At 49.0% G+C, this 546,127-nt stretch overlaps 13 protein-coding genes, 7 long non-coding RNA genes, 3 other non-coding genes and 3 pseudogenes across 160 annotated transcripts in view, besides 83 other annotated features; 14 read left to right on the top strand and 12 right to left on the bottom strand.

Moving 5' to 3' along the window:
• The first annotated feature begins 880 nt into the window (after positions 1-880).
• LOC105375065 (uncharacterized) lies at positions 881-35,722 on the top strand. 7 transcript variants are annotated; one of them, XR_007059585.1, is made up of 6 exons: positions 881-1,442; positions 7,245-7,434; positions 12,649-12,758; positions 15,851-15,961; positions 27,017-27,149; positions 34,401-35,722. It is a non-coding gene; the product is annotated as an uncharacterized LOC105375065 (long non-coding RNA). The 7 variants fall into 7 exon arrangements; XR_001744123.2 differs by having other exon boundaries at positions 12,649-15,961; positions 34,401-34,438; XR_007059584.1 differs by lacking the exon at positions 34,401-35,722 and having other exon boundaries at positions 27,017-27,962.
• Positions 1,199-1,493: a silencer, noted in NCBI's record as "tiled region #12040; K562 Repressive DNase matched - State 4:PromP". NCBI's record gives its function as "represses a minimal TATA promoter and a strong SV40 promoter by Sharpr-MPRA in K562 cells {active_cell/tissue: K562}" and the evidence as "EXISTENCE:reporter gene assay evidence [ECO:0000049][PMID:27701403]".
• Positions 22,573-23,072: an enhancer, noted in NCBI's record as "H3K4me1 hESC enhancer chr6:43380603-43381102 (GRCh37/hg19 assembly coordinates)". NCBI's record gives its function as "activates a minimal SCP1, AML or CMV promoter by ChIP-STARR-seq in naive H9 embryonic stem cells {active_cell/tissue: H9 hESC(naive)}" and the evidence as "EXISTENCE:reporter gene assay evidence [ECO:0000049][PMID:30033119]".
• Positions 35,203-35,724: an enhancer, noted in NCBI's record as "NANOG-H3K27ac hESC enhancer chr6:43393233-43393754 (GRCh37/hg19 assembly coordinates)". NCBI's record gives its function as "activates a minimal SCP1, AML or CMV promoter by ChIP-STARR-seq in primed H9 embryonic stem cells {active_cell/tissue: H9 hESC(primed)}" and the evidence as "EXISTENCE:reporter gene assay evidence [ECO:0000049][PMID:30033119]".
• On the top strand, positions 37,249-61,702 carry ABCC10 (ATP binding cassette subfamily C member 10). Of its 18 annotated transcripts, none has more exons than NM_001198934.2 (22): positions 37,249-37,465; positions 37,676-37,847; positions 41,850-43,068; positions 44,329-44,556; positions 45,459-45,615; positions 45,846-45,955; positions 47,642-47,721; positions 48,332-48,503; positions 51,570-51,668; positions 52,678-52,867; positions 53,641-53,718; positions 53,867-54,061; positions 54,496-54,646; positions 54,833-55,022; positions 55,307-55,650; positions 55,985-56,154; positions 56,956-57,116; positions 57,392-57,645; positions 58,589-58,734; positions 58,815-58,912; positions 59,130-59,242; positions 59,637-60,135. In NM_001198934.2, the coding sequence occupies exons 2-22, from the start codon at positions 37,687-37,689 to the stop codon at positions 59,797-59,799; spliced, it is 4,479 nt and encodes a 1,492-aa protein (NP_001185863.1). In that variant the 5' UTR covers positions 37,249-37,465; positions 37,676-37,686; the 3' UTR covers positions 59,800-60,135. The 18 variants fall into 18 exon arrangements, 15 of the variants coding, with proteins under 15 accessions (NP_001185863.1, XP_047275451.1, NP_001337447.1 ...); XM_047419495.1 differs by having other exon boundaries at positions 37,249-37,407; NM_001350518.2 differs by having other exon boundaries at positions 37,249-37,407; positions 42,943-43,068.
• Positions 37,826-37,895: an enhancer, noted in NCBI's record as "active region_24600". NCBI's record gives its function as "activates an Ori minimal core promoter by ATAC-STARR-seq in GM12878 lymphoblastoid cells {active_cell/tissue: GM12878}" and the evidence as "EXISTENCE:reporter gene assay evidence [ECO:0000049][PMID:35858748]".
• Positions 44,250-44,328, top strand: MIR6780B (microRNA 6780b). The gene has a single exon (NR_106894.1). It is a non-coding gene; the product is annotated as a microRNA 6780b (primary transcript).
• Positions 60,060-66,340, bottom strand: DLK2 (delta like non-canonical Notch ligand 2). Of its 9 annotated transcripts, none has more exons than NM_001286655.1 (6): positions 65,695-66,340; positions 64,458-64,588; positions 64,119-64,182; positions 62,731-62,843; positions 61,648-61,699; positions 60,060-60,982 (listed from the first exon to the last, which is right to left on the bottom strand). In NM_001286655.1, exons 2-6 carry the CDS (start codon positions 64,531-64,533, stop codon positions 60,247-60,249), a joined length of 1,041 nt encoding a protein of 346 aa, NP_001273584.1. In that variant the 5' UTR covers positions 64,534-64,588; positions 65,695-66,340; the 3' UTR covers positions 60,060-60,246. The 9 variants fall into 9 exon arrangements, with proteins under 9 accessions (NP_001273584.1, XP_047275220.1, NP_996262.1 ...); XM_047419264.1 differs by having other exon boundaries at positions 62,713-62,843; NM_206539.2 differs by having other exon boundaries at positions 61,648-61,792; positions 62,713-62,843.
• Positions 64,235-64,284: an enhancer, noted in NCBI's record as "active region_24601". NCBI's record gives its function as "activates an Ori minimal core promoter by ATAC-STARR-seq in GM12878 lymphoblastoid cells {active_cell/tissue: GM12878}" and the evidence as "EXISTENCE:reporter gene assay evidence [ECO:0000049][PMID:35858748]".
• Positions 64,815-64,894: a silencer, noted in NCBI's record as "silent region_17229". NCBI's record gives its function as "represses an Ori minimal core promoter by ATAC-STARR-seq in GM12878 lymphoblastoid cells {active_cell/tissue: GM12878}" and the evidence as "EXISTENCE:reporter gene assay evidence [ECO:0000049][PMID:35858748]".
• Positions 64,925-64,974: a silencer, noted in NCBI's record as "silent region_17230". NCBI's record gives its function as "represses an Ori minimal core promoter by ATAC-STARR-seq in GM12878 lymphoblastoid cells {active_cell/tissue: GM12878}" and the evidence as "EXISTENCE:reporter gene assay evidence [ECO:0000049][PMID:35858748]".
• Positions 65,075-65,314: a silencer, noted in NCBI's record as "silent region_17231". NCBI's record gives its function as "represses an Ori minimal core promoter by ATAC-STARR-seq in GM12878 lymphoblastoid cells {active_cell/tissue: GM12878}" and the evidence as "EXISTENCE:reporter gene assay evidence [ECO:0000049][PMID:35858748]".
• Positions 65,913-66,754: an enhancer, noted in NCBI's record as "H3K4me1 hESC enhancer chr6:43423943-43424784 (GRCh37/hg19 assembly coordinates)". NCBI's record gives its function as "activates a minimal SCP1, AML or CMV promoter by ChIP-STARR-seq in naive H9 embryonic stem cells {active_cell/tissue: H9 hESC(naive)}" and the evidence as "EXISTENCE:reporter gene assay evidence [ECO:0000049][PMID:30033119]".
• Positions 72,005-72,205: a silencer, noted in NCBI's record as "peak5814 fragment used in MPRA reporter construct". NCBI's record gives its function as "represses an SCP1 promoter by STARR-seq MPRAs in K562 erythroleukemia cells {active_cell/tissue: K562}" and the evidence as "EXISTENCE:reporter gene assay evidence [ECO:0000049][PMID:32103011]".
• Positions 83,894-84,000, top strand: RNU6-1113P (RNA, U6 small nuclear 1113, pseudogene; annotated as a pseudogene).
• Positions 87,278-116,262, top strand: TJAP1 (tight junction associated protein 1). Of its 61 annotated transcripts, none has more exons than XM_024446586.2 (13): positions 87,278-87,336; positions 87,795-87,940; positions 88,367-88,426; positions 99,607-99,736; positions 107,589-107,685; positions 108,631-108,808; positions 110,452-110,480; positions 111,234-111,395; positions 111,991-112,057; positions 112,296-112,325; positions 113,109-113,216; positions 113,331-113,414; positions 114,469-116,262. In XM_024446586.2, exons 6-13 carry the CDS (start codon positions 108,710-108,712, stop codon positions 115,561-115,563), a joined length of 1,674 nt encoding a protein of 557 aa, XP_024302354.1. In that variant the 5' UTR covers positions 87,278-87,336; positions 87,795-87,940; positions 88,367-88,426; positions 99,607-99,736; positions 107,589-107,685; positions 108,631-108,709; the 3' UTR covers positions 115,564-116,262. The 61 variants fall into 61 exon arrangements, 60 of the variants coding, with proteins under 60 accessions (XP_024302354.1, XP_024302352.1, XP_024302353.1 ...); XM_024446584.2 differs by having other exon boundaries at positions 108,683-108,808; XM_024446585.2 differs by having other exon boundaries at positions 108,686-108,808.
• Positions 87,628-88,421: an enhancer, noted in NCBI's record as "H3K27ac hESC enhancer chr6:43445658-43446451 (GRCh37/hg19 assembly coordinates)". NCBI's record gives its function as "activates a minimal SCP1, AML or CMV promoter by ChIP-STARR-seq in primed H9 embryonic stem cells {active_cell/tissue: H9 hESC(primed)}" and the evidence as "EXISTENCE:reporter gene assay evidence [ECO:0000049][PMID:30033119]".
• Positions 99,351-99,944: an enhancer, noted in NCBI's record as "H3K4me1 hESC enhancer chr6:43457381-43457974 (GRCh37/hg19 assembly coordinates)". NCBI's record gives its function as "activates a minimal SCP1, AML or CMV promoter by ChIP-STARR-seq in naive H9 embryonic stem cells {active_cell/tissue: H9 hESC(naive)}" and the evidence as "EXISTENCE:reporter gene assay evidence [ECO:0000049][PMID:30033119]".
• Positions 99,945-100,539: an enhancer, noted in NCBI's record as "H3K27ac-H3K4me1 hESC enhancer chr6:43457975-43458569 (GRCh37/hg19 assembly coordinates)". NCBI's record gives its function as "activates a minimal SCP1, AML or CMV promoter by ChIP-STARR-seq in naive H9 embryonic stem cells {active_cell/tissue: H9 hESC(naive)}" and the evidence as "EXISTENCE:reporter gene assay evidence [ECO:0000049][PMID:30033119]".
• Positions 106,537-106,586: a silencer, noted in NCBI's record as "silent region_17232". NCBI's record gives its function as "represses an Ori minimal core promoter by ATAC-STARR-seq in GM12878 lymphoblastoid cells {active_cell/tissue: GM12878}" and the evidence as "EXISTENCE:reporter gene assay evidence [ECO:0000049][PMID:35858748]".
• Positions 116,263-116,675: 413 nt separating the features above from the next.
• Positions 116,676-120,054, bottom strand: LRRC73 (leucine rich repeat containing 73). 2 transcript variants are annotated; one of them, NM_001271882.2, is made up of 6 exons: positions 119,914-120,054; positions 118,468-118,628; positions 118,006-118,128; positions 117,534-117,634; positions 117,164-117,386; positions 116,676-117,016 (listed from the first exon to the last, which is right to left on the bottom strand). In NM_001271882.2, exons 2-6 carry the CDS (start codon positions 118,529-118,531, stop codon positions 116,946-116,948), a joined length of 582 nt encoding a protein of 193 aa, NP_001258811.1. In that variant the 5' UTR covers positions 118,532-118,628; positions 119,914-120,054; the 3' UTR covers positions 116,676-116,945. The 2 variants fall into 2 exon arrangements, with proteins under 2 accessions (NP_001258811.1, NP_001012992.1); NM_001012974.4 differs by having other exon boundaries at positions 119,222-120,054.
• Positions 119,632-119,901: a silencer, noted in NCBI's record as "silent region_17233". NCBI's record gives its function as "represses an Ori minimal core promoter by ATAC-STARR-seq in GM12878 lymphoblastoid cells {active_cell/tissue: GM12878}" and the evidence as "EXISTENCE:reporter gene assay evidence [ECO:0000049][PMID:35858748]".
• Positions 119,922-120,211: a silencer, noted in NCBI's record as "silent region_17234". NCBI's record gives its function as "represses an Ori minimal core promoter by ATAC-STARR-seq in GM12878 lymphoblastoid cells {active_cell/tissue: GM12878}" and the evidence as "EXISTENCE:reporter gene assay evidence [ECO:0000049][PMID:35858748]".
• Positions 121,540-126,634, bottom strand: YIPF3 (Yip1 domain family member 3). 2 transcript variants are annotated; one of them, NM_015388.4, is made up of 9 exons: positions 126,435-126,634; positions 125,597-125,803; positions 125,303-125,409; positions 123,296-123,341; positions 123,067-123,159; positions 122,777-122,908; positions 122,469-122,582; positions 122,148-122,271; positions 121,540-122,023 (listed from the first exon to the last, which is right to left on the bottom strand). In NM_015388.4, the coding sequence occupies exons 1-9, from the start codon at positions 126,513-126,515 to the stop codon at positions 121,875-121,877; spliced, it is 1,053 nt and encodes a 350-aa protein (NP_056203.2). In that variant the 5' UTR covers positions 126,516-126,634; the 3' UTR covers positions 121,540-121,874. The 2 variants fall into 2 exon arrangements, with proteins under 2 accessions (NP_056203.2, XP_047274564.1); XM_047418608.1 differs by having other exon boundaries at positions 125,597-125,898; positions 126,204-126,634.
• Positions 126,374-126,923: an enhancer, noted in NCBI's record as "active region_24602". NCBI's record gives its function as "activates an Ori minimal core promoter by ATAC-STARR-seq in GM12878 lymphoblastoid cells {active_cell/tissue: GM12878}" and the evidence as "EXISTENCE:reporter gene assay evidence [ECO:0000049][PMID:35858748]".
• Positions 126,797-172,115, top strand: POLR1C (RNA polymerase I and III subunit C). Of its 3 annotated transcripts, NM_001363658.2 has the most exons (10): positions 126,797-126,886; positions 127,014-127,085; positions 129,041-129,148; positions 129,414-129,546; positions 129,774-129,893; positions 129,983-130,135; positions 130,333-130,482; positions 130,640-130,756; positions 160,676-160,719; positions 171,108-172,115. In NM_001363658.2, coding segments are annotated over exons 1-9 (924 nt in total). In that variant the 5' UTR covers positions 126,797-126,817; the 3' UTR covers positions 160,678-160,719; positions 171,108-172,115. The 3 variants fall into 3 exon arrangements, with proteins under 3 accessions (NP_001350587.1, NP_001305805.1, NP_976035.1); NM_001318876.2 differs by lacking the exons at positions 160,676-160,719; positions 171,108-172,115 and adding an exon at positions 138,957-139,084; NM_203290.4 differs by lacking the exons at positions 160,676-160,719; positions 171,108-172,115 and adding an exon at positions 130,890-131,221.
• Positions 132,042-185,746, bottom strand: XPO5 (exportin 5). Of its 2 annotated transcripts, NR_144392.2 has the most exons (33): positions 185,468-185,746; positions 183,188-183,309; positions 182,214-182,286; positions 180,565-180,702; positions 180,210-180,392; positions 178,419-178,445; positions 176,877-177,062; positions 175,368-175,444; positions 171,955-172,054; positions 170,632-170,715; positions 169,886-170,011; positions 168,209-168,299; positions 165,544-165,672; positions 163,081-163,211; positions 161,006-161,161; positions 159,601-159,642; positions 159,197-159,286; positions 157,969-158,168; positions 157,316-157,415; positions 157,024-157,161; positions 156,279-156,460; positions 143,615-143,715; positions 141,187-141,283; positions 140,396-140,532; positions 138,536-138,633; positions 137,867-137,913; positions 137,342-137,439; positions 136,393-136,455; positions 135,547-135,629; positions 134,815-134,922; positions 134,539-134,676; positions 134,179-134,343; positions 132,042-133,713 (listed from the first exon to the last, which is right to left on the bottom strand). NR_144392.2 is itself a non-coding variant. In NM_020750.3 (32 exons), the coding sequence occupies exons 1-32, from the start codon at positions 185,570-185,572 to the stop codon at positions 133,576-133,578; spliced, it is 3,615 nt and encodes a 1,204-aa protein (NP_065801.1). In that variant the 5' UTR covers positions 185,573-185,746; the 3' UTR covers positions 132,042-133,575. The 2 variants fall into 2 exon arrangements, 1 of the variants encoding a protein (NP_065801.1); NM_020750.3 differs by lacking the exon at positions 157,024-157,161.
• Positions 143,010-143,210: a silencer, noted in NCBI's record as "peak5815 fragment used in MPRA reporter construct". NCBI's record gives its function as "represses an SCP1 promoter by STARR-seq MPRAs in K562 erythroleukemia cells {active_cell/tissue: K562}" and the evidence as "EXISTENCE:reporter gene assay evidence [ECO:0000049][PMID:32103011]".
• On the bottom strand, positions 148,493-149,434 carry RPS2P29 (ribosomal protein S2 pseudogene 29; annotated as a pseudogene).
• LOC124901522 (U7 small nuclear RNA) lies at positions 151,883-151,944 on the bottom strand. Its single transcript, XR_007059943.1, has one exon. It is a non-coding gene; the product is annotated as a U7 small nuclear RNA (small nuclear RNA).
• Positions 152,013-152,062: a silencer, noted in NCBI's record as "silent region_17235". NCBI's record gives its function as "represses an Ori minimal core promoter by ATAC-STARR-seq in GM12878 lymphoblastoid cells {active_cell/tissue: GM12878}" and the evidence as "EXISTENCE:reporter gene assay evidence [ECO:0000049][PMID:35858748]".
• Positions 153,852-153,978, top strand: LOC124900224 (small Cajal body-specific RNA 15). The gene has a single exon (XR_007059951.1).
• Positions 156,677-157,876: an enhancer, noted in NCBI's record as "BRD4-independent group 4 enhancer chr6:43514706-43515905 (GRCh37/hg19 assembly coordinates)". NCBI's record gives its function as "activates an origin of replication core promoter dependent on BRD2, P300/CBP, MED14 and CDK7 cofactors, and independent of BRD4, by STARR-seq in HCT116 cells {active_cell/tissue: HCT116}" and the evidence as "EXISTENCE:reporter gene assay evidence [ECO:0000049][PMID:35650434]".
• Positions 181,024-181,073: an enhancer, noted in NCBI's record as "active region_24603". NCBI's record gives its function as "activates an Ori minimal core promoter by ATAC-STARR-seq in GM12878 lymphoblastoid cells {active_cell/tissue: GM12878}" and the evidence as "EXISTENCE:reporter gene assay evidence [ECO:0000049][PMID:35858748]".
• Positions 185,693-185,892: a silencer, noted in NCBI's record as "silent region_17236". NCBI's record gives its function as "represses an Ori minimal core promoter by ATAC-STARR-seq in GM12878 lymphoblastoid cells {active_cell/tissue: GM12878}" and the evidence as "EXISTENCE:reporter gene assay evidence [ECO:0000049][PMID:35858748]".
• On the top strand, positions 185,893-230,231 carry POLH (DNA polymerase eta). 4 transcript variants are annotated; one of them, NM_006502.3, is made up of 11 exons: positions 185,893-186,148; positions 192,024-192,164; positions 192,715-192,849; positions 196,980-197,197; positions 207,404-207,573; positions 210,696-210,799; positions 213,600-213,719; positions 214,323-214,446; positions 214,962-215,027; positions 220,262-220,431; positions 223,368-230,231. In NM_006502.3, exons 2-11 carry the CDS (start codon positions 192,028-192,030, stop codon positions 224,263-224,265), a joined length of 2,142 nt encoding a protein of 713 aa, NP_006493.1. In that variant the 5' UTR covers positions 185,893-186,148; positions 192,024-192,027; the 3' UTR covers positions 224,266-230,231. The 4 variants fall into 4 exon arrangements, with proteins under 4 accessions (NP_006493.1, NP_001278899.1, NP_001278898.1 ...); NM_001291970.2 differs by having other exon boundaries at positions 223,439-230,231; NM_001291969.2 differs by lacking the exons at positions 192,024-192,164; positions 196,980-197,197.
• Positions 185,913-186,162: an enhancer, noted in NCBI's record as "active region_24604". NCBI's record gives its function as "activates an Ori minimal core promoter by ATAC-STARR-seq in GM12878 lymphoblastoid cells {active_cell/tissue: GM12878}" and the evidence as "EXISTENCE:reporter gene assay evidence [ECO:0000049][PMID:35858748]".
• Positions 187,491-187,991: an enhancer, noted in NCBI's record as "H3K4me1 hESC enhancer chr6:43545520-43546020 (GRCh37/hg19 assembly coordinates)". NCBI's record gives its function as "activates a minimal SCP1, AML or CMV promoter by ChIP-STARR-seq in primed H9 embryonic stem cells {active_cell/tissue: H9 hESC(primed)}" and the evidence as "EXISTENCE:reporter gene assay evidence [ECO:0000049][PMID:30033119]".
• Positions 221,669-221,894: a silencer, noted in NCBI's record as "fragment chr6:43579698-43579923 (GRCh37/hg19 assembly coordinates)". NCBI's record gives its function as "represses an EF-1alpha promoter that drives an FKBP-Casp9 reporter gene in an ReSE screen in K562 erythroleukemia cells {active_cell/tissue: K562}" and the evidence as "EXISTENCE:reporter gene assay evidence [ECO:0000049][PMID:32094911]".
• On the bottom strand, positions 230,202-241,041 carry GTPBP2 (GTP binding protein 2). 6 transcript variants are annotated; one of them, XM_047418938.1, is made up of 13 exons: positions 238,685-238,972; positions 238,225-238,297; positions 236,630-236,656; positions 235,934-236,118; positions 235,464-235,572; positions 235,071-235,268; positions 234,596-234,770; positions 234,218-234,437; positions 233,641-233,776; positions 233,445-233,503; positions 232,341-232,512; positions 231,711-231,875; positions 230,202-231,498 (listed from the first exon to the last, which is right to left on the bottom strand). In XM_047418938.1, exons 2-13 carry the CDS (start codon positions 238,264-238,266, stop codon positions 231,322-231,324), a joined length of 1,665 nt encoding a protein of 554 aa, XP_047274894.1. In that variant the 5' UTR covers positions 238,267-238,297; positions 238,685-238,972; the 3' UTR covers positions 230,202-231,321. The 6 variants fall into 6 exon arrangements, with proteins under 6 accessions (XP_047274894.1, XP_024302244.1, XP_024302246.1 ...); XM_024446476.2 differs by lacking the exons at positions 238,225-238,297; positions 238,685-238,972 and adding an exon at positions 240,720-241,041; XM_024446478.2 differs by lacking the exon at positions 238,225-238,297 and having other exon boundaries at positions 238,939-238,972.
• Positions 238,682-238,761: a silencer, noted in NCBI's record as "silent region_17237". NCBI's record gives its function as "represses an Ori minimal core promoter by ATAC-STARR-seq in GM12878 lymphoblastoid cells {active_cell/tissue: GM12878}" and the evidence as "EXISTENCE:reporter gene assay evidence [ECO:0000049][PMID:35858748]".
• Positions 238,782-238,921: a silencer, noted in NCBI's record as "silent region_17238". NCBI's record gives its function as "represses an Ori minimal core promoter by ATAC-STARR-seq in GM12878 lymphoblastoid cells {active_cell/tissue: GM12878}" and the evidence as "EXISTENCE:reporter gene assay evidence [ECO:0000049][PMID:35858748]".
• Positions 238,982-239,161: an enhancer, noted in NCBI's record as "active region_24605". NCBI's record gives its function as "activates an Ori minimal core promoter by ATAC-STARR-seq in GM12878 lymphoblastoid cells {active_cell/tissue: GM12878}" and the evidence as "EXISTENCE:reporter gene assay evidence [ECO:0000049][PMID:35858748]".
• MAD2L1BP (MAD2L1 binding protein) lies at positions 239,248-250,649 on the top strand. Of its 2 annotated transcripts, NM_001003690.2 has the most exons (4): positions 239,248-239,477; positions 242,902-243,023; positions 246,089-246,354; positions 249,729-250,649. In NM_001003690.2, exons 1-4 carry the CDS (start codon positions 239,458-239,460, stop codon positions 250,239-250,241), a joined length of 921 nt encoding a protein of 306 aa, NP_001003690.1. In that variant the 5' UTR covers positions 239,248-239,457; the 3' UTR covers positions 250,242-250,649. The 2 variants fall into 2 exon arrangements, with proteins under 2 accessions (NP_001003690.1, NP_055443.1); NM_014628.3 differs by lacking the exons at positions 239,248-239,477; positions 242,902-243,023 and adding an exon at positions 245,548-245,629.
• Positions 239,782-240,001: an enhancer, noted in NCBI's record as "active region_24606". NCBI's record gives its function as "activates an Ori minimal core promoter by ATAC-STARR-seq in GM12878 lymphoblastoid cells {active_cell/tissue: GM12878}" and the evidence as "EXISTENCE:reporter gene assay evidence [ECO:0000049][PMID:35858748]".
• Positions 246,526-247,313: an enhancer, noted in NCBI's record as "H3K4me1 hESC enhancer chr6:43604555-43605342 (GRCh37/hg19 assembly coordinates)". NCBI's record gives its function as "activates a minimal SCP1, AML or CMV promoter by ChIP-STARR-seq in primed H9 embryonic stem cells {active_cell/tissue: H9 hESC(primed)}" and the evidence as "EXISTENCE:reporter gene assay evidence [ECO:0000049][PMID:30033119]".
• Positions 247,314-248,100: an enhancer, noted in NCBI's record as "H3K4me1 hESC enhancer chr6:43605343-43606129 (GRCh37/hg19 assembly coordinates)". NCBI's record gives its function as "activates a minimal SCP1, AML or CMV promoter by ChIP-STARR-seq in primed H9 embryonic stem cells {active_cell/tissue: H9 hESC(primed)}" and the evidence as "EXISTENCE:reporter gene assay evidence [ECO:0000049][PMID:30033119]".
• Positions 254,163-254,351: a silencer, noted in NCBI's record as "fragment chr6:43612192-43612380 (GRCh37/hg19 assembly coordinates)". NCBI's record gives its function as "represses an EF-1alpha promoter that drives an FKBP-Casp9 reporter gene in an ReSE screen in HepG2 liver carcinoma cells {active_cell/tissue: HepG2}" and the evidence as "EXISTENCE:reporter gene assay evidence [ECO:0000049][PMID:32094911]".
• RSPH9 (radial spoke head component 9) lies at positions 254,744-282,308 on the top strand. 7 transcript variants are annotated; one of them, NM_001424119.1, is made up of 6 exons: positions 254,744-255,033; positions 260,083-260,248; positions 265,270-265,399; positions 266,285-266,431; positions 276,132-276,228; positions 280,497-282,308. In NM_001424119.1, exons 1-6 carry the CDS (start codon positions 254,807-254,809, stop codon positions 280,693-280,695), a joined length of 966 nt encoding a protein of 321 aa, NP_001411048.1. In that variant the 5' UTR covers positions 254,744-254,806; the 3' UTR covers positions 280,696-282,308. The 7 variants fall into 7 exon arrangements, 5 of the variants coding, with proteins under 5 accessions (NP_001411048.1, NP_001180270.1, NP_689945.2 ...); NM_001193341.2 differs by having other exon boundaries at positions 265,315-265,399; NR_187614.1 differs by lacking the exon at positions 276,132-276,228 and having other exon boundaries at positions 266,334-266,431.
• Positions 271,734-271,923: an enhancer, noted in NCBI's record as "active region_24607". NCBI's record gives its function as "activates an Ori minimal core promoter by ATAC-STARR-seq in GM12878 lymphoblastoid cells {active_cell/tissue: GM12878}" and the evidence as "EXISTENCE:reporter gene assay evidence [ECO:0000049][PMID:35858748]".
• Positions 276,795-276,864: an enhancer, noted in NCBI's record as "active region_24608". NCBI's record gives its function as "activates an Ori minimal core promoter by ATAC-STARR-seq in GM12878 lymphoblastoid cells {active_cell/tissue: GM12878}" and the evidence as "EXISTENCE:reporter gene assay evidence [ECO:0000049][PMID:35858748]".
• Positions 277,485-277,634: an enhancer, noted in NCBI's record as "active region_24609". NCBI's record gives its function as "activates an Ori minimal core promoter by ATAC-STARR-seq in GM12878 lymphoblastoid cells {active_cell/tissue: GM12878}" and the evidence as "EXISTENCE:reporter gene assay evidence [ECO:0000049][PMID:35858748]".
• Positions 278,255-278,344: an enhancer, noted in NCBI's record as "active region_24610". NCBI's record gives its function as "activates an Ori minimal core promoter by ATAC-STARR-seq in GM12878 lymphoblastoid cells {active_cell/tissue: GM12878}" and the evidence as "EXISTENCE:reporter gene assay evidence [ECO:0000049][PMID:35858748]".
• Positions 278,435-278,594: an enhancer, noted in NCBI's record as "active region_24611". NCBI's record gives its function as "activates an Ori minimal core promoter by ATAC-STARR-seq in GM12878 lymphoblastoid cells {active_cell/tissue: GM12878}" and the evidence as "EXISTENCE:reporter gene assay evidence [ECO:0000049][PMID:35858748]".
• Positions 279,769-280,008: a silencer, noted in NCBI's record as "silent region_17239". NCBI's record gives its function as "represses an Ori minimal core promoter by ATAC-STARR-seq in GM12878 lymphoblastoid cells {active_cell/tissue: GM12878}" and the evidence as "EXISTENCE:reporter gene assay evidence [ECO:0000049][PMID:35858748]".
• On the bottom strand, positions 280,910-297,499 carry MRPS18A (mitochondrial ribosomal protein S18A). Of its 3 annotated transcripts, NM_018135.4 has the most exons (6): positions 297,376-297,499; positions 290,797-290,828; positions 288,226-288,333; positions 285,202-285,325; positions 284,910-284,979; positions 280,910-281,614 (listed from the first exon to the last, which is right to left on the bottom strand). In NM_018135.4, the coding sequence occupies exons 1-6, from the start codon at positions 297,485-297,487 to the stop codon at positions 281,470-281,472; spliced, it is 591 nt and encodes a 196-aa protein (NP_060605.1). In that variant the 5' UTR covers positions 297,488-297,499; the 3' UTR covers positions 280,910-281,469. The 3 variants fall into 3 exon arrangements, with proteins under 3 accessions (NP_060605.1, NP_001180272.1, XP_006715197.1); NM_001193343.2 differs by lacking the exon at positions 284,910-284,979; XM_006715134.4 differs by having other exon boundaries at positions 284,910-285,325.
• Positions 281,201-281,833: an enhancer, noted in NCBI's record as "H3K4me1 hESC enhancer chr6:43639230-43639862 (GRCh37/hg19 assembly coordinates)". NCBI's record gives its function as "activates a minimal SCP1, AML or CMV promoter by ChIP-STARR-seq in naive H9 embryonic stem cells {active_cell/tissue: H9 hESC(naive)}" and the evidence as "EXISTENCE:reporter gene assay evidence [ECO:0000049][PMID:30033119]".
• Positions 293,816-293,865: an enhancer, noted in NCBI's record as "active region_24612". NCBI's record gives its function as "activates an Ori minimal core promoter by ATAC-STARR-seq in GM12878 lymphoblastoid cells {active_cell/tissue: GM12878}" and the evidence as "EXISTENCE:reporter gene assay evidence [ECO:0000049][PMID:35858748]".
• Positions 297,253-297,312: an enhancer, noted in NCBI's record as "active region_24613". NCBI's record gives its function as "activates an Ori minimal core promoter by ATAC-STARR-seq in GM12878 lymphoblastoid cells {active_cell/tissue: GM12878}" and the evidence as "EXISTENCE:reporter gene assay evidence [ECO:0000049][PMID:35858748]".
• Positions 297,253-297,869: a biological region, named in NCBI's record as "H3K27ac hESC enhancer GRCh37_chr6:43655287-43655898".
• Positions 297,258-297,869: an enhancer, noted in NCBI's record as "H3K27ac hESC enhancer chr6:43655287-43655898 (GRCh37/hg19 assembly coordinates)". NCBI's record gives its function as "activates a minimal SCP1, AML or CMV promoter by ChIP-STARR-seq in naive and primed H9 embryonic stem cells {active_cell/tissue: H9 hESC(naive and primed)}" and the evidence as "EXISTENCE:reporter gene assay evidence [ECO:0000049][PMID:30033119]".
• LOC124901320 (uncharacterized) lies at positions 298,670-299,601 on the top strand. The gene is made up of 2 exons (XR_007059586.1): positions 298,670-299,047; positions 299,379-299,601. It is a non-coding gene; the product is annotated as an uncharacterized LOC124901320 (long non-coding RNA).
• Positions 312,612-313,597: an enhancer, noted in NCBI's record as "H3K27ac-H3K4me1 hESC enhancer chr6:43670641-43671626 (GRCh37/hg19 assembly coordinates)". NCBI's record gives its function as "activates a minimal SCP1, AML or CMV promoter by ChIP-STARR-seq in naive H9 embryonic stem cells {active_cell/tissue: H9 hESC(naive)}" and the evidence as "EXISTENCE:reporter gene assay evidence [ECO:0000049][PMID:30033119]".
• Positions 312,700-312,799: a silencer, noted in NCBI's record as "silent region_17240". NCBI's record gives its function as "represses an Ori minimal core promoter by ATAC-STARR-seq in GM12878 lymphoblastoid cells {active_cell/tissue: GM12878}" and the evidence as "EXISTENCE:reporter gene assay evidence [ECO:0000049][PMID:35858748]".
• Positions 315,564-316,465, bottom strand: EXOSC8P1 (EXOSC8 pseudogene 1; annotated as a pseudogene).
• Positions 316,862-317,704: an enhancer, noted in NCBI's record as "NANOG-H3K4me1 hESC enhancer chr6:43674891-43675733 (GRCh37/hg19 assembly coordinates)". NCBI's record gives its function as "activates a minimal SCP1, AML or CMV promoter by ChIP-STARR-seq in naive and primed H9 embryonic stem cells {active_cell/tissue: H9 hESC(naive and primed)}" and the evidence as "EXISTENCE:reporter gene assay evidence [ECO:0000049][PMID:30033119]".
• Positions 334,649-334,738: an enhancer, noted in NCBI's record as "active region_24614". NCBI's record gives its function as "activates an Ori minimal core promoter by ATAC-STARR-seq in GM12878 lymphoblastoid cells {active_cell/tissue: GM12878}" and the evidence as "EXISTENCE:reporter gene assay evidence [ECO:0000049][PMID:35858748]".
• Positions 343,320-343,614: a silencer, noted in NCBI's record as "tiled region #12588; K562 Repressive DNase matched - State 5:Enh". NCBI's record gives its function as "represses a minimal TATA promoter and a strong SV40 promoter by Sharpr-MPRA in K562 cells {active_cell/tissue: K562}" and the evidence as "EXISTENCE:reporter gene assay evidence [ECO:0000049][PMID:27701403]".
• Positions 343,718-343,907: an enhancer, noted in NCBI's record as "active region_24615". NCBI's record gives its function as "activates an Ori minimal core promoter by ATAC-STARR-seq in GM12878 lymphoblastoid cells {active_cell/tissue: GM12878}" and the evidence as "EXISTENCE:reporter gene assay evidence [ECO:0000049][PMID:35858748]".
• Positions 368,101-368,637: an enhancer, noted in NCBI's record as "H3K4me1 hESC enhancer chr6:43726130-43726666 (GRCh37/hg19 assembly coordinates)". NCBI's record gives its function as "activates a minimal SCP1, AML or CMV promoter by ChIP-STARR-seq in primed H9 embryonic stem cells {active_cell/tissue: H9 hESC(primed)}" and the evidence as "EXISTENCE:reporter gene assay evidence [ECO:0000049][PMID:30033119]".
• Positions 368,253-368,312: an enhancer, noted in NCBI's record as "active region_24616". NCBI's record gives its function as "activates an Ori minimal core promoter by ATAC-STARR-seq in GM12878 lymphoblastoid cells {active_cell/tissue: GM12878}" and the evidence as "EXISTENCE:reporter gene assay evidence [ECO:0000049][PMID:35858748]".
• Positions 369,993-370,493: an enhancer, noted in NCBI's record as "H3K4me1 hESC enhancer chr6:43728022-43728522 (GRCh37/hg19 assembly coordinates)". NCBI's record gives its function as "activates a minimal SCP1, AML or CMV promoter by ChIP-STARR-seq in primed H9 embryonic stem cells {active_cell/tissue: H9 hESC(primed)}" and the evidence as "EXISTENCE:reporter gene assay evidence [ECO:0000049][PMID:30033119]".
• Positions 370,494-370,994: an enhancer, noted in NCBI's record as "H3K4me1 hESC enhancer chr6:43728523-43729023 (GRCh37/hg19 assembly coordinates)". NCBI's record gives its function as "activates a minimal SCP1, AML or CMV promoter by ChIP-STARR-seq in primed H9 embryonic stem cells {active_cell/tissue: H9 hESC(primed)}" and the evidence as "EXISTENCE:reporter gene assay evidence [ECO:0000049][PMID:30033119]".
• Positions 374,480-374,981: an enhancer, noted in NCBI's record as "H3K4me1 hESC enhancer chr6:43732509-43733010 (GRCh37/hg19 assembly coordinates)". NCBI's record gives its function as "activates a minimal SCP1, AML or CMV promoter by ChIP-STARR-seq in naive H9 embryonic stem cells {active_cell/tissue: H9 hESC(naive)}" and the evidence as "EXISTENCE:reporter gene assay evidence [ECO:0000049][PMID:30033119]".
• Positions 379,732-379,981: a silencer, noted in NCBI's record as "silent region_17241". NCBI's record gives its function as "represses an Ori minimal core promoter by ATAC-STARR-seq in GM12878 lymphoblastoid cells {active_cell/tissue: GM12878}" and the evidence as "EXISTENCE:reporter gene assay evidence [ECO:0000049][PMID:35858748]".
• On the top strand, positions 379,919-396,195 carry VEGFA (vascular endothelial growth factor A). Of its 20 annotated transcripts, none has more exons than NM_001025366.3 (8): positions 379,919-381,020; positions 384,049-384,100; positions 387,177-387,373; positions 388,168-388,244; positions 388,597-388,626; positions 390,440-390,562; positions 391,664-391,795; positions 394,249-396,195. In NM_001025366.3, the coding sequence occupies exons 1-8, from the start codon at positions 380,415-380,417 to the stop codon at positions 394,268-394,270; spliced, it is 1,239 nt and encodes a 412-aa protein (NP_001020537.2). In that variant the 5' UTR covers positions 379,919-380,414; the 3' UTR covers positions 394,271-396,195. The 20 variants fall into 10 exon arrangements, with proteins under 20 accessions (NP_001020537.2, NP_001165094.1, NP_003367.4 ...); NM_003376.6 differs by having other exon boundaries at positions 390,440-390,511; NM_001025367.3 differs by having other exon boundaries at positions 390,440-390,493.
• Positions 380,344-381,109: an enhancer, noted in NCBI's record as "H3K27ac hESC enhancer chr6:43738373-43739138 (GRCh37/hg19 assembly coordinates)". NCBI's record gives its function as "activates a minimal SCP1, AML or CMV promoter by ChIP-STARR-seq in naive H9 embryonic stem cells {active_cell/tissue: H9 hESC(naive)}" and the evidence as "EXISTENCE:reporter gene assay evidence [ECO:0000049][PMID:30033119]".
• Positions 380,344-381,888: a biological region, named in NCBI's record as "H3K27ac hESC enhancers GRCh37_chr6:43738373-43739138 and GRCh37_chr6:43739139-43739904".
• Positions 380,359-381,298: a silencer, noted in NCBI's record as "silent region_17242". NCBI's record gives its function as "represses an Ori minimal core promoter by ATAC-STARR-seq in GM12878 lymphoblastoid cells {active_cell/tissue: GM12878}" and the evidence as "EXISTENCE:reporter gene assay evidence [ECO:0000049][PMID:35858748]".
• Positions 381,110-381,875: an enhancer, noted in NCBI's record as "H3K27ac hESC enhancer chr6:43739139-43739904 (GRCh37/hg19 assembly coordinates)". NCBI's record gives its function as "activates a minimal SCP1, AML or CMV promoter by ChIP-STARR-seq in naive H9 embryonic stem cells {active_cell/tissue: H9 hESC(naive)}" and the evidence as "EXISTENCE:reporter gene assay evidence [ECO:0000049][PMID:30033119]".
• Positions 381,369-381,888: a silencer, noted in NCBI's record as "silent region_17243". NCBI's record gives its function as "represses an Ori minimal core promoter by ATAC-STARR-seq in GM12878 lymphoblastoid cells {active_cell/tissue: GM12878}" and the evidence as "EXISTENCE:reporter gene assay evidence [ECO:0000049][PMID:35858748]".
• Positions 381,876-382,641: an enhancer, noted in NCBI's record as "H3K27ac-H3K4me1 hESC enhancer chr6:43739905-43740670 (GRCh37/hg19 assembly coordinates)". NCBI's record gives its function as "activates a minimal SCP1, AML or CMV promoter by ChIP-STARR-seq in naive H9 embryonic stem cells {active_cell/tissue: H9 hESC(naive)}" and the evidence as "EXISTENCE:reporter gene assay evidence [ECO:0000049][PMID:30033119]".
• Positions 382,642-383,407: an enhancer, noted in NCBI's record as "H3K27ac-H3K4me1 hESC enhancer chr6:43740671-43741436 (GRCh37/hg19 assembly coordinates)". NCBI's record gives its function as "activates a minimal SCP1, AML or CMV promoter by ChIP-STARR-seq in naive H9 embryonic stem cells {active_cell/tissue: H9 hESC(naive)}" and the evidence as "EXISTENCE:reporter gene assay evidence [ECO:0000049][PMID:30033119]".
• Positions 384,460-384,754: an enhancer, noted in NCBI's record as "tiled region #8365; K562 Activating DNase unmatched - State 1:Tss". NCBI's record gives its function as "activates a minimal TATA promoter and a strong SV40 promoter by Sharpr-MPRA in K562 cells {active_cell/tissue: K562}" and the evidence as "EXISTENCE:reporter gene assay evidence [ECO:0000049][PMID:27701403]".
• LOC105375070 (uncharacterized) lies at positions 406,867-514,223 on the top strand. Of its 3 annotated transcripts, none has more exons than XR_007059588.1 (3): positions 406,867-407,058; positions 452,219-452,341; positions 514,006-514,223. It is a non-coding gene; the product is annotated as an uncharacterized LOC105375070 (long non-coding RNA). The 3 variants fall into 3 exon arrangements; XR_007059589.1 differs by lacking the exon at positions 514,006-514,223 and adding an exon at positions 454,984-455,067; XR_926833.3 differs by lacking the exons at positions 452,219-452,341; positions 514,006-514,223 and adding exons at positions 413,859-414,066; positions 431,143-431,418.
• Positions 408,772-408,911: an enhancer, noted in NCBI's record as "active region_24617". NCBI's record gives its function as "activates an Ori minimal core promoter by ATAC-STARR-seq in GM12878 lymphoblastoid cells {active_cell/tissue: GM12878}" and the evidence as "EXISTENCE:reporter gene assay evidence [ECO:0000049][PMID:35858748]".
• Positions 408,970-409,554: an enhancer, noted in NCBI's record as "H3K4me1 hESC enhancer chr6:43766999-43767583 (GRCh37/hg19 assembly coordinates)". NCBI's record gives its function as "activates a minimal SCP1, AML or CMV promoter by ChIP-STARR-seq in naive H9 embryonic stem cells {active_cell/tissue: H9 hESC(naive)}" and the evidence as "EXISTENCE:reporter gene assay evidence [ECO:0000049][PMID:30033119]".
• Positions 409,672-409,721: an enhancer, noted in NCBI's record as "active region_24618". NCBI's record gives its function as "activates an Ori minimal core promoter by ATAC-STARR-seq in GM12878 lymphoblastoid cells {active_cell/tissue: GM12878}" and the evidence as "EXISTENCE:reporter gene assay evidence [ECO:0000049][PMID:35858748]".
• Positions 417,300-417,594: a silencer, noted in NCBI's record as "tiled region #5169; K562 Repressive DNase matched - State 8:EnhW". NCBI's record gives its function as "represses a minimal TATA promoter and a strong SV40 promoter by Sharpr-MPRA in K562 cells {active_cell/tissue: K562}" and the evidence as "EXISTENCE:reporter gene assay evidence [ECO:0000049][PMID:27701403]".
• Positions 426,812-426,861: an enhancer, noted in NCBI's record as "active region_24619". NCBI's record gives its function as "activates an Ori minimal core promoter by ATAC-STARR-seq in GM12878 lymphoblastoid cells {active_cell/tissue: GM12878}" and the evidence as "EXISTENCE:reporter gene assay evidence [ECO:0000049][PMID:35858748]".
• Positions 426,982-427,041: an enhancer, noted in NCBI's record as "active region_24620". NCBI's record gives its function as "activates an Ori minimal core promoter by ATAC-STARR-seq in GM12878 lymphoblastoid cells {active_cell/tissue: GM12878}" and the evidence as "EXISTENCE:reporter gene assay evidence [ECO:0000049][PMID:35858748]".
• Positions 446,640-448,507, bottom strand: LOC105375069 (uncharacterized). Of its 2 annotated transcripts, none has more exons than XR_001744130.1 (3): positions 448,362-448,507; positions 447,592-448,120; positions 446,640-446,719 (listed from the first exon to the last, which is right to left on the bottom strand). It is a non-coding gene; the product is annotated as an uncharacterized LOC105375069 (long non-coding RNA). The 2 variants fall into 2 exon arrangements; XR_007059590.1 differs by lacking the exon at positions 448,362-448,507 and having other exon boundaries at positions 447,592-447,737; positions 447,910-448,155.
• On the bottom strand, positions 454,584-462,041 carry LINC02537 (long intergenic non-protein coding RNA 2537). The gene is made up of 4 exons (NR_149142.1): positions 461,885-462,041; positions 459,804-459,912; positions 458,469-458,640; positions 454,584-455,530 (listed from the first exon to the last, which is right to left on the bottom strand). It is a non-coding gene; the product is annotated as a long intergenic non-protein coding RNA 2537 (long non-coding RNA).
• Positions 460,404-461,050: an enhancer, noted in NCBI's record as "H3K27ac-H3K4me1 hESC enhancer chr6:43818433-43819079 (GRCh37/hg19 assembly coordinates)". NCBI's record gives its function as "activates a minimal SCP1, AML or CMV promoter by ChIP-STARR-seq in naive H9 embryonic stem cells {active_cell/tissue: H9 hESC(naive)}" and the evidence as "EXISTENCE:reporter gene assay evidence [ECO:0000049][PMID:30033119]".
• Positions 461,051-461,697: an enhancer, noted in NCBI's record as "H3K27ac-H3K4me1 hESC enhancer chr6:43819080-43819726 (GRCh37/hg19 assembly coordinates)". NCBI's record gives its function as "activates a minimal SCP1, AML or CMV promoter by ChIP-STARR-seq in primed H9 embryonic stem cells {active_cell/tissue: H9 hESC(primed)}" and the evidence as "EXISTENCE:reporter gene assay evidence [ECO:0000049][PMID:30033119]".
• Positions 461,698-462,344: an enhancer, noted in NCBI's record as "H3K4me1 hESC enhancer chr6:43819727-43820373 (GRCh37/hg19 assembly coordinates)". NCBI's record gives its function as "activates a minimal SCP1, AML or CMV promoter by ChIP-STARR-seq in primed H9 embryonic stem cells {active_cell/tissue: H9 hESC(primed)}" and the evidence as "EXISTENCE:reporter gene assay evidence [ECO:0000049][PMID:30033119]".
• Positions 467,937-468,608: an enhancer, noted in NCBI's record as "H3K4me1 hESC enhancer chr6:43825966-43826637 (GRCh37/hg19 assembly coordinates)". NCBI's record gives its function as "activates a minimal SCP1, AML or CMV promoter by ChIP-STARR-seq in primed H9 embryonic stem cells {active_cell/tissue: H9 hESC(primed)}" and the evidence as "EXISTENCE:reporter gene assay evidence [ECO:0000049][PMID:30033119]".
• LOC105375068 (uncharacterized) lies at positions 472,373-479,203 on the bottom strand. Of its 3 annotated transcripts, none has more exons than XR_926820.4 (3): positions 479,043-479,203; positions 472,730-472,933; positions 472,373-472,407 (listed from the first exon to the last, which is right to left on the bottom strand). It is a non-coding gene; the product is annotated as an uncharacterized LOC105375068 (long non-coding RNA). The 3 variants fall into 3 exon arrangements; XR_926818.3 differs by lacking the exon at positions 472,373-472,407 and adding an exon at positions 477,826-477,967 and having other exon boundaries at positions 472,417-472,933; XR_926819.3 differs by lacking the exon at positions 472,373-472,407 and adding an exon at positions 477,822-477,967 and having other exon boundaries at positions 472,417-472,933.
• Positions 487,174-487,681: an enhancer, noted in NCBI's record as "H3K4me1 hESC enhancer chr6:43845203-43845710 (GRCh37/hg19 assembly coordinates)". NCBI's record gives its function as "activates a minimal SCP1, AML or CMV promoter by ChIP-STARR-seq in primed H9 embryonic stem cells {active_cell/tissue: H9 hESC(primed)}" and the evidence as "EXISTENCE:reporter gene assay evidence [ECO:0000049][PMID:30033119]".
• Positions 487,682-488,189: an enhancer, noted in NCBI's record as "H3K27ac-H3K4me1 hESC enhancer chr6:43845711-43846218 (GRCh37/hg19 assembly coordinates)". NCBI's record gives its function as "activates a minimal SCP1, AML or CMV promoter by ChIP-STARR-seq in primed H9 embryonic stem cells {active_cell/tissue: H9 hESC(primed)}" and the evidence as "EXISTENCE:reporter gene assay evidence [ECO:0000049][PMID:30033119]".
• Positions 494,017-494,096: an enhancer, noted in NCBI's record as "active region_24621". NCBI's record gives its function as "activates an Ori minimal core promoter by ATAC-STARR-seq in GM12878 lymphoblastoid cells {active_cell/tissue: GM12878}" and the evidence as "EXISTENCE:reporter gene assay evidence [ECO:0000049][PMID:35858748]".
• Positions 496,839-497,739: an enhancer, noted in NCBI's record as "H3K4me1 hESC enhancer chr6:43854868-43855768 (GRCh37/hg19 assembly coordinates)". NCBI's record gives its function as "activates a minimal SCP1, AML or CMV promoter by ChIP-STARR-seq in naive H9 embryonic stem cells {active_cell/tissue: H9 hESC(naive)}" and the evidence as "EXISTENCE:reporter gene assay evidence [ECO:0000049][PMID:30033119]".
• Positions 499,195-500,156: an enhancer, noted in NCBI's record as "H3K4me1 hESC enhancer chr6:43857224-43858185 (GRCh37/hg19 assembly coordinates)". NCBI's record gives its function as "activates a minimal SCP1, AML or CMV promoter by ChIP-STARR-seq in naive and primed H9 embryonic stem cells {active_cell/tissue: H9 hESC(naive and primed)}" and the evidence as "EXISTENCE:reporter gene assay evidence [ECO:0000049][PMID:30033119]".
• The window catches only part of LINC01512 (long intergenic non-protein coding RNA 1512), a 47,180-nt gene continuing 1,788 nt past the window's right edge, over positions 500,736-546,127 (top strand). Inside the window, exons 1-2 of the long non-coding RNA NR_024478.1 lie at positions 500,736-501,173; positions 546,072-546,127. The exon at positions 546,072-546,127 is cut by the window's right edge and continues 1,788 nt beyond it. This is a non-coding gene — a long non-coding RNA (long intergenic non-protein coding RNA 1512). The remainder of the gene's footprint in view (positions 501,174-546,071) is intronic.
• Positions 520,665-521,229: an enhancer, noted in NCBI's record as "H3K27ac-H3K4me1 hESC enhancer chr6:43878694-43879258 (GRCh37/hg19 assembly coordinates)". NCBI's record gives its function as "activates a minimal SCP1, AML or CMV promoter by ChIP-STARR-seq in primed H9 embryonic stem cells {active_cell/tissue: H9 hESC(primed)}" and the evidence as "EXISTENCE:reporter gene assay evidence [ECO:0000049][PMID:30033119]".
• Positions 521,230-521,792: an enhancer, noted in NCBI's record as "H3K27ac-H3K4me1 hESC enhancer chr6:43879259-43879821 (GRCh37/hg19 assembly coordinates)". NCBI's record gives its function as "activates a minimal SCP1, AML or CMV promoter by ChIP-STARR-seq in naive H9 embryonic stem cells {active_cell/tissue: H9 hESC(naive)}" and the evidence as "EXISTENCE:reporter gene assay evidence [ECO:0000049][PMID:30033119]".
• Positions 522,866-523,655: an enhancer, noted in NCBI's record as "H3K27ac-H3K4me1 hESC enhancer chr6:43880895-43881684 (GRCh37/hg19 assembly coordinates)". NCBI's record gives its function as "activates a minimal SCP1, AML or CMV promoter by ChIP-STARR-seq in primed H9 embryonic stem cells {active_cell/tissue: H9 hESC(primed)}" and the evidence as "EXISTENCE:reporter gene assay evidence [ECO:0000049][PMID:30033119]".
• Positions 534,178-534,237: an enhancer, noted in NCBI's record as "active region_24622". NCBI's record gives its function as "activates an Ori minimal core promoter by ATAC-STARR-seq in GM12878 lymphoblastoid cells {active_cell/tissue: GM12878}" and the evidence as "EXISTENCE:reporter gene assay evidence [ECO:0000049][PMID:35858748]".
• Positions 535,262-535,995: an enhancer, noted in NCBI's record as "H3K27ac-H3K4me1 hESC enhancer chr6:43893291-43894024 (GRCh37/hg19 assembly coordinates)". NCBI's record gives its function as "activates a minimal SCP1, AML or CMV promoter by ChIP-STARR-seq in naive H9 embryonic stem cells {active_cell/tissue: H9 hESC(naive)}" and the evidence as "EXISTENCE:reporter gene assay evidence [ECO:0000049][PMID:30033119]".

The raw sequence follows: 546,127 nt of genomic DNA on the forward strand, positions 1-546,127 counted from the left end.
ACTTTTGTAGCCAAGTCGATCCGAACTGTGGGTATCCTGTGGATCCAGTATTTGTGACTGGCATCTGAAGTGGGGGCAGTATTGCGGGACTGAGCTCTTAACCTGTGGATTCTGCACTAACTCCAGGAGTTAGTGTCAGAATTGAATTGAATCGTTGGGTGCCCAACCGTGTGAGAGAACCAGAGGGTTGGAAAATTGGTGTTGAAAATGACCATGTATTTGGTGTTAGGGAGGAAACAACCCTTCACATATCAGTATAAAAATAAATTGTTGGACATTGTTCTAGGAATCTTATACAGCTGTTAAAACTTAAAATGGCAGCTACATCCTCATTGTGATAAGTGCATTTTTCTTTTGTAATTTTGAAGAATTAGACTTAAACGTGTTTAAGAGAATAGCAAACTTTACCGCCTCTTAAATTTGTCCCAGCAACTAACCACTCCTTCCTTCCTTCCTCCCTCCCTCCCTCCTTTCCTTCCTTCCTGCTTTCCTCTTGAAGGAAATAATGTATACGGTGGTCCATTTCCAAGACAAAGTGCCTTGAATCAGCTTAGGTCAGCAAACTACAGAAGAACTAGGATATACTAGGCCCCTGCTTGGATAGCAACGCCTGCTTGTCGGCCTCCGTCCCCCACCCCTTCACCTAAACCAAAGAAGTTTTATTCTAAGATAAAAGTTTACTAGCTCACTTTATCTGTTCTTATCAGCCTGTCCAGCTACTTAGGTCATTAAGTCAAACACTTAAAGAGCCCTTGAGCTAACTAGGATTGCAATGCATTGTGGGCTGCAATAAAATGCAGCAAGACAACCCTAAAAAAAAAAAAATCACCTAAAGCCCCTACTCAACAAGCATAAGCAAAGTCCGGGAAGATAGTGACCCCATAGTACTCAGCCTCTGAGGAACCGGGGGAGGGAGCTGCGCACTAGGGGATAAATTGCTTGTTAAAACTGTACTGGTGGGAGGCTGAGGCAGGAGAATCACTTGAACCCAGGAGGCGGAAGTTGCAGTGAGCTGAGATCGTGCCACTGCACTCAAGCCTGGGTGACAGAGCAAGACTCTGTCTCCAAAAGCAAACAAACAAACAAACAAAACTATACTGGGCGTGCCTGCCTATCAGACACCCAATCTTGCAAGACCACCATTAAAAGTCTCACTTTTGCTGTTCTCCGAGTCTCTGAATCCATTCTTTGGGTTTGGAAGGGTGAGTTTGTTTTTCACAATCTGGTGGCCATACGGGGATCTCTGTGCCTGCATGGAGAGGGGAGACGTGCCCCACTTGATTTATGTGGCCCGCTCTGTCTGGATGTCCCGGCTCCCCACAGAAGCCACAGACAAACCGGAGACCATGATTCAGGAGATAACAAAAGTGACACAGGAAGAAAAGCAGGCACCGCGGCAACCAGACAACCTCGTGCACGAACCACGGTGGGAAAATGGGACTGTAAGTACTGTCTTGGTGGTGGGGCATTTTCAGAGGTCTCGGGGTGTGCAAGAAACCTCCAGTAAGGGGGGCTGAGTACACAGGGAAAAGCTCAGACACAGAGACTAACTGAAAATGGGAAACAGGAATTCTAGGCCTCGGGAACAAAGGAAAGAGGGAACTAGAAACACCCCCTCTGACATTCTCCTAGATAGTCCTTTGGGGAGAATGTTGCAGGTTTGAAAGGCTAATCCTCAAACCAGGGACAAGGAAAAGCAAAGATGATAAAGTATTGCTGTTTTATCTGGCCCAAAGAGCCCATTCATCAGCCTTGGGTCTTTTGGCCTAAGTTTGGCTCAGATGCGGATTGGGTGTGCCAAGCTTTAATTCTATATGTAAATGATGAAACCCCATCCTCACAAGAGGAGATGGGTTATGCTCTTTGTTGGATTAGTGAATAACCCCATGTTCCACCTTAAAGAGAAAAAAAAGAGCATAGTAAAGAGCCCTCACCCAATGAAAAGCCCTGGGGTCCCCTAACACGCTTGCCCTCACCCCCATACATCTCACAAAGTAGAGGACAGGGAGATCAGGGGCAACAGGAAGGCTGGAGGAAGAGGAATCTGGGGGCCATGAAGGAGCTAAACCCAGTGCTCCCTTCAATCCTTATCCAAACTTAAGGAAAGAATTAGAACAATGTAAGAAGGACATTGAGAATTTCCCCATTTCTTCTAAACAGTAGATGTCTAATACGTACCGTCTTAAAGAATTCCTTGTGGGACAGGGAGAAGTTGGATTTGTGAGTGTGCTTCTAACAAGTACTGAGGTTACGAATTTTAAAAAGGAAATGAGGCCACTCTTGGAAGATCCCCTCAGTTTAGCAGAGCAGCTAGATCAATTTTTAGGACCCAATTTTTATACTTCGGCTGAGATGATGTCAATCATGAATATATTTTGTTTACTGGGGAAGAGAGGGGAATGATTAGAAGGGCAGCCGTGACCATTTGGGAGAGACAGCATCCTCCCGGGCAAGGAGTCCTGCTAGCTGAGCAGAAATTCCCAAAAGCAAATCCTAGAGAGGATAGCAATAACCCCAGAGATTGGGCCCAAATGCAGGACCTAAGGGAATGAATAATTAGAGGGATTAAAAAGCCCACTCATAGAACACAAAATGTCTTGAAAGCATTCAAGATCCAACAAGAAAAAGAGGAGACTCCCTCTGCGTTTCTGCAGAGGCTCAGGGATCATATGAGAAAATATTCAAGATTAGATCCAGAGGATCCAGTAGGGCAAGGCCTTTTAAAGGTTAATTTTGTGACTAAAAGCTGGCCTGATATTCCTAAGAAACTGCAAAAGATTGATGGATGGAATGAAAAACCGATTAAGGAATGACTGAGGGAAGCTCAGAAGGTTTTTGTAAGAAGAAAGGGAGATAAGGGAGACCACCCCTCATATTGTCTTATGCCCAATTTCTGCCTCCGAAGAAAGAAGAAGTAAAAACTAAAAGGCAAAAATGAAATCCACAGACAGATAGCCCAGCGCTGCGCCCTGGGCCTGGTAGTTAAAAATCGACCCCTGACCTAACTGGTTATGTTATCTATAGATTCCAGACATTGTATGGAAGAGCATTGTAAAAATCCCTGTCCTGTTCTGTTTCGTTCTGATTACCAGCGCATGCAGCCCCCAGTCACGTACCCCCTGCTTACTCAATTGATCACAACCCTCTCACACGGACCCCCTTAGAGTTGTGAGTCCTTAAAAGGGACAGGAATTGCTCACTCGGGGAGCTCGGCTCTGGAGACAGGAGTCTTGACGATGCTCCCGGCCGAATAAACTCCTTCCTTTTTAACTCGGTGTCTGAGGAGTTTTGTCTGCGGCTCGTCCTGCTACAGAGAAAGAGAACAAGTAAGAAAGAAAATCAGAAAGAGAAAGGGGAGGAAACGGCAAATATGGAGGGCCAGAGAGAGAGAGAGAGAGAGAGAAAGTTAAGCTGCTGACCCTGAAGGCAAGGGAGAGCTGGCCATGCATCTGTGTGTGTGGGAGCCATTGGACTAAGCAGCTGAGACAGGGTAGACAGTGTAAGACACTGTGCAGGTGCACTGGTGCCCAGAGAAAAAGAAGAGAGCCAGAGCTGTTCATCTTTGCAGACAGAAAGTGGGGAGCCAGGGTACAGCACGGCTCAGCTCGTGCCCAGAGAGAGAAAGAGGAAGAAACTGAGTATGAGGGAGAAAGGAAACGGGATGACAGAGAGAGAGACAGAAGAAGAAAAATGAGTAAGGGGCTGGGCGCGGTGGCTCACGCCTGTAATCCCAGCATTTTGGGAGGCCGAGACGGGCGGATCACGAGGTCAGGAGATCGAGACCATCCTGGCTAACACGGTGAAACCCCGTCTCTACTAAAAATACAAAAAAATTAGCCAGGTACGGTGGCGGGCACCTGTTGTCCCAGCTACTTGGGAAGCTGAGGCAGGAGAACGGCATGAACCTGGGAGGCGGAGTTTGCAGTGAGCTGAGATCACGCCACTGCACTCCAGCTTGGGCGACAGAGCGAGACTCCATCTCAAAAAAAAAAAAAAAAAGAAAAAGAAAAATGAGTAAGAGAGAGAGAGAAAGACTGGAAAAGCCAGAGATCAAAGAGAGACACAGAAGGTGAGACTTGGGAGAAAAATAATGTAAAAGGAAGAAAGAGTACAAGAAGAAGTGAGAGGATGCCGAGAAGTTGGCTGGGCTGGGGGAAGGTTCTAGAGGCTCAAGCAGCAAGGAGGTGCAGGGAAAGGTTACAGTGCGGCCACTAAGGAAGGACAGAGCTCAGGAACTGGGCGATGCAAGTGAGAAACGGATGTGAAGGAGAGCTTAGGATCAGGTTGCTTGAGGAGTAATGGGTTGCCTACAACAAAGACCAGATGGCAGGCCAGGCACGGTGGCTCATGCCTGCAATCCCAGCACTTTGGGAGGCCGAGGCTGGCAGATCACGAGATCAAGAGACTGAGACCATCTTGGCCAACGTGGTGAAACCTCGTCTTTACTAAAAATACAAAAATTAGCTGGGCGTGGTGGCACATGCCTGTAGTCTCAGCTACTTGGGAGGCTGAGGCAGGAGAATTGCTTGAACCCGGGAGGCGGAGGTTGCAGTGAGCCAAGAAGTCGCCACTGCACTCCACTCCAGCCTGGTGACAGAACAAGACTCCATCTAAAAAAAAAAAAAAAAAACCAGATGGCTGTTTGTCAGGAGGTGGTAGAGAGGATTCAGGTTATGGAAGGGTAAATGGATGAGATGACCATTAAGGTTTTGTTGTTGTTTTACTGAGAGGCTGTAAGTCCACCAGGGGCAGCTGCCAGTAAGTCTGCAGAAGGGCTGGCAGGCTACATAAGGAAGATCAGAACTAGGGTTGTAAACTCAAAGGACTACAGGGCCAGCAAAAGATGAGAAGGAGGGCTGCAGGGCTGGGTGGGGACTGTGGCTAACTGAAGAGGGCACACCGTGTTAAAGGGGCCGCAGTGCTCGGCTGTTCTTACAGTGCTGGCCCTGTGTTGCCAAATTGTCTGCTTTCTCAGAGGCCAGAATTCTGACTTTTTACATGAAATATGATTTTTAAATGCTGGGGATCAGTTCAAAAAACTTAAAAACCCAATACAGGCGAGAGAGGATGCCAGTTTGCAGTCCCTGAAGTAGAGAGAGCTCGTGCTGGGGAGAAGTCGGACAAGATGCTTTGAGGTGGGATGTATGAAAGTTCTGTTTCCGGCTGGGTGTGGTGGCTCATGCCTGTAATCCCAGCACTTTGGGAGGCCGAGGTGGGCGGATCACTTGAGGTCAGGAGACCAGCCTGGCCAACATGGTGAAACCACGTCTTTACTAAAAATACAAAAATTAGCTGGATGGGGCGGCACGTGCCTGTAATCCCAGCTACTCGGGAGGCTGAGGCAGGAGAATCACTTGAACCCGGGAGGCGGAGGTTGCAGTGAGTCAAGATCGCGCCACTGCACTCCAGCCTGGCAACAAAGCTAGACTCCGTCTCAAAAAAAAAAAAAAAGAAAAGAAAGAAAGAAAGTTCTGTTTCCCAGAGCCAGGCTGGGCCAGGGGAGGATTCTTGCAGCTGAGGAGGAGAAAAAGCCCCCTCCCAGAGCGGGACAAACCAGAGACCCTTTGCAGTTGCTGGGTCATCAGCAGGGGTGGCATCAAATAAAAACAGTGCAGCTCTCGGCCTGCCAGGAAGATGGATGGTGCCTTCGAAGCAAAGAAAGAGGAAGGGAGGCCAGAGCCAGGGATGCCTTTGCTAATGAGTGTGCCCATCAGGGAAGGCACCACAGGCTGGCAGCTCTTGGCCCAGAGCCAGACCCAGCAGGGCCTGGCCAAAGGCACCCTGGGAGGCCAGCTGGTCAGGCCTTTGCCTCCCCAAGTTCCTCTGGGGTCAACGGGCCTTGGGGAGGTGCCTAACCTAACTCCAGCCAGTTTTTCATGGAAAGGAGAGGATAATAAGAAGCCATCAGACTGTAACTGTTTAGCTATCATAGAATATCAAACTAAAGTTAGATCAGACCTTAAAGAAACTCCACTACATGATGGAATAAGGCTGTTTGTGGATGGGTCATCCCGAGTGATAGATGGTAAAAGACACGACGGCTATGCTGTCATTAATGGAAACAAACAATCCTATGTGAAAAAGGTAGATTACCCAATAACTGGTCAACCCAAACCTGTGAATTATATGCTCTTAACCAGGCCCTAAAGCTCCTAGAAGGCCAAGAAGGCACTATATACTAATTCCAAATATGCCTGTGGAGTAATACACACTTCTGAAAAAAATCTGGACAAAGCACGGCCTAATAAATAGCACGGGGGGAACGAACTGGTACATGGGGAACTGGTCAAACAAGTTTTAAAAAGCCTCCTGCTTCCCGCAGAGGTAGCCGTAGTTGATGTAAGTGGCCATCAGAAAGGAAACACTATAGAAGCTGTAGGGAACAGGCTTGCCGGTGAAGCTGCTAATCAAGTCTCCTGGAGGAAGAAGTTAGACTGTTTAGCCCAATCCCAGATATCCCTAAGGTGGTATTAAGACCCCAATTTTCTAAAGAGGAGGAGGAAGAACTGGGCAAGATAGGAGCCACTCATACTGAGGATGGAAGGTGGGTGCTCTGTAATGGGAGAGAAATGATAAACAAACCCCTTATGAGACAACTAATGTCCATACTGCATAAGGGAAGTCACTGGGGTCCCCAGGCCATGTGTGATGCAATACTCAAAAATTATGGGTGTATAGGGATTTATACCCTTGCTAAACAAGTGTGTGGGGGTTGTGTAACCTGCCAAAAAATAAACAAAAAGGTAGTTAGAAAACAGAGTACTGGAGGAAGACCTCCTGGGTTAAGGCCATTACAAAGCATTCCTGTATTTAGGCAGAACTACTGACCTTCCTACTATGGAAACCAAAGACCAATTTTTAAGAAATTATAGCCTGTAATCCCAGCACTTTGGGAGGTTGAGGCGGGCAGATCATGAGGTCAGGAGATCAAGACCATCCTGGCTAACACGGTGAAACCCCATCTCTACTAAAAATACAAAAAAAAAAAAAAAATTAGCCAGGCATGGTGGCAGGTGCCTGTAGGCCCAGCTACTCGGGAGGCTGAGGCAGGAGAATGGCATGAACCCAGGAGGCAGAGCTTGCAGTGAGCCGAGATCGCTCCACTGCACTCCAGCCTGGGCAACAGAGCGAGACTCTGTCTTAAAAAAAAAAAAAAAGAAATTACATACCGGCCATATCCTCCACCCTGTCATCCCTTAGGTTAAAAAGACTTCTAACTCAAACCCTGCCTCTTGAATTCACAGGTCACCACTTCCAGCCTGGCGACTTGGTGCTAATTAAGACTTGGAAGGAAGACAATCTCCACCCAAGCTGGGAAGGTTCCTATCAAGTGCTCGTGATCACTGAGACAGCCGTAGGAACAGCTGAACGGGGTGGACACTCACACTCGGGTCAAGAGACTGGTAAAAGAAACCCCAGAAGGAAGGGAAAAAGGTGAATGGGAAGTGTATAGATCACCTAAGGAACCCTTAAAGCTAACTCTAAGGAAAACCTAAAAGGAAGCTATAAGCAGGCTCCGTCCTTGGGGGTGGATATGGTTAGGATTAATCCTAATACAAGGGGTGAAAGAAGACCTAAGTATTGAATAGGGCCCAGTACTAGGGGTGGAAAGTAGGGAATATCCAAACTAATAGTCAACATAACCAAGACCTCCACCCTGCCCCAAACTATAAAATTTAATACCTGCCAAGTCTTACCTTGTGGGAATTTAGGGAACCACAGACAGTTGTCACAAGCAGACAAAGATCTATGTCCTAAAACAGACTGTTATTGGGCCCTCTCAGAAAAGCCCTGTGCTAGCTGGAATCAGGTCTGGTGGACCACTCAATATCAAAGTTGGGTGAGTCATTCTTCCAAAAACAAACCCTTATAGAATAAAATACATTTGTTTAAGGGCCCTACGCCACCTAACTGTAGAAATTTAGAATGCAATCCTATATTAATTACGATAAACAACCCAGCTACTCTTGACCGGGAACCTTGGAGGTAGGTATTAGGAACAGATATCTCAGGAAGCAATCTGGTGGAACGGTTTGCTCTTAGGCTAGTCACCAACTCCACCCCGAGCCCACCCAGGATTACTATAACTCCTGGTCCCGCTACCTCCTTTTTTTTTTTTTTTTTTGAGACGGAATCTCACTGTGTCCCCCAGGCTGTAGTGCAGTGGCGCGATCTCGGCTCACTGCAAGCTCTGCCTCCCGGGTTCAAGCCATTCTCCTGCCTCAGCCTCCCAAGTAGCTGGGACTACAGGTGCCCGCCACCACAGCTGGCTAATTTTTTTTTTTGTATTTTTAGTAGAGACGGGGTTTCACAGTGTTAGCCAGGATGGTTTATCTCCTGACCTCGTGATCCGCCCGCCTCGGCCTCCAAAGGGCTGCGATTACAGGCGCAAGCCACCACACCCGGCCTCCCACTACCTCCTTTAATCCACCAGACAATAACTCTAAGAGAATAAAAATAATTAAGGTAACTGACTTGAGGCAGACTTTAGAAATTGAGACTGAATATGGGGATGTAAATGCCTGTTGAATGGGTCAAATTTTTGGTACTAGCTCCTTTTTTTTTTTTTTTTTTTGAGATGGAGTCTCGCTCTGTTGCCAGGCTGGAGTGCAGTGGCACGATCTCAGCTCACTGCAACCTCCACCTCCTGGGTTCAAGCAATTCTCCTGCCTCAGCCTCCTGAGTAGCTGGGACTACTCAGCTACTCGCACAATGCCACGCCCGGTTAATTTTTTTTTTTTCTGTATTTTAGTAGAGATGGGGTTTCACCATGTTGCCCATGCTGGTCTCAAACTGCTGAATCAGGCAATCCACCTGCCTCAGCCTCCCAAAGTGCTAAGATTACAGGCGTGAACCACCGCACCTGGCCAGTACTAGCTCTTAATAAGACCAACTGTTACGCATGCTGTGCTGGGCAGCCTCAGGCACAGGTGGTTCCATTTCCCTAGGATGGGATACCAATCCCGACGGAATGTGTTGCATGTTGGCTCTATACCAGGACACGAATGCATGGGGAAATAAGACTTACAAAAGTCTATCATTGCTCTTTCCCGCCTTACAGAGATCAGACCCTAGAGCAATCCCCTTGTTCTCCAAAGGGAATATGAACCACTCCTCTTGCCTCTCTAGGCAGGGGGCAGAGTTCAGTAAGCCTGTGGGAAAACTCTCAGCTTGTACCCACATCCTAAACATTACTGGTGAGTCAAATAAAGGCAACTACTCAGCATTTCGTATACCCCAGGCTGATGTCTGGTGGTACTATGGGAAGAGAAACCTCTCTAACTTGTTATTGTCCAATTGGACTGGAACTTGTGCTTTAGTTCAAGTGGCCATTCCCTTCACCCTGGCATTCCATAAGATTCCCGAGAATCCACGTGGCCACTGAAGTTGGAGAGATCTAACAAATTATTTTAACCCCAGCACTTGTATTAACTCAATAGGAGTCCCTAGAGGAGTACCTAATAAATTTAAGAACCAAAGGACACAAACATAAATGTGAAAATGGGACCAATAGGAGTAAAAAGAAAAAGAGGAGGGAATTGAAGGAAATAATGCATACACTGGTCCATTTCCAAGACAAAATGCCTTGAATTGGCTTAGGTGAGCAAACTACAGAAGAAACAGGATATACTAGGCCCCTGCTTGGATAGCCAATGCCTGCTTGTCAGCCTCCCCACCTGCCTTAGTTGTCTTCACCTGAACCAAAGAAGTTTAAGATAAAAATTTACTAGTCTGCAAAATAGCTTACTTTGTCTGTTTTTATCAGTCTGTCCAGCTACTTAGGTCATAAGTCAAATACTTAAAGAGCCCTTGAGCTAACTAGGATTGCAACACATTGTGGGCTGCAATAAAATGCACAAGACAACCCCCGCCCCCCGCCAAAAAAACACCTAAAGCCCCTACCCAACAATCAATAGGCAACATCTGGGAAGACTGTGACCACATAGTACTCAGCCTATGAGGAACTGGGAGAGGGACCTGTGCATGAGGGGATAAATTGCTTGTTGAAACTGTGCTGGGTGTACCTGCCTATCAGACACCCAATCTTGCAAGACTGTCATCAAAAGTCTCACTTTCACTGTTCTCTGGGTCTCTGAGTCCATTCTTTGGGTTTGGATGGGTGAGTTCGTTTCTCACACTTCTTCCTTTCTTCTTTCTTTCTATTGCCCAGGCCAGAGTGCAGTGGTCTGATCATGGCTCACTGCAGCCTCAACCTCCTGGACTCAAGCAGTCCTCTCACCTCAGCCTCCTAAAGTGCTGAGATTATAGGCATGCACCACTGCACCTGGCATATTCTGGCAACTTTCTACTTCCCTTCCCTACACAGGTGGAAACACAGCCAAATCATGTCATGGAATGAGTGATGAATTGATGACATTGGATTGTGTCTTCGTGATGATTAATAGGGGCAAATGTCCCCAATATTTTTGAGAGATTCCTCTATGTTTTTACTTTAGTTTTCTCTATAATTTCCTATGATTGGCTTCTACCTCCACACTTGAGTAAAATTGCTCTTGGTGAGGTCACAGAACACCACTTTCTATCCAAATACTTCCACTCTCCCTAGAACCCTCCAAAGCACTTAGCACCTTACCTTTCCCTCCTCAAAAACTCCTCCCAGGCTTCCTCAAGGCTCTTTCCACTGCCCTGGGCCACTCCTTGATCTCTTGTCTAACCATCCCTCTTCCTTTTCCTGCCCTCTAGATTTGGCCAACTGCAGTAGACATTTCTTTTTTGGGAGATAGGGGTGGAGGCTGCTCAGCCCATGAGAATTTCCCACTTTAAGAATCTTATAGGCCAGGCGTGGTGGCTCACGCCTGTAACCCCAGCACTTTGGGAGACCGAGGCATGTGGATCACCTGAGGTCAGGAGTTTGAGACAAGCCTGGCCAACATGGCGAAACCCTGTCTCTACTAAATATACAAAACATTAGCTGCTCATGGTGGCGGGTGCCTGTAATCCCAGCTACTTCCGGGAGGCTGAGGCAGGAGAATCGCTTGAACCCAGGAGGCAGAGGTTGCAGTGAGCCGAGATCATGCCATTGCACTCCAGCCTGGGCAACAAGAGTGAAACTCCGTCTCAAAAAAAAAAAAAAAAAAAGAAAAGAAAAAGACAAAAAGAATTGTATATAGGCCAGGCACGGTGGCTCACGCCTGTAATCCCAGCACTTTGGGATACCTAGGTGGGGGGATCACTTAAGGCCAGGAGTTCAAGACCAGATGGGCCAACATGGTGAAACCCCATCTCTACTAAAAATACAAAAAATTAGCCGGGCGGGGTAACACGCGCCTGTAATCCCAAGTGTTTAGGAGGCTGAGGCTGAGACACGAAAGTCACTTGAACCCAGGAGGCAGAGATTGCAATGAGCCAAGATCACACCACTGCACTCCAGCCTGGGTGACAGATCGAGACTCTGTCTCAAAAACACAAACAAACAAAAAAGACCCCAAGAATCTTATATGAAGCAGATCCTACTTATCACTAGAGATGCTGAAAACACCAGATCCGTGCTTTCCCAGCCTCCTTTGCGGCCAGAGCTGGCACTGTCCTAGGCTGGGCCAGTCAGATGCAGCTATCCTAGCCTTGACTCTGGAGTTACTAACGAAAATAAGCAGAGTTAAGGGAAGGGTGTTCCTGGTGACAGCAACTTCCAATTTTCATGCAGCTCTAGCAGCAGTGCCAAGCTCAGGTCCCTGGCCTGATGGTGTCAGTGATGTGAGATGTGGCATATAGTGGACAGCAGACTCTTCACCAAACACTATCTTTTGGAGTAGTTTTGGCTGTGGTTATATCTGTTTAGGCTCTGAGCCTGGTTCTCCAGGTTTCCCAGTGTTTCTGTGAACTGCTCTGTAGCTTAAATTATTCAGAATCTATTTCCGTTGCTTGCAACTGAGAACTAGCAAATACAGCATTTCAGAAAGCTGTCCTCAGTTCTCTTTCCCTATACCACCTAAAATCACACCAATCTCTATATTTTCTAAACTTGTATTGCATTATTAAAGAATCCATGCAAGTTAGTGCATTATCATTTACTATCTCATACTTTTTCATTTTCATATGTTTATTTATAGTCCCTCTTATATCTATAAATGATGTCTCTCCAACAATACCACGAATCATGAAAGAAATTAAAATGTCATATCGGGCGGGGTGCGGTGGCTCACACCTGTAATACCAGCATTTTGGGAGGCCAAAGCGGGCAGATCATTTGAGGTCAGGAGTTCGAGACCAGCCTGGACAACATGGTGAAACCCTGTCTCTACTAAAAATACAAAAAATGAGCTGGGCCTAGTGGCAGGCACCTGTAATTCCAGCTGCTTGGGGAGGCTGAGGCAGAAGAATCACTTGAACCTGGGAGGCGGAGGTTGCAGTGAGCCGAGATAGCGCCACTGCACTCCAGCCTGGGCAACAGAGGGCAACTCTGTCTCAAAAAAGAAAAAAAAAGTCATATCAAATATATGTTTAAAATCATGAGAAACTCAAGGCATACTTTTAAAAAACCCCAAAAAGATGCTTTTTGGTATCACAGTATTTAATATTTATTTTTTCCTTCATCAATTTTTTTCAATATTTTGATGCCTACTGAGTGCCAAGTACTGCAAAATTGATGAGGATAGAGACGAATAAGACATGTCTCTGATTTTTCAGAAACTTTGCTCTGGTGGAGGAAACAAACATGGACACATTGTGAGAGTTCCAGGAAGTGGCCACTTGGAGGTGGTATCAAAGTGCTGTGGGAATCCACTTGGGATTGCTGGGTATGTCACTGTCAAGGGGAGGGAGCTGAGTTTCAGCTTGATCCTTCAAGACAGGCACTCAAGTGTGGAAAGGGATGGGCCATGGGCATGTTTCCATAGGACCAGAGATAGACCTAGGTTCAAATCCTGACTCAAACTACTTATTAGCTTTATGATAATGAGAAAGTTACTTACACTCTCTGAGCTTCAGTTTCCTTATCTGTGAAATGGAGATGATAACATTTACATATATTGCTAGTTTATTGTGAATACTTTAAAAGAAGTAATTGTATTAGTCCATTTTTTGCTGCTGTGAATACATACACGAGACTGGGTAATTTATAAAGGAAAGAGGTTTAATTGACTCAATTCAGCATGGCTGGGGAGGTCTCAGGAAACTTACTATCATGGCAGAAAGGGAAGCAAACGTGTCCTTCTTCACATGGCAGCAGGGAGAAGAAGAATGAGTGAAAAGGGAAAAGCCCCTTTTAAAACCATCATATCTCGTGAGAACTCACTATCATGAGAACAGCATGGAGGTAACTACCCCCACGATTCAATTACCTCCCACTGGGTCCCTCCCACGACAGGTGGGGATTATGGAAACTACAAGATGAGATTTGGGTGGGGATACAGCCAAACCATATCAATAATATATAAAGAATCAAGCCCTCCATAAATAGTTATTAGTAGTACTATTATTGTTCCAGGTCCCATCCTCCAGGAAACCTTTCTTGATTGCTCTCAATGATCTCTCTCCTCTGAATTCCAGGAAAAGCCATTGCGCTGATTGCTTGGCTTTATTACACAGTGCTTTGTACTATTGATATTGTGAGTTTGAATCTCAGTTCATAAACTTATACATGCCCAAAACATCTAATTTCTTCATATTCTGGAAATCAAATTAACTTCAACCTTTAGTCTCTATCCCATCAAAATGGCTGTCAATTCAACTTAGGGGGACTTCCCTGAATTGTGCCAACGTTCTGCGACTCCTGCAGTGATATGGCATTAGAGGAGCCTCCTAGTCTACTGTCCATCCAGGTTACCATTTAATGCCCCAGCCCTCATCACCTTGATTCGTGTCTCTGCTTCATAGCCTGCCATGCCTAGGGAATCTTTGAGGCTGGGAGAATAAGGTTAAGGATGCAGCATCTCTGGGGTCTGACATGGCCATTCACCCTGGAGTCCAGCCACATCACTGGTGTTTTTTCATCTGAAAAATGGTATAATAATAATAGTAAGAGTTATTAAGCAACTAATATATTCCAGGCAATTTGCTAGATCTTTTGAATACGTTGTCTCATTTAATCTTCCCACCCACTCTGTGAAAGAGACTCTGTTATTACTTTCAGGAACTTTGCTCTGGTGGAGGAGACAAACATGGACACATTGTGATAGTACCAGGAGCTGGCCACTTGGAGGTGGGATCTATTATTAACCACATTTAGGACTCTTCAAGCTCAAAAACTTGCCCAAGATCACATAGTTACAGAGTAGCAGAGGCAAGATTTTAATCGTTGTCTCCAAAGTTTGGTTGGTTAACCACCATGCTCTATACCCAGTTTGCAGGGTAGTTCTAAAGATTAGAGCTAATGTGTGAAAGTGCCAAGAACAGTATTGGACACATAATAGGCACTCAATTAGGTACAGATATTGTTGTTATTTTTCAAAAGTGGTATTTCTAGCTGCTGCTATGAGCTTGCCCAGTTTCCCACTGCAGGGCTGTTGGGAGAATAGGTGGGAACAAGGAAGCTTTTTATAGGTTGGCCCAGTTTCCCCTATTAATGAGTCCATTTATTCATTCATTCAACAAATAATTTATTGAGTAATTACTATGTGTCAGGCACTGTTCTATGCACTGGGAAAATGACAATGAGCAAAAATAATAAAATCCCTGCTCTCATGGAACTTATAGCCTAGCGGAGGAGGGGACAGACACTAAACAAATAAAAAGTAGATAGATGATGTCTCAAATGGTAATATGCATTTTGAAAAAATTAATCTGATAGGGGGTTAGAGAGTGATAGATGGAGATATACATCTATTTATATAAGGCGGACAGGGAAGACCTCTCTGATAAAGTGAACTTTGGGCAGAGACCTGAAGGAAGTGAGGAATTGAACCATGCAGATATCTGGGGATGTGGGTGACAGGCAGAGAGAAAGATTCTGAGGTGGCACAGACCCTTGGTATGTTTGAAGAGCAGTGGAAGCCTAGGGAATGAGTATAAACAGAAAAAAAGTGGGTTGGTGTCTTAGATCAGAATCCCTAGAAGCAGAACTGAGATAGGGATTCGAGTGTATGTGATCTTTGAGGGAGTGCTGTCAGGAGAAAACGAGTGAGGGAAACAGAATAGGACAGGAGAAAGAGCTAGGCAAAGATATGGTCTTTAGTTTGATCCTGTGAGAACTCTGGAGCATGAATTATTCCACAAAGCTGGTTCTACCAAGGCAAGGAATTGGCCTTTTTTACTTGACCTCGTTTAGTCATTAGTCATTAGTCATTAGTCATTAGTCAATGACAGGTCTGCGGGGCAGTGGAGAGCAGTAGTTAATCTCTCAGGCAAAGCAGATCCACTTTGTGGAGAGCAATTCTCCAGAGGAGAAGGAAATGATGACCCATTAGTAGCCAACACTCACAGGAGCTGAGGAATGGGTACAACTAGCCCTGTAAAGGAGATCTAAGTAGGACAACAGCATCCATTACAGATGGGAAATGAACCCTAAGAGGCTCTAACACTTTGAGGTTGAGAGGATAAAGAGAAAGAAAACTGAGAAGCAACCAATGAGGTAGGAAGAGAACCAAGAATATGTGGTATCCAGAAAGTCAAGAAATAAAATTATATCAAGAATGATGGAGTATTGAGGAAAGAGAGGGGGAAGGGAGCAATTAACTGAGTCATATAATCACTCTGTTAGCCTCCAAGATGGCCCCCCAATGACTCTTGCTTCATGGTACACATGTCCCCATGTAATCTCTTTCTACTTTGAATCAGACTAACTTGTGTAACCAGTAAGATATTCCGAAAATAATGGAGTGCAACTTATGAGACCAGATCATAAAAGATATTTCAACTTCTGCTTTGTTCTCTTTGAAATCCCTTCTCCCAGAGGAGAAGCCAGTTGCCATATTGTGAGGATGCTCAAGCAACCTTATGAAGAGGTCTACATGGTGAAGAACTAAGGCCTACTATCAAAAACAAACACTAATTTGCCAGACATGTGAGTGAGTATATTGGAAGTGGATCCTCCAACCTTCTAAGACTTGACATGACTACAACCCCTGCCAACACCTTGAATGAAACTTCATAAGAGAACCTAATCCAGAATCACATAGCTAAGCTATTCCTGGATTTCTGACCCATAGAAACTATGAGATAATTGCTTCTTGTTTCGAGTCACTAAATTTGAGGGTAATTGTTACATAGCAACAGATAACCAATACAATGATAAGTGAAGAGTAAGGCCTGAGAAATGACCGTTTAATTTAATATGAAAGTCACTGACTACTTTGAAAAGAGCAGTTTCAGCAGAGCGATGTGGGCAAAAGCCTAATTAAAATGTGCTCACAGATAATGAGAGAAGAGAAAGTGGAGACAGATAACTGACCATTCTTTCCATAAGTTTTGCTGTAGGCCGGGCGCTGTGGCTCATGCCTGTAATCCCAGCACTTTGGGAGGCCGAGGCGGGCATATCACCTGAGGTCAGGAGTTTGAGACCAGCCTAGTCAACATGGTGAAACCCCGTCTCTACTAAAAATACAAAAATTAGCCAGGCATGGTGGTGCATGCCTGTAATCCCAGCTACCAGGAGACTGAGGCAGGAGAATCGCTTGAACCCAAGAGGCAGAGGTTGCAGTGAGCCAAGATTGTACCACTGCACTCCAGCCTGGGCAACAGAGCGACTCCATCTCAAAAAAAAATTTTTTTTTTTTGCTCTAAAGAGAAGCAGAGACTTGGGACAGTAGCTGAAGGGGGAAGGGCATTGAGAAAGTTTTTTGCTTTTGTTTTACTTTTAAAATGGAAGACAAGGTCGGGTGCGGTGGCTCACACCTATAATCTTAGCACTTTGGGAGGCCAAGGCAGGCGGATCCCTTGAGCCCAGGAGTTCAAGACCAGCCTGGGCATGGAGAAACCCCATCTCTACAAAAAAATACAAAAGTTAGCCAGGCTTGGTGGTGTGCACCTGTAGTCCCGGCTACTCAGGAGGCTAAATTGGGAGGATCGCTTGAACTTGGGAGGTTGAGGCTTCCGTGAGCCGAGATCATGCCACTGCACTCCAGCCTGGGTGACAAAGTAAGACCCTGTCTCAAAAAAAAAAAAAGATGGAAGATAGTATAGCCTGACATATATGCTGATGGGAATGAGCCGAGAGAGAGACAAATTTCAGATAAAGGGATGAATGGCTGCCAAGCCTAATGTCCTTGAGTAGTTGAGAGAAGAGATCTAGTAGCCAAGTCAAAGAGTTGACCTTGGGAGCACAGACTGTTCAAGGAGGGCAGGGAGAATGTGTAAGCATAGATACTATCAGTGGGTAGATGTGCCTGAATCTTCTCTGAAGGTTAGGAAGCCATGTCATCAGTAGAGAAGGAGAAGGGCAGAAGGTGTAGGAGGTTGGAGAAGATGTGGAACAGTCATTCAGGACAGCAGGCTGAGGTATAAGGCAACTTTCCAAGAAGTTTACAGCCTGGATTTTTTTTTTTTTTTTAGACGGAATCTTTCTTTGTTGCCCAGGCTGGAGTGCAGTGGCATGATCTTGGCTCACTGCAACCTCCACCTCCCAGGTTCAAGCAATTCTCCTGCCTCAGCCTCCCAAGTAGCTGGGACTACAGGTGCGCACCACCATGCCTGACTAATTTTTGTATTTTTTTAGTAAAGACGGGGCTTTACCATGTTGGCCAGGCTGGTCTTGAACTCCTGACCTTGTGATCCACCTACCTTGGCCTCCCAAAGTGCTGGGATTACAGGCGTGAGCCACCGTGCCCGGCCCAGCCTGGATATTTTTAAGAAAATAAGTAACCAAATACTCAGTTTCCATGTGCTCCTTTCTCAAAATTGTTCTATTTTCCTAAAATAGAAATGCCACCTACCCTTCCTCAGTTGCCCTTCTTCTACTTTACAGAAGTCACATTTCCCAGGCAGCCCAAATCTTACCATACTAAGCCAGTATAAGAGGGTGTTCATGCTTCCTAACTCTGGAGCCAGACTGTGTCGAATTGCATCTATTCAGTTCTGCTATTGACCAGCTGTGGTAGCCAGTCTCCACGATGGTTTCCAATGTCCTTGCCTCTGGATATTCACACCTTTGAGTTGTCCCCTACCTCACTGAATCACAGCTAGTCTGTGTCATTAATGTGTGACTTCTCAGGCTAGAACATAAAGGGCATTTCAGCCCTCACCTTGCTGTCTTGGATTGCTTACTATTGAGTAACCTAACCACCATGTCATAAAGACACTCAAGCAGCCCTTATGGAGAGGCTCATATAGAAGAGAACTAAGACTTTCCACTAACAACCAACACTCACTTACCCAGCATGTGACTGAGCCACCTTAGAAATAGATCCTTCAGTGCGGGGCATGGTGGCTCACACCTGTAAACTCAGCACCTTGGGAAGCCGGGGCGGGCAGATCACTTGAGTCCAGGAATTCAAGACAAACCTGGGCAACATGGTGAAACCCCATCTCTACAAAATACAAAAATTAACCGGGTGTGGTGGCTCATCCCTGCAATCCCAGCACTTGGGGAGGCTGGGAGGATCACCTGAGCACAGAGGTTCAAGACCAGCCTGGGAAACATAGGGAGATGCCATCTCTACCAAAAAAAAAAAAAAAAAAAAAATTTAGCCAGGCATGATGGCATACACCTGTGGTCCTAGCTACTTGGGAGACTGAGGTAGGAGGATCACTTTGAGCCCAGGAGGTCAAGGCTGCAAGTGAGCCGTGATTGCACCACTGCACTCCAGTTTGGGTGACAGAGCAAGACCTTGTCTCAAATAATAATAATAATAATAACAAAGAAAAAAATACAAGCTACAAACTAAAAGAAAATATTTGCAAGAAAATACCTGATATCCACATATCAGATCAAAGACTGTTATGTAGAATATATAAAGAACTCTTGGCCAGGCATGGTGCTCATTCCTATAATCCCAGCACATTAGAAGGCCGAGGTGGATGGATTACCTGAGGCCAGGAGTTCGAGACCAGCCTGGCCAACACGGTAAAACCCTATCTCTAATAAATATATAAAAATTAGCCGGGCTTGGTGGCACATGCCTGTGGTCCCAGCCACTCGGGAGGCTGAGGCAGGAGGATCACTTGAACTTGGGAGGCAGAAGTTGCAGTGAGGTGAGATCACGCCACTGAACTCCAACCTGGGTGACAGAGCAAGACTCCATCTCAAAACAAAAACAAAACTCAACAGTAATAAAAAAACAAACATCTCCATTAGAAAATGGGCAAAAACTATGAAGAGACATTTCATCAAAAAGAGTATGTAGATGGCACATAAGCACACTGGGTGTGGTGGGTCATGCCTGTAATCCCAGCACTTTGGGAGCCCGAGGCCGGCAGATCATGAGGTCAGGAGATCAAGACCATCCTGACCAACGTAGTGAAACCCCGTCATGCCTGCCTGTAGTCCCAGCTACTAAAGAGGCTGACGCAGGGGAATCGCTTGAACCCAGGAGGCAGAGGCTGCAGTGAGCAGAGGTGGCACCACTGTACTCCAGCCTCAGTGACAGAGCAAGGCTATCTCAAAAAAAGAAAAAAGAAAAGACGTTCAATATCACTAGTCACAGGAAAATGCAAATGAAGATTACCATGAGATAGCACTCCACACCTAGTAGAACAGCTATAATAAAAAAGCTATGATAATACCAAATGCCAGTGATGATGTGGAGAAACAGTATCTCTCATACATTGCTGGTGGGAAAGTAAAATAGAACAGCCACTTTGCAAGACAGTTAGGCAGTTTCTTTTTTAAAAAAAGTAGACATTTACCATACAACACAGCAGTTGCACTCCTGGATATTTACCCCAGAAAAATGAAAATTTGCATCCACCCAAAAACAAACACATGAATGTTCACAGCAGCTTAATTTGTGCTAGCCAAAAACTGAAAACAATCAAGAAGTCTCTCAATAGGTGGACGGTAAAACAAACTGGTACATCCATATCATGTATTACTCAGCAATAAAAAGGAAAAAACTATTGGCATACACAACAACTTAGATGGATCTCAGAGTCATTATTCTGAGTTAAAAAAAAGCCAACTTCAGGCTGGGTGCAGTGGCTCACACCTGTAATCCCAGCACTTTGGGAGGCTAAGGCAGGCGGATCACTTGAGGTCAGGAGTTTGAGACCAGCCTGGGCAACATGGTGAAACCCTGTCACTACTAAAAATACAAAAGTTAGCCAGGCATGGTGGCATGCGCCTGTAATCCCAGCTACTCAGGAGGCTGAGGCAGGAGAATCGCTTGAACCTGGGGGTCAGAGGTTGCAGTGAGCTGAGATTGAGCCACTGTACTCCAGCCTGGGTAACAGAGCCACTGTACTCCAGCTTGGATAAAAGAGCAAGACTCTGTCTCAAAAAGAAAGAAAAAAAAAAGCCAACTTCAAAATGTCACATGATTCTATTTAAAAACATTTTCAAAATAACCAAATTACAGAGATGGAAACAAATTAGGAGTTGCCAGGGGTTAGATACTTTTTGAAAGTAAGTAAACAATTCAATTCATAATAACATTGAATAGAATAAAATACTTGGGAATAAATTTAACAAAAGAAAAACTCTGAAAACTATAAAAACATTGTCAAAAGAAAGTAAAGATCTAAATAAAGGGAGAATATACCATGTCCATGGATTAGAAGACCTAACACTGTTGTGATGGCAATACTCCCCATACTGATCAGGTTTAAAGCAGTCCCTGTCAGGACACATACACACCATGGAATACTATGCAGCCATAAAAAAGAATGAGTTCATGTCTTTTGCAGGGACATGGATGAAGCTGGAAACCATCATTCTCATCAAACTAACACAGGAACAGAAAACCAAACACCACATGTTCTCACTCGTAAGTGGGAGTTGAACAATGAGAACATATAGGCACAGAGAGAGGAACATCACACACCAGGGCCTGTTGGGGGGTGAGGGGCAAGGGGAGGGATAGCATTAGGAGAAATACCTAATGTAGATTATGGGTTGATGGGTGCAGCAAACCACCATGGCACATGTATACCTATGTAACAAACCTGCATGTTCTGCACATGTATCCCAGAACTTAAAGTATAATAAAAATTTTTTTAAAAATTAGATAAATTGGACTTCATCAAAATTAACAGCTTTTGTGTCTCAAAGGACACTATGAAGAATGTGAAAGAAGAATGTGAAGGGCCAGGTGCAGTGGCTCACACCTGTAATCCCAGCATTTTGGGGGCCCAAGGCAGGCAGATTGCTTGAGGTCAGGAATTCAAGACCAGCCTGGGCAACATGGCAAAACCCCATCTCTACTAAAAATACAAAAATTCACCAGGTGTGGTGGTGGGCACCTGTAATCCCAACTACTTGGGAGGCTGAGGCAGGAGAATCGCTTGAACCAGGGAGTTGGAGGTTGCAGCAAGCCAAGATCGTGCCACTACACTACAGCCTGAGTGACAGAGTGAGACTCTGGTCTCAAAAAAAAAAAAAAAAAGGAATGTGAAAAGACTGGATGTGGTGCTCATGCCTATAATCTCAACATTTAGGAAGGCCAAGGTGAGAGGATTGCTTGAGCCCAGGAGTTCAAGACCCACCTGGGTAATATGGCAAAGGCCTGTCTCTACAAAAATAAAAAAATTAGCCAGGCATGGCATGGTGGCACATACCTGTGGTCCCAGCAACTTGGGAGGCTGAAGCAGGAGGATTGCTTGAGCCCAGAAGGTCAAGGCTGCAGTGAGCCATGTTCATACCACCACAGTCCAGCTTGAGTGACAGAGAGACACTCATGTGAAAAGACAAACCACAGAATGGGAGAAAATATCTGCAAATCATATATGTGATAAGACACTTGGATTTAGAATATAAAAATAACTCTTACAACTCAATAATAAAGAGACAGCCTAATTAAAAAAAAAAAGGCAAGGGATCCGAATGAGCATTTCTCCAAGATATACAAATGGCCAATAAGTGGATGAAAAGATGGTAGACATCATTACCCATCAGGGAAATGCAAATCCAAATCACAGTGAGATACCATTACACATCCTAGGATGGCCAGAATTAAAAAGTCGGAAAATAAAAGTGCTGGTGAAGATGTGGAGAAATTGGAACTCTCACACACTACTGGTAGAAATGTAAAATGGTGTGGCTGCTTTGGGAAACAGTCTGGCAGTTCTTCAAATGATTAAACATGGAATTAACATATGGTCTAAAACTTCAACTCATAGGTATATACCCAAGGAAACTGAAAACATATGCCCACACAAGACTTATACATGAATATTTGTAATAATGATGGCAGCGGTGGCTCCAGATGGCTGGCCACTGCCAAGATGCCAGCTGCAGCAGGGAGGCCTGGGCCCCCCACTCCATGGAGCAGGCAGGAGCCCCACCCTCCCAGGGTGCCAATGCAGCAGCCCAACCCCAGCTGTGGACCCAGGCATCTCTGTGCTCTTGGGGGCCTGGAAGGCCCCCCTCCTCCCTGCAGGCTCAGAAGTGCCTGCTGCTGCTGCCTGCCCTCTCCCCGCTTCCAGCACCAGCTCCGATCATGGAGCAAGGGTGGGGCTGAGCCTGGATGCTGTGGCAGCCCTGCCGGGTGGGTGCACACTCAGGACGCACTGACATGCCAGCCCCCTGCTGCCTCGTCCCCCTCCAGACTTTGGGCACCAATGAGCACAGGAGGGAAGCTGAGGGGGTGCTGAGGGCAGCTCAGTGCTGGCCTGCAGATGCCCGTTGGCACAAGTAACCTGAGTGCCATGGATGTTGGTGGCAGGAGGCAATGGCTCCTGGGCAGAAGAGGGCAGTCCCGGTGAAGCCCCACCTTCAAGCTAAGGAAGTCCTGTGACCTGGGGGCCAGGCTACCAGTCCTGCCTACAGGAGGGGGAACTCATAGTGCTTTTTCCTGGGCCCCTACATGGCTGCCCATGGACCAGTCAGTATGCACTTCCCCACTCAAGCCCATAAACACCCTGGACTCAGCAGAGCAGAGCAGACACCCAGGTGACCAGCAGCAGAGAGGAGCTTCCCACTCCAGGGATGACCTGCCTGCAGAGAGGAGCAACTCACTCCAGGGCCTCTCTGCTAAGAACTGCAGAGATGAGGGGACAACCAGGAGCAGAGAGGAGCCACCAACACCAGTGCCTCGTCCTCTCTGCTGAGGGCTGAACACTCATCGGAACACCTTGGCTGCAGAAAGGGGCTACCCATAGCAGACCTCTGAGCTGTTCTACTGCTCGATAAAGCTCCTCTTCATCTTGCTTACCCTCCACTTGTCTGCATGCCTCCACCCTCCACTCGTCTGCATGCCTCATTCTTCCTGGTGGCAAGACAAGAACTCGGGACCCATCAAATGGCAAGCCCTGTAACACGAACAGGGCTGAAACATGCCCCTTACTCGCCACTTTGCAGGCGGAGAAGAGAAGAGCTGCAGCCCTTCAGGGAGCCCAGACCTGGGACCTCCCCAAGCCAGGGCTGTGACTCCCTCTTTGAGGCCCTGTGGTTCCTGGTGTCTCCAAGCTTCCAGGTGCCACTGCATTCCCGGTGCTAGCCAGGGAAGCTGCTTGCAGTCCACTTGGTCCAGCTGCAGCCTCACAGAGAGCTGCCACCTGTGCCAGCACTTGGAGCTGCCTGCCCCCCTGCAGCAGCCAGCATGCCTGACTGTGTACAGTGGCTGGACCCTGTGCTTTCTTGCCCACACACCCCTTGCCATTCCATGCCTGGCTCACCCTTGTCAGGCAAGGGATCCAGACAGGTAGCATAAGTCAAGCACAGCCTGCCAGCCTGAGTGGGTAGAAGGAGCTGAGTGGGCCCGAGTCACACAAAGGCACCACTGGCCCTAGAGGTTTCTGGCCAGAAAAGTGACACCTCAAAGATCCCATAACAATAGCATTATTCAGCTGGGCAGGGTGGCTCACGCCTGTAATCCCAGCACTTTGGGAGGCCGAGATGGGAGGATCACAAGGTCAGGAGATCGAGACCATCCTGGCTAACACGGTGAAACACCGTCTCTACTAAAAATACAAAAAAATAGCTGGGCGTGGTGGTGGGTGCCTATAGTCCTAGCTACTCGGGAGGCTAAGACAGGAGAATGGTGTGAACCCAGGAGGCGGAGCTTGCAGTGAGCTGAGATTGCACCACCGCACTCCAGCCTGGGTGAAAGTGTGAGACTCCGTCTCAAAAAAAAAAAAAAGATAAATAAATAACATACCATTATTCATTTGGGCTAAAAGATGGAAACAACCCAAATGTCAGTTAATAGAGGAATGGGTAAACAAAATGTATATTCATCCATCACCATCTATAAACAAATGTTTATCCAGAAAATGGAATATTATTTAGCTATAAAAACAAAGTCTGACATGTGCCACAACATGGATGAACCCTGAAATAGGCCAGTTATAAGAGGACAAATGTTGTGTGATTCCACTTATGAGGTACCTGGAGCAGTCAAAGTTATAGAGACAGAAAATAGAGTGGTGGTTGCCAGGAGCTAGAGAGAGGGAACGGGTAGTTGTTGTTCAATGTGTACAGAGTTTCAGTTTGGGAAGATGAAAAAAGTACTGGATCTAGTTTGTCCCTGGATCTAAGAAAAAAGAAGAAACAGTACTGAAGATGAACGGTGATAATGGTTGTGCAGTATTCCAAATATACTTAGTGCAACAGAACTGTATGCTGAAATGATTAAAGTGGTGATGTTACGTATATTTTACCTCACACCCAAAAAAAATGAATGAGGTACTGATGCATGCTACAACATGGGTGAACTCCAAAAACATTATTCTAAGTGAAAGAAGCCAGAGCAAAAGACTACATATTGTATGATTCTATACATATGAAATGTCATCTTTAGAAAAGAGATGCAGATGACAAGCTGGCCAGGCCTAATTCCAGCCTTAAGACTAGCATTGGCCAGGTGCAGTGGCTCATGCCTGTAATCCCAGCACTCTGGGAGGCTGAGACGGGCGGACCACCTGAGGTCAGGAGCTCGAGACCAGTCTGGTCAACATGACGAAACCTTGTCTCTACTAAAAATACATAAATTAGCTGGGTGTGGTGGTGGGTGTCTGTAATCCCTGCTACTCGGGAGGCTGAGGCAGGAGAATCACCTAAACCCAGGAGGTGAAAGTTGCAGTGAGCCGAGATCGCGCCACTGCACTCCAAGCCTGGGCGACAGAGTCAGACTCTGTCTCAAAAAAAAAAAAAAAAAAAAGACTAATATCATTGCAGGTGACGTCACAAATGGTGACCGAGATGCCACTACCCACCCACTATAATGGGTATAATAAAAACTCAAACAATAGGTGTCAGTGAGGATATAAAGAAATTGGAACCTGTATACATTGCTGGTGGGATTTTATTTTATTTTATTTGTGAGACAAGGTCTCACTCTGTCGCCCAGGTTGGAGTGCAATGGTGCCATCATAGCTCACTGCAGCCTTGAACTCCTGGGCTGAAGCAATTCTCTTGCCTCAGCATCTTGAGTAGCTGGGACTACAAGTGTGCACCACCACGCCTGGCCATATATGTGTGTGTGTGTGTGTGTGTGTGTGTGTATGTATTGATTACTGTATATATAAATATATATGTATTTTATTTATCTATCTATCTATATATTGTTTTGTTTTGTTTTGTAGAGACCAGGTCTTGCTTTGTTGCCCAGGCTGGTCTTGAACTTCTGAGCTCAAGCAATCCTCCTGCCTCAGCCTCCCAAAGTTCTGGGATTAAAGGCATAAGCCACCATGCCCAGCTGCTGCTGGGATTTCAAAATGCTGCTGTCACTTTGCAAAACAGTTTGGTAGCTCTTCAAAATGTTAAAATTGGAGTTACCATGTGGCCCAGCAATTGCACTCCTAGCTGCAAAAAAAAAAAAAAAAAAAAAAGAAAGAAATCCTATATCCACAAAAACCTTGTACCTGAATAACTTATAGCAACATTATTCATAATAACTAAAAAGTAGAAACATGAATGTTCATCAACTGATAAATGGAAAATCAAGTGCAGTATATCTGTACAAAGAAATACTATTCAGTGTTAAAATGAAGTACTGACACATGCCACAACATGGATGAACCTTGAAAACATGCTAAGTGAACAAAGCCAGATGCAAAAGGACACACGTGTATGATTCCATTTACATGAAATGTTCAGTATAGGCAAGAAAATCTATAGATACAGAAAAGTGTATTCATGGTTGCCAAGCACTGCGGCAGGTGGGTTGAAACGGGGACTAATTGCTAATAGGTATGGAGATTTTTTAGGGAGTGATGAAAATCTTCTCAAATTAATTATGGGCTGGGCTTGGTAGCTCAGGCCTGTAATCCCAGCACTTTGAGAGGCCAAGGCAGGCAGATCATCTGAGGTCAAGAGTTCGAGGGCCAGGTGCGGTGGCTCACGCCTGTAACCCCAGCACTTTGGGAGGCTGAGACAGGCGGATCACGAGGTCAGGAGATCGAGACTATCCTGGTTAACACGGTGAAACCCCGTCTCTACTAAAAATACAAAAAATTATCTGGACGTGGTGGCAGGCACCTGTAGTCCCAGCTACTTGGGAGGCTGAGGCAGGAGAAAGGCGTGAACCCGGGAGGCGGAGCTTGCAGTGAGCAGAGATCGCGCCACTGCACTCCAGCCTGGGCGACAGAGCGAGATTCCGTCTCAAAAAAAAAAAAAGAGTTCGAGACCAGTCTGGCCAACATGGCGAAACACCATCTCTACCAAAAAAAAAAAAAAAAAAAAATTAGCTGGGCATGGTGGTGTGCGCCTGTAGTCCTAGCTACTCAGGAGGCTGAGTCAGGAGAATCACTTGAACCCGGGAGGTGGCAGCTGCAGTGAGTCAAGATCACACCACTGCACTCCAGACTGGGCAACAATAAGACTCTATCTTAAAAAAATATGTATATGATGACGGTTGCATAAATCTGAATGTACTAAAAAGTCACTGAATTTTACACTTTAAAGGGGTAAATTCTATGGTTTGTGAATTATATCTCAATGAAGATGTTCAAAAAATGGTGACCTGGCCGAGTGGCAGTGGACTTGCCCAGCCCCAGCTCTAGCTACACTTGTCCCCTTGCCTTCCAGATAATCAGCTTCTGATAACTGTAGAGAAAAGTATGGGCAGAAAGGAGAAAGTAAGCCAAGAGGGGAGCTGGAAGTCAGGACCTACTGCCTTGGAAAGCCATCGTGCTGTGAGGACTCTTCATCATTCCTCAAGGTACTTCTGCTTCCTTCCCTTACCTCCCACTACCTCCTAGGCACTCCACTGAACCTGCCCACCTCCACTCCTGCCATCTCTGCCCACCTCTACTCCAAGCATCTGGGCATCCACACTCAGTTCACGTCAGATCTGGGTGTAATGAGTTTGAAGTCAGTTTTCAAAGTTGTATTAATAGAATCTTTCTTTGGCCACCCAGGTTTTGGAGAATTTGGTCATCCTTCCACTTTATGGACTGTGAATTATCTTGTGACCAATGATTTCCTCTTCTTCCCACCTAGGTGTTACTTCACTTACCAACAATTCCCCAATTCCCCAAAGTGGAAGGAAGGAGACAAACTTGTACCTTTGACTCATTTTTCAGAAACTATGGTGTAAAGGTCTCTGGGAAACTGGGTGAAACTAAAGGGCCATATGATATTGTTTTCATTTATTTTTATTTTTTAACCTGGAAAATGTGAAATGTGTAGATGCAATGCCATATGATGTTGAGGAATTATTTGTTTTAAATTATCTTTCCTCCTTTATGTCCTGGGCAAATATTAATTAGTTGGTTATTTGTAACCATCAGAAAGGATCCTACTGATGGCATGACTCCTTTGCCAAACTTCTTATCAAAAATAAGGACTCTGGAACGTTATGAAAATAAGAGGTCTATGGCCATACCACCCTGAAAACACGCAATCTTGTCTGATCTTGGAAGCTAAGCAGGGTTGTGCCTGGTTAGTATTTGGGTGGGCTATAGGCTTCTGGCATCCCATTCCCTCTTTCCCTAAAGAAAGAAAGAAAGAAAGAAAGAAAGAAAGAAAGAAAGAAAGAAAGAAAGAAAGAAAGAAAGGAAGGAAGGAAGGAAGGAAGGAAGGAAGGAAGGAAGGAAGGAAGGAAGGAAGGAAGGAAAGAAAGAAAGAAAGAATAAAATGAGGGGACCACATCCTCTCCCACCTACTTCAGAGGGCTGGTAAGACTAGGGTCCTCCCCACCTGAGCACCAGCTTGGGGTGAAAGGGAGGAAGAGGAATCCTTGACAGAAGCATTATCTGTCCCTTTAACCCTCCTTTCAGAAGTGGACTCTCTAAAGAGTCCTCTTGTCCTCTGACTTAACTTTACCTCATCCAGCTGTATACATGCAGTGAAACACACTTTAACTGTCCCAGATACTTGGGAGGCTGAGGCAGGAGGATCGCTTGAGCACAGGAGGTGGAGGCTACGGTGAGCCATGATCATGGCACTACATTCCAGCCTTGATGCATAGAGAAAGACCCTGTCTCAAACCAAAACCAAAACCAAACCAAACAACAACAACAACAACAACAAAAACCCACACATACACTTTAGGGCAGACCTCTGTAGTAGGATGATGTATTTGTGTACAGTAGCTAAAACTTGCAAGTAGCTGCTTACCCAGTCAGCCAGGCGGCCATGGGTTTTGTTTGTTTTTGTTTTTGTTTGTTGTTGTTGTTGTTGTTGAGACGGAGTTTTGCTCTTGTTGCCCAGGCTGGAGTGCAATGGCGCCATCTCAGCTCACCAAAACCTCCAACTCCTGGGTTCAAGCCATTCTTCTGCCTCAGCCTCCCGAGTAGCTGGGATTACAGGCATGCGCAACCATGCCCAGCTAATTTTGTATTTTTAGTAGACGCGGGTTTCTCTATGTTGGTCAGACTGGTCTTGAACTCCTGACCTCAGGTGATCCACCCACCTTGGCCTCCCAAAGTTCTGGGAATACAGGTGTGAGGCACTGTGCCCAGCCATAGCCATGGTTTTTAATGACTAAGAAGAGAAAGGGAGGCTGAGGAGGGTGGATCACCTGAGGTCAGGAGTTCGAGACCAGCCTGGCCAACATGATGAAACTCCGTCTCTACCAAAAACACAAAAATTAGCCAGGTGTGGTGGCGTGTGCCTATAATCCCAGCTACTCGGGAGGCTGAGGCAGGAGAATCACTTGAACCCAGGAGGCGGAGGTTGCGGTGAGTTGAGATTGTGCCATTGTACTCCAGCCTGGGCAACAGAGTGAGACTCCGTCTCAAAAAAGAAAAAAAAAGTTTATTTTTTCTAACTTTCTTATTTTCTTGGGTTAAACTAGAGCTCTTAAATTAACCTGCCTGCCCATCAGCTTTCCAGACTAGGAGTGATTATATAACTTACAATTCTTACTGGGGACCTGAAAGCCCCAACATGCTCTGAAGCCTGGAAAATTAGGTGGAAGAAGGAAAAGATAGAACCTTGGCACAGAGAGAAAAAAAAAGTGGTTAGCATCTGTGCTGGACTAAAAAATATATAAGTATGAATGTTAGATTTTGTGAGTTACATCAGGGACACATGTGCATATCTGCATTTGATGTGTGTGCAATTCTGTGGTCAAGAGGGTGTCTGTGAGTGAGAAGACACATCCAAAGATTTAATGAGAAGAATAATGATTTTGGATCCATCTGCCTTGCTCTCAGTGCCAAGAGGAATGGTAGGCACAGGATTCACTGCAGGGGTAGATGGTGAAAGCAGTCAGAAAGTGATGGGTTGTTAGGGGTACCCCTGAATAATGTCTCCCCACCTAGTTAGCTCTTGCTTGAAATTTAGCAGTTAGCTAACTGTGTCTCTAAGGATTTTAAATTTTTCTTCATACTTTTCTTCATTTCTACATTTTCAAGACATACCCACGACTGGGTAATTTATAAAGGAAAAGAGGTTTAATGGACTCACAATTCCACATAGCTGGGGAGGCCTCACAATCATGGTGGAAGGTGAAGGAGGAGCAAAGGCACATCTTACAAGGCGATAGGCAAGGAGTGCTGAGGGTATTGCAATTATAATCAAAAGGTTATTAATGTAAAATAATATATTTTAGTACTTGACAGTAGTTCAAGTAAAAAGTCTTGAGGGAGGTTCCTGATTCAATTTAGACCATGAGGCCTTGTGTTAAGGGTGTGGATTGGGTATTGCGGATCCTGATCTAGAACATGTGCTGTGATGTGTACTAGTTCTATAATCCTCGGCAAGGCTCTTGACATCTGTGGTGCTTAAACCTGAGTGCAAGAATCACCCAACTGCAGATTGTAGGATCCTCTCCTAGAGAGTCTTATTCAGCAGGTCTAGAGTGGACTTTGGAATCTGCATTTTAATAAGCAGCTCAGGTGACTCCAAAGCAAATGCTATATAGACCACTCTTTGAAACACACTATTCCATATTCTGCAAATCTCCATTTTTAAAAACTTTATTGTGAAAAAATTTCAAATATATGCAGGCATAACTCATTCACCTGCATCTCGCTTTATTGCACTTTGCAGATTACATTTTTACAAATAGAAGGTTTGTGGCAACCTGGTGTTGGGCAAGTCTATCAGCATCATTTTTCCAACAGCGTGTGCTCACTTCGTGTTTCTGTATCACATTTTGGTAATTTTCACAGTATTTCAAACTTTTAATTATCACTCTGTCTGTTATAGTGATCTGTGATCACTGTGATCAGTGATCTTTGATGTTACTATTGTAATTGTTTTGGGATGCCACAAATCACACCTATGTAAGACACAGAAGTTAATAAATATGTGTTCTTTGACTGCACCACCTACCAGCCATTCCCCTATCTCCCTCTTTTTGAGCCTCCTTATTCCCTGACACACACAGTATTAAAATTAGGTCCATTACTACCCTAAAATGAGGCCGGGTGGGTGGCTCACACCTGTAATCTCAGCAATTTGGGAGGCCGAGGCAGGTGGATCACTTGAGGCCAGGAGTTCAAGATCAGCCTGGACAAGGTGGTGAGACCCTGTCTCTACTAAAAATACAAAAAATAGCCGAGTGTGGTGGCATGCTCCTGTAGTCCCAGCTCCTTGGAAGGCTGAGGCAGGAGAATCACTTGAACCCAGGAGGCGGAGGTTGCAGTGAGCTGAGATTGTGCCACTGCACTCCAGCCTGGGCGACAGAGCAAGACTCTATCTTGAAAATAAATAAATAAATAAATAAATAAATAAATAAATAACTCTACAATGGCCTCTAAGTTTTCTTTTTTCTTTTTTTTTTTTTTGAGACGGAGTTTCACTCTTGTAGCCCAGGCTGGAGTACAATGGCATGATCTCGGCTCATTGCAACCTCCACCTCCTGGGTTCAAGCGATTCTCCTGCCTCAGCCTCCCGAGTAGCTGGGATTACAGGCTTGCGCCTCCATGCCTGGCTAATTTTTGTATTTTTAGTAGAGACGGGGTTTCACCATGTTGGCCAGGCTAGCCTCGAACTCCTGACCTCAGGCAATCCACCCACCTCAGCCTCCCAAAGTGCTGGGATTACAGGCGTGAGCCATCGCACCAGGCCCAGTGGCCTCTAAGTTTTCAAGTGAAAGAAAGAGTTGCACATTTCTCACTTAAAAAAAAAAAAAAAAAAAAAAAGCTTCTAGGATGGAGAATGTGCGAAAAAAAAAAAAGCTAGAAATGATCAAACTTAGTGAGGAAGGCATGTTGAAAGCCAACATAGGTCAGAAACTAAGCCTCTTGGCCAAACAGCAAGTTGTGAATGCAAAGGAAAATTTATTGAAGGAAATTAGAAGTGCTATTCCACTGAACACACAAATGATAAGAATGCAAAACAGCCTTATTGCTGATATGGAGAACATTTTAGTGTCTGGATAAGGACCCAACCAACTACAACATCCCCTTAAGCCAAAGTCTAATCCAGAGTAATGCCCTAACTCTTCAATTCTATGAAGACTGAGAGAGGTGAGGAAGCCGCATAGGAAAAGTTTGATGCTATCAGAGGTTGATTCATGACGTTTAAGGAAAGAAGCCATCTCTATAATATAAAAGTGCTAGTGAAGCAGCAAGTGCTGAAGCAGAAGCTGTCGCCAGTTAACCAGAAGATCTAGCTAAGATCAATGATGAAGGTGGCTACATGAAACAACAGATTTCTCACTCTGTCGCCAGGCTGGAGTGCAGTGGTGTGATCTTGGATCACTGCAACCTCAGCCTCCCGGGTTCAAGCAATTCTCCTGCCTCAGCCTCCGGAGTAGCTGGGATTACAGACACACACCACCACGCCCAGCTGATTTTTGTATTTTTAGTAGAGACACAGTTTCACAATGTTGGACAGACTGGTCTCGAACTCCTGATCTTGTGATCCACCCTCCTTGACCTCCCAAAGTGCTGGGATTACAGGCGTGAGACACCACACCTGGATGAAACAACAGATTTTGAAAGTAGATGAAACAGCTTTCTATCAGAAGAAGATGCCATCTAAGACTTTCATAGCTAGAGAGGAAAAGTCAATGCCTAGCTTCAAAGCTTCAAAGGACAGGCTGACTCTCTTGTTAGGTGTTAATGCAATTGGTGACTTTAAGTTGAAATTAATGCTCATTTACTATTCTGAAAATCCTAGGGCTCTTAAGAATTATGTTAAAGCTATTTTTTTTTTTTTTGGAGATGGTGTCTTGCTCTGTCACTCAGGCTGCAGTGCAGTAGCATAATCTTGGCTCACTGCAACCTCCACCTCCCGGGTTCAAGCAATTCTCCTGCCTCAGCCTCCCGAGTAGCTGGGATTACAGGCACGCACCACCACACCCAGCTAATTTTTGTATTTTTAGTAGAGACAGGGTTTCGCCATGTTGGCCAGGCTGATCTCAAATTCCTGATCTCAAGTGATCTGCCTGCCTCGGCCTCCCGAAATGGTGGGATTTCAGGCGTGAGCCACCACACACAGCCAAATCTACTTTATCTGTGCCTTATAAATGGAACAACAAAGCCTGGATGACAGCACATCTGTTTATAACATGGTCTATTGAATATTTTAAGCCCACTTTGGAGGACTACTTCTCAGAAAAAAAGATTCCTTTCAAAATGTTACCGTTTATTGACAATGCATCCAGTCATTCAGGAGCTCTGATGGAGATGTATAAGGAGATGACTGTTGTTTTTATGCCTGTTAACACAACATTCAGACTGGGCATGGTGGCTCATGCCTGTAATCCCAGCACTTTGAGAAGCCAAGACGGCAGATCACTTGAGGTCAAGAGTTCTAGACCAGCCTGGCCAAATGGTGAAACCCGTCTCTACTAAAAATACAAAAATTAGCCAGGTGTGGTGGCCCACACCTGTAATCCCAGCTACTTGGGAGGCTGAGGCAGGAGAATCACTTGAACCTGGGAGGCAGAGGTTGCCGTGAGCCAAGATCACGCCACTGCACTCTAGCCAGGGCAGCAGAGTGAGACTCCATCTCAAAAACAAACAAAAAAAGAAACGAAAAAAACTACAACATCCATTCTGCAGTCCACGGATCAAGGAGTAATTTCAACTTTAGAGTATTTTATTATTATTATTATTTATTTATTTTGAGATGGGAGTCTTGCTCTGTCACCCAGGCTGGAGTGCAGTGGCATGGTCTCAGCTCCCTGAAACCTCTGCTTCCCAGGTTCAAGCAATTCTCCTGCCTCAGCCTCCCAAGTAGCTGGGATTAAAGGTACACACCATCATGCCTGGCTAAGTTTTGTAGTTTCAGTAGAGCTGGGTTTTCCCCATATCGGCAAGGCTGGTCTTGAACTCCTGACCTCAGGTGATCTGCCTGCCTTGGCCTCCCAAAGTGCTAGGATTACAGGCGTGAGCCACTGCGCCTGGCCTCAAGTATCATTTTAGAGACAGGGTCTCACTCTGTTGCCCAGGCTAGAGTACAGTGGCCCAATCATAGTTCACTGCAACCTTAAACTCTTGGGCTCAACCCATCCTCCCACCTCAGCCTCCTGAGTAGCAGTGACTACAGGTGGGCACTGCCATGCCCGGCTAATTTTTTATTTTTATTTTTGTAGAGATGAGGTCTTGCTATGTTGCCCAGGCTGGTCTCAAACTTCTGGCCACAAGCAATCCTCTCACCTTGGCCTCCCAAAGTGCTAGCATTAGAAGTGTGAGCCACTGTGCTTGGCCCAAGTATTATTTAGGAAATACATTCCATAAGGCTATAGCTGTCATAGACAGTGATTCCTCTGATGGATCTGGACAAAGTAAATTTAAAACCCTCTGGAAAACATTCACCACACTAGATGCCATTAGGAATATCTGTGAGCCAGGCATGTTGGCTCATGTCTGCAATTCCAGCACTTTGGGAGGCTGAGGCAGGAGGATGGCTTGAGGCCAGGAGTTTGAGACCAGCTTAAGCAACATAGTGAGACCCTGCCTCCATTAAAAAAAAAAGCGCTCTCTCTCCCCCCTCCCCCTCCCTCTCCCTCTCCCCACGGTCTCCCTCTCCCTCTCCCCACGGTCTCCCTCTCCCTCTCTTTCCACAGTCTCCCTCTGATGCCGAGCAGAAGCTGGACTGTACTGCCGCTATCTCGGCTCACTGCAACCTCCCTGCCTGATTCTCCTGCCTCAGCCTGCCGAGTGCCTGGGATTGCAGGCGCGCGCCGCCACGCCTGACTGGTTTTCATATTTTTTTTGGTGGAGACGGGGTTTCGCTGTGTTGGCCGGGCTGGTCTCCAGCTCCTAACCGTGAGTTATCTGCCAGCCTCGGCCTCCCGAGGTACCGGGAATGCAGACGGAGTCTCATTCACTCAGTGCTCAATGTTGCCCAGGCTGGAGTGCAGTGGCGTGATCTCGGCTGGCTACAACCTCCACCTCCCAGCCGCCTGCCTTGGCCTCCCAAAGTGCCGAGATTGCAGCCTCTGCCTGGCCGCCATCCCGTCTAGGAAGTGAGGAGCGTCTCTGCCCGGCCGCCCATCGTCTGAGATGTGGGGAGCGCCTCTGCCCCGCCGCCCCGTCTGGGAGATGAGGAGCGTCTCTGCCCGGCCGCCCCGTCTGAGAAGTGAGGAGCCCCTCCGCCCAGCAGCCGCCCCGTCTGAGAAGTGAGGAGCCCCTCCGCCCGGCAGCTGCCCTGTCTGGGAAGTGAGGAGCGTCTCCGCCTGGCAGCTGCCCCGTCCGGGAGGTGGGGGGCAGCCCCCGCCCGGCTAGCTGCCCCGTCCAGGAGGTGGGGGGGGGCGCCTCCGCCCGGCCAGCTGCCCTGTCCTGGAGGTGGGGGGCGCCTCTGTCCGGCCGCCCCTTCTGGGAAGTGATGAGCCCCTCTGCCCGGCCGCCACCCCATCTGGGAGGTGTACCCAACAGCTCATTGAGAACGGGCCATGATGACGATGGTGGTTTTGTCGAATAGAAAAGGGGGAAATGTGGGGAAAAGATAGAGAAATCAGATTGTTGCTGTGTCTGTGTAGAAAGAAGTAGACATAGGAGACTCCATTTTGTTCTGTACTAAGAAAAATTCTTCTGCCTTGGAATGCTGTTAATATATGACCTTACCCCCAACCCCCTGCTCTCTGAAACATGTGCTGTGTCCGCTGAGGGTTAAATGGATTAAGGGCGGTGCAAGTGCTTTGTTAAACAGATGCTTGATGGCAGCATGCTCGTTAAGAGTCATCACCACTCCCTAATCTCAAGTACCCAGGGACACAAACACTGCGGAAGGCCGCAGGGTCCTCTGCCTAGGAAAACCAGAGACCTTTGTTCACTTGTTTATCTGCTGACCTTCCCTCCACTATTGTCTTATGACCCTGCCAAATCCCCTTCTGCGAGAAACACCCAAGAATGATCAATAAAAATAAATAAATAAATAAATAAAAAACTGTGATTCATGGGATTCATGGGAGGAGGACAACGTATATCAACATTAACAGAAGTTTGGAAGAAGCTGATTCCAACCTTCACGGATGGACCTTCAAGACATCAGTGGAGGAAGTAACTGCAGATGTGATGGAAACAGCAAGTGAATTAGAATTAGAAGTGGAGCCTGGCCAGGTGCAGTGGCTCACACCTATAATCCCAGCACTTTGGGAGGCCAAGGCAAGCGCATCACCTGAGGCCAGGAGTTCAAGACCAGCCTGGGCCAGGTAGCAAGACTCTGTTAATTAATTACTAAAGATTGTGAAATGCAAACCTACATCTCTTAGTTTTTAAAAATAGGAAAATTAATTCTTGACGTTGAGGGATATGGGGCTTCTTACTGAGATTAAGTGGGATAACCATAATTGTCATTTGTTTAGCTTTTCTTCTTCAAGCACTGTACACACCTATGTAAAGGCGGATACCAACACCATGCCTGACAAACATAATAAAATAAAGATGCAGAAGTAACCTGCCCAACATCCCTCTGCTAAAAGCATTCAAACCCAGGTCCGTATAATTATAAAGGTTATGTTCTTCCCACTGCTTCCTTAAAAGATTTATTGGAGGACTACCCTAGGCAAAGCACTTGCCCTAAGCACTCTAAATTAATTATTCAACTCTCTCAACAGTACTTTAGTATTGGTATTGTCCCTGTTGTACAAATAAAGAAGTTGAGGCTCGGCCGGGGTGGTGGCTCACGCCTGTAATCCCGGCTCTTCGGAAGGCCAAGGCGGACGGATCACGAGGTCAGGAGATCGAGACCATCCTTGCCAACATGGTGAAACCCCGTCTCTACTAAAAATACGAACAAAAAAATTGGCTGGGCGTGGTTGCGCGCGCCTGTAGTCCCAGCTACTCGGGAGGCTGAGGCAGGAGAATCGCTTTAACCCGGGAGGCGGAGGTTGCAGTGAACCGAGATTGTGCCACTGCACTCCAGCCTGGTGACAGAGCGAGACTCCGTCCCCCCCCCAAAAAAAAGTTGAGGCTCAAAAAAGTTAGGTAACTTGTCCAAGGTCATGCAGCCCTAGAATAATAAGGGAAAACAGTGTGTCCCAAAATGGCATTATTTGTCCGTGGGGCAGGTATGTTTGAATTTCCATCCATCCATCTATCTATCTGAGACTGGGGTCTCGCTATGCTGCTTGGACTGTTCTCGAACTCCTGGGCTCAGGCCATCCTCCTGGGATCTACCGGCGCGCAGAGACTACGGGCGCGCAGGGACTACCGAGGCGCGCAACCGTGCCCGGCTCCCCACCTCTTCAAGAAATGGAGATTGCAATGCTTGTGCCAACTAGTAAGCTTACACAGTTGTGAGCGAATACTCCACGTGAGAGGTTATAAATGACGTTGCACTAAGGGAGGGATGGATCCTTAACGCAAGTCAGGCCACAAAAGCGTACCAAAACGCAACTGTGCGTCTGCACCAGCGCGCCTGCGTGCAAAGGCCAGCCGAAGCAGAGAGCAGTGCACATGCGTGCAGCTACCAGCATATGGGCGTGGCGAATAGCGCCGGCTAGGTCTTCCAACCTCTAGGTGGGGTGCCAGCCGGGGCGGGCCCAGCACCCCGGCCGGGCAGTACTTTTTTTTTTTTTGCATACACCAGTTCTCAGGATATCGGAATCCGGTGCACAGCAGCTTCTTCAGGTTTGAGGTTCCGGATGCCTGGGGGCGGAGAAACGGGAGGGGAAAAACAGATGGCAAGGTGGGTGACCAGCGTCCAGAAATCCACTGGGGAAACCTCCTCCCGTTTTTACCCTTGGTACCGCGAGAATGGGCGGGGTCTGGCTTCGGGGCGGAAGCGACGGGCGGTCCCGGTTCCAGGGCGGGGCTGGAGACAGGGAGACCCGGCTGGGAAGTGCAGGCAAAGCCGGCTGTTACCCTGCACAGCCGTCACCCTCAACTTTCCCTTCAGGTGAGGCGTCCATGGAACGACTTCTGGCCCAGCTGTGCGGCAGCAGCGCAGCGTGGCCGCTCCCGCTGTGGGAGGGGGACACCACAGGCCACTGCTTCACCCAGCTGGTGCTCAGCGCCCTGCCCCACGCGCTCCTCGCCGTGCTCAGTGCCTGTTACTTGGGCACCCCGAGGTGGGTAGAGACGGGCGCAAGGCATCTGTCCATGTGTGCCTGCAGATCTCACCCGCGGCCTACATCTTCCGGCAGTGTCACCAGAATAGCGAGGTCTCTGGAGTAGGGCAGAAGTAGAATAAAATCTAAGCATTGCTACTTAGCAGCAATGTGGCTGTTCTTGGGCAAGTACCTGCCTTCTCTGAGTCTCATTGTTGGGAGGTTTAAATGAGATAATGAATTTAAGCATATAGTGCAGCGCCTGGCATGTTTTTAAAGGTCCGATGAGTATCAGAAATCATCAGAATTGTCCATTTTCAGCTACCCGGACTCAGCTGTCATGAATTGGAGGCAGAATTGGGGGAACAACGTTTTTAGCCAAAAGCGATGATGTGTTTAAGTTGTAGGCTCAGTTTCTCACCACTGCAACCCATGAAACCTTAGTGTTTCCAGATTAAGAAAAGCATACCTAGGCTCAGCTGAAGAGGAAGCAGTAGATAGACAAGAAGAGCAAAATCAAACATTAAGCCTTCCCCAATTAAGGGCTATAAGGTGTGGATGCTAAACTCAACTTGATTTTGTATTTAGTTCTTGTATGGCTAGAGATGACTAAAGTTAGTCTCATTCTGGCTGCCGAGAAGATAGGAGGACGGTGTGGTCTCTGCCTTTGGGAGTTCCTAGTCTGATGGGGGGAAGTGTCTCTATCCAAGAGGTCTTTCTTGCTTTCTCATTAGACTGAGTTCCCAAAAGACTGTGCCAATTTTTAATAGCTGCTCTTCTGAGAAGGCTGTCTATGCTAGGTGATTAAACCCTTCTAGACTTTTGTCTCTGTGTAAGAAACAAATCAGGATTCCTCCCAGACCAAGCGGATACACAGCTTCTCCTATCCAAGGAAGGGATTCATCCGCCCCCTGGGAAAGCAAGAAAGACCATCATGTGATCAATAGAAATTGTGCTTCACTTCACTTATCAGCCTTGTGTGTGTTGCTGAGAAGGGTTAGAGAGATCGAGAATCTAAGACAGGAAAGGGCCTCAGAAGGCTTTAACTTGAGACTCACTGCTCACCATACTGGTGAGGAAAGTGAGATTCAGAGAGGAAAAGAGACTTGAAGGGGTGATGAGGCTGGTTGATGGCCAACTTGGGGCCAGTTTATGCCTCCAAGGGCCCAGTGTTCTTTCTTGGGTCCCCACATCTTAGGAAATATATATATTTTTTTCTTTTCCTTCTTTCTTTTCTTTCTTTCTTTTCTTTCTTGTGTGTGTGTGTGTGTGTGTGTGTGTGTGTGTGTGTGGCGGGGGGGAGGGGGGATTGTTATTGTTGTTTTGTTTTTTGAGGCAGCGTCTCCCTCTGTTGCCCAGGCTGAAGTACAGTGGTGCAATCACAGTTCACTGCAGCCTCAACCTCCTGGGCTCCAGCAACCTCTCACCTCAGCCTTTTGATTTGCTGGGGCCACAAGTGCATGCCACCACACCTGGCTAATTTTTTTAAAAATTATTTTTAATAGGCCGGGTGCAGTGGCTCAAGCCTGTAATGCCAGCACTGTAGGAGGCCAGGAGTTCGAGACCAGCCTGCCAACGTGGCAGAATGCCATCTCTACTAAAAATACAAAAAATTGGCCGGGCCCAGTGGCTCATGCCTGTAATCCCAGCACTTTGGGAGGCTGAGACAGGCAGATCACTGGAGGTCAGGAGTTTGAAACCAGCCTGGTCAACATGGTGAAACCCCATCTTGAATCGCTTGAACCCAGGAGGCAGAGGTTGTGGTGCGCCAAGATTGCACCACTGCACTCCAGCCTGGACGACAAAGCGAGACTCTGTCTCAAAAAGAAAAAATTATTTTTAGTAGAGACAAGGCCTTGCTTTGTTGTCCAGGCTGGTCTTGAACTCTTGGGCTCAAGCAATCCTTCTGCCTCAGCCTCCTAAAGTTCTGGGTTTACAAATGTGAGCCACCATGCCCAGCCAGAAATAGAAAAAAATTTTTTTTTTCTTTGAGACAGGGTCTTACTCTGTCACCCAGGCTGGAGAGCAGTGGCACGATCTCGGCCCACTGCAACCTCCACCTCTTGGGTTCAAGCGATTCTCCTGCCTTAGCCTCCAGAGTAGCTGAGACTACAGGCATGTGCCACCATGCCTGGCCAGTTTTCGTATTTTTACTAGAGATGGAGTTTCACTGTGTTACACAGGCTGGTCTTGAACTCCTGGCCTCAAGTGATCCACCTGCCTCTGCCTCCCAAAGTGCTGGGATTACAGGCTTGAGCCACCATGCCCAGCCCAGAAATAGAATTCTTAAAGGCTGATTTTTTATTCCCATCTAAATCCCTACAAATAACTGTCATCAGGTGGACTTTTAAGAAAACCCCCAGCTACTCGGGAGGCTGAGGCAGGGGAATCGCTTGAACCTGGGAGGCGGAGGTTGCAGCGAGCTGAGATCACGCCATTGCGCTCCAGCCTGGCGACAGAGCAAGACTCTGCATTTTAGCTTACAAGTAAACTTTTTTAGTAACCTAGCCGTGCCACAAAGGGTGTAACAGACTCAGTCCTCTTTTTGTATGAACTTTCAAGACATCCTGATACTCACTGCTGCAGATACGTTTTCCTGTATTTGATTCTTTTTTTTTTTTTTGGACAGAGTCTCTCTTTGTCACCCAGGCTGGAGTACAGTGGCACGATCTCAGCTCACTGCAACCTCCGCCTCCCAGGTTCAAGCGATTCTCGTGCCTCAGTGTCCCAAAGTAGCTGGGATTACAGGTGTGTGCCACCATTCCCTGCTAATTTTTGTATTTTTATTAGAGACCGGGTTTTACCATGTTGGCCAGGCTGGTCTCAAACTGCTGATCTCAAGTGATCTGCCTGCTTCAGCCTCCCAAAGTGCTGGGATTACGGGCATAAGCCACTGTGACCAGCCCCTGTATTTGATTCTTAATGCAGACAGATCACCTTTTGTTTATTAAAAACATTTTTTTATGCCAAGAAGATATAAACACAAGCAAAAAGAGATATTTTTCTTTAGCTAAAGGAGTCGCAAAAGCAATCCACACCACCTTCTATAATCAGTGGAAAGAGAGTAGAATATTCCAAGCCTTTATAAAGTTTAGGCTACCATATTAGAATATAAAAGCTGTATGTAAGTCCGATTTTTATTCATTTAATAGTGCTTCAGGTGAATTTAAGGGTACTGTTAGGTGGATCCTTTTGTAAAAATGAATATGTACCCTTTATCAGTTATCTGCATGAAAACTTTGGATTTTCTTTTTTTTCCTGAGACGGAGTCTTCCCCTGTCACCCAGGCTGGAGTGCATTGGCGTGATCTCAGCTCACTGCAACCTCCATCTCCCAGATTCAAGCGATTCTCCTGCCTCAGCCTCCTGAGTAGCTGGGATTGCAGGTGCCTGCCACCATGCCTGGCTAATTTTTGCATTTTTGGTAAAGATGGGGGTTTCACCATGTTGGCCAGGCTGGTCTCGAACTCCTAACCTCAGGCGATCCTCCCGTCTCAGCCTCCCAAAGTGCTAGGATTACAGGCGTGAGCCACGGCGCCCAGCCTGGATTTTTTTTAAAATTTTAGATTCATGAGGCATATGTGCTTGTTTGTTATTATACATGGATATATTATGTGATGCTGAAGTTTGGGCTTCTAATGATCCCATCACCAAAGTAGCAAACGTAGTACCCAGGATTTTTTTTTTCCTAGTTAGTCTTCATGTTAAGTACAATCTTACCTCAAAATTGTTAATGTCTGTGGTTTAAAAAAAAACATGAATCAGAAATGGTGTGGGTAGTTTAGAAAATGAGTTAGGTTCAGGTGGCCGGTTAGCTCAGTTGGTCAGAAAATGAGTTAGGTTCATCTGGGAAGACTTCCTGGGAGAAAAGACCCTGGGTTCTGAGGTAAAGTGGAGTAGGGATAAGATGTGCAAGGCAGGAAGGGAGTTGATTCCTTAGGTAAGTGAATTATTGGAGGTGAGGGGTATGTCTGGCTCCTGAGTCAGCCACGATGTGCCTCCTTGTCTTCCCCCTTGTCCCCAGGAGTCCAGATTACATCCTACCCTGCAGTCCTGGATGGCGCCTCCGACTTGCAGCTTCCTTCCTGCTTTCCGTCTTCCCGCTGCTAGACCTTCTTCCAGTTGCTTTGCCACCAGGGGCAGGCCCAGGACCCATAGGGCTAGAGGTGTTGGCAGGGTGCGTGGCAGCTGTGGCCTGGATCAGCCACAGCCTGGCCCTGTGGGTGTTGGCACATTCCCCTCATGGCCACTCCCGGGGTCCCTTGGCCTTGGCCCTGGTAGCCTTGCTGCCAGCTCCAGCCCTAGTGCTGACCGTGTTGTGGCATTGCCAGCGAGGCACACTTCTGCCCCCACTTCTCCCAGGGCCCATGGCCCGCCTATGCTTGCTCATCCTGCAGCTGGCTGCACTCTTGGCCTATGCACTGGGATGGGCAGCTCCTGGGGGACCACGAGAACCCTGGGCTCAGGAGCCCCTCCTGCCCGAGGATCAAGAACCTGAGGTGGCTGAAGATGGGGAGAGTTGGCTGTCACGCTTTTCCTATGCCTGGCTGGCACCCTTGCTGGCCCGTGGGGCCTGTGGAGAGCTCCGGCAGCCTCAGGACATTTGCCGCCTCCCCCACAGACTGCAGCCAACCTACCTGGCTCGTGTCTTCCAGGCACACTGGCAGGAGGGGGCACGGCTGTGGAGGGCCTTGTATGGGGCCTTTGGACGGTGCTATCTGGCACTTGGACTGCTGAAGCTGGTGGGGACCATGTTGGGATTCTCAGGGCCCCTGTTGCTCTCCCTACTGGTGGGCTTCCTGGAAGAGGGGCAGGAGCCACTAAGCCACGGCCTGCTCTATGCTCTGGGGCTAGCCGGTGGGGCTGTGCTGGGTGCTGTGCTGCAGAATCAGTATGGGTATGAGGTATATAAGGTAACACTTCAGGCACGGGGGGCTGTGCTGAACATCCTGTACTGCAAGGCTTTACAGCTGGGGCCCAGCCGCCCTCCTACTGGGGAGGCCCTGAACCTACTAGGCACTGACTCTGAACGGCTGCTTAACTTTGCTGGGAGCTTCCATGAAGCCTGGGGCCTGCCCCTGCAACTGGCCATCACCCTCTACCTGCTGTACCAGCAGGTAGGCGTGGCCTTCGTGGGTGGTCTCATCTTGGCACTGCTGCTGGTACCCGTCAACAAAGTGATTGCCACCCGCATCATGGCCAGCAACCAGGAAATGCTACAGCACAAGGATGCGCGGGTTAAGGTGAGCGGGTACTTGGGGTCCCTCAGCTATCTGGAGACCCCACCCAGCCCAGGTCCCCAGGTCTTCCCATGCACACTACCTGAGGGAGTGAGAGTGACCTCAAAGTTAAGAGCTGAGACTGGAGAAAGGTAGACCTGGGTTCAAATCCTGGCTCTACACTTACTGGTTCAATCACTTCAGACAAGTCACTTAACCTATTTGGGCTTCCCCTTCCTCATCTGTAAAGTGAGAATAGTAGTAGCTTACCTTGTAGAGTTGTAAGGATCTCATGAGATAATGCTTAGTGTAGTGCCAGTCACAAAGTAAGCTCTGAATACATGTGGCCACCCTGGGAGGTAGGAAGTCATCTGTCTGGCTCCAAACAGGTCTTTAGGGCCAGAGCTGGGACCCAAGTCTCCAACCTCCTTATCTAGGGCACAGACCACCCCATGGCTGCATGTAGAGACCTAGGAGAACCTCAGCTGCCTCTTTGGGTAGGCTGAGGGGAAGGGAATAGGTCACTTTCCTGCCTGGGTCAACTCCAGGTGTTTAGGGTTTGGCTGAATCTGCAGAGCTCTGGGTTCTGCAGTGATTGTGGGTACCTTCACAAAGGGGATGGCAGTCCTGGGGGTTCATACAGCATAGTTGTCGACCCTTAGTGGAACAGCTCAGAGTGCTCCTGGAGGGAAGGGAGGTTGATAGATGGTTATGGCATGAGGCATTTTCCCCTACCTGTGACAGCTACAGACGAGGAGTTTTGGCCCTTGCCCATCTTCCCTGGGCCCATTAGCCTGTTTGACCCTGGGCTGTAGTGTGGCCTCTTATGCCTGTGTACTTCTACAGGAATAGTTTCTGTGCCACTCAAGCCGGGGGCCGGAACTGGGGGGCCAGCCCCCGAAGCCCACATCTTTTGGTTTTGGGAGATAGCCCTTTGTCCCTCATCTAATGGGAGGAGAGCTTTTACTCCACTGTGGTGACCTGGCTCCACCTTCCACCACTCCTCCTAGGAAGGTGGGGAATTCCCACTCCAAGCTGTCCCCAGCTGGAGCAAATGGAGAAGTAAGAGACTGGGAGGGGAAGCAACCCAGGGCTGAAAAGGATTTGAAGGGCAGGATTTCCAGAAAGTACTGAGGTGAGGAAGAAAACCAAGACTAGGGCAGTGCAGAGTATCTGGGAGCTTAGAGTACTGAACATTCTGCCAGCAGCCTGGGGAAGGCTTGGCAGGGAAGACACATGAGCAGTGCCTCCACTTCACGCCTCTCCCTTGTCTCCTTTCCCTAGCTTGTGACAGAGCTGCTGAGTGGCATTCGGGTCATCAAGTTCTGCGGGTGGGAGCAGGCACTGGGAGCCCGAGTAGAGGCCTGCCGGGCTCGAGAGCTGGGGCGACTCCGGGTCATCAAATACCTGGATGCGGCCTGTGTATACCTGTGGGCTGCCCTACCGGTTGTCATCTCCATCGTTATCTTCATCACCTATGTCCTCATGGGGCACCAGCTCACTGCCACCAAGGTGAGGACCAGGAAGGAAGGGGACCAGCATCAAGGAGACTTCAGCGAAGTGAAGACAGAGGCTTGGGCCCTCAGTGCTGGCTGAGAAGGAGGGAGGGATCCCTGACTGCCTCATCTCTCAACCAAGGGAAAACTGAAGAAACCTTTTTGTGGGGGCCTTGGATATATAACCCTCCCCTCTGTGAAGGAGTTCCTTTCTTTCCTCTCCTCTACCTTTCACTCCAGCTTCTATTCAGTTCCAGGCTTGGGGTTAGGTCTCTTCATCCTCGTTCTAATGGCCTTAGGAAAAAAATGTATGATGCAATCCTGGGTCTAGCCAAGGCCAGGTGATGTTGCTACTTGGAAATTCTAAAAAAAAGACTCAAAATGAGCTAGGCCTGCCTAGTTAAAAAGATGCAACCTTGGCCAGGCGTGGTGGCTCACACCTGTAATTCCAGCACTTTGGGAGGCCAAGGCAGGCGGATCACCTGATGTCAGGAGTTCGAGACCAGCCTGACCAACATGGTGAAACCTTGTCTCTACTAAAAATATAAAAATTAACCAGGTGTGGTGATGCATGCCTGTGATCCCAGCTACTCAGGAGGCTAGGGTAGGAGAATCACTTGAACCCTGGAGGTGGAAGTTGCAGTGAGCCGAGATTATGCCACTGCACTCCAGCTTAGGTGACAGAGCAAGACTCGTCAAGAAAAAAAAAAATGCAACCTGAATCCCTTGAGGAACATTGGAATTTCTAGGATTCTTTAAGTGACCATCTCTGCCACATCTGATCCCAGGATTGGCCAGCCAGCCCTTCAGTTCTGTCATTGCCCAGTTCTTCCCTCCGTAGACCTGTCCACAGGGCTTCCCATAGAAACAGGCCCTTAGATAACTCCTGGGGCTTCACCCTGCACCCACCTCACTCAGGTGTTCACGGCCCTGGCACTGGTGCGAATGCTCATTCTTCCTCTCAACAACTTCCCTTGGGTGATCAATGGTCTCCTGGAGGCCAAAGTGTCCTTGGACCGGATCCAGCTTTTCCTCGACCTTCCAAACCACAACCCCCAGGCCTACTACAGCCCAGGTAATGGGAAGCTAGTGGGCAGAACCTGGCACAGGGTGAGGAGGGAAGTGGAGCCACTTGGGTGCTGCGCATAGATGTCACCAAGAGGGCTTAGAGAGAGCGGAATCCAAAACAGACTCATTTAGCTTTGGGCAGGTAGATATGGGGCTGGCAAGTGAATTACATGATTTACCCTCCCCAAACAGATTGTGGTAGATTAGGAGCCCAAATCAAGTGGCTTCTCTGTTCAGATCCCCCTGCAGAGCCATCTACAGTATTGGAGCTGCATGGAGCCTTGTTCTCCTGGGACCCAGTTGGAACCAGCCTGGAGACCTTCATCAGTCATCTCGAAGTGAAAAAGGTTTGTTGGACAGACACCCTGGGAGAGTCCTCAGACTAACGAGAGAGATGGGAACTCATGTCAGAGAAGCAGTGACCGAGCCAATCATAGCTGATGGCTCTGCAGCTCTAATTGCTGCAGGAGGGATAGGCATTTGGTGAGCAGGTTCTAATCATGAGGAGATGACACCTCACATCTGAATCTCAGAATAGTTGCACCTCTCTCTGGTCTTTAGGCAGCTTGTATCCATCCAGTCCAGACCAATGGGTGTGCTTGTCTCTCCATGTCCCTCAGAAGCTGCAGCATTCAGAACAGGCCCTGGGGTTTATGTAGCATCTCCCCCAGATTGGGGATCTGGGGGAGAGGCCCAGCAAGTGCTTCCAAGAAATATTTTGCAAATGGGGATCCTCTGTTTAGGCTGGTGAAAAGCAATCACACCCTGTGACTCATGCTACAGCATACAAAGAACTTAAAATGGGGCATTCCTGGCAATAAGCCAACTCCTGTTCACCTCCTGTTCTGAGTTTTCACTCTCTCCTGACCTTTGTCCAACCCTGTGCCCCACAGCTCAACCCGGCATTCTCTGGTGGTGGCTGAATTGCCTCCACCACATTTGGCTCACGTTTCTGGCTTGGGCTGTATGTTTTGTTTTTCCTCTTAGTTCAGGCAAGACAAGGCTAGATTTGTACAAAGGAATTTTGCTAATGTGTTAGTTGGGGCTTTTTTGGGTATAAGTTACAGAAACACACTAGAGCTAGCTTAAGCAAACAAGAATTTATAATAAGGATGTAGAGATACATTGCAGAATCCAAAGGCAGGAACGCAGCTGGATCTTAGAAACAGCCCAGAACCAGGCCTCAACTCGCAGAGCTCTCTGCTTCTGTGTGCCTCTCTCCCTGTATTTGCCTGGTTCTCTTCTCTCTGTGGACACACCCTCCACTGAGCAGAAGATGTGACTACAGAGAATGCTCGAGTTTACAAGTTACAGCCAACAAGGAGAAGCTGCCTCTGGGACCTGATCCCAAATTCCCATGGAAAGGTCTCAGAAGTGGTGCCCACTTGTAGCTGGGTCAACCCTGGCTGGCAGGGTTGGGGCATCACAGGCAGATAGAGCTTCTGAGAGCCCAGTCCCTTCTAGAGAAGGAACTAGGACTTTTTTTTTTTTATATTTTTTTGAGCAGGGAGATAGCTCCATGAACATATGACCAAAAAAAAAAAAAAAAAAAAAAAAGGTAAACAGAAAAATTTAAGCCACAGAAATAGGGATCTATGCAAAGCTCTGCTTTTTCCCCTGAGATATGGTAACTCTAGCCACAGGTCGACTTAGCCAACCCATCATCCAGGCCCTAAAGCCTGGAATTCTACCCTTCCCTCTCCCGTTCTGGAGTGCCTGTCTCAGAGTTTACCTTGGAAGTTCTTGGGTGGTTTCCTCCCATTCTCTCTGGCATGCTGCTCCCCTTCAGAGGCCCTTCACATAGACAGTGAAACTGATAGCCACTCTGAGTGGAGAAAAAAACACCCTACTTTTCTAGAGCCTGATTTGTTGATCAGCCTGTGAAGCGGAGAATTCTTTCCCTACACACTAAAGAAAGAAGAAAAGAGAAGCCTCAGTGGGAGGACTGGCAGCCCAGAGTGTCAAGAGGGAGACCACTGCCACCTCTGTCCTGTCTCCTACCAATAGCAGATGCTTGTGTGGCTTCCTTGCAGGGTATGCTGGTGGGCATCGTGGGGAAGGTCGGCTGTGGGAAGAGCTCCCTGCTGGCTGCCATCGCTGGAGAGCTCCACAGGTAACCAACCTCCTATGCACCCCTGTCCTTACTTTGTCCTTTAGCAAACACTGAGCCCCTCTTATGTGTTGGACACCTTTTGGGGGTCAGGGGTACTAAGAAGAGCAACGCATGGTCCCTTTATTGGGAGAGTTTTCAATCTGGAAAGAAGGAGGTGGCCAAGAAAGCGAATCATTGTAATCATTACACCAGAGTGTTTTAAATGCTATAATAGTCAGCAAAGGAATGGAAACATCCAGTGTCAGCTATTCTTTCAGAAATGTGGCTGTGCAGAGAAGGGATCCAGAGAGGAGCATAGGTTTGAGGGAGGACCTTGTTTTCAGATGGGAACAAGTACAATGTGGTGGCCATACTCTCCACTGAGCTCCTGAACAGATGTAAGTACAACAGCTGCTTGGCTGTAGCCAAAGAGCTATTTCTTCCCTTCTTCGCCCAGAATGGGCTTCATTAGGACCCCTTGACCTCAGGAGCTGCCATCTCAGTCATGTGACATGAAGGGGGACCCTGTGTAGAAGACAGCAGCCTGGGGAGGCTTCTAGGAGTCAAGGGCTGGGCATGGAGGGACCCAGAGGAGAGCTGGTCCTCATATTGCTCGCCTGGCTCTCTGCAGGCTGCGTGGGCATGTGGCAGTGCGGGGGCTGTCCAAGGGCTTTGGCCTGGCCACCCAGGAACCCTGGATCCAGTTTGCCACCATCCGAGACAACATCCTCTTTGGGAAGACATTTGATGCACAGCTGTACAAGGAGGTGCTAGAAGCCTGCGCCCTCAATGATGACCTCAGTGTGAGTGCCTGGCCTTGAAACCTCTTAGCTGCCTGTTTCTCCAGTGTCCCTGACACCTCAAACCAGGAGCTTTGCTTTTCTGGAAAGGGGTTGCTTCTACTCGGGCATCACTTATCTAGGAATGGCCATCGGACTGTGGTCCTCCCAGAGTGTCCAGCTGCCCCTTCTGATAGGGCCCAGTAGGGTGGTGACTGTGTGTTCTGCACAGTTGTGGGAAGAGCCCTAAGGCCTCTGGAGCTAGGGAGGGTTCCACCTGTGGGGCTTAGCTCTGCACAGCCTGGCTCCTTGTCCCCTTCTCCATACCCACTTCCCACTGGGAAGGCTTGGAAGAGTCAAAGTTTCATTTGGTTGCAGGTTACCCTAGGGAAACCTGCCAAGCTATTAGATTTCCCCTTGCCCCCAGTCCAGAGTACTATATTTATAGGAGAAGAGATTCCAGATTTCTCCCTTGACTTCCCACCCAACCCTGCTGTCCCCTTCAGAAATGTCACCACCACTACCCTACCCAGGTAAATGTGGAATGTCCCTGAAAAGGAGCACTTTTAACCTTGACCATGGGGCATTCTGTATCCAGCTGTCATTCTTTTTATTACTTTTTTAAAATTGATTAATTTTTTTTTTTTTGAGACAGGGTCTTTTTTCTGTCCCCCAGGCTGGAATGCAGTGGCGCCATCTTGGCTCACTGCAGCCTCTGCCTCCCGGGCTCAAATGATCCTCCCACCTCAGCCCCTCAAGTGGCTGGGACTACAGGAGTGAGCCACCACACCCAGCTAATTTTCGTTTTGTTTTGTTTTGTTTTGTGTTTTTGAGACGGAGTCTCACTGTGTTGCCAGGCTGGAGTGCAGTGGCACAATCTCGGCTCACTGCAACCTCCGCCTCCTGGATTCAAGCGATTCTCCTGCCTCAGCCTCTCGAGTAGCTGGGACTACAGCTGCGTGCCACCATGCCCAGCTAATTTTTGTATTTCTAGTAGAAACAGGGTTTCACCATGTTGGCCAGAATGGTCTCCATCTCCTGACCTTGTGATCTGCCCACCTTGGCCTCCCAAGGTGCTGGGATTACAGGCGTGAGCCACCGCGCCTGGCCTACTACCCTGTCTTTTTAACAGTCAAGGTAGTAAGATATCTTGGGCAGATTTTATGTAAAAGCTTTTATAGGTTTTTACTTTTTCGTGTGTGTGAGACAGAGTCTTGCTCTGTCGCTCAGGCTGGAGTGCAGTGGAATGATCTCGGCTTACTGCAACCTTTGCCGCTCGGGTTCAAGTAATTCTCTTGCCTCAGCCTCCTGAGTAGCTGGGACTACAGGTGTAAGCTGCCACGCCTGCCTAATTTTTGTATTTTTAGTAGAGATGGGGTTTCACCATGTTGCCCAGGCTGGTCTCGAACTGTTGGGCTCAAGTGATCCGCCCGCCTTGGCCTCCCAAAGTGCTGGGATTACAGGCGTGAGCCACTGTGCCCGGCCCAGCTTTCGTAGGTTTTTAGAGAAGGAATGTACTACCTCTAAGGCTTCTTGTGGCCTCAGGAATGGGCTACTAAGCAAAGGGATTCCCTTCCTCACGCAGAGGAAGCACCCGTGATCCACTAGATGGTGAGTCCCCTGAGCTAAAAGCTTTGTTGTTCATCTCTTTCCTTAGTGCCTACAACAGTACCTAGGACCTAGCAGACTTGGGAAAGCAATGAATGATTGGCCAGGCGTGGTGGCTCATGCCTGTAATCCTAGCATTTTGGGAGGCCAAGGAGGGTGGATCGCTTGAGGTCAGGAGTTCAAGACCACCCAGGGCAGCCAGGCTTAACAGTGGTGGCTCACGCCTGTAATCCCAGCACTTTGGAAGTCCAAGGTGGGCAGATCATGAGGTCAGGAGTTCGAGACCAGCCTGGCCAACATGGTGAAACCCCATCTCTACTAAAAATACAAAAAATAGCTGGGCGTGGTCGTGGGCACCTGTAATCCCAGCTACTCGGGAGGCTGAGGCAGGAGAATCTAGCTTGAACCCAGGAGGCGGAGGTTTCAGTGAGCCAAGATCGCGCCATTGTACTCCAGCCTGTGCAACAGAGTGAGACTCCGTCTCAAAAAAAAAAAAATACCAGACCACCCAGGGCAATATGGTAAAATCTCTTCTCTACAAAAAAAAAAAACAAACAAACAAAAAAAACAAAAATTAGCTGGGTGTCATGGCTCACACCTGTAGTCCTAGCTACTCTGGAGGCTGAGGCAGGAGAATTGCATGAACCCGAGAGGCGGAGGTTGCAGTGAGCTGAGATCATGCCACTGCACTCCAGCCTGGGCGACAGAGCAAGACTCTGTCTCACACACACAAAAAAGTAAAAACCTATAAAAGCTTTTACATCAAATCTGCCCAAGATACCTTACTACCTTGCCTGTTAAAAAGACAGGGTAATAGGCCAGGCACGGTGGCTCACGCCTATAATCCCAGCACTTTGGGAGGCCAAGGTGGGTGGATCACAAGGTCAGGAGATCGAGACCATCCTGGCTAACATGGTGAAACCCCGTCTCTACTAAAAATGCAAAAATTAGCTGGGCATGGTGGCACACGCCTGTAGTCCCAGCTACTCGAGAGGCTGAGGCAGGAAAATCGCTTGAACCCAGGAGGTGGAGGTTTCAGTGAGCTGAGATTGTGCCACTGCACTCCAGCCTGGCGACAGAGCGAGACTCCGTCTCAAAAAAAAAAAAGGGTAGTAAATGTAACAAAGTAGTTAAGAATCTGAATCTGAACTTGTGTCCTGCCCCTTACTAGCTGTGGGCCAGCTAGTTAATCTGTCTGAGCTTTGGTTGCACCTGAGAAAAGGAAATGATACCATCTTCATAAGATTACATTGGGGCTTGAATGAGAGAATGCCTGTAAAGTGCTAGGCACATAGTGTTCAATAAGTGCTTGATGTTATTGGAATTATGTCTTGTCTCCTCTGACTAGCTCACCCCAAATTTAAGTCTACTCTCCTCAAGCTCCCTACTTCTCTTGACTCCCACTATCTCCTGCAAAGGGATAGGAAGTGGGCCAGAAGGTAATGGGAGCTCCCTGACCCACTGGGGCACCTGTTCCATCAGATCCTGCCTGCTGGAGACCAGACAGAGGTGGGGGAGAAGGGTGTCACCCTTAGCGGAGGACAGCGTGCCCGGATTGCCCTTGCTCGTGCTGTCTACCAGGTCAGTTAAAGATGGAGGTTGCAGTGGCAGGGAGGTGGGGGGAGTCCAGAGCCTTGGGAACTTGGCTGAGTTAGGAGGATAGGAATATTTTCCTTAGCATCTGGTTCCTTCCCTCCTCCCTTGCATGTTCCTGAGGTATTGGCCATCTCATCCCCTTTTGCAGATTTAAGGCAGAGTTCAAGGCCTTTAAAAAGTATTTGTAGGCTGGGCATGGTGGCTTAGGTCTGTAATCCCAGCACTTTGGGAGGCCAAGGCAGGAGGATTGCTTGGGCCCAGGAGTTTAAGATCAGCCTGGGCAATGTGGCAAAACCCTGTCTCTACAAAAAATAATTTTAAAAAGTTAGTTGGTGTAATCCTAGCACTTTGAGAGGCCGAGGAGGGTGGATCACTTGAGGTCAGGAGTTCGAGACCAGCTGGGCCAACATGGTGAAACCCCATCGCTACTGAAAAACATACAAAAATTAGCTGGGCATAGTGGCACATGCCTGTAATTCCAGCTACTCGGGAGGCTGAGGCAGGAGAATCGCTTGAACCCGAGAGGCAGAGGTTGCAGTGAGCCAAGATCACACCATTGCACTCCAGCCTGGGTGATGAGAATGAAACCCTGTCTCCAAAAAAATTTAGCTGGGCTTGATAGCATGCACCTGTAGTCCCAGCTACTCAGGAGGCTGAGGTGGGAAGGATCACTTGAGCCTGGGAAATTGAGGCTGCAGTGAGTGGTGTTCATGCCACTGCACTCCAGCCTGGGCAACAGAGCAAGACCATGTCTCAAAAAAAAAAAAAAGTGTTATATGGGCTGAGGGCCTGGGACCTAGGAAAGCTGAGTGCTGGCCCTGGGGTGCTGTTCTTTCTTGCCTGAAGGGATGTCCACCCTCAGGTCTCACCTCCTTCTCTGCTAGTGTAGGGGTAGCCCCCAGAGTTTCTCTCAACTGTCTTCTCTGATCACTTTGAGATCTTCTCCGGAGAGCCTTTGGGTCCTGGTGCCCACGGTACCCTCACGTCTCCATAGGAAAAGGAGCTCTATCTCCTCGATGACCCTCTGGCCGCTGTGGATGCAGATGTGGCCAACCACCTGCTGCACAGGTGCATCCTGGGCATGCTGAGCTACACCACACGGCTGCTCTGCACCCACCGCACTGAGTACCTGGAGAGGGCTGACGCGGTGCTGCTGATGGAGGCCGGGCGCCTCATCCGGGCTGGTAATGGGGGCAGGAGCCCCGTGTGAGGGAGGTGTCTGCCCAGGTCTGGCAGGGGATTGTGAAGTACAGACTCTGCCCCCTGCTGCATGTGTGCCCTGAGCCAGTCATTGCTGCCTCCCGCCTTCACAGAACTGGTGTGAGGAACTGGGAGAACAGGAGGGAAAAGGAGTACGTTGGTAAAATGCCAGTGTATTTGGGACTCATGGGCTTTGTGACTGGGTGCTCTTGGGAACTTAAAGGCCCAGGGTCTCTGAGAACATTCTCATATCTTCAGAGAAGAGAAAGGAGTCAGGTTTAGAATGGTCTTTTTGTAAAAACAAAAATTTTTAAACTCTGAAAGATTTTTATGCAGAGGGATGTGACCACCTGCAAGTTTACTGGGAGAGAAATAGGAGGAAATGAAGCTCCAGCCAGATATTAGGAATTGAGCGAAGCATGAGAAAAAGCTCTGCAGTAATGAGAAGTAACCCTGGACAGAGTGGCAGGCATAGCTCTGGCGGTCCTCTTGGGGATGGACATTCGTCCCTCTCTGCTGGTCGGAATCAAGGTTTACAAGGATGGACTTGAGTCCTGCTCGAGGTCTAGGGGTATCCAGAGCAGGGTGGGTTAGAGAGGGAGGCCTAAGAGTCCTGCTCGAGGTCTAGGGGTATCCTGCTAGGGTGGGTTAGACGGGGAGGCCTGAGAGGATGAGAGGTGGGATCTGCACACGCACTGAGAAAGGCATAGTATAGACTCAGAACAGTCCTCTCCCAATCTCCCCTTCTACCCTCCAGGACCTCCCTCTGAGATTCTGCCACTGGTACAAGCTGTCCCCAAAGCCTGGGCTGAGAATGGACAAGAGTCTGACTCAGGTATGGCTCCCCAGTGGGAGAAAAGGGCTTGCTTTTCCCTGCCACACTGTAGAGCTTTTTCTACAACGGCTGCCCGCTCCTCTGAAATACTGAGTTTTCAGCTGGCACCCTGCAAGCTTAATTCTTCCATGACCCCTGATTCTCACAGCCACAGCCCAGTCAGTACAGAACCCAGAGAAAACAAAGGAGGGGCTGGAGGAGGAGCAGAGCACATCTGGTCGCCTGCTGCAGGAAGAAAGCAAGAAGGAGGGCGCCGTGGCCTTGCACGTGTACCAAGCTTACTGGAAGGCCGTGGGCCAGGGCTTGGCCTTAGCCATCCTCTTCTCTCTGCTTCTCATGCAAGGTGAGAGCGTGCCTGGGAGTCTCTTACATCGTAACGGCTGTGCTGTCTAGGTGCCCATTACCTTGCACTAATCATTACAAAGCCCAGAGACTCACCAAGCATGGGTCACAGCTGGGACAAAAGCCATACTCCTAATTCTGAGAGATGCCCAGGGGCCAGAGGCATGTGCTCTATAGCTGGCTTCTGTTCTGCCCCCTAGGTTAGCTCCCATTCTGCAAGTCTGAGATCCTGTTCTCCCCAGAGCTGAAGGGTGACGGGCCTATGAGAGAAGCCCACACTAGGGAGGATATGGGGTAGTGGCAGGGTGGGGAGGCCAGGCCAGGCGGATGGAGATGGGCAGGAACCAGAGGCAAGGGCGGAGAAAGGGGGCATTGGAATAGAATGAACAAGGGAGAGGAGCCTCTTACAGCTTTTTCCTTCCTGTCCCCACCCAGCCACGCGGAACGCTGCTGACTGGTGGCTCTCCCACTGGATCTCTCAGCTGAAGGCTGAGAATAGCTCCCAGGAGGCGCAACCCTCCACCAGCCCAGCTTCTATGGGGCTCTTCTCTCCGCAGCTGCTCCTCTTTTCCCCTGGAAACCTCTAGTGAGTGGCTGGGGCTGGGGGTAGGCCTGGTGCTCTCAGAGTGGTCGCCAGGCAGGGAGTGAGGGTTGTGGCCGGTATTCCAGATGCTGTGACTTCTGGAGGGTGGGAGAGATGGCATGGGGGAGGAGAAAGGACCCCCGAGTGGCCCTAGTTTTGGTTACCGACAGCCCCCTCCTCACCACCCAGCATCCCAGTGTTCCCACTGCCCAAAGCTGCCCCCAATGGCTCCTCAGACATCCGTTTCTACCTCACCGTGTATGCGACCATTGCTGGTGTAAATTCCCTCTGCACCCTTCTCCGGGCAGTGCTCTTTGCAGCAGGCACCCTTCAAGCAGCTGCCACTCTGCATCGCCGCCTGCTGCATCGAGTCCTTATGGTGAGGGGCTGGGACCTCGGGGGTAGGGGAGTGCAGTCCTAGCCCCTGTGGAGTGTCCTCCCAATACTCGGGCTCCACTGGGGATGGGAGAGTCTTTCCTGCCCTGGGATATTCTTCCTCAACCTCTGCCAATCTCTCTTCTCTGCCCCCAAATTCTGGGGATATTTTAGTCCTTCCCTATTCTCTATCTTGGGCCTTCCCCTCCACCCCACCTCCCCCAGTGCTGCCTGCCAACCCCTCTTCTGCCAGACTCTGCCCTGGCCCAATCAGCGTCCTTCTCCCAGGCACCAGTGACTTTCTTCAATGCCACACCCACGGGCCGGATCCTAAACCGCTTCTCCTCTGATGTGGCCTGTGCGGATGACAGCCTGCCCTTCATCCTCAACATCCTCCTGGCCAACGCGGCAGGCCTGCTGGGGCTCCTGGCCGTGCTGGGCTCTGGCCTGCCCTGGCTGCTGCTCCTGCTGCCGCCTTTGAGCATCATGTACTATCACGTGCAGCGCCACTACAGGGCCTCCTCACGGGAGCTGCGGCGCCTGGGCAGCCTCACCCTGTCTCCACTGTATAGCCATCTGGCCGATACCTTGGCTGGCCTCTCTGTGCTCCGGGCCACAGGGGCCACCTACAGGTGTGTGAACCAGAGCCCAGGGGGATGAGGTGTTGGGGGGAGAGGAAAAGAGAGACCCCCAAGAAGAGGAATATGCAGGGTATGGTTGGTTCAGCCCTCCTGGGGACAAGGGATGGGGAAGGAGGAAAGCAACAGAAGAAGGAGATAGGGAGGCAGAGTGGACCCCCACTTTGAAAGAGCACACTGGCATCTGCAGCCCTGAGGGAGGCCTGTGGGTATACAGACCAGCTCCCAAGAAGGAGCTGCTCAATAAGGGCCTTCCCTGTTGAGGCCCTGAGGCTGGGTGGCTCAGGGCAACAGTGGAGTGGCTTCACATCCCTCTGGCCTTCCCTAGGTTTGAGGAGGAGAACCTGCGACTCCTTGAGCTAAACCAGAGGTGCCAGTTTGCCACCAGTGCCACAATGCAGTGGCTGGACATTCGGCTACAGCTCATGGGGGCGGCAGTGGTCAGCGCTATCGCAGGCATCGCTCTGGTGCAGCACCAGCAGGGCCTCGCTAACCCAGGTGCCACCCAGGACCCCTCACCCCTACCTCATCCACAAGTTAGTCCACCGCTCTCCCAGATCTCTCCCTGCACCATCCCCCCAACATTTTCACCTCCCACCCAGGGTTCCCTGTGAGGATGTATCATGATTATCATCATCACCCCCGTTTGGAGTTGAGGAGACAATCCCCAGGAGGGACTTGCCCAGGTGGTGGTGGCTTGGGGACTAGAATGAGTCTTCTGAGCTGCTGGTCTCAGTCCCTTCCCTGCTTCCACCCCGTCCCCACCACACTGCCCCAGCCCGCTTCAGTCTCCCACATGCCGTCCCTCCCAGCTTCTCCAGGCCCACCCCCTGCCCTGCATCTGGCCTCCTGTGCTCCTGGCTAGGTCCTATCACCCTCCTGCTTCTCTGTTGCTTTTTTGTTTTGTTTTTTTTTTTGAGATGGAGTCTCGCTCTGTTGCCCAGGCTGGAGTGCAGTGGCACGATCTCGGCTCACTGCAACCTCTGCCTCCTGGGTTCAAGCAATTCTCCTGTCTCAGCCTCCCAAGTAGCTGGGATTACAGGCGCCTGCCACCACGCCCAGCTAATTTTTGTATTTTTAGTAGAGACAGGGTTTCACCATGTTGGCCAGGCTGGTCTCAAACTCCTGACCTCGTGATCCACCTGCCTTGGCCTCCCAAAGTGCTGGAATTACAGGCGTGAGCCACCGCGCCCAGCCTCTGTTGCTTCCTTTAAATGCCAGCAGTCCACAGCCTGGGGAGTCTCCCACAAACGTCCCGGTGTCCAAGCTCTCCCAGCAGCTGGTACTTCTCTCCCCCAGGGCTGGTGGGCTTGTCGCTGTCTTATGCCCTGTCCCTGACGGGCCTGCTCTCGGGCCTGGTGAGCAGCTTCACACAGACAGAGGCCATGCTGGTGAGCGTCGAGCGGCTGGAAGAGTACACCTGTGACCTGCCCCAGGAACCCCAGGGCCAGCCACTGCAGGTGGGCCTGTACCCCCACCCCAGGCCAAAGCTCTGGAACCCTGAAGGCCCCAGTCTCCCTCACAATTCCTTTCTTTTTGCCCACCCATCTTTCTCAGCTCCCATAACCTCTCTTCATGATGACCACAATTCTTCACCATGTCCCTTCTTCCCCATCTCTCATTCTCTCATTCCTCTCACACTGTCCATTTCTCATTATTCTCCCCTCCTCACCATCGCTCCTCATCTCCCCTATCTCCCTTTCCCCGTCTGTCTCCCACCCATGGACCCCACCAGCTGGGCACCGGCTGGCTGACCCAGGGGGGCGTGGAGTTCCAGGACGTGGTGTTGGCGTACCGGCCAGGGCTGCCGAATGCCCTGGATGGAGTGACCTTCTGCGTGCAGCCTGGAGAGAAGTTGGGCATCGTGGGCCGCACAGGCTCCGGCAAGTCTTCCCTGTTGTTGGTGCTCTTCCGGCTGCTAGAGCCCAGTTCAGGGCGAGTGCTGCTGGACGGCGTGGACACCAGCCAGCTGGAGCTGGCCCAGCTCAGGTCTGGGGGAGATGGACTTGGGAGGGGAAGGGGGAACCAGAACTACTGGCACTTAGAGGAGGGCATAGCCAGGAAGGCTTTATATAAACTCACAGCAGCCAGGGCTGATCAGGGGGCTGAAATGGAGGACAGGATGAGCAGGCAAGGACAGCGAACTCCTAGTGCCCAGGTCCAGATTCATGGCTGGTGATCTCAAGGTCTTCCTCGCCCTGACCCAGGCCACCTTTCCAGCTTCATCTTTCTTGTACTTCCTACCATACACCCTCCACTCTTGTGCCCCAAGATACTGATCCCCTGAGTCCTAGGCTCAGCAGGCAGTGCTTCAGACAGCTTGAGACCTGAACCGGTTGCCCTTGGCTTCAGGTGGCCTCACTGGAGGGTATACAACCCTTCCTTACCTCCAGGTCAACCTAGTATCATTTTCTCTGAGTACGGTGACATGGAAAAGGTAGGGAAGCTGTATCCTAAAGCCCTAGGCCTGCCTCTTCTGCCTTCTCTTCTAAGCTGTGGTGGCCCTACCTTATAGCTCCATCATGTCTTCAGGACCCAATTCTAGGCCCACTCCAACCTTGAAGTGTCACCTGCCCTTTCAGTCGCTCTGGTCATTCCCTGCGTAGCCACTGCCACCCCTGGAGTCAGTGCCACACAGTTTAGCCCATTTGTTTTGTCTGGTTTGTGTGTGTGCACCTCCGTGAAATGTAGGCACCTTGAGGACAGAGTCCAGCCTTTGGTTTCTTTGGTATTGCTCATAGCACTGGCACAGTTCTAGGTACCCAGCTACTAACAGATCATTTGGTGGGGATGGGGTGGGGAGCAGAGTGGGGTTATGTTCAGGTCTCATACCCAGGCTTTCATGGAGGTGCTAGCCCTGTAGTCAGAAACTGAGCTGGGAGCAGAAGTGGCTACATCTCCAACCACTAGACTCCATGTCATTGTCCCCCAGATCCCAGTTGGCTATCATCCCCCAGGAGCCCTTTTTGTTCAGTGGGACTGTTCGGGAAAACCTGGACCCCCAGGGCCTACATAAGGACAGGGCCTTGTGGCAGGCCCTGAAGCAGTGCCACCTGAGTGAGGTGATTACATCCATGGGTGAGTGCTGGACCCTGACCTTAGAGCAAGAAGGGAGCAGGGATGGCCTGGGCCCTGCAACGAAGATGCTTTCCTTGCAGGTGGTCTGGATGGTGAGCTGGGTGAGGGGGGCCGGAGCTTATCTCTTGGGCAGAGGCAGCTGTTGTGTTTGGCCAGGGCTCTCCTCACAGATGCCAAGGTAAGGTGAGAGAAAGAGACATTAGAGAGGGCCAGGAAGAAGGCTGGGGGCCGGGAGGTGGGGAGGTAGAGTGGGGAGAGGTTTTAGGGGACCAAGTTCATTTTCCTTTTAGAGCTGGAAGTGGGGAGCTGTGGTAGGGGCTGTTGCTTGGGCCAGGCCCAACCCACCCTGCAGCCTCTCCTTCCTTCTTATCCCCTACCCCATTCCCATATTCCAGATCCTGTGTATCGATGAGGCCACAGCAAGTGTGGACCAGAAGACAGACCAGCTGCTCCAGCAGACCATCTGCAAACGCTTTGCCAACAAGACAGTGCTGACCATTGCCCATAGGTATGTAAACGCCTGGTAACAGCCTAATCAGGGACTGTGGTAGCATGCACCGAGAGCCTCCGTTGCTTTCAGGGACCCCAGTGGTCAGGGCCTTAGAGATCCTGCCCCCCCAGATCTCAGCTCCTCCTTCTCCAGGGACGAGAAGGGTCCTTTATAGCACTGCCTAGGGCCCTTTATAGCACATTATCTGAGGGCCCTTTATAGCACTGCCTAGGGCCCTTTATAGCACATTATCTGAGGGACTCTGCAGTCCCTTCCCCAGCACCAAGCCAGGGGCTAAAGCCTGTGGGGACAGACCTGTGGTGTCCCGAGGGGAGAGGAGGGAAAGCAGGTCAGTGTTCTTACTTAGGGCATTGTCCCTCATCCCCTACACTGACCATCTTCCCCCTCACAGGCTCAACACGATCCTGAACTCAGACCGGGTGCTGGTGCTACAAGCGGGGAGAGTGGTAGAGCTGGACTCCCCGGCCACCCTGCGCAACCAGCCCCACTCCCTGTTCCAGCAGCTGCTGCAGAGCAGCCAGCAGGGAGTCCCTGCCTCACTCGGAGGTCCCTGAGCCCAATCCCACACCCTGCAGAGTTCTCCCCTCTCTCTGATCCAGGCCGGGCCTATACAGAGGTGCTGGCTGCTTGTTTACATTCTCCTCTGGGGCTCTACCTCTCCACACTTCCCCAGAAGGGAAAAGGGCACCCTGGATTACTCTTTGGAAATCACTCCTTGGTGGGCAGCATCCTGAGGCTTCCCCAGAACCAGGCCTCTGCTCTGGCCCTCTTGCATCTGGAACGCCAGGTGGGTTTTTCTGGCATAGGAGCCCACTTGCATTTTCATAGTTTTATTTGATAAAATTCCATCTTACATTCTGTGTATTAAAAAAATAATATTTCTGGTGTGAGGCTGAGGTCTCCTCTGTGTGTGTACCCAAGCTGAAGGGTGGTGAGAACGGACCACTCCAGTCTGAGGGGTGGAAGAGGTGAGGAAGGGGGCCAGAAAGCCCCCACCTCCATCACAGTGCTGTGGTCTTTCCAGGCTCAGGGGGCAAGTCACGTGGCAGGGGGAGCCCTGCTGGCAGCATGCTAACCTGACACTCCTGGTCCTGGCACGCTGGAGCATAGTGTGGGGCAGGGTAGCAACAGGGTCCAGGGGGGCAGACACCCCGGCGCCAGGCCCTCAGGGTCAGCAACACAGTAGCCAGAACCAGGGCAGCAGTGAGGGCCCCAAACACCACCAGGGCCACCAAGCTAGGCTCACCTAGCCCAGCCTCTTGCCTCCGCACCACCTCCTTCACTGAGATCCGCAGCAGACCAGCCCCTGCGCTGTGGGGGGCTGGCCCCGTGGCAGGTACCACTACAGCTGAGGTGGGCCCTAGAGGGGTGTCCACTGTGGTTGGGGGGTCTGGGACAGGTAAGACAAGCTCACAGGTCTTGCCACCATAGCCACTGGGGCAGAGGCAGTCGAAGTCGTGGACACGGTCCCGACAGCGGGCCCCTCTCTGGCATGGGCGGCTGGCACAGTCATCCAGGTTGATGGTGCAGAAGCGTCCAGCAAAGCCCTCAGGACAGAGGCAGGAGAAGCGGTTTATGCCGTCAAGGCAGGTGGCACCGTTAGCACAAGGCCGCATCAGGCAGTCATCCACATTTACCTCACAGCGGGCACCCACAAAGCCCACCAAGCAGCGGCACGTGAAGTTGAGAGCAAAGCCCTGGTCGTCCTGGCACTGCCCGCCATTGCGGCATGGGGAGCTGTGGTAGGGGTGAGAGAGGACATGATAACCAACTTACCAACACCTGTAGGGCAGCCCAGGTCAGTATCCTGACCACTGCCCGCCATGTCATCTTGGGCTACACACTCCGAGCCTCAAATACCTCATTTTAAAAATGAGAATAAAAATAGTACCCAGCTTCCCTAATTGTGAGGGTTGAGTGAAATAATCAATGTCAAGCCATTAGCACAGGGCCCAGCCAGAAGGCAGGGCTCAGGGTAAGTGTGCTATTATTATCCTCACAGGCTCCTGGGCCTGATGCAGAAATGAGGACAAGTCCAGCCCTGCAGGCTGTTTCCTCATCCCTACTGTGACACAGAAGGGTGCAAGCCAGCGTTCAGGAGAGGATGAGGAGAGACCCAGGCCCTTCAGTCTCCCCACACCCACCCTCCCCAACCAGAACAGTCACACGTTTGTTACCCCTCTAGCTCCTATAGATTGTTGAAGAAATGGCTCAGAAGGTACAAAAAAAAAAGTTGAGAAACCCTGAACTAGGAACACTTTGGCATGCAGGGGTTTTATCTGAGTGTCCCCGTGTGGGTCTGACTCTCAGTCCCCCACCCTCCCAACAGTCCTGCCTCTTTTCTCATCCCATCACCAGGTTCTGGTCTAACCTTCCACTCACCCTGAGGGCCCAGCACTCACCCTGCCTGTTCACAGGGTCCAGCCTTGCGCTCGCAGTCACGCCCATGGAAGCCTGGTAAGCACACACAATGGTACTCACCGCCCCCGTCATACATGCACTGGCCTCCATTCTGGCAGGGGGACTGCGTGGTACAGATATGTTCATCTGGAGAGGGGACAGGAAAGGCTCTGGGATAACCCCTCCCATCTGGTCCCCAGACCAGACTTGTCCACGCCTTCCAGGCCCCAGGTTCTGTAGGTGTGGCTATACTACAAACCCAGCCCAGGCTGGCGTGGTATGCTAGGGAGAGACAACAACACTGAATTTGGAGTCAGGAGGCTCCTGGCCCTGGCTCTCAGTCTGTCTCAAACTGACCTTGGGCTGGGTACTGTGGCTCATGCCTGTAATCCCAGCACTTTGGAAGACCAAGGTGGGCAGATGACTTGAGGTCAGGAGTTCAAGACCAGCCTGGCCAACATGGCAAAACCCCATCTCTACTAAAAATACAAACATTAGGCCGGTACAGTGGCTCATGCCTATAATTCCAGCACTTTGGGAGGCCAAGGCGGGTGGATCACTTGAGGTCAGGAGTTCGAGACCAGCCTGGCCAACATGGTGAAACCCTATCTCTACTAAAAATACAAAAATTAGCTGAAGTGGCGGGTGCCTGTAATTCCAGCTACTGGGGAGGCTGAGGCACGAGAATCACTTGAACCCAGGAGGCGGAGGTTACAGTGAGCCGAGATCGCACCACTGCACTCCAGCCTGGGTGACAGAGTGAGACTCCATCTCAAAACAAAACAAACAAAAAAACCTGACTTTGAGCAGGTTATAGCTCTTCTGTGGGCCTTAGTTTCCTCATCTGTAAAATGAGTACAATTTTTAGCAGCTGTGTTTCCTGCCCCATGGGGTTATGTTGAGGATCAATTCAGACAACATATAAAAAGTCTAAGATTTAAAAAAATGATAAAATACCATGTATTTGAGGGTTTGACAAGGACAAAATAGGCACTCAATAAATACTGATGGCTGTTCCCCTAAGAACATGGGGTTCCCAACCAAAAGCTACCCTTCCTCCCCCCTACCTTTGTCACAGAACTTGCCTGCCCAGCCACTGTGGCAGATGCACTGCCATGGCTGGTGGCAGGTACCGTGCTGGCAGCCAGGCATCCTCACACAGCGCTCACAGTGCAGCCCCTCCCAGCCCGGGTCACACCTGACGGGGAGAAGCACAGGGTCAGGGCTCTGGGTCATGGATGTGAAGAAATGGAGGAGACAGAACCAGAGCTTCTAGAAACCAAGAGGACATATGACAGCCCCTAAGGGAAAGCAGACCTGTCCCAGGTAGGTGTAGGACTGTGCAGGGTCATAGGACACATATACGGAATCAGACCATCAGACACCAGCACTCAAACCCTGGTTCTGTACTTTAACCTGAGCCTCAGTTTTCTCACCTGTAAATTGGGGATACACCTTGCAGGGTTGAGTAGAGGAAGAAATAAGATGTCTGTAAATGCCTCCAGTACCCCTCCTGGCATGTCTGAGGTGCTCACAAACATTTAAAGAAGAATGACCTTGAAAGGCCATCAGGGCCGGGGCGTGGTTGCTCACGCCTGTAATCCCAGCACTTTGGGAGGTCGAGGCAGGTGGATCACTTGAGGTCAGGAGTTCAAGACCAGCCTGGCCAACTGGGTGAAACCCCGTCTCTACAAAAAATACAAAAAATTACCCGGGCATGGTGGTGTGCATCTGTAATCCATTATTGAGGAGGCTGAGGCAGGGGAACTTGAACACAAGAGGCAGAGGCTGCAGTGAGCTGAGATCGCGCCACTGCACTCCAGCCTTGGCAACAAAGCGAGACTCTGTCTCAAAAACAAAAAATAAAAATAAAAACAAAAAAGGTCATCAGGACTATCCTCCCACCATGATTCCAGGGCAAACACTTGACCCATATTTTAAAAGCCCTCCAGGGGTGAAGAGTCTCAAAGACCCCCAGCCAATTGAACTACCTGCCTCATCAACTCATTTCCTTATGTCCACTTTCCTCCTGCTACAGAATTTGCCCAATCTCCCAGTGAGTCAACTACTCAAACTCATCAAGAAAGATCCTCTTTCATTGTAAGTGTTTCTCCCCAGCAACTCTCCCTGCAGCATTTCTTTTCCAGGCTAAACCATTTCTCTTTCCCTTTTTCCTTTATCTTTCCATTTCCTCATGGCACCCAATCCCCAAGCTCTCTCAAGCTTTAGGTCTCTCTCCCTGTCAGGAGTTCAGACAATCCCTGGATCAGACTTGGGAGATTAAAGAAGTGGGGAGATAAAAACTAGAAGAAGCAAGAGAGGTGAGGTAAAGGGGAAAGGGGGACTGGCCAGTCAGCCATAGGAGTGATGAGGCATGAAGAGTAGAGTCTGAAGCCCCTAGACACTGTTGTGCACGTGAAGGGCTTAGAAATGGGTACCAAAGGGTTTGGGGGCACGTGCTCAGGACAGGTACCTGCAGGAGCCGTCAGGTGCACAGCAGCCGTGGGCCAGGTCACAGTGGGAGCTGCAGTCATCGGCTGCAAGAGATTGATGTGGGAGGGGTGAGTCTGAGTCAGGGCACAGCTCGCTGGGATGCGGGACTCAGGAGAGGATTGGGGTTCCAGTAACTGAGCGGACTCAACCCTAGGGCAGGACATAACACAGAAACTCATCCCATTCCAAAAAGGCAACCTCGGTCTTGCTTGCCCCGCGGGTCGGAGCGACTGCAGTGCCGCCTCCGGCCGGCAGAGGTCAACGTGCAAGCGAGGACGGCTGGACAGGGCCGCGACTGGAGCCCAGCGGGCGCGCTCACCTCGGACAGGCTGACCGGGAGCCCCCAGAATGCACAACAGGCACACGAGATGCAGGCAGCGGCAGCCGCTGGGCATGGTCAGCGCCGGCCCCAGGAGGGACGGACGGATGGACGGCCGGACGCGTGGACACCTGTGGGACGGCACCGGTTGGGAGGCGGCCGGACGCGGAGATAGCGGCACGGATACGGGTTCCAAGTGACAGGAGCCGACGAGGGAGAGGGGCGCCGGGACAGAAGAAGGGGATGGGGGTAGCGGGAGGATGGGGGCAGGGAAGGGTTGAGCAGGCGAAGAGAGCGAGGAGAGCGAAGACAGGAACCCGGGAGCGGGGTCTGCAAGGAGGGGAAAGATGGGCATCGCGGAGCGAGGCCAGGCGCGGGAATGGCTGGGGTTGGGATCGTAGTCAGGACGGAGGGGTCCGCGGGATGGGGACAGCGCCGAGAGGCGGCCTCGAGCACGGAGGGGACGCGGGGGCCGGAGGGAAGGACGGTTCCCGGCAGCGAGCAGTCTCCGCCCCACAGCTCCGACAGCCCCCCCCCCCGCCACCACCACTCTCTCCCACGTCCCCTTTCTATCTCCGCCGCGCTGGGTTCGGCGGCGGCGCGGGGCCTGGAATCCCCACCGCGCCCTGTCCCCGCAGTCCTCACCTCCGGCGGGGAGGTGGCGCGCCCCGGGGCGCAGAGAGAGGCCGGATCCGACGGGCGCCGCCGAGGGGCCGTGAGGGAGCGCGGGGCCGCCCCTAGCTGGCCGCGGGGCCGGGCGCCGAAGCGGCTGCCATGCGAGCCGAGCGCTCGGGAATCTGGGGCTCCAGGCGACCCCGAGCGGCGGCAGCGGCTGCTCCTCGCGCGCGCTCAGGCCCCCTGCCAGGGGCGGAGCCCGCCCCCACCCCCATCCCCCCCCCCGCGACGCACGGCGCACACCTAGCACCCGGCGCGCCCCGGGGCCCCGGCCCTCCGCGGCTACCCAACGCCCCGAACCCAGCTTCCTTCCAAGAGAGGAGGAAATCTTAGGAGTCTCAATGGGAGCAAACTATTAAGCCAAAGGAGCGCAACCCCGTTATTCTCTCATCTCCCATGCCCACTTTCCCGACCAGCGCTCCGCGGCCCACGCCCCAGCCCTGCCTTCGCTTGTCCGCCGCTCATCACGCTTCTCATATAGATCTATGCACACGCAGGCAATCGCTCCCCGCCCTCCGCCTGTCACCAGCCCACGCCTCCCCGCTTGTAAAGCCTTCATCACCTGCTTCATCTGTGTGCTCCTCTGCTCCTCCTCGCCCTCCGCTTCTTCCTGTCCACGTTGCCGTCTCCAGCCTTCCAAGATCAACCTATCCCTATATAAATATCAACCCGATCCACCCAACCACACCCCGGCCCTACCCCCACCACCCTTCCCTCCCTCAAGTCTCAGCCCTTCCACCCCATTCCTTTTTGTGACTGCCTCTGAGAATCCTTTCTGGACTGGGAATGCCCCTGACTCTGTAAATGTGCACACAAAACCCCCTCCACCGCCAAGTCTTCTCCTGTACCCCATCACGTTCGTCCTTGGCCTCAGGCTAAACCTCAACTGCCCAAACCTGGAGCTCAGATTCAGAGAGTAACGGAGGGGGAGTGGGGGAAAGCTGCCCTCCAGGCCTCTTTGCCCCCTTCTGGCTAATGGCTCAGAGACACATTTCAAGACAAGGACCCAGCCAAGCTCGGTGGGCTCACGCCTATAATTCCAGCACTTTGGGAGGCTGAGGCGGGCGGATCACCTGAGGTCAGGAGTTCGAGACCAGCCTGGCCAACATGGTGAAACCCGTCTCTATTAAAAATACAGAAATTAGCCAGGCGTGGTGGTGCGCGCCTGTAATCCCAGCTACTCGGAAGGCTGAGGCAGGAAAATCGCTTGAAAACCCGGGAGGCAGACGTTGCAGTTAGCCAAGATCGCGCCACTGCACTCCAGCTTGGGGGACAGAGCAAAACTCCGACCCCCGCCCCCCCCCAAAAAAAGACAAGGACCCAGAACATAATTTCTAGTTTGTGCAGGACAACAGGGCAGAGGTCAGGAACGCTAGCGCCCATCTCTAGTCCTTCAGATTGAGATTTCACCATCTTTAAATTCAAAACATCGGAAGGAGCAGTCGCTAGTCGGGGCAGAGCAGCTTCCCACCTTCACACAGCCACCTCCACAGGCACAGAGCCCCAGGGCTCATTTTTCCTGCAGTCTCCATTGGATATAACACTTACACCCACTCAGCTCCCTAGCTGGCCTCCTCTCAGCTGTGATCGCCTCTTCCCTGAAGAGCTCTCTGAATTTGAGTAATGACATGGCTGTACCATTCATTTTGTTTAAACACATTTTTTTTTTTGGTGAAAAATTGCAAACAACCTATAATTCAAAAATTACTGTAGGCAAATAAATTATGGCACATCAACACTATGTGACTGTTAAAAATACTTTTTTTTTTTTTTGACGTCTAAAGATGTCCAAAAAAGCTAAGAATATGTAAAGTGCGGTGGGGGGAAGCCGGAAACAAAGAAGAACGTACTTTGACATTGGCAGTGCTTTTCTCTGGATGATCGAATTATAGAGGTTTTTTTTTTTTTCTTATTAATACTTTTCAGCATTAACACTTTTTTTTTTTTTTTTTTTTTTTTTTTTGAGACGGAGTCTCGCTTTGTGGCCCAAGCTGGAGTGCAGTGGCGCTATCTCGGCTCTCTGCAAGCTCCGCCTCCCAGGTTCACGCCATTCTCCTGCCTCAACGTCCCAAGTAGCTGGGACTACAGGCGCCCACCACCCCGCCCGGCTAATTTTTTTTTGTATTTTTAGTAAAGACGGGGTTTCACCATGGTAGCCAGGATGGTCTTGATTTCCTGACCTCGTGATCCGCCCGCCTCGACCTCCCAAAGTGCTGGGATTACAGGCGTGAGCCACCGCGCCCGCCCCTTTTTTTTTTTTTTTAAACAATGAACATCTATAACTTGTTTTTTGTTGTTGTTTGTTTGTTTTTCCTTGAGATTATCACTCTGTCGCCCAGGCTGGAGTGCAGTAGTGCAACCTCAGCTCAGTACAACCTCGTCTCAGCCTCCAGTATAGCTGGAATTGCAGGCACAGCGCCACCACGCCCAGCTAATTTTTTTTTCTCGAGACTTTCAGTGCTTTTCTCTGTCAGATATCATTATCTGACATTATATTAAATATTTATTGTTTATTGACCATCTCCCCACTACAAAGCAAACTCCAGAGGTCTGGGATGTTTTCTTGCTCATCACAGCATCCCCAGTGTCTAAAACAATGCCTGGCATAGTAGGTATTCAATAAATTTTTTTAAAATTCTGTTTGTTTAATTAACTCTTTTTTTTTTTTTTTTTTTTTGAGACAGGGTCTCGCTCTGTCACCCAGGCTGAAGTGCAATGGCTCCATCTTGGCTCACTGCAACCTCCGCCTCCCGGGTTCAAGCAATTCTTCTGCCTCAGCCTCCCGAGTAGCTGGGATTACAGGCGCGCCCCCACCAAGCCAGGCTAATTTTTGTATTTGTAGTGGAGACAGGGTTTCGCCATGTTGGCCAGGCTGGTTTACAACTCCTGACCTCAGGTCATCTGCCCGCTTGGCCTCCCAAAGTGCTGGGATCACAGGCGTGAGCCACTGCCCTCGGCCTGCCCAGTTAATTTTTGCATTTTCAGTAGAGACGGGGTTTCGCCATGTTGGCCCGGCTAGTCTCGAAGTGACCCCAAGTGGTCCACCGGCCTTGGCCTCCCAAAGTGCTAGGGTTACAGGCATGAGTCACCGTGCCCAGCCTAACATTTTTTTAGAATAAAGTAAAAAGAAAAAGGCCAGGTGCGGTGGCTCACGCCTGTAATCCCAACACTTTGGGAGGCTGAGGTGAGAGGATCATGAGGTCAGGAGATCGAGACCATCCTGGCTAACACGGTGAAGCCCCGTCTCTACTAAAAATACAAAAAATTAGCTGGGTGTGGTGGCAGGCGCCTGTAGTCCCAGCTACTCGGGAGGCTGAGGCAGGAGAATGGCATGAACCCAGGGGGCGGAGCTTGCAGTGAGCCGAGATAGCACCACTGCACTCCAGCCTGGGTGACAGAGCGAGACTCCGTCTCAAAAAAAAAAAAAAAAAGAAAGCAAACTGGCTGGGCGCGGTGGCTCACGCCTGTAAATCCAGCACTTTGGGAGGCCAAGGCAGGCAGATCACCTGAGGTCAGGAGTTCGAGACCAGCCTCACCACCATGGAGAAAACCTGTCTCTACTAAAAATACAAAATTAGCCGGGCGTGGTGGCACCTGCCTTTAATCCCAGCTACTTGAGAGGCTGAGGCAGGAGAATCGCTTGCACCTGGGAGGCAGAGGTTGCGGTGAGCCTAGATCATGCCACTGCACTCTAGCCTGGGCAACAAGAGCAAGACTCCATCTCAAAGAAAAGGAAAGGAAAAAAACCACCCACAATCCTACTAGCTTGAGAAAACCACAATTATTGTTGTTTTGATTCCTTTTTTCCATTCAGATATTTTTACAGAGGTATAATCATAATGTACCTACAGTATTGTATCCTGCTTTTTTTTACTCCATGTCATATATTGATAGTTCTCAAAAGCATTTTTTATGGCTATGTGATATTCCATTAAATAGATATACTATATTTACTTTACTTAGCCCTAGTTATTGGCTGCTTAGGTTGTTTACTTTTTTTGTCATTATAAATTCATTCAACAAATATTGAGTAGTCATATATTACCATTAGATACCAGAGCCACTGAGGATACAGCTCCCAGATAATATTTATTAGTGCCACACATTTTTATGAAGGTAGGTTTTTTCCCCATGTTTTAGGCTCCTTCCTTATGATCAAGTCTGAATTGATGAGTGACTGAGTCAAAGAAGTCATGAAAAATAAATTCTTTTTAACTGATAAAATGTACTGAGATTCACTCATGAAATAATAAAGGTAGTTGATGCCATTAGAGGTATCACTTAGTGCCCCCTTGTGCTTTGAAGATTTTAGCACCTGGCTTGTCAGTCTCTTCACTCTCACTTCTGTCAAATTATTGGTGATTCTTGATGATTCAATATGACATAGACAGTTCTTCCAACAAGTGTGATAGATTGCAAAGATGGCCACTTTTCTTCCTCCTGTTCTACAAGACGCTTTGCAATTATTTTGCTGCTTTTCCCAGCAAGAGGTGGAGTATATTTCTCAACCTCTTGCTTGAATCTGGGCTGGCCTTATGACTTGCTTTAGCTGATAGAATGGGGTAGAAATGATGTTGTGTGAGTTCCTAGGGTCTAGGTCTCAAGAGACTTGCAGCTTGCCGCTTTGCCTCTTAGAATGCTTCCAACATCATGTCAAGAAGTCCATCTAGCCTACTGGAAGATGAAACGCCCCGTGGAGGAGAGCTGAGGTACCCTGGCCAACAACCACTAGACGTGCAGTCATATTGGATTACCTGGCCCCAGTTAAGCTTCCAGATGACTGCAGCCACATGAGTGAACCTAGGCAAGACAAACAGAAGAACTGCTCAGCAGAGCCCAGCCCATATTGCCAAGCTATAAGCAGATAAATGGTGGTTGTTTTAAGCCACTAAATTTTGGAATGGTTTGTTAATATAGCAATAGATATCTGATAAAACCAGCTTCTCATTTCCTTGATTTCTTCCTCTCCAGTGAGAAAGATGATCCCACCCTAAACCTTGTTGCTACCAATAGCTTCACACACTCCATCATCTCTATTTTAAGTATCACACTTTCCTATTACCAACTCCTATCTTTCCAGACCATGACCTCTAGCACCTTGGCTCAAACAATTCTGCTAACCCACTGCGATCTCTCATAAAAGCCACATCATGGCTTTCATGGGCCTTAGCCATTTCACCTTAGTGGGTCCCTTCCTCCATAAAAGAATATTAAAAATTATATTACATAACTACATCAGTATAAGGACTACTATAATCCAGGCTGAATTCATTTTTTTTTTTTTTTGAGATGGAGTTTTGCTGTTGTTGCCCAGGCTGGAGTGCAACGGCACGATCTTGGCTCACCGCAACCTCCACCTCCCAGGTTCAAGCGATTCTCCTGCCTCAGCCTCCCAAGTAGCTGGGATTGCAGGCAAGTGCCACCATACCCAGCTAATTTTGTATTTTTAGTAGAGACAGGTTTTCTCCATTTTGGTGAGGCTGGTCTCGAACTCCCGACCTCAGGTGATCTGCCTGCCTTGGCTTCCCAAAGTGCTGGGATTACAGGCGTGAGCCACTGTGCCTGGCCTGAATTCATTATTATATACTTATTTTTATTGTATTCATTTTTTCTTCTGATTTTAAAATAAATTCAAAACGAAAACATTTTGTGGGCCCTTAAAAGTATTATAGAACTTAGGCACTGTGCCTACTGTGAATAAGTCAGCCTGTCAGCCTTGTCTTTCTTTTTCTTTTTCTTTTTTTTTTTTTTTTTGAGACAGAGCCTCACTCTGTCCCCCAGGCCAGAGTGCAATGGCACGATCTCAGCTCACTGCAACCTCCATCTCCCGGGTTCAAGTGATTCTACTGCCTCAGCCTCAGCCTCCTGAGTAGTTGGGATTATAGACACGTGACACCACGTCCAGCTAATTTTTTGTATTTTTAGTAGGGATGGGGTTTTACCATGTTGGCCAGGCTGGTCTCGAACTCCTGACCTCAGGTGATCCACCCGCCTCAGCCTCCCAAAGTGCTGGGATTTCAGGCGTGAGCCACCGCGCCTGGGCCCGGCCTTGTCTTTTATTTGTTGATTCTATCTCCTTTTCACCATCCCCTATCCCCATCACATCCACCCTTCCGCTTCCTCAGCTTTGATTCCATGCCTCATCATTATAATTAGTCACTTGCATACATGCTTAACTCCCTGGCCCCCTCTCCCTCCATCATATTCATGTGGCAAAACTCCACTGCTGTGACTTCTTTTTTTTTTTTCTGATACGCAGTCTTGCTCTGTCGCCCAGGCTGGAGTGCAGTGGTGCGATCTCGGCTCACTGAAACCTCCACATCCCGGATTCAAGCAATCCTCTTGCCTCAGCCTCCTGAGTAGCTGGGATTACAGGCACCTACCACCACACCCGGCTAATTTTTTTTTGTATTTTTAGTAGAGACGGGGTTTCACTGTGTTGGCCAGGATGGTCTCAGTCTCCTGACCTTGTGATCCACCTGCCTCAGCCTCCTATAGTGCTAGGATTACAGGCATGAGCCACTGCGCCCAGCCGCTGTGACTTCTTCAGCCTTCACCCAAACAGCTGAAGAAACATACCTCCCAACTAGCTGGTCTCACTTAAATTCATGACCTTCAAATGCTGTTTGTGTTGATCACCAATACTCTCGGATTTCCTTAGCTCTGTACACTCCTCCACCCACCCCAACAATTATTTTATTCTCCTCTCTCCTCCAACCTCCACCCCCTCCTCCTCTCTGCTCACTCTGTTGATGGTCTTGCTCTCAACTTCATGGAGAAAATAGAAGCAATCTGAAAGAATTTCCACACGCCCCCTCCATCTACCTGCATCTGTCTCCATATATTCTGACATCCCTCTTGTTACTGTACGTGAACTGCCTGTGCTCTTACCTAAGTGAACTCCTTCACCTGGGCACTAGTTCACATCCTCTCTCATCAGGTCTCTCTGATTTCTCTCCTTCTCTTCTGCATCATCAGTTTGCTTGCCTCTACGAGAGCATTGTCATCAACCTCTCTCAGATCTTAAATAAATAAGTAAATCACCTCCCTCAACCCCCTACATTTGTCTGCTCTTCTTTACTGAAAACTCTTCAAAAATATTAGTCTATCCTTGCTCTCTTCACCTCCTCTCCTCTTATTCTCTCTTGAACCCACTCTCACCCCACCATTCCAGAATCACTCTTGTAAAGTTCACCAATGCCCTCACCACTGCCAAATCCAATGATTAATTCTCAGTCCTCACCTCACTGGCTCTGTTAACTGCATTTGCCACAGTTTACTGGGTTTCTGGGATCACTCACTAGCTTCTTCACCTACTGCAATGGCCACCCCTTCTCGGTCTCTTTTGCATCCTCCTCATCTTCCCAACATGTTCCTCAGCCCCAGGGCTCCATCCTCAGACCTCTTGTCTTTTCTATCTTCACTCCCTCCTTTCATGATCTCATCCAGCCTAACTGCTTGGAATGGCTATAACTTAACGACTCCCAAATTTATGTTTCCAGTCAAGCTTTATCCCTGAAATCCAGACTCGTGTGTCTGGCTGGGCATGGTGGCTCATGCCTGGTAAGCCCAGCACTTTGGGAGGCTGAGGTGGGAGGATCGCTTGAGCCCAGAAGTTTGAGACTTCAGTTTTGTTGCTCAGGCCTGAGCAACATAACAAGACCCTGTCCTTATGAAAATAAATAAATTAATTAATTAATTTAAAAATAAATTTGGTAGTACCAGACTTGTGTGTCTGACTGCTGCAAACTCCTGATCTCCAGCCCAAATAGTTTTCCTTTGTCAGCTGTACCCATTCCAGTCCATGGCTAGTCCATCTGTCTAGTTGTTTAGCCCCCAATCTTGGGGTCATGCTTGATTCTCCTCTTTCTCCTATAATCCACATCCTGCAAATTCCATTGCCTCTGCCTTCAAATTCATCCAGAATCTGACCACTTTTCACAATGTGACCTCTAACACCCTAGTTCAAGCCCCCATTATCTTTTGCCTGGACTACTGCAATGGCCTCTTTGGTTTTGTTTTTGTTGCTGTTGTTTTTGAGACGGAGTTTTGCTCTTGTTGCCCAGGCTGGAGTGCAATGGTGCCATCTGGTCTCACTGCAACCTCTGCCTCCCGGGTTCAAGGAATTCTCCTGCCTTAGCCTCCCGAGTAGCTGGGATTACAGGCATGCGCCACCATGCCTGGTTAATTTTGGATTTTTAGTAGAGATGGAGTTTCTCCATGTTGGTCAGGGTGGTCTCGAACTCCTGACCTCAGGTGATCCACCCACCTCAGCCTCCCAAAGTGTTGGGCCGCAATTGCTTCTTAATTGGTCTTCTATTATGCAGCAGCCAGGGTGATCCTGATGGAAAGAAAATGGAAGCCAGCTAAGTGTGATGTATTATCCCAAACTGGATTCTGAAACAGAAAAACATCAATAGTGGTAAAACTGGCAAAGTCTGAATAAAGTCTAGAATTTAGCTTATACCAGGGTACTAACGTTGGCTTCTTAGTTTTGACAAATGTACCATGATAAGGTATAATGTTAACACTAAGGGAAATTGGGTGAGTCATATTTGGGAAATCTCTATACAATCTTTGGAACTTTTCTATAAATCTAAAATTATTCAAAAATTAAAATTTTATTTAAAAAATGGAAGTTAGATTTTTTCATATCTTTGTTCCAAACCCTCCAGTGGCTCCCATCTGATCTTTTTTTTTTTCCCATCTGATCTTATTCCCTGCACACTCCTACCTCACTCTGTCCCATCCAAACTGGCCTCTGAGTTGATCCTTTTTTTTTTTTTTTTTGAAATGGAGTCTTGTTCTGTCACCCAGGCTGGAGAGCAGTGGTGCGATCTCGGCTCACTGCAAGCTCCGCCTCCCGACTTCATGCCATTCTCCTGCCTTAGCCTTCTGAGTAGCTGGGACTACAGGCACCCGCCACCACGCCTGGCTAATTTTTTTTTTTTTTTTGTATTTTTAGTAGAGACGGGCTTTCACTATGTTAGCCAGGATGGTCTCGATTTCCTGACCTCGTGATCCGCCTGTTATCAGCCTCCCAAAGTGCTGGGATTACAGGAGTGAGCCACCGTGCCCGGCCCTGAGTTGATCCTTGAACATATAAGCATGTTCCCTGCCTCAGGATCTTTGCACTAGCTGTTCTCTGCCTGGAATGCTATAACCCAGATATTTTCATAGCTCACTCCCTGAGTTCATTCAGCTCTCTGCTCAAATCTCATGTTAGTAAACAAGCCCTCACTGATCATCCTATATATTAAATAATAACCCCACCTCTGCCCCAGGATATTCCCTTACACTACTTTCTTTTTTTCTTTTTTTTTTTTTTTTTTTTGAGATAGAGTCTTGCCCTGTCGCCCAGGCTGGATTGCAATGGCGTGATCTTGGCTCACTGCAACCTCCGCCTCCCGGGTTCAAGCGATTCTCCTGCCTCAGCCTCCCGAGTAACAGGGATTACAGGCACGCGCCTCCACGCCCAGCTAATTTTTGTATTTTTAGTAGAGACGGGGGTTTCACCATGTTGGCCAGGCTGGTCTCGAACTCCTGACGTCGTGATCCACCCTCCTTGGCCTCCCAAAGTGCTGGGATTACAGGCGTGAGCCACTGCGCCCGGCCCAATTTTTTCTTTTTTAAATAAAAAGCAGTGGGCTGGGCACGGTGGCTCATGCCTGTAATCCCAGCACTTTGGGAGACCGAGGTGGGTGGATTACCTGAGGTCAGGAGTTCGAGACCAGCCTGGCTAACATGGCGAAATTCCGTCACTACTAAAAATACAAAAAAATAGCTAGGCGTGGTGTCGCGCACCTGTTATCCCAGCTACTCGGGAGGCTGAGGCAGAAGAATTGCTTGAACCCGGAGGCAGAGGTTGCAGTTAGCCCGGATCATGCTGCCATTGCACTCCAGCCTGGGCAACAGAGGAAGACTCTGTCAAAAATAAAGAAATAAATAGCAGTGAACACACCATCCCTTATACTACTTTAATTAATAAAGAGCCATGCCCTTGTATTTAATTTTCACCATAACTCTGCCAGACAGGCATTATTATTATTCTAGTGTTTTTCTTTGTTTGTTTGTTTGAGACTGAGTCTCACTCTGTTGTCCAGGCTGGAGTGCAGTGGCATGATCTCAGCTCACTGCAACCTCTACCTCCCGGATTTAAACGATTCCCCTGCCTCAGCCTCTGGAGTAGCTGGGATTACAGGTATGCGCCAGCAGGCCTGACTAATTTTTGTATTTTTAGTAGAGACAGGTTTTCGCCATGTTGGCCAGGCTGGGCTGGAACTCCTGACCTCAGGTGATCTGCCCGCCTTGGCCTCCCAAAGTGCTGGGATTACAGGTGTGAGCCACTGGGCCCAGCCTTATTATTCTAGTTTTATATATGAGGTAGGAGAAGATACCAGGAGTTAGGTGACTTCCCCAGTCATAGAGCTAGTGAATGATGAAGCTGGGGTTCAGACCCAGGCCCATCTTTCCCCTGGGCCATGCTATTGATCTAGGTGATTATGCAAGGGTGTGGCAAATTGTATTTTCCAAAGATGGCTACCATAAGACCTCCCATCTCACACGTTTCCCTTATAATGTGTGACTTTGACACTCCTCCCTTTAGGCTCCCTTTAGGCAGCCTTGTGACTATGGTAGAAGTGATATTATGTGACTTTTGAGGTTAGATGACAAAAGATGATACAGCTTTCTCCTTATTCTCTTGGGACACTTGTCTTGGAGACATGAGTAATCAGTCTGATTGCCCTGAGGTCATCAAGTTGTGGGGAAGCCCAAACTAGCCCCATTGGGGAGGCTACCACAAGGAGAGGGCTGGAGAGTATGTGAATGAACAGAGATGCCCAGACAGACCTGGGCTGCTCCAGCCCCTGCTGGTTTACCTCCAGCCACCGACTGACTGCAGCTATATGAGACACAAAGTCAGAACCACCCAGCTGAGTCCTGACTGAGTCCCTGACCCACAGAAATTGGACAGATAATAAAATGTCTCAAGCCACTAGGCTTTGAGGTGATTTGTTCTATGCAGTGATAGATAACTAGAATAAAGGGAGTGGGATAAACTTTGCAGTATCCTGTGGGGGCAAGTCCCTTCTTTCTGGGCCTAAGTTTCCCTTGAAAACAGAGGGAGTTCACTCAATGGTCTCTAAGGATGTTTTCAGCCCTGATGTTTGGTGCTTATCCATAATGTTGCCACATCCCTCTCTGCCCATTTTCACTGCCTCCATTCCATTCCATTATGCTATCATTCCATTATTCCCAGAGAGAAAATGAATGCCCTCAGACATCAAGGGATGTCTATGGATCTGCTGAGGAAAGGCAGGTGCGTGCCTCTGGCTCCAATCTGCTTGAGATCTCTGGAAGTGCAGATGTGGTGTAATGAAGTGAAGTGCACAGGATTTGGAATCTGGTCACTGATTGGCATTGGTTGTGTGATCCTGAGAAAGTCTCATAAACTTCTCAGGCCTCAGTTTCCCCACTTGTGAAATGGGGAGAATAGCACCAGCCCTGCTCTCTAACAGGGTCCCTGTGAGGGTAGAATGAGAGAGTGTGTATAAAAGTCAGGTATGTGTACAGGAGGTTAGAGAGTGGGGGCTGAGGTGAGTGGTTGTGGAGGCATTGGGGGATCCCTGGTAAAGTCAGTTTCCTACCCTGGAGCAGGAGAGGGGGTTGGCAACAGAAGCAATGACGGGAGGCTGAGCTGGGCTATGCTGGGGCTTGCCTTTGAGCAATTGTTTCTGTCCTAGTGTCTTCAGGAATCTAGCCACTATTAGCCCCTTTACATAAAAGGCATCCTTTAGTCCAGGTTTCTGTTTCTGTGAAATTTTTCTAGCACGCCCCCTTCGCCCATTTAAAAATCACCCAGTAAAGAGGGCTTGTCTCACTGCTTGGATTTCCAAGAACATCCCTGATATGGTTTGGCTGCATCCCCACCCAAATTCCATCTTGAATTGTAGCTCCCATAATTCCCACGTGTTGTGGGAGGGACCTGGTGGGAGATAATTGAATCATGGGGGTGGTTTCTCCCATACCATTCTCATGGTAGTGAATAAGTCTCACGAGGTCTGATGGTTTTATAAGGGGAAACCCCTTTCACTTGGTCCTTATTCTCCCTCTTCCCTGCCGCCATGTAGGATGTGATTTGCTCCTCCTTGCCTTCTGCCATGATTGTGAGGCCTCCCCAGCCACGTGGAACTGTGAGTCCATTAAACCTCTTTCCTTTATAATTGCCCAGTCTCAGGTATGTCTTTGTCAGCAGCGTGAAAATGGACTAATACAATCCCCCACCCAATACTTGTTTTTGGCAGAAATCCCACTATTCTTTGGGTAACTAGAGCTTAAAACCTTAAAGCCTCCTCTAACTCCTCTATTTTTTTCCAGCTGGCCACCAAATGTTGTCCAGTCCTCCTTCTCCCATGGCCCTGTGTCCATTCTGTCTGATCACCTCAGCCCTTGTCAGCACCCTCCTCACCATGCCAGGCTCATGACAAGCGTTTCCTACTTGGTCTCACGGCCGTCAGGCCTACCGGTTTCCCTCATGCATCCAATCTGCAGTGTGCCTAGAGGCTAAACATCCTACCATGCCATTGTTATCACCTCACTCCTCAAGTCAGCAGCCTGGGATCACTCCTATGATTCTTCAGGCTGTGTGATGTCAAGGCAAGAGTACTAGAAGTCACTTCAAATTCTGGCTCTATTGTCTGCAGCTGGGTGGCCTTCAGGAGACAGCTAACCTCTCTGAGACTCCAAACCCTCACTGGTAAAATAGACGGACATTCTATGTACCAGGCACTGGTCTAAGCACTCATGTACATGAACTCTTTTGACCCTCAAGACAACTCTGTGAGGTAGGTGCTCTGCTTAACCCTCATTTACAGATGGGAAGACAGAGGCACAGACAGCTCCAGTCATCTGCTTGTGTTCATGCAGTTAGTTAGGTGACAGCTGGGCGATGAAGCCAGGCAGTCTGCTCCAGGGACCCTACTCTTATCGCTGTCCTACCCTCGAGAAAAGTGACTGATACAGCTGGTGAGGGCCCCTGGCTGATGCTCTTCACTTCTTGGCTCTAATTTCTGCTTCCCTGCGTACAACCTAGTGGCTGTTCCTTGGAGGATTTTGGAACAGGTTGGGCTGGCAGCCTCATGACTTTAGGATCCTCCTAAGCCTGTCTTAATAGTGGCTTTCTTTTTTGGGTGGTCACTAGACACATGAGGCTGATTTCTGGCTTTCACTCCAGACTTGAACGGTAACTATACTGCTCCAGAACACCTCAGTACCCAACCCTCAGGATTCCCTACTTTCCTGAGCATTTTTCTGAGGACTTATCAATAAACCCCTCCTCCAGGGCCTCCACTTATAAGAATTTATCGCTCTTGGCCTCCCTACCCTTCACCTGGAGAGTGGATTCTCAAGTTTTCCTCTTCTCTCCTTAGCCTCCTTTTCACACAGAGTTTTGCGTATTACCAAATGAGAATGCAGAGACCAGAGAACAGGGAACAAGGGCTGTCACTCTTCATTCACACCTCCATTGACCCACCCACAGATTGTGGGCAGGAGCAGGGAGGGGACCCCAACTCAGTGCCAAACATTCAATAAATGTGAGTTGAATGAGTGACTGAATTAATACAAATGAAAAAACGTGCTAGGCCCTGACCTCGAGCAACTTACCGCCTAGCAGGGCAGACATATTCACTCACCCCACATGCCCCCAATAAACAGGGGGTGCAGAGGCACCTGTGGGCCCTAGACTTCACGGAGACCCAGGGGCACGCAGAGCTGGCCCTTGTCCTCACCAGGTAAGGGATAATCCTGCCCCTGCTTGTTCTGGCCTGTCACTGCCTCTCCAAGACAGTGCTGGTCAGCCTAAGAAGTGGGGGCCCCAGGATGGAGACAGAGTCTGTGCTGGGAAGGAGTCAGGCACATCCAAGTAGCCCACCCTTTGTGAGGCCTTCTGCCAGCGCAGGGGCCTTTGGGTCCTGAAACAATGTTCTTTCCCTCTGATTGTTTCCTTCCCCCATCCTACCCCTACCTCACCACGGGAGGTGGAGCCAGCAGCCCCAGGGCTGAAATCCAAACCCAGCCATTGTTCCCTATCTTTTGGCTGTTTGACTGTGTGCATGTCTGTGTTGGCACACTTATCGTGTGCCTCCAGGGCTGTTGTGCCAAAGCGCAGGCCCTGCATACCTTGCTTAGGATAGCTGAAAATACCTGCTCAGGGAAAGAGGGAGCTGGGCCAGGGAGGATACCGACGGTGGGCTTTAGGGTGAGTTGAAAAGTGATAGGAGGCTTTGCCCTCTGATAGGATGAGTGTGCAGTCATGCAGCTCCTATCCAAAATGTCAAGCAGGCGGGGTGCGGTGGCTCACACCTGTAATCCCAGCACTTTGGGACGCCAAGACAGGTGGATCACCTGAGGTCAGGAGTTTGAGACCAGCCTGGCCAACATGGTGAAACCTTGTCTCTACTAAAAAATTAGCCAGATGTGGTAGTGGATGCCTGTAATCCCAGCTACTAGGGAGGCTCAGGCAGGAGAATTGCGTGAACCCGGGAGACGGAGGTTGCAGTGAGCCGAGATCATGCCATTGCACTCCAGCCTGGGCAACAAGAGTGAAACTCTGTCTCAAAAAAAAAAAAAAAAAAAAGTCAAGCAAAGGAACACACCCATTGAAACCACAAGGGTGTGCAGATGCATGTACACAGACCTGGAAAGACGAGAGGGTCACTCATAGCTAGAACCATGCATGTGAAGCACCGCGGTACCACTCATTCATGTACTTGTGGAGCCCCTTCCACTCTGGAACTACCCAGGGCTGATGGGGTGGTGGGGGAAGCACCAATATCACAGATGGGTCATGGTCCAGCCCTTCCAGTAGCTGCTAAAGGAGTCATCTCTGGAGATTTACTTGAAATTTTTGGGCCAGGTGTCATGGCTAACGCCTGTAACTCCAGCACTTTGGGAGACCGAAGCAGGCAGATCATTTGAGGTCAGGAGTTTGAGACCAGCCTGGCCAACATGGTGAAACCCCACCTCTACTAAAAATACAAAAATCAGCCGTGTGTGGTGGTGCACACCTGTAGTCCCAGCTACTCAGGAGGCTGAATCGCTTGAACCCGGGAGGCAGAGGTTGCAGTGAGCCAAGATCGCGCCACTGCATTCCAGACCGGGCGACAGAGTGAGTCACCACTTACAGAGTCCAGTTAAAAAGAACAAGGTTGCCGGGCGTGGTGGCTCACGCCTATAATCCCAGCACTTTGGGAGGCCAAGGCGGGTGGATCACCTGAGGTCAGGAGTTTGAGACCAGCCTGGCCAACATGGTGAAACCCCATCTCTACTAAAAATACAAAAATTAGCTGGGCTTGGTGGCATGTGCCTGTAATCCCAGCTACTTGGGAGGCTGAGGCAGGACAGTCACTTGAACCCGGGAGGTGGAGGTTGTGATGAGCCGAGTTCGTGCCGCTGTACTCCAGCCTGGGAGACATGGCAAGACTCTGTTTCAGAACAAAAAAAAGAAAAAAGAAAGAAAGTTTCTTTCTTTCTTTTCTTTCTTTCTTTCTTTCTTTCTTTCTTTCTTTCTTTCTTTCTTTCTTTCTTTCTTTCTTTCTTTCTCTTCCTTCCTTCCTTCCTTCCTTCCTTCCTTCCTTCCTTTCTTTTTTGTTTTTGAGACAGAGTCTCGCTCTGTCACCCAGGCTGGGGTGCAATGGCGCCATCTCGGCTCACTGCAACCTCCGCCTCCCAGGTTCAAGAGATTCTCCTGTCTCAGCCTCCCAGATAGCTGGGATTACAGGTGCACACTGCTACGCCCAGCTAATTTTTGTATTTTAGTAGAGACGGGGTTTCACCGTGTTGCCCAGGCTGGTCTTGAACTCCTGAACTCAGGCAATCCACCCACCTTGGCCTCCCAAAGCGCTAGGATTACAGGCATGAGCCACTGCGCCCGGCCTGAAAGAAAGTACATTTCAAGGCTATATTTTAAGAATAAGGAGAAGGGAGAAAAAAGAGTTTACACAGTAAGCTTCAAGGTTACATCTTGAGACCTGAGAGAAAGGAAAAGAAAGGTTTGAAAATGCATTTTGAAGTTAAGCTGCCCAGTTACACTTTCAAGGCCAACTTTCAGGTGTTGACCTGGGATGGAGGGAGGACTTCCTGATTCAGCAAAGAGATGAGGGACTGGAGAACTGCCCAGCTCCTACTGGGTCAGAGTGAAGCAGAGCTGGACAAACAGGTCCCAGTGCAGTCCAGAAAAGAGAGGTAAACCACTTCTGCACTTTCTGAGCTTTCCCAGGATTCGATTCACAGTCTGAGAGGGAAGGCACAGACTCTAGCCTCAGGGTGCCCAAAGTCTGAGGTGAGGGAAACAAGCTCTGCTCTCAGGGAGTTCCTGCTTTAGAGTTGGGAAAGTGAGATCTCACCAGAAGCCAGAAAACAAGACTTGGTATCATATAAAGATGTATGGATGGCCAGGTGTGGTGGCTTATGCCTGTAATCCCAGCTCTTTGGGAGGCTGAGGCAGGAGGATCTATTGAGTCCAGGAGTTCAAGACCAGCCTGGACAACAAAGTGTGACTCCGTTTCTATAAAAAATTTAAAAAGCATTGGTGGTACAGTGGTGAACATAGATGCCCTCCAAAAAAATTAAAAAATTAGGCAGGTGTGCCTAGAGTCCTAGCTACTTGGGAAGCTAAGTCTAGAGGATCGCTTGAGCCCAGGAGTTTGAGGCTGCAGTGAGCTATGATCATGCCACTGCACTACAGCCTGGGCAACAGAGCGAGACTCTGCCTCTAAAATAAATAAATAAAAAAAAACAAAAACAAAATAAGAACACAACATTAACTCCTAATTTTTTACAGCCCCTGGCAATGACCATTCTATTTTCTTTCTTCTTTTTTTTTGAGACGGAGTCTCACTCTGTCACCCAGGCTGGAGGGCAGTGGCGTGATCTTGGCTCACTGCAACCTCTGCCTCCCAGGTTCAAACAATTCTCTGCCTCAGCCTCCCAAGTAGCTGGGATTACAGGCATCTGCCACCACACTAGGCTAATTTTTGAATTTTTAGTAGAGACAGGGTTTCACCATGTTGGCCAGGCTGGTCTCGAACTTCTGACCTTGTGATCTGCCTGCCTTGGCCTCCCAAAGTGTTAGGATTACAGGCGTGAGCCACAGCGCCCGGCCGACCATTCTATTTTCTATCTTTATGAATTTGACTGCTCTAAGTACCTAAAATAAGTGGAATCATTCAGTATTTGTCTTTTTGTGACTGACTTATTTCACTTTGTGTGGTATCCTCAAGGTTTATCCATGTTGTAGCCTGTGTCAGAATTCCTTCCTTTTCAAGGCTGAATAATATTCCATTGTATGTATTTGCTACATTTTGTTTATCCATTAATCCATCAATGAACATTTGTGTTGTTTCTACCTTTTGGCTATTGTAAAATAATGTTGCTATGACCACAGGTGTACAAATATTTATTTGAGTTCCTACTTTAATTATTTTTTGAGAGATAAAATTTTTTTTTTTTTGGGACAGAGTTTTGCTCTTGTTGCCCAGGCTGGCTCACTGCAACCTCTGCCTCCTGCATTCAAGCGATTGTCCTGCCTCAGTCTCCTGAGTAGCTGGGATTACAGGCATGCACCACCACACCTGGCTAATTTTTTGTATTTTTAGTAGAGACAGGGTTTCTCCATTTTGGTCAGGCTGGTCTCAAACTCTCGACCTCAGGTGATCCGCCTGCCTCGGCCTCCTAAAGTGTTGGGATTACAGGCGTGAACCATCGTGCCCAGCCAAATGGTTTTAATAATATGAAGAATGCAAGTTCCCACCAAGTTTCAAGGTCTTTAAAATTACATTTCTTACACTTCCATAAAATTCAACATCCCAAGTTAGGAAAAAGTCATTACATCTAATAAAAGCTCATCCACCAAGTTGGCAGCTGTGGACTTCTATTAATAGACTGAAGAATTAGGAAATGTGTATAACTTAAATCTAGGGAAGTAGATTAAGTTATCACCTCTTGAAGTTTTGAAATCATTGTTATAACAACCATGTATACATGGTTCAGCATCACAAAATCAGAGTCACAAATAGGAACATAGCCTCATGGCTTCACATTGTTAGTAGATAATGTTGCTGGCAATCAAAAAGGCTGCATATGGCCTAAGGCCCTTCTAGCTGTCATAATGAACAGGTCACACGACTGTGGGGCTGAGTCCAGTATGGTTTTGACTCCTCTTTCCCAGCAATTTCCTTTAATACCTGAAGCTCAAATTGCTATCTTTGTCCACTGCTTCTATTCCAAGACCCTTTTGCCTATGTAGAGTGTGTCATGCCAACCCCGGACTCCACACCAAGCACATCTGTCCCAGCAGGGTGACTAGTCCACATAAATTAAATCATCAGAAAGGACTGCCTTGGACCTAGGTGGATTATGCCTTGAGAAATGCTTGACCATGTTTGTGCAGATGGGCCCTGCATACCTGCAGCCCTATAGACACCAACCATATGAAAATTGTCATCAAAATGAAGTGAGCCTGACTCTTCCGCAACTTGCAGCTATTTCTTAAGACCCTGAAAGCTAGAAGGACCCCTAATTTTTACCACTTTCCTCATGGTTCTCTCACAAAGATAGAGAACAACTATTTTATTGTGGCCTAATAAATATTTAGGTACATAAGTGGGTTTGTCCATCCACAGAGGGAGGAATGATGAAGCAAACCAGCCTCGCTACAATGAAAATAACTTTATCTCTCATATGTTAAAAGTTAAAAACTTGTGCTTGCTTCAGCAGCACATATACTAAAACTGGAATGATTCAGGGAAGATTAGCATGGCCCCTGTGCAAGGATGATACATGAATTCGTAAAGCCTTCCATATTAAAAATAATAATAGGCCGGGCGCAGTGGCTCATGCCTGTAATCCCACCACTTTGGGAGGCCGAGGCAGGTGGATCACAAGGTCAGGAGTTCAAGACCAGCCTGGCCAAGATGGTGAAACCCCGTTTCTACTAAAAATACAAAAATTAGCTGGGCGTGGTGGTGGGCACCTGTAATTTCAGCTACTTGGGAGGCTGAGGCAGAGAATTGCTTGAATCTGGGAGGCGGAGGTTGCAATGAGCCGAGATCGCACCACTGCACTCCAGCCTGGACGACAGAGCGAAACTCTGTCTCAAATAATAATAATAATAATAATAATAATAATAGGCTGGACATGGTGGCTCATGCCTGTAATCCCAGCACTTTGGGAGGCCGAGGCAGGTGGATCACCTGAGGTCAGGAGTTTCAGACCAGCCTGACCAACATGGTGAAAACCCATCTCTACTAAAATACAAAAATTATCTGGGTGTGGTGGTGGGCACCTGTAATCTCAGCTATTTGGGAGGCTGAGGCAGAAGAATCGCTTGAACCCAGGAGGTGGAGGTTGCAATGAGTAGAGATCATGCCATTGCACTCCAGCCTGGGCAAGAAGGGTGAAACTCCATCTTAAAAAATAATAATAAATCATAATAATAATAAAAAACTCTAGAGGACTGTGATTCCTATTCTTTTCAAAAGTATGTTTATGTTTACTGATACTTCCCTTGTTTCCAAATATAAACTTGAATTGCTTTTCAAATCTATAGTTGAAAGTACAACAGCCTTTCTCCCTTTGTGAACCCCAAAACAATTTCTGGGAAGGTTGAAACGATATCTAGGAATTATACCTATTTAGAAAAGCAAACCAGCTTCCTAAATTTCTTCCTTCAGCCAGATACCTTTTGGTAAACAGCAAAAGTCATTTTGTTTTTTTTTTTTGAGATGGAGTCTTGCTCTGTCGCCCAGGCTGGAGCGCAGTGGCACGATCTTGGCTCACCACAACCTCCGCCTTCCGGGTTCGAGCAATTCTCTTGCCTCAGCCTCCTGAGTAGCTGGGACTACAAGTGCATGCCACCATGCCCAACTAATTTTTGTATTTTTAGTAGAGAGGGGGTTTCACTATGTTGGCCAGGCTAGTTTAGTTAGTGTAATTTTATTAAATTAATTTTTAAAAAGATATATAGGATAGAAAGGCATGGATGGGATGGGAAATAAAAATGGCTGACCTCTCCCTCTGGGAATCTGGAAGCCTCTGCTGAGGTTTTTGTGTGTGTGCGTTGATGGGGGGTGGGTACATGAGATCAGCTTCACCAAGGGGCAGACCAGCTCCATCTCTAGGCCCAGGGAAATGGGATACCTTGCTGCTCTGAAATGTTGATGAGCTGCGGAGGGGAGAGGGACAGGGGAGCAGATGGAATTCCTGGACAATTGTTCCGGCTGTCACCAGAGAGGATAGGCTGGAGGGGGCCCTGGATAATTTATGGAGGGACAGATGCTTCTCCGGAACCATCTGGCCAAGAGAGGCCTGGGCTCGGGGTGGATGATGTCTTTAGGTCTGAGGAGACTCCTGGCCTCCAGCCTTCCTCATTTCCTCTACCTGGCCTGCTCGGTGCCCTGGGGCTTTCCTAGGATGGCTGTGCTCCCTGAGGACCCAGCTGCAGAATTCCACCTGATCCTCATCTCACTCTCTCCTTTGCTGAGTCTGGGGCTTGTCTTTGCTACCATTCCTGTTAGTGCTAAGTGGGGCCTTGAGGTCATGTAACTTCCATCTATGCATTTTCTTATTTTATAGTATTTTCAACCCCTCTTCTCCACCAGTATATTCCAAAATCTGTCAATCACCAACCTCCATACCATTTATTCATTCAATAAATATTTACTGGCCGGTGCAGTGGCTCACACCTGTAATCTCAGCACTTTGGGAGGCTGAGGCAGGTGGATCACTTGAGGTCAGGAGTTCGAGACCAGCCTGGCCAACATGGTGGAATGGTGGAACTCCCATCTCTACTAAAAATACAAAAAATTAGCTGGCATGCGCCTGTAATCCCAGCTACACAGGAAACTGAGGTGGGAGAATCACTTGAACCCGGGAGGCGGAGGTTGCAGTGAGCCGAGATCGCACCACTACACTCCAGCCTGGGCAACAGAGTGAGACCCTGTCTCAAAAATTAATTAATTAATTAAACAAACAGAATAAAAAAAATCTATTGAATACCTACTATGCCAGGCATTGTTTTAGACACTGGGGATACTGTGATGAGCAAGAAAACATCCCAGACCTCTGGAGTTTGCTTTGTAGTGGGGAGATGATCAATAAACAATAAATATTTAATATAATGTCAGATAATGATAAGTACTATGAATGAAAACATTAAAGCAGGGTAAAGGAGAATAGGGATGCTGATTTAGATTGAGTGGCCAAGGAAGGCTTCTCTAAAGTGATGACACTTGAGCAAAGACACAAATGAGAGTCAATATTTGGAGGAAGAACATTCCAGGTATGGGGAATAGCAAATTTAGAGACCCTGAGGCAGAAATATGCTTAATGCATTGGAGGAAAACATGCCATTTATTCATTAGGCAATTATTGTGTGCCAAGCACCTGCTAGGGAGTATGAAGATGCAATCAAACATAGTTTTTGCCCTGAAGAAGCAGCAGGGCAAAAGTGGTATAACATGTAAATAAATAATTACACTGCACGGGACAGCTACAGTAAAGCTATGTACAAGTTGCTAGTGATGCCCAGCAAAAGGAGCACTAAAGGGAAATCTTTCTGGGGGAGGTGACATTTTAGCTGATGGTTTGAAGGAATAGGAGGAATTGATGATGCAAAGGAGGAGGAGAGAGATTAGACATCTTAAGGCCCGATGTCCTGAAAACAAAGGACAATTTGGGAACCTGAAGTTCCCAGGAGAGGCAAAAAATGAGGCTGATGAAGGTGGAAGAGCCTGGATCATGCGGATCTTTGAATGCCAAACTGAAAAGCTGGTTTTATTCTCTGGATGACGGGGAACCAGTAGCACGATTCTCTCTCCCACTGTATCTTTGAGATGTGTTCCCCTATTCTTTTTTTTTTTTTTTTTCTTTCAGTACTGGATTCTTTCCCCGCTTCCCGCTATTGCCCTGCTCCTGACACCTCCTTCCTTCTGTGGCCAGTCCTCCAATCCCTGCTTTCAGGAGAGCCCCATTTTTCACCATCACCTACCTAGTGTCCCACCTCCCCAACCCGAGGCCCCGCCCCCATGGCCCCGCCTCAGATGACGCGACACGCCAAGTGCGTGGGGATTCCCGCGGCCCTGGCCACTACCCGGCCTGCCCCGCGGCAAGATGGCGGCCTGAACGCAGCTGGCAGCGGCGGAAAGTTTGTTGTGGGGTTGGAGTAGTCGGGCGGGGAAGCCAGAGTTGGGGAGGATTGCGGGGGCCCTAGCCTGTAGTAGGGGCGAAGGGGGTACTGGCTCCAGGGTTGAAAAGAGGAGATGGAATGGAGTAAGGTCCGAGGCGGAGAGGAAAAAAAGGAGCTGGGGCGGACCGGGGCCCTAGGGTCCAGTGGCAGCCCTAGGGGAGGGGGATTTGGGGGCGGGGCAGCCAGAAGTAGGTGTTGTGCAGGCCCTGGAGAAGCAGAGTCACAAGTTGGAGGAAAATTTCTTAGCCGCGAATAAAGAAGCCTGGAGCGTGGGATAGAGGCCCGACTGTATCTGGCCGGCCAGAGGGGAAAGGGATCTTTCTAGTAGAGTGGGATAGTGAGGAAGAGAGATCTGGAGGATGCCGGGCAGATCTGCTAAGGAGGGAACTAAAGCCAGTCAAATGACCCTCTTCTAGGCTTAGATCAGCCTTTCCACAGCTGTTAGCAGCATCTGCCCCAATTTCAGCTGAAGATTCAGGTGCCCCAGGGACTGGAAGAAATTACAGTGCCTACTTGGAAAGAAGAAGAGATAGCGACTTGCCCCAGTCCAACCCCAGAGCGGGTAAGGTGGCTTCCAGTGACAGGTTTCTGGCTGGCATGCTCCCTGGGAGGAGGATGCATGGGCTTAGAGTGATGCCAAGAAACATTTGGTCTGAAAAGGGCTCACTTTTATAGAGTTTGTCCTTTGTCTGAGGTCCTTAAGTTAGTGTTTGGCGTAGATTGCAGGCTGACTTTTGAGAGTTGGTGTAGAATTAAGCCTTGTGTGCCTTCACCTATGCAAGTAAACCTGGACAGAGGCCTAGAGACCAGGCCGAAGGATGTTAACACATCCCTGTCACAAGCAGTTTCCTACATGCTCATTGTTTCTGCTTCAATATCCCCATCACTTCTTCACTTTGGCGTCCTGCCTGGAAGTGGAGATTTGTGGGTGACAGATGGTGGGGAGTCACGAGAAAACAAATTCTGATCGTGTTCACTGACCATTTAGGTACCTGCTGTCACTGACTCCTGAATTCATTCTCGCTGTGTGTCTACTTTTGCTTTTTTGGTAAGAAGGGCTCATTAGTGTTCCTCTGGGGATGTGGATTTTGGTGGGGGTATCAGAGGTGAGGGAAAGGCAGGTTGGGATTAGAGAGAAAAAATGTAGATCAGTTTCTGGTAAGAGATCAAGTGGACTGATGTAAAGCTCTGGGAATGTTTAGCACCGCACTGCCTATCCTTGAGACCCCTAATATTTGAGAGCTACTTTACAGTTGGACAAGTGTGGTGATGCAAAGAAAGGATCATGGAACTTGCTCTTTTCTTTTCTGGTAGTTTTTTTCTCTCCTTTGTAATCTTCCCATCAAACCACTTTTGAAAAATATCAGTCTCAGTAGCCAAACTAAGCATGGCCTGAGAGGTAGTGGATTTGGTGTTGGAGAGAAAGGAAAGGGACTGGAGCCAGAGAACACAGTGAATGTGGCCTTCACTTCCTTTGGTGAGTGTTTTGCCCTAGCCAGAGTTGGGAGTAGCCTTCTTATTGAAGCCTGCTTCAGGATCAGCATCGCTTCATGGTGGACTAGGATGGTTTGATCTAGAACTCTTCATTTACTGTCTGCTCTGTACCTGTCCCCCCAATCAAAGGCTTACTCCAAACAGAACAACCCAAGTCACTGTTACTAGGTCAGCTTCAGTACCTTTAGGTATTTGAAGAACTGATGATATGTAGCTGTGACTCTGTTTCTGAAGGTTGAGAACCTCCTTTTTCTGAGGACAATTCGTGCCCCCTTTCAAATTGTAATTGTAATCACCCAAGGGTAGTGTGGTGAACACACATAACAGTTAATAGCACTGACTCTGAGCCCGGCCTAGTGGCACATACCTGTAGTCCCAGCTACTTGGGATACTGAGATGGGAGGAGCACTTGAGGCCAGGAGTTTGAGGCTGCAATGCACTATGATGGCACCTGTGAATACCCATTGTACTCCAGCCTGGGCAGCGTAGGAGATGCAGTCTCCAAGAAACAACAAAAAAAGCACTGGCAGGGTGCAGTGGCTCACTCCTGTAATTCTAGCATTTTGGGAGGCCGAGGCAGGCGGATCACGAGGTCAAGAGATCGAGACCATCCTGGCCAACAAGGTGAAACCCCATCTCTACTAAAAATACAAAAATCGGCTGGGCGTGGTGGCATGCGCCTGTAGTCCCAGCTACTCAGGAGGCTGAGGCAGGAGAATCGCTTGAACCTGGGTGGTGGAGGTTGCAGTGAGCTGAGATTGCACCACTGCACTCCAGTCAGGTGACAGAGCAAGACTCCATCCATCTCAAGAAAAAAAGCGTCTCCAAAAAAAAAAAGTCTGTTTGACTTTGCCATTTGTAGCTCTGTGACCTTTATTAATGGCATAGCTTTGTATGCCTCAGTTTTCTTATCAATCAAATGTGGGTAGTAAGAGTATCTATCGCATAGGGTTGTTGTGAAGGTAAATTAGTTAATACATTAATATGCTTACTCAGTGCCTGACAGTAAGTTTTAGTTATACTAGTCAGATCTCAGCACTAATTTCTGTTTCATGGTTGAACCTGCTGTCTCTTTATATAGATAGCATCTGCATTGGTTTGGGCTGCTAGCCTGATGTTAAAGAGATGAAGCAGAGCTTTTGGATAATACAGATTTTTTTGTCGTGAGAATATCCTCATTAGGCTATTTAAGGCAATGTTAAAATGCCAGTGATTTCCTGTTTGAAGCTGTGAGGCTACACAATTATCTTTGCAGTTGAGTAATGATGATAATAATAACAATAATGGTGCTTATTGAGCACATTCTGTGCGTAGGACTGTTGTAAGGGCTTTTCATGTATTAACTAATTTAATTTTTGACTTTTTTTTTTTGAGACGAAGTCTCGTTCTTGTCGCCCAGGCCGGAGTGCAATGGTGCTCTCCTCACTGCAACCGCCGCCTCCCAGGTTGAAGTGATTCTCCTGCCTCAGCCTCCCAGGTAGCTGGGATTACAGGTGCCCACAACCATGCCTGGCTAATTTTTGTATTTTTAGTAGAAACGGGGGTTTCACCGCATTGGTCATGCTGGTGTCAAACTCCTGACCTCAGGCGATCTGCCTACTTCTGCCTCCCAAAGTGCTAGGATTACAGGTGTGAGCCACCGTGCCTGGCCAATTAATTTAATTTTCATAATCATATGAAGTAGATAACTTATTATCCCTGTCTTACAGATGAGAAAATGGAGGCAGAGTGGTTAAGTAATTTGCTTAAGATCACCCAGCTAGTAAGTGACAGAGCTGGTATTTGAACCTAGGCATTCTAGCTTCAGCAGTTGAGCTTTTTTTTTCTTTAGGTTGGTATCAAGTTAACTTAAATATGCGTAGTGGCAATTTGTATTTCTTGTTTGTTTGACTATATCCTGGTTCATGTTTGTTTGTCAGGATGGTTAAATGTATATCCATATTGTAGTAGAATTTTTTTTGATTATTTAAAAAAATGTTTAGGGGCTGAGTTTTTCATCACAACCCTCTCCTTCCTCTCAGAAATAGTAACTGGTGCATGGGCTGTGGTGAGGGAGCCTGCTGTGCCATGTCAGTCAAATCTGGGCTGTCTTCATGATTCAACTTGGTGATGTGATGCAACCTTGGGCCTGGGTTGAATGGACAGACTGACATTAGAATCTACACTGAGCACACCTTAAAGGGGTGTGTGTGTGTTTAATGTAGATGTACGTATAAGGCTCATTTCTGACTTTGATTACTGACATGAGCAGTTGATTAGCCGTAGTAAATATTAAATTCATAGTCTGGATATAATTTTTAAAAAATAGCAAGACATCACCCCCCCCCCAAAAAAAAACTTAACAGTCAATGTCTTTCCTGAATAAAATTAATAAAATTTGAAACAATAAATAATAAAAATAGGAAGTAGCAAACTACACAGAAAAAAAAAAAAAGAAGTGGCATTTTAAATAGCTTCGTCCCCTCAGCTGAATGGGAAAATAGAAAACAAATGTGCTGCTGAAGCCTATGTTGTTTGAAGAAGGCCCTGGCAGCGGTGCTCAGTCTCTCCCTTTAGCCAGGCAGGAGGCCCAGTGTAGCCTTGAGGTAGAGGTGTGCCCAAGGTTTCATTGACTGGCTTTCCTTTGCCCTGTATTTAAGACTCACTCTCCTCCTCCTTCTGAGTCATGTCCTGTCTATTTAACACACCTTCAGGGCCCTTCTTTTTCTTCAACAAATGACTCTCTACCCTGCCATTGAAGTAGGCATGTGTCTGCCATCTAATTAGATTTCAGGGGAATTGCGGGCTCAGGACTTTGGGCTTTCCCTGGGAACTCTGCACTGGCCCTCTGATGACCTTTCCTATTTGTTTGGCACATGTGATTTTGAGAAGCAGACGGTATCTGTCAGACGTATCGCTCCCCACTTCATGAACTTGGGAGCCATATATCTTAGGATAGTGTATTTTATCTTGCATTGCGTGGCAGTCAGCGTGCTGAAACGTGTTATCTCTAAAGAGTATACCTTTGTACTTTGGTAGACGTCCTCAAATTTTCTGGATTCGGGTCACATTTTAGTAAACTATGGAGTTGCAAGGTGAAGGATGATGGATTTTGAGCTGATTCTTCCCCTTTATTGTTTTCTTTGTTGTGTAAATCAATTCTCAGGGTGCCCCTTATTCAGATATTTATGAAGCCAATCCCTTCACTTCCTTCTCACCACCATATTTTGAATGCCAACGACCTCTGGGTGAAGGAACCTTCATTTCTCACCTGGATTCAGGCTCTTAAATAGCTCTCCAAACTGACCTCATTCTAGCCTCTAGATCTTTGCATACACTGGTGCTACTCCTTTGCCTACCTTTTTGTCCTTCAGGTCTCAGTTTAAACGTCACTTCCTTTAGTATCTCACCCCTGCCCCCTTGAGTGCCCTTCTTCTGTGCTTCTGTCCGATACTTATGCTGTGTCATAATTGCCTGTTTACTTGTCTGATTCTCATAAGACTAAGTGCCCTGAGAACAGAGACTATGTCTTATTCACTACTGTGTTTGTAGCATTTAGGACAGTGCTGGGCCTTAATAGGTGCTTTATGATGCCGTGGTGCATGTAGAATGAATAAAATGTGGTCAGCAGTCTCTTCTCACACCAGTCTATCTTCCATGGTGCTGTCAAAATTATTTGCCTATAAAATAGTCTTCCTGGCTGGGCGTGGTGGCTCACGCCTGTAATCCCAGCACTTTGGGAGGCTGAGGTAGGTGAATCACGAGATCAGGAGTTCGAGACCAGCCTGATGAACATGATGAAACCCTGTCTCTACTAAAAATACAAAAATTAGTTGGGCGTGGTGGTGCGTACCTGCAATCCCAGCTACTCAGGAGGTTGAGGCAGGAGAATCACTTGAACCCAGGAGGTGGAGGTTTCAGTGAACCAAGATCGTGCCATTGCACTCCAAACTGGGCAACAGAGCAAGACTCCATCTCAATAAAAAAAAAAAAAAAGTCTTCCCTTAGAAATGCCATGGGTTCTTCCTTACTTAAGTTAAAGCCCACACTGTCTGGCTTGGCATGCCAAAAGGCTCCTTATACTGGGGTCCAGACCCAGACCATTAGCCTGAGTTGCTGCTATTCCACCTCATCTGTCCTGTGCTTCATTGCTCCCAAATTTCTCACTGCTCCCAAACCTATCATGGGCATCCATTTAGTTTCATCTTCTTTGCCCATGTACTTCACTCAGTCCATAATGCTCACCTCTGCCTCTGAAACTGCCCATCCCCTAAGACCCAGCTCCTTTGTCACCTCCAGTGAGAAGCCTCCGCTGCTTTTCTTTCCTCCTCTTGGTCCCCTGCAGCACTTTCTTTGAACCTCTGTTTTGGCACTTACCATGTTGTTTGGTGAGGGCTCTGTTTACTTGTCTGTTTCTTTCACTGGGCTGATCTCCTGTAGACAGGGGACTTTGCAGAACATGTGGTGGAGAGGAGTCGGTGGGAATGGTAATGAATAGTGTGAAAGAATCTGATTGTGGAGCTAGGCAGACCTGGTTTAAATCCTAATTCTGCCACTCACCACCTGTGCAACTTTGGGCAAGTTCCTTAACCAGTAGGATTCTTGGTCTCATCTTGGTCTCTAAAATGAGGTTGGCTGGGTGTAGTAGCTCACTCCTGAAATCCCAGCACTTTGGAAGGCTGAGGCAGGAGGATCACTTGAGGCCAAGAGTTTGAAGCCAGACTGACTGAGCAACATAATGAGACTTTGTCTCTACAAAAGACATTCAAAACTTAGCTGGGTATGGTGGCTTGTGCCTGTGGTCCTAACCCTCAGGAGGAGGCTGAGGTGGGAGGATAACTTGAACCCAGGAGTTTGAGGCTGCAGTGAGCTATGATTGCACCATTGCACTCCAGAATGGGTGACAGAGCCAGACCCAATCTCTAAAAAAATTAAAAACAAAAAAAAAAATAAAATATGGGTGACATCTTTTTTGCAGGAGTAATGAGTTCATAGCATATAGCATGGTGCCTGGCATATAAAAGACACTTGGGGCTGGGCACGGTGGCTCATGCCTGTCAATCCCAGCACTTTGGGAGGCTGAGGTGGGTGGATCACCTGAGGTCAGGAGTTCGAGACCAGCCTGGCCAACATGGTGAAGCCCTGTCTCTACCAAAAATACAAAAATTAGCCGGGCATGGTGGCAGGCACCTGTAATCCCAGCTACTCAGGAGGCTGAGGCAGGAGAATCGCTTGAACCCGGGAGGTGGAGGTTACAGTGAGCTGAGATCATGCCACTGTACTCCATCCTGGGGCACAAGAGCGAGACTTCATCTCAAAAAAATATATAAATAAATAAAGGACACTTGGTAAATATTTGTTGAATGAATAAATTTCCCATTTTGGAGCTCTGCAAATAGGAAAAGGCTTTGTTCTATTAAATCTAAAATAAGCCTTTTGATTTCTGCCTGGTAGCCAGGAGCATTTTGAGGTGGGAGTAAAACGGAGTCTCCTTTCTTGTGAGGAAGCAGTAAAAAAGGTGAGATTAGGAGCATCATCAATGAGCAGCCTGTGCAGAGATTGTTGGTGTTTCTCCCCATCTCTGTTTGTTTGTTTTTCCCAAGACGGAGTCTTGCTCTGTCATCCAGGCTGGAGTGCAGTGGCACGATCTCAGCTCACTGCAACCTCCACCTCCCGGGTTCAGGCAATTCTCCTGCCTCGGCCTCCTGAGTAGCTGGGATTACAGGTGCCTGCCACTGTGCCTGGCTAATTTTTTTGTATTTTTAGTGGAGGCGGGGTTTTACCAAGTTGGCCAGGCTGGTCTTGAACTCCTGGCCTCAGGTGATCCACCCACCTGGGCCTCCCAAAGTGCCAGGATTACAGGCGTGAGCCACCACGCCCAGCCTCCCCATCTCTTGTTTTGTGATGACTCCTTTGATGATCGTGATATGCTGGCCTTCTCCAGTTCTGGTGAGGTTGGTGGTGGTGGATTCGTAATGTAATTAAGGCTGGGGATAGACAGAAAGCTGCTCACAGTGGATGACTGGATGGAGAGTTTCAATATCCATGTTTCCCCATATTTTATGGATTGAAAAATGGGTGAATCTGATGGAACACATCCAGGCATTGAGGAAGCCAGACTTCTTGGCCCCACTTTTCTTAGGGCTTTAATGGTCTTCCTGTGCCACAGAACAGGCTTAACTTGGATGCTTCCCACAAGTGGGGCTGATAGCTGCATCATGATCCATTCTTTGCTTTTTTGTTTCTAGTGTAGTTGATGGGGGTAGTCCTTAGAGCCCCAATTGCTAACAAACACCAAATGAATTTCTTTCCAGAATTAAGTGTATAATGCCAGGGATACTCCAGTGCGAGTTTACAATCAGATGAGGAAGATATGTCTGAGTTCTCTGGATGGCAGCCTTGTCTGGTCCTTAAACCCTTGTCCCAGCTAGGTACCTCTCCTCTGTGCTCTCAAAGCACTCAACCACACTGTACTGGAAGTGACTGTTAACCTGTCTCTCTCCCACTAGGAGTAAGATCTTCTGTCTCTGAAGCTTCTTAGGGGCAAGCTTTTTTACTGAAGGCCAAGCATTTAGGCACTATAGAGTAAGTGCTGAGCAATGTTGGTTACTGTGTGACCCAACTCAGTCCTTCCTCAGTGGGATTAAAGAAGATGGAATCTATCTGGCAAAACCTTTTGCACCCTCAGGAAGGAAGGTCCTGCATAAACAAAAGGTGATAGTGTTAACAATAGCATTACTAATTATTTTCCAGGATTGCATTCATGTGGTTAAATCATCTTCCAGGTGCTTGGCTTCAGCTGTCTCCCTTTTAGCCTTTTTATGTTTTTTTTTTTTTTCTTTTTTTGAGACAGAGTCTTGCTCTGTTGCTCAGGGTGGAGTGCAGTGGCGCGATCTTGGCTCACTGCAACCTCCGCCTCCTGGGTTCAAGCAATGCTCAGCCTCCCGAGTAGCTGGGACTACAGGCATGTGCCACCACGCGCAGCTAACTTTTGTATTTTTAGTAGAGACGGGGTTTCGCCATTTTGGCCAGGCTAGTCTGGAACTCCTGACCTCAGGTGATCCGCCCACCTCGGTCTCCCAAAGTGCAGGGATTACAGACGTGAACCACCATGCTCGGCCAGACGGTTTATGTTCTAATAACACATCCCTAAGCAATCAGAAAGGGGGTTAAAGGAGGAGGTGAGTACGTACCAGTAGCTTTCCAGTAGCTTTTTTTTTTTTTTTTTTTGAGATGGAGTCTTGCTCTGTCGCCCAGTTGGGAGTGCAGCGGCGCGATCCCTGCTCACTGCAACCTCTGCCTCCTGGGTTTAAGCAATTCTCCTGTCCCAGCCTCCCGAGTAGCTGGGACTACAGGTGCCTGCCACCATGCCCGGCTAATTTTTGTGTTTTTAGTAGAGATGGGGTTTCACCTTGTTGGTCAGGCTGGTCTCAAACTCCTGACCTCAGGTGATCCACCGGCCTCAGCCTCCCAAAGTGCTGGGATTACAGGTGTTAGCCACCATGCCCGGCTCCAGTAGCTATTTTTTTTTGCCTAATTAGCATCCCTAGAAAGGTCTTTGGCTGCTGGCTGCTCCTTTGTAATTCTCTATGCTGCCCTTTCTATTGCCCACTGTAACCTGCTTGCTTTTCTGGTCCTATCTCTAGTCCCATCTAGGCGTACTCAGTGCTCACAGCCAGAGCTTAATACAACCTTGTTAATGCCCAGATAAATCAAAAGGATGAAACCAATAGCTAAAAATGGACTGAAGGAGTTTTCCCTGGGTTCTCTCCCTTGTCCCTGGGTGTGAGAATGTGCATTGCGTTGTGGCATATCTTTGCAGATGGCAACTTGCGGGAAGTAATAAACTGCGTTTTATGTTAAGCAGAGAGGGGGTTGAGTGAGCCAGCCAGACTGGATTGTGTTGGATATCTTAGGCTTCAAGGGGACTAAGTCTCCTTGACTGGTCCTGAGTAGAAGGGTGGGACCTCTTCTTTGTTAGTTACTATCTTGTGCCAATTGTGTGCTAGGTGACATTTAGAATTTATAAAGGACATGGCCCCTCTTTGTGAGAAGCTTCTGTGCTGTGGTGGGGAACTCAATACCATCCCTTGAGAGGAGGATCCGCCTACGGAGAAGCCATCCTAGACCCCAAAACCCTGGACTTCTACTCAGCTAACCAATAGGATAAAACTCTGCTTATCATTTTGGGTACCAAGCGGTGGTTGGCCTCTTTATACCTTCACAGGTAGCCCAAGTAGGGAACTGAATCTCAGAAGTCTTTGAGGGTCTTGATATTAGGGCAGAATTGTCCTGGTATTCCTGTGGCTTCCTGGAAAAGAGCTTTCCAGGCTTTGCACTGGTATTGGAGACAGGGGAACTGGGTTATGTCCCACTTCTGCTTGTGGTCTTGGGCAAATCACTTGTGCTTTCTGACCCTCACAATGGGAGAGCTCCCTATTCTTTGTGCCTCACTGGACCATAAGCATCAAAGGAAATATCATGGAAGGGAAAGAGCTTCTGGGATGATAAAGCACAGTGTAGATGCAGGGTTTTTGTCTGTTTGCCTAGGAACTGTTGGTTTCACCATAAACATACATCCCTTGTGTAAAATGCTAACCATACAGAAAAGTATACAAAATAAAAAGTAAGAAGATCCTCCCTTTCTTCTCCCATTGTTCCTGCCTAACTTGTTTCCCCAAAGATAGGGAACCACTGTTCGCCATTTATCTTGTACCCTTCTAGTAGTTTTTTTTTTTTTTTTGAGATGGAGTTTCGCTCTTGTCACCCAGGCTGGAGTGCAATGGTGCCATCTCGGCTCACTGCAACCTCCACCTCCCAGGTTCAAGCGATTCTCCTGCCTCAGCCTCCCGAGTAGCTGGGATTATAGGCGCCAGCCAACACGCCCAGCTAATTTTTTGTATTTTTAGTAGAGACGGGGGTTTCACCATGTTGGCCAGGCTGGTCTTGAATTCCTGACCTCAGGTGATCCGCCTGCCTCAGCTTCCCAAAGTGCTGGGATTACAGGCATGAGCCACTGCACCTGGCCTCTAATAGCTTTTTTTATACGTCTAGACATTCCTCACCAAAACTCAATATTAATACAGACTCTTCTTCAGCTTTCTTTGTTGACTTAAGTGACCAAGGAGTGGAATGGTCCCTGTTGGAGCCGCTGAGGAGCCTGGTTACAGCCTCCTTCCCAGTCGAGTGAGTTCCTCTGGGGCTGGCTCCCTGGGAGGGATGGAGAAGTTTTACTAGAGGGTCTTGCCACAGCAGGCACCCTGGCTGTCTCTGAGGGACATTTTTTTATTCTGAGATGAAATTGGCAGGAGTGTCCTTGAGTGGGAATCAGGATGGATATAACAGCGATGTGGGCATTGGCACTCCCATCTCACCTGTGTCTCTCCCCTTCACTCATTTCATTTTTGCCTTGGAAAAGAGAAAAATTATCTGATTTCTCAAATCCTATATTAGTGCAGTGAGAGTCCCTGATTTCTGAAACCTTGAATTAGCCATGTCACTTGCTGCTCTTTTAAAAGCACACCAGACCCAGTTGGTGTTTTTGTTTTCTTGTGGGTGAGGATTCTGAAGGTCACCTGTCAGTGGCTGTGCTCAGTCTAGAGCAGGGGTCAGGGCCTGTCGGAAGAGTTGTTGTCTTTTTTTTCTAGACAGTTGTCTCATCTTCATAGTCAGGCCTTGGCCTATTTGAGCTCTTGGGCTGTAGTCAGAGCAACATGGGGAGCCCAGTGTGTAGGCAATTATTGGAAGTGTTTCCTGTCTGCGTGAATCTTGATCCTAGGCTTGGGAAAAGGCCAGGCCCACCTCTGTGGCCAGGGTGGTGACTCTTCCCTTTTTGCCCTGAGTCATCAGAGAGCCTGCAGGGCTTCCTAGAACAGGAGAGAGGACCCCTCTCTTGTCTTTTCCCTGCCAACATCTTACCCTCTGCTAAGCATCAGTGGGTGTGGATATATGTGTTGCAGTCCTGTCCTCCCGCCCCAGGGGACACATCTTGTGGGGTCTCTGGAATGCCACTGCTTTTGCCTCATTTGCCTTGCAGTCTGTGAGCTAGAGGTGTCACTTCCCCCAGGGTGGTCTGGAGGCTTCATGGAAGAGTTGTTTCTGCCGTTGATGGGAGAGCTTCTTGCTCTGTTGCTCGTGTTGCTTGTTCTGAGAGGGGAGAATAGTCCCTGTTGCTCCTCTGGGGCTGGTTCCCTGGGAAGTGCCACCCCTGGCCAGGCGGCAGTGTGCAGCCCGTGCTGTTGACTGGCCCAGCTGTAGGCCAGGCACACACTGCCCCATTGTACTGTGCTTTCCGACGCAGCCCTTGTCATAGCCTCTAATCCTTGGGCTGCTTCTCTCCCAGCCCCTCAGAGCCTGTGGGAGGTGGTGGGATGGACTCTGCTGGCACTGGTGCGGGATGGGTTGCAGCTGCAGCTGTGGGTGGCTTTGTTCTTACAGCCTAGCTTTCAGAGTCCTGGTGCAGCCTGGCAGCAGTGTTTGGGGAACAGGCGAGATAGAGGAGCTGAGCCCCTTCTCCAACAGCCGTCCTCTCTTTCTGTTGACCAACCAGAGAGGCTTTTTGCCTGAGGTCAGCAAGCTGGCCTCCCTGGTTGGCAGGGGGAGTGCTTGGCTTCCATCTGGCATGGTTTCCGGATGGGAGAAAGCCCCTGAGGGTCTGGTGGTAAGTCTGCGATGCTTCCCATCAGGAGAGTGCAGTGTGCAGTGTGTCCCCTTGGGCATCCTGCAGCTTGCCATTCCTCTGCTTTCTCTCTGCAGCTCCGGAGTTGGGCTGCTCACAAACCAAGCTGTCTGTTTATATGGAGTGCCTGGAGGGCATCTGCCATGAGTCTGTCGCTAACTGCACTAACCAGGAGAGCTGGCTGGTTGGGGAGAAGACACTAACCCTGTGAGTCTGACCTCAGCCAGCTAACCTGCCCTGGGGTGCCACCAGCAGGGCCTCTGTCCTCCATCCTTCCCCGCAGCCTGGCTGCCTCCCTCCTTAGCTTATATCACGCCATCTCCTCTGCTCTCTTGTTCTTACTACTGCGTCCCTCTATTTTCCCAGTCTCCCTTTGCTGTGGGTGGGGATGTGCCCCCTTCACGGCCACCTGCCCATCACCAGCCTGCTGCTGGGCTCCACTGACCACCCCCCACCGTCACCCTTCCCCGAGTCAGCAGCGTGCTCTTCACTTCTCCCTTCATACAGAATTGGTTCGAGTTTCTGTTGAATCTGTGCTTTTAGCACAGAGTTTGAGAAGATCCCTCAATTACCATGCTGCTGCTGCTTCTCATGCCTCAGAGACAGATGAACTAGAGTGGGAAGGGACTTTTCTCCTAGATCAGATCATTTCCTCCCTTTATCAAGAAGGGAAGGTTGGATAGTGTCCCTGTTACTCTCACCCTAGGATAAGAAGTTAGGATCAGCTGCAAGGTTCTCTTTAGGATTGGGGAGGTAGAGGAAAACCTTGACCTGGTTCTGGGGAATTCCCTGGGCAGAAAAGTGAAGCTACTTAAACTGAATGCTGGGGCCCCAAACCAGGGACCCATGTGAGATGTCACTCCCATTGGTGACCGTTGCTCTGGGAGGTGAAGTTTGTCCCCCCCACCTCTTTTCACATCCGGAGTTTCTGGTGGACTTTAGCCATGAAAAGCTGGGAAGGGTGCCTCAGTAGAGTGGGGGCAGGACCTGGCTTCGGATTCCACACTGGGCTCAGAAAAAGTCCTGGCCTCAGACTGGGAGATGGGTGCGTGCAGCCTGGCTTGGAGAAGCTCCCACGCAGTCCCTTCTCCCTCCAGGCTTGGGAAGGAGAGGCGGGTCTGGAGATCATGAGAAAGTTGATTGCCTGTTGTTTCCTGGTGTTCCACACAGGTCACTCTAGATAGACTGTGGCTTCGGCTTCCGGAGGCAGTGTGGTGCTAGGGAGGCTGGACAGGGGGAGCTTGAGAACAGAAGGCTGCCTAAGTGGATTCTGTTCCCCTTGGGCTGGGTGAGAGAAGGCAGCAGCCTACCAGCACTGGGTGGGAGCTTGTAAATGGGAGAGGGTGTGTTATGGGCCCGGAGCGAGGAGGATAGCACTCCTGAGCGGGATGATGATTTCTCGGAGGTTGATAGATTAAGAGACCAAAGTTGGTGGGGGATATCCATGTTGACCAGAAATATCTGTTTGTTTTTTTGGGTTTTTTTTGAGACAGAGTTTCGCTCTTGTTGCCCAGGCTGGAGTGCAATGGCACGATCTCGGCTTTCTGCAACCTCCGCCTCCCAGGTTTAAGCGATTCTCTTACCTCAGCCTCCCGAGTAGCTGGGATTACAGGCATGCGCCACCACGCCCGGCTCATTTTGTATTTTTAGTAGAGACGGGGTTTCTCCATGTTAGTCAGGCTGGTCTCGAACTCCCGACCTCAGGTGATCTGCCCGCCTTGGCCTCCCAAAGTGTTGGGATTACAGGTATGAGCCACTGTGCCTGGCCCGATGAGAAATATCTTGATGAAAATGCACTACGTCCAATAAATGAATATATGTACTATGCAATATTAAGGATTTATAGTACTGATCAATATCCATGTGGAAATGAATTTTATTATATGATTAATAATAGTGAATGTATGATAGTTGATTAAGGAATAAACAATACCTATTTATATGCATGTGGATTGAGCTTATAATGTATTATATATGAGTGTACTATGTACAAATAAACATTTATAGTACTATATATTATTCATGGGGACTAGCAGTAATGCAGAGATGTTTAGGGACCCCAAATGGGGAGTTAACAAGCTGGAGGCTTTCTTGACTTGGCTCTGACCAGGAAAGCAAAAGGGCCTGGAGTTGAGGCCTGGTTGAGGGCCGGTCCTTCACTTTGGCCTTTCTTAGGAGAGGGCATGGGGTCTAATGTCAAATGCAGGCTATGACCTTGGGGATTTCTTGCCCTCTTTTTTTGCAGGGAGGGGTTGGTTTGCCTGGCTCTTTAGCCCCTTGTTCCTGTGAAGTGTTTGTCTGGATGTGAGGCCAGGTGGATAGACTTGGAAGTGTTTGCTCATGTGGGAGCCAGATGAGCTCTCACAGGTCACCAGCACTGTTCTGAGTCCTCAGGATTGCTTTGGGGCAGAATAATTCCCACTCTTTTTGGCTTTCAAAACCCTGTCAATCTGTTTGGTTTAGAGTAGGCAGGGGGCCAGGTCAGGGCTGCAGGCAACTTGTCCCAAGAGGGTGAGGTTGTACTTGCCCAGAGGGGTGGCGGGCATAGCTGTTGGAGGGGCAGCAGGGCTGGTCTGGGCACAGACTGACATCTTCTAGCCTTGTCTTCAGCCCAGAGCAGAACCTCTGCCCAGTCCCCACCCTATGAGCTGTTGGCTGCCTGCCTGCCACGCGCCCGGGATTGCTGAAGGCTTTACTCATGTATCTCAGGAACAGCTGCATGCCGGAAACTGGGGGCTGGTGGCAAGCAGGAGGGGTACCCCGGAGACGATGTGGGCGAGGCCGAACCCAGTTTTGGTGGGATCAGCCCACTGCTCTGGGGGACTGCTATTCATGGGGAGTCAGTGGGAGAGGGGCTGTATTAATGGTGCAAGGAGTGGGGATCTTCATGAGCAATCCCCAGGACCAAGGCCAGGTCACCTGGTTCCAGGGCTTACGCTTGCAGGGTGACCATTTGTGTTCCTTAGACATCAGTTGGGGGCAGAGACTGGATTTCAGAGGCTTGAGAAGCGGCCAGACTTGTGTGGCGGGAGTGTAGCTGACCCCCACTGGGGCACAGCTTCCCACAGGCTTGCAGACTTCAGAGACTCCACATCCAGCACTTACAGCTCAGGACAGTTCCTGAGGGGGAGGCCCCAGTCCCTGTGTGATCAGACATTTGTGTTTTAGTGGTTGATGAGGGGCTTTAGGAAGGGCTTGTATTTATTATTATTTATTTATACCCTGCTGGGTTCCAAGGGAATTAAGGTGGCATACAACACAGCTGGTGTATTCTGAAACGGCTGGGTGTTCCTTTCATTTTAAAAGCAGTAGCGATTACTAACTTCCGTTTGACTTTGCTTGGTTGAATTATGAAGAAGAGCTTGGATGATTTTCATGGTAATGTGTGGGCCCTTCCTGATTCAGAAGGTTGTGTTCATTGACTCCTTAAGGTCTCTCACTTGCTTGATTCATTGACAGCTGAGAGCAGAAAGGCTTCGTAGTAGGTTCAGAAATTATCTGAACCCAGATAAACTGATGGGGCCACAATTACCTGAAGTAGGTATTGGTGATGTGGAGAGTAGGGAGGTAGTTGCTCTCTAGGGCAAGCTAGCTGCTCCAGGATCAGGAGAGTTGTGGAGTGAGGTAGTAGTGCAGAACGTGGGGAGCTGGAGATGTTTGGTGGGGAAGGCTGAAGTTGGAAAAGCCAAAGAACCATATCCAGTCTGGATTCCTGTCTCCCTCTCCTGGGCTGGTGTTGAAGGGATGGCCTCAGCCTCAGCTGGGAGAAGGATGGATGCTTGAACCTCCTTTCCTCTTCTGCATCTCTGACTTTGCCTGAGCTTTAGGCAGAACCCCGGAAAGGATGGCAGAAGGGAAGTGGGACGGCATCTTTGGCTCTTGGGCTGGAAACTTTTTGCTGTTGCTCCTATGGGTGCTTGCTGGGAACGGTAAGATAGTATATTGGGGAGCAGCAGGATTCTGAAGAGATTTCTCTCTCATACCACTCTGTCTCTAGCAACAGCAATCTTCCACCACGGTGGAAGCCCCTGATCAAATATGCGTACCCACAAAAGGGAGCAGGTATAAGTCCCACCTCCTGGTTAAAGAGTGATGCTTGGCAAATTTTTTTCCTTTTATTAAAGGACACTGCTCAGCCAGCTTCTGGTACAGATCATGCCTTACACCTATTCTGTCTACACTCTGCTCAGCTGTTCAGAGGGTTCACAGTGCAGCTCTGCTGTGCGTGCCGAGTCCCATTTCTAATGAAAGTAGACTTTGTTCTCTGAAGGCAGCTAATCATGCCCCATGGGCTGTAATCAGGGAGAAGGTATTTAATACAGGGCAGGCGGCAACAGGCGGCCTGCACCGACTGGCAAATTGCAACATGGCAATTAGGAAGCTATCACCCCTCTCTCCACCCCAGCAGATATGAAGTAGAGTCTTTCCTTTGAACTGATTTTTGAGTAAGCAAAGAATGAATGCTATGCAGAGCATGGCAGAAGCTGGGGTTGGATGGGGTAGGATGCAGCAGGGGCAGGGAGGGTTGAGGAGAGTCCCTTTTCCTTCTCACTTCACCTTCATGGGATGGGGAAGGGTTGCTGCTACTCTGGGTGTCTCCCTCAACACTGCCTGCAGGTCCAGCCCAAGAAGCCCCAGGCCACGCTAGGTCAGCGAGAGGTTTTAACCTAGGCCTCAACCTTTCTCCCAGGGCATAGCTGTTCTTACAGAACAGACCCAGCACGTTATCTGGTAGTCCAACATCCTGAGTCATCTGCCCTCAGTTCCTCAAGGCTTAGGTTTAGTTTGGGGTGGGGGTGGGAGTGGGATTCTTCCTTGTTGATTTCCTTTTTTTTTTTTTTTTTTTTTGAGACGGAGTCTCTGTCTCCCAGGCTGGAGTGTAGTGGCGCGATCTGGACTCACTGCAATCTCCACCTCCTGGGTTCAATTTTTGTAGAGACAGGGTTTCACCATGTTGGCCAGGCAGCTCTCGAACTCCTGACCTCAAGTGATCCGCCTGCCTTGGCCTCCCACAGTGCTGGGATTACAGGCGTGAGCCACCATGTTGGGCCAGCTCTGTTGATTTCCTGATCTTCCTCCAGAAGACCATTTTCTGGGAGGTGCCCTGGAGCCAGCTCAGCATCCAGAGGCCAGGAGGCCCCAGAGGCTGTCCTTGGCTGCCGCTTGCTCATCATGGGCCATGGCCCATTCTGAGCTGTCCAGCTGCTCTCCTTAGGGACCTTTTCTTCCCCACATGGGATTGGGAGTCCTCCTTGGGCTGAAACACTCCAAGGCAACTTGGGAAACCTTTGGGTGAAGGAGATGTGGCCAGGGGAGGCTGCACCTGGTAGCTGGGTCTTCCTGGAGGGACCACTCTGATGCCATCTGCCTCACCCCTTTACCTTCTCCCAGCTTGCAGGCCAAGTGTCCCGATGCTTCTCTCTTTGTTATCCACTGCACCATGCATCACTGTCCTCCTTGGGTCTGTCCGGACTTTCCCTGCACACCTTCCTTGCCTCCAGTCAAGGACTGTGGGCTGCCAGGCCCGTTGTATTCCTGTTCATTGCTGGAACTGTGGGCCCCTAATGGGCTGGATCTGGGGCACTCAGCAGATTTCAGAAGTTGGAGCTAGGGCCTGGGTGTTGGGCACACCCTGTGTTTATGGACACAGGGCAGGAAGTGGTTGGTACACATCTCCCTCGCAGCCTGGTGTTGAGGAACACCATGGGCCCCCTGGTGGATTGTCTTCCCAGTGGGCATTGCCTTCTGCTTCCTTAGTTGGGAGTGGTTTCCCATACCTGTAACTCTGACATGCGTGGAAAGAATAGGCTCTGGCAGAGAGAATAACCTCCCATCACAACCACCCCCATCCCCAGAGAGTCTGTCTGCATTTACTGCCTGTCCCACTGCCAGCTACCTTCTCAGGATACTCCTTGCCTAGCAAGCCAGATCGCCTCTGGCCATGGAAGCCCTGGGGATAAATACATGCTGTAGGGCCAGGGAGTGGGGCTTGAGGTCAGGGTGAGGCAGGAGGAGCTAGAGGATGTGTGGCAACTAGAGCCAGGGCTGCAGGGTGTGGAGTGAAGCAGCCTTCCCTACAGGATTGCTGGACACCCAAGTGCGTTTGTGTCCTCCCTGCCTGCCTGCCGTTCATGCAGGTGTTTCGGTACCAAGAGGACAGCACAGGCCTTGCCAGGAATAGGGACAAGGGAGTACAGAGGAATAGAGGAGGGGCACACAAAGGGGCCTGCAGAGAGAAAGGGCTTCCTGAGATGACTGGGGAGCACATGGGGGAAGGGAGCTGGGACCTGGACCCTCTGTAGAGAAGGGGAAAGGCAGAGACCAACTCTCTGAGCTGCCCCTTTACTTTGTAGAAGCTCTTGACTGCTCGCATCTCTCACTCTTCCATCTCTGGCCATACCCTGTTTTCCAACTCACGCACCCCACACATTTACCCTCTGAGTATCAGAATCCACATACCCAGGTGGGTTTAGGACTTTCTAGGCCTCTCCCTCAGGCCATAGGAGCACCCACCCCGGGCTCCTCTGGAGGGGCAGCCCCAAGGAACCTGTTGGGGTAACTTGTTTGCTCCCCACACCCCGGGAATGTGCCGTCCTTTCAGGCCCGCCCACCCGGATTCCTGTGCAGGGAGTCAGCCGACACAGCATGTTGCATGTGCCCTGTGGGGACACGTTCTGCCTCCTGTCAGGGGGAGGAGGCTGGCGGCCGTGCCTGTGCTGCCGCACCTCAGCTCCCCACCGAACCCCAAACCAGGGCCCAGGCTGTCCAGACAGAGGAGGGAGACCACTCCTGCTTCCCCACCCTCCCTACCCTCTCACCATTCTCCCTGCCCCGGGCCCTGTTGGAATGTGACAGGAGTCATGGCCAGGGCATGTCCCGACAGTGGGAACACATGCTTTAGCCCGCAAGGCTTCCCTCAACCTCCAGCTCTGTTTAGGTTGATGGGGGCGGGAAGAGATTGTTTTTTCTGCCCAGAAGGCCACCTGAGGTTACTGCCTGATCACTGGTGGCTGCTGCCCCCGTGCTGCAACCCAGCTAATTACAGGTGGGGGCCAGGGAGGGGTGTGCACCCATCTCTGAACCTCAGGAGGCCGGAGGGGCTCTCACAGGTCACTCAGTCCAGCCACCTCTGTGTAGATAAGGAACTGAGCTATCCAGTGAGGAAGGGCATTACACAGGGCCCCACAGTGTCAGTGCTGAGCCTGGAGCCCAGGTGTCTCCAACTCCCCCGACTGGGGTTTTCTTCACGAGTGTTCCTCAGCCTTGGCACTCTGGATATTTTCTATTGGGAATCATTTGTGGTGGGAGTTGCCCTATGGTTGTGGGATGACCAAAGCATCCCCGGCTTCTACCCACTAGGTGCCAGTGGCACTCCTTCCCTCCAGGTTTCGACAACCAAAAATGTCTCCAGACACTTGCCAGACGTCCCTGGGGAAGGAGAGTGGGCGCCAGACGTCCCTGGGGAAGGAGGGTGGACAGAGTTGCCTGGTTGAGAGCTACTGCTCTGTGTTGCTCCCTTTTCAGATTTCTTCTCCTAGCCCTATGCCTCCTCATTGCAAAGGCCGGTGACCATCATTATACACCAAATAGCCTTGGGCCTCCTTCTGGAAATGCTAGGTGCTCTCTTTCCATCATTTTCTCTATCTTCTTGGATCTCTGTGAGGCTTTTTCCTGGTGTTCTCATTTGTAACCCATGTTCCCCAAATCTCTTAGTTGTTTCCAAACTCTGAGAGGCTTGGGAGATGAGGACCGATGTGGAGTAGGGACAGGACGGAACCGGACCTATTCCAGAATTGGGCAATGTGCTGAGACCATGAACACACAGACACATGTATCTCATCTGGGCCTGTGACAGTACTGTCATGGAGAAAGGCAGGAACCCAGTGCTTCCAGTCATCTGCCTCCAGCCGCTTTCCCCTCAGGCCCTCTGTTTCATGGCCTTCCTGCCGTGGTTCTCCCTGGGGGGCCTTCCAGGTCCCAGACTGGGCAGCAGGCCTGTAGCACTGACAGACAGGCGGCTGACACCTGGTTTCCACTTTCTTCCCTTCTCTGGTTTCAGGAGCTGTGGCTAAAGGAAGTGGAGGGGCCGTGGGATGCGGAGAGCCGAGGGCTAACTCCCGGACAGCGGAACAGAGAGAGCTGCCGACAAACAGACGGTATGTCCCTGATGAGGCCTGTGCCCTCAGCCTGGCTCTCTTCTGGGGAGGGGCAGGTGAGGGGGCAGCCAAGTGTTCTCTCTCGGCGGGGGCTGGTGAAAAGAGTGGTGGAGGCCACAGGGGTTTGGTCATCAGTGGCTGAGGCCAGAGAGCTCTCTTGGGCCTTGAGACTCCCACTGGGGATCCTGGATTGTATCCCCAAACTCACATTTTTGGTTATGATTTTTTTTAAACTAACATTTATTCAACATTTCCTAAGTGTTTTACATCATCTTCCCAACAACCCTATGAATTGGTGCTATTCTTAACTGGAATCAGTAGCTCACACCTATAATCCCAGCACTTTGGAAGGCCAAGACAGAGGGATTGCTTGAGCTTGAGAGTTTGAGCCTGGGCAACAAAGTGAGACGCTGTGTACAAAAAATAGCCAGGTGCAGTGGCACATGCTTGTGGTCCGAGCTACACAGAAGGCTGAGGCAGGAGGATTACTTGAGCCCAGGAGGTCGAGGCTGCAGTGAGCCAAGATTGCGCCACTACACTCCAGCCTGGGCAACAGAGCAAGACCCTGTCTCAAAAAAGAAAAGAAAAAAAGAAATTGATGCTGTTTTATCGCTAATTTAGAGTTGAGAAAACTAATGCATAGAGAGCAGTTTTACCTTCTGAGGCCTTCAGAGCCCACAAAGGAGAGTGGTAAGGAGGGTGGTGGGCTGCTTTGAAGCTCCCTGTCCCACTCTTAGAACCTAGGTGTTCAGGCCCTAGGCCCTGCCTTTCCCACCCATCTGTTCCCCGTTGGACCCATGCCCCACCCTCCAGCACTCCTTTGACCTATGGGGACTGACACACCTAAGTCCTGCCCCTCTAGTGACTCCAGTAATGGCCCAGGCCTGTCAGCCTATGTGGTGGCCTCAACATATGTCCCCTTTCACCATCTTTGTTTTTTCTCAGTCCAGAGTCCTTCTGGCCACATCTCTGAGCCTGCCTCCTTCTTGCTTCTCAGCAGGCGGAGGAGCCGTCACCTCCCAGAATGACTAGTGCCGCCCCTGCTAAGAAACCCTACCGTAAGGCACCACCAGAGCATCGGGAGCTGCGTTTGGAAATTCCTGGATCCCGGCTTGAGCAGGAGGTCAGCAAGACTGGTATCACAGCCTGACCGGCAGAGGCAAGGCCCCTGAGGCTGGGTGTCTGGCTGACTTCTCCTGCCTGAGCTTCTGGTCCTGAGTTGGGGTGAGAGTGGGCCTTGCTGTTGCAGGCCTGAGGTCTCCTAGCCGCAGTAGTGCAGGTGGGGGTAATGTAGGCTCAAGGGGGACTGTCTGTGAGTATATGTCCACATGTCAGGGAACCCCTGAGTCTTTGTAGCTTAGCAGAAATGATCCCATATGATATTCTCCCTGCAAGAGGCAGCCCAGTAGACTGAGGGGTCCTAATCTGCTAGTGGTTGGGACTCTGGTCCTCCGTAGTGGAGTAGAGCCATTCAACCTGTGGCCCCTTTGGGGCATATCAGGAGGCAGTGCTACAGCCACTTCCCACCAGCACAGCTGCTCTTCATTGTCCCCAGGAAGTCCAGCCCTTCCTCCAGCTTTGCTTTGTTTGGCTAACATTTGTTGAATATGTACTCCCTGCCAGGAACTGTTAGGTCCGGACTCTGCTCTTCGGGGCCTATAGTCAGCTGCAAAACATTGGCTCTCCTGCCCCATTAACTTCACTCACAGGCAGAAACGAGGGCCACAGTGGTTTACTGCCCTTGCAGCCATATCTCCATCTGGTCACAGTGCGTGGAGCACATTTAAAGAACCTGAGACGCAGCATGTGCTGAGCATCAGGCATACTGTAGCCTGCTTTGGTCAGATTCAAGGTAGAAAAGCCATGACTTGCTCATTTCAGTTCAGGGAACATTAAATTAAGATGCCAGCTATTATGCTAGGTGCTACCCAGCGAGCATTACCTCAGTTTTATAAATGAGGGAACTAAGGCTCGGTGAGGTGAAGGCTGTATAATCAGTATGCAGTAGAATAGGGTGAAATCCAGTTGTCAGAGTCAATGGACAAAGGAAGCCACCTACCTCCATTTTCTGCCAGAGGCTGCTCTTCTGAAGCAGTCAGTTCCACATAGAATAGGCCCCTTGATGTTTCCCTCTCGCGATAGCAGGGGCCTACTCTGCTTTGTGGTTGGCTGAACTTGACTCTTGAGCCATGACTGCCATAGGGGTTTGGGGAAGATGGGGCAGGAGGTTAAAAGACAGACAAGGCACTTCCTCCCCTTAGTCAGGATTAGTCCTCTTCTCCCATGCACTTGTTCTTCCTGAGCCTCTGCAAGAGCCTGATTCTGCCTTTGTCTTCATCTCAAGGCTGAGGGCTTTGTCAGAGCTCAGAACTCGTGTGTATAGTTCAGCCTGACTTTTCTGGAAGGTCTCTGCCATACCTCTGTGGATACAGGACCCACCAGGAGCCGAGTGAACAGCTGAGAGGCTGTCTGCCCCTGGGGAGAGGTAGCTTGGGTGCCAGGACTTATTTGAAAATGGCTTTAGGATTGGATTAAGGGTGAAGGTTGGAAGAGGTTCTTGAATCTTCTGGTTGGCATGGGAGAGGGTAGTCGAGGCTTGTCCCAGCATTACTGAATTGCTTCCATCCGTAGAGAGCCCTGCAGCCCTCTTCTGCTATAAGAGTCTTTGGGCTTCACACCTGAGCCTTCTTGTGGCTATTTGGAGGGTGAGCCAGCCGGGGGTCCAGTGGTCCAGAGCTGAGCCTCAAGCCTCTCTTTTTTGCCTAGGAACCCCTGACTGATGCAGAAAGGATGAAGTGAGTATCTGCTACCTGAGATACTGCCCTGCCTCAACTCTGTCCCTCTTAGCTCCAGGCTAGACTGTTGGTACAGTTGGACTTTCCCTTGGATTAGGTAGAAATAAAGGTTGGGATGGGTTGTTTTAGGGACTCTGGGAGGAGTGTTGATGTTGTGGATATTTTTTCTGGAAAATGGGATTTTATTGTTCCATGGGCTTCAAGAGAGCGTAGAATCAGGAGGCGAATGGCTCTGAGGGCCCTGCTCTTCTTGCTAAGGAGCCCTTCCCCAGCTCCTGGCTCCTGTACCAGCTGCCACCCTTACAGCCCTTTAGCCACATGAGGCCTCTGGAGAGGAGGGCAGTGCTGGGCTGGATTTCCAAGAGATGAATAATGGAGAAGCCTGATTGTGCAGTGGGGAAACTGGAGCTGGGGGCTTGGTGGCCAGCTGACATGGGCTGTAACCAGAGACAGGCTGGGAGCCATATCCCTACCCCCAATTCTTTATTTCTATTCTCCGATAGTGAAGGGAGGCTGGACTGTCCCCTACCATCCCCTCTTCCTCCCCTGACCCTCCAACCCAGGCTGTGTTCCCAGGGCCAGCAGGCCTATGAAATATGCTGCCTTAGACTCAGACTAAGACTCCAGGAGTTTCCCTGTCCTGTTTGCCTGTCCTCATGTCATCCCTTCCTTCCTGAGCCCACTCTGGAGCTCCAGGGCATGCCCTTCTATCTCTCATACCCCTCTGCCCTTGATCCCACAACACCCTGCCAGGCTCTTACAGGAGGAGAATGAAGAGCTTCGCCGGCGCCTGGCCTCCGCCACCAGACGCACTGAGGCCCTGGAACGTGAGCTGGAAATTGGGCAGGACTGCCTGGAGCTGGAGCTGGGCCAGAGCCGCGAGGAGCTGGACAAATTTAAGGATAAGTTCCGCAGGTGTGGGAATGAGGGGCCAGACACACACACACACACACACACACACACACACACACACACACACACACACACTCTCTCTGTCTCTCTCTCTCTCTGTGTCTCTGTCTCTCTCCTTTCATAGGAGGTTAGCTGGAAGATGCCTTAGAGATCATCTAATTCCTATTAAAAAACTGGATAAGTTCTGCAGGTGTGGGAATGCGGGGCCACACACACACACACACACACACACACACACACACACTCTCTCTCTCTCTCTCTCTCTCTCTCTCCTTTCATAGGAGGTTAGCTGGAAGATGCCTTAGAGATCATCTAATTCTTATTAGAAAACTGGATAAGTTCTGCAGGTGTGGGAATGCGGGGACACACACACACACACACACACACACACACTCTCTCTCTCTCTCTCTCTCTCTCTCTCTCTCTCCTTTCATAGGAGGTTAGCTGGAAGATGCCTTAGAGATCATCTAATTCCTATTAGAAAACTGAAGTTCTTGAGGGAGAATGACATGTTCAAGATCCCCTATCGGGGAGGCTGAACAGAGCCTGAAGAACAGGATCTTGACCCAGGGATGTGCCTTGTATTATCCCTTTTCAGGCTGCAGAACAGCTACACGGCTTCCCAGCGGACCAACCAGGAGTTGGAGGACAAGCTGCACACACTGGTAATCTGTCTGGGAGGGCAGCTTGGTGGGCACTGTGCTCATAGCATAGCAGGGGGCCAGGATTTGCCAGGGGAATGCCACTCTGCCCTGGGGCTTGAGGGAGATGGTGGGATGGGGCAGTGGTGGGGGTACTGCAGTGTGCTCTGCAAGTCAAGACTGTCTTAATGCTCACACTGTTTCTCTTCTTTCCTCGTCTCCCCCTCATGCTGCCACCGTTGCTGCTGCACTCTCCTCTCAGGCCTCTCTTAGCCACAGCTGGATTTTTGCAGTTGCGTCTGAGTTTGTGTGTCTTCTCCCTTGCCCTGGCCTTCTCCTCAGCTGAGATCTGGGATTGTGGGCCCTGGCTGTTACCCTGTGCCCCTTGAGTACACCCGCTCCTTTCTCTTCCCTGTATGAGGCCCGTTTAACTGTCAATGCCTCCCTCCCAGGAGAGAGGTGGGGAGCCTAGCCTGCTCTGCCCTTGGCTCTGGTAGAGGTACTGATTGATGTCTCCACTGAACACCCAAAGCTTCTTGGCTCCAGTGGCAGCAAGCCCAGGCTGTGGGAGTGGGGAGGGGAGGCTGCAGATCCAGTCCCTGAACTGGAGATCAGAAGGCTACTTTTGAGCCTGCAGCTTGCTCCCTGCTCAACAAGGTGCCCTGGCTGCCACCGCGCCCTGCTTCCTCTTCCCTCTCCTAGCCTGATGCTGGAAACAGCTGCACACATAGGAGGCTTCAGCCCCCTGGTTTGCAGTTACTGCCGTTGAGGTACCAGCTGCCTTGCCTGGTGCCCAGAGCCCCTGGAACCTCAGGGGATGGACAGCTCTTATACTGCCTGTGTCCTGGGCCCAGGTGGCAGGAAGTCATGCTAAGAAAGCCCCCACCCCACAGCCAGTCCAGAGAGCGGGAGAGATGCCCAGTCTCCTTCTGTCTGTCCGTCATTTGTCTCTGCTCTGTCCGCCTTGGCTGCCCTAGCACCTGTGGCCTCTTGTGTCTCCAGGATGGGAGGAGGTGGAGGGAGAGGAAGGGCTGGCTAGAGTGTGGGCTGGGTTAACCTCAAGTCTGTGCTTCAGATCAAGAAGGCTGAGATGGATAGGAAGACGCTGGACTGGGAGATTGTGGAGCTGACCAACAAGCTGCTGGATGCCAAGAACACCATCAACAAGCTGGAAGAGCTCAATGTATGTGCGCTTCACTACTCGGGCCTTCCTCACCTGGGGCTAGCTTTGTCCTGGCTCGGCCCTGCTTCCTTGGAGAGGGCTGGGCTGGGCTCTGAAACAGGTCTGTGTCTGTAGGAGCGGTACCGGCTGGACTGCAACCTGGCTGTACAGCTCCTCAAGTGCAACAAGTCCCACTTCCGAAACCACAAGTTTGCCGATGTGAGTAGAACTCACCCCCTCCCTGCCCACATAGACCATTCCGGCCACTGTAGGACTCCTCTAACTCCAGTTTCTGCACCTCTCTCTGTCCTCCTCTTCCCACTTTGCCCTCCTCTTGCCTCCATGTCACCTCTCAAGCCAGTCAACTCTGCCACTGGTTGGTGTCCCGTGTACTGTCCAGGGCCCATCACTAGTTCTGGGGGGCCAGCCCTGTTGGTTTCTGTAACAGAGACAGAGAGAGAAGATCCTGGGCAGGAAGGAGAGGGTAGTCAGAGCTATCTGCCCAAAGAGTACTAAGAGAGGATTAGGCCCATCTGATCATGTTACCCCAAGGGGTAAACTCTAGACCCCACAGCTTCAGGCCCAAGGTTTATGTGGCCTGCAGAAGTAGAAGAAGTAGAGGTATTTCTTTTTTTTTTTTTTTTTGAGACGGAGTCTTGCTCTGTCACCTAGGCTGGAGTGCAGTGGCACAATCTCGGCTCACTGCAACCTCCGCCTCCCGGCTTCAAGCAATTCTCCTGCTTCAGCCTCCCAAGTAGCTGGAATTATAGGCGCCCACCACCACGCCTGGCTAATTTTTTTGTCTTTTTAGTAGAGATGGGGTTTCATCGTGTTAGCCAGGATGGTCTCGATCTCCTGACCTCGTGATCCACCCGCCTCGGCCTCCCAAAGTGCTGGGATTACAGGCATGAGCCACTGTGCCCGGCCCAGAAGTAGAGGTATTTCTAAGGCTACTGGTCTATGCAGATTCTCCAAACTTAAGTATGGTTTGGGCAGAAGCTGGGAGATAGAAGTTTGAGAACATGCTGGCTGCAGCAGCAGATCCGGGTTTAAATCTTGGCCAAGTTAACCAAAGCTTTGAGTTGTCTTCCCCTCTCCAGGCCTATGTGTCTGTGAAGTGAGGGTATACACACTGGCATGCTGTAAGAACAGGAGATAGCAGAGTGCTGAGTACACAGAGGTACTTAAAGGTGGGAGCCATTACTTTCGCCATGAGTCAAGTTATCTTTGGCTGCGATCATTGATGTCTCTCTTTCCTGCTCTTTTACCTCAGCTGCCCTGTGAGCTACAGGACATGGTTCGGAAACATTTGCACAGTGGTCAAGAGGCCGCCAGCCCAGGTCCTGCTCCCAGCCTAGCCCCAGGGGCTGTGGTGCCTACCTCAGTCATTGCCCGAGTGTTAGAGAAGCCGGAGTCTCTACTGCTCAATTCAGCCCAGTCAGGCAGCGCCGGGCGCCCCTTGGCTGAGGATGTCTTTGTGCATGTGGACATGAGTGAGGGTGTCCCAGGTGATCCAGCCAGTCCCCCGGCCCCTGGCAGCCCCACCCCACAACCCAATGGGGAGTGCCACTCTCTGGGTACTGCCAGGGGCTCCCCGGAGGAAGAGCTGCCCCTGCCAGCCTTTGAGAAGCTGAACCCCTACCCAACCCCGTCTCCACCACACCCACTGTATCCTGGCCGCAGGGTAATAGAGTTCTCTGAGGATAAGGTTCGGATCCCCCGCAACAGCCCCCTGCCCAACTGCACTTACGCTACCCGCCAGGCCATTTCCCTGAGCCTGGTAGAGGAGGGGAGTGAGCGGGCCCGCCCCAGCCCAGTGCCCAGCACCCCTGCCTCAGCCCAGGCCTCACCCCACCACCAGCCCAGCCCAGCACCCCTAACACTCAGTGCCCCAGCTAGCTCTGCCAGCTCTGAAGAGGACCTGCTGGTCAGCTGGCAGCGGGCATTTGTGGACCGTACTCCACCACCTGCTGCTGTGGCCCAGCGCACAGCCTTTGGACGCGATGCCCTCCCTGAGCTGCAGCGCCATTTTGCCCATAGCCCCGCTGACAGAGATGAGGTGGTCCAGGCACCTTCTGCCCGACCCGAAGAGAGTGAGCTTTTGCTACCCACAGAACCTGACTCTGGCTTTCCCAGGGAGGAAGAAGAGCTGAACCTGCCTATCAGTCCTGAGGAAGAGCGCCAGAGCCTGCTGCCCATTAACAGGGGCACAGAGGAGGGGCCAGGCACTTCCCACACCGAGGGCAGGGCCTGGCCACTCCCCAGCTCCAGTCGCCCCCAGCGCAGCCCCAAGAGGATGGGGGTTCACCACCTGCACCGCAAGGACAGCCTGACCCAGGCCCAGGAGCAGGGCAACCTGCTCAACTAGGGCCCCTGCTGGCCTTCCTGCCATTGCTGCACCAGGACTGCAAGGAGTCCCCACACCTTGGCAGCTCAGGGTCCCCAGTCCAAGCCCTTGACCTCTCCTCTATCCAGACCCGCACAGCTGTTTCCTGTGTGGATGGGGTCAGGTTGTGGGCCATGCCAGGCCTGTCAGCTGCGTTGACTGACTGCAGCAGCTTGCCTCATGGTTTTCCCTTTTTCTTAGAATATTTATTCTTCAGAGGTAACATGCAGTTGGGTCTCAAGACCTTTCCTCCAATCAGCCCAACCCAGCCCAGACTGGGCTTTTCTGGGGAGCTGAGGAGTTTATCAGTATTCATCTTCCATCCTTTCATAGTCACAAGTTTTGTTATTTTGTTTTTTTTTGGGGGTGATGGTGTAATTGTTAACCTCATTTCCGTTTCCTACCTGTTTGCTTCCCCCCCCAGTCCTCCGCATGAGCTGTTGCCCTCCAGGGGCCTGGCACAGCTGGCCTTGGGGACGAGGGAGAGGACTGATTCAGGGCCCCCTCAGCTGTCTCCTCCCTCCCTCTGGAAAGGAGGGTGGGGCTCAGGGGCCTCAAGCTGGGCTCTGTGTGAGGCCTGGCCCCCACTCCCAACCTTGGCTCTAGACTGTTACTCTTAAGCTTTGAGAAATTTTCACATTGATGACTATTTTAAAATCAAATAAAACTATTTTACTGGTATGGCCTAACTTGTCTTAATGACCTCCCCTCTCCCACTTTTCTCCCCATTCATAAGTATTCCCAGTCCTAGTCTCATCCTAGTCGGCTAGTGACTCCCCCTCGCCCCACTCTGCCTAGGGTTTCCCTAGGCACAGAGCATCAGGGAGCGGGAAAGGGGGCACCTTAAGTAACCTTAGCAGGGTTCCTGAGTCTTCCCTCGGAGGCAGGGACCATATCTTTATGGGGCTAGTGTAAGGTGTTGCCTCAGAGGCCTGGGTTCTAGGCCTGGCCAGGCCTATTTTGAGATCCTGGACCAGGTCACGCAGCTTAGAGCTTGGGCTGTGCGATGCTACTGCCCCCTAGTGGTGCTTACTGGTAGTTCCAATTCCTCCCCTACTGCCGGCCCCAAGTGACTACAGCCACACGACAGGTTGTGGAGTTCATAAAATCTTTTCCGAGCCAGCGGGTTGCAGCCAGAGCTGCCAAGTTCAAAGGCATTGCCGTGGGTTCAAGTGCCCCCCAAGGCTGTTGCTCAGTCACAGCTTCCAGAGCTTCCTTCCCACCACACTGCCAGGAGCTGCCAGAGCCCCCATGCAGCCCCTGACCCCAGTTCCCTCCCAAGTCCCAGGGCCTGACCCTGATATCTGGGGCAAGGTGCTCGGGACATAGATAAGTGAAATGGTGTGCAGAGGCCCAGTGGAGAGTCACATCTCGGTCTCAGCCAACAGACTGTCCCCTAGTCCTGACGTCATTAGCACCATCTGAGAGCTGGGATCTGTGGAAGGGCAGAGAAGTGTTCAGACCACCATTCCTTCCTCCAATGGGGACCACAGATAGGTGAGAGCCTAGGTTCTGCACACCCACTCTCCCTTGTCCCGAGCCTCTTCCAGACCTGGCTCTGATCAACCCTCTGGGTTCTTACCGCTGGGGCACATCCAGGAGCTGCTGCCTCTCTGGTGGGCAGCAGGCTCCCGCCCTCTCTCCCATTCCTGGGTGTCGCCAGCCCCTCCTGCCACTTCCTCCTCCTCCTCTCCCTCAGAGAGGAGGTCACAGATCTGTTGCTGCAGCTCTGGGCTAATGCTGTTCTCAGCCAACACCAGGCTCCGCAAAGCTGTGGGGTAATTTTCTACCATGTCCAGCAGGGTCTGAAGTGGGGAAGAATATGGAAAAGGATGAACACAGTTAAGGCAGGTCCTCAGACCTCAACCTGCCATGCCTTAGGTATGTCATCAGACACATAAACTAACCTCCACCCCATCCCCTGGCCGTGCCCAAACATGACGACTTCCCACCTGAGCTGACTGGTTGGTGAGCCCTGTGCCCTCCAAGTCTAGGACCTCTAGGGTACGACTAGAGGCCACAGCTACAGCCAGCATTCCTGCCACATGGTCACCTGGGGAGACAACACACGTGCACACATTCATACACATGCCTGCTAATCCTTACAGATAGCTTCCCCATTGCCTTAACAACTTTAGATACTAATCCCTGGCCAAGGAAACATGGACAATTGGTGGTGGTCAGGAAGGGATCATTGTGATTGGTGAGTGAAGGCACGAAGCAAGTTAGGCCCACGGGTGGTGACTGATGTTTTGATCTATTTGTTGGTCACCTGGTCCGCCACAAAGCTATCTCCTTGACCCCTGGGGGCTCCCGTTTCTCTTCCCTCTCCCAGTGTACGGGTTACCATGTCAACTGATGGTCCCAGGCTCTTGGATAGGGCATGAGGCAGTGACAGCCCAAGGGGGTATTCTTGAGCCTCACCCAGGGGGTTGTAATCCAGATTGAGGACGCGGACCTGGGAGCTGTGGGCCACGGCAATGGCAAGGCGGCTCCAGCCCTTAGGGGTGATGCCAGGGTTGGCACTCAGCGTTAGCTCCTTCAAGCCTGGGCAGCATCATAGCAAGAAACCAGAATAGGGAGGGTTAAGCCCTCCTCCAGCCCTTCCCCACAATCCCTGTGTCTCTGGGGTGTCCCTAGTGGCTGGGCACCACCTTACCCCCACCATAGAGGTCAAGAGCCATTAAGGAGGCCCATGCTTCCTCTGCCTGCCCCAGCCTGGATTCCTGAGTCTCCATGCTGCCCCCCGTCCTGCCCCTTCCTGAGAGGAGTAGAAAGATGTTCTCGCCCACATCATCAGAGCTCTGGGGCCACACCCCCTTCCCTCTGCATTTCGATTTTCATCACTGCCACACTAGCCCAAGCCCTCAACAGGGTCCTGCTCACCAGATTTGGCCCCATCTGGGGGCAGGAGGCCACAGATGAGGTTGATGGCTTCATCACCCAGCATGCAGTCCCCCAGGTCCAGAGCCACGAGGGCAGGGTGGAGGGCCAGGGCTGGGTTCAGCAAGGCCAGCCCCGCATCTGTCAGGGGGCTCCCATGCAGGCTGGAGGAGAGTGAGAGAGCAGGGTTACTGCAGTCCTCCGCACTATCTACATGGGAAAGGGGCACTTTCACTTCTGTCAGCCCTAGGTATGGGGAGGGCAGTCACAGCGCTTGAGAGGCCTGGAAAAGGAGAAGGAAAGTTCTAGATTCTCAGGGAATACAGATAGAGGGAGAATTCGGTTTGTTTTCTGGGGCAGGGATCCAGGACATTGCACAGGGAGGGGCAGAGAAGGGGTGGGTGGGTGGTGGACCGGAACTCTGCAGTGGGCAGGGCTCTCGTCCCCACGGGGATATTCCCCCTTGGGAACCAAGGAGCTGCCCCAGTGAAGTAAATGCAGATGATTAGGTGGGGAGGTACGGCCCCCACCTCATGTCAGGAACTGGTGGGTATCCCAACACGGCTAGGGTCGCGCGTGCAAAGTCCAAGCATGTGCTTGGAGGGTGCTGTGAAGGCATGGGCCGAGGCACGGTGTATGTGCATAAGGCATGTGAAGGTAGGATGGTACTGGAAGGAGTGTGGAGGAACAGGAGGTGCCAGGGGAGTGTATGGAAGGGTGCAGTGCCCGGGACCCCCTTGCGAGGGGGCGCACTCACAAGAGGGACTGGATGGAGCGGTTGGTCCGCAGAGCCTCAGCCAGCTGCTTGATGCGGCTGGGGCTGGACACGACGCCCAGGTTAAGGTTGAGCTGCGCCAGGGACGTGGCCCCGGCCAGGGCCCGGCAGATGCGGCCAAAGTCGCGGTCGCAGAGGCGGCAGCCGCGCAGTGAGAGCAGGCGCACGGCGTTGTCGCGAAGGCCGCGGCAGATGTCCCGCACCTCGGCGCCGGACAGCGGCTCCCCCGAAATCTGGATGGAGCTGGGCAGCATCGTGCCCACGGCTGGGCCTCCGGGTACGGGGCCGGAACGGAGGTTGGTGGGGCCGCGGGCGGGGCCGGGGATAGGGCCGGGGTCGGGGCCCCGGCAGGGGTCGCGGGCGGAGTGGGGCCGGGGGTGGAGGCGGCGGCTGTGGCGGAGGCTGCGGCTGCGGCGGAGGCTGCGGCGGGGGCGGAGAAGAGCTACCGGGACTGAGCCGGAGCCGGCCAGAGGTGCGGAGGCGTCCAGGGCGCGGGCCGGGCTGAAGTGGGGCGGCGCTGGGGCGGGGGCGGCCCGCACGGTCCGTGTCTGGGCGTTGGGGCGGGTGCGCGTTCCGGGGGTTGGGCAGGCGCTGCTCGGCGCTTGTCCTTGTCCCTCGCGGTCGCGGCGGCGGCGGCGGCAGCGGCAGCGAGCGGCTCAAGGGCTTCGGCTTACCGGTCTCGGCTAGGAGGCCGTACCCGCTCCCTCCTTCTCTGCCGCCCGGCTCCCCCCGACCACCCCGCGGGCCTGGCCGCACGGCTGGCAGAGAGAGCCTGAGGCGGGCGGCTGGCGGCAGCTCCGGCTCCAGCTCCAGAGAGCGAGCGGGCGGCGAGTTCCCATGGCAACGGCCGCGTCACCGGCGCTCGCCCCGCCCCCTGCCCGGCCAAGGCCACGCCGGCCCGCGAGGTTCGCGTACACTGGGTGGTTCGGGGCAAGGAGCTGGGAGCGATAGGCCGCTCTTCCCTTGGGAGTGGGGTCAGCCAACTGGCAGGCGGCAGGCGGCAGGGCTGAGTGGGTAGGGCTGACGGGGAGCGGAATGGAGGCACGCCCCGTGGAGATGGCGTTGGGCACGGTTACTGCTGCTTCTGCCCATTCTTCCATCCTTCCCCGTTCCTAAGGTCCATACCCCCGCCGGAATCCAGGGCACTGTTCCCTCCTATTTGGAAGGCCCCAGGGCCCTTTCATCCGCGCCGCGCCTCGCTCCCGCCCCCGTGACTCGAGGCGCAGCGTGCGTGGTGATCCCGGCCCATGGGGACTTCCCCGCTTGCTCCTCGCCAAGATGGCGGCCTCATCAGGGAGGCCCCAGGGGCCACGGCTGGGCAGAGCCAGCTTGAGCTGCTGGGGAGAAGGGTACCCCATAGGGTCCCTAGGGCAGGGGAGCCTCAGATAGATGCAAGGTCCTGGTGCCACACCTTCTCAGGTACGCAGGGCACTGTTGACATCTGAGGGTGTGTCCGTGCCGCGAGACTGGGGCAGCCAATACAAAGAAGGTGCCAGGGCCAGGGCCCTGGAGCACTGGTGAGGACGTGAAGGCGGCTGAGCCACACTGCACGGTGCAGGCGGTGCTGTCTCAACTTTGTCCTCTGGCCAGGGTGGTGGGGGACTCACTTGTGTAACGCAGGACAAATGAAGGGCACCTCTGTTTGTCCCTTTGTTAGGAGGGATAGATGCTGCTGACCCAGATTTACTAGTGTTAAGATGATTATTTTACATAAAATATAATATTCAATATAGTGAAGGGAGGTCAAAGGCCCTATTCCCACTCTTAGCCACCTGAATTAACTTATTAAGTGGAGCATATTAAAGAGGTGGTGGGGGTGGATGGTGCTATGTTAGGAGTGGTGGTTGGTTTTAAGAGGAAAGACAGAAAAACTAAAAGGAGCTGGCCCCAGTACCACCAAGGCAAAGCCAAATTTGGCTTCAATTAAGAGCTCCACAGGAAAATTATCAACACAATGCCCAGGTGCAGAAGATCCTTGTTTTGACACGGGGTTTAAGTCGGGATGTTTTGTTCAATTGTCACTGCTTCCTTGGCTTCCCAAGAGAGCAGCTGAGCCCAGACTCAAGCTGGCTGCAGTGTTCCATCAGGCTTATGGCTTTTGTGCTTGAGGCCTCCCTGCCGCTTCATGGGTCAGGTGTGATATTCAATCACTGCCTTCTATGTAGTCTGGCCTGTCCCACCTTTATCTTGCCTGGGTGAGGATATGAAGAAGGGAACATATGACATTACCACTGTTGACTGAGTAGGAAAGTATATAGGAAGCGGGATGACAGGGAGGACCACTGGATCAGCCGCTGCAGTTCCAGACTTCAATCAACATTTTAATTACCAAGTCTATATTTAGCAAGACAATGTGGGAGAGATAAAGAGGAAGGAAGGGGTAGGTGGGGAGGGGTTCTCAAAGGAGCTGACCCATTTTCTGCATTGGCTGCAGAGCCTTGCAGTCCTGGCCAGGAGTTCTTGGCCTTGTGCCTTTCAGAAGTGCCGACAGGCATCAAGGAGGTACTTACGCAGCTACAGCTCAGTGGCAGCTGCAAACCCCATCTACGAAACATGTCATCAGGACTGTCCTTTAATAGTCTTCCTCCTCTCTGCAGCTGCGGGAAAGAGGACTGGCCAAGAATTTCAGGTGGGGTCAGTGTGACTGCAGGGTCACCGCAACAGCTTTGGCTGTGGCGTTGAGGACGGTGGTGGGAAGCCGAGCAGCAGGGAGCATGGCAGGGATGTCTCTGGGGACCCTCTGGATGGGCGGGATGTTGGGGCCCTCCAGTGTGTCCAGGATCCCTGGAAGGAAGATGGAAGGTGAGCGAGGATCAGATGGGCCCAGCCCACCAGCCATCATATCTAGCTTCTTGCTCTAGGCAGCTGCTTTCCCATTCTCCCCCACCCAGACCTTCCTGCCACTTACCCTCTACCACTTTGTGGTAGGCAAAATGCAGATAGAGCAGGAAGAGCATGTGTAGGGCAGCCAGGGTGCCACAGAGGAGCAGCCGCTGTGTGGGGCCCACGGTCCGAGACACCAACACTGCTACCTAGGACCATGAGAATACAGCTCAAAGGGCCTGGCTCCAAAGTGAGGAGTGGGGACAAGACACCCCCACCCAGGGCAGAACCATCTTTGGGCTCTTCCCTCCCATTTAGGGCTCTTTGTGAGATGGACAGCTCCAGGCTGTCTTCCCCAACTCCCTGGGAGGACAGCCCACCCCTGGAAGCCTCTTGCCCAGCTTACCATGCGCAGTGTGGACAGTCCACCCACCAACAGCCAGAAGAGGTAGAAGAGGGCGTGGAGGTGGATATTATAGGTGATGAACAGGACAATGCAATGCCCAAAGAGGCCATAGCCCTGGGAAGGAGGATGGTGGAGAGGAAAATCATTCAGGTTGGGCTGCTTTCTGGCCCCTCATGGGGACCCTGGGAAACACATGGTCCATTGGCCTACTCCTCCCATTCCAGGCTTTGGGGCCCCAGGACAGATGCCGACCAAGGCCTGGCTACTCTTTTTAACATCACTCTTGCCCACCACACCTGGCTCCTTACCAGCAGTGCCAACATCTGCAGCATGGTGATCTGGGCGTTGCACAGGTAGGCAAGGAAGTAAATGAAGGATGAGACTCCCAGCCAGTAGCCGAAGCAGGTGCCAATGGCTGTGCCCATCAGGGTGCCCTCCCGCTGTGGGGTGAAGGCTCTATTTAGTCCTAGGAGGCCTCTGATCTCAGCCTCACCTAGGGCCTTCCGCAGGGGCTGTTCCTGTCTCACTCCACCATTGTATCCTCAGGCAGCTTTCAACCTAGTGCAGCCACCCCCCCAAAGTTGTCTGTCCTGCTTACGATAATAGTGTCAGACGTCTTCATCCCATGGAGTAGGATAGCAACCAGAGTGAAGACCAGCATGAGAGGTCCATAGAGTTCACCTGCAATTTTCTGTCAATATACCAATTCATTCAGGCTGGAGGGTACAACAGCTCATCTGTTTATGGCTTCCCAGGATTTGCCTGGTGGTCCCACCCTCTGCCCTGGTGCTTCCCCCGGCTCTCCAGACATGCCACCCTCTATTCACCTGGGGGAAGTTGACCATCTTGATAGGGATCATGGACTCCAGGAGCCTGGGAGAGGAGAGGAGAGATTAAAGCAAAGGCAGCACAAGGCCATGAGGTTCTGGAGGGCAAGGCCTGAATTTTATTCATCTCTAACTCCAGGGAATGGGGCCTGGCCTAGAAGACATGTTGGATGACACGGTAGAACAGGGTAGTAAAGACAGATAGGGAATGAGGAAATCATTTCCTTGCCCCTAAAGTTACTTCCAGGAAGGACAACCCTCTGAAACTTAGCTGACTGAAACAGCAGCTATATGGAGAACTCAGCCCTACTGGGCCTTGAAGGAGGGCCCGACCATGTATCCGTCTGCCCCCTCCCCTTGAAAAGACAGGCAGGCTGGGCGCGGTGGCTCACGCCTGTAATCCCAGCACTTTGGGAGGCCGAGGCAGGCAGATCACAAGGTCAGGAGTTTGAGGCCAGCCTGGCCAATATGGTGAAACCCTGTCTCTACGAAAAATACAAAAAATTAGCTGGGCATGGTGGCGGGCGCCTGTAGTCCCAGCTACTCAGGAGGCTGAGGCAGGAGAATTGCCTGAACCCGGGAAGCGGAGGTTGCAGTGAACCGAGATCGCGCCACTGCACTCCAGCCTGGGTGACAGAGTGCGACTCCATCTCAAAACAAAACAAAACAAAGACATGACAAGACAGGCAGACCTCAGCAGAGAGTACCCAGAATTCAGGGTTATAATGAGGAAGCCCTGGGAAAAGTCTAGCCGGCTAGATGGAAAGTTTAGAATGAAAGGTGTTACTGAGGGAATAGTAAAAACGCCTCCTCTTCCTGCTTATCTGTGCCTCCAGGCACTTTCGAGTATTTTCTTGAAAAATATATGTGAAGTGGTATGAAAATTTAGTCACTTCCCTCTTCTCTCAAGTGGCTAGCTCCTAATCATACCTGGGATTTTAGCTAGGTTTTACTTCCTCTGGGAAACTTGTCCTGTCCCACCCACCAACCTGCTTTGGCTCACATATCCCTCCTGTGTGCCCCATCATAGAATGAGTACTGTACTGTAACTGCACTCAAGAGCAAGGCTCCCATCTATCTTCACCACTGAACCAGATACGATTAGTTTAGCGTCTGGCACAGAGCAAATGCTTAATAAATACCTGCTGAGTGGTCCTGGGTATTTGATTAGCATTGATTAAAGGATGAACAAAAAAACCAAGCCAGGATTAAATCTAGTTCTTGAAAAGTCACTCAAAAACTATGCCCTGATATTTTGATTCTGAGACTGTTCTGGTGCTGGGAATAAAAAGATAAACAAGACAGAGCCTGCTTTTGAGATGCTGTTGGTCTCTGGAAGGAAGATTCCAGGAATAAGAAAGGATAGCAGTGGTGAAGTGCTGTCTATTAGAGGCAAGCGCAGAGTTCTTTTTTTTTTTTTTTTGAGATGGAGTCTCACTTTGTTGCTCAGGCTGAAGTGCAGTGGCACGATCTCGGCTCACTGCAAGCTCCGCCTCCGCCTCCCAGGTTCATGCCATTCTCCTGCCTCAGCCTCCCGAGTAGCTGGGACTACGGGCACCCGCCTGTCTAATTTTTTTTGCATTTTTAGTAGAGACAGGGTTTCACCGTGTTAGCCAGGATGGTCTCGATCTCCTGACCTTGTGATCCGCCCGCCTCGGCCTCCCAAAGTGCTGGGATTCCAGGCGTGAGCCACCATGCCCGGCTGGCAAGCACAGAGTTCTATAGGAACACCAGGAGAGAACAAACTGGGGATGGGATTGAGGAATGTGGAACAGAGGAAGTGACATCTGAGGTAGGTTTTGAGGGAAGATGAGTAGTCAGTTAGATGGAAAAGAAGAGGAAGATGGTGTGCTATTATTACTTGTTTCAGTGACAGGTGCAGTGATGAGAGGTGATGGGGTCATGAAGACGGGGAGCCCATCAGAGCCCAGGGCTTGAAATCTGACTGTAGTGTGCATGAAGGTCTAGGTGTTAGGAGGGAAGCTTCTTCAAGAGAAGGCTCCTCACCTGCTTCGCACCTGAGCAGGCTCCACATCAAAGTAGGGTCTGAGGATGTCGATGTTGGCGTACAAGCTGAAGGCCCTGGAGGCTTGTCTTTTCCCAGCCTGCCACATCTGAAGTAAGGAAGATGGGCATAGGTATTGTGGTACTGTTGGTTCTAGATCCTGTTGCCTATTTTCCGTTTGATTTCTACATGGTTCTAACTGGACAACCTGGGGCGAACATCACCAACACCAATTCCAGAACACGGGACATACCTAGGTCTACTTTTCTACCTGCAGAGGATTCAATCTTGCTTACCTGATCTGCCACCTGCCGGCTCAGCTGTCCCTTAAAGCCCTTCATGCCCAGGAACTCTCCATCCTCCTCTTCAGCAGCAGCTGCATCAGCTGCATCAGCGTCTACTTCTTCCTCGCGCAGGCGCTGATGCAGCTCACCCATATCCTCGAAGCTAGAGCCTGAGGTATCATCCATGTTCTCCATGTCAATCACAGCTGAGCCTCCGCCCTGTGAAGACAATGGCTCCTAGAGTGCAGGACTTTTCTGTTCCATCCATTAAGTCCTCTGCTCATCCCAGGGTTTAGGGCTTTGTTCTTCCACTGCTGAGGATACGGCTTGGAATCACTACAGATCATGCCACTCCATTCCCCCTCATATGCTCTCAGAACGCCTGGTTTCTAGCTTTGGCTATCTTTTCTAGCCTGGGAAACCTACTAGTCTTCCATTCATGTCTTTCTCCTATGTTACCTATCAAAGACTAAAAGGCTGAAAAAGTGCCCATTTCCTTCTTTCCTAAGCCCCAAACAAAACTATACACATAGTATGTTTTCAGCGAATGCCAGTGAATCCCACCCAACCCCACTCCATGCCTTACCCCGACCAACCTCCTAACTTGTTCCAAGAATACCTTCTTCCTAATGCCTCGGGCGGGCCCTGAAACCCGAGATCCTCAGGCTGGAGTAGTAGTCTGGCCCTTTCAGGTCAATGTTAATCCCACTGACTTTAGTGTGCACGAAGACCCAAAGAAGAGAGTTTTGTAAATGGAGCGGACTTCCAGGCCCAGAGGGGGAATCCCCAAGACACTTCTGGACATCGCCGGCCCTCCGGCTGCTGGCAGCTGGTGCCTTGGGGCCATTACCTGGATGTTTTCTTCGAACCCTCCCCATTCCGGGCCAGCTCCATTTCGGGCGCCGCCCGCCGGCGCCGCTGTAGTTGCCATGTCCCTTGAGGGCTCCCGTCGCTGAAACCCGCGCTAGCCCCGCGCGCGGAGTGGGCAAGATGTGGGCCTCCGGAAGGTAGACGTCCAGGGTCGAGGAGAGGTGGGATCGGCCGGAACACAAAAAGGAGAAGCCCGGATGTTTGGACAAAAGCAACTTCCGGAAGCTGGGGACGTGGACGGGGGCGGGGAAAAATCTCGCGATATTTAAGATTCCAGGAGGCGGTGCGTTGCCACGGAGACGGAGCAGGGCTACTAGGACGCACGCGCGAGATAGAACCTCTAGTCTCGTGGAGAGATTGAAGATGGCGGCTTCTCAGGCGGTGGAGGAAATGCGGAGCCGCGTGGTTCTGGGGGAGTTTGGGGTTCGCAATGTAAGCCTTGTGGCCTTGAGCTCGGGCGGGAGGAATGAGAGCGGAACAGGGATGGGTCTTGGGATTGGCGTGGGGATAGCTGTGGGCTCACTGTCCCTTCGTGGACAAATTCGTCCCTTTGCTCTAGGTCCATACTACTGACTTTCCCGGTAACTATTCCGGTTATGATGATGCCTGGGACCAGGACCGCTTCGAGAAGGTAAGTGGGGCCGGAGTTGTCTGGGGAGGGTTATGAAGGCCAGACCTTGTGGTCTGAGCAGCCTGTGTCTGTCTCAGAAGCTGCTCTTGGGGGTCGCTCCGTTTGTAAGTTTGTTGAGCAATGTGCTAGACGCTCCGTTTACAGGCCAAATTAGACACGGTTTCTACCCAGTTCTGCAAAGATGTTCAGTCTTGTTGAGGAATGGTGTGTATAAACAGTGAATCTAGTGTAATATGGTGAAGGTGGTTGATAGCGATGAAGACGGCAGGGTTGGGGTGGGGAGCATTACGCTGAGACCAGGAAGAGGGGCGGAGAGGTACTTAACATTTCAAGAGGAGGGTACATCTCAATTGAGCCTTGAATGGTAAGTAAAAAAGAACAGGAGTTAAATTATGAAGGGTTTGTTTCAAGTCAGTGAAGTTCAGGATATACAGGTTTTGTGTGTATTTAGTCTTTTGTATTGTTTCACTTAGCTTAAAATAAGGGTTAAAATTGCATTTAAATAGATTACTGAATGTTACCGTTTAGGCAACTGACCTTTGCGTGCAGCTTATAAACATGATCTGTAAATCAGTGCTTGGGAAAATTTTACTTTTTTAACCTGTTGATACAAGGAATAAAGTATGAACAATGAAAAAGGTTAATGCTTGAAAAAAAATTATGGCTTGTGTGAAGTGTGCTCCGGGCATGTCCAAGTAGTTCTGGCATGAGTGGTAGGCAAGGTTGAAGTGTGTCTTGGGCACTGTTGATGATAGGGAGATTGAATAGTTCTTAAGCAGACATGATGAGATTTGCAACCTTGGTGGCTGGGAGGGAATGAGTTTGAGGAGGATCATATGGAGCAGGCAGATCTGTTGTAAGGGAAGCTGAGGTTGAAGACATGAACTAAGACTGATGGTAGAAATAGAGCAAAGGTAGAATAGAAGGTAAATTTATGATTGCTTTGGTAAAGGCTGTGGGGGTAGCATAAAATGACTTTTTGGCTTGGGAACTGCTTTGATGCATTGTGGTATCATTTACTGAGAGGAGAAATGGGTCTGGGGAACGGGAATGATGATGCATTGTTTTCTGCATGTGGAGAAATCTAGCAGGCTAGAAGACTGCATGCTTGAAATGAGATCAGAAGTGAGATAACATTTTGGGAGTTGTCAGAACAGATAGTTGCTAAAACTGTTAGTACAGTTAAGGTGACCTGGGAGAGAGACAAGAACCTGGCAAATTTAGAGATGGGTGGAAGTCGATCATCAGAGAAGGAAGAAGAGTGGAGCTCAGAGCTCAGAAACCAGGGGAATAGTTCAAAAAAGGAGGAGATTTTTTTCTTTGCTTTTCATGAGGCACTCTTATGTCCCAGGCTGGAGTGCAGTGGCGCGATCTTGGCTCACTGCAACCTCCGCCTCCCGGGTTCAAGCAGTTCTGCCTCAGCCTCCCGAGTAGCTGGGACTACAGTCATGCGCCACTATGCCCAGCTAATTTTTTGTATTTTTGGTAGAGACGGGGTTTCACCATGCTGGCCAGGCTGGTCTCAAACTCCTGACCTTGTGATCTGCCCGTCTCAGCCTCCCAGAGTGCTGGGATTACAGGTGTGAGTGACTGTGCCGGGCCAGGAGGGGGTTTTTTAATCAATGCCAAGCATAACAGAAGTCTAGTAAGAGGACTGAGTAGTGTCAACAAAACTAAGCACTATGGTAGTTTCTGTTCTTCAGTAGAATAGCTTCTGTGGATGGTTTGGTTGGAAGCCATATTGCATAGGGTTTTAATGAATGGACGACAAAAATGGAGACTTTTCATGAAACTTAAAACACTGGGCGAGATAGAATATTTAATAAGAGACATTTGGGCAAAGGGAGGTTTTTGGATGAGAGGATAATACTTGAGGGAATTATCTAAGGGGGAGGTATGAAGAGATATTACACAGAGAGCAGATTTCACTTAAATGTTTTTTCCTGTCCCTCTAGAATTTCCGTGTGGATGTAGTACACATGGATGAAAACTCACTGGAGTTTGACATGGTGGGAATTGACGCAGCCATTGCCAATGCTTTTCGACGAATTCTGCTAGCTGAGGTATTGGCAGGCATGGTGACAAGGCTGGAGTTGCTTTGGGAACTGCACTGACACCTCACTTGGAGAATTAAGTGTCTCAAGCTGTCCTTCCCTCCTTAATTTTCCTGGAATTTTGCTGAGCATTTTACCTTCTCATTCTTTGTAAATTTCTCATTAAACATTCTAGGAAGAGAGATAGCTCCCTACCTCTGGAGGTTGGGGTTACGGGGATAGGTAGGGGGTCTGTTGGGTTTTTGCAGATAAGTGGTTATTTTTCCTTGGGCAGGTGCCAACTATGGCTGTGGAGAAGGTCCTGGTGTACAATAATACATCCATTGTTCAGGATGAGATTCTTGCTCACCGTCTGGGGCTCATTCCCATTCATGCTGATCCCCGTCTTTTTGAGTATCGGAACCAAGGTGAGAAAATGAAATTTTGGGAGAAGTGGACTATCTGGGTTCAAATCCTGGTTGACTGTGATGTTGGGTAAGTTACTTATCTTTGTACATCAGTGTCTTTCATCTGTGAGAACACTTGCCTTGTCTCCCAAGTTTGCCATAATTAAATGGGAAACACGTAAAGCATTCAGCATAGTGCTGGCACTCAGACGTTTACTAGTTCTTAGGAGCTCCCTCCATTTGTGCAGGAGATGAAGAAGGCACAGAGATAGATACTCTACAGTTTCGTCTCCAGGTCAGATGCACTCGGAACCCCCATGCTGCTAAAGATTCCTCTGACCCCAACGAACTGTACGTGAACCACAAAGGTGAGTAGTGGTAGGGTGAGGAAGAGGCCCCACCTGTGGGTAGCTGCTAGTTTTAGGGACTGAGATCTTCTGACATGTTTTTCCTCCAGTGTATACCAGGCATATGACATGGATCCCCCTGGGGAACCAGGCTGATCTCTTTCCAGAGGGCACTATCCGACCAGTGCATGATGATATCCTCATCGCTCAGCTGCGGCCTGGCCAAGAAATTGACCTGCTCATGCACTGTGTCAAGGGCATTGGTGAGAACCCTGTGTGCCTTCCTGGGAAGGGGGATAGTTCGGTTGCAGTGGGGCAAGCTGACTAGGGAACTCAGCTGAGACATTCCCGGCAGGTAGAAAGCCAAGAGGGTTGTGCTTTTGCTGTTAGTAGCTTAGGAGGAGTATTCTTCCTAACCCTAGAAGGGTTTCCTATAGGCACGTTCCCTCTTCCTCTCCAGGCAAAGATCATGCCAAGTTTTCACCAGTGGCAACAGCCAGTTACAGGCTCCTGCCAGACATCACCCTGCTTGAGCCCGTGGAAGGGGAGGCAGCTGAGGAGTTGAGCAGGTGCTTCTCACCTGGTGTTATTGAGGTGCAGGAAGTCCAAGGTATGGTATTTGGGATGCTGTTCAAGTTAGGACCTAAATTATATTTTCTTTCAAGGTGACAGAAATAAAAACCCTGGGCTCCTAAAAGTATAACCTGGTTTGCTACCAAGTGGCAAATTAGAAAAAGGAATAAAAAAACATGGTTTGTTCTCATTAGGTAAAAAGGTGGCCAGAGTTGCCAACCCCCGGCTGGATACCTTCAGCAGAGAAATCTTCCGGAATGAGAAGCTAAAGAAGGTTGTGAGGCTTGCCCGGGTTCGAGATCATTATATCTGTGAGTATGAAGTGGTGAGATGAGTGGGCAGTGCTCTTTGGTGCTGCAGCTTCCTTCCAGTCTAGATGTGAAGTTTATGAGTAAGTTTTACAGGCAAGCCCTGCCTAGACTAAAGTGTCTCTTTGGTCCCCAGTCTCTGTTGAGTCAACGGGGGTGTTGCCACCAGATGTGCTGGTGAGTGAAGCCATCAAAGTACTGATGGGGAAGTGCCGGCGCTTCTTGGATGAACTAGATGCGGTTCAGATGGACTGAGCTTGGATGCTTCTGAGGCAAGCTGAAGCTTTGGGTTCTGACTGACCCACCCTACAGGACTGCTGAACAGAGAGCCCAGTGTGACTAGGGATCCTGAGTTTTCTGGGACAATTCCAGCTTTAATCAATACATTTTGTTAAATGTGCCATAAAATGAGACTTTTTACGCCTTTATAAGGCCTTAGATGTAAATAAACTCACCCAAACAAAAAAACTTTTTGAGACTACTTTTGAGTTTGTTTTTTGAGACAGTCTCACTGTGTTGCCCAGGCTGGAGTGCAGTGGTGCAATCTCAGCTCACTGCAGCTTCCTCCTGGGTTCAAGCAATTCTCAGGAGGCTGAGGCAAGAGTAGCTGATGCTACAGGCATGCACCACCACACCTAGCTATATGTCTAATTTTTTGTATTTTTAGTAGAGACAGGGTTTCACCATGTTGGTCAGGCTGGTGTCAAACTCCTGACCTCAAGTGATACGCCTGCCTTGGGGCCTCCCAAAGTGTTGGGATTACAGGTGTGAGCCACCGCGAAAAACAGGGGGCCTCACTTCAGAACTGGTTTAGCATTTACCAATTAAGAACATCAGATGTGCACTCCAGCCCGGGTAACAGTGAGACCCTGTTTCAAAAACAACAGAAAGAACACCTCCTGAGAATTGGCAAATTAAGGTGGTTTCTGGGAGCACAGCCAAACCCTAGAAAAACATTCAAGCTAGAGTGAATGTGCCACTTCACCTATCTCCTGGTTTACCAGGGAAGTTCATGTTGCTATTGACAGCTCCAACAAAGAACAGTAGCAATTCCTGTGGGCCAGGCCCAGCAGCCACACACGAAAGACACTGTGAGAATGGTATGGGCTGCCTAGTCTGGGTATGTCAGGAATAGAAATCCTTTTCTAACTGGCACACCATTTCAGAAAGCTTGAAAGACCAGAATCATCAGTCACATTTCTTCCTGTTTTAGTCCCGGGTGCTCATGAAGTAACCCTGGAGTATGTCACTGGTTTTAAGACTAGGTTGAAAAAGGCAGATGGGTCCCTTTCTGTACGAAACTGAGATTTTTACTGACATGCAGATGTGCTTTAGAGTTAATGTTTCTACAAAAAGTTTCTATAAACAATAGAAAATTTCTAGCATGAAGTCACAGGATGTTAAAAATATTACAATGCAATAAATACAACTACATCCTCCACAGCCCCAACCAGACAGGAATAGGCAGCTATCAGGTTTGGAGGGAAACACTCTTGAGATCGCCTTCACGATCCACAGAAACCCAGAGCACCACACAGGAAGAGGGAGCAACACAAGACTCCCAACTTCTGCTTCCCCAGCTTTGCTTCTTCTCAATCTGACCCTGCCTGTGGCCCGCACCAGCTAAAAACTGTAGCTTCAGTCCACTTCGGCTCTCGGGGAAACCCTCTTGTCAGTGGACTGGATGGACAACAGGTCTGTTTTTGTGCAGAGCACATGGACACACTGGTTTCTGTATGGATTAACTCTGCCTTACGGCCAGTAATAACCTCAGGGCCAGGTCCCGTATCCATGTCCTCTCTTTACAGGGCCTTTCAGTGACCTCTAGAATGGACTCACAGTACAGGTTGTGATGTGAAGGCATGTATTCTTTTGGAAATGGCCTTTGAGAAAAGTAACCAGGGACCTGAAAGACCATGAGATTGTGGAAGGCACCTGGACTTAGTCCTAGGAGAAGACCAGCGGCTTTGCTAGCTGCTCATCACAGATGTAGCCTAGTTGGTCTGTATTATCCTTGGATGACAACGGTGTCATGTGACACTATCTAGGGTACTGTGGCTCTTGTGCCTGAGTGGACCTTGAGGCTGGGGAGGCCAGACTGAGGGGTCATTCATGGAAGGGCAAGATGTGTGAACTCTAAAGGGGATGTTAGCACTAAAGACTTCCCAGCCCTGGTCCTTGGAGGTACTATACTTGATACTGTGCCAAGTTTAGCAGTAGCCTGTACCATGGATCCCATCAGGTGACCAGATTCTTGCCCAAAGCAAAGTTGAGAGAACTGACCAAGTTCTCTTCAGCACTTAGCACCTAACCCAGACATGCCCCTTAGGGAGTGGGGAAAGTTTCCTGCCAGCCCAGCAGCAAAAGGGCTCAGTGGGAGTTGGAGTGGTCCAAGAGAAACTCTGGCACAAGTAGTTGAGGGCTGTGCTCTTGCTGCGAGCCTTGCTAGTCGCAGGGTTGGGCACAGCACCCTTAGTTACCATTCTGTACAGGTATGTGGCTGCACGGGGGTGGGAGGGCTTGTGGGAGAAGGGCTGCTCTGCTCTAGCTTTTCTTGGAAAAGCCAAATCTCCAAGTAGAATGGGAACTATCTGGGACATCTAGACAGAATAGTTTAAGCCCTAACTCCCTTTCTTGATACTTTAGTATAATTACTTCTGGTCCTGCACAGGGCCTGTTCTCTCCAGCTCCAGACCTGGATCTCTTTCCAGGCTGACAGTGGTGGAAAGTGAGGTGGCAGTGCAAGAAGGGCCTAGAGATCGGCTACAAAGGGAAAGAAGAGATGACAAGAAAGGCCGAGGAAGGATGCCCAAAAGCTTGATTCAGGGTTCAAAGATGGTGGCCAGGCCACCCCCATCATTGTCCAGCACCTCCGTCTCCAGCATTGGCTTTGTTTTTTTGAAAAGTGAGGGAAGATTCTTAATGTGAACTTCTTTTCGGAACTGCTCTCCCAAGGGTTTCTGTGGAAAACAAATGAGAAAGAATTAATGCTGGGCCCTCAGTAGTAGTTAAAAGATTCTCTTGGCCCGGCGCAGTGGCTCGCGCCTGTAATCCCAACACTTTTGGGAGGCCAAGGCGGGTGGATCACCTGAGGTCAGGAGTTCAAGACCAGCCTGACCGACATGGAGAAACCCCGTCTCTACTAAAAATACAAAAAGTAGCCAGACGTGGTGGTGCATGCCTGTAATCCCAGCTACTTGGGAGGCTGAGGCAGGAGAATCGTTTGAACCTGGGAGGCGGAGGTTGTGGTGAGCTGAGATCGTACCACTGCACTCCAGCCTGGGCAACAAGAGTGAAACCCCATCTCAAAAAAAAAAAAAAAAAAATCTCACCATAATGGTCAATAACTACAGCTGGTTTATGGTTTGCCCATACACATGATTTAAGAAGGGGGTTGGGAGCACTATTGAAGGTGCATGACCTACCCCAATGCAACCAGCAATGAGGCGTTTGAATTGGTCCTTTCGGCGCTTGTCAGCCACTTTCTGCAGGGAGGGGTTTAAAAGCTTGCAGTCAAACTGGTCCAGTGAGTCCTTCTGTATTTCAGGGATTTGCTCCATTACAGCTCTTATCTCCAGGTACCTGGGGCGCTGATATCAGCAGGGATAAACTTACTGGATGTAGGTTTGGATATTGCCACCCTCCCCATTTCCTGCCACACCCATTTCTCAGAGATTGCACCAGCAATTTGGCAGGTGCCTGAATTTAGGATAAGGCCCAAGAGACTAGGAGCAGACTGAGTGATGAAGCTGCAGCCATCCTTCCCCCATGCCTTCCCCACTCACCAGTGCCTCGTATATCTGGAAGGCCAGATGGACCAGGGAAGCCATGCACCCGTCGTGCTGCCCGTGCATCTGTAAGCCTTTCAGCACACTGGTGAAAAGCCACGTAACTGCATCTGCGAGCAGTGTCCCTGACAGCACCTGGGGAGACAACTGTGCTTTAGGGCCACAGGGGGCCTCTCTCAAGGCCTCAGCACCCCAGTTCTTCTGAATGATTTAGTCAGTCTGCATGACCCAAACCTTCCATGAGGGGCAGGGAAAAGGGGTGAATAACCATACTTGTTTGAGGAGAGGCCAGCAGAGCTGTGAGGTTGTCCTCTGGCAGGACAGAGTATCTTTCCAGGCCAGGGAATTGAAGGCTGTAATTAATAGCGCTGTACAAACATCCTGAACAGGAAAAGATGAAGAGTTACAATGGAAAAAGAAGCACAGTTTTCTCTGATGATTATTACACATCAGGAGCCGGAGGGTTTTTTTTTTTTCCTCCCCCCCTCTAAAGATGGGTTTGTTTTGTTGCCCAGGCTGGTCCTGAACTCCTGGGCTCAAGCTATTCTCCCATCTAAGCCTCCCGAATAGCTGGGACTACAGGTGTGTGCCACCATGCCTGGCTTAGGAGCTGGAGTTTTAAATAGCTAAGCAGGAAAAATAAAAGGAGTTTACTTCCTCTATTTTTGTGTATTGCCAGTCAAAAAGAAAAAATCAAAATGTGAGAAAACCTGTATGTGTAGGATGGAGACAAAGCTCAGGCCTGGCTTGGGGAGGCTAAACACCAGGGATCTGCATCAGTGTGCCTACTATGTGTTTTCCTGAGAGCTCCTGCCTATGCTGGTATGGGAGACACCATGGCATTGCACCTTTTCCCTCGGTTTTTTCTGGGGCCTTTGGAACCAGGAACTTATGTAACAAAGGAGTATTACAAAAAACTCTTGATAGCACCATAGAGCAAGAAAAGTAAAAGGTGACTCCCCACCTGGGCAAGGAGTAAAGGTATCACCTGCTCCTTCTACCCACCTCATGCTTCATCAGACATTTGCCCAGGTCTGTAAGCTCTGCCATAGCTGAGGGGGTGACCTCTGTGGCCATCATTTCTTCATCTGTTATCAGAGAGTAGAATGTTAAGCTCCATCCTTTCAGAACAGAGAAGAATATCTTGTTCTGACAGAAGCGCAAAAAACAAAGCAAAGCTGAGTGTTCTAGGCTAAGTGGTGGCTAAGTAGTACTAGGAGCCCTCCCACCTCCACATAATGCCCATGCCCATGGCTGATCTTCTAGAGATGCACTCAAGCTGTACATGAGGGAAATGGGAGCTTCTAGGCAGAAACACAAAATGCTGCAAATACTGAAGTTACTTTGTTGTTGGACAAATATTTGAGCACCAGACACTGATTTAGTTACTGGGGATAAAAGGTATAGGACAATAGGTCCCTTCCCTGATGGGAGTTTACATTCTAACATGGGAGATAGGTAAGAAAGGAATACATAAATAAAAACATAATGTTGGGTAGTGACAACTGCTATGAAGAAGAATAAAGCAGAGGAATACAGAGTAGCTGGGGTTGCCATTTTTGATAGGTTGGTCATGGACGATCTCTGGGAAGAGGTGACATTGGAATAAAGCAAGAGAAAAGATCACATATATGGTTGGGAGGAAATCATCTGAGACAGAGGAAACAGCAAGTGCAAAGGCTTGGAGGTGGGAGTATGATGGAGGCACACAGCAAGAGGGCTGGTCCAGAGATGATAACTACATGTAGGGTGTCTTCTCCTCACCAGACTGCAAGGAAACTGACCTGGTTCAGAAGGAACAGTATTTAGGAGGCTAAGAGCAGAACTCCAAGGTCTCACAGGCTCACTTACCGTCTCCATCTGCTGGGGGAGCACTACTGTGGTCAGCACCCTTCTTTGAAACACAGCAAACCGCTAAAGCAAGAAAGCAGGGTTACTAGGTGAAGGGTGGGTATATACTACCACAACAGCCACCTCAGGCCCACTGATCCCAACCTGTCTCTGGCCAGGTGAGGAAGGAGGAAGATGGGGGTACCGTCCAAGGCACAAGAATTAGCTTCACCAATAGAAATAGAGGCATTCTGATGACCGAACTGTTTTGGTCCTTCAAGTTCAACTAGCTGAGAGAAAATTACAGAATTCTCTGAGAGTGAGTGACTAGGAAAGGATGCTTGATACATCCCTGGTCTACTTTGAATCTCAAACAAACAAAATGACACAGTAAAAATAAAAAGAAAATTAACAGCCTCCATGTCCAAGAATTTAAAACATTTCCCTATTTTGACAAAACTAGGAAGTTATTCCTAATGAATCCAAATTCCTTCTGCTATTTTTGTTTCCCCATATTCAGCTTGCAATTCATAAAGTATCCTTAGGTTGACTTAAGGACTGCCTTGCTTCTATCTAGTTATTTCTTTTGGATCTGTCAGTGTTGCTACAAACATGAACTTTTTTTTTGAGACGGAGTTTCACTCTTTTGCCAGGCTGGAGTGCAGTGGCGTGATTTCGGCTCACTGCAGCCTCCGCCTCCCGGGTTCAAGCGATTCTCCTACCTCAGCCTCCTGAGTAGCTGGGACTACAGGCCTGCGCGCCACTACGCCCAGCTAATTTTTGTATTATTAGTAGAGACAGGGTTTCACCATGTTGGCCAGGATGGTCTTGATCTTTTGACCTCGCAATCCACCATGCCCGCCGCAAACATGAATCCTTTGCATTAGTCAGGCCTTCATGGAGTTGGCTGAGCGACCAGCTCTTCTTCCAGGAAAATCCTCTATAGCCCCAGTTTCGACATGCCACTTACTGATTAGGTCCATGACTTCTCGGGTTAACATCCTCACCAGTTGCTCCTCCAGCATCTCTTGAGACTCTGGGTTTTCATCTGCAGCCTCATCTTCTCCACTGCAGAAAACCAGGGGGCCAAGTTCCACAGGAGTGCAGAAAAGGAAGGACAAGGAAAGCAGCGACCCTAATCAGACTCTCTCTGACCACTTTCTTCTCCTTTGGGTCTTCGTTTTATGCAAAAGTTGGGAATGGACAGCAGTGATCCACTGAAGGACATTATTACTAGTGACTCTGTCCAGTTGGATAGACATTACAGAATTAAAATAAGTGAGTAAGGTAACAGTAGCCCCTATGAAGGCTGGATCTCAGAGTCTGCCTGCTGGTAACAGCCTGTCCAGACAAGCCATGTATCACCTAGGCTGAGAATGACTACAACCTACTGCTCTTCTACCCTGGGACAGCAGAATCCCTGCCCGCTTCCTTTTCCCACCCCAAACCTGGCTGCCAGTTCATCCACCAAGAAGAGTGGGTAGGTATCCCTTACCACAGCAGGCTCCTTTGGTTGATAACTTGCCATTTCTGAGAAAGCCTCTGGGAAAACACAAAGGAAATAAATGCTAGAATTGGGGAAAGGATTGGAACACATAATATCTAAAGTCAAGTCCACTTCATGATTAAAATTAGCCAAGGATGATTCTAGGCATCAATGACAACTTCTGTAGACTCCACACCACAAGGTTAAAAAAAACATCTATGGTTTCTGTAACCTATCCCACATCCCTGATGAAGGTGGTATCTCAAACACCTCTTTGCTTGGAAAGAATTAACAACATTTTTAGAATTCCTGGGTCTCTAGACATACCTGTTCTCCACCCAGCTGGTCCCCCTGCTTAATTCTAGAGTAAGGATAACAGACCCAGCATTCCTGGCAAGGGTCTGTGAGCAAGCATTCCTCTTTTTACCTCTCCTCAGTTAACAGGAGGTTAGGAGCAGAATCTGCAACTGAAGCTGTCTTGTGGCAATTAAATCAGTTTAGTTCTTTGGGGGCTGCTCGATCCTACAGCAAGGATAGTCAGCTGGGGTAGAAGCTCTGCCCAGCCAGTCTGGCAGGGCTAGTAGACAACACTTCTAGGAGCTCCTGACTTGCAAAGCTCAGAAATGGCCAGAGGCCTTAATAGTACTCTTTGCTTCCTGTTCCTGACTTATCTCTTACCATATGGAGGTAGGTGAAAAGAGGTCCGAGGATGGGGGATACCAGGGCTTCATAGTGCTCTGGGGGACAGAAGAGCACCAGAGGCTTTACAAAGACACGTGCTGCAACAAGTTAAGAAATTTTAGTGCATAGGCACACATCTCTCACCTGCCAGGTGGTGGGTTGCACCCCTGGGCAGAATCAATCCCTAAAGGATTTGCCAGATGTCAAAAATATCCTGTGTTAACAGTGAAAAAATCTTAAAGTTCTTTTCCTAAAATCCTAAATGGCACTGATATTGAATTCCATTATACTCTTAGTTTAGCTGCATTTCCGTCAGGCTGCACATTATGGTCACTGGCCCAAAAAGTAGGAATAAAAAAATAGGAAGGAGGACATCCTTGTAACAAACTCTCCTTCACCATTCTCCTTATAATTTCAGGTAAGAAAGATTTGCTGGCTGCGGTGGCTCACACCTGTAATCCCAGCACTTTGGGAGGCCAAGGCGAGTGGATCACGGGGTCAAGAGAGCGAGACCATCCTGGCTAACATGGTGAAACCCCGTCTCTACTAAAAAAAAAAAAAAAAAAAAAAAAAATTAGTCGGGCATGGGGGCGAGCGCCTGTAGTCCCAGCTACTCGAGAAGCTAAGGCAAGAGAATGGTGTGAACCTGGGAGGCGAAGCTTGCAGTGAGCCGAGATCACGCCACTGCACTCCAGCCTGGGCAACAGAGCAAGACTCCGTCTCAAAAAAAAAAAAAAAGAAAAGAAAGAAAGAGATTCAACTATTAATAAGGGTCTGAATGAGAATGAAGTGTTAAAACTGCTGCTTCTGGCTGGGTGTGGTGGCTCAGGCCTGTAATTCTAGCACTTTGGAGGCTGAGGCAGGAGAATTACTTGAGCCAGGAGTTTGAGACCACCCTGGGGAACATAATACAGACCCATCTCTACAAATAATAATAAAAACTAGCTGGGTGTGGTGGTGCGCATCTGTGGTCCAGTCCAGGCTCTTCAGGAAGCTGAGGTGGGAGGATCACTTGAGCCTGCACTGAGCTTTGATGGCACCACTGCATTCCTGCCTGGGTAACACTGAGACCCTGTCTCAAAAAAAAAAAAAAAAAAGTGCTTCTAAAAATACAGAAAAGGGATAAAAGTTTTATCTTTCACAGCTGGGCATGGTGGCTCACACCTGTAACCCCAGCACTTTGGGAGGCTGAGGCAGGCGGATTACTTGAGGTCAGGAGTTTGAGACCAGCCTGGCCAACATGGCGAAAACCTGTCTCTACTAAAAATACAAAAAAATTAGCTGGGCGTAGTAGCATGCGCCTGTAATCCCAGCTACTTGGGAGGCTGAGGCACATGAATCACTTGAACCCAGGAGGTGGAAGTTGCAGTAAGACAAGATCATGCCACTGCACTCCAGCCTGGGCAATAGAGCAAAACTCTGTCTCAAAAAATAGGAATAAAAATCAGCTGGGCGTGATGGTGCACACCTGTAATCACAGCTAGTTAGGAGGCTGAGGCACAAGAATAGCTTGAACCTGAGAGGCAGAAGCTGTGAGCCGAGATCATACCACTGCACTCCAGCCTGTGCAACAGAGTGAGCAAGACTGTCTCAAAAAAAAAAAAAAGTTTTATCTGTAATAATTCCGAGAAGGGGGAAGGTAAAAATTTACCCCTAAGGAAAAGTTTATGGCCATCTGGACTGCCTTCATGTTTTCCCTGCAATCTGCCAGTGTTTTTAATGACATGATACACTTAGATACATAATCTCATCTCTTCCTTCCAGTTCTGCCTCTTCCCTCTGGTTGCTGTGACCTGTTTTGTTTCTCTCTCTAATTTTCTGACCTTTTGGGTTATGTAGAGACTTTTGAAAGGATATGAAGCATGGGTCTGAGTCGGTAGTCAGGAATATTGTTCAAGTTGACAAAGGCTGAGCTGAGAAGCTGGGTAGCAAGGTCCTCCACAGTATAGAAGTCTTGCTGCATGGAAGGGCCTGCCTTCCCTAGGATATGAAAACTGTAAAGGGGAAAAAAAGAGCATTGAAAATGACAAATCCAACATCTGTTACTGCCAGCCCTGTCCCATGAATTTCATTTCTAGCCTACAATAAGGTTTTTCAGCCAGAAGAGCAGTTGTATTTACTTAAGAGAACTTATAGATACAGCATCTTTTTAAAGACAGATGTTGGTGGCCGAGATCAGCAGTAGCTTTCATTACTATTTAATGTGGACTTACAATGGACGATCTCATTAGCTTGGCTGATTAGTGTAGTGGTTAGTGAGGCCAAAGCCCATGAGGGCCAGTTACCTCCCCAACCCACAACCAGTATCCAGCCACCCGACTCCTATGAGAAGTATGCCGCAAGCAGTGTAGGGTCTAAGCAATCCCCACCACTTTTAGCTTCGACTTGGGTTTCATCATTTTATACACTAGAAACACAGACAAGTTGGGCATGAAGCAGGCTGGGATTGTGAGGCTCATATGACAATTACAAAAAAAGCAAATGCAGGAAAGCAGGCTTTCATTTCTATTTAACACTAGAATGATAAGTTTCCTATCAAACTCTTGCCTCGCCTTACCTGTACACTAGATGAAAAGTCCAACCCATGGACATTCCTATACAATACATATCGAGGAAGAAAATATGGAGAGGCAGCATTGGTTCCTTACCAGTTTTCATAGAGGGTAGAGAAGAAACGCTGCATTCTTTCCAAGACGGTTTTGAAGACAGGAGAGTCATTGAGTTCCAAGAGAGGTTGAGGTAATCCTACAGGGAAATACGGGTCAAGAACATGATGCTCCACTGTCAGGAGTCTCAATTGGCCAACACTCTACAGCAGGAAGCTGTTGTTCAGGGGTGAAGATGTGTGCATGTCTGGTGCTGTACTGCAAAGCAGTTGGCTACGTGATTTGCTGCACTCTTTTGGTAGGAGAAGGTGAAAGCTACTTAAGGACCCAGGACTTTAGACCCGGGTACTCTTTTATCTGCTTTTTTTTTTCCCCCAGATGGAACCTGTACCAAAAAAAGTGACAACTCAAAAGTATTTTTCCATAAAGCTCTGGGGATGCTCCCACAATTAAGTTATGAAACCCCTTTTTTAAGCAAAATCTTACACAAAACACTAAGATGTGTAGCAGCTAAAAATGAAACCCACTTACCTTAGTATTAAAAACTGCCTTAAAATATCTATATTTTTAAGTGTAATCAGAGGTTTTACATTTCGAGTCCTATAGTCAGAAGCTATCTGTGGGAACTGTTTGTCCATTCTAGTATTTCTGGTTGGCCACTTATTTCTATAGCAGGAGTTCCTGACTTAACTTGAATAATGGCATGGGGGTGTGTGGTAAGCAACACCTACTTTTTATATTAATAGCTATACATTTCTTGGAATTTCTACTTTTACTGGTGTCTGCAACATAACCCTTAAATGGAATGGTGTCAAAGGAAAAGATTCAGGACTATCTAGGCTGAAACAGACAGACATGAGTTCTGGAAAGGCAAATTAACATCCTTCCTTTGGCTAACTTCACAGCTGAGGAATGCCATTGGATTGCTTGACCACAGCCGGGCTCAGACACAGGTTATAGCTGATGACAAAGACAAACTATGGGGGCTGTGATGGTGAGCCAGCCTGAAGCTTCTGAGATGGGAACAAGGTTTAGACAACTGATGCCTCTAGCTCTAACTTCATCCCACATTCCCAGACTAGCTCCCTGTGCTCCAGCCACATGATTCAACCATCTCTATGTTCTGGACATACCAAGGCCTTTTTCTCTTGCCTCAGATCTTATACCTGCCATTCTGTTTGTCCAGAATGCCCAGCATTTCCTCATGCCCCTAACCTAGCTAGTTCGTACTCATCCTTCAAGTCCCCATTGGGAGTCAGCCTTCTGACTTCCCTCTGAGACTGGGTTAGGTCTCCCGATAAACACTCAGAGCCCTGCCACTTTCCTTCACAGCAAATACCACAATTATGACTGCACAGTTATTTTCATGCTTATTTTCAATGGGAAAATGAATTAAAGCAGTATCCTAACAAGGTCACAACTGGAAGGCCAGGCGTGGTGGCTCATGCCTATAATCCTGGCACTTTGGGAGGCCAAGGCAGGCAGAGCACTTGAGGTCATGAGTTCGAGACCAGCCTAGCCAACATGGTGAAACCCTGTCTCTACTAAAAATACAAAAAATTAGCCGGGTGTGATGGTGCATGCCTGTAGTCCCAGCAGGCTGTGGGAGAATCACTTGAACCTGGAAGGCAGAGGTTGCAGTGAGCTGAGATTGCACCACTGTACACCAGCCTGGGTGACAGAGTGAGACTCTCTCAAGAAAACAAAACAAAACAAAAAAGGTAACAATTGGGAAATGGCTTAAAATCTATTCCTTTAAAAACTTTGATACCTATCTACACACACACACACACACACACACACACACACACACACACACACACACACGAGGAGGCAGGAAAGTATACAAATATCCTTCAGGTTAAAGGCCATGATTTATTTATAATTGAATGGCTGTAACACCCACCACAACCTACTGGCTAAATTGAAGAAGGGGTTAACGGGGAAAAAAAATAAATTGCCTTCGATTTTCTCTGTATGCTAAGATAATGAAGTAAATACACTTGTTCATATAGAGCTTATAGGAACTCCACATTCTGCATTTCTGAACAAATAGATGGTCAAGGCAGTGCAAGACAAGATGGAAGAAGCACAAGATAGGCTGAAGCTGCTCAAGGAACCCATAAGAACGCCTGTAATCACTAGGATTCTAGTGCTTTAAAGGCCATGGTGGGAGGACTGCTTGATGATAAGAGTTCAAGACCAGCCTGGGCAACATAGCAAGACTCTGTCTCAACAAAAAAATTTTAAAGTTCGTCTGGCGTTGTGATCTGCCTGTGGTCCAACTACTCGGGAGGCTGAGGCAGGAAGACTGCTTGAGTCCAAGAGTTTGAGCCTACAGTGAGCTATGGTTGCACCAGTGCACTCTAGCCTGGGTGACAGAGACTATGACTCTTAAAAAACAACAAAAAAAGGGGACATCCATTAGGGATAAGATAAACCTTAGGAGAAAAAAGGTTACATTTCTTACCTAATATAGCAGATTTTTCCGCGTCAAGCATATCCAGAGCCTTGGTGAAAGGCTCTGCCATTTTGGCTAGCATTTCTGGTGCATATAATGTATTGTGGGTTCTGAAAGAAACAAGAATGCTATTGAGCTTTTCCATCTGATGCAGAAGGAAAGAGTGGGTTTTGCTTGTAATCCAGTGATACTACAGTTTCACACAGATCTGCCCATCAACTCCTGGCAGGGGAAAGAAAAGAAGGTATAAATATCTGAATGCTCGCTGGAGGAGGGAACAGACTTGTATAGATATAATTATCTTAGTATACAATACCTAAGATAAATTAACATGAGAACTAAACCCCAAGACACAGGACAGTATCAGAGTCCAAAGCTAGAAAGCAAAATTCTTTTAAATCTGAGGTGGTCCCAGGAGTTTTTTGACCACCAGTGATACGGAATGAAATGTGTGCAACACTGTGGATTTACAGGTAGGAACACAGAGGAGGTGGTAATTTGCCCCATTTTTCAATGTTTTGTCTTAATTCCAAGAGCATGGACCTTGCAACAGCTGTTTGGACCTGATAGAGGAACACAATTCCCAACACATGCTGTCCCCCACCAAAATGACCTACCTGAGCAATTATAGGCTTTGAGTAAGGAGCAAGGACTGTGAACTTGATATACCCGCTGTCCACAGCACTCTTACCTACTCACAGAAATGACCCCACTGAACAAACTGATGGCTACACGTTTAAGATGCAAACTGAAAACATCTTTTAGACCATGTTTAAACCTCCATAGTTTGTTCTTTTTGTTCTTAAGAAGTCATTCTAGGCTGGGCTCGGTGGCTCACGCCTATAATCCCAGTACTTTGGGAGGCCGAGGCTGGCGAATTACCTGAGGTCAGGAGTTCAAGACCAGCCTGGCCAACATAGGGAAACCCTGTCTCTACTAAAAATATAAAAATTAGATGGGTGTGGTGGTGCATGCGTGTAATCCCAGTTACTTGGGAGGCTAAGGCAGAATTGCTTGAACTTGCGAGGCAGAGGTTGTGGTGAGCCGAGATCATACCACTGCACTCCAGCCTGGGCAACAGAGTGAGACTCCATCTCAAAAAAACCCCCCAAAGGCCAGGCGCAGTGGCTCATGCCTGTAATCCCAGCACTTTGGGAGGCTGAGGTGGGTGGATCACGAGGTCATGAGATCGAGACTATCCTGGCTAACACAGTGAAACCCTGTCTCTACTAAAAATACAAAAAATTAGCCGGACGTGGTGGTGGGTGCCTGTGGTCCCAGCTACTCGGGAGGCTGAGCTTGCAGTGAGCCAAGACTGCGCCACTGCACTCCAGCCTGGGCAACAGAGCGAGACTCTGTCTCAAAAAACAACAACAACAACAAAACCCCAAAAAACAGAAGTGTTTCTATGGCTGGGCCCAGTGGCTCACGCTTGTAATCCCAGCACTTTGGGAGGCCGAGGTGGGTGGATCATCTGAGGTCAGGAGTTCAAGACCAGCCTGGCCAACATGGTAAAACCCAGTCTCTACTAAAAATATAAAAATTAGCCAGGTGTGGTGGTGGGTGCCGGGCATGGTAGCTACAGGTTTAAGATGCAAACTGAAAACATCTTTCAGACCATGTTTAAGCCTCCATAGTTTGTTCTGTTTGTTCTTGCTTAAGAAGTCATTCTAGAGGCCGGGCGCGGTGGATCACGAGGTCAGGAGATCGAGACCATCCTGGGTAACATGGTGAAACCCCATCTCTACTAAAAATACAAAAGCTAAATTAGCCAGACATGGTGGCGGGCGCCTGTAGTCCCAGCTACTCGGAAGGCTGAGGTGGGAGAATGGCGTGAACCCGGGAGGCGGAGCTTGCAATGAGCTGAAATCGCGCCACTGCACTCCAGCCTGTGTGACAGAGCGAGACTCCATCTCAAAAAAAAAAAAAAAAAAGTCATTCTAGGCCGGGCGCAGTGGCTCACGCCTGTAATCCCAGCACTTAGGGAGGCCAAGGCCGGAGAATCACCTGAGGCCAGGAGATCAAGACCAGCCTGGCCAACATGGTGAAACCCTGTCTCTACTAAAAATATAAAAATTAGACGAGTATGGCGGTGCATGCCTGTAATCCCAGCTTCTCCGGAGGCTGAGGCAGGAGAATCACTTGAATCCAGGTGAGCCAAGATCGTGCCACTGCACTCCAGCCTGGGTGACAGAGCGAGACTCCCTCTCAAAAAAAAAAGTCATTCGCTACCCTGGCCAGGCACAGTGACTCATGCCTGTAATCCCAGCACTTTGGGAGGCTAAGGCAGACGGATCACCTGAGGTCAGGAGTTTGAGACCAGCCTGGCCAACATGGTGAAACCCTGTCTCTACTAAAAATATAAAAATTAGCCGGGTGTGGTGGTGCATGCCTATAATCCCAGCTACTTGAGAGGTCAAGGCATAAGAATCGCTTGAACCCAGGAGGCGGAAATTGCAGTGAGCCGAGATTGTGCCACTGCACTCCAGCCTGCGCAACACAGTGAGACTCCAACTCGACAAAAAAAAAAAGTCATTCACTAACCTCATGCTGTAAATATGGTCTAGAAGTTTTACTTTGGCCAGATGCGGTGGCTTATGCCTGTAATCCCAGCACTTTAGGAAGCCGAGGTGGGTGGATCACGAGGTCAGGAGTTCAAGACCAGTCTCTGGCCAACATGGTGAAACCCTGTCTCTACTAAGAATACAGAAATTAGCCAGGCATGGTGGCACACGCCTGTAAATCCCAGCTACTCAGGAGGCTGAGGTAGGAGAATCGCTTGAACCCGGGAGGCAGAGGTTGCAGTGAGCCAAGGTCGCGCCACTGCACTCCAGCCTGGACGACAGAGTGAGACTCTATCTAAAAAAAAAAAAAAAAAAAAAAAAAAAAAAAAGCAGCTTTACTTTTTGGGTTTTAAAACACCTGAAAATTTTTTCTGTGTGTGGTGGCTGGTAGGAATCTAATTGTTTTTTCTAACACGGTGAAACAGACAATATGGTGTCTGTCCTCGACAACTCAACTCTGCATAGAAAGCCAACTGTCCCAGCATTGAATAATTGATTTTTGTTTTGTTTTTTGTTTTTTAAAGAGACAGGGTCTCACTCTACTGCCCAGGCTGGATTGCAGTGGTGTGTTCATAGCTCACTGCAGCCTCAAACTCCTGGGCTCAAGTGGCCCTTCCACCTCAGGCTCCCGAGTAGCTGGGACTATAAGTGTGCACCACCACACGTGAATAATTAAAACTTTTTTTTTTTTTTTTGTAGAGAAAGTGTCTGTGTTGCCCAGGCTGGTCTCAAACTCCTGGCCCCAAGAGATCCTCCTGCCCTGGCCTCCCAAAGTGCTGAAATTATAGGCATGAGCCACTATTCCCAGCCATCTTTTTCTAACTTTCATTACTTCTGTCATAGATCAACCTGTAATACATACCTGGGAGTCTTTTAAAGGCTAAACCTTTACTATTGTGTTGAACCCATCATCATCTACAAAGGATTATCTGCTAAAAAACTGAACTGGTATGAGGTCAGTTTTCTAGACCAGAGGTCACATTCATACATGTTTTAAGCTTGGCCGGCAATATGGTGTCTGTCCTCGACAACTCAACTCTGCATTGAAGCGCAATAGCAGCCATAAACAGTAGGTAAATGAATGGCCAAGGTATGTTCCAACGGAAGTTTACTTACAAACATGTGGAGACTTACATTTGGTCCTCAGGCTGCAGAGTGCCATATGTCCTCTAGACATATTCACGTGTAACAAAATAACAAAAATAAAGGAAAGTAGACAAGATCAAACAATACTCCAGAGATGCAATCATCAAAATTTCACCAGGGGAAACTCTGGAAATACAAGTCCACATTTTTCAACAAATAAATTGAAAAGAAAAAGAGGGCCAGGCATGGTAGCTCACGGCTGTAATCCCAGCACTTTGGGAGGCTGAGGCAGGTGGATCAGTTGAGCTCAGGAGTTTGAGACCAGCCTGGGTAACATGGCAAAACCCTGTATCTACTAAAAATACAAAAAATTAGCCAGGCGTGGTGGCGCACACCTGTAATCCCAGCTACTCGAGAGGCTGAGGCAGTCGAGAGGCTGAGGCAGGAGAATTGCTTGATCCCGGGAGGCGGAGGGTGCAGTGAGCTGAGATAGCACCAGTGCACTCCAGCATGGGTGACAGAACAAGATGGTCTCAAAAAAAAAAAAAAAAAAAAGGCAAGGAACTTATAAATTTAGAGCCTAAGAGACATCTTTTTTTTTTTTTTTTTTTTTTTTTTTTGAAACAGAGATTTGCTCTGTCGCTCAGGCTGGAGTACAATGGCGTGATCTCAGCTCAATGCAACCTCCGCCTGCTGGGTTCAAGTGATTCTCGTGCCTCAGCCTCCCAAGTAGCTGAGACTACAGGTGCGCACCACCACACCTGGTTACTTTTTTAAATTTTTAGTAGAGATGGGGTTTTGTCATGTTGGCCAGGTTGGTCTCAAACTCTTAGCCTCAAGGATCCGCCTGCCTCGGCCTCCCAAACTGCTGAGATCACAAGCGTGAGGCACCACGCTAAGCCTAATTTAGTGACTAAGAGATATCTTAAATATATATAAACCTTGTGTGGATAAACAGAAAAAAGGAAAACATTCGGTGATATTTGAATACTGATTGTATACTGGATATTGAATTACTGGTAGTATTTTGAGATATAACAATGGAAATGTGGTTATATTAAAAGACTTATTACTAGCTCCATATTGCTTTTGATTTGGGATTTTCGTCTCTATGTTTACAAGTGATTTAGGCCTATAATTTTCCTCTTTGGTACTGTTAATGTCTGGTTTTGGTATCAAAATAAATAAGCCTCATAAAATGAGTTATGGAGCACTACATTTTTCTTTTTTTTTTTCCCACGCTTAATTCACTTTATTTTTCTTGTATAAAAACCCTATGTTGTAGCCACAGCTGGAGCCTGGGTCTGCTGCACAGAGACTCTGGTGTGGGTCTTGACGAGGTGGTCAGTGAATTCCTGATAGGGAGACTTGGTAAATACAGTCTCCTTCCAGAGGTCGGGGGTCAGGTAGCTGTAGGTCTTAGAAATGGCATCAAAGGTGGCCTTGGCGAAGTTGCCCAGGGTGGCAGTGCAGCCCTGGGCTGAGGTGTAGCAGTCATCGATACCAGCCATCATGAGCAGCTTCTTGGGCACAGGTGCGGAGACAATGCCAGTGCCCCTGGGTGCAGGGATGAGGCGCACCAGCACAGAGCCACGGCGGCCTGTCACCTTGCAGGGGACGGTGTGGGGCTTGCCGATCTTGTTCCCCTAGTAGCCTCTGTGCACGGGGACAATGGAGAGCTTGGCCAGGATGATGGCCCCACGGGTGGCGGTGGCCACCTCCTTGGAGCACTTAACACCCAGACCGACGTGGCCACTGTAGTCCCCGATAGCAACAAACGCCTTGAACCTGGTGCGCTGGCCAGCACGGGTCTGCTTCTGCACTGGCATAATCTTCAAAACCTCATCCTTGAGAGAGGCCCCCAGGAAAAAGTCAATGATCTCTGATTCCTTAATGGGCAGGGAGAAGAGATAGATCTCCTCCAGGGACTTGATCTTCATGTCCTTGACCAAGCGGCCCAGCTTGGTGACGGGCATCCACTCCTTATCTTTGGCCTTGCCTCCGCGAGCTCCGCGGCCTCAGCCCCGGCCCGGTCCACGGCTGCGACCCCGGCCCCGGATGCCACTGGCGAAACCTCTGCGGAAGCCACCGCGGTTCCCCATCCCAGGGCCACCAGGGCCTCCAGGCCCCCCCACTGCACCGGCGTCATCCGCCATTTGGTGTTTTCTCGGAGAAGAAGCTACATTTTTCTATTCTTGGGAATAGTTTGTCTAAGAGATAAATTATCTGTTCCTTGAAGGTCTGGGAGAACTCCCATGTAAAATCATTTAGGCCTGGAGTTTTTTGGTCTAATTTAACTACTACCAATATAATTAATATGAAGTTATATCTCTTTAGGTTTTCTATCTTGTTGAGTTAGAATAAGTTACATTTTCCCTGGAAATTATCCATTTTTAAATATTTTATTTTTAAAAATAGAAGACGGGGCTGGGCACAGTGGCTCACGCCTATAATCCCAATACTTTGGGAGGCCAAGATGGGCGGATCACCTGAGATCAGGAGTTTGAGAACCAGCCTGGCCAACATGATGAAACCCTGTCTCTACTGAAGATACAAAATTAGCTGGGCATGGTGGCGCACGCCTGTAACCCCAGTACTTTGAGAGGCCAAGGAGGGGGGATCACCTGAGGTCAGGAGTTCAAGACCAGGCTGGCAAACATGGTGAAACCCTGTCTCTACTGAAGATACAAAATTAGCCAGGCCGGGCGGATCACGAGGTCAGGAGATCAAGATCATCCTGGCTAATACGGTGAAACCCTGTCTCTACTAAAATTACAAAAAATTAGCCAGGCGAGGTGGCGGGCACCTGTAGTCCCAGCTACTTGGGAGGCTGAAGCAGGAGAATGCCGTGAACCTGGGAGGCAGAGCTTGCAGTGAGCCGAGATGGCGCCACTGCACTCCAGCCTGGACGACAGAGCAAGACTCCGTCTCAAAATAAATAAATAAATAAACAAAATTAGCCAGGCATGGTGGCACACACCTGTAATCCCAGCTACTCAGGAGGCTGAGACAGGAGAAGCGCTTGAACCTGGGAGGTAGAGGTTGAAGTGAGCCGAGATCATGCCTTTGCATGCCAGCCTGGGCAACAAGAGTGACACTCCGTTTCAAAAAAAATAAATTAAAAAATCGATATGGGGTCTTGCTACGTTGCCCAGGCTGGTCTCCAGCAATGTTCCTGCTGTGGCCTCCCAAAGTGCTGAGATTACAGGCATGAGCCAACATGCCCAGCCCCATTTTTCTTAAGCTTTTGAATTTACTGATGTTATCACTAGTATTTTCAAAGAACCAGCTTTATTTTTATTAAGATTTTAAAAAATTGAGGCATAATTCACATAACATAAAACTAACCACTTTAGGAGTACTATTCAGCCATAAAAAAAAAAAGAGATCTTGTCATTTGCAACAATATGGATAGCACTGGAGGTCATTATGCTAAATGAAATAAGCCAGGCACAGAAAGACACATCACATGTTCTCACTCTTTGTGGAATCTAAAAATTTAAACAATTCGACTCATGGACATACAGAGTGTAAGGATGGTTAGCAGAGGGGCTGGGGAGGGTAGTGGTGGGTTAGGGGTAAGGTAGGGATTGTTAATGGGTACAAAAAACCCACAAAGAATGAATAAGATCTAGTATTTCCTAGCACAATAGGGTGACTATAGTCAATAATAATTTTGATTGTACATTTAAAAAGCATAACTGCAGTTGACTATAACTGGATTGTTTGTAACACAAAGGATAAATGCTTGAGGGGATGGATACCCCATTTTAATTGATGTGATTATTATTATGCATTGCATGCCTGTGTCAAAACATCTTATGTACCCCATAAATATATGTATGTACTGTGTACCCACAAAACTTTAAAAAACTAACAAAAAACATCCCCACCAAAACCTAACCATTTTAAAGTTCACAATTCAGTGGTATTTAATACTTTCAAAGGGTTGCATAAGTAACCTCTACCTGGTTCCAAAACGTTTCCATGGCCCCCAAAATAACTGCCAGGCCCATTAAGCAGTAGCAGTTGATCTACACTTTCTTCTCCTCTCCAACCTGAGGCAATCGCCAATGTACTTTCTGTCTCTAGATATTTCATAAAAATGAAATCATACAACATATGGCCTTTTGTGTCTGGCTTCTTTCACTTAGCATAATGTTTTGAAGGTTGATCCACAGTGTAGTAATTATCAGTACTTCATTTTGTAAGTACTGTAGTAATCCAATACTTCTTTTTTTCTTTTTTGAGATAGAGTCTCATTCTTTCTCCCAGGCTGGAGTGCAGTGGCACGATCTTAGCTCACTGTAACCTCCATCTCCTGGGTTCGAGTGATTCTCTTGCATCAACCTTTTGAGTAGCTGGGGTTACAAGCATGCACACCACCACGCCTGGCTAATTTCTGTATTTTTAGTAGAGATGGGGTTTCACCATGTTGGCCACACTGGTCTTGAACTCTTGACCTCAAGTGATCTGCCTAAGGCCTTAGCCTCCCAAAGTGCTAGGATTACATGCATGAGCCACCGCACCCGGCCGATTTTAGAAATCTAGTGTGTATTTTATACTTACAGTTCATCTCAATTCAGGCTAGTCATTTTTATTTTTTAATTTTTATTTTTTTTCTCTAAGGAGCTTTCCAGAGAAAACTGGAAAGCCTACCAGACCAATTCTGAAAGTACTGTAACACTTGACTAGTAATACTTCAAGTGCTCAATAGTTTCATGTGGCAAGTGGCTTCCATGCTGGACAGCACAGCTTCAACACCTTCTATTATCAGATTATTTGACGCAGGAGGTGCTATGAATACCTTGCTACATTCTTAAAGCAAACTTTTCTCTACTAAAAAAATAGTAATTTATTTATTTTTCAATTTTTTTTTTGAGATGGAGTCTTACCCTGTTGCCCAGGCTGGAGTACGGTAACATGATCTCAGCTCACTGCAACCTCCGCCTCCCAAGTTCAAGCGATTCTCCTACCTCAGCCTCCTGAGTAGCTGGGATTACAGGCACCTGCCACCATGCCCAGCTAATTTTTTTTGTTGGTGGTGGTGGTATTTTGAGTAGAGACGGGGTTTCACCATGTTGGCCAGGCTGGTCTCAAACTCATGACCTCAAGTGATTCACCTGCTTCGGCCTCCCAAAGTGCTTGGATTACAGGCGTGAGCCACTGTGCCCAGCCAAAAAATAGTAATTTAAAACTCCCAACTCCAGCATATAACTGGTGGGAATATAAATTAGTATAACCACTTTAAAAAGCAGGTTGCATCTATAAAAACAGAAAATACACATTTCTTATAAGCTAGGAATTCTACTCCTATGTGTGTATCCAACAGAAATTATATATATATGTTCACAAAACGTATTTGACATAAGAATGTCAACAGCAGCATGATATGTAATATTAAAATATCACCCAAAGGTCCATCAAGGCTGAATAGTTACAGCATATTCACACAATGAAGTATCATACAAGCAAGGAGAACAAAAAAAACACAAGTACATTCATGCAGTAACATGGATGAACCTCAGAAACAAAATATTGAGCGAAAGGAAGGCAGACACCAAAAGGTGCATACTTCTGATTTCATTTTCACAAAGTTCAAAAACCTGGACAAAATGTTAAAAGTCAGAATAGTGGGCTGGGTGAGGTGGCTCACATCTGTTATCCCAGCACTTTGGGAGGATCTCTTGAGCCCATGAGTTCAAGACTAGCCTCAGCAACATAGAGAGAACCTATCTCTACCAAAAAGTTAAAAATTAGCTGGGCATGGCTGCTCATGGCTGTAGTCCTAGCTACTCAGGAGGCTGAGGTGGGAGGACTGCTTGAGCCCATGAGGTCGAGGCTGCAGTGAGCCGTGATCGCAACACTGCACCCCAACCTGGGCGACAGGATAAGATCGTGCCTCAAAAGTAAGTAAGTAAGTAAATAAATAAATAAATACAAATCAGAATAGTAGTTATCTTTGAGGGGCAGGTAATTACTGAAAAGAGGTATTAGGTAAAGTTGCTTCTTGATCTGAGTGCTGATTACATGAATGTGTCCACTTTGTGAAAATTCATCTACACACACTCACAAGTTAAGCCCTTTTCTACATAAATGTTACACTTCAAGATAAAATTTATTTAATTTTTTTTTTCTTTTTTGAGACGGAGTCTTCCCTGTTGCCCAGGGACAGGGAAGACTCTTCCCTGTGATCTTGGCTCACTGCAACCTCCACCTCCCAGGTTCAAGCAATTCTCCTGCCTCAGCCTCCCGAGTAGCTGGGATTACAGGCGCCCGCCACCATGCCTGGCTAATTTTTGTATTTTTAGTAGAGGTGGGGTTTCACCATGTTTATTGGGCTAGTCTCGAACTGTTGACCTTAAGTGATCCATGCGCCTTGGCCTCTCACAGTGCTGGGATTATAGGCATGAGCTACCGCGCCCAGCCAATAAAATTTACTAAAAAAGCAAAACTCTTAATAGCTCCAGCTACACACTATTCAAGCAATCTACTCTATCATTACATGCTAGGCATTTTTCAAAATGCCTTTTGATTGATTTTTGGAATTCTCTAAAAGCACTGAACTCTTAGAAAAGTATCAAAATGATAACCATCTGAAGACTAAGAAAATAGAGTCCTTAAAGTCAAGCTGAGTCTGCTGTTAGCCTCCTAAATGAAAGGATAGACAGAACAGGTCTTGTTTGCAAAATAAATTCAAGACCTACTTATCTACCGACAGCAATTATACACTTTCCATTGTCTTTCTATAGAAAATAGGAGTAGTAAATTTATAGAGGAAAAAACTGGAGAAAGACATAGTGAACACATGAGAATCTTCCTCTACTGATTGATAGGAAGGTGACTAGAAATTGAAAAGAGATTATACTTTTTTAAAAAAAGAAAATTATATAAAAAAAGATAATCATACTGTTGTCTTGTGGCCTCTAGAGTCAACCAGAAATGAACCCTGTTTCCACGTCTGGGTTGGCCACATAGATTCTGGCCACAGGCCTAAAAAGGTCTAGGTGATTAGCTTCTTGCCCTATGATTTCCATCACTTTCACGTTTCTCTAGCTGCAGAAGAACCTTGTGGTTTTAAAAAACATCACTATGGGGCTGGGTGTGGTGGTTCACACTTGTAATGCTAGCACTTTGGGAGACTGAAGCAGGCTCAGCTGTCCGAGACCAGCCTGGGCAACATGGCAAAACCCCATCTCTATTAATAAAAACATCACGATAGAAATAAGCCTCTTCTTGACTAAATGTTTAACCCTCTCAGTACAAGTCCTACTTCTTTTCAGAGATCTCTTTCCTCCTTTAGAAATCAAAAGAAAATATTATTTATTTATTTATTTATTTTGAGATGGAAGTCTCACTCTGTCGCCCAGGCTGGAGTGCAGTGGCGTGATCTTAGCTCACTGCAATCTCCGCCTCCCGGGTTCAAGCGATTCTCCTGCCTCAGCCTCTCGAGTAGCTGGGATTACAGGCATGTGCCACCATGCCCAGCTAATTTTTGTATTTTTAGTAGAGACAGGGTTTCATCATGTTGGCCAGGCTGGTCTGAAACTCCTGACCTCAAGTGATTGACCCACCTTGGCCTCCCAAAGTGCTGGGATTACAGGTGTGAGCCACCACACCCCGCCAAAATATTGTCTATTTCCACAGACATGTCCACAATGACAACTTTATCAGACACTCCAGCCCTCCAATTTGTCAACATTAACTTAAAATCTTTGGTTCTCAGGCTTCAGGTCTTGGGTGTCTATTCCCAGGAGAGTTTCACTGCGACATGAATAATTTGGTTTGCCCCGTTGAGACTGCTTTTACTCCTTGGAGAAGGGGCCAAAAAGTACTGAAACAGAGCTCTAACAATGTAATTTAAACATCCTGTGAGAGGCCAGGTGTGGTGGCTCACTCCTGGAGTCCCAGCACTTTGGGAGGCCGAGGTGGACTGATCACTTGCGGCCAGGAGTTCGAGACCAGCCTGGCTAACATGGCGAAGCCCTGTCTCTACTAAAAATACAAAAATTAGCCAGGAGTGGTGGTGCACACCTGTAGTCCCAGCTACTTGGGTGGCTGAGGCAGAAGAATCGCTTAAGCCTGGGAGGCGGAGGTTGCAGTGAGCCAAGATTGCACCACTGCACTCCCAGCCTGGGTGACAAAGTGAGACTCTGTCTCAAAAAAACAAACAAACAAAAAAAAAACCAATCCTGTGAGATACAAAAAGCACTCTTTGGCCAATAACTGAATTATATAAAAAAACCTATCTTTTCATTTAGAGACCATCCCTGAGTCATCAAATATCTATATCTAGTAACTGATAAGCCTATACTGGCCTACTTCCACTTGAATATATTAACTCATGTGATCTAAAACAGTGATTCTGAATGTTTAATGTGTATATAAACCACTGGGCATCTAGTTAAAATGCAGATTCTGATTTAGTATGTCTGGGGTGGGGCCTTGATTCTGCCTTTGAAATAAGCTCTCAGGTGATGCTAATGCTACTGGTCTTAGGACTCAGCTTTGAGAACCAAGGATCTAGCAAACTCAGATGAAAAATTTATAATTCCTTTGTTTAGCATGTTCAGCCAGCGGTTGTTTGGTTCATCTGAGCTCAGACTCAGTATTGATAAATTCAGATTAGCTCATATGAATACCACCTAGACAAGCATCATTATAGAAGGCAACTGCCCTGCTCCCAATGAGCAATTCCTTTACTAAAAAATTTAGACCAAATAAAACTTACAAGTAAAAATAGGGATGAAGTATAAAGAAATGGAAGAACAACAAAGAGGAGGCTCAAAATGGGAAAAGCCCTTTTGGGATTATCCCCTTGGGTTCACATGGAAATTAAGATTTATGCAAGTGAGAGCTGATGTTATTTTTTTTAAAACTGAGACACCCTCTAGAAAGAAATAAGACTTAAATCAATCCCTCATTAATACCACTAAGATATGAAGACATGTAAACAGACTAAACTTTTGAAATTTTTAAGGTAAAGTAGAAAACAACAGAGAAAAGCCATTATTCTGACTCACCTTATAAGCGCAAGCAAATTGTCAAGAAGTTTCAGAATCTGCTCTGTGCAGGGGTTACGGAAGATTGGATTTCCACTGGATGTATAACCCACCACAAATCCCCCAGCTTTGGCCTCTTCTAGGTCAGTGGGCCAGCAAGTTCGTTTCACCACACCCAGAATGCTGTATACACAAAAGCTCATCTATAGAAAAATAAGAATGACAGATAAATATTAAAAGGAAAAAAAAAAAAAGACCAAATACTGTTAGATATATTCAAGGTTCTGGCAAAAGTGACACAGAGGCCAGAGAGAATGAAATAATCCTCTGCTCCCCGGCAATCCCCCATCCCTTCCTTTAAGGTGAAGTCCAAGAGGGATCCTCTCACTGCCATTTTCAGGGCCAGTGGTAGGCTCTGGAAACTTCCCTTGCAGTAAGCTGTCTTTCTAGGAGCTGCAGTGACCCACCCACAGGACCCTGATGAGAAGGTGGCTTAGATACGATCCAAAACAAAGTGTTTAAAATGCCATCACTTCATCTTCTTTGAGTTGACCCTTATTGGGCCTTGACAGCTAGTGTCCTAATCCCCCCTCACGGTACTCTGAATCAACCTACTACTTGCCAGGTTAATTAATGGGACTTGTGCCATAATGGAGCCAGGAACAATGCTTATTTAAATAGCAAAGCACTGAAAAATCTCAGGTTTGCAAGTTAAGCCATCACTTAAGACTTTACATGCCAGAGAGCAATGGCAGGGAGGACTCACCCTGCTGACCAAGTTCTGACCTACTTCCTCATTACACCTTCAGTCTTCAGAGCTATTTAGAGATCCTTAAAGCCAAAATAATGACTTCATAGAAAAGACCATCTGCTCTGCTGTGGGAACTAACTCAAGAATTCAAGACTAAAGAAGAAAAGAAAGGAGAAGCTTAGGGAAGTGGAGACTCCCACGTTTCTCACCAGTATAGAAAAAACAAATCTATGAGAAACTTGACAAAAGACAACACCCTACTCCTACCCATGGCCAATGCCACTTCCCATTCCCAGGAAAGTCTTACTCGTGCACGGTTTAAGCCACACGGATCCTCCAGGCCTGGGTCACAGCTCTTCTGATCTGTACCCACATACGCAATGAAAGCATCAACATCTGACAGCACTCTGAAGGTTGGAGGGGGAAAAACAAGTTACATCATGACTTTAAACAAGGACAGTTTCTTCCACAGGAGTTAACAGGCTATCATTATTTGGCCCTTAAGAGCAGTTTTTATAGTGAGAGGAGTATAATCATACTAATTGTCAGTTGTCATTTGAAGGTTTAAATTTCCCTTCCCACTCCCAAATATTATTAGTAACAATTTAAGAATTAAACAAGAATATAATCTTCAAAATATAAAGAAAATAATTTCTCTACTGTGTGAGCACAGATAAGTGTCTGTGTGGTTGTATGGCCCTTCCTAGCTGTTCTCATTTTTCTAAATGTGCTGGTGCTGCAATGCAGACACCACAGGAGTCTCACTCTGTGCCCTCCCCACCCACAATCTAATTGAACCAGAGATTAAATTACAAAAGACTGCTTTTAGAGAACTTCAGATATCATGGATAATGCCATCACACTTCAATATCCTTAACCCCTACCCCACCCTGGGCCTAGCTCTTAAACCAAAATGGGTGCTTGAGTATAGTAAGAGTCAGGGCAAGGGATCTCCTTTACCTGTGCATGTCTTGAGAAAGCCAGATGCTGGCCACTGGTGCCATCAGCTCCTCTAGGAACACCTTCTGACGCTCGTAGTTCTTAAATTGGTTGCTAATGAGAACCAGGGCTTCCATGAGGGCACACTTCTCCATTTGTGTCAGGAGTAGCTCATTGGAGAGGAGTTGCTTCACATGGTTATAAAGCATGTCAAAATTGGGCTACAGATCAAAAAGAAAAAAAGCCAGAGGTGGTAAAGGTCTGATTTTCAAGGAGAGGTGGCTTACTCAAGGAAGAAAGAAGAAAACCAAAGCAGTCCCAGGAAAGTCAGGCCTATAAGGTTATTATTTGGTAATTCTGTTATATGTCTTTATTTTGCCTAAATAAGCAAGGCAATTTAGGCGGAAGATAGCTCTTGTCTTGAGTATTTGGATAACTGCACTTTCCCATACTACAACTGTGAAAAGATCAGCTTGTTTTATATATATATATAGATATATATGTATATCTATATATATATGGAGATAACTGCTGTGCATTCAGAGAAGAAATTTCTGGATAATTTGTAATCTGGAGTAATGTTAAATTTCTTATAACCCCATGCCCCAAAAAGGGTTGTGATTTGCATCTGCTTTTCTCAAGATCAGGCACATCATTTGGCAGTAGTAATTAAGATCATCACATAGTAAAGAGTTGTAGAATTATAGGGGTAAACTTAGTAATCTATATGGCAGAGAACTATTTGTATTTTGAAGAGAGATTACATTTGCCATCACATTTCTAACTATACTACTAAGTATACTAAGAAAACACCAATTCAAGAATGTTTATTTATTTATTTTTGAGATGGAGTTTCGCTCGTTGCCCAGGCTGGAGCAATGGCGTGATCTTGGCTCACTGCAACCTCCGCCTCCTGAGTTCAAGTGATTCTCCTGCCTCAGCCTCCTGACTAGCTGGGATTACAGGCATGCACCACCATGCCCAGCTAATTTTTTTGTACTTTTAGTAGAGACCGGACTTCACCATGTTGTCCAGGCTGGTCCCGAACCCCTGGCCTCAGGTGATCTACCCACCTCAGTCTCCCAAAGTGTTGGGATTACAGGTGTGAGCCACCATGCCCGGCCAAGGATGCTTATATGATGCAAAGCTATAGTTTCTAGTTTTTTCTTTATGTGAGGTACACTGAAAGCTGGATTTACACACAAATGTAACCAAACTTGGCTACTTCAGCCAGGGTCCAGCAGCTTACCAGCACAAGCTGGGGGTAGTCACGACACATCTTGATGATGGAGGAACAAGCATGCCTCCTCACATTCCTCACTGCCCGGGTTCTGGGGGCCTGAAAAGAGACATTCAACAAACTCGGAGCTGCTTTTAATATAATATACAGGTGCTGCATAGACTCATGTGAATATCTCAGTCAGGGGCAAATTCACAATGATTTTTCACAACCCTAAGAGTATAATGGAGTAACATTTATAGCCACCAAGAATCCATGTTTCTTGTATGCCCTATAGTGGCAAAACAACATATATGATAATCTACCACCCTTACTACCCCCTCCCATTTATATAAAAATATAAACTGAGTATCAGGTATTCATACATTTGTACTCAAGAAGTTAGAATCTATTGGTTTAATTAATGGTCTTACCTTACTTTCTTCAACAGTTTCAAAAGTGACAGATGAAAATAGCTAAGGGAGAGGAGGAAAAAAGGTCACTCATGTTTATTTGTTTTAGAGATGAGATCTTGCTATGTTGCCCAGACTAGACTTGAATTCCTGGGCTCAACTGATTCTCCTGCTTTAGCCTTCTGAGTAGCTGGGACTACGGGCATGAGCTTATTCATACTGTCCATTTTCTCAGATAACCTCTACAAGAGTCATCGGAGTCACAATTTTACCATCAAAACATTTTACAATAGGATCCCAGAACAATTCATGCCATCACCCAAGCACTTGGCTATGGAAACGCCTCTCTCTTCTTTTATCAAAAGTTGTATGGTCTATCCCTTCTATTCCATTTCATTATTTCCCATTTACTCCTCATTCCAATGAAATATGGCTGCTTACTTGGCCACTATTATGGAATTAAACTCAGACAAGAGTGTAGTCAAGAAACTCACTGGGCATTCTCCAACTCAAATAATTTGCAACAAATGAGCCCACTTTTCTGAAGTCCTACTGGTCTTGTGACACAACATTTTCTTCATTTCTCTGGCTCTTTTTCCTTCTGTGGGGGCTTCTCATTTTTTTCTCCACTCCTCCAATGATGGTGATTCACTAGGTTCCTCGCTTGACTCACATGTCTCCTAACTCTACATACATAATCACTTCAGTAAGACTTCACTTTTAGTCGTGGGACTACTATGATGATGATGCTTTAATTTTATCTCATTACTTTCTAGAGTCTAGATCTTCAACCTCAAATAGCCAATTTATTGTGAGATGTCTCCATAAAGATGTTCTACATATTCTTCAAACACAGTATTCCAAAATACTCATGCTTTCTCTTCTTTAGTCCCGTTCTCCTTTGTGATCTGGTATTCTGACTCAGGGAGTGGCTCTATCACCCACCTAGTCAACTGAACTGGAAACCTGGAAAGTGTTCCTTCCTCTCATAAATCCCCTCCCTGCCCGACAGCACACTCTAATACTCTCCTTTATACAAGTCTTCATTGCAATGCCATATAGGTAACATTAACTGTTTTTGTGCCTTTCTTCCCAGAGTGTTCCTAAAGAGTGAGGCACTAGCATGGTACCTGATCCACAGTAAGTACTGAGTAGATATTTAATAAATGAATAAATAGCTGTGTTTATTAGTTTGCCTCACATAATTTTAAAAATAGTTACAAAAATAATTAGCCTAGGCCAGGCATGGTTGTGCATGCTTGTAGTCTCAGCTACTCAGAAGGGTGAGGTGTGAGGATCCCTTGAGACTAGTAATTTGAGTCCAGCCTGGGCAATGTAGCAAGATCCTGTCTCCAAAAAAATAAAATAAATAAAAATTAACTTAGAAATGTCAAAATAAAATTTACAAAGGAGATGGGCTTTATACCTTAGAGAAGACCTGGGGCAGGAACTCTGGTCTGTAGGTGACAAATGGAAAGAGTGCAGAGACATTAGTAAGGACGCAGGACAGGATGAGGGGATCCTTGGTATCAAAGTTCAGAACCATCTGCAATAGCTCTATTCCATCATTAACAGGAATTTCCTGTAACAAAGACATAAAACAGGTTGACAATGGCTGCCTCCACTTAGAAATAACCATTTTGGCTACATTTTATTTTCATCTTTTAAAGAGACAGGGTCTCATTCTGTCACCTAGGCTGGAGTGCACAGTGGCACAATCATCACTCACTGTAACCTCAAACTCTTGAGCTCAAGGGATCCTCCTGCCTTAGCCTCCTGAGTAGCTAGGACTACAGGCGGGCACCACCATGCCTGGATACTTTCTAAAATTTTTGTAGAGATGTTGTAGAAGTGTTGTTATGTCGACCAGGCTGGTCTCAAACTCCTGGTTTCAAGTGATCCTACGGCCTCAGCCTCCCAAGTAGGTGGGACTACTGGCACGCACCACCATGCCTGGCTAATTTTTTAAATTTTTAGTAGAGATGAGGTCTCACTATATTGTCCAGGCTGGTCTCAAACTCCTGGGTTCAAGCATTCCTCCCATCTTGGCCTCCCAAAGTGTTGGGATTACAAGTGTGAACCACCGTACTCAGCTGTGCGTGCCCTTCTTACCATCTTCTCAGCAGTGTATTATTCCCTAAAACCTCTTAAATTTTGTATTTCTTCAACTGATCAAGAGGCTGAATGTTTTTCATATTTATCAGCTACTTTATTTATATATCACTCTTGGTTGCCCAGTGCAATGGCACGATCTCAGCTCACTGCAACCTCCACCTCCTGGGTTCAAGTGATTCTCCTGCCTCAGCCTCCTGAGTAGCTGGGATTACAGGCACCCATGACCATGCCCGGCTAATTTTTGTATTTTTAGTAGAGACAGGGTTTCGCCATGTTGACCAGGCTGGTCCTGAGCTCCTGACCTCAGGTGATCCACCCACCTTAGCCTCCACGTGCTAGGATTACAGGCCTGAGCCACTGCGCCCCACCCTTTTCTTTTTTTTTAAGACAGAATCCCACTCTGTCACACAGGCTGGAGTGCACTGGCGTGATTTTGGCTCACTGCAGCCTCTGCCTCCTGGGTTCAAGCGATTCCTGTACCTCAGCCTCCCAAGTAGCTGGGATTACAGACATGCACCAGCATGCCCAGTTAATTTTTGTGTTTTTAGTAGAGACAAGGTTTCACCATGTTGGCCAGGGTGGTCTGGAACTCCTGAACTCAAGTGATCAGCCAGCCTTGGCCTCCCAAAGTGCTGCGATTACAGGCATGAGCTACTGCGCCCGGCTTATCAGCTACTTTAGGTTCTCCTCTATACATTATTGGATTATATCTTTTGTCTATTTCTCTATAATTTAGTAAATCCTCATCTGCCTACTTTAAGAAATATGATTTTACTGATACAGTTGAGGCTCTCTGTGCATACCCTCCTTTTCAGACCTACAGGTGGCCACTATACTGGTGGCGTACAGTATTCTAAAGCAGTGTGGTACTTAAAATGTATACTAAATGTGGTAGTGCTTAGAGTTAGAAAGACCTGAGTTTTGGTCCCCATTTTGCCATTTATTAGCTGTTTGAACTTGAGTATGCTATTTAGCCTCTCTAAATCTGTTTCCTCTTCTGTAAGATGTACATCCATAGATTTTCCTATTCTACTACCAGTTTACTGGCCAGGCATAGTGGGTCATGCCCGCAATCTCAGCACTTTGGGAGGCCAAGGCAGGAGGGTCGCTTGAGGCCAGGAGTTTGAGATCAGCCTGGGCAACACAGACTCCATTTTTATTATAAATTAGCCAGGTGTGGTGGCAAGTAACTGTAGTTCTAGATCCTCAGGAGCCTGAGGTAGGAGGATTGCTTGAGCCCAGGAGTTGGAGGTTACAGAGAGCTATGATTGTGCCACTGCATTTCAGCCTGAGCAACAGAGAGATATAGCGTCCCAAAATAGAAAGAGAAAAGAAAAGAAAAAGGTCAAAATAATCATGCAGTCAGCATGGGAAATAATTACTTACTTCTCTATTTAGTGTTCGAAACATCTGGGTGATAACACTTTCCAAAAAAAGAGTCATGGCTTCCCACTGCACGAATGAAGGTGAGAAGACGGAACAGAGGCTTCCTTCTCCAGTTCCAACTGCAGAACAAGCTTTAAAACACACACACACACATACACACACACACACACACACACAATTATCAGCATTGAAAGATCGCAGAAGACACAGAGAGACAATGGAGCCTTAGAGAACACCTGAGAATTTCATGATTGAAGGAGCAGGGTAATCTAACCCCTCTCAGCTGGGGCAAAGAAAAGATGATGTGTGCTGAAAGCAATGAGGTAGGTGAAGGTTCCTACCATGCCTCCTCCTCCTCTAACAATGAGCGGTCTGAATTCACCTCTATGAGCCTTGTAGTAAAACCATTTTGAGTAATGAATGAGAATACGCAGGTGAACATCAAAAACATTGCCTGGCCCATTAGTAGGCACTTGATAAACATGAATTAGTTTCTCCCCTCCTCCCCCTTTATAATCTTTTCCATGAGAATCTAAATAATTAAAATTGAGACCATAAAGAATCTTCCCAATAAGGAAACAATGTAATATACAAAATACTGCTTCACATCCAATAGCCTCATGACAGCCTTAAGGGCTATGTCTAGAGAAGGGTGCCATCCTTCAAGTTTACAACTATTACCACAGCACAGCACTCAAATAGCAAGGCACAAGCAAAAAGATTTACCAACTGCTTTTCTTTTTTTGTTTGTTTGAGATGGAGTCTCCTCTGTCACCCAGGCTGGAGGGCAGTGGCGAGATCTCGGCTCACTGCAACATTAGCCTCCCAGGTTGAAGCAATTCTCCGCCTCAGCCTCCCAAGTAGCTGGGATTACAGCCACCTGCCACCATGCCCGGCTAATTTTTGTATTTTTTTTTTTTAGTAGAGACGAGGTTTCACCATCTTGGCCAGGCTGGTCTTAAACTCCTGACCTTGTGATCCACCCACCTCAGCCTCCCAAACTGCTGGGATTACAGGCGTGAGCCACTGTGCCCAGCCGCTTTTCTTTTCTTTTTTTTTTTTTTCTTTTTTGAGATGGAGTCCCGCTCTTTGCCCAGGCTGGAGTGCAGTGGCACGATCTTGGCTCACTGAAACCTCCACCTCCTGGGTTCAAGTGATTCTCCTGCCTCAGCCTCCTGAGTAGCTAGGATTAAAGGGGCCCACCACCACGCCTGGCTAATTTTTTGTTTTTAGTAGAGACAGGGTTTTGCCATGTTGGCCAGGCTGGTCTTGAACTCCTGACCTCAGGTGATCCCCAGCCTCGGCCTCCTGAAGTGCTAGGATTACAGGCGTGAGCCACCCTGCCTGGCCTAAGATTTACCAATTGCTTTTCTTGCTTACATACAGCGTAGTCCTATTTACTAGTTTCATCTTAGTGCAACACATTTGGGCTTCCTCAACCTTTCAAGTTACCAAATATCAGAGAATTTAGAGTCAATTGTAAATAAAGCTGAATGTTAAGTCCCTCAAATGTCAGCCAGTAGTATGGTGCTTTTCTAAAGCAGTGACGTGCACTAGTTAATTCACTTTTTTTTTTTTTTTTTTTTGAGATGGAGTTTTGCTCTCGTTGCCCAGGCTGGAGTACAATGGCGCCATCTCGGCTAACCGCAACCTACACCTCCTGGGTTCAAGCGATTCTCCTACCTCAGCCTCCCAAGTAGCTGGGATCACAGGCATGCGCCACCACGGCAGCTAATTTTTTGTGTTTTTAGTAGAGACAGGGTTTCTCCAAGGTGGTCAGGCTGGTGTCAAACTCTCGACCTCAGGTGATCTGCCCGCCTTGGGCTCCCAAAGTGCTGGGATTACAAGCGTGAGTCACTGCATCCAGCCTTTTTGCTTTATTAATACTGTCACACACATATAGCATGCATTAAGATGAGAGACAAAACATTTGGAGTACAGAGAAGTTAACTGGCTGAGGCATTCGGTAGAGGGGGATTATTCTGAATTTATGTAAAGTATAATTTCACAAAAGCTTTGGAGTGGCTGAGTGATATGAGAAGTCCCTGTATTATTCCTGTTATGTCTAACAGGAGATCCTTTCTGATTTCAGGAATAGTGCTATGCAAGACTTTGGCTGAAAAGTTTTAAAGTTAGGTCTACGCATGAAATTTGTTAAGCTGGTGCCTGAAGTGAAGCAAATAAAATCAACAATAAATAATTGGTTGATTCTGTTAGAAATGGAAAATGATGGCAAAACTGATAAGGACATGGTTTTACCCTAATTTAAAACAAATTTAAAATGTGTCATCTGCTTTCTTTGTGTCAGCCAATGAAAACGCTCCCTCTCCAGGATGAGCAAAGCTATTTTTGAATAGTATAAGTATATCGTTCTGATGTGTGTATAGCTCAGGCTCATTTCCTATATATAGTTTTGATACTGTCCTAACATTTCACTAACATTCAGTAATGAAAAAAACTTACAATTCACAGAACCAGCATCAAGAAAAGTTGATAGTTGATACTTTAGCCACTCCCCAGCCATCTGGAAGCTAGTTTTGGGATCCAAACGACATGCCAACCTCATCACCTCTCCTTGTTGTGCTCGGGAGGCTGCCAAGAGAAAATGCCAAGGGAAGGACAGGAATCAATAACTGGTATAAAATAAGTACTTAATGTTTATTAATTTACCACCCTAGGGGAAAAGCATTCAAAGGAACTGTTTTGCAGACTTGTGCTTTGCATGTAATAATCACTCAATAAAACTTTATTAACGAATCCAGAAGTTTTTGAAAATAAATGATCTCTGGAAACTGTATTACCAGCTAGATCCTGTAAGTGGCAAACTAAACTTAGTCTCCCATTTCTGTTTGAATTAAAAGGAAATCAGGATTGGGCACAGTAGCTCACGCCTGAAATCCTAGCACTTTAGGAGGCCAAGGTGGGCAGACTGCTTGTGCCCAAGAGTTCAAAACCAGTTTGGGCAATACAGTGAGACCCAGTCTCTACCAAAAAATACAAAAAGTAGCCAGGTGTGGTGGCATGCTCCTATAGTCCCAGTAACTTGGGAGAGTGAGGTAGGAGGATCAGCTGAGCCCAGGGAGGTGAAGATTGTAGTGAGCCATGATCGCAGCACCACTCTTGCCTGGACAACAGAGTGAGACCATGTCTCAAAAAAAAAAAAAAAAAAATTTTTAAAAAGTAAATCAGGTTGGTGGTAATAAAAAATGGTGCAGCTGCTGTGGAAAATAGTCTGGCAGTTCCTGAAAATATTAAACTTGCAATTGCCATATTATCCAGCAATTCTACTCCTAGTTATATATCTAAGATAAACAAAAACTTATATCTAAACAAAACCTTGTATATAAATGTTCATAGCAGCATTATTTGTAATAGCCAAAAAATGGAAATAACTCAAATGTCCATCAACAGATGAATAAATGAGTAAATGTGGTATATCCATACAATGAAATATTAGCAATAAAAAGAAATGAAGGCCGGGTGTGGTGGCTCACGCCTATAATCCAGCACTTTGGGACGCCAAGGCAGGTGAATCAGCTGAGGTCGGGAGTTCGAGACCAGCCTGGCCAACATGATGAAACCCAGTCTCTACTAAAAATAAAACAATTAGCTGGGCATGGTGGTGCATGCCTATAATCCCAGTTACTTGGGAGGGTGAGGCAGAAAAATCGCTTGAACCTCAGAGGCAGAGGTTGCAGTGAGCCGAGAGTGTGTCATTGCACTCCAGCCTGGGCGACAGAGCAAGACTCCATCTCAAAAAAAAAAAAAAAAAGGCTGGGTGTGGTGGCTTACGCCTGTAATCCTAGTACTTTGGGAAGCCGAGGCGGGTGGATCACGAGGTCAGGAGATTGAGACCATCCTGGCTAACACAGTGAAACCCTGTCTCTACTAAAAACACAAAAAATTGGCTGGGTATGATGGCACGTGTGTGTAGTCCCAGCTATTCAGGAGGCTGAGGCAGGAGAATCGCTTGAATCCGGGAGGCAGAGGTTGCAGTGAGCCGAGATTGTGCCACTGCACTCCAGCCTGGGCGACAGAGCGAGACTCCATCTCAAAAAAAAAAGAAATCAAGTACTGATAAATGTTGTAACTTGGATGAATTTAAAAACATTATGCAAGTGAAAGAAGGCAGTCACAATAGACCATGTATGATTCAATTTATATGAAACGTTCAGAATAGGCAAAACAGAGACAGAAAGTAGATTACTGGTTGCCTAGGACTGGGAGAGATGAGGGAATTGGGGGATGACTCCTAGTGGATATAGGATTTATTTTTGGGGTGATGAAAATATAATCTAAAATTGATTGTGGTGATGGCTGCACAACTCTGTAAAAATACTAAAAACCATTAAATTATATACTGTATGTGGGTGAACTGTATGGTAAATGAATTTTGTCTCAATAAAGCTGTAAAAAAAAAAAAAAAAAAAAAAAAAAGGAGGCTGGGCGCGGTGGTTCGCACCTGTAAATCCCAGCACTTTGGGAGACTGAGGCGGGCAGATGACCTGAGGTCGGGAGTTCGAGACCAGCCTGACCAACATGGAGAAACCCCATCTCTACCAAAAATGCAAAATTAGCTGGGCATGGTGGTGCATGCCTGTAATCCCAGCTACTTGGGAAGCTGAGGCAGGAGAATCGCTTGAACCCAGAAGGCAGAGGTTGTGGTGAGCCGAGATCGCGCCATTGCACTCCAGCCTGGGCAACAAGAGTGAAACTCCATCTCAAAAAAAAAAACAAACAAAAAGGAAATAAGGCACAGAAAACACAGAACAGAACTAGAATATTAGAATAAAATGGATTTTTCCACTTTTTGGGGGAAAGAAATAACCATAAGGTAAGATGGTATTTAATCCTAAGTATGAAAAAAAGTCAAGAGCGTCTTAAGTATGGTTACCATCCCTAAACATCAATGTCTAAGTGCTGTGGGGGTTTGTGGTGTAAAACAAAATATTATGCCTGGAATACAGCCCCAGCACTCTTCTGCAATGGGAAACTAGGGCCTAATAAGTAGGCTGCTATCCAGATTTGGGGATCTTTCGTAAAAACCCCAAACACCATGCACCATGATTCATAATACTAGATGCCATTCTGAGACTGTTGAGAGAAATCCAAGGCCAACATCACTTACAGTTGAAGAAAGCATTGAAGTCCTCATCGCTATCAAAATCAAACCGAGAATATTCACAGCTAGGGCTGTCTGTTTTAGAAGGAAAGCCCATCTGGAAAAAGAAAGGTAATTGGGGTAGGGGATGAAAGTGGACCCACTGAAAGAGTTTTTAAGCTTCAGGAGTTCAAGCACTTTTAATTTATTTAAGAGTTAAGCGTTTGCATGAGATATTGTATGGTAAATATCCACTTCAGTTCTATCACAGGTCCACAGTTTGCTCCCAGTTCCAGTATTCCTCAGTGGTAGAAAAGAGAATACTTTTAGTTGATACCATCCTCCAAGTTCCTCAGGGAGAATTAAATTCTTGAATTCTTTTAAGGTCCCCAGAAAAAATGACAATTCAGTATGTAGTAAGGAAGAAAGAACTGAGAGCTACTTGCCTCAAATACTGAACACTGAGAATAAACTTGTAGAACTTTGTATGTTTCATTCAGAAAAGAATTGAAGACCATGGCAGAAAATAAGAACACAGTGTGGCCGGGTGCGGTGGCTCACGCCTGTAATCCCAGCACTTTGGGAGGCCGAGGCGGGTGGATTGCCTGAGCTCAGGAGTTTGAGACCAGCCTGGGAAAAACAGTAAAACCCTGTCTCTACTAAAATACAAAAAATTAGCCAAGTGTGGTGGTGGGCACCTGTAGTCCCAGCTACTTGGGAGGCTGAGGCAGGAGAATTGCTTGAACCCAGGAGGCAGAGGTTGCAGTGAGCCAAGATCGTGCCACTGCACTCCAGCCTCGGTGACAGGGTGAGACTCCGTCTCAAAAAAAAACACAGAACACCAGTGTGTGCTATGTGCTAGGCAAATTCCTTAAGAAAATAAGGGGACCCTTGAATGTGCACCATTCTCTGATGTTACAAATTGAGATTAACAATCTGTCAACTGCAAGAGCTCTTAGCAGGGAATTCATGAGCAACTCTCTACTGAGGTAGTGAGCAATCTTTGCTTCCACTCTCACTCCCCTCATTTCCCTTTGTAACTCTCACTTGGCCTCCAGAAGCAATGCTTAGATATTGCCTCCTCTTGGAATCTTCCTGACTCAACCCTCCTATGTACTTCCAAAGCATTCTGCTTTTAACCCCTGAATAGCAATTATTACATTGTATGGTCACTGCTCTTGCCCTAGCACCTAGCCCAATACTTATGATATATTAAGTACTCTCATATGGAAGAGCAGTTATAATAACCAGTAAGGACTGATTTCTTCCTAAGGAATAAGAAAATATGTCCAGTAAAGGAATCTTAGTGATGAAGAAGGGCTGTTAATAATGCCAATCAGTCTTTTTTATGTTTCCCCCGAGACAGGGTCTCACTCTCATTGCCTAGGCTGGAGTGCAGTGCTGCGATCTCAGCTCAATGCAGCTTCAACTTCCCAAGCTCAGGTGATCCTCCCACCTTAAGCCTCCCCAGTAGCTGGGTCTACAGGTGCATACCAACATGCCCTGCTAATTTTTTTGTATTTTTAGTAGAGACGAGGTTTTGCCATGTCGCACAGGCTGGTCTCCAACTCCTGGGCTCAAGCGATCCTCCCGCCTCAGCCTTCCATAGAGCTGGGATTATAGGCGTGAGCCACCGCACCCAGCCTCAAAGTCTTATTATGTGTATTCACCTACATTCCACATGTTTAGATTCCCATTATATACCTTGACCAAGTTAGTCATGGAAGCACGAAGATATTTTGGTATTATTGCTAATAGCAAAGGATCACGGGACAGGATTTCATGCCTGAAGAGGGCTCCCCAAGTCATCTGAGTTGAAGAGCGTAGAAACTAAAGAGAAAAAAAAAAGAAAACGTCAAAGGATTTGGATTCTATATAACCCAGATTATTACTTAGCAGTTATCAACTACATTTTTTCATAGAAATAAATCTGTACAATACTTTGAAGCTGTCTCTACTGCAATTTATCAGTAATGACCACCCACTATGGACCACATGTTAGTAAGACAGGCTGTGGATCAAGGAAATTACCTGGAATGTGAGCTGAATTTTACTACTTTCTCTTCTTTGCAAAAAAGGATACTGGAATCTCAGAGTGATATTAGAAGGACAATTTTGAACAGAGTGAAATTAATTTTATAATACAATTAATCAGACTTTTGTTTCAAAAATCTTTATAACTTTAGTACTAAACCACCTGGGACACACCTCACATGTGACTGAGTACAATCAGAATATTACCTAAAGGGAAAAGCTGCTGACCTAGACAAGTGCACTGTTTGGCTCAGGAAGAAGAGCCAATAATTCTCTTAATGAAATGACACTACGGTCATTCCCCAAGGCCTGAAGAGTCACATTTTATACATGATCTACAATAATATTTCAGGACACAGTGCTTGACATTGGTTCACCTAACTAAACTTTTGAGAAGTTACCTGTATAAAGTTTACCTGACTTGGATGGGTTGTGAAAGCAAGAAAAGATTCCAGGTATTTTCCAAAGTTTGATGGTGTTTCTACATCAGAATCTGCACCCTGTAGGAGAAGACCACTATATTAACGGTGTTGATCGAGAAAAGCAGGAGAGGAAAAAGCAGGGAAGTAATAAAAACAGATAAATTAAACCCTCAAAAAATGTTGTTTCAAAAGGACTTTGTATTTCCTTTTGGCTAAAGAAAGGCATCACTTCAAGGGCTAAAATATAGGTTACTTTGCCTACTCAATCATCATCATTACTTTGCCTACTCAATCATCATCATTAAAACCCATTCTGTGGTCAAACAGTAAAATAAAAAACACTCATTTCAGAAATTACAGAAAGAAAAAAAATCTGTATTACTTCCTCAGACCTTACCTATTCACATCTCTGTGTCCCAACCTATTACCTAATCCCTTCAATAGTTTCTTTTCTTTTTTTTTTCTTTTAGATGGAGTCTCACTCTGTTGCTCAGGCTGGAGAGCAGTGGCACGATCTCGGCTCACTGCAACCTCTACCTCCAGGGTTCAAGCAATTCTCCTGCCTCAGCCTCTCGAGTAGCTGGGATAACAGGCATGCACCACCACGCCTGGCTAATTTTTGTATTTTTAGTAGAGACAGGGTTTCACCATGTTGGCCAGGCTAGTCTCAAACTCTTGACCTCAGGTGATCTGCCCACCTCACCCTCCCAAAATGCTGGGATTACAGGCATGAGCCATTGCACCTGGCCCCCTCAATGGTTGCTTATCTCTGAAACTATCCTCTCTAACCATTTAAACCACCACAAAAAGATATAACATCAATTGCAAATGTCTGTTCCAATGTCCTATCTTCCAACTTATAAGACTGAGTATTAAATATTTCTCTAATGGCAGGTTTTCCAGGTCAATCAGACTCAAGTTTTCTTTTGTGCTCCAATAATACATCCCTTAGATTGGGAAAAGAGTTCTTTATTCAAGTCCATGTTTCGTGGGCTAACAGAATGTAAAAGCATAAAGCACTCAGCAGATTGAGGTTCTGTAAGTACCAAAATTCACAAGAAACCAACGTTGACTTTATGGAATAATAGACGTGGATATCTGACGTTGGTATAACTATTTTATTGTTAAAAGAAATTTAGATCACTCAAACACTATTCTATTAAGATAATTTAATCTATAGAATCATGCAATAACTTGTATGGCACTGCCCCATCAGGCTAAAATCAATGACATTTGCAACCCCTCATTGAAACATAAGTTTCTAAATGCTCTTCCCAAATGGGCTTGAAGCTCTCCAGAAAGCAAACACTAGCTCACCAGCAATGCACACAGCTGATTGCCCAGCGCACACAACACCTGACAGAGCCTCTTCAGAAAGACGTAGTGTTTTTCTACCAAACCTCCTCCATCAGCAGTCCTGTAAGATGAGAATTCCTTATATCACCAACAAAATTAAAAAGGCTGTAATAAAAACATCACTTTGTGTCTCATTTCTCCAAGTCATTTAGTTAGGTCTGTAATTCAGCAGAATTCCAATAGCTTTGCTAAATTAAAAATTTTTTAAAATCTTTTTAACTTATTTGGTGGCAAAACCTGACCTAAAATGATATAGGACTATTCACACAAACAGCAATTAATAACTATGAGTGTGAAAAGCAACTATATTAGCTGTCTTCTGGAGGAGGACAGTATCACATAAAAGGCAAGGACCTTGGGGTAAACGAGGCCTAGGCTTTAGGAACATTGAAGGACAGGATGGTATTATGGTGTCCAATGCAATCTCTGGAGTTTGACTACCTGGGTTGGAATCACCGCTTTATGAACCATGGTTGTGGTATGGCACCCACAGCACAAACAGAAACGGGACACCACTTAGTATGAGTGTCATGATGTCTATGGAACTAAGAATTGGACCTAAAAATAGTAACTACCCAAAAAACGTTATTCATTTAATTAACAGGATCCCTTAAAACAGTGCTGCAGTCTCTACAGGGAAGGAAGCCATGAAAAATGTGTATTAGAATGGGTAGTAAGAGATTTTAAGTAAAACACATGTGCCTCATACCTTTTCATTTCTCCTTGGGACCAAAAGTAAAGAGTATCAAAAAGATGGTGTTGCAACAGATTCAACTACTTATAATATATAGTTCTGCCTGACTTCCTGGTAAGAAACATGTTATCAAGAAATGCTTTAATATTTTTTCTTTTTTTTTGAGACACGATCTCGCTGTCACACCTAGGCTGGAGTACAGTGGCTCAAATATGGCTCACTGAAGCCTCAAACTAATGGGCTTCAAGGGATCCTCTCACTGCAGCCTCCCAAGTAGCTGGGACTATAAAGCGCATGCCACCATACGCAGCTAATTTATTTTCATTTTGATTTTTTGTAGGGATGAGGTCTTGCCATGTTGCCCAGACTGGTCTTGAACTTCTGGGTCCAAGCAATCTTCACGGCTTGGCCTCCCAAAATATGGGGATTACAGGCATGAGCCATTGGGCCCGGCCTTGCTTTAGTATTTTCTAGAGCAACTGGAAGAAAGTACATGGAAGCCCTTACAGTCATGCATCACTTAACGACTGGGGATGTGTACTGAGAAATGCATCGTTAAGTGATTTTATCACCATTTGAACATGATAGAGTGTACTTACACAAACTTACACAACAGGAATAGCCTATTACACATCTAGGCTATATAGCATAGCCTATTGCTCCTAGGCTACAAACCTCTATAGCATGTTACCGTAGCCAATACTGCAGGCAACTGTAACACAATGGTAAGTATTTGTGTATCTAAATACAGAAAAGGTACAGTAAAAATATGGTATAAATGATAAAAGATGGTATACCTGTAGAAGGCACTTACCATGAATGACTGCAGGACAGAAAACTGTACTGGGTGGGTCCAGAGTGAGTGGTGAGTGAATGTGGAAGCCTAGGACATTACTGGACCCTACTGTAGACTTTATAAATTCTGTACCCTTAGGCTAAACTAAACTTATTTATTTATTTAGAGATGGAGTCTCACTCTGTTGCCTAAGCTGGAGTGCAGGGGCACAATCCTGGCTCACTGCAACTTTCGCCTCCCAGGTTCAAGCGATCTCCTGCCTCAGCCTCCCAAGTAGCTAAGAATACACACATGCACCACCACGCCCGGCTAATTTTTGTACTTTTAGTAGAGATGGGGTTTCACCATGTTGGCCAGGCTGGTCTTGAACTCCTGACCTCAGGTGGTCCATCTGCCTTGGCCTCCTAAAGTGCTGTGATCACAAGCATGACCCAGCGTACCTGGCCCGCTAAATTTATTTAAAAAATTTTCCAGCCGGGCACGGTGGCTCATGCCTATAATCCCAGTACTTTGGGAGGCTGAGGTGGGTGGATCACCTGAGATCAGGAATTCAAGACCAGCCTGACCAACAGGGAGAAACCCTGTTTCTACTAAAAATACAAAATTAGCTGGCCATGGTGGTGCATGCCTGTAATCCCAGCTTCCTGGGAGGGTGAGGCAGGAGAATCGCTTGAACCCGGGAGGCAGAGGTTGCAGTGAGCTGAGATCGCATCATTGCACCCCAGCCTGGGCAATAAGAGCGAAACTCCATCTCAAAAAAAAAAAAACTTCCTTTCTTCAATAATGAATTAACTTTAGCTTACTGTAACTTTTTAACTTTATAAACTTTTAAAAACTATTTTTTTGAGACAAGGTCTCAGTCTGTTGCCCAGGCTGGAGTGTAGTGGCATGATCATGGTTCACGATTGCCTGGACTTCCCAGCTCTAGTGACCCTCCCACCTCAGCCTTCTGAGTAGCTGGGACTACAAGTACACATACCACCACACCCGACTAATTTCTGTATTTTTTTGTAGAGATGGACTCTTGCCATGTTGCTCAGGTTGGTCTCAAACTCCTGACTCAATCAATCCTCCCGCCTTGGCCTCCCCAGGTGCTGAGGTTACAAATGTTAGCTAGCACATTCAGCCATGACTGCCTCATTTTCTCTCTTTTTTTTTTTTTTTTGAGACAGAGTCTCACTTTGTTGCCCAGTCTGGAGTAGAGTGGTGTGATCTCAGCTCACAGCAACCTCTGCCTCCCAGGTTCAAGATACTCTCCTGCCTCAGCCTCCTGAGTAGCTGGGATTACAGGCGTGCGCCACCAGGTCTGGCTAATTTTTGTATTTTAGTAGAGATGGGGTTTCACCGTGTTGGCCAGGCTGGTCTCAAACTCCTGGCCTCAAGTGATCCACTTGCCTTGGACTCCCAAAGTGCTGGAATTACAGGTGTGAGCCACCACATCTGGCCAATGCCTCATTTTCTTATCCAAAAACACTGTCGATTGACAGCTAGCATTTAAGTAAGAACTTCAGGTGGGCACAGGGGCTCACTCCTGTAATCCCAGCACTTTGGGAGGCTGAGGCAGGTAGACCACCTGAGGTCAAGAGTTTGAGACCAGAGCGGTCAGCACGGCAAAACCCTGTCTCTACTAAAAATAGAAAAATTAGCCAGGCATGGTGGTGCGCCTGTAATCCCAGCTACTCGGGAGGCTGAGGCAGGAGAATCGCTTGATCCCAGGAGACGGAGGTTGTGGTGAGCCAAGATCGCGCCACTGCACTCCAGCCTGGGTGACAGAGCGAGATCCATCTCAAAATAAAAAAAAAAAAAAGAACTTCAGATAAATCCAAATAAGATAGAAAAATGACAAAGAAATTAGAAAACACACTGAAAAGTAAAGATACTCACTGTGCGGCGGAGAGTATATAATGCATGGCAACATCTCCAAATAAGACCATCAAGGGCTTCCGGTCTTCCAACTTGCCCTAGACCCAATTTTAGGGAAACATAGTCATATAAACTATACTTCAAAGTACCGACATCTTCTGTAAGTATATAATCAAATATATTGACTTCATAATTTCTTATATACCCCAGGGTTTAGTGAAACACTAGAAAGAAGCCCAACTCTTTAAAACCAAATCTGGATAAACTACATATTTTTTCTCAAAACTATCAGTTTAGTGAAAAAGCATAAACTTACATTTTTAAATGTGTTCGGCAGGCCGAGTGCGGTGGCTCATGCCTGTAATCCCAGCACTTTGGGAGGACGAGGCAGGCGGAACAACTGAGATCAGGAGTTCGAGACCAGCCTGGTCAACATGGTGAAACCCTGTCTCTACTAAAAATACAAAAATTAGGCCAGGTGCCGTGGCTCACACCTGTAATCCTAGCACTTTGGGAGGTCAAAGCAGGTGGATCACTTGAGGTCAAAAGTTCGAGACCAGCCTGGCCAACATAGTGAAACCCCATCTCTACTAAAAAATACAAAAATTAGCTGGGTGTGGTGGCACACGCCTGTAATCCCAGATACTCAGGAGGCTGAGGCAGGAGAATTGCTTGAACCCGGGAGGCAGAGGTTGCACTGAGCTGAGATTGCGCCACTGCACTCCAGCCTAGACAACAGAACGAGACTCCATCTCAAAAAATAAATAAATAAATAAATAAATGTGTTGGGCAATAATGCTGATATGACAGCAAAGTAAATTACATTTGTAGATAATATTCCTATGGAGAAAAGAGTCACAGTTCCATTGGTTAGCCAAGACAGACATAGGCTTGGCGCAGTGGCTCACGCCTGTAATCCCAGCACTTTAGGAGGCTGAGGAGGGCAGATCACTTGAGCTCAGGAGTTCGAGAAGAGCCTGGCTAACATGGCAAAACCTCATCTCTACTAAAAAATACAAAAATCAGTCGGGCATGGTGGCGTGTGCCTATAGTCCTAGCTACTCGGGAAGCTGAGGCAGGAGAATCGCTTGAACCCGGAAGGCGGACGTTGCAGTGAGCCAACATCACGCCACTGCACTCCAGCCTGGGTGACAGAGCAAGACTGTTTCAATTAAAAAAAAAAAAAAAAAAAAAAGACAGATATAAACCTACTGTAGCCACCATCCAAGATTCCTTGACATTCATTAAGTGAGCTTTAAACTTAAACATTTACTTTTATCTGTTAACTGTAAATTGCCAAGTATCATGGCTATTTCAAGAACCATGCAGCCTGATAAATCTCCACATTCTGCCAAAGGATCCCTTGAATATTGGCAAACTCCTGTCCAAGGGGGTTGGAAGCAGGCAGTAAGTTGGCCCCAAGGAAAAAAACCCAAACCTTTAAATGACTTTCTGCCACAACATGCAATTAAACACATACACAGCCTACTTCAGAGACTGAGGATAAGTCAGTTTGAAGTGGTAACTTACTTTTCTGCTGACTGCAATGAGAAGACACTCAGCGGCTCCCAACTGAAGTTCCTGTTCATTCAACAGCAAACACAGTATCTCCAGGAGTTTACAGTTTTCAGCAGTGATGTGACTCATAGACACCCAGTCAATATAGCCTGCTAGAGTATTCAGTGCTGCAACTCCTACTCGACAGTTTGCTTGCGCCTACCAGAAAAGAAGTAACTTTGGACCATGAAGTCCTCGGTAACAGGTAAGGAATCAGTGGTTATAACTGAACTCCCATTTTCTAATTCTAAGAAAATTATTTTTTAAGAATATACTCATGTAACAGTCACAGGTAGGGAACACAATCACTTCTCAAACAATGACATTCTCAACATCCAACAACAAGACCATACTGGCATGTGTGGCCATTTTATCTTTTTCACAAAACCCCAAATCTTATCATTTTACTTCCCAAGGCTGGGTGCAGTGGCACACACCTGCAATACCAGCACTTTGGGAGGCCAAGGTGGGTGAATCAACTGAGCCCAGGAGTTAAAACAACAGCCTGGGCAACATGGCAAAACTAGTGTCTACCAAAAAAACAAAAAATAAAATAAAATAAAAAAAATACCCTAACCAAAAAAATACAAAAATTAGCCAGGCATGATGGTGTGCATCTATAGTCCCAGCTACTCATGAGGTTGAGGTAAGGCTCACTTGAAGCCTGGAGGCTGAAGCTGCAGTGAGCCACGTTTGCGTCACTGTACTCTAGCCTGGGTGACAAAGTAAGACCCTGTGTCAAAAAAAAAAAAAAAAAGTAAGTCTGTTTTTGTTTTTTTTTTTTACTTCCCTTCAACCATAGCTCAGTGATCAAAAACAGAACAAAGGACAGGCTGGGCATGGTGGCTCACACCTGTAATCCCAGCACTTTGGGAAGCTGAGGAGGGCGGATGATGAGGTCAGGAGATTGAGACTATCCTGGCTAACATGGTGAAACCCCGTCTCTACTAAAAATACAAAAAATTAGCTGGGTGTGGTGGCGGGCACCTGTAGTCCCAGCTACTCGGGAGGCCAGGCAGGAGAATGGCGTGAACCCAGGAGGCAGAGCTTGCAGTGAGCCGAGATCGCGCCACTGCACTCCAGCCTGGGCAAGTGAGCGAGACTCCGTCTCAAAAACAAAAACAAAAACAAACAAAAAAAACAAACGACAGATGCAGTGGCCCACAGTCACTTCAGGAGGTCGAGGCTGGAGGATCACTTGAAGCCAGGGGTTTGACACCGGCCTAGGCAACACACTGAGACCCTGTTTCTATAGAAAGTATTAGCTGGGCATGGTGGTGCGCACCTATATTCCCAGCTACTCATGAAGTTGAGGTGAGAGGATCACTTGAGCTGGGGAGGTCATGGCTGCAGTGAGCTGAGACCACACAACTGCACTCCAGCCTGGGCAACAGTAAGACCTGTCTCCAAAACAATACAACACAAGCAAGGCTGAGGTCACCATCCACTAGGGGCACGTATCCCCTCACCTGAAAGGTTCAAAGGTCTCCTTCAAACTTTATAAAGAGCTCTTACCTTTGACTCCTGAGAAGTATCTGTCTTCTGAAAGGAAGTATAAAGATCCAGTGTTTTTAATGAGCAAAAGGCCACATAATAACTTTCTACCCCCCACAAATCAATGCCCTTGAATAATGATTCTTAAATATATGCAATTTTTCATCTTGGAAAATAACACAACTTTACTAAGCACGCATAACTGATATTCCCCTAGGGAGAACAAGTAAAGTCAGAAGCATAATTAAATGAATACAATTCATGAACATGTATGTATAGCCTAAGTATATGAAAACCATGTACTCAAAAATACTGGATGTTGGCCAGGCGTGGTGGCTCACGCCTGTAATCCCAGCAGTCTGGGAGGCCAAGGCAGGTGGATCACCTGAGGTCAGGAGTTTGAGACCAGTCTGGCCAACATGGTGAAACCCCATCTCTACTAAAATTACAAAAATTAGCCGGTGTGCTGGCGCATGCCTGTAATCCCAGCTACTTGGGAAGCTGAGGCAGAAGAATCACTCGAACCCGGGAGGCAGAGGTTGCAGTGAACCAAGATTGCACTACTGCACTCCAGCCTGGGCAACAAAAGTGAAACTCCGTCTCAAAAAAAAAAAAACAACAAAAAAAAATACATATATATATGATGTTAAATACATCAGAATAGTGGCTATTCAGTGAATATACAAATATGGTTGATTTTTATCCTTATATTTCAAATCCATACAAAGGCACATAATGTTAACTTACAAGCATACAAAATTAGGCCAGGCGCGGTGGCTCACGCCTACCATCCCAGCACTTTGGAAGACCAAGGCAGGCGGATTATTTGAGGTCAGGAGTTCAAGACCAGCCTGACCAACATGGTGAAACACCATCTCTACTAAAATACAAAAATTAGACGGGCATGGTGGCAGGCACCGGTAATCTCAGCTACCCGGGAGGCTGAGGCAGGAGAATCGCTTGAACCCAGGAGGCGGAGGTTGCAGTGAGCCGAGATTGTGCCACTGCACTCCAGCATGGGTGACAGAGTGAGACTCCCTCTCCAAAAAAAAAAAAAAAATTAGTATTTTCCTAAAGAACTTCTGAAAATAAAATTAAGAATAACACCTAGGGCTGGGCTCGGTGGCTCACACCTATAATCTCAGCACTTTGGGAGAGCAAGGTGGGTAGACCACCTGAGGTCAGGAGTTTGAGACTAGCCTTGCTAACACAGCGAAACTCCATCTCTACTAAAAATACAAAAATTAGCCAGGTGTGGTGGCACATGCCTGTAATCCCAGGAGGTGGAGGCTGCAGTAAGCCGAGATCCCTATCTTTTTTTTTTTTTTTTTTTTTTTTTTTAAAAAAGGCCAGGTGCCGTGGCTCACACCTATAATCCCAGCACTTTGGGAGGCGGGCGGATCATGAGGTCAGGAGATCAAGACCTTCCTGGCTAACATAGTGAAACCCCGTCTCTACTAGAAATACAAAAAATCAGCCGGGCCTGGTGGCGGGCGCCTGTAGTCCCAGCTACTTGGGAGGTTGAGGCAGGAGAATCGCTTGAACCTGGGAGGCAGAGGTTGCAGTGAGCCGGGATCACACCACTGCACTCCAGCCTAGGTGACAGAGCGAGCCTCCGTCTCAAAAAAAAAAAAAAAAAAAAAAGAAAGAAAATGAGCTCCAGTTTTTCTGTCATTTCCTAGTTTTTTATTTTTTTGCTTATAAAATAGGATTTCATTTTGCTGACCTAGACACCCTAGTTCCTTACTGTAAGATTAATCAAAAACACTCATATTGGAAAATAGAAATGTTATAGGTAGGGGTATCCCTTACCACTTGCTGATACTTGTTTACATTTTCTTGAAGTGTGTTAAGCAGAAAACTGAAGATCCTTTCCATGTTCTGGGTTAATGTTTGCTGGATGTCCCTTCTTCTTTGAGGGGGAAGTGTCTGAAAAGTCACTACATCCTCTGCCAGTCGCAAAAGGATAAACATCACCAATTCTGTCTGTGTTTCCTACACCAATAGAAATAAGCTAGTTAAAAACTAAAATATCTTTTCATTTTATGTATATCCAAAGGCTATTTTCTGTTGCCAAAAAAAAAAACCCACAAACAAAATCAAACAACAAACCCTGAAGTTTGTTCCAAGGAAAAGTATACCAAACTGATATAGCTGTGTTTCATACCCCTTGTTTGGAAAGAGTGTCCAATTCTATTAGCATGTCAGGCCAATGCTGTGGCCACTCTCGCTTGATCATTTCCACTACAATTCGAGACAGAGCATCTTTAATATGGTTCTCCTCTTCCAAAATGTTCAATGTTCCCTGAAAAAGAACAAGAGATATTAAGAGATATGCAAGACTGGATTCCAGACTTCCAGAAAAAAGCTGGGCTGTAGAGTTGTAAAAAATTTATCAGCAGGCCTACTTTTAAACCAAACAGAACAAATGAACCTGTTCTTCAGCCTGAGTCACTTGTCCTGCATTCTTGCTAATCACTCTTCCGCTTAAAGCTTAAGTGAGGGTTGCATCACCTAAAAGGCTGTCATATCGAGAGCTAGGATGACATCATTATTCTTTACAAAATGAAAAGATTCTCATATTGATTGTTTCAGTTTGCAGAAGGCCAGGGAGGAAGAGTATAGAAATAAGGAGTATAGTGAGTAGCTGGTAAAATGGAAGGGTATGAAGGGGCAAATGAATATTTTACCAATAGTTCTAACACTAGAAGACGCAGAAGTATTAGAAGATCCCATCTCTCATGTCTGTTATTTAAAAAAAACCAAGAAAGAAAAAAGGCTACAATTTTGAACATGTTTAAAGTCATATTCTGTTTTGTGTTTAAAGAGACAGTCATCCAGTCATCACACCTGTAATCTCAGCATTTTGGAAAGCCAAGGTGGGAGGATTGCTTGAGGCCAGGGGTTTGAGACCAGACTAGCCTGGGAAACACAGTGAGACCCTGTCTCTCTAAAAACCAAAAACAAAATTAGCTGGGCATGGTACCACATGCCTATAATCCCAGCTACTTGGGAGGCTAAGGCGAGAAGATCACTTGAGCCCAGGAGTTCGAGGCTGCAGTGAGCTATGATCATGCTAATGCAATCCAGCCGGAGCAACAGAGACTCTGTCTCAAAAAAAAAAAAAAGTCATATTCTAATACTTGAAACAAATTCATTCTGCATACTTAAAATTCTGCATGTTTTTCATCATTAGTATCACATAGTAGTTGTTTGGAATAAAAGAAAATAGTGTTTCAATCTAATTTAGATCTAAGAATCTTATTGATTTGTTGAAAATATTTAATCCCCTCTGCCCTGTCTTTATAATTTAAAAAATAGAAGTCAATACATAAGCATGATTAATTAAACCTAGTAAGAGACATATGCTGAATTATGCTTTCTGCTTTTGTTTTGTTTTGTTTTTGAGATAGGGTCTTGCTCTGTTGCACAGGCTGGAGTGCCATGGCACCATCACAGCTCACTGCAGCCTGGACCTCCTGGGCTCAGAAAATCCTCCCACCTCAGCCTCCTGAGTAGCTGGGCCACAGGCATGCGCCACCACGCTCAGCTAATTTTTGCATTTTTGGTAGAGATGGGGTCTCACTGCATTGCCCAAGCTGCTCTCGAATTCTTAGATGCAGGTGATCCTCTTACCTTGGCTTCCCAAAGCGCTAGAATTACAGGTGTGAGTCACTGTGCCTGGCCTAAATTATGATTTCTTGTGCTGTCTGACCTATTTAGAAGCAGTGAATTTTTACACAAACTCCCTATTGAAGAAGTCACGCTTTGCCTAAACTACCTTGGAAACATGTCTCCCAACCACCCATTCCTTACATTTGCAATCAGCTCCATGACACTGTTCTTCAGATACACCTTCTCCAATCGAGACATGCCGTTCCACCGAAACCTGACCACCAAAATGCATAAAGTCAATAGAACCACTTTAGAAGTCTTGTCTTTACAAGAGAATAGCATGGATTTCTACATTTGATTACACTGGAGATTTCATTAAGAAATTATACTTTTGATTTTGTACCTGTCAATGAATGGGCAAAAATGATCTACATTTAACCAAAATACTAACACAAAAATTCTTGGGAAAAGGTTTTATATATGCAGTGGTCCATTAACTGGAATCCGCACAAGATTTGTACCACACGTCAGCTTTGCCTCATGATTTTATTGATGGGCCAAAAGTGAATATACATCTAGGTCAACTGCAACAATGTACTTGCTTTTCAGAAAATGCAGTTTTGACATCAGTCATTTTCTGTGCTGGCTTACAAAACAATTCTGGAAAAACTATGGCTAAGTCTTAAAGGCTACCTCTTCTGATAGGTGTTGAGGGTAGGACAATCAAGTTAGGATGGGTTTTCAGTTATTCTCATACAATCCTGCTTTGGATGTACCACCCAGAGAAGGCACACAAACTCAGAAAGACAGAGAGAAAAAAGAAAGCCACAGTGCCTAATCAGAGATTCATTGACCTATACATTGCATTACTCTAAAAAGGCTTCGAGGGCTAATGACATATAGTCAGAGCTCAGTAAGTATTGGCTAAATGGCAGGTAATATTTGTTGAATGGGTAATATGTACCACACACTTTACATGGATGAAGAAACTGAAGAAAAGAAAGGTTAAATCTTGAATGAGAGCTCCTGTGAGGTTCTGATAACATCTAGGGGATCATTCCTCTCTTCTTGGAGATTGCTCTTCTCTACTCACCTAAACAGCATCTCTATAGGTTATATAAGATATAAAGATCTGTTCTCTCAGACTTCAGTGGTAATGTCCAAGAGCTCCTTACTTGACAACGTGTTCCAGGATCTGAAGGCCAAAATGTCTGACGATGGCAACTTGTGTTTTCTCAGCCAACCTCAAGCCACAGGGGACACAGATAGGACACTTTTCTTTAAACTCCTCACAAAACTGAAAGAAGAAAAGTTAGTGTTTCCTTTCGAGGGCTGAGAGAATAGGGACTAAAAGAATTTCATCTTAAGAAACTCCAACCAGGGCCGGGTGCGGTGGCTCACACCTGTCCCAGCACTCTGGGAGGCTGAGATGGGTGGACTACTTGAGTCTAGGAGTCTGAGACTAGCCTAGGCAACATGGCGAAACCCCATCTCTATTAAATATATATATATATATATATTTTTTTTTTTTTTTTTTGAGACGGAGTCTCACTCTGTCGCCCAGGCTGGAATGCAATGGCATGATCTCGGCTCACTGCAACCTCTGCTTCCCAGGTTCAAGCAGTTCTCCTGCCTCAGCCTCCTGAGCCCATGTAGCTGGGACTACAAGTGCACGCCACCACACCCAGCTAATTTTTGTATTTTTAGTAGAAACAAGGTTTCATCATGTTGACCAGGCTGGTCTTGAACTCCTGACCTCAGGTGACCCACCTGCCTTGGCCTCCCAAAGTGCTGGGATTACAGGCGTGAGCCACTGTGCCCGGCCCACTAAAAATATTTTTTTAAATTAGCCGGGCATGGTGGCAGGTGCCTGTAATCCCAGCTACTCAGGAGGCTGAAGTGGTAGGAGAATCACTTGAGCTCGAGAAATCAAGGCTGAAGTGAGCCGAGATCTCACCACTGCACGCCAGCCTGGACAACCAGAGTGAGACCCTACTCAAAAAGAAACTCCAACCTAAGCTATATGTTTAAAGTTGCAAAACCTAGATCAATATTATGTGGATCTCCAAGCACAGTTGCTTTAAAAATATATATTTAATATAAAAATAAAAATATAAAATATATAAAAGTTACACATATATAACATTTCCTCCAAGTGGTGTTCACTCTATTTTATGTGTATATATTATATATATATTATGAATAAAGAACTGATAAACATTCCTTCCAGCGTGATGGTTCCAGATTTTTTCCATGCTACGGCCAACAGTAGCCCTACTAGTGTTGGAAAAAAATGGACACAAAGGAATAAGAAATTATTTGTTAGAGACATCCCCCTGACGTACATAGGGGTGAAATAACAATTTCTAGGGTTTCTTTTAAAAACCTTCGAGGCAGGGAGAGAGGATAGGCGGTGGAAAAAGTAAATGCGGTAAAATCTTTGATTGCTGAATTTAGGTGACAGGAACATGCAGAATCACTGTCGTATTCTCTCCACTTTTGTGTCTATTTTAAATATTAATAATAAAAACCAAACTAATGGAACCCAATTGTTTCTGATTCCAAACCCTGTGGCAGACATCTACATATTGTAACATTTCCTCCAAGTGGTGGTCACTCTCTTTTTTGAAGTTAACATCACTTTAAAAATGTACAGCACAAGTATTTTCTCCTAAATGGCCATTTCTCACAGCCCACACACGTTGTTTTATGGGCAAGTAAGCTTGAATTGTATTAACACCCCCAAACTGCAACATAAGTCAGTCCCAAGAGCAGAGCATTCGGGTCTCACGCAAACTACTTTCAGGAAACCAAAGTGCCCTTGTTAAAATGCAAAGTAAGTGGTAGAAGTTATCTTTGCGCAAAATAGCCTAAAAATATTACACTCAAAAACATGGGAGAAGTAGGGGTGCGAGAATTTCCCCGGAAAATGTCCAAGACACAAACGAAAGTTAGCGAGATGTTAAAGCATATAAGCATAAGGGTACCAGAGGGGCTGGAGCTCGGTCAGGGCCAGGGGAGTGGGCCAGCAGGAAAACGTTTAGTGCAGGAGAGACCATAAAGAACGAAGCTGGTGTTGGGGGCGGGATCTACACGTGCGCCTCGGGAAGGCGAGGGGATGTCGGGCTTGGGGAATGAAAATGGGCGAGGGTCATGTTGCGGACAAGAGTGCACAGAAGCGAGGAAAGGGGGAGGAGAGGGCTGTGGGAAGCTGCGGCGAGATGAGAAGCAGCATAGGGACCGGAGTGTCCCAGGCAAAGGACAGGAGCGGCGAGTAGAGAAGGCGGCGATTTGGGAGAGGCGCGGAGGGCCGCGAGGGGAAGGTCCCGGGGAGTTGGGAAAGGAGGTCCAGGGGCCGCGTGGGCGGGAGACTACCCCAGTTACAGGCGGCGCCGGAGCTGCTGGGGCTGGGAGAGGGTGTCGGGACCGGCCCAGGACGCCAGGACCCCAGCTACCTTGAGGGCTTCCAGCCGGTAGCGCTGGGTGGAGTTGGGGTCCATCATGACCGTCACCGCTTTCACCAGCTGCTCGCACAGCGCGTTTACTTGATCCATCGCCATGCCTAGCGCCACGCGCCGAGAGCGCACACCACTGCAGTCCCGGGACCACGAGGCACGACAGCTCCCTCGGCGAGACCACCCGTTGGTACCGGGCCGCGGCGGGCGGCGGGGGTGGGAAGCTGGAGGAGGAGCGTTAGCAGCAACTCGCGCTGGGAAGAAGCCGGCGCTGCGCACGCGCCCGGCCCGCCACTGCGCACGCGCCCGCGGAAGTGGCGGCTCCCGTGTGCAGGTTGAGCCTAGGTGGGCGGGGCGGGAGGCGGAAGGGCCGCGGTGCGCAGCCGCGTCAACGGCCCTTCGCAGCGGGCGCGCTGTCAGACCTCAGTCTGGCGGCTGCATTGCTGGGCGCGCCGCTCTCGTCTGATCCCTGCTGGGGACGGTTGCCCGGGCAGGATCCTTTACGATCCCTTCTCGGTTTCTCCGTCGTCACAGGGAATAAATCTCGCTCGAAACTCACTGGACCGCTCCTAGAAAGGCGAAAAGATATTCAGGAGCCCTTCCATTTTCCTTCCAGTAGGCACCGAACCCAGCATTTTCGGCAACCGCTGCTGGCAGTTTTGCCAGGTGTTTGTTACCTTGGTAAGAAAATTTAGAACCGTTCGCTGTCACTGTGTTCAGACTTTCTATGTTGCCTTGGCTATTGGTTTTATAATGTAGCAGTGACTGGGCCAAGGTTGCGTGAAATATAAATCATGCTAACAGGGATAAGGCCCTGGTACTGTCTTCTAAGATTTTTCTTGTAGAAAAAAGTATGTTTTTCCCTGTAGTTGTTAAACCTCTCTCTTGGAATTACTTTCCTGGATGTATTATTACCTGGTGGGCACTAAACTTGTTTTGTGCGGATTGGGGTAACTCGAGATGTTTAAAGGGAATAATTGCAATCAGTGAAGGTTTGTGCAGTTTTGATAATTGGCCAAGTGCTATGTATAAGGTTTCAAAGTAGTGTAATCCTTATCCAAAAGCATGGCTTGGGCAGAAAGTCTTCTTCATTTTCCATCTTTATAAAGCTCTTGGCCGGGCGCGGTGGCTCACGCCTGTAATCCCAGCACTTTGGGAGGCGGAGGCGGGCGGATCACCTGAGGTCAGGAGTTCGAGACCAGCCTCACCAACATGGTGAAACCCCGTTTCTACTAAACATACAAAAATTATGTTTGCATTTTTAGTATTTTTATACAGGCGTGGCGGTGCGCGCCTGTAATCCCAGCTACTCGGGAGGCTGAGGTGGGAGAATCGCTTGAACCCGGGAGGCGGAGGTTCAGTGAGCCGAGATCGCGCCTTTGCACTCCAGCCTGGGCGACAGAGCGAAACTCCGTCTCAAAAATAAATAAATAAAGCTCTTGCTTTCTCCAGTAAATACATAAACGGAAAACCTCAACAGCTTTATTATCTGTTAAAGTCTGCATGTCTGTTTTTGTGATTGTGTGCTTAGTAAATTGTGTGCTGAACATAAATCACTGCTTCCTATTCTTGCTCCACTTCTGGTATTTGGATCTAATATGGTGCTTAGCCTGTGTTTTTTTGTGTTACAATACTATTTGTTGGCTCAGTCTGTTCCAGTACTACTGAAAAGCCACTTCAAAGTAGAGGGACTTCTGGCATGTTATAGTTTTAACTTGTAAATGTTTAAAGTATCACATTCTGCCTGTTTTAGGCGTGGTCGATTGGAATTTATAAGGAATTAATGCTTTGACTGCTCTGATTTTAATTATTTTTCTTTCCACTCACCTTCCTGCTTTGCAGTTGTAAGACGTTTTTTTTTTCAAGGTGAATGTTAGTTTTTGAAAAACTTTTTTTAGAATACAGTTGGGTGCTCACTCAACTGTATAACCTGTGTTTCTCGTATTTAAATCATGGATTGCTGGTGTTTCGATTGTCTTATTTAGGTCTTGGCTCCCAAACTGCTGCATATTGGAATTACCTGGAGAGCTTTTAAAAATCCCCGGCCTGGCGCGGTGGCACACGCCTGTAATCCCAGCACTTTGGGAGGCCGAGGCGGGCGGATCACGAGGTCAGGAGATCGAGACCATCCTGGCTAACACGGTGAAACCCCGTCTCTACTAAAAATACAAAAAATTAGCCGGGCGGGGTGGCACGCGCCTGTAGTCCCAGCTAATGGGGATGAGGCAGAGGAATCACTTGAAACCGGGAGATGGAGGTTGCAGTGAGCTGAGATCTCACCACTGCACTTCAGCCTGGGTGACAGACGGAGACTCTGTCTAGGAAAAAAAAAAATCCCCATGCTAGGCCGAGCGCGATGGCTCACGCCTGTAATCCCAGCACTTTGGGAGGCCGAGGTGGGTGGATCGCCTAAGGTCAGGAGTTAGAGACTAGCCTGGCCAACATGGTGAAACCCAGTCTCTACTCGAAATACAAAAATTAGCCGGGCGTGGTGGCGTGCGCCTGTAATCCCAGCTACTCAGGAGGCTGAGGCAGGAGAATCGCTTGAACCCGGGAGGCGTAGGTTGCAGTGAGCCGAGACTGTGCCATTGCACTCCAGCCTGCGCAACGAGAACGAAACTCTAACTCAAAAACAACAACAACAACAAAAAACTCATGCCCAGGTCATACCCATACCAATTAAGTTAGTATATATAGTTGTGGAAGTCAAATATCAGTAGTATTTAAAGCAGCCTGGCGGGGGGACAAGAGCGAGACTTTGTCTCAAAAAAAAAAAAGTGTCATGGTCATGAAAAACAAGGAACAACCGAGGAAATGCCACAGATTGGGGGGCAGTAAAGTATGTAGTTAATAATATGCCAATGTTCATTTTTAAATTTTGGTAATTGTGTTAAGTAAGATGTTAACATCAGGAAACTGGGAGTAGGAGAACTCTACCATTTTTGCGATTTTCTGTAAGTCTAAAAGTATTTCAGAGTAAAAGGTTGACATTTTTCATGAATGCTATGATGTTATATATTATTTTCTCCTTCTCTTTTCTCTGAATTTATACTTGAGATTTGTCTGTCAACTGATTCCGTATTGGTTCTCTTCCCCTGGTGATGTGCATTTTAATTTCCATTTCCCCATGACTAATGATGGTGAGCCTATTTTTATGTGCCAATTGGCTATGTTTGTATTTTGTGGTTAGTTCTTTTAAGGATAAGTATTTTTAAAGCTTTTAATACCTATTGCCTTCATAAAATTGTACTAATTTATCCTTATGCCAGCAGTACAGGTTGAGTATCTGTGATATTGTGATATATGTATGTTAGTTTTTGTCCACGGTTCCTAGCTCATAACTCCCCTAGCTTTCGTTATAATGTTGGAGCTCTTGAAGCAAGCCTCAGAAAACAGAATCTCTCTCTGGCCTTCTGCCCTCCTTTCACCTGCCCAAAGCAGGACTCTAATCTTCCCCTGCCTTTCTGATTATGGGTCATAAGACTTTCATTTCAGAAGAGTTCCTACCCCATACCCTGGAGAAAGGAATGCTACCCAGAGAGGCCAGGAAGAATCTGGACAGGCCTTGCTGGGTTTCCCCAGTCTATTAGTATTAGATCATATCTTTTTTGTCCAGTCACATTTCTACACGGATGTCAGTCATGCCTATCCAATGAAGTTTCCATAAAAGGCCCAAGAGGAGAGGGTTCGAAGAGCTGCTGGATAGGAGCAAAAGGAAGTTCCTGGAGAGTGGTGTTCCCAGGGAGGGCATGCCTTGCCATGTGTATCTCTTCATCTGTATATCCTTTATAATAAACTAGTAAATTTGATTACCTGAGTTCTGTGAGCCACTCTGGCAAATTAACTGAACCCAAAGAGGGGCTCATGAGATTCCCAATTTATATCCAGTCAGTTAGAAGCACAGGTAAAACAACCTGTGGCTTGTGATTGGCATCAGAAGTAGGGGGCAGTCTTGTGGGACTGAGCCATCAACCTGTGAGATCTGACGCTTTCTCCAGGTAGATAATGTCAGACTCGAATTGGAGGATACCCACTTGGTGTCTGCTGCAGAATTGATTGCTTGTTTGTTGGTGGGGAGAAATCCTCACACATTTGGTCACAGAAGTCTACCTTATTGATTGTTGTTGAGTGAAAGAATCTTTTTTTTTTTTTTTTAAATTTATTTTTTTATTGATAATTCTTGGGTGTTTCTCACAGAGGGGGATTTGGCAGGGTCATGGGACAATAGTGGAGGGAAGGTCAGCAGATAAACAAGTGAACAAAGGTCTCTGGTTTTCCTAGGCAGAGGACCCTGCGGCCTTCCGCAGTGTTTGTGTCCCTGATTACTTGAGATCAGGGATTGGTGATGACTCTTAACGAGCATGCTGCCTTCAAGCATCTGTTTAACAAAGCACATCTTACACCGCCCTTAATCCATTTAACCCTGAGTGGACACAGCACATGTTTCAGAGAGCACAGGGTTGGGGGTAAGGTCACAGATCAACAGGATCCCAAGGCAGAGGAATTTTTCTTAGTGCAGAACAAAATGAAAAGTCTCCCATGTCTACTTCTTTCTACACAGACACGGCAACCATCCGATTTCTCAATCTTTTCCCCACCTTTCCCGCCTTTCTATTCCACAAAGCCGCCATTGTCATCATGGCCCGTTCTCAATGAGCTGTTGGGCACACCTCCCAGACGGGGTGGTGGCCGGGCAGAGGGGCTCCTCACTTCCCAGTAGGGGCGGCCGGGCAGAGGCGCCCCTCACCTCCCGGACGGGGCGGCTGGCCGGGCGGGGGGCTGACCCCCCAACCTCCCTCCCGGACGGGGCGGCTGGCCGGGCAGAGGGGCTCCTCACTTCCCAGTAGGGGCGGCCGGGCAGAGGCGCCCCTCACCTCCCGGACGGGGCGGCTGGCCGGGCAGGGGGGCTGACCCCCCCACCTCCCTCCCGGACTGGGCGGCTGGCCGGGCGGGGGGCCGACACCCCCACCTCCCTCCCGGACGGGGCGGCTGGCCGGGCGGGGGGCCGACCCCCCCACCTCCCTCCCGGACTGGGCGGCTGGCCGGGCAGAGGGGCTCCTCACTTCCCAGTAGGGGCGGCCGGGCAGAGGCGCCCCTCACCTCCCAGACGGGGCGGCTGGCCGGGCGGAGGGCTGACCCCCCCACCTCCCTCCCGGACGGCACGGCTGGCCAGGCGGGGGGCTGACCCCCCCACCTCCCTCCCGGATGGGGCGGCTGGCCGGGCGGGGGGCTGACCCCCCCCCACCTCCCTCCCGGACGGGGTGGCTGCCGGGCGGAGACGCTCCTCACTTCCCAGATGGGGTGGCTGCCGGGCGGAGAGGCTCCTCACTTCTCAGACGGGGCAGCTGCCGGGCGGAGGGGCTCCTCACTTCTCAGACGGGGTGGTTGCCAGGCAGAGGGTCTCCTCACTTCTCAGACGGGGCAGCCGGGCAGAGACGCTCCTCACCTCCCAGACGGGGTCTCGGCAGGGCAGAGGCGCTCCTCACATCCCAGATGGGGCGGCGGGGCAGAGGCGCTCCCCACATCTCAGACGATGGGCGGGCGGGCAGAGACGCTCCTCACTTCCTAGATGTGATGGCGGCTGGGAAGAGGCGCTCCTCACTTCCTAGATGGGATGGCGGCCGGGCGGAGACGCTCCTCACTTTCCAGACTGGGCAGCCAGGCAGAGGGGCTCCTCACATCCCAGACGATGGGCGGCCAGGCAGAGACACTCCTCACTTCCCAGACGGGGTGGCGGCCGGGCAGAGGCTGCAATCTCGGCACTTTGGGAGGCCAAGGCAGGCGGCTGCTCCTTGCCCTCGGGCCCGCGGGGCCCGTCCGCTCCTCCAGCCGCTGCCTCCCGGGCGGCGCTCGCCGGCGCGGCGGCAAAGACTGAGACAGCTCTGCTGCCCGCTGAACTCCATCCTCCCGGCGGTCGGGCGGCGGCGGCTGCGGTCGGTCGCGGCAGCGGCTCCGCTTCATATCTGCAGCTGGGGCCCGCGGGCGTCAGCGCCGCGACTGTCCCGGCTCCGCACTGCCCCGGGCCGCAGCGCAGCCGCGCCAACCACCACCCGCGGCCACCATGGCCGGACGGGCTCCCTAAGCCACCGACCCCAGCCCGCGGCGCCTTCGAGCCTTCTAGGGCCTCCGGCGCCGCGACCTCCTCTCAAGATCGAGTGAAAGAATCTTAAAAACTGTTTTTTCCACTCAGGGTATCCCTAATCTGAAATTTGAAATCTTCCAAAATCCAAAAAATTTTTTGCACCAACACAGCATTCAAAGGAAATGTTTATTAGAGCATTGTAGGTTTAGGATTTTTGGATTACGGATGCTTAACTGGTGATTATAATGCAAATATTGCAAAATTTGAAAAAAATGCAAAATCTCAAGCACTTTGGATCCCAGCCATTTCAGATAAGGGATACTCAACCTGTATATTTAAATGCCTATTTCATTCTTGTTAGTTTCCATGCTCCCATGCTCATGGTAACTCATCAGTGAAAGAATGGAATTACAGTTTTCCCTGGCATTTTGGATTAGGTGTTTTTCTAACTGTCCATAAAATGTTGTGTTACAGAAAAATGGCTACTGGACAGGATCGAGTGGTTGCTCTCGTGGACATGGACTGTTTTTTTGTTCAAGTGGAGCAGCGGCAAAATCCTCATTTGAGGAATAAACCTTGTGCAGTTGTACAGTACAAATCATGGAAGGGTGGTGGGTATGTATCATTGTTATTGTCACAACTATTCAATGGTAACACAGTGGCACTGTGGCAGGTCCTTTGTTGTTGTGGTGGTGGTGGTGGTGGTGACAGGGCCTTTCTCTGTTGTCCCATCCAGAGCGCAGTGGCACCATCAGCTCACAGCAGCTTTGACCTGGGCTCAAGTGATCATCCCTCTTCAGTCTCCCAAATAGTTAGAACTACAGGAGCGCCCCACCATGCCAAGCTGATTTTATTTTTTGGGGGGTGGGTAGAGATGGGGATTGGTTGGGGGGGCAGGGCTCACTATATTGCCCAAGCAGGTCTTGAACTCCCGGCCTCAAGCAGTCCTTCTGCCTTGGCCTCCCAAAGTACAGGAATTGCCAGCATGAGCTGCTGTGCCTGGCCCTATTTTTGAGATTTCTGAACTGCTTTGTTTTGGATTGAATGATGGCATCTGTGGTCAAAAAGTTTCTAATATGTTTATAGATTACTTGTGTTAAATGTTACTTGTTTTTGCTTGTGATCATATAATATGTTTTCTGTTTCCTTTTTTTTCTAACCTTAGAATAATTGCAGTGAGTTATGAAGCTCGTGCATTTGGAGTCACTAGAAGTATGTGGGCAGATGATGCTAAGAAGTTATGTCCAGATCTTCTACTGGCACAAGTTCGTGAGTCCCGTGGGAAAGCTAACCTCACCAAGTAAGAAAAAAACATTATTTAAGGAGACATAAAGGAGTCGAAAATAATACTCCATGAGGCTAGGAACTGGTGTTTTGAATTTGTTCCATGTAAATAACACCGGAAAAAATTCTTTTTGGTTAGCCATCTTGTCTCTGTGAAATGAAAAACAGATTTTAATATTGTGTTTTGGGGACAGTTCAAAACCATTATACCATATAAGAGTTGCTGCCTTTGATATCTATTCAGTTCCTTAATTGTTCAAAATTGGTTGTTAAATTCAGACTTAATACCAATTCCCATGTTCTCCATCCAAAAATCTAAAGTATTTGAAAAATTGACTGTGAAACTGAGAATTTTTCCAGGAAAGGCTGAGTCAAACTGACATTGTAGTACAATATCAGGAATTAGTTGCTATAATTGAACAATATCAAGGGAGATTTCTCTGTTTTTAGATTAAGCTATCTCTCCGCAAATATTAGAAGTTTCACCTTGGAATGGGGGATATGAATCAGCATAGCTAAGTCAGAGGTAGGCACAAACCCCAGCCTTTAATCCTAACAGCTAATATGTATTAAACATATTATCACATGCCAGGCACAGTGTTAAGCTCTCTATAGGCAATATCTCTATTAAATCTGACATTGTTATAAGGTAGGTACTAATATTACTCCCCCTTCACAGATAAGGAATCAAGTTCAGAGAAGTTAAATAATTTAAGTTAGGCTGGGGATGGTGGCTCATGCCTGTAATCCTAGCATTTAGGGAGGCTGAGGCGGGCAGATCACTTGAGTCCAGGACACCAGCCTGGGCAACATAGGGACCAGCCTGGGCAACATGGGGAAACCCCATCTCTAACAGAAAATACAAAAATTAGCCAGGCATGGTGGCACACACTTGCAGTCCCGGCTACTCAGGAAGCTGAGTTGAGAGGATTGCTTGAGCCTGGGAGGCAGAGGTTGCAGTGGGCCCAGATCACACCACTGCACTCCGGTCTGGGTGACAGAGTGAGACCCTGTCTCAAGAAAGAGAAAAGTTCAGACAGCTAAGTGAAAGACTGAGGATTCACATCTGTTTTTTAAGATTCTAGTATCTATGTTCTCAAGGTACACTATACTATGTGTTGTGGTATAGGAATCATGCTTTGACTTAGGACCTGACATACTTCTGAATTCTAATTCTAATTCTATGAATTAGAAGTCTAAAGGTAGAGTGGCATACAGACCCACATTGGAATTATTGCTAGAAAAGAAGATAGACTTGACTGAAGATTAAGTTTTCCAAATACTCTTAAAAATACCTTGCAGTGATTTGCTCAAGAGGCTGTGAGGAAGCACTGAAATAGAGTATTGTTTTAGAAAAACTCAAACTATGGTTTTCCTCTCCTCTCACACCACAAGAACAATCAACACAGAAGACATCTGTGACCAAAGGTGTGGAAGTATTTCCCCACACACCAATCAGCAGACACCAGCTGCATGTCCTCGCACTCAATTCCAACACTGTCTACCTGGAGATGGCATCAGATTCCACATGTTGAGGGCTCAATACCACAAGAACACCCCCTCCTTCCTTTCCATCACAAGTCCAGGCCTTTAGAACGTCTGAACAGCTGGCTTTAAGTTGGGGTTCCTGCAACCCCCTCTTTGGATTTGATTAATTTGCTGAAGCGACTCACAGAACTCAGGAGAACACTTACTTATGTTTATTATAAGGGATATTACGAAGGATACAGATAGGTTGGGCATGGTGGCTCACGCCTGTAATCCTAGCACTTTGGGAGGCTGAGACAGGAGGATTGCTTGAGCTCAGAAGTTTGAGACCAGCCTGGGCAACATAGTAAGACCTCGTCTCTACCAAAATTAAAACAAAAACAAAAACAAAAAAATTTAGCTAGACATGGTGTTGTGCAGCTCTAGTTCCAGCTACTCAGGAAGCTGAGGTGGGAGGGTCGCTTGAGCCCAGGAGATTGTGGTTCCAGAGAGTCATGATCAAACCACTGCATGCAGCCTGGGCAACAGTGAGATCCTGTCAAAAAGAAGATGAAGATGAAGAGATATATAGAGCAAGGCATGTGAGAAGGGGTGCGGAGCTTTCATGCCCTCCCTGGGTGAGCCACCCTCCAGGAATCTCTACTATTACAGCTATTTGGAACCTCTCCGGACCCTGTCCTCTTGGGTTTTTAGGGAGGCTCCGTTATGTACTCATGACTGATTAAACCATTGGCTATGGGTAATCAACTTGACCTGCAGTATCTCTCTTCCTCTCCCCTCCCCAGAAGTTGAGGGGGTGGGGCCAAAAGTCCCAACCCTCTAATTATGCCGTGGTCTTTTTGGTGACCTGCCCTATCCTGAAGCTATTAGTTAACATTAGCATACAAAAAGACAAAACTTGGGTGATTCCAAGGATTTTTGGAGTTGTATGCCAGGAAACTGGGATGAAGACCGAATATATATTTCACAATATTATAAGTATCCTTTTCTGGCTGTGTGTATGAGTATATTGCTCTTTCTTTTCTTTTTTTTTTTTTTTTTGTGGGTGGGGGACGGAGTTTCACTCTTGTTGCCCAGGCTAGGGTGCAATGGTGCAATCTCGGCTCACCACAACCTCCATCTCTTGGATTCAAGTGATTCTCCTGCCTCAGCCTCCCGAGTAGCTGGGATTACAGTCATGTGCCACCGTGCTGGCTAATTTTATATTTTTAGTAGAAATGGGGTTTCTCCATGTTGGTCAGGCTGGTCTCGAACTCCTGACCTCAGGTGATCCACCCACCTCTGCCTCCCAAAGTGCTGGGATTACAGGTGTGAACTGCTGCGCCCGATCTTGCTCTTTATTTTCTTTGAGGCCTATCCTCTTCCTAGTTCAAATAATGATTTAAAAAAAAAAAAAGTCAAGTATTTCTCTAATTCTCTAATTTGAGAGTGTTTTAGAACAATAATTATATTAGTTTTTATGGGTGTCATGGTGAAGAGGTACCGATGTTTTCATTTTTATGGTAAATATAAAGTCAATAGGAACAAAGAACTGGACACTACAAAGCAGGTCCAAGCCAAAGGAAAGCAAATATCTGTATATTGGCCGGATGTGGTGGCTCACGCCGGTAATCCCAGCACTTGGGGAGGCCGAGGTGGGTGGATCACCTGAGGTCAGGAATTCGAGATCAGCCTGGCCAACATGGTGAAACCCTGTCTCTACTAAAAATACAAAAAAATTCACCAGGCGTGGTGGCAGGCGCCTGTAATCCCAGCTACTTGGGAGGCTGAGGCAGGAGAATTGCTTGAACCCGGGAGGTGGAGGTTGCAGTGAGGCGAGATGCCACTATTGCACTCCAGCCTGGGAGACAAGAGCGAGACTTCATCTCGAAAAACAAGAAAAAAAAGAAAATATCTGTATATTGTCGTAGAAAACTAGGTATAGAGCCAGAAGAGCTGCTTATTAAAGTTTGAATAGAAGACATACGATGAGATTGGTATGTATACCCTGAGGAAGGTTGTCTGCCTGCCCAGACACATCACCACATTCTAGGTGCTTATCTTCAACTTGATCATTTGAATATTAGTATATCCGTAAATGGTTGGTTAAGGCATGTGTGTGTATGTGGTGATGACCAGTTCACATGTTAACCAAACTCACCGTTGACTGAAGTATAAAATCCATATGCCAGTTTGTTAATTTATGGTGAGAAATACTATCCTGGGGAAGACCATATACTCTGGTTCACTGATCAGTGCAGTGTTGCATGTAAATTACCCTTTTTTTGAAGACAAAATTAGAAGCAGAAGATTTCTTGGTGGATATATGAAAATAAAAGGAATAGGTGATCATAGTAATACACAAATTTGAGGCATTTCTTTATTTTTTAGAGAGTTCCTTGTCATATAGACGTGTTCATAGTCTGAATGCTTTCTGCCTTGGTAGTTCTGGCATTGTGCTAAAAATGTTTGCCTCCGTGATTCTTCCTTTTCCATGCTTCTATTATTGACCATCTGCCTGCCGATTGACCCTTTCAGTTACTATTGTCTAGTCTCTGTTAAGCCACATGTCTCTTGATTACGTGTATTATTGTTCATTATGGCAGGGTGGGAGTGGAGCAGACAATCTCAAGGTTGCCTCTGTTTATTGCCTGCATGAATGATCCTTATACTTCTTAGGTACCGGGAAGCCAGTGTTGAAGTGATGGAGATAATGTCTCGTTTTGCTGTGATTGAACGTGCCAGCATTGATGAGGCTTACGTAGATCTGACCAGTGCTGTACAAGAGAGACTACAAAAGCTACAAGGTCAGCCTATCTCGGCAGACTTGTTGCCAAGCACTTACATTGAAGGGTTGCCCCAAGGCCCTACAACGGCAGAAGAGACTGTTCAGAAAGGTACTTCCATAGCATCATACTGCTTCTGCTTCCTGCCTTTGGAACCTGCTTTGCTTGGTCATGCTGATTCTCCTTGGAATAATTGAAAGGAAACTTAAACTACAGCCTGAATGAATCACAAGGACTCACATGGAAGGATATACAAATTTTCTTATCTTTCCAGGTATATGGCTGTTGAGAAGCTGTGAAATCTGTATGAAAGTAAATTTCTCTTTAGATATAACTAGGGCAGGTTAGTGTTATCAATAGAAGGCAGAGACCTGGCGCGGTGATTCACGCTTCTAATCCCAGCACTTTGGGAGGCCGAGGTGGGTGGATCATGAGGTCAGGAGTTCAAGACCAACCTGGCCAGCATGGTGAAACCCCATCTCTACTAAAAATACAAAAATTAGCTGGGCATGGTGGCGCGTGCCTGTAATCCCAGCTACTTGGGAGGCTGAGGCAGGAGATTTGCTTGAACCAGGACCCAGGAGGTGGAGATTGAGGTGAGCCGAGATCTCGCCACTGCACTCCAGCCTAGGCTACAGAGGGAGACTCCGTCTCAAAAAACAAAAAAATCAATAGAAGGCTGACTGAGCACTTTGTCATTGGTAGCTTAATTTATATTATTATAACTTAGTGTCTTGGTTTCTTCATATATAAGAAGGGTGAGCTTTTTAAAGGGGGGCCTCAGGTATAGGGAGTTGAGTGATTCAAAATTTCTAATCACTTCTTAGCACATTATTACATATGGGCTGCACAAGGCCCCTCTCATTGTATTTTGCTACTTTTACCCTTTATAGTGATTTTCCCACTCCCTCTGTGCCGCACCTACCCTCTTGTACCCACAGATACATTTGATATATCTTAGATGTCTGTCTTTCCTTCCTTCCTTCTTTCCTTCCTTCCTCCCTTCCTTTCTTTTCTTTCTTTCCCTTTCTTTCTTTCTTTCTTTTTTCTTTCTTTCCTTTTCATTTCATTTCATTTCATTTCTTTATTTTGAGATGGAGCGTCACTCTGTCGCCCTGGCTGGAGTGCAGTGGCATGATCTCAGCTCGCTGCAACCTCCGCCTCCAGGGTTCAAGCAGTTCTCCTGCCCCAGCCTCCCAAGTAGCTGGGATTACAGGCATGTATCCACTACACGCTGCTAATTTTTGTATTTTTAGTAGAGATGGGGTTTCACCATGTTGGCCAGGCAGGTCTGGAACTCCTGACCTCAAATGATCCACCTGCCTTGGCCTCCCAAAGTGCTGGCATTACAGGTGTAAGCCACTGTACCTGGCCTATATCTTTATAAGTTACTCAGTATTGCTTTGTCTATGTGCTTTTTAATTACAAGATGATTTTGTGCTATTATAGATCTCATTCTTTTTCTTTTTTTTTTTTTGAGACGGAGTCTCACTCTTTCGCCCAGGCCGGACTGCAGTGGCGCTATCTCGGCTCACTGCAAGCTCCGCCTCCCGGGTTCACGCCATTCTCCTGCCTCAGCCTCCTGAGTAGCTGGGATTACGGGCGCCCGCCACCGCGCCCGGCTAATTTTTTTGTATTTTTAGTAGAGACAGGGTTTCACCGTGTTAGCCAAGATGGTCTCGATCTCCTGACCTTGTGATCCGCCCGCCTCGGCCTCCCAAAGTGCTGGGATTACAGGTGTGAGCCACCGTGCCCGGCCTTCATTCTTTTTCTTAATTTTCCTTCAGTAATGACCTTAGAGATGTGTCCATGTGGCTGTATTTATTTGTAATTGATGGCTTCGATGGCTGTTACTTGCAGCGTAATCCATGATATGGATCCACCATGGTTACAGACCATTTTCCCTAGTGACAAATTCATTGGTTGCTTCTAATGTCCTGCTCTAACAGTTTACATTCCCCCTAGCAGTACATAAAAGTTCCTGTTTCCCCCATATTCTCAACAACAACTGGTATCATCTAATGTTTAAAAATATTTGCCAATATAATGTTTGTTTGTTTTGCTTTAATTTACATTTCTCTGATCACTAATTGAGATTGAAGATCTCTTCATACACTTGTAAGCCAGCTGAGTTTCTGCTTCTGTGATTTACTTATTTATAATCTTTGCCCATTTTTCCATGGAAAAATGGTAAAATTATTTATTTTTTGATTTGCAAGAGTTCCTTGTATATCCTATCCTAATTATTAGTTCCTTGTCTTTTTTTTTTTTTTGAGATGGAAGTCTCACTATGTTGCCCAGGCTGGAGTGCAGTGGCTATCAGTCGCTATTCACAGGTGTGTAATTATGGCTCACTGCAGCCTTGAACTCCTGGGCTCAAACAATCCTCCCACCTCAGCCTCCAGAGTAGCTAGAACTACAAGTATGTGCCATCATGCCTGGCTAATTTTTAAATTTTTTGTAGAGACAGGGTCTCACTATGTTGCCCAGGCTTTTATATATTTTTTTCATTTTCTACTTGATTATTGATGTGTTGGGAAATGATAAATGGGTTTTTTTAATGAATTCATTTTTATTTACTTTATCTAAAAAAAATTGTGATATAATCTGTATGAAGTGTTTTAATAACATGTACTTGAAGGTTAATTTTTTTTTCTTAGATTTGAATAGAATTAGGACAATAAAAACTTGCTTTTGTGGCTGGGTGCGGTGGCTCACACCTGTAATCCAAGCACTTTGGGAGGCCGAGGTGGGTGGATCATGAGGTCAGGAGTTCAAGACCAGCCTGGCCAAGATGGTGAAACTTCGTCTTTACCGAAAATACAAAAAAACTAGCTGGGCATGGTAGCATGTGCCTGTAATCCCAGCTATTCGGGAGGCTGAAGCAGAAAATTCCTTAAACCCGGAAGGAGGAGGATGCAGTGAGCTGAGATCGTACCACTGCACTCCAGCCTCGGCAACAGAGCAAGACTCCATCTTAAAAAAAAAAAAACAAAAAACTTGCTTTTGTGATAATGTTAGATTATGATAGTCCTAGATTCCAGGTCTAAGAATTTGCATAAGAATGAGGGTTTTTTTTTTGTTTTGGTTTTTGTTTTTCTTTGAGACAGAGCCACTCTGTCACCCAGGCTGGAGTGCAGTGGCGCAATCTCGGCTCATTGTAACCTCTGCCAGAATGAGGTCTTTTTTTTAATTGAATATTATGAAAGTGGAATTCAGTTGTATCCCCCCAGAGCAAATAATTCTGCATGTTTCATGTTTTGGCTGGGTGTGGTGGCTCACACCTGTAATCCCAGCACTTTGGGAGGCCAAGGCAGGTGAATCACCTGAGGTCAGGAGTTCAAGACCAGTCTGGCCAACATGGCGAAACCCCATCTCTACTAAAAATACAAAAATTAGCCGGGCGCAGTGGCAGGTGCCTGTAATCCCAGCTACTTGGGAGGCTGAGACAGGAGAATCACTTGAGTCCAGGAGGCGGAGGGTGCAGTGAGCCGAGATTGCGCCACTGTACTCCAGCCTGGGTGGCGACAGAGCAAGACTCTGTCTCAAAAAAAAAAAAGAAAAAAAAAAAAAAGATGTAACATGTAAACTTTGCTTTTGCTGCTGAACAATTGCATAAAATGCCTTTAATGTGTTGTGCAGAAGAGTAGTAGTAAAACTGCCCAGGGAAGCTTGTGACTTAAGGAATTATTTTATTTTCTGATCCTGATAATGCAAAGTATGTCAAGCTAGAGGCTGCAGATCCTTTAGTTCTTTGGACAAAATATAATGGACAATAAAGATGTGCCACTTATAGAGGAAGCAAAATCATGGTACATAAGCTTTTGATATTTGATATTTTATTATTCTGGGACCAGAGTCAGAAATTTAATTATCATAATAAGAAAGGTGTTCTTTGGTCTTACCTTTCTGTACCACATCTTATTACATAACTTTCTTTTTTTTTAGTTTCCATATGCAACACTGATTTTTTTGGTGTCACCCAGGCTGGAATGCAGTTGTGAGATCTTGGCACACTGCAGCCTCCACCTCCAGGGTTCAAGTGATCCTCATGCCTCAACCTCCTGAGTAGCTGGGATTATAGGCATATGCCACCATGCTGGCTAAGTTTTGTATTTTTAGTAGAGACGGGGTTTCGCCATGTTGGTCAGGCTGGTCTCAAACTCCTGGCATCAAGTTATCCATCTGCCTTGGCCTCCCAAAGTGCTGGGATTACAGGCATGAGCCACCGCACCCAGCCTGATTTTTTTTTTTTTTTTAAATATTTGGAATTGGTTTTATAATGCCTTGAATTTGTGGCTCTTTAAAGTTTATTTGAGAATTACATACTCTTAAAAATTTGTTGAAAGCTATAGACCCTTGCTGGCCTCCGAAAAATTTGTATCTATACATAAGACAATTTTGCATGCAGTTTTCAGGAGATTCACAAACCCTCTGAAATCCACATACCTCAGAATTAGAACTAGTCTTACACATTATATTGGTTTTTGCTGCAGAGCATTGTTGAAGCATTCTATTATCTCTGGCTGAAGATGGTATATACCTTCCTTGGTAGTTGAATGTTAACTCAGATGGACGTGTTCCTCTTTCTTCTACACTTACTTTTCTTACCTATGTACATTTTTTTATTAAAAATGCCCATGTTTATAGAGAGGTCTATTTCTGTATGTCTTGTGTCTGTTGCATTAGTGTGTCCAACTTAAATATTAAGCTCCCAGATGCAGTGCCAGCATCTTATTATATGTAATGTTCAGAACAGTGCAATGTCTAGGAAATATTTCATATCATATTCCTGAATCTTTGATGTGTGCAACCACAAAAACCTGATAACAGAAATTAGCTGATCTAAGTGGATATAACCTTCCAGAAATCATTTTTCATGGATACAATATATTTCAAATCTAAGAAAAGAGGCGAGGTATTTGTAATACCTTGATACTGAGCTTTCCATCAACTTTTCCATCTTGCCTCCTATAAGAGCTAGCAATCATGCTCAGCCCTCCTGCATTTGCAGCTTTGTATCTTCTTTTTTTTTTTTTTTTTTGGAGAGGGAGTCTCTTTCTCGCTCTGTCGCCCAGGCTGGAGTGCAGTGGTGCAATCTCGGCTCACTGCAATCTCCACCTCCCGGGTTCACGCCATTCTCCTGCCTCAGCCTCCCGAGTAGCTGGGACTACTGTTGGCCGCCACCACGCCCGGCTAATTTTTTTGTATTTTTTTTAGTAGAGACGGGGTTTCACCGTGTTAGCCAGCATGGTCTCGATCTCCTGACCTCGTGATCTGCCCGCCTTGGTCTCCCAAAGTGCTGGGATTACAGGCGTCAGCCACTACGCCTGGCCTTGTATTTTCTAAAATAGTTATTTGTGTGTAAAGTTTAAGTAGTAAGATTTACTTAAAGTACTTCTCAGAAATTGTCAAGGTGAAACTTTCCCATCATTGCCATTTTGTAACTGGTTTGTTAGCTAAGGGCCTTTTCTTTTCCCTTTGTTTTTTCTTAATTCATTTCTTTATTATTTTAAAACACAGAGACATGGTCTCACTATGTTGCCCGGGCTGGTCTTGATGAGTTCCTGGCCTCAAGCAATTTTCCCACTTCAGCGTCCCAAAGTGCCAGGATTATAGGCGTGAGCCACTGCACCTGGCCTTACAAAACAGTTTTATAATGATTATTTTTGAGATGGGGTCTCACTGTGTTGCCCATGTTACCTGTGAACTCATGCTCAAGTGATCCTCCCACTTGAGGCTTCCAAGTAGCTGGAACTATCGGCATGTGCCACTGTGTCTGGCTTTATCTTATAATGATCATATAATTATTATTAAAGATTATAAAATTCAATGGAAAGATTATACTATCCTCATGTATCAAAAGACTAAATCTTACTAGTGCTCAATTCTCCCCAAATTGACGTATAGATTCATTGCAGTCCCTTCCAAAATCCCACAGAAATTGACAAACTGATTCTAAAATTTGTATGGAAATGCAAAGAATGTGGAGTAGCCAAACAACTTTGAAAAAGAACTAAGTTGGAAGACATACTACCTGATTTCAAGATTTAACTATAAATTTGTAACTAGGGAAGTTTGGTATTGGTGTGAGAAAATACGTAGATTAATGGTATAGAATAGAAAGTATACAAGTAGATCCCCACTTTTCAGGCTGGGGTGTGTGTGGTGGCAATTCATTTCCACAAAGGTGCCAAGATAATTCAACAAGAAAAACTCTTGGCTGGGCACAGTGGCTCACGCCTGTAATCCCAGCACTTTGAGAGGCCAGGGTGAGCGAATCATGACGTCATGAGATTGAGACCATCCTGGCCAACATGGTGAGACCCTGTCTCTACTAAAAATACAAAAATTAGCTGGGTGTGGTGGCGCATGCCTATAATCCTAGCTTTTCGGGAGGGTAAGGCAGGAGAATTACTTGAACCCAGGAGGCAGAGGTTGCAGTGAGCTGAGATTGCGCCACTGTACTCCAGCCTAGCAACAGAGTGAGACTCCGTCTCAAAAAAAAAAAAAAAAAAAAAGAAAGAAAGAAAAGTTTTTTCTCAGCTTTCATGGGCATTTAACACCAGAACTACCTGAAGTATTTCCTGTAGTCCATTTCATGGTATTGAAGAAAAACCAAAATTTTATAGATTTTTCTTATCAACTAGAGAAAAGGTAAAAAGCATTGTAGGGAAATAAGGGAATTCTGCTTATCTTCTGTGGTCCCGTTCAGTTAATACAGATAAAGGATTAAATTTAAAAATCTACATTGCCACAGGATTGCAACATTACCCAATCTGGGAAAGCAATGATGAAAAAAATCTAAAGCAGAGAAAATTTAGCTCTAACTGTTTAAAAAGGTCCAGAAAGTCATACAATTACAGTAAATTATTCATATTTTTGTTTCCCAAAGCTAATATATACTAGTATAAATTGTTTTAAATGATGGATGTTTTAATAGTATTTATTGTTCTTAATATGTGCAAGCCTTGGTATTTCAGGAAAACAGATAATTAAAAAAAAAGCAAAAAATGCGCAAGCCACTGTGCTGAGGAACTTTATTTTTAAAAACTACCTTTTGGCCGGGCACAGTGGCTCACGCCTGTAATCCCAGCACTTTGGGAGCCCTTGAGGTCAGGAGTTCAAGACCAGCCTGGCCAACATGGTGAAACCCCATCTCTACTAAAAATACAAAAATTATCTGGGCCTGAAGGTTCACAGCTGTAGTCCCAGCTACTCCGGAGGCTGAAGCAGGATAATTGCTTGAACCTGGGAGGTGGAGGTTGCAGTGAGCTGCACTCTAGCCTGGGCAACAGAGCAACTCCGTCTCAAAAAAAATAAAAAATAATAAACTATCTTTTAATCCTCATAACAGCTATATGAAGTGCAGTTTGTAGACAAGGAAATTGAAGCTTAGAGAATTATGTAACTTGTCCAAAGTCACATGGTCAGTAGGTTATGAAGCCAATATTTGAACCCTGCTTGACTGCAGAATGTTCTTTTAACAATTATGCTCTACTTCTTATGGCCATACATGGTGGTTTACACCTGTAATCCCATCACTTTGTGAGGCCAAGGCTGGGGGCTGGGGAGGTGGGGGGCATATGGGGGGGGATTGCTTGAGTCCAGGAGTTTGAGACCATCCTTGGTGACATGGTGAAACCCCGTCTCTACAAAAAATACAAATTAGCTGGGCGTGGTGGCATCTGCCTGTAGTCCTAGCTACTTGGGAGGCCAAGGTAGGAGGATCGCTTGAGCTCAGGAGGCAGAGAATGCCCTGCCAAAAGACAGGTTTTTTTTTTTTAGTTTTTTTTTCTTTTTTGAGGTGGAGTGTCACTCAGCTCACTGCAACCTCCGCCTCCCGGGTTCAAGTGATTCTCCTGTCTCAGCCTCCTGAGTAGCTGGGATTACAGGTGTGCACCACCACGCCTGGCTAATTTTTGTATTTGTATTTTTAGTAGAGACGGGGTTTCACCATGGTGGTCAGGCTGGTCTCAAACTCCTGACCTTGTGATCTGCCTGCCTTGGCCTCCCAAAGTGCTGAGATTACAGACGTGAACCACCGCACATGGCCCAAAAGATAGTTTTTAAAAATAAAGTTCCTTGGCCGGGCGCAGTGGCTCATGCCTATAATCCCAGCACTTTGGGAGGCCAAGGCAGGCGGATCACGAGGTCAGAAGATCAAGACTATCCTGGCTAACATGGTGAAACCCCATCCCTACTAAAAAAAATACAAAAAAATTAGCCGGGCGTGGTTGCAGGCGACTGTAGTCCCAGCTACTTGGGAGGCTGAGGCAGGAGAATGACGTGGACTCGGGAGGCTGAGGCAGGAGAATGGCGTGGACCCAGGAGGTGAAGCTTGTGGTGAGCCGAGATCGCTCCACTGCACTCCAGCATGGGCAACAGAGCGAGATTCTATCTCAAAAATAAATAATTAAATAAATAAAATAAAGTTCCTCAGCACAATGGCTTGCATGTATTTTTCTTTTTTTTTTTAAATTACCTATTTTCCTGAAACACCAAGGCTTGCACATATTAAGAACAATGAATACTATTAAAACATCCATCATTTAAAATAATGTATACTAGTATATATTAGTGAGCCAAGATCATGCCACTGCACTCCAACCTGGATGACGGAGTGTGACTCTGTCTCAAAAAATAAAACAATTATGTCTACTTCATATTACAGATAAAAGGTAAAGAACTTTAATGTGGTACTAGAAAGCTAGCTAGAATAGTTGAAGGAGAGGACTTCATAATAGATAAACTTGCCATAAGCCCTAAAGTATAGATGTGTTTAAGCAAAGGAAAGAAGAACAGAGTTAAGGGGTAAGAGCTTGCCAGGCGCGGTGGCTCAGGCCTGTAATCCCAGCACTTTGGGAGGCCAAAGCGGGCAGATCACAAGGTCAGGAGATCGAGACCATTCTGGCTGACACGGTGAAACCCCATCTCTACTAAAAATACAAAAAATTAGCTGGGCGTGGTGGCAGGCGCCTGTAGTCCCAGCTACTCGGGAGGCTGAGGCAGGAGAATGGTGTGAACCCGGCAGGCAGAGCTTGCAGTGAGGCGAGATCATGCCACTGCACTCCAGCCTGGGTGACAGAGTGAGACTTCGTCTCAAAAAAAAAAGAAAAAAGAAAAAACCTGAATAAAATAGGGTGGTGGGTTGCAGTGGATATGTGAAATATTTTAAAGTAGGTTTTGTTGACTAAATGGCTGCATAATGAGGAATGAAAGAGAAAATAAGCCAATATTAATGTGGATTTTAAGCCCTTAATAGAAATAGGGAGTTGGTTGGAAAGAACATTTGAGAAGGAAGACAAAGTTTGATTTTAGTTATGTTTAGTTGGAAACCATAATTAAAAATTCAAGAAAAGTTCTTCTGTAGGGAGTCAGGAAAAGTTCTTCTGTAGGGAGGTAGAGCTAAGGGATTAGAGTGTACATTTGGGGATAAAGATTTGTATGTACTCAGAGTAAGATATTTTCAAGGTCCTAAGTCCCAAGCAACATCTGACTTAAAACAGCTTATCAAGGGAATAAATCTAGTGCCTCGGAGTGGATTTTAAGTTACTCAGCTGGAATCCACCTCTAAAAACATGTAAATGTTAAAGCTTATATTGAAGCTTGAGTTAATTCTGAATATTTTCTAATTGAAAAAAATATTCTTGGAGAAGATGTTTAAGTGATTAAATATAGTAGGAGAAAGAAAATTCAAGAGAACTGGGGAGATAAATGTGTTTACATTATTTTTTTTTATTTTTATTATTTTTGAGATGAAGTCTTGCTCTGTCGCCCAGGCTGGAGTGCAGTGGCGCAATCTCGGCTCACTGCAACCTCCGCCTCCTGGGTTCAAGCGAATCTCCTGCCTCAGCCTCCTGAGTAGCTGTGGTTACAGGCCTGCACCACCATGCCCAGCTAGTTTTGTATTTTTAGTAGAGACGGAGTTTTGCCATGTTGGACAGGCTGGTCTTGAACTCCTGACCTCAGGTGATCCACCCGCCTTGCTCTCCCAAAATGCTGGGATTACAGGCGTGAGCCACCGTGCCTGGCCAAAAATGTGTTTTAAAATCATTGCTCATGAAAGATGATATTAATACAAAATATTTGTCGTACATTAGCACTATAAAATTCAGCCTATGCTGAAGCTAAGCTGCGGGAACACTCTGAAGGAGAAATTGAGCTCTCTTATAATTGGTCTTCTAAGCTGGCTGCCATTTTTTTGTGAAAACTTATATGTCTAAATACCTGTAATCTAAGCATTTCTACATTAGATAGCACAATTAAATAAATAATTTTTTAAATGTCTAAATGTGAGTTCTTAATTCATTTCAGAGGGGATGCGAAAACAAGGCTTATTTCAATGGCTCGATTCTCTTCAGATTGATAACCTCACCTCTCCAGACCTGCAGCTCACCGTGGGAGCAGTGATTGTGGAGGAAATGAGAGCAGCCATAGAGAGGGAGACTGGTTTTCAGTGTTCAGCTGGAATTTCACACAATAAGGTGAAGGCTAATAGTAGATTTCAAAGAGAAACATTGATATCCTTAGTCAAATACAGTAGGGACAGTGGGACATTGAAATTATTACACATAGGCCGGGTGCAGTTTCGCACGCCTATGTGAGTGGATCGCGTGAGCCCAGGAGTTGAAGAGCAGCCTGGGAAACATGTTGAAACCCAGTCTCTACAAAAAATTAGCCAGGCGTGGTGGTGTACACCTACAGTCCCAGCTACTCAGGAGGCTGAGATGGGAGGATCAGCTGAGTCCAGGAGGTTGAAGCTGCCGTGAGCCGAAATCATACTACTGTACTTCAGCTTGGGCGACAGTGAGACTGTCACCAAAAAAAAAAAAAAAAAGTTGTTACACATGTACTTTGAATGGATTTCTTTTAAAATTCATGTTGAGGCCCAAATCAAAGCATAAGTAATTCTTTAACATGGAAATGGACATTAAATATGTACTTTCCTAAGAAGCAAGCTGAAGGCCGGGCATGGGGGCTCACGCCTGTAGTCCCAGCACTTTCGGAGGCTGAGGCAGGTGGATCACCTGAGGTCAGGAGTTCGAGACCAGCCTGACCAATATGGTAAAACACCATCTCTACTAAAAATACAAAAAAAAAAAAATTAGCCAGACATGGTGGCGTGCACCTGCAATCCCAGCTACCCGGGAGGCTGAGGCAGGAGAATTGCTTTAACCTGGAAGGTGGAGGTTCCAGTGAGCCAAGTTGTGCCACTGCACGCCAGCCTGGGCGACAGAGCAAAGACTCCGTCTCAAAAAAAAAAAAAGAAAAAGAAAAGAAAAACCATACACTATAAGAACAATTTATATAGCATTTACATTGTACGTTATAGGTGTTATAAGAAATTAGAGATGATTTAAAGTATACAGAAGGATATACAAAGGTTATATGCAAATACTGCACCATTTTATATTATGGGACTTGATCATTTTATATACGGGACTTGGGGTTTTGGTATCCACTGGAGGTCTTAGAACCAATCCCCTGCAGATATTGAGAGATGACAGTATTTCCTTAATGACTGAACTGTTTGTTGGAAAAAGGAGGCTAGTCTTTGCACTTACATACATTAATGTATTTCTTCTATTTTCACTTGCTGAATTTTTTTTTTTTTTTTTTTTTTTTGAGATGGAGTCTCGCCCTGTTGCCCAGGCTGGAGTTCAGTGGCCCAATCTCAGCTCACTGCAGCCTCCGCCTCCCGGGTTCAGGTGATTCTCCTGCCTCAGCCTCCCGAGTAGCTGGGATTACAGGTGCACACCACCATGCCTGGCTAATTTTTGTATTTTTACTGGAGACAGGGTTTCACCATATTGGCCAGGCTGGTCTGGAACTCCTGACCTCAAGTGATTCACCCACCTCGGCCTCCCAAAGTGCTGGGATTACAGGCATGAGCCACCGCGCCCGGCCACGTGCTGAATATTTTTGTATTATCTTGTTATGTGGAATTGCCTGGGTATTTTATGCTTTTGCCTATTCCCTGTTTTCTTATGAGAGCAATAAAAGGAATAATACAATTTTATTAATTTAGACCACTATTTTAATTTAGGGTACACAGACAATTCTCAACAATCCAGGAGCAGAATAACTGGTTTTCTGATTAATTATGAATAAAGTGTAGCAAGAGCCCAGGACTTTCATCCCCTTCTGACCAAAGCTCAGTAATTGGGCAGTGGCTGATTTTCCCTGGTTGATACCTTCTCCGCCTCCCTTCAATACAAGGAAAGTTGCCAAACTACCCATCTGAATTTTTTTGGTGTTTTTTTTTTTCCTGGTTGGATGAAGGGAAAGGAAACAATAACTTCAATGTAATTTAAACCAGACTAAATGTTGCCTAGTAGAAGTTCTTAACGAATCTCTCTAATGAATTTAATAATTTTATATTTTAAAACATACAAATATAATTTTTAAATTATATTAAAAAATTAAAAATTATATTTTTATAATTTGCAAAATGATACCATTGAAGTGCTTTTACTCTTAGAAAAGATTTCTCTTGGCCGAGTGCGGTGGCTCACACCTGTAATCCCAGCACTTTGGGATCCCGAGGCTGGTGGATCACCTGAGGTTGGGAGTTCAAGACCAGCCTGACCAATATGGAGAAACTCCGTCTCTACTAAAAATACAAAATTAGCTGGGCATGGTGGCTCATGCCTGTAATCCCAGCTACTCAGGAGGCTGAGGCAGGAGAATTACTTGAACCCAGGAGGTGGAGGTTGCAGTGAGCTGAGATCATGCCATTGTACTCCAGGCTGGGCAACAAGAGTGAAACTCTGTCTCAAAAAAAAAAAAAGAAAAAGAGTTCTCTTGGGAGGCTGAGGCGGGTCGACAGATCTCAAGGCCATCCTGGCCAACATGGTGAAACCCCGTATCTACCAAAAATACAAAAATTAGCTGGACATGGTGGCGCACACCTGTAGTCCCAGCTACTTGGAAGGCTGAGGCAGGAGAATTGTGTGAACCCGGTGCGGGGGCGGTTGCAGTGAGCCAAGATCACGCCACTGCCCTCCAGCCTGGTGACAGAGCAAGACTCTGTCTCAAAAAAAAAAAAAGTTCTCAAGGATTTAAGCTTTTTCATTTTTTAAGTGCTATTTATAAGAAGGTGTTTGTTATTGGAGGGTGGTTTTGAGCCCAATCTCTATAACAGATACTATATTATGATAATTTGTGTTAAATTGGGGACTCAAAATGGACCAACTATTAATCAAGAAATGTAAATGGGATAGGGTAAAACAAGTATGTTTCGGCATTTTTGTATAGACATACTGAGAAATGCATCTTGCTTGAGTTTCTCCTGCAGTTTCTGCTTTTCAAACCTCTTGAAGTAGGAATAGATGGGAAGGAAAAAATGACTAGAGGAAAACAGAATGGGAGAGATGTGGGAAGAACAGTGAGGATAATGATATTGCGTCATGTTTCCCACTGGGGATGTTGTGGGATACCAAGTTTTAGAGATGTCTTGAGTTTCTGGTTTTATTTTTGTTTTTAATGTAGAAACCATTAGTTACAGCTATTAAGCTCTGTGTGTGTGTATGTTATGTGTATGTTTATATTCACCAACTTTGATGGGTTGACAGTAATGAGGTTTTTATACTTTGCATGCTTCCAGGTCCTGGCAAAACTGGCCTGTGGACTAAACAAGCCCAACCGCCAAACCCTGGTTTCACATGGGTCAGTCCCACAGCTCTTCAGCCAAATGCCCATTCGCAAAATGTAAGTATTCAGGCAGCATGTTAAATTTCACTTCTATCCATGTGTAGAAACTCTCTGGTTGTAGTTTCTTGTGTTACTAATTAAGGACTGGAGCCAGGGGAAATACATACCAGGCAGTTAGAAGGAAAACAACACAGAACATTTTGAAACACACGCTGAGACTTTTATTTTTATTTATTTATTTATTTTTTGAGACAGAGTTTCACTCTTGTTGCCCACGCTAGAGTGCAATGGCACGGTGTCAGCTCCCTGCAACCTCCACCTCCCAGGTTCAAGCAATTCTCCTGTCTCAGGCTCCTGAGTAGCTGGAATTACAGGCGCCCACCACCACGCCTGGCTAATTTTTGTAATTTTAGTAGAGACAGGGTTTCACCATGTTGGCCAGGCAAATCTCAAACTCTTGACCTCAGGTGATTTGCCCTCCTCAGCCTCCCAAAGTGTTGGGATTACAGGCGTGAGCCACTGCGTCCAGCCACGCTGAGACTTTTATTGAACCTTCAATTCTGGGTTATCTGTGGCAGATACTTAATCCTGAATTAAAAAAAAATGAGCCAGGTGTGGTGGCTCACACCTATAGTCCCAGCACTTTTGGTAGGCCAGGGTGGGTGGATCGCTTGAGCCCAGGAGGTCAAAACCAGTCTAAGCAACATAGTGAGACCCCATCTCTATAAAAAATAAATAAATAGGCCGGGTGCGGTGGCTCACGCCTGTAATCCCAGCACTTTGGGAGGCGAGGCAGGTGGATCACCTGAAGTCAGGAGTTCGAGACCAGCCTGGCCAACATGGTGAAACCCTGTCTCTACTAAAAATACAAAAATTAGCTGAGCGTGGTGGCGGGTGCCTGTAATCCTAGCTACTCGGGAGGCTGAGGCAGGAGAATCACTTGAACCCAAGAGGCGGAGGTTGCAGTGAGCCAAAATGGCGCCCTTGCACTCTAGCCTGGGTGACAAGAGCAAGACTCCGTCTTAAAAATATATAAAAAATAAATAAATAAACCAAGTTTTAGCTAAATGTTTAACTTCCCGCTAGACTTTTTTATTTAAGTCTGTTATTAAGTAACAAATAGGAATTTTACTTCTTTTCTTTCCTCTAATAGCATATCAAGGTGTTCAGGGCTGCTGAATTTCAGCTCTCAAAGTAGGCATTAGAGAAGAAGCCAAGTCAAATGAACAGGTTGTGCCTACCAGTTGTGTGGCCTTGACAAGGACTTATAATATTGTAGAAAGGACAAGGTAAAAAGCAATAGTAAAAGTGCTGTCATAAGACTGCATAATTGATAAATGAATTGTGCAGTAGAACAAACTTCACAAAAGAAGGGAGTATTTGGAGATGGATTTATAAAAAGGCATGGGATTTTGTTTTGAGATTTGGCAAAATTTGGAGAGTCAGACAAAAACAGCAAAGCAGTACTGATTTGGAGAACTTTTTAGCACAAAGAAGGGAAAGTATGAGATATTTTCAGTGAACTGGGACCTAAAGTAGTTTAGCTGCACCATATTGAGGAGGATAATGGAAATAGACTGAAAAGATGGTTTAAAGACAGATTACAGGGAGCCTCAAAGGCTGGGCTAAAGAATTTTGACTTTTTTTTTTTTGAGACAAGTCTTGCTCTGTTGCCCAGGCTGGAGTGCAGTGGCGCGATATTGGCTCACTGTAGCCTCCACCTCCTGGGTTCAAGCGATTCTCCTGCCTCAGCCTGCCCAGTAGCTGGGACCACAGCTGCATGCCACTACGCCCGACTAATTTTTGTATTTTTAGGAGAGATGAGGTTTTACTATTTTGGCCAGGCTGGTCTCAAACTCCTGGCCTCCAATGATCTGCCTGCCTTGGCCTCCCAAAGTGCTGGGATTACAGGCATGAACCACTGTGCCCAGCTGACTGTTTATATTTAGGTTATGTATTCCTTTTTTTTTTTTTTTTTTTTTTTGAAACAGAGTCTTGCTCTGTCTCCCAGGCTGGAGTGCAGTGGCACAATTAAGAGCTCACTGCAGCCTTAACCTCCTGGGCTCCAGCAATCCTCCTGCCTCAGCCTCCCAAGTAGCTGGGAGCACAGGCACATGCCACCATGCCCAGTTAATTTGCTGGAGTACAGTGGCACAATCTCGGCTCACTGTAACCTCTGCCTCCTGGGCTCAAGTGATCCTCCCACCTCAGCCTCCCAAGTAGCTGGGACTACAGCTACATACTACCACACCTGACTAATTTTTTTGTATTTTTTTTGTTGAGACAGGGTTTCGCCATGTTGTTCAGACTGTTCTCAAACTCCTGGGCTCAGGTGATCCACTCGCTTCTGCCTCCCAAGTGCTAGGACTACAGGAGTGAGCCACTGCACCTGGCCTTAATTTTTTTTTGTAGAGTTAGGGTCTTACTTTGTTGTCCAGGCTGGTCTCAAACTCCTGGACTCAAGCAATCTTCCCGCCTTGGCCTCCCAAAGTGGGATCATAGGTGTGAGCCATTGTGCCTGGCCAGATTATATATTCTTAAGTAAAGTTTTAGCCATGGAAGGGATTTATTTTGTGTTTGGGATTTTAATCCCCAAACAGGACAGCAGGCGTTGTACAATTGAACGTTTTATATACAGTTTACTTGATAGTTAATCAAGGACTTTAACCTTTTGGTTATGTTATTTTTAATCTTCTTCTCAAATTCTAACTCCCAGAGTAACTGAATTCCCAGAATATATGCTCTCATTTGTCCTGAACCTTTTGGAGAGCTGTTTACAAAGTAGAATGTCTTACGTTTGCTGCTAATTAGATAGTTATGATGTGACCTATCAATTCTTTGTCTCCTTTGTTATCAGCCGTAGTCTTGGAGGAAAGCTAGGGGCCTCTGTCATTGAGATCCTAGGGATAGAATACATGGGTGAACTGACCCAGTTCACTGAATCCCAGCTCCAGAGTCATTTTGGGGAGAAGAATGGGTAAGTGATTCATTTTTTTTAAAATCATAACCTTTATGGAGATGCTATATTCAAATATAGACAAAACCATCTAGTAAAATCCAGACCTATCTTTAGGTTAACATTTGTTTCTTGAGATTATTTCACTGGTTCTTCTTGCTTCAATATCTTGGGTCACTATGGCCCATCAGTCTAGAGTAGTTTTTTCCATGTACCTAGGTGGTTGATAGATAAGATTTGTTACTTTGATGCCTGAGTATATACTAATTACATCATTCATGCATGCTGAGATGCTATATTCTCTTAAAATCCTTGTGTTTAATGCCCTAGCAAGCACACACACATTTTGGGATATGAATCAGTGGCTTGCTTGGCATTTTTCCAAAAATACAAATGATGACTTGGCTTTAGAAGACAAAACCAGTGTTCTCATTGTCCATATATTGCACTGGAATTCACTGAGAAGGGCAGGGGTTTCGTCAGAGGTCCGGTACACTAAATTTTGGACAAGGTTTTCCTTTTTCATGAAAAAGATAAAAGGGCAATATAATATAGTTATTTGGTTTTGTTTTAACAAGAATAATCATTTAATTTCACCTTAACGTTTTTTGCTGGTCTTATTAGGTCTTGGCTATATGCCATGTGCCGAGGGATTGAACATGATCCAGTTAAACCCAGGCAACTACCCAAAACCATTGGCTGTAGTAAGAACTTCCCAGGAAAAACAGCTCTTGCTACTCGGGAACAGGTAAGCTGGCATTCTTGACAGAACACTACCTCTTTTAAAGGGGTCAGTGGGTAGGTTTTGGTAGCTGTGGAAGGTTTAATAGGTTAGAGGAGACCTTTATAAAGTATGAAGAAAACAGATGTTCTGTCCTTGGGTTGAAAATTGACTAGTTTATGATTATTACTTTTTTCTCTTTCGTCTATCGAAATAAAATGGAATTTCTCATTTGTTTAGTAGATGGAGACTTGGAAAGCCTAGGATATTATGCTTCAAGTTTGGGTCTTGTCTTTTTCTCAGAGCTGGAACATGCTTGAAAGTCACCTGATGGCAAACAAGCAGGAAAAGAAAATGAAAGGCTTGAGCTAGGGCAGGACAGAAGGACTGGGAACATTTCTATGATCTGGTGATCCTTTGATTATGGGGAGTCTTTGGTGCACAATTCTGTTTGGGAGAAAAAAAAGAACAAATAACACCATCTAGTTCTTAATAGACTTCGAGTGTTTAAATGAAAGATTAAAGTCTCAATACTTTTTTAGGTACAATGGTGGCTGTTGCAATTAGCCCAGGAACTAGAGGAGAGACTGACTAAAGACCGAAATGATGTAAGATTTTCTTTCTTTATTCCTGGGGTGGGCTTTGCAATTTACATATCAGCTGCTCTTTACCTTATGGAGCAGGAACAAAGACAGAAAAAAGTATTAGCATAGGAAATATCCGTTTTCTTTCTTTTTTTTTTTTTTTTTTTTTTTTGAGACATGGTCTCACTCTGTCTCCCAGGCTGAGTACACTGGCACAATCATGGCTCACTGCAACCTCTACCTCTTAGGCTCAAGCTCTCCTCCCAACTCAGCCTCCTGAGTAGCTGGGACTACAGGTGCATGCCACTACAACTGGCTAAATTTTTTTATTTTTTGTAGAGACAGGGTCTTGCTAGGTTGCTCAGGCTGGTCTTGAACTCCAGCCAAGGAAATTTTAAGAAATCTTTTTAAATTTTTTAATTTTTTAATTTTTTTTTGAGACATAGAGTTTTCCCTCTTGCTGCCCAGGCTGGAGTGCAGTGGCATGATCTTGGCTCACTGCAACCTCCGCCTCTGGGTTCAAGTGATTCTCCTGCCTCACCTTCCCAAGTAGCTAGGATTACAGGCACATACCACCACACCCGGCTAATTTTTTGTTTTGTATTTTCAGTAGAGACGGGGTTCTACCATATTGGCCAGGCTGGTCTTGAATGCCTCACCTCAGGTGATCCGCCCACCTCAGCCTCCCAAAGTGTTGGGATTACAGACATAAGCCACCACGCCCAGCCAGTAGTGGCAGTTTTAAGCACATTTTATTGTGTATATTTGATGTTTACAACATGATGCTATGGGATACATATAGTAAAATGGTTACTATAGTGTAGCAAATTAACGTATCTATCATTTCACATACTTTTTTGTAAAAAAAAAAAAAAGTAGTTAAAATCTACTTAAAATCTCTAATAGAATTTTATTAACTATAGTCCTCACTTGTACATTAGCTCAATAGACTTGTTCACCCTACGTGTCTGCTACTTTATATCCTTTTACTTACATCTCCCCATTTCCTCCTCCCCTCCCCCATCCCAGGTAACCACTGTTTTATTCTCTATCTCTGTATATTTGACTTAAAAAAAAAATTCTGAGCATTGTACATTTTTCTTTCTAATGTTAAAGACATCTGATGATTAGTTTCTCTCCTTTTTTTTTTTGAGACTGAGTTTCGCTCTATCGCCCAGGCTGGAGTGCAGTGGAGCAATCTTGGCTCACTGCAACCTCCACCTCCCAAATTCAAGCGATTCTCCTGTCTCAGCCTCCCGAGTAACCGGGATTACAGGTACCTGCCACCATACCCAGCTAATTTTTTTATTTTTAGTAGAGACGGGGTTTTACCTTGTTGGCTGGGCTGATCTCGAACTCCTGACCTCAGGCGATCTGCCCATCTTGGCCTCCCAAAGTGCTGGGATTACAGGCATGAGCCACCGCACCCGGCAGTTTCTCTCTCCTTTTTAAATAGCTTTATTGACATATACTTTACATACCACAAAATTCACCCATTTAAAATAATTCAGTGGTTTTAGTATATTGCAGAGTTCTACAACTATTCTACAATTTTAGAGCATTTTTATCACCCCCCAAAAGAAATCCTGTGCCCATTACCAGTCACTCCCCATTTCTCTCCCAGCTACTCCCCAGCCCTAGGCAACCACTACACTGCTTAACTGTTCTGGACATTTCATATAAATGTGGTCTTTTGTGAAAATATGTGGTCTTTTGTGACTGGCTTGAAGTCTTTCACTTAATATGTTTTCAGGTTCAGCCGTATTGTAGCATGTATTAGTACTTAGTCATTTTTTGTTTGTTTTGTTTTTGTTTTTTGAGACGGAGTCTCGCTCTGTCACCAGGCCAGAGTGCAGTAGTGCAGTCTCGGCTCACTGCAACATCCGCCTCTCCAGTTCAAGTGATTCTGCTGCCTTAGCCTCCCGAGTAGCTGGGATTATAGGCACGCGCCACCACGCCCAGCTAATTTTTGTATTTTTAGTAGAGATAGGGTTTCACCATGTTGGCCAGGGTGGTCTCAATCTCATGACCTTGTGATCTTCCTGCCTCAGCATCCAAAAGTGCTGGGATTACAGGCGTGAGCCACTGCGCCCGGCCAGGACTGACACCTTTTTATGGCTGAATAATATTCTATTGTATTAATATATACCATATTTTGCTTATCTACTTATTAGTGAATGGACATTTGAGTATATTTCCACTTTTGGCTATTATGAATAATGTTGATATGAACATTCATCTACAAGTTTTTGTGTAGACACCTGTTTTCTTTCCAGCATATACCTTGGAGTATAATTTCTGGGTCATATGTTAACTCTATGTTTAGCATTTTGAGGAATCGCCAGACTGTTTTCCACAGTGGCTACACCATTTCACATCCTTACCATCAATGTAAGAGGGTTCCAATTTTTCCACATCCTTGTTACTGACTTTTTAAATTTTAGCCATTCTAGTGGGTGTGAAATGGTATCTCATTATGGTTTGGCTTACATTCTCTGATAATCTTTTCATGTGCTTGTTGGACATTTGTATATCTTTGGGGAAATGTTTGTTGAAATCCTGTTCCTGGGCCGGGCGTGGTGGCTCAAATTTTTGGAGGCCGAGGTGGGCAGATCACCTGAGGTCAGGAGTTCGAGGGTAGCCTGGCCAACATGGCGAAACCCTGTCTCTACTAAAAATACAAAAATTAGCTGGGCGTGGTGGCGGGCACCTGTAATCCCAGCTACGCAGGAGGCTGAGGCAAGAGAATCGCTTGAACCTGGAGGTGGAGGTTGCAGTGAGCCGAGATTGCGCCATTGCACTCCAGCATGAGCAACAAGAGCAAAGCTCCACCTCAAAAATAAAAAAGAAAAAACAAAAATCCTCTCCCCTTTTTTAAATTGGGTTGTCTCTTTATTATTGAGTTTTAACATGTCCCTTGTCAGATACGTGATTTGCAAATATTTTCTCCCATTCTGTGGGTTTTCTTCTCACTTTCCTAATGGTATTGTTTGATGCATCCTCTTCTTTTGAAATGTCTTGGAGTTCTACAAGTCAACTGTACATGTCAAGAATAGTCCAAAACTGCTCGTTGCTCCTTTTTAGCTGGAATGGGTGGTAAATGTTTGTTCCTTTGGTAGGCATCATAAAGAGGGATTTGATCCAGTTGCGTTATCGCCCTTTTCCGCTTTTGCCCACTAGGTGGCACTTGTTTCTCATCTCTCTCTAAGTCCCTGGGGCCTTTCTTTCCACTTTTTTTTCCTAAGAGACAGGGTCTTGGCTGTCATCCGTGCTGGAGCACAGTAATACAACCTTAGCTCACTGCAGCCTTGTAGCCTCAACCTCCTGGGCTCAAGTAATCCTCCTGCCTTAGCCTCCCACAGTGCTGGGAGTACAGGCATGAGCCACTGTGCCTAGCCTTTTCTTCCCTCTTTGTATCCAGTGGGGATCCCTGAAAATCTATCTTTTAAGCTTCAAAGGACTTTATGCCAAAAATAATTCAGGACATAGCAGATCCTATCACTTCACTGTTTAAAACATTCCAGTGGTTTCCCTTCACACTTAAGGCATATTAAGGAATTTTTTAAAAGTAATTCTATAAAGCCAAATATAATCTAATTTCTTGCTACTTCTCTGACCCCATCTCTTATCTTCCCCTCACTTATTCTAGTCTCCACTTCACTGGCCTCCTTCCCTTTATCTAACACACTAAGTAAGCTCTTACTTTAGCACTTCCCGTTTCTTTGCCCTGGAGACTCTTTGTTCATATATTCTTAATATTTGCTTCCTTGATTTATTCAAATCTCTGTGCATGTATTACATTCTCCAGGAGGTCCTCCCTAGTTACCCTATCACAGCAGCAGCCTCCATCACTCTCTGCCTTATTCTGCTTTTCTTCATAGCACTCATCTCTGTGGTCATTTCTGTTACATGTCTATTTTTTATTATCTATAGTTCCTACTACAACATAGGATCCATGAGGACCTGGACTTTATTTTGTTCTCTCCTGCATCTCTAGGCACTGTCTAGGCATGCAGTTATAGTTGAATAATTTTGGTCAACAAGGACTCCTTTATAATTGCTAATTTGTATTCCCTCAAGATATATAAATCCATACAAATGTATTTTTTATCCAAAAAGTAGTTCCTGCTCTTAGCTTGTTTGCCTTAGGGATACTTCTTCTCACTAGCATCTTTTGATAGGGGTCCCTTATGTAGAATTTTCACCTTCTTATATTTCTGCCTCTTGACCATTATGTCTCAGTTTGCTGAGATTACAGCATTCAGATGCTTCAGACTTCACTGAAAAGTGAGTCATGATCTTGCTCTCTCAAGGCAGGCTCACTATATGGTATCTTCTCTAGATAAGCTGTAAAAAGGTGTTGGTAGAAACTTCTGGAATTGGTGGCGAATGTTTGTTTACCATAAGAGCCCCAGGGCAGAAAAAAAGATATGACTTGAAGCCTAGTTCCACTTTGCTTTCAGACAATTACTTACCTGAAACCTTCCTTCAGTCACAAAATAGTATCTAGTATTGTAGATATTTGTTATAATTGTCCTGCTTAGACACCATGAAAAACATTTAGGGGAGTCCCATTTTCATTTGTGCTGTCCTGTTCCCATCATCTGTCAAAACATCCTAGGATACTCCGATGTTCCATAATCCAAATTATGTCTTCTTCAGTTACTTTTTACACCCAGAAATAGCATTAACACTTTTTTGTGGAACCATGTAATCAGATTTCTATTCAGAAAATGCATTCTGTTGCATATATATAGATTCTTTTTTTTTTTTTTTTTTTTTTTGAGACAGAGTCTTGCTCTGTCATCCAGGCTGGAGTGCAGTGGCACCATCTTGGCTCACTGCAACCTCTGCCTCCCAGGTTCAAGCAATTCTCCTGTCTCAGCCTCCCGAGTAGCTGGGATTACAGGTGCCTGCCACCACGACTGGCTAGTTTTTTTGTATTTTTCAGTAGAGATGGGATTTCGCCATGTTTGCCAGGCTAGTCTCGAACTCCTGACTTCAGGTGATCCACCTGTCTCAGCCTCCCAAGGTGCTGGGATTACAGGCGTGAGCCACCATGCCTGGCCTCTTTCTCTTTTTTATATTTTATCTTTACTCTTTGCAGAACTCAGTTTACCTTTATTCTTGACTTTTAAACTACTGTTTCCAAACCATTGTCACCCTGGTTCTTTTAATTTCCTCTCCTGCAGTTCAGTACCTAGAATTCAGATGCTCCTCATAACTTTATTTCTGGTCTCCATCCTTTCCACCCACAGAATGACAGGGTAGCCACCCAGCTGGTTGTGAGCATTCGTGTACAAGGAGACAAACGCCTCAGCAGCCTGCGCCGCTGCTGTGCCCTTACCCGCTATGATGCTCACAAGATGAGCCATGATGCATTTACTGTCATCAAGAACTGTAATACTTCTGGAATCCAGACAGAATGGTGAGTTCTTTTCTAGCTCATCTTCTCAGAATAGATGATGATTCTTAGCTCTGTCTTAGCTCTACAAGACATAATTTTTATCATAAAGTTCCTCATTGTGTCTAATCACTCAAATTTTCACATGAGCTGAATTTCAGAAGATGAAATATGCTTTTATGTACAGATTAGTCCTTCAATGAGGTAAAGGGTAAATGTCATTTTAAAGTTATTATTAAAGTATCGGCCGGGCGCAGTGGCTCACGCCTGTAATCCCAGCACTTTGGGAGGCCAAGGTGGGTGAATCACCTGAGGTCTGTCTCAGTTCTACAAGTAGTAGGAATCTCTGTCTTAGCTCTACAAGTAGTAGGAATCTGAGCTCTTCCATCTGGGATAGACTCTGACTCAGACTACCAGTACCTGTTACTCTGGGAGAAAATACAGTACCAACCTCAGAAACAAGACAGCTCAGCACAGATCCTTTGCCGACAGCTGATACATTCCAGTTCCCAGGAGGTTAGACCCTTACTCTGTATTGGCTTGGTCAGGGAAATGACCAGTTGCACTTGGAGAACAGAGCTCAAATTTCAAGGATACATTTGGGAACTTCAAACTACTTGATTGTTCTATCTTAAAAGCATATTTCTTGATTATAAAGGTGACCTGTGTTCACTGATATTCTCTATCTGACATCCCAACTCAGTTACAAGCTCCACTGGTATTATACCAAATGTCATATTCATTAGTAAACTTCACTTCTGTTGGTCATGAAATATAAGCCTCTTTTTGGAGCATCTTCATTTTCTGTCCAGATATTAATGATTTTCAGGATTGGAATCCTTTAATTGCATATTTAATAAAGCCCTTACTTTTTTTAAAGTATTCCAAATTCACAATAGAAATATAATTATGAGAGAGAGGTAAGTCAGTTGCTCACTTACAGATGTATATTGAATATTATACAAAATAAAATCAAAGTTTAGTTAATCGCTTATTACTTATCTAAATATATTGGCAGTATAATTATGTGTACAGACCTATAATATGGTGGAGTCTCCTAGTCTTTGTTCATAGGGCCGGGCGCGGTGGCTCACGGCTGTAATCCCAGCACTTTCGGAGGCCGAGGCAGGCAGATCACCTGAGGTCAGGAGTTCAAGAGCACCCCAGCCAACATGGTGAAACCCTGTCTCTACTAAAAATACAAAAATTAGCCAGGCATGGTGGTGGATGCCTATAATCCCAGCTACTTGGGAGGCTGAGGCAGGAGAATTGCTTGAACCTGGGAGGTGGAGGTTGCGGTGAGCCGAGATTGCGCCATTGCACTCCAGCCTGGGCAACAAGAGCGAAATTCCGTCTCCAACAACAACAACAACAAATAAATAAATAAATAAATAAAGTCTTTGTTCTGAGAATAATTTACTTAATACTTCCTGATATATTTATTTTCAAATATTGAAGTTTTACAAAACCAAATAACAACCGTGGTACTAATGTACACATGAAACCTTATTTGAAAAGTTATAAATTGACAAACTATAACAAATACTACTCACCAACGGTGTGAAACTCCGTGATGCACAGGGAAGCATCAAAATTATCTGATTATAAGACTGTCCCAAAGCATGAAACCTGAGGATATTGGGATACTTTTTTTTTTTTTTTTTGAGACGGAATCTCGCTCTTGTTGTCTAGGCTGGAGTGCAGTGACGCAATCTCGGCTCACTGCAACCTCTGCCTCCCGGGTTCAAGCGATTCTCCTGCCTCAGCCTCCTGAGTAGCTGGGATTACAGGTGCCCGCCACCACGCCCGGCTAAATTTTGTACTTTTAGTAGAGACAGGGTTTCTCCATGTTGGCCAGGCTGGTCTCAAATTCCTGACCTCAGGTGTTTCACCCACCTCGGCCTCCCAAAGTGCTGGGATTACAGGCGTGAGCCACTGCACCCGGCCAATAGTGTAATAATAACTTTAAAATGACATTTACCCTTTACCTCATTGAAGGACTAATCTGTACATAAAAGCATATTTCATCTTCTGAAATTCAGCTTATGTGAAAATTTGAGTGATTAGACACAATGAGGAACTTTATGACAAAAATTTCTGATTTTTTTTTTTTTTTTTTTGAGAGGGAGTCTGGCTCTGTCACCCAGGCTGGAGTGCAGTGGCGCAATCTCCGCTCACTGCAACCTCTGCCTCCCGGGTTCAAGCAATTCTTCTGCCTCAGCCTCCCAAGTAGCTGGGTTACAGGCGTGTGTCACCACACCCAGCTAATTTTTGTATTTTAGTAGAGATGGGGTTTCACCATGTTGGTCAGGCTGGTCTCATACTCCTGACCTCATGACCCACCCGCCTTAGCCTCCCAAAGTGCTGGGATTACAGGTGTGAGCCACCGCTCCCGGCTATCACAAGAATTTCTTAAAATGTTTCTGAAATTGGGACTAGTAACGAAAAGCAGTTGTGGAATTTCATTCTCTAGAAATTCCAGAGTGGTAAGTCAGTCAGGGTTAGGTAGTGCCCTGTTTAAAAACAGGATAATGGCTAAGAGGATTTTTTCAAGTCTTTCTAGTCTAAATATTCTAAAGCTTTTTGTTGTCCTGAATAAAATTTCTTGCCCCAACCCTGAATTACAGCAGCTTTCCAGTGGTACCTTATAAAAAACAATAATCTCTAGCTGTCGGGAGGTGAGTGGTTGCTAAATTAGTGGTTCTCAAGACATAACATCAGCATCACCTAGGAAATTAAATTCTCTGTCATCCCAGGTCTGTTAATCTCTGATACACATTAACGTTTGAGAACCACTGCAGTAAAGAATAATTTCTGTGGCAGAACCAGAATGCTAGTCATCTATGGATTAAATCTGTCCTATGGTGAAATAAAACAGATACAATTCATGGAATTAGCAATAGGTCACTATTTTAATCTTCTAAATTGCTAATCATCTTATTTCTTTACTTTCTGTATAGGTCTCCTCCTCTCACAATGCTTTTCCTCTGTGCTACAAAATTTTCTGCCTCTGCCCCTTCATCTTCTACAGACATCACCAGCTTCTTGAGCAGTGACCCAAGTTCTCTGCCAAAGGTGCCAGTTACCAGCTCAGAAGCTAAGACCCAGGGAAGTGGCCCAGCGGTGACAGCCACTAAGAAAGCAACCACGTCTCTGGAATCATTCTTCCAAAAAGCTGCAGAAAGGCAGAAAGTTAAAGAAGCTTCGCTTTCATCTCTTACTGCTCCCACTCAGGCTCCCATGAGCAATTCACCATCCAAGCCCTCATTACCTTTTCAAACCAGTCAAAGTACAGGAACTGAGCCCTTCTTTAAGCAGAAAAGTCTGCTTCTAAAGCAGAAACAGCTTAATAATTCTTCAGTTTCTTCCCCCCAACAAAACCCATGGTCCAACTGTAAAGCATTACCAAACTCTTTACCAACAGAGTATCCAGGGTGTGTCCCTGTTTGTGAAGGGGTGTCGAAGCTAGAAGAATCCTCTAAAGCAACTCCTGCAGAGATGGATTTGGCCCACAACAGCCAAAGCATGCACGCCTCTTCAGCTTCCAAATCTGTGCTGGAGGTGACTCAGAAAGCAACCCCAAATCCAAGTCTTCTAGCTGCTGAGGACCAAGTGCCCTGTGAGAAGTGTGGCTCCCTGGTACCGGTATGGGATATGCCAGAACACATGGACTATCATTTTGCATTGGAGTTGCAGAAATCCTTTTTGCAGCCCCACTCTTCAAACCCCCAGGTTGTTTCTGCCGTATCTCATCAAGGCAAAAGAAATCCCAAGAGCCCTTTGGCCTGCACTAATAAACGCCCCAGGCCTGAGGGCATGCAAACATTGGAATCATTTTTTAAGCCATTAACACATTAGTGCTGCCCTCAGGCTTGCCTGTAGGATTTAATATTTTTTATCTTTACAGATCTTTATCTTTAATATTTTATCTTTACAGATTTCCCTGAGAAAGGGAATTATGAAATTTTTAATACAAAAAATAATCCATTTAGGTGCTGAGTTACGGTCCCATCTCTTCACAGGCATGGATTCTAATCCCACTGCTGACAGAGATGTAAAAATTCATCCTACCAGAGTTTTTAATCTTTAGCATTTAGGGAGGCAGTGTCATAAAGTAAAAAGTGTGTGGGCCTTGGAGTCTAAGAGACGTGGTTGCAAACTTAGCTCTGGTTATTGCAATGAGGGCCTTGAACAAGTCATTTTCTTCACATTCTCATCTGTAAAATGGAGATAATACCTTACAGATTATTGCAGATTAATAACAATGTATTCAAATTATGTAACTCGGCCGGGTACAATGGCTCACGCCTGTAATCCTAACACTTTGGGAGGCCGAGGCAGACAGATCACCTGAGGTCAGGAGTTTGAGACCAGCCTGGCCAACATGGCAAAACCATCTCTACTAAAAATAGAAAAATTAGCCAGGCACGTTCCAGGCACCTGTGATCCCAGCTACTTAGAGGCTGAGGCAGAAGAATTGCTTTAACCTTGGAGGCGGAGGTTGCATTGAGCTGAGATCATGCTAGTGCGCTCCAGCCTGGGCAACAGAGCGAGACTTCATCTCAGAAAATAAAAAATAGGGGCCAGGCACAGTGGCTCATACCTGTAATGCCAGCACTTTGGGAGGCCAAGGCGGGCAGATCACGAGGTCAGGAGTTTCAGACCAATATGGTGAAACCCCATCTCTACTAAAATTACAAAAAAAATTATCCAGGCGTGGTGGTGCACGCCTGTAATCCCAGCTACTCAGGAGGCTAAGGCAGGAGAATCACTTGAACCCAGGAGGCAGAGGTTGGAGTGAGCTGAGATCGCGCCACCGCACTCCAGCCTGGGCAACAGAGCGAGACTCCATCTCAAACAAAAACAAGAACAAAAACAAACATAAAGTTGGCACAGAAAAGGGACCAAGTTTAAAAAAGGGTTTTAAATGTAATGAGACTTGCATAGTTAAAAAAAAAAAAGGGATTATTTTTATTTTTATTTTTTATTTTTGAGACGGAGTCTCCCTCTGTCGTCAGGCTAGAATGCAGTGGTGCGTTCTCAGCTCACCGCAACCTCCGTCTCCTGGGTTCAAGCAATTCTCCTGCCTCAGCCTCCCAAGTAGCTGGGACTACAGGCACGTGCTACCACACTCAGCTAATTTTTGTATTTTTAATAGAGATGAGGTTTCACCATGTTGGCCAGGATGGTCTCGATTGCTTGACCTCATGATCCGCCTGCCTCGACCTCCCAAAGTTGCTGGGATTACAGATGTTAGCCACCGATCCTGGCCCCCCCAAAAAAAGGATTTTAAGAAAAACTTCTCTTGGCCGGGCGCAGTGGCTCACGCCTGCAATCCCAGCACTTTGGGAGGCCGAGGCGGGCGGATCACAAGGTCAGGAGATCGAGACCACGGTGAAACCCCGTCTCTACTAAAAAATACAAAAAAAAATTAGCCGGGTGCGGTGGCAGGCGCCTGTAGTCCCAGCTACTCGGGAGGCTGAGGCAGGAGAATGGTGTGAACCCGGGAGGCGGAGCTTGCAGTGAGCCGAGAGCGCGCCACTGCACTCCAGCCTGGGTGACAGAGCGAGACTCCGTCTCAAAAAAAAAAAAAAAAGAAAAACTTCTCTTTAGGCTGGGTGCGGTTCCTCATGCCTATAATCCCAGCATTTAGGGAGGCTGAGGTGAGTGGATTGCAGGAGCTCAGGAGTTCGAGACCAGCCTGGGCAAGGTGGCAAAACCCCGTCTCTACTAAAAAAAATTAGCTGGGCTTGGTGGCAGGCGCCTGTAATCCCAGGTACTCGGGAGACTGAGGCAGGAGAATTGCTTGAACCTGGAAGGTGGAGGTTGCAGTGAGTTGAGATCACACCAATGCACTCCAGCCAGGGTGAGAGTGAGAGACTGTCTCAAAAAAAAAAAAAACAAAAGAAAAACTTCTCTCTAGCTCTGTGACGGGCAGTTCAGATAATACCTTCACCAGATTTACCTGTTTTCAGCTGAAGAATGTGAGATGAAGCCTTGAAACCCTAAAAGTGATATGGTAACTAGGGCAGGTCTTTCTGTACATAAAAGTGACTTAATAAACAGTGAATTTCATACAGGTAAACCCTATTATACCCTCAGTTCTAACCATTGGCCTATCTCTTGCGTTTTGTTCTAATGTAGAATTAGATTGCTACTTGACTAGTTCAGGAACTCTGTTTAGATCTGATAAGTCATAATCAAATCTTGCCAGGCGTGGTGGTTTATGCCTGTTATCCCAGCACTTTGGGAGGCCAAGGCAGGTGGACCACGTGAAGTCAGGAGTTCAAGACAAGCATGGCCAACATGGCGAAACCCTGTATCTACTAAAAATACAAAAATTAGCCGGGCATGGTGGTGGGTGCGTGTAATCCCAGCTAGTTGGGAGGCTGAGGCAGGAGAATCACTTGAACCTGGGAGGCAGAGGTTGCAGTGAGCCGAGATTTCCACTGCATTCCAGCCTGGGCGATAGAGTAACTCTGTCTCAAAAAAACCCACTAGATCATCTCTAGAACATTGCTACTCCCAAGTATGATTTGAGGAACAGCAGCCTCAGTATCACCAGGGAACTTATTAGAAATAGTCTCAGCCTCACCACTATTCCCACTTAATTGTAATCTGATATTAACAAGATTTCCCAATGTGGGTCAGGTGTGGTGGCTCATGCCTGTAATCCCACACTTTGGGAGGCCAAGGTGGGCGGATCACTTGAGGCTGGGAGTTTGAGACCAGGCTGGCCAACATGGGGAAAACCCATCTCTACAAAAAATAACAAAAATTAGGTGTGTGTGGTGACGCATGCGTGTAATCCCAGCTACTTAGGAGGCTGAGGCAGGAGAATCACTTGAATCTGGGAGGCAGAGGTTGTAGTGAGCTGAGATTGTGCCACTGCACTCCAGTCTGGGCAACAGAGTGACACTGTTTAAAAAAAAAAAAATTCCCAATGTGGGCCGGGTGCAGTGGCTCATGCCTGTAATCCCAGCACTTTGGGAGGCTGAGGTGGGTGTATCACGAGGTCAAGAGATCAAGGCCATCCTGGCCAACATGGTGAAACCCCGTCTCTACTGAAAATACAACTGGGCGTGGTGGTGCACGCCTGTAGTCCCAGCTACTTGGGAGGCTGAGGCAGAAGAATTGCTTGACCTGGGAGGCGGAGCTTGCAGTGAGCCCAGATCGTGCCACTGCACTGCACCCTGGCGACACAGCAAGACTGTCTCAAAAAAAAAAAAATTCCCAATGTGTATCTTAAAGTTTGAGAAATGCTGATCTAAAAGATACTAATGACCAGGTGTGTAGAGGACATTTTCTTAAGCCCTTAAGTACAAATTTAAGAGGTAAGTGCTTCAGCCATTAGGGTTACTGGCTTGTTCATCTTTCCCACTGAGTGTAAATATTTAGCTTAGGGTTTAAAATTTGTTATGTAGCTTTTTGCACTTGTCCATGTTTATACTACTGTATTATTATTATTTTTTTTTGAGATGGAGTCTCGCTGTGTAGCCAGGCTGGAGTGCAGTGGTGCAATCTTGGCTCACTGCAACCTCCGTCTCTCGGGTTCAAGCAATTCTCCTGCCTCAGCTTCCCGAATAGCTGAGACTACAAGCGTGCACCACCATGCCCAGCTAATTTTTGTATTTTTAGTAGAGACAGGTTTTCACCATGTTGGCCAGGCTGGTCTCTATCTAGACCTCGTGATCCATCCGCCTCGGCCTCCCAAAGTGCTGGGATTATAGGCATGAGCCACCACGCCCAGCCTATAGTACTGTATTCTTATTCTCCACTCTTGTGTGTGAAAAGTCAGCTCTTTTGGCTTTTCTGTTATGGGGAAACTTGAATTACACAGGGAACCCAACTGAAGAAAATGAACTGAAGTAGGTGGCGCTGGGTGAAGTGGGCCCAGAGAATGGTGTACACATCCCTCCCATACATATACCCAAACTTCTATTTTTTTATGTGACGGAGTTTCTCTCATCGCCCCGGCTGGAATGCAATGGCACGATCTCGGCTCACTGCAACCTCCGCCTCCCGGGTTCAAGCGATTCTCCTGCATCAGCCTCCTGAGTAGCTGGGATTATAGGCATGCACCATCACGCCTGGCTAATTTTTGTATTTTTAGTAGAGATGGGGTTTCGCCACGTTGGCCAGGCTGGTCTTGAACTCTTGATCTCAAGTGATCCACCCGCCCTGGCCTCCCAAAGTGCTGGGATTACAGGCCTGAGCCACCAGGCCAGCCCCAACTTCTACTTTTTATTTTATTTATAAATTGGGGGGGGGGTTCTATATTTAGTTTGAAGAGGTGGGGAAGATTTGAAAACCACTAGATTTACCAGGAAATTTTTTTCTTCAAAAATATTTTCTGCTTTTATGATACTTGAATATCTAATAAAAGACAATATTTAGCCAGTCACGGTGGCTGATGCTTGTAATCCTAACACTTTGGGAGGCTGAGGTGGGTGGACTACTGGAGCCCTGGAGTTCAAAACCGGCCTAAGCCACATGGCAAAACAGTCTTTACAAAAAATACAAAGATGGTGGCTTATGCCTGTAGTCGTACCTACTCAGGAGGCTGAGGTTGGGAGGATCACCTGAATCTGGGAGTTTGGGGCTGCAATAAGCCATGATTGTGCCGCTGCACTCCAGCCTGGGTGACAGTCTGAGACCCTGTCTCAAAAAAAAAAAAAAAAAAAAAAAAAAAAAAGACTACATTCACTGTATACGTGGCCTTTTCCCCCTAACTAGCTATGTAGCTTCTTAAAGGCAAAGATTCTTCATAGTGCTTTGCACATGATAGGTGCTGATACTCATTGGATGAATGTATATAGTGAAGAATTTTAGATCTGATTACCACAATTGGGATCATAAACATGTATAAACTCCTTGGGAGTCTGCCTTATATACTTTTTATCCCCCTAAATGTTCCATTAATGTTGCAGAGAGGCTCACTAGTTCCTGGAGATGTCTTATTAAGTACTGAAATGTGATTTTCCAAAATTTTCTTTACAATACAGGCAAAAGATAAGTAAATTGTGGACAAAGCTTTCATCTCTATCAGCAGCTATAGAGAGGAAGTAAACAGCTTAGCCCCTAATACAGGAGGAAGTTGTTCAACTACAGGCTTGTTAGTAGCAAGTTAAACCAGTTACATTTTATAAAACAGCCTGAGTGGTAGGGAAGCTATCACTTTAATACTCTAGAGGCAGAATGCCACATAGGACTTTGGGTCACATATTTCTTTTCCAGGGTCTCCTCAAAATGCAGTTTCTATTTACAGTTGACTTTGGCCCCTATTTACCCATAAAATGTCAAAATCAAGTAGTATGAACATGGAAACAGGAGCAGGGACTAAGGTTTGGTCAAGTGGCCCTCATTGTTCCAAGAGTAATTTAGGCTATGTAAACTTGAAAAATATGGGACCAGATTACCTTTTGTCTCTAAATTCTACTCTTCTTTAAGTAGCTGGCACTGTATCTCTGCCAGGGCACAGAAGTGGGCTCCTTACTATTCTGACCACTAGCAAGTGGCCAACTCTTCAAATACAGGGTAGCTACCTATTTCACGTGAAAGGCCTCAGTATTCTGCTCACTTGAACTACGGAAAATAGGCCACAATACTTGGTTACAATACTGGAACTCTGAACCTATGTGGAGGAGAGAAAAACAATGGTGAACGAGATACCAGCTGGGCTCTTTCCACATTCAGGGCTCAGCAGTGTTGGGGTTTCACTTGTCTCTAATCCTGAAGAGGTATCTAGCCCTGGAAGGAAGCTGAGCCTGTAGCTAACGCATAAGCACAGTGTATTCAATAAAACATTTTTATTCTGTACAATATATATGTGTATTTAAATATATATACATATGTATATATATATATATGCACAGAGAAACCTTAGCCAACAAATCCCTGAGTCCATGGGAACCCAGGACACTAACAAAGGGAAAGGAGAGTCCATGCCTAAAGAGTAGGAAATATGGCAACATCTTTCCCTTTCCTCCTGGTTCCCTGCAACAGAGGGAAGGGAACAGTCACTACAAATTACTAAAACGAGGGTTTAGGTGGGGCAGGAAAGTGGGGTGAGAGTGGTAGGATGGGGAACTCAGATGCCACCAGTCTGGGAAAGTAAAACATTTGATCCAGCATGAAAGCCAACATGACCGCAGAGGAAAAAGACCAGACTGATGGGCATGCAGCTGGCCTTTGGTATATGCCAAGCCTTTGCTTGGTAGCCCCACGCCTGGGCCAGCACAACAAATAGCACCTGTGGGGCCTATAAGCCGGGAGGGGATGGGGGAGATAGGGACTGGGGAAATGGCCCTTGAGTGAAGGAAAGGGAGATAAAGCTGAGGAAGAGGCCTCAGGCCTCAGCACAGGGTGGCAACACTACCATTCACTGTCCCTGTGCCATTTCTTCAGACTCTGGGCCGCCACCACCACCAGATGGCCAAGAGCAGATAACCTTTTGTCCACAGCCAGGTAGAGATGGGCAACTTACATGGCCTTGAGAAGAGGTATAGAAAAAGGAGTGCTTTTGAGGGCTACCCCCTGTTGTGACCATTCCTGAAGTGCAGAGACCACACCAGCAAAACATGCCCAGTCTTAGTAGTGGGGACGAAGAATTGATGAGTGGATCCAGTCAGCTCCGGCAGACAGGCCACAGGGTTGCCAGGTTTGATGAGCCAACCAGGTGAGCACACAGCTTCGGAGCACTGCCCTGAATCCTGTCTTCTCCCTCAGGACTGCCCTTTCCTGGCCACACCAAGTTTGGCACCTCTCCAGAAAGTTGGCAGGGAGCAAGTGGCAGACAGCACCCCTCTCTCCCTAGCCTATTAACACACAGAGCCGCCAATGGCAGGGCAGCATGGCCAGAAGTCACCTTATATATTGTAGGGACAGCAATAGAACTGTCCCTGCCTGAAGGGTTCAGAAGCCCATGTTGGCCTGGGCTTCTCCTGCTGTAATGGCTTGTACATCAGTGACATGGCCGATGCCCTTGGTGACACCCTCCCGGAACAGCAGTTTGGCGCCCACCTTCAGGTACTCTGGGTGTTTCAGGAAGCGGAAACGTACCACTGCCTTCTCGCCTGTCCGCAGTTTGTCCTGCAGCAAATAAGTGGTCACTCCCCTGGCCAGTGCCTTCTGTCCCATTCTCTGCCAGCCGTGGCTCTCCACCCTCCAGAGGCCTATCAGGCCGCTACCCACCCTAAGTGGGGTTTTATTCCCATTGTGGGATCAAGGAGTTCTCTGCCAGTCTGGGGCAGGCCTCCCTCTTTTCTGACCTCTGGAGAAATGGAAGGCCAGGTCCCTCTCACCTTGGCATGGATCTTTTCCACCACTGCCGTCTGACGTACGTTGCCCACGTGTACTGTCACCTGGAATCCTCGTCGGAAGGTGGTGGCATGGAACAGTAAGACTATCTCTGCCTCAAACACCGAGCAGATGGTAGGATTCATCTCCGGGCTCACCATCACCATGCCCTGGGGAGGAACAGACCCCAGGCCCAGGAAGGGCAGCTCTAACATCAGACTCTCCCTCCCCAGCCACCCCACACCCTTTATAGCTCCTGAATTTCCTCTTCCTCTACACAACTCTAAACACAAAGACCTCAAAAGACAATAATCAAAACTCTCAGAGGGAATGAGTCTTTACCCACCTCCTACGTCCTCTAGCCCATCTAACGCTTCACATTTTTAGGGTCCTGAACACTAAAAATAGTGTTCATTAAAAACAGTGTAACATAGTGATTCATATTTAGTTATCTGTACCTCATGAGTACGTTAAGCTGTTTTTATAGTCTACGTAGCTAGACCAGAAGCTTCTTGGGTCAGAGAGTGTGTTTCCTCTGAGTTTCTCTGAAGCACCTTAGATAGGTGCTCATTCAGTAGCCAGTCTCCTAGGCACTTCTCTTAGCGTTCCCTCCCCAACCCATGCACCCACCTCACCTTGCGAAGCAGTGCACGGTCAAAGTCCCCAAGCGCCAGTGTAGCAGCCTGACCAGCTCGCAGCACACGACAGGCAGAGCGGTTGCGCTGGATGCTGCATACTCTCAGCTCCAGGAAGCAGCCATCATCCGTGGGGCCCACCACCAGCTGGTCCCCCTCACGGCAAATCCCACTGCAGCCCAGAGGGCAGGTGGCACAGTGTCAGCCAAGGTCCCCATACCTACTTCTCTATTAGGATCACCCAGAGCATTCCTTCCCTTCTAGGGTTGAGTCCCTCAAGTGGGGAAGAACCCTAAATTCTGACTTGGATGTAACAGGGCTCACTGCCAGAGTTCAGAATCAGAAGACTAATTTCATAAAAGGCCAGCAGTGATGGTGGACAGAGAGACACTTGCTGGTTTAACAACACCGAACACCTAATCACTGAAGGAGCAAGTTATCCCCTTGGGTTTCATTCTCTGCTTTGCAGAGTCTTAGGCCAGCCGCGTTGGCTCACACCTGTAATCCTAGCACTTGGGGAGGCTGAGGCAGGTGGATCACTTGAGGTCAGGAATTCAAGACCAGCCTGGCCAATATGGTGACGACCCCATCTCTACTAAAAATACAAAAATTAGCCGGGCATGGTGGTAGGCGCCTGTAATTCCAGCTACTCAAGGCTGAGGCAGGAGAATTGCTGGAACCCAGGAGGCAGAGGTTGCAGTGAGCCAAGATCGCTCCACTGCAATCCAGCCTGGGCAACAGAGCGAGACTCTGTCTCAAAAAAAAGAAAGAAAGAAAGAAAGAAGAGTCTTAAGTGACGTCTCTCATTTCCCTGTGTGAGATGAAGTCAGTTGAATACACTCTAGTTTTCTTCCTGGAGCTCAAGACCCACACTTCTCTCTCAGGGGCCTGGAGATTCCCCAATAGGCAGCAATACTGTTTCTTCCCTCCAAAGCCAACAGACTACCGTTCTCCAGCTCTTCTGATAGTGAAAGCCTAATCTGCAAATAAGCATGTCCTTTAAATGGGTTCCGTTCAATTCCAGGGTCTCCTCCTTTGGGCCAGGATGTCTTTGAGTATATAGGTGAGGGCTGAGTGGGGAGGGTAGCAAGCAAGACAATTTACCTGGAAAGTGTTCCTCCAACAACAGTCCCCACCTCTGGTACTGTGTAGATTTCATCCACCTGAAGCCAAAGAAAACGCTATCAATGGCCTGCCAAGTAGGGCTGGTGGGTCCAAAATCTCTAAACAGACTCTGGGTTTGGTCTGAAGCAGCCCCTCCCTGTTTCCCAGCCTATTAGATGTTTGGGCAGTCAACTACCTGGAACTCCGTCAGCTGCTGCATGAGTTCCTCCTGCTCTTTGCTGTTGGTGAGTGGCGGCAGAATATTCAGAAAGACTTTGAGGAGGTCCAGACTCTCTCCAGACACACTGGACAATGTGAAGATGGGGGTGACACTGTAGAGGGAGGCATGGAATGGACAGATGAAGACAGTCCAAACAGGAGGCAGAGGCCAGAGCCCCATACATGGAAAGGTGAGCTTTGTTCTGGCTGGGGGCCCCTCTCTCCTGTCTGCAAATGGCTCAGGAACTCTGGGCCTTCTTGTGAGCCAGTCGAGCAATGTCACACAAAAAGCCCATCCGAGCCCAAGGGAAACAGCAAATGCCTGGTATAGCACTTCATCGCCATGGTCCCAGGCATCAGCAGTGCTCCAGGTTGGCTCGGGAGGAGGGTCAAGCCCTTTAGCAAGATGCCCCTCCACAATCCCAAGCTGAAACACCCGCAGAACTAAGCCAGAACTGGTCTGGCCCTGGAGAAGTAGGATATCATGCTTCTGGGCCCTGGGCTCTGTGGCAGCCTTCCTAGTGGATCAGGGCTTTAGAGTAAGGTGGGCTTACTTGGGTGACTGAGCAAACTGCTGGGCAGCAGTGACGGCATCATCCTCAGAGGTGACCAGCATGGGGACCTTGTGGCAGCCAGGCTGCTTGAGGACCCGCTCCAGCTGGCGTACTGTCCTCTCCACTGTGGTCTTGGCACATAGGTCGATCTTGCTGACCACGATGAAGAAGGGCACTTTCAGGGCCAGGGCCAGCCCCAGATGTTCCCTTGTGGTGCCAGCTGCCTCATAAGGACAGCAAGCAGCAGGAGAGAAGAGTGAGAATGCAGGAGGGAGGAGAGGGAAGAAGAGGAGCATTGGTCTGTCTCCAAGATTTGAGGCCCAGGGTAGGAGAGTCAGCACCCCCCTTCAGCCCTGTCCCTGCCCTAATGCCTCGTACCAATCCCAGTGTTGGCACTGACGAGGAGCAGGGCGCAGTCGGGGCAGTATGATGTGAGGCCAAAGATGGTGGTGTGTAGGTACTTATGGTGGCCTGCCAGGTCGATGAAGGTGATCATCTTGGAGCTGCTCTCACAGATCTCTTCTGCTGTCCGTGAGTCGCTGTAATTCACCACCTGGCCCAGGGCCCAGGGCCCTCAGTGCCTCCTGCCAGCCCTTCCAACCCCTTCAGAGTTGCCAGGACCTAAACCATTCCCTGGGTGACCCTGCCTCTTAATCTTGACCCCATTTTTTATTTAATTTAGTTGATTCCCCATTGATTTCCTAAGAGGGGCAGAGCTTGTTCACAGTCCCCTCAGGGCATTCATCTATACTATTTCAAAAAGTCTCCACACTCTACCCCCATCCTATGTCCTTCACTACTACCATCCCATCCTCAGAGTCTGGCCCCATTGGGTCCCATTGATCCCATGCACCTCTCCCTTGCTGTTAAAGCCCAGGATCTCGAAGCTGATGCTGGAGGTTCGGCCAGACTGAATCTCATGCAGGTGGCGGAAAAGGTTGAGCCGAGCCCGGCCCCGCCCATTGTCCAGCTCTCCCTGGGTCAGGACTCCAAGCAGAGTTGACTTCCCAGAGTCCACATTCCCCAGGACGGCCACACGGAGGTCTAGGAACTGTGGATGAATTGCCAGAGATAAGAACTCCAATCTCTCACCCCTCTAACTGAAGACTGGGTCAAGGGCAGTGACGCTCCCTAGGGAGCAAGTGATGAACTGGAAGCCCCCAGGATCCCAGGCCAGGAGACAGCCTGCCACCACAGGGCCCTTCCACAGTGTGGACATGAGAGACAGGGATGGGTGTGTGCTCACCTGTTGGTTGTCAGGGACCTTTCGTACTAGCACCTCGGTGATCTTCCGGGGCATGTCGCTATCATAATCCACTTCTCGCTCTCGAAGAACGGTTATGTCTGCCCCAACCCTGTCACAGCAAGGCCACAGCTGCCATATCTCACCTGTCCTTCTCCTATTCCAGGCTCGCTCTGGACCTACAGACTTCCTGCACCTCCCACAGAGCTCCCAATACCTTAGTGCACTTCCTACCACCCTCCAATCTATTCCTCATTCACAGTTCCCTTTAAAACAAATATACATATCTTAATTCAAGGAGCAAAACAGCCTAGGTCCAGTGAGGAGGGGACCAAAACACTAACCCTCCCCACTTCAGCCCTTTGTCAAGAGAAGGAAAGTCCCACCTTGGCCCCTCAGGCCCTAGGTAACTGGGTATGCATGGGTCCCCCCAAGTCAGGTAAAGGAGAACTGGTGGGGAAGGGGAAGCATACTTCTCTGCCATCCGGTGCAGGGTCTTGAGCGAAGCTCGCATTTCCTCCTCAGCCAGCCCCACCAGCAGCCCATTGTCCTCTACCCCAATCTGGTAGACGGCCTCACCACGTCCCTCCTGGAGCCGCCACTTCATTTGTGTCACCAGGTGCTCAAAGCGGTACTGGGATGGATTCACCAGCTTCAACTTAGGGCAAGTGGGGTATCATAAGGTGAAATCAGAGGTGTTCCTCCCAAACCTACATGGTCCCCACCTGTTCTGCTGCAAGGACCAGGACTTTCTCTTTCCACTTAAACTCATACCTGATCCCCCTCCAACAGAACGAGGTACAGAGCCCTTAACCTGAACCATATCCTTAAACTGCTATAATTATGAAGTTGGAAGGCTCTCAGAGAACTTATCCCATGCTGGTGGATCACCAGAGGTCAGCAGTTCGAGACCAGCCTGACCAACATGGAGAAACCTCATCTCTACTAAAAATACAAAATTAGCCAGGCATGGTGGCGCATGCCTGTAATCCCAGCTACTTGGGAGGCTGAGGCAGGAGAATCTGAGATTGCGCCACTGCACTCCAGCCTAGGCAACAAGAGCAAAACTTCATCTCAAAAAAAAAAAAGAAAGAAAGAAAAAAGAAATTATCCCACACTGGCAAGGACAACCTACCCCAGCCCCTGCTTTTCCCCAGCCTAGGACTCACTTTATATTCAATGTTTCCATCTTCAGCCTGAAAAGAAACAGTGAGCAGTTACCATACACTGTACAGACCCAATCCCTACTTCCCCTCAATTCCCACTGGGTCCAGGTAGCTAACTTGAGAAAGCAGGAAGCCCCACTGGCACTTGGTTAGGCAAGTGCCTGTCAAAGGTCAGTGGCAGACAAGATCCTCTATTCACCCCCAGCATAGCCTCTATGAAGGGAAGGCCTATAAGGACACAAGGAGTCACCCATTTAAGCCAGGAACAGAACACTGAATCAATCCATTCTTTGATCACTGGCAGCACGTTCTTCCTAGATGCAAGATCATCCCTTCCTCCCCACCTCCAGGGCCTCAAACCTGCTTTTCCCAGAAGTCTATGTCTCCTCTGTGCCCAGGCTGTTAAAACCTTTCTTTGTCACTGGTCTAGGAAACACCATTTCCTCCCTGCCTGCCCCTTTCAGCTGATGTCATCTAGAGTAAGAGGCTGCAAGAGGTTCTGGATCAGAGCCAAAGGGTGAGCTCAGCAATGGTCACTACAAGCCTGATGACCGAGAAGATCTAGGTGAGAGAGGAGAAGAGCTCCAAAGCTGGGGCTGAGAGGAACAGAAAAACTCAGAAAATGTAATGAAGCGGACAGACTCGCTATGGCCTTTACCTCTTGCCCCCTAACCTCAGTGGAGGTGAAATCCTGAATCCACCCCACAGTCTCTTCTAGCTCCAGTGGGTAGCACAGCACAGAAGCACCCTGTTACCTGAGGCTTCCCCTCCCAGGTACAAAGGGATATGGGATTTGCCTGTTTGGCCAGTCTGCATTTTTCTACCCGCCTCTCTGGATATTTTAGTTTTCCTCTTCCCTTCCTATCATTCCATCCCTTCAAGGCTGTCTGGCTCCCAGGCCCTAACAGGTCTTCACTCATAATCTCCACTTCATGGTGTGTTAAGGAGATTATTTTTTTTCCCCATCAATAAAAACCTTTTAATCATTTTTCTGGGGATGGGTGGCTTCAAAAAATGTGGTACAAGAATGACAGTCTAGGGCCCAGACCAATGGTTCCCAAAGTGAGGTCCTGGGACCAGCAGCATTAGTATCACACGGGAACTTATAAGAAATGCAAATTCTCAGGCCCATCCTCACTAGTAAGAAAGAATCAGAAATTCTAGGCTGGGCACGGAGGCTCACGCCTGCAATCCCAGCACTTTGGGAGGCCGAGGCGGGTGGATCACCTGAGGTCAGGAGTTTGAGACCAGCCTGGCCAACATGGTGAAACCCCATCTCTACTAAAAATACAAAAATTATCTGGGCGTGGTGGCGGGCACCTGTAATGCCAGCTACTCGGGAGGCTGCAGCAGAAGAATCGCTTGAGAACCCGGGAGGCCGAGGTTGCAGTGAGCTGAGATAGCCCTACAGCACTCCAGCCTGGGTAACAGAGACTCCGTCTCAAAAAAAATAAATAAATAAATAATAAAAAAATAAAATTGGCCAGGCGTTGGGGGCCAGCAATCCGGGTGATTCGATACATGCCAAAGTTTGATAACCACTGGCTTAGGCTGTGTGTGTGTGTGTGTGTGTGTGTGTGTGTGTGTAGTGAACATACTGCTCTTTTCCCGAGTACTGTGTGTGTGTCCGTGTGGAACATATTGCTCTTTTCCCGGGTACTCCCCTTCTCCCTGTGGAACAAGTTTAGAAGAAGTGGTGGTTACTGTCTGCCTCTCGTCCCAGGATGCAGTCTCTCTTGCCCTATGGCGGCACACGCAGTTGGTCGGGGTGCTCTTCCTGGGATCCCCTTTCTCTACTTCTCTCCTGGGGTAATCTAGATCAGAAGGGGGAGTCCTCCCTCTCCACTCTTCCTCCCTGAGGTCCTGTCACCTGAGAGTCCAGTCTCTGCCCTTCCTCCCTGGGGTCCCGGGACCTGAAAGAGGTGTTCTCCTCCCGTGCCCCTCCTCCCTGGGGTCTCGACACCGGAAGGGGAGATTAATTATCTGGGTCCCGCCTCCCTAGAGTCCTGGGCCGGAAAGAGTGGCTTCTTCCCGCCCTACCACTTCTCAGGTGCTCACCTCGGGGGGCAAATACGGGGGGTTGTTGGCTTTGCCCCCTCTGTTCCTTCCGTTCTTCTTCTTTCCCTTTGGCCCCCCGCAGCCGCTGCTGCTGCCGGCCCCCCTAGCCTTGAGGGTTCCGCCCACGGCCGGGCCCCCTCCGGGCCGGCAGCAGCCGCCGAACAGCTCCGATACCCGCGAGTCCATCCGCCGCTGCCGCCAGCCCCCCGCCCGGCCCCTCCCCCGACCGCCGCCGCCGTCGCCGCCGCCCTTACTGCCACTGCCGTGTCCGGCCGGCCTGAGCAGAGTGGGGTGGGGCTCTGCACAAGCTACGCCCCCCACCTCCCTGGCCTCCGGGTCGCGTCAGAAACAGCCGCGGGGCACCACGGGATATAGAGTCCCCAGGCCTGGGAATTCACTTAAATGACACGTCGCCGCCCTACAACTCCCAGGAGGCATCGCGGCGCAAGTGGCCGCGGGAGTCGTCGGAGGCGTGGGGAAGGAGCGCGCCTTGGCGCGCAAAGGCTTAAGGGAGCTGTAGTCTGACTTCCAGTCCTCGCGCTATGTTCTTTTTCTAGGACTTGGGGGGAATTTAGAGCCTCGAGGCCTGGGGTGGGGACGCGAGGACACCAGCGTAGAAGAGCTTACATCAGAATCGAGCTTTGTGGGCGCTCCGGGATTTGGCCCTTTAGCGCGGATCCTAGACAACAGGTTTTGGACCTCGAGAGCTGCAGAACTGAGGCTACTGGTGCCGCCAGCCTGCTGGCTCCGCCTCTGCCTCAGTTTCTTCCCCTATGGCCCGCGTGCCGCTGGGGTGAGTCAGGGCGAACGCCAGGGCGGAGGCGGATGGTGATTAGCCAAATTACGGCTGTTATTGTTGGGATGATTATGCTACCTTTACATAGTAGTCACTGCTTTATTACCAGGCTGGCACCGTCCAGGGGCTGGTTTTAATAACCGGAGGCACCGCGGTGGCCCCGACACGAGACCCGAACCCGTAAACCAGCTTCCTCCCCGAAGGCTGCAAGCATACCCAAAGCGAGTATTCCTCCTCCCCTTTGTTTTGAAGCAGAACCAATCGGGAAGAACTGAGTTTGGTTTTAAACGGCCAAGACTGTAGGAGGGGCCTGGCCCCTACTTCGGGCGGGGCTAGGGCTCGGGTTACACCAACCACCACGAGGGCGGGGCAGTGGCCGGGAATAGAAACTTGGCCTAGGGCCACAGGGGATTTTTGGCTTTTGACTCTCTTGTGAAGCAATCTCCAGCTCTTTAGTGCTGTTGCACTCTACAGAGTACATACATTCAGCGACATAAGCCAGTGCACAGAACACAGAAAGGCAGGGTGGAAAAGCAGTTATGTTGCTGAGCTGCGAGTCAGGACGCTAGGGCTCAATTCACAGCCGCATGGCTGTCTCATGACTCAGACCACTCACAGTGTGTCCACTTCTCCCCTCTTCTCGAACTGCGAGGTGCTCATACACGGTCAAGAAATTAAACAACTCAGCCGGGTGCGGTGCCTCACGCCTGTAAATCACAGCACTTTGGGAGGCCAAGGAGTGTGCGGATCACCTGAAGTCAGGTGTTCGAGACCAGCCTGGCCAACACAGCGAAACCCCGTCTCTACTAAAAATACAAAAATTAGCTGGGCGTGGTGGCGCATGCCTGTAATCCCGGCTGCTCGCGAGGCTGAGGCAGGAGAATCGCTTGAACCCGGGAGGCGGAGGTTGCAGTGACCCGAGATCACGCCATTGCACTCCAGCCTGGGCAACAGAGCGAGACTCCAACTAAAAAAAAAAAAAAAAAATTAGCCCAGCATGATGGTGCACATCTGTGGTCCCAGCTGCTCGGGAGACTGAGGCAGGAGAATCGCTTGAACTCGGGAGGTAGAGGTTATAGTGAACTGAGATCATGCCACTGCACTCCAGCCTGGGTGACAGAACGAGACTTCGTCTCAAAAAAAAAAAAAAAAAAAAAAAGAAAGAAAAAGAAATTAAGCAACTCTTCTCTCCAGACCTCAGTTGTCCTTGGAAAACTAGAAGCAGCAATAATGACTTACCTCTGGTGATCCCTTCAGGGGTTCAGACTTGGTAGAGTCCATGGCTTCCTCCCAGGGCCACAAGGAGGGAGGCAGGTTTACTGATCATGCTGTCCACATAGCATAATTTCCCAAAGCAGTGAGAGCAGAGAGACCAAAATCTGCAAAAGGGCCTAGCTGACCATAGGCCAATTATGTGGGTCTTCAGTGGTTGAAAGCACATGTGACTTTTCTTAGTCCTGTGCCACTGAAGGAAAGGTTATGCCGTAGAGGTCAATGCTAGCCAGGGGCACAGGCCTACTAGGGAAACTGCTGCTTAGAGACAGAGACTAGGGAACTCAGTGAGAGATCTCAAGAAGGATGAGAATTGGAAGGAAGAGATAAGACCATTCTCCCAACATTCTCACCATGACCAGCCCTGGGCCCTCTTGATAACCAGAGCCTGCTGCACTTGTCTGATAACATGTGTCCCTTCATATACATGGATTATTTTTATTTTTATTTATTTTTTGAGACAAGGTCTCCCTCTGTCACTCAGGCTGAAGTGCAGTGGTGTGATCACAGCTCATTGCAGCCTCAACCTCCCCTGCTCAAGCAGATCCTCCCACCTCAGCCTCTGGAGTAGCTGGAACTACAGGTGCGAGCCACCATGCCCAGCTAATTTTTGTTTTTATTGTTTGTAGAGATGGTGTCCCCCTGTGTTTCCTAGGCTGGTGTTGAACTGGGCTCAAGCAATCCTCTTGCCTTGGGTTCCCAAAGTGCTGGGATTACAGGCATGAGCTGCCACACCTGACCTACTATTTTATTTATTTATCTATTTATTATTTATTTAATCCCAGCATTTTGGGAGGCCGAGATGGGAGAATTGCTTAAAGGCAGAGGGATTGCTTGAGTCCAGAAGTTGTTGTTGTTTGTTTGTTTGTTTTTTGATGGAGTTTCGCTCTTGTTGCCCAGGCTGGAGTGCAATGGCGCGATCTTGGCTCACGGCAACCTCCTCCTCCCGGGTTCAAGCGATTCTCCTGCCTCAGCCTTCTGAGTAGCTGGGATTACAGGCATATGCCACCACACCCGGCTAATTTTGTGTTTTTAGTAGAGACGGTGGTTTCTCCGTGTTGGTCAGGCTGGACTCGAACTCCCAACCTCAGTTGATCCGCCTGCCTTGGCCTCCCAAAGTGCTGGGATTACAGGTGTGAGCCACCGTGCCCGGCCCTGTTTATTTTTTAAGGGTGGCGAGGAGGAGGAAGAGAGAAAATGATTGATTGATTGACTTTTTTTTTTTTTTTTTTTTTTAGGTAGGGTCTCCTTCTGTCACCCAGGCTGGAATGCAATGGCACAATCTTGACTCACTGCAACCTCCAACCCTAGAGAGTGATTCTTCCACTTCAGCCCCCCAGGTAGCTGGGACTACAGGGGCATGCCACCATGCCTGGCTAAGTTTTGTATTTTTTGTAAAGAAGGGGTTTGCCGTGTTGCTCAGGCCGGTCTTGAACTCCTGGACTCAAGCAGTTCTCCCACCTTGGCCTCCCCAAAAATGCTGGGATTACAGGCGTGAGCCACTATGCCCAGCCAGATCCAGTATTTTAATCATTGTACTTTTATAGTATGTTTTGACCTCTGGTCCCTACTTCCTGAAACACATCCTTTTCTTGGCCTCCATGACCTGACACTTGTCTTTTTTTTTTTTTTTTTTTTTTAATAGAGACAAGATCTCACTATGTTGCCCAGACTGGTCTTAAACTTCTGGACTCAGCCGGGTGCGGTGGCTCACTCCTGTAATCCCAGCACTTTGGGAGGCTGAGGCAGGTGGATCACCTAAGGACAGGAGTTCAAGACCAGCTTGGCCAACATGGTGAAACCCCATCTCTACTAAAAATACAAAAAATTAGCTGGGTGTGGTGGTGGGCACCTGTAATCCCAGCTACTTGGGAGGCTGAGGCAGGAGAATTGCTTGAACCCTGGGGGCAGAGGTTGCAGTGAGCCAAGATCACGCCATTGCACTCCAGCCTGGGCAACACGAGCAAAACTCCATCTAAAAACAAACAAACAAACAACAACAAAAAACTTCTGGACTCAAGCAATCCCTCTGCCCTTAAGCAATTCTCCCACCTCGGCCTCCCAAAATGCTGGGATTATAGGCTGGAGCTGCCATGCCCAGTCAGACCCAGTATTTTAATCATTGTACTTTTTTTTTTTTTTTTTCCAGGCGGAGTCTCACTCTGTCACCCAGGCTGGAGCACAATGGCATGACCTCAGCTCACCACAACTTCCGCCTCCCAGGTTCAAGGGATTCTCCTGCCTCAGCCTCCCAAGTAGCTGAGATTATAGGTATGCACCAGCACGCCTGGCTAATTTTGTATTTTTAGTAGAGACGGGGTTTCTCCATGTTGGTCAGGCTGGTCTCAAACTCCCGACCTCAGGTGATCTGCACACCTCGACCTCCCAAAGTGCTGGGATTACAGGCGTGAGCCACTGTGCCTGGCCTCTAATTGCTGTACTTTTATAGTGTGTTTTGACCTCTGGTCCCTACTTCCTGAAACACGCCCTTTTCTTGGCCTCCATGACCTGACACTTATTTAATTTATTTATTTATTTATTGGTAGGGACAAGGTCTCATTATGTTGCCCAGACTGGTCTCAAACTTCTGGATTGATGCACTCCCCTTGCCTTGAATTCCCAAAGTGCTGGGATTACAGGCATGAGCCACCATGCCTGGCCCCACTTGTCTATTTTGGTTTTGGAGGCAGGGTCTCCCTCTGTCACCCAGGCTGGAGGGCAGTGGTGCGATCACAGCTCACTGTAGCCTCAACCTCCCAGGCTCAAGCAATCCTCCCACCTAAGCCTCCCAAAGTGCTGGGAGTACAGGCATGAGCCACCTTGCCCGGCCATTTGTCTATTTTTCTTTATCCTCCTGTGGGTACTCTTTAGTCTTCTCCATAGCTTCTGTCTCTCTGGTCATCCCCTAAACATTAGTGTCTTCAATATCCTAGCCCATTCTCATTCTACACCCTCCCTGGGTGATCTTATTCACTAACATGCTGATGGCTCTTAAATACATACCTTTATTGCAAATGGCATTCCTAAATATCTCTATTCATTATCCTATGGAGATGTCAAATTCAATCTGTGAAAAGCTGAACTCATCTTTTCTCCTACTCACCTCCCACCCCAACAAACCTGGTCTTATTTCCTATTTTAGTGTTTCCTCCATCCTTTTTTTTTTTCTTTTTTTCTTTTTTTTTTTTTTTTTGAGTCATGGTCTTGCTCTGCTGCCCAGGCTGAAGTGCAGTGGCATGATCATAGCTCACTGTAAGTGTCGAACTCCTGGACTCAAGCAATCCTCTGCTTCAGCCTCCAGAATAGCCAGGACGACAGTTGTGCACCACCACACCTGGCTAACTTTAAAAAAAAATTTTTAATTTTGCAGAAACAGGGTCCCCAATCTTGTCCTGGCTGGTATTGAACTCCTGGCCTCGGCACCCTGCTTCCCTCTGTCATTGAATGGTACAATTTCCCATACAATTGCTGAAGTCAGAAACCTGCTTGTTTTCTTGTCAGTCTCTTTCTTTTTTTTCTTTTTTTCTTTTTTTTGAGATGGAGTCTCACTCTGTCACCTAGGCTGGAGTATAGTGGTGCGATCTCAGCTCACTGCAACCTCCGCCTCCCGGCTTCAAGCGATTCTCCTGCCTCAGCCTCCTGAGTAGCTGGGATTACAGGTGCATGCCACCATGTCTGGCTAAATTTTGTATTTTTAGTAGAGACAGCGTTTCACCATGTTGGCCAGGCTGGTCTCAAACTCCTGACCTCGTGATCCACCTGCCTTGGACTCCCAAAGTGCTAGGATTACAGGCGTGAGCCACCGTGCCTGGCCTCTTCTCAGTCTATTTCTATTCCTCCTCCTCCTTGTAAATCAATCCCCAAGTTATGTTCACTGGACCTCCTAAATATCTCGAGTTTACCCAATTATCTCCACCCCACTGTGACTACGCTAGGTTAGGCTGCTTTCATCAAGTACTCGGGTAATTGCACTACCTCTAACTGGTATCCCTGCCTCCTCTCTTATCCTCTCTGTAATCCAATCTCTATCCTGCAGCCAGGGTAGAGATTAAATTTATAAGATGTAAATTTAATCATGCCACTCTCCTACTTAAACCTTTCAAGGCTTCCCCATCTGCCTACAGGATCAAGTCCAAACTCTCACGTGGCTTATACGGTCCTGCCATGATCTGGCTCCTGTTATTCACTACAGCCTTAACTCTTTATAATATGAACTCTTTTCATTCCTTGTACAGAGTATGCTCTTGTCTCAAGGTCTCCAGGAGCACTAGGCCCTCCTCTTTACCTTGTTGACTTATCCTACAGGTCACAGCTTCACACATTTCTTCTGGGACCACTCCTTCCCAGCCCCTACCCTCTGTGGGTCAGCCACCCTTGTTTTTCACTTCCACACCCCGTGTACACTTTTCTGTATAATTCATCACATTGTATTGTATCTACAGGCAGTGAACCCCTTGAGCACGGGGCCCGCGCCTGGCTTGTTCTCCGCTGTCTCCAGCACCTAGGACAGGGCCTGGCACGAAGTAGGTGCACAGTGAGTAGTGAATGCTGGAGTGAATAGATGCAAGAGGGCTGGTGTCTTTTAGAAAGCAGCGCTCAGTGGCTGAGAACTCCTGGGTTCCCTGCTGGGCAAGGGTTAGGCGTACATTTGCCAGGGTGTTAAAGGAGGAACGCAGGGTTCAAATCCCAGCTCCACTTAACCTCCCCCACACTGCGGCGACGCCGCGCCTTTTTTCCGACCCAACTGAGCCGGAAGTGGAGGCGCGGGCTTCCCATGATGCCCCGCGAGACCTTTATTCTAACCGCAAGGAGTAGCGGAGGGGAGGTCGTGATGGCGGCGCCGGAGGCGGAGGTTCTGTCCTCAGCCGCAGTCCCTGGTAAGGCGTGGGGCCAAGAGTTTGGGGAGCCTTGGGGACTTGTTTCTTCCCTACCGCCGCGCCATCCATTCGTTTATCCGCTGGTCCTCTCCCTAGCCCGTCTTCCCTGTCTTCCGGGTGTCCTACACGGCTCTGGCTGTGACTCCATCGCCCTGGGTCGCACTGGACCCTGCTTGACTACACTTTTGACTCATTTCCCCAGATCAAGTCCCGCAGCTTTCTGAGCGGGGAGCCCTCCGAAATCCCCCCACTATCTTGCAGTCGATTAAATCTCCTCAGGCAACAGGGATCAGGAATCTCTCCCTGCCACGGCCCATACTGTAGGCTGCGGAGGATATGGGCGTATGTCGGAGTGCCTGCTTTTTCAGGGTGGCTGGTTTGTCGGCCACAGGGAATGAGAAGACTGACTGGCTTTTAGGTTTTTAATTTTTCTCTCTTGTCCCTCTTTTCATCTACCAGATTTGGAGTGGTATGAGAAGTCCGAAGAAACTCACGCCTCCCAGATAGAACTACTTGAGACAAGCTCTACGCAGGAACCTCTCAACGCTTCGGAGGCCTTTTGCCCAAGAGACTGCATGGTACCAGTGGTGTTTCCTGGGCCTGTGAGCCAGGAAGGCTGCTGTCAGTTTACTTGTGAACTTCTAAAGCATATCATGTATCAACGCCAGCAGCTCCCTCTGCCCTATGAACAGCTTAAGCACTTTTACCGAAAACCTTCTCCCCAGGTAGGCACAGGCTTTGGGAGCAAGTTGGTGGGAAGACTTTGTGGCTCTTAGATGGGAGGCAGGTAGAAAGGGGGTCTAAGAAATCTTCAAAGCCTGAGAGAATAAGCAGCTTCCAGGGCTTCGGTCACTTTCTCCCCACTCTAGTCTTTGGTAGCCTAACCCTTCTGGCTTTTTCAACTGTTCTTTCTTTCTGAAACTCACGTGTTGCATTTGGACTTAATGAACTGGCTCTTTGCATTTTTTTCTTTTGAGACAGAGTCTTGCTCTGTTGCCCAGGCTAGAGTGCAGTGGCGAGATCTCAGCTCACTGCAACCTCCGCCTCCCAGGTTCAAGCGATTCTGCTGCCTCAGCCTCCCGAGTAGCTAGGATTACAGGCTCCTGCCACCACACCCAGCTAATTTTTGTATTTTAATTAATTTATTTATTTTATGTTTTGAGACAGAGTCTCTCTCTTGTTGCCCAGGCTGGAATGCAATGGCGTGATCTCGGCTCACTGCAGCCTCCATGTCCCAGGTTCAAGCGATTCTCATGCCTCAGCCTCCCCAGTAGCTAGGATTACAGGCACGTGCCACCATGCCCAGCTTATTTTTGTATTTTTGGTAGAGACGGGGTTTCACCATGTTGACCAGGCTGGTCTCGAACTCCTGACCTCAAGTGATCTGCCCGCCTTGGCCTCTCCCAAAGTGCTGGGATTACAGGCGTGAACTACCGCGCCTGGCCTGCATGTTTCTTTAATAGCATCCTGTTGTTTAATTTCTGTATGGACTTCTTTTTTCTTCTTTTTTTTTTTTTTTTTTGAGACAGAGTCTCGCCTTGTCACCCAGGCTGGAGGACAGTGGCATGATCGCAGCTCACTGCAACCCCAATCTCCCAGGTTCAAGTGATTCTCCTGCCTCAGCCTCCCCAGTAGCTGGGATTACAGGCATGCACCACCACACCCAGCTAATTTTTTGTTTGTTTGTTTGTTTTTGATAGGGAGTTTCACTCTGTCACCCAGGCTGGAGTGCAGTCGTGCCATGTTGGCTCACTGCAACCTCCGCCTCCCAGGTTCAAGTGCTTCTCCTGTCTCAGCCTCCTGAGTACCTGGGATTATAGGCATGCGCCACCATGTCCAGCTAATTTTTGTATTTTTAGTATAGACGGGGTTTCACCATGTTGGCCAGGCTGGTCTTGAACTCCTGACCTCAGGTGATCCGCCTGCCTCAGCCTCCCAAAGTGCTGGGATTACAGGCATGAGCCACCGTGCTCCGCCTGTTTGTTTCTTTTTTTGAGAAGGAGTCTCGCTCTTGTGTGGCCCAGGCTGGAGTGCAGTGGAGCGATCTCGGCTCACTGCAACCTCCACTTTGGGTTCAAGCGATTCTCCTGCCTCAGCCTCGAAGTAGCTGGGATTACAGGCATGTGCCACCACACCTGGTTAAATTTTGTATTTTTAGTAGAGACAGGGTATCGCAATGTTGGCTAGGCTGCTCTCAAACTCCTGACCTCAAGTGATCCGCCCGCCTTGGCCTCCCAAAGTGCTGGGATTACAGGCGTGAGCCACTGCTCCTGGCCCACCTGGCTAATTTTTGTATTTTTAGTAGAGATGGAGTTTCACCATGTTGGCCAGGCTGGTCTCGAAGTCCTGACCTCAGGTTATCCACCTGCCTCAGCCTCCCAAAGTGTTGTTGGGATTACAGGTGTGAGCCACTGCGCCAGGCCATGAACTTCTTTTGCCTGAGGATATTAATTATTGAATTTTTAAGTTTTTCTTTGTTCCTTGCGGCATCTCAGTTTCTTCTAGAATCCATTCCCCATTTGTTTTGTTCTGGACTTTGACTTTCATGTTGGAGAGTTTTATTCTGTGTCTGGTGAATATTTAAGAATAAATTGGCCGGGCGCGGTGGCTCACGCCTGTAATCCCAACACTTTGGGAGGCTGAGGCAGGCGAATCACGAGGTCAGGAGATTGAGACCATCCTGGCTAACATGGTGAAACCCTGTCTCTACTAAAAATACAAAAAATTAGCCGGGCGTGGTGGTGGGCGCCTGTAGTCCCAGCTACTCGGGAGGCTGAGGCAGGAGAATGGTGTGAACCCGGGAGGCGGAGGTTGCAGTGAGCCGAGATTGCGCCACTGTACTCCAGCCTGGGCGAAAGAGCGAAACTCTGTCTCAAAAAAAAAAAAAAGAATAAATCATTGCAAGCTGTGTGTGCATGCCTGGGCCTTATGAGCTGATAGACTTCACTATAAGGAGATTAGGTGGGAACCTGGTGATCTCTTTGTGGGGATTGGAAAGTCTTCCCTCTGGATGGGGGAGAAATTTGGCAGATGATCTAAGCATCTTCACACAGATTTTCATTCATTTCCCCTATATTCACTCTTGCCTCTGTGGTGCCTGTATCACCACTTCCTAAACCTTTCTGGGGTTCTGCTGTGTGGATCAGTTTGCATCCCTTGGGGGTCCCTTCTGTCAGCACTTGGTATTCAGCTCTCTTGAACTCTTAACTCTTCATCTTCTTTCTTTTTTTTTTTTTGAGACAGAGTCTCGCTCTGTCACCCAGGCTAGAGTGCAGTGGCGTGATCTCAGCTCACTGCAAGCTCTGCCTCCTGGGTTCAGGCTATTCTCCTGCCTCAGCCTCCCTAGTAGCTGGGACTACAGGCATCCACCACCACACTCGGCTAATTTTTTGTATTTTTAGTAGAGACAGGGTTTCGCCATGTTAGCCAGGATGGTCTTGATCTCCTGACCTTGTGATCCGCCCGCCTCGGCCTCTCAAAGTGCTGGGATTACAGGCGTAAGCCACTGCGCCCAGCCAACTCTTCATCTTCTATCTTCCAAAACTTCTGTGTTTGCATTTGGCTAGTGTTGTGTAGTTTCCAGTTCTTTCCTCTTGGGAGTTTTCTTTGTCAGTCTTTCCTCTTCTTTCCTTCATTTGTTTCTTAATTTCTTTTCTCTCATTTTGTAATATTTCAGGTGGAAGTGCAAATAAGCATGTGTTCAGTTTACTATGTTTAAGTGGAAGAACAAGTTCAAAGTCATGTTTATTAGACCAAATAATCCTCATTCCTGTTATCACTCCCCATACAGCAAAAATTTGTTGTCACTTTGTCATGTCACCAAATTTCTATTTTAGTTGCTTATATCTGGATATCCTCCACCTTCAGAACACTGTGTTTGCTGTTCTAAATGTGGGAGAATTATGGTTTTGTACAAATAATATATTTTCCTTTTCAGTATAATACCCTCTGATAAAACACAGTGTTTTGGCTGTGGCGGTTCATTGAGCTAGAAATTAAGTCCTGTAAGTCTATGTACACATCCCAGCAGGGTTCTTTTCAAAGAGCATTAGCTTCCCCCTGCCTTGTTCTTCTCTCCCACCATTCTTTGTCCTCACAGGCAGAGGAGATGCTGAAGAAGAAACCTCGGGCCACCACTGAGGTGAGCAGCAGGAAATGCCAACAAGCCCTGGCAGAACTGGAGAGTGTCCTCAGCCACCTGGAGGACTTCTTTGCACGGACACTAGTACCGCGAGTGCTGATTCTCCTTGGGGGCAATGCCCTAAGCCCCAAGGAGTTCTATGAACTCGACTTGTCTCTGCTGGCCCCCTACAGCGTGGACCAGAGCCTGAGCACAGCAGCTTGTTTGCGCCGTCTCTTCCGAGCCATATTCATGGCTGATGCCTTTAGCGAGCTTCAGGCTCCTCCACTCATGGGCACCGTCGTCATGGCACAGGGACACCGCAACTGTGGAGAAGATTGGTTTCGACCCAAGCTCAACTATCGAGTGCCCAGCCGGGGCCATAAACTGACTGTGACCCTGTCATGTGGCAGACCTTCCATCCGAACCACGGCTTGGGAAGACTACATTTGGTTCCAGGCACCAGTGACATTTAAAGGCTTCCGCGAGTGAATGAGTGCTTCTTAATCCTAAAAACACAATGGCTGAATTATCTTTCTCCATGTGGCGCTGAATCACCCATCTGGTTTGGAGCTAGAGTTGCTTCCTGGTGAGAGAGGAAGCAACTCTCCTTCTGGTTGTCTGCCTCCCCTCAGATTTCCTGATAGGCTGATGGCATGTGGCTGTGACTGTGACTGTAATCATTGCTGAACAACATCTCTTTGAATCAAAGGTTGATTTTCCCAGAGGGTGCTGGGTCAGGCATTTCTATTAGGAGTTGGAAAGCAAAAATGGGTCCATAGACACTCTATGGAGGTGTCCCTTTCTGCTCTTTGCTGTGTCCTTTCAGAATTTTTACCAGGAACATAATGTGGATGTGACTTATGAACTTAAATATAAAATAAATAGATTCTTATTATATTTTCCTGAAATTGTTTTGACTTAACTTGTCAGGTTTTAGGCTATTTTGTCTTTCTCCTTGGCCTCTTCTGCTTCAGGGCTTCTCGAATTTTTTTTTTTTTTCTTTTTTCTTTTTTGAGATGGAGTCTCGCTGTATCGCCCAGGCTGGAGTACAGTGGCACAATCTTGGTCGCTGCAACCTCCACCTCCCAGGTTCAAGGAATTCTCCTGTCTTAGCCTCTCGAGTAGCTGAGATTGCAGGTGTGCACCACCACGCCCAGCTAATTTTTGTATTTTTAGTAGAGATGGAGTTTCACCATGTTGGCCAGGCTGGTCTCGAACTCCTGCCCTCAAGTGATCCACCTGTCTTGGCCTCCCAAAGTGCTGGGATTACAGGTGTGGGCCACCGTGCCTGGCCTTAGGATTTTTTTACTAATGATTTTTTCTCTTGTTCAGCCCCAGGCTAGTCTAGGAAATTAAGTGACTTGGCCAAGTGCATATGTAGTTTGATAGCAGAGTTAGGACTAGAGTCCTCATTAGCTATCTTTTAGCCAACGTGCTTTTCTTATCCCATACAGATTTTTGTGATGCTTAAATTCTGTATCCCCCAAAGCAGAGGTCACCTTTATGTGGGAAGATTGTGGTAAGGAACTTAGCTTAGCAGGCCATTGAATGAGAGCAGTGATTTTGGGAAATAGTCTGGCTAGGTGCTTGGTTTGTAGTAAACTGTGAGCAGGTGTGTGCTGAATAGTGAGAGGGGAGGAGCCTCTGTGCCTGGCCAAACACCTCAGTTTTTGGAAGCAAGTTGAAGACAGAATCCACACCTTGCTGATGTTCGGGATAGGTATATGTGTGTGTATGTATAATATATAAATGGTATGTATAGTCCAGGTGGGTGACTCATGCCTATAATCCCAGCACTTTGGGAGGCCAAGGTGGGCAGATCGCCTGAGGTCAGGAGGGAGACCAGCTGGCCAACATGGTGAAACCCCATCTCTACTAAAAATACACAAAAAAAGGCTGGGCATGGTAGCTCATGCCTGGCATCCCAGCACTTTGGGAGGCTGAGATGGGTGGATCACAAGTTCAGGAGTTCAAGACCAGCCTGACCAACATGGTGAAACCCTGTCTCTACTAAATATACAAAAATTAGCTGGGCTTAGTGGCGAGTGCCTGTAATCCAGCTACTTGGGGAGGCTGGGGCAGGAGAATTGCTTGAACCCGGGAGGCAGAGGTTGCAGTGAACCGAGATCACGCCACTGCACTCCAGCCTGGGCAACAGAGTGAGACCCGGTCTCAAAAAAAAAAAAAGAAAAAAGAAAAACAATTAGCCAGGCGTGGTTGTGGGCGCTTGTAATCCCAGCTACTTGGGAGGCTGAGGCAGGAGAATCACTTGAACCCGGGAGGCGGAGGTTACGGTGAGCTGAGATGGTGCCACTGCACTCCAGCCTGGGTTACAGAGAGACTCCATCTCAAAAAAAAAAAAAAAAGGTACATACGTACACATATGTACATAGAATAAGATACATATACGTACACCTAAAATATACTATTTTTAAAGTATATGTACTGTTTTAAGCACTTACATTATCTAACCCTAACAACTTTGCAGTGCATGAATTATTGTCCCCATTTTATAGATGAGGCCAGGGGAAATTGAGCAGCTTGCCTAAGTGGTGAAACTTGGATTCGCCTACATTACTGCACATCCTATGTGGTTTTACTCTGAAATATTTAGCCAGGATTTGCCTTGCCAAAGGTATTAGCATCAGGAAGCTGTAAGATTCTCCTCTCTGGCTTCAGATTCTGGTGTCTGCCATGGAGCCTGCAATAGGTGCTAAGTATGAAATCAGTGAAAGCAAAATGCCTGGGCTCTTTTCTGTGCTATGACCACTTGAAGCATATTCTGCTGTAGCAGGACAAGCTGCAGACAAAACCCCTCAGACACCGAGTTACAGAAGGAAGCAGTTTATTCGGCCGGGAGTGTCGGTAAGACTCCTGTCTCAAGAGCTGAGCTCCCCGAGTGAGCAATTCCTGTCCCTTTTAAGGGCTCACAACTCTAAGGGGGTGCGCGTGACAGAGTCGTGATTGATTGAGCAAGCAGCGGGTACGTGACGGGGGGCTGCATGCACCAGTAATTAGATCGGAACAAAACAGGATAGGGATTTTCACAGTGCTTTTCTATACAATGTCTGTAATCTATAGATAACCGATTAGGTCAGGGGTCGATCTTTAACTACCAGGCCCGGGGCGCGGTGCTGGGCTGTCTGCCCGTGGATTTCATTTCTGCCTTTTAGTTTTTACTTCTTTGTAGGCAGAAATTGGCATAAGACAATATGAGGGGTGGTCTCCTCCCTTACTGCCAGCCAGAATTTTGACTGTTTTTCTGTTTAATGCTATTATAGAAGAGAGATTGAGCCGTATCTCCCGCTCAGGGAAAGGAAAGGCTGAGAGGTCTGCCTAAAGGGAGTGGGGGTGGTTGTGAACAAGAGAGCCATAAATTGTTTTGAGATAACACATTAAGCCAAATCAACTCCCTCAAATACTAATTTTATTTATTTATTTAGTTAGTTAGTTGTATTTTTTGAGACAGGCTCGCTCTGTTGCCCAGGCTGCAGTGCGGTAGCATGATCTTGGCTCACTGCAATCTCTGCCTCCCAGGTTCAAGCCATTCTCCTGCCCCAGCCTCCCGAGTAGCTGGGATTACAGCTGTGGGCCACCAAGCCCGGCTGTTTTGTATTTTTAGTAGAGACAGGGTTTCACCATGTTGGTCAGGCTGATCTCATAACAATGCCTTCCTAAACAATGCCTAAGCCTGGGCGTGGTGGTTCACACCTGTAATCCCAGCACTTTGGGAGGCTCAGGTGAGTGGATCACTTGAGCTCGGAGTTCAACACCAGCCTGGCCAACATGGCAAAACCCCGTCTCTACTAAAAATACAAAAAATATTGGGTGTGGTGGCACACACCTGTAGTCCCAGCTACCTGGGGGGCTGAGGTGGGAAGATCACTTGAGCCCAGGAGGTTGAGGCTGCAGTGAGCTGAGATCACACACCACTACACTCCAGCCTGGGTGACAAAGTGAGACCCTGTCTCAACCCCCGAAAACCAACAATGCCCAGACAATCAAAAAAGTAATTATCTGGGTTATTTACACACTTATTTATCAGCTGGGGCCCAGGTCATTCTGATTTCCTGAGTGCTCTTCAAAGGAATCCAGAAATGAAAATATCAACTAGCAACATTAACGATAAAGCCCATCTCCTGTGGCAACAAGCTTGCTGAGGAACCTGTTTGTTTGTCCTTGGCTGGGGACTCAAGAAGTGAATGTGGAGAAGTGATCTAGCCCAGGGAGTGAAGCTCCAGTTGCAGTGAGGTTCTGGCCTTTCATCTCTTGCTACCATTTGGATCTAAAAACAACAGTTGGTGGTAGTTGGTAGTTGATGAGAAAGGTGGTAGTTGATGAGAAAGTGTAGTCTATAAAAGTCCCCCTTTTTGTATCTCTCTCCTCACCCTCCTTTCCCAAGGTGTTACCCTATACCTTGCCCCCATTGCCTAGATTTTCATTTGTCACTTAGAATATTTCTATGGAAAGGGTAGATAAAGAAGACAGCTGGTGAAGATGGAAGAGAATGGATGGACCTCATTCTGTAAGACCTGGCTTGGGGTGGGGTGCGGGTGGAGGTAGTCGGGTTGACAGAATCTTAATTAGAGCCAGGAGGAATCTCAAATTCTTCACAGATCATTCTGAGGTCAAGAAGTGACATGACTGGGGTGAAATAGTACAGTTAGTGTCAGTGTTGGGGTTTTGTATTGTTTTCTTTCCAGACCCCAGGTCCATATACAGTAAAGACTCTAAATGTCGACTATGTGAAAGGGCTCAGGGAAGGCCAAATATCTATGGAAAAAGGCTGGGTTTGGACTTACAACCCCAACTGTAGCCTAACTGTAGGGGAAGCCATACTGTGGCCGTGGCAACTGAAGACATCCCGTCCCAAACTCTGGAAAGGATGAGGGAGGGGGCTGATGCCTAGGCCTCCGTGGGGAGGAGGTCTGGGCGGTAGGCGGTGGGGTGGGTGGAACCTAGCGTCCAGCTAGGCGGAAGGGCGGAGCTTCAGGTCTCCATGGAGGCGGCTTCTCCTAGCAACTCGACGGGCGTTGAGCGGAGCCGCTGACCTGATGGACGCCGACAGCCTCCTGCTGTCTCTGGAGCTGGCGTCCGGCAGTGGGCAGGGCCTCAGCCCGGACCGTCGGGCCTCGCTGCTCACGTCTCTTATGCTGGTTAAGCGCGACTACCGCTATGATCGGGTTCTCTTCTGGGGCCGCATCCTTGGCCTCGTCGCCGATTACTACATCGCGCAGGGCCTGAGTGAGGACCAGCTCGCACCGCGCAAGACGCTCTATAGGTGAGGAGGCCCCCGGGACGGGCTCCCCAGAGGGTGGCTACCTGGAGGCAGGGCGGGGTGGGCGGGTCGCAGCAATTGAAAGGGGCGGGGCCCATGGGGCCAAGGGAGGTGTGGGCGGGATCTGAGATGAGTGGAATGGGGGAGACCCTGGGGGGCGGGCCTGGGGACGGTCAAGAGGTGGTTGAGGGAAAGGGCGGGGATGGGGATGTCTCGGAATCTGAGGCTAGGGCGGAGCCTGAGAGGGCGGGGCAATGGACGGGCGATGTCCCCCGGAGGGCGGGGCCTTGCGAGAGCTTGTTCTCCGCCTGAGGAGGCCAAGAGAAACTTACATGCGGATGGGTTTATAAGAGAGACAGGGCCAAGAACGCAGGTGAAGCAGTGGGAAGGTTTCTGGAAAATGCGGACCTGGAGAAGAAGCCAGGTTCCAGCCAAGTGCTGGGCCTGGCTCAGTTTGGAGAAGGCTCAGTTTGGAGAAGAGTCAGACGCCAGAGGGAGAGGGTGGTGCTCTTTGATAGAGGTATCTGCTCTGGAGCTGGAGGCGCTTTTGGAAATAGAGAACGAATGCGGAATGGGGAGAGAGCTGGGGAAAATTCCCTGGTCACTACCATACAGGACCATCCAGCTATTTATTTATTTATTTTTGTTTTGAGGCAGAGTCTTGCTCTGTCACCCAGGCTGGAGTGCAGTGTCGCTATCTTGGTTCACTGCAACCTCCGCCTCCCGGATTCAAGCGATTTTCCTGCCTCAGCCTCCCAAATAGCTGGGATTACAGGCACGTGCCACCACACCTGGCTATTTATTTATTATTATTATTATTATTATTTTAGACGGAGTCTCGCTCTGTCGCCCAGGCTGGAGTGCAGTGGCTCGATCTCGGCTCACTGCAAGCTCCGCCTCCTGGGTTCACGCCATTCTCCTCCCTCAGCCTCCCGAGTGGCTGGGACTACAGGCGCCCGCCACCATGCCCGGTTAATTTTTTTTTGTATTTTTAGTAGAGACGGGGTTTCACCGTGTTAGCTAGGATGGTCTCGATCTCCTGACCTCGTGATCCGTCCGCCTCAGCCTCCCAAAGTGCTGGGATCACCCACCGCGCTTGGCAATTATTTATTTATTTATTATTTTTGTAATTTTAATAGAGACAGGGTTTCACTATGCTGGTTAGGCTGGTCTCGAACTCCTGGCCTCAAGTAATCCACCCGCCTCGGCCTCCCAAAGTGCTGGGATTACAGGCGTGAGCCACCATGCCCGGCCAGCCTCTTTTTGACTAAAGGGGAGCTTACTACCTTACAAAGCAGTCCATTCGGCCAGCCTGGGCAATATAGCAAGACCTCATCACTACAAAAAAAAAAAAAAAAGGCAGGGTGTGGTGGCTCACGCCTTTAATCCCAGCACTTTGGGAGGCAGAGTTGGGCGGATCACGAGGTCAGGAGATTGAGACCATCCTGGCTAACGCGGTGAAACACTACTGAAAATACGAAAAATTAGACGGGCGTGGTGGCGGGCGCCTGTAGTCCTAGCTACTCGGGAGGCTGAGGCAGAAGAATCACTTGAATCTGGGAGGCGGAGGTTGCAGTGAGCTGGCATCATGCCACGCACTCCAGCCTGGGTGACAGAGTGAGACTCCGTCTCAAAAAAAAAAAAAGAAAAAAAAAAAGGAAAATTTGCAGGGCATGGTGGTGCATACCTGTAGTCCCAGCTACTCGGTAGGCTGAGGTGGGAGGATTGCGCCCGAGAGTTCAAAGCTGCAGTTAACTATGGATCACTACTGCGCTCCAGCCTGGTGACAGAGCGAGACCCTGTCTCAAAACAAATAAATAAATAAATAAACAAACTTTAAAAATAAATAGGCCAGCAACGGCCTATTTATTTAGGGAACAGTTAGACAAACTTGTTGGCTGGGGAAGTCTCAGAGTGTTTGGGAGAACAGTAGTATGATGTTGTGTAGAACTGGTTCTAGAGGCAAAAGGATATGGGTCTTTGTTCATAGGCCATGAGGAGCTACTGAGGGGCTTGCAAGAAGAGCCTGCTCCGATCAGAGTGGGCAAAATGGCCTGAAAGTGTGGTGAGCACTGTGGTTAGGAGTCCATTGTAGTGTCCATATGAATGAGGCCTGAAAGGAAGAGGTATCCGAGGGAATGCAGAGGAGGTGATGGGTTGGAAAGATTTAAGTGCTAGAATTGTCAGGACATGTAACTCATTGAATAAGGATGGTTATAAAGGAGAGGTTAAGGCTGACCCCTCCTAGCTTAGGCAGCTGAGTAAGTTAAGTACCAGCACCACTCAGTAGGAGAGAATTCAGGGGCAGGACTAGGGAAGACATAGTGAATTTGATGTGAGGTGCCTGAGTTACAAGGTGTTAAGAAGGTATATTAAAGTACAGATGTAGAATACAGAAGAAAAAGTTGAACTGAAGATAGAGATTTGGGATTCATTTCATTTTATTCTATAAGCATCTGCTGAGCACCTACTATGTGCTACCATGTGCTAGGCATTGATTTAGGCACCAGGAGTTCAGTGGTAAATGAAATCCTTGTCTTTATGGAGCTTACATTGTAGTGTGTGTTCAGGGGGCAGGGAACGGAAGATAGACAACAGCTGAACACACACATCTATTAGATGTCAGATGATGTTAAAAGCTAAAGGGGATAGAGAATACAGGATGGGCCGGGCGCAGTGGCTCATGCCTGTAATCCCAGCACTTTGGGAGGCAGAGGCAGGTAGATCACCTGAGGTCAGGAGTTCGAGACCAGCCTGACCAACATGGCCTGACCCCATCTCCACTAAAAATACAAAATTAGCCAGGTGTGGTGTTGCAAGCCTGTGATCCCAGCTACTTGGGAGGCTGAGGCAGGAGAATCGCCTGAACCCAGGAGGTGGAGTTTGCGGTGAGCTGAGATCGCACCATTGCACTCCAGCCTGGGCAACAAGAGCGAAACTCTGTCTCAAAAAAAAAAAAAAGAATACAAGATGGGGTACTATTTTAAATAGTTTGGTCAGGGATAGCCTCTTTGATAAGGTCACATTTGAGAAGACACCTGAAGTGACTGAGAGAGTGAGCTATGTAAATATCTGAGGGAAGAGAATTCTAGGCAAGTGCAAATGCCCTGAGGCAAGTGTGTGCTTAGTGTGTTTGTGGAACCGCATGGAGACTAGTGTGGCTAGAGAAGAATAAGTGAGGGGAGTGTTGTAGGATACAAGGTCAGAGAGGTGAGGAGTAGGAAACAATCATGCAGGGCCTTGTGGGGCATTGTAAGACTTGGCTTAATTGGAAGCCATTGGAAGGTTCTGCAGAGGAGTGACATGACAGCTTAGGTGTGAACAGTTGGGTGGGGACTAGTCCAAAGGGGGAATAGATGTGGAGTCAGGGAGACTAGTTAGGAGTCGATGGCAATATCTAGACAGTAGGGGATGGTGGCTTGGGCCAAGGTGGGAGCTGTGGAAGTGGTTGGATTCTGGATACAGACTAGGCAGTAGCTGGGGCTCTGGAAGGCAGGTGGGAAAGATTGCAAAAAGAAAAGAGGGGTGAGAATGGGTCCCTGGAAATACTTAAGGCCCTGGAGGAGCGGGAAGGGAGATGTCAGAGGAAATAGAACTGGAGATGCATTTCTTGGCCGTTAGGTGTCAAGGATGGCCTTCTCCCAAGCAGTTTCTTGAAGTGGTGGGGCAGAAATCATGGCACAGTGGGCTGAAGAGTGAAAAGGAAGGGGAGGAAAGTCCCCCACAGGGCAATTGTTGTTCTGAGATTATTGTTGAAAGTTGGGAAAGAGGGAGGGAAGGACAGGAACAGCATTTTCTAGAAGGACATGGATTTGGAGGGTTGCTGTTTTAGTAGGCTGAGCAGTTTTTTTTTGTTTTGTTTTTGTTTTTGTTTTGTTTTTTTTGAGATGGAGTTTCGCTCTTGTTGCCCAGGCTGGATTCCAATGGTGTGATCTCGGCTCACTGCAACCTCTGCCTCCTGGGTTTGAGTGATTCTCCTGCCTTAGCCTCCTGATTAGCTGGGATTACAGGCGCCCGCCACCAAGCCCAGCTAATTTTTTTGTATTTTTAGTAGAGACAGGGTTTCACCATGTTGGCCAGGCTGGTCTCGTGTGATCTGCCCACCTCGGCCTCCAAAGTACTGGGAGTACAAGTGTGAGCCACCGCGCCTGGTCAGCTGAGCCATTTTTATGTTAAGGGGGAACTGGTGGAGAGTGAAGGGCAGGAGGATAAGCAGAGACCAGGCTGGGGACCTAGGCCCAGGGTATATTTGAGAGGAGTGGGAAGGACCTCCTCTCCCAGCAGAAGGAAGTGAGAAAGAAGGAACCAGGTGGGCCTGGTGAGTGCTCCCGAAGGCCTCAGAGGAGAAGTTCTTGAACATAGGCTGGGCATTCCTGAGAAATGGGAGGAAATGGTTGTGCTGTTGACTCAGTGGGCAGGCTGAGCATGAATTTAGGGCCCACCAAAACATGGATCCACACAATTGAGGAAAGTTCAGCTACCAGAAACTCATCCAGAATTTCACAGTCCGGATATCTAGGAAGAGGCTCATTTAATTTCAGCATACATGGAATGAATGAAATTGAATCTGTTTATTACATATGAGGAGTGGGTTCACCATTGGCACTTGGGACTTCTTTTAGACAGAGTCTTGCTCTGTCACCCAGGCTGGTGCAGTCGTGGCTCACTGCAACCTCTGCCTCCCTGGTTCAAGCGATTCTCCTGCCTTAGCCTCCTGAGTAGCTGGGACTACAGGCATGTGCCACCATGCCCCGCTAATTTTTGTATTTTTAGTAGAGACGGGGTTTCACCATGTTGGCCAGGCTGGTCTGAAAGTCCTAACCTCAAGTGATCCGCTCACCTCAGCCTCCCAAAGTGCTGGGATTACAGGTGTGAGTCACCGTGCCCAGTCAGCACTTGGGGCTTCTAACAGTCTCACGACAGCATTGGGAGGAAAGGTGGCCATTTCAACAGCTTTTCCTGGGCCCAACCCACTAGACAGAAGGGAAGATAATAGGAATAGTGGGTGAGAAGGGAGTTGGAATCCAGGGGTGATGTGAATATTGTTGGCAGCCTGAACTGCACAGAGTGGAGCCTCTTGCCCCCTGCCACAGAGGAGATGGTGGCGCAGTCGTCTGTGGTGAAGGGCCGCTTCATGGGGGACCCATCATACGAATATGAACACACTGAGCTGCAGAAGGTGAATGAAGGTGAAAAAGTCTTTGAAGAAGAAATAGTGGTGAGTGAAGAGGAGAGCAGGAGGAGGGCCTAAAAGAGAGCCTGGGCTCATCCAAAACCCAGCCTAATAGAAATTATGGCAACAGGCTGGGCACGGTGGCTCACGCCTGTAATCTCAGCACTTTGAGAGGCTGAGGCGGGTGGATCATGAGGTCAGGAGATTGAGACCATCCTGGCTAACACAGTGAAACCCCGTCTCTACTACAAATACAAAAAATTAGCTGGGTGTGGTGGCAGGCACCTGTAGTCCCAGCTACTCGGGAGGCTGAGGCAGGAGAATGGCATGAACCCAGGAGGTGAGCTTGCAGTGAGCTGAGATCGCGCCACTGCACTCCAGCCTGGGCAACAGAGTGAGACCCTGTCTATAAAAAAAAAAAAAAGAAAAGAAAAAAAAGAAATTATGGCAACAAGTACGATCATTATTTCCTTTTTTTTTTTGGGACAGGAATATCACTATGTTACCCAGGCTGGTCTCAAACTCCTGGGCTCAAATAATCCTTCCGCCTCAGCCTCCCAAGTAGCTAGGAGTGCAGGCATGAGCCAGCATCCCTGATGACTAATGTTATTATTATCTTTGTGACACGTTGGTTATTGGGTACCTGGGTGTGCTAGGCAATGTGCTACTGTGCCTGTATCATCTCATTTCATCCTTAAAACCCTATGGAGTTGGTTTCCAGGTGGTAGAGAAGAGGACATTCTCCTACCAGTTCAGAGAGGTTAAGTGATGTGCCCAAGGCCACACACAGCTACCTCCTAAGCAACTGGATAAAGGCAGTGGGTAGGCTCTGGGGTGGGGACTGGGAAGAGGGGGTGCTCTGTGCTGTACTCTGGGGTCAGGGAATGTGCACAGGCTCTTATATTTTAGTATCAGTTTTCATTTCACAAAATAATAAATCCGCATGTACAAAATTCAAAGGTACAAAAAGGAATATAGTAAAGTTTCCTCCCATCTCTGTCCACCAGTCACACAGGTCCTCTATTTAGGGGACATTAACTCTCTCTCTCTTTCTTTCTTTTTCTTTTTTTTGAGACGGAGTCTTGCTTTGTTGCTCAGGCTGAAGTGCAGTGGCGCCATCTCAGCTCACTGCAACCTCCGCCTCCTGGGTTCAAGCAATTCTCCTGCCTCAGCCTCCCGAGTAGCTGGGATTACAGGTGCCTGATGCCACACCCAGCTAATTTTTGTATTTTTAATAGTGACGGGGTTTTACCATGTTGGCCAGGCTGGTCTCGAACTCCTGACCTCAGGTGATCCGACCGCCTCAGTCTCCCAAAGTATTGGGATTACAGGCGTGAGCCACCGCACACAGTCTGACGTTAACTATTTTGCATGTGCATGTGTGTGTACATATGTGTACTTGTGTGTCTAAATTTTTCTGCTCCAAGTAGAGTCTGGATCAGAAGCTTCACCATGTCCTAAGAGTTAGAAATGTAGGATCTTGGGCCCCAGCATCAGGTATCTGCCTTCTAAAAAATCCCCTGGGCATTGGCCAGGCACGGTGGCTCATGCCTGTAATCCCAGCACTTTGGGAGGCTGAGGCGGGTGGATCACGACGTCAGGAGATTGAGACCATCCTGGCTAACACGGTGAAACCCTGTATCTACTAAAAATACAAAAAATTAGCCGGGTGTGGTGGTGGGCACCTGTAGTCCCAGCTACTCGGGAGGCTGAGGCAGGAGAATGGCATGAACCCGGGAGGCAGAGCTTGCAGTGAGCTGAGATCGGGCCACTGCACTCCAGCCTGGGCGACAGAGTGAGACTCTGTCTCAAAAAAAAAAAAGAAAAAAAAATGGCAGCATGTTATACACATGATTCTGAACCTTGCTTTTTTTCACCTAATGATATATTTTGGAGATCTTTCTATATCAGTGTCTTAAAGAGCCTTCCCATTCTTTTTTTTTTTTTTGAGATGGAGTCTCGCTGTCACACCCAGGCTGGAGTACAGTAGTATGATCTTGGTTCACTGCAACCTCTGCCTCCCGGGTTCAAGTGATTCTCCTGCCTCAGTCTCCCAAGTAGCTGGGATTACAGGCACCTGGCACCACGCCTGGCTAATTTTTATATTTTTAGTAGAGACGGGGTTTCACCATATTGGCCAGGCTGGTCTCCAACTCCTGACCTCGGGTGATCCGCCCGCCTCGGCCTCCCAAAGTGCTGGGATTACAGGCGTGAGCCACCATGCCCAACTTCCGGTTTTTTTTTTTTTTTTTCACCATTGTGGGAATGTACCATAATTTTCCCAGTGTCTTATTTATGAAAATGTAGGTTTCGAAGTTTTATTTTATTTTTATTTGTTTTTGAGACAGAGTCTTGCTCTGTCACCCAGGTTGGGGTGCAGTGGCACGATCTTGGCTCACTGCAGCCTCCATTCCCTGGGCTCAAGTGATCCTCCAGCCTCAGCCTCTCAAGTAGCTGGGACTACAGGTGCATACCACCATACCTGGCTAATTTTTGTATTTTTTTGTAGAGATGGGGTCTTGCTATGTTGCCCAGGCTGGTCTTAACTCCTAGTTTCAAGCAATCCTCCCACCTCAGCCTCCCAAAGTGCTGGGATTTATAGGCATGAGCCATTTCATCCAGCTGATTTCCAAGTTTTAGTTCTAACAAACAGTACCATAATAAATGACCATATAGCTGGGCATGGTGGCTCACGCCTGTAATCCCAGAACTTTGGGAGCCCAAGGCGGGCAGATCACGAGGTCAGGAGTTTGAGACCAGCATGGCCAACATAGTGAAACTCCGTCTCTACTAAAAATACAAAAAATTAGCCAGGCACAGTGGCGCCTGTAATCCCAGCTACTCGGGAGGCTGAGGCAGGAGAATGGCTTGAATCCGGGAGGCGGAGGTTGCAGTGAGCCAAGATCGCGTCATTGCACTCCAGCCTGGGTGACAGAGCAAGACTCCGTCTCAAAAAAAAAAAAAAAAAAAGACCATATAGACATCACTTCCATTGTGTGTAATTCCTGGGAAAGTCAATTCCTGGAAATAGACTTGCTAAGTTAACAAGTAAGGAGCCTATGTTTTGAAACAATACAATCCCAGAATTCAAAGCACAGCTGTTGCACTTGAACCTGGGTGATGCCGAAAGTCTGAGTCTAGGTCTGTGAGCCCTCAGCTGCATCCTCACCCACTCCTACCTGATTGACTTAATCTTCCTGAGCCTGTTTTTTTTGAGACGGAGTTTTGCTTTTGTTGCCCAGGCCAGAGTGCAATGGCGTGGTCTCGGCTCACTGCAACCTCCGCCTCCCGGATTCAAGTGATTCTCCTGCCTCAACCTCCTGAGTAACTGGGATTACAGGCATGCGCCACCACACCCTGCTAATTTTGTATTTTTGGTAGAGACAGGGTTTCTCCATGTTGGTCAGGTTGGTCTCAAACTCCCGACCTCAGGTGATCTGCCCACCTCAGCCTCCCAAAGTGCTAGGATTACAGGCGTGAGCCACCGGGCCCAGCCGTGAGCCTCAGTTTTATTATTATTTTTCTGTAAAATTGAGATAATTGTATTTACTTTGCAGGCTTGTGTGGATTAAATGAGGTGACATATTTAAAGACACTGGCCTCAGCACTTATTAAAGCTTAGTTTCTACCTTTCTTTTGTAAACCATTCAGGTAGGCTGCCCATGGCAAATAGGTGGCTCCGTGACTCTCTAGGGGCCTCTGTTGACACGCATTCTCTGTCGAGCTCTTCCACAAAATCTCTATGAAATCCTTTTGTTCAGAGTTGCCCTAGATAGTAATTGTAACTAAATTTCATCTGTGTAAAAAGGGTATGATATGGGGAAATGCTTGCAAAATAATGTTAAACTGAAGAGAAGGATATGAAACAATATAAACTGTGACTCTAATTTTGCTTTAAATATATGCATAGAGGGCTGGGTGCTGTGGCTCACCCTGTAATCCTAGCACTTTGAAGGCTGAGGCAGGGAGACTGCTTGAGCCCGGGAGTTGGAGATCAGCCTGGGCAACATGGAGAAACCCCATCTCTACCAAAAATACAAAAATTGACTGGGCGCAGTGGCTCACGCCTATAATCCCAGCAGTCTGGGAGGCCAAGGTGGGTGGATCACCTGAGGTCAGGAGTTCAAGACCAGCCTGGCCAACATGGTGAAACTCTGTCTCTACTAAAAATACAAAAATTAGCTGGGTGCAGTGATGCACGCCTGTAGTCCCAGCTACTCAGGAGGCTGAGGCAGGAGAATCTCTTGAACCTAGGAGGTAGGGATTGCAGTGAGCTGAGATCCCTGCACTGTACTCCAGCCTGGGCGACAGAGCAGGACTCTGTCTCAGAAATAAATAAATAAAAATAATAATAAAAAAAGACAAAAATTAGCTAGATGTGGTGACATGTGCTTGTACTTCCAGCTACTCAGGAGGCTGAGGTGGGAGGATCATCTGAGCCTGGGAAGTTGAGGCTGCAGTGAGCCATGATTGTGCCACTGCCCTCCAGCCTGGATGATAGAGTGAGACCCTGTCTCAAAACAAAAACAAAATGACAGCAACAATAACAACAAAACATGAAGAAAGTATACCAATATGTTATCAGTGATTATCTTTAGGAGGTAGGATTATGAGTGGTTTTAGTTATCTTTGGTATGTCTTTCTATATTATCCAAATATTCTACAGTGAGCATGATTACTTTTATATTTTAAAAAGGCAAAATAAGCAACAGTTAAATATGCTGATAGGATGGTATGCCTCTGGAAGAGTACATGAGAAACCTTCAATGGTGGCTGCCCCCAGTGAGGGCAACTAGGGTCTCGGACTGGGGTGAGAGAAAGACTGATTTTTTCCTGTAGTTTTGAATATCATACCACCCTTATGTATTACGAATTAAAAAACAAATAAAAAGAAAGGAAGAAAATCTTGATAGGAAGGAAGGCGAGGGCCTGCCCAGCGTGATCTGTGTGGCTCTGGGGTCCACTACACTGCAGTGGTGCGGGTGAGATGGCCGTGCAGAGGGACCTTGCGCCGGGGTGCCTGGGCACAGTGCCCTGGCAGGGGGGCTCCTCTCCTGTCTCCTCAGGTCCAGATCAAGGAAGAGACCCGCTTGGTGTCTGTCATTGACCAGATTGACAAGGCTGTGGCCATCATCCCCCGAGGCGCCCTCTTCAAGACCCCTTTTGGACCCACCCATGTCAATCGGACCTTTGAAGGTGAGTTCTCTGGGGCCCCTCTCAAGGGCTGGGGGTATCTTTTCCCAAGCACAGTAGAACATATGTCTGGGAGTCCAGCAGGGGGGCTTACACACTTTATCAGAGAAGGAGTAGCTGTGACCTTATCACCTGGGAGGGTGTGCCCAGTGACCTGGCACCAGTGGTCGGTATGGGCTCCCCATCTCCTGGCCCCTGACTCTCTTCAGTTTGAGGAGTGGGAGAGCATATAGTCCCTTGGTCCCAGGGCTTTACATGGGTCTGGGCTACCTGCCTTTTCCTATCTCCTTCCTCCTTGGACTTCCTTCCTTCCTTCCTTCCTTCCTTCCTTCCTTCCTTCCTTCCTTCCCCTTCTTTCCCTTCTTTCCCTTCTTTCCCTCCTTCCCTCCCTCCCTCCCTCCCTTTGTTTCTTTCTTGATGGTGTTTTGCTCTTGTCATCCAGGCTGGAGTGCAGTGGCACAATCTTGGCTCACTGCAACCCCTGCCTCCTGGGTTCAAGCGATTCTCCTGCCTCAGCCTCCCGAGTAGCTGGGATTACAGACACCCTCTACCACGCTCGGCTAATTTTTGTATTTTTAGTAGAGACGGGGTTTTGCCATGTTGGCCAGGCTTGTCTCAAACTCCCGACCTCAGGTGATCTGCCTGCCTCGGCTTCCCAAAGTGCTGGGATTACAGGCATGAACCATCGTGCCTGGCTGGACTCTCTTTGTGGCAGGATCTGGTCCGAGTTTGGACTGAGGGAATGCTAATCCCTTTCCTTCCTTTAGCTCTCTGACAGTGGTTGACAGGGTCTTTTGTAAGCCCTACCATGTGGTCCCAGTGCAGACAGAAAGGGGGCTGGGGGGTTTTGGGCTAACCATCATTTTCCTGCCTGCCACCTCTTTCTAGGACTGTCCTTGTCTGAGGCCAAGAAGCTCAGCTCCTACTTCCATTTCAGGGAGCCTGTTGAGCTAAAGAATAAGACCTTGCTTGAGAAGGCTGACCTGGACCCCTCCCTGGATTTCATGGACTCCTTGGAGCATGACATTCCCAAAGGTAATAGTCCATTACCTGGAGGCCATGGGATCTGTCCTCAGGCCATAGCAGTGGGCCATGCCACCTGCCATTTTCCTCTGAGACTGGAACCAAGGGCCTAGTGGGAATTGGTGGTTCACCATGGGTTTTTGAGGGTGGAGCTTCCCCAGGGCCCAGCTTATAGTACACACTGATGAGTGTCCTTGAATTACAAAAGGTAGGATTGTTTTCCATATGCTTTCACAGAGAGGAGGTATCTCAATGTCTCTTGATTTTTGTAGCAATCTTGAATGGGGGCAGGTTGGGAATCTTCTCCCAAATATCCTTGAAAATACTAGCCATACTTACATCTCAACTGTTACTTTTGGGATTCTGGTATTTAGGGACTGGATATAATGCTTGGCCCATAGCTGGTGGTGCTGATCCCATTTCCTTCCCTTGAGCATCTCTGGTAGAGAAGAGCATGTCCTTGGATTCTATGACCCAATTCAGGTTCTAGGCTCTAGGCCATCGGGGGCCAGGCCCAAGGCACAGACTCAGCGCCCCACTTCTTTCTCTTCCCTTGTTGGGTGTTCCTGAGAATGAGAGGGATCTAATGATGATGATGGCAATGATAATGACAACAATAACAACTAACTCATGAAATGTGACACTGCTTATCATGTGTCAGGCACCGTACTCAGCTCTTGCCATGCCTTATCTCATTTTAATCTTCACAGCCAGCCTATTATTTTTATCCCCATTTTACAGATGAAGAAACAGGGGCTCAGAGAGTTAAACCCAAGGACACAGTAAGTGTTAAAGTGTTAGACTCCACAGTTCTGGCATGAACTGGATTGTTAAGTAAACAATAGTTTAAATGACAATAGGAACCACAGGACAATAGTCACCCACACCTCTAGGGGGAAACACTTCTGAAGAGCAGCAAGCGACCCAACTGGGGGGTATCTCAGGATGGGGATGGGGATGACAAGGGCTGTGGAATCAGACAGGCTGGGTTGGAATCCTGAATTGGCCACTTACTAGCTGTGTGACTTCATGCAAATCCCTCCATTTCCCTGTGCCTCAGTTTCCTCATTTCTAAAAAGGGGAGAATTGATATTTTCTACCTCAACGAGTTATGAGAATTAAATGGACTACTCCTATACCACCCTGAATGTGCCTAGTCTCTTCTGATCTTGGAAACTAAGCAGGGTCAGGCCTGGTGAGTATTTGGATGCAAGAATTAAATGAGTTAACTCATGCACAAAATGCTTATAACAGTGCCTAACACATAGTAAGGACTCAAATGAAAATGAACACACCAGCCGGGTGCGGTGGCTCACGCCTGTGATCCCAGCACTTTGGGAGGCCAAGGTGGGCAGATCACTGGAGGTCAGGAGTTCGAGACCAGTCTGGCCAACATGGCAAAACCCCGTCTCTACTAAAAATAGAAAAATTAGCTGGGTATGGTAGCACACGCTTGTAAACCCAGCTACTCAGGAGGCTGAGGTAGGGAGAATTGCTTGAATCTGGGAGGCAGAGGTTGCAGTGAGCTGAGATTGCGCCACTGCACTCCAGCCTGGGGCAACAGCGCAAAACTCCGTCTCAAAAAAAAAAAAAAAAAAAGAAAAAAAAAAAAAGAAACGAACATATCTCAGAGATATTGCAAATTTGGCTCCTGACCACCATAATAAAGTGAACATCGCAATAAAGTGAGTCACACATTTTTTGAAAAGTTGTGTTTGTACTATACTATAGTTTGTTAAGTATGCAATAGCATTGTGTCTAAAAATGTTAAAAAAATTAAAAATTCTTTATTTCGTAACAATACTAACGATCACCTGACCCTTCAGCGAATCATAATCTTTTTGCTGGTGGAGGGTCTTTGCTCTGTCGCCTGGGCTGGAGTGCAGTGGCGCAATCTCGGCTCACTGCAAGCTCCACCTCCCGGATTCATGCCATTTTTCCTGCCTCAGCCTCCCAAGTAGCTGGGACTACAGGCGCCCGCCACCATGCCTGGCTAATCTTTGTTTTTGTATTTTTAGTAGACGGGGTTTCACCTTGTTAGCCAGGATGGTCTCAATCTCCTGACCTTATGATCCGCCTACCTCGACCTTCCAAAGTGCTGGGATTACAGGTGTGAGCCACCATGCCCAGACATGCCCAGCTAATTTTTGTATTTTTAGTAGAGATGGGGTTTCACCACATTGGCCAGGATGGTCTCGATTTCTTGACCTCGTGATCTGCCCGCTTCAGCCTCCCAAAGTGCTGGGATTACAGGTCTGAGCCACCAAACCTGGCTTACGTAATATTCTTAATCCTTTGTTGTTCTCATTTCAACAATGTTCACAGCATCTTCACTAGGAGTGGCTTCCGTCTTAAGAAACCACTTTCTTTGCTCATCTGTAAGAAGCAACCCCTCATCCATTCAAGTTTTATCATGAGGTTGCAGCAATTCAGTCACATCTTCAGGCTACACTTCTGAATTCTAGTTCTTTTTCTTCTTCCACCACATCCGCAGTTACTTCCTCCACTGAAGTCTTTTTTTTTTTTTGGAGATGGAGTCTCGCTCTTGTAACCCAGCCTGGAGTGCAATGGTGTGATCTCGGCTCACTGCAACCTCCACCTTCTGGGTTCAAGCAATTATCCTGCCTCAGCTTACTGAATAGCTGGGATTACAAGCACCGGCCACCATGCCCGGCTTTTTTTTTTTTTTGAGACGGAGTCTCGCTCTGTCGCCCAGGCTGGAGTGCAGTGGTGCGATCTCGGCTCACTGCAAGCTCCGCCTCCCGGGTTCACGCCATTCTCCTGCCTCAGCCTCCTGAGTATCTGGGACTACAGGCGCCCGCCGCCACGGCTGGCTAATTTTTTGTATTTTTAATAGAGTTGGGGTTTCACTGTGTTAGCCAGGGTGGTCTCAATCGCCTGACCTCGTGATCCGCCTGCCTCAGCCTCCCAAAGTGCTGGGATTACAGGCGTGAGCCACCCCGCCCGGCCCATGTTCGGCTAATTTTTGTATTTCTACTTTTTACTTTTATTTTTATTTATTATTATTATTATTTTTTGAAATGGAGTCTCACTCTATCGCCCAGGCTGGAGTGCAAGTGATGTCATCTCGGCTCACTGCAAGCTCCGCCTCCCGGGTTCACGCCATTCTCCTGCCTCAGCCTCCTGAGTAGCTGGGATTACAGGTGCCTGCCACCATGCCTGGCTAATTTTAAAAATATTTTTAGTAGAGACAGGGTTTCACCAAGTTGTCCAGGCTGCTCTTGAACTCATGACCTCAGGTGATCTGCCCGCCTTGGCCTCCCAAAGTGTTGGATTACAGGCGTGAGCCACCATGCCCAGCCTGGCCTTTTTTTTTTTTTTTTTTTTTTGAGACAGAGTCTTGCTCTTTTGCTCAGGCTGGAGTGCAGTGGTGTGATCTCAGCTCACTGCAACCCCTGCCTCCTGGGTTCAAGTGATTTTCCTGCCTCAGCCTCCTAAGTAGCTGGATTACAGGCATGCGCCACGATGCCTGGCTATTTTTTGTATTTTCAGTAGAGATGAGTTCACCATGTTGGCCAGGCTGATCTTGAACTCCTGACCTCAAGTGATCTGCCCACCTCAGCCTCCCAAAATGTTGCGATTACAGGTGTGAGGCACTGTGATTGGCCCTCCACTGACGTCTTGAACCTGTCAATATCATCCATGAGGGTTGGAATCAACTTCTCCCAAACTCCTGTTGATGTTGACATTTTGACCTCCTCCCATGAGTCATGCATATTCTTTTTTATTTATTTATTTATTTATTTTTTGAGACAGAGTCTTGCTCTGTCACACAGGCTGGAGTACAGTGGCATGATCTCAGCTCACTGCAACCTCCACCTCCCGTGTTCAAGTGATTCTTCTGCCTCAGCCTCCCGAGTAGCTGGGACTACAGGCGCCCATCACCACACCCAGCTAATTTTTTGTATTTTTAGTAGAGATGGGGTTTTACCGTGTTAGCCAGGGTAGTCTCAATCTCCTGACCTAGTGATCTGCCAGTCTCGGCCTCCGAAAGTGCTGGGATTATAGGTGTGAACCACCGCACCTGGCCAAGTCATGAATATTCTTAATGTCATCTAAAATGATGAATGTTTTCCAAAATGTTTTAAATTTACTTTGCCCAGATCCATCAGAGGAATCATTATCTATGGCAGTTATAGCTTTATGAAATGTCTTTTAAAAATAAGACTTGAAAAGTGAAGTCACTCCTTGATCCATGGCTGCAGGATGGATGTTGTGTTAGCAGGCAGGAAAACAACATTAATCTCGTTGTACATCTCCATCAGGGCTCTTGTACATCTCCATCAGAGCACAACATTAATCTCGTTGTACATCTCAATCAGGTGCATTGTCAATGAGCAGTAGTAATTTGAAAGCCATCCTTTTCTCTGAGCAGTAGGTCTCAAAAGTGGGCTTAAAGTATTCAGTAAACCATGCTATAAACAGACATGCTGTCATCCAGGGTTTGTTGTTCCATCTATAGAGCACAGGCAGAGTAGATTTAGCATAATTCTTAAGGGCCCTAGGATTTCCAAAATGGTAAATAAGCATTGGCTTCAACTTAAAGTCACCAGCTGTATGAGCCCCTAACAAGAGAGTCAGCCTGTTCTTTGAAGCTTTAATGCCAGGCATTGACTTCTCTTTAGCTATGAAAGTCCTAGATGTTTGGCTGGGTGCGGTGGCTCACGCCTGTCATCTCAACACTTTGGGAGGCCGAGGTGGGCGGATCACCTGAGGTCAGGAGTTTGAGAGCAGCCTGGCCAATGTGGTGAAACCCCATCTCTACTAAAAATACAAAAATTAGCCGGGCATGGTGGCCTGCACCTGTAATCCCAGCTATTCGGGAGGCTGAGGCAGGAGAATTGCTTGAACCCGGGAGGCAGAGGTTGCAGTGAGCCAAGACTGTGCCAATGTACTCCAGCCTGGGTGACAGAGCGAGACTCTGTCTCAAAAAAAAAAAAAAAAAAAAAGAGGAAATCCTAGATGGCATATTCTTCCAAGAGAAGGCTGTTTCATCTCCATTAAAAATCTATTGTTTAGTGTAGCCGCCTTAATCAGTGATCTTAGCCAGGTCTTCTGGTTAACTTGCTGCAGCTTGTACATTAGCATTTGCTGCTCCACTTTGTACTTTTATGTGACAGGGACAGCTTCTTGCCTTAAATCTCATGAACTAACATTGATTGATTGACTGACTGAGACAGAGTCTCACTCTGTTGCACAGGCCAGAGTGCAACAGCGTGATCATGCTTCACTGTAGCCTCGACTTCCCAGGCTCAAGTGATCTTCCCACCTCTGCCTCCTGAGTAGTTGGGACTACAGGTGTGTGCCACCATGCCTGGCTTATTTCTTGTAGACACAGGGTCTCCCTATGTTGCCCAGGCTGGCCCCAACCCCTGGGCTCAAGCCATCCTCCTGCCTGAGTCTCCCAAAGTGCTAGGATTACAGGCATGAGCAACCATGCCCAGTCAATGAACTAACCTTTGTTAGCTTCCAACATTTCTTCTGTAGCTTCCTCACCTCTCAGCCTTCATAGAATTGAAGAGAGTTAAGGCCTTGCTCTGTATTAGGCTGTGGCTTAAGAGAAGGTTGTGGCCGGTTTGATTTCCTATCTAGACCACTCAAACTTTCTACATATCAGCAAGAAGGCTGTTTCACTTTCTTTTTTTTTTTTTTGAGACGGAGTCTTGCTCTGTCGCCCAGGCTGGAGTGCAGTGGTGCAATCTCGGCTCACTGCAAGCTCTGCCTCCCAGGTTCACGCCATTCTCCTGCCTCAGTCTCCTGAGTAGCTGGGACTATAGGCGCCCGCCACCACGCCCAGCTAATTTTTTGTATTTTTTAGTAGAGACGGGGTTTCACCATGTTAGCCAGGATGGTCTCGATCTCCTGACCTTGTGATCCACCTGCCTCGGCCTCCCAAAGCGCTGGGATTACAGGCGTGAGCCACCACGCCTGGCCGGCTGTTTCACTTTCTTATCATTTGTATGTTCACTGGAGTTGCACTTTTAATTTCCTTCAAGGACTTTTATTTGCATTCACAGCTTAGCTGTTTGGTATAAGAGGCCTATCTTTCAGCCTATCTCAATTTTTTTTATTTTTGGTTTTAGAGACAGGGTCTTGCTTCATCACCCAGACTGGAGTGCAGTGGCATGATCATAACTCATTGTAACTTTGAACTCCTGGGCTCAAGCAATCCTCCTGCCTCAACCTCTTGAGGAGTGCAACAGCACACGCAATAGGTGTGTGCACCATACCTGGCATTTTTTTTTTGTAGGGATGGGGTCTCGCTGTGTTGCTCGGGCTGGTTTCAAACTCCTGCACTCAAACAGTCCTCCTGCCTCAGCCTCCTAAAGTGCTGGGATTACAGGGATGAACCACCATGCCTGGCTCTATCTCAGCTTCTGACATGCCTTCCTTACTAAACTTAGTCATTTCTAGCTTTTGATTTAAAGTGAGAGGCGTGAGATTCTTCCTTTCACTTAACACTTAGAGGCTATTGTAGAGTTATTTTATTTTTTATTTTTTTTTGAGACAGAGTCTCACTGTGTTGCCCAGGCTGGAGTGCAATGGCATGATCTCAGCTCATTACAACCTCCGCCTCCTGGGTTCAAGCGATTCTTCTGCCTCACCCTCCTGAGTAGCCGGGATTATAGGCACATGCCACCATGCCCAGCTAATTTTTGTATTTTTAGTAGAGACAGGGTTTCACCATGTTGGCCAGGCTGGTCTCAAACTCCTGACCTCAGATGATCCACCTCCCTCAGCCTCCCAGAGTACTGGGATTGCAGGAAAGAACCAATGCGCCCAGCCTCTGTAGAGTTATTAATTGGCCTAATTTCATGATTGTTGTGTCTCAGGGAATAGGGTGGCCTGAGGAGAGGGAGAGGGCTGGGAGAAGTCAGAAGACACACATTTATCAATTAAGTTTGCCATCTTAAATGGATGTAGTTCGTGGTGCCCCAAAACAATATCATAGTAACATCAAAGATCACTGATCACAGAACACCATAACACATATAATAATAATAACAAAAAAAAGGGCTGAGTGCGGTGACTCATGCCTGTAATTCCAGCACTTTGGGAGGCCGAGGTGGGCGGATCACTAAAGGCCAGGAGTTTGAGACCAGTCTGGCCAACATAGTGAAACCCCATCTATACTAAAAATACAAAAATTAGCCAGGTGTAGTGTGCACACCTGTAGTCCCAGCTACTCAGGAGGCTGAGACACGAGAATCACTTGAACCTTGGAGGCAGAGGTGGCAGTGAGCCGAGATCACGCCACTGCACTCCAGCCTGGGTGACAGAATGAGAATGTCTCGAAAAAAAAAAAAAAAGAGTTTGAAAAATTGTGAAAACTACCAAAATGTGACACAGAGATACAAAGTGAGCATATGCTGTTGGAAAAATGGCACTGATATACTGGCTTTACACATGCAAACCTTCAATTTATAAAAACTGCAGTGTTTGTGAAGAGCAATATATCAAAGTAAACCTGTGATGATGATGATGATGATGATGATTATTTTGAGACAGAGTTTATTTATTTGAGACGGAGTTTCTCGCCCAGGCTGGAGTGCAGTGGCATGATCTCAGCTCACTGCAGCCTCTGCCTCCCGGGTTTGAGTGATTCTACTGTCTCAGCCTCCTGAGTAGCTGGGACTACAGGCGTGAGCCACTGCACCTGGCCTTATTATTAATTTTTTTAGTGGCAGAAAGTCCTTAGAGATGAGTTGGGGCAGGCCTAGGAGGGCCTAGAAGGCCAAGGCAGTAGAAGCTGCTGGTGGCTTGTGAGCAGGTCTGTGACAATAAGGCAGTGGTACACAGGTGGAGCGAGACAGGGCAAGGCAAACCAGGAATCATGAGGCCATTTCAGGGCTACTGCAGTGCCCCAGGGGCCAGGCAATGGTTCTGAGTGGGTAGGAGCTGCCACCAAGGAGTGGCCATTTGGGCTTCCATCATACAGGAACATCTGAGTCAAGCTACTCTGAGCAGGGCCAGTGCTGTAGTGACAGAGAGGAGGGTCTCCGGACAAGTAGGGGGATATGAAGAGGGTCTATAGGGGTTGGGGCATTTCTCGCCCATCAGACATACTTCTCAGACTCCCCTCATCTCCTCCATCTCTGCTCCCAGACTTGTCAGGAGGCTGAGGGTGCTGTACGTCCCTCGTTGACAAAGGGAGCCTGGAACGGCGGTGGTGATGGAACCTCAGAGCCAGGGGCTGAGGGGTGGGCCTACAGAAGTCCTCTTCATTCCCCTAATCTGAGGGCAGCAGCCCTGTCCCCTGATTCAGGGTGTGTCTGGCAAGCCCTTTGCAGCCTTCTTACCTGCAGCTGGATGCTCCAGAATCAGAAGATGAAACTCTCCTTTGTGCTGGGTGAGAGGGGCTGGTGCAGTAGTGCTGCTTTGCCCGTGGAGCCTCATCCACTGTGCAGCAAGAGGGGTGAAGAGGGTGATAGAGCTTCTGCAGCCAAGACCAAAGCCAGCTAGATGGGGTGGGGCCCAGCAAAGTCTTCCTAAGGGAACACCATCAGCCCTATCTGCCCTCTGCTGTCTCGGGTAAGGTGGACCCTGGAGGCAGCTGTCTTTCCTTGCAACAGGAGAAGTAAAATGTGGAGCTTTGGAGTCTTCCTAAAGGCTGCTGGGGTTGGGGCTGGGCAAGGTGGCCCATGCCTATAATTCCAGTGCTTTGGGAGGCCAAGGTGGCAGAATCGCTTGAGCTTAGGAGTTTGAGGTTACTTGTGATTGGCCACCATTGCATTCCAGCCTGGTGAGCCACTCTGATGTGTCCAGTTGGCAAGTGAATTCATCAGGCCTATGGGAGGTGTGGCATCTGGGCCTGGCAGGTGGGTGAGCTGCAGTGACCCAAGGCCCTAGGCATCCTGCCCTGATGGTGACCTCAGGGCTGCAGGATCAGCTGCTGGCTTCACTTCCCAGTCCACCCCACCATGTTGCTTTATGAGCTGGAACCTTGGAAGCTGAGGACTCCTGGCATTTCCTGGGCATGTGGGCCTCAGGGGAGGGATGCTCCTGGCCTTACCTTGGGAAACCTCCCCATACTCTTCAGGTCCTTCCTCCCAGAGCCACTACTACCAGTTTTTCTTTCTTTCTTTCTTTCTTTTTTTTTTAATTTGACAGGGTCTCACTCTGTTGCCCTGGCTGGAGTGCAGTGGCCAGTGGGATGATCTTGGCTCACTGCAACCTCCGCCTCCCAGGATTAAGTGATCCTCCTGCCTCAGCCTCCCGAGTAGCTGGGACTACAGGTGTGGACCACCATGCCTGGCTAGTTTTTGTATTTTTTGTAGAGATGAGGTTTCACCGTGTTGCCCAGGCTGGTCTTGAACAACTCAGCTCAAGGGATCCACCCACCTCAGCCTCCCAAAGTGCTGGGATTACAGGCATAAGCCACCGTGCCCAGCCTAGGCCCACCTTTTTCTCACGATGGTTCGATGAGGGTCATGGCGATGGAGTGGAAGTGTGGATGGTCACAGGAGAGCGGACAGCTCTGATTTTCCTCCCCGGTCCCCTTTCCTTATCAGCTAGGAAAAGAGCAGTCTGAGCTGCTTGGAGGCTCCCCTGCCAGGCAGGCAGCAGCTGGGCTGGGCTGCTAATTGGGGCCAAAATCCCAAGGAAGAGTTCCCTGGGACACCAGGACTGGCTGGAGGGATGGGATTTGGCAGCTGTTTTCTGGCCAGTTAGGATAACTGTTTCCTTTCAGGGTCTGAGGCAGTTGTTCAGGGTGACTTCACGTGGCTTCTGAGCAGGTGTGGTTTTGGTTGGCCCTGTTCCTGGGACTCCTGCTCTGTGTCCATGAGGTAGGCCAACGACTCCGCATCTTGTCCCTTGGCCAAAGTGACAAGAGACACCTTGGCTGAAGAGAGGAGTGGGAGAGCTGTTGTCCTCATGAGTTGTCATGCCGTGTCCAGGGATCCGCAAAGTTCCATGGGAGTGGGTAGCTGGTTCTGGGGTGGCAGGACCATCCTCCTGCCGGATCCAGGGTAATGACTAAGAGTTCTCTGACCTTGGGCTGCAGCCAGGTGGCATAGATGCAGCCGTGGGTCAGGAGGCCATATATATACATATATTTGAGACAGAGTCTCGCTGGAACCTCAGCTCATTACAACCTCTGCCTCCTGGGTTCAAGCAATTCTCCTGCCTCCGTCTCCCAAGTAGCTGGGATTACAGGCGCATGTCACCACGCCTAATTTTTGTATTTTTAGCAGAGATGAGGTTTCACCATGTTGCCCAGGCTGCTCTCGAACTCCTGACCTCAGGTGATCTGCCCACCTCAGCCTCCCAAAGTGCTGGGATTACAGGCGTGAGCCAGCACGCCCGGTCAGGAGCCTAGATTCCTAGGTAGTATCTTGCCATTCGATGCTCCCTGAACATCCACTATATCAGCAAATAGCCACTGAGCAGCTACAACAGGCACCTGTGATGCCCTTGGAATAAGAAAAACACCTCCCTTGCCTCAGAGGTTTGGGAAGATCAAATGAAACAGAGGATGGGAAAGGGAAATGTAAACTAGAGGGTGCCTTGCAAGCATCGGTGTCCTGGGAGGTAAAGGAGGAGGGCTGGAGGGCCACTGCTCCTCTCCTTGCTCCACTCTGGGCTGGTGCAAAGGTCTCAGAATTGCCAGGTGCACACAGGCTGGGGCTCCTTCCCAAGCAATTCCTCAGCAGCAATGCTCAGTTCAGGCAGCAGAGGGCAGCAACGCGCCTGCCTGCCTACCTGGAAAGCAGCCTTTGAAAGCTGCTGCTGGTGGTGGTTGAGGACCGGGAAGGGGGCGAGTGAGGCGGGCATGGGCGCGGGGGGGAACATGGTGCCCAGGGTCAGCCTTCCCTTCGGGATGTGCGCAGGTGGCTCTTCCTGCCCCAGTTCCTTGGAAGCCTGGCTGACAAGTGTTCAGCCTTCTGGGCCACGGGGCCTGCCTTTGCTACTCGATTTGATACGGGTCTGGCAGCCAGAGGTTTCTCCCTCCTCCTCCTCCTCTGTCCTCAGGCCTCTAGGGGGTATATGATTCTTGTGGCCCTTGTAGGGGATGGGGGTGCCTCTCCCACTGGGAACCCATGGCCATTTTTTTTTTGTATGTGACAAAAATTTTGTTGGTGCTCATCTGAGAGGGTTTGAGCCATCTGTTGCCCCTGGACAGCCCTGGTCCCCAGCCTGGCCTACTGTCCCTCGATCTTAATCCCAGAGCTGCCTTTCTTCCAGGATGGCAGGAGAATGTAATTAGAGTAAGTACGCCCTAGCCTGAGGTTTCCATACTAGCAAGGTGGGTGAGACCCTGTGGGCCCAGGAAACCCAGGAGGAACCCCTCCTGATTTACCAACCTGTACCCATCACATCCTCAAAACACAGCTTCTGGAGAAGAGTGGCTGCTAGGGGGCAGGAGGGATTTGGGGAGAGAAGAGAGAGCGGGGGCTGTGAACCTGCAGCACCAAGTCTGCAGGGGGCTTTTCCCCGAGTCCTGGAGGCGGTGACAGCAGCTGGCTGGGCTCAGCCTGTTCAGCAGTTGCAGTAAGAAAGTGGGTGAAGGTGACAGCAAGTGCTTGGCTCTTCAGGTAGATGCTACGTGACTCCTGGCACGTTGAGTCTGTGTTTCCCGGGCGACCAGCTGAGCCAGGGACGATGAGAGGACAGGAGTGTGACAGGAATGCGAGGGAGGGAGGCAGTGCTGTTTTCTGGCTGGCCCTACATGCCGCTACCGTACTCCACCAGCACCCTCCCGCCTGCGCAGCACTGCCCCCTGCCAGGCGGGGGCACTGTATTTCCCTAGCTCCCCTGCCAGTTTCTCCTTGCTCTCTGGGTAGGAGCCCCTGCTGATAGGCCTAGGCCACTTCGTCCAAGAACACTGCCCCCCGCCCCCTGCATTATCTACTGGAGGCAAGAGGTGGCCAAAGCCTAGGCAGGCAGGCTGGTGTGAGGGCAGGGCAGGACCAAGCCCTTGCCCAGGCATGCCAAGGTGCTGGCAACAATGAACTGACAAGGGTCTAGGTTGGAGGACTCCAGGATTCCATTTTCTCCAGGGCAGCACCTAGCCCAGGCAGGCTGCAAGCTGCCCTCCCTCAGTAGGCAGATAGAGATGAGGCAGTCTGGTCTTAGTTCAAGGGGCTGAGGGACTGTCTTTATGGAGCCTGGTCCCTGACGATACTCTAGGCTGGTGGGGTGACCAAGTGAGGGAATCGGATCTCCCTGGGTCTGTGCTTCTTGTCCAAGGCTGAAGCAGTGGAGTTGGAACACTCTGTCCTGTTGGACCCCCACCCTCATCAATCCTAAACAATCTGTTTTCTGGAGATGCATGACCAGGAAAGTACCAGGCTAGGGACTCTCAAACTCTGAGGGCAGGTCTGAGAGGCAGAGGACCTCAAGCACCCAGAGAAAAGTTTTAAGAGTCAGGGGAAATACTCCTTCTCAGGGGCAGTGTTCCAGCCGGAGCCCCGCTAACACAGGGGCACTACTTTCTTCTTGATGTTGTCCAGCAGGCACTGTGTGGGCTGGAGGGGGCTGACGTCATCCTTTGCATGGGCGATGGCACTTGGTGCTGGCCACTGCACGGTGCTAAAGTGAGCTTTGCGATTGGCTTCTCCCTGAGCAGGACCAGGGACAGCCAAACTATATACGCCCAGAAAACTTTGGTTTTGACCTGGGCAGGCGGCTGCACCCTGAGTAAGGGTGCATGAGCTGCCATGAGGGTCAGGGGTTCCTGGCAATCAGGTTTCTTGGATGCAGGGTGGCCCCCAGTGGGTGGGCACTGAGTTGTGAGGCTGCAGGGTGTGGAGTGACTAGGGTGAACCATGGTTGGAGGTGGCCCGTGGGAAGCTGGGGCAGCAGGAGCCAAGCAGCCAGGCTGAGCTGGCAGCTGATGAAGGCCTCAGAGAAGCTCTCAGCGCATGGCTGGCTGGTCCAACACCAAAACTTTCAAAGCATTTGCCTTTCTGGCAGGGCCTGGAGCAGGGCTGTGGCTGGGCCGGGAGAGGCCTCAGTGCGCAGGGGAATAGAAGCCCCAGATCTGCATCCAGAGGCGATTTTCCCAGGCTCCTTCCTCCCACACTGTGGCTCCCTCCCTCGGTTCTGGAGCTTAATCAGGCCCTTCCAGCCAAGTCCTCATGGCTGCACGACTCAGCCCTGAGCTGGGCTGCTCCTGTGTGGGGAGACAAAAACCAGGGCAGAACCTAGGACAAAGGCTCATTAGGGGCAGCCCAAGTCCCCTCCCACCAAGGATGGCTCCCAGTCTACCAGCTGCCAGAAAGGGCCATTGAGCTAGGAGGCCTGAACTGCCCAAATTTCTATTTGAGCCTTCCTTTCCTGGTCTGGTCTAATCCAACTCAGGAGAGGCTTCAGGAAATGGGGAAGACACAGCAAAATGGCAAGTAGTGGCAAACCACACTAGAACTGGTGACTGCACTAGGTATAGTGTGGGAGGAGCTGGTGTCTCCCTTGGCCCAGCCCAACTCCCCTCTGCCTGTGGATTGGATTCAGCCTCCTCCCCCACTCAACCTTTAGCTAGACTTGCTGACAGGAACAAAACAGACTGGTTTGAGTTTCGCCTCTTTTCATTTCCTTTGCCCTCCCTCTGAAAGTGGTTTTAATGAGCAGTGAGATGGCTAAAAGGGCTGGGCGTGGTGGCTCACATCTGTAATCCCAGCACTTTGGGAGGCCAAGGTGGGAGGATCGCCTGAGCCCGGGAGTTTGAGACCAGCCTGGGCAACACAGTGAGGCCCCATCTCTACAAAAAATCAGAAAAGTTAGCTGGGTATGGTGGTGCATGCCCATGGTCCCAGCTACTCTGGAGGCTAAGGTGGGAGGATTGCTTGAGCCCAGGAGTCAAGACTGCATTGAGTTGTGATTGCGCCACTGCATTCCAGCCTGGGTGACAGAGTGAGACCATGTCTCTTAAAACGAAAAGAATAATGGCTAAAAGACAATCAGGGAGTAAAGCATCTGGAGAATTAAATGGTCTCTCCCCAGTGGAACCATAGCACCTGGGCCTGGCTGCCCAAGGAGCCAGGGGCCACAGCATGAAGGGCAGAGCTGTGGCTCCAGCAGCACCAGGCCTCACCTCCTGCCTGTCTTATCTCAGGGTCCTGGAGCATCCAGATGGAGAGGGGCAATGCCCTGGTGGTGCTGCGCAGCCTGCTCTGGCCGGGCCTCACCTTCTACCATGCTCCCCGCACCAAGAACTATGGCTACGTCTACGTGGGCACTGGCGAGAAGAACATGGACTTGCCCTTCATGCTATAGAATGGGAGCCAGCCTGGATGTTTTTAAACAGAGTCTAAACATGATTTTCTTAAGCTTCAGTGAACTTGGCCTGCCTGTTCTGTCCTATCTTCTTAACTCCACCTCCGTCTGGTTCCAGATTCTGAAAGGCCCACTGAGCCAGGGAGCTCATTTCTAAACCAAGTGGCAGAGGGGTTGGAATGTGCTAATGAAAGAGATTCTAGACAACGATGGGTGGAAATGGCTGTGGGAGAAGGTGACAACCAGGGCCCCTTTGAGGAACGCAGTTTCTTGGATTCACACGAGAGCGGCAAGTGTGTCAGGCAGCCCACCTTGGCTCCCTGCAGCTCTCCCACAGTAAGGAGCTCACAGCTGTCATGAAGAGGATGGGACCTGTTTGGCCCATGAATTCAATTGACTCATTGGCCCCATCACAAGAGATCAGTGACTCAATGCTCAGCACCCAGCTGGCAATGTGCCCAGGACCCCCTGCACTTCCCAAGCAGTGAGCGCACACCCAATGGGTAAGCCCATGAACCCAGTTTATGACACTGCGTTGGGCAAAACTCCTGTCCCCAGCACTGAGCATGGCCTAAGCCCCATAGCAGCTGGCAAGGGACCCAACTGCCCTGCCTGCCTCTAGCTCCCAGCATTGCTACTGTGCAGGCCAAGGGTACTGAAGTTAGTCCCACTGTCCCCTGTCCATGCATGTTGGAGGGACCAGGCCATCGTGGTGGGGTGGGACAGGAGTATAGTTGTGGCCAAGGGCTTGTGAGTGGGCCTCCTACTCCCCAGCACAGGTGCAGGAGGAACTCTGGAAGCACTGCTCTCTGTCAGTGATACAGCTTCCAAGGTGTTCTTGAGTAGCAGACATTGTCCCTCAGAAGGGGTGACCCCACGGGCATGCGCACCCTGTTCCAGCGGGGGCCTTTTTTGTAGATGGGCTTGACGGAGCCAGGAGCCCAGCGCGTCAGGTACCTGTGGAGGGAGAACAAAGAGGTGCCTGTGAGGGCTGGGGGCCCAAGCTGGACGTGGGAGAGTGGAGCACTACCTCCTCAGGCCAGGCCACGGTTGGGCAAGCAAATCCTTTCACCAGTTTCCCTTTCCTGAAGTGCAGGGATTTTCCTGGGAGTAACTGCTGAGCGTCCTGTAAACAGATGGGCTGGGCTCTTGCTGCCGCAAGCCTGTGTGGCCAGGTTCAGGCAGCCCAGGGCCACAAGCTCCCTTGATCTTTGTAAATGTCAATGTTGGTGTGTGTTTGCTGAGGAAAAGGTGGCGAAGAGGCTGCCTGAAGAGCAGATCATTCCTCTCTGGCCTCAGCCATGGGGCGAGAAGAGCTGATGTAAGGCTCTGGAGGAACCCATTGCTCTTCCCCATTTGGCTCACTCAGCTACCCCAACCTTCAGGGAACTCCCCAGGGTACTATAACTGGTATAAGACCCCTGCCCCTCACCCAACCTGTGATGGGAATCAAGGGGTAAGGGCCCGTGGGCGCAGCCCTAGCCTAGGAAGGTTCCTGTAAATAGGAGGGGGGTGGGGAAAGATGGCTGCCGCCCATGGACCTTTGGCCTCCTTTGGGGATGGCCAGGGCCCTGATAGTTCCCAGAAAAGTGGCTCATGCCGGCTAGGATTGGGTTTTACTCTGTCCAGAATAAAACTTGGATCCTGTCCAGAAAGGCCCATCCTTCATTCTGAAAGCTCAGCCATGACAAAGGCCAGGAATCCTCCCCTGCCTCCATTCTAGGTTGGGGCTCAACCCAGCTGTCTCTAGAGACCATCAAAGAAAAAGCTTTTTTATTTAAAAACTCAATAACCTTAGCTAAAAACTCTTAGATAAAAGAAGTGAAAAAATGATTGCTGATTTATGCAGTTCAACTGAGCTCCGCTGGACCTTGGTCTTCTGCTGCCAGCCCTGTGTTGACAGAAGCTGCGGGAGTTGCTGGCCTGCACTCCAAGTGTGTGCTGGGCAGGGATGGGAGGGCCTTCCATGTGTCTCCTGGAATTGTCACTGCCCTGGCCAGGATGATGACTGTGAAGGAGGCTAGTTATAGGGACTGCTTTTTTTTTTTTTTTTTTTGAGGCGAAGTCTTGCTCTGTTGCCCAAGCTGGAGTGCAGTGGCGCGATCTCGGCTCACTGCAACTTCCGCCTCCTGGGTTTAAGCAATTCTCCTGCCTCAGCCTCTGGAGTAGCTTGGATTACAGGCACCCGCCACAATGCATGGCTAATTTTTGTATTTTTAGTAGAGACGTGGTTTCCTCATGTTGGCCAGGCTGGTCTTGAACTCCTGACCTCAAGTGATCCGCCCGCCTCGGCCTCCCAAATTGCTGGGATTACAGGTGTGAGGGGACTGCTTTTTCTATGGTCGGTGGTTCTAGGTGACAGAAGAGTAAGGTAAAGGGAGGGGACCAGGGATGGCCCCTTTGCTGGCCTCTCCCAGGCTTCAGAGGGGTACATGAAGAGATGGGGTATGGGAGCAGGCTCCCCAGAAGGGTGCTCATTGAGATTTGGGGATGCAGAGGAAAAGCTGGAAAGGTTCTCCAGAGCTACTGCCCTAAAGCTGTTCTTTCTCCCATGCCTTGGAGAGGGAAGCTGGGCTTTAGCTGGCCTTGGGCCTGATGCCTGCGCCACACGGAGCGGCCAGCTGGCAGGGGGTGGGCCGGGTGGCCTCCAGCCAGCTCTTTGGGAACACCCCAGCTCTAGCAAGAACCAAGTCTCTTTCCTAAACCAGCCCCTTCCTACCTCTCCTGAAGGGGCAGCAGGAGGAGCGACACAGCAGCAGACAAAGCATGGCTCCGCCAGGCCCCAGCGGAGCCTGGGCCCATGCATGGCAGCATTAAACGAGACTCCCCTGCAAGGGAATCCATTTCCTTCGTAGCCTGAACTCCCCCTCCCGCTCAGCGTGGCCTTTTGCAACCGACTAGCCCCCACACATCATCAATCCTGTGTCACGTTAAAGGATGCCGGATGTATGGGAGGGCGCCTGGCCTAGCTTCAAAGGCCTGAGGCAGGATGGATTGTGTCCTCAGGCCTGCTGCTGTCTCTTAAAAAGCCAGAGGGGGTGGGCTCAACCCCCAAATGGTCCATAGCATAGTTAGGGGACATAGGAAGAGGTTAGCATGTCCTGCTCCCCAAGAGCTGCTGGCAGATGGCTGAGCTAGCAATGTGGGGGGCACAGGTAGAGATGGGCACACAGCCAGGGTGCTGGCATGGTGTTGGTAAAGGTCCAGCTCTGACTTAGCCCCCAGGGACAGAGAGGCAGGGTACCAGGAAGAAGCCCTGCATTCCCACATCCCACACCCCCTACCCTCCATGCCTGAGTTCTGGTGGGGATCAGCCTAGGAGGTCTGCTGGGGGCTGAGGTGTTTGCTTTGCGTCAGTCATCTTTGATACCTTACAGAGAGCAATTCTATTAAAAAAGGACAAAAACTGCAATTACTTCCGCACCAACCTAATATGTTCCTCATTCCAGTCTGGGAACCACCAGCTGGACAGGAGGAAAGGGCCATTGGTAGGGAGAAGAACCCCCTCAAATCAATTCTACAGACCTGGCTCTACTCTCAACAAGGGGATACTAGAGATCTAAGACTATGTGAGTGTGCTGATGCCAGAGAGGAGGGAAGAAGGGAACTTGCAATGGGACAGCTGCTTGAATGTTAGACAAGAATCTGCTTCCACTCTACAGGGTCCTGCTTAGACTAGAAGGCAGACAAAGTGATTCCAAGGTCTGCAGGCCATCCTCTCCTTCTCTGTATGAACTCTGGGCCTCCTAGGCTGCCACATGGCGCTGTGTAGGTTGTTAACTACAACTCTGGGGAGCACTATTTGTGACCTAGTCTACATGGATGTTGCCCTGAAGTTGTCCAGTGTGCGACCTGCACAGCTGTATTCAGTGGCACTAACCCAGGAGGCCCTCCCATTTCTAAGGCCTTCTGTCCTCTAATAACCCCAGCGCTGGAGAGAGCTAGGATACTGAAAATTTGTAGTACTGACATCCCCATAGCCACCCAGTGTGATGTCATAGATGGGGGATTAGCACATTCTAATGCCCAATCAGCAGGCCTCTACCCTCCTTGCGCCTTTGCTAAGGGCCCTACAGGGGAGGAAAGAGGCTGAGGTTGGCAAAGAAGGCAACAGAAGAAGCGAAGACTGCAGCAGGGGTGGACTGATGGGGGTGGATGCTTAAGCTGGCAGGGAATGGAACAGACAGCCAAGGTGCACCCTAGTTTTCCTGAGCGCAGAACGCTCAGGTTGTTCACACCCAGGCTTGCTTACCGGTTGAGTTGGGGTTTGCTCTTCGGAACAACTCCTTCAGGAAGCCGAGGCCTGTGATTTGGTAATAGACCTGAGTGGCGGGGAAGAGGGGATAGTCTTTGCAGCTCCCTCTGCAGCTCTGAGGGGGCCAGAGGGAAAGCCCAAGGGAGCGGGAAGGTTGGCATTGGGTGGTGAGTATAATTAACACTCCGGATATCCACTTTTCTTCCAGGAGGGGCTGAAACATGGGGCAGCTGGGTGGGGAGAGAGTGCCTGCAGCCCTCTGCCCCTCTTGGTCCCCAGGGCCTTCTACCTGCTCGGTGGGCCATCTTCACACACTCCTCGATCTTGCGGTGTTCTTCCTGGCATAGGCCTGTGATCTTTCGGGGCAGCATGCCTCCATGAGGCCGGATGAACTGGCTAAGCAGCAGAACATCCTAGTGGAAACCGAAAATAGGGGATGAGGGTCAGCTGGGCTTGCTTTTGATGCCGGGAAGCTAGGGCTTCATGGTCTACAGGGGAGGCTGATATCTCCTGGGAACCTAGCTGAGATCACTTCCTCCACACAGAGCTTTGCACATGGGTCTGCTACCTTCACCCAACAAAGGTTAATCCCAACTTAGTAAGATTTTCTGTACCCCATTATCAACCCCAAGAGCTCCCAGCTTCTCTATGAGATTTTTTTTTTTTTGAGGCAAGGGCTCACTCTGTTGCCCAGGCTGGAGTGCAGTGGCGCAATCTCGGGTCACTGCAATCTCTGCCTCCCAATCTCTTGCTCAAGTGATCCTCCCACCTCAGCCTCCTGAGTAGCTGGGACTATAGGTGCGTGCCACCATGCCTGGCTAATTTTTGTAGAGATGGGGTCTCGCTATGTTGCCCAGGTTGGTCTTGAACTCCTGGGCTCAAGCAATCTGCCTGCCTCGGCCTCCCAGAGTTCTGGGATTGCAGGTGTGCGCCCCTACACCCAGCCTCCTGAGATCATCTTCTGATAGACTAGGTTAGAGAACAGAAACTCTTCAAGAAGGGTCACCAATCTTTTATGTACCTGAAGCATCTTTCTTGGACAAAATGTCTGCTCAGATAGGGTTAGGAGACATGCCATATGTTTCCACACAAGAGGAAAAACCTGTAACATTTTAGACCTCAAAGTCTATATACCACAAGCCAGAGTATATGCAAACAGCCCCTCCACCTCCTGCCATTCCCTCTGAAGTGCGAGGAAGGCATAAAAGCCAAGGAGGAAGGAACCAGGGTTGTGAAGTTTAATCTCACATGATCTAGGCCCCCTGTGACCAGATCTGAGTGGATTCTTGGGCCTCCTTCGGACCATCACATGCCCACCAGGCTGCCTGGGACAGGTCAAAGGAATAGATAAGCAGAGCCAGAATCAAGACAAGGGACCACCTCCCTGCCAGGTCTAAAATGTTACCATTCCCAGACTGCTTGAGCCCAGGAGTTCGAGACCAGCCTGAGCAACACAGCAAGACCCCGCTGTCATAGAATGGCTTAAGGGGTTAAAGAAAACTCACCATTCCCCTCCCTGCAAGGGCCTGGCATGCCAATCTTAGCAGTCAAGTTCCACAAACCAACTTGCTGCCCTGGCAGGCGCCTTGCTGCATAACTGCAGATTTGTTTTAATCACTGGACAGTTCCTGAGGGACCCAGGCCTTCAATTCCCACCCCTGTACTTTTCAGAATCTGATGAAAAGAACTTGGATTGGATTAATCCAGGGCTAATCAACTGGGCTGGAGGCCCCAGCCCTCCACCCTAGGCTGCCAAGCAAGCTAACAGCTTTGTGCAGCTCAGGATAATGGTGCTCTGAGTGGAAAGGGGTAAGAGGAAAAACAACTTTAGCCTTTACCTCAGCCGGGATTAGATTTCTTCTGCTGGAGAGAGCCAAGTATGTTTCCTGGAAAAGGCTGGTAGGAAGAGTGCCCTACAGTGGTTGGGCGGGTGTGGGGTTTGCTTTTCTATCAGCAGCTGAGGTTCCAAGGATGCCCACAACCCCACTAACTTCCGCATGGTGAGCGGCTGGGAACACTGCCCCTTGCCTGTGTGCTTGCTTCCTGTTACTCCAGGCGGCCATCAGGAGAAGGGCCCCAGGACAGAAAGAACCCCCCCAACCCTCAGGGTGGCCTCAAGCCAAGGCTTCCAGCCCACGAGATTAGTTGGGTCACTCTGTTCAGATCCCATGGGCATGTGGCTTCTCCTGCTCTTATCACCTGACCAGGATCTCTGCCTTTAGTCATCCTATTCCACAAAGGGGCACAGGGACAACCTGCAGGTCAAACTGGCCCAGAGCCTGAATCACCTGAAACCCAAAAATAGGGTGTTTCATGTCACCTGTGAGAGCTCTGAAGAACAAGTAAGGATTTCTCCAGGGCTGTGTCCTTAGTCCCACGCCCTCCCCATCTCTGGGGAGGAGGTAGTGTAGTCATTAGGAGCATGGGATCTGCCTGGGCTTTCGTCCCTGGAGTTTGTATCCCAGCTCTGATACTGGCTGGGGGATCTGAGGCAAGTTCACAAACGTCTCCATGTCTCAAATTTCCTCATCTATAAAATGAGGATGAAACTAGTACCTACTTCATAGGGTTACTGTGAAAACTAAGTGAATTAAAACAGGTAAGTACTCAGTGCCCGACAGAGTATGCACTCAATGTTAGCTGTTGTTATTATTCACTACTGTCTTTTTTCCCTGGAAACGACTGCACTAGAAGAGCTTGAGCAATCAGGTATCTTTATAGCTCCAATACAGAACGACAAGGTAATGTGTTCCCAGATCACAGTGAGAACCAAGAGCCTGTTCAAATACACCCTCATCATAAAAGAGGAAAGCCAAACCCAGATCATGATTCCATCCCACAAGAGTACAACCCCGGCGAGCTGAGTTAAGGGCCCTAGTGGTCTGAGGCACGACCAGACCACAAACTCAATCAGTGGCTCTCAACCCTGGTTGCACATTAGAACCACGGGAGAGCATTGAAAAAATGCTCAGGCCCCACCCCCCGAGGCTGATTCCACACTGTGACCTCAGTCTCCTAGGCTACCGAAGATGGTGATGGGTCTTCTTCAGAGGGAGAGCTGCGGTGAATGAGACCACATCTATGAAGTGGCTTGGGAGGACCTGGTGGAGCCCATGCATCATTATTTTTTAAAAGCTCCCCAGGTGATTCTAATGTGCAGCCAGGGTTGAGAACAACTGGACAAAATGCTCCCATCTCTGGTGGTTCCATGAAATGCAGCAGTAGCTACAGCGGGGACATGCTGCTCCAGTTAACCAGGGAATCTGAGAACTTCATGACACACAGAACCGAGTGTCTCTGTACCCAGACTCACGTCATAGTTATACTTGTGCTTCAGGTTCCAACGGCAGATGGGGCACTGGCCAGAGGGGTTAGGAGGATTTGGACTCTCCTTGGGAGTCGCTGTGATACGGCCTTCAATCTAGGAGACAGAGAAAGTGAGCCAGTGTGAGAGACAGGACCTGCGTGGAGCCACATTATCTTTGCACAAACCCCAAAATGATGGTAATGCTGGTGAAAGTTTACCTTGGGGGTTCTTGTGGGAGTAGCTAAGAGGTTTCTCTGCCTGAACTGTGGTGTTTATTCTGTAGTTGCCGTATGCTAGGCCTTGAGATAGCTACAGGGATGTGGTTTGGTGGCCTACAGGGGTAATGGAAACCATCTGAACTTAATACCAGTGTCAAGAGGGAGAGAGGGGTTTGCTCTATCAATTGAATGCTACCTTTCCGTCCTCGAAAAAAACAAAGGCACCAGAACACTATACTTTTTCCCCTCCTTGGCTTTTGGGGGAAAGTAATACATGCACATGGTAAAAAGTTTTAAGTGGCACAGGGATATAGAGTCCAAAGAAAGCCTCCCTCCCATCCCACATGTCCTCCTAGCGGGAAACTGCAGTTCCCAGCTTTATCTTACAGAGCTAAGGCTATGCCAATGGGTCTCAACCAGAGGTGATTTTGCTCCCCAGGGGACATCTGGCAATGTCTGGAGACATTTTTAATTGTCACGACTGGGGGAGGGAGTGCTACTGCATCTAGCAGGGATGTTCTAACCATCCTCCACTGCACAGGACAGCCCTCACAACAAAGAATTACTCAGCCCCAAATGCCAGGAATAGCAAGGCTGAAAAAACCCGGGCTGTGCCATATAAGCAGATATGCGTGCACTCGTTCTCTCTTTACAAAAGAAAGAAAAAACTAACACGATACAGATGGGAGGATACATTTCTCTGTCATGCTCCTTGCTTTTATCATTTTGGATGCCACCTTTTAAACCCTGCTGAGGCCAAGTGCGAAATGACCTCCCTATCGCTGCCGTATCCTGTGATACAGCCTTGGAATTACTAAGCGCAATAAACCAACGACCTGGGAATTAGCTCCAATTGCAAGAGGGGAGTTTAGAAAGCCTGGCTGACTGAGGCTGTGGGTTATGAGAGTGAGGCTGGGACGGGTCTGAGAGGCTTTGGGAGGGAAGCAACACTGTCTCCTGGGGGAGAAGTGGCACAGGGGAAAGGGGCTGGAAGTACTACTTGGCTGTGCAGGGCACTGCTACCCTCCTTCTGCCATGGCAATCACAACTATACCAGAAACTGAGATGTTAGAGAAAATTCGCAAGTACACGGTAGGCCTTGGGAGGCAGGTTGCAGTGGGTTGGGGGTTGGGGGTGGGGAGAGCTAACATTTATTGACTCCCCATTATATGTGTGGCTCAGTGCTAAGAATGGTTCACATATATTAGTTCACTTAACCTCCAGAATCTAGTGAGGTAGGTGTCTGATCTTATTTCATAGGGGAGAGAATAATATCCAGTCAGCCATGGCCATGCCGCTAAAGGCATGGATGGGCTCTTCCCTCCCCTGAGGGCTCTCATAGGCCACAATGCCTCCACATCTATTCTACAAACAGCAGACTCATGCCCCACATGAAAAACACTCTTTATACTCAAAAGTCAGATGTATTTCTCTCCTCCAGCATGGAGTTGATAGAGTGAATGCTTGTTTTGGCTTTGAATCAAGGAGCCTAAAAGGTACCCTAAGGGGATTGGGGGGGGTCCCCTAAAAAGAACTGTTTTGAGGCTAAGTAGTGGAAAGGCAGAGGGAGCATTCTAGGGGGAGACCCAATGGACTTGTCCTGGGAATAAGACTGCCTTGGGGAGGATTGAGCTTGGCTGGCTACCTAAAGGGTTAAATATCTGGTTGACATGGAAGTTACAGAGGCCTCTGGGAGCTCTGTGCAGTGACTGAGGATTTCTTGGAGGCATAGAAGGCCATGTGAAAACAGCGTTGTTGTCTTTTAAGGATTATAGGATAATCTAGGCCCCATGACTCCCCAAGGAAGGGAGGTGGGATGGGCCCAGGGAGGGAAACGGGGGAGTGGGTAGATGAAGTATTGTTCCAACTTTCTTACCAACAGACAAACCAGGGCGCCAGCTAGTGAGGCCAGGGCCGGGAGAATGTCACTTTTTAAATGCATCATTTAAGGAGCAGTTTAGCCATTCTAGGCAGAAAAGAAAGGAACTGAGGTCCAGGCTCTTGGCTCTGGGTCAACTTACTCTGGCTCTCTAGGCGTGCAACAATGCCTTAGTTTCCCCTTTGGGAAAATGATTCAACACCCGCCAAAGAGCTTATCAGCAAAGGCCTCTGAGACCTTGCTACACAAAAGGCCACTTTCATCAAATAGCAGATACCTCAGCCCAGGCACAGCAACTGTTCCTGATTAACCACACTATAGCACACAGCTTGAAAAATAGTAGGCTGTGGGATTTATGGTCATTGAGGGAGCTGATCCTGGAGCTGGGCGTCCAGTTTGGGCCCCTCCCTCCCTCAGAGGAGCGGCCAGGCAGCTCCAAGCGTTAAAGAGGTTATACATGGCCAACTCAACGATACTTACTATAGTTGTCTTCCCTTCTTGGGTCTCCACCACTACGGAGATAAAGGGGGAAACATTAGGTCAGCCATTTAATAAGGAACAGAGAGTTTCAAATAACAGCTCAAATTCTACACATCTGGAAAAAAGCAGCCTTCCATCTGTACTCTCTCATGGTCTCCACCTAGAACAGAAAGCATGCAGGGTTCACCCCACTAGTGCCAAGGCTCTATGCCCTTGAGGCGGGGTGGGGGCAAGCCCAGGATACCCAGGTAGCATCACCTCTCTGGTATGGGATTAAGGAGTTCCGCACTGTTTTTGCCTTTCTATGCAAAGATTTATCTTGGTTCTATCCAAAGGAATTGGTCAGATCCTGTCCTACGGTGGCTAGCAATAAAAGAGGGTGGGGTAGTGGTATCTAAAAGACCTTCAAAAGTACGCAGGCGGTGTGTGTTCCTGCACAAAGAGAATCAGATAAGAATGGTTTCTGCTCTGAAGAGTTTACAATGTAAGATATAGCACTGAACTAACACTATTCCAGTGGCACCCCAGTGAATGAGCAAAAAGACAAGTTCACTCCTAGAACACATCCTGGGAGTCTTGAGTGAAATCCTCTTCTCCCTGCAGGGTTGCATTTTATTATCTATACTGGAGAGTGTTGATGGATGCGGTAGGAATAAGGAGCATGAAGATACTGGGTCCAAGAAGAATTTCAAGTACTGCCATTCCAAACAGAGAGGGACACCCTCAGTGCTTTGCCTATTTAGGTGAGGCAGTCAGAAGAGAATCTGAAGGCAAGACAATCAGTTGCACACGTCTGTCAGGCTGAATACATTTCCTATCTTACCTAACCAAGATGCAGAATGAGCCAATAGCCCACATTCAGCTAATATAATCAAATAGTTCTTGGAGATACTCCCGTGTTGACACAGTTTCTTTAGAAAGATAGAAGCCAGACTGGGTACAGTGGCTCACGCCTGTAATCCCAGCACTTTGGGAGGCTGAGGCGGGAAGAAATACTTGAGCTCAGGAGTTAAGGAGACCAGCCTGCGCAATGTGGCAAAATCCTACAAAAATCACTAAAATTAGCCAGGCATGGTGGCATGCACTTGTAATCCCAGCTACTTGGGAAGGTGATGTGGGAGGACTGCTTGAGCCCAGGAGGTTGAGGCTGCAGCGAGCCATGATCATGCCACTGCATTCCAGCCTGAGGGACAGAGCGAGACCCCATCTCAAATAAACAAACAAACACCAATAAAAAGAGAAGGGACCATCTAACTAAAAAGGCAATTGTAACCCAACCAGAGGCCCATGGCAGCATCTGTGATCACTGAGCTCTGTGACCAACACCTAATTGGACACAGACTGCTTGGAATTGTCCCTCATTTGTCTTCTGGGCAACCCATTCATAAAGACTCACTGCTCCAAAACAACCAACCTGAGAGCCTCTCAGTGTCCAACTCCAGACATACAAAGGAATAACAATGGCTAGAAAAGCCCTGAGGCTTTCTCCAGAGAACACTGTAGTTACTAATCAATTCAAAGACAACCTAGGTTTTTCCATGTAAAAGAAAATGGGTCACCCCACACACGGATCTACTTGTACAGAACACAGACCAACCCAAGAATGGGATTTGGGTGAGACTCAATGTGGTCCTCAGTCTGGAAGCCAGCACAGCTGCAGAGGGAAGGTCACTGCAATACGTCAATCTGCAGAATCAACCTACAAACGGAGGATGGGGAGAAATGAAGGGAGGTAGGAGGAGGGCACATCCCCAGTCCAGTAGGGGTTCCAGGCACCCTGCAACTTTGCTAATTTGCAAAAACCAAGTTGAGAGACAACCTAATCTGAGCAACAAGTAGTGGGGAAAGTTTCTAAGAATCCCCAAAGGAACCAAAGGAGAGACACGTTCTGGTACCACTGGAGTCGGCAGAAGAACAATGCCTTGAAACACAAGTGGATAAACATGTGGTTCCCTGCTTGGTGGAGGCACTTGGGTCCTAACCATGAGGTAAACAAGTCTAACAAAACACACATCACTCCCGGCAAAGTACCAAATCCTGAAGTCATCCCACTGGCCCCTGGAAAACAGATCAAAGCCCATGGCAAGCTCCACTGTTCACAAACTCCCCCTCCACGCAGCAACTGTGAGCCAGCGAATCATCTTACTAGAAGCCAGTGGGTAAAACAATAGGCAGATGCTTATCTAACAGAGACAATTTGTCAAACCAGAAGGAATGACCTGAGAACTCACATTGAACTGACACTGATCAGGGTGGTGTCTTAGTGCAGGGGGAGAAGGCCCTGTTGGAACCTGGTCCTTGAGGCCCTTAGTAGATTTTAAGCCCCTCGAAAGAGGAGATAGGAATCAAAATAGTATTGATTTACAGGGTGCATACAAAAACGTGTCAAAACCAAACAAAACCTGATCCATTTTGTTCCTGGCTGCCTCCCTATTCAAGAGAAGTGGGGGTGGCTAAGAAAAGCTGGACTGAGAGATTTAGGCAGTAACAGAAAACTTGTTTAGAAAAAGATGGAATCACCCTTGTGTTCTGAGATATGGCAGTATCAAGTAAGCTAAGGGAAGAGATGAAGCAGTTTTCTAAACTGGAACTAAGGGCCAAAATCTTTCCAGATAAGCACTTCTCATACACATGAAATAATCTGTCCCCAGTGAGGCAACACATTTGCTGGGCACTTATGGACTATACAGCTTCATTCTACCTACTGTGAATTACAGTAGAATAGGAGCCACAGTCTTTGCCCTAGAGGAGGAAAAGAACTAAACTCTGCATGGGAACTTGACTATAATAAAGTCCATGCCTCGTAAAGAGGTCCTTTGAGTACTTCAGTAAATACTTGCCCAGGATGGAGTCCAAGATAACTGAATTATAACAGTGTGGAACAAATGACATTGTGGTGAGATTGCAGTGAATGCAAAAGGAGGAGATGGGGTGACACCTATAGTCTCAGCTACTCAGGAGGATCACCTGAGCTAAGGAGTTAGAGGCCAGCCTGGGCAACACAGCAAGACCTTGTCTCTTAAACAACAACAACAACAACAAACACAGAAAATGCAAAAAACCTTGATGGCCACATGAACAGACACAGTGAACTGCAGCCATGTAAAGACTCAACTGCTTAATAAAAGAGGAAGTGAAAAAAGATGAGGAGTGCAGGGCACTGCTGAAGTGCCCAGAGACCAAGGTCCCTCTTGGAGAGGATCTGTAAAAACCAGGGCCCAAGCAGAGTAGGAAAGACTGGAGTAACTGATGGCTGGGCAGTGGCCCTAATAGTCTTATGTAGGGTCAGGGAGAGGTGTGCCATGTTTGGGATGTGTGCTTGCATTTCTGGCCACTGACAACTTTTTGCAAACACCTTCCTGCCTCAAGCCCTGCTTCCTCCAGTTCATCTTTAACTCTACCATTAAAGTTTCTGGTTCCCTCATCACCTCCCCCTTTCTTTCCCTTGGACCCCTGAGGGAATGTCCCTCTGCCCTATGCTTCAGAATGAGTCGTCTTACTGCTGCACAAAAATTTCTTCCCACTAGCAGGTTACTCTGGACTATGTCCCCTGAATTCTTTAAAGACTCCAACTCACTCCTCTCTCAAAGCTTTTATATGGGACTGCCCAACCTGCCAGGCATACCCTTGTCTGAAACGTTAGGTCTTCCAGAAGGCCTTCTTAACTGACTGTGAAAGAGATGAAGCAAATTCCCTTTGGCCTTTACTCACTTCAATATACCTTTCTCTAAGTGTCTGACAAATCATGTCTTAATTTATATAATAATATGTTTGTTTTTTTATTTTAAATACATTTCCTTCACAAGGGCTCTAAGAGGGATAAGGGAGGAATGAGATCCAACACAGTCTTTGCTAAATCTGGCAGTGCCAACCATAATGGCACTAAATGGTCTTTGGCAAGTTAACTGCTAAGAGCTTTCAGGGAAGGAGGGAACAATAAGGGAGGCCCTGCCATGGAATACCAAGGTGATGTTACTGGTGGAGAGGGAAGAGGGCTGGCTCTACTTCCAACTCCATCACTTATTAGACAGGTGATGCTGGGCAAGCTATTAAACCCCTTGGAACGGCATTTCCTCATTTATAAAAATGAGGACAGTTAATATCTACCTTTAAGGTGTTTTTGAGAAGACTGAATAAATGTATGTGGAAAACCTAGCACAGTATTTGAAGCAGGCACAGTAAGTCACAATTTCTATTTTCGTCCTCCTTCAGTCTTGCTTTTCCCATAATAACCTTTTTTTGGCTTTGTGTATCTCTCTGGTCAAACTTTAAACCAGGCTTTCTCAACAGCAGCAGGACTGCCATTTTGGGCCAGATGGTTCTTTGTTGTGGGGAACTGACTTGTGCATTATGTTTAGCAGCGTCCCTCGCCTCTACCCCCCAGATGCCAGTAGTACCAGTTGTGACAACCAAAAATGTCTGCAGACATGGCCAATTGTTACTGGGGGACAAAATTGCCCCCCAGTTGAAAATCACTGTTTTAGACTGAAAGTCTTCATAGACAGGAAAATTGGTGCTCAGTCCTCAAGAGCTGACTAAAATTATGTATTATTATCTGATACTTTGAAAAGTAGGATGCCTGAATATTTTCAGCAAGAGAACCAGCTTCTTTCCCACAACTTTAAATTCTATGTGTACAATATTGTTTGGGTGTCACATATACCAGCTGAGACTAGTCAAAATTAGCTATATGTATAATACTTTATGCCTTACACATAATGCATAGACTAGCAAAAGAAAATGTTTTCATTTACAAGCTTTGAAGATAGGTGATTCTTAAGAATATAGAATATGGTAGTGCCTTCATGTAGAATCATATTAATTCAACCTAACATTTAGATGAAGGACTTCAGAGACCCATTTGATTTACAGTCCATCCTTTTTTACTTTTTTTAAAGAGGTGGGCGTTCTCACTACGTTGCCCAGGTTAGACTCCAATTTCTGGGCTCAAGTGATCCTCCCACCTTGGCCTTCCAAAGTGCTGGGATTAAAGATATGTACCACTGTACCTGGCTTACAGTCCATCATTTCACAAACTCTCCAAAGGAAAAAATTAAGTCTAACTTCAAATATTTGTTGTTAAAACAAAACGATTCCTCTTGCCTTTTTTTCTGGAAGCATAGCAAAATCTGCCTCAACTTTGAATTTCATAAGAATATGCAAATTGTAGCCAATAGTGTTTGACACTTGGTAGACTCCCCAAAATGGTATGGAGATATGCCTATTTTGCAGCATGGGAACAAATGAAACATCCAAGTCCTCTCTATCATCTGCATGATTTCTTTAGTGTCTTTATTAATGGGTCTACTAATGGATAAGTTAATCAGGCAATATCCAGACTTTTTTTTCTAGCAAATGCTCCACTTCCCTTACGGGCTAAATTCTTCAAACATACTTACTATTTCCATCTCTTCATCAACTATCTCTTTCATTTCTCCAAACTGGATTCCTTGTTTGCCACTCTATTGAAATTGCTGTTTGAAAGCTACAAAGAGACCTCTTCTGAGACAAATCCAATGGCCCCTTCATTAGGCCCTTTTTAGACTTTTCTGCTCCCTCTGACAACAATGATCACTCTTTTCCACTGGATACTTCTCAGCTTTCGTTAAAGGATATGCTGCCCAATACTATGCCAGATCCTCAAAAAACCCCACATCTCTTCTTTTGCACATCACTCATCCTTTCCTGCTTCCAGGAGTACACAAAGGAAGGCTATGTCCTAAAAGACCGTTTCACTCTCCGCCAGATTCCATCCTTTTGTGAGCCTGCTCAAGACACATCCTCTTTATGAAAACTTCCAACTGGGTTTGCCGTTTCCAGTAACTGAGTCTCCCTGTACTTCGTCACGTAAAAGGCTAACTTGCATTTATTGGAGTGTGTATATACATAATCTCATTAGAACCTAAGCTTTTCAGAAAAAGGGCTGTATTTTCTGTCTCCAGAATTCCTTCACAGCTTGAAGCATAGCACTTGGCATTCAGTAAACTCTCAGTTGATGCTCGAATCAGGCCGCTTTCCCAGATTAAGATTAATGAAAAGCTGAACTACCATCCTGCATTTGCCTATGTCTCAGCTATTCAATGGCCTTTCCACTTTGGCCTCCCCCTCACAGGGAGACTAGCGGCCCGGGGCAGAGAACGCCGCCATCAGATCACAGCATTTTGAGAAGGGAAAGTGGAAAGGGAGGCTCTGGGAGGGTACCCAGATGGCCTTCCTTCGTGATCCAGAGACTCTTTAATAAAAGAGACTGCGATTCGGAGAACATGGAAGGAAGAATTAACATGCAAACCCTTTCCGAAAACTTTTCTGAGCCCTAGGACAGGTTTAGTGTCTGCTCCTGCTAAGTAAGCAGGCTTTTCTCTCCGTCCTCCTCCGCCTTGTGAAGATACTCACAAGGGGCAGGAGATCAAGATAAGGCACCAGGGTGTGGAAGGGGCTTTTAAGCACGCCTGGGGAGCCGGTACCTCCAAAGTTTCAGAATCGGACGAAGGAAAGGTAGGAAGGAGCGCACCGGGGCTGGCGGAAGCAGTCTCTGCCGCTCTTCTTAATTTCAGGAGGTTGCTGGGACGCATGACTCACCTTCCCTGAACCCGCGAGCTGGAAGCCGAGACCAGCTGGTCGCTGCCGGGCCCGCTAGTAGCCCACGGAGAAGCCGCCCACAGCCGGACACCAGAGCCTTGAGGGCCGCCATCTTCAAAAACCTACCCTGACCTCTCGTCCATTTCCGCTTCCGGAACGTAGCGCCCGCCGCCGCAGTGGTGGGGCAGGAACGGCGGGGCGGGGTTGTAGTTCGCTTGCTCCTGTCACATCATTTCTCTCACCTGTCCGCTTTGGGATACGAAGAGAGGCTTCTGCGTCAAGCCTATATTTCGTGTTAAGGATCTAGGGGAGGTCTTCTAGCTCCTGTCTGCCAATGCCTACAAGTCTTCAAGGTTGCATTCGTTTCCTGGAAGGCTTCCTTAGGAAAATCGCACGCAACACCCCACCTATGTCTTTAAAGCTTTCTCTTCACTGCACGTGAGCTGTGGACTTTTAGCTTCTGTGACTGGGGCTAGACCTCTACGGGAGAGGCTGAAATGGTTAGGAACTCTGGCTCTGGAGTATCGGATATCAGGCAGACCTGGGATAGAATTGATACCCCCTTCTTCCCTGACCACTGCCACACTGATCTTTGATTTGCATATACTTAGACCTCTCTCTAGCCCCAGGGCCTTGATACAAGCTATTTCCTTTGTCTGCTCTTTAGCTGTCTAGTTAGCTTCTGCTTATTTCTTAGAGCTCACCTCAAACCTTATTTCCACAGTTTTGCTTGACTGCCCATTCTCAGCACCAGATGCCTCTCCATCTTAGTGCTTGGGACAATTTCAGTTTTATGTTTGTTTTGTATGTGTCTTCTCACCAGACTGTAAGCTCCATGAAGTCAGGAACATTGTTTTCTGTTGACTCGCACATCTCCAGCACTTAGAATAGTTCCTGACACATAATAAGAGTACAATATATACTTGTTGAATGAATGAGTAGAATCTATTTTATAGGGCCTAGGGGAGGACTAGACCCTGAAGATTAGATGTGATAAAACATAAGTGATCGGCCGGGTGTGGTGGCTCATGCCTGTAATCCCAGCACTTTGGGAGGCTGAGGCGGGTGGATTACCTGAGGTCAGGAGTTCAAGACCAGCCTGACCAACATGGTGAAACCCTATCTACTAAAAATACAAAAATTAGGTGGGTGTGGTGGCGGGCACCTGTAATCCCAGACACTTGGGAGGCTGAGGCAGGAGAATCGCTTGAACCCAGGAGGCGGAGGTTGCAGTGAGCCAAGATCACACCATTGCACTCCAGCCTGGGCGACAAGAGTGAAACTCCGTCTCAAAAACAAAACAAAACAAAACAAAACAAAACAAAAGGGCTCAATAAACATAAGCTAGTTAATAGAGCAGTTATGGAGATGACTCTTTTCACAAGTTGGACTCACTTGTGTTGTAAGGAAGCTTATGGTACCAAAGAGAAAATACAACTGCCAGTTTTTCCTCTTTCAGATTTGTGAGACGTATAGGATGTTCCTCTGGAGCTCCACAGGAAAGGAAAATCATTCACAACTCAGTTCTTCCTATCCTTCTCTGATTCAAGATGGGAAAATCAGGCTTATTAAATGACATAGCATGTTTTCTGATGAGTAGGAGAGGAGCCCATCATCCAGTTGGGACCGTCACCCTAATAGGAGGATGCAGAGCAGCTGCTGTATGGAAAATGTGAGTGGCATCACCATAGACAGGGAGAACAGGAGAAATGCAGCATTGGGTTACGTTAAAACATCTCATTTAGCAAAGGTAAACCCGGTGAAGGGGAAACTTAAAAGAAAAGTCAATCAAGGTGGTAGAGACTGACACATGGATTAGGAGTGAAGCAGAGGGTCTTAGTGAGGTGTAGGTCTAGGTGTCCCAGCCAGGATCAAGAAAGCTTTGACTCTCCCTATAGCTTCCAAGTTTGTTCTGCATAGATGACCTTGAGCTTATAGATGTATAGATGACCTTTTGTGTTTGTACTACATCCTCTGTTTCTTCACCCATTTCCAACTTCCAGGAATCCAGTAGAGACAAGGGCAGCAACAGAGCCCCACCCAGGGCTTGCTTTGGACACAGTGAGCTAAAGCATTCGAGTGCCAACCCTCTTCTCATTATCTTATCTTAACTTATCATAAACAAATTTTATTTTAAAAAACAACTATGACAGGTAACATGTGATCATTGTAGAAAAATGAAACAATAAATAAAGTAAAAAGAAAATAAATGTCATCTAAAATCCAGAGATAAGCATTGTTTACATTTAGCAAGATGAAATAATACTGTGGATATTCTTTGCCTTATAATATCTTATTTTTCTGAATCCATTTATGATTAGTCCCTACAATTCTGTGAGACCAGGTTTGGATCAGGAGACTAGCTTTAAAAAACAACACATCTTTTAATTAAAGTATTACCTGTGTAAGAAAAATACACAGGCTGGGTACAATGGCTCACGCCTGTAATCCCAGCACTTTGGGAGGCCGAGGCAGGTGGATCACTTAAGGTCAGGAGTTCGAGACCAGCCTGGCCAACATGGTGAAACCTCATCTCTGCTAAAAATACAAAAATTAGCTGGGCGTGGTAGGCTCCTGTAATCTCAGTTCCTCAGGAGGCTGAGGCAGGAGAATCACCTGAACCCTGCAGGTGGAGGTTGCGGTGAGCCGAGATCACGCCATTGCACTCCAGCCTGGGCAACAGAGTGAGACTGTCTCAAAAAAAAAAACAAAAAACCCAAACAAACAAACAAACAAAAAACAACAAAACACACAAATCATCAGTGTACTGCTTGATGAATTTTCGCAAAGGGACACACTACCCATACTGGAGTGGAGTGGCATGTTCAAGCAGAACTTGACTGGCACTCTAGAACACCCCATTGTGTCCCCTTCCAGACACTACCCCGCAAGGATAATCATTATCCTGACTTTTAGCACAATACATTACTTTTCCCTGCATTTGACCTTTATATAATATTCCACTGTGAATATACTATATTTTAAAAAATCACTTTTTTTTCTGTTGATAGAATTTAGATACTTGCCACTTGGGACTACTACAAAGAGTGCTGTAACGTTCTTCTACGTGACTCTTGGTGAACACAAGAACAAACTTCTTTGGGGCCTATCTCGCGGTAGAACTGTTAGGTTGCAGGGTATGCCTATGCTCAGCTTTAGTAGAAGATATTGCCTTGACAGTTTTTACAAAAGCCTTTTTAAATTAAATTTTTTTTTTTTGAGACAGAGTCTTGCTCTGTCACCCAGGCTGGAGTGCAGTGGCGTGATCATGGCTCACGGTAGACTGGACTTCTTGGGCACGGGTGATTCTCCCACCTCAGCCTCCTGAGTAGCTGGGACTACAGGTACATGACACTATGCCCGGCTAATTTTCTGTATTTTTTGCAGAGGTGGGGTTTTCCCATGTTGCCCAGGCTGGTCTTAAACTCCTGGGCTCAAGCAATCTGCCTGTCTCAGCCTCCCAAACTGCTGAGATTACAGGCACGAGTCACCATGTCTGGCCCAAAGGCCAGGCTAGATACTGTCAAACAATTTTCCATAATGATTGTACCAGTTTACTCTGGTATCAACTGTGTGTGACAGTTCTAATTGCTCCACACCTTGTCAATATTTGATTTTTTTTTTTGGTATTTTTAATCTTGCCATTCTGGTTGGCGTGTAGTAGGATCTCACTGTGTATTTATCTTACATTTCTCTGATGCTTAATGAAGATGAGTAACTTTTCATATGTTCATAGACCATTTATTTATATTTATTTATTTATTTATTTATTTTTGAGACAGAGTCTCACTCTGTCCCACAGGCTGGAGTGCAATGGTGCGATCTTGGCTCACTGCAACCTCCGCCCCCCAGGTTCAAGTGATTCTTCTGCCTCAGCCTCCCGAGTAGCTGGGATTACAGGTGCACCCCACCATGTCCAGCTAATTTTTGTATTTTTAGTACAGACAGAGTCTCACCATGTTGGACAGGCTGGTATGGATCTCCTGACCTCCAATTATTCACCTGCCTCGGCCTTCCAAAGTGTTGAGATTACAGGCGTGAGCCACCACACCTGGCCAATAAATTTCAAGCGTGCAGTTTATATAGCAATATAGGTCATTTAGACATCTCTTTTGTAAAATGTGTGTTTAATATTTTGGCTGATGTTATATTGGGTTGCCTGTGTTTTGCTTTTCTTTTTTCTATTTATTTATTTATTTAAAGACAGGACTTCCCTGTCACGCAGGCTGTAGTGCAGTGGCACATTCGTGGCTTTCTGCAGGCTTGACCTCTCAGGCTCAAGTGATCCTCCAACCTCTCAGCCTCCTGAGGAGCTGGGACTATAGGCATACACTATGATACCCAACTAATTTTTTTTTTTTTTTTGAGATGGAGTCTAGCTCTGTCGCCCAGGCTGGAGTGGAGTGGCATGATCTCGGCTCACCGCAACCTCCGCTTCTTGGGTTCAAGCAATTCTCCTGCCTCAGTCTCCTGAGTAGCTGGGATTACAGGCTCCCACCACCATGCCCAGCTAATTTTTATATTTTTAGTAGAGACGGGGGTTTCACCATATTGGCCTGGCTGGTCTCGAACTCTTGACCTCTGGTGATCTGTCTACCTCGGCCTCCCAAAGTGCTAGGATTATAGGCATGAGCCACCACGCCCAGCCTGATACCCAGCTTGTTTTTAATTTTTTTGTGGAGACAGGGTCTCACTATGTTGCCCAGACTGGTCTCGAAGTCCTCCTCTCAAGCGATCCTCCTGCATCAGCCTCCCAAAGTGCTGGGATTACAGGCATGAGCTACAGCTCCTGGCCTGTCTTTTTCTTATTGATTTGTAGTTCTTTATATATGCTGGATACTTATCCTTTCTTGAATATATGTACTTCAAATGTCATCTCCCTCTCTGTGGGTTGCCTTTTCATTCTCCTGTAGTTTTTTTTTTTATGAGGAGTATTTAAAAAATTTTAATATAGTGCAATTTATCAGTTTTTTTCTTTTATGGTTGATGCTTCTTGTTTCCTTTTCAATTCTTTTTCTGGCTGGGCGTGGTGGCTCATGCCTGTAATCTCAACACTTTGAGAAGTTGAGGCAGGACGATTGCTTGAGCCCAGAAGTTTGAGACCAGCCTGGGCAACAGGTGAAACCCCATCTCTACTGAAAATACACAGAAAAATTAGCCAGGCACGGTGGTGCATGCCTGTAGTCTCAGCTACTCAAAAGGCTGAGGTGGGAGAATCACCTGAGCCCGGGAAGTCAAGGCTGCAGTGAGCCATGATTGTGCCGCTGCACTCCAGCAGCCTGGGCAATGGGAGTGAGACCTAATTAAAAAAAAAAAAAATTAGCTGGGTACGTGCATGCAGTCCAGGTTACTTGGAAGGCTAAAATGGGGAGGGTCACTTGAGCCCAGGTGTTTGAGGTTACGGTGAGCTATGATGACGCCACTGCACTTCAGCCTGGGTGATGGAGTAAGAAGGTGTCTCTACAAAAAGTAAAAAATAAATAATAATTTTTGTCCTCTTCAAGGTCATGAAGATGTTCTTCTGTCTTTTTTTCTAAAAACTTTATTGTTTACTTTTCACATTTAGATCTTTGAGTCATCTGGAATTGTTTTGTTATGGTCTGAAACTGGGATTAAGATTAATTTTTCCCGTATAATTTCAATATCTAACTGACCTAGCACCATTTAAAATTTTCACACTTTTCCTTTTTTTTTTTTTTGAGACGAAGTTTTGCTGTTGTTGCCCAGGTTGGAGTGCAATGGTGTGATTTCCACTCACTGCAACCTCCACCTCCTGGGTTCAAACGATTCTCCTGCCTCAGCCTCCCGAGCAGCTGGGATTACAGGTGCCTGCCACCATGCCCGACTAATTAAAAATTTCACACTTTCCCCACTGCATTTCATCTGGTCTGTTTTCTGGAATCTCTATTTAGTTCCAGTGGTCTCTTTTTCTGTCATTCGGCACCATACACACACACACACACACACACACACACACACACACACACACACACACATATATATATATATATATATATCTTCATTTGTTTATTTTTTCAGAGATGGAGTTTTGCTCTGTCACCCAGGCTAGAGTGCAGTGGCTTGAACATGGCTCACTGCAGCTTCAACCCCCTGGGCTCAAACAATCCTCCTGCCTCAGCCTCCTGAGTAGCTGGGACGACAGGCAAACTTTGGCACTATATTTAATGGCTATGTACTATTTCACTGTCTGGAAGTGCAATCTCCAATCTCCAATTGCTAAGCTTTGGCTTTTTTTTTTTTTTTTGAGAGGAAGTCTCACTCTTGTCCCCCAGGCTGGAGTGCAATGGTGCAATCTCGGCTCACTGCAACCTCTGCCTCCTGGGTTCAAGCGATTCTCCTGCCTCAGCCTCCCAAGTAGCTGGTATTACAGGTGCCTGCCACCATGCCCGGCTAATTTTTGTATTTGTAGTAGAGATGGGGTTTCGCCATGTTGGCCAGGCTGGTCTCGAACTCCTGACCTCAGGTGATCTGCCTGCCTTGGCCTCCCAAAATGCTGGGATTACAGGCATGAGCCACTGTGCCTGGCCGCTTTTAGCTTGCTTTCAATTCAAAATATTTTCTTTCATTTTTTTTTTTTTTTTGAGACAATAGTCTCACTCTGTTGCCCAGGCTGGAGTGCAGTGGTGCGATCTTGGCTTACTGCAACCTCTGCTTCCCAGGTTCAAGCAATTCTCCTGCCTCAGCCTCAGCCTCCTGAGTAGCTGGGATTACAGGTGCCCGCCACCAAGCTTGCCTAATTTTTTGTATTTTTAGTAGAGACAGGGTTTCACCATGTTGGCCAGGCTGCTCTTGAACTCCTGACCTCAGGTGATCCACCCGCCTCGGCCTCCCAAAGTGCTAGGATTACAGGCGTGAGCCACTGCGCCTGGCCCAAAATTTTTTCTAATATCTAGCTTCCTACTCCAAAAACAGTATGTTCTATTCAATCAGTGAGTCTTTTATTCCCTTCTCCCTAGTTGAGTATGCTGTGGATTCTTTTTGTAAGTACAACAGTGCTGTGGAATGAAAGGGGGTCAGGGCCCTTGTCTGGGAGCTGCAGATGGTTAGCTGCCACCCAAAGTAAGGGTCTTTTTCTGAGCCTAAGTCTCTAGGGTTGTTGACGGAGTCATTCTCATGCATGAGAACTATTTCCAGCTGCAGTGGCAATCCTGGAAATTAAAGAGAAGCAATGACAGTGTATACACATATATGAGAGAAGGGAGTCTGAGGAACCTCTCTTTATTTCTGAACCTCTCTTTATTTCTTCTATCGCCTCCTCTTTGGAGAAGCCCAGCCCCCTTGGTTCTACCCCATTTCCCAAGGAGACCGCCCTTCTTCCTCCACACCTTGTCCTGGACTCTGTCTTAATTCTGGAGATAAACTTACATCCCAAGTAAACCTTCTCAATGAAGATGTTCAGGGAAACCCACAGGAGATGAACCCAGAAATGTTCATTTTGCCAAGGAAAACTTAAATTCGCAGCAGGGATGATCTGGTCGAGTGATGTGCTGCTGGCTAACAGGAAAGCGAGGCTCAGGCCAGATCCCAGGAAGGAGTTAGGTCAGCCCATCTGAGGCTTCAGGCCTGGGGAGGTTCTGGTCCCAGCTGTGGATGGCTGTGCTCTTCCAGCCTTCCTTCCACCTCACCCAGGAAGAGGGGTCAGGGCCAAGAGCAGTGCAGATGTGAGCCATGAAGGAGCAGAGGCAACGGAAAGGGGCGGGAAGGTGAAGGGAGAGATGATCTGATGGAGACCACGTGGGGCTGGGGGAATTGCAAGGGAAATCAGAGGAAGGGGCTGGCAGACTGGAGTGACAGTCATGTTTGCTTTTTCCTAATTAATGCAGTTTCCTTACAAACCCCCTGCTGATTCCCAGCTGGTCGACTCAACCATAACAACATGTGGCCTGCCCTGCCTAGGCCAAGAACTGAGGCTTGAGTCTCCCAAGAAGGGTCTGGTTTCATCTGCAGCTGCTGCCTTCCTCCGCCTCAAGGGCTCTGTCTGGATGAAGGAAGGGACAGCACCTTAAGCTGGGGAGAGAACTGCAATGGGAACGGCCTGGGCCTGGCCGCTTTGGGCTGGCCTGGTGACACACCTCTGTTTCCTATGACCTTTAAAAAGGGCAGTTCCCTCCTGTTAGAGCTCCTGCCTCCCAAACAGGTATGAGCGGGGGTGGGGTGGGGAGTCCTTGGACAAAGAACCCCTTGCCTGGTGGTGGCTGCTCTACAGGTGTGTCCTGCTTGACGCAATAGGCCTGGAAACAATAGGGGTGTGTCTAGAGTCTCTGCTAATTCAACATTTTCCATTGCTTTTTCAGTGCTGTTTGTCTTTTCACAAGGACTTTTACTCTGCCCAAGTTATTCATTCTATCCACACATTTGTTCATCATTTATTTTGCCAGTGAGTATCAATTGAGGAGCTACTACGTGCCTTTTATAAACAAACGATGACGTGCACTAGTCAACACTCCAGGGGTGAAAGCTCTTGTCTGACAAAGAAACATTTTGTAAACTCGATGGTTGCCCTGGAATTTACTTGCTCTCTCTCTTTTGTTTTAATTTAAAATTTTAACTTTTTCATTGTGAAATAAGACACACATCCAGGAAAAGTATATAAAACTTAAATGTACTGTATAACCGATTAATTATAAAGCAAACCTGATTCATTTCTATGCTGGAGCATTAGGCTATGCAGCGCCCTAATATGGATAATGAGGGAAAACACAAAAAAGAAGTGGAATTGGTGAGAGGTAGAGTTAGGGAACTTCAGATCCCAAAGCCTTCTGGGAAACTGAGGCCAGAGGAAGAAGGCCCCAACCAAAACTGCCTGCCACAGGGGAGGAGGCCTGCTGTGGCATTTGGGTGCACTCCCAGGCACGAGCCAGGATCCAATCCAAGTGAGAGGTTCAGGCTGTGATTGGGGCCAGTGAGGCCTGCTCAGCTCAGGTCTCTCCCAGTGTAAGCAAACCCTGGCCAGACATTTTTACAGAATGCCAGATGCCCTTTCTGAAAAGGCCACGATGTCCTTGTTATGCGAAGAGATGCACCCAATTCCTTTCTCCTGGTGTCCACATGCAGTTTTTTGTGTGTAAGGAAAAGGTTTTAGCTTCTTAGGACACTTTGGAACTATTGGCTATTTTTGCTAACACGCACAAAATGGCGCCCTAGGGAGACACTGTCTCCTGTGTACATCCCTGTGTGTCATCTGTTTCTTCCCCTATGAAGAAATAGATAAAGTCAAGCCCGGGTGAGGTGGCTCATGCCTGTAATCCCAGGACTTTGGCAGGCCAAGGTGGGACGATCGCTTGAGGCTAGCAGTTCAAGCCTACAGCGAGCTATGAATGTGCCACTGTACTCTAGCCGGGGTGAGACCCTGTCTTTAAAAAAATTTAAATTTAAATTTAAAAAAAGATACAGGGCTGGGTGCAGTGGCTCACACCTGTAATCCCAGCAGTTTGGGAGGCTGAGGTAGGTGGATCACTTGAGGCCAGGAGTTCTAGACCAGCCTGGCCAACATGGCGAAACCCCATCTCTACTAAAAATACAAAAATTAGCCAGGTGTGGTGGTGCACACCTGTAGTCCCAGCTGCTTGGGAGGCTGAGGTGGGAGAATTGCTTGAACCTGGGAGGTGGAGGTTGCAGTGAGCCGAGATCATGCCATTGCACCCCAGCCTGGGTGACAGAGTGAAATCTTGTCTCAAAAAAAAGTAAAAAATGATACAGAAGCAGGAGGAAAGCACTGCAGTTGGGAAATCAGGCTGTCCCCTAACCAACTGGAAATATGCAATGAGATACTCATGTTCTCTGGGCTTCAGTTTCTCCATCTGTAAAGAGTCCCATTTGGTTCTAGAATTCTGCCATAAACAGGCCCATCATTGGTCCCTAGAGTGGCACGAGTTCAGTGTGTAGCCTCCTCCCTGCTCTGCTGTTCTTCAGTCTCACCCGCTTTTATCCTCAGCAATCCCCTCAAAGCCAATAAGCCCCAAAGCCACAGCAATATTCTTTTGAGCTCTAGCCTTTAGTATCCAACTGCCTACAGAAGTTTCTGTCTGGTTCTTCTGAAGGATCTTAAATGCACAGTGTCTAGGTAAGTGCATCACAACCTTCTTTTTTTTTTTTTTTGAGATGGAGTCTCACTCTGTCGCCCAGGCTGGAGTGCAGCGGCGGGATCTCAGATCACTGCAACCCCCGCCTCCCAGGTTCAAGTGATTCTTCTGCCTCAGCCTTCCGAGCAGCTGGGACCACAGGCATGCGCTACCATGCCTGGCTAATTTTTTTGTATTTTTAGTAGAGGTGGGGTTTCACCATATTGGCCAAGCTGGTCTCGAACTCCTGACCTTGTGATCCACCCACCTTGGCCTCCCAAAGTGCTGGGATTACAGGCGTAAGCCACTGTGCCAGGCCAGCCATCATCACCTTCCTAATAAATGCCATCCCTGATGTTGGTCTCCTGGTCACTCACAGAGTCACCATCAACTGCCCTCCCCTCAATTTTCAAAGTTTTCCCACATTTCATAAATTTCAAAGTTACCTCATAATTTCCCCCTCTTCCTTGCTGTTTCAATTCCCACCACCTTCTATAGTACCTTGATTTTCCTATTGCCTTCAAGCTTCCCACCTCCAATCTGCTCTACTGCTACGGTTTAATGTTTCTTTTCTTTTCTTTTTTCTTTTCTTTTCTGCAGCCCTCCAGGAAGACCGTGCTTAGGTGGGGGTGGCAGGGGGTGCAGGGCATGAGAAGGCTGCAGGGCAGGCAGGACAGGGGCAGTCACAACACTCCTTCATTAATACTGTTCATGACTTGAAGAAACCTCTGAGTGAACTTTGGATCTGATGGTTTCAGGGTGAATTTATTAAAGTTGAGGGTATTCATATTAAAATAATATAAACTAGATTTTGCCTGGGACATGGGTACTCATGCCATGTGGTATGTGCTCCACAGACAGCTTGTGTGTGCGCGTGTGTGTGTTTGTGTGTGTGTGTGTGTGAGAGAGAGAGCTGTTATAACTCGATATTTGGAAAAATGCCATGTTTTTCCATTTGCTTACAGTTTCCTTTTGACCCCAGAGAAGACTTTTTTTTTTTTTAGCTCTATGAGCAGCTATCCAGAGAAGATTTTCTGATGCATTTGTCACTAGGAGCTGCCAGGTCATGGAACGTGAGAACCCAGGGGAGGAAGTGGAGCCGGCCTCTCTGCTTACTCCTACTGGGTCATTGGGAGGCAGCTGGCCAGAACGGAGGGAGAGAGAGAATGTTTCTTTGCCCTTTTTTTTTTCCCATCTGACCTTTTAAAGGGACTTGTGCCCTGCTGCCTTCCTCTCAGAAACTGCATGCACGTTTGAATGAAGGCAGGGAGGGGGATGGGGGAACATGGACCATTAGGTAGGTATCCAGCACACTGCTTCCAGGCTAGGTTGGTCCCCAGATCTCTGTCGGGGTCCAGGGCTCAGGGCCATTCCATCACCTTAGATACCAGGGGTGTGTCTGAGGTGATGGAATGTTGCTGAAAACCTGTGTATTTCATCTGCCTCAGGCCCCTGAGTCTCTGAGATCTGAGGGTCTCTGATGGGTGGGATGGCCTCTCATTCTTACACCAGTTCTGGGAGGCAGGAAAGGGCAGGCAGAGGGGGTTCCTCTTTCTGGAATGAACCCCCCTACTCACACTAGCTCCAGAGAGGACAAGTGACTTGCCCAAAGTGACCCAGCAAGTCAGAGACAGAGTCCTATTCAATCAAATGACCTGACTTCAATCCCAGATAGAGATACTGCATTTGCTCTCTGGTTGGGAGGAAGGGATTTCTTGGGGGGCAGGATATTCCTGTTGTCCTATTCATTGTCACCTGCCGAGACTGAGAAGAACCTGCTCTGCTCCCTCAACCCTGGGTATGCCCAAGGAGCAGATGGAGGGGAAAGAGCAGAGTGGGGAAAGAGGGAGGGAGAGGCCAGGACAGGGGGAGGCCGAAAGAGAGGAAAGGGCTTGGGGACAGAGGGAGCTGGAAAATGAGCAAACAAAGTCCTGGAAAACAACTTGTATCCCCTTCCCGGCCTCCCTGCCTGCCTTCTCCACTGGAGACAAGTCATTTAGAATAATGAGTCATAATTTGATTACATTGTCTTCCAGCCTCGCAAGGTAAACAAGGATCTCCCCTGGAAGGAAGGAACGGGGTGGCCCAGGCTTCTGGCAGACTCCCTGAGCCTGGGCAGGGGTTTTCCCCTCCTGCAGTTGTCCCTCTCTTCCTGAGTGCGCTTGAAAGACACGTCTGGGTGGCTTCAGCCCCATGTTCCACTAACATTTACATTCTCTTTGTGTCTTCTGTCTGACCCCCCACTCCCCTCCCTGGTAATGTCCTTGCCCTGAAGCCTGCACACCACCATGTAAATATTTAAACCGATCTATTATTTCCTGTTTATTATCAGCATAAATCCTGAGTTCATTCATTGAGCATCTGTCCCCTGGTGTCTATCTCAGAAGGGGAGGCCTGAAGCCAGGGCCATATGTCCACTCTTTTCTAGGAGTACAGAGTCACTCAGGGCAACTGGATTGCTAATTTTGTCTTTTATTTATTTTATTTCTTTCTCCAACTTAAAAATTGTGGCAAAATATGCATAAATTTTACCACCTTAACTTTTTTTTTTTGAGATGGAGTTTCACTCTTGTTGCCTAGGCTGGAGTGCAATGGCACAATCTTGGCTCACTGCAACCTCCGTCTCCCGGGTTCAAGCGATTCTCCTAACTCAGCCTCCCAAGTAGCTGGGATTACAGGCATGCACCACCACGCCTGGCTGATTTTTTGTATTTTTAGTAGAGATGGGGTTTCTCTATGGTGGTCAGGCTGGCCTTGCACTCCCAACATCAGGTGATCTGCCTGCCTTGGCCTCCCAAAGTGCTAGGATTACAGGCATGAGCCACCGCGCCCAGCCCATCTTAACCATTTTTAAATGTATAGCTCTAGTAGTATTAAATACATTCATATGGCTGGGCGCCGTGGCTCACGCCTGTAATCCCAGCACTTTGGGAGGCCAAGGTGGGTGGATCACCTGAGGTCAGGAGTTCCAGACCAGCCTGACCAACATGGTGAAATCCTGTCTCCACTAAAAATACAAAAAATTGGCTGGGTGCAGTAGCTCATGCCTTTAATTCCAGCACTTAGAGAGGCCGAGGCGGGAGGATCGCAAGGTCAAGAGATCGAGACCATCCTGGCCAACACGGTGAAACTGCGTCTCTACTAAAAATACAAAAATTAGCTGGGCGTGGTGGCACGTGCCTGTAATCCCAACTACTCAGGAGGCTGAGGCGGGAGAATTGCTTGAACCCAGGAGGCAGAGGTTGCAGTTAGCCAAGATCGTGCCACTGCACTCCAGCCTGGCAACAGAGCAAGAATCCATCTAAAAAAAAAAAAAATTAGCCGGGCGTGGTGGCGGGTGCCTGTAATCCCAGCTACTCAGGAGGCTGAGGCAGGAGAATTGCTTGAACTGGGAGGCAGAGGTTGCAGCGAGCCGAGATTGCGCCACTGCACTTCAGCCTCGGTGACACAGTGAGACTTCATCTCAAAAAAACAAACAAAACAAAACAAAACAAAAAAAATTCATATTGTTAGGCAACCATCCCCACCTTCTATCTCCAGAATTCTGTTCATCTTATAAAACTGAAACTCTGCATTAATTTACACAAATTCCCCATTCCCTCTTCTTCCCCTTTCCCTGGCACCACGCTTTCACTTTGTCTCTGGATTTGATGACTCTAGGTGCCTCATATAAGGGGAATCACTCAGTATTTGTCTCTTTGTGACTGGTTTATTTCACTTAGCATGATGTCCTCAGGTTCATCCATATTGCAGCAAGTGTCAGAATTCCCTTCCTTTTTTTTTTTTTGTTCTGAGGCAGGGTCTCACTTTGTCCCCCAGGCTGGGTGGAGTGCAGTGACATGATCTTGCTCACTGTAGCCTCCACCTCCCGGTTTCAAGTGATCCCCCTGCCTCAGCCCCCCAAGTAGCTGGGACTACAGACATGTGCCACCATGTCCGTTACTTTTTGTATTTTTTTGTAGAGATGGGGTTTCACCATGTTGCCCAGCCTGGTCTCAAATTCCTGAGCTCAAGTGATCCACCCACCTTGGCCTCCCAAAATGCTGGGATTACAGGTGTGAGCCACTGCGCCTGGCCATTCCCTTCCTTTTTAAGGTTATATTCCATTGCATGTACGAACCACATTTTGCTTATGTGCACTTGGGTTGCTTCTGCCTTTTAGCTGTTGTGAATAAGCTGCTATGAACATAGGTGTACAAACCGGCTTTCATTTTTTTATTATTAAAGCCTATTTTTTATTGATTGCTTATTATGTGCTCAGGACTGTGTAGACTTAATCATTTAATTGTCACAAGTACCTCCTAGGTGGCAACTATTCTCTCCATTTTATGAATGAAGAAATTGAGGCTCTGACAAGCCAAGTAATTTGTCCGAGGTGACGAAAGGGGAGAGCCAGAATGAGCACCTGCTCCTGTTCTTTAACCACCATTTTACTGAATTGTGTTGATGATGGACATGAAGATGAGGTCTTGGGGTATATTGCCTGCAACACCTCCCTCCCCTCTCCAACAGAAAGGGCAGACTCTTCCCCTGACCATCTGCCCAGTGAGATTGGGAGTGAATCCATCCTGCCTGGATGATTCCATCAGCAAGGGCTCTCATTCCTGGCTGCTCATCAGCATCAACCAGGGAATTAAAAGATGATGGCCTGGCCTCTCCCCGGAGTTAAACAGAACAGTTGAATTGAACTCTCTCAGGGCTGGAGCCCAGGCAGCAGCGTTTTTTAAAGGCTCCTTAAATGGTTCTATGTGCAGCCAGGGTTGAGAACCACTGGGCTAGAGGAGAGCGGAGGAAGACTACAGGAGAACTGGTTCCCTGTCCAGCCTCTTTGACTTTCCTTGTGAACTGCTCCACCGCTTTCCCAAGAGTGGCATTTGGCTATGAATGCCCTGAATCCCGTGACTCAGAACCCCTGGAGTGCCTCCCTTCTTTTCCTCCAGAGGTTCTGTTTGGGGTGTGTGAATGTGTGTGTTTGTGTGTGTGTGTGTGTGTGTGTGTGTTTGTGTGTGTGTCCCCTGTGTGACATAGGGCCCGGATGGACCTATCTGGACCAGCCAGACCCTAGAATGAAAACAAGTTGCTGACAGCCCTCAGGCCGCCAGAAATGAATTTCCGTCACCTCCCAATGAGGGGTGAGGGAACTGAGGGGGAGGGCCGGGGTCAGTGCGTCATCAGAGGGTGGGGAGAGGAGGAGGGGAGTACACAGGCCCCACAGGGCGGGGTCAGGGAAATTAGCCTCTGGGCCTGCCCCGGCTCTTTTGCCTGTGACTGTGGCACAACTCCCGTGGTGTTTTGCCCCAAGCCCCACCCATCCTGAGTCTCCCTGAGCTCTGTCTAAATCCAGGGTGGTGTCCAAGCCTGGAGAATTTCCAGGTTGGGCTCTGCCCTAAGGCATCCAGCCTGTGGAGCTGCTTGAATGGGGGCACGTTGGGATGAGGGGGATCAGTTAGCCTGTCCTGGGGATCTTCCTCCAAGCCAGCCTTGAGCCAAGACCTGTAAGATCCATGTGGGCCTAGCAGCCTGCCAGCTCAGTGCCTACAGCAACATGGAGGAAGGGGCTGGGGGTGCAGAAGAAGACCTACCTTGGGCACTGGAGGACAGAGGTTCAGCCACTGCCCTCCTGTGTGCCCCTGTGCAATCACTTCTCTCTGCGCCGTGACATCTCCATGTGCGTTAATTATAAAGGATTAAAGGATTTGGCCCAGATCCCTAGTTCCCAAATTCAGTTGCGCTTTGGAATCTTTCGGGGAGCTTTAAAAACTACCATTGACAATTTCATCCTCCAGAGATGCTGATTTAATTGGTGTAGTTTGTGGCCTGAGCATCAGGAGTTTTAGAAGATCCCCGAGTGAGTCTAATTTAAAGCCACGTTCTAGAAAACTACTTCCTAGCCACAGATACATCATGGCACCCATAGAACATGACAGTATTTGAACAACACACTGTTTCTTAGTCGCTCTGTGCCTCAGTTTCCTCATCTGTACAATGGGGATAATAATGGAACTTGCTTGGTAGGGTTGTTGTGAAGATTATATGAGCTAATGCAGAAAGGCATTGAGAAGAGCACCTGGCAAGTAGTAAAATGCTCAATAAATGTGAGCTGTTTTTATTAATTACCCTCTGGCTCTGCTCCAGATCTGGCCCAACTTCCACCCTCTGTCTTATCTCTCCATGTTCACACACCTCACCAAAGCGACTCAACCTGGTAAACATTTACTAGGGGTCCTCTGTGTGAACCATGCTGTGCCAGGCATTGAAGAAGGGATGTGGTGCATTTGGAATCACCTATGAAGCCGGGGACCCAGAGATGCATAAAACAGGTTTTTGCTCTCAAGACCCACAATCCAGGCCGGAAGAGGCAAGCATGGAAACAGACCTGGCAGAAACACTTCAGGGCTGTTTAATACAGAGGATACTGTCACTCTTTCTGCTTTCTAGGGACATGGCATGGTTCCTCTTGGGGAAATGATTCTTTTGTGGGGAAATCACAGCAATGGGCCCTTTGTGCGAAAAAGGCATGGCTTGACTATGTGAAGATGAAGTCAAGACAGTGATAATTTTGCATAAGATTTGAGGAAGCTGGCATCTATCTCTGAGACAACTGGCCAGAGAGGAGTGGAGATGGGGCCCTCGGAAGAGGGCCAGTGGGTGAGGACTACCATCAAATAAATCTCCAGGCAGAATTAAGCCTCATCTTGATTTTTAAAAAGCATTTTTGTTTGTAGTGGTATATTTTCATATTTTAATTTTTTTTTTTTTTGAGATGGAGTCTCACTCTGTTGCCCAGGCTGGAGTGCAGTGGCATGATCTCGGCTCACTCCAACCTCTGCCTCCCGGGTTCAAGCGATTCTCCTGCTTCAGCCTCCTGAGTAGCTGGGATTACAGGCACGCACCACCACGCCCGGCTAATTTTTGTGTTTTTAGTAGAGGCAGGGTTTCACTATGTTGGTCAGGCTGGTCTCGAACTCCTGACCTCGTGATCCGCCCACCTCGGCCTCCCAAAGTGCTGGGATTACAGGCGTGAGCCACCGCACCCGGCCTTTTAAAATTTTAAGAGTGTGAAAGTATATATAATGAAAAGTCTCCCTCCCCTTCTCCCCTCACCAGATTCTTATGTGGTTTCCCAGAGATATTCTAGGTATACGCAGCAAATGTATATCAACATGTTTTCACTTCCCCCACTCCCACACCCTCCCCCTTTCTTTGGTAAATATGCCATTCACAGTATTCTGCACCTAGCTTTGTATTTACTCAGCATTTGCTTAGCACTGTATTTACTTAGTGAGCATACCATGAGCAGCAAGAGCTTCCTCGTTATTTTTTCTGTTTTTTTTTTGTTTAGTTTTGTTTTGTTTTCTTTTTCTTTTTTTGAGATGGATTCTCGCTCTGTCATCCAGGCTGGAGTACAATGGCATGATCTCAGCTCACTGCAAGCTTTTCCGCCTCCCGGGTTCAAGTAATTCTCCTGCCTCAGCCTCTTGAGTAGCTGGGATTACAGGCACACTACCACCACGCCTGGCTAATTTTTGTACTTTTAGTAGAGACGAGGTTTCGCCATGTTGGCCAGATTGGTCTCAAACTCCTGACCGCAGGTGATCTGCCTGCCTCGGCATCCCAAAGTGCTGGGATTACAGGCATGAGCCACTGCACCCGGCCTCTGTTTTTGTTTTTTAATGTGTCAGTATTTTACACTGCTAAATGTACACACTTTATAGAGAAGCACAATCCTATGGTTTTTAAATAATAACAGGGAAATGGTTTAACATACTAGGGTTGGTTTGCCTAAGCCATTGCTCTCCAGCCTGGGTGACAGAGCGAGACCCTGCCTCAGAAAGAAAAGGAAAAAAAAAATGGTTTCACTGTACATAATATATGTGTGAAGTGACCATAAACACTAGAAACATCTAGAAATACTAGAACTATATTTCAGAAGAATGTAGTTTGATATTTATTGAGTATAAAATTTTCTTTTTTTTTTTTTTTGAGACAGTGTCTGAGTGCAGATCTTGGCTTACTGCAACCTCTGCCTCCTGGGCTCAGGCAACCCTTCCGCCCCAGCCTCCTGAGTAGCTGGGACTACAGGCGTGCACTATCACGCCCAGCTAATAGTATAAAAGTTTTGTGCACAGTGTAACAAATACAATTTTTACAAATCTGCTTTGAAAATGTGGTGGTCATTTCTTCGGGTTTCATACTATTTACTTCATCCATTGCATTTTAAATAGCTTTGTGTCTTGTAACAGCTCGGTTCATCTAGTCCTGGAGTCTAGCTCCAGTCAGCCCACTTTTACCTGCTTGGTGAGGACACCAGAGCCTGCTTCCTCTTCCATTACTGTTATTAAGATTCCAGTTGCCAGATGTTCCTCCTCTCCAGTCAGGTCAGCTATGAGCAAAGTGTCATCAAACACGGCAAAGGAAGTTGCAGCTGGGTAAGTTCTAGTATTCAAATAACTTCTCTTCTTAACTTCTGCTAAAATAGTCTCTTTCTAGCAACTTCAGGCAACTGTACATTTTAAAAAGCTGCTTACAAAGCAAATGTGCAGGCATCCAAAATGCTTCCATAATAGGCAAATGAGAGAGGCGAATGAGATCATAGCATAGAATTCAAGCACGCTTTCCTGGAGAAATGCATAAATTCCTTTTCTGAATTATCTGTGAATTTTCAGTGATATCTTCAGTGATCTGGCTAGTGGCTTGGATCTCTTCTCCAGGAGGTCCAGACTGAAATCTCAGTGGAACACAAGGGTGGCAGAGCCCCAGTGGGAGCCACAGATCCTTTATGGAAGCATCTGTGGATGGTGCTGCAAACTCTGCTTTAACCTTACACATTACTGTAGTATTTCCCAGCTTCACTAAAGGAGAACCGACTGCAGTACTAATTGAACCTGTGTTGACAGTTGTGGTTCTGAATTCACCAAGTTCTCTTTCATCAGCAAGGCAGATCTCTTTCAGAAATCTCCTGTAATTACCAGAGGTTCCGTGGTTTTGAACCCAGCTACCATCTTCCCAGTGCCAACTGTCCCCTCATTATTGTGATTTTTTACAGCTGCACGGTGTTCCACTATGTAGACGTACCAGGGTTTATTTACCCGGACTCCTGTTGTTTCACCTTGGTGTTGAACTTGCTTCCTGCTCTGTGCTGCGGTTTCCCACCATACAGTGAACCTTCAGGAAAGTCTGACGCATAGATGTGGGCTTAGGGGCAGATTGCCATAAAGCAGAGGGCTTCCGTGAGGAAAGGCTTGGGAGAACCCCCAGGTTTAGCCCTCAGAAGCGCTGAGAAGGGCTTGGCACCTTCCACAGTCTATGGGTGGGGGCACCAGCCTTCCTACTGGGTGTTACAGGAAAGGGTAAGTCAAGGAGGCCCAAGGTCAAGAAGTCATCCAGATTGGAGATGCCCGGGTTGCTCAAATAATGGCAACATGTGGTGCCTAATTAGAAATTCAGACAAAGATAATAGTACAGGCAGAATTCAAGGTCATAGAATGCCACAGCCGGAAGGGGCCTCAGAGACCACTGAGTACTCCTCCTTAGAGTCATAATAATACAGAGTTAAAATTTATTGAGCCTTGCATGCTCTGTAGCATTCCAAGTGCTTTTTATCTATTAACTCATTTAATCCTCACACTATTTGAAGAAACCGAGATGCAAAGAAGATACAGCCAGGTTCACAAAGCCGGTACGCAAAGCGCTGGGACTGAAACCCCAGGAGCTTGTCTGGGGCCTATGCTCTTACCCTTCACGCATTCCACCTCTCTACACTGCTGAGGAGACTGAGCCCAGGGGGATGTCACTCAGCTCATTGGTGGCAGAGCCAGGGCTAGAACCCAGAAACCCTTTAGGTCCTCCCTCCAACACACTGCCTCAGTTTGCCTGATGGGCTCGGAGGGGCCACAGCGAGGCAGGGGCAGGAGTCAGCAGGGGTGTGGCTCTGGGGATGAAGAGAATGGCTGTGATTCCGCCAGAAGAGTGGTGGGGCAGCCTGGTGCCTGCAGACAGGCAGACCCTCTGATATTACAGGTGGGTCTGGGATGTGTCTTGCAGCCCCCTGATGTTGACTCTCTTAATACTCTCTCCAACTGTGGTTTGTCCCCTCGGTGGTGTTTCTGTGGCCTGAACTGGCTCCTTGCCCTGTCTCCAGGCCCATTAGTTCCTCTCTCCCCACCTGTCATCAGCAGCATCACTTTACCAGATAAGCAGGGCCCACCCACAGTGTTTTTGGGGCAGCAGGGAGAGCATTTACTCAAGAAACACAAAGAAACCACATGCAGGGTAGAACTGTGTACACAATGAGGACTCCATAAATGCTCTCAGCATCTCCTGCTGAGGTGTAATGATAGAGACTTGGTAGTGATGGCTTCAGGACTTTCTGACCTCATCCAAGGATGGGGCACTTTCAACTACTCTTGCTGCAGGTCTGATCACCCCGTGGGTCTGTCTCAGACCCAGAGGCCACACCCACTGCACAGGTAAAGACCCAGGGATGGAGCAGGGTGGCAGCTCCTCCCTTCCTGCCTGGGCGCTCACCAGACTTTATTTATTTATTTATTTTGAGACGGAGTCTTGCTCTTGTCCCACAGGCTGGAGTGCAATGGCGCGATCTTGGCTCACTGCAACCTCTGCCTCCCGGGTTCAAATGGTTCTCCTGCCTCAGCCTCCCGAGTAGCTGGGATTACAGGTGCCCGCCACCATGCCCAGCTAAATTTTGTATTTTTAGTAGAGACAGGGTTTCATCATGTTGGCCAGGCTGGTCTCAAACTCCTGACCTCAGGAGATCCACCCGCCTCGGCCTCCCAAAGTGCTGGGATTACAGGCGTGAGCCACCATGCCTGCTTTATTTATTTATTTATTTATTTATTTATTTTTTGACACAGAGTCTTGCTCTGTGGCCGAGGCTGGAGTGCAGTGGTGTGATCTCGGCTTACTGCAATTTCTGCCTCCCAGGTTCAAGCGATTCTCCTGCCTCAGCCTCCTGAGCAGCTGGGACTATAGGCATGCACTACCACACCCTGCTAATATTTGTATTTTTGTAGAGATGAGGTTTTTTCATTTTGGCCAAGCTGGTCTTGAACTCCTGACCTCAGGTGATCTGCCCACCTCGGCCTCCCAAAGTGCTGGGATTACCACTGTGCGTGGCCACTTCCCACACTCTTTACTGCCCATAGCTCTGCATGGCTCTGCTCATATTGGGCTGGCCTGGGGGCTGTGGGCAATTCTAGGTCATCTCAGTCCTTTTGGCACAGGGCCTGGCATGCAGTAGGCACCCATCAAGTTTGTGGGACCAATGAGTGAGGCCACCAGCCTACCATTCTGTGTCTTGGATGAAAGCTACATCATCCTCTATTCTCTGTCTGGCCCTCACCCAAGTCTCCCTCCTCCCCCTCCTCCCCCTCCTTCCCCTCTTCCCCCTCTCCTTCCTGACTCCCAAAGGAACTTGTAGTTTATCCAGCCTGTCTTTTTTAGTTTTAAACAGCTTTATTGAGATATAATTCACATATCTCCCAACTCACCCACTGAAAGTGTACAATTCAGTGGTTTCAGTGTATTCACAGACTTGTGCAACTGCCACACAATCCGTTTTAGAGCGTTTTCCTTACCAGCCCATCTTTTGGCAGCACCCATTCTGCTCAGCTTTCAAACACCCACAGGTCTCCTCAACTTAGAAAGAGCCTCCCTTGACCCTGGTCTGCACTTTCTGGACATTGTGCAATATGTTTCCCTCCTTCCGTGACTAAACCACTTGAATGAGTGGTTCACACCCACTGCCTTCATTTTCTCAGAATCAGTAAACATTAGGAAAAGAATGTCTATGAGGTACGATGCAAGAGCTTTTCATATATATCATCTCATTTAATCCTCTAAACACTCTGTGAGCTGGGGATTATTTTCACTCTTTTAGAGGTGAGAAATCCAAGGCCAAGAGAAAGTGACTGGCCCAAAAGACTTGGCCAGGATTTGAACCCAGGTCTATGTGAGTCCAGAGCCAGTGCTTGCTACACTGCCTGTTGTCCCTGTGGCCAGTACAGCTGCGAGGTCCAGCTGTTGACCTTCACACTTGTCACTTGCAGGTGCTCCTTGCATCCCATCACCCTTCAAATGACCTTCCTGTTCCAACAAGATTGGTGCCCTTCATGCTGGGTTCATTCTCTCCAAGCCTTTGTTCAAGCCGGTCCTTCCACCTGGCGCCCTTTTCCTTCCTCTTTTCTACCTTGGAATATCTGAAAATTCCCTTAAAAAAAAAAAAAAGGTCTGGCTCAGATCTCCGTACTTTCTCCACAAGAGCTCCCTGTATCTTTGACTCAGCCTGCCTGCTCTCTGGGCCTAAAGCTCGCTCTGTTCCTTATCTAACAGCTTGGTTTTGTTATTGAAATCAAGGCTGCAGTTTTTAATCCCCTTGGACTCTGGAACCACATTGGTACCTTTTTTTTTTTTTTTTGAGATGGAGTTTCACTTTTGTTGCCCAGGCTGGAGTGCAGTGGTGTGATCTTGGCTCACTGCAACCCCCGCCTCCCAGGTTCTAAATGACTCTCCCGCCCCAGCCTCCCAAGTAGCTGGGATTACAAGTACCCACCACCATGCCCGGCTAATTTTTGTATATTTAGTAGAGACAGGGTTTCACCATGTTGGCCAGGCTGGTCTCAAACTCCTGACCTCAGGTGATCTGCCTGCCTTGGCCTCCCAAAGTGCTGGGATCACAGGCATGAGCCATCTCACCCGGCCATATTGGTACCTTATAACCTCCACCTTGCTGGGCTGTGAATGGAGCGGGTGTCCAGTAAGTTTTCTGAAAGAAAAGAAGAAAGGAGAGAAGAAATGGAGGGAGGGAGGAAGGGAGGGTGGAAGGAAAGGAGGAGGAAGGCAGGGAGACTAATGTCTGCGAGGTGATGGTGAGGGTCCCAGGAGATATGGCTGTGAAGGCGTTTTCAAATATGAAACCATTTTAAGGGCAAGGCAAAAATGATCTCTCAGCAAGGGGCCTCCCATATGCTGTGTGCTCAATGATGACTGCATTAAGTTGGCTGGCCCCTCATCCCTTGCTGGAGGTGGTGCTTGTGTCTTCTTTTGGCTGACGAGTCTCGGGAGAAGGGACCACATCTACTCCTAATCATTCTTCTGGGCTCAGTACAGGGCCTGACACAGAAGAGAGCCCTCCAAAAATGTTTAGTGAAAGAACAAATTCACTTGTGCTTTCCCAAATGCATCCTCAGGATACATACCAGCTCAGTTGCCTCATTCTTTCAAAAAATGTTTATTAAACACCTACTATGTGTCAAGCATAATTCCAGGTATTTGGGATACCACAATGAACAACACAGATTTGCCTGCCCACATAGATTTGACATTCTAGTGGGTGAGAGAGGAGATAAAGAGGAACGCATAAAAATAAGTAAATTATAGGGCATATTAGAGGCTGATAAAGGCTTTGGAAAATAAGAGTTGACTAAGATAAGGAGAGAAGACAGAGTGTCAAGGGAAGTGTGGTTACAGAAATAAATAGTTTGGTAAGGGTAGAGAGATTTAGGATCAAAAGCTAAAGGGATATGAGGGAGTGAGCCATGATGATATTTGGGGGAAGAGCGTTCAAGGCAAAGAAAACAGCTGGAGCAAAGGCCGTGAGGCAGGAGCGTGCCTTGAGGGTTTGAGGCCAGTGTGGCTGGAGCAGAGGGACCGAGGAGAGTAGGGGGTGGAGAGGAAGGGGGCTGAGGTCAGATGGTGTGGTTCTGAAGGCCATTGTGAGGTCCTGGCTTTTCCTGTGAGTGGGAAGGGAGTCACTGGGGTGGGTTGGGCAGAGGAGGGATGTGGTTGGCTTAAAAAGAGTCAAATAGAACTCTGGTTACTAAGTGGAGAGTAGACTGTAGGGTCCCAGGGCAGGAGGGAAACCTGCAGGAAGACTGAAGTAGTCCAGGAGAGAGGGGCTGGGAGCTTGGTGCAAGCGGTGGAGGTGGCTGGGAGTGGTGGGTCCTGAATATATTTCAAGGGTCGAGCCAACAAGATTTCTTGATGGTTGAAGGTGAGAGGGAGAGGTGTCAAAGGTGGATCCAAGATTGCTGGCCCGAGCTGTTGGAAGGATAGAGTTGCTATTAGTGGAGATAGGGAAGCTGTGGATGAAGCACGTTTGAAGGAAAAGATCAGAGGTTTGGTTTTGGCCATGTTGAGTCTGAGATGGGCTGGTGGGCTGATGCCTAGATGGCTGACTATTCAAGTCTGGAATCCTTTGATCTGGGTGAACTTACCACTTGAGCAGGGCTGCTGCTGTGCCCTTCCCAAGGCAGGTGGGTGCTGTTCCCATGGACTAGGACTGGGCAGGATTTGGGGTGGGACTGCTTCTGAGGCTTGGTGTCCTCATTTGTAAGATTGACATAATAATACTCATTTTGGGGTTACTCTGTGTGTGTGTGTGTGTGTGTGTGTGTGTGTGTGTGTTTGTGTGTGTGTATAGTGTTCAATGAGATAGTAGAGGCTGGACAGGTGGCTCATGCCTGTAGTCCCAGCACTTTGGGAGGCTGAGGCAGGCAGATCACCTGAGGTCAGAAGTTTGAGACCAGCCTGACCAACATGGCGAAATCCCATCTCTACTACAAATACAAAAATTAGCTGGGCATTGTGGCACACGCCTGTAATCCCAGCTACTCAGGGGGCTGAGGCAGGAGGATCACTTGAAACTGGGAGGTGGAGGCTGTAGTGAGCTGAGATTGCACCGTTGCGCCCCAGCCTGGGTGACAGAGCAAGACTCTGTCTCAAAAAAACAAAAAACAACAACAAAAACAAACAAACAAACAAAAGAGATAGTAGACAGTGCCTAGCACGGAAGAAGCACTCAGTGAACAGTGGTTAAATAACGGCAAAGAACTAACCTGGATTGGCTCCTGCAGATCAGTCATCAAATGGGTTAAGCGGGTGTGGATTCGAGGAAAAGCTAAGAATGGAGGCTAGGAGCATGTGGGATGTGATTTCATTGCTCCAGAGGGACTAGAGCTTGTCGGGCAACAGGAAGGGGAATGACTTGTGAAAGGGGGTGTAGGGGCCACCCAATTGCAGGTGACGGAACAGCCCCTTGGGTTAGGGCTCAGCAGCTGTTCTCTGTGTCCCAGCCAGGATAATGAGGGGGAGGCTGTCTGGTTGCCTGGGGACACAGGCCCTTTGCGCAGTAGCACCAGTAGGAGATACTAACCAGTTCTTCATTTATTAAAATTCTTCAAGTATTAAAGTCTTCTAAGGGGAAAATCCAGGATTTCCTCAGCTTTTCTCTCAGGCCCAGTCCATGGCTTGGTGTGCAGCAAGTCTTTAATAAATGTTAGCATCGGCCAGGTGCCATGGCTCACGCCTATAATCCCAGCACTTTGGGAGGTTGGGGTGGGTGGATCACCTGAGGTCAGGAGTTCAAGACCAGCCTGGCCAACGTGGTGGAACCCCATCTCTACTAAAAATACAAAAATTGGCCGGGCGCGGTGGCTCACGCCTGTAATCCCAGCACTTTGGGAGGCCGAGGCGGGTGGATCATGAGGTCAGGAGATCGAGACCATCCTGGCTAACAAGGTGAAACCCCGTCTCTACTAAAAATACAAAAAATTAGCTGGGCGCGGTGGCGGGCGCCTGTAGTCCCAGCTACTCGGAGGCTGAGGCAGGAGAATGGCGTGAACCTGGGAAGCGGAGCTTGCAGTGAGCCGAGATTGCGCCACTGCAGTCCGCAGTCTGGCCTGGGCGACAGAGCGAGACTCCGTCTCAAAAAAAAAAAAAAAAAAATTAGCTGGATGTGGTGGTGGGTGCCTGCAATCCCAGCTATTCGGGAGGCTGAGGCAGGAGAATCACTTGAACCCGGGAGGCGGAGGTTGCAGTGAGCCAAGATTATACCCCAGCACTCCAGCCTAGGCAACAAGAATGAAACTTCACCTCAAAAAAAAAAAAAAAAAAAAGTCAGGTGTGGTGGCATGCACCTGTAATCCCAGCTACTTGGGAGGCTGAGATGGGAGGATTGTTTGAGCCCAGGAGGTGAAGTTTGCATGCAGTGAGCAGATTGCACCACTGCACTCCAGCCTTGGTGACAGAGTGACATCCTGTCTCAAATCTGAAAAACAAAAAAAAAGTTAGCATCTGTTCTTCCCTCTCGATATACAAAATTGTGGTTAGATCTTATTTTCAAGAATTGCTATGAAGATTACGCGCAGTAGTATATAAGGAGGCATTTTTGCAGCAGCGACATTTAACCCCCAGGATAACTGAGTTCAGAGATGTCAGATAACCTCCTGAATGACACAGGTACTACGGGGTGGAGGGAGGTTTGGGACAATTGGAGCCAGTGGGAGCTGTCAGTGCCGGCGGTGGGGGTCTTCAGCAAGTTTAGAAAGTGAGGAGGGCAGCGCTGGGCAGAGAGGAGGGCAAGTCAAGTCTCTAGGCAGGGCATGGCTTTGACGGCAGGCCTCACAGTAAGATGGGTGTGCTGGATTCAGGATCTAGACGGTGAGATCCCAGAAAGTGAGGCAGGTAGTGGAACCAAGGGAAGACCTCTCTCGAAGCTTCTTGCCGCTCTTAGAGATGAGGGAGCGAATGTTTTTGGGCATGGACCAGACTGTATCTCCCAGAACTCTCTTGGCAGCCTTGCCAGAGGGGTGCTGTTCTCCCATTGCACAAATGAGGCTGCTTAGGCCTGGAGAGGGTAAGGACCTTGCTCAAGGTTGTACAGACTGACAGCGACGGAGTCAGGATTGTGACCCAGCTTTGCTCAACTACAAAGACTGCCCTCTTTCCACTACACCATGAGGTCACCGTGACCCCCAGGAAACAGGGGGATGGACAATATCAGATGACCTTTTAAAGATCTTTGCCAGCAGAAACATTTTCTCAGTCTCTGCTCCTTGGTCTCCCTCCACACTCACCCCTGCCTCCTCCCGCTCTCTTCCCTCCTCATTACTCAACCAGGAGTAACCCCACTGGCTATCTATCTGTGGGTTGGGGGAGGAGACCAGCAGCTGTAGTTACTCAGATTAACCCTCTGCTGCCTGCCCACCTCCCCTCCACCCCATGGATGTGTTGGTGAGGAACCCCCCTCCCCGCTCCCCTGCAGGCAGCCACTGGCTGAGGGGCACTTCCCAGAATTAGCCACTGTGAACAGCTGGCTGGGGGGCGGGGTTGAGGGGGTAGGTGGTAGAAAGGAGGCTAATAGCTTCCAGATGTGCCAAGGCACGAGAGCCTTGGGAGCTTCAGTTTCAGTGGTCTCCTGTGACTGGGATGGGTTGGCCCTCGTGTCCAGGACTCCAGAATTACTAAGGCAGCCAGGCAGATCCCGACTTTCAAGCTGCATGCAAATCTGTGTGCAGGGTAAGGTTGACCTCCAAGCTGCACCTGCAGGGGCCCCGGGAAAACCCCTGCAGCCCAGCTGCTCTCTGTGGTATTAATACTAACACCATCTACCATGTCTACACTGCCAGTAGCATAGGCAACAGAGCATGGTAGTTTCGAGTGCAGGGTTTGGATTCACAGCGCTTAGAATCAAATCTCAGCTCAATCTCTCAACCAGTTCTGGGACCCAAAGCAAACTGCTCAGCTTCCTTAGCCATGAAATAGTTTCTATTTCATAAAGTTATTATTAGTATTAAATGAGATAATCTATGCAAAGTGCTTAATGCAGTGCCTGGCACATAGGAAGTTGTTGTCATTTAGAGAATACCTACCTTATTTCAGAGGCTATGCAATTTTATCCTTGCAACCCTGGAAGTTAGCTATGAGTAGTCTTACTTTTATGAGGCTATATCAAGGCTCAGAGAGGCTAAGTTACCTGTCCAGGATCACACAGGTGTCAAGTGCAGGGTTGCAACTTGAACCCAGGCCAAATGAACCCTAAAGCCCAGGCTCATTATCCTGTGCCCCTCCCTGTGTGTGTGTGTGTGTGTGTGTGCGTGTGTGCGCATGTGTTTTACATTTTCCCATCAGTAGAAAGAGGTTGTAGGACCTGCTAGGGGCTGAGGGCATCATTTTCTGTCCTGCTTACTGAAGAGAGGCCTGACCCAGAAAAGTAGGCAACAGCTTGGGGGTTCAGAGGGGCCCTGGAAGAAGGCAAGTGCCCTGGAGGGGACACCAGGGACAGGAAATTTCAGGAACATGGAAGGAGCAGAGGACAGAATATCAGAGGTTGGGAGAAGTCCAGGTTGTCCTAGGGTGCCCTCAAAGAGTATCCAGAGCCCCCATGAGCGGATCCTCAGGAGCCACTGACTGCCCTTTCCCTGGGTGTGTTTCTTGCTTTGCCAGTTGCTGCTCCTCTTCTGCACGTCTTCTCCTTGGCTAGTGCAGGGTGGTGGAGGGTCTCCAGAATTCCCCTTTACAGGATGGGGAGGACGGGAGACCAGGGAGGAGGAGAACCAAGAGCGAAGGGGCTGGAGCCAGCCAGCAGGGAGGCCCGCCATTGGCCCAGCTCCCAGGGCCTGGGCCTGAGGACTACGGAGCTGCCTGCCCCTCACCATTCCCTCCCACTGCCCCCTAGGGCTCCTTGGCTGCTGAGCCTGCCAGATGGGCCCCCGCCAAGCCAAACAGCTGCCAGGGGGAGAGGAAGAAGCATTTCCGAGCAGAGAGGCCCCTGTAGGCTCCTGCTGAAGCCTAGAATCCCCCTTTCTCACCGCCAAGTGAAGGGGGAATCTGTGCACATGCACATAGGCATGCACGCATGGCACTGGGGAGCCCAGGCGCAGGGCCACGGGACCTGGGACATGCAGGGGCAGAGGGGTGGGGGTCTGGAAGCAGGCTTGGGCAGGGACCATGGCTGTGCCAGGTAATAGGGAGTCTGGGGAATTAAGCTTGGCTCACTCTGAGGTTGGGGAATGTAGTGGATTGAATAGAGACCCCCAAAGTTTATGCCCACCTGGAACCTGAGCATGGGACCTTATTTGGAGATAGGATCTTTGCAGAGGTAATGAAGGTGAGGATTGAGATGCGATCACGCTGGATTAGTGTGGGCCCCAAATCCAGTGAAAGCGTCCTCCTAAGAAACAAGTAAAAACACTGAGAGACGTGGTGGGGACAGCCGTGTGAAGACGCATGTGAAGGTGGTGTCAGAGACTGGAGCCCACAGCCAAGGAATGCTTTGAGCCACCAGAAGCTGGACAGGAACTTGGCCCTGCTGGCATCTCAATTTCAGACTTCTGGCCTCCAGAACTGTGAGAAAATAAATTTCTGTTGTTCTAAGCCACCAAGTTTGTGGTCATTTGTTTCGGCAGCTCTAGAAAATGAAGACAGGGAGGCATATGGAGGAGGGTTGGGGTGGGGGGAGTGGGTAGGTGGAGGCTTCATAAGAAAGCCTTGGAAAACAGGATACAAAATATTGACCATTTATCTTGCCACTATTCTGTGCCAGGCACTTTTAAAGATATTTATCTCTATCCTCACAATGACCCTGCCACAGAGAATTATGGTTTCCATTTTACAGTGAGGTTCAGACCCAAGTGAACTCCATTTAGTTAGGATTCCAACCCAGGATCCTCTGTCTCCCAAGCCTGGCCTCTGTCCACCTTCTTTCAAGGGTGGCCCCAGTAGATTCCAGGGCAGATGACACTTGCTTTCAAGTTGGAGGGGTCTCCAGGAGTCTGAGAGGGGAACATAATGATGCTCTACTGGGAAACAGGGGAAGAGGCCATTACTGCTCTGGGGGCCTGCTGTGCTGGATGCCCTAGAAAATCTCGACTCACCACGATGTTCCTGTAGGCCTCAGTGACATGGCCAACGGTTTCTTCATGGTCCTGTACCCTACAGAGGGAGGCATCCCTACTCACCTCATTCCCACTATGACAATCACATCACTCCCTCCACCACCATCGCTGTCTCCATCATTGCCACCTCCATCACCACCGCCATCACCTTCACCATCATCCCCTTCACTGTTACCATCACCACCCTGAAACTGCTATAATGGCTGTCACGACCAGTACTTCTGTGTCCATGTCACCATCTCCATCACAACCCCTCTACCCCCACTACCATCACTGCAAAATGGTGGAGAGGTGAGAGGCCGGTAAGTCACTCAGGGAAGGACAGGACAGCCGAGCAGGATTTAGCAGGGGAGGAGGAGGAGGTGGGATGTGTCTGGCTGACAGACAGGGTCCATAGTGAAGGACTGCCCTAGGTTCAGCCTTGTTGAGAGGGAGGTGAGTCTGCCTGGCTGGAGTAAACACTTGGTAGGACAGGCTGTCTTCGCGGGCGTTGGTTTGGGTGGGTGGAGGCTATTCTAGCAACACATCCTGCCCCTGCCTGGCTCACGATGGTCTCTGGGGGATGTGGATTTTGGCGGGTCCCTGGCTCGTGGCCACCTGCCTGGCCTGGCCTGGCCGTAGCAGTGAGGTCATGAGAGTGGCTGTACTGGGAGTACTGGGGAGTGGGGTGGAAAGGAGGGGCGCGCCCTGGCTGGGAGAGGAAGGCCTCTCTCCCCTGGCTGACTCTACCCATAACGATCATAACGATGAAGTAAGCACGAGCCTGGACACTCCATCTCCCCAGACTGCCCTCCCTCCGGCCTGCCCAGCTTGCCCCGGGCCTGGGTTCTGGGCGCTGCAGGCTCTCTCTGCCAAGGGCTCTGGGTTTCCCATTCCCTGGTGACATCTTGATAGTTGGATCAGCCACCTGAGGGAATACAGGGGCCAGAGGCTCTGATCTGGGTGTAGGGAGAGAATTGACTGTGGAGAAGGGCGTACTATTTCTCCACACTTCCTCCTTGTTAGACTCAATATGCCTGTGTGTGGTGTAGGGAGATGGTGGCAGAATGTTCCAGAGACTCGGGCCCCAGCCGCTCCCCTCACCTCTTCCCTGCACACCTGGCCACCTCCACTGCCTTTAGAGACTGGGGACCGGCCAGCTCTGGGAACAGCCTCTCTCAACCCTTCCAAGCCCTGAAACTGCCCAAATGCCCAGCTAATCCCACCCTCTAAGATCTCACTTGAGAGCTGTGGGAAATGGGAAACAATACTATCGTGGGATGTGTTTATCTCTGCATCAGGCGTGAGAGCCCGGCAGACAGGCTGGCGACTGGAGGGGCCAAGCGGCCACTGAGTCCCTGAGACAGGAGATCGGAGGGTGGAGTCAGTGAGAGCACTGGGGAAGGGCCCCGGCTTCCACCCACATCCTGGGAAATGGCTGTGGCTGAGCCACCTCTCACTACAATCATTCCTGGGGGAAGGCCTTTTGCTGGCTTAGGAAAGACTTTGGACTTCGACAGGACACGGAGACCTTTTGAGGACCATAAGATAGTGACAGCTAGTGTTCACTGAGCATTTACTGCATATGGAGCCCTGTCCAGGCACTTTATATGTGTCCACTCATTTAGTCCTCCCAATATCACTATGAGGTTATTACAATTACTGTTATATGTATTTCACAGTTAAGGAAACGGAGGCGCAGACAGCTAAAGACATTTGCTGAAGGTTAGAATGATGGAAGGTGGAGCTAGAATTTGTGTCCAGCTCTTCTGGCTTCAGAGCTCATGCTCTTTACTCTGGGGTGGAGTGGGGTGGATTTTTTGAGTTCCCACTCCAAACCTACCCACCCCTTCTTCTCCAGGGTCCCTACCTGGTATGGCAAACAGCACAGAAATGGGAGCCAGGAGCCTTGGGTCCTTGTGCCTCTAACCTTGCTCTGTGGCTGAGGGCAAATTCTTGCTCTCTCCAGCCTCAGTTTCCCCATCTGCCCACTGTGCCAGCATTGGACTCATCCAGGGATCCCTGAAAGCCCTCCCGGCCTGATATCTGGAGCTGAACTACCCCAGCTTGGAGCTGTTCCTGTTTGTGGGGCCAGCCTGGGCCCTGGGAATGGTGGGGAGATGGGAGTTGGAGGGTGGAACCCAATGGCCTGGAGGACCCCTGGGTGTCCGGACAGCTCTCACATGGCCCCATGGCAGCCACCTCTTTGACTGTGCTCCATCAAGAGGAGCGGCAGGAGCACAGATCAGAGACAATAGCCAAACATGCTCACCCACCCACAGATCCCTGCCTGGCAGTGGGGCGGGGAGAGGGTCTGCCGGGATCCAGTTCCCACCAACCCCGGACTCCTCCGGCATCTCCTGACTGGGCCCCTCCCCGCACAAGTGGTGATAGGAGTAGGCAGATCCTTACCCTCCTTTCAGAGCACCCAGTGGGCAGCAAGCATCTCTGATTATCCTCCTCACCCCATGCAGCCCTTTCTTCCTCTCCTAGCCATACCTTAGATGGCCTTGCTTTTTATCCAGCCACATTTTCTGAGCCTACTATGTGCCAGGCACTGTGCCAGGTGTAGGAAGACAGGGATGGAAAAAGCTTGATTCCTGCCCTCAGGTGCTCACAGCCTAGTGGGAATTAACCCTAACCCATCCCACATTCCCTGCCCTCCACGCTTCACCACTTGGAGGATCATCAAAGGCAGAGCGCAGAGGGCAGGGGAGGGATTCTTCAGGGCCCAAAGGCCAGGGAAGTTCTGGGGGCACCAGAGCAGGCAGCAAGAGTGGGAGCTGGAGCCAGCAGGCCCTGGGAGGAGTGCGCCTGGTCCTGAGATCCTTTTTGATGATGACTACCTAGGCTGCTTGAGTGGAAAGAGGATGGGGTACTATCTTTCCCCTTGCTGGAGGTGACTTCAAGCAGGACAATAGCCTGTTTGCTGAGCTGGAACCCTAGAGTCTGTTAAGGCCAACTTGAGTTTGGTAATAGATGATCCCAGAATTTTAAGAAAAAGAGGAGCACAGAGCCACAGAGCTGAGATGAAGGTAGCGGAGGACAAATTTCCATGTGGGGAGTGAGGCTCACTTACAGAAGCTGGTGAGTCTGAGGTGGTAGGTCTGGTTGGGTTCATGTCTTACGAAAAGTGACTGTAGTAACTTGACCTGTGAAATGGGGGATAATCTCATCTAAAATATTAAGTTCATCCATTCATTCACCAACAAGGTTTATTGAATGACTGCCATATTCCAGACACTGGGACTTCAGCAGTAAAAAGGCAGCCTCAGTTCCTGCCCTCTTGGAAATTGTGTTCCATTGGAGAGAAAGATAATAAACCTATTTTTATATGAAAAATGATTTCAGGCTGGGCGCGGTGGCTCACGCCTGTAATCTCAGCACTTTGGGAGGCTGAGGCAGGCGGATCACGAAGTCAGGAGTTCGAGACCAGGCTGGCCAACATGGTGAAACCCCATCTCTACTAAAAATGCAAAAAATTAGCCAGGTGTGGTGGCGTGTGCCTGTAGTCCCAGCTACTAGGGAGGCTGAGGCAGGAGAATCATTTGAACCCAGGAGGCAGAGGTTGCAGTGAGCCAAGATCGCGCCATTGCACTCCAGCCTGTGTGACAGAGCAAAACTCTGTCTCAGAAAAAAAAAAAAAAAAAGATTTCAATACAAATCTGAGAAGCGGTGAAGGGAAGCACAGGATAAGTTTCTATGCTATGACATTTTATCACAACTGGACCTGCCTGAATCTGTGTGATCCAGGAAGACTTCTCGGAGGAAGTGACATTTAAGCTGAAGTTTACAGGGATGAGAGCAATGTGTCAGGATTAGCTTCAGCTGTAAGTGACAGAAAACCCCCAAAATAAGAGTGGTTTAAACAAGACAGAAGTTTAATTTTCTTCCATAAGTGAAGCCCAGAGCTGGGTGGTCCAGGGGTGATGGAGAATCTCCATAGTCATCACAGGTGCCAGGCTCCCTCTAGCTAAATCCGTGGCTCCACCATTCTCACATTCTCACATCTCAGTCCAGAATGGCTTTTCCAGCTCCAGCCATTATGTTCATAGTCCAGTCAGCAGGAAGGAAAAAGGTGAGAGAGAAGGAAATGATATGCTCCTGCCTTTAAGAACACATCTTTGTAGGTGACACACCATTTCTACTCACAGACTTTTGGCCAGAGCTCAGTCACATGATTCTCCTAGCTGCAAAGGATGCCAGGGAATTTGTCTTTATTTTGGGCAGCCATGGGCCTATCACTAAAGAAGAAAGGGAGATGGCTAGACATTTATGCCACAAGGAACTATTCAGGTGAAGATGGGAGTACTAGAGTTGAGACTGCTAGGGTGAGGGACATTAAGAATGACTCAAGGATCCCAGGTTCTGCTGTGATCAGTGGAGTGTCTGGTGGTTGCATTTGCTAAGCTAAGGGACCTCAAAGAAGGAGCAGGTTTGCTGACCAGGAAGAGTTAAGTTTGAACGCATTGAGTTGAAGGGGCTGTGAGCCATCTGTGTAGAGAGGCTCATGGATATATGGGTCTGGACTCAAGAGACAGGTCTGGGGTAGAGGTCTATCCTGGGCATTGTAGGCATATTGGTGGCAGCTGCAGCCATCAAAGAGAGGAATGAGAAGGCCCAGGGAGCAGTGGAGAGAAGAGAAAAAGCCTAGGGCACAACCTTGAGAATGCTGGGAACATGTTCACCCTCATTTTGAGTTTTCCTTTTGGGGCATTGTCTCTTCTCCATCTTGTGGGGTGAAAAAACAAATGATCTGCTTTCCTACTCTAGAGTTGGAAGGATCCCTGGAGACTCATTGCACCAGGCCCTCCCTTTCACCTCCATGGAGCAGCCGAGGGGCGGCCATCTGACCTAAACTCAGCTGGTCAGACTCTTGGGTCTGGGCATCTTGAGCATCCTGACACTAGGATGGAAGGGGCCTTTGGAGTTCAGCCAAGTCACTTCTGTCTGGTTTCCAAGTTAGGTACTCCAGACTCCCAGTCGATTCTCTGACCTAGCTCCTTAATATTTTTCCAGTTAATTCTTTTGTTTTTTATTTTTTCTTATAAGTGCCAGAGGTGGTTTCTGTTACTCGCAAACAGAGAGGAGCCAGTGAAGGAAAATAAGATGGACAGGACTTCAGAGGGGCAGGAAGAGAGCCGAAAACCGGGAGCTAGGCTTTACAAAAATAAGCGAAAGAGTATATCTTGAAGAAAGGAGTAGCCAGTGGCGTCAATTTTTATTTAGAAAGTGTCCAGTATGTCTGTGTAAGCATGGGAGAAAAAGGCAAGAAGGAAACACAGCTGTTAACAATGAGGAATAATGGGGGGAGGCTTCGATAGATCTTTGTTTCAAAGGACAGGAACCCAACTCATACTTGCTTAAGACAAAAACAACAACAAAAAAGTAATTTATTGGCTTATATCACTGAAGAGTCCAGGGGTGAGTCTGTCTTTGGCACAGCCCGGACAATGTCTGCAGGGCTTGGTCTCTGCTCTCCTCTGTGTGGGCTTCCTTCTCGCGCATGTTCTCCTTAGGCAGTACTCCTGGAAACTCTTGGAATATACGTACCCATTTAGTAACTTCGGAGAGAGCAGAAAGCCATTCTTCTTCCCAGTGGCTCCAGTAAAATTCCAGGATTGACTCTGATGGGCCTGGTTTGGTCATATGTCCTTCCTGAACCAATCACTATGGATAGGACTTTTTTTTTTTTTTTTTTTTTTTTCTGTGCTTGAGTGGTCTGAATCTTCCCACGGAGACAGGGAGATGGAGTCATTTCCATCCAAGCCACTTTTACTGAGAGTGTAGGGACTGCCCAGAGGAAATCAAGAGGCTATTTATCAGAAGAAAGAATGGGTTCCGGGGGATGAAAACCCAATCTGTGTTCCCGTTGACTAGGGGGAAGGGTATAATGACTGGCTAGGTCTGCTCACAAGGCCATGCTTGGAGGACATGAGGCAAGTCCACTTGAGTCATCTTCCCCAAAACCACGGGCACTGGGCAGAAAAAACTACACTTGAACACTGTAGGTGGATTGAGGGGTGGGCAGAAGCAAGAAGAGCAAAATAGCACGGGGAAGGAACGGGTGGGCTCAAATCCAGAAATCCAGATTTGAATCTGAGTTTTGCCATTTGGTAATTTTTAAACTTCTGAGCCTCAGTTTCTCATTGGAAAACTGGATCAATGCAGGAACAGTGCCTGTAGAATTCTTATGAGAATTAAATGGAATACTCGACATAAAGGATTCAGCTCTGTTCCTGAAAAAGCCAATGAATGTTTGCTGTTATGATAGTGGTCTTGAACTTCCATGCGGGTGACTGTGCCCTTGATAAGGGGTCAGGCTGTCCTCGGAGCCCTCTTCCTCATGCCATCAGGGCCTCCCCAGCACAGGCCTCAGAACTCACTAACATGTTGCTCAGTCAAAGCCTGGCCAGATTCCAACCCCAGGCATGAAGGAAAGCATAAAGGATCTGGTGTTTGGGTGTGGTCACGGTGGGTCCTGATGGGGCTGCGTCAAGGCTAATGAGGAAGAGGCTGGAGGGCCAGGGATTGGCAAGGAGGAAGGTGAGGAGTAAGGGGAGGGGTGATTTTGGCTAGAGCCAGCAGGGGTCACTGCAGATCTAAGTAACTTCAGGGAAGCGGCAGGGCCACCCATGGGCCCTCCCACATTACTACCTGCCTTCGTAACTGGGATACAGGTCTTGGACCAGTTCTGGGGAGAAGGATTGGGATTGGACTCACGCAGTGGGAGGTAGCTGCCTAGGGCATCTGCCCTTGGTGTCCTCCGGGGCCTAGGCTGTCTCTCCTCCATGGAGGCTCTTCACCAATGGGGTGTGGGCCTGGCGTGCCACCGGACTCTGAGTTCCAGCAGTGCCTAGTAAGTGCATCTTGAGATGCTCCCCTATAAAGAGCTCTGAGATTAAATGCGTTTCCTTGTCTCGTCCCTCGTCTCTGAGGGTTGTAGCCCAGATTAGCATGTTAGAGGCTCAGAGAAGTCCTGCAGTCAAGAAAACCTGTTAGACTGTGTTTAACTCAGGTTTCCTGTGCTTATTTGAGCCCGTTTGCCACAACATAGTTAGGGAAATGCTGGCTTAAGGGTGGGAAAGGGGGTGTGCTTGATACATTAACCTTCCCCAAGAGCATTTGCCCTCCCAACACACTCCCTCCTCCACCCATTGCAAGTAGTGTGTGACACATGTCTGTTGTAGAAAAGTGGGGGAAAAAACTACAAAGAAGAAAGTTACCCATCCCCTGCCTCCAGAAGAAAGTTACCCATCCCCTGCCTCCTGCTCCTTAGTCTCTTCTCAAAAGAGCTCTGGCCACTGTCCTCGGTCTTCCTGGAGAAAGGGTGATGATGGAGCTCCCCTCAAGGCACACCCACTTCTACTGGGGAGAAGCCCCAAGAGGAAAGGGCCCTTTTAGAGGTCATCTTATCCACCCCTCCGTCTCCTCTCTGTGCAGATTCTTGCTTCCCTCTCTTGCTGACATTCCTACAGGAAGGGAGATGGTGGTGGTGGTTTGGAGGGTGTTGAGGGGCGCAGAGGGCAATTGGGTATGTAGATCATCAGGGTGGAAGGTGAGCTTCCTTTCTAGGTGGGGAAACAGGCTCAGAGAGGGGCCATGACTTACTGGTGTTTCACAATGAGCCAGTGGTGGAGCTCACAGATCCTGGCCCCAGACCAGGCACCCTCCTCCCCCTAACCCCCATCTCCAGCTCTCAATGCCAAGAGTCTGGAGCGGGCCCTGTGCACTCCAGGCAAGGCTGCGGTTTCTTCTGTGGGACTGTGGAGCCACCCAGGGTGTGTGGGTGCTGCGCACGCGCACCACAGTTGTGTAACAGGCTCTGGGGCGTGTGCACGCGCTCAGTAACCTGATGCAACAGGGAAGCTGTGGTCCCGTGAGCTGGGGTGTGGGCGCTTGGCCGGTGCCCAAACCACAAAGAGTATTTGGCTGGTGGCTAAGGAGGCCAGGCATGGGGGTCGCAGAGTTGTCTACGTCAGGGCTTGTCTATCCCTAGTTGCCCACATCCTGGTCCCTGTGGGCGCAGGGCTGGGAATGGGGCTGCCTGGCCAGGTGATACTGTGGAGGAGGGGTTGGGGCCTTGCCCCTTCCTCCTTCTGTTTGCCACGATGCCTATTGTGATGAGGATGGGGGGCAGGCGGGGCTTCCTCCCTGTGGTTCCATCTCTTCCTGGCTGTAACCCCCCAACCCAGTTCTGTACCCTGCTCTCTCCACCAATCCTGGAGCCCTCACCACAGATCCAGGTCATTTTACACAGCAATATCTGCCTCTCACTCCCCCACCTCCCCTGAGTCTCACAGCCCTGCCCTCCCTACATAATAGGCTTTCCTGGGCACCCCAAATTGGGAGAAGCAGAACGGGGAAGGAGAAGAAGAGTGGCCACTTTGCAGCCAGCCCAGATGCTGACTTTCCGCTGCCACTTCTGAACTGAGTGACTGAGAAAGATCAGTGTCCCTTCTCAGCCTCCATGTACTCATCTAAGAGGTGGGGGCAGTGATACTCCCTGCTGAGAGTGGTGGAAAGATAGTGTGCTCCTGTGAACAGGAGTCCTGAACTCTTGAACTCTAGGGTCTAGGAAAGAACTCCATGAAAGGGGAGTTGCCCCTTCATTCTGCTCCATGTGGATTGAGTGTTAGGGCACCCGCCCTCCTCCCAACTCCCCAGCATTTCTATCACCAGACAGGGTGGCAGGCACTTTGGAGAGCCAGGGTCCTGGGAGGAGGTGGCCCATGAAAGCAGGCCCTATTCTGCCTGCCTGTGGCCACCTGTGTACCCTCTCTCCCCTCTTGTCCGCAGGGAGGTGGGGCACATGCATTTCTTCTGCCCCTCTCCACTTGCTCCAGCACTTCAGAAAGGCAACATCCTTGGGGGTGGCCAGTGGGTTCCAGGGATGCAGGGTTAGGTGACGCAGGGAGGGCATCTATGCCCAGTGTCCTGACTCTCTTCCCTGGCTGGGCTGTACCTGGCACGTTGGGGCTCCTCTCCAGTGCTCCCAGGATGCCCTGGATCTACATTGCCTTATTCTGCACTAACCACCTAATGTTTTGATGATCTGCTTATGCATCTACCTAAAAATAACAAATGATGCACTTTGGGAGGCCAAGGCGGGAGGATTGCTTGAGTCCAGGAGTTTGAGACCAGCCTGGGCAACATAATGAAACCCCTATCTCTACAAAAAGTAAACAAATTAGCCAGGTGTGGTGGTGCACACCTGTAGTCCCAGCTACTCAGAAGGCTGAGGTGGGAGGATTGCTTGAGCCCAGGCAGTCAAGCCTGCAGTGAGCCACGATCATGCCACTGCACTCCAGCCTGGGTGACAGAGTGAGACTCCTCCATTCCACCCTCCCCTTCCCTGGGAAAAATAAATAATTGATGACACTTACATAGTGCTCACTATGTTCCAGGCTTTACATATACTAACTCGTTTGCTTCCCATGGTGGAGATGGATATGATTGTTCTCCTTGAGGAAACTGAAGCCCAGAGAAGGCAAGTAAGTGCCCTGCTCAAATTTAATTCACTTGTGTTGTCTAACCTCAGTCACTGTCCTATCACCCTGTTTTATTTTCTTCGGAGCCTTGCTTGGAAAAACAGTGGTCTACTGGTTTGCTTACTTGCCCATTGTCTGTCTCACAGACAGCACGAGACATCGCCTCATAGATAGCAAGCTCCTTGAGTGCAGGGCCTTCATCTTTCTTGTTCACATTCCCAAAGCTTAACTGATGCTTTAGAGAAGCTCAGTGAATATTTGTGGAAAGAATGAGCCACTGGCCCACTGAATGGAGACTCCTCGAGGGTGCACTCTGTGATTATTCATTTCTGTTACCCCCACACTTCCTAGCACAGGGCCTGGCACAGATACAGTGCTCAGTAAACTGTTTGTTGAGTGAATAAATGAATGAATGAATGAATGGAAAAAAATTCCAGAGGACTCAGTTGCTGTTGCTCTTCCTTCCAGACTCTGGGAACTAGTGGAAAGTCTTCAGCCACAGGAGATGTGGGAGAATATTCTTTCTGGATCTCTGTTTTGGTTTCTCTGTGTGATTTGGTGTGTGCGCAGAGTGGGTACACAGGGCGGAAAGCATGAGAAGAAGATTGGAAATGAAATAATCTCTGGGAAATGACTCCCTGAATAATTATTTCATGTCCAAAGGCAAGAGAGGATAGAAACAGAATATGTAGGTGTGGGCCCAGAGGAGGCCCCTAGTAAATGTTTGATGAATGAATGAGTGAGTGAGGCCTTTGAAGAAAGGCCCAGGCCATGATTTTCTTTGTAGTCCCAGACCCTAGGATGGGCTCAGACTAGAATATGATACGTTTGCTGAATGAATGAATGAATGAATAAATGAATGCACACATGAGCACAAAGGAGCATGGAAATGATTGGAAAGGGTGAGTGCTGCAAAGGACCTCAGAGTGCTGGTGAACCAGACCAGGGACAAAGATTCCAGCCTTGGTCCTTTCTCCATGAGTCAGGGTCTGAAAGTAAGGAAGGGGTCTGGTGAACGCTTAAAGCCTGGTTTCCCAGTCATTCTTTCCAGATGATCTGTGTGGGGTATTGTGCAAAGACGAATAATAATTGGAAAAATAATAAGAGCCCTGCCAGGTACAGTGGCTTACACCTGTAATCCCAGCACTTTGGGAGGCTGAGGCAGGTGGATTGCTTGAGCCCAGGAGTTTAAGATAAGACCAGCCTGGGCAATATGGTGAAATCCTGTCTCTACAAAAGATAGAAAAATTAGCCAGATGTGGTGGCGCGTGCCTGTAGTCCCAGCTACTCAGGAAGCTGAGCCTGGGGAGGTTGAGGCTACAGTAAGCCATGATCATGCCACTGCACTCCAGCCTGGGTGATGGAGTGAGACCTTGTTTCAAAACAAACAAACAAATGAACAAACAAACAATAAGAGCTCATATATATTGAGCACATACTATGTGCCAGGTTCTGCTCCAAGCTCTTTACTTGTTTTCAGTCATATCATCCTTTCAGCAACCACATGAAGTATTTTTCTCATTTTATAAAAGAGGAAACTGAGGCACAGAGACGGGCAATGTCCGTCCACGATCACATAGCTAGCCAGTGAACACACAGTCATCACTCGGGCTTGCTGGGGACAGCAGCGGCTGCCCACCTGTGTACCTAGGGGAAGGTCCTTTGTGCTTGGGTCTTGCTCTGGTTCTATCACCTCTCCAGGCCTCAGACCTTCATTTGCAGAATAGGAACATAACATTTTGATGTTCTGGGACATGGAAGTCAGAGGACTTTGTAAGCTATAAAGGGCTACCGGGATCTTTTAATGGAAATTTCCTCCTCCTCATCATGAATCACCATCATCTTCATCATGATCATCTCTAGACCTGGCCTCCTGCCATTAATATGCCAGGCTGGGCTGCAACCCTGGAAATCCTGGTAAGACAGACAAACTTACTTCCCACTCAGGGATAATTATTATCTAATTTGGCTTCCACTTATCTCTTATTTCCATTCTTCTTTTCTACCTTCTAAGCCTTGACTCACCTCCAGCCCCAGCTTCTCCTTCCTCAATCATCGGCCTCCCAGACTCTGGGCTTCTCTCCACCCCTATTAACTAATTTGCTGAATATGTAAATCAAAACTTGTTACTCTCCTGCCCTTGTGCCAAGAACCAACTCTAAACTCTTTTTATGAGATGAAAGGCATTGGTAATGTGGCCCGTGGAAACAACTCTTTTTCAGTCACCCCCAATGCCCTCCAGCCATGCCACATGGTTGGCAATTCCTGTAATAGGGTATTATTTTCATTCCTCTTTGCTCTTACCTGTGCTGTTCCCTCTGCCTAGCAGGTTCTTTCCAACTTTGTCTCCGTAGTAAATGTCCACGTATTCATTTTACCCTTCAGAACAAAAATGGCATTATTGTTTTTCCCAGTTATAAGAGTGAAGAGCGCTCATTGTATATAATTCAAACACTGTAGAAAAAACTAGAAAAAAAAGGAAATGTTTCTTCTTCCCATAGTTTCAACAACTGGAGATAACCACCGCTAAAATACGGTGGTTAAAATCATGAATGTTTTTCTATGCATTTATACACATATATCTTTAAATATGTATAAATACATACATATTTGCAAACATGAGATAATTCACCCTATATGGTAACCTACTTTTTGTCCTGAGTAAAATATTTTGGGTATCTTTTCCTGTGAATAATTAGTTTTACATAATAATTTTTTGTTCTTCAAAACTGAATTCCAATTCAAATGTTTATTCTCCTGGAAGGCTCTCCTGGTTTCCTACTTCCCTCCCAGTCCCCACCCACAGTGCCCCACCTCCGAGGACTCATCGTACCTTGTACCTCTTTCTTTGAAATCTTTGCCAATTATAAGGTCGTTAACTGATTTAAAAGGCAAATGTGTAAAACAATAATTATAAATCTACGTTAATGCGCACACAAGGTATAAAGATGTAATCTGTAACAATAATAATATAAAGGGGGAAGAATGGATAGGCAAAGGAGCAGAGGCCGGGCATGGTAGCTCATGCCTGTAATCTCAGCACTTTGGAGGCTGAGGCATGAGGATCAGTTGAGGCCAGGAGTTTGAGACCAGCCTGGATAACATAGTGAGACCCCATTCAACAACAACAACAACAACAACAACAAATTTAAAATTAGCCAGGCATGGTGGTGCATGCCTGTAGTCTTAAGTACTTGGGAGGCTGAGGCGGGAGAATCTCTTGAGCCTAGGAGGTTGAGGCCTCAGTGAGCTGTGATTGTGCCACCACTCCAGCCTGGGTGACAGAGTGAGACCCTATCTTTAAAAAAAATAAATAAGGAGGCTAGGTATGGTGGCTTACGCCTGTAATCCCAGCACTTTGGGAGGCCAAGGTGGGTGGATCACTTGAGGTCAGGAGTTTGAGACCAGCCTGGCCAACATGGTGAAACCCCATCTCTACTAAAAATACAAAAATTTGAGCATAGTGGTGAGTGCCTGTAATCCCAGCTACTAGGGAGGCTGAGGCAGGAGAATTGCTTGAACTTGGAAGGCAGAGGTTGCATTGAGCTGAGATTGTGCCACTGCACTCCAGCCTGGGTGACAGAGCGAGACTTCATGTCAAATAAATAAATAAATAAGTAATAAAAAATTGTAAAAAAGGAGCAGAACATTTGTATACTATTGAAACTAAGTTGGTATTATTAAAACTAAGTTGTTATAAGGTTAAGATGTTAATTGTAATCACAAGGTAACTAAGACAATGACTAAAAAATATGCAAAAAAGGAAACAGAAGTGAATCAAAATGGTACACTAGAAAAAAATCAACTAAATACATAAAAGGTAGTAATGGAGGAATTGGGGAACAAAAACACACAAGCATACAGAAAAACAAATAACTAAATGGGAGAAGTAAATCATTCTTTATCAGTAATTACATTAAATATAAATGAGTAAAATTCTCTTATTAAAAGGCAGAGATTGGCAGACTGAATAAAAAATGATATACTGTCTACAAGAGACTCATTTTAGATATAAGAGCATAAAGTGATTGAAAGTAAAAGGATGGAAAAAGATATCCAATGCAAATAAATAGTAATCAAAAAAGAGCTGGGATAGCTATATTATTGCTACACAAAATAGATATTAAGTCAAAAAAGTTCACCTAGCAGATATAACAATTATAAACATATACATACCTAAAAACATATACATACCTAAACCCAAACTATATGAAGCAAAAATGGACATAATTAAAGGGAGAAATAGACAGTTCTAAAATAATACTTGGAGACTTCAACACCTCACTTTCAATAATGGATAGAACAATCAGACAGAAAATCAATAAAGAAATAGACAACTGAACAATGTCATGAGTCAGTTATATCTAACAGAAATATATAGAACACTTCAATCAACAACAGCAGAATAAGCATTCTTCTCAAGTATGCGTGGAACCTTCTCCAGGATGGACCACATGTTAGGTCACAAGACAAATCTTATTAAGTTTAAAAAGATTGAAATAATATATGTTCAATTACAGAGGGATACAACTAGAAATCAACAACAGAAGGAAGACAATAATTTTAGAACTATGTAGAATTTAAACAACACACTCTTAAACAACTAGTGGGTCCAAGAAGAAATCACAAGGAAAATGAGAAAACACTTTGAGAAAAATGAAACGAAAACACAACACACCCAAACTAATGGAGTATATCAAAAGTAGTACTCAGAGAGAAGTTTATGGCTGTTAATGCCTACATTAAAAAGAAGAAAAATCTCAAATCAAGAACTTAACTGTACACCTTAGGGAACTAGAAAAAGAAAAGCAAACTAACCCTAAAACTAGCAGAAGGAAGGAAATAATAAAAATTAGAATAGAGATAAACAAAATAGATAATAGAAAAACAATAGAAAAAAATAAACAAAGCTAAACATTGGTTCTTTGAAAAGGTCAACAAAATTGACAAACCTTTAGCTAGATTGACTAAGAAAAAGAGAGAAGACTCAAGCTACTAAAATCAGACATGAAAGTGGAGACATTACTACTGATCTTATAGACATAGAAAGGATTATAAGATAATACTATGAACAATTACACACCAACCAATTAGATGACTTAGATGAAATGGACAAATTCCTGGAAACACAAACTATCAAAACCAACTTAAAAGGAAATAGAAAACTTGAATAGAGATATAACAAGTGAAGAGATTGAATCAGCAATCAAAAACCTCCCAACAAATAAGAGTCCAGGACTAGATATCTTCACTGGTGAATTCTACCTAACATGTAAAGAAAAATTGACACCAATCCTTCTCAAACTCTTCCAAAACATTGAAGAGGAGAGAACCTTTCCAACTCATTCTGTGATGCCAACGTTACCCTGATACCAAGCCAAAGACACTACAAGAAAACTATAGGCCAACATACCTTAAGCATAGAGATGCAAACATCCTCAACAAAAAACTGGCAAACCAAATTTAGCAGCATATTAAAAGGATTACACACCATGACCAAGTGGGATTTATCCCCATAATGTAAGGATGGTTTAACATACAAAAATCAGTCAATATAATGTACTACATTAATAGAATGAAGGAAAAAAGAGCCATACACAATTGTTTCAGTTGATGCAGAAAAAGCATTTGAGAAAATACAAAAATTTCTTGATTAAAAACACTTAATAAACTAGGAATAGAACTTCCTTAACATGAAAAAGTTGTATATGAAAAACCCACAGCTAACATCATATTCAATGGCAAAAGATTGAAAGCTTTCCCCCTACAATCAGGACAAGATAAGAATGGCTGCTTTTGTCACTTCTATTCAACACAGTAATGGAAGTTCTAGCCAGAGCAATTAGGCAAGAAATAAAAGGCACCCAGATTGGAAAGAAAGAAATAAAATGATCTCTGTTTGCAGATGATATGGATAAAATACCAAAATTTAAGAGCTAAAACTGTAAAACTCTTAAAAAAAAAGTGAGCCAGGTGTGGTGGTTCATGCCTGTCACCCCAGCATTTTGGGAGGCTGAGGTGGGAGGACTGCTTGAGCCCAGAGTTTGAGACTAGCCTGGGCAGTATAGTGGGACCTCATCTCTACAAATGAAACCAAACAGGGGAAAATCTTCAAGGCCTTGGATTTGGCAATGGTTTCTTTAGTATGACACCAAAAACACAGGCAACAAAGGAAAAATATAGATAAATTGGACTTCATCAAAATTAAAAACTGCCACTAAATTGTACACTTAAAATAGTTAAAATGGTGACTATTTATGTTATACATATTTTACCATAATAAAAAAAGTGAAAAAGAAAATAAAACAACCTAAACTAGGAAACACCCCATAACCTCCCAAATCCAATTTAAATGTTTATTGTCCTAGAAGACTCTCCTGGTTCTCCTTTTCCCCTTCAACACCTGTCCACTGTGCCCCTCCTCCAGGGACTCATTGTACCTCATACATCTCTTTTTGAAACTCTTCCTGCTTGTAAGGTCATTATTTGTTTACAGGTTGGTTACAAGTTGGCTCTGTCCCCCTATCCCATGATAACCCCCTCCAGGCAGTGTAGTCTGGGTTCACATTTCCACTCTCCCTAAGGTTAAGTTCCTTAACCACTCTGGGCTGCTATATCCTCATCCATAAAATAGGGGAGATGATGGCACCTACCTCGTAGGGCTGTGGTGAGGAGTCAGCAAGGTCATGCACTAAACTTCTTACTTAGAAGGATGCCTGCTACATTCAACCAATGTTTGCTATTATTATATGGGCCTGGCAAAAGGCAAATGGCTAGACAGGTTGTAAAATGAATGCTCAGTGACACTCCCTGCTCTCCTCCCTGCCATCCTTGGGGCTGTACATGTATATTTGAATGTCCAACACGGGGAGAGGAGGGAGCAAGGCCTTTGCACCTCTTCCCTGGCCCTGCCCTCTGATCCTGGCTCAATCCCCCTCCCTCCACACTTCGAATTGGCCCGGGTCCCTGCTGGGCTGGAGTGGGAAAGATTAGACAAGCTTCCCTCCACCCTGTCCTTGGGGTGTTGTCCCCAGTGGCAGGAGAAGCCCCACTCTTCTCCCTTCTCTCTGGCTTTTGCCTGTCTCCAAAGTGGGCCTTTGGGAGTGCCCAAGTTGGGGAGGATGGGAAGAACTCGGATTTGGGGGTTAGAGTCAGTCACTATCACATCAATCAGGGCCCTTTCATCAGCCGGAAACTGCTACATCCGGCTGCCCCAACAAGTTCAGACGGGGGTTCCCTGCCCTTCCCCAGCTTACCCTTCTTGCCCCCCTTCCCCAGCTGACAGTCACTCTCACCCTTCCCCGGATGTAAGGGACAGGCTGGGGCAAGCCAGGGACACACTCAGTTTCCCTTCCCTGCTGCCCCTCCCTGGCGTGACATTTACCTCTTCCCCCTCCTCCTCTCCCCACCCCTCCCCCTGCCCCAGCCCATCTGCCATAAGTCCCCAGGACCTGGCTAAGGCAGGGGCCTGGAGGTGAAATCAGGAGTCCACCTGCGGCTGACTGATTGGGCCTGAGCTCCTCGGGCAAGGTGCTTCAGTTAGAACCCTGGGACAGCAAGCCTGGGGGGAGGCCCGGAGCACACAGAGGGAAAGGGACCAGCCCAGGGCCATAGAGTGCTGAGCCAGGACCAGAACCCAGAGCTCTGGGTGCCTCCTTTTCTTTCCTTTATCCCCACAGCCTCAGTTTCCCTCTCTGTCTACTGTCTGGTAGGTCTCTACACTTCCTTAGAGCTCTGATATTATGGGCCTGCTTGGAGCCTCTCTCTCCTCTCCCACTCCCAGTTTCTCCCTGCTGAAGCGTCCAAGTTTACTGGTGGGGTGTTTGGGGTGGAGTGAGGGAAGCCTCACTTCTAGCAGGTTCAGGGAGCCTCTGTTTCAACAACATAATCCTCGCTGTTGACCAAGAGACCAGAGGCTATTCTGTGGGGGAGTGCCTGGTTTGGCAGTGGCCAGATTGTCTCTGCTTGGTTCACAGCTCAGTGCTCTGCCCACTGGACCATCCAGTCTGACATTTGACTTTTGCCAGCACCTGATTGTTCAAGGCAAACTTAACGTGTGGGAAGGATGTGTAAAGATATGGAGGCAACAACCTGGGCAGGACGCATGGAGTCAGAAGTCAGGATTCCCAGTGAAGCAGGTCGGGGAAGGCCTGCTGAGCCATACTCAGAACCCGGGCATCAGGGGGTCCAGACTGTGGTGTGCCCTGCCCTGGCCCTTTTCAAGGGTCCCGAAGGTCAGAGAAACCCTTCTCTTCCCTCTCTCAATTCTTTTTTTTGAGATGGAGTCTCACTCTGTTGCCCAGGCTGGAGTGCAGTGGCATGATCTCAGCTCACTGCAACCTCCACCTCCCAGGTTCAAGGGATGACTCTCGTGCCTCAGCCTCCTGAGTAGCTGGGATTACAGGTGTGTGCCACCACACCCAGCTAATTTTTGTATTTTTAGTAGAGGCGGGGTTTCACCATGTTGGCCAGGCTGGTCTTGAACTCCTGACCTTGGGTGATCTGCTGGCCTCAGCCTCCCAAAGTGCTGGGATTACAGACCTGAGCCACCGCACCCAGCCTTACTTATGACTGATCTACTTGAAAGAGTAAAAGAGCCTTACTAAGGTCACAGTCTCAAAGTCTTCCCTCTTGCCCAGTGACATGGACTGAATTGTATTCCCTCAAATTCATATGTTGGAGCCCTAAACTCCAGTGTGATGGTATTTGGAGATGGGCCTTTGGGAGGTAATTGGGTTTAGATGAAGTCATGAGGGTGGGGTCCCCATGGTGGGATAAGTGCCCCTGTAAGAAGATACCAGAGAGTTTTCTGGCTGTCTCTCTCTCTCTGTCTCTGTGAGAAAGCAGCTGTCTGCAAGCCAGGAAGAGGAGAGAATCCTCATCAGAAACCAAATTCACGAGCACCTTGATCTTGGACTTCCCAGCCTCCAGAACTAGAAGAAATAAACATCTGTTATGTAAGCCACCCAGTCTGTAGTATTTGGTTATAACAGCCTGAGCTGCCTGAAACAGACAGCATCACCAGACAAGGCTGCAGGTGGGTGGAGGTAGGGAGGCTGTGGGAGCCCTGAGGGGTGCTCTGAACCTGCCAGGTTCTTCTCCTGGTTCTACCCTTCCCCCATGAGCTGCATGACTCTAGGTGAGTCACTGGGATTTGGTCTTTCCATCCGGACAATGGGTCCTGACCCTGCCCTCTCCACTGCAGGTGGGTGTGGGAATCTCCAGGAAAGAGAGGGTGGGTCTCTGGGACAAGAGGGTCCTTTAGCTTCTACCCATCCCTCACCCCAAGGCCGGAGGCAGCTGCTGCCACAAAGACAATTGTCAATCAATCCTGAGTCAAAACACCTCAATCTCCAGAGAACATCTGACACAGGGGCAGGCAGGCTGTGGCCCTGCCCTCAGGGAGCTTACTGTTAGAGCCAGCCAGCCCACAGTTAGGGCCAACAGAGTCCCAATTTAAATCCCAGGAGGAGGGGGAGAAGCCCCCAACAGCCGCAGCCTAGACTCAGTGGCTGGCTAGGTGCATCTGCAAGTCCAAAGGCAGCTATGGCCCTTTGTCCTTCTCTCATCTGCCTCAGCCCCTCCCTCACTGCTAGGTGAAAGTCCTCTGCCTCCCACCGGGATGTGAGCACTGTGAGGCCTTGGGTGCTGCTGTCCTGGGGCCTAACAGAGTGCCTGCACATGGGAGGTGCTCATCTGGTGAAGGAAGAAATGGCTGATGAAACTCAATTCTTGCCTGCTTCCCTGTTTTCTCAACAAAGCCCCTCACCTGGGGCTTTGAGATGGGGAATATTACAAAGTCATGGGCAAGAGTGTTTTGGGAGGGATGTGGGGTAAAAAAGAAGAGAGGGAAAGAGACATACTTTCAACCAGACCGTGGGTGAGGGGCAGATTTGGGCAGAAACTTAAGAGAGTAGAAGACAGGGGTGTCTAAGAGGTCCCCTGGAGCTGTGGGCCCCCTTCCCCACTGTGGCCTTCCAGCTGAAGCTGGAGGCTGTGGGCATGGAGTATCCTGAGGCACAATCACTCCCCAAAAATTCCTCCACCACATCCTTGCTGGCTCCCTGTCTGGTGTTGATTTGGGGTGCCGGGGTTCTCCTTTTCAGAGAGTCTGGTGCCTGGGGGCTTGGAAGGGCTGAGAGAGGCCCTGAGGCCAAAGGCCTTGTAGGGTGACACGGTGGGGGCACAGGAAGGTCTTGCACAATGGGTGATCCTGGGTGTAGAGGGTGCCTTAGGTATTCCCCACCCCCACCCCTGCCCCTCACAAGAGGTTGCCAGATAAAATACAGGCTTCTCAGTTAAATATGAATTTCAGAGTCCTCAGCTCTGGGACTCCCTTCTGCATAGAAAGAATAAGCAAAAAATAAATGTTTAGTATAAGTAGGCCTCAAATATTGCATGGGCCCATGGGTGTCCTGTATTTTCATTTGTAACACTTGGCAACCCTACCCCAGTGTGCACCCTGGCCTTCATCAGGGACACGTTTCTCCGTCCAGGCTGCCTGGCGTGGGGAAGGCCCGAGTGGCGGTGGGCCAGCAGCCCTGCTCCAGGGGAGCTAGGAAGGGCCTGGGATGTGTGGGCTCCATGGCTGTTGCCCAGGTACGGGCAGTGGCTGTAGTGAGTGGTGAGGTGGGGCGTGTGTTTAATGGGGGAGGGGAGCTGGGCAGTGGCAGAGCCAGAGAGACAAGGGAAAATTTTTTTGTGGGTTCCTGTCTTGTTCCCTCCCCAGACTCACTGCCACTGTGGGCCTGAGTCATCGGGAGAAGGGGTTGGGACAGATAAAATTTTTCCACTCAGCCCCCAGCCCAGCAACCTGGCTCACCTGATCGACACCGCCCATTTGGAGGGAAATTCCAGGCCTAAATCCTGTCCGAAATTCTCTCTCTGGCCAGCCAGCCTGCAAAGGGGTTGGGAGCTCCTGGGGCTGGGAACATCTCCGGGCAAGGGAACTGGCTCTGGGACTCCCTTCTGTGCAAAGGAGAGAGAGAGGAAAAAAAAAAAGAGAGAGAGAGAGCCTGCTGAGGGGGAGCTGATGTGGCCACAGCTGGTCCCACTGAGGGCTGGGCTTGGGAGCGGCGGGGATGTGAGAGGGAGGCTGGGGTTGTGACGACATGTGCCAGATTTCTCCTGAGACTCAGGATCCAGCTGACACCAGTTTAGACCATCTCAGCCCCTGTGTGTGTGTGTGTGTGTGTGTGTGTGTCTGTATGTGTGGCATCTATGTGTATGTGTGGTGTCTGTGTGTGTGTGGTGTGTGTGGTGTCTGTGTGTGTCTGCATCTGTGCATGTCTGTGTGTGTGTGCGTGTGGTGTCTGTGTGTGTGTCTGTGCGTGTGGCATCTGTGTGTGTGTGTGGCACCTGTATGTGTCTCTGTGTGTGTATCTGTTGTGTGGTGTCTCTGTGTGTGTGTGTGTGGTGTCTGTGTATGTGAGTGTGTATGGTGTCTGTGTGTCTGTGTGTGTCTGTATGTGTGGCATCTATGTGTGTGTGTGTGTTGCCTGTGTGTGTGTGTGTGTGTGTTGCCTGTGTGTGTGTGTGGTGTCTGTGTGTGTGTGTGGTATCTGTGTGTGTGTGAGTCTGTGTGTGTATGTGCCTGTGTGTGGTGTCTGCGTGTGTGTGTGGTGTCTGTGTGTGTGTGTGGTGTCTGTGTGTGTGTCTGTGGTGTGTGTGTGGTGTCGGTGTGTGTGTGTCTGTGTGTGTGTGTGCCTGTGCGTGTGTGTGGGGGTGTCTGTGTGTGTGTGGTGTGTCTGTGAGTATGGTGTGTGAGTGTGTGTGTATGCATGCCCTTCTTGCCACACTGCTGGTGGTTAGAGGGGCTGCAGTTACAGAGCTATTGCCGACATGAAGCCCCTATTTTTTAACCCGGTCAGTGTTCAAGGCCCTTTGTGTTCAGACCTCAAGGTACCTTCCCGTGGTTATCTGCTGCTGCTCCCTTCCGTGCCCTGGGCTTGACTCCAGGTTCTCAAACTTAAATGTCTTCAGGAACTAGACAGGTAACTGGGGACAAGGGAAGTGGACTGGGGCAGAAAAGGATGGGGATGAGGGTGGGGCGATGGGAGGAGGTGTGCTACTCAACTTCTCAATGGTTGTTGCATTTCTGGAATTTAAGACTCCAAAGCCCATCCTCCCACCCCCACTCCACTGTTTACCTTCTGGCTTTGGTGATGGGCTGCACCTTTTCTGAGGACGCTGTGCAGGCCAATGCGGGTGGGCCAGACAGAACATGTCTGAGGACGGGATGTGGTCCACGGGGTGCCAGTTTGCAACCTCCTCATCCAGCCAAACTGTACTTTTTGCCATTCCGTTGTATAGGACTGTCCTATACCTGCCTCTGTGCCAGAATCGGGCTCAAATTATGGCTCTGCTCATTTATTATAGCTACATGGCTTTGGGCCTCAGTTTTCTCATCTGTAAAATGGATATATTAATAGTATCCACATCTGGTGGTAATATGAAGAATGAATGTGTTAATATATGCAAAGCACTGAGAAGTATGCCAGACACATAGCATTCAATAGGTATAAACCGTCATCATCACTATTATTATTAGACGGCTCAAATGTTGCCTCCTCCGGGAAGCCTTCCCTAGTCCCACAGCTGGAATTAATCTCTCCCTCAGCTGAGTTCCTACTGCATTCTTTCTGTCTTGTGTTACAGTTAGTGTCTACATGACTGACTGTCCTGTTGGAGTGTCACCTCTTGGAGGCCAGATCCGTGCCCCATTGATCTTTATGTTTCTCAGTCATTCATTTAGCAGTTACTGAGTGTCTTTGATAGCCAGGCATTGTGCCGGGGGCAGGAGATATGATGGTGAGAAGATATGGCCCTTATCACTTGGCTCTGTGCCTAGGTTAGTGTTCACAGAGAGATTCTGGGCTTGTGGAGACACTGCCTTCCTGCCACCTGGTGTCTCCTTGCATCCCTGTGGAGTGGGCTGGGACGGTGGAGCCCAGGCTCAGCTGACAACCCCAAGGGCAGCTCCACCTACAACGCGATCCCACCACACTGGGAGGGACACAAGCAAATAGACACATGTCTCCCTGCCAGCCCTGTGTCCTCCAGGTGGGAACTGGGATAGTCCTGGCAGGTTGGGGACCAGCTCTGTGCCCATACCAGGTGGAGACTCCCCACTCCTGGGTCAACCCCCAGCTCCTGTACTACTGCACCCCCAGAGACACTCACTCAGCTCCAACCTCAGGATTCAGGCCTCAAATCCAAGATGTGACCTGGAGAGATAACTGAACTAGACATTTACAAGCTCTAGAGTCAGACTCCCTGGGTGTGACTGCCAGTTATTGGCCTCTTTGGGCCTCAGTTCCCCAGAGAGGAATTATGTGAGTTAATACCTGGATAGCTCTTAGCATTGGTATGGGTCATTTTCACTAGGCAGGGGCATAGGAGCCCCAGGTTGGTTATTGACCTACTCCTTACTCCCCGTGGTCAGGAGAGAGGGTAAGATACCTCTGAAATCTGCCTGCAGGGGCACATGGTGTAAGACAGGAAGGAGGGACAGCTTTGTCTCCCAGACCCCCAGCTATGAGTGGGATCCTGATCACGTGGCTCAGGGAGGCCCTGGCTGCAGCGTCCTGGTGGGGCATGGACAGGAGGGGCCTCCCACCTACACCCCAGCAGGATCCATCACTGGGCCTCCCAAGGCAGTGGAGTGGGGAGGAGGTGCTGAAAGACTGGGCTTGGGAAGCCTAGCACGGGACCCCGGCCTCCCCTCCCCCACCAGGCCAGGATGAAAGCTCCCTTCTCTAACCCCTTAAGACCCTGGTCTTGGTCCTCATTAAAAACTCTAATCCTCCAGCCCTCACTGCAGATGCAGAGGCCTCCACTCCCAGGTCTGGCTGGGAGGGGACAAGTGATAGACTCTGTCCTTCTGCACAACCAGGCTGAGCCTAGGCTCCTAAAGCACTGGTCGGTGGGTGTCTAGGGACCACTGGGACCCCAGGACACAGCTTCTGGGAAATGGAGGAGGGTGAAGACAGGCTTCTGAGGGGAGGAGTCCTGGGAAAAGAGGGATAGGAGGAGGAGGTGGTGGCAATGTCCTGACCAAGTGGGAGAGTCCCTGGCAAGAGACACTTCTCCCTTCCTTTCACCCTTGCCACCCCGGAAATCCCCTGCTGAGGGGTCCTCAGAGGGTAGTCCCAGGCACCCAGCTCAGGGCACCTCTGCTGGAATGGAGCAATGAAGGCCCAGGATCCAGGCCAGGGGCCCTCGAGCCCTCAGTTTCCTCTGCTCTCCAATGGGGCAGATCACTTCCTCACTTGCTCCTGCCTCCCCTCCTGGGCCAGCATGAGGGCAGAGGGAAAGGCCAAAGAGAACACATTTTGGCAGGTAAGCATAGCAAGTGCAGGAGGAGGCAGGGGTCAGCGTTTGCTAAGCATTTGTAATTGGCTCCTGGTCCCTGTGGCCAAGTGCTGGCCTGCATTATTTCCACTGGTCCAGAGGTTCCCAGTGAAGTGTGGAGCAATCTCATTCCTTCCCTTTTACCTCCATTCCTCCCTGAGGCTGCCGAGAGCAGCTTCTCTAAGCCTTCCCCTTCTATGCTGCATAAAAAAGGGCTTTGTTGGGAGGCCCAAGGTTTTCCAGGCCCATCATTATCACCCCATATCTACCAGGCCTCCTGAGTTGGGGATGCTGGGCTGGGGGCTATTGGGAGCTCTGGGAAGGGAAAACAGACAGCCTCCCAGGCTAACAGACAGCCTCCCAAGACAGAGCCTCTGTCCCCAGAAACCACGTTTGGAATCAGAGAAACACACACTCTATGTCGTCCAGTGTTGGCTGAAAGGGGCAGGTGGTCAGTTACCTAGACCTCATACATAATCAACTGTATTTCATCAAAAGCAAGACGCACAATTAAATTACACACCACTAAGAAGGAAAACCGCTGCTAATTAAACTCTGACACAGTGCCTTTTTGTTATTGATCCCGGGGAACATCCTGAGTTCAGATGTTAAATGTGGAAAATGTGTGTCAGAGAATCAAAATAAAGTTAAAAACATTTCTATCAACATTTGTCTTGGACATAGTGTCCATAGTGTTCTGCATCTTGTAGTGTTTACTTAGAAGTGTTTACTGAGGTTTCTGAGATTAGGCATAAATGTATGATGTAAAAGATGATGTAAAGCCATCAGCACAGTACCTGGTATAAAGTAAACTGTCATTAAATGTTAACTATTATTGCTGTTGCTATTATATGTACAAGGACTTTATATGTATATGAAAGTCCTTCAGCTCCCGAATCTTTCATTGTTCTAGAGGCTAAGGTCTGAGGACACCAGTGGCTAGAGTCAGAGGTGCCAGGAAAGCTGAGGAGGCAGCCTGGAGGAGGGGCCGTTCCATGTGTGAAGTCTGCAGTGTCTCTATAACCTTTGGAGGCATCAGAAGGGGCCTGAGCCCAAAGGCTGCCTTTGCCAGTTCCCCAGAAAAGTGAGGCCCCTGACTTATTACCCCTATGAGTCAGTCAATCAATCAATCATCCAATCAATCCATTCATTAAGACACTTATTGAACACCTGCACCATGACAGTCTCTGTGCTAAGTCCCTCCTTCAGCAGCCCCCACCTGGCCCCTGCCTGTTAGGAGCATCCAGGCTCAGCTATTCGAACTGGCACATCAAAGGGGGATTGGCCCTGATCCCTCATCAGAGGCTTCTTTCCAGGGATCGGCCTGAAGATGTGGCAGCTCCTCTGCTTCTCTCACCATCCCCAATCTCACCCGCAACAGGGGAAGGGATCTTCATTTCCCAGGCACTTCTAGGCCTTTGTAGAGCCTGCTCCCTCTGCCAGGACAGTCTTGGTTCTGTGCTGTGCAAAATTCCTCTCTTTCCCTTTCTTTCAAAACAGGTTTCAAGCCCCTTCTCCAGAAAACTTTCTTTGAAAACGTCTGTCCTCCACTCAGCTTTCCTGCCCTGTTTCTTAGTGCTCTCAGAATATAGTGTATACCCTGCAAATTGTTCCCTCCTGTGGTCTGGGCTTCTTTCCTGCCTACCTGTCCCGTCTCACGTGGCCAGCTACCAGTTGTAAAAGGACTGGTGATCTGGCACTAGGATACTGATGCCTCACCTTTAATTCATAGCATTTTACCTCCCAAATTTGTGTGGTGTGCTATTGGGGAGCTAGGCACTGTGATAGGCGGTGGGGTGGCCCTGCCCTCAGAACCCTCTCAGCCTGCTGGGCTATAATGTCCCCCTGCCCCCACCACACCACATCCCTCTTGCCTTGAATCCCAGCTTCATCCAGTGGAGACCTGTGGTGTGCCTGTCCTTCATCAGACTGGGGTGTCCCCCTGAAGAGGGAACAGTGTGTGGTGAGCTCTTGCAGGGGGCCCTTTGCTCCCCTCCAGCTGCAGAGCACCGGCTAACCTTGTCCTCACTCCCCCTGCTACCCAAGCAGGCCCACGGTTGTTTATGGTTCAAATGCAGACCCCAGGGGCTGAGGCCTCTCCAACACCCAGAACTGAGCTGTCCCGTCCTCAGCTTTCCAAGAACAGGCTCTGTCGAGCACACATGGTTGTGAAACGATCCTGCTGGGCTCTCTAAGAGATGAGGCCATTTATGGGCTGAGTGGGCTGCCGTGGGCTGCCAAGGGTCAGGCTGGGGACCTGTGTGCGTTGAGACTCTGGTCAGTCTCCTCTCTGCACACAGCCTCCAGGAGCAAGGGCTAGACACAGACGGGCATTCTTCCCAAGTTTAATTTTGAATATGCTTAAATTATTTTAAAAGCAGTCTTGCCATATCAGGAACCCCAAATTAAACTCACACGTATGTTCCTGCGGGATGGGGAGCTAAGGCCTTCCCACTAGGGCTTCTCCAGAGCAGAAGACACAGAGAGGAAAATAGGCTTTCCAAGTTGGAGGGCAGGACAGGTTGCATAATTTGTGGGCCCAGTGAAAAAAGAAATATGAGTCCCACATTGTGCTGAGGAGAGATCTGTGGCCTGAGAGGGGAAGGGCCCTGGCCTCTGCTACCCTGGGAGGCAACATCACAGCCAGGAATGGGGCCTGCCGCTCTTACTCCTTAACCAGTGCTCACCCCAGGCCCAGCTGTGCCAGGAAGGCCTTGTTTCCATCCTGGGCCTTCGCTTGCCTTCCCCCTGCTTATTCCTGGGCCTCCAAAAAGCTTCTCTGTCCCCCAAGCTCTCCTCTTCCAGGAGGTCTTCCTTTCCTGTTTGGACAGTTTTACCTGCTGGTTAGTCCCATGCTTCTTCCCCTTTCCAGGCTCTCTCATAGCTTTGCCCTTGACCTTCTGAGCCTTTGTTTACTTTTTATGTGAGTGACAGAGAGCAGCCTCCTTCCTCCCTTGGCCATAGTTCTTTGGGGGTCTTCTTCATCATACTAGGAGCTCTCTGAGGATAGGGCAAGCTCTCCTTTCAGACTGGGGGTCCCTGGGGTTGGAAGTCTTTCTTGGGACTCCCCCTAGGCTTCCCTTGGCAGACCCAACGTTGCACTAGAGGGGTGACTGTGCCTGGTGTGGTGCCCAGTTGGCTGTGTGTGTGCACACGTGTGTGTGTGTATGTGTGTATTGTGTGGGGAGGGTTTGCTTTTGGTTTTCCATCACCTTCCCTGTCCTTTCCTGATCAGATCCTCTGAGTGAGGCTGGTTAGGGAGATGGAGCTTGGAATGAGGGAGGAAGATGGGGTGGTATGGCACCCCAGCCCTACGTCCGGCCAGGGCTCCAATGGAGTGTGGGCAGCATGACCTTCTTCCTGGGCCTCCCGCTGGGGTGTGAGGGAGGAAGGCCGGTCTTGAGCTGGGGTCAGGGTGGAGAGGGGCAGCCTTTCAGCTGAGGTCCGTCACTCAGAGGCAGGGTCCGTGGCATTTGGCCGGCAGGGGAGAAGGGAGGGAATGTGAGGAATAGGCTGACTCAGCAGTTGCCCCCTCCCAGCTCTGGGGACAGGCGCTGGGGGAGGACTGATTGCTGAGAACATGCAGATGGTGGTGGCAGTTCCTCTGGGTTGTGTTTTGAGGGGAGGGCTGGGGAGAGATAGGAGTCAGAAACACCAGAGTCCCCCAGAAATACTGGGGAGGCATGAAAGGGAGCTGGAGGAGGGGAACCCAGGAGAGGGTACCTTTTGACATTGCCATAGCTGTGAATATCAGTGACATGCAAAGGAATGCCCCAAACACGAAGAAGGCCGCTCCTTTGTGGGGATGAGCTGGGGACAGTATGAGGAGAGGGCTTGGCTAGGGGGCAATGGGACCTGTGAGGGAGTAGAGGGTGTTAAGAGTGAGCCAACAGCCGCCCAGCCCGGCCCAGCCGAAGGGGAGGTAGACGGCAGGCCTGCTTTTGCCGAATCTAGAGCTCCTCTCTGCAACTTGATCGTAAGCTTCATTAAGGCAGAGGCCGTCTCATAACATCTCTTAATTATCTGACAACCCCTCCACAGGGCTGGGCACATATAAGCATTGTGCCCAAGTTTAATTTTGAGTATACTTAAATTATTTTTCAAGCAGTCTTGCAATATCAGGAACCCCACATTAAACTCATACCCATAATCCCAGCTATTTACTTTTCTCCTTGTACCTTCCAAAATCTTTATAGGCATGCTTACGTAAGGGTGACTTAGGTAAACGCGGCCTGAGTCAGGCTTTTCCACCAGCTTTGCCGGGTGCACTGGTTGACGGGGTGTAAGTGTGTGTATCGGGCTCCTTTGCTCTGAAGTAACCCTTGTTTGCAGGCAAGGAGAGCTGGGGGCACCCTCACTACCCAGTCTCCATGCTCTTCCCTCTGTTTACATTGCTGCCAAGCGGGCACCTGCTTCATTTATATTCTCACTTGAAACAACTCTGACTTATGCAAAAATGGACTTACTTAAGATTTACCAGAACAGAATACTAGCTTGATTTGGGGACTGTGTGTGTGTGGCAATGGCTGGTTGATTTCAGGTAGTGATTCCCAAACATTTTGAGCTGGAAAACCCTATTTTAACACTAAAAAACAAAAACAAAAACAAAACCTTCAGAGAACTCCAAAAGACAGTGATTGTATAACAGATATTCATCATCTGAGAAAAATCCATGAAGACAACAAACTGTGGTGAAGTTAGAAATAATTTGAAATTATCACATATTATTGATCTCCATAGTATCTACATAAGTTTGAAAGAAAAATAGCAAATGCATTCAGGAATATTATTCACTTGACTATGTGAGCAAAGATGTTCATGACAGCATTATAATTTAAAGTCAAATAACTAGGGTCTGTTGGGAGATATTGTCCCCTACTTGGGTACGTGACTCCACCATGTAAATGCAGCACTGTACTGTATGGAACTGTGTATATGTGTGTATATGTGTGTGTGTATGTGTGTGTGCGTGTGTGTGTGTGTGGAGGAGGGCACATGTGAAGAATGGGAAGGGAATGTATTAGAACACAGTGTTTTGCTTGTGAAAATTCAGTGGTCTCTGGGGGAGGAGGGGGAGGTAAGTGACAGGAAGGAGCTGTGCTGATGGCTGAAATCTGTGGGTGCTGAGAAGTCCTTTCTGAGAGCAAAGTTAGTGTCTGGCTTTGAGTTCTGGGGTGGGGAGAGGAGGCTGAAGAGGCAGGCAAGAGCCAGACCACACAGGTTCCGGTGGACCATGTGAGGCAGAGAATCCTTATCCTTAGAGAGGAGATGTCGTCTCTGGATGTGGTGTGAGACAGCCGGGAAGTTCCTCCCTACACGAAGATCCTTCTTGCTGTGTGTTTTTCCCCATCCCCTCTTCATTTCTCTGCATTTTACATCACTGCTCGCTGGGCCCAGGGCAGCTCAGTGTAAATCTTCAATCTGCAGTTCCAGGAACCCTGTTTCCCAACCCCCAAAATCTGGGCCTGAGGTCTGACAAGTCCCAGAAGAGCTGCGGGGATTATGAGGCAGGATGTGTAAAATCAGGGGCGTCCAGGAACGTGGAGCTTGACGGTAGCAGGAGGAGTGGAGAAGCTGGCCTGGGACTGACTCCCATTCCCCTAATTTGGCATCCTGCCCCCTCCCTTGGGGGGCTGGGAGCGGTCAGCTCCAGGCTTCCCCACGTCTCCACGGCTCCGCTGCCCGTGCTCTTCTGAGAGCAACGTGCTGAGGGAGCACTTGTGAGCCATGAGGGCAGGAGTTGGGGCAGGGGTCAGGGTGCTTTTTAATTTCTCGTTAGCAATGACAGCTGTAGAACTCAAGCAATTAAGGAGGACGACTCCCCCAGGATGCCAGAGGGCCAGCCCCCCGCCAAGCTGTGCACAGCTTCCTCCCTTCCTCCTTTTCCATGTCCCCCCTCACCCCCATCACAGGCTTCCCCTCCCTGGGCCCAGGAAGCTGTGAGCCACTGTTCAGGGGAGGAAAGGGGTGCAAAAGTTCCCCTTCCAACACTTTAGCAGGGAGAACAGAACAAAAGGAAGATGGAGGGGCTCCTGAGTCTGGAAGCTGCTTCTTCCTCCCTATGGTCCACGCCTGGGGGTGGGCCCGTCCTGTGGAAAGGGGTCCACTCTCTTCAGAGTTGGTATTGAGGATGGGGACATAAAAATGACCAAAGGTTGGCTGGGTGTGGTGGCTCACGTCTGTAATCCCAGCACTTTTAGAGGCCAAGGTGGGAGAATCATTTGAGCCCAGGAGTTTGAGACCAGCCTGGGCAACCATGGGCCATGGTTTGAGACCATGGGCAACATGGTGAGACTCGGTCTCAAAAAAAAAAAAAAAAAAAAAAAAGACCAAAGGCATAGCAATTTTTCCTGTGCTTCTAAACTGTTCTTTTTTTCTAAGATCTATAGGGCATTCAACTTCTCTTGAATTTCTTCTTCATCATTTGGCTGGAGCTTTTCAGCAGCCTACTCCAGATCCTGCCTACCGCGTGGACTTGTTCCGTCCCCACCTGTCGGGGGAGGGTACATGTGTTCAATGCTATGCTTTTATTAACATCAGTCTTGCTGCATGGGCGGGGACATGTTTTTGGGTGCAGGAGCAAAGCTTTATATCCCTGTCCAAACATCTCACTCCACCCAGCAGCTGATACGTGAAACCCTACCATTAATATTTGCCTCCTTTACGGTCATCTCCTTGTGAAATTGCAAACACTCTTGGGAAGGAAACCTCTTCGGCATGAACAAAAGATCTGACAGCTGACATTGATATGGAGTAACAGGGGTGGGAGGCTTGCTGGCCAAGATTCCCAGGGATGGGGAGGAGTTGGGGGCAGAGGGTTAAAGAGAAGAGTGGACACACTTCATAGTTTTCCCCTACTGCTGGTTAAGTCTTTAAAGCCTGGAAGACTAACAGACCAGCTGTCTTCTCTGACCTAAAAGAAAAGACATCCTTCTCATGTTCATGGTCATGACCATTGCCATCAACAGCCTCATATGGATGTTGAACACCAATGATGCCTCAAAGACATTAAACACCTGGCCCTTGCTCTCAAGATGCTCACAGCTCACTATGGGGCACCCCGCTCACTTGAGTGTGCAATGATGAGCCTATGAAAGTTTTAGAGGAAGGGCTTACATGTACCAAGTGTTATCTAAGGGAGATTAGCCAGGTGGTGGTGACCAAGGTGGATTGAGCACAGGGCAGAAGAGATGGTGAAGCTTGCTGGGAGCCCTTTGCCATCACGCAGGTGAGAGCTGAGAGGCCTCAGATAGGCTGATGGCAGTGGGAACACAGATGCTAGGACTCATAGAAAGGCATTTTGGAAAATCAATCTCCAGGACTCTGACTATGGAGAGGGTAACAGAAGGAGGAATTGAGCATCAGCCCAAGGTTCAGAACTTGGGTCCCCCAAAGATGGTGGCAACAGAAAGGGAAGTCTGTTGGAGCCATGTTTGAATGGAAGGTGAGTTCTGGTGCAACATGCTGCATTTAAAGAGAGGTCGTCCTACCCCATGCCCCACCACAAACAAGGCAGGACTGAAGGCAAGCTGTGCATACACAGAATGCAATTTTTCTGAAAGAACTTCTACAAATATCAGCAGTCCTTCAAAGTGGTCAGTACAAGAGGCCAGGCAAGTTTTCCAAAGAGCTCGCCTTTGTTCAACACATTTTTTACTTATTTATGGGATATTTCTTGTGTGTCCACTAGGTGCCTGGCGCAGTCTAGTGCAGGAGACATGTAGACTGTTGGTTTCTGCCTTTAGGGAGCTTACTCTCTAATTAGGGTGATATTAAAGTCAAACTCATAAGAAAGGGTCTGTGTATCTATGACTTCCCATCATATAGAACATAATAGCTTTTTTATTGCTGTGCAACAAATGACCACAAACTTAGCACCTCCAAATAACACCTATTGATTAGCCTACAGTTCTGTAGGTCAGAAGTCAGGGACAGTGTGAGTGGGCTTCTCGCTCAGGGTGTCACAAGGCTGAAATCAAAATGTCAGCTGAACTGAGTTCTTTTTGTTTTTGTTGTCGTTGAGACAAGGTTTCACTCTGTTGCCCAGGATAGAGTGCAGTGGTGTGATCATGGCTTGCTGCAGCCTTGAACTCCTGGGCTCAAGTGATCCTCTTACCTCATCCTCCTGAGCAGCTAGGACCACAGATGTGCACCACCACACCTGGCTAATTTTCAAAATTTTTGTAGAGAGGGGGTCCCACTATGTTGCCCAGGCTGGTCTTGAACTCCTGAGCTCATGTGATTCAGGCATGAGCCACCAGGCCTGGCCATGGATAATCTCATTTTTAGAGTCACCTATGCCATGGAACAACCTAACTGCGGGGGTGAAACCTATCATATTCACAGTCCTGGGATTATGTATAGGGGCAAACCAAGGAGCAGGGGATTTTGGTGGGTCATCTTAGAATTCTCCCTACCACACTTAGAATTAAATATGAAGTTTTTACAGTGGCCTATAAGGCTTTACATGTTTTGGCCCCTAGCTACCTCTCTCCTTTGCCGTTTAGACATTCTTACTTTTCCTCAAAAAGACAAGCATGTTCTGGTTTCAGGGAATTTGCCCTTGCTTCTGTCTCAGCCTGGAATGCCCTTTCCCTAGATATTTCCAGGCGTTCCCCCTCATTTCCTTCAGATCTCTACTCAGAATGAGCCCTTTGTTGACCTCATCTAAAATAGAAACAGCCCCTTCCCCCAAAACCTGCTCAGTCTCTATCCCCTCACCTTGCTTTATTTGTCTGCATAGCATTTATCAACACTATTTTTAAAAAATAAATTTATTTATTAAATTACATAGTCAGTGCCGGGCATGGTGGCTCATGCCTGTAATCCCAGCACTTTGGGAGGCTCAGGAGGGCAGATCACTTGAGGTCAGGAGTTCAAGACCAGCCTGGCCAACATGGTGAAATACCATCTCTACTAAAAATACAAAAATTAGCCAGGCGTGGTGGCGTGTGCCTGTAGTCCCAGCTCCTCTGGAGGCTGAGACAGGAGAATCACTTGAACCCGGGAGGCAGAGGTTACAGTAAGCCAAGATCACGCCACTGCACTCCAGCCTGGGTGACAGAGTGAGACTCCGTCTCAAACCAATCAACAAACAACAACAACAAATTACATAGTCCATTTGTGTGTGTGTGTATGTGAGTGGTTATTTCTTTATTGAGATGGAGTCTTGCTCTGTCACCCAGGCTGGAGTGCAGTAGCATGATCTTGGCTCACTGCAATCTCCGTCTCCCAGGTTCAAGCAATCCTCTTGCCTCAGCCTCCCCAGTAGCTGGGACTATAGGCGTGCACCACCACGCCTGGCTAATTTTTGTACTTTTAGTAGAGACGGGGTTTCACCATGTTGGCCAGGCTGGTCTTGAATTCCTGGCCTCAAGTGATCCACCTGCCTCGGCCTCCCAAAATGTTGGAATTACAGGGATGAGCCACCACGCCTGGCCTACATAATTAATTTGAACTTATGATATATTTATCTGTTTGTTGTGCATCTCCAATTAGAATATAAGGTCAGTGAGGGCATGACCTTTGTTTTATTCACTATCTCTGGTGCCTAGAATAGTGCCTAGCACATAGTAGGTGCTCGATAAATATTTGATGAATAAATGATTGGATGTGTTTTCAGACTGAGAAATTTTGAAATGAAAAGTTTATTTTAGAGCACAAATCAGATGAAAAATTATTTCTGTACTTTTTGTTTTATAGTTTAACATTTTTAATGAATTTAAAAACCTTTGACTAGAGCAAGTTAAACACAAAGTAAGGAGAAGACATTAGATAATAAAGATCAGAGAAAAATGTAGCTAGGTGCGGCGGCTCACGCCTGTAATCCCAGCACTTGGGGAGGCCGAGGCAGGTGGATCACTTGAGGTCAGGAATTCGAGATCAGCCTGGCCAACATGGCAAAACCCTAACTCTACTAAAAAATACAAAAATTAACTCAGCGTGGTGGCAAGTGCCTGTAATCCCACCTACTCGGGAGGCTGAGGCATGAGAATTGCTTGAACCTGGGAGGTGGAGGTTGTGGTGAGCCGAGATTGCACCACTGCGCTCTAGCCTGGGTGATAGAGCGAGACTCTGTCTAAAAAAAGAAAAATATCAGAGAATAATGAAGTTGAAAATAGAAGAACATTGAGACAATCAATAAAACCAAAAGCTGTTATTTCAAGAAAATCAATAATATTGATAAACCTCTAGCCAGATTGATCGGGAAAAAAAGAGAAGACACAAATTACCAGTATCAGGAATGAAAGCTGTGATTGACTACAGACTGTATAGATAGTAAAAAGATAAGAAGGTAATATTATGAAAAATTTTACTCCAATAAATTCCATAACTTAGATGAAATGAACTAATTCTGTCAAAGACACATACTATGGTAGCTTACTCAAGAAGAAACAGAGGCAGGGCGTGATGGCTCATGCCTGTAATCCCAGCACTTTGGGAGGCCAAGGTGGGCGGATCACCTGAGGTCAGGAGTTGGAGACCAGCCTGGCCACCATAGTGAAACCCCATCTCTACTAAAAATACAGAAATACAAAAATTAGCCAGGTGTGGTGGCGCACGCCTGTAATGCCAGCTACTTGAGAGGCTGAGGCATGAGAATCGCTTGAACCTGGGAGGTGGAGGTTGCAGTGAGCTGAGATTGTGCCACTCCACTCCATTCAGGTTATCTAGAAGAAACAGATAACTTGAATGGACTTATATGTAATTTTTTAAAGACTGAATTTGCAGTTGAAAGCCTCTCCACAAAGAAAATCCAGGCCCAGATGGCTTTACTGATGTATACTACCAAACATTTAAGGAAGAAATAATAATAATTCTATACAAACTTTTCTAGAATATTCAGGAGGCAGAAATACCTCCCAACTCATCAGATAAGGCTAAAACCAAACAAAGATACTACAAGAACAGAAAACTACTGGCCAATATCTCTCATGAGTATAGATGAAAAATTTCTACACCAAATTCATGTAAATATAATTGAACTCTATCACCTATACACATACTATATATACATATTCATGCACTGCATAATGATTTTTTGGTCAATGATGGACCTTATGTATGATGATGATTCTATAAGATTATAATACTGTATTTTTACTGCAACTTTTCAATGTTTAGATACATGAATACTTACCATTGTGTTACTATTGCTTACAGTATTTAGTAGAGTAACATGCTATACAGGTTTGTAGCTTAGAAGTAATAGGCTATACTACATAGCCTAGGTATGTAGTATGCTGTATCATCTATATGTGTATTAGTATATATATATGTACTAGTGTATATACATGTACACTAATAACATCATGACCAAGTAGAGCTTATCCTAGGAATTCAAGGTTAGTTTAGCATTCAACAATTCAATGTAATTCATTATATTAACAAATTAAAAAGAAAAACCCATACAATCATCTCAATAGATGTAGAAAATACATTTGACAAAACACAACATGCATTTCTGATTTTTAAAACTTAAGCAAACTAAGAATATAAAGGAACTTCCACAACCTGATAATAAGCCTCTACCAAAAAAAAAAAAAACTATAATGGTGAAAAGATAGAATATTTTCTCCTGAATGTGCTTGATCTCATCTGATCTGATCTTGTAAAGCTAAGCAGGGTGGGCCTAGTTAGTGCTTGGATGGGAGACCACCTTGGAATACTGGGTGCTGTAGGCTTTTGGCCTTTGGCTCCCTTCCTAAAAAAAAAAAAAAAAGAATAGAACAAGGATGTCCACTCTTATTGCTTTTATTCAACATTGTACCAGAGGCTCTAACCACTGTAATGTAATAAGGCAAGAAAAATACAAGGCATTCAGATAGGACACGAAGAAGTAAAATTTTCATTATTTGCAGATGACATGATCAACCCTATAGAAGGTCTGATGGAATCTACAAGGAAGCTACTAGAACTAATAAATGAATTTAGTATGGTAGTGAGACACAAAAGTGGTATACAAAAATCAATTATATTCCTAAATATGAGCAATGAACCATTGGAACTTGAAATTTAAAAATAATACTTAAAAATATTATCTGTTGCACTGGGCTCTCAAGGATTCCTCAGTTATGGGAAATTTTCTTAGATTATGTCACTAAGGATGTCTTTCCCTTAGTTTCTCTGTTTCTCCTGTTATTTAGATGTTGTTGTCTCTGCTGGAGTGGTCCTGTAGTTTTATTGCTTAGTTACTTGTAACTTTCCATCCTTTTGTTATTTTCTCTCTACTTTGTGGACATTTCCTCAGCTTTATCTTCCAAATTTCCACTAAATTTTTTATTTCTGCTATCACATTTGATTTTTTAAGACCTGTCTCTTATTCTGTTTTTTTAAAAAACACTGTTCTGTTTTTGTTTCATCTCTGCAATATTTTTTCTTATCATTCACAGGATATGATAATAATGTGTTGTTATTTTTAAGCTTTCTTCACGCTATGTAGACTCAGCTTCCTTCAAGTCACTTTTTTATTTGTTTTGGCCTCTGTCTTTTGTGTTAGAAGCTTTCCTCAAATGTCTCATAATTCTCAGTTGTTTGCTTATTTTTAGGTGTGGAGATTTGTAAAGCTAGTTGGAAGCTGTGTAGGTGTGTGACTATGTATGTGTAGGTATGTGTGTATATGTGAGTATGTATACGAGTGCATGCATGTGGGTGTGTAGGTGTGTGTGCATATGTGAGTGTGTATGTGTGTGTCTGTGTGTGCATGTGTGTGTGTATATGTGACTGTGTATGCTAGTGTATGTATGTGGGTGTGTAGGTGTGTGTGCGTATGTGTGTATGTGTGTGTGCATGTGTGTGTAGGTGTGTGTATATGTGATTGTGTATGTGAGTATATGTATGTATGTGTGTAGATGTGTGTGCATATGTGAGTCTGTGTATGTGGGTGTGGTTCTGTGAGCCTCACACTAGGGTGACCTGGCTGGGATGTTTCATTTTGCCCCCAGTGTTAGTGTCTTTGCTAACTTTGCTAAAGTGGAGATTCAGGAACAAGAAAATTAGATGTAAGAGTTCAGGCTGCCAATTTTTCCTGGAAGTCTTTTAATTTATTTTTAGATGCTTTTTTAATTTAAATTTTTTATTTTTTAGAGCTGGGGGTCTCATTATGTCACCCTGGCTGGTGAGCAGGGGCTATACATAGGCACAGTCTTCATGCACTACAGCCTTGGACTCCTGCCTTAGCCTTCGGAGTAGCTGGGGCTACAGGTGTGCACCATTGTGCCCAGCTATTATTATTATTATCAATTCCATGTAATCATACTGAAAGAACAGATCAGGTATGCTCTGAAATTGAGTCAGTCTGGTTTACTGTGCCATTTCCATCCCCTAGCACAGGGCCTGGTATATAAGGAAGTATCAATAGATATTTACTAAATTTATGGATAAACAAACAAATAAGCTGCTTTCGTAGCCTTTATCATGTTAAAAATATTCCACAATGATGTCAAGACTTCATCCTGGCCAGGTGTGGTGGCTCACACCTGTAATCCTAGCACTTTGGGAGGCCGAAGCAGGCAGATCACTTGAGGTCAGGAGTTTGAAACCAGCCTGGCCAACGTGGTGGACACCTGTAATCCCAGCTACTTGGGAGGCTGAGACAGGAGAATCGCTTGAACCCGGGAGGCAGAGGTTGCAGTGAGCCGAGATTGCGCCATTGCACTCCAGCCTGGGCAAAAGAGTGAGACTCCTTCTAAAAAAAAAACAAAAAAACAAAAAACAAACAAACAAAAAACTTAATCCTTGGGAACTAAATGTAAGTGGAAATAACCAAAAGTTGTTTAGTGCCCAGGTGTGTGACCCAGGAGACTGAGCAAACTGAGTAGGTAATAGCAGCACCTTTTTTTTTTTGGTCCAAAACAAGGTGTGGCACCAAATTAAGAAATTGATTTCCTTGTTTGGTGTATAATGAAGTCTAAGATCAATTCATAAGGGGAAGTAAAGTCCAAAAATGCTATGAGCAAATTTGGTTTTGTTGGCCTAGGTGTGTAGGGTCCACTTTTTGAATGTATAGGATTTTGCAGGTGAATTAGAAGCAAATGATATGTGATTAGAGGCAAACCATTTACATTGCAGAGTTTTGCCTTTCCTTTCAGAAAAAATAAAGTTGAGCCAGATGAGCTCTCACTGCCTTCTTAGTCATGGAGTTTGATGATTCTAAGTCTTGAGGGGCTGGGGTGTGACTGGAGGGACGAGAGAGTAGTGAGTGAGGGCTGATTTTCAGGGACATGGATCCTAGGAGACAGGTAGGAAAGCGTGCTGGGAGAAGCAGTTTTCCCACAGCTAGAGAGGGTCAGGCCTCTGGGCATCTTTACCAGGCTTGAAATGACAGCACCTAAAGCCCCAAATATTTCCTCTGCTCTCCCTCCATGCCAGTCGCTGTGTTTTCTACACATTGCCTGGTTGGATCCTTGCCACGGCCCTGTAGAGTTGGTGGTCTTATGATCCTCATTTCCCAGGTAAGGACACTGAGTCACAGAGAGGGGAATGTAATGTAGAGATTCCAAGGCAGTTTAATGCCACAGCAGCAAAAGGAAGATGGCAAAGGAGAACGGAGGCCTGAAGGGGATACATTTCCCCTTGACAACATTTTATTGTAACAGTTGGGGATTGATGGGAGTATGTGTGAAAATGAGTCAGTGAGTGGTTTTCTGGTAGTTACTCCATGTAATATGGCTGACTGGCCAATGTTGTCCATTTAGTTATCAAAAAGTTGCCAAATTGTTAATAAACAAATGGAGAGCAAATAAAAGTTTCTCCTACAGAAGTTAAAATAGAGCTAGGGTCGACAGGAACATTCTGGGAATTGAACAAAGTAAGTGATTTTTCTGACTCACTCTGGGATGAATATTTTTTCAACCCCATTTGTTGAAAAAATGGTCTAAAACCCTATTGAGTAAGGCAGGACCCTCTGGGTGCCTCTGAGACCATCTGGGTGTAATGACCAGGTGGGGGCTCTGGTCTCAATATGAACAGCAGAACATTCTGAACTTGAACCCCAACAGATTCTGATTTGAAACCTTGAAAGCATTTGACTGAAGTTCTGATATCTGCTTGCTTTTTGGTTCTTTCTTTCTTTGAGTACAGAAAGGAAATTTTGGTTTGTTGATTGTTCATTCTTGTATTCAAGCCATAGTGGTTAAGAGTGCTGGTTTTGGAGCCAGAGAGAGTTGAGTTTAAATCCCAGCGCTATTGCTTATTTGCTGTATGACTGTGAGCAAGTTACCTAAACTCTCCTGGCCTTTGTTTTATAATTGTAATCTACTTCACAGGGCTATTGTTGGGATTAATGAGATAACATAAGGCACACAGTAGGGATATGATCCCAGACAGTATTTACCTTTATTATTTTCTTTTTTTTTTTTGAGACCAATTGTCACCCCGTTGCCCAGGCTGGAGTGCAGTGGCACGATTTTGGCTCACTGCAACCTCCGTCTCCCAGCTTCAAGTGATTCTTCTGCCTCAGCCTCTCGAGTAGCTGGGACTACAGGCACCTGCCACTACACCTGGCTAATTTTTGTATTTTTTAATTAGAGACAGGGTTTCACCATGTTGGCCAGGCTGGCAAACTCCTGACCTCAGGTGATCCACCTGCCTCGGCCTCCCAAAGTGCTGGGACTACAGGCGTGAACCCCTGCGCCCGGTCACCATTATTATTTTCATTCATAAAGAGTTTACAAGTAAACTGGGCATGGTGGCTCACACCTGTAATCCCGGCACTTTGGGAGGCCAACACAGGCAGATTGCTTGAGCCCCGGGGTTGGAGACCAACCTGGGCAAAATGGCTAAACCTTGTCTCTGCAAAACAAACAAACAAAATCACAAAAATTCGCCAGGCATAGAGGCACATGCCTGTGGTCCCAGCTACCCAGGCAGCTGAGGTGCCCAGGAGGTCGAAGCTGCAGTAAGCTGAGATCATGCCACTGCGCTCCAGCCTGGTAAACAGGGCAAGACCCTGTCTCAAAAAACAAAAATAAAAACAAAAACAAAAAAAAAGAAAAGAAGTCTACATGTGGATGTCTATACCTGCAGGCCTGTATTAGTCCTTAGGCTTGTATGGGGTAAGAGATCACTGAAAAATACACTCTCTCTGTGAATGCACTTGGAGAAAGATAACACACACACACACACACACACACACACACACCCCTTTACAAAATTAAATACATCAGACAGCATTTGAGGCTGGATGAAGAGGTATAGACAGCTCATGCTGTAGGAGTTTAGGGGAGACTGCTGAGCAGAAGTGGTCTAAGAAGGCTTCATGTTTTAAGAGGCAAATCTTCACGGCTGGCACTGTATAGACCAGGATGAAGAAATGAGCAACCTGTGCTTGGGGCTGTCAGAAGACCTGGCTGGCTGGAGTGGGATGGATGTGTAAGGGGGCAGGGGAAAGAAGGGGCCACACACAATCATATTATGAATAATAATGGGAATAGAAACTACCATTTGTTTGGTTCCTGCTATGCACAGGCCAGGTGCTCTTGCTACACCCTTTCCATATATTATCTCATTCAATCCTCACAAGAACCCTGTATAGGTATTATTAGCATGGGTTTTCAAGGAAACTCAGGTTTAGAGAGGTTGCATGACTTGCCCAGGGACAGATAGCTAGAAGTGGGGAGATCCACAATCTGAATGAACAAATTACACGCACAGACACTGTCACAGACAGGCACACACACACAGAGCCCAGGCGCGGCCAAGACAGTTGTCTGTTTCACCTCATCTGTGGCCCCACTCTCCTTTAGTTGAGTTAGGTGCTAGTTCTTTCCTTTGAGGGGTCCAGTGTGAAAAAGTGACCCTACTCCTCACCCCAACTCTGTCTTAAATGTCCCTGCAGCTTTAGTCCCCAGGCAGGCTCCCAAGAGGGCGGGGCCTGGTGCAGTGTTTAAGGAGGTACTCACTCTTAGGGCCTGCGCTGCACCTGCACGACCCTTATAAGAGTGAGCAGCTCCTTACTCCTTACATTTGGTCCTCGCCTAGCTGCCTCGCTTGCCTCTCCCTAGTTCTGACCCTGGATGGGGCGAGGGTAGTGGTGCTTTGCAATGTGAGCCAAGAAGTCTCTTTCTCTTCCAAGGTCAGGCAGAGATTCCTGAGGCTGAAGCCATTGCTCTCCTTTCTGTACTCAAATGAACAGTGTATTTCAGCATATTATCTGAATATTACTCAGATAATATTTCCACCACTCAAACCTACCCTTCTTCAGGGTCCTCCACAGTCCAGCCTACCTTTCTGTCCCTGAATCCTCCAAGCAGTCCCCGTCCCAGCCCTGGCTCATACCTCATACTTCTCTGCTCCTAGAGGGTGAGTCTGGATAGACAGCCTCCGGCGTGGTGCCCCCTCCTCAGGGACCAGGGGCCTGTGCAGAAAGCCTCCTGGGCATGCCCCAGAGGCTGGGAAGTCCAGCACTGCTCTCCCTCGCCCTCTAGAGGCTCGGGGTGGCACTAGGTGAGGTACCTGGGAGGGGTCCTGACTGAGGAGGGGGCCCTGGGCTTCCAGAGAATGTCTGGAGTGTGGCCACGGTTGGGCAACAGCTACATCTGAAGCCCACTGATGGAAGGTGCCCAGCAAGGTTGTTCTGTCGTCTCAGGCAGAAGGGGGTTCAAGGCCGCCCACCTCTGTCTGGGTGTTGCGGGTCTTCCCTCCTGTGGGCCAGAGAAGGGGCTCCCTAACCCGCACCCAGCCAGGCCAGTGGGACAGCCCCTCTCCAACTCCTACCTCCCTCTTGGGCAGCTTCGAGGAGCCTGGAGGCTGCCCCTGCCAGCCCTGGGGGACTGTGGCCCCGTTCTAGAGAGCCAGACATCCCTGAGGACCTTTAGGACAGGAGGGGAGGAAGTGTGAGGAGCTGTGTCCCAAGGTGGCTGTGATCGGGGTTGATGTAGGCAGAACCTGGGAGACGGTGGAAGAAATCTTCAACTCCTGGTAGGGAAGGACACATAGAAAAAGGTGAGGATGGTGGTGTGGAGACAGCCTGGGGGAGAGGCCAGAGTGGACAGAGGCTGTGGAATCACTTAACAAACCTTTCTGGGCGGGGAGACTCGGTGCTGGGGTGTGGGCCTCCAGAGGGGAGTAAGCAGGGCAGACCCACCCTTCCTCATAATACATATGCATAAGCTCATTTGCATAACAACACACCTGCTCACCTGGCCCCCATCGAAGTAACTGGCCTTGCCTCAAATGGTCCATTATTTTTGACTAAAGTATGGGGAAAGGGGACCCATTCTCTTGCTCATCCTTTTCCTTATCTCCCAGATTCCTGGGTTTGGAAGAGAAGGAGGAGTAACTGTGGAATGAGTCACAGAATTATTCCACCTGCCCCAGGGCCAGGCCACGAGTAGAGCGAGGATAGATGTCTCCCTAGAGCCTTACCTGCTGCCCCTGGGGAGGTCTGGGGCTTCCACCCAGAGGAAGAGCAGGGGTGGTCTGGGCAGCCCAGGAGTCTGGGGGAAGGAAGCAAGCACCCTTACTCCTCATGATCTCTGTCCTGTTACCCTCCCCAGTGCCTGGGGCCAGGGCTAGGTGTGTGTTATCTCACCTCAAACAGTGGCTCTGGGCTCCCCTGCCCAAGCTAATGTCATAGTGGAGGCCTCAGGCCCTGCACCAACATGGTTCCGTAGTCCCTGGAGTCAGGCTGGGGGAGCCCAGGGCTGAGGCTCCCTTTCATCCCCTCCCACCAGGAAAGGGTCTTTCTCGGTATTTCCCACAAACACTCATATCACCACTTGACAGCCTTTTCATTCCATTCTCCCGCCTCTCTCAGCCCCACCACACCCCTGACACATTCCTTCCCCCACTTCAGCTCCTGGATCGCAGGCAGGGGCACCCTGCCTATCCCCTCTCCCAAAGCGGGTGCCTGGGAGCTGACATCTTGGCTCACCTTCTCCTCCTTTGTCTTCTCTTCCTTTCCCCCACTCCCCAGCATTTCATCCAAGCCAGAAATGGGCCTAGAAGTCTGTAGAAAGACATCCCGCTGCTATCACTCCACAAATCCTCTAGAGAAGATGAGTTTGGTAGACCTCTGCTTATCTGATTTAAATTCTTCTTGCTGTAATCTCAGCTGTTCTGGTTGGTGGCAATGGGCAAACTCAGGATGTTGGTCAGACAATGGACTGAAGAGTTTACTTTTCTCTGCTTCCCTGCCCAACTGTACTTGAGTAATCTTTATAGTATCTCTAAAAGATGGTCCTGGAATGGTGCTCCCTGGTCCTTCCCTGTCTCTTGCAGTCGGCCAGGACACAGGCGGGAGTATCCACAGCTCTCATTTTACAGCTTCCTTCCCGTTCCCTACAGCAATAGAGGGGGAGCCCTAACGGGGTTTTAGCAATCAGTCCAGCCCCTTCAGTCTGGAAAGGAGGACACTGAGGCAGGGATGGGCGGTGCCTTGCTCCAGGCCACACAACAAGGCAGTGACAGTGGCTGCGTTTGAACCCAGGTGTCCTAACCTCCAGGACCCACACATGGCAATCTGAGGAACTGCTCGGGGAGCAGAGTGCTTAATGACAGGGCTTCAGGGACACTATTTGTCAGAGGGGCTTTCAAGGTAACTCCTGTGGTGGTGTTGGGAGGGGGTGCTCAGCCGATGCCTAGTCTCTCTGTAGCCTTGGTGGGGAGGCCACTGTGACCCAGGTCAGCTTGCCTGGAACAGCTGGGTTTCTGGAAACACTTCTCTCTTCTCTATGGGGCCCTGTCGTGGGTGGTGGTGGTAGACGGGGTTTGTTTGTGTGTGTGTATGTGTGGTTTAGTAGTCCCTGCAGCCTTCAGCCTGGAAAGCTGAGGAGGCATGGAGAGGCAGGGGGTTGGTGGATGAGTGACGGGAGGGAAATGCAGTGGGGGAGGAGATGCCACCGCAGGGCTACGGTCAGAGTTGGTGAAGGGCAGATTCACCGTGCCTCCCTCTGTCCTCCTTAAGACCTCTGGTCATGCCAGGGTCTTATGGAGGGGGCTTGGTGCTCCGCACTGTATTTGTTGCTCTCTCTGGAGTTGCTGTACCAACTCTCCTGGCATCCCGACAGGCAGGAGTATGTCCCATAGCCACAGAAATGCCCTTTTTGCAGGTTCTTCCTAGTTCTTGGAGGGCTAGAAGGAACTGAGGGGATGTGAAGAGCATCTTTCCTCCTAGCTTGTTCCCCACTGCCCAGGCTTGCTCCCCGACAGTGAATGGGAAGTGGGGAGCAGTCACCTTCCCAGGGGGCTCCAGAAAGCTGAGGACAGAGTAGCTAAGCTCACAGAGGAGCACTTAGTCAATGGGACTGACCCAGGAGGGCCCCGGGACAATGGGGCTAGGCAGAAAGGAGCAAGAAAGAAGGAGGCAAGGAGGGATGGAGACATCTGAGGAAAGACAGAGAAGGAAGGGAAAAGGAAATGCTCTGTTCACCCATAACTGTCCATGATCTGGACACTTGGGGTTGGAATTCCACCCCAGAGCTGGGGCTTGCCTTGTCTACCATGTTTTCAACAGTGTCTAGGTCCCATGAGTCCACCGCCTCAGGCCTGGCCTCTGGAATTGAAGGCCTGGTGAGGTACCTGCTATGTTGGGTGTGGGCTACACTTATGCATGAAGATTAGTGGGGAGTCCTGGCCTGGCCTTTCCAAGAGAGGAGGAGGTAGGGAGGCGTGCAGACCAGGGACCCAGACAGGCCTCATTCTCAGCAGGGAGCTGCACATTCCAGCCTAGAGTCAAGAGCGGACTGGGGCAGGGCAGACATTCACCTGGTGTACCCCAGCACGCCTCCTGATTGATTGGTAAATAGCTGTTGTTCCAGTCCTTGAGTTCCCCCTGTGCCTCTCTGGCCACCCCAGTCCCTTACTTGGTCCCCTGGACCTCTCCACCATCCAGAAATTGAGGTTTATGTCTGGCTTGGCATACGCCGTCAGCTCTATGTGAACTGTGCCTGAGCCATAGCAGGTGTTAAATGTTTTGGCCATCATCCTGAGCTCCGCAGGGGCCTTGTGCCCCACAGCTGGAGCTGACTGCGACCAGGTCCTGGAACTTGGAGAAGCTGGCAGCAGGCACAGCAGCTCTGAGCATGCCCTGCCTCACTTCTCCTGATGCTTCCAGCTGTGTTCTGGAAGGAGATGGGTCTGGATAAGCAGGCTGGCATGCAGGGAGATGTAGGCGGGACCATCTCTCCAGGAGACCCCAGTAGGGAATGGTTTAGCTGTGGCCTCTGCAGGGCACTGCCTGGAGTAAGGGAGTGCTGAGCCCCTCTAGGGAAGGAGGAGCAAACAACAGATCCCTGGGTCAGCTGCTGACACACTCCTATGCACGCGGCATCTAGTTCTAGCACCTCCTCTCTGGCACTGCCTGGCTCCCCACCCAGCCAGTCAGCTCTTAGAGGCAGAAGCCCAGTGTATCCCAAAGGTGCCTGGCTCAGTGCTGGGCCCCGATTAAATGATGAAGTGGCCTGGGGAGGTAGAAAGAGCCCCAGGCTGTGAGTTGAGTGATCTGGGTTGAGGTCTTGACTCTATGCAGCGCTCCGGCTTTGGACAACTCTGGGCTTCCTTCTGCTCCTCTGGCCAGTAAGCTTCTTTAGCAGTGGAAACTTTTCCTCAAATGAAATTCCAAGTGAGGGGCCAATAAATGAAGCAGATAAAACTGCATGTACTGTGTTTGCCCACTCCCACACCTTCCTGCTACCTGTCCCATCTCTGAGGACCCTCAAGACTCCTAGGAGCACAGTCTGATGTTCTCCTGACATGGATATCCTCTGACTAATTGCCTGCTTCCCTGAATATCTCGAGGCTATTGGGCCAGGCTGATCCTGGAAGCTGAGGGGAGGCCTCCCCACTCCTCATGCCCTGTACTTCTGGGTCTGGGAAAGCAGGGAGTATGGTGGGACTTTGAATCCAAAGTCCCTGTACTTTCCACTGCCCTACCTAGATGTCCCTGTACCTCCTGTAAAATCAGCATAGAGCCTGGTGCCTGGTAGTCCCTACAAATATTCACAAATTGGAGCTTAGCTCAGCTCTCAGGGGGCCAATCAGGGGGCCAATCATTAACTGGCTTTATCTTTGTGAACCATCCTGGGGGGCCCAGGTCATCGCCCCAGCTTCCAGCCCAGGCCCAGGGGGCTGCTGGGGGAAGGGGCCCTTCTTGCTGGGAGGTAGGGGGCGCCTTGGGTCCCTGCCTCTTTTTTTTCCTGGGACTTCCCCGAAGGAACTCACATTGCAGTCAACTCAGTGACAACCTAGTTACATAGTTGCTTCAAATAAAGACTAAAGCAGGATCCAAGCCAACAGATCCCCCAACCCCTAGTCATCTTTGGCACGCATTATGTAATTTCTTGCTTTTCTTTTTTTTTAACCAGGGGTGGGGTAAACCCATTTCCCTATTTGTTTCTGTTTTACTTTAGCCAGATGATAGTGGGTTTGCATTCTCTAAGAGTTTGCTCACGAATGGGGGTGGGAACAGGAGACAGGGAAGGGAAAAACATTTATATGATACCTACTCTGGGCAAGGAGCTTAGCTGATGTTTGCTGTTTCCATATATTTCCCTACAACCCTGGGAGGTAAGAACCATGAACCTCATTTTACAGATGAGGAAACTGAGGCTCAGACAAGATAAGTGAATTGTCCAAGTCTCAAAGCTTGGAAGTGTTGAACCAAGATCAAACCCAGCCTGTCTGGCTTTTTCCATTACTCGCTATGGGGGTGGTGGGGTGGAGAAAGGGGAGTGGGTGGGTGGCTGAGGCTTTTCACAGTGAGGGTTCATCAAGCTGGTGTCTTTCCTGAAAGGACAGAGGTCTGGCATCTCAGGTAACAGAGGAAGCGGTTCCCTACCTGCTGGGATTTGAGGGGTTCATAAGAACTGCTTCTCCCTTCCATCACTTGGTGCTGAGCCCCAGATTTCACCACTAGTGCTAGATTTCTTTGAGTTAAGCACTGCCCTCTCCAAGAGGCTTTTAAAACACACAGGCCCTGGAAGATGTGACATTTGGTATCAGTCATCTCATCTGGAGTGTTTGAGGGAGATGTTACAGGCTCACAGAGCCTCAGAGCTTAGGGAGTGGAACCTCATGCTTTACCCAGGAGAAGCCTGAGGTCCAGCAAGGGGAGCTGACTCGGCCAAGGTCACACAGCATGCAACAGACTCTGGAAATTTTTTTTTTTTTTTAGACGGAGTCTCGCTTTGTCGCCCAGGCTGGAGTGCAGTGGTGCCATCTTGGCTTACTTGCCTCCTGGGTTTAAGTGATTCTCCTGCCTCAGCCTCCCAAGTAGTTGGTACTATAGGCATGCACAACCACGCCTGGCTAACTTTTGTATTTTTAGTAGAGACAGGGTTTCACCATGTTGGCCAGGCTGATCTTGAACTCCTGACCTCAGGTGATCTGCCCATCTCGGCCTCCCAAAGTGCTGAGATTACAGACGTGAGCCACCACACCCAGCCAGACTCAGGACTTTTTTGCCCAGTGCTGTTTCGAAGTCGCCACATGCCTGTGACAGGTAGACAGGAGGGCTCTGGGTACCAGGTAATGAAGTGAGGGATTAAAGCTGGAGGAAATGTATCTTTCTGCTTTATGCCTTGGCCCAGCTGAGTGGCCCTGTGCTCGTCACAGGCTGGTGTCCTCTGCTCTCCTCCCCTCACTCCTGGGGCAAGCAACAGTGGTGTTCCATGTGTGAGCTGGACCTACCACTAGTGTTGGCTTGTTTAAATTCTCTGACAGAGACAAACTGTCCCGGGGGGCGGGGAAGGCAGTGTGGAGCTCACCCCCTGAGGGAGCAGCATTGTCTCTGTGGGCTTTGGCTGGGAATGTTTCTGAAGACGCCCTAATCCCTTGCCCTGCCTAGCCTCAAAGTCTCTATCACTCAGAGGAGTACTGGGAGGGCTCAGTGTGAGCCATCAGAACCTTCCAGGGTATCTTCCCTTGCTTGTTCTCTTTGCGCAGTCCACTTGGTTTGCTAAACTCCTGCTCTTCCATCAAGACCCAACTCAAGGCCAGGCACGGTGGCTCACGCCTGTAATCCCAGCACTCTGGGAGGCAGAGGTGGGCCGATCACTTGAGGTCAGGAGTTCGAGACCAGCCTGGGCAACATGGTGAAACACCATCTCTACTAAAAACACAAAAATTAGCCAGGTGTGGTGGCAGGCACCTGCAGTCCCAGCTACTCCGGAGGCTGAGGCAGGAGAATTGCTCGAACCTGGGAGGCAGGGGTTGCAGTGAGCCGACATGGCGCCACTGCACTCCAGTCTGGGCGACAGAGTGAGACCCTATCTCAAAAAAAAAAAAAAAAAAAAAAGACCCAACTCAAGTATCATCTCCAGGAAGCCTTCCCCTACTCCCAGCAATTAAATGCTCCTCAGAGAATTCCCATTTTTGGTTTACTCTTTGGTTTACCTCCAGACAGGAAGCCCCCACTGACACTGTTGTAGTCCCAGGGTGCAACACAAAGCAGAGATCACAAGCTGAGTTTAATAATTGCTTGTGGAATACATGTCCCAAGCCACCTCCTGCAGGAAGCCCTTCCAGATGCCCATTCTAGCCAGTCTGGCTCTTTGCTTCCATACCTTCACAACACTTGTGCCTCCCCCAGGGCCTCTTTCTCATCTTGCTTTCTGGGGCAGCTGTGTGCACATTTGTCTGTGTGCAGCAACTCTCTAAGGCAGGGATTTTTACTCCTATTTTTGATGAGGGGAGCTGTGGCTCAGAGAGGTTGAATAACCTAAGGCCACACAGTGAGTGGCAGAGCCAGGAATGTGACTTGGGTCCATTTGAATCCAAAGTCCCTGTACTTTCCACTGCCCTACCTAGATGTCCCTGTACCTCCTATAAAATCAGCATGGAGCCTGGTGCCTGGTAGTCCCTACAAATATTCACAAATTGGAGCTTAGCTCAGCTCTCAGGCAAGGCCCAGGTCAAAAGGGCAGATACAGCTTTGGGACCTTAGTTGCCACCACATGCCATACCTTCTTCCCAGCAGAAGGACTCCCTCCAAGACAGGGTAGGGGTGGAGGATGTGAACAGGGGCAGAAATGGGCATGTTTTGGGGTCAGACTTGGAGGAATAGCAGAGATTGGAGTGTCAGAAGGTGAGCATGCCTGGGGGTGTTGGGGAGATGCAATTCATCAGGGACAGCTTAGTGTCAGGGGATTAGACTGGGGCCCATGAAGGAGAGGCAGAGGCTGATGGGCCTAGGGGTGGTGTGGGTAGGTGAGCTTCCCCAGACAGTGACTCTGCCCTGCCCTCTCTCCAGCTAGGTCCTCTTCCCCATTCCTTCCCCCTTTCCTGACTGGATCCTCTTGGGAGAGTTACCCTCCTTGGCTTCCTCTGCTCCAATCTTTTTATCAGTTGGCCATCATTACTTATCATTACCTCAAGTCAAACCTCCAGATCCACATGGGGCTAGGACATTGGCACTGGACCAAAGAGGCCCTTTCCTTTGCTTTCTCTTTGTCTTTTTAATGCTTTGTTGCAAAGACCTAGGCGGGGAGAGAGAGAGAGAGAGAGAGACAGAGATTGACCCACAGTCAGGGTCAGGGAATTGAGGGGAACCAACCCAATTCTCTCTCCTTCAATTCACCAGGTTTGTATCCTGCCCTTCCTGCAGATCAGTGTCCTGCTAGTCACCTGGGGGTCAGGGGATGGAGTGAAGGACAAGACCTCCTTCCATTGCAGTGAAGCCACTTGGAGAAATGTGTGGAAAACAGCAAGACCCAGTGACTCTCTCCTCACCTTCTTTCCAATCTCAGGAGAGATTTTGTCCCTTCATCCACCGGCTTCTAGATTAACCACCCACACCCACACAGGCGAGAGTTTCCCTGAATATTGGAGGTGACAGGACATCAGGACAAAGTACAACTATTGTGCCTTGGCCCAATCACTACTTTCTTTGTCTGGGGCCGCCGCTGGCTCCTGGCTGCCTTTCGCACTTTTCTCCACCCCCACCCCTTTCTCCCCTTCCCCCTCACCTGGAACACCTTCCCCTTCCTCCTTGGCTCCTTCTGAACTGCCTTCAGAGCCACAGACTGTGGGGAGTGGCCACTGCGCTCCCAAGGTGAGGCCCTCCAAGCGGGGCCGAGTTTGCCCCTCAACTGGGAGCCAGCATGACCTCTGTGTGGGCTGCTCTCTGCTTCACTGCCCCTTCCCCCAATCTGCTAGGTGACCCTGGGCCCCTTTGTGCCCTCTCTGGGCCTTCGGAGGATTCTTTGGGGAGACAGTCTGCTCTGACGCCCCTTCCCCTGCAGCAAGCAGCCTGGGGAGGGAGGTGAGGATAAGTGAAGTCAAGTTGTTCAGGGGGCTAAGCCCATGGAAGGGAAGATGCCACAGAGATACATGTGGTCTTGTGATTGTTGTTTTGTGCTTTTTCCCCTTTTTTGAAAGCTCAGGTGACTAGGTGACTTGAGCTTTTAATTTGGTGACAATGTGGGCACTGGCTGAGTCCTTAAGAGTACATTGTTGTAAATGCCGGTGACAACACACTGGGGCATGGGATCCAGAGTTAACCCCTCCAGGTCACAGCCAGGTTATATCTCCACAATGAAGGGGGGAGGTGGGCCATACTTTCTCGCCCTAATGAAGGTAGCTCAAAAACCCCTAGGCCAGGTTGTAATCCTAGCCTTATATAAAAGGAATTCTGTGCCCTCACTCCCCTGGATCCCTGGGCAAAGCCCCAGAGGGAAACACAAACAGGTTGTTGTAACACACCTTGCTGGGTACCACCATGGAGGACAGTTGGCTTATGGGGGTGGGGGGTGCCTGGGGCCACGGAGTGACTGGTGATGGCTATCCCTCCTTGGAACCCCTCCAGCCTCCTCTTAGCTTCAGATTTGTTTATTTGTTTTTTACTAAGACCTGCTCTTTCAGGTCTGTTGGCTCTTTTAGGGGCTGAAGAAGGCCGAGTTGAGAAGGGATGCAAGGGAGGGGGCCAGAATGAGCCCTTAGGGCTCAGAGCCTCCATCCTGCCCCAAGATGTCTACAGCTTGTGCTCCTGGGGTGCTAGAGGCGCACAAGGAGGAAAGTTAGTGGCTTCCCTTCCATATCCCGTTCATCAGCCTAGAGCATGGAGCCCAGGTGAGGAGGCCTGCCTGGGAGGGGGCCCTGAGCCAGGAAATAAACATTTACTAACTGTACAAAGACCTTGTCCCTGCTGCTGGGGAGCCTGCCAAGTGGTGGAGACAGGACTAGTGCACGAATGATGGAAAGGGAGGGTTGGGGTGGGTGGGAGCCAGCCCTTTTCCTCATAAGGGCCTTAGGACACCATACCGATGGAACTGGGGGTACTGGGGAGGTAACCTAGCACCTCCACCAAACCACAGCAACATGTGCTGAGGATGGGGCTGACTAGGTAAGCTCCCTGGAGCGTTTTGGTTAAATTGAGGGAAATTGCTGCATTCCCATTCTCAGTCCATGCCTCCACAGAGGCTATGCCAGCTGTAGGCCAGACCCTGGCAAGATCTGGGTGGATAATCAGACTGACTGGTCCCACTCTTCCCACAGGCCTCAGAGCCCCAACTTTGTTCCCTGGGGCAGCCTGGAAATAGCCAGGTCAGAAACCAGCTAGGAATTTTTCCAAGCTGCTTCCTATATGCAAGAATGGGATGGGGCCTTTGGGAGCACTTAGGGAAGATGTGGAGAGTTGGAGGAAAAGGGGGCTTGGAGGTAAGGGAGGGGACTGGGGGAAGGATAGGGGAGAAGCTGTGAGCCTGGAGAAGTAGCCAAGGGATCCTGAGGGAATGGGGGAGCTGAGACGAAACCCCCATTTCTATTCAGAAGATGAGCTATGAGTCTGGGCTTGGGCTGATAGAAGCCTTGGCCCCTGGCCTGGTGGGAGCTCTGGGCAGCTGGCCTACAGACGTTCCTTAGTGCTGGCGGGTAGGTTTGAATCATCACGCAGGCCCTGGCCTCCACCCGCCCCCACCAGCCCCCTGGCCTCAGTTCCCTGGCAACATCTGGGGTTGGGGGGGCAGCAGGAACAAGGGCCTCTGTCTGCCCAGCTGCCTCCCCCTTTGGGTTTTGCCAGACTCCACAGTGCATACGTGGGCTCCAACAGGTCCTCTTCCCTCCCAGTCACTGACTAACCCCGGAACCACACAGCTTCCCGTTCTCAGCTCCACAAACTTGGTGCCAAATTCTTCTCCCCTGGGAAGCATCCCTGGACACTTCCCAAAGGACCCCAGTCACTCCAGCCTGTTGGCTGCCGCTCACTTTGATGTCTGCAGGCCAGATGAGGGCTCCAGATGGCACATTGTCAGAGGGACACACTGTGGCCCCTGTGCCCAGCCCTGGGCTCTCTGTACATGAAGCAACTCCAGTCCCAAATATGTAGCTGTTTGGGAGGTCAGAAATAGGGGGTCCAGGAGCAAACTCCCCCCACCCCCTTTCCAAAGCCCATTCCCTCTTTAGCCAGAGCCGGGGTGTGCAGACGGCAGTCACTAGGGGGCGCTCGGCCACCACAGGGAAGCTGGGTGAATGGAGCGAGCAGCGTCTTCGAGAGTGAGGACGTGTGTGTCTGTGTGGGTGAGTGAGTGTGTGCGTGTGGGGTTGAGGGCGTTGGAGCGGGGAGAAGGCCAGGGGTCACTCCAGGATTCCAATAGATCTGTGTGTCCCTCTCCCCACCCGTCCCTGTCCGGCTCTCCGCCTTCCCCTGCCCCCTTCAATATTCCTAGCAAAGAGGGAACGGCTCTCAGGCCCTGTCCGCACGTAACCTCACTTTCCTGCTCCCTCCTCGCCAATGCCCCGCGGGCGCGTGTCTCTGGACAGAGTTTCCGGGGGCGGATGGGTAATTTTCAGGCTGTGAACCTTGGTGGGGGTCGAGCTTCCCCTTCATTGCGGCGGGCTGCGGGCCAGGCTTCACTGAGCGTCCGCAGAGCCCGGGCCCGAGCCGCGTGTGGAAGGGCTGAGGCTCGCCTGTCCCCGCCCCCCGGGGCGGGCCGGGGGCGGGGTCCCGGCGGGGCGGAGCCATGCGCCCCCCCCTTTTTTTTTTAAAAGTCGGCTGGTAGCGGGGAGGATCGCGGAGGCTTGGGGCAGCCGGGTAGCTCGGAGGTCGTGGCGCTGGGGGCTAGCACCAGCGCTCTGTCGGGAGGCGCAGCGGTTAGGTGGACCGGTCAGCGGACTCACCGGCCAGGGCGCTCGGTGCTGGAATTTGATATTCATTGATCCGGGTTTTATCCCTCTTCTTTTTTCTTAAACATTTTTTTTTAAAACTGTATTGTTTCTCGTTTTAATTTATTTTTGCTTGCCATTCCCCACTTGAATCGGGCCGACGGCTTGGGGAGATTGCTCTACTTCCCCAAATCACTGTGGATTTTGGAAACCAGCAGAAAGAGGAAAGAGGTAGCAAGAGCTCCAGAGAGAAGTCGAGGAAGAGAGAGACGGGGTCAGAGAGAGCGCGCGGGCGTGCGAGCAGCGAAAGCGACAGGGGCAAAGTGAGTGACCTGCTTTTGGGGGTGACCGCCGGAGCGCGGCGTGAGCCCTCCCCCTTGGGATCCCGCAGCTGACCAGTCGCGCTGACGGACAGACAGACAGACACCGCCCCCAGCCCCAGCTACCACCTCCTCCCCGGCCGGCGGCGGACAGTGGACGCGGCGGCGAGCCGCGGGCAGGGGCCGGAGCCCGCGCCCGGAGGCGGGGTGGAGGGGGTCGGGGCTCGCGGCGTCGCACTGAAACTTTTCGTCCAACTTCTGGGCTGTTCTCGCTTCGGAGGAGCCGTGGTCCGCGCGGGGGAAGCCGAGCCGAGCGGAGCCGCGAGAAGTGCTAGCTCGGGCCGGGAGGAGCCGCAGCCGGAGGAGGGGGAGGAGGAAGAAGAGAAGGAAGAGGAGAGGGGGCCGCAGTGGCGACTCGGCGCTCGGAAGCCGGGCTCATGGACGGGTGAGGCGGCGGTGTGCGCAGACAGTGCTCCAGCCGCGCGCGCTCCCCAGGCCCTGGCCCGGGCCTCGGGCCGGGGAGGAAGAGTAGCTCGCCGAGGCGCCGAGGAGAGCGGGCCGCCCCACAGCCCGAGCCGGAGAGGGAGCGCGAGCCGCGCCGGCCCCGGTCGGGCCTCCGAAACCATGAACTTTCTGCTGTCTTGGGTGCATTGGAGCCTTGCCTTGCTGCTCTACCTCCACCATGCCAAGGTAAGCGGTCGTGCCCTGCTGGCGCCGCGGGCCGCTGCGAGCGCCTCTCCCGGCTGGGGACGTGCGTGCGAGCGCGCGCGTGGGGGCTCCGTGCCCCACGCGGGTCCATGGGCACCAGGCGTGCGGCGTCCCCCTCTGTCGTCTTAGGTGCAGGGGGAGGGGGCGCGCGCGCTAGGTGGGAGGGTACCCGGAGAGAGGCTCACCGCCCACGCGGGCCCTGCCCACCCACCGGAGTCACCGCACGTACGATCTGGGCCGACCAGCCGAGGGCGGGAGCCGGAGGAGGAGGCCGAGGGGGCTGGGCTTGCGTTGCCGCTGCCGGCTGAAGTTTGCTCCCGGCCGCTGGTCCCGGACGAACTGGAAGTCTGAGCAGCGGGGGCGGGAGCCAGAGACCAGTGGGCAGGGGGTGCTCGGACCTTGGACCGCGGGAGGGCAGAGAGCGTGGAGGGGGCAGGGCGCAGGAGGGAGAGGGGGCTTGCTGTCACTGCCACTCGGTCTCTTCAGCCCTCGCCGCGAGTTTGGGAAAAGTTTTGGGGTGGATTGCTGCGGGGACCCCCCCTCCCTGCTGGGCCACCTGCGCCGCGCCAACCCCGCCCGTCCCCGCTCGCGTCCCGCTCGGTGCCCGCCCTCCCCCGCCCGGCCGGGTGCGCGCGGCGCGGAGCCGATTACATCAGCCCGGGCCTGGCCGGCCGCGTGTTCCCGGAGCCTCGGCTGCCCGAATGGGGAGCCCAGAGTGGCGAGCGGCACCCCTCCCCCCGCCAGCCCTCCGCGGGAAGGTGACCTCTCGAGGTAGCCCCAGCCCGGGGATCCAGAGAACCATCCCTACCCCTTCCTACTGTCTCCAGACCCTACCTCTGCCCAGTGCTAGGAGGAATTTCCTGACGCCCCTTCTCTTCACCCATTTCCTTTTTAGCCTGGAGAGAAGCCCCTGTCACCCCGCTTATTTTCATTTCTCTCTGCGGAGAAGATCCATCTAACCCCTTTCTGGCCCCAGAGTCCAGGGAAAGGATGATCACTGTCAGAAGTCGTGGCGCGGGAGCCCACTGGGCGCTTTGTCACATTCCACCGAAAGTCCCGACTTGGTGACAGTGTGCTTCCCTTCCCTCGCCAACAGTTCCGAGTGAGCTGTGCTTTAGCTCTCGTGGGGGTGGGTCAAGGGAGGATTTGAAGAGTCATTGCCCCACTTTACCCTTTTGGAGAAATGGCTTGAAATTTGCTGTGACACGGGCAGCATGGGAATAGTCCTTCCTGAACCCTGGAAAGGAGCTCCTGCCAGCCTTGCACACACTTTGTCCTGGTGAAAGGCAGCCCTGGAGCAGGTGTTTTTTTGGAACTCCAAACCTGCCCACCCAACTTGCTTCTGAAAGGGACTCTAAAGGGTCCCTTTCCGCTCCTCTCTGACGCCTTCCCTCAGCCAGAATTCCCTTGGAGAGGAGGCAAGAGGAAAGCCATGGACAGGGGTCGCTGCTAACACCGCAAGTTCCTCAGACCCTGGCACAAAGGCCTTGGCTACAGGCCTCCAAGTAGGGAGGAGGGGGAGGAGTGGCTGCCTGGCCACAGTGTGACCTTCAGAGGCCCCCAGAGAAGGACACCTGGCCCCTGCCTGCCTAGAACCGCCCCTCCTGTGCTCCCTGGCCTTGGAAGGGGTATGAAATTTCCGTCCCCTTTCCTCCTTGGGGCCCAGGAGGAGTGGAGGGTCCCGGGAGAATATTGTCAGGGGGAAGGCAGGGGGTGTCATGGGAATGGGTGAGGGGGCTGAGGTGCAGAATCCAGGGGGTCCCTGCAGGAGCCGCAGTGGTAAGCTGTCCAGCTGGAAGCCTGGTAACTGTTGTTTTCTCTTGAGAGGGGCTTCCTGTGACCTTGGCTGTCTCTGGGAGCAGGGCTGGGGTACCTGAGTGGGGTGCATTTGGGGTGTGTGGGAAGGAGAGGGAAAGAAAGATGGACAGTGGGACTCTCCCCTAGCAGGGTCTGGTGTTCCGTAGGCTAGAGTGCCCCTCTGCTCTGCGAGTGCTGGGCGGGAGGGGAGTTGGTGAGAGCTGGAGACCCCCAGGAAGGGCTGGCAGAAGCCTTTCCTTTTGGGTGCTGTCAGGTCCGCATGTCTTGGCGTGTTGACCTTCACAGCTTCTGGCGAGGGGAGGAATGATCTGATGCGGGTGGGGAGGGTTAGAGGAGGCCTCAGGCCTAAGGTGGTGCAGGGGGCCCCCTAGGGGCTGGGCAGTGCCAAGGCATAAAAGCCTTCCCTGGTCCCTGGTGGCATTTGAAGGTGCCCAGGTGAGAGGGGCTTGGCACCTCCTCACCCTGGGAGGGAGAAGAAACCAGGGAACAGGTAGGAGTGGGAGACAGGTGAGGCTTTGGAAATCTATTGAGGCTCTGGAGAGATTTGTGTAGAGAGGAAAATGTGGTTCTCCCCCAGGGTCTCCTCCTGGGTTTTTACCCTCTAAGCAACCTGTGGGCATGCTGGGTTATTCCTAAGGACTAGAAGAGCTTGGATGGGGGAGGGTGGTTGGTGCCCTTCGGTCCTCGGCACCCCCCTCCGTCTCCAACACCAGCTCACCCTGGTATTTGTCATGTCAGCAGGAGAAGGTCACCATGTTGTTTTTCTCGCCCCTAGTCCTTCCTTCCTGCCCCAGTCCAAATTTGTCCTCCTATTTGACCTTAATACTTACCATGGCTTTGGACCAGGGAACTAGGGGGATAGTGAGAGCAGGGAGAGGGAAGTGTGGGGAAGGTACAGGGGACCTCGACAGTGAAGCATTCTGGGGTTTTCCTCCTGCATTTCGAGCTCCCCAGCCCCCAACATCTGGTTAGTCTTTAACTTCCTCGGGTTCATAACCATAGCAGTCCAGGAGTGGTGGGCATATTCTGTGCCCGTGGGGACCCCCGGTTGTGTCCTGTTCGACTCAGAAGACTTGGAGAAGCCAGAGGCTGTTGGTGGGAGGGAAGTGAGGAGGGAGGAGGGGCTGGGTGGCTGGGCCTGTGCACCCCAGCCCCTGCCCATGCCCATGCCTTGCTCTCTTTCTGTCCTCAGTGGTCCCAGGCTGCACCCATGGCAGAAGGAGGAGGGCAGAATCATCACGAAGGTGAGTCCCCCTGGCTGTTGGATGGGGTTCCCTGTCCTCTCAGGGGATGGGTGGATGGCCTAATTCCTTTTTCTTCAGAACTGTGGGGAGGAAGGGGAAGGGGCACAGGAATATAAGGATCAAGAAAGAAAGAGCTGGGCACCACGAGGTTCACCCTCAGTTTCGTGAGGACTCTCCGCTGTTCAGGTCTCTGCTAGAAGTAGGACTTGTTGCCTTTTTCTTCTGCTCTTTCCAGTAAAATTTTATTTGGAGAAGGAGTCGTGCGCACAGAGCAGGAAGACAGTGTTCAGGGATCCTAGGTGTTGGGGGAAGTGTCCCTTGTTTCCCCTAGCTCCCAGGGGAGAGTGGACATTTAGTGTCATTTCCTATATAGACATGTCCCATTTGTGGGAACTGTGACCCTTCCTGTGTGAGCTGGAGGCACAGAGGGCTCAGCCTAATGGGATCTCTCCTCCCTTCCCTGGTTTGCATTCCTTTGGGGGTGGAGAAAACCCCATTTGACTATGTTCGGGTGCTGTGAACTTCCCTCCCAGGCCAGCAGAGGGCTGGCTGTAGCTCCCAGGCGCCCCGCCCCCCTGCCCAACCCCGAGTCCGCCTGCCTTTTGTTCCGTTGTGGTTTGGATCCTCCCATTTCTCTGGGGACACCCTGGCTCTCCCCACCACTGACTGTGGCCTGTGCTCTCCACCTCTGGGGAGGGAAGGCCCTGGGGTCTTCCTTCCCGCGAGTTTCCCTGACCTAAATCTGGCGTGGCTGGGTAGTGGCCAGCAGTGGTGATGCCCAGCCTGTTCTGCCTCCTCCTTCCCCACCCCAGGAGCCCTTTCCTTGGCCTAGGACCTGGCTTCTCAGCCACTGACCGGCCCCCTGCTTCCAGTGCGCCACTTACCCCTTCCAGCTTCCCAGTGGTCTCTGGTCTGGGAGAGGCAGGACAAAGGTCTTTGTTTGCTGGAGAAAAGGTTGTCTGCGATAAATAAGGAAAACCACGAAAGCCTGGTTGTTGGAGTGTACGTGTGTGCTCCCCCAGGCAGTGGAGGCCAGCCCTCCTTGGAGGGGCGGCTGCCTGATGAAGGATGCGGGTGAGGTTCCCCGCCTCCACCTCCCATGGGACTTGGGGATTCATTCCAAGGGGAAGCTTTTTGGGGGAATTCCTACCCCAGGTCTTTTTACCCTCAGTTACCAACCCCTTGCCCAGGCCAGACCTTCCTGCTATCCCCTCCTGGGCCACAAGCCTGGCCCTCCTCTGTCCCAATTGTGATGAAGGGGCAGTTCAAAACTTCTTGATTAGTCATCTTCTCCCCTATCGACTTGGCTTTAAAAAATGACCTTTTCAGACTTCTAGTCTCGTTCACTCTTTTTGATGATGCTTTGCCGTAACCCTTCGTGGGTAGAGAAGGATTCTGTGCCCATTGGTGGTCTGGATAAAAGAAATAGAGACCTCACAGGAAGCAGTGGACTGGCCTGTTTCCCCACTGTTCTTTCTGTTTTCACACCTGTGGCCTTCTCCCCACCTTCTTCCCAATCAACCTATTGTGTACATAGCCCCCCTCATTGTCCTTTATTCTTCTGGAAAGCAGACCTTGGAGGGAGGAGTGAGGGGGAGGCTCAGCTGTGGTCTCTGGGGGGTGGGGGTTGGGAGCTGGGGTGGAAGTCCACGAAGCATACACTTAAGATGCTTTGGTGAAGTTCTAAACTTCATATTACCCAGGCTGAAAAAAGAGCACTTGTTCCTAGGGCTGGAAATGGAAGCCAAAACACCACCTTTTTCAGCCTGTTTCAGCATCTTTAGAGATCAGCCCAACCCACTTACACAGTTGAGCAGAGTTGGAGGCCTAGAGAGGGGAGGGACTGGCCCAAGGTCATACCAACTCATGGCCAGAGCCTGGGCCTCCTCACTGGCCAGGTGTTATTTCTTCCCTCTGGGTAGGGAACCTATTTCAGGGACAGGATTGCTATGTGGTAGTGGTGGTGGGGTGCGATAGGCGTGGCAGGCTGGGCCACAATTTGGAGTAGTCATGCCAGAGTCCTGCATTTATTTATTCTCAAGGGCCCCGCCTCTGTGGCCCAGAATTACCCCTTCATGCTCCAGTGCACCCCAGGCTTCGTGGCCAGCCTGGGAAACTGTCTCTACCCTGGTCTCCCTTCAGATCAGCTTCTAGAAATGTTTCGTGGCTACAGTGGCAGCACTGTTTTTTCCATGATGCAAGCAGTTTGCCCTCTTGGGCGGGGTTATCAGTGGCTGGCAGGGCTGGCACAGCGTGTCCGCCCACTGCCACCTGTGGGTTCCAGGAGGGCCCAGCCCCTGTGCTGATGCCCACCACCTTCTCAGCTCATGTCTGGGGAAGAGGACTGGCAGGGGGAAAGGTGCCTCCTCCTGAAAGGTGCCTCCTCTGTTTTTGCCTAATATAGGCTTGGGAACACTTTGATGTCAGCTAATTCTGACTCCTTTACTTACTAGCTGTGCGGCCTTGGGGCAACTTACTTAGCCTCTTTGAGCCTCCTGTTCCCCATCTGTAAAATGGAATCTCAATAGTGTCTAATAGTACCATGTGGAGAAACTTGTGTGAAATGATAGCTGTGGACTACTGTACACAGTACTCAGGATGTAGTAAGTGCTCAATAAACAGCTGTTGGTATGGTTGACGTTATGGTAGTGGTTGTGGGGAGGACGTAGGAAACTGGAGACTAGCTTGGCAAAGCTGGCTCTTCCTCCTTTTAGGGAAAGCTTAGAGCATCCCCATGGGGTATACCCATACTCAGACTGTCCTCTGGCATCGAGGTTGGCCCAGGATTCAGTTCAGCTGTCACAGTGAGGTGGCGGGATCAGATGTGGCAGGCCATGTCCCTTGGAACTTGAGTACATCGTGTGATCTCTGGAATGAAAACAGGCCTTCACCAGTGTTGATGGTGGAAAGCTTAGGGAAGTGCTTCAAACACAGTAGGAGGGACTTACGTTAGATTTTGGAAGGACTTGCCTGATTCGGAAGCTCCAAAGAGTGGCATTACAGAGCTGGGTGGAGAGAGGGGCTAGCCATCTTTTGTGTCGCCCACCGGGCTCATGTGTCATCGCCTCTCATGCAGTGGTGAAGTTCATGGATGTCTATCAGCGCAGCTACTGCCATCCAATCGAGACCCTGGTGGACATCTTCCAGGAGTACCCTGATGAGATCGAGTACATCTTCAAGCCATCCTGTGTGCCCCTGATGCGATGCGGGGGCTGCTGCAATGACGAGGGCCTGGAGTGTGTGCCCACTGAGGAGTCCAACATCACCATGCAGGTGGGCATCTTTGGGAAGTGGGGCAAGGGGGGGATAGGGAGGGGGGTAACACTTTGGGAACAGGTGGTCCCAGGTCGTTTCCTGGCTAGATTTGCCTTGTCTGGCTCCTGCCCCTGAGTTGCACAGGGGAGGTATGGTGGGGTCTTGCCTTCTGTGGAGAAGATGCTTCATTCCCAGCCCAGGTTCCCAGCAAGCCCCAACCATCTCCTTCTCCCTGATGGTTGCCCATGGGCTCAGGAGGGGACAGATGGATGCCTGTGTCAGGAGCCCCTCTCTCCCTCTCTTGGAGAGAGTCCTGAGTGCCCCCCCTTCTTGGGGGCTTTGTTTGGGAAGCTGGATGAGCCTGGTCCATGGAGAGTTTAAAAAGTCTTTTGGTGTTACCTGGTAATGGGGCACATCTCAGCCCAGATAGGGTGGGAGGGAGCTGTGAAACACAGGGAGGGGGTTGCTTTCGGGTATCTACTAGGAGTCAGGGTGAAGCCTAGAGAGGATGAAAGAAGGGGAGGGGATGGGGAGTGGTAAGAACCTAGGATTTGAATTCCCAGCCTGGCCAACCCTTGCAGCCATGTCTTGGCCTCAAGTGGAACAAGGGCTCCTTGAGGCCAGCAGGGTTGGGGGAGTTGGGGTGGGCCTGAGCCTCTTTCCTGCTAGAGCTCTTGGTCCTCCCTGCCTCCACCACCCATCCCTGCTCTGCAGAACCCCTGGGTGCTGAGTGGCAGGAGCCCCAGGGTTGTCCCATCTGGGTATGGCTGGCTGGGTCACTAACCTCTGTGATCTGCTTCCTTCCTTTCCAGATTATGCGGATCAAACCTCACCAAGGCCAGCACATAGGAGAGATGAGCTTCCTACAGCACAACAAATGTGAATGCAGGTGAGGATGTAGTCACGGATTCATTATCAGCAAGTGGCTGCAGGGTGCCTGATCTGTGCCAGGGTTAAGCATGCTGTACTTTTTGGCCCCCGTCCAGCTTCCCGCTATGTGACCTTTGGCATTTTACTTCAATGTGCCTCAGTTTCTACATCTGTAAAATGGGCACAATAGTAGTATACTTCATAGCATTGTTATAATGATTAAACAAGTTATATATGAAAAGATTAAAACAGTGTTGCTCCATAATAAATGCTGTTTTTACTGTGATTATTATTGTTGTTATCCCTATCATTATCATCACCATCTTAACCCTTCCCTGTTTTGCTCTTTTCTCTCTCCCTACCCATTGCAGACCAAAGAAAGATAGAGCAAGACAAGAAAAGTAAGTGGCCCTGACTTTAGCACTTCTCCCTCTCCATGGCCGGTTGTCTTGGTTTGGGGCTCTTGGCTACCTCTGTTGGGGGCTCCCATAGCCTCCCTGGGTCAGGGACTTGGTCTTGTGGGGGACTTGTGGTGGCAGCAACAATGGGATGGAGCCAACTCCAGGATGATGGCTCTAGGGCTAGTGAGAAAACATAGCCAGGAGCCTGGCACTTCCTTTGGAAGGGACAATGCCTTCTGGGTCTCCAGATCATTCCTGACCAGGACTTGCTGTTTCGGTGTGTCAGGGGGCACTGTGGACACTGGCTCACTGGCTTGCTCTAGGACACCCACAGTGGGGAGAGGGAGTGGGTGGCAGAGAGGCCAGCTTTTGTGTGTCAGAGGAAATGGCCTCTTTTGGTGGCTGCTGTGACGGTGCAGTTGGATGCGAGGCCGGCTGGAGGGTGGTTTCTCAGTGCATGCCCTCCTGTAGGCGGCAGGCGGCAGACACACAGCCCTCTTGGCCAGGGAGAAAAAGTTGAATGTTGGTCATTTTCAGAGGCTTGTGAGTGCTCCGTGTTAAGGGGCAGGTAGGATGGGGTGGGGGACAAGGTCTGGCGGCAGTAACCCTTCAAGACAGGGTGGGCGGCTGGCATCAGCAAGAGCTTGCAGGGAAAGAGAGACTGAGAGAGAGCACCTGTGCCCTGCCCTTTCCCCCACACCATCTTGTCTGCCTCCAGTGCTGTGCGGACATTGAAGCCCCCACCAGGCCTCAACCCCTTGCCTCTTCCCTCAGCTCCCAGCTTCCAGAGCGAGGGGATGCGGAAACCTTCCTTCCACCCTTTGGTGCTTTCTCCTAAGGGGGACAGACTTGCCCTCTCTGGTCCCTTCTCCCCCTCCTTTCTTCCCTGTGACAGACATCCTGAGGTGTGTTCTCTTGGGCTTGGCAGGCATGGAGAGCTCTGGTTCTCTTGAAGGGGACAGGCTACAGCCTGCCCCCCTTCCTGTTTCCCCAAATGACTGCTCTGCCATGGGGAGAGTAGGGGGCTCGCCTGGGCTCGGAAGAGTGTCTGGTGAGATGGTGTAGCAGGCTTTGACAGGCTGGGGAGAGAACTCCCTGCCAAGTACCGCCCAAGCCTCTCCTCCCCAGACCTCCTTAACTCCCACCCCATCCTGCTGCCTGCCCAGGGCTCCAGGACACCCAGCCCTGCCTCCCAGTCCAGGTCGTGCTGAGCAGGCTGGTGTTGCTCTTGGTTCCGTGCCAGCTCCCAAGGTAGCCGCTTCCCCCACACCGGGATTCCCAGAGGTTCTGTCGCAGTTGCAAATGAAGGCACAAGGCCTGATACACAGCCCTCCCTCCCACTCCTGCTCCCCATCCAGGCAGGTCTCTGACCTTCTCCCCAAAGTCTGGCCTACCTTTTATCACCCCCGGACCTTCAGGGTCAGACTTGGACAGGGCTGCTGGGCAAAGAGCCTTCCCTCAGGCTTTGCCCCCTGCCGGGGACTGGGAGCCACTGTGAGTGTGGAGACCTTTGGGTCCTGTGCCCTCCACCCAGTCTCGGCTTCCCACCAAAGCCTTGTCAGGGGCTGGGTTTGCCATCCCATGGTGGGCAGCGTGAGGAGAAGAAAGAGCCATCGAGTGCTTGCTGCCCAGACACGCCTGTGTGCGCCCGCGCATGCCTCCCCAGAGACCACCTGCCTCCTGACACTTCCTCCGGGAAGCGGCCCTGTGTGGCTTTGCTTTGGTCGTTCCCCCATCCCTGCCCACCTTACCACTTCTTTTACTCCCCCCACCGCCCCCGCTCTCTCTCTGTCTCTGTTTTTTTATTTTCCAGAAAATCAGTTCGAGGAAAGGGAAAGGGGCAAAAACGAAAGCGCAAGAAATCCCGGTATAAGTCCTGGAGCGTGTACGTTGGTGCCCGCTGCTGTCTAATGCCCTGGAGCCTCCCTGGCCCCCAGTACAACCTCCGCCTGCCATTCCCTGTAACCCTGCCTCCCTCCCCTGGTCCTTCCCTGGCTCTCATCCTCCTGGCCCGTGTCTCTCTCTCACTCTCTCACTCCACTAATTGGCACCAACGGGTAGATTTGGTGGTGGCATTGCTGGTCCAGGGTTGGGGTGAATGGGGGTGCCGACTTGGCCTGGAGGATTAAGGGAGGGGACCCTGGCTTGGCTGGGCACCGATTTTCTCTCACCCACTGGGCACTGGTGGCGGGCCCATGTTGGCACAGGTGCCTGCTCACCCAACTGGTTTCCATTGCTCTAGGCTTCTGCACTCGTCTGGAAGCTGAGGGTGGTGGGGAGGGCAGACATGGCCCAAGAAGGGCTGTGAATGACTGGAGGCAGCTTGCTGAATGACTCCTTGGCTGAAGGAGGAGCTTGGGTGGGATCAGACACCATGTGGCGGCCTCCCTTCATCTGGTGGAAGTGCCCTGGCTCCTCACGGAGGTGGGGCCTCTGGAGGGGAGCCCCCTATTCCGGCCCAACCCATGGCACCCACAGAGGCCTCCTTGCAGGGCAGCCTCTTCCTCTGGGTCGGAGGCTGTGGTGGGCCCTGCCCTGGGCCCTCTGGCCACCAGCGGCCTGGCCTGGGGACACCGCCTCCGGGCTTAGCCTCCCATCACACCCTACTTTAGCCCACCTTGGTGGAAGGGCCTGGACATGAGCCTTGCACGGGGAGAAGGTGGCCCCTGATTGCCATCCCCAGCAGGTGAAGAGTCAAGGCGTGCTCCGATGGGGGCAACAGCAGTTGGGTCCCTGTGGCCTGAGACTCACCCTTGTCTCCCAGAGACACAGCATTGCCCCTTATGGCAGCCTCTCCCTGCACTCTCTGCCCGTCTGTGCCCGCCTCTTCCTGCGGCAGGTGTCCTAGCCAGTGCTGCCTCTTTCCGCCGCTCTCTCTGTCTTTTGCTGTAGCGCTCGGATCCTTCCAGGGCCTGGGGGCTGACCGGCTGGGTGGGGGTGCAGCTGCGGACATGTTAGGGGGTGTTGCATGGTGATTTTTTTTCTCTCTCTCTGCTGATGCTCTAGCTTAGATGTCTTTCCTTTTGCCTTTTTGCAGTCCCTGTGGGCCTTGCTCAGAGCGGAGAAAGCATTTGTTTGTACAAGATCCGCAGACGTGTAAATGTTCCTGCAAAAACACAGACTCGCGTTGCAAGGCGAGGCAGCTTGAGTTAAACGAACGTACTTGCAGGTTGGTTCCCAGAGGGCAAGCAAGTCAGAGAGGGGCATCACACAGAGATGGGGAGAGAGAGAGAGAAAGAGAGTGAGCGAGCGAGCGAGCGGGAGAGCGCCTGAGAGGGGCCAGCTGCTTGCTCAGTTTCTAGCTGCCTGCCTGGTGACTGCTGCCTTCTCTGCTTTTAAGGCCCCTGTGGTGGGCTGCAGGCACTGGTCCAGCCTGGCGGGGCCTGTTCCGAGGTTGCCCTGGTTGCCTGAGTGGTAGGCTGGTGTGGCTTAGTGTAGTGGTGTGGACGCAAGCTGTGTGTTGTGTCCTGTGGTCCTTCTGCTCATAGTGGCTGTTGGTCCTGATGTTATTACTACCTCTGGTAGTAATGCTGAGAAGCTGAAAGCCGATTCCAGGTGTGGACAATGTCAACAAAGCACAGATGCTCTCGCTGGGGCCTTGCCTCGGCCCTTTGAAGTCTGCATGGCTGGGCTTCTCACTCACTCAGTGTTTCTTGCTGGGGGAAGGAATTGAGTCTCCCACTTCAGACTGGGCCTCCCTGAGGAAAGGGTTGTGTCTCCCCACTCAGACTGAGGTTCCCTGAGGGTAGGGCTGTGTCTCTCCCCTCCGACCTGGGCTCCCTGATAGGGCTGTCTCCCCGCTCAGACTGAGGCTCCCTCAGGCCAGGGCTATGTCTCCCTCCTCAGACTGGGGCTCTGAGGGCAAGGGGTCTGGCTGTTCGTTTAGGATGGGGCACTTTTGCCTACACACTGAAGGAGCTGTAGCATCCAAGAATACTAGATACCTTTAATCCTCCACCAGTCATGGTGACAACCCCAAGCAGCCCACACATTTTCAAGTGCCCCCAGGATGCGTGGAGGGAGGGGTCTGTGCCCATTCTCCTGACATTAGCCTGTGAGCTCCGTAAGCCCGGGCCTCGTTTACGTACCTTTGTGAGCCCCGGGCATCTGTACCTCTTTCCTTTGCCCATACTGGGGACCAAGGAAGTGTCAAGTGCATGAGTGAATGTGTGACTCAGTTCAGAGGGTGAGGTCAGGAGCACAGGGTCGGGACAGGTGGCTGGCATCTTTTAATGCCTTAGCTTATGTTCTTTATACCAACTTGGCCTGTGCTCAGAGTGAGGGAGGCCCTGGGGGTCAGGGTAAGCGTCAGTCAGGGAGGCAAGACTTTGTGGGGATTTCCTAGACAGGGCCAAGGCACCCCCAGCTCACCCCGAGGCTGTGTTAGGGAAGTCCTTGGAGTGTCTCCCCTCCCCCAGCAATGTTCTTGTGGCTTGTGTGTGCTCAGGGGATGCTGGGAACCAGGCCTGGGTAGTTGGTGTGGGGTGCTGTCTGTCTTGGCCCTATGTGAAACCAAGAGGGCGTATATTAGTGCTGGGGTGGGGGCTCTGCCTAACTTCAGGGCTGGATGAGGGGAGTCTCAGTTCCCCAGGGGTCCTTGGGAAAGATAAGGGACTTGACATTTTAGGGTTTTTAGGTGATTATTCTGCTGATGGGGGTTTGTGTGAAGTGACCTGGGAGCTAACTGAAGTTACTCTAACCTCCCAATACCTTTACCCAACCCCCAAGCTGGCTGTATCTGGGAATATCAGTTTCCAAAATTGGAGGCTTAGGACTCCGTTTCGGGGCTCCCCAGAAGGGTAGGGCCTGTTCTGCCTCCTTCTCACAATCACCCAGGGGCAGGGGCATGCTGAGAAAGTTCTTGGAGGCCCCCTTTGCTTCAGCTGGAGTAGTGAAGCCGCCGAATTGTCTCTCCCCATCCTAAGTGAAGCAGCATATTTGAAAGGAAAGACAACCTGTTACCTGGGCCTGCAACCTCCAGGCAGCTCAAGAGAGATGAGGCCTACAGCCACAGTGGGAGGGGACATGGGGAATGGAGATGGTCCCTCACCTTCCTGGGGCCTCCTGCTCTACGCTACCCCCTCGGGAGCCTCCTGTCCCCAGGGCAGGCCCTTGCCATTGTTGGTCACCCGGCCAAGCCTCTCTGCCTCAGGCGTTCTCCCAGAAGATCTGCCCACTCTCTTCCCCACACCAGCCCCTAGAGACTGAACTGAAAACCCTCCTCAGCAGGGAGCCTCTTCTGATTAACTTCATCCAGCTCTGGTCACCCATCAGCTCTTAAAATGTCAAGTGGGGACTGTTCTTTGGTATCCGTTCATTTGTTGCTTTGTAAAGTGTTCCCATGTCCTTGTCTTGTCTCAAGTAGATTGCAAGCTCAGGAGGGTAGACTGGGAGCCCCTGAGTGGAGCTGCTGCTCAGGCCGGGGCTCCCTGAGGGCAGGGCTGGGGCTGTTCTCATACTGGGGCTTTCTGCCCCAGGACCACACCTTCCTGTCCTCTCTGCTCTTATGGTGCCGGAGGCTGCAGTGACCCAGGGGCCCCCAGGAATGGGGAGGCCGCCTGCCTCATCGCCAGGCCTCCTCACTTGGCCCTAACCCCAGCCTTTGTTTTCCATTTCCCTCAGATGTGACAAGCCGAGGCGGTGAGCCGGGCAGGAGGAAGGAGCCTCCCTCAGGGTTTCGGGAACCAGATCTCTCACCAGGAAAGACTGATACAGAACGATCGATACAGAAACCACGCTGCCGCCACCACACCATCACCATCGACAGAACAGTCCTTAATCCAGAAACCTGAAATGAAGGAAGAGGAGACTCTGCGCAGAGCACTTTGGGTCCGGAGGGCGAGACTCCGGCGGAAGCATTCCCGGGCGGGTGACCCAGCACGGTCCCTCTTGGAATTGGATTCGCCATTTTATTTTTCTTGCTGCTAAATCACCGAGCCCGGAAGATTAGAGAGTTTTATTTCTGGGATTCCTGTAGACACACCCACCCACATACATACATTTATATATATATATATTATATATATATAAAAATAAATATCTCTATTTTATATATATAAAATATATATATTCTTTTTTTAAATTAACAGTGCTAATGTTATTGGTGTCTTCACTGGATGTATTTGACTGCTGTGGACTTGAGTTGGGAGGGGAATGTTCCCACTCAGATCCTGACAGGGAAGAGGAGGAGATGAGAGACTCTGGCATGATCTTTTTTTTGTCCCACTTGGTGGGGCCAGGGTCCTCTCCCCTGCCCAGGAATGTGCAAGGCCAGGGCATGGGGGCAAATATGACCCAGTTTTGGGAACACCGACAAACCCAGCCCTGGCGCTGAGCCTCTCTACCCCAGGTCAGACGGACAGAAAGACAGATCACAGGTACAGGGATGAGGACACCGGCTCTGACCAGGAGTTTGGGGAGCTTCAGGACATTGCTGTGCTTTGGGGATTCCCTCCACATGCTGCACGCGCATCTCGCCCCCAGGGGCACTGCCTGGAAGATTCAGGAGCCTGGGCGGCCTTCGCTTACTCTCACCTGCTTCTGAGTTGCCCAGGAGACCACTGGCAGATGTCCCGGCGAAGAGAAGAGACACATTGTTGGAAGAAGCAGCCCATGACAGCTCCCCTTCCTGGGACTCGCCCTCATCCTCTTCCTGCTCCCCTTCCTGGGGTGCAGCCTAAAAGGACCTATGTCCTCACACCATTGAAACCACTAGTTCTGTCCCCCCAGGAGACCTGGTTGTGTGTGTGTGAGTGGTTGACCTTCCTCCATCCCCTGGTCCTTCCCTTCCCTTCCCGAGGCACAGAGAGACAGGGCAGGATCCACGTGCCCATTGTGGAGGCAGAGAAAAGAGAAAGTGTTTTATATACGGTACTTATTTAATATCCCTTTTTAATTAGAAATTAAAACAGTTAATTTAATTAAAGAGTAGGGTTTTTTTTCAGTATTCTTGGTTAATATTTAATTTCAACTATTTATGAGATGTATCTTTTGCTCTCTCTTGCTCTCTTATTTGTACCGGTTTTTGTATATAAAATTCATGTTTCCAATCTCTCTCTCCCTGATCGGTGACAGTCACTAGCTTATCTTGAACAGATATTTAATTTTGCTAACACTCAGCTCTGCCCTCCCCGATCCCCTGGCTCCCCAGCACACATTCCTTTGAAATAAGGTTTCAATATACATCTACATACTATATATATATTTGGCAACTTGTATTTGTGTGTATATATATATATATATGTTTATGTATATATGTGATTCTGATAAAATAGACATTGCTATTCTGTTTTTTATATGTAAAAACAAAACAAGAAAAAATAGAGAATTCTACATACTAAATCTCTCTCCTTTTTTAATTTTAATATTTGTTATCATTTATTTATTGGTGCTACTGTTTATCCGTAATAATTGTGGGGAAAAGATATTAACATCACGTCTTTGTCTCTAGTGCAGTTTTTCGAGATATTCCGTAGTACATATTTATTTTTAAACAACGACAAAGAAATACAGATATATCTTAAAAAAAAAAAAGCATTTTGTATTAAAGAATTTAATTCTGATCTCAAAGCTCCTCTTGGTTTCTCCTTCTCCATTGAATCCTTGCTCTAGACTTCCTCCCGCCCCCTTTCCCTCTTCCTCTGGGGAACATGGCATTTGTCTTGGGTCTGGGAAAGGTACGTCTAATGTGTAGGATATGGGGTGACCCACCTTGTTGTGCTGGGGGCAAAGTCCTTCCATTTTGGCTGAGCTGGTCCTGGGGGAACCCATCCATCCTGTCTTGATATAGAAGGTGGGAAGCTCTGGGAATGGGTGGAGGGGGAGAAACAGCTTAGGAGCCAAGGGCCCTTGCAATTGGTAGTGCTGCCTTCAGGAATTAGATGATCCAGGCCCCTGTCCCTTAGCCAGGGAAAGAACTGGCCATGTCTCCAAGCTTGCTGCCCAGGAGACAGGAGAGAGCTGTTTTTGTCTGTGGGGGTCTTGTTGGCTGCAACAGGCTGGGAGTGGGAGGGGGATGCTGCTGGAGGGCTGTGACTCCAGGGTGTAACTTAATTTTACATAGTTTTACACCCTGGAGTTCCTTGAGCCTCTGGAAGATGGACCCATAGGTTTGGTCACCACTGATGGGACACTCCCTGCCCCAGCTTGCCATAAGCTCTTCTCTCACGTCCTGCTCCTGGGTAAGGTGGCACCTATCCAGGTCTTTGACACTGAAGGGCAGTGCTTCCAAATTCACTTCCTCTAGCCTCTCATTTATTCTTGCAAACCATAGATATGGCTTGAATAAATATTGAGCCAGTCATTGTGCTGCTATGAATAAGACACAATTCCACCCCTCAAGGATCTGGTGAGGATGGGTGGGTGGGGAGACCCAAAACTATAAATCCATGAGCAGAAAAATACATAAAATGTGCTGGGGGCATCTGATCTAGCTTGGGAGTGGGAGTTGTATTGGGGGTGGTGGCTGGGGGGTGGTGTCTTATGACATTATCTCTAGGCTGCCACTTAAAGTATGGTTTGAAGACAGGGAGAACGGGGCGGCGGAGTGAAAGGGTTGAGGACATCCCAGGCAGAAGGGATAGTGTGAGCAAGGCATGAAGGTGGCACTTGGGCAGGGGCAGGGAGTGGGTGGGCAGGGTGGAGGCTGGAGACACGGGCAAGGGTTAGCTCCAAGGGAGCCTGCAGCACCATGCCAAGAGCCTAGGGCCTGTCAGGGATGAGCAGCAGCCGAGGGGTTTTAAACACTGAGCGGCTCAGTCAGATAGACTTTTCCATAGGTGCCTGGCAACAGTATGGGAGGCAGAGAGGCCGGTAGAGGCTGTTGTGGTCTTCCAGGAGGAATTGTGCTGGTGGTGGGGAAGCACCTTTGGTGACTGGCAGTGCCGGCCATTGCAAGGTCTCAGCCTCAGGCAGCTTTTGGTCTAGTAAGTGCTCCTTTCCCAATCACTGACCACGTGCCGACCCCTACATTGGTTAACACTGAATCTGCACAGCAGCCCTGGGAGGTAGGTGCTTTTTTTTTTTTTTTTTTTTTTTTGAGATGGAGTCTTGCTCTGTCACCCAGGCTGGAGTACAATGGTGCGATCTCGGGTCACTGCAACCTCCGCCTCCCAGGTTCAAGGGATTCTCCCTCCTCAGCCTCCCGAGTAGCTGGGATTACAGGCACGCACCATCATGCCCGACTAATTTTTGTGTTTTCGTAGAGACGGGGTTTCACCATGTTGGCCAGGCTGGCCTCAAACCCTTGACCTCAGGTGATCTGCCCGCCTTGGCCTCCCAAAGTGCTGGCATTACAGATGTGAGCCACCGCGCCCGGCAGGTAGGGGCTTTTTTCATCCCATCTGGATTTTTGCTGGAGCCTTTAAATTGGCCGCCTGGCTTCTCCTCTGGCCTTCCTTTAGTTGAATCTCACACAACTGCCAGAGTGAGCCTGTTAAAATGTGAGTTAAGTTTTGGCACCTTTTGACTCAAAACCTTCCAGAGATAGTTTTACTCGGAGAAAAACCCAAATGGCCTTAAAAGGCCTGCACCATTTGGGCTGCCTCCCTGACTACTCAATGACTTCGGGCCCCGCCTTGGCCACGTGGCTTCAGCCATGCTGGTTTCACTGTTCCTCAGATGCAGTGGGCATGCTCCTGCCACAGGGCCTTTGCACTGGCTGTCCTCTCTTCCTGGAGCACTCTTTCCTACACATGACCCATGTTGTTGGATCCCTCACTTTCAAGTCTTGTTACCTTCTCAGTGAGGCTTACCCTGACCACTGCATTTACGATTGACCCCCCTTCCCACTCCACACTTGGGTACCTCCTTTTCACCATCCCTTCTTTTTCCGCTTAGTACCTGTAGCCACCTGACAGACTCTAGAACAGTGCTACCCAACAGAAATATAGTGTGAGCCACTTATGGAGTTTAAAATTTTCCAGGCACCAGAGTTCGAAAGCTATAAAAAGGTAAAATTAATTTTAATAATTTATTTTAGCTCCAACATATCTAGAATATCACTTCAGGATCTAATCAATGGAAACATTATTAATGAGTTTTTTTTTTTTTTTTTTTTTTTTTTTTTTTTTTTTTGAGATGGAGTCTTGCTCTGTCACCCAGGCTGGAATGCAGTGGTGCAATCTTAGCTCACTGCAAGCTCTGCCTCCTGGGTTCAAGTGATTCTCCTGCCTGAACCTTCCGAGTAGCTGGGACTATGGGCGCACACAAACACGTCTGGCTAATTTTTGTATTTTTAGTAGAAATGGGGGTTTCACCATATTGGTCAGGCTGGTCTTGAACTCCTGACCTAAGATGATCCACCTGCCTCGGCCTCCCAAAGTGCTGGGATTACAGGCATGAGCCACTGCGCCCAGCCTATTAATGAGAAATTGTATACTCTTTTGGTACTAAGTCTTTGCGTCTGTCCAAGGGCAGAAATTGGGTGTAAAGAAAAAATAAATCTTTGAATCTGGTGGGTGTTTTATATTTATCGCATGTCTCAATTAGTTGTAGCCACGTTTCGAGTGCTTAATATACACATGGCTAGTGGCTACCATTTCAGACAGAATAGCTTTAAAATGTACTCCCCCCTTTGTTTGTCTCCCCCAACTAGAATGCAAGCTCCATGAAGGAAGAGATTTTTGTCTGTTTTGTTCAATGTATCTCCAGCTCCTGGAACACAGTACATGCTCAATAAACATTTGTTAAATGACTGACATTGTTGAAACTGAGGCCTGGACCTGAAGGTTTCATCCCAAGACTACGGAGGTGAGTACAGGATTTCTACAGAGGTGCCAGGAGTTGTTGGTGAGGGTTAGCTGGACAGGTGGGGACTTAAGTGGGGATTGTCTAGAAGAAGTGAACTCAAAGTCAGCTGGTAGGGATTACAGCAGAGGCCTCTTTGTCAGTGCCAGTACCGTCTCCTCTTAGCCACCCTGGGGATGGGGCTCATTATTATTGCTTGGCAGATGAGAAGCAGGAGGCTCAGAGAAGGTAAATAACTTGCCCGAATTTACACGCAGCCAGTAAATGGCCAAGCCAGAATTTAAACCAGCTTTTCTGACTCCAAATCTAGTGCTCTTTTTACCACACCACAGCTGCCTCAGGCTAGGGCAGGACATCAACAAATAAAAATGAATCGTCTAGACTCAATACAAACAGGGAAGAAGAAAAGTGGGACAGGGGGAGGATGTAGTGCTGGCCAAACCCAGGGCTGAAATCCAGACTTCCCCAAGTGTGGTAAGGCAAGGCAAGGCAAGCAAGAGATGTCTCCAGGGGCTGGGGCTCGTCAGTGGAAGATCGGAAACCTAAGCATGCAAGAGATTGCAACACACGGCCTTAGATGAGAGAAACAGCCTTGAAACAGACCACGGAGAAAAGAAGGAGAACATGAAAATGCCACCTCCCCCAGTTGTATAAGACCTGCCCAGATACCCCCCTGGAGCCATTCCCAAGGATCTCTCCAGACCTAAGCAAGTCCCAGGGCCTACCCTGCCTTCCCAGATCATCTCCTCTCTGTGGGACTCACACCGCCTGGTCTAGCCACTGTTTCCTCTGGAGCTACCCAGTGCTCCTTCTCCTCTGTCTAGCCTGAGACTCTCCCTTCTCCAAGGAGCTGCCCATCCTGCTCCCGGCCCTGAAAGGCCTTTAGAGAGCCTGCTGGCCCACTCTCCTCCCTCCCACAAGAACTGAAAGGCTGACGGGTGGATCCATACAAAACTTGGTGATTCTGGATCAATTTCGTGTGTTAGGATCATTGTGGTGGCCAGTGTGCAAACATGGCTGTCAACAGTTCTTTCCATCCCTGTGCCCACGTGCTTTGCCCCCCAAGAAGTAGAGTCTATTTTTCCTCTTTTTGAATCTGGGCCGGCTTTATGACTTGCTTTGAATAAAAATGCAACACAAGAGAGATATTCTGGGACTTTCAGGTCTAGGCATTGTAGTGTCAATTTTTGTCCTCTTGTAAGGCAGCTGCCAGGCTATAACTGTCCAAATACTCTACTGGAGAGAGAGACTGTGGAGAGACAGAGAGAGATAGGGGAAGAGAAACAGAGAGATAGAGGAAGAGAGAGACAGAGATGGAGAGAGAGAGAGAGGCTCAGCCAACTCCCAGCTGTTCCAACCACCTGAAGCTGAGGCACCAGACATGTGAGTGAAGTCACTTTGGATTCCCTAGCGCCAGGTGAGCCACTCTAGCCAACAACACATAAAGTAGAGAGAAGCCATCCCTGCCCCAGTTTAGTGAGTTGTAAGCAAATGTATGCACTGTGTTGTTTAAAGCTACTAAGTTTTGGGGTGGTTATTATTCCTCAATAATAACTGAGCCATCTAACAAAACAGTCATTTCCTTGGCATTAGGGTGTTTGTCCCTTCCCATCCATAAGGTTTAACTGGTATTCATGAAGTGGATGGAGGGATGTTCAAGGAAAGAAGGGTGTGTTTATAAGGGAATCAGAGACCAGGCATCTGCCATGGTGGTAAGTTTGGTGAGAAGTCAGGGTAAGGGCTGACCCAGGCAGGACAAAATATTGTCCTAATTTCTAGAGTGAGGAGAGTGACTTGGTTGTACTGGAGTCTTACCAAGAGAAAGTGGGCCTCACCTACAGCATGGGGGATAGAGGATAGAGGATGAGAAGAACTGCCAGAGAGCACAGCATGAGGGATTTGGAGGAAAAGACTGTGGAATCCTTTTCTTCCCTTCTTCCTTCCATCCTCCAGCGTTTATGGAATACCAGCCATATGTACTATGCCCTGGTGCAGGGATGGTCTCTCATTTACTAGGAGGGGCTTTAGCATGAGCCAGCCTAGAGGTGGGGGATGGATGGGCTGACCCTTGGAAGGCTCCATCAGGTTGGCTTCAGAGTTGCTGGGAGAGAGATAATTCAGCTACATCCGCAGGACATTGTCCATTAGGACATGGGACTAGGGGAGGGCAGGGAAGGAATCAGTAAATATTTATAATCTGCCTAGAAAAGGAAAATGCAAGGCAAAGACAGGGCTTGACTGAGCATCTGCTGAGAAGGAACAGAAGGGGTGACGTGGAAGGGGAAGAGCTAGAACCCAGGGAGCAGTGAGTCAGAGGAAAGGGCCCACTAGGCACAGGTGCCTATGGTGCAAGGCTGGGCTTGAGTCTCCCAGGACAAGAGGGGGCCGGGATCTGACAAAGATTTTCAAAGGCTGCGTTTGCCTTTGGGGAGTTAGTCTCTCTATGAGGGAAGTGCAAGTACTGCTCCCAGGGAGCTCCCAGTCTCAAGGAGGATTGACATGGCCCTGGCCCTCAGGATGCTCCCGGTCCTTACAGAGTATCTAATCTGAGGGAGGAGACAGAGCTTCTGCCATCAGACATTTCTTTGGATACTAGTTTCGGGAAGGCACCACCCTGCCACCATTTGGCTGTTGCACTGTTCGGAGTCACCGGATGCTGGTACCCCATCCTTCCCTCCACTCTCGGTGCGCATTCACAATGCTCACAGGGCTTCTCTTGTGTTTGTCATCAGCCATGCGTGGCTCACCAGCCTGGGCCCTGATTTTCTCCACACATCCCCTGACGGTCCCTGGGTCTGGCTCCAAGTGGAGCAGATGCTAGCACATGTCCCTTTCCTGGGCTTCTCCTGTCTCCTCTCCTGGAGAGGCCTGAGAACCCTGTTCATCAGCTCCTCAGACTTCCTGCAGGAAGACTGTTCCCCTACTCCCTGTCTGTAGCTCATCCAGCTGTCCTGGGGCTGGAAGCTTCTGAGGAGGTGATGCCCTGTGAGGCCCGGCCATAGGGACCTCTCTTTGGATGCCTCTGCAGAGCCTAATCTGGGCCGCCCTAAGTCCCATCAAGACTTCTGACAGATCTAGATTGGAATCCTGGGTCTGCCACTGGAGAAATTACTTGCCTGCACCTCAACTTTCTCATCTAAAATGGGCACAGTAACACCTACATGATGGAGTTTGAGGGCCTGAAGTGACATTGACATGTAAAAGTACCTCATGAAGTGACTGGTACATAGGATGTCCTAAAAAAAAAAGTCATTATCATCTTGTTGTTATTCTAGTCTCCATGCCAATGCTTTTTCCTCTCTGAGTGCCCCCTTTAGTACATTTTGGTTGTTTGTGGGGCTTTTTTCCCACTTTTTAAAAAAACCTGAAATGGTCTGGCTGGATTTTATAACCATTTTTGCAAGCATGCATCCTTACTCTCCTGCTGAGGAGTGAGGCACGCCAGGGCAGGTTCAGCCCTGGAGCCCAGCAGTGAGAGAAAGGGATTGGACTGAAGGGAAAAGAGGGTGTGGAGAGCCCTTCCTGGTAGGGATGATGCCCTGTGGCTTTGAACCCAGGACCAGGTACAAGGTGGGCTTGCATGAGTATTTGTAGAATTAATGAACAAATGAACAGGAGCAGAATGCATGGCCAATCTTCTCTTAGGTCCCCCAAACACACTGGGAACCTCCAGTCTGATGGAGGAGGCCGGATGTCCACCCTTATACACACAGCTGTGCTCTGGGCAAGAAATGCTGAGGCTGGGCAGGGCTGCTTGGGCCAGGCTGCAGTGGACGGATGCCCCCAGGGCTGTCTTCAGAAGCTCCCTCAAGGTGGAAACCTGTCTGTTCCAGGATGTTTAGGTGAAATGATTTGTGGTATAGGTATGGAAGGGCCTCTGGGACCCAGGCAGGGGAGAAGCCCTTCCCTGGGACTTTGGAGAGCTGGGAGCTGCCATCTCCTGGGGAGGCCACAAGAGGATGTCTTCTGGGGAAATATTCAGGGAGGGTGTTTGCTTTTGGCTCCCAAAGGCATCTCCACCCCCACCCCAGGTCTCCCCTACTTCACTCCCCAGGGTTCCCTCCCAGCTGCTCTCCTGGCCAGCCTGAGATAGAGAGAGGATGGCAGGGCTTGCTGGGCCCCTGAGGCTGGGACTGGTGGGGAAGGTCTGGCCCCAGCAGATGCCCTCCTGAGGCGTCCTCGCTTCTGGAGCGAGACTCCTACTATAGATCTTCTTTCACACGGGTACATCCACACGGGCTCGCACACACACAAGTGTGACAGGGGTCACTATTGCCAGTCACGGGGCAGCCGCCTGGTTGGGTAAGGGTTCCTAGGGGCTGGGTGAGGCCCAGCTGGGGGAGCCAGCATCTCGGGACGAGCCCCCATGGGGCTGGGGGTTGGGGGCTGACCTGGCTGCGGTCCCATGACCCAGAGCTGCCCTCTGGGAACTGCTGACTGTTCAGCAATAAACACCTCATGGCTATTAATAGTCTTCTGTGTGGCAGCCCAGAATTGATAACACTGGGTCACTTCTGGCCTGGCCCAGCCTGACTGCCTGGGTTCAAATCCTGGCTGCAATTTCTGAGCCCCGAGGTCCAAAACCCAAACCCCAAACACAGCCCCAGCTCCGACAGCTTCTCAGCTATGTTTAGGACAATTACCTTTCTGCATCTCACTTGCCATCTCTGAAACAGGCACCATGATATCTATTTCACAGTGTTTCGTGTACATATGATCATGTCATCCTCCCCACACCAGACATTGGCAGTAGTGTCCCCATACTAGAGCTGAGAGTGCTGGTGCTCAGGGAAATGCAGATGGTTATAGGAGGATGACTGGCATGCAATAAGGGCCCGATAAAGGTTAGCTATTGTCGTCGTGATTTGGCACAAGGATGTAGGAAGAGAGGATTTGAAATCGGACAGAGCTGAGCTCTACTTTTGACATCAGTAGAGTTTTCTAGCTCTGTGACCTTGGGCAAGTTGCTGGATCTCTCTGGGGCTCATTGTCTTGCTCTGTAAAATGGACATGGCAACACCTACCTCCCAGGTGTTGATGTGGATTATATTAGACAATGAACACACAGTGATTGCCACTTAAAAGGGAAGGAGGGAAGAAGAGACCTGGAGTGAGGGGAAGAGTTCAGCTGGATGCTGGTAAAACCCACCCCCAGTCCCCTCTTAAGGGGCTCAATAAATATGGTACTTGTAGAATGAATGAATAAATGAACATTAGTCACCTCACCCTGTCAGGGTCCCCAAGAGCAGGGACAAATTCTCTCTGATTAGCCCGTGTGCTCCCTGATGGTGAGGGTATGACCTTGGGCCTTCTCCCTTGGGGAGAAAGGGATCTACGGATCCCTTTAGATGAACCATCTAAAATGCCGAGCCTTTTTGGGGATGGTTCATTCTCTTGGTGTGGCAACAGCCAGTGCAGAAACCCACAAGGAAAAATGGAAACAACTTTTCCTTTCCTTCTCGTAATGAGGTGCAGGCAGGGCACAGGGCCCTAAGCCCTGGGCACAGAGTCTCAGGCCTACAATTAATCCCTTCCCAGGATGTGGCCCCAGGCTCGGCTCCTGGCTGCATCCCCAGCATTGCTCTGTGCCCCACTCCCCAAGTCCTAGTGCTTACCCCCCATTCTGGGGACTGGGGAAGGGTACATTTTGCTGGCAAAGATTATGGGAGCCCAGGGAATGCCTTCTTGTTGAGGCCAGCGGGGCTCATCCCCTTTCCTTGTGACTGTGGTGACCCCAGCCACACCCTTGACACTGCCTAAGTCTCTGGCAGCCATAGTAAAAACCCAAATGGTGGTGCTGGTGGTGGGTGGAGGGCACGCAGTGGGGAAAGGGGGCAGAAGAGACATGGGGGTGAGGGGAAGGGCTCAGCTCGATGCTGGTAAAACCCTCCTCCAGGCCCCATGACTTCGGAGAAACTGCCTCTCTCCCACCCCGGCCCCCAGATGCCAGTGGTGTGCCGGCCGTTGGCGTTTGCTTCACAGGAAGTGTCCCTGGAGTCTTGCTTATCTTGAATGGGTGGCTGCTGGGAGGGGGCAAAGGAAGCCATTTCTTCCCTCGCCCACCATTACATGTCCACTCCAAAGGCTATCTCTTGCATCCCAGACCATCCTCTCTCCCTCTCTGAAGGTGGGAAGGAGGTATCCATGATCTGAGGACTACCTTCTAGGGGATGGGGGGTCCCAGAGCCCCTCATCTCTGTCTCACCCTCACCCTGGGTCAATACCAGGTACCTGGACATGAAGCTCTTCCTCAGTTTCTCCTGCTGTCTGTTAGTCCTGCATGGGCCTCAGGCCTCTCTGGTCAGCTGGCCTTCTGGGTCTGAGGAGGGAAGATCCTAGAAGTAAGTTGTCAGATGCAGCAAATAAAAACACGAGGTGCCCCATTAAATTTTCATTGTTTGTGTGAAATTCAAATTTAACTGGGCATCCCGTACTTTGTCTGGCAACCCTGCCTGGATGGAGTGGCTGGACCTCCCTCTTGCGAGTTCTCAGTTGCTTTGCTGCTCCCCTTCCTCCTCCCCAGCCTTCTCACTGCTTTGCTGCTGAGGTATCCAGTGTAGACATTGTGTGTGGGCCCTCGTTCTGGATTTGTCCTCACTTTCTGCCTGCAGCAGAGATCTGAAACAAATTAGGAGCTCTCTGAGGGCACAGGCAGTGTCTCCCCCATCAGACTGGGAGCCTCCTTTGGATTGAGTCCATGTGACCTTGTAGCCAGGCCACTCCCCTTTCTCCTTTTCATCGTGCTCTGGAGGACCTGGCGCTGACCCTCAAGGCTGACCTTTTCCACAGGCTTAGCATAGCCTTCACTGCTGCTACCTGCAGAAGCTCTGAGAGAGCCTCAGTAAACATCCGTCTCCTCCTCCCTGATGACCTGCCGGTGGGAATTCTCTTCCCCAGTCCTCATTCTGCAGGCAGCTATCTCCGAGTCCCTCAGGCTCTGGAAACTTCCAGTGGAAACAATTCTCTGGGAGCCAAGACCCCAGAGCTCTGGCTGGGGCTCTGTCACCAACCAGCCCTGTGACCTCAGGCAGCTCTTGGTTGTTCTCTGGGCCTCAGTGTCCCTACCTGTACAATGGCACTATATCTAGCTTGCTGACCTTGGGGTAGGGTTTCCAAAATGCACATTGTGATCTATGTGGGTCATGAAGTCGATTTAACAGCATGCAACCAGCATGATTCTTTTTCTTAAATAGGAAGAGAATAGGGCAGAAAATATTTAGTCTTGCATAGAGTAAGGGTAAGTATTGTTTCTTGAAACTTGTGTGGAGTGTGTGTGTGTGTGTGTGTGTACATGCGTTCTGGGTCATGAGGTAGGATATATTTTTCAGGGGGGTTGTGGTAAAACAAAAAAGTAAGGAAGTCAGTACTGGAAGCTGTGACAGAAGGGTGACGGTGGCAACTGGAGACCCGGACGTGGTCTCTGCTACTTCTCCACGTCACGGAGATGACAGGCCCACTTACAACCTCCTGTCTGGGGTTCTTCCTTGCTCTCTTGAGTAGTCTTCCTGCCCTGCCTCTGCTGAGCTCATGCCCCTCTCTACCCAGAGCCCAGGGCCCTCCCAGCTGAGAGCTCTCAGGAGCTAGTCTGGTTCCCTGGGCCACTCCAATAAGAGAAGAAGATTCTGGGATCCACAGCCTGGTGGTGTCCAGTCTGCCCAGCTGCCTCCGGCCTGGTTCTGCCTCACGGTAATAATACTGGATTGGGAAACTGAAGCTTGGGCCAAGTGGAGGAACATGGCTCCCTCCTAGCTTTCCCAATGCCCCGTACCCTGGGAGGGATACTCCTTAACCCCTTCCTGGGGCGGGGGAGGTGTTCTGGGGTCCAGGTGGGTGAAAAACGACAAATAGAGTGTGAGTGGCTGATGACCCTCAGCTTTGTGGCTCCTGCCAAATCTCTGATTTCTGGATCACACTGCCCTGTCTTTCCTCTAAGGAACCATATCTAGGTGTGAACCACATTAACCAGGAGAATTTGAGGATAAAACAGGTGGAATATGGGAGACACCTGGTGGTGATGGCTATTTAGATGGTTTCATCAGTACATGGGCCCCTCTCTGTGGGTGCTGTCATCCTGGGTCCAATTCACAGAGAAGAAACCAGGCTGAGAAGAACTGGCCTAGAGTTGGGTCATACTCAGTCAAGAGAGGAAGATTTGGGAAAAAAGGTGGGACTGAAAGCTCTTGACCTGTGGGAGAGTCAGGAAGAGAACAGCCCCATCCTCAGGGAGCCCCACTCTGAGGGAGACACAGCCCCGTCCTACGGGAGCCCCAGTCTGAGCGAGGTTTAGCCCCATCCTCAGGGAGCCCCAGTCTGAGGGGAGACGCAGCCCCGTCCTACGGGAGCCCCAGTCTGAGCGAGGTGCAGCCCCATCCTCAGGGAGCCCCAGTCTGAGGGGAGACGCAGTCCCGTCCTCAGGGAACCGCAGTCTGAGGGAGATGCAGCCCCGTCCTCAGGAAGCCCCAGTCTGAGGGAGACGCAGCCCTGTCCTCAGGAAGCCCCATTCTGAGGGAGATGCAGCCCCATCCTCAGGGAGCCCCAGTCTGAGGGGAGGCACAGCCCTGACTCAGGGAGCCCCAGTTTGAGGGGAGACACAGCAGTGTCTTTAGGGAGCCCAGTCTGAGGGGAGACACAGCAGTGTCTTTAGGGAGGTCCCTTTAGGAGTTCAACCCCTTGGTCCTTCTTCTGAGGTAGTGGGTTTTGTGGGGCACTGGAGGCCCAGAGTTGGCTGTTTGAGGAAGAGTCTTTCAGGGCATTGCCATTCTTTGTCATTCTTTACTGTAGCCAGAGGTGTGGTGTGATCTGAAGGGTCCCGGGCAGGTGTCCTCCTTCCCCTCCACTGTGCCCACCATCACCCTCCTAGTTCTTTCCCTTCAATCATTCACCGTAGTCTGTAATCACCATGCCCCACCTTAAATTAAGGTCTAGAAAGGATCTTGGAGACGTGTGAGTCCCAGATCAGAGGAGGGAACTGAGGCCCCAAAAGAGAAGGGGAGGAATCTTGTGTGAGGTCACCCAGGGAGTTAATAGCAGGGCCTAAATCTCAGAGCAGTGCTTTGGGCTTATGGAGAGACTCTGGGAGATGTGGGGCCACCCAGCACACATGTGAGCAGAGAGGCGCTGTGAAGGAGTGTGTGTGTGTGTGCGTGTGTGTGTGTGTGCAGGGGTGAGTGGGGTTAGGCGTCTGGGTCCCCTGTGAGCAGATGGGAGTTCATATGGGTGTCTGCTGCAAGGCGTCTGGCTATTTTCCTATGTCACAGTGTGGGGTGGAGCAGGGAGGGACAGGCCTGTAGCAGGGACATCAGACTGGTCTTATGAGTCCTGGCCCAGCCCTCTTGAGACCAAGGGCAGAGGGCGATGAGTCACAGATGACTCAGGTGCTGGAGGCCACAGCCACGCATGGCACGTGACAGCCAAGGAGGGCCAGGTCTATTTCTGGACCGGATAGACAGGTGACCCAGGAGGCTGACACTGAAATCTCTCTTCCTAGAGGATAGGAGGGATTCTATTCACAGACTCAGAGCCTGGGCCCCTGGGATGGGGCTGAAAAGACGGCCTGTGGGCTTACCTGTCCCTTGGAGCTTTGCTCCACTGGCTGGTTGAGCTGTTACTTCAGTGGGGCAGGGCTGTCCTGAGCCATCCCCATTCTCCTGAAGATGTGCGGTTAGGGTCACTCTCCACTGGGGATGAGTTCTCCCTGGCCCTTTGGATGCCAGCATCTAGCAGCAAAGCACCCCTGCCCTGCCTTGGTAATGCAGTGTCTGACCACAGACAGCCCCTCTTCTTTGTCTGAGGCAAGGGAGCCAAATCCTTGACCTGCCACTTGACCCCAAGGCCTAGGCCAGAAGATGAGGTAGTCTGGGGTGCAGACAGTGCCTTGGGTTCAAATCTCACCCTGAGACCTGGAGTTACATTGTTTCCTCTTGGGGCCTCAGTTCCATCCTCTGTACCCCGTGGGGGTTGTGCTTGAAGGCTCAGGGGTCCCCTCTAGCTGGCTCCTCATCAGGCCTTGAAGGCTGGGCTGACGGCGAGGCCTTGAAGCTGCCTCCTCTCTCTTGCCTATGTTTGAGGTGGGGGACTGGGGAGGGTTGGCTGAGGATAGAAAGTCCTGGCCTGGTAGGGGCATGCCTCAGGGTCCCCGGTCACCTGAAACACAGTGATGATTACAGGGTGAGCCTCTGGGACCAGACACTGTAATCTGCTGCCCTCCTTCCTGCCAAGGGCCTACTGCAGCATTTCCTTCTGCTTTTCACAACTGTTTTCTAAGAACCCCAGGAAGGCAGAGGCCTCATCTCTGAGGGGTGCGGCAGAAGACTAAAGAAGAGGGGAGGGAGAAAATGGAGATGGTGAGAGAGGAAGGGAGAGAGGATGAAAGGATGAGGGAAAGGAGATGCGTGAGGTGTGGTAGACATCAGAAGGCTTTTCCCTGGTTGACAGTTTGAGGAAGAGGAGGGGAAAGAAGAGTGGGTGGGGTCATTCTCTGCCTCTAAGCTCCCAGCTTAGGTGCTCCTCCTCAGAAAGACTGCCCTGACCTCATTACCTAAAGTAGCAGCCTCCTCCCCACCTCAGTCACTTTCTATCAATTGCTGCATTTAATGAGGAAGGGCTGAGTCAGCTCATGTCACTTTTTGGCTCAAATCCCCGCAGTGGCTCCTGGTCTTCCTCAGACTAAAGACCAAAGTCCTTACGATGGCCTTCAAGGTCCTACATGATTCCTTTCCAAGAACAGCAAGTGTGTTCTTCAAACACATCTGGCATACTCCTGACCCAGGGCCTTTGCACAGCTTTCCCCCTCTGCCTGGAATGTTCTTTCTCCAGATATCTGCAGGACTCACTCCCTTGCCTTCTTCAAGTCTTTGCTCAAACATCGCCTTCTCAATGAGGCCTGCCCTGGGCATCCTATTTAAAATGGCAATATTCTTCCTACACTCTCCAGCCCTCTTACCCTATACTCTTTTATCTTTTTTTCTAAACACTTACCACTCTTTAATGTTTTCACATTATAAAATGCATGTATTTATTAAGTGCATTGTGTACTTTCTGTCTCCCCTCACCTTGAATTTAAGTTTTACAAGAGTTGGTGTCTTTGTTTTATTCACTGATGTGTCCTAAGTCCCTGGAATAGGACCTGACACACAATAGATACTCAACTTGTGGAGCAAATGGCACCTGTCACTGTGGGTGATGATCTCTCTCTCTCCCTCTGTGTACACGCTCCCCACGCACCCATCGACCTCCCTGAGGATGCCTCACTCAGAATAGCAGTTCCATGAGAGCTGGGAACTGCCTATCTTGTTCATACTTGTGCTCTCAGCACGTGTCTGGCACAGAATAGGTACTCAGTAAATATGTGTTGGCTGGATGGAAGGGACCTGAAACAGAGGCCAGGGAGAGTGGGAAGACAGGCCAGTCACTGGCAACAGGCCCGTAATGAGAGGATTCTCGAGGAAGAGAATGGAAAGGTGTCCGCTGGTCATTATGAGGCCCCTAAGATCCTCCTATCTGAACAGAAGAGATGCTCCTTCAGATCTGTTACACATGTACACACGCACACAATCCAGGACCATCACACACCAGTATATAGAAGGAGAGAGCACTGGAAACTGCTGCCAGGTTGATGATGGCATCAGGCTTGACCACTAGGGGCTTCCTGGAGGAGGTGGCCTAGGGCTAGACCAGCACCGGAGCAAAAAAGTTCAGGACATCTCCAGTCAGAGGTAAAGAAGGATGAAGGAAAGAAAGAAGGGGATGTGGCAGAGGTCAGGGAAGGCCCAGGAGAGAGGCAGGGCTGACTGAGGCTAGGACTGAGACTGGGGCTCGTCAAGGTCAGAAGCCTTGGGTTTGGGGTCCAGTAGGACTACACAGGATACAGAGTTGGAGGAAAAGCCTGGATTTTCCCAACCAAAATCCCTAGAGGAAGGAATTTTCTGTGTCTTCCTCTGGGGTTTGCATTGACAGGCACAGGGCAGATGGTCAGTGTTGTCCTCTGATTGAGGGCGCCCAGCGGGAGTGCCGTGGCAGGATCTAATGCCCAAGTTCCCCTCAGAACGTGGCGCCGGGAATGTGATTCAGTGTATAATTCCAGCTGGTACTTTTTTCCCAATAAAAAGAAACGCCTTCATTCTCAAAGAAGATGATTATAAAAGAAAAAAAAAATCTCTTGACTTACAGAAAGAACCATGCCCAAATCTAGTGACCATGGTTCGCACAACATGAAAATCAGATGAGAGGGAGCACGAGTGAAAGAAGCTCAAACACAGGGCGTGAGGTGCCCCTGCCAGCCTCGGTCCCTGACCACACGGCCCCGCCTTTGGCTGGAGGGAGAGCCCTGGCTGTCAGCCGCACGGTGTGGAAAGCCCAGAAGGAAAGCAGTTTTGAAATTTTACTTGTGATTGATACACTTTTGGCCACGTTGGCTATTTTCAGAGCCTAGCTCCCCCATCCTCTGTCACAGACACCTTTGAGTTCTTTAAATGGCTGTATCTTTTGTTGTCATATGGACACATGGTCTTTATAGTACATTCAGACAGAACAGGTTTTGTGAGCAAAGGATATCGAGCTTTTTTCCCTGATATACAAATTGCAAGAGTTCGTTCTCCTCATAAGCCTGTTACTTTCTTATACCTGTGAACGGCACCTCCATCCCCACAGCTGCTCAAGCCCAAAGACGCATTCATAATCTGACCATCCCTTCGGGTGATCAAAGCCATCAGCAATCCCGGGGCCTGCTCTGCTTCAAAAATACTTCTGTCCTTGTTCCCCTCTTTCTACCATCTGGCTTCAGCTCCATGGCTTCTCCATTCCTCTCCAGCTTCTCCAATTCTTTTTCCTCCCAGCAGCCAGAAACCACTTTAATGCCACAGGAAGGATCATGCTACCTCTGTGCTTAAACCCTCCCTGCACACAAAATAAAGCCTGCCTTCATCGCCTGTCCACAAGGCCCGGCCTTGTCTGCCTCCTGACCATCTCTTCAGCCTCCTTGCAGGCCCCTCTCACCCTCTGCACACAATAATCTCTCCTTCCTTGAACATATCAGTGTTGTGTCCGCTTAGGGACTTCGTACTTGCTGTTCCCTCCTTCAGGAACATGCTGCCTCCACATCTTTGCATGGATACCTCCCCCTCACCTTTCAGGATTCTGTTCATATGTCACCTCCTCCAAGAGGCTTTCCTTGAACACCTCTCCCCTCCTCCCTTGCAATATAAATGGCATCCCCAAGTTGCTTGCATTCCACTCTTTTAATTTTCTTCATGGTATTTATCTCTAGCTAAAATTTATTTGTTTACAGATTGACTTTCTCTCTCTAGGATTTCAGGGGAGCAGGAACCTTGCCTGGGTGATTGTCGAGACTGTTGGCCCCATGACTAGTGCTTAGGGTTCAATAAATATTTGTTAAGCGAATGAATAAGTGAATGAATGAATGAATGAATGCTCTAACCCTGCCTTTGCTGAACTTCTAGAGATTGTGCAACCTCTCTTACACAATCAGGAGCTTGGTAACCTTGTTTGCACTCTCATTCCAAGGATTTCAGACTTGCTTTGCCAATCTTGTTGCAGCTCATCAATTCTTGGCAGCCCCACCCCTCCCAGCTGGGCCCAGGACGCACAGTAGGTCCTCAGCGCACACCCATGGGACTGAGTTGGTGAATGTAGCCTGGCTCTTGTCCTGATTATCTGGGTGACTTCAGGCAAGTCAGTATGCCTTTCGTTGTTTATAGTTCTCATCTGTAAAGATAAAGAGGTTTGTACAGATGGTCTCTAAGATTCTGTTTGACTTTCAAAGACCAGAACAGAATTAACCAGTTCAAAAGAAGAGCTGTGGGTGGGTGGGGGTTTTAGGTGGATTGAGAGAGGATGGGTGGGGGTAAGGGAGAGGGTAGTGAGGAGTTTGGAGGGGGATTAAATGGGACTTTCTTCCCAGGGCCTTGAGGACTGGGCTTTGGGGGACTCTCAGGGTGAGGTTTGATCCCTGAAGTTCAGGCTTGGCCCCTTGTTATTTCCTGCTTTCCTGGGGCTGTGGCTGTGGCTGTGGGAGACTTGACCCAAGAACGGACAGCCTCTCTTTTTCTGCTCTGCCATAGAGCAGAGCCCCAGCCTGGAACACACGAGCCCTCTGAAATTACCTGCACAGTCTTGGGGGTATGTGAATGAATGTCCTTTGGGGAAAGAAAGTCCTTATCTTTTATCAGATTCTCCAAGGGATTTCTGCCTTACAAAGTTTAGAAACCTGTATTTAGAAGGCCAGGCTGAACTAAGAAGATAAGTCATAGGAGGAGGAGAAGGAAGAGGAGAGAGGACCCAAATCCTTTTATTTTAAAATGTCTTTTCTGGACCTTAGTTTCCTCATCAGTAAAATTAGAAGTTTGGGTGATCTCTGGTAACATCCAGCATTTAGAATAATAATGCCTAATTTTACTTTGTACATTATCTCCTTTGCTCCTTTCAAAAGCCATGTGACTGTGTTTCTCATCAGCATCCCTGTTTTTCAGGTGACAACACTGAGGTCTGGTGACTCACCCAGGGTCATGCAGCCTGTGAGTGGCAGAGTGAGCCGGGAACCTGGCTGCTGGCTGAGAAATTTCAGGGCTTCTTCTTTGAGTGCCCAGCAGGATTGCAGCACCACATGGCTCTGGGGCTCTCCCACTGGCCAGTCTGGGCTGAAGGGAATGAAGTGAAGAGAGGGAGTTTCCCCTAAAGGTTGGTTGTTAATGATATTGCAGAAGAGGAAGAGGTGGTAGGAGGAACAGGTCATGCCCAAGTGGAAATCCTCAGCTCCTTCCAGCTGATCTAGAAGGCCTCCTGGACAAGGGGACACTTGGGGAGGTGGGGAACTGGGCCTCAGCTTGGGGAAAGGGAGGCATTCCTAGGCAGCGGAAAGCATCCTTTCTGGTGGGTAATCCAGTATTTATGGTGTTTTTGATGACTGGAATGCGGGTGTGGGTTCCCTATTGGACTTTGGGCTCTGCTGCAGGCCTCAGGCTGGGGAGACATTTTGGAATGTGTCCCTTGCCTTCTAGGGCCACCTTTGGCCTCACCTGCTGTTTACCCTCTTCTTCCTCCCCCTCTTCCCCCCTTGGCAGCCTGAGCTAGTGCCAGGAAATTGTTGGTCAAAGGTGAGGTCACCAAGAACCTGGAAAAACAACAGGTCTCCATTAACCTTGTTTACCTGCCAGGTAACTGTTGCTTTACAAAGGTTCTTTCGCCCCTTCTTTCATTACCTGCATTTCCTGCTCCCGTAAAAGCTCAGATCAGCTGAGCAGATTTTGGTGGGGGGTTCCTTCAAGATAAACCCTCCTGAGAGGCTTTCCACTCTTCTATTTTCTGGCATGTGGTCTGTATCTATTAGGTCATATCTCAGACTGTGTGGTCACCTGAGTTTAGATGCTGGCTGCCCAGCGAGACTGTCAACAACTTGAGGGAAGGGCTGTGTTCATTTACATTCTCAGGGCCTGGCTTCTAATAATGTCTGCTGCTTCAATGGATGGATGACTGAATGAATTAATGAATGAGTGGGATGGATGTCCTGGGTTTCTATTTCAGAACTCACCTCCCCTAGGAGGTCTCCTGGGGTTACTTCCAGCCTATTCTTTGCATCTTATTCCCATCTTTGGTCTGCCTAATCTGTCCTGATTTCTTCATGCTGTTTTTCTCAGAGTTTTTCATAAGGAACCAAAAACAACTGAGCCATGTGGCCCTCTGACAACCTCCCCAGGGCCCTGCAGACAGCAGACTCCTGATCAATGGTCACTAACTGACCAGCTTATGGGATCTGGGCCAAAGGAGAGCCAGGGAGGTCAGATTGTTTCTTGAGGTCACCCAGCTGTGAAAGAACTTGGGCCCATCCTTGGCCAAACCTGCACATCATCACTCAGACCTGGGGCTTCCTTCTGTGTGCAGAGCTGATATTTAAACACCATTGATGTCAATGCATCTATTCACTCAGAAAATATTGGGACCGTGCTTGCTCTGGCTCTCTGTGTTGAAGATGATACAGTTCCTTTACCTCAAAGAGGTCACAAACCAATCAGGGAGATGAGATATTTACCAGAGCAGTTCCTCAGCACTGGAGCCAAAGGTTGGGACAGTCAGAGAAGGCTTCCCAGAGGCGCTGGCACTTGAGGCCCTTGAAAGATTCTTAATCACTTATTTGGTGTAAGCTGTTTAAGAGAGCTTTGCTCATCTTGGTTAGTCCAAGATGTGCCTGTGACCTGTTTGTGGTCCTGGTTCACAAGGAGGAGGGACAGTAGTGGCTATCCCCTGCATCAGCACCCCCTGTTCCATCACTGCTACCGAGGGCTGCAAAGCCACAGGACTAGCTGGCAGTGAGAGGGCCCGTTGCCTGCGTGTAGACACCGGGATCAGAGATTGGCTGAGACACACCAGAGGCCCCACAGTGACCCAGGGCGGAGCAGGGTCTAGAACCTAATAGTCCTGATTCCCACCCCTGTGCTCTCTCCGTGGATGCCACCACCCAGTTGCCTTTACGAGGCCAGTGCCTTCTGTGGGTCAGTACCTTGGGCTCTGGGCTGGGTGCTGGGTGTAGCTGGGGTGGTCCTTACCATGGTCCCCCTTTTCACACGATGGGCATTGAAAGGATAGCCCAGACTGAGACCCTTGTCAGAAGGAGGTGGGGTATGAACAAAGCCTAATGATCCAGGGAGAGAGGATGCCTATCAGAGAGGGTACCACTCCCCTGGACCTGCATGCATAGCGGAGTTACCATTATTCACATGCAGGGCAAGCCTATCAGAGAGGAGTCAGAGGGAGGAAGGCTGACAGAAGTGGCTCTCTGGGATTCCCAGCTGAGGCTCTCGCACTCCCGGGTCTTGTTTTCCCTAACAGCCTCAGGGCACAAAGTCCAGTGGTGTGATTTTGTCATCTCTTCCCAGGGCAGCCTTAAAGGGCCAGTGCCTCCTCTCAGGGTTAATGATTACCTGTTGGGTCACCAATAGACCCAGGTGTCCTTGTGTGTGAAGACGGTTGGGCGGATGGGTGGGAGGTGGTGAAAGAGGGGTGGCCTGCCTGAAGAGGAGGCTGGGGCTTCCTTTAAATACATCCTCATAGAGGCTGCCTCCTGGAGCTCTCCTGGTTAGCCTTGGGTCATGAGGAGGGATCTGTCTTTAATGGCTAACAGCACAGGGAACCAACCTGTAAACCCCAAAGGGAGGGTAAGATTTATCTAGGGTGCTTCCCCCCAGCTCTGACAGGACAGATTCCCACAGTAGGAGGTGGGGGACTCTCCTAGCCGAATGGGAGGTGAGGGTATGTCTTAGACCTCAGAGGGTCAGGCCTTGGCTAGGGCAGGACCCTGGGACCCTTACTATCTCCTTCCCCTATACACATTCATGTCCCACCAGACCTGGAAGGTGCCCCAGTGTGACCCTGACTCGACCCGACCACAGTCGCAGTCTTTCTCCCATCTTCCATCTCTGTCTCACCTCCCAGCCTTGGAAAACACTTATATTAGTAATAGGCACTAATAATGATAACAAAGGCTGCCCTTTGTTGGGTCCTGGGCATAGCACGTAGATTCACTTGTAATCTGTACAAGTGCCCTGTGAGAAGGGTGCATATCACACCCCCATTTTACCAGAGGAGAAGGGAAGCTCAGCTCACATCACTGCTCAAGATCACACAGAGCAAGAGGCAGAGCAGACTTGACCCTGGTCTGTACCGTGTCAAAGTCCATGCTTTTTGCCACCATGGGTGATGGGCTGTGTGCCTGCTGTTTCCCCACCACAGTGGCTCAGCCAGTCCTCCAGAAAGCTTTCAAGGCTTACCACATCCAGCCCATGTCCCCCTCTGCTTCCTCCCCTAGTGAGAATCTATTGGCCCTGAGCTCAGCCAGGCTGGATTCATCTGCCACCACCCTGGGCTCTGTGTCTGCAGGCTGCTTCTGCCTCTGTGCAGCCCGGTGGCTCCCTAGGGGCAGGGCAGGGCCTCTGACTGGCAGGGAGGAGGCACAGAGATGGACAAGATTATCCTCTCAGGAAAGCAGCTGCAGAAAGCGCTGTTTCTCCTTCTGGGAAGGCTTTATCTCAAGCTAGTGCTCCTTTCCTCCTTGTGATTCACAGACCTCTCATGATAGTTTGAACGTGTCTTGTTTCAAGTGTTCAAATCTAAAGACTTCCATCAGATTCCTGACCGCGGCTTTTTCACAGTTATTATCTGTGTCATAACATTGCATACTTGCGGCTTATCATTTTCCAAGCTCTGCATACGGGTTTGGCAGAGCAGGTTTCACTGATCCCACTAGACAGGTGAGGAAACTGAACCCTAGAGCAGGGAAGTGACACATCTAGAACACGGCCAGGCTTGGTGGCTGAGGCCAGCTCTGCCGTCACACACTTGGCTCTCCCCGGTGCTGCTTTCTTTGCTGCCTCTGCTGTGTCTGCATCAAGGAGACTTTCTCCTCTGAGGCTGGCTGGCCTTGGAGTTATACTTTGCGCCTAGCTGCTTCTTCTATTTTTTTAAAGATGTGTTTTATTGAGGTAAAATACATGTAACAAAATGTACCCTCTTAGTCGTTTTTAAATGTACAGTTCAGTGGTATTAAGTACATTCACATCGCTGTGTAACCATCACTACCATGCATCTCTAGGACTCTTCATCTTGCAAAACTGAAGCTCTGTATTAAACACTAACTCCCCATTCCCCTCCCTCCAGTCCCTGGCAACCACCATTTTACTTTCAGTTACTATGAATTTGACTATCCCATGTATCTCAAATAAGTGGAATCACACAGTATTTGTCTTTGTGTGACTGGCTTATTTCACTTAGCATGATGTCCTCGAGGTTCATTTATGCCGTAGCCTGTGTCAGAATTCCTTCGTTTTTCACCTGGGCAACATAGTGAGAACCCCCTATCTATAAAAACAAAAAACAAAACAAAACAAAACAAAAAAACAAAAAGAAAGAAAGAAAAAGAAAAGAAAAAAGAAAAAAAATTGCTGAGTGCGGTGGTGTGCCTGTGATCTCAGCTATTCAGGAGGCTGAGGTGGGAGCATGGTTTGGGCCCAGGAGGTTGAGGCTGTCGTGGGCTGCAATCATGCGATGGCACGCCAGCCTGGGCAACAGAACAAGAGCCTATCTCAAAAAAAAAAAAGGAATTTCTTCATTTTAAATATTTTAAATGTTAAATAATCTTGCTTGTCCTTTTATCTATTGATGGACCCTTGGGTTGCCTCCAGCTTCGGGTTATTGTGAATAATGCTGCTATGAACATGGGTGTACAAGTATCTCTTTGAGACCTGGCTTTCAATTCTTTTGGGTTTACGTATACACCCAGAAGTGGAATTTCTGGATCCTATGGCAATTCTATTTTTAATTTTTTGAGGAACCATTATACATATTTTCCACAGTGGCTGCACCATTTTACATTCCCACTAACAGTGCAGAGTGTTCCATTTTCTCCATATTCTCTGCTTTCTGCATAGTAGCCATCCTGATGGGTATGAAGTGATATCTCATTGTGGTTTTGATTTGCATTTCCCTAATAATTAGTGATGTTGAGCATCTTTTCATGTGCTTATTGGCCATTTGTATATCATCTTTGGAGAAAGGTCTACTCAAGTCTTTTTGCCCATTTTTGAATTTTTGTTGCTGTTATTGGGTTTTAGGAGTTCCCTATATATTCTGGGTATCAATCCTTTACCAGATATATAATTTGCAAATATTTTCTCCCATACTGTGGACCACTTTTTTACTCTGTTGGTAGAGTCTTTTGATGCACACAAGTTTATACTTTTCATGAATGGCCCTAGTTCTTGATGCTGTGCATGTGGCTCCTTCATCTGGGGTTCTGAAGTGACTCACACCTACACTGCTTCTACGTCTGTCTCCCTGTGTTTATCTGGATGACGTCACCCACCAGGCAAAGAACTCGTTAAGGGCCAGCACCAGCATAGGGCCTGGCATGTAGTGGGTGCTCAGCATGTGTTCGGTGAATGGGTGAATTTGACCTACGTGTGATAACAGATGATTTAAGCTGGGGGTGGGCAGGTGGGAGAGATAAGGAGGCCCCAGCCCCATGCGGAGAATGGGCACATGATGACCTGCCACTGCCATACAGAAGGCGGATGGAGAGCAACATGGCTGGAGCGAGGGCCCTGGAGCCAGAGTGCCAGATTCCAAACCTGGCTCGTGGCTATGCAGCCTTGGCAGGTTACTCAACTCTCATACGCCTCCGTGTCTTTGCCATCTTTGAAATGGGAATAATAATGTTATCTAGCTTAGAAGGTTGGTTGAAAGGATCAAATGACATGAAAAGCACTGAGGACAGAGCTTAGCACCTCATAAACACTGTGCTGATGCTGGCTGTCATTATTATGATGTTACAGTCTCAGCTCTTTGGGGGCATAGAATACATTTTCTACATCTCTTATGGCCCAGCACCTAAACACAGTGCCTGATCCAGAGCTGGCACTCAGCCAGTATTTGTTAATCAAATTAAATTGTCTTTTGTCGTGCAGGCAGTCCTTCCTCATGCCACCCTCAGTTTCTTCTGTTGCAGCTCTGAGCCCCTATCAGTCCTGTTCTCCGGCATCCTGCTGCACACTGGGTCTTCGTCTCCCCCTGCCCTGCAGGGGCCCCTAGCAAGGGAAACTGCTGGTTCTCAGACCTTCATGAAGGGCTCCTGGGGCTGGGCTGGGGCAAGGGCTGAGTGAGCTGCGGCAGCAGGTTTGTAACCTCGAATCTGGCCACACTTCGTCCATGTGAACAGTCACTTCTCCAGGTGTGGACTCAGGTGGAGGTGGCAGGTCAAGAGGAGGGGCTGGAGGAGGGCTGTTGCTCTCCCCTTTCTTTGTCCTCTGTGTCCCCTGCCCCAAGTCACAGAATCATGGATTCTCAGGGCTGTTCTGCTCCCACAGAGGGGCCCAGGACATTCTGTGTCTGTTCTCCTTACACCTTGCTGGCTGCCTGGTTCACTCTTGGTATCAGGGGATCAGAGAGAAGACCATGAGGCCTTCTGTAGAGTGCTGGCCTTGTCTTCCGTCACAGTCTCTCTGATGTGATTATTTTGGCTGGTTCCTTGGCATCGTTGTTACTCTCAGAGGCACCCTGGAGCCAAAAGCCTTGGAGCAAAAGCGGGAGACATCCCTGATCCTTCGCTGCGTCCAGTGGCAATGGGCAGACTCCTGCGGAGGCCCCACTGTCCTCCATTCCCTGGTCAGTTACTATGAATTTGACTATCCCATGTATCTCAAATAAGTGGAATCATACAGTATTTGTCTTTATGTGACTGGCTCAGTTCACTTAGCATGATGTCCTTGAGGTTCATTTATGTTGTAGCCTGTGTCAGAATTCCTTCATTTTTTGCCTGGGCGACATAGTGAGAACCCCCTATCTGAAAAAAAAAAAAAAAAAAGAAAAAAAAAGAAAAAAAAAGAAAAAGAAGAAAGAAAGAAAAAGAAAAGAAAAAAATTGCCGAGTGTGGTGGCACACATGATGCTGCGCATGTGGCTCCTTCATCTGGGGCTCTGAAGTGACTCATGCCTACACTGCCTCTACATCTGTCTCCCTGTGTTTGGTGAATGGGCAAATTTGACTTACGTGTGATGACAGATGATTTAAGCTGGGGGTGGGTGGGTGGGAGAGATAAGGAGGCCCCAGCCCCATGCAGAGAATGGCACATGATGACCTTGGTTTATTTAAAGTGGAGTGCTGCCATGGCCAGCTGTGCCCCAGGGGTGCCAGGCCTACACAGGCCTAGGCGGTCAGCTGTGCCCTCTGCCCAGGGCTCAGCCTTTACTAGGTTTCTGATGTCCTTATGCTCTGACATCACCTCAGGTCCTGTGACTTACCCCCCTCCCACTCAGCAGGGACCTTGTTCTGAAGACTTTGGCCTTTTCTTGGATGCTCTCGGGCAGTGTGGCAGGTGGTGTCAGGTGGCAGTGGGTGATGGGGAGGCTTGGAGGCTGGCTGGGGGCTGGGGGTGGAGAGGTACCACTTTGTCCTGCATGGCTGGCTCTGGGTGTAAGTGCAGTGAGTCACACCTTTCAGGTAGTGGTGAGGAGAGAGGGCAGTGCATGGACCTTGGGTATGTGTGGGTGTGGGGTTCACACCCCATATGTTCCCATCTTCTGAGAAGTCTAATGGCTGATCTGCATCTGCATGTACTGTGGGACAGGCTTGCATAGGACTGTGTGACTTGTGGGTGTGAGTGTGGGGATGTGAGGATGGGGGTTACATGTGCCTGTGGATTTCCAGTGAGTACACCTGTCTTAGACCTGAGGGATCTGGGTCTGTGGGCAGAGGTAGTGACATGCCATACAGGGCCAGTGGGAGTGTGTGCACTCGGTGAGTGTGGGGTGCGTGGGGTTGGTCTATGGTGGTGATGGGATAGGTATTGAGTGTGATACTGGGCTTGGGGGTTGGGGGTGAGTAGAGGTCACAGTAGAGAATGACCACAAAATTTCAATGTACCTTGATCTGTCTTTATTTTAATTTAAGCTCGGCCTCTGCCAGGGCTCAGGTTGCTGGGTAATTGTTGGTAGTAGGGGCAGAATTTAGGGCCTGAAGATGTCCTTGGAGGAGGGAGACATGCCACCTTCAGCAATGGTGCCTCAAGCAGTCAGGGTCAAGCTTGGCAGGTGGGGATGTAGGAGGTGCCAGGGAGGTCAGGGGTAGTGGTGCTAACATCCTGGCCTCTTGTCTCTGTGTGTTTCCAAATGACTGTGTGTGTGTGTGTGTGTGTGGGACATGTTTTGTGTCTGGTGTGTTTTTATGTATACCCATGAGAGCCTGTGATGTCTCTACATGTCACTTTTGACCTCAAATGTGTGTGACCTCAAAAGCGACTCAAATGTCTGTGTCTTCATGTGTGTGTATCCATGAGTGGTGCCACTGTATTCTATTTTATTTTTTGACTGAAGGAACATGCCACAGTCACATTTTAAAAATTGTACAAACAGAAACAACATTCTAGAACTAAATTTCAACAGTCACTGGTATAAATAAATGCCTTTGATATATTGTTCAAACCTAATTTCCTTAAGCGACTAAAAATATGAATTTTTTGTAATAATTTATTTCTTCTAATAATAAAATGAATCATATTGTGATCAGATGCCTTTATTATCACCATCTGAAAATAGTATTTATTTAATTATTCATTCCCTTTCTTCCCCACTAGGATGTAATCTTTGTGAGGGCAGGGGTTTATTTATTTATTTATTTAAGAGACAGAGTCTTGCCCTGTTTCCCAGGCTGGAGTGCAGTGGTATGATCATAGCTCACTGCAGCCTCCTGGGCTCAGTGGACCCTCCTGTCTCAGCCTCCCAAGGCTGGGACTATAGGCACACACCACTGTGCCTGGCTAATTTTTTGGTATTTTTTGTAGAGATGGGGTCTTGCTATATTGCCCAGGCTGGCCTTGAACTCCTGCCTCAAGCGATCCCCCCACTTCAGCCCCTCAAAGTGCTGAGCCATTGGCTTCGGCACTCTGTTCACGAAGAGGCATGAGCCACTGCACCTGGCAAGGGCAGGGATTTTGTCTGTCTTGTTCATGATTGTCTTCCCAAGACATGACCTAGAATAATGCCTGGCATTAGAAGGTGCTGAATAAATATTTTTAGTATAAGTGAAAGGGAAAGTATTTCTGAGAAAATGGCATTTAAGTAGAGGCCTGCAGGATGAGTAGGCGTTAACGAGCCAGGAAGGGGTGAGGACTGTGCTAAGCTGCAGGGACAGTGTGTACAAAGGTCCTGAAGTGCGAAGGAGCAGAGTGCATTCTGAGGAACTGACAGGTGGCGGGTGCAGCTGTGTATGTGTGTGTGTGTGTGTGTGTGTGTGTGTGTGTGTATGGCTTTCTCAGTCATTCGAAGGAGGTTTGAAAGTTGCCAGAGAGTTTTAAGCAAAGGAGTGACATGATTACAGTCATGTTTTAAAACATCCCTCTTGCTGCTGGAGGAGGCTGGATTCTGGGGCGGGGGTGAGAGTGAAAGCAGCAGGGCCAGGTAGGGATCTCAGGCGAGAGAGGGTGATGGCTTGGTCCAGGGCAGCTTCTATGAGGCTGGAGCTCCAAGGATAATCAGGAGTTTTTCAGCAGGAGACTTGGCAGGGTTTTGGTGATGGGCGAGGTGTAGAAGGAGTTCGGAAGGGAAGGAGAGGGAGCTGCTGGGGATGATTCCGAGATTTCTGAGTTGCTTAATTGGCTGGATGGTGAGACCATTTATGGGAATGGAGAATTGATACTTGCTAACGACAGGCACTTTACTGGCTGCTTCGCTCGCCCGGTAATCTTCACGGTCCTCTGAGGTGGGGCAGATGAAAATCCACAAGGAAACAGGGGCTCAGTGATAAAGCCTTTGCTGCAGGACTTACAATTGGTGCGGTGAGGCCCTCCTATCCAATACCATCAAGGCTTGTAGTTGGTTAGTTTGACAAATGATCATAAAGAAAGAAAACCTGTACAATGTAAAGATTTCATTTTAATTGGAGCCCTATGGATGTGCTAACATGTGCCAGCATTTTGATGTATGAATGAAGCCTTCCCCTGGGCACAGGCCCTCCTGTGCCATGAATGGTCTTCTGGCATAAACTAACCCATTATATTCACTTCTTTGGGTTCTGGTTTTGGTTTATTTAAAGTGGAGTGAGAACTTCCTGGCTCTTAAGAACCAATCAAGGGTAGATTCCTTCCAGAATAGGCCCTCCACCCTGCCCGCCAGCACCATTCTTTATAGTCTGTCTCTTCTATGCCTTGCTCAATGGCAATTTTTTCAGCTGTTTCCTGTTACCAAACTCTTCCAAAGTGTTCAACCTGGATTTTTAAGAAAAGAAGAAAACTCTTTCTTTTCACATCATATTTCATTGTTTTGTGTCATATTTTATTAAACTGCATACTTACAATAACAAGCACAACTGGCAAACAGGTTTGGGGACAGAAATAATGGCTTTTGGGACATGCTTGATTTGGCTGGTGGGAGCAGAAATGGGCAGGCACATTGGAGAGCACCCGGCTGGAGCCCTCCATGAGGTGGGCCTCTGTCTGAAGGCTTCACAGGGGGACTGAGGGGTGATGGGTGAGTCCCTAGGCGAGGCCAGTTACCAAATGTCAATGTGGGCGAGTCAGAGAGCTGTCCTTGGGTGATACTTTCTGTGAAGTTTTATAAGAAGCTGAGTTCTGCATTCAGTATTTAGTACACATATTTGGAGCCCCCAGTAATCGATACGAAATGCTATCAGTCTTTAAGTGCTCAACACTGATTAGGTTTTAAAAGTATATTTTGTACCATAAATAATTAGATCTATATTTAATGAGCAGACCTAGGGCACAGGGTGGTGGTTCCTTCTGGAACTTAAGATTTTCCCAAGCCAAGCTCAGGAAAGGCAGGTAGGTATGGCAGTTGGAGTGGGAGTGGCTGACCCAGATGGCCTCTTTGTTAATCAGGTGTCTGTACTTGCCTAGGCCTGGGGCCTGTTCTGAAAGCCAACTTTTTGGCTTCAAGGAAGTTCTATTCCTAAAGAGAGTGAAGGTGAGGTTCTCTGGAACAGCAGAAATCTGGATCCAGATATCAGGGCTAACAGGGTGTGTCCTGTCCTCCAGCCATGGAGGCAGCAGGAGGAGGTGGATGGCGCCTTCTCGATGACCACTTGGCCCAAGGCAACACAGCGGGTGGGGACCTCACCTGTGAGGACTTGCTAGGGCAGAGCATCTGGACTGTTCTCAACTGGCTCTGGGGACCATTTAATCTTTCAGAGGGTGGGGGAAGTGAATGGAAGAAGGAGGGATTGGTTGGAAAAGCTTCAGTGACAGGGCAAACCTGGGCTAAAGGCAACCAGCTGGTCTTGATGGAGTGCACCTGTAGTCCCAGCTACTCAGGAGGCTGAGGTGAGAGAACCACTTAAACCCAGGAGTTCAAGTCCAGCCTGGGCAACATAGTGCAACCCTGTCTCTAAAAAAAAAAAATTTAAAAATTAAAAAAAATTTAAAGTGGACCTGTTCTGTTATTTGTAATCGAGAGGGAAGGGAAGTCATCAGTTTAATTCCTTCGAACCATAATTTATTGAGTCATTGTGTTAGGCTCTGGGAATACTAAGAAAAATAAGACACCATTCCTGCCCTCAAGGAGTCTAGTCATGGAGGCAGATACCAAGATTGTTTTTATGACAGCCCACATCAGTTGGGAATATATTTGGTATCAAGCAACAGAATACCCAACAGACAGTGGCTTGAGCAATAAAGACATTGATCAATATCACATCACTGGAAGTCTGGAGGCAGAGGGTTCCAGCTTTGGTGAAAGGATGACATCAATGATGCTATCAAAACTCAGCCTTTTTCTATCCTTCTGCTCTGCCATCTTCAACGTGTTAATTTTTGTCTCCATGCTTGTTGCCTCCTGGTCACAAGATGGCTGCTATGGTGACTCCTATAATTATATTCAAGGCAGAAAAGAAAAAAGCCAAGGAGAGAAAGGGGCTCTATTTTTATCAGGGAAGAAACGTGTTTCCCAGATACCCCCTCTGAAAATGACCTCTCATGTATCATTGGGCACAACTGAGAGGAAATGCTTCAGGGAGGCTGGGAAACTGAGGGACTAGCAAATAGGAACAGGATGCTGGTGATGTCTTAGATGAAGCTTGACTCATCTTCTGGGCCTAGATACATTGTCACCCGAAAAGGTGAGGTTCTGGTGGCAAGGAAGAAAGGGTGGAGCAGAATCACTGTTAGGTAGGATGAGCAGTGCCTGCCTTGTGTGGTAAGAGCTAGGATAGGCTCAGGATGCAAAGAGAAACCAGAGGAGCAGAGTTGGCCTAACTTGGGGGCTCAGGGAAGGGTTCCTGGAAAAGGTGGCTCCTGAGTGAGTTTTAGAGCAGCTGTATCAAGAACAGTTGCAACGTCATCCTAGGTAGATTGACAGCAGGAGCAGAAGCAGAAATAGACATGTGAAATAACCTAGTATGTCCAGGAAAGTGAGCACAATTAGATATTTAGTTAAGTGATGGGGAGAGAGAGAGACAGAGAGAGAGAGAGAGGAGGTGCAGGTGGAGAGGGGAAGAAACCAGGCCACGGTGGGCTTTGAAAGTCATGCTGTCAACCTTGTCTAACCAATTTATCCTGGCTTCTGCCAGTGCAGGGGCAGGGCTGGCTGTGCAATTTAGAAATATTACTCAATGCTGGTACAGAGATTGGGTGGGTGGGAGAGGCCGTGAGAAGCTCAGAGTGCAGCAGGGAGACCAGCAAGGAGGTTCTTGCAGCCATCCAGATGAGAGCTGTGGAGGGCCTGGAACAGACTTGGGCCTGGAACAGACTTTCCAAAGTCAGACTGCCAATATTTCAGCAAAAAGACAGGCAGGGTTCCATGCCACGAATCTCTGGGTGGGATAGCTGTCTCAAGAGGGCTGGGAAGCTCTCAAAAATGTACATGACACTGTGCAATCCCACACAGGGTAGTCTGCGTCCCAGTAATGAAGGAAGAAGGGAGGTGACCACAGAAATCAGTGTGTGGCAGGAGAGCTCTTTGCCAAATTGCTGTGTTAAGGAGGCTTGAACAGAGAAGGGAAGGACAGATGTGAGACAGGACTACGGGCCTGTAAAGAGAGTTTCTGGAAGATAAAAATAGGTAGAGGTTTGTGAAAGATGCTAGGGGCAACCCAGGCTTGTTTAGCTGTGATCATAGCCAGTCAAGATCAAGGGATCCAGAGGCTGCAGTTGGGCCTGATGACACAGCACGGGTGGGGAGTGTACGAAGAGTAGGGCTCCTTGCTGCCCCCTGGCAGGAGAGCAGCCTGCAAACCCAGAGGGCAGCAGTAGATGACACAGAGGCCCAGGGAGCCCTGGAGGTGGGATGGGCCCTCCCCTCTCCACTGCTGCTGGGGTGTTCAAAGGGCCTCTCCCCATAAAACAACACTTGGGGCACAAAGGAAGCTTGTGAACCAGACTGCTGGGGCCACTTTGTCCCACCTGAGAAAGCCAAGAGCACGGGGGCCTTGAGAAGGGAAAAACGTGGTTCTGAGTTTTAAAAAGAGTCCTGGGCAAGGATCCTTGTGGATTATGGAAGGAGTAGTTAGTGAGCATTAGAAAAGTGGGAAGCTTCTGGATAGCTGGAAACATGGCCGTTCCTGGAGGGCGGTGCGCCCAGGGAGGGCATGGAAGCTCCACGTCCTTCCTGCATACCTTGTCTTACGCATCTGTTCATTGTATCCTTGGTACCCCATGTCTGAAGGACATAAAATGATCTTGACACCTGAAACATCCATGCTGTCCCGGGTGATGTCAGAAAAACACTCTAATGAGGACAGCAGTGCCCAGGAGGGTTCCATAATAAAATGGAAATGGCTTATACAGAATCATGCAACCTGAGGAATGTAAGGAGGAGATATGAGCAGGGAGCCTCATTACACCCTAGGACTGACTGTGGAACTGTGTGAGGAGCTGTGGATCCTACAGTGCTCTCAACTGACCAGCAAATAGCTGCTTGGTTTGTGGATGGCAGTTCCAAGGTAAATGGACAACCTCCTGTTTGGAAGGCTGCTACTATGATCCAAGAAGGTAAAAACTAATCAGCTTGGTGGGCTGAATCACATGCTGCTTTCCTAACAGCGATGGAAGAATTGAACGATGCCAGAAGCCCCTGTGGTTGGGTTTTTACCGACTCATGGGCATTGGCCAATGGCCTGGCCAGATGGTTAGGCAGAAGGGCAATAGAAACCTGGCTTATTGAAGAAATGCCCTTACGGGGCATGGCCCTGTGGAAATCTGAGGGGTGCCTTAAAGTAGAACATGTCAACGCCCACTAAGAAAGCCCCTCTCCATGTTTGCAAGGTGACTGGAATTGACAAGCAGATATCTCTGTTTCTTTGAGGTGTTCACCTGGGTCCTTGAAATGAGCAGAGATGGGGGTGCAGAGAAGGGCTGGATCTAGACATGTTCCTTTTGTACCCTCTCCGGCACAAACTGCTAATAAGACTGTTCTGTTTGTCAGCAAGAGAGCCAGAGACTGCCAATGGCTATGTGGCCATTTCCCTGGTGGGAAGGCCCTAAAGAAAGCTGGCAAGTGAGTGGTACCCTGAGGGGCTACAAGTGGGTCTTGACAGAAATAGACACTGGCTCTGGAGTGGACTTTGCTTACCTGGTGGAAGATGAAAATTTTTAGAGTGCCATAAAAAAAAAAAAAAAAAACCAGAACAGAAAATATCGCATGGATTTGGATGGCCAACCATCCTTTTTTCAGACCAAGGAACACAGTGTACAGCCCATAATATCCAGCAATGAGCAGATAGCTATCCTCCTCAGAGTAAGAGTTTGATAGAGAAGTGGAATGGGCAATTAAAACATCAGTTGCTGGCCGGGAGCAGTGGCTCACACCTGTAATTCCAGCACTTTGGGAGGCTGATGCGGGTGGATCACTTAGGTCAGGAGCTCGAGACCAGCCTGACCAACATGGCGAAACACCGTCTCTACAAAAAATACAAAAATACAAAAAATAAAAAAATTAGCTGGGCATAGTGGCACACACCTATAATCCCAGCTACTCCAGGGGCTGAGGCAGGAGGCAGGAGAATGCTTGAACTCAGGAGGCGGAGATTGCAGTGGGCCGAGATTGCACCACTGCACTCCAGCCTGGGTGACAGAGTGAGACTTTGTCTCAAAAATAAATAAATGAAATAAAAATAAAAATTGGTTTTCTAAGACAAAGTCGAGATGAAAGCACGCAGGGCTGGCTTACATGCCTTCACAAGTGCGTGCTCACCTCAACATGAGTGGGACTGAAGAGGCGTCCCCACTGGGTTTTTCTCTGTTTTTCTGGTTGATCTGGGGAAGATGGGGCAGGGAGGATGCTGGTATGACGATGCAATTCTTGCCAAGGGAGGAGTACACTGGTATAACGACTATATATATTTTTTCTTCCCCAAATCACCTTAAAAATTTTTTTCCCCTGCCTGATGCAGTGGTTCTAGGACCAGGGCTGCAACCAAAAGTGCTGGAAGCAGGGATGATTTCTAAGCAAGACACTGTCACTATGCTTTTAAACCTTACATCAGAATTCTTAAGTGCCTAATGGGGGAGGGTTGTGCCTTTACCCCACCTAGCAAAAGTGGGGCTAAGAGTGAATGCAGCTATATTGCCTGGTGGTAAAAATAGCTCACCAGTTCTGCACCTATGTAACTTTACCCTATCTGAATGGGAGCGAACTGAGGAGGAAGTACTTGCTAAGCTTGTATTGCTGCCTGCAAACTAGACTAGCACAGTGGCGATTCTAATGTCCCTTCCAAAGGTGAAAAAGTTTGGGTATTAATGGAGAGAAGGAGAAACAGTAGCTGAGGGTAAAGGAATGAACAAATGGGTTATAAATGGAGGGAAGTCCAACATTACATTAACACCTTCAAAGAGACTCAGAGCAAGTGACGACATTATTGCTTAGCTCAATTATAACAGATGCCCAAAAGGTGAAAACGATGTTTGCTGAGACCATTCATGCTTTTGGAACCTGACAAGATTGAAAGGAAGCCTACAAGCCTGAGTGGCCTCCCCTGGGAGACATATTCGTACCTTACAATGATTGACTGGACTAATTACTAATGACTGAATGGGATTCTCGCAATGTGGCAGTATGTTTCTTTTTTTTAAACTAAAAGTAATTCCCAGAACTGAGCAGATGTGGCAGTATGTTTTGAGTTGTACATTCTTTTGATGTGAAGGATTCATGTTTGAAAACAAGGGAATGGCCTGTGATATTACGATTGTGTGTGTGTGTGTGTGTGTGTGTGTAGGGTTTTGTCCATGGTTCCTGGCTCATAATTCCCATAGCTTTTGATACAATCTTGATACAGACATAGCCTTTGATACATGGTTGTCATAACATGGTTGTCATAATGTTGGGGTGCTTACAGAATCTTGCTCTCTAAATTTCTCCTGTCCTCCTTTTACCTGCCCAAGGCAAGACTCTAATCTGATTGTAGGTCAAAAGACCCTTATTCCAGAGAGGGTCCTGCCCCATCCTCTGGAGGAAAGAATGCTGCACAGAGAGGCCAAGAAGAATCCAAACAGACAGGCCCTGCTGGGTTCCTACTCTGTATGTTAGTGTGAGATCATACTCTTTTTGTCCAATCATATTTCTACGGAGTTGTCAGTCATGCCTACGTAATGAAGCCTCCATAAAACTCCAAAAGGACAGCATTCGGAGAACTTCCGGATAGCTGAACACGGGGTTCCTGGAGTGTGGCCAGCCCAGGGAGGGCATGGAAGCTCCGTGACCCTCCCCACATACCTTGCCCTATGCACCTCTTCATTGTATCATTTGTAATATTTTTTATGGTACATCAGTAAATGTAAAAAAAAAAAAGACAATAGAAAAGGAAAGAGGTCACCAGGAGCCAGCATGGGCTCCCCACAACTAGTTGTGTCAGGTCAACTGAAAAAATAGGAGTGTTGAGAAATAGATAAGAAATATCCATTGAATCAAATTCAAAAAGCACAAAAGGTATACTATGAAAAGTCTTCCTCTCACCCTTCACTCTTAGCCAAACAGTTCCTCTATATGAATCTGTCTTTCTATATATCTATCATCATCTATCATCTATTTTTAATCTATTATCTATTTATCATCTAATCTTTTTCATCTATCTTTTCATCTACCTATTATCTATGATCTATATAATCTTTTTCATTTATCATCTATCTATCTATCTGTCTATCTATCTATCTATCTATCTATCTATCTAATCTAATCTACCTACCTACCCTTTAAAAAAACAAACTGTAGCATATTTTCCTTGCCATTTAAAAACTCTAACTTTCCTTTCCTCTAACAATGTGTCTTGAAGATTTTTACATAGCAGTGCATGTGAAGCTGCCTCATTCTTTTCATGCTGGTGGAGCACCGTGGTATAGATGCCTCATCATGGATTCAACCAGCCTCCGAAAGTCTCCAGTCTTTGTCTCTTATCAAGATTTCCACAGTGAATAATGCATCATTGCCGACACACAGGGAGTTGTCAACAGGGTTGTATGTCTATATATCACTTCCCACGTGGTTGATACATGTGATATGTATGTGTTTCTGTAGAATAAATACTCAGAGGTGAAATTGTTGAGCCAAAGAATGTATGTGTGTTTAATATTTACAGGTATTGTCAAATTTCCAAATTTCATAGAAGTTGTGGCCATTTTTGAATGTCTGAGGGGGTCTTTTTCCCTATATTTTTGCTGATGGTGTGAAAAGAGAGTAAATGAAAATAAGGAAGACCAGGGTCCAAGGACAAGCCATGAGGCATCCCAGTGTTGAAGAGTTGAGAAGCTGGAAAAAGCCAGCAGGGGAGGCTAAGGAGGAGCATCCAGGGAGGAAGGAGGAAAACCAGAGAGTGTGATGACTTGAAAATCAAGTGAAAAAACCTTTCCATAAGAGAGGGTGGGCCAGGTGCGGTGGCTCACACCTGTAATCCCAGCACTTTGGGAGGCCGAGGCGGGGGGATCACAAGGTCAGGAGATCGAGACCATCCTGGCTAACACAGTGAAACCCCATCTCTACTAAAAATACAAAAAATTAGCTGGGCGTGGTGGTGGGCACCTATAGTCCCAGCTGCTTGGGAGGCTGAGGCAGGAGAATGGCGTGAACCTGGGAGGCGGAGCTTGCAGTGAGCCGAGATGGTGCCACTGCACTCCAGCCTGGGCAACAGAGCAAGACTGCATCTCAAAAAAAAAAAAAAAAAAAAAAAAGAGGGCGGCCAAATGTGACAAATGGTGCCAAAAGGCCAAGTGGAATGAGGACTGAGGATTGATCGTAGGACTGGTACCTTGACCAGAGCACTTTCCAAGAGTGGTGGGGGTGAGCACTTGACCCACCACTAGCTAATGATTCCGACGAGGGCCTAGATGTGATTCTGTTCCCCCTGGGTGGAAAAGCGAGCCATCAGTGAGAGAATCAGGACTCAGAAGAACCAAGACAGGTGGCCACGATACAAGGAAGAATAGAGGACACAGTGATACCAGGTGACATTTCCAGGTCCCAAATGCCAACTACATAATGAGAGAGGGTAAATGTACCTAGTGCAAAAGACTTAGAGAATTTTGACAACTCCCTGTGTGTCAGCAATGATGTGTAGTAATCTGAAGAGCAAGGCAATTATAGGGTGGGTTAATGGACATATCGTATCCAGAATGAGAGAGGCGGTTGGCCCCCTGGGCTCAGCAGCAGCAAGTCCAAATGAGGGGAACTGGGTTCGGCTAGGGGACAGTAAGGTGGGAGACACAGTGGAGTCTGTTCAAGGAGCACACAGGGAGTTAAATAATTGTAAAGGAGGCTTCGTGAGAAATGGGTAAAGAACTAGAATGTTGAGCTTGGAAAAGAATGGACTTGGGGGACCTTCTTTTGCAAGAAGAGCTCTTCTAGGAGGAAGGGACTTAGGTGGGTTGTGTGTCTAAAAATGGTGGAATGCTGGCCAGTTGCAGTGGTTCACGCCTGCAATCCTAGCACTTTGGGAGGCCGAGGGGGAGGATCGCTTGAGGCTAGGAGTTCGACACTAGTCTGGACGACATAATGAGACCCCCGTCTCTACAAAAACAATAAAAAATGATGGGACAAGGCTGAGTGGAAGACGGAAGAAGACAGACATTGTGCCATGCCTTTTCCTACATTTATTTGTGAATTCTATGTGAAAATTTGTAATCTTTGAGTATTCCAAGCCATTTCCAACCCAGGTGTGTTCTCATCTACACCTTGTTGAATGCCTGAATCTTAAGTCTTGAGGAAACAATGCCTCCTCTAAAATCCACCTGAAGGAAATGAGCAACTTCTAATTTGATCACTAATCAGCACAGAGGAGGCTTATAATGGTGGCCACAGGGCTGGGGACTTGGCCTTCCCTGCGCTACCCTGTCACTGACTTGGCAGACAGCGTGACTGGCTGGCTCCTCACATCGCCGCCTATCCCTGCTCCCAAACGTCTGGGCGCTCAGGGAAAATTAGGAGGGAAGGGAGACCTGGCTCCTGTTCTCAGAGAACAGGACAGGCTCTAGGAGCTGGAGCCGGTGTGGTGATTATATCCTGCGCCAGGCAGAAGGCAAAGGGCAGCCTCCAAACTACACTTCCCGTAGCACTCTGGGTCAGTGCTGTCTCATAGAACTATACTGTGAGCCATATCTCTATTTTAAAATTTTCTAGAAGCCTCATCAAAAAGTAAAATGCACAGGTGAACTTGCAATCAATATATGAAAACTTGTTGAGATAATTTACATTATTTTTCATGCAAACACTTCACAATGTGGCATGTATTCCACACCAGAGCATGTCTTGATTTGGGCCAGCCATGTTTCAAATGCTCAACAGCCGCGTGTATGGATGGTGGGGTCTTGGTCAGTCACCTGTCTCACTGGTCCTCCCTTGCATGAAGGAGCCAGGGCTGCCAGTGGGTGTGCAGAGACTTGATGTCACCAGTCTAGTCTGTTCTACTGGTGCCCGCCCAGCTGTGGAAGGGGCTCCTGGGGATCCACAGGGGTGATTTGCTGAGTGCACATTTCTGTCTGGGAAGGGAGCCCATGCCTGTGTGTGCCTGCTGTTTTCCAGTTATGGTAAATATTAACGAAGCAGTGGGAGCCAGGCCCTCCAGGAGGCCTGGGCTCCCCCACGGGGAGGAATGGAGATAATGCTGTGTACCTTAGATAGGGCTTTAAACCTGGCCTCTGAGGCTGCAGGGTTTGAGCTGCCAGGGAAACATGGGCATGACTTTTGTTCCCAGGACCAGGATTCCTTGCTGGGAGATTCTCAGAACCCGCAGACCTCAGGAGTGCCACTTGCCTCCACATTTGCAATGGCCTCACCCCACTTCTTACAGTCTCCCACTCACAACCCACCCTCTTCACTTAAAGAGCTCTTCTCTCCAAATCCACTTGCCAACAAGCCAGCTCAGCCAAACTTAAGGGGATGGGAAACAGATTGGGTTCAGATGATTTCTTTAAAAAAGAAACCCAAACCAATAAGCACGTACTGAGCGCTTGCAGACGCTGGGCTGTCACATACACTTCCTCCTTCTCGCAGCAAGCAGGGCTGTGGCTGTCACCCCAGCCCAGGAGAGGGACGTGAGAGCCAAAGGAGTCAGCATCACAGCCTGGAGACAAAGCTGGGATTTTGACTGGATGCCATCTAGTTAGCTATCAGAAAGTTCTCTCCAAGAGGGGAGAACACTAGTGTTTATTTGTATTTGCATAAACAAACACTGAAAAAATACGTAAGAAACTAATGTAAGTGATTACATGTGGTGGAGGGAATGGGAAGGTGGGGGGGGTGCGGGTACTGGGAGTGAGAATTCTCAAGGATAATTACTTTGATATTTGAACTGTGAGGATATATTACCTAATTTGAAAAACAAGTGAGATGAAATTTTAACTGTTTATTTATTTTTTCCTGGTAGATGAAGATGTTTTCAGAGTAAATGAGCTTGAACACCTAATTGAAACTGATTTGATATCCAGAATGTATGTAAGGGTTTTATTTTATTTTCAATAAAGATAATCCACTTACATGACCAAAAAAAGTGAGTTCTTTCTGGTCATGGCATGGAATTAGTCTTCTTCAACTTCTATGTTTGGCTCCCAGTTTCCAGTACGACGAGGAAAACCACCTCCTTCTATCACTCAGCCCCCAACTTGAGTGGGGAGATGAAGCTGTGTCCTCAGGGAGCCGCAGTCTGAGGGAGCCCCAGTCTGAGGGGAGACACAGCCCCATCCTCAGGGGGGTCCCAGTCTGAGGCGAGATGCAGCCTTTCTCAGGGGGGCCCGGTCTGAGGGGAGATGTAGCCCTGTCCTCAGGGAACCTCAGTCTGAGGGAAGACACAGCCCCGTCCTTAGGGGGCCTCAGTCTGAGGGGAGACGCAGAGCTTTGCCCTGAGGGAGTTCCCAAGCCCAGCTTCTCTGGGTCAGGTAAAATTAGTGGAGGGAATTCCTCTGTGTTCTGAAGCATCCACTTCCTCTCTGGGCCTGGCTCCCCTTCCCGTCGCAGGAAACCTCCTAAGTTCCCAGCCTATTCTGTGTGTCAACACTTGTTTCCCCAGAGTGCTTGTCCTTGGTCCCTGGAAGGGGTTTATGTGTTCTTCCTTGCCTTCAGCCTCTTCTGAAGCCAGGGAATGCATGTCCTGAGGGGCTGGGGGAGGCCTGTGCTGGCTTCCTCGATAGCTCCCCAGGACACACGCTCTACACCTGCCACTCTGAGGGCTGAGCTGGGCTGGGCTGAGGGTGGGCCAGTGTGCCAGGTGGTGTGGAGCTCTGGGGGACTGCCCTGCCCTTTGCCCATGCAGCGTGTGGGCACTGAGACTGCGGGAGAGCCCAGGGACTTCTCCCGGCTCAGGGATCACGTCCAGTGAGACTATCTGGAGACAGGCAGGAGGATGAGTGCGAGGCCTTCAATCCTTCTTGGAGTTCACAAAGTCATTGACCTGGGAAGGGAAGGGCATGCCAGGGCAGGGCAGACTGGGCACACTTGCTGTGTTTTCTTCTGAGCAGAGGGTGCTGCCTTCAGCCGAGATGGAGGGCCGAGCCCTAGCTCCAGCCAGGCTCCTCAGCACCCTTGAGGGGCAGCTAGTGGCCTGCAGTTACCACCACCTCCCAGGGAAGGGCCGTACCTGCCACTCCCCCAACTTGCATTCCCCTTTCTTCCCCCACTGGCAGAGGAGGGGTCCTAGGGGTCTAGACCAGGCCTGAGAGGCTGGAGTAATGTATGCGGATGGAATGATGGAATCTGGTTGGGAGACAGGTGGCAATGAAATGAACCCCTTTTTGGATACTCCCCTCTGAGCTCACCCACCCGTCAGTCTTCTTGTCTCCATTCTTGACCTCCTTCCAACCTGGCTGCGAAGGTGACAGGGAGACCCCAGCTGCCTGCAGGGTCTGAGCAAGGACCAGATGGAGAGAGCAGCCATGCTAGACAGAGTGCAGACTAGAATCTGTGATTCCCAGCACCTGAGAGTTAGAGAGGGAGGGATCTTGGGTCATCCAGTCCAATGCCCTCATTGGCCAAGTGGGGTAACTGAGACCCATAGAGGTTTTTCCAAAACATACTGGAGAAACCACAGGAGAAGGCCCAATGATGGGACCTAGAAAGCAATTTGCTGGGGTGATGTGGGAAAATGCCAAGGTCAGAGTGAGTGAGGTGGCAAAGGAGACAGATACCCAGTGGGATGGAGGAGGGGCTGGGGTGTTTGCCCAGAGTAGCAGGGCTGCAGGAAAAGAAAACGAAGCATTTAGGATTCTTGCAAGATAAGACCTCAGGCAACCCCAAGGGTCAGCGGTCAGCTGGTCAGCTCCTTAGGAATGTGGGCCAGTCAGCAGCACCTTTGACTCGGCACCCTTGCTCTATAGCCCAGAGTGATCTTGCAAAAGTCATTCCCCCACAGAGGTCTTAGTCTCTCCATCTGTAAAGGGAAGCCAGCACACAGCCTTCTCAAAGGACCTCCCATCTCCACATTTCTACATCACAGAGAATGACACAATAGATTTGAGATACTTTTCTCTGTTTGGCATTTCTCGCTCTCCCTGTGCCTCAATTTCCACATCTGTAAACTAGGGATAAAAATGATATCTATTTCTTAAGGTGGTTGTAAAGATTAAATGAGTGATACATGTAAAGCATTTAGTACAGCGCTCAGCCCACAGAAAGCTTTTTGTTTTGTTTTGTTTTGTTTTAGAGACAAGTGTCTCGCTCTGTTGCCCAGGCTGGAGTACAGTGGTGTGATCATAGCTCACTGCAGCTTCGATCTCCTGGGCTCAAGCAATCTTCCTGCCTTAGACTCCTGAGTAGCTGGGACTACAGGTACACACCACCACACCCAGTTAATTTTTAAAATTTTTAGCGGAGATGAAGTCTTGCTATGTTGCCCAGCCTGGTCTTGAACTCCTGGCCTCAAGTGATCTTCTGGTCTCAGCTTCCCAAAGTGCTGGGATTACAGGTGTGAGCCACTGTGCTCGCCCCAGAAAGCCCTTAATAAATGTTACTTATCATTATTATTTTTGGTAATTAAGAGGGCAGTTGATTGCTATGCAGTTGTTGATGGCTCGTAGTGGGTTTCTTTTTTAATGAATGAACTGAGACAAGGGCCTCCTTGGGGCATTTTAAGGACAGCCTGGCTCTAGGGAGGTCCACATCCTATTCCAGATGCCACCCACACCCAGGCTGGAGAGCCCAGAGAACAGTGAGACCTAGGCCTGGAAGCACCTAGAACCCTACTGCAGGAGCAGCAAGGCCACCCTGGTGTCCCCAGCCCAGTGTCTCTGGGCCTGGGTTTTGGGCTTGGGCCTCAGAGGGAGCATCAGCAGCCCCTACCCCACCTCCATCCAGCTGGAGGCACCCTACCATGAGGGTGGCTAGAGATAGGGGAACAGCGAGAGGCATCCTGTGGAGGGTTTTCAAGAGGCTGTCCTGCTGAGGGTCAATATTTGCTCAGCTCTTGGACTGGCGCAGTCTATCACTGCCTCTGGCCCCTTACATTCCGGCCATCGCACCCCTATCTCAGGAACGTGCTCCCATCAACTCGGGAAACCACGCCCGACATGGGCAGTGGTCTGCCTTGGTCAGCCACTGCTCCCACCCCCGTTCCCAGGCAGGAAACCAGAGGCCCCACGAGGGAAGAGGTTGTGTACTCAGGCAGGTGCCTGGGAGATGCAGGCCAAGCCTGGGAGATGCAGGCCAAGCCTGGGAGCTGGGCACTGCCCTATCTGCCACCCCTTGATGAAGCCCCTGCCTCCTTGCCAGCTGCAGCCAATGGGGCAGGGGGCAGGACCTCACCAGCTTCCCTCCTAGAATCCTTCTTAAATTAGATAATTATTTCAGCAAACATTTCCTAGGCACCTACTGTATTCCCAAGAGGATTCAAAAAGAAAAAAGACTCTTCCCGGGCTTTCTAGAAACTTGTACTCAAATAGATTTATTTCAGCCATGAATAATGTCTAGGACCTCACTTAAAGGAAAAGAATCCTGAGGGACCCCAGTGTTACCTTAATATTAGATTCACTTAGATCTCTGCAAACATGCAACCAAGATACAAAACACTTTTCATGTTCAGCTTACATACAACTCAAAAAGAAGGATCAATTTGCAGTTTAATTACAAAGAAAACAACAAACTGATTTCAAATGGAGGGCACACACTTTAGTGTGATGTCTCTTGCTGAAACCAAATCATCACTTGCAGTGTGAACAGTGTGCAGGCTTGTTCTTCTTTGAAGGGGGACCTAAGAGGAATTTGCTTTCACCGGACCCAATGCGCCATTTACATATTAAGTCCCACCCCTGCACTTTTCTCATTGGCCAGGACAACTGGCCCTAATGAGCTCATTGGGGAGTATGCTTAAACTCATTTCCTGAGGTTAGCTTGCAACTGAGAAAACCCTAGCCAATGAAGGTGGAGGCCTCGGGACGGCATTAATTCCAGAGAGGGTCAGGCTATGCCTTCCCCTTGGCCCTGACAGTGTCTAGAGCTCTTGACTTTCATCCATTACCTCATTTGCACCCCATTCAAACCCGGAGAAGTGGGCAGGGCAAGTTCCTTCCGGGGTTCTTGAGTCTTTTACTCTGCCTCTGTGAGGGAAGGTGTAATTTTTTAAATTTCTACTTTTACAAGAAGAAAATAATATATATTTTTATGTCTCCCTTTTCTCTATAGAAGGTCGTGTACTTTGCACATGGCTCCGTAACTGTCTTGAGTTAATTCCATGTCTTTGGAGGATGTTCACTAATGGTACAAAAAGAATATCCTGATTTTTTTTTTACAGCTGCATAGTATTCCATTGTATGGCTGATCTGTCATGTATTAAACCAGGCTTTCCTTGAGTTAGGTCATTTCCATCTTTAGCTTTTACAAACAATCCTGCAGTCAATAATCTTGTACATGCGTCATTTCGCACGTAGTAGGTACATCTATAGCATCGATTCCCAGACCTGGGATTGTTCCTCTTGCCAAGTTGTTCTCCACTGAGATTGTAACAATTAAACTTTCACCAACAATGCATGAGGGTGATTATTTCCCCACAGCCTGGCCCACAAAGGGCGCTATCAATTTGTTTTTGGATTTTTGCCAATCTGATAGGTGAAACATTGTATCTTAATATAGTTCTAATTTGGACATGCTTTTATGTACACGGCGTCTGGTTGGGATGTGGGGAATGCAGTGTTGTATTGGGGAGCAAAGGACTTTCTAAGGCCAAGCTGTTGAGGAAGGATCTATGCACCTGACCTCATTTGATTTAACCAGTGGGCAACTGGCCAGAGAGAGACTGGAACCACCCAAGTCATCTCCAAATTTAAAGGTACCTGGAAAAGTCACTCGGCTTCTCCTTGCCTGTGGATGGGTGGGGTGGGGTCTGCACATCAGCTTAGGGCGACCTGTCAGGACGTTGCGAGGTCCCTGGGGTCTCATGTCAGTGGGGAGGTTTTCCCTGAGACCTAACTTCCTCCACTAAAGATCATTCCATTCTTCCAGGTTGGCACCCTATGGATTGGAAGAATCACAAGATGGGAAATGCCAGTGAATGAATAGGTGCTTATGTCCCTTTTAGTCTCACTGGAATCACAATTTCCATGGTGTCCCTCAGAGACCACAGACCCCGTTGGGAAGAAAAGAAGGTTAATTTAACATGATTTATTCTCTGTAAACCCATTCTTGCTCCATGCAATCCCTAGTCTCTTTCCTGATACTCATTCCTCTAAGGAGAGGACAGAAGCCACCTGACCCTAAACCCTCAGCCTGGCATTGCTGAGGCCAGGGAGGCTTCGTGTAGGATCCTCTCCCCTGGGAACCTGCCTGTGTGTTTAAATGCTGGGTCTCCTTCTTTGCAAATTGTCAGTCTTTACAATTTGTTACAGGCATGGTAATATACAAATGTGTGTGTGTGTGTGTGTATTGAGGAATCTGGCATTTAGGGTCAGCTTCCAGTCTGAGGTCAACAGCACCCCAGACCCAGCTTGGGACCGCAGAGCAGCTTAGTTTGAGGCTCAAGGTCAGCATCCCAGAAACTCTGGCCTGAAGACATGGGCAAAAAAGCAGCTTCTCAGAGTCAAGAACATAAAACATCAGAGCTGAAGAAGTCTTAGTCAGTATCCAGCTCTTTCATTGCACAGTTGGGGAAACTGGGTTGCAGGTAAAGTGAAGGACTCACCTGAGGTCCCCCAACGAGCAGATGGCAAAGCCAGGCTGGGCAGGTGGTATCAGACTCCCAGGCCTGCCCTTGCTGGGTTCTCTGCCAGCAGACCTCTTTCAGCTGAGCACTAAGGGGTGGGGGCTTGGTCTGCAGCCCCAAAACAAGCCCGCATGCCTCCCTAAGTGTGGATGCCCAGGATGGGTGTTGCTGCAGCTGCTGCCCCCACAGCCCGGATGGCTGCCGGCTCAGGCAGGACCCCCAGAGGCCAGGGTGGACGAGGGGATACACAGGGCCCCCTCTCAGCGTGCCCAGATTTGTCTCCCGCCTGCTTTTAATTGCATGTAATAATCAGCAGAAGAACCGAGTCAATCCCTGGCTCCTTTCTTCTGATTCCCTTTTCCAGACATGGGGAGAAGGGGCAGGTGGAGGCATCCGCCTTCCCAGAAGTCAGCCTAATCTCTGCCTGTCTTGAGAAAGATAATGAGGATTGCTCTGAAGGGTGGGGACAGGGGCTTGCTTGCTTCTTTGGCAGGGCACGGAATTTCTGAGAAGCCCTTCCCCCAAGATGCCAAGCCCCAAGTCCAACTGCCAGGGCTCAGGGAAAGAGGAACCTGGGGAACTAGGCATGGAAAAGGGAAAACCCTTGGGGCGGAGATATGATGTGTCACTCAGTGCTTCCTCATTGCCCTCCAGATAGGTAGGCTTCATTCCAGCCTCCCCACCTTTGCTTATGCCCTTCGTTCTGCTGGGAACTCCATCTGCATTCCTGTCTGCCTGCTCCAACCCTGCCCATCTTGAATGCCCCAGCTCAATCCAACTCCTCAAGAAGCTTCTGTGGCTGTTCCATCCTAGTGAGCTTTCTCCTCCCACGACCCTCAATGGCTGGGATAGAAGTTGCTCAATAGATTCTCATTAATTAGAATTTATTGATCACCTATTACATGTCAGTGTCTTGGGCTGGTTTCCTCTGAAATAAGGACTTGAGCATTAATAGTTTATTTGGAAGATTTCCATAAAACACCAGTAAAGGAGTAGAGAAGTGAGGCAGGAAAGAGAAAGAAGCCAATAAAATAAATGCCTGCTACTGAGTAGGTGACTGCTGTATGCAACTGGGGACCTTTGGGTAACTCATCTCAAAGTTACCCAGCCAGCGGGCAAGGGAGCTAGCGTATTAGCCATGAAATCATGTAGCCATTGGTTGAGAGATCCTAGGGAAGTGGGTGTCAATTCCCTGGCACTTCTGACCTGCCCTGTATGGGAATCCAAACGGGCTCAAAGTGTCAGAATGGTGGGTGCTGAGCGGACATGGGTGGATATATCCGTGTCTGCATATGCTGATAGCTGAGGATACAAAGATGAACAAAGCAATCCCCTGCCTTTCAGGAGTTGTACAATCAAGTCAGGGAGGCAGAGGGTTAAACACATTGTTCCAGGGCAGCACAGTACATTCCAGAATAGAGGTACAGTACATCCTCACTTAACATCATCAATAGGTCCTTGGAAATTGCAACTTTAAGTGAAATTACGTATAATAAAATGAATTTTTTTCTCACTTAAAAACAATGTTGAATGAAATGACATTATTTGAGGACCCGCTGTCTGTCATTTTGTTTAAAGTCAGTACTGTCTTCATAGTGGGCTGTGGGAGTTTAGGGGTGGGACACTTGACCAGCCTGGAATTCAGGGAAGAAATCCTGGAGAAGAGTGGAGTTTTGAAGGCAAATCATTGCCACTGTGAAAAGTGGCAGCAGGACATTCTACTTAGAGGGAACAGCATGGGCGAAGTCACCATGTGGGGTGGGGGGTGCTCTGAGCCTGCTGTCAGCTGACATGGCCAGCTCTGCTACCATCTCCATCCCAGCATAAGGGTCAGCTCAAGTTCAAAATAATTTTGAGATAGCAACTAATCTTAACTGTTAACCAGGGAGGACTGGCTGATGTTGAATTTGCAAACACAGGAAGATTTGCTCATTTACTGAGCTTAGTTAGAAATGTGTCACCCGCACTCTTTAAGTAAATCAACAGTCTCCACACTGTATCCACATTTGGGAAGACATTGGAACCTCACTTTTATTCTTTCTTTTGTCCTTTATAATGTACATAATTTATTAGTATGGTAGCACATATTGTATATCTTATATACATGTTAGGGGCATATGTCACAGATTTTCTGTGGATAGAGGTATATAATCAAAAGAATTGGGAGCCTACTGAAGTGGGTGATGGCTGAGGTAAGCTTGGGATATGCTTTAGAAAGAAGGTTCTAAACCCAGCTCCCCTACCCCATCCCTACTGGCAAGAGGTTAAGGTTGGGCTTTCTCTCTAGTGGCATCCCTGCTTGCTTGTTGTGCCATGTGAACATAGGCCATTTGAGGGCCAGGTTTGGGCTGCAGCTGTGGAATAGGCTTCTTTCTCCCTCCTCAGGCCCACTGACCCACCCAGGGGCTTGAGTCTTCTTTGGTAGAGGCGGCCTCCGTTTGGAGCCGTTTCCATGGTTATGAGGCAGGAGCTATCACTTGCTCTTTCTGTCCCTTGCCTCTGACTCTGATGGGTCTGCTCTGGGCTCCCTCCTGTCTGGTCTGAGGTCTCCAGGCCTGGTACAGGCCCTGCGCTCACACTTTCTGGCTGACTCACAGCTTCTCCAGCCACACTCCAGCCCCTGCCACTCACTCCTGGCCTGGCCCCATGGTCAGAGCTACTGTCAGTCACTAATTATCTTAGTCATCTTTCCATCTATGCTTGTTGAGCTAATGGAGAAGACAAACAGAAATCTCAGCAAATGTGGAAAATTCCTGCTGACAAGGCAAGGGGCCCTGGCCCAGGTTTGGTGAGATTAGACTTTCCCCAGTGAGGCTGCAGGGACGGCCCCCCAGTTTTGAACAGTTTAATTGGGAAGTGGCGGGCAGCCTTCCTGGTCAGTGCTGTGCCCCCTGGTTGGCAGTCCATCTTATCAAACACAGAGCAGGGCTTAACTCAGGGTGGGAGCGCTGGGGAACGGGGGCCACAGAGCCAGGTCTTGGTGGTATCATTATTCAGGCAGCCCCAGGGCTGTCTCTCCAGTTGGGATTCTTGGTTCTGGGGTCCTCCCGCCCCAACCAAGGATGCCCAGCTGGCCAAGTCAGCTGAACGGGAGGGTGAGGCCTGGGCTGCATGCTCTCTCACACCTGAGGCCTGTTAATAATTACCCCTGGGGAGGGCAAGGCCCCAGCAGACATCACTAATGAGCCTGCTAAGTGACAGCTGGGCCCTTTCCCCCTCACCTGCTCAGGAAAACAAGATCCGACCAAGGAATTATTTAACCCTTTTTGGGCTGGGCGCTCCCTGAGGACAGGGTTGTGCCTTCCCCTCAGACTGGGGCTTCCTGAGTCCCTGGAGCCTTCTCCATTGTCAGCACAAGACTTCTTCTATTCCTGTTGTCAGTGCTTGCATTTCTGCTCTAATGGAAGGCTGCTCTGTTTAGTGTCAGCTCTAAGCAGTGCTGTCCGCTAGAACATTCTGTGATGGTGGAAATGTTCTCGAGCCGCACTGTGGAAAACAGTAGCCACTAGCCACACGCGGGTACCGAGCACTTAAACTATGCATCTGATTTACGGTAGTTTTAAAACCCAATTTTAGTTAATTTAGATTATTTATGAATGAGACAGGGTCTCACTCTGTGGCCCAGGCTGGAGTGCAGTGGTGCAGTCTCGGCTCACTGAAGCCTCGACTTTCCAGACCTAAGCCATTCCCCCACCTCAGCCTCCTGAGTAGCTGGAACTACAGGCACACGCCACTACGCCTGGCTAATTTAAGAAAATTTTTTTGTAGAGGTAGGGTTTCACAACATTGTTCAAGCTGATAATTTAGATTTAAATGGCCACATGTGGCTAGTGGCTCCCATACTCCGTGGTGAGGTCTATAATGTTTCACAAGGGAGGCCTTGAACGGGTGGTGAACAGATTTATGCAAAACAACCCTCTAAACTGCAATCCCATTGGTAGGTCAGAGCCCATTTTCTCACCCTTGCAGGCTTGAAGGGGCCCAAGGTTATTTTCCTTGGAGATGGCTCCTGGAAGCCTGGGTGGGTTTCCTCACTACCTCCCTACAAAAGCCCCTAGGTGGCTGAGGGGCCCAGAGGAACAGGGATCTGGCTAGAAAGCACCTGTTCTTAACAAGGGTCCCCAGCAGCCAGGCAGCCCTCCCTCCACAGGGCACGGGGCTGTCGCTGCCTGAATGAGGGAGATTTATGGAAAATCCCCTCACACAACAGGCGGATTTTCCAAGCCTCATTGGTTGTTCTGGTCTGAGCCTTCATTAAGGGGAACAGGGGACAATGGAGGAGGTAGGGGTGAGGCCCTGGGTCCATTCAGCTCTCTATCCTTTGGCACTGGGAACTCCATCAAGGCCCCCCCAACCCTTTCCTGGCTTGAGGAAAGGTCACACTCTCTCCCCTTTCAATAGTAATAAAAGGCCCCAAATATCCAGCAAAGTCAGACTCGGCCTTTGAGGAATATCTTTCTTGCATTTTAAAAGATTTCCAGAAGAGATATTCTTTGGTTTTGCTTTACAATCCTCTGTGCCTTGTAATGCACGGTCTTGGAAGTTCCTCCCTACAGCTAACCTAATTTTATTACGCTTTAGGCCTGCCTCAGTAGGACTTCTCCTTTAAAGTTACGGCAACATTTCAAAGTAGCAAGATCAATTGTGTGACTTCCCAATAAAAATCCTTGATTGGAAGGAGAAACCACTGGCTACTAGAGCTGGAGGGACCCTAGAGATTTGCAGTCCGTTCCTCACTGCGCATTCAGAGAGTGTACCGCCCAAGCAGGTGGTGCCACACTTAGAGCCAGAATTCATGCTCCAGGTGGTACCCACCTGTATACCAGCTGCCTCTGCTGCAGCACAGTCACATAGAGATCCAGAGACCCATTGAGACAACCCTTCCAGAGGAAAGAGCACTGCTTGACCCAGGGGAATGGATTTCTAAGAGTGAATATTAGGTCTCATCCCAAAGGCTTTTTGTCTTAAAGCCCCTTCCAGAAAGTACTCAGTATGTAGTAAGGAGATCAGTGGGAGTGTCTTAGAGGTAAGACCGAGAGTGGCCCTTTGAAGGTGGCGAGGGAAGAGAAGGGTGAGGCATTCCCAGGGTTGCAAAGACTCAGGAGGGCTATGGCAGGGGCCTGGGGCGCTTCCCCTGTGTTGGGGATGTGACTGAGGCTGGGCATTGCTCACTGAGTAGAGTCGATGAGTACAGCCAGTTCCCTATAATGGTGGGTGTCCAGGTCCTGGGAGGTGACTCGCCTTGTCGAGGGAAACTGGTGGGAGCAGGAGGTGTTTATGGTTTTCCCTCTCCTGGGGGCAGCTGGAGTGAGCCAAGTTTACAGTTGCCCAGAACTCTATAAACACACTTGGTGAGCATGTGTGCGTATGTGAGTGCCTGTGCGGGTGAGTGTCCCCTGACATCTGACTGTCACCCCTGCTGGGCGGCCCTGACCTTCCTGACCTTGTGAGAAAGGAGAGAAGATGCTAAGCTGAGTGACTTTGCTCTCTTGGGCCTGGTGACACCTACTGAAGGGGTCCGTAAGCCTGGGCTATGTGGGACCCTGGGGGCCCTGTAGGCTTCCTTGGGAGGAAGGCCTTGAGGGGATCCTGGAGAGTGGGGAGGAGGAAGGGCATTCCAGGCCTGGGGAACTGCAGGAGCAAGGAGGTGTGTGTGTGTGTGTGTGTGTGAAAGAGAGAGATCGGAGCAGGAAAGGGCGAGCCTTACAAGAAAGAGAAACTTTGGGGAAGCCTTTAGATCTGACCTGATAGTTCGTAGAGACATATTGAAACCCTGTCTGGCACACAGGCCCCACGTGCTTATTATCATTAGTAATTATGACACGACACAGAGGTATTCCCTGGTTTGGTGACTGGGTAGCCTGAGCCCTCCATATTCTGGCCAGTGCTGAACATGGCTGGCATTAGGGATAGCTTGTGGTCTCAATTAGGGGCCAGCAGTGGCCAGGGTTAGGGGTCAAGTGGTAGCCAGGGTAAAGCAAGCTTGTAGTCAAGATAAAGGGTCAGCTGTGGTTATGACTGGCTGTTGATAAGTGGTTGGGGCTAGAGGTCAGATACTGACAATGAACAGTTTTCTATGTATGATGCTAACTGCTCTGGAAGCAGCTCACCTTATCTCGGAGGCATAATGAAGAGGCAGGAGCATTTGTCTGAGAACTAAGAAGACTTGGGTGTTAGCCCTTGTTCTACTCACTTATTCGCTGGGTGAGTTGCTTCACTTCTTTGAACGTCAGTCTTCCCTCTGCGGGAAAGTAACAATGCATGCCCTCCTGCCTTACAGTATGTGAGGTATTTGTTTCTGGGTATCCTATTATTAAATGTGATTAAATAATCATTAATAGCAACACAGCCTTTCCAATCTCACCCTGCCAGGCCTGTAGGTAAACCCTCAGTGTTGGCTGAGGGTAGGTTGGGGGAGTGGTTAAATAATGGTCCACAGACTTGGCCACTCATTGGAATTACCTGGACATTTACAAGAGCATACTGATGCCTGACTTACTCCAACCCTCCTGCATTCTGAATTAATTTATATGGGGTGACCAGGGCATCAGATGTTTTTTTAGACAAGGTCTCAGTCTGTCCCCCAGGCTGGAGTGCAGTGGCACGATCACGGCTCACTACAGGCTCGACCTCTTGGGTTCAATTCTCCCACCTTAGCCTCCCAAGTAGCACCAAGGACTATAGGTGCATGCCACTATACCCGGCTAATTTTTAAATTTTTAATAGAGACAAGGTCTCACTCTATTGCCTAGGCTGGTTTTAAACTCCTGAGCTCAAGCCATCTTCCCGTCTTGGCCTCCCAAAGTGCTGAGATTACAGGTGTGAGCCACTGTGCCCAGCCATGCATCAGAATTTTTGAAAGTTCCCCAGGTGATTCTAATGGGCAGCCAAGTTTGAAAACCACTGGGTAAAAGCCAGTACAAATGAACTAAAGAGAATGAGTCTTTAAGCAGCAACCTGAGCTGTAGATAAACCAACCAGCTGAATCCATGCCGCATTTCTGTGGGGAGCTGAGATGGGACAGCAGCAAGAGGCTTGGGGAGAACTTTCTCACTTAACCCTCTCCATACCTCTGTGTCTTCATTTGTCAAATGGGGTTATCTTTATACTTACCTCACAAAGGTTGTACTTTATAATAATCAGCCCCAGCCAGCCAAGAGATGTTGACTGAATATTGGGGACTGGAGTGGAGAAAGCAAGGTCCCTGGAACTTCCCTTCAGCGCTGCCTTACCCGAACTTTTTGAGGATAGTCTGAAGCCTGGGGATGGACAACATGACCTTGATGAACCTGGAATCTCCTGGCCCTGAAGAGGATCTTTGGCATATATGTCCCCTGTTTCAAACATCGTCCCCCTCAAATGCACTCACATTCATTTCATCACGTCTTTCATTTTTTTGTTCATTTCAGAAAATACCATCCCCATACTAACCTGTAGGACAGGTGGGGGATGGGGAGATGGAGTTCCATCACCTCTGGCTCTTTCCAGGGTTGGGATGGGATGTTATGGAGCCCCTGGAAGCTTCAGCTGAGGGTTGGGGGCAGCTCCTGGCCAGGTTTCCAGTGTCTTGGTCCTCCGGGGAAAATGAAGTTTTCTTTTGTGGTCTGTGTGTCTTTAAGACTTGAAGGCTGTGGGGACCTGACTGGGGAAAATTCCAACCAGTGGGTTCCTTTGAAATGGAAGTGACATCTAGTGGTCTGAAAAAGAACTGCCAAGTTGACCCCCCCCAGCCCCAGGCTGCCCCTGGGGTCCCTTCCCTGGCCCCAGGTCACTTTCCTGCTGGGCCACAACCCTGCTTGAGGGCAGTCTAAGTCCTGACAGTGGGCTTTTGGTGGCAGGGTGACTCTCTTGGCCCTGCCCAGGCTGGAACCCAGGCCAGGTACCTGCACTCAGGTCCAGACACAGAGAGGCCAGGCCCAGGGCAGCCAGAAGAGGCCCAAATATGCCAGGGCTGCAACATCGCGTCCCCAGGTGAGGTGGAATCCTTGGGTCTCGTGTCTGTTGATTCTGAGGAGCCCTGTCCTGAGTCTTCCACAGAAGTCAGAGTGCTGTGCAGGCCTCAGTGCTGAATCATCCTGTGGCCAGGCTGCTGTTATGCAATGATCCCGCCGTGGGTCCACTGGTGTCAGCGGCTGGCCTTCAGCCTCCCCTTCAGGGAGGCAAGGGGCTTTGGGCGGTGCATGTGCCCAGACTTGGGATGTGTGAAATGACGGCCTGCTCAAACACCTGGCCTTGGAACCAAAAGGGAGGGTGGGAGGAGGGGACAGTGCCCAGTCGCTTGTTCTCTAAGGTTCCTGACTTGAGGAGCCCCAGTCTGAGGGGGAGACATAGCCCTGCCCTCAGGGAACCCCAGAGATCCCTGATGAGGGCGGGAGCAGGAAGGAAAAACACACGAGTGGAACAGACCTGATGAACCCTGCAAAGCGCCAGAAAAGCCAGAGCAGATGATTTTAGGACAGCAGGGCCCCAGGGGCTGTGCTGGGAACGGGGCAAGTGACTGGCACTGGGATTGAGTGGCTGCTAGTGCTCAGGGGAGGCAATGCCTTTAATGATGGCAGGGGACCTGTCCCCTGTCCTCCATGTGTGTATACCTGGGTTTTTCCCCAGCACCTGGTTCACAGGATGAGAGGCCTCAGTCCATCTCAGACACTAAGCCCCATGGCACCAGGGCCTGGGCAGGTAATAAAAGAGACTCAGCAGGACTGGGAGGGCTTGCTGGCATTGTTCGGACACTTGGCATGCATCTGTTTCTTTCCTCTCTGCTGTGGTCCTCACTGGCAGCTGGGTGGAGAGAGAACCCACTTGGGAGGCAAGAGCCCTGTGGGCCACCTCAGCCCTGTCTCTGCCCTACCCCACCCCTGAGCGAGGCACAGCTGCCTCTGGCCTTACTTATGGTTCTGGAAGCTTCCTTGGGCCCCTTCTCTAAGACCCTTGGCTCAGGCACATCCTTCTGGGTTGGGAGGCGTCTCTTCCAGAAGGTGGGTGAGTTTGAAGATAGACTTCATGAAAATGCTATGCAATTGGCTTGCTTCTGAGAGATTTGAACAGCTAGCATTTTAACAATCTCCCAGAATTTATGAAGTAGAAAATACTTGTTTAGCATTGTCTTATTTTTAAATAATTAATTTTAGTTCAGGCGTGGAGGCTCACACCTATAATCCCAGCACTTTGGGAGGCCGAAGCAGGCAGACTGCTTGAGGTCAGGAGTTTGAGACCAGCCTGGCCAACATGGTGAAACCCCATCTCTACTAAAAATACAAAAATTTTCTGGGAGTGTTGGCAGGCGCCTGTAATCCCAGCTACTGGGGAGGCTGAGGCATGAGAATAGCTTGAACCTGAGAGGCGGAGGTTGCTGTGAGCCGAGATCGCACCACTGCACTCCAGCCTGGGCGACAGAGTGAGACCTTATTTCCAAAAAATAAATAAATGAAATAAATAAGAGATACTATATGGACACAGTGAAAAATGCAAGCGCAATAAGAATTAGGGAACCTAGGTGAAGGACATCAGCAGTTCTTATTTTTGCAACTTTTCTGTATGCTTAAAAAAATAAAAAAGTAAAATAAATAAGAAGTTAAAAACAAATTCAGACAGAAGTGTAAGCCTCTCTTCTAACCTTTCTTCTAGCCACTTACTCAGTCCTTCTCTTGGAGGCCCCTGAGTTACCAGTTTCCTGTGTATCCTTCTAAAGGTAGTCTAAAACATATACATTTATAAACTGTTTTCCTCCCACATGAATGATGACTTTTCTCCACACCGTTCTGCAACTTTTTTCTCTCACTTAACAATAATCTGGAGACCATTTGGTGTGAGTGCACAGATAGCTGGCTCATTCTTTTTCTTCACTCCAGTTTATTCTACCAAACAGATGTTTCAAATGTTTATTTGGAAGAGATTGTATAATAAGGTGGTTAAGAGCATAGTCTTTGGAGGCAGAATGCTCTCGTTCAAGCCAGTTGTTTAATGTTGAGCCAGTTACTCAATGTCTGAGTGACTCAGTTTCCTCATTTGTGATCCAAAGATAACAGCATCATCTACCTTGAAGCATTTTGTGGAGATTCAATAAGATAAAGCTTGTAAATGGCTTAGGACAGTGCCTGGTGTGCAGTAAGCACTCAATAAGTGTTCGCTGCTCCTCCTGAGGTTATTTTGCCAGACCCTTTTTGAGAGAGCTGGGCTGTTTCCAGACTTTTATTATTATAAACAATGCTGCAAACAAATAGCCTTCCCCACACGTCATTTGCTCCTTGTGGGAGTGCATCAACAGGAAAAATTCCAGGGAGTAGAATTGCTGGGTCAAAGACCGTGTGCATTTTTAATTTTGAAAGATATCATCAGGTTGTCCCCCTTAAGGGGTGGTCCCAGTCACTGGGCCACCAGCTGAGTTTGAGCCTGTTTCCTCAGCCTCACCAACAGAGTGTGTGTTTCATTTGAACATATCATTTCTCAAATTTGTTTGGGCAGAGAAGTCTGTTATGGAGTTTCTTGGGGGATCATTTGGCCTTCAAGCCCCTCTCCCCTATACCTGCCTGAGTCTGTCAAGGAGTTTGTTGGGAGAAGCCAGCCCACCATATGGTCTAGACTGGTCTACAGCCAGCAAAAGGCTCCTGAAAGTCTCTGCTAAGGTCAGCTGCATATTCCTTCAATATGTTGATTCAGGCAGGGTGCGGTGGCTCACGCTTGTAATCCCAGCACCTTGGGAGGCCGAGGCAGGTGGATCACCTGAAGTTGGGAGTTCGAGACCACCCTGGCTAACATGGAGAAACCCCATCTCTACTAAAAATACAAAAATTAGCCAGGCGTGGTGGTGCATGCCTGTAATTCCAGCTACTTGGGAGGTGGAGGCAGGAAAATCGCTTGAACCTGGGAGGTGGAGGTGGCGGTGAGCCGAGATCACGCCATTGTACTCCAGCCTGGGCAACAAGAGTGAAGCTCCATCCCCACCCCATCCCTGACCAAAAAAAAAAAAGATACAACAATATGTTGATTCAATATTACGGTGCTCACAAGTTTATACGTTGTTGGTGGCAGTCTCTTCTGGGGCCTGTTAGCATATTAAAACTATTGGTTAAATCTGATAATGCTTTAGGTTGTGCTTGTTTTTCACCATTTCATTCCTGAGCCAGGGGTTTGCAATTTCTAATCACATTTTTAACATTTTCTCACTCCTACAAAGGCACACAGACAATGCCAGTACTCAATTTGCTGTAATCATGGAAAGCCTGACTGCTCTACCTGGAATTAGACTTCCTGCTATGGATAACCTGTAAACCAACCTCCCTGCCTTCCCTTCGTGGAAAATTGAAGTTGATTATTAAAAAAAAAAAAAAAAAAAAGGTAGACTCTGTATTAAGAGGCCCTGTCATCTGAAAATGGAAACCTCACCAACACAAAATATATCAAAAGGATGAGTATTCTTTTTACAAAAAGAGTTCCTACTGAGTTAATTTTAGTGGATTTTTAGTAAAGCCTTTTTAGACAACTATAACAAGGCAGAGAGGACTGTTTGAAGGCGGCAGCTTTGAGCAGGAGAGCAGGCCTGATGTGTCTCACCAATTCTTAACTTCTGTTCACCCGCAGCTTGCTCACCCCTGATCTCATGCAGGACCGGGCTGGAATGATCCTTTGTGATTCATTCTGATTTAGGGTGGCAGCCAAACTTTCTAGGACTTTTGCGGGCTCTGTGGGCTATCCTGCATCAAAGGCTCCAATGCCTCTTTCCTCTCCTCTGACCTTGCAGATCTGACAAATGCCAAGGACTTTGCCTACGCTGGATGTGTAGCCGAAGACTGTCCCAGGCTGCTCAGAGGGGCGGAAGCAAACTCGCTGCATCTCCAGAAGCCCCTCAGAGGTCAGGTTTAAGGTGAGGGTGTCCTTGAGTGAAGGTCAAATAGGTTTCTTTTCTCCTCTCTTTTTTGAGACAGGGTCTCACTCTGTTGCCCAGGCTGGAGTACGGTGGCACGATCATGGCTCACTGCAGCCTCAACCTTCTGGGCTCAAACAACCCTCCCCACCTCAGCCCCCCCAAAAACCAGGACTACAGGGATGTACGGCCACACCTAGCTAATTAAATTTTCTTTTTTTTTTTTTGTAGAGACAGGATCTCCCTATGTTGCTTAGGCTTGTCTTGAACGCCTGAGCTCAAGTGATCCTCCTGCCTTGGCCTCCCAAAATACTGGGATTATAGGCAGGAGTCACTGTGCCCGGCCAGGTTTCTGTCTTCCCCCAATTGTTTAGTAAACTTTTTTTTCCCTCTAATTAAAAAACACACTGAGAAAACTGCACAAATCATAAGTAAATATTGCAGTGATCTTTTACCTGCAACACATCATCTAGATCAAGAAATATAGCTTTGCCAGCTTCCTGTAACCCTTGCCTGGTGTCCCCTCCCAGTTGTCACTCCCATCAAAGGCAGGCATTCTTCTGCCTTCTATTCCTGACAGTTAGTGTGGCCTGACTTTGGAACGTTGTATAAATGGAATCACATTGGATGAACTTGATTGTTTCTGGTTTCTCTGGCTCACCATTTTGAAATTCACCCATGTCATGTGTGCGGTTCACTTATTCTCATTGTGGTATAGTGTCCCATTGTATGACTATGCAATTCTTAATCCATTCTACTGATAATCTTTGGGTTGTTGCTTGCTTAGGGCTGTGATGGATAATGCTGCTGTAACATTCTTATCTTTGCCTTGTGGTGTGCAAGTGTACACGTTTCTACTAAATACCTAGGAGTGAAATTACTGTGTCATAGACACTGCGAGTTTTCCAAAGTGGTTGTAGCAGCAGCATATGACAGTCCCAGCTTCTTCACGTCCTCACCAACACCATTGTCAGTGGTTTCACTTTAATATCCTGGTGGCCAAAATTACCTTTCTAAACCATAGATCCTTTGATCTCTTTCCTGCTTTGAGCTTCCTAACATTTCCCCAACATTTTAGCATGAAAACTTCTACAGAAAAGTTGAAAAAAATTTTACAGTGATCACCCATATCATCACCAAACATATAATATAATCACATCATCCACATCTTGTTATAATCACTTTTTCACATGTCTAGCTAGCTAGCCTTCCATCAGCCATCTTCTTTTTTCATTGTCAGTGCCTCTTTATGAAGGTAAAATTGACATACCAGAACATATCCTCATTTTAGGCACACATTTCATGATTTAAGTAAATTTATACAGTTGTGCAACCATCAGCATAATCTAGTTTTAGAACACTTCTGTTACCCTAAGCACGTTCTCCTCATACCGTTTGTCGTCAATCCCTACCACGGCTACCAGTCTCAGGCAGCTACTAATCTATCTGCTTTTTTTCTGTGTAATTTTGCCTTTTCCAGAAAGTCTTTATAGATAGAAGTATACAATGTATAGTCTCTTCTGTTTGGCTTCTTTCATTAGAATGGTGCTTTTGAGATTCATCTATGTTGTGGCATGTATCAGTAGGTTGTTTCTCTTTATTGATGGTTTCACCATGTTGGCGAGGCTGATCTCGAACTCCTGACCTCTGGTGATCCTCCCGCCTCGGCCTCCCAAAGTGCTGGGATTGCAGCCATGAGCCACCATGCCTGGCCTCAATAGGGGTTTAACAACAGGATCATAGTCTGGCATAGGAGAGGTTGCCCATTTATGGAGTGGTCTATTGTATGGGAAGAAGGAAGGATAGAAAGAAAGAGACAGAGAGGTAGAGACAGAGAGAGGAAGAGACAGAGAGATAGAGACAGAGATGAACTTGTTGCCTCCATATTCTCTGTCTCCAAGTCAGCAATGGGCCTCCTTCCCTTTGGGAAACTTCTTGACTGCCCGGCTCTCAGGTGCCCGTGGTACACCTTGCCAGTTAGATTCCTCCTGTGCTGACCCTTCTCTGCTCTGGGTTTGTATCTGTTTCAGGGTGACTGTCTCATTTAATCCTATAATGTTCACAAAGAGCTCAGCACGATGTCTGGCACATGGTTTAGGACTTGGGAACTGGTGGTCTTCAGTATCCATCTCCCCAGCAGCTTGCTGGGCTCTCTGAGGGCAAGAATTGTGGCTTCTATGTCCCTTCAGTGTGGCTCCAACTCCTGGGAAAGCCCCAGGCACATGGGGAGGGGGCAGGGAGGACAGTGGATGGGGTAGTGGGTCGGGGCCCTTACATAGTCAATGCGTCAGCACCCCAAACTCTGGCCCTCTGGTTAGGTCTCTATTAGGGAAATGGCCCTGGGCTGGGTCTAGGGGGGTCACTGGACCTTGGTGCCGAACCACAGCTGGGAATGCCAGCATCACTAGCAAATTCAGCATGGGCCTGGGGAACAAGGCTGCTGGGACCCCCTGCCAGTGAGGAGGACTGAGCAGCAGCCAGGCACGTTGCCTCCTCCCCACCTCCTTCTCAGCCTTATAATTCCCAAGATTCCTGTTGTTTTTCCAGACCCCAGACCTCCCTGTCTGTGCGCTTTCAGGAGTGCTGAGTGTGGGGGGCTCCCAGGCCTATGCCGATGATGCCCTCCTTCTTTTCCTTTCCAGGCTAAAATGACTTCCTCAGACCTGGATGTGTCTTCATGGCTTCGCTGTTCCTGCATGCTATGGTTGAGGGTTTCTGTTCTCTAATGCAGTGGTTCTCAAACTTGAGTGATGTATGCTCAAGTGCAGAAATCAGAGTTTTTGATCCAGCAGGTGTGGGGTGGGGCCTGAGAACCTGCATGTCTAACACATTCCCAGGCCATGTTCATGCTGCTGGGCTGGAACCACTCTTTCAGATCCAAAGCTTTGATCTCTCCTCCCGGGGCTCAGCCTGTGTCTTCTTTCCTACATGATGGGGAGCAGAGAAGGCAGGGGGCATCTTCTTCCTTCTCTGCACAAGCCCTAAAAAACACTTAGATCATAGTGACCTTGATGGTGACAGTAGGAAGTCCATATTTGAGTTGCCTTTGGCCAAAGGGCATGGCAAGACTTACAGAGGGAAGAGCAGATACAATGTCCTGTCTTCAGCACATCATAAAAATAAAAACAGATGAAAGCTGGAGAGGATGTCAGAGTAGAGTCATGCATCACCTAACGATGGGGACACATCCTGAGAAATGCATTGTTGAGCAATTTCGTCATGTGAAACATCATAGAGTACACTTACACATACCTAGATGGTCTAGCCTGCTATACACCTAGGCTATGAACACATACAGTGTGTTACTCTACTGAATACTGGAGGCAATTGTAACACAGTGGTAAGTATTTGTATGTCTAACATACAAAACATATGTAAATATAGAAAAGGTACAGTACAAATACGGTATGAATGATAAAAAATGGTACACCTATAGAGAGCACTTACCATGAATGGAGCTTGCAGGACTGGAAGTTGCTTTGGGTACGTCAGTGAGTGAGTGTGTGAGTGTGTAGGTCTGGGACATTGCTGTGCACTACTGTAGACCCTATAAACACTGTGCATTTAGGCTACACTACATTTATTTTAAACATTTCTTTTTTCAGTAATAAATTAACCATAGCTTAATACAGCTTTTTTACCCTATAAACTTAAAAAAATCTTAAAAACTTTTTGACTCTTTTGTGAACACAGCTTAAAACACAAACGCATGGTACAGCTCTACAAAAATATTTTCTTTTTTACGTCCTTATTCTATAAGCTGTTTTCTGTTTTTAAATTTAAATTTTTTTTTGTGAAAAACGAAGACACAAACATATACGGTAGCCTAGGCCTATTTGAGGTCAGGATCATTAACATCCACTGCCTTCCACCTCCACATCTTCTGCACTGGAAGGTCTTCAGGGGCAGTAACAGGCATGGAGCTGTCATCTCCTATGACAACAATGCCTTCTTCCGGATACCTTCTGACGGGCCTGCCTGAGGCTGTTTTACAGTTAACATAAAAGTGTAAGGAGTATACTCTAAAATAACAATAAAAAGTATAGTAAATACATAAACCAGTATCATAGTGGTTTACGATCATTATCAAGTATTATGTACTGTACATCACTGTATATGCTGTACTTTTATGTGGCTGGTAATGCAGTAGGTTTGTTTATACCAGCATCACCACAAACATGAGTAATGCATTGCACTACAATGTCACTAGGCGCTAGGAATTTTTCAGCTCCATTATCATCTTACGGGACCACCGTTATATGTGCAGTTTATCGTTGGCTGAAACATCATTATGCGGTACATGACTGTATAAAACTAAATAGGTAGTTTCATGAGAGAAATAATCAGAAGTTACTACGCTGTTTTAACTGAGCATCAGTAATAACGTTAATTTTGATTTTGGAAGTAACCCATGTAAAAAGAACTCTGCAAATTACATAGGTCAGACGAGATAGTAAATGTAGCTTTTCTGGCAGTGTTCTAGAATGTTTATTCAGATTCAGCTCAATCTTGTGGTCAAGCTGGGTCTGACAAAAGGTCCTTAAGAGTTCTTTAACACACTCTACCCTCAAACCTATCCTATGAGGTAGACATTGTCATTCTCATTTTACAGATGAAGAAACAGGCTTAGCAGTTGTATGGTGGATCCTGGATTCCAACAATCTTTTTACTCCAACTCAGACTTTGGAACCTGAAGTGAGGTGTTTTTTGTTTTTTTGTTTTTTTAACACAACACCACAGGTGAATGCTAATTAAGATTCCCCTGAACAATTTCTAGCCAAATCGCAGACACATGAGGCTGGATGAAGGCTAGGGCAAGCTCTTCTCTTGCTTGGGGTGTGAACTCCATTGACTTTAGCTTGCCCTGCAAGGAAAAGTCCAGCATATGTACCATCAGAAATGACAGATTTGGAAACAGAGTCCTATACAGACTTATCTGAGCTTTAGACAGGCAAGATTGATCAGGGTAGCAGATCTACTGTGATCACTTTTAGTTGTTCTTCAGCATCTGGCAAAGTGTGTGTTTAAACAAGCCAGGTATGCTGCTTGCTGCTTGCTGCTTGCTCTGAGAGATTAGGGATAGTGCTGCATCCAGCTGGGCCACCCTCAGCCCACCCTGGGCCAGATGGGTATTAAGTAAGGGAAGCATCTGCATCATGTGAGTGTTTACAGATGCCATATGAATAGACCCCATTGGAAACCAACTGAGCCACAGACGGTGCACCATGGCCTCCTGGAACTGTCACTGGGTCCCAGATTTGTGGTCTGGGTATCATTCCAGTGGAAGTTTATTGCTCCATAAAGAATTTAGGCAGGAAGTAAGATAGATCGTGGATTAGATAGTGACCTTTTGAGTTGGAATGGATGAGTGCTGCTCATGGTAGGGATGAGAATGAAGAAGGAGGAGGAAGGTGGGGGCGGATGGGGTTTTGATGATTGGAGGTGACAGAGGATGGTGACAGCAGTGGTTGGGGGGATGGTGGTATAGGAGATGGACGTTGTAGGAAGCTGGTTATTGGGATGATGGGCTGAGTAGCTCAGGGAACCAGCTGGAAAGTCCAAAGCCAGGGATAGGAATTTGATCATGGTTGGGGGTGGCTAGGGAGGTGAGAGGGTTGCTTGGGGGAGGCATTGCTTTCTGATCACCCGCTCCTGCTTCCAAAGGTGCCTGTTGAGGGTATTTACCAAACTTGCCCCAACAGCCCAGCTGGGAGGTCCTTCCTGGCTGAGATTTAGCAAACCTGTTTCCCTAGGAGGCCTCTCTTACCACAACAGACAGATGGGTGCTGATGTCAGCAGCAGTGCAAAGCTGTAAGTCAGCACTAATGGGGGTGGTACCTGAGGGCCAATGAGAGAGAGAGCTCTGCCCAGCTTGGCCTCCTCTGAGACCCACCCCAATGGGAAGACAAGGTAAGAAGCCCATCCTGGGCTTCCTGGCCAGGTTCCTGGAATAGGTGGCAGGTTCATGGTGGGTGACTGGGGCTCAAATTTGGCATCTCTGGGACACGGGAATTGGAAGGGCTTGTCATGGGCCATCTGGTTTAAGCCTATGCAGAGAAAAGAAAGGCATTAGGATTCCCATTACCTAGATGAGGAAACTGAGGCCTTGGGAGGGGGAGAGTTGTACCTAAGGTTAGCTGGAGAAGCAGCAGCAGAATCAGGCTCAGAACTTCTGTAAGAGCACCTCCATTTGTGTACAAGGGTGGGAGTATGGGGCAGTGAGCTCACCAGGACAGGAATCAGCAGACCTAGGCAGGCTGTTTCCTCTTCTGCAAAATGGGAGTGCCAAAAAGTTGCTCCTAGGGTGTGGAGAGGATTAGACGAGATGGGCATAAGTAAAGCACCCTATGAACATTAATTTCCTTTTCCCCACAGATCATTTGTCCTGGGTGGGAGTCTTCAGTGCACCTCAGTGTGTGTTTGTGTGTGCATGAGTGAGTATGCTGTGTGTGTGAAAGCATGCACAAGCCCCTCCGTGTGTATGTGTTAGTATGTATGTGAGTGTGTGATTTGCAAATCCTGACCAGGCGGCCATTGTGAGGGGAAGTGGCAATGTTTACCGACCTTGGGAGGTATTAGAGGTTGGAGCCTCTAGGATTGGCCTGGCATGGGCTGAGGTGGCGGGACTGGAGTTGGAGGTGCTCTGGATCCCCCAGGCTTCTGTAAACCCTGAAAGCTGCTGCTCTGGACACTAACAGGGCAGGGCAGGGTCACGCAGCTCCTGTTAGGGGCTTAGGCAAAGTCATCAAGTGACTCGGAGTAGGTCTTTAGGAGGTCCCCCTGGGCATTTGTTGGGGAGTCCAGCCAGGGGTGTCTGAGCAGAGATGAGGGAATGGGCTGGAGGGCACCAGGGAGAGGAGAAGAAGCAGGGCTCCTCTCTCTGCCTCTTCAGGGCAAAGAATTCTGCTTTCTTTGTAGCTGGAGGTGACCTCAACTTCCTCCCCTTGCTCTGGGAAGAGGCCTGAATATAAGTCAAGTCATTTGTGCTAATCGTTGACATTTTTGAGACGTGCCTTCCCTGGGAGTTTGGGGGCCTAGTATGCAAATCTATGCACATTATGTGACATCAACAGAAAAATTGGAACCTCAGGGAATTGCTGGAGCAGAGAGGTTCTCCTTCAGAACTGCTTCTAAGCTGCCTATAATTCCCCCCATTAAATTCACAGAGGCAAAATGTGTTAGATCCTGGAGGGTCAAGACTGAGGCCAGATCACAATGGCCTTTCAGTCCACGGTCTCACTTTACAGATGAGGAAAGTGAGGCCCAGAGGGGAGGCATGACTTGCTTGAGATTATACAGTCAGTGGCAATGCTGGGGTCAGACCTGGCCCAGGATCATCCAGATTCATTTTTTGACTTAATATGCACAACACACACACACACACGCACACAGACACACACACACACAGCCTATCCTTCGCACAGTACCCACAGCTTTATTTTGCTTCACAGCAGTACCTGACCTTGCATGTTTACATTTCCTTCTCCTTCTGCCTGACCAGAATAAAGCTCCATAGGGGTGAGAAGTGTGCTTGTTTTTTCATGTTGTATTCACTGTCGTATCGTCAGCATCTAAAACACAGAATGGTGGGATTCATTCATTCATTTGCTGGTCGCCTCTCTGATGTGCCCTCTCCATTCCAGACCCTGGTGAAACAGAAAGGTGTCAGACCTGGCCCCTAGACCCTGGCTCAGGTGGCTTCAGGCCCTTTCTTCTGGGCCCCAGTTGCCTGGGGGGTGGGAGGGATCCCCTCACCCAGGTCCCACTGGCGCTGACTCTGGAAGCTCACCCCAGGGGAGGAGAAGCTAGGGATGAGAATTAAGAGTCCTCTCCAAGGAACTCCCAGAGCAGAATCAGGGAAGCCCCCACGGCACTGAGGAGAGTGGGAGTGTGAACACAGTAGCTTGTGACCAGGGAGGTGGCAGTGGGGAGGAAGGTAGAAGCTCATTTGGGAGGCAGGGTGTGGGGACTTGGAGGGGAATCCTAGGAGGAGAGGGTGAACGAGTACTGTGGAGGCTCTGGGCACTGGGTGTCTAGGGCAGGCTGTGCAGGTGGGGCTGACAGAGAAAGAACACTGCCATTTATTGACATTTGGGGTAGGCTGCAGAGTGGGGGCTGGTGTAGAGAGGCAAAAGGCCAGACTCCAGTCCCTGCACTTCATATGGGCAGAGTGGCGAGGCGTTACATAAGCCCCAAAAAGAGCTTTGGTCGAAGGCTTAATTTTCTCATCTGTAAAGTGGGGATGATAACATGAACCTGGGCATGGGGGCCTCGTGTCAGGAGGGAGGTGAGTCTCATATGAAGTAATCTGTCTGAACACCCTCAGCCCACTGCTGGACCCCCAAACATGAGCTGGCCTGTCTTCCCAGTCCTTTCTCCCTTTTCCCAGGGTACATTCTCTGGGAAGTGGGGCCCTGTGGCTGCTGCCCTGTGGAGGGGCCAGTCCCCATCCTCTCTGCTCCCCAGCCCCTGTATGTTCATTTGCCCAAGAGGTCACCCAGTTTCCTCTGTCCTAGTTGACCAGAACCCTCTGGACTCTGTGGGTGCTACGGGTTTTCTGGCCTGGACCCACGCCTCCGCCTCGCTGGGGGCTATGAGCAAGAGAGCAGCAGACCAGATTTTGCAAGCCTGAAATAGTTTATGGCCAGGCTGAGGCCGGGAGGAAGGAGGGCATGGCCCCAGGAATGCAGGAGGAATGCCTGGGAGGCCCGTTCCGTCCCCCACCCATCCTCAACTCCCCAGGGGGAAGGAGTACAGGCCTCAGGATTACCGGGCACTGGGCAGAGAGAGGGAAATGGTCTGGGCCCTGAGCATTCCTGGGGCTGGGGTGGTCGCAGGGCCAGTGAACGGGTGTGTATGTGGGGTGGTCTTCCTGCAGACAGGAGTATCATCTCCTCCAAGGAGGCCACCTGGATTAGACTTCTCTGTCTACTCCATTCAGTCTTTCCTACTTACTTGCCTGTAGCACCAAGGATACATATCTTCATTGCTGTGTGCTTGAGAGCAGTGGGGGTTGTTTTTCTACTTGATGCAGGGCCTCTCTGTCTCCACTGTCAAACTGGGAGCTCCCTGAGGTCAGGGTTTGTGTTTTCCTTTCAGATTGAGAATTCCTTAAGGATTGAGGCTATGAATCTCCCATAGAGTAGAAGCCCACACATGCTTCCCATGCCAGAATGGGGTGGAACTGGAACGACAAGATGCAGTCTTCACCCCCATTCCTTTAGACCCAAGATGGGATCTCCTTCAATCCTGGCTGGAAAGTGGGATAGCGTTCGGAGGGCCAGTTGAGTCCTGTGGACCAGACAGCGGCCTATGAACAGCATTGGCCCTCCCATTTCCAACCATGTGAACACCTGCGGCCCCTATGTGGAGGCCAGAGGAAGGCAGGCCCCCGTTACCCATCTGGACAGTCCACTTGGCCCTGCTGGTATCATACCTTGGGCTTGCCCCCTCTGTATGTGGCCTGGGGTCTATTCCAGGAAGGGGTGGGCAGCAGAGGGTTGAGAGTGGACAGGCCACAGTGCTCCAGGCTGTTAATGATACCTGCATTTTCCTGGGCCCTATGGCCAGGCCGTCACCTTCCCTTTCATGTTTGGCTCTGTCTCAGTGAGCCAGTAGGTGAGGTGGGGGCTAGGAGGGAGCCCCAGGGTAGGGGCAGCCAGGCAGGCACAGAAGGAGGCAGATGATTGGTGCCTGGCCAAAGTCACAAGGTTCTAGCACCCTCCATTTCCATCAATGCCCCAGCTCTATTATGGAAGACACAAGTTGCCAAAACTCCGGCAACTCTGGCTGGTCACACCCTGTCCTTTTGTGGACACAGCTCTCTGGCCTCCATGGGCAGGACATCTATTTCCAATTCCCGCATGCACTCCTAGACCAGCCTCATTTAGGTCAGTCTGTGGTCAGGGTCATGGACAATCTCTGCAGGGTTGGGCCAGTCTGTGGTTAGAATTAAGGGTCTGAGATCTGGGTTTAGGGTCAGGCTCTGACCAGGGTTATGTGTCAGCCTGTTTTCTGGGTTAAAGGGATTAGACTTTGACTAGGTAGGACTAAGGGTCAGTCTGTACCCAGGACCAGCGTTAAGTTTATACCGAGAAGTAGGAGGTCAGTCTGTATCCAAGCTTAGGAACCAATCTGTACCCAGGACAAGGAATATGGATCCCTAATCCAGGACTGTACCTAGGATTAGGGATCAGTCTATACCTAGGATTAAGAGCCAGTTTGTATCCAGGATCAAGGATCAGACTGTACCCAGAAATGGAGTAATCTATACCCAGAATAGGAGTCAATGAGCATTGAGGGGTAGGCGTGTGTTTTGCACTGAAACTGAACCTATGACTAGGCCACAGAAGGTTACCCTAGCCCAGCTGGGCATAGAAGGCAGAGAATACAGTTTGCAGTTTGAAGGGGAAAGAGTTTGATGATCCCCTGGCCACCTACTCTGGGTACCCACCTGCAGGAGTTACCTGGGGCAAAGTGGGGCACTTCATCACTCCCAGCCTTAGCTTCAGCTTGAGGAGTCACAAGGAACACCAGCCTGAGCCGCATGGGGACAAAGTGTGGTGCCCAGGCAAGGTCCAGTGAGTGGCTCAGAGGCAACATTGCCCAGTTCTATAGCCAGGAAGAATCCTGAGCAACTCCACCACAGATGGCGCTTCTGTTTGCACTGCACTTCTCGAAACTCATTCACCAACAGTTCATTCTGCAAATATTTCCCAAATACCTGCCATGCTTTAGGCCAGAGGTTCTCAAAATTGAGTGCACAGAAGAATCAACTGGGTAGCTTGTGAAAAAGGCTGACTCCTGGGCCCCACTCTTGGGTATTCTGGAGCAGAAAGGCGATAGGAGCTGCCCAGGAATCTGCACTTTTAATAAAGTTTCCTAGTGATTCTGCTGTGGTAGTTTAGAGCCATGCTCTTGGGACCTGTCCTCAAAAGGCCCATCAAGTTAAAAAAGGATTGCAGGAAACACCCATAATGCTGTCTGGTGAGTTCAGCAAGCCGGTGGGCATCTTCCAGGGCATCTGGAAGAAAAGGTATGCATGGCTGTTTTCAGAGAAGACCCAAGAAGACCTTGTGAGGAAGCAACAGGGAATTTCTGCCTCATTGTTGAAGAAAACTTGGTTGTCTTTTTGCAAAAATTGTATGGAACGTACCTGTCTAGCCACCCCAAAGCCTTTTCACATGATTGGCAAGGTAGAATTCCAGCAAGCACACAAAAGATTAGGTCTGAGAGTAGAGGTGTAAAGCAAAGCATACTTTTTTTTTTTTTTCGAGATGGAATCTCGCTTTGTTGCCAGGCTGGTGTGCAGTGGCGCGATCTTGGCTCACTGCAATCTCCGCCTCCCGGATTCAAGCGATTCTCCTGCCTCAGCCTCCCAAGGAGTGGGATTACAGGCATGCGCTGCCATACCTGGCTAATTTTTTTTTTTGTATTTTTAGTAGAGACGGGGTTTCACCATGTTGGCCAGGCTGGTCTCGATCTTCTGACCTTGTGATCCACCCGCCTCAGCCTCCCAAAGTGTTGGGATTACAGGCATGAGCCACCGCGCCCGTCCGCAAAGCATAATTAATACATTAAATGGGGCAAAGGAAAAGAATGCATCTAAAACTGCTGTCTTCGTCTGGTGGTAAGGAAGGAACAATGCACGACAGCCATTAGTATTAATAACTCACCAATTGTCTATAAACAGTCATCCTGAAAAGCACTGCTCGAGCAGTGCAGTCAGCTTTGTTTAAACCATGGCCTTGTGCTTTGTCCCACTCTCCCTGCATAGTTTCACCAGCTAAGACCTTTGTCTGCAGTTGGTATATTTGTAACAACAGGGTGTGTGCGTGTTTTCATTTCCCGGATATTACCATATTGATTACACTTTTGCAGACAGCACATTTCTCTCTCCTACCTGCTCCTTGGTTAAGAATCCTGGTGCTGAAGCGCTCAGTCATCTTGAGGACCTCACTGAAGGCAGGGAGGTCATAAAGGATGACTGTCCCCTCTGGGGCTGACCGCCATGTGTCATGCTTCTGGAAGTTTCCAGAAATATTTCTTTATTGAATGTTTCCATTCTTCCTTCTCAAAGTGAACAGATTTCTGGGCCTTTCTGCTCCCTATGGGGCAGGAGCTTGAGGTATTGTGCTGCTCAGAGGTGGGGACAGGACTGGACTATGTCCCAGGAGCTCCTGGAGGCAATACCCTTTCTGGCTGGTCCTGAGATTCCAGATCCTCATGCACAGAGGGCTGGAGGTGACCTTCCATTTCTCTAAGCTGGGCTGTGAGGCACCTGGGTCACAGACCCCACAGGAAGTGGATACTGCCAGGAAGTTCTTATGTTTATCCCAGTTCAATTCTACCTTGTTGGTTTCAGCCCAGAGTTTCCAGAGAGGTAGGGATTTTCTGGGGTTCTCCAGCTGGGAGGGGACATCCACAGCTCCCCTGGACACTCCCATGCCTCCAGAGGCTCCCTCCCCAGGGCATCTCTTCATTTCATTCATTCATTAATTCAACAAACGTTCACTGAACACCCATTGGGCACCCAGTACAGTGCTAGGCACAGGGACCCAGAGGTGGAAGGATGGTTCATGGTATAGACAAGTGGATGGCAAAGAAGCAGATCATTTTTCTCTAGTATGGTACGAGTATGCCAAGGGATTATAGGGGATAGGAGGGGGACCTGCTTCAGTCTTAGCGGGTCTATAGAAGGCAGGGAAGTCTACATGAAAGTGGTCATACTTTATCTGAGTTTTAAATTAGAGAAGTGGGGAGTGTGCTGGGGATGTCCGGGTAGAGAATACAGCCTGCACGTAAGCCTGGAGGCTAGAAACCACATGGCGAGGGCTGCTTTAGAAACCACCTGCTAGGGGCTAGATCCTGAGGTTCAAAGCAGGGAGAGTGTGGGCTCAGGCTGGAGAGGCCTGCAGGGGTGACATCGCAGCAGTGTGGTGGGGAACTGGGGTAATGGGGAGCCATAGCAGATGTCTGCTGGAAGGGAATGACCTAGTCAGATCTGTCAGCCTGACACCATCCAGTAGCATCAGTGTCTGATGCATCTTTCCCATGGCAGTGGGTTCCATGCACTTTTCCTAACAGGGAGCTCTGGGAAGGCTGCCAGAAGAACTGGACAGTGTCACAAGCTACTCGAATGTAAAATTGTAAAATTTGGGGAAGGGAGAAGGCTTCCAAGACAGACCTGGACTTGGATTTCTTGCTGTTGGAGTTCCGGCAAGGCACTGAACCTACTTAGGACTCATTGGCCTATCTGTAGAATGGGAGCAATCTAATATTTATGGCCGAGTTGTGGCGAGAATGAGAGAGCCTATAATAGAAGCTGTCAGATTGTGCAGTCCAGGAGAGGGCGGAAGCCAGAGCTCATTCCAAGGATGTAACTGGGGGGTCAGAGCCTGGTCTCCCTGCCCAGGGCCTTAGCCACCATTCCCTTTGCTGCCTGGGCTGCTGTCTGTGACATCCTACCTTGCGTGAGGTCTGATGACAGAGCCTGGGGAGCTATCCCCACTATAAACAGTCAGGCCCTGAGTTTCTCCTGCCAACCTGGTGCCTTGGCCCTGTGTGCCCTGCAGCCGGCCAGTCCTCTGTCTGCAGAGCAGGGATGGAGATGAGAGGGGCCTGCCCAGCTTCCTACAGACCTCACAGTTGTGCAAGGCCGCCTGAGTCCAAACAAACCGCAAACCTACCGCTTCCCTGGCAATTGCAAGCATTCTGGCCAGCAGGTGGCCAGGCTGTCACTGCTAGGGACAGCCAGGGCCCAGGTCCTAGAAAAGGCCTGCCTGACCAGGAGGGAAACTAGACTCATGTCTGGGCCTGACAGGATGGAAAGAGCTCCAGGCAGAGAGTCAGGAATCCTGAGTTCTAGTCCTACTTCCCCTACCAACTCACTGTGGGACTTAGGGCAGGTCCCTTCCCTTCTTTGGGCCTTAGTCACCTCAGCTGAGTCTGAGGAGTTTGGTTATGGTTGTCCAGGGTGCCTTCTGTCTTGGTGTTCTGGGAGTATGAGTTGCTGTCACCTGGAGGCCCTGGAGAGGTTGTGCAGCCTTTCCCTAGCCTTGGGACAAGGGGCACGCCAACCCCTCTTCATTCATTCAGTATCAGCTCCAACTTCAGAGAGCAAACCACAGGCAAGAGAACAACTATGTTTGGTTAAACATGACTGTGTAAAAGTGAGGAAGATCTTTTTGGCTCTGACTTGGAAGCTTCCAGTTGCTACTTCATTTATTCATTTAATGAAATTGAAGACTAAATTCAGTTCATTCATTTGTTTAACAAATCTTATGGGGCAGCTACTGCAAGCCAGGCACTGTGCTAGGACCTGGGATTTGATGGTGAACCAGGTAAGCAGGGTTCTGGTCCTTAGCAGAGCTTACAGGCAGGCCTGGTCTCTTTTTCCTGGGAAGCTGGGATACAGCTGGCCCATGAGCAGTATTGATAATAAGCCCAAGACCCACTGGGACCTCTGTCCATCCCAACTGTGTAGAGAGCCCTGTCCTAACTACTGAAGGGGAAGTGGAGGAGACAGCAAATGCATCCTGGCCCCCAGGATGCTCCCATGCTGTGCAGTTCCCCGCCCTGCTCCTTTGCAGCAGGTAGGAAAGCCAGCTGATTCCTCAGGGACCCATAGAAGCCATGTGTCAGCAAGCATAAGCCAGGCCCTGACTCAAAGGGCTCTGGGTGAGGGCAGCCTGCAGTTCCCAAGGAGGAGCCACCATTTCCTCCAGGGCCTCTTTCCTGGCTTTTGGGCTAATTCAGTATTCAGTGAGAAGGGGGTATAGATCAGGGGTTGGGAGAATGGCAGCTGGACATGGAACCATAACCCTTTGGGTCTGGGGGAACTGTTGGTGGGTGTGATCATGCCCTGGGTAGGCTCTGGGTCTTTCCAGAACCTGGAAAGGTGGAGCGGGTCTGCCCTGGCCCATGTGAGCCATTGACCCCTTGATGTTCCCACAAGCAGAACCCTACCCCAACACCTAGTAGAGGCAAGGATGTTAGCAGAGGGCTGTCCTGCCCCAGGGGGCTTGGCCCATGAGGGGGTGCCTTGAATAGGGGTAATGGGGATCTGGATCAAGCGCCCTCCCTCTATGCTCATGGCCAGTTTGGCTATCTGCTCTCCCTGCCTGGCCTTCCAAGCTCCCAGGTAAGGGATGCCGAGGCCCAGGACAGGCATCTTGCTTCTGCTTTCCCCAAACTCCTTCCACCAGACTCCTGTAAGAGTCCAGATGGGCAAGCACTGAAGGCCCCCTTCTCTTTTTTTGTCCCCTCCCCATCACTTATCTTTCAATAATCCCCATCTTACTTAGGCCCCTGCTGAGCTCGGCTTTTGGGGCAGTTTTAGACAGCATATTTAGTATTGTGTCAATGTTAGCTAAACTGATGTAACTTGGGGAAACTGAGTTCCAGAGGGAAGACAAGGGCTTGCCAAAGTTCACTCATCCAGCCAGGGCTGAGCTGGGACCAGAACCCAGCTTTCCTCAGGTCCCCAGGCTGGCTGCCTCCTGGGCTTCCCACAAAACTCTAGGCAGGATCAGCTGCAAAACTCGTGGTGCCCACTACAAAATGAAAATGGCAGACCATTTGTTCAAAAACAAACAATTTCAAGATGGTGACAGTAGAACATTAAACCAAGTGTGGGGCTCTTGACTGAGCCCAAGCTGCAGTCTGAGAAGCTGGCCCTTATTACCCTAGGGGTGGGGAAGGAGGAGAGGGAGACCCCCTGCCAGATCGCTCCTGGGCGGTCAGAGGGCACGTGCCTCACCACTGGAAGGTTCCCTGAGCCAGCCAAGGCCTTCCTATTGCCAAGATGGGTAAAAGCCACAGTTTAGGGAGCCCTCCGGCACAGAGTCACTGCAGTGCAATGCCAGGCCTCCAAAAGATAGGGGCAAGACAGACTCAGAAGTGTGTCTTTAGAGTGGCTAACTGCCTTAAACATCCCCTGCTGGAAAGTTCTTGGGGGCCCAGGAGGGATTGGAGGTGCAGCCGCCACCACCAGCAGGGGCTTCAGGCTGAGTGATGAGGGAGGTGCAGAGGGGAGGAGGCTGCACAGTTCCTACCACCTTATGCAAGAGGGAGAACAAAGGGGCTTTGCTGGGAGGTATTAGAAGATTAAGTGGCTGAGTCCAGGACAAACTCAGCAAGCCCCTTGGGACCTGAATTAGCAATAGCAACTGAAAGCGGGGAATTAAAGCTCCTGGCCTTCGAGCAGAGGCCCCCCACCCCTTTTAGTCTCTGCCTGGGCCTCCTCAGAGAGCTAACCTGCTGCCCTGCCTGAGTTCTTGCCTGGGGGCTGTGTGAGGGGCTGTTCCTTCCACCCAGAGGCAACTGGAGCCTTCCTGGGGAAGGAGCTGCCTGACCCCTGACCCCTGACCTTTGGGCACAGGCTCCGAGCAGGCTGGGTGGCCCAATTTGGACTCAGAGCTGAGTCCCGCCTCTCGACTCCACACTTGGCTGAGCTGTGAGTTTGAGAGAAACCACTGCTCCTCTCTGGGCCTCTCCTTCCTGCTAATAAAGTGGGAATCTGGGGCCATGGACTCAATGGCCATCCCAAGGAGTCCTTGAACTGGTTCCATCAGGCATCAGGGAAGCCTCCTCTCAGTCACATGAAGCCTGATGGACAGGAGTGACCCTATCACAGCTGGGACTTTGAAATCTTAAGTGGATGGATGTGTGATCAGTCCAAGCAAAGGAGAAATTCTTCAAGTTCCCACAGTCTAGTCCCTACGGACCTTCCCGGTTCTGTCTCTTAGTGCTTCCCGTGTTACAGTTTTCGCCGCAGCAATAGCAAGCTGCACGCGCACTGCGATCTCCTCCCTTTGAACTTTTGTTCCTGCTCTTCCCAGGTCTGGAATTCCCTTTCCAGGCTTACGCTTCATTTCTCAAGGTCCCCTCTGGCAAGGCCCCTGGAATCCTCCCTCAGGCCCCTCCTCACTCTATGGGTGCATTGACCAATTTCACAGTATGCTTTGTGTCTGTCTGTCTCTTCCAAGAGACTACAAACTTCTTGACAGCTGGGGCCTTGAATCCTCAGGCTCAGCACAACTGCTGGTGCACCGCAGGTGCCTGGCCAACATGGGACATGGGCCCAGAAACACAGGGATGGCCCGACACCTTCAGTGCTCATCATGCTTAGGGGAGATGAGGATGACACGGCAGCAGTTATTGAACTGCCTGTGTGTTGATGGCAGAGGTGAGAATTATTACAGGGCAACATGAAAATATGAATTGGGGGGCAGTCTGTAAGTAAAGATGTCCCAGAGAGTTTTGATGTGAAGGTGGTGAAGAGCATTCCAGGCAGAGGGAACCAAAGACCAAAGTGGGGGTGAGGAGAGGGGGAGCAGGAGCTGGGAGTGGCTGAGAGGGTGGAAGCTGTGGCTGGGGTGGGCAGGCCAGCCCCTCCTATGCTTTGGAAGGGATTTTAGACCTTATTCCAAGAGCAATGCAAAGCTAGCTATTAAAGGGGTTTAGGCAGGGGAGTGAGCAAGGTGATGAGATTTGCATTTCTAAGAGATCACTTTCTCTGCAGCGTGGAGAGTGGATTAGGAGGGACAAGAGGCTATTGCTGTCATGAGAGGAGACAGAGAGGGGAATGGACAAATTGAGAGATTCAGGGTCGGAGCTGACAGAACTTGGAGACTGACCGGATTTGTAGGGAGAGGGAGAAGGAAGTGGGGCTCTCCACTCACCAGCTCGTCCCTCACAAGGGGCAGCAGGTGGTGCTGGTCAGACCAATGTGTGTGTATTATGCACTGTGGACCACGCGAGACGTGGCATGGGTAGGTGTGGCTACAGCCAGCCTCCCTCCTCAGAGCAGCCCTCTTCACTGAGCTCCAGGGGGTGGGAGTGAGGCAAGGCTGCAGCTGCCCTGCTGTCCGCCACTGTCAGAGTGCCAGGACACCTGTAGGTATGTGTGGGAGGACCCAGAAATCCACGTGGCATGGATATTACACATGCTCCCAGACTCACAGCTCTATTCACACACTGGCTTAGATATAAACATGGGCCATGTGCACATACCAGACACCCAGATTTCCATAGCGCATGCCCCAGACATGCACAGGTTTCCATGTATACACAGATCTATTAATGATGTTGTAATAATAACCAACATTTATTGGGTGCTTGATATGTGCCAGGTATTATTTTAAACACTTCATATGAATTGCTATTTAGTCCTCACAACAACCATATGGGACATACGAATCATTATCTCTGTTTTAGAGATGAAGACACTAAGGCCCAAAGAAGTCACATATCTTGCCCAAGGTCATGTGCACAGCAAGTAAGGGGCAGAAGTGGGATTTGAACTCATGCAGTCTGGCTACAGAGCCTAAGCTCCTTGTTACCACACCATTTAGTGTATTTACCACTGATGCTCAGCTGCCGTCTGGTACACAATCCCACAGAAATGCACCAATATCAATAGAATGTACTGATAATGTGTATATCATGTGTGTACTCCCAGGCATGTACACGTGGGTGCCTAAATATCATAGAGTGCATACTGTATATCATATACATACACTTATGATAAAGGCAAAAATGACTGCAGAGCTATTATGGGTGCACACATATGTACATTCATCTACATGCAGTATACATATTCAGCTCACACATGCACATATGTATGCGTATGTATGCATATGCAAGCACATATGCAATAACACATGCACGCAAGGCAGTTTGCACTCATGCACACATATGCATGCGCACTCCACACAGATGCAGAATGCATGCAGTAGACATACTTGCACACTGGCACACACACATGCAGAACACTTGAGTCCACGTGTACACACGCAGTAACATGCACACACAGCTCACATGCATTATGTATACTTTCTCATTTGTGTAGTACACACATGTTCATATATGCAACACACAGGTGGTGAACACTTGCAGAAGCATGCACACACATAGGCAGTACACACAAATACTCTCACCCTTTCTCACACAGGGCAATTTATGACCGTCCAAGCTCATGTCCGGACTTCCCATTAGCATTAATGAAGTGATGTCGCCAGGGTATTTGGAAACACTTGTCCTGCAGGGGCGGGGGTAGAGGGTGGCGGCGAAGCGGAGAGGAGAGGGAGGCCATGGTCACAGAGGAACAGCTAATTATCCGGCTGACCAAGGTTTGATTGTTTTTCCCACGCCTCTCTCCAGTGTCCCCAACCCAAGGCCAGGTTCTGGCTGTACCAGAGGGTGTTGGGGGGAGGGAGCAGGGATAGGGCAGGGGAGGGGAAAAGGGGGACAGGAGCAAATGATGGGGGCAGGCGGTAAATGACCCAAATTTCAGTGTCTTCTTCTCCCTCATCCTTTTTGCCTGGAGCTATCTGAATTGTTTCCTGAAATGGTTCAAAATTCCTAAAGGGTTGTGTCTCTGTGGCCCTTTTCTCCCCACAATCCTTGGCAAGAACCTTATATCAGAGTCAAATTTGACATCTGCGTTTCAGGAGCTTTCATTTGCTGACCCAGGGGCCATAAAAGGAGTCCTGATCCCACGCTACCACCTCAATATCTAGCACAGTACAAAAAGGCCATTCCTTCTTTCCTTCATTCATTCTCTTAGCCAATATTTATTGACCTGGAGACACTGTTCTTTTATTTTTTGATTTATTTTTTATTTTTATTATTATACTTTAAGTTCTAGGGCACATGTGCACAACGTGCAGGTTTGTTACATATGTATACATGTGCCATGTTGGTGTGCTGCACCCATTAACTCATCATTTGCATTAGGTATATCTCCTAATGCTCTCCCTCCCCGCTTCCCCCACCCCACGACAGGCCCCAGTGTGTGATATTCCCCACACTGTGTCCATGTGTTCTCATTGTTCAATTCCCACCCATGAGTGAGAGCATGCAGTGTTTGGTTTTCTGTCCTTGCGATAGTTTGCTCAGAATGATGGTTTCCAGCTTCATCCATGTCCCTACAAAGGACATGAATTCATCCTTTTTTATGGCTGCATAGTATTCCATGGTGTATATGTGCCACATTTTCTTAATCCAGTCTATCATTGATGGACATTTGGGTTGGTTCCAAGTCTTTGCTGTTGTGAATAGTGCTGCAATAAACATACGTGTGCATGTGTCTTTATAGCAGCATGATTTACAATCCTTTGGGGATATGCCCAGTAATGGGATGGCTGTGACCCAGAGACTCTGTTCTAAGCAGCTCAGCAACTGCCTCAGGTCTCCTCAGTCTATGTAAAACCTTTTCCAAGCAGGAGTGAGTGTGGGCTTACCATGAACACCTCAGTTACAGAAATGTCTCCCAAACCTTTTGAGCATTAAAATAACGATGGGAAATGACAGTAATATAAGTTCTGTAAAAGCAAATTGCCTTTGCACACCTCTTTCCCGCTTGCAGAAGTGTCTTTCACATACCTGATTCATCTGAACACACAGCAGTCCTGTGAGGTTAGCATGGCAGATACCATTCCTATTGCACTGATGCAAAAACTGAGGCTGAGAGAGAAGAGGTTTGCCTGTGGTCATGTGACTAGGGAGGACCAAGGTTGAGGCTTGAATCTTTTCAGCCACTTCTCTGTGATTCACCACATGTTCTTTATTTCTTCATGGGACTTCCTCCTGAAACATGAAATGAATTAGACTTTCTGTGCTTCTGGGGAATATTTTGATCTGAGATGCCTGGCACAGCAGTGCTAGGGTGGAAGGTGGAGGCTGTGGTCCTCAGTCACAGATCAGGAGCTCTGGGAGAAAGCTAGGTGGCTACTCTGTACCCCATGTTATTTCATGGGTGGAGACATTGAAGTCTTTCTGAGCCTCGATGGTACAGGATGACTATGGGGTTGGGGAGCAGATTAAGGATAGAAGGGCTGGAATGGAGCCTCCACAGAGCCCAGGTATAGACACTGTCTCCAGGCAGGTGTGCCTTAGGATTTGTTAGCTGTTTTCTAAACAAGGGAAACTGTAGGCTTGAAAGTCATCAGGACGACAATATTTATTGAACACCTATTACTATATTATGAAATCCTGAGCTTGGTACTAGATATGGTGGGGGAATCAATGGATATAGCTCTCAAGGACTGGGAGTCTGGTGGGGGAAGAAAGAGTCCCAGGCTTGGTGTCACAGAGCCTAAGCCTGAGTTCTGTGACTTAGAGGGTCATTCATTTCGTATGACCTTGATGGAAAGTCACGTTAATCTTGCTAAGTCTTGGTAGTCTAATCCACAGAATGGTGCTCCTACCTTCCTTCAAGGCTGTTGTTACAATTAGATACGTAAAACGCCTGTCCCAATACCCCTCTCAGACATCACGCTCAATTTACCTGTCCCTTTCCTCTCGGTTTCCTGCCAGACTCTTTACTACCTCCCTTCTCCCTCCCTCCCTTCTGGCCATTTCCTCATTATTGACCACCTGTTTTGGAAACACCTGAATTCTTGGCCCAACTCTGTCAACTGCCCCACCTTCCCCAGCCCTATCCTAGCTTGAGTGGGAGTGAGAACCCTCTTAGGAGGGGTGCTGAGCAGCACTTTGGGGCCTGGGGTCAACAGCCCTCCCCTGCAGCCTCACCCTTCACCCCTCCCCACCCCCCAGAAGCCAGGAGACCCAGAACACTCCCCTCCCTCCCTCCCTGTGAATCTGGCTTCCTCAGCCAAAGACATTGCTTTTCCAGGGAGAGACTCACTTCACCCAGCTAGGGGCTCTTAACAGCTGGTGGGGAACTGAAGCCCTTCCTTAATGTCCTTGAGGAGCCGACTCCAGAGAAAGCCGGTAGACCTAAATCTACAGGTCCACAGCCCCACCTGTAAGGGGGTAACTTGAAAGCCCACCCTTCAGGGAATATTTGCTCTCCTCTTAACTCTGCAGCTCAGTCCTGCTAGGTGAGGATGGGGGTGGGCAACTGTGACAAGGAGTCTTTTTCTGGCTGAACAGAAAATGACCCCTGATGAGGTCGGTGGGGTCATGATCTGTCTGTCAGACTCTGCAGAACCTGGGCAGACTTCTCCTCTCTGCCTAGGCAGAGAGCACCCAGATGGGGATGAGGACTTCTGGGTCCCTGCCCTTGCTGGGTCACTGCCTCCAGCTGACCTCAGCTCTGCTCTGTGGACCTCAGTCTCGTGCCCTGTAAAATGGATAATACCCCCCACCCCCAGCCTGCTCAAACTGGAATGTTATGGGCTTTCTGTGAGACTATGAATGTGAAATGCCTTTAAGTGCCTGCAGTATGGTAATGGTAACTCAGGTGGAACTGGGTCCCCGTGAGGACTTAGATGGGGCTGTGGGGTTCGGTCTAGGTCACAGTGTGTTCCTGGTAGGCAGAAGGGCTGCTAATGCCGAGGGGCCACACTTCACTGGCTGTGCCCCTTTTCCAGCTGTAAAAGCTGTAAAAATGCCCACTAAACAGAGTCAAAGATGCCTCAGAATTCTTTTCAGGGGCAGTGAGTCCTACCAATGCTGCCAATACGAAGAGCTGCCTGCCGGCTGCCTGAGTACCCTGGTCAAGCCCCCTGGGCTCAGCTGTTCCCTCGGGAAGGTGGTCTGGTGGGGATCTCACAGTGTCCCAGCTTCAGGGCAGGGTCTGGCCAGGGGTACCTTGCGGGGGTGGGTGAGTGGGGGATGCCTAGAGACAGTGGGTTGGGAGGGGACCAGCCAGGAATGTGAGGAGGGAGAGCAGAGTGTGGGAGCAAACAGTGGCCTGCCATGGGGAGCCAGACTGTGGGTGCGGAGATGGGAAGGGGGTGGGCACTGGCTGAGAGTGAATGGAGATGAGGACAGGGGCTGCCTGATTGCTTCCTATAAGAGAATTTCACACTGGACTGTGAACCTGTCCTCCAGCATTTGACCGGCACTGGTGTGGAGTGGGTTTGGGAGGGGGCACAGGACCCTGGAATTTCTCCCTGACCCCCAAGCCAGGCCTCTGTGCTTTCTCAAGAGTCTCACCAGAATAGCCTGAGACCTTCACGGGGAGAGCTGAACTCTGCCTGCTGTGGGTCACATGAACTTTATACCTAAAGCTCAAGAGTTCTTTCCAAAAAAGTGCCTGGAGTGCTTTTATGTGCAACTGTGCTTGGAAAATCAGGGGTACAGGGGCACTAGGCCAAGAAGCCTCTTCTTTCCATTTCATCCTCGCTGTACGATTGAAGGCAAATTGCCTCACCTCTCTGAGACGTTGGGTCTACTTATCTGTACAATGGGGACAAAATAACCTCTGTCCACCACTGCAAGGGATGTGGGGCCAAGGGAACCAGTGTGAGGCTCTGAAATAAACTGATAGGACCCCAGAGGTGGTCTTTGTGGGTGGGTGGGGGGCACTTTGGTGGGACGTCGGGAGGAGGGGGAGGGATGTAGAGCTTCTAAGCACCTCCTTTGCCCAGCTCACTTAACAATAAGCACATGATTTAATGCGGCCAGTAAATCCTTTTCCGCCTCCGCTTCTGAGCTACCACACGACAGGCTCATAATTCAGTTTTAAACAAGTCTAGGATTAGGGCTGCAGCTGTGGGATGCAGGGGGAGTCCACGTGTGTGCAAAGAGTGCTTCCGGCCCAGTGGGGGGGCTGAGCACGCTGCCTGCCATGCAGGAGCAGGGAAGGGGCTGGGGTTGAGTCCGTGAAGCTAGGAAGGAAGGAGGCCTGGCACCTTTTTCAAAGGGAGACCTCATGGCCTTGGGGAGTGCTTAGGGCCTTGCAGAGGAATTGCTGGAACCACAGAGTCTCAGGGCTGGAAGGGACCTTAGGCCCCATCATGCAGCCAGGCCCTGGGCCACAGTGGGAAACTTTGGAAAGGGGGAGGAGGGGAAGCCATCGTGTTGGTCTCAGTTTTCACATATTGAATTTATTTGAAGTAGGGCCTGTTTCCAAATTCCCATGAGGATGTACGTGTCAGTTTTTCAGAACCTGAGGGTTGCGGAATAAGGATGGAGAGGAATCCTGAAACCCCAGCTCAAGTTCAAGGATGAGAGGAGGTGGGAGCGGCAGGGGCAGTCTTCAAGCCCAGGAAAGGCTGTCCTGTGGAGCACAGAATGGGGTTGTGTGTGGGCCACCCCAATGGGCAGGATTAATATGAATGCGGGAGAACAACTAAGACACGGCTACCTTGAACCCCAAGCTTTGCAGCAATAAGAGGGCTGGCCTGGGAAGTAAGGAAGTGAGCTCCCCTAGTATGGAAAGACAGCAAGTGAGGAAAGAGCACCTTCCAGCTGCTACAGAGAAGACCCAGCACTACCGAAAGGGCAGCTGACACAGCTACATGGTCAGACCGCCCTGGTTCAAATCCCAGCCTCACCAGTTACCAGCTACATAGGCCAGCTGTGAGTTCAAAGTTTGGGTACTTTGTCTCTCTGAGGCATTTGATATGAGGATTAAATAAAGTAGTAATTCAATAACTGTTTTCCCATTTCCCCAAAAAGTCTCTTAATTTAATGTTTTATTTTTTTGAGACAGAATCTCACTCTGTCACCCAGGCTGGAGTGCAGTGGCACAATCTCATCTCACTGCAACCTCTGTCTCCCTGGTTCAAACGATTCTCCTGCCCCAGCCTCCCAAGTAGCCTGGACTACAGGCGCCTGCCACCAGGTCCAGCTATTTTTTTTTTTTTTTTTTGGTATTTTTAGTAGAGGTGGGGTTTCCCCATGTTGGCCAGGCTGGTCTCAAACTCTTGACCTCAAGTGATCCGGTCTCCCAAAGTGCTGGGGTTACAGGTGTGAGCACCTGGCCCAAAAATATCTCTTTAATTCTCTACTCCAAAGAAACAAGATTTTCCCAGTGGACTGGCCTGCCCCAGGGCATGGTGGGATGTTTGCCTCAGGGCCGAAGCATAGTTTGCCCGAGGGCATAGTGGGGCATTCACCCTAGAGCAGGTTTGCCCTGGGGTGTTCCACCCCAGGGGATAGCGGGGTGTTTCCCCCAGGGCATGTCACATAATGGGATGCCATAGTGGGATGTTGGCCCCAGGGCATGGTGGGATATCTTCACCCTGGGGCATGGTAGGAAGTTTGCCCTGCATATTGGCCTGACTTCTTTACATACTAGCTAGATCCTGGGCTCCCAGGACACCTGGTGCTTTCTTGTTTTCCTCCATTTTTTTGACCTTCTCTTTTATCTACTCTGGGGAAAAGAGATACCAGGATCTCATCCACTGCTCTGGCTCCTGCCACCACCTTTGCCTCAAGCACACCCTGCATCTCCTGTCTGAAGCCCTCACCTGTCTCCAAGACCCCTCCCTCCTTTTCTCCCAATGAGACCTGCTCCTCCATGAAGTCAGCCCAGCCATGACTCCAGAGCCCTCTTAGCCGACAGCCATCACAGAGTTGAATGCAGGGTTATTTACAGGAGTGTGAGCAGGGTCAAGGGAATCAGCGTGAGATGGAGCAGTCCAGGCAAGAGCGATGGCCAGAGACACCTCTGGGTCTGAAGGGACCGGGAGGCAGCTGCTACTGGAGCCTGGTGAAGGCCGTTGCTGCAGGAGAGGGGTCATTTGCTAGGAGCTGTGCAGCCATAGATAGAGGGACATACCCACCGCACTGTGGTCTAGCAAGGTTGCTGGAGGTGCCTCTCTCTCCTCCCATCTTCAGATTATCTGCTGGTGCCTCCCATTGGCTGAATTCAACCAGAAGCCACAGGGCAGGAGAGCCAGGGTGAGGCAGTCCATGGGGCCAGCTCTCCAGAACATAGAAGGGTATAAAATGAAGTCGGGGAGAATGCCAGCACAAGCCCCAGCTCTGAGAATGACTGTCTTGGCGCTCTGGCCTCAGCCCTTCTCCCCAGCAAACATGCCCCATGTACCCTCTATGTCTCCAGCTAAACATGCCCCTGAGCTTGCACTGCTCCAACCTGCCAAGTCTGTACCTTTACAATGCTGTTTCCTGGGCCTGGAAAGCCTTCTCCTAACTTCCTGTCTTGGCTGAGGCCTGCTCTCGCTTGGGACTCTTAGCTGAGGTATTGCCCCTGTCCCCAGGCCCCGAGTCTGAGCTTTCAAAGCCCCCTAGGCCCATCTCTAGCCAGCACTTAGCTCTCCTCATGTCCTGGTTTCTTATTCTGAGGGTCTAGGAGAATGCCCAGCACACAGTAGGTGTTCATTTAAATGTTTCTTGAATTGAATTCTAGTACCATGCCACTGTAGAAGGGTTATTTTCTATCAACTTGGAAGCAGAAACCATGTCTAACTCTGCTGAGGATTCCTCTAGCACCTGATACAGAGGCCATTTAAATCACGCCTGTTGATTACTGGCATGAATAAGTGAGTATGACGGAGGCAAAGCCGACGGAAAAACGTGGAGCATATAAACCGTGTCCTCTGAGAGGTCAGGAGACATTGCTTCTAGCTAGGAAGAACCAGGGAAGATGTTACAGAGGGGCTAACTCGGGAGGCCACCTTGAAGGATGGATGGGTGGAGAAGAACACTTCTGGTGGGGGAAATGGCGTGAACAAAGGCCCAGAGGCCGGCGAGCAGATGCGGGTAGGAAAGGGTCAGGAAATAAGTGGAGGAGAGGTGGAAGTCATCTTGTCAGCCTCCAGGCTAGGAAAAGCCTTTCCTCTATGTGAAGTCTTTCCTGCTTTCTTCCTCCAGCCTTTCTTCTCCTTCTGTCCAGACCCATTTCTGTCCCACCTCCTCCTGGAGTTCTACACATCTATCTACCCTGCTCTGCATTCCTGCTGCTCCGGCTTCGCACCACAGAGCCTGTGAGCCACACCCAGGAGCCCTGCATAGGCTCCAGAAGCCTCTTCTCTCTTACCTCCCTCCTTTGGGGTCCTGGCTCGGAGCCTCTGGGGGCTGGAGCTGTGAGTTCAAGTTTGGGCAGGAGTCTGCTTACCCCCCAGGGACGTGTTGGGACCATCTGGACCTCAGGGAGCCAGACACGAAACCGCCAGTCAGTGGAGCCGGGTGGCTGGCCACAGTGTGCCAGCCTGGGTGTCCGCCCTGTCTCTCCCTCCCCTCCCCTCTCTGAGGGATGTCCCCAGTGGACTGGCTAGTGGCCCGGGGCTCCGAGGGGAACGTGCTTTCTGCAGGCTGTGGCTGAAGAAGGATAAACCAGCTGTCCTGCCAGCTCTGTGTGGGGAAGAGGGAGGTGACCCCAGCTAGCTAGGCCCCCACAGGATGCCAGCGGCAGGCAGAGTGATGAAGGCTCTGGCCTCTTCCCCCTACCCCACAGGTCATTTTCCCCTTGTGATCCTTGATGAGGAAGTCAGAGCTTCCAGTACTGGGCTGGTTGTGGGGGCAGATAAACCCCAGGAGAATGTTTCTGGACGTAAGCTCAGGGCCTAGGAGAAAAGCCCATGCTGACTGGGATCCGGGAAGCACTGACTTCTCAGGTACAGAGCAGCTGGCTCTGGGAAAAACTGGAAAACCAAGTTTGTGTTCCCCAGCCGGCTCCCTGTGGTGGGGTACAGGGAAGGAGCTCCTCCTGTGGTTACCGTGCTTGGGCCCTCTCAGGCCCCACTGGGGCTGAACACTGGGCTGAGCTCCTGCCATTCCTCAGCCATCTACCAAGCTCCTACTGTGTGCCTGGTGCCCACTGGCCCTCAGAAGATGTCTGAAGCCAGAAACGCTCCCACAGATTCTCTTGACCTCCTCTCCAGCCCCTCCCCCAGCCCTCCCAGGCCTGAAGGGCAAAGGCAGCCATGGAAGAGGGGGTGCTCAAGCCCTGCTCCAGTGATGCAGAGAGGCCTCCTCTGAGAGGGGCCAGGCATGGAGGAGTGGGCCCCAGGGGGTGAGGCTGAATTAGTGGGCGAGCAGCGTGAACAGGGCTTGCTCCCCAGTGGAGGAGGGCAAATAAAGCCCAGGGATCACTCTTACCCTACACGAAGCCTCCCTGCAGGGTTGACTTCCCCAGCTGTTGGTTTCCTCTCAGAGTAATAAAAAGAATCAAGATGAGGTTCCCATTTCCTTCAGATTCACTTGTTGATTCAATCCTTCCATCCCTCCCTCCCTTGGTGCTCACCTGCTCATCTTGTCCCTTCCCTCCCTCCCTCCCTCCCTCTCTCCTTCCTTCCTTCCTTCCTTCCTTCCTTCCTTCTCCCCTCCCCTCCCCTTTCCTTCCCTTTCCTTCCTTTCCTTCCCTCCCTTCCCCTCCCCTCCCTTTCCCTTCCCTTCCCTTCCTTTCCCTTCCCCTCTCCTTCTCCTTCCTTTTCATCTTTCCCTCCTTTCTTTCCTTCCTTCCTTCCTTCCTTCCTTCCTTCCTTCCTTCCTTCCTTCCTTCTTTCCTTTCACTCATCTAAGTACCTGATAGATACTTGGCCTTCTGCTAAAACCTGGGAATCTAAAGAAGTGGGAGATGGGAGTTCTTAATCTTTTTGGAGCAAAAATCTTGATGAGTAATGAACAACATACACCCCCTCTCCCAGAAATCTGCCTGTTACTAACCCGGGTAAAAAATTCTGGGATGCTGTCAGCCTAGCGGGGGAGGCAAACATGAAACCAGGAACTAAACACGGGATGAGAAATGCTAAGTGGATTTAATTTCTGGCTTAGTCTCCTGCCAGACTTAGTCTCTTACCAAGTCTCTTACTTCTCTGAACCCCAGTTTCTTTACCTTTAAAAGGGTGATAATTATATCACCTCCCAGTGTTATTGTGGAGAATGAATGAGATAAACTCTAGAAAGTTTATCTAGCAGTGCCTGGTATATATTACGTGTTTATACATGTGAACTCACTTTTCCTTCTCTGCATTGCATACTTGAGGGATGCAAACTCCTATGAGAGCCCTAAAGAGAGAGAACAAACACTACCAGCAAGGAGAGGGTTATGTTTGAATGGGTTCTGAAGGATGAGTAGGAATTTGCAATCATTTCTCTCTTTTTTAAATTATAAAAGTTCTGTGTCCATATCACCAGGGTCCAGACATGGTGCTGGCAGTTCTACTTATCAATAATGTCAGTGCTTGTCTAGCACTCTGTCTCTGCCCTGTACTGTTCTAGACATCTTGCATATGTCAATTCACTCAAAGGTTATCTCATAATCCTAGGAGACTGGTGCTAGCATTACTCCAATTTACAAAAGAGAAAACGGAGGCATAGAAAGCTAAAACTGTCACACAGCTGACAGGTAGGAGAGCTGGGATCTAAACTCATGTAGCCTGGCTCTGAGAGTCCTTGGTCTGAACCATTACCCTACCATATTGCCTTTCCAGAGTGGCTCTGTTTTTCTCACTAAAGTCTGAACTTCTGACTCCTACTCATCTTCTTGTAGACGGCTTCTGTTGGAACAAAGGATCTAGAAGAAAAAAATGGGAGTCCTAGAGAAAATCTACAGCCTCTCCTGAAAATACGAGTCCAACTTTAAGCATGGAGGCAAGGCCGAAGGAAGTCTCCAGAGGACCAACTTTAAGGAGTGGTGGGAGAATCAGCCAGGAGCCAGGAGAGCTAGGTTTGGGTTTTGGTTCTGCCATTTGTAAACCAGCCTCTCCAGGCTTCAGTTCTGTCCATTTGTAAATGAGCATGTCAGTTCCAGGGTCCTGGCATTGGAGTGAGGTCTATAAAAGCCCTTGAGCCAGCTTTCCTAAGTGCCTCTCGTGGCGTTACTAAGGGCCACTCCTGTACCAGGTTCTCATATCTGCCTCCAGGGCACAGACAGGTGACCTGTCTTACTTCAGGTTACTTCAATTTCTCATAAAGAACCTGCCAATGCTCTTCTATTAATACACCAGCCCTCTCCCCAGTTTCCCAGAGACTTGCCCAGGAGAGCAGGAGCGGTGCGGCAAATACCCAGATCTGGGAACCAGCTCTCTATCAGAAATTTATTTTGTAAATTGCATCCTATATTCTAAGTCATGAGGTCAAATTACTGGCTATTTAAAAAGATCTGTGATGAATCCCTTTGTAAAGTGGGGAGAGAGAGTTCCCTGAGGGCGTCTTTGTAGAAATCTGAGTTTGTTTAAAGGGAAGCAAGACTTATCCTGGGCTCCCATTTTACAGATCAGGAAACCAAGGTTCAGAGGGTCCATGTGCTTCTCTCAGGACCCAGGCTGGGATAGAATCTGAGCAGAGAGCAGGCAGGCCCCACCCCCCAAGAGGAGCTGGGGAGGGGGCAGACTCAGCGTGCCATGGCAGGCCAGAGCAGAGAATGGAAGTAGAGGCTTGCGCTGCCATGTGGGAGAGCTGGCAGGGTGGGCTGCCTAGTGGAGGGCCAGCCAGGAGTCTAGGTATCCAACAGTCCATCTTGGGTCAGTGGACCTCATTCACTTGGATAAGGCAGCACAGTTTTGTCAAGCACCCATTTCATACCAGGGTCTGCCAGTGCCCAGTGCAGTGCCTGGCATAGAGATGAGGCTTACCCAGTCATCGCTGGATGATCACCCAGCAGTTCTAGGATCAATTCCCCTCCTCAGTGGGTGGCAGACTCACAGAGGGGAAATAAGTCAGGAATGGAAAGCCTTATGCTTCCATAGACTTTTCTGGATCACCCTCTATGTGCTTAGGGCAATGCTTGGAGCTGCTAGGCAAAGGGATGCTGGGTGGGGACACGGTGGGTAGTGGAATAAACAGGAGCTAAAGTCAGCCCTCACCCTGAGGGGTCCCTAATCTGCAGAAGGAGGCAGACTTGTCTGCACCCACGAGGAAAATTTGGGGACAGAGAGCACAGAGGCTGGAAAGAGTAGAGTGCATAAGAGGGGCAGTTCTAGTGTCGTTCATTCTTTAATTCATGTGTTCGACAACTATTTACTGAGTACCTACCATGTACCAGGCACCACTTTAGGGTCTGTGGTTACAGCAATGAATAAAACAGGTGAAAAACCTTGCCTTCGTGGAGATTGCATTCTGGTAGATCAGGTAACATTCAAATACACTAGTCAGTGGCCATATTTGCTTCTGAAGAAATATAAAGCAGGGGAAGGGGATGGAGCGTAGACAGGAGATAGCAGGCTACTTTACCCAAGAAGGGCAGGGCAGGCCTTTCTGAAAAGGTGACATTTGAGCAGAGCCCTGATAGAGCCAACAGAGTGGATATATGGGGAAGAGTTTTCAGGCGGCAGGAGCAGTAAGCGCAAAGGCTCTGAGGCAGGTAAGTCGATGCTCGTGTTAAAGGAACAAGGAGCGAAGCCAGTATGTTTGGAGCAGAATGAAGGGGCGAGTGGAGGAGCTGAGGTCAGGGAGGTAACAGGGGAGCAGATCGTGTGGTCATAGTACATCCACAAATGAAGTGAGTGGAGGAAGGACCTGATCTGACTTACACTTTAACAGGCTCTCTCTGGTTGCTGTGTGAATTCACTGTAGGGAACGAGGTGAGGGTGAACACAGGAGGCCAGCAAGGATACCCTGCAGCAGCCCAGGTGAGAGATGGTGGGGGCTTGGATAGGGTTGTAGCAGGGGCCAGGAGAGAAGGACTAGATGGAAAGTCTTCAGCTCCCACCCTGCCACTCTCTGGCTGTGTGCCTTGGGCAAGTTACTTAACCTCTCTGAGTCTCTGTTTTCTCATCTGGAAAACAAGGTTAGTAATAATCCTTACCTGGTGGTATTTTTACCATGCTTACATGAGACATAAGCACAGTCCCTGGCACTCTTGATGCTCACTCAATGACAGCTCTCAGTAATTTCTGACCCATAGGAGCCTATTGCACTGGGACCACATATTCAAAGTGGAATAAACTGAACCCACAAAGACTGAGGAGATCTAAGCTGGTTCAGGGGGACTAGAGGTTTAAAATGTGTTTAAGCCCCCTGATGTCTTGGGGCTCAGTTGGGCACTGTCCCCACTGCCCACATTCCATGCCCATGCCCCTGGGCAGAGGTGCCCTTTGGCCTCCTGTTTATCTGTTTGCCTTTTACCTGCATTGAAGTTTCATCTGAGAAACTGGCCCCACCAGTCCTGGGCCCAACATCAGCCCGCCCTCATCATGGGTTTCCAGCTGCTCCTGTAAAGTCAACAGTGCCCAGGAACAATGAAGAAGGAGGGGACAGCAGGGAGGCCCATAGCCCACTGTGCTCCCTCGCAAGCATGTGACCCTCAGGAATGACTGGCAGAGGTAATGATGGGAAACAAGCCCCAGGGAGGGTGGAGGGCTGAGAAAGAAACCCTAGTCTCAGGCAGGTGCTGGTGGCTGCAGTGCCTGCAGGACTGGCCCTCCTGGCTGTGGACAGGCCATGGCTATTCTAGAGACAAGGGATGGCTCTGGGGCAACTGGGAACATGTGCCTTTCCTGGGGGACATCAGCCTAGAAGCTTTTAAGTGATAGGCCCAGAAGGGGCTTGGTCCAGCCCTGCTGCATCCCCGCATTGACTCACTCTTCCATCTATTTAGTTGAAATACTGAGGCCTGTTGTGAGCCAGGTCCTGGGGTTAAAAATGTTTCTCCCACAAGGAGCATTTGCTAGGGAAAGTGAGAGCCAGAGAGAGAGAGAGAGAGAGGAAATGACTTTCCATAGGTCGCACAATGAGTTGCTGCAAAGCCTGCCTAGGAGTCTTGACTCCCTGTCCAGTGCTCTGACAAGCAAGTGCTCCAAATGCTCCAGACACCTCTTGGTGGCCTTGGGGAGCTCATTCCTTAGTGCATTTATGTCTGCTTGGTTGCCTAGGAGAGGCCTGAGGGCTGTGACCAGCTGAGGGCCACAGGAGTTAGAGAGGAGCTGGGCATGTCTCTAGGCTGGCTAGGCTGCAGGGAGCCCGTGGCCAGCCTGGGGGAGGTGCCTCTTGCATGCTGTGTGGCTTCCATCCCTGGATCAGTTTCACCATCTTTTACCTGGTAATGGGTTGCCCTACCAACCTGTCAAGGTTGCTGTGGGGAATGAGAACATGCCTTTCTAAGTTCCCCACCGTGGAATCTGCCTTGAGCAGGATGAGGTCACGTGGTGGCACAAGCCAAGATGGGAGAGTGAGGTGAGTCCCAGATGTTCCCAGGGTGTCTGTGCTGGGCTTCCACTTCCAGACTGGCTGTACCTGTGGGTATGGGGAAGGGGATGGCTGTGGGGAGACCCACCCTGCCCTTAGGGAGTCTGATGGGGAAAGCTCAATTTCTGCCCATAGGAAATCCCCAGACTCATGAGCCCAAGGGCTTAAGTTGTGAAAATTTCACGCAGTAGTCCTGTAGGCCCCGGCCAGACCTCACAGAGCTCCAGCAGAGGTTGGTGTGTGAGCTGGGTGCCGGCCTGATCTCTAGCTCAAAGGGAAGGAGGCCTGTGCCTTCTGGCCATGAAGGCTGCCCCGATTTTGGTCTCCCAGCCCCACTTCTGAGGGCCAGCCACCCCCTCTGTCCAGGCACCTCTCCTGGTATGAGCAGCCCCTGCCTACGGCTCCCACCTCTGCCCCCCATGCTGCTATGTGTTCATTCAGTAGGTCCCCCTGCCCTAAGCAGTGATTCTGTCATGGATCGATGACAGGCATGGTGGGAACCAGCCATGAGTTGCCCAAGGCTGCTACCTTCAGGGGGTGCACTACTGGACAGGTGCGTGCACAGCCACCGCTCACCCACACAGCGAAGTGGGTCTCCTTCAAGGGCTGAGTGTGTGGCCTCCACACTCAGAGTTATGGTCCAGCTGCAGGAAACCATGTACTGGCTGATGCCACCTGGATGGCCAGTTGTCTGGCTGGGGCAGCCGATCCCCCCCCATCTTTCCAGTGCCTGCCCCCCTGCATTCCTGGGGTCCCAGGTATCCCCCTGAAGATTCTTCTCCCTGTCTGTAGCATCTGGCGCTGCTAACCCAGCCCTGAAGTATGCCCAGTGCTTGCTTCCTATGAGGCCCAGCCTCCCATGGAGCCTTCGGGTAAGCAGGCGCTGGGGAGGGTGGTGGGAACAGCACTGAAGGTCGGGGCAGGGGCCAGCAGGGCCTGGGAAACCGGGAGATCCACGATGGGTCAGGAGAGACTGGCTCCTGTTTGTTGACCCTGAGCTGTGGACACAGGCGAAGGCATCACCTCCCTTTCCTGGTCTCCTCCCTTCCCTGGTCCTCTGTGGTCCCAGGCCTGCCCCCACCCAACTACCCAAGGCTTCCCCACTTCTTGGCCACCTCCCTGTTCCCCGGCCACCCCACTCCGGGCTCACTCCAAGTGGGGCTTACATGTAAAAATAGCCCAGGTTTTTTTTGAGCTTGTTATCTACTATTTTTATCAGATGGTTCAAGCAAAGCATGGCCGAAAAAAGGGAAAATCACACAGCTCTGTTTGCCAAGCTCAATAGAAATAGCACCAGGGTGGGTTATTTTTAACAAGATGAATACCCCTGTCCTCTGAGGTCTCCCCTGGCCCCATCCCAGCCTCCTTTGTCTCTCTGCCTGGACAGCAGATTTTAAAATACGCCCACAGTTGCCAAACCACTAAATGCACCCAAGACAGCGACTGAGGCCGTTGGAGCCAAGGAGGGCTGTGGGGGATACTTTTTTTTCCCTTTTTCCTCCCCTCCCTTGAAGGAAATCACACTCTTTTGTTTGAAAAACCTTCCAGGTTGGTTTTTGAGGCCTTTTCCTGGTTGTCCCACTCCCACGGGAACAGCAGAGGTTACTCTGAAACATGCGGTGGTTTGGGCAGATTGACCCCAGAGGCCTGGTGTGGCCCGTGGCAGTCTGTGGTGGCTCCTGTGCCCAGCTGTGGCAGAGCAGGAACACAGGAGGAGCCTGAGAAGCCACGTGGGGGGAGAGGGGTAGGGAGAGGCCTGCGGAGGAGGGCTGAGTGGTGGAGGCGCCGAGGGGGTCCTTGCTCAGCCACTGTCCATGCAGGTGGAATGGCTGGGAGCCAAGGCTTTACTGTGTTTTTCAGGCCAAGCTGTCCTAGCTTGGCCACGACAAAGCCTCAGTTGGCTGAGGGCTCAAGCGTCCTCCGCATTGAAGTTGACACCGGAAAAAGTCCCAGGGTATGGAATACCACCTACCACTGTGCAGCACCTATCACTGTGAGTACCAGCCCAGGAGTCAGGAGACTTAGGGAACAAGTCGCCGCCCCTTTTCAGGCTTTGTGTCCCCCATGTACCAGAAGAGGCCTGGACTAGCCTGGGCTCTCTGGGGTGTGCGGGGTGTGCCTGAGCGTACAGAACCACTTCTGCAGCACTTTTCTCTGTGGTCAGGAAGGGAAAGAAAATAGAAACAAAAGGTAATGTTAATTGAGCACTTACTATTGGGAGGAGGTATTAAATGAAACACTTTACATCGCATGTGTCATATCTCACTTATTTTCACTATAACCCTATTACTATCCTTTACTGATGTTCACAGAGCCACTTTCTTCCCTAGTGGTCATATAGAAAACCCAGAGAAGGACTGTGATCAGCAGGTCTGGGATCACGAGCCCATCCTGGGGCCATCTTTCTGACCAAGGGGACGGGAGGCTGTGACTGGCCATCTCTGATCCCAGGCCTACCCCCATGGCCAGGAGCTGGGACACAGCAGTTGACAGTCCTGCCAGAACCACAGACATAGGGGACTGGGCTGTTCCACCAGATGCTGCTGGGGAGGGGGAGATGCTGGGCAGAGGAACTTGCAGCACCCCCTGCAGGGGGTGGAGCCAGGCACCGACTCCAGCCACCCGATCGATCCCGTCTTCTCTTATCGTGCCTGACCAGTGGCTATTCTGCTGCAATTCAGGGCAAAGGGAGAGAAAAGTGGGTCATGGGTGCGGGGGGTGGGGGGGTGTGGAGGGTGAGTGGAGGTGAAAAGGACCCCAGTGTAACCCTACTTCAGCTATACTGGACCCCAGGCTGGAGCCTCCCTCACCCCCACCCTGCCTTGTGTCCTGCTCTGACTTGTCTTGGGCCTTTGTACGTGCTGCTCCCTCTAGTGACAATGCCCCCCACACCCTCCCCTTCTCATTTGGTAACCCCCATACATTTTTCAAAACTCATCTCAACAGCCCCTCCTCCAGGGAGCCTTCTTCCCTCCCCAGGCAGGACGGGGACTCCGGACTCCCGGCACACACCTCCACTGGGACTATTCGGCCTGCGGTGACTGCATGCCACTCGCCTGCCTGGGGGCAGAGGCTGTGTCTTATTGCTTCTGTGCTCCCAGGACCCAGCACAGTGTACAGTACAGAAAATATGTGTTGACTGAATAGAAGGGAGAAGAGGCAAAAGAAATAGGGAATAAGAGGGAGAAAAGAGTGAGGAGAAGGAGAGAGAGAAGTGCAGGCTGGGGCCAGTGGGGTGCAGGGGCTCAGTGAGGGCCATACTATGAGGCGTGCGAGGGGCTGCTTCAGGCTGGAACTGGGAGCACAGATTCCTCCAGTCCTGGAGGCCCTGGCCCCAGTTACTCTCCTTGGGGCCAGTGTCCTAAGTGGGGAGAGGCCATCTGGCCTGTTATTCAGTGGCATCTGTAGATGGTCTGTTTTGTGCCTGGCACTGTGCTGGGCACAGGGCTGCTGGTCTCCACCAGCTGCTCTGGCAGCCGGGATCAGAGTGATGGGGAGCAAGATCCTTCCAGGCATCTGCAGCTCTGAGGAAATGATCTGCCCATCTCTGAACAGCAGGCCTCACCCAGGATCTCTGCCCATGGCCTTGGCTGGCACACTTCCCAGGGGACGTTGCATGGCAGGAACACCACTGGAAGCTGCGAAGCCCCGTCAGTCCTGCCCTGCTTGCTTCTCATCCCTGTAGGAAGCTCTGAGAGGAGGTGTGGAGGCTTCTCTTGGCTCCTTTTGGGATGTAGCTCCTGGCTCCCACCCAGGCTGGCTCCTCACTTGCCACCCCTACACACACCCCAGCCCCAGGGGAGGATGGGGCAAGGGAGGGGAGGGAGTCAGCCAGCCGGCTGCTGCCTGGCCTGGTAATGAATCGTCCCAAAGTTTGCTGCTCTGGCTGAATAGCTTCCCTTCTGAAAGGGGCTTGTGACAAAGGGGACATTGACATCCTCCACTAGACAAGGAGGGCCGCAGGCATGCACAGGGGAAGGCCCTTTGGGAGACGGCGGGAGGCAGCTGCGGGGATCCTGACGTGCTGCCACTGACTCTGCCTGATGGGCTTGGCTGGGTCTGCCTCCTTCCTGATTCTGGCACTGAAAGGCCTCAGGACTAGGGTGTCTGAAGTGACAGAAGATCTCCTTGGGAGCCTCTGTGACCCACAGTGACCAGCTGAGTTGGGGCAGGGACCAGGGAGAGGTGGAAGGGGGTCGGGAGTGGAGCAGAGCTGGCTCACGCAGAGCACTGGGCTGTTCAGCTGAGAACTTAAAATGTAGCCTACCTTCGCCGGACACTTCTTCTCCTGGGGTCCTGATGGCCAGGATGCTCCCCTGGCCTCCTCCAGACCCTGGCACAGGTAGACTACATTGCTAGAGGTCAGGGTTTCTATCCTGTATGTCTGGAGGTCCCTGTGGCATCTGGCAAAGTGAGTGGCCTGGGGTGGGAGCCCTAGCGCTCAATCACGGTTCTGGGTTTGATTATGGTTTTGTTTGTTCAGAAGTTACTGGCAACAGTATTTTTTGTTGATTCAATGTGATGTGCATATGGATGTGCACATTTGGCTTTCTCCACCAAAAAATCTGGTTTGGTGGAGTCGGATTAGTTTGTAGCCCCACCTTTAGGCCTGAACTAATTCATGTATTTATTCAGCAGACTTTTTACGAGTGAGGAATGTGCCAAGTAATGGCTGAGGACCTGGAAACCCAAGGGCTGCCCTACTGGGCCACCCTGTGCCCAGTACCCTTGAATTTGAGAGAGTAAGACATTTGAGATTGGACAAGAAACATCCCTGAGATTGACCTTAACTTGATGAACTCATAAGGACAAACAAACCATGGGTTGGTGGGGTGGCCTGCCTTGAGTCTGCAGCCAGGCCATTTCATGGGACACTCTTGAAATGCCTTCCTGATGCCAGGCACGGTGTCTGCTGTGGCTTAGCCCATGAACCCTGCGAACCACATCATCAAAATATGTATGTGTACACATGTGTGTATACACATGTATGTATACATGTATGTGTGTGTGCACATGTGTGTATACATGTATGGGTGTATACACATGTATGTATACATGTATGGGTGTATACGTGTGTGTGTGTGTGTGTGTTACTCTTGCCTTTTCAGAGGGGATATCAAGTGAGAATCCTGACTCTGCCTCTTATCTGAGGATAACAATAGTATCTCTATGGCAACTGACTTATACTCCCTGTACCTCAGTTTCTTCATCCATGAAGTGGGGATAAAGGGAGTAACTACTTCATTGGGTTGTTGTGAGGATTAAGTAAGCTAATACCGTAAAACACTTGACATTATTTTGCACGTAGTAGGTACCCAATAAATACTCACTATTATTATTATTACTACTGCTACCACTGCTTCTAGTACTATCACTTCAGAAGGTGCCTTAGGTTGAGTTCTCCAGAGGCAGACTGTCAGATGAGGACTCATAGCTAAGTGATTTGTGAGTTTCCCAGGGAAACTGGAGAGGGATTGGGGGAAGCAAGATGGGAAAGGAAAACAACAAAAAGGGTCTGATTTCAAGTGAAGTTGATAGCTCCAGCCTGGTTCTGGGGGAGGACTCCAGAGTATTAGTTATAATACCTCAGGGATGTCTCCATCCCAAGCAAGGGAGCTGAGACCTTACGCTCCTGCACTCCTGTCATTGGCTAAGGGTCACTTTGGAGGATATAACTTCCAAGTACTTCCAGATCTGCAGGCAAAGCAACTCCTATAGCCTGAGGGCAATTACCCAAGGAAGAATGAATAGAAGGGGAAGCCACAGAAGGTGAGAGAGTGTACCCAGGATGATAGAGAGATCTGGGGGCAATACCAATAGTATTCCCCATAGAAAGCTACTGAGAGGAATGAATGAGCAAAGCCCCTGCCCCGTGCCTGGTACATGGCAGGTACTTGGTAGTCATAGGCTCTCCTCCTCTAGCCACAGGCGTCTCCCAGTCCACGGCCAGGATCACTGTGGGGTCTGGAAGGCCCAGCCAGGCCCAAAGCCTTGTATATTTGCATAGGACAGTGCTGTGGCTTGAATGTGTTCCCCCAAGGTTCATGTATGGCAAACCTAATCCCTAATGCAACAGTGCTGGGAGGCGGGGGCTAATGGAAGATGCTTAGGTCATGAGGGCTCCACCTCATGAAAGGGTTAATGTTGTTACTGTGGGAGTGGGTCCCTTATTGTGGGAGTGGGCTTATTATAAAAGCAAGTTCAGCTCCCTTTTGCTTTCTCTTGCTTTTGCCCTCTCTTGCCCTTCTTCCTTTTGCCATGGGATGATGTAGTAAGAAGGCCCTCGCCAGATGCCAGTGCCATACTCTTGGACTTCCAGCCTCCAGAACCGTGAGCTAATAAATTATTCTTCTTTATAAATTACCCAGTCTCAGGAATCTGTTATAGCAGCACAAACTGACTAAGACAGACAGTGACTCTATCTGTGATTTAAGGGACCAGTGAGAAGAGCCAGCTTTCTCAGGCTGCCTGAAGCACAGAGGTAAATAAGTGTCAGCTCCAGCCAGCACAGACTTCCCTGGATCTGCCCAAGGATGCTAGCATCAGGAAAGAGAGAGAAGCTGTGAAAATATGACACCTACATACACCCCAGCTCACCCTTCCTAGATACCCTGCACCTGCCATCTCTTCCCTGCCCCCATGAGTGGCTCTGCCATCCACCCTGCTGTGCAGAGGAAGTACTGCTCTAGGTGAGCCCTGGGTCACCATGATCCAGTGTCAGCCTCTGACCAGGGCCATAAGTAGAGACCCATGGCCTGGCGGCAGCTGCCTGAGTAAGTAGCAAGCCCTAGTTATGGCCCCTTAGTGTTCCCCTTGGGGACTTCCTGCCTGGGCATAAGAGAAAACATTGGAGAAAATTGCAGGCCCCACACAACTGGCTTCTGCAAAAAGCATAGACCTCCCTGGAGAGCTTCCCATGGTCCAGGGAATTCAAGCAGAGGCAGAAAGGTCACCCCTTGGAGGTGATTCTGGAGGGGACACTGTGCTAAGGATAACAAAAATAACATGTTATCCCCTACCATGCATTGAGTCATCACCATGTTTCAGGTGGTCCCTTAATAGGAACCATCTTATTGAAAGCTCTCAACAAGTCTGTGAGGCTGCTGCTCAGGGGTCTTCTTTTCACATGTGAGGACTCAAGCTCAGAGAGGCCAAGTTTCAGGCCCTAAGTCCCACAGTTCCCATCTGGTTTTCCTGCTCCATCTTTGCCTCCTCAGTCTACTCCCAGCACAGTAGAGTGAGCCTGGTGGGACATGGTCTGCCCTCCTTCCAGGCTCTGTAGTGGCTGCTGTTCGCTCCGGGTAAAAGCCCAAGGCCTCTCAAAGTCCCCCGTGCCTTTGCCAATCTGGTTTCCCATGCCCTGATCTTGTCTCCTGCCACCCTCTCCTCACTCAGCCCCACTCTGGCTCCGAGGCTGCCTCTCTGCTGTCTGTAAAACATCCCACACTTTCTCCACATCCTCTCCAGCACCTATTGTTTCCTGACTTTTTAATGATCGCCATTCTAACTGGTGTGAGATGGTATCTCATTGTGGTGTGGAGAAATAGGAACACTTTTAAACTGTTGGTGGGACTGTAAACAAGTTCAACCATTGTGGAAGACAGTGTGGCAATTCCTCAAGGATCTAGAACAGAAATACCATTTGACCCAGTGATCCTATTACTGGGTATATACCCAAAGGATTATAAATCATGCTACCATAAAGACACATGCACACGTATGTTTATTGCAGCACTATTCACAATAGCAAAGACTTGGAGCCAATCCAAATGTCCATCAATGATAGACTGGATTAAGAAAATGTGGCACATATACAATGTGGAATACTATGCAGCCATAAAAAAGGATGAATTCATGTCCTTTGTAGGGACATCGATGGAGCTGGAAACCATCATTCTGAGCAAACTATTGCAAGGACAGAAAACCAAACACCACATGCTCTCATTCATAGGTGGGTACTGAACAATGAGAACACTTGGACACAGGATGGGGAACATCACACACCGGGGCCTGTCGAGGGGTTGGGGGAGTGGGGAGGGATAGCATTAGGAGAAATACCTAATGTAAATGACCAGTTAATGGGCGCAGCACACCAACATGGCACATATATACATATATAACAAACCTGCATGTTGTGCACATGTACCCTAGAACTTAAAGTATATATATAAAAAAAAAATCCCACACTCGCTCCTGCCTCCAGGCCCTTGTGTTGGCTGCTGTCTGCCTGAAAGGCTCTTCCCCAGATGCCTGTGTGGCTCTGGCCTTACTTGCTTCAGGTCTCTGGCCGAGTGTCACCTCCTGAGCCACCCAGCTGGTTCTTCACTCTCTGTTCTCTTCACTCTGTATAGCGTGTGTGTGTGTGCGTGTGTGTGCATGCGTGCATGTGTGTGCATGTATTACCTGTATCCCTTCATTAAAAGGTAAGCCCCACCAGGGCAGCTACTTTGCCTCTTGTGCGTTGCTAGATCAGGTCCCAGATCAGTGTGACAGGCTGCTCAATAAATATGCGCTGAATGATTGAGCAGTGCCAAGACTTGAGCTCCAAAGCTCTAATCAGCAGGCATCCTGGGGCTGGGGGAGGGTGACTGGCAAGGCCCTCTGGAGCCCTGGGATCTGCGGCTCTGTGCACACTTGCTTTTTCTCACAGCCTGAGGGAACTGAGAAGCACAGCCACCTTCAGGAGAGTTTGGCCCCAGGCACCTGCCTCATGTGCCCCAGTTCAGCTCAGCCTGGCCATGAGAAGGCCGCCTCAGGCTCTCTGTGCAGCCTCTTTCTTTGGGGGGTTTCATCCTTGGCTGGCTCACTCTCACTTCCTTCTTCTTGACTTTGAAGCCTGGGGGAAGCAACGTCCTTTTTCTCTTGGCCTGAGTTTCAACTCCAGAGGAACTTGGCAGACTCTGGCTGTTTCTCCAAACAGCCTACTGGATCCTCTGAACACTTGTTCACTCAGATCATACTTATTGAGCATCTTCTATGTGCCAGGCACACAGAGAACAGGAAGAGGGATGTGATTTCCAGCTCTCCATGTCACCACCGGTCCAACCTGGCCCGGGAGGCCATACAACAGACAACTAAAGCCAGAGGCACTTGGAGCCTGAGGCAGGGCCTCTGCCTCCCTTCCCCTTGCTCACCCTCCTTCTGAGAATGTGGGATTGGGAAAGGGAGAAATTTCCTCTCTCCCCTAAATTGCCTCTTGGGGAAGAGAGACAATTTCTGGGGCCAACAGAATGGAGAGCCAGCCTCGGGGTGGAGGGAGCTGAGTTGGGCGTTTAGTTTGAGGGAGATCTGCCAGGCCTCATCTTCTTCCTCAAACGCAGTTCTGAGAAAGCCTCCCTCCCCTGCCTGCCCCTGCTGCTGACCTCCCTTCTTCCCTGCCATGCCTGGTGCCTGCCCCAGCTGCTGACCTCCCTTCTTCCCTGCCATGCCTGGTGCCTGCCCAGGGCCCCTCCTCTGGAAATGCCTGGGGTCTGTGGCAGGGCTCTGGTTCTCCCCATCCAACCCATGTCTCCCCAGGGCTGCGATGGGCCACCTGTACTTGTGCTCTCAGAACCACACGCTGTCACCTGCCCCCATCCCCTGTATATACAGGCTTCCTCGTTCCAAGAACCCAGAGACATTAGACAGTTGTCCAGGTTTCTCCATGTCTTTGTTGGCCATTGGCAACACATCCTGGAAGGAGAAGAGAAATGAAGGCTTTTACCAGGCCAGCAAATCAGCGCTCACAAGTGTCCTGAGGAGGGATCTGAGGGAGGGGCAGCTACCAGGAACAGGTAAACACACAGAGTCGCAAGTCTGGTGGGGTCTGTACAGCAGGAGGTGGCATCTGACCCTGCTCATATCTCAAAAAGGCATCAGTAGTTGACCATGAGCTTCCTCTCTGACCCAAATCCTAGAAGGGCCCCTGAGTGGGTGGCAGCAGGTGGGACACGCAGGTCTCATCTCCTTCGGATTCAGTGCATCCCCCTTGTCGGCTCTGGGGACTCCTGCCCCCACTCCCTTCACTCCTTATTGCAGAACCGATGGGGCCCAGAACAGAGGTCTTGCTTTGGAGGGTCTGAGCTGGCCATGCAGCAGGTGAGCCTTGAGGGGGGACTCCTGGGACCCCTTGCTCCTCTGGACTCTCCTGTTGGGGGATAAGATCCAAGTTCCACGTGGCAGACTCGCCAAAGAATTTTCAAAGCCCCAGCCCCATCTGGTGGGCCTTCAGCATATGTGCTTCGAGCTGCCATTGTATTTTCCTTGGATGTTGGGGCTCCCCCACACCAAGATAAGCTCAAGGGCAGGACCTAGTGAGACTGACCTGTGTCCCCCAGGCCCAGGAGAGGGAGGCACACTCAGCAGCCAGGGCCTGGGTTCAAGTCCTACCTCCACCACTGTCTGTGTGACCTCAGTCATGTGACTTTGCCCTTCTGAGCCTCGATTTCCTTCTCTGTAAAATGGGCAGAACTGTAGGCCTATTTCATAGAACTGTGGTGAATTTAACTGGGAAGATGCATGTAAGACACTTATAACAGTGCCAGGCACCTAATACGTGCTCAATAAATATCACCTGTTGTATTCCTGTCACCTCTCAGCATTCCTTCCTGAGCTATGAAGGATTCTGGGATTGGGGATTGGGATTGGGGCTTGGGGCCAGCTGGGCTTCCTCCCGAAGATGGCCTGATCCTTTAGGAGACATGGGAGGAGAAGGGGGCCCTCGAGTTGCCTCCAGGCCCCTGGGGGTTGTGGCCAGTCTGGAAAGCCCCGACTCACCACACTGTTTGGATTGGGTTTCTATTCCCAACACCGGTGAGAGACCTGCTATTTATGGGCCCCCCATCCCACCCCCTGGGCGGCCAGACAGTGTGTGGGCTGGGGACCACATGGCTGGCAGCCCACTACCCCCACCCCACGTGGGTGCTGTGACCTGGGCACGTTTCACACGTTGGTTATCCCGCCGTCTCAGCAGTGGCTTTCCCAGCTCTGCCTGGCCACCCCAGGGAGGAGCAGAGATGGGGGGACAGGAGGGGTTGCCTGCCTCTTCATCCTGCACTCTGTCTTCTAACAGAGTATCTTTCAGGATGGTTGGGTTCCTGGGGGCAGCAGGGATGACACATGCCACCCCTTTCCATTTTCACTCTTACGATGACACATTTGTCATGTGGCGTCTAGTGTGGTTAAAACCATGGAGCCAGACTGCCTGGGTTCAAGTTCCACTTCAGCTGCTCATTAGGTGTGTCCTTGAGTGGGGACCCAAACCTCTTTGTGCCTCAGTTTCCTCAGTCAACTTAAGACAGAGCTCGTACTAGTACCTGCCTCATAGGGTCATCATGAGGTTAAAAGAATAGATACAGGTGAGCGCTTAGCACCAAGCTGAGCCATAGAAAACACGCAGACTCCACAGGACATTCTTCTCTCTGCAGGCTCTGATGCAAGGTGGCGACTGTGGCATTCTTTACACGGTTCCTGTTCTCTGACCAGGCAGGACTGCTGTCCCCACTGTGCAGAGGGAGAAGTTGAGCCCTAATGGGAGTAAGTGGCCTCTCTGAGGTTGCACAGCTGGGGATGATAGAACTCAGGCCCTCTGATCATTAACTGCTTGAGTCTCCTCCCCACACCCCTCACCAAGTAGGTAAGGGACACCCCTGGCCCTCCCAGCAATGGAGGTGAGGACCCTTACAGGTGTTTGCCCAGCAGGAGCCAGGCTGAGCCCAGACCCTGGGCCTCCCTGCCCTCTGGTCAGCACTTCCAGTCAACCCATTCGGGACAGAGGCTATTTTTAGTGTGTGGTGTTTGCCCTGTGGCAGGGGATATTTGTGAAGGGTAAGGCCATTGGTGTCCCTTGGCTTCCAATTGGAAACTTCTCTCGGACATGCCACAGATTGGCCGAGAGCATGAGGCTTTGGAGAGCCTTTTTTCTTCCTTACAAGATGTGGCCATTTCTCCTTCCCATCTGCCCTCTTGCCAAGCCCACAGCTTCTGTTCCTGGCTCCTTGCCACCAAGATGGTGACAGCCTTCCCAGGTCTGGTGGGATGAGCAAATTGGGCAAAGTGTGGTTTCCTGGCCCTGGCCCGGCATCTTCCCTCTGCTAATAAACCTGTGGCTAACCATCCGTGGCCTTGTGCTCCGTGGTTAGAGCACCATGCCAACGAGGCCAAGGTCAGGATCCGCCCCAGCCAGGCCGGCTTTACTCAGAGGTGTGCTCTGTCCCATGGCCTCAGCCTGCAGCTGTGGGCTGTGCAGCCTGGGCTGGGGGTGGCAGTGGTCAGGCCTGGGGAAGGCTGTGAGCCTGTGGAGTGTGGACTCCGTCCCCTGAGGGGGTTCTCTCTCTGGTCCACCGGCCTGCTGCTGGGTCCTTCCCTACGTGAAGGCTGGCTTCCCCCGCGTGTGGGTGGGAAACCACTGGAGGTGAGAAAGTGCCAGACGAGCAGGCACAGGGCCACTCAGTCAGACTTCTACGCCGCCAGGAGAAGCCTCTGGAGGGGCAGAGTGTGATGGTGAAGAGGAGAGACTGTGGGGTTCAAATCCCTGACAGGATACTTAGTAGCAGTGTAGTTTCAAAACTACTCTGTGCCTCAGTGTCCCTATCTGTAAAACGGAGATGATTCTAGGGCCCCTTGTGAAGCTGAAGTAAGCTAAGCCTGGGAGCACGTGGAAGAGGAGTTGCTAGACAATGGTAAGCTCTTGTTATCACTGTAGTGTCTCCAACTCCTGACCTCAAGTGATCTGCCCACTTCCGCCTCCCACAGTGCTGGGATTACAGGCATGAGCCACCGCGCCCGGCCCCATTGCAGTATCTCAATCCCAACACCAGTTGCATTGTACCAATTTCTAGCTCTACCTGGTCCCCTCCCACTATCCCCACTCCTTATAGACACCTTCCCTCATACCAAGCCAAACCTTCACTGGCCCCAAGGCTCTTGTGCAGTTGAAGCCTGGGTTGCACGGATGGTCCCCGCCTTGCCCTACTGAGAGGCCAGATGCTGGGGGTGGCCACGCTGCAGGCGGGTCCTTGCCCCTACTCCTGCCAGAAAGAAGCCCAGTGTCCTTGGCACAGGCAGGCACAGGGCAGGTGCCCTGCTCTGCTCCTGTGGCTCTTGCCCAGGAGGGCGCGGCTGCTGAGCTTAGGTCTAAAAATAAGGTATCTGGGAGGAACGGCTTTAATTTGCACTTTACCTATTGGTGTTTACTTTGCTATTTCCAATACGGTAATTTAATTCTGCAGGGTGCCTGACTGGGGGGCACCTGAGGCGTGCGGTTACCTGACCGCACCAGGAGTGACTCTTGTGTCCCTGTGCGGCTCTGACAGAGAAGCCGCAGGGACAGTGGTGGTCTTTGGAGTTCACAGGTATGGGCATGGCATACAGGGGCAGGAATGGGCATCAAGACCCCACCATGCCCAGATCCACCATCCTCTCTTCTTCATTCAAACCCTTGCCCTGATGGCAGAGCAAGGATCCCCTTCTGCCACATGTCCCTGCCTGCTGCTTGTCCCCACGTCTCTTCCTGCCCATGGCCAGGGGCTCCATCTCTGCTGAGATGCCTCCCTCTCACCGCCAGCGATGAAGGAACTCTCTCTAGGTTTCTCTGTTGGACATACAGCTATTTACACTACAGCGTTGATGTCTTCCACCCTCCCACCACTAGTAGCTTGCTTTGTTTTAGTTTTATATTTTGTCTTTTCTTGGAGATGTGGGCTCACAGAAGCAGGGCTATGTCTCTCTCTCTCAGACTGGGAGTCCCTGAAAGCAGGGCTGTGTTCCACTCTCAGACTGGGGTTCCCTCAGGACAGGCTGCACCCCCCGCCTCAGATTAGGGGCTCCCCAAAGGAGAGAATATGTTTCTCTCTCAAATTAGGGGTCTCTAAGGTATGGCACTATGTGCCCTTTGGCCTCAGGCCTACCCAAGGGCAGGGCCTCAAAATCTCTTATTTGTTGTGTCTCTGCTGCCATCACCCATGTCTCTCCTTCCTGCCACCCCCCAGCCCCACATCCCAGGATGGCTTTACACCCCTCTGGTCAGGGCTGTGTCTATTAAAGCCACCAAGAGTGCATTTTGTCCTGCTCCTCCCTGGCCAGCAGAAGTGGCTGACAGGACCACATTAGGACTTGGTGGGCCATAAGCATTTTTTGTTGTCATGGACCCCTTTTTCCATTAAAAAAGTAAAAAGTTACATTTTACAGTTGTGTTGGGATAAAGGTAAATATATTCACATTATATATGAAAACATTTCTGTTGACTTAGAAGATCATTTCTTCCCTCTGATTTTAAAACAACTCAGAATACTTTGTGGGCTCCTAGGAGTACCATGGGCTGGGGCTGAGCCTGGTGTGTCTGGTGGAGAAGCCGCCCTGATGGCTAGGGCTCCAGCTGGGCCTGGCTGCAGGAGTCCGCATTGAGCCTCAGCATTGCTGGCGGGGATGCCTTTCCCATCCTTTAGCTTTGTTGTTGTTTTGTTTTGTTTTGTTTTGAGACAGAGTCTCACTCTGTCGTCCAGGCTGGAGTGCAGTGGAGTGATCTCAGGAGGCTCGCTGCAACCTCTGCCCCCTGGGTTCAAGCGATTCTCCTGCCTCAGCCTCCTGAGTAGCTAGGATTACAGGCGTGCACCACCATGCCCGGGTAATTTTTTGTATTTTTAGTAGAGACGGGTTTTCACCATGTTGGCCAGGCTGGTCTCGAACTCCTGACCTCAGGCGATCCACCCGCCTCAGGCTCCCAAAGTGCTGGGATTACCATCCTTTAGCTTTTATAAGCCTCATACTGTCCCCGTGAGTTGGGCAAGGCCAGAATTCTCATCCCACGCCAGCCATTGACACTACCACTGCTGTGGATATGGCCATGGCCATGGCTGGGACGGGGACCTCCTCAGCTGCTCCTTTGCCCATATCAGGCGCTGTGTTAGGCACATGGCCACCTTAATCTTATTGAACCCTCACACCAGCCTCTGGGGCAGGCACTGTGCTTATTTCCCATTTCACAGATAAGGAAATCGAGGCTCAGAGGGAAGAAATGATGGGCTGAAGGCCACCTAGCCAGTCGGTGAGAGGGTGGAGACAGAGGACACAGGGGCCCCGGCTTCAGGAAGTCTAGGTCTTTCCACCCTAGAGACAGTGAAGGGCCAGGCAAGAGGTAGGTGGGGGTCGGTGGAAGAAATTGGTTGTGATGTCTCAGGACACAGTAGCAGGAAGGTGCCTTAGAGAGCTTGCATGGAAGGAACGGGCCTTCCTGCCCTGCCCCCATTCCCCTGGTTTCCAGCCCGGAGGGTTTTCAGGGCTAATGGAGGGGAAGGGCACAGACTTCACTCCTCTGTGGAGAGAGACACAGGGATTCCTGACCAAGCTGCCATGGATCCTTCCCTCCTCCAGGTCTGCTAACTCCAGGCCCTCCCTGTCCAGCCACGTTGTCTGGAGGCCACCTGGCAGTCTCATCTGGGTTGGGAGGCGTGGGGTCTCAGAGCGGGAGGAGAGAACCTCGTGGTGGGGGGAGCTAGCAGTGAGGGAGTGGGCTGTGGGGAGTCTGGGTCCCACCCCCGGGACTCTGTCAGTGGCAGGGTAGGGGTACCCAGAGCCATGGCAGGAACCACCCCCTGCCCGCCCCCGACTAGAGGCTCAGCTTCCCTGCGTGCACCTAGCTCAGGAAGCCTTCCTTTCTAGTCTCTACAGCTGTTTCCCTCTTTTCCCATCTCATTCTTCCCTCTTCATTTCTGGCCTATCTTTTAACATCTCCATCCCTTTGATGCCTCATCCATCTCCTCTTCACCGTCTTGTCTTTGCCTGTTCCCTTTTCTGCTTCTCTGCTCCTCTTAAGGCTGGGTTTTCCTCCTGCGTCTCCTCTGTGCGCCTGTGAGTGTCCCCTGTCTGCTCATCCTCTCTCCCTCTGTCCACCTGTTTCTCTTTCTTCCAGCGTTTCTCCATCTCACGCGCTGCCTCTGTCATTTTCTCTCTTTCTTCGTCTTTCTCTCTCTCTCATTGTTCTGAGACATAGCAGTGCCTGGCCCAGCGGGGACAACATGTTTCACAGACAAATCATCCAACAAAAGAGAGGAGGAACGTGCTTCAGGTGAGCGTGAGCGCCGGCCCTGCTGTGTGCTGTGTGCGCATGGTGGGGGGAGGCTGGGGTGGGGGGGGCGGCAGGAGGCCAGTCAGGTGCGGGCGCCCAGGGCCGGGCGGGAGGGGCTCACGGGAAAGGGCTTTTGTGCAGACCAGGCTCTGGGTGGCTTTCAAGCAGCACATCTTTCTTCCAAAGCCAAACCTTTGATCCCCAGAGACATCAAAAGAGCCATCTGCATTTGTGTTTCCTCCAGGTAGAGGAGCAGGGGAGGGGCGAGGAGAGAAAAGGGGAGGGTGGCAGGCATGGCGGAGGGGGTGCTGAGAGGGGCCGCGCCTGGCCTCTTGAACCTGCATTTCAGGGAAAAGCCCCTGTCCGGAACCCACTGCTGCGCCTTCTTGGCTGGGGGACTCCTCTGCCGACTAAATGACTAACTGGGCTATCTTCAATATCAAATGAGAGGACGTGTTCTAATGAAAAAGCCCTGTAAAGAGACAGGGGGTTTGGTGTGGGTCAGGAGCAGCTGGTGCCCTCTCTAAGTGACCCCATGGGGCTTGCTTTAAAAAGCCTTCTGGGCTAGGCGCGGTGGCTCACGCCTGTAATCCCAACACTGGGAGGCTGAGGCGGGCAGACCACGAGGTCAGGAGTTCGAGACCAGCCTGGCCAACATAGTGAAACCCTGTCTCTACTAAAAATACAAAAAAATTAGCCGGGCGTGGTGGCAGGCGCCTGTAATTCCAGCTACTCGGGAGGCTGAGGCAGGAGAATCACTTGAACATGGGAGGTGGAGGTTGCAGTAAGCCGAGATCGTGCCATTGCACTCCAGCCTGGGTGACAATTGTGAAACTCTTGTCTCAAAAAAAAAAAAAAAAAGAAGAAAAGAAAAAAAGCCTCATTTCCCTGTGTTGATTCATCCCTCCAGGAAGCCTCCTACAGTAGTCAGGTTTCTCTCCCATTACTGAATCTTTTCGGCTCCTATGGGTTCAGCTCTCCCGCCTTGTCGGAATGGGGTGCTGGTCATTTCCATGGCCCCAGCAGACCAGAAGGTGGCTAAGGGAAAGATCACATCTTTGTTTTCTCTTTTGGCCCCAGGGCCTGGCCCAGGTGGGGTGAACCAGATGTCCTTGATCATAATAATACTCTCCTGTAGTCATGAGGAGCCGCTGATTTCAAACCACTTTAGCAGACACCCTAGCATTTGCTCCTCACCCTGCCCAGTGAGGAAGGCAGGGCATAGATTCACATCCCCATTTTATAGTCAAAGAAACTTGAGTTTCAAAGAGGTCAAGTAACTTGTCCAAGATCAGTTAGCAAGTGAGACTGGTAAGAAGCCCAGGAGTCAGTCTGTCATTTTCATTTTACAGATGGGGAAATTGAGGCAGAGCGTAACAGAAACACAGGTTATTAGAGACCAGGTCCAGATTAAAGCCTAAGATTCTAGACTTTTTCTTCCAAACCGTAGTGACTGGACTACCCTCCCAGCCTCCACGTGGTAGACGCATATCTGGGGGACAGCTGGCTCTCAGAGAACGTTCAGAAGATCCAGGGCTATGCTGGGGTGGGCGTGGGGGCTTCCAGTCAATTTTCTGGGTTAGAACTCATGCTATAGGAATTCCAGATGTACCCTCATGGCCCTGACCAGGGGACAGGCGATTGGTCCTGCTCGCAGGTGACGTGAGGCAGAGAGAGGGGCTGGATCAGGACACTGCTATCTATTTCTCTCCCTGATTTTCATACCGGGCTGAGTGCATGGCTCTGCCTTTGGCTTCCAGGAATGGAGAGCAGCAAAAGGCAAGGACAGCAGCTGGTTCCATGGGAGCTCCCCATAGGCCACCCAGGCCCAGCGTCGCCTTTGTTTTAGACAACAAAGAGTGTCTCATGTGGTCTCCAGACTGACGGCAAGGTGCGGACCTCTGTTCAGGCACCTCAGCTTCCAAGACTGAGTTCTGAGTCAGAATCCTCCAGAGTCCTTGGTCTGGGGCTTCCACCCCACTCAGCCCCAGGACTTCCAGGATTAGTGTCCTTGCCTGAGTTCTGTGTTTTGTCTACCAAATACCCCACGTTTATTAAGCACTGATCTATTTCCCCATTTTATTAATGAGGGATGACTGTTCCTGAGATAATCAGTGTTTCCAGTGTATTGCACTGAGAAAATACCAGCTAAGGCCAGAGGTTTGACATTTGAGTTAGAGGCTGCAACTAAATGAGGGAACAGGTAGGTTTTCCGGGTAAATGTTTGAAATATGGGAAAGAGTTCAAGGGCTGTCCTTACTATCATCACAGACCTCCGAGGGTTTGGGTCCCCACACCGAGAACACAGAGGAGTCATGGGACTCTTCTGTGGCACATGTGGGCTCCAGACACACACATTCACATACGTGTCCCAGAAGAACCAGAATGCTGGGCCCAGGGGGAAGTGGCTTGTTTGCCAATCCAGTCCCATAGGCTCAGCTTCTCTCTCAGTTCCAGGAATTGTGATTTCTCACCTGAGATTAACTTTTTGCCCTCCTATATGGGTTGTGAGCTGGGGAGGAGACAGGGCTTCCAGCTGAATCAGGAGATGAGGCCTGTGAACTGAAATCACTGGTCCAAGGCCATACATGACATCCATATATGCTATGGGCAGGTGTATACACTATGTCCAGGAGGGGAACAGAATTGGGCCACAGGGAAGGCACATAAAATTGGAATAGTCTCTGGAGTAGTGGGTGCATTCAGGTTCTTTCTTGTCAGGATAACTGTTTATGCTCTGCAGGAGTGGCAGGGAGCACCAGGCTTCTAGCAGGCAATGGGCTTCAAGTCTTATGTATTTTGCCTTAAACTACACTTATAGGATTTATTTTTGCCCGCATAGTTACCTCCCTAATTAGATTGGCTTCAGCTAGTGTTAAAATTAGTATGCATGCCTTAAGGTTGTACCCCAACCGATGGAGGGTGCTCAGATGCATGCCTGGAGCTGAGGGAAGCTTGACTGAGAGGCAGTGTCAGCCACAGATAATCCTTGAGGTGGACTATGTACTTGGGTAGCAGAATTCACAGCTTCTGGCAGGTTCCCGGGAGGATGGTGGGACTGATATGGTAAAGGTGAGAAAAGCTGGCAAGTCTGGCCTCCAGCCTGGGTTGGAGGATATAGCTCATTGATTCAAAAAGTCACTGGAGCTGGTCTTGTCCAGCTCCTTCATTTCACGGATGTAGAAATTGCAGTTCAGGGTGGAAAGTGACCTGCCCCAAACCCCACAGCTGACAAATGATAGGGCTAAGAGTCGAATGCACATCTCCAGTCCAGTGCTCCCCATCCCGCCCCCTGCTGATGTGCTGAAGCTACCGCTTGGACCTTCTTCCCTCCTGTGAGTGAGAGGAGGGAGAGGGGTCAGGCCAGGGAAGAGTGGGGCTAGAAGGAGGGGTGTGGGTGAGGAGGAGCCTACTTTGGCCACCTACTTCTTTTTTTTTTTTTTTTTTGAGACAGAGTCTTGCTCTGTCACCCAGGCTGGAGTGCAGTGGCGAGATCTCAGCTCACTGCAAGCTCCGCCTCCTGGGTTCACGCCATTCTCCTGCCTCAGCCTCCTGAGTAGCTGGGACTACAGGCGCCCGCCACCACGCCCGGCTAATTTTTTTGTATTTTTAGTAGAGATGGGGTTTCACCATGTTAGCCAGGATGGTCTTGATCTCCTGACCTTGTGATCCGCCCGTCTCGGCCTCCCAAAGTGCTGGGATTACAGGTGTGAGCCACTGTGCCTGGCCACTTCTTGATGTGTTTCTTCTGCCAGAGCCTCAGTTTCCTTATCTATAAAATGGAATGCTTGGTCCCCATGAGCTCCAAGGCTCCAAGATGAACCAGACCAGAACATTCCTTGCTGGCCACCGAGGCCTTGGAGATGGGATAGAGCCAGAGTCAAATAGCGGAAAGCTGTGGCTCCAAGACCAGGAGGCGCCTGGGTCCAGAGGGCGGGGGCAGAAAGCAGCAAAGTTAGTGCTGTGCCCTCCACCCCAGCTATTTTTACCCAAGAACACTGGATTGCAAGAGGTCTGGCTAAAAATACCAGCAGCCCAAGCCTGAGCATCCTCTCCCCAGAGAGGGTGAGTTGGGGCTGTCAAGGAGGGGGGTGTGGGGACAGGGAGTCTGAAGAGCATTTATCCTTCTCCTTTCTGGGACTGGGGTGCCTGGGAAGGGGATCCCCTTCCTCTAGAGAGCCTGGTAGGGAAGACAGCCCAAGAATAAGCTTGTTTTAGTCATTTTCAGCAATCCTAGCCAGCACCCCACCCCCTGCCAACACACACTGGTTTTTTTTTTGTTTTGTTTTTTTAACCAAACGTAATCTAAATCTGTCACAATTTTGTGTTCTGTTCTTTTAAACTTATTTTATAAACATTTTTATGTTGCTATGTGGTCTTCATGTTTGTCATTCTTAATGGCTGCATAGTATTCCATCCAAGACTTTTCTATTCCCTGGTTGTTGGGCTTTTGATGACTTCCAGTTTGTCATTATTATAAATAAGGCGGTCATGGACATCTTTGTGCATGTGGCTTTTTCCTTCTTATTAATTATTTCTGTAAGATAAGTGGCCAGGTCGGGGGGTAAGGCTGTTTTTATGCTGTTTGATGTGGTTTGCCAAGTTGCTTTCCAAAAGTAAATGAAGGAGGGTTTAATGTGAGGATACATCCACACTGGGAGCCAAGTACAGTCAGGCTTCAGGGAAATCGGAACTGAGAGCCAACCAGAGCTCAAACAGCTGCCTCAAGCTCCCAGGGGTCTGCTTTGTTTCAGCTTCTCTGCTTTCTCTGCTCCATCTCTCTTTCTCTATCTTTATTTATTTTTGACCTAGCAGAGCTATCAGTTCGGAGCATATAACTGCTCACATTTTCTGAGGGCTTGCTTTGTCCTAGGCACCATGCCAATTGCTCACATTGATTATCTTAATTTTCACAACTAGCCTCTGGGGTAGGAATTATAATTATCACCATTTTACTGATGAAGAAACTAAAATATGGAAAAACTAAGTCACTTGTTCAAAGATGCACAGTCAGTAACTGATGGGAACAAGTCCCACGTGACTGACCTCTCTCTCTCTTTAAACATGTGCTCACGACCTATACCAGTCTCCCCGGGAATATGGAGATGCCACATCCACCCACAACAGGCCAGCCCATCATTTCTGGGTCTCTGAGTTCAAATTTTGAAGAGGGAGAATCTGATTGGCTCAGCCCCTCCTATGTCTTGGAACCCTAGAAGTCCAGGCCCAATCAGCTGTGATAGGGGATGAGGTCGGGCAAGGAATGCCAGAAGAGGATGCTGGGCCAAGAGGGCCGGTGGAGGAACTGTTTTGATGTGCCAGCATTGGACTTTGCTGGAAAATATTAAAAAGTAATGTAACTGGTATAAATCTAACTTCTTAGCATTTCATTGTGTCTCAGCCTTTTGGCTAAGATCAAGCGCCGCCTATTTGCATTTGCCTTTCTTTGATTATTTGTGAGGCTGAATGTGTTTCTGTGTTCCTTTCTTTATGTGTGCATTGTCTGCCTCTTTGCCCATCTTGGTCATGCTGTATATCTTACAGATATTAATGCCAGACAGAACAACAGTATGCGGAGAGGGGCTGCAGGCGGAGTGAGGATGATGTCTCACTAAATGGCTTTTTCTTTGTCCCTAATGCCTAGCAGGCTTTGACGGGCTTCCTAATCAGTGTTTCTAAGAGCCTGCTTCTTCTCCATCACAACCTGGCATGTTGCTTGAACTAGACAGTCATTAGCAGCGACTTCTCCAGCCAGAGAATCTCTGAGTTTGCCCTCTCCTGCCTGGCCCCTTCTGAATGAATGAATCAACCTAGAAGAGTTTTCAGGGACCCTGATTTGCTGCTCATATTGTGGGACTCATTCTTGAGCTGCATCCCATGTCTTTGTTGGTCTGAGGCTTTTTTGTTGTCCCAATTCTGGGCTGACTGTGTGCACACCTTTGCTTCCAAGTCCCCAGAAACAAAACTTCTATACCTACATCTCTCTTTGTGAAAATGTGTCGTCCCCTTACTTATAGAAGGCTAAAGATCCTCTCCCATCTTCTATCCCTAGACCCCATAAGTAACAAAGTGCCCATTACTTTAGCACTGAAGTTTGGAGCCTTCCATGAAGGAATGTGAAGTCCAGGAGGTGACATGCTACAAAGTCCTATGCAGCTGACAGAGACAGTGAAGGCTCTGGGCCCAGGGAGAGACAGGTGTTTAGGGCAGCCAGAACTGAGGCAGGAAAAGCTCCTATGGGCAGGGATGGCAGGCAGCTATGAGGTCAGCCTTCATTCAGCAGCCAGATAGCTTTGCACTGAGCTACCCGCTCAGGGGCCAGCTGTTCCCAGTTGTGGGGGCTGGGGAGAGAGGGGTAGTGAGTGGTGCTCTCTGAAGCCAGGGATTCAGGTTGACTTGTGGGATCCCATCCATGACCTTGGCCTCTGAAATCCAGAGCTCCATCACAGCCCCTGGGAGCCAGGAAATGACTAGTGTTTTGGGTCATGGTGGTTAGTTCATGGACTCTTCTTTGGAACTGTGGGTGGCTTCTCAGGGGACCCTTCTCTGCCAGGCCCTAGAGATAATCAGGAGCTGCCCATGGGAGCTGCCAATGAGACTGATAGAAGAGGTGGGAAATAGTGCTCCTCTCTGCTGGCTCCCTAGGAAGGAAGCTGGCTCCCTAGCTCCTGACTGTGCAAAGCACGGGCCAATTATCACTCACCAGGGCCCCATCTCCTCATATCATGAGCCACAGTTTCACACTGCTTTAAAAATCTTTACTCTTGATGTGAGAAATATGGTCCCTCCTAACTCTCAAGATTAGCAGACAAAATATCCTGGGGTTGGACATTTGTTTCCTGTGGCTGAGACCATCATTTGTTGCTTTGTATCTGTTCTTCTCCTCTTCTATTAATATATGAATGAAAGTTTTAGTTGGACACAAAGCTGTCCACTAAGGACTATATTTTCCTGCTTCCCTTGTATTTAGATCTAGCTTGTGACTAGATCCTGGCCAATGGGATGGCAAGGAGGGAGCATTCCCTTTCATCTTTCCCTCTTCCCTCTGGCTGGAATGCAAATGTGATGGCAGGAGCTGTAGCAGTCATTTTGGACTACATGATGAAAACTGCACATTGAGGAAGGCAGGGCAACAAGATTGAAGGAACCTGGATCCCCAACACCATTAAGTCACTGTATCATCCCTGGACTACCTACTTGAATCTTTATGTGTGTGAGAGAGTGACTTCTATCCTGTTTAAGCTTCTGTATTTTAGGGTTGATTTGTCCCAGCAGCTTGACTCTACATACCCATCACGGTATGTCTCTCGATGGAATGGCCATACCTGGGCCTATATGGATATGTCTGGTTATTGGTGGGGGGGCTGGGGACACCCCTATTTTGGTAGACTTTGGTGGTTCCCAATAGATCATCCCTCCCAATATTCACACCCTTGTGTACTTCCCTCCCACAGTAACTCTGGACTTGGCCATGTGACTTTCTTGGGCCAATGGGACATGAGCAAGCATGATACCAGCAGGGATTTGGTAAGCACTTGCACAGTGGGGCTTTACCGCATGGAATACTCACTTTCGGGATGTTCCTACTCTAAACTCAAGTGTCAATCTTGAGAAGCCCAACCTAGGCACAAGGAGAGGCCATGTGGAGGAGAACTGAGGCCCTGGCTTCAGCTCCAGCCAATAGCCAGAACGTGAATGAAACCATTTTGGAAGTGGATCCTCCCATCTGAGGCCTTGGGAAACGGAGACAAGCTGTTCTTGTCACACCCTGTCCAAACTACAGGATTGTGATCAAATCAATAATTGTTGTGCGCTAGATAACCAGAACATATGTGGATGGTCCAGGGCCCTTTGCACCGTCTGAAAAACTCAAGTCCATTGTACCTTTTTCACACCAAAATAGCAAACATGTCTTACTTGTGCCTTGACACTAGAACACATGGGTAATTACTGATGCTCTGGAAATACTTACAGATTGGCCACCTTTCCCTCCAAAACATGTTCTTCCTCTCTCAGCCCTTGTCAGGTGTTGGTAGCTTGGCTTATTACTCTGACTTTCAGCTCCCGGAATGGCTGTGGGTTCTGTAGACCACACCTTCTCTCTCATAATAAGGCCGCTGGGGTCCCGTGTCCCTTAGAGAAGGGTTGAGGGCAGTGTTTGGAGGCACGGTCTGACTGTGTCAATGATGGATCCCCAGTGCCCACACGAATAAGTGTGCAATATGTGTTGGGGGAATGAACAAATGAATGAATGATTGAATGGTGAGTGAAAAGTAACTCATCTGGTTCAGAGCAGGAGATCAAGGTGAGAGGGGAGCAGGGGGTCTCCAGGGAGGGTAAGGCCAGTAGACAGTCCTAGGTTTAATGAAAGATGGCTTTGTAAATATTTTTAACTCCTTTAAATTATAATTATAGTAGTGAACATTTATTGAGTTCTTACTATGTGCCAGCCACTGTGCAAAATGCTTCATGTAAATTATTGCATTAATCATCTCAACAATCCTGGCAGGTAGGTATTATAACTTTCATCCCATTTTATAGATGAGGAAATAGAGGCCCAGAAAGGTTAGGTAACTTGCCTGAATGGGGATGGTAAGATTGGAACTCAGACAGTCTGGCGCCAGTACCCAAGGCATAGCAACCACACTCCGGCAAATAGTAGGGCTCCCATTTTCCACCTTTGGAGAAAGCCAGGGTCTGGCACGGTTTAGGGCACAATTTCCAACCTTGAGTCTACCAAGTGCTCCTGGGGACCGAGAAAGCCCAGATTAGAAGAGAAGAGGGCGAAGGGGGCGAGTCTGGGGTCCATGTCCCAGGAGCAGGAGCATTAGCTTCAGGGCTCAGAGATGGTGCTGCCCACCCCACCTGAGCACCCTCACTGGCCGCTCCCACTCACTCCTCAGAAATGAGCCTGGCCCGTTCACACGTGTCCCTAATGCCAGGTTCCAAGAAAGCCACCTAAATACCTGGTATTTGAGATGTAAAGAGACCGGCTCCCTGTACTTAGCACTGCACTAGCTTTTCCAATTATAGCGCCCTATTTTCCAAAGTCTAAAATGGACATATGTTATAACTGTCTTGGGCCCCAAGGTTTCAGAAACACCCTTAAGGCTCCTGAAATACAATCATGTATTTTAGACTAATTCCTAAAGGGCTGAGAGGGGTTATCTTTAACATCTGCCAGCACCGACACAGAATCTGGCCTTTGTTTACAAATGATCCTGGAGCCTGGGCACACCACAACCTCTGATGGAACAAGCTCTGTGCTGAGCTGAGCAGGGAGGCCTGAAGAAGGGAGATCCCAGGCTGGAGTGGGTGTTGGGGGAGACACAGCCCTGTCCTCAGGGAGCCCCAGTCTGAGGGGGACACACAGCCCTGCCCTGGGGGAGCTCCGATGTTGAGGAAGGAAACAGGCCACACACGGAAACCCAGTAGACCCTGGGACAGGTGGGGAAGGGGTAACTCCCGCTGACTCTGCCATCACAGGGTGGGTAGGTGGGAAGGAGGCAGGTAGGAAGGCTGCCTGCATGTTCCAGTGCCTGGAAGCAGGTGTGTAGGTAGATGGGGGCAATGGAGCTGAACTTTAAACGCTCTCTGGAGCTAATGTTGCTTCGGGCCTGCCAGCCAGGGCATTTTCTGTCCAAATCCAACTGTCATTATTAAACATTTATTATGCAAGGGAGATGTGCTTTTCTGGTCTCAGTGTTTGGCCAGCAAACTTGGTGAGTAAATGGACTAGAACTAATCCTGTAGCTAAACAGCGAGGGCTTTAGAAAAGGAAACACCTCACTTGCCTAATAGCTCCCAGGGAGGGGTGAGATATGGAGTATCAGCCCTCGGACTGCCCTCTTCCTCAGTTAGGGAGACAGTGGCTTGGTGGCCAGGCCTCCCAAAACTTTTGCGAACAAACAGGGAGCAGAGAACAAACAGGGGGCAGAGCTGACCACGGAGCTCATAGATCAAGGGCAATAATTAGGAGTTTAAGGATGTTCCGGGTAGGGGACAGACTCCTGGCCAAGCATCAGGAGAGCTGGGTTCCAGCCAGCTCAGACCTTAATTGGCTGGCCGTTACTCCAGAAATTGGTAAGAACATCCCTTCTCCCCAGAGGCCAGGGCCTGCAAGAGGAGCCGAGAGGAAGGGGAGACCGTCTGAGGGAGGAGACATGGCCCTGCCCCGAGGGAGCCCCAGTCTGAGGGAGGAATAGATGAAACTGCCTTTGCAAAAATTTTAGTAAGGGAAATCTGATGTAACCGACTCCATCTTGTTTCTACCAGGTTTTCTACCAGCTTTAGCTCATTCTTGTGTGGAGGCCATAATAGTCCTTTCCGTGAACTGATCCCCTACCTGTTCAAAAATTGAAACCACATTTGTAAAGGCTAATGAAAGGTCAAGAAGTTAGAATTATGGTAGGGGCTTGAACCATCACTTAGCTTGTTTTTCCATAACTTAGCTTAGTCACTTAAGCTAAGCTAAGTTAGCTAAGCTAATATCACTTAGCTTGTTGACTGCCCCAGAGTCACATAACTAGAGGTTTCAAGATTTATAACTTCCCCAACTACTTCTATAGATAACATCGCTATTGTGAAACCTAAAGAATAAAGAAACTAAAAGGTAATTCCACAAAGAGTTGTTTAGCTCCTGTGTGTGCCCAAGGCCAGGCAGGGAGTCCCAGCCCCTATCAGCCAGAAGTCGCTGGGTCTTTGATATGGTTTTCAGATGTAGCATTTCCACAGACCGAGAGAAGTCAGCTGGTCCTGAGACTGCCTCCCGGGAACTGACTGAGCTGTGTGAAGACAGTTTAGACACTGTGATTTCATCCCCAGCCAATGAATTGTTTCAGTTTCCCAGCCCCCTGCCCACCAAAGAACCCTTAAAGACCCTACCCTCTGAATCTCAGGGAAGTGGATTTGAGAAATTTCTTCCGTCCTGCTTGGCTGGCCATGGGATCATCCAATTCTTCTTTGCTGCAGCACCTGCTGTTCTCAGTGCATTGGTATTTTCAGGGCAGTGGGCAAGAAGAACCTATCAGGCTGTAACATAGACACAGCTTATGGACTCTGGAGACCGGGCTACCAAACAGGCCAGAACTGTGGGAAATAGGGTTCACCCTTTCCACCTACCCCATTACTTACCCAGAGAAGGCCAAGGGCCCCTGGCTAGCATCTGGAGGGAGACTTTCTGGGTGTGGACAGATACCAGAGTGGGATGAGTGTTCTGCAGGACCTGGAGCCCCTTGCCAGCCCCTCACTCCATGTGAGTCTTGCAGGTCAGACCCAGATTGGGTGCCCTAGGATCAGTGAAGTGTGACCTATGGTACTAGCCAGGCTATTCTTTCCTGGGGTGGGGAAGCAGCCTGGTCTGATCCTATCAACAGAGAAGGAGTAGGAAAGGGGCTGTTCGAGTCTGGATAAGTCCCCCTCCCAAAGTGGCAGCTTTGGTTCTAAGACAGTTCACTAAAAGGTACACTCCATGAGGGCAGGAATTCTGGTCCACTTTGTACACTGCTTCATTTCCAGAGCCTAAGATCATGCCTGGCATATGGTAGTTGTTCAATAAAAAAATTACTGAATTAATTAGAGTCCTTTTCAACCCCCATTCAGAACTCACTTCCTACCAAAAAATCTCCTTGATAAAGCTTTTCTACTTCAGTGACTACTCAAAAGCAGTACATATAAAATTCATTTGCAAATATAATCAATTGAATCCCAACAGCTGTCTATTTTGAAGGGAAAAAAATGACAAATTTAGATTATTATTGTTGTGTAGCAGGCCCTATGCTAGTTTCTTAACAGACATTATATGACTTAATTCTTGAAGGAAGGCCCTATTTCACAAACAAGGAAATGAAGGTGTCCGGTGTGGTGGCTCACACCTGTAATCCCAGCACTTTGGGAGGCCGAGGCAGGGGGATCGTTTGGGCCCAGAAGTTTGAGACCAGTGTGGGCAACATAGTGAGACCTTGTCTCTACAAAAAATAAAATTAAAATAATTAGCTGGGCACAGTGCCGCATGCCTGTAGTCCCAGCTACTTGGGAGGCTGAGACGGGAGAATCACTTGAGCCCAGAAGGTCCAGGCTGCAGTGAGCTCTCTGATCATGCCACTGCATTCCAGCCTGGATGACAGAGCAAGACCCTGTCTCAAAAGGGAAAGAAAAAAAGCAACTAAGGCTCTAAGGAGGGAAAATTACATAGTGCCCCTGAAGTTGTACCTCTAGGAAATTGCAGAGCTGGGATTTGAACTCACTTCTTACTCAACCCCTCTCCCAACTCTTTTCCTGAATTTCATGGAATTATTTTTTTTCCAACTAGGTTTTGTGATTCAGAAGGTAATTCTACAAAGAGTTCTTTAGCTCCTGTGTGCCCAAGACCAGACAGCATGCACGGGAAGCCCAAGTCCCTATCAGTCAGGAGCCACCAGGCTCCTGCGAACAAACAGGGAGCCTGGGCCTGATTGAAGGCAGAGCACTGGGCCTGATTGAAGCACTCATGGCAGTGGCCCCGGTCAGCCTGGGGCTGCGGTTTCCTGGCAACACTGGCCCTGCCAGCCCTTGACTTAGTGACATCTGCCATCCAGACCAACAGTAGATTATCCTACAAACAGGTACACCTCAGGCTTGTCAGTTCTACCCGGAAAGTTACCTCTCAGCATTCTGAGTGTATGGCTATGCACAGTCTCCCAGAGCTGGGAAGTGCCTGGAAGGCATCTCATCTGGCCCGCCACATCTCTTGTGCAGAATCCCTGACAGAGTGTCCTCTGGTGTCACTTACAGACTTTGGGGATGGGGGCTCGCTGCCCAGAAGGACATCTCCTTCTTTCTTGTTCTTCTACAGATTCTTCCTCCACCTCAGCTGAAAGGATTCATCTTGCAGCACGGCCCACCTTGGAACCCTTTGTGTTTGCTGAAACTTTCTTTGTGATTATTCTTATGTCACTGCATAGCATGTAAATGTATCACACCCCCCCCCCACCCATTATTATTATCTCCTAGTATGCACCAGGCACTGGCCATAAATTATTTCTAATCATCATTAAAACTCTACCACGGTTATCCTCCCTCTATGGATAGGAAAACTAAGGCTTGGAGGTTGAAGAGGTCATGGATCTTGTCCAAGGTCACTAAACTCATAAATGTCACAGTCAAAATTTGAATCTAGATAGAGTTGTCAGCTCCAAAGAAGTTTGCTCAGTCAGTTCTTCCCCAAATTAGCTTTTTATCCAAATTTGCTGAGAAGCTTTTTAAAAATACATCTTCTTTACAACAAAGCCAGAGAAAGAATAAGGCAGCTCTCTGCACAACAATATGGTGCTCGTATATGCCTAGAACATCTCCAGGAAGAAGGTGAGTCACTGGCCACCGCTGGCCTCAGGGGATGGTCTACGGGAGGGGACACAGGAGTGGGAGGGAGACTTGCTTTTTACTATATTCTCCAGTACTTATTGGATTCCTTCCTTTCCTTCCTTCCTTCCTTCCTTCCTTCCTTCCTTCCTTCCTTCCTCCCTCCCTCTCTTTCTTTCTTTCCGTCTCTTTCTCTTTCTTTCTTTCTTTTTCTTTCTTCCTTTTTCTTTCTTCTTTCTTTCTTTCTCTTCTTTCTCTTCTTTCTTTCTTTTCTTTCTTTCTCTTCTTTCTTTCTTTCTTTTCTTTCTTTCTTTCTTTCTTTCTTTCTTTCTTTCTTTCTTTCTTTCTTTCTTTCTTTCTTTTTCCTTCCTTCCTTTTTTCCTCCCCTCCTTCCCTTCCTCCTTCCTTCTTTCTCTCTCTTCCTTCCTTCTCTCTCTCTTTCTTTTCACCTTTTCAAAATTATTAGAAAATAATTTAAAAATCAAAAAAGAATATAGCTCCAGGACTCCACTGCCAGATCTCCTTATAAATCCAAATCACCAGAGTTGGGTTTTGGGACCCAATAAACATCCTAGGTGGGCACTGGTGCCCTCTGTCCCCTGCTGCTAGTGGCCAGGACCCAGCCTCATCTCACCTGTCATTTCCCCTCTGCCCCTAGCCCCTGGCTGGTCCAGAGCTCTGTGCTGCCAGCTCTGGGAGGGACTGACGGCTGCCTTAGGTGGCTATGGGGCCATCTCTTCAATGTTTCCGCAGGGACTTTTTCCAGCCAGATTTCTTGAGCCCCATACCTGCCAATGAGCCAGCACTACCCAAGGACTCAGCCTCTGTGTCCTGTGGACCTGCAACAGCTTAGAGGCCATCCCCATGCTCAGGCCTTGCCACCACATGCCTGGATCTGCCACTCCTCAGCCCCTACCCTCAAGCCCCAGAGCCCTCAGCCCCCAAGGTCAGCCAGGTCTGTGTGATTATTTTTCTCTCATATCAATGGTGACCTCCTAACCACATTGTTCTGCTCCTTGGCTTTTTTTACATCATAATATGTCTCCACAGCATTTCTCTGTGTTGAGATGTTAGTGTCTATCAGGGAGTCAGTAGAGTGGTGGTGAGCATGAGAAATTCTGGAGCGACTCCCTGGGTTCAAAGCCCAGCTTGCTACACTTAACTGCTTGACCTAGGGCAAGTTTTTAATCTCTGTGATGTGAGGATGGAAGGAGTTGAGACATGTGAAGCTCTTTGAGTAATGCCTGGCACTTAGGATGTGCACGGTGAATATTCATGATGATCATGACTGTCATTAGAATCTCAGTGGGGAGACTAATAAGGGGTCATAATCAATGTTCTAGGCTCTGGAGTTAGACAACTTGGCTTCCAATCCTTATTCTGCATCTTTCTTTCTTTTTTTTTTTCCTTTGAGACTGAGTCTCACTTTGTTGCCCAGGCTGGAGTGCAGTGGTGCTATCTCAGCTTACTGCAACCTCCACCTCCTGGGTTCAAGCAATTCTCCTGCACAGCCTCCTGAGTAGCTGGGATTGCAGGTGCATGCCACCCTGCCTGGCTAATTTTTGTATTTTTAGTAGAGATGGGGATTCACCATATTGGCCAGGCTGGTCTCGATCTCCTTGACCTCAGGTGATCTGCCCGCCTCGGCCTCCCAAAGTGCTGGGATTACAGGCGAGAACCACTGCGCCCGGCCCCTACTCTGCATCTTTCTAGCTCTAATCTTTCTAACCTCTCAAAGCCCCAGTTTCCTCATCTATAAGATGGGGGTGACTCTTACCTCACAGGATGGTTGAGGATGGTGCCTGGTGCAAAACAGATGCTCAATAAATCTTCATAGAATGGATCACAGCATGGGGATGGGGCAGAAGGAAGCCTGGCAGACAGAGTGTGAGCCACATCTTTTTGCCTCAGGCTGCTGGTGAGGATCTACTGGTGCATTTGGCAGTGTGTGGGAGGCGGGGGGCAGGCCCTCCTTCTTCACACTGCCTGAGGGATCATGGCCTGAGGAAGACCCTAGACTGCCTAGGTATTCATTATGAAGGAGCGGCCAGCCTGCCAGCCAGGCCAGGCCTGTGCCCATCGATACTGTCAACATGCCCCTCCCTGCCGAGAAGTGGGACCATAGGAAGGAAGCCAATTGCAATCAGAAGGCACGTCATTCATATCCAGGAGAGAACATCACTTTAAGGGCTAGAAAGTCTCCTTGGCCAGTTGGTGGGCAAGGGTTCTCACTGCAGGTGGATTTGAGAATGTCTAGACCCAGCCTGAATGATACAGGACAGGTGGAAGAACAGCATGCATGGTGTGTCTGCAGGCCTCGGCTCCAGCAGGGCTTGCCAGCTGGAAGAGCTACCACCCCTGCTTCTCGGTGCCTCCTCCCACAGCCTCCCTCAGAGCCCCCTTCTGACACCCCACCCCGTCTTTAGGGGAGTCATGCTTTGCTCTCCCTGATGGAAGCTGGAGGAGCGAGAGCAATCCCTCTGGCTCTCCCCAGCTCATTACAAATGGGCTAGTTTTCCATGGACCATGGTTAGGTGCCACACTGTCAGGCACAATTAACTCAGCTGTGTCTTAGTTTAGTTGGTATTTATCTGTCCAAGTTCCCCTTAATAGACTGAAAATCCCGTAAGGGCTGAGAGACAAGCTCTTACTCCTCTTATTATCATTACTAGAGATTAGGTCTGTGAGGCTCAAGTGCAACACTGCTATTCTTAGTATCTGCAAAGATATTAACAGAGGGACATAACAGTAGCTAGATTAATTGGGCACATGTGTTGGGCAAGGCACTATACTAAGCATGTTAGTGTTATTAACTCATTTAATTCTCACAACTCTATGGGAGCCATATGCTATTACGAACATTTGTAGAGAGGAAACTGAGGCAGAGGGCAGCTGGCTAACTCATGCAGAGTCACACAACTAGGAGGTGACAGGATTCAAACTCCGGCTTTCTGGATCTAGAACCCACTTTCCACACCTTGAGCCCTCAGTGAGCATTTGTAGAGTAGCTGAGTGACTGAAAGAAGTGCAGACAGGCAGGTACACAGAGGGGATGGCCGAGGGCCTGACTGGGCAGTGGGGACTAGGCCTGGGTTTCTGGACTGATTTGGGGGCTGAAGTCAGCAGCCCAGATTCTGAAGGTCTCTAGGCTGTGGCCCTGCCTTGCTCTGCCAACCATCTGGCTCTGCACAGGCTGTCCAAACAGGACTCCGTTGCTAGGGCCCTGGCAGGGATGCCTGACCTGATAATCCCTGCCTCCCATGGGAACCCAGCCTCTCCCCGGCCATGTCCATCAAGGTCATCTAGTGTGGCCTGGCTACTAGCTGCTTCCGAGGTGCTGCCCATCTACCCTTTCCTTCCTTATACCCCCTCTCTGAGCTGCTTCTTTGGACCTTCTTTAATAATTAGTGGTTAATTGTCAGTGGTCTAGGGTCAGACTGCCTGAGTCCCAGCCCTGGCTCTGCTGTGTGGCCTTGGGAGTGTTACTTAACCTCTCTGAGCCTCATTTCCCCATCTTTAATATGGAAATCAGAACAGACTATTGTAAAGATTGGTATGAGGATTAAATGAGCTAAAACATTTAAAAGGCTCTAACAGTACATCTCAAACTGCATATATGTTTTTGTTAATATTATTATGTCTTACTCATTCATTTAAATTGATGACAGTGTAGCCAGTGCAGAGTGAGAGGAGAGGTGGTCAGGGCAGTTAAAGTACTAGCATCCCTAGTCCATCTTCTTTGAAAAACCAGAGCTGAGTGACAGGGACACTCCCTTGCTCTAGCTTACAGTCTTTCCTGGGTTGGGGCGGGGTGGGAGAAGTACCACTCCCCAGGCACCCTCATTCCGGGAGGCCCTACGCTGGTGTGTCTCACCTTCTGCTGAGACAGATACCCAACATCGCCCTGTTCAATACTTAAAGCTCAGCTACACTTTGACCACAAGGCACAGTTTTCTACTTGATGTATTTAAATGGATTTAGGGCCGGGCGCGGTGGCTCAAACCTGTAATCCCAGCACTTTGGAAGGCCGAGGCGAGCGGATCACCTGAGGTCAGGAGTTTGAGACGAGCCTGGCCAACATGGTGAAACCTCGTTTCTACTAAAAATACAAAAATTAGCCAGGCATGGTTGTGCGCTCCTGTAATCCCAGCTACTCAGGAGGCTGAGGCAAGAAAATCCCTTGAACCTGGGAGGCAGAGGTTGCAGTGAGCCGACATCGAGCACTGCACTCCAGCCTGGGTGACAGAGTGAAACTCCATCTCAAAAGAGATAACTGGATTTAGTTTTGTTTTTTTTCAGCCTTTATCATAGTTGTTCATGCACATAAAGAGTCACATAGATCTATGAAGTTCCTTACAAACAAAGCATCCTCACTGAGCAGAGGGACCACATTCTCTTTCACTGACAGATTCTTCTGGAATGGCTCTATCCCATGCTGCCCCTGCCCACAACTGTTATGCATCCCAGCCCCCACCCATAACACCTATGTCATACTGGTTAGATGGGGATGGAACACGACCTCGTAAAAGCATTGACATCCAGGGTTGAGCCATTTAGTAATCTATGATTGTTGTGTTTTTCCTTTGAACAACTTGTTTTCCTCCCTGAAGTTGCTGATGGTCTTTTTTATTATTCATTTAATTGTCATGCACTTAGAGCGAATTCAATGGCTTCTCAGTTTCTGATAATAACCACTAATGCCTTTTGAGCACTTCCTGGGTGCCAGGCACTATTCTAAGTCCTTTCATTGTAGTAACACATTTTAGTCCTTATAATACCCTCTGAGGTGTACACTATTATGATCTCACTTTATAGATGAATAAACTGAGGCACAGAGAGGTTAAGTGACTTGCTCGCAATCCCAGAGCAAGTATTTGGCAGAGCTGAGATTTGAACCCAGGCTCTTCCCACTGTAGGGATTGTGCCTGCCTGGCCTCACGTGGCCTCTGGGAGCACATCTTCATATCAGTCTCCTCTGGGCCCTTTCTCACCCTCTCACTATTTTCCGGGTTCAGTCTTTTCTCTGCGCCTAGGCTGTAAGCTAGCCCTGTGTCCTTCTCCTCTGCAGCCCTGGAAGCAGGACTGGATCCAGCAGGCCCTCTTGTGCTTGCCAGGACGTTCCTGCCCTGGACTGTCTACTTGTCCTCATGCTCTCCACCCCGGGGCCTTGTGGGTAGGAGGCAGGACAGGGAACAGTACTGGTTCAGGTACAGCTGGGCCTGCAGAGGCTCAGGAAAGCCAAATCAGTGCCGTAAGGCCTCATGACTGGGGAACTGGGGTTTGAACTCCCTCCTTCACCTGCAAGTCCAGGGATGTTCCTAATGCATTGAACTTCTTCCTACAGGCACAGGCATATACACACCATGCACATTACATACACAAATATACAAACATATATACACATTATTTACATATGCTAATTATGTGCATGCATTTTCACATGGACACATTATATACACATACATATAGACACAATTGCATTTCATATACACATAACGCAGGTACACATACATACTCACATAATATACACACATACCAGTTATACACAGATGTATTAAACCCACAAACATATATTAACACAGAAGCATATTATACAAACACCTTATTACAAACACAAACATGTGTATACTATATATTCACACAGAGACATACACATATTGTACAGATGAAAACACACACAAATATGTAAATATATACCTATATACACATAAATATACACATCCTATTTGCATAACATACACAAACACTGCTGCACAAAGCACATGCACATATTTTTCACATATGAAAGCATGCAAACACATTTGCACAAAACATACAAATGAATGCACAAATATACAAAAACCTACAGTGCAAACATATGCAAGCATATGTGCACATCCACAGATGCAAAAACTTGCACAAACACATCCACATTATGTGCACGAAGAAACATGCCCACATCTGCATGTGTGTGCACACAATCACGTATGCCTGCCTGGCCTGGTTTATATGGGGAGTGATGGAAGAAGGCCATTGGCCTCTCCAGGTTCTGTATGTGTCTGGTGACTTGGAGTGAGTGTGTTTCTTTACTGTTTCCTTGGAGTTGCATCATAAAGTGCCTTCCTTGAACAGGGCCGGTACAGGACCAGGTCAGCCTGTCCTCATTACATCAGCAGGGTGAGCCAAGGGAGGTTGCCTAAAAATTCAAGTAAGTAGTCCCCAGCCCATGGAGGCTTGAGAGACCCCCAAACCCCTCCCTTTCTCTGGAGTCCCACCTAGGGTTAACCACTGGCTACACTCCCAGGGAGGCCCCAAAAGCTGCCAGATTATGCCCTTTAAGAGATGAGAAAATGGCTTGACCAAAAAAGTTAATGTTTGTAAACACCAGTTTAAGGAGAGAAGGGATTTCAAAGCCTCCGCAGCCTGCTGCTCCACACCTCTGAGCATCTGGGAATCTCAGCCCGGGGCTGTGCACACAGTAGGAGCTACATCGGCAGCACTCTAGGGAATGGGGTCTGACAAGTGGTGGGGGGTACAGGGAGCCAGCCCCAGAATTCAGAGGTAATGCAGACCCTCTTCACGTTTGAGGACCCTGCCTGCATCACTTCCAGCCCAGAGGTTCTTAGCTTCGTCATCTGCTGGGGGTGAGGGACCACCAGTTTAGGGAGCCCCCTGCAGAGGCCCCCTGGATTGTCCCTTCTTTTCCCTCCTTGGCCTTCCTCCCAGCTTGGTCTCCCCACCACCCCCAACACTCCCCAGACACATTCCTCTCCTTCAGACTTTCGTTTCAAGGGCTTGGTGATTTCTTTGCAGGATTTGATTTGCCGCTCAGGCATTTCCTTGAGTGGCCCCTCGGTGTTTGCCCTCATCCAGATGGCATCCAGATGCAAACATCCCCCCTCCCCCAGCTCCGGCTCCTCAGCTAGGGGAATTGAATCTTGACCCCCACCTCACACCCACCTCCCTGCATCATCAGCTTTGTTTCTGGGATCTGAGGTCAGGGCATGGACTAACACCTCTGCCTGTGGCTCTCTCCAAAGCCCGACTTCTGGCCATCCTATGATCTGCCTCCCTCCTCCGCCTTTGTTCAATTCAGCAGGTAATTGCTTCACAGCCAAAGCAAATGTCAGGATGATAATGAGGGAGATATGATGCAGTTCTGGCCTAGGCAGGGAGGGGGAAGAGCAGGGTGTGTGCTTGTGTTGAGGGAGCAGGTGCTGAGGGCCCTGATCTCCAGCTGAGGTCCTAAGAGATGACCAAATCCAGGTGAGGGAACTGAGGAGAGCAGATGATAACCATGCTAATAGTTACAGAACAAGGTCCATGTGCAATAACAACGTAAAGACCAGTTCATTTAGTCCTGTGAGCTGGGCCTCCTTATTCCCATTTTACAGATGAGGAAACTGAGGCCCAGAATGGAGAGAAAAAAACGACCAGAGCAAGCACCTGTATAATAAATTCTCTGTTCCAGGCACGACATAAAGATCAGCTAACTTAACAAGGCGTTCTTTGGAACACCTTGAGAGCTGGACACTCTTGTCCCCATTTTATAGATAAGTTAACTGAGGTTCAGAGAGGCTTAGTAACTCATGCAAGACTCTGTGGCTTCTTAAATGGCAGAACTTGGCTCCAAACCAAAGGCTTCCAAGGCCCATGGCGCTTCTTGTGTGCCCCGATTTGCTCAGCATCAGGGCCAGACCTTCAGGAGCTGTCCCCAGAGCCCTATCCTGACATGGTGACCATCGCCCTGATGGGAAATGTCTCAAGGAACCTGGGGAACAGTCCTGGGTGAGAATCCCTGTGCCTGGGGGAACCTCACTGTTTCTCAGAGGTCAGGCTCCAGGCCTCTTAACTCTCTGTCCAGTGCTGGACTCTTGACCCAGGGCAGGACTCGCTCTTGCGAGGCCCTTGCTGACCTCTGCTCAAACCCTCTGCTTCCCCTTCAAAGTTAATATTTACATACTCTCTGCCATGCCTCTGTGATGCTGCCATAGATATCAAAGTGCTTCCTGACCCCAGAGACACCCCAGGGCCCCCAAAACCCCTCCTAGGCTCCATGCTCCATGCAGGGCCCATCGACCCTCAGGCGGCCAGAATGATGGGCAGCATGCTGTGGCCAGATGGACTGTACTCTCTTCACCGCGCACCGTCAAGCTTCCTTGACAGAAAATGGGGCATTTGGCCCAGGCTCAAAGCTGCAGTGTAGGCATTTCCTAGAACCACTGGGCATTGGACCCCAGAAGTGTGTGATGAGTCGGGGCCAAGGGTCAGGCTGTCCCAGCTCTGTGCCTCAGGCAGCTGTGGGGGTGGCCTCCAGCAGGCCCTGCCTGGTAGTACCTGGTGGGCCTGAGGTGTGTGCGTAGAGCCATCCAGGCCCACGGGAGGAACATCCACCTGTCTGGACTCACAGCCCAGAGAACAACAGAGCTGGGCATGTAGGGCAAGTTAGGGGCAGGGCTGGAACTTCTCACCAGCCCGCCTCTCCCCAGTACCTCCTCCAGGTGTCCTCCCAGCGTGCTAAGAGGTGGATGCCAGCATTGGCCAGACCCCCTCCTCTCCCCGCTCCCTTCCCTCTGTCTTCCGTCCTTCTGGCTCTAAGTGAGCTCAGCTTTGCAGTAGAAGGGAAACCTGAGGAACTAAGGATTTCTGAGCTGGGCTCCTCCCCCAGAGGGTCAGAGGGGCTGTTTTCAGCTGGGAGCTGGGGTGACTTGGAACCCCAGAGAGCTTCAGGGAAGACCCCAGGCTGAGCAGGAGAGAGGAGCATCCCTGCAGCTGGCAGTCTGGAAGGGCTGGCTGGCCTAGGTCCTTGGGGCTGGGGTCCTCAGGTGGGTGCCTGTTTGCTTTCTGAAGAATTCCTGCAGGAAGCATGTGGGTAAGTGTCTGAGAATTTCAGTGATGGTCAGAGGGAGAGGACACTGCTACCAGCCACATGTTGGTGGCCAGGTGGCCTGGGAAGGGACACCGTGGCTGGCACACCAGGCCCTGCAGGTTAATGTTTGACCTGGAGCCACGTGTTTTTCCACTGGGTATTTTTATCCTCTGTACCTGGCAGTGGGCAGCTGGAGGGAGGGAGGTACCCAGCTAGTGTCTCACTGGGCAAGACAAGGCTGCAGAGAGGCCAGAGGGGCCAGCTGAGGGATGCAGAACAGGGGATTGAAAGAACAGGAGGGAGTCCCTGGAGCAGGCCGACTCCCCACACCTCAGCTACACTCCCAGCCCTACTCTGATGCCACCCCATCCCTGGCTCTCCTCTCTCTGTTAGGACTAGCAGTGGTGAGGAGATGAAGAAGATAGGGAGGAAAACCAAGAGATCTTCTCAGGGGTCCACAGCTTCTCAGGAAAGTTAAAAATGTCCCCTCCTCTCCCCATATTATCTCATTGGTAATGAATCACTCTCAGATCCTGTGCATCACGAGTTAGAGATTTCCTCCTTCTGCAGACACTGCAGTCTTACTCTGATTGTGGGAGTAAGTCACAGCTAACTGAGGTACCCTCTACCCCTACCTGCACCCCCAGGGCCAATCTGATGAGGGAACACAGCCCTGCTCCCAGAAAATCCCCAGTCTAAGAGGGTAGGGGCTGTGTCTCAACTCACAACAAGAGCTTTGCCCCTTTGCATCCAAGAGGCCTGGAATTGAATTGAAACACCCACTGGGTCCATAAGCTCCGGAATCCCAAGCCCTCCCCATCTCTCTGTTTTCCTCCTCGGCAAGTAGGGAGTCTTGCCTGAGCTGACTTTGTGAGGCTCTTTACAGCCCAGTGGGCAGAGTCCTTCTCACTCATCATGGGGGGACAGGGGAGGGAGGTCCTCGAAGGCCACTTAACAGGGCCAGCTGATGCCATGGTGCCAGTCGAGCAAAGCCAGCTTCCTTCCTGCACCCCCACAAGGTCCAGATGGTCTTTGAAGTTACACTTGAGTCCAGTAGTAAGTGGGTCTCTGAGCAAACCTGCCTACGAGCTGACACCACCAGATCACCAGTGGCTTCCCAGCCCCAACACTCACCAGAGCTGGATCTGAAGCAGGCTCGGCGGCTGCCCACAGCCCATGGTATTTCTTAGGGCTCCCTGAGAGTCCTGCAGCGGGAGGAGCAAGGCTGTCTAGGGGAAATCAGTTCCCTCTGAGCAAGGGGCTTCCTGGGATTGGCAAACGAGAGGCCCCAGGACAAAGGGGGATGGGCATCTGCCAGAAGAGCCTAGATCTCCAGGGAGGCCTCCCAGTTCTCTGGCAGTGCCCCCAGGATTGCCCTAAAGTGGGGTGCAGGAGCAGGGCAGGCGAGCGGGAGACTGTCAGCCTGGGCACATGGAGGAGGGCCCACTTCTTGGTCTGGAGCAGGACCACAGATCATCTCCTGATGTGGAGATCAGTCTTTCCCACTAGGGGACTTAGCTCCCCACTCTCAGCCTGCCTTCCTGCGGGTCTTCCCTTTCCTGTGCACCCTAAACCCCCAGCCACCTCTCTATTCCCCAGTACATGCCAGGCACTGGGCTAGGGCCATTTGCCTCCCCCACTCCTCCAAACCTTGGTGGTGAATCTCTTCACCCTCATTTTACAGATGAGGAAGCTGAATAGAAGTATCATTAAATAATTAACCCAAGGTCACCCAGCCAGTCAGCGGCCTGGCTGGGATTAAACCTAAATCGGTCTGACTCCAAGTCCAGCTGAGAGATCATATCAGCCATGTATCCTGTGTCTTTTAAATCCCACACTTCCCCCTCTCCCAGAACCCTGACCATCAGCCAGACCAGAAAGTCTAATATAACTGGCTCCTACAACCCACCGGTTCATATGTCCCACCATCAGGATGCCCTCCTGGCATCCGAGCTCACACCTCCTGCTGTCTTTTACCCTGATATCAGGGAAAGAGTGGAGCAAAGATGGTTCCCCCACCCTGCCCCACGTCCTGTTTCTGTGTCCCATGGGACTGTGGCATTTCTCTGTGGCTCTGCAGGGTGGGTTGCTCCTGGCTGCGAAGCCAGAGTCTCAAACACTTGGGAAGGAGGGGGCTCTGAGGTTTTGCTGGGAGAGACAGGTGTTCTCTTGGGCCGCCTCACAGAGGAGACTTGGGCCTTGCCTTCAGACCCTACCATTTCCTACTGAGTCCAGGACAGGTGAGGAGAGAGACAGAAAGAAGGTGGGGACTTTGGAGACCTTCAGAGGGTCCTTAGCTTCTGATGCTGTTTTGTTCTTTGGGACAAGTTGAGGTCATGCCTCTTGGACACCAAGAAGTCCTGGGGTTTGGAAATCCCCACATGGCCCTCACACCCTTGTTGCCCTCAGACCTTTAGTTGTGGAAGAAACTGAGTGGAAAGGACACAAGCTTGCATCCATTCCCTGAAATCAAGGAGTTCAGTTCCTCATCTGGGTGAAGAGGAAAGGGGAATTCCAAAGACTCGGCTCCAGTGCCCTGGTGTTGAACCCAGATCTTCCATTTCTTAGAAGCCTGCTGTTTTCTGGTAGAGCCTTCTGACCTCTGGCTTCTGGCTGAGTTTGGCAGGTGGATCAATTAAACCCCAGTGTTTGGAGAGGGGGTTGAAGGGACACAGTTTGGCTCCTACAGCTCCCTGACTCAGGAGATTGGAACAGAGAAAGCCTCTTGACCCTGAGCCCATCAAAGCTCCTCTCTCAGGTTTGCCTTTTCCTGCCCCTCACAGCCCTCCTCTTCTCGAGAAGGCCAACCGTCCCACCACCGCTGTGGGAAGAGGGGCAGCGTGGGCTGGGCTATCAACTGGGGCGTCTCCTATCTGTATCCTCAAAGCTTTCTGAGTCTCCTGCACTCCCTGTCCAATGGACATGGGTTTTCTCCCTGGGCTGGGCCCAGGAGAGATTCAGAATAGGAGCCAACAGAGGCCCTGAACTCAAGATCCTGCCGTCAGAATGCAGACACAGTCATGCCCATGGATTCCAGGCCAGCATTAGTGCCAAAGAGAGTAATCATAATAGCTAAGTTTCCTTGAACACTTCCAAAATGGGCACTTTATATCCATTAACATGTTTAATCCTCGAAACCACCCTGGGAAATTGGTGCTATCATATCTGCATTTTACAGATAAGGAAGCTGTGGCTCAGAGCAGCCAGTAACAGGCCCAAGGTCTTACAGCAAGGAAGTAGCAGGAGCAGGATCTATCCCAGAGCCTGTACTCTTACCTTCTTCACCTGTGCCATTCAATACAGTGGCCGCTAAAAGCATGTGACTATTTAACTTTGAATTCATTAAAGTTCAATGCAGTTACAGTTCAGTTCCTCACTGCACTAGCCACCTTTCAAGTGCTCAGCAGCCACATGTGGCTAGAGACTGTCACATTGGACAATACAGATATTAAATGTCTCTATCATTGCAGAATGTTCTATTAGTCAACACTGGTCTACAGCCTACTGCCTCTCAAGAATAGAGATGGGGCAATGGAAAATCATCCTTCAGTTAGTAGACTAAAATAATAATTAACAATAATGATACCAATGGCTACAATTTACCAAGAGCTTCCTCTGCGCCAGGCACAGTGCCAAGCCCATAATCCTTACCCAATCCTAGGTTCAGGAAGGTAACCCAGGGTCACAGTAGCTAGGAATTGAATCCAGGTTTGTGTGGCCTCAGAGTCCAGTCCACTGGCCCTCGCCCTCCTGCCCCACCCCCTGCCCGGTCCCCAGCAGTTTATAGTCCCTGGGGGAAGGAGGGGAAGGCAAGTGCGCTGTATTTCACAAGACCAGGGATTAAATAAATCAGCACGTAATTAACATCATCACATTTCCCCAAGCCCGCTGACCAGAACATTGTGCTAATGAGGTCAAGGTCTTGATGTTGAGCCCTGTGAACATCACATCACTTCACTTCATGGGAGAAAGGCTGGCTCCCTGCCCTGAGGGCAGCCCCCCACACTGTGATTGGGAAATAGGGAGAGTGTGGATGTTGCAGCACAGCCTGTGGCCTGCTCTGAGGCTTAGCGTAGTAGAGGGTCGGGCGTCCGGCCAAGAAGAATCCTATTAAACGCTATGGGGATGTGTCTTCTGGACAACTGGGAATCTAGAAAGGATGGGGTTAGCAGAAAGCAAAGCCTGAGTGTGAAGAAAAGATGCAGCAGAAGATAGAACAGAACTTCTGAGACTTGCTTCCTCTTAGTTGGGTAAAGCCTTTTGGGCAACATGGGGACATACAGGAATTTTTGAGGGCTTGGCTTGGGTGGGGAGATCTGCCTTTAGTATCCTGTAAGGATTGCACTATTTGGCGGAAAGTTAGCCCAGTTGCATGTCAATCCCACATGGCCTCTGGGGAGATAAGGCCTGGGGAGAGGCTAGAGCAGGCTGTTTGGCAGTAGCAGGTCTCCTCCAGACAGGCCTGAGGAGTACATGAGACAATGTAGGTACAGAGCCTGAGTGGGGCCAGGCACGTGGTAGGTCTTGGTAAACATTAGTTTATTAAACTATCTCCCTCCTTTAAGCAGCTTTTTTTCTGGGCCAGTATACCACCAGGTTCGGGGGTTCTGATGATGTCAGCATAATGCCAAAGGCATGAGCCAGTGGCTGGCTGTGTGAGTCAGGATAGGCCGTGCTGTGCTGCAGTGACGAAGTATCCTGGAAATCTGTGGGCTAACACCACGGAGGTTTTTTCTTGCTCATGCTATTTGGCTAAAGCAGACTGGCAGGGGCTCTGTTCCATATAGCTGCTTAGGGACCCTGGATGTTGGATGTACCAAATTTCAACACGGAGCTTTCTGGTTGCTGCTGCAGAGGCAAAAAAGAGCAGGAGGGCTATGCAGGAGGGCTATGCAAAGATCTTAAATGCTTTGACCCTGAAGTGCCAGATAGCATTTTCACTCACAGCCTATTGACCATGACTGGTCTAGGGTCCTACCTCATGGTGAGGGGCCTGAGGAGTGTGGGGCGCATGTGGGTATTTGGTGAGCACTAAATGTCTTTGCCACTCTACCACTTCCCCTCTCAAAATTCCATTTCCTTCTCCTGTAAAAAGACTATTAGAATGGTTAAAATCCAAAAAATTGACAGTATCAATTGCTGATGAGGATGCAGAGCAACAGAACTCTTGGGAATGAACTCTCATTCATTGCAAAACAATACAGCCACTTTGGAAGACAGTTTGATAGTTTCTCAGAAAACTAAGTATAGTCTTCCCATAGGATCTAACAATTGTGCTCCTACGTATTTACTCAATTGATTTTAAAACTCATGTCCTTACTAAAACCAGCATGTGTATATTTATAACAACAATTTATTCAGAGTTGCCAAAGATGGGCTGGGCATGGTGGCTCATGTCTGTAATCCCAGCACTTTGGGAGGCCAAGGTAGGAGGATCACTTGAGTCCAGGAGTTTGAGACCAGCCTGGGCAACATGGCGAGACTCAGTCTCTACAAAAGATAAAAAAAAAAAAAAAAATCAACCAGGCAGAGTGGCATGTGCCTGTGGTCCCAGCTACTTGAGAGGCTGAGGTGGGAGGATTGCTTGAGCACAAGAGGTCAAGGCTGCAGTGAGCCATGTTCACGCCACTACACTCCAGCCTGGGCAACAGAGCAAGAACTTGTCTCAAAAAAAAAAAAAAAAGAAAAAGAAAAGAAAAAAGAATGGCCAAAGATGTAATTACCAAAAGTAACCAAGATGTACTTTAATAGGTGAATAGATAAACAAACTGTAGTACATCCACATAATGTTATACTATTTAGCAATAAAAAAGAATGTGCTATCTAGCCACATAAAGACACGAGTGAATCTTAAATGCATATTGCTAGGTGGAAGAAGCCAGTCTGAAAAAGTTACATACTATATGATTCCATTTATATCACATTCTGGAAAAGGTAAAACTATGGAGACGGTAAAAAGATCAGTGATTGCTAAGGATTCAGGGTTGGTGGAAGGTTGAATAAGTGACGTGCAAAAGAATTTCTTTGGATGGCGAAACTATTCTGTATGATATTGCAATGGTGAATATATAATGCCGCAACTGTCAAAACCCCCCAGTGTTACAGGGCGAAGGGGACCTTAGTGTATGCAAATTTTAAAAAGTCATTTAGGATGTTGGGAGATTGCAAGAGGGAATGCAGAATGTGACAAAAGAATCTAATCTAAGTGTATTACAAAAGGATAAAACAGCCTCACTGAAGGGACAAGGGGGAAAAGAAGCTAATGTAAGTAGTTTGGGAAATGAGAAGAGTCTGTAAGACTAAAGGCAAAAAGAACTGTGCATAAGCACTGTACTCTAGTCAATAAAGTTTTTTCCCGTGTTTTAAAAAACAGTATTTGAAATCAAGTTGAATAAATAATGCGATGAATGAAATTGGGTAAAAAAATGTTTTATTCTGATTTGATGAGGTATGAATTTGACTGATTTTAAAAGTGCTTGTAACTAGAATTCCAGAAGAGCAGGCAAGAATGCTCTGACAAATGAATGTTTCTGGAGACGGGATAGTTCGTGGGAGACAGGATAGTTCAGGCTGGATCCACCACTGCAGAAGCTGCTGGAAGGGAGGGAACAGTGGGACTGGGAAAGGGCAGGGACAAAGATTTGCTCTTTGGCCTTTTCCATTTTTTCAGCTGTTGATATAAATAAGTAAATTACAAAACAAAAACAAGGTCGGGCACAGTGGCTCACGCCTGTAATCCCAGCACTTTGGGAGGCTGAGACGGGTGCATCACGAGGTCAGGAGTTTGAGACCAGCCTGACCAACATGGCGAAACCCCGTCTCTACTAAAAATACAAAAATTAGCTGGGGGTGGTGGCACATGCCTGTAATCCCAGCTACTCAGGAGGCTGAGAGGGGAGAATCACTTGAACCCAGGAGGCAGAGGTTGCAGTGAGCTGAGATCGCGCCACTGCAGTCCAGCCTGGGTGACAGAGTGAGACTCTGTTTCAAAACAACAACAACAACAACAAAATTCACTGAACAAAGCAGATTGATTAGCAGCTCCTCCCTTCTCAGGCGACCTCTCTGAATGAAAACCTCACTCATGTGCCTAATTTCCAATATTATTTATTAAAAAAAAATCCACCAGGCCCGTTTCTGATCTTACCTAATAGAGGATGTGTTCCTCCTTGTTCCTGGGGGATGCAGTCAAGTGGGCAAGGTGGTGCAGGGGACAGAACCTGGATGCCAGAATCCCTGTCCCACTCACAGCTGAGTGGCCCCAGAAAGTAACCCAATCTGTCTCAGCCTTGGTTTCCTCTTTGCTGTAACGGGCCAAAATTCCCCCATACTGGGTGGTGGTGGGGAATTGGAGAGAATGTACGTGAGCAAAGAAGCCTAGGGTCAGGCGTGGTGAAGCCTTCAATTAATGGTGGTGACTATTAGCTGAAGATCTGAGGGACACGAACAGATCAATCAGGATGACCTGAGTTGGGCTGTGTAGGCGACAGGAGAGATGAGGCGTCGCTGACTGAGTGGCACAGGAAGGCCCATCCTGCAGGTGCTCAGTGTGTGAATGGGCAGGAAAAGGCAAGGGGCCACTCCAGGTATGGGAATTGTAAGAGCAAACACAGGACGCTGGGCTGAGCAACATGTCGAGGCTGGAGGGGAGGGAGCCCGGGGAGAGGGGCAGAAAGGAAGCCTGGAAGGGCCAGGGAGAAGGCACAGAGGCGGGCAGGGCTTCCATGCCCTGAGAGTAAATCCCTCTAGCATTTATTAGCCTTGGTGAGCTCTTTGGTGACCCTGGTACCTTTAAAAAAATAAACAGCAGGTGATGGGACTTCTGGGGGAAGAAAATAGACCAAAGCTAGGATGTGTACCAGGACAGAGAAGGGCCCTGCCCTGAAATGAGGCCGGGAGGGTACTCAGCCTTTTGGGAGGCCTGACTAGCCATGGCCTCCCTTAGGGTCTTTGCCCTCCAGTGCAGCCTGTTCCCAGAGGTTACCTGAGGCCCTGAGCCTTCGGTGGGTCTAGTTCACCCTTGGAAGCAAGGAGGGGCTCCTGGGGCCCAGAGACTGGCCTCCACTCTTGGACTGGGCAGGAATGGGCCTCCGTCTTCAGACCTGAGGCTCCCGAGGGCAGAGGCTGGTTCTCCCCATGGACCCGGGGGGTCCCGGGAGTAGGGTTGGGTCTTCCACCTCAGCTTCTCCCTCAGGATCCCACACGGAGATCTGCCCCAGTGCACCCTTGGGATGTAGTGACAGAAACTCCTGCTTACTTAAAAAAGGGTCCTCTGCAAACTGTGCCGAAGAACAAGGGCCAAAATAAAACAAAGAGGGGATTTCGTTGTTCTTCTCCTTACCGTAAGTTCAAAACACATTTTTCTGGCCTGTGAGAAGATGCTTCTCCTGGGCCAATACTGGGCCCCTGGGTTGGGTGGCAGTGGGACGGTGCCAAGGATCGGGCTCTTGCCAAAATAAATCGATCTCCTAACCTTTGCAGACAGCAGAGGTGGGGCAGGTCGACCCACTCCCACATGGCAGGGTCTTCCTGGGGTCACCAGGCTGTGGCCATCGTAAATAGTTTAACTGTGTTTATGTAGCAGTAACATGCGTGTTACCTTTCACAGTGATCACATTCCAGACGGCAGTCTTGGGTGATTTACCTTGCCATGCGCGGCCGCCAGTCCCTGCAGTGAGTGGGTGGCCTCTGGGGCCCAGCTTCGCTGTCCCAAGAGGACTGTTTTTAAAGAGCTGCCTGGCATGAGAGACTTTATACCCCCACCTTGCCATGCCCCACCACAGGTATGTTCCAAATCTGGGGATTCCTCAGCAGGCTCCTCAGTGCCCTCTGAGGAGTCTGAGGGGAACTACTGGGGCCACAGTGTCCCCTCCCCACCCCTTCTTGCCTCCCTGGCTAGGGCAGCCGGTGTTTGGAACTTGTCCATCATGTTTATGGTGATGGATGGACATAGGCTCCAGCACTGCTTCCAGTACTCGTCCTGGTGTCTGTTGCAGCAGCAGCCCCCAGCCAAGAGAAAATAACAAACAACCTTTTGGAGTCCTTACTAGGTACCAGGCACTGTTTTGTATACCTTATAAAAGGAGTGCTGTCATGAGCCCCTTTTACAGACAACAAAACTGAGGCGTGGTGAGTCTGCATAAGTCATCTAAGGACACACTATGAGTGAGGCGCAGGTCCAGACTTCACAAGGCAGCCTGCACTCCCAGCATCACGACTCTCCTCTCTCCCTGGCCAGGCCACGAGCGCTGCCTGCGCAGGGCTGGCCCATGGAGGGGGCAGGGCAACCAGCTGGGAGATGGAGTCCAGGAAGCAGAGGATGTCCGGGCATCTGTGGCACACTCCCACATACATGTGCCCCTGTGCATGCAGGCACATGGCACATACCTGGTGGGAATGGGCACCTCTCACACAAATATGCATGTGTGTGTACATCTCCTGTACCTGCCCCACCCACATGCGTGCACGTCCTATCTATCTAAGCGCCTGCACACATACATGAGCACGTGGATACATACGCATGTACGCCTATCCATGAGGTCACCCTATACATGTACATTCCCCAGGCACCTTCCCACACTCAGACACACAAACGTCCCACACTGCACACACCCAAACCCTTGTGTGGATGGAGCATGTCTTGCTACCTTGCTTACCAGGAGCATACTGCACTTCCTTTCCTTGACCCCCAAACTCGGGGTCAGTCCTAGGACAAGCAAAGCAGAGTGGGTGCTCTCTCATGATTACATGTATTCACTCAACCAGTATTTCCCGAGTGCCCACTGTATGCAGGGCCTTATGCTGGGTACTGTAGTGAAAGACTTAAATTGAGGCTCGGCCCAGCCCCTTAAGAGTGCCATGTGTGGGGCAGAGAGGGCCATGAGTCAGTGAGTACAGTCATCCCCACTGCCAAAAGTTGGCCTGGGGATGCAGGCTCCCAGCAGGCTCCAAGCTCCTCTCTGCTGATGGTGTACCCGCCTCTGGAGGCCCAGCTCCCTGCCTAGTTCTGGGTACCTGCAGACGTGGGCTCTCTTGCAGGTTTGAGGTCTGGGAGTGGCCCAGCCAGGGACTCTGGATGCCTTTGGGAGGGCTCCGGTCCCTTCCCCGACATACTCACCATGGAAGCAACCACGTAGTGTCCCTGGGCAGCCGGGTGGGTGTGAGTCACCGGGCAGGCCAAACCCCAAATGCCTGCCATCCCTTTGGATCATTGTGTATTTATTAAGCACTCCCTGTATACCCAGCACCTGCCAACATAGCAGTGTCCAGGCCTGGCTTGTCCACACTCCCACACAGAGGGGAACAGCCCAAGCCTTCTTGCTGCGCAGCCCCTCTGCCAGCCCTGCCATGCTCCACACAATGGGTTACATGGGCCTTGCCCAGGCGGGGAGGGGGCCAGACCTTTTGTATGGCGCCTTCTACTACCCAAATGCCATGCCACAAACCCTTAAACTGGGAGCTGGGTAAATGACCCTGGCCAAGAATGGCTTCATGGACACGAAACCTGAACGGCCCACACTTAGAAAGACCCTGTGCTTGGCTTAACACTCTGCTGTTGCCGTCTTGAAATTCTTAACAGTTTTTGAACAAGGGCCCCACAAATTATGTAGCTGGTTCTGCCACTGGCTGAGGCTTTCTGTGGGTGATTGGCACAGCCCTGCCCCCACCCCACTTCCTGCCGCCTGCATGCCCCTCCGCAGCCCTGCCTCTGCCAGCTCGGCCTCCTGCCCTGGGCTGGCCCAGACTGCTGAGATGTGGGCGGCTGTGGTTTCCCAGAGCCCGCAGTGCAGCCGCAGTGTTTGAAGATGCTCTTCAGTGGTGTCTTCAGACGGTGTTCCTTCTGTCGCCCAGCCTGTGGTCGCCCTGGCCGGCTCCCACCCCGTGGTCACCTGCCTGCTGTTGCCAGAGCATGAGAAGCCCGGGAAGGAGGACTTCAGCTTATACTCAGCTTCTGGCTTAGAGCCCACATATAGACTGCTCATCCCAGCCCCATCCTAAGGCACATCATTGCTAAGCTCTCTGAACCTCAGTTGCCTCAGCTGTAACATGGGGATTCAGAAGTCCTCCCAGCAGTGTTGGTGGGAGGATTCCTGGTAACATATAGGAAGCACCTGGTAACAAGCCTGGCACAGAGTGGGTGCCTGGAGAGCATTTAGTTTTAGCTGCTCGTTAATTCACCATTTACTGAGTGCCTACTAGAAGCCGAGCCAGAAAAGATAGCTTTTACTGAAGGAGCTCACAGTCTCGGCGGGGCAGGGGGTCAGTGGGGGTGGCTGTAAGCAGAAGCGTAAGAAGCTCAACTGGAATGGAGTGCAAGCCCAAGTGGGGAAACCAAGGCCCAGGGAGGGGATGTGACTTGCCTACACCAGGACCCAGGAGTCTTGTTTCTCTGCCCACCGGACGCCCCATACACAAACTCTGCCATGTCCCGGGATTGTGGTTAACACCGTGTGCTGTGTTAACAGGTCCAGGCTCAGTCTTCAGGGCACGAGTTGGGGTCTTCTTGATGGGTTGTGGCACCCACTGTTTGGACATCATGCATGCTTCTTCTTATTATTGTGTATTTATTTATTTGTTTATTTGTTTCTTGATCCAGGGTCTTGCTCTGTCGCCCAGGCTGGAGTGCAGTGGCACCATCTCGACTTACTGCAACCTCTGCCTCCCGTAGCCCAAGTGATCCTCCCACCTCAGCGTCTCGAGTAGCTGGGACTACAGGCTCGCACCACCATGCCTGGCTAATTTTTTGTAGAGATGAGGTTTTGCCGTGCTGCCCAGGCTGGTCTCGAACTCCTGGGCTCAAGAGATCTGCCTGCCTCAGCCTCCCAAAGTGCTGGGATTATAGGCGTGAGCCACTGCGTCCGGCCTGTGTATCTATTAAGCACCTCCTGTATACCCAGCACCTGCAAAGCCTTGGGACACACAACAGCAACCCTTCAGGGAAGATCCCAAGCCAGGTGCCTGTCTTTTGCCTCCTTGGATCAGTGACGAAGAGGTCAGCGTCACTCCATTTCTGGGTGTGATGGTCCTGGGCACTGCTGAGTAAGTCTGAGGAAAGGGACAACAGCTGCAGGCCCTCCACACTCAGCTCATCACCATTCTACTGCTCAGGCCCTCATCTGCCTGATTCTTGGGGTCACTTGTTTTCCAGGGCCTAACCCCATTCTGAACTAGTTTTGGTGAGGACAGTGAGGATGTGGGAATAGGCTAATTGAAAGCATGAAGTTGAAATGAGGAGCCAGTGCTGAAGGGAGATCTTGGGCTGCCACTGAGGGAGTTTGAGCAGGATAGTGGCATGACCAGCTCTATCTTCTTTTTTTTTTTTTTTGAGATGGAGTCTCACTCTGTTGCCCAGGCTAGAGTGCAGTGGCACGATCTCGGCTCACCACAACCTCCACCTCCTGGGTTCAAGTGATTCTTCTGCCTCAGCTTCCTGAGTAGCTGGGATTAAAGGCGTGCGCCACCACACCCGGCTCATTTTGTATTTTTAGTACAGATGGGGTTTCTCCATGTTGGTCAGGCTGGTCTCGACTCCCGACCTCAGGTGATCCACCTGCCTCGGTCTCCCAAAGTGCTGGGATTACAGGCGTGAGCCACCGTGCCCGGCCTGACCAGCTCTATCTTTAAAAGATCACTCCACTGTGATGTGGAGAAGGGGTTGCAGGGCAATGGTGGACACAGGAAGGGCTGATAAGAAGCAACTGTGATAGTCCAGACACCTGCCTCTGGGAGCCTAAAACACTCCACATAGGTGGGAAGGCTTCAAAAGAGGCCTGGGGATGAAGCTGTTGCCCTCCAGCCTGCCGCGCTTCCCGGGGACCTGCAAACGTCCATCCTTTCCTCGGTCGATTCCTCGTCCAGCCTGTGGTCCTTGGGGCTCTGATTTATTCAGCTTGGGAACCAGGCAGCGAGTCTCATGTCTGCCCCAGGCCTCAAAATAGATTATTTTTTTTATTAGCTGTCCCTTGTTAACTCATAATTGCAATCATGTAACATTTAATAGAGGCACAAAGCGATCCCCATCACTGCTCCACAATCATTCATTAGCTAACAAGACAGAGCAGCTCATAAAAAAAAAGCCGTTAAAAAAATTCCGGGGAAATGGAAAGCAGGAGGTGATGCAAGCCCTGGTTAACAAAGGCTGAGGGTTGGGGGGAGGCATGAGAGGGTGTGAGTGGAATAACCCAAGCCTGATAAGCCACAAAGCAGCGCCTGCTGCTCCCTCCTCCCTCTGCCGCCTGAGTCAGAGAAGCCGGGATGTGTTCAAAATCAAGCAATGTAATTAGCAGGTTGCATCATGCCTCTCGATTATAAATTACAATGGCCACAAAGAGGGTGGATGGAGGAGCAGGGATTAGATGGGGTAACCCAATCCCAGTGCCGGGAAGGGGGACAGAGGGCCCGGGAGCTGCCCCCCGCCACTAGGAGCCACTCGGAGTGGCCTCTGTCTACTGTGTCTAGGGACAGCAACAAGGCCTACTCAATACCTGCTTTGTGTAGCCTGGGATAATGATTTACAAACTCAAGGAAATCAGGAGGTGTGAAAAGAAGATAGCCCTCTTAACCCAGCCATTGTCTACCCTCTGCTGGAATGTCCCTCAGCTCCACCCACCTGGTGCACCTGTGCACACGGATGCTGTTTGAGGATGGTCCACGTGAGGAGCCCTCATAGGGGCTGGACTGATAAGATCTAAAAGGGTTGCTGGGCTCGAGGTGTGGCGACACAGTCAGGGATGATTGAGACTCGGCAAACAGGAATACACCTGAGTGATTCCCTGAGCCGTCTCTGTAGTAGGGGAGGATGGGAGCTTGGGCTGATGACAGAGCAAGCTGTCTCCTAGGAGTTGAAGACCTGGTTCCATCCCAAACTTTGCCACTGGGAGGCTGTAGGAGCCTGGCAAGCCATTTCTCCTCTCTGGGCCTCAGCTTCCCCCCTACAACCCAACTGCTGGCTATATGACCCAGGCAAGTTATTTTCCATCTCTGTGTCTCTACTTCCCCACCAGGCCTTGCTACAACTGGTCATGTGACCTGAGACCAGCTCCCCCTCCGCATCCTCAGTTTCTCCATTTACAAGGAGGAAAGTTATCCAGACAATCTTTAAAGTTCAGCTGGGGCCTTCTCTTAGTCTAAGGTGAACTCTGTTTTTCCAAAGACTAACCAACTAGCCAGCTCACCTGGTACCTTGGAGACCAGGGAAATGGGCCTGGCAACCCTGCCCTCTAGCCATCTGCATGAATCAGAGCCCGGTGAAGCAGAGGGGAAGTCAGTCTCAGGCAAATCAAGTCACTGGTGGCACTGCTCCCCGTGAGCCCGTGTAGACACACCCTTTACTTCCTCCTGGTGGAAGATTTGGCCTTTCAGTTTAGCCTTTGCAAACAGCATTTACTTGACAATGTTTTCTTAGCAGCCCTATTCTTGTACACAGGAAATAATCCCATTAACTTTATTATCTCTGCAAAGAAAGGACAAGGATATAGATTTGCCCTTAAGTTCAATGAACTCAGTTCTCTCTTGAAAGGAAAAGCACAGAACTGAGGCAATTGCCTTGTAGGAAGCTTTCTTTGGGTAAGACCTGGCTCTAGTGGAGAGATATTGCAGCTGCCTTTTGAACTGTGGCCCTCAGCTGCTCTGGGGCCCCCAAATCTTCTCTCTGGGCCTCACTTTCATCCCCATCACCACCTCCTCACACCTACATTCTGTTGACTGAGGGACTGGACCAAACTGATGGAGAGAAGTAGGTATTCTCAACAAGCAAGGAGAGGCAGAGGCGATCGGGAGGGAATCCCGACTAGCACTGCCTTCGCTCAGACCCCAGCATTACTCCCTTGGACTACTGTAGAGACCTCCAGTCTTGGCCCCTCAGATCTCTTTGCTCCTTTGCAGCCACAGGACCTTGCTAAAAATTGTGGCTGATCACACTCTTCCCCTGCTTGAACCCCATCAAAGGCACCCCTGTCCAAAAGTCCCAGGGCCTAGTAGGCTCCACAGGCTCCCCAAGCCTGGGCCGTGCTTTTTTCTCCAGCCACTTCCTTCTACTTGCAGCCCAAGCTACCCTGAATCATTGGTCCTTTCCAGCAAACCCCAGGCTATTTCATACCTCCACACCTTTGAGCGAGCTGTTCCCATTGCCCGGACTGCCCTTCCCCTTGTTCACCTGGCCAACTTAGGTTCAGTCTTAGGGGCCGGGCACGGTGGCTCACACCTGTAATCCCAGCACTTTGGGAGGCCAAGGCTGGTGGATCACTTGAGATCAGGAGTTTGAGACCAGCCTGACCAACATGGTGAAACCACGTCTCTACTAAAAATACAAAAACTAGCCGAGTGTGGTGGTGGGCTCCTGCAATCCCAGCTACTCAGGAGGCTGAGGCAGGAGAATCGCTTGAACCCGGGAGGTGGAGGTTGCAGTGAGCCGAGATCGCGCCATTGCACATGGAGGGCAACATGAGCAAAACTCCGTCTCAAAAAAACGAAAAACAAAAAACAACAACAAAAAACAAAACAAAAAGAAAAAACTAAAAGATGCAGCCTAGGAACCTTGCTTTAGTATTAGTATCCCCTCCTCCCAGAACCCCTTCTCCAGGCAGCTCTTCTGTGCCTTCCAACATGAGCAAGCTCTAGCCCAGCAAGTCCTTATGTGCCATGTCCCCCGGAGTCCATGAGCTCCCTGGGGAGGAACTGAGCATCCCATAGTCAAACCCTCACAAACATCTTCTGTGTTGAACTGCTGCCTTTTCCTACAGCAAGCAAGAGGCAGATGTAGCCTGAGGCCTAGGGCTTGGGGTGAAGTCTGGAAAAGTTGCTCATCCATTCATTCACTTATTCATTTGTGTCATCTGAATACATGTAGTGAGGGGAGGGGGCAGGGATGAGCAGGCTGGGAAGGGAAGGACCAGACCTATCAGCTTCGTATACCACCCTGAAGGCACTTATAGGCTCCATGGAAGTCCCTGGCCCTTGGGTGGGTTGGGAGAATATCCCAGAAGCCAGCTCCCAGTGCAAGTTGGCCTCCAGGGTGGACAGACTGCCAGAGCTGGGCTGACGGTGGCACTGGGGGCTGCCTTGTGTGTTTTAGCCCAGCAGGGCCTGCACCTTGCCGACAGCGATCTCCCAGCTGCCTCAGTACAATCAACAGAAGCTGAGTGTGAGGAGGTGGCAGAGAGGGAGCCATGTGAGGCATGTTTTCACGTGTCAGGAGCTCTCAGCATGTCCCCTGTTGGTGAGGGGGCTGTCCTTGTGTCTGCATCACTAAGGAGGTGACCACTTTGCTCTCGTGTCAGGGTGACATTAGATCCCTAAGTTGTGACCTCACTCAGGTATCCGTCCTTGAGTCCCATCTGCCTCTGAGTTAAGAGCCAAAATAACAGCAGAGACATGGCTGCCTGAATACCCTTCTCAGCAATGGCGAGACACAGAACAAGCATGGCTGTCCCATTGGATGGAACAGGAGACCGGGACTCAGGGATATGGACACAGCTACCTGAGGTCACACAGCTCATGTGGGCCTCCTATAGCCTGTGAGGTACACCTTTCCTTCTTCCACCACCCTTAGGGGTGGAGCTGTGCCCCATATTTGGCCTTTACCACATCCCAATGTAGGTGAAAATGTGAATGACAATAATAACTGCATATAGTAGATGCCTACTTTGTACCTGGCACAACTTAAGTACTTTCTTCTCATTCATTCAATCAATAATATTTATTGAGTGCCAGGCACTTTTCTAGGTGCTGAGGATATGGCAGTAAGCAAGGCAAAGTCCCTGCACTCAGGGAGCTCCCATTTTAGTGGGAGACACAGACAATAAACCAAGAAGTGAGTACACAGAAAATAGGCAGGCCGAGGTGCGAGGATGGCTTGAGTCTAGGAGTTCAATGCCAGCCTGGGCAACATAGGGAGACCCCATCCCTACAAAAAATCAAGAAATTAGCTGGGCATGGTGGCACACACCTGTCATCTCAGCTACTCAGGAGGCTGAGGTGGAAGGATCGCTTAAGCTCGGGAGGTTGAGGGAGGAGTGAGCCATGTTCGTGCCACTGCACTTCAGCCTGGGCGACAGAGGGAGGCCCTGTCTCAACAACAACAACAACAACAACAAAACAACAAAACAGAGAAGAAAAGAAAATAGGTGAGGTGGTAAAAAGTAAGTGAAGAGAAAGGGTGGAGAGCGGAAAGCCTCTGATTCAGTGACATTTGGGCAGGCCCCTGAAGGAGACATGGGAGGGGGCATAGGACTATTTGGAGGACAAAAATGACAGGCAGAGGGAATAGTAATTGCAAAAGCCTTGGGACAGGAACGTGCTTGCTGAGTTCAAGGACAGCCAGAGAGCTGCTGTGGCTGGAGCACAGTGAGGAAGGAGCAGAGTGGCACAGTGTAGAAGATGAGGCCTGTGCCAGTCATAGGCCAACTCATTTGACATTACAGCAATGCTGAGTACCAGGCACTCTTGTTATTCTCTAGCTAATGAGGAAATTGAGATACAGAGAAAAGTAATCCACCCAAGGTCACACTCCAGGCATGTGGTTCTATGTTAGCGATTTGGGAGCATCCTTCTTGGCCCAGAGCACTGGTTCCCAGTCCCAGGTATGGATTAGAATCACCCGGGGAACTTACAAAGAATCCAGATGACCAAGTTTCAAATTCTGACAAGCTGCCTAGGTGATTTTGACAGAATCTTTATGACACCAGCTTTGGTGACCCACTGGGGAATGGCTGTAGACAGGCGAGGTTGGAAGAGCAAGCACTTGGCCAGGAGCCTAACTCTAGCTCTGCTCTGATCTCTGAGCCACTGCATTCGCCAGTCCTCTCTGAAGCCCAGTCTCTTCGTTTGTGAAATAAGAGAGTTGAACTCCATCAGTGAACTTCTCGGTTGCTTTTTAGCAGTAAAATCTTTCATTCAATTAGGTACTAAGTGGAGCCCAAAATACGAAAGAGGTCAAAGGAGCTTTATTTTGGGGGAGGAGTGGGATTCAGGCCATCATTCCCTTGGGAACCTCTGAAGCATAATTTTCCAATTCCCTGGAGCTCCGATCTCTGACGACATGCTTCAAGTTCTAGATACCCATATTGGGTCCTTTTTTCCCCCAAAGCAATGTCCCCTGGAATGGCCCAAAGCTCCTGGTGCAAGTCCTATAAATCCTATTCAAGGAGCACTACGAGGAGGCTGCCCAAACCCTGGCTCTGAGTTCTGAGGAGTCCTGGGTGCCTGGTGCCAATGAGGCAGGGGGTTAGGGCTGGGCACACAGTGAGCCTCTTTCAGCTCGCCTGTGTCTTCCACTTGCTGTCCTGGCTGGGGAGGAGGACATGGTGAGCCCCAAGCACTTGGGTTGATCCCTGTTCCAGTGTTAGGAACCTGTACAGGGGTAGCAGCCATCCAGCTGGTGGAGGCAGAAATTTGCTTCCACACCAGCGGGGCCTTTGACATCTTGGTTTTACCCTTTCCTTGTTTTGGAATAGTAAGAATGCCTCTGCCTGACCAGGCCCTTGGAATTGGCAGTTCTTCCACAGCCATCCTCCCGGAGACTCCACCCTAAGGGGAAGAGAAAAATGAGGTTCAGAGAGATCAAGCAACCTGCCTGGGGTCATGTGGCTAAAACTGTGGTGAGACCAGTCCTTGAATCCCAAATCCAGGGCTTCGCCTGCTAGTGCTGAGGTCCTCTTAGGCAAGGGGAGACATGCCCTGGAGAAGACAGCCCCCTGCCCTGACAGAGTCCATACTCTAGGGTGGGAGGTAGGGGGTATCCTCAGGGCCAAGTCAAACTCCTATATGTTCCCTCAACATCCAGTGCGTTCCCCTGCATACAGCAGGTGCTAAATTATTGTGATAATCATGCTTTGGAGTTAGAACTGAAACGAGCTTACAACCTGAGATGCCTTGGACTCTGCTTGGTGTTTTAGTTTCCTCCTCCATAAAATGGGGATAATAATGCTGAACTTCCTGGCCTGGCTGTGACTGGGAAAGGGGCATTGTGAACGGTAAAACAGCCTCGCTTTGACTGCAGGCCCATGACAGTACCGCATAGTAGAAATTGTACTCCCCATTTTATGGAGGAGGAAACTGTTAGTTGGAGAGTGAAACCCAGGTCTAGGGCCAAAGCTCATGCTCCTTCCACTGCACTCTGCTGCTTCCTATTACGGTCCCTGCGCCCAGCATGGTGTTTTTCAGTTTTGTTTTTGTTTTCATTCTAAGTCCCCAAGTGAGACAGGGCGAGATGGAAATGAAGCCCACAGGACCCCTCCCCTGCAGCTGCGAATAGCTTGGGCCCTGGGAAGAACGGGCTGGGTGTGTGCTCTGGGCGTGGAGATGCCCCTTTCTGCCAGCATGTGGAAGTGACATGGATTCCTCGGCATTTCCTCTGTGTGGGGGTGGGCAGTGGTGGTTCATGGAGTCCCCTTTCCCCCAGGATGGATGCTGATTGTCTCTGAAGACTTCACTGGGGTTCACTTTCTGTTCCATGGCCACCCTTGGGTCTGAAGCCTGTCTCCTCCCCAGTACAGGCATGTGGGTGCCCTGGCCACCCACAGCAGGACTGTAGCCTTGGATAGACAGAAGTCCAGGAGTCAAGAGGCTGGGTTTGACCCCAAGGACAGCTGGCTCCTGTGGGGAGACCTTCTCTGGCCCCCAGAAGGAGTCAGCTCAGCCTTAGCCAGGGAAGTGGCCCAAGGGCAGGCCCAGGCCTTGGGTCCCCTGATGTCTGCAGCTGCTCCCAGGACCACCCCATGAGATAGAGGCTACTGAGCCCCGAAGAGACCTGTGGGGCCGCGGCGGGGTGGTATTTTCTCAGCACGATTTATGTGAATGTGCGTGTGTGTGAGTGAGTGTTTAACAAGGAGTGGGGCCTGCTCGACTTCTGAGCCTGGAATTTATACAGCCCCTCGTTGGCGGCTGCAGTTTATCTTGAGCAAAAGAATAATAAACTCAGTTGACAGAATGATGTATTCAAAGCATCTTCCCGTCACAGCACACAGCCCTGCCCGCTGTTAGGATGTCTGCTGTGGTGGGGACCGTGTTATCGAGTGTTTAGCCCCCACGATTGTCAACAACGCATTGTTTGCAGGCTTGGGGCAAGGCAGAGATGGGCCGGGGCTGGGGTGAGAATGGAGAGGGGGGTCTGGCCACACGGACGAAAGGACTGCTGCCCAGATGGGGTCAAAGAGGCGTCTGCCTTTGATGGAAGCCCAGGCTCCATCTGAGGCCCAGCCCCCTCTGGCTGTCCTGAGTCTTCCTTTCCCTGCCTGGGAGAAAATCCTCTCTGTTCACCTCCAAGCTGGTCCTAGTCTAGTACCAGAGGTAAAGGCACACACCTGGGTGTCACTGCACTCCACAGTATGGGAAAACCTCCCCTACTCTTCATTTCTCGTGTTTTTCTTAGCCAAGCAAAGAAATTAGCATCAAACTTCAGCGTCAAAAAATATGCAGACTTGCTAAGCCTCGGAAAGGGTGAGGGAAAGCTGACAACCTAAGAGCTTCATGAGAGAGCTCTAGCCCAGTTCCTTGTGCCTCTGCTGGGCAACCTTAGGCCTCAGAACCTTTTTTCCTCCCCATGTAGGAGGGGAGTCACAATGCTTATCTATCTATTTGATAAGCTACACTGTTGCCACACATTAAGGGTTTGTTATAAGGATGAAATAAGATGAGGATCAGGCAAACACTCTAAAAACTTGGAAGCTGGAGATAAATTCAAATTATAATTTTTTTTTTCAAAGCTCCCTTCAACTTCAGGCAGGAGTGCCCTGGCTTTGCCTCAGCCACTGTGCTTCTTCCTCAGCCTTCAGAATGGGGAAGTCCTGTCTCTTGTCTAATCTCGAGCTCTCTCATTTCAGTTCTAGTTGTTCCTTTAGAACCCTTCATGCATATGTTCCAGTTCTGATCCTCTCTCAGGATCTCCTCTTTTCTGGCTTAATGGTCCTTCTGGCTCACAGGCTGGGCCCTCCTGCCATCCCAGCTCCAGGATCCTCACTTTCAAGAGGAGCGAGTCGCTTCTAGTCCTGTTCTAGAAAGCAAGGTGGCTCTCCTGGGCCCCACAGACAGAAGCCCCATGAGGCCTGCAGGGGCAGTGGCGGGGACAAGAAGGGAAGGAAAGCCCCATGCACCAAGTACTGACCAAGCAGCTGCTCCATCCCAGGGTCAATTTGGAACCCCATCTAATTCTCTTAATCATCGGTATTATCCCCATTTTACAGATTTGGAAACTGAGACTGGAGAAAATTCAGTCTCTTTCCCTCAGGAAGGTGGCAGAAGGAACTCAAGCCCAGAAGGTGTGGCTGGCTCTTGAGTTAAACGTGACCCCTATTCTTAAAGGAAAGCAGGAAAAAAACCCACCCTGAGGCTGTGGGGCTCTGGGTCAGACAGCTGGGCAGGTGGGGTCAAGGCCACTGGAAGAACCAAGGGGAGTCAGGGATGTGGGAGGGCGTGGGAGTGAGGAGGGGTGTGGTGGGAGCAAAGGCCTGGAGGCTGGACCAGGCCCCAGGGCAGAAATTTGGAGAGGAGCTCAGATCTGAGCACAACACATGCGTGTCAGTGTGTTGGGCAACATGGGCTGCGTAAGGCAGCCAACGGTCTCCTTTGATCCCAGACAGGACTCAGCCATTTATTTATTCACTCACTCTTTCACTTGTTCACCCTTCACTCCATCCTTTATTTGCCCAGGGAGTCAGGCCCCTCGGAGTCTAATGGGAAAGACAGGCCTAACATCAGGTCAGGGCCCCTGTGGTTCCCAATCACCCATCCATCCATCCATCCATCCATCCATCCATCCATCCGTCCATCCCCCACGTATTGAGTGCATCCTGAGCTCTAGAGAGGAGAGAGCCTGTCCTCATCTCTAGGTACTCTTGGTCCACTGAGGGGAACAGAGAAGTAAACAGACATCTGTAAACCACATGCTTCTGTGTTCATTGAGGCAACCACTATTTGAGAGCCCTCCATGAAAGGTGTCAGGACCAGGGAGATGAAGAGGGCACACTCCTGCCTGTGGTGCACTCAGGCTGGTTGAGGACACGAAGAAAGAGTACGAATACTCCAGCTTCAATGCACAGACAGCTGTGAAAACTGGTGAGCAAGAAGCAGAAGGGGAGCATTGACAGTCCCCAGAGGGAAATGATCGTGCCTTTGAATTTTCATTTATTCATTCGTTGATTCCACCATTCATCTGCTACTGAGCATCTTCTGTATGCTGGGCATTGCTGGGAACAGCATGAGGGCCCATGGGGGAGGCAGTGTTTCTGATGGGCAGACCACTCTTTTGGCCCCTTTTGTGGAGACAGGCCAAGCTTGAGGTAGAGACTGCAGTTGTGGGGGACAGGCAGCCACAGATCCTTCCCATTTGAACGGGGCAGTGGTTAGCAGCTGGAGGGCATTTGAGGTGCAGCCTGGGGCAAGTAGAGGAAAGCCAGACCCTTTGGGAGGCTTCCCAGGGCCAGACCACACGAGGCAGGCAGAAGGAGGTCCACAAGGGCAAGGGAGGCGCCAGAATGGGAGGGCTGTGTCTCAGATATAGTAGGAAGACCCAAGTTCAGTCCACAGACAAACTTGAGGGATCCTAGTGTCCCACTCATTAGAACAGGGAGCCTCATTGTCAGGACTTTCTGGAGCCTTGATTTGCACATGTCCTCCCCACCCTGGGGTAGATGTGTGTGCCTATTTGCATAAAGCATGTTCCTACCCAAATTCATCTCAGGCATTGTGACTTATATCTTTGCTTTCTCTCCTCACAGCTGGCTGTCCCCATGCCTTCTGCTCCCGCTTCTGGAAGGGAAGACAGGGCAGGGAC

The sequence above is a fragment of the Homo sapiens genome, chromosome 6 (genome assembly GCF_000001405.40).
Source record: "Homo sapiens chromosome 6, GRCh38.p14 Primary Assembly".
Taxonomy (NCBI): domain Eukaryota; kingdom Metazoa; phylum Chordata; class Mammalia; order Primates; family Hominidae; genus Homo; species Homo sapiens.

What these genes read in the sequence shown, in the direction of transcription:
- ABCC10 (XM_047419494.1), top strand. Translation starts at nt 37,422, where the DNA reads ATGCCTGGGGGCGGAGAAACGGGAGGGGAAAAACAGATGGCAAGGTGG. An exon ending in ACCCTCAACTTTCCCTTCAG is followed by an intron (nt 37,676 to 41,849) that starts GTGAGGCGTCCA and finishes CCTTGTCCCCAG; the next exon opens with GAGTCCAGATTACATCCTAC. An exon ending in CCCAGGGCCAGCCACTGCAG is followed by an intron (nt 57,117 to 57,391) that starts GTGGGCCTGTAC and finishes GGACCCCACCAG; the next exon opens with CTGGGCACCGGCTGGCTGAC.
- DLK2 (XM_005249308.6), bottom strand. Translation starts at nt 64,812, where the DNA reads ATGCCCATCTTTCCCCTCCTTGCAGACCCCGCTCCCGGGTTCCTGTCT. An exon ending in TCCCGGTCAGCCTGTCCGAG is followed by an intron (nt 64,183 to 64,457) that starts GTGAGCGCGCCC and finishes AATCTCTTGCAG; the next exon opens with CCGATGACTGCAGCTCCCAC. An exon ending in AGGCAAGTTCTGTGACAAAG is followed by an intron (nt 61,793 to 62,712) that starts GTAGGGGGGAGG and finishes TCCCCTCTCCAG; the next exon opens with ATGAACATATCTGTACCACG.
- TJAP1 (XM_017011489.2), top strand. Translation starts at nt 108,710, where the DNA reads ATGACTAGTGCCGCCCCTGCTAAGAAACCCTACCGTAAGGCACCACCA. An exon ending in TTTAAGGATAAGTTCCGCAG is followed by an intron (nt 111,396 to 111,990) that starts GTGTGGGAATGA and finishes ATCCCTTTTCAG; the next exon opens with GCTGCAGAACAGCTACACGG. An exon ending in AGGACAAGCTGCACACACTG is followed by an intron (nt 112,058 to 112,295) that starts GTAATCTGTCTG and finishes CTCTCCTCTCAG; the next exon opens with GCCTCTCTTAGCCACAGCTG.
- LRRC73 (NM_001012974.4), bottom strand. Translation starts at nt 119,493, where the DNA reads ATGCTGCCCAGCTCCATCCAGATTTCGGGGGAGCCGCTGTCCGGCGCC. An exon ending in CGCTCCATCCAGTCCCTCTT is followed by an intron (nt 118,629 to 119,221) that starts GTGAGTGCGCCC and finishes ACTCTCCTCCAG; the next exon opens with CCTGCATGGGAGCCCCCTGA. An exon ending in TCTGGATTACAACCCCCTGG is followed by an intron (nt 117,635 to 118,005) that starts GTGAGGCTCAAG and finishes TTGTCTCCCCAG; the next exon opens with GTGACCATGTGGCAGGAATG.
- YIPF3 (NM_015388.4), bottom strand. Translation starts at nt 126,515, where the DNA reads ATGGCAACTACAGCGGCGCCGGCGGGCGGCGCCCGAAATGGAGCTGGC. An exon ending in AGACGTCTGACACTATTATC is followed by an intron (nt 122,909 to 123,066) that starts GTAAGCAGGACA and finishes TTCACCCCACAG; the next exon opens with CGGGAGGGCACCCTGATGGG. An exon ending in CTACCACAAAGTGGTAGAGG is followed by an intron (nt 122,024 to 122,147) that starts GTAAGTGGCAGG and finishes TCTTCCTTCCAG; the next exon opens with GGATCCTGGACACACTGGAG.
- POLR1C (NM_203290.4), top strand. Translation starts at nt 126,818, where the DNA reads ATGGCGGCTTCTCAGGCGGTGGAGGAAATGCGGAGCCGCGTGGTTCTG. An exon ending in GCACTGTGTCAAGGGCATTG is followed by an intron (nt 130,136 to 130,332) that starts GTGAGAACCCTG and finishes CTTCCTCTCCAG; the next exon opens with GCAAAGATCATGCCAAGTTT. An exon ending in GGTTCGAGATCATTATATCT is followed by an intron (nt 130,757 to 130,889) that starts GTGAGTATGAAG and finishes TTTGGTCCCCAG; the next exon opens with TCTCTGTTGAGTCAACGGGG.
- XPO5 (NM_020750.3), bottom strand. Translation starts at nt 185,572, where the DNA reads ATGGCGATGGATCAAGTAAACGCGCTGTGCGAGCAGCTGGTGAAAGCG. An exon ending in ATCCTGGAACACGTTGTCAA is followed by an intron (nt 182,287 to 183,187) that starts GTAAGGAGCTCT and finishes TTTGGTGGTCAG; the next exon opens with GTTTCGGTGGAACGGCATGT. An exon ending in CTTTCTCAAGACATGCACAG is followed by an intron (nt 157,416 to 157,968) that starts GTAAAGGAGATC and finishes TCCAACCTTCAG; the next exon opens with AGTGCTGTCAGATGTTGATG.
- POLH (NM_006502.3), top strand. Translation starts at nt 192,028, where the DNA reads ATGGCTACTGGACAGGATCGAGTGGTTGCTCTCGTGGACATGGACTGT. An exon ending in AAATCATGGAAGGGTGGTGG is followed by an intron (nt 192,165 to 192,714) that starts GTATGTATCATT and finishes TTCTAACCTTAG; the next exon opens with AATAATTGCAGTGAGTTATG. An exon ending in CAAATGCCCATTCGCAAAAT is followed by an intron (nt 210,800 to 213,599) that starts GTAAGTATTCAG and finishes CTTTGTTATCAG; the next exon opens with CCGTAGTCTTGGAGGAAAGC.
- GTPBP2 (NM_019096.5), bottom strand. Translation starts at nt 238,870, where the DNA reads ATGGACTCGCGGGTATCGGAGCTGTTCGGCGGCTGCTGCCGGCCCGGA. An exon ending in CAGTTTGCTCAGTCACCCAA is followed by an intron (nt 233,777 to 234,217) that starts GTAAGCCCACCT and finishes CTCCCTCTACAG; the next exon opens with TGTCACCCCCATCTTCACAT. An exon ending in TGGAAAAGATCCATGCCAAG is followed by an intron (nt 231,499 to 231,710) that starts GTGAGAGGGACC and finishes TATTTGCTGCAG; the next exon opens with GACAAACTGCGGACAGGCGA.
- MAD2L1BP (NM_001003690.2), top strand. Translation starts at nt 239,458, where the DNA reads ATGGCCCGCGTGCCGCTGGG. An exon ending in ATGGCCCGCGTGCCGCTGGG is followed by an intron (nt 239,478 to 242,901) that starts GTGAGTCAGGGC and finishes TTTTTTTTCCAG; the next exon opens with GCGGAGTCTCACTCTGTCAC. An exon ending in CCAAGTAGCTGAGATTATAG is followed by an intron (nt 243,024 to 246,088) that starts GTATGCACCAGC and finishes TTCATCTACCAG; the next exon opens with ATTTGGAGTGGTATGAGAAG.
- RSPH9 (NM_001424119.1), top strand. Translation starts at nt 254,807, where the DNA reads ATGGACGCCGACAGCCTCCTGCTGTCTCTGGAGCTGGCGTCCGGCAGT. An exon ending in TCTTTGAAGAAGAAATAGTG is followed by an intron (nt 260,249 to 265,269) that starts GTGAGTGAAGAG and finishes CTGTCTCCTCAG; the next exon opens with GTCCAGATCAAGGAAGAGAC. An exon ending in TGTCAATCGGACCTTTGAAG is followed by an intron (nt 265,400 to 266,284) that starts GTGAGTTCTCTG and finishes ACCTCTTTCTAG; the next exon opens with GACTGTCCTTGTCTGAGGCC.
- MRPS18A (XM_006715134.4), bottom strand. Translation starts at nt 297,487, where the DNA reads ATGGCGGCCCTCAAGGCTCTGGTGTCCGGCTGTGGGCGGCTTCTCCGT. An exon ending in AGCTCGCGGGTTCAGGGAAG is followed by an intron (nt 290,829 to 297,375) that starts GTGAGTCATGCG and finishes TTATCTCCGTAG; the next exon opens with TGGTGGAGACCCAAGAAGGG. An exon ending in AGCACAAGTATAACTATGAC is followed by an intron (nt 285,326 to 288,225) that starts GTGAGTCTGGGT and finishes GGTTTCCACTAG; the next exon opens with GATGTTCTGCTGCTTAGCCA.